This window comes from Opisthocomus hoazin, chromosome 2, assembly GCF_030867145.1.
Source record: "Opisthocomus hoazin isolate bOpiHoa1 chromosome 2, bOpiHoa1.hap1, whole genome shotgun sequence".
In the NCBI taxonomy this organism is placed as follows: Eukaryota; Metazoa; Chordata; class Aves; order Opisthocomiformes; family Opisthocomidae; genus Opisthocomus; species Opisthocomus hoazin.
This window is the reverse complement of record NC_134415.1, coordinates 126,199,779-126,776,494: the sequence shown is the minus strand read 5'-3', so window position 1 is coordinate 126,776,494 and position 576,716 is coordinate 126,199,779. Positions and strand designations below refer to the sequence as shown.

Genomic DNA, 576,716 nt, shown 5'->3' with positions numbered 1-576,716 from the left:
CTCTGTCAGAGTTACAAAGCATCTTTTACACAGCTAGGTTCCACCACGCGCGTTACTATAATGTGGTCAGGGACTACAAATTTTTTAGGTACCATTCAGGGGGCATTTTATATGCATATTTCATGAGAGGAGGGGGTGGAGATAATATTTTTGGCAGACACTTGCCAGGATATGGATGGGATTCAGGAGAAGATGGCTTTTCATATAAGTAGTCAACTCCACTCAATTTAAACCATGGCTCTTGGGAAGCATTTAAAACACAGAGCTTAAATGGAGCTGCACTGTAAGCAGTACAAACTGTCCAGAGTGTGTGTGTGTGTATATATATTTTTATATATAGCCAGATGCTCAAGGTCAAATGCACAGAGCTAGCCATTTGGGGACTGAAACTATGAAGCAGTTTGCTGAGACAACCCGCTGTTCAGAGCTCCTTACCCCTGAGAGGCTGCTTGATACTGGAAGTTGTCCTTGGGGTGAACTGCGGGATCCAAGTCACTGCAACAGCGCCAGTGACAAGGCACATCTCAGGAGCTCAGGCAGCAGATGCAGAGAAAATAATAGTGTAAGTTGCTTGGGGATTAAAGTGTAAAGCCAGTGATCCTTGTGCAGCTGCTCGGCAGCCACCACACTGAGACATCTTCCTGCCCAATGAGCCACAAATCTCTGATCCTTACAAATGGTGCACCGTGCTCAGGCATAAGCGCAATAACCCATCTGTGTCTAGAGTCAGCACCTCCAGAGCAAAATTGTGGGGAGAAAACTTCATGAAACAGGCTCAATGTTCAGCAATAGCACTTAGGAGTACCTCGTGCACGGGATCAGGTAGCTGGGGCTTGGGGATGGCACTCAGTGCACCAAACCGGAAAGTGTATTTGTCTTCTTAAGGTAGTCAGTGAAAACCAGAGAGACTGAGAGGCACCACATTACATCACAAAAATGGGGGGAAAGAACTGGGGATTTAAAACTCTCCGCTAATGTAAGGTCAAATAAACTGCAGGTCAGCCCCACATTCTTAATTTGTGGTGCAGTTTTTCACAAATTTACTCTCTGAAGATAGTGAAAGCAAGTTCATGAGCAGAGAACAGCGAAGTGAACCGTTTAAAGGGACTACCAGGATTAGTCCTGTACCACTTCAGCTTGCTGGCAAGCACTCCCAACAGCCCCCTCCGGGAGCAGCCAGAAACTAGAAAGCATCTGCCTTGGGACCAGTCTGTCATGCCTGCATCCGATCCTGGCGCCTGTCCTGCTGAGAAAGGGGGCTTGTCTTCACTAATTTCATGATGTCACCATTAGAAGAGTGGGAAGCAATAGTTCCATGAATAATAATATACTATGAAGGGCAATCAGTGCTCAAGAACAACGTCCTTGATCGTCAGCCAGCCAAGCAACCCAGAGTTCTTCTCCTCATTGCATAGAGAAACAAGTTATTGATTTGCACATTGTTACAGAGGGCAGTTCTTAATCATAATTAGGCCACTGTGAAAAGTCAAAGCATTCAAATCATGTGAGGGCTTTCACCATTGTAATCTGGCATCCATATGTTCAATGGCAACTCAAGCAGACTGCTTTAATTTTTCCGTAGTTTTTTTTCTCTGAAGACTCAATATCATTTACCACTTTAAATATGTCAGTTCTGTGTTTTTGGATCTGCAGTTCCATATTGTCTTTCAGAAGGCTAAGTTAAAACACAGCACTCTATTTTGATGCACTATACAGTAAGAAATCCCCTCTTTAAGAAAAATAGGACAGGACAATCACCATTGTATTGTGAGATATTCCCACAAACTTGCATTTTTCGATCTGAATATATGTTGCTTCAGAACCTGACCAAGTTTCTGAAGTAAATTCTGAATAAAAGTAAGAGTAGCCAAAAATACTTCTAGCTGATTGCTAATCTGGGGCCCTGAATACATCCTTCAGATATTTCCAGACGTCACTCAAATATGTCTAGCTGAAAGGTTTAGTGTTCGTATTCATCTTGGGTTCAGTTAAGAAAATTTGAAAAAAGCTGTCTAGCTAAAGTCTCCTCATGAAAGGAGTCTAAAAGCAATTGGCTTCAGCAGTGAGATGGGTACTTATTCCCTCTCATGAAGGAAAAGGAGCTATAGGAGTGAAAGCGTGATGGGACCTCAAGCATAAATTGGCTTCTGTTGGCCTGGAGTATATCTACTCTAAAAATTAAATGTTGTTTTCAAATTTACAGATGGCCAAATTTTGAAACCCATCTTACAGTGAGAATGGTAGCAAAATACCTTGGTGCTTTTAAAGGGAAGGATAATCATTTTATGCAAGGATTGAGACTCTTCCTGCTAAAAAGGACAGGATTCCTTAAATCCTGTAACACGGGCTGTGGCCTTTGCAGGCCATGGGAATGGAGGGACTCCTCCAGGGCACCGGTTCTCTCAGCCTAAGGTAATGTCTAAAACAGGCTTCAGAAATCACTCCCTAGGCATACCAGTTTCTTTCCACTGTCTATAAAGTGAGCCTAGTGTGGCTATGTTAGTTGAACGAAACTACACCACAGGCTTTAAGTCATACGAATCCTGTCAATGGGGCAATATCTTCTTTCTTTCTATTAGACATATCAGCTTTTTATCCAAATCTCAGGTTTGAAAAAAAACAGATTTTTTCTGAGATCTGCAGTACAAAATAGAACTAAAGAGGACCTCATGTATTACAGCAGAAAATGTATCTTAGCTTGTCTGAAAATCACTGGAATACATCAATTTCATCACTGCTGCTTGGGGCCTTTCTGCCCTGAGTTCCTTCAACTTCCAAATACATCCCCAGGTGTCTTGCAGTGCACGTACCCCGGATCCCTCGCTTGCAATGCTAGCCAGCTTTTTCTCAGCAGCATATCACTCAGTGAATCAAGTAGGAAGCAGGAAAAGAACGTCATTTTGTGCATACACTTTTGAATCACATCCCAGTGAGGAACTTCTGTTGCGTGTATGAGCTATATGAGCAAGGCTGAGTTAAGGTCATTGAAAGGATAGGAAAACAAAGATTATTAATTTATGCCAGACTAAGATTCCCAGAAATTTTATCGTATAAAACTGTAAAATGGGATGAGAGCAGGGACACATACTTTCAATGCAAGCGATTTTTTCAGTGATCCGAAACCTTAATTAGCAATAAAGTATACAGCCTTATACTATCTCAGACTCCATTTGAATGGAGTGGGAAGTTTCAGCAGTGTGAGAGCTTAGGGCTACTGAAGGATCAAAGAGTCCCGAACTAGTCTTTAGACTCAGTTCCTCCGGTAAGACTCCTGGCAGAGTCTGTTTAGAGAGTTATGCTGCGTGACATCTCACTAGTACGTCTCCAGCTCTTTATGCTGATGAACTTCACAACATGACAACCCTCTCTCCTTGACCCTGATAAAGAAGAGCGTATTTATTTCTATGAATATTTGTATTAATGGTGATGCCAGCTTCGCTTGGATGATGTCTTCACAGCTCTTCAGCAGCTGACAGGTCATATGTTTTATGACAAGAAGCCCTTTACAACAGTATATTGGCATGATATTTTTTTTAGTATGAACTGGAAGTGCTACCTCTTTCATAAAGCCTCAGTCTTGAAAATACTGAAAAAGACAAAGCTGAAAATGCCTTGTCCTCCTGAATTTTGTAAGCATATAACATCATGCTCTACGCCAGCATGGGTAAGCAAATTGCATTCCTGATTTCTTCGTGTCAAGCTCAAGCAATCCATGGAATAGAAGACCCTGATCCTGTGTTATCATAATGAATTACATTTGTTAATCCTGCTTTAGCAAATTAATTGATTTGATAACATTTAGAAGGAAAAAAATTTCCACTTTCTTTTGGCAGTTTATCTAAATCCTGCCACATCCAGAAGACCCACAGAAAGCAGAGGAGTTAAAATGAGGGACAGGGGAACTTGCTTCTCCTTTGGCTTCCCATCTCCTGCAAAGCCAAGAACCATTCTGCATGGCTGCGTCCGCTCTCCTACCCCCCGCCCGAAATACTATGAATAAGGACCACAGTTCTCTGTTCACTCAGGAATGCCAGATATGAAACCACAATCAAGCTTCGATCTCTTCAGCTCAGCATGCTCCACATGCCAATCTACATGTTTGTTGAAAAAAATGATTCTGCTGGAATAAGTTTCTATTATAAGCTCTCACTGTATACATTTTTTGGAGTTAGTATATAATTCCTGCACCAGAACCCAATATCTTTTCTGTTTTACAACTGCACATAAATACAACTGCCTTCCATCTAAAAAAAATAAATATTCACAATGTCTGTTCAGTTTGCCTTCTCGCAGCATCCCTCTCCCTCTGCCCAAATATAATCGCACTTTCTAACCCCAGTCACTCATGGGGGGGAGAGCCAAACAAATCTCGCATTCATAAACTCAGATGACAGCCACCCTGAGCCATAGGAATGGCACTGAATTTATTAGAGCCGTTAGCACAGCACAAAGCAACTGGAGTAAACAGCAACTTCCAAGAGACGCAAAGTTATTTGGAGCGGCTCCAGCATGCAAATGGCAGAGACATTGATAGCTGTAGCAATTATTATTTCCTTTCTCAGCACCATTTTCCTTTCTACAATTTGGCCAGAAGAATTTCTCTGCAGTCACTGGAGGCCCTGGAATCTGCTGAAAATGATGGCGATTTCTATTGCCACCATCAGGTTGTCAGTACAAGAATGAAATAATTTCTAGCTTACCCATTACCATGAATTCATGGTGGGAATAGTGTTTGGCCAAATAACATGTTCACTAGGTCTTGGTTTCTTCTCAGAACTAGTGAAGCAGGTTGTCTGACCAAGTGATTTGTAAGTTAATCATTGTCTGTGTGAAGCAAATAAGAAAAGGCCCATTTCGTCTGGAATTAAGTTTTTTTTTAAAATAACAGACCTCCCACAAACAGGAACTGATCCAGAAAGATGACTTCAAGAGTAAAGCACAAAATTGAAAAATAGGGTAGTTATTACTATTGGTAGTGTTGTTACTGCTTTCAGCAGCCTCACACGCAAAACAGAAAGCTGTTAGAACAAGAATTTTGCAAACACCGACCAGAAGAATAGTCCTTGGCCCAAATAACGCACAGTCCTAGGCAAGAGACAGAGAGACTAACAGGGAAAGTACAGGGACACAGTGAGCAGTTGGCAGCCCGAATGACATGAAACGAGAGGGACTCCAGGGTCACCTTCTTTTTCCATCTGTCTGATTTCTTTACTCTAGCAGAACTCTGGGTCAGGGTGTCTCTCTTTCTATACATTTATACAGCTCCAAGCATCATCTCTGGTCTGACAGAAAACTTCGGGAAGGTTTCATCAAGTTTCTAAGTCAAAGGTATGCAAATGGATAAGACAGTCAGCCTGGCCTTGTTTATGATCTTTATTCTTGTGTTAAATTCATATGTACATGGGATTTTGCCATATGTTTCCAGTCAGCCCTCGGACATGGGATTTTAGACGGGCAGGGAAGACGTTATGTTCAGAGGAGCAGAAGGTTTCAACTGCAAAGGGTGCTGCAGCTGATTCTTTTGGCTTAGCTGCTGAAATTGCTAGGTTTCTTTTGTGCTAGGGAGAGGAGGAAAGCTGGCCTAGCACGACAAGCTGAAAAATTCCTTGATTTGATGTTTTGGACACAAATATGAGTGTGAACCAGCAGGCTGAGCACTGAAAAAATACGTGCTTGATACTGTTTAAGTTTCTAGCTTTTCTTGATATATTTGAGGAGGTTTGGCAACGCACATGCACATGGTGTTTTGCCCTACCTGGTACTTCTACCTATCATCGCACTTTGTGGGCTTGCTGCAGCCTAGGCAGCACTAACCTAAGATCTGTTGCACAGTTAGGCCCTTTCAGAGATTTCTGGGCCAGATGCAACTGTTTCATAGATTAGAGAACTAACATACACTTATTATTCCCTTTTATAACACCTTACCAAATGATATCCTAACAATCATCCATAGCACCTCAAAATGTTGCACGAGACAGAAAGAAAACATTTCATTCCTAAAACTGTCATAGAAGATATATGACACCACAAAATCCTGTAACACAGTACCTTAACGTGACATTAACTCACAGAGTACCTTAATGGAGCATGCTGTGGACATAATTAGCAAAACCAGAGCATGCTTCAGTACCAGCTGCAGTTGTGCATCAAAGGTTTATAAAGACCAGGCTGCTAAATTGTTCCAGGATAAAGGCCAACGTTGTGTAATACAGTACCTAGAGAGGTGGTACAGTTGGTGGAAGCAGAACACAAGATTTCTACATCAAAAGGGTTGTCAGCAGCTGGGCAAGTGTCATCCACTCAGCTTGTTTTATACTTATACCAGATTAGAATTTTATGTGGGTTATGTGTCAGCAGGAGGCATTTCAACAGCAAAATCAAACTGATCTCTCCTGACGAGGTCAGCTCAGAATCCAGTTTAGCTCACCACCATCCAGTGGCTCTATTCTCATTTTAAAACTGGTTTTAAACATATTCTGGCAGGATTTGTGACTTTGAGGATTTGCTTTCGACATAGGAAGCTGCTGTCTATAATTCTCAAAGCTATTTATCAGCTAGATACAAGCCAGACATTTGACCATATAATATCACCTGGAGATGTTGCCATCAGCATGTTGGCAGTCTTCTGGCACCATCCTCATGGGCTGCAGAAACAGCTGGTAGCGAGTCCCACAGAAGATCACCACCTAACAAGGAGAAAGACTTATGGTGGCTGATGACTAACTTCAGATGAGATATGCCTTTCAATCACCTATTTTATCTCCCCGGGGCTATAAGGGGAACTTGGCTCAGATGCTGAAATTTACGTGGTGGAACTATACAGTCAGATGAAATTAATTCCAGGCTCAGGGTCAGCCTGCCTCACTGTTTGCTGCGAGTAACCCTGAGAGAGGCCTCTGAAGGCTGAGAGTTATCAGCCATGATAATATGGTGCAACCGTGACATCCTCCAATGGATGCGTGGGCCTCAACATCCTAAGCACACTCAGCAGACCCGTATCCTCCATGGCACACTCAAGCCTGCCCTTTTCTCATCCCTAATCACTTGTCTCATTTATCTCCTCTGGGCAGTCCCAGTCTCCACTCTCAATAGTCTTCGTGGCAGTCTCAAGCCATTCCTATCTTCCTCTCAGTCTCCTGGCAGTCCTCAGAGTTGTGTTCCCAGATGGCCTGTTTCCCATGACCCCTAAATTGTCTCAAGAAATGAGGCTCAGAATTTCCTCTCTCAGATCCTTTACCTGTAAGTCTTTCTTTTTTTTTCCCTCCTAAAGCGTCCATTCCTCCCTTGTCTTCACCCCAGATCCCCATTGGATTGCACAATCAGTGTTTTTCCATATCTAAGATTCTTGTACTAATCTGTTCTTCGTCTTTTCATTCAGTCCCACATTACGTTCCCTTTTCAGTTTAATATGGTAGCCTCTCTGCCAAGTTTGAATTTCATGCACACAAACCAGCAATTGCCCTCTGTCCTTCCAGCTCTTCTCCCTTCTCCCATCCGCAGCTTTGCTCTCAGAAACACTAGAACTATTTTTCTAAAGGTTAAAAAAAATAGATTCCAAAATTTCATTTCCAAGAGGTGAGGTATGACAGTATTACAAGCACCAGAAAGCAAGGCCATAAAGGTCAGTTAATTCAGAAGTAGAGGTACGTGTCCTGACTAATGCATCCATAAACATCACAAGTACACACACATACACAGAGCCTGGCTTTGCTAAACAGACTAGGCAAAGGTGGCTGAAAATAACCTGACTGACTCTAGACCTGCAGGTGTTCAGGCACTGTTTTAAAGACACCTTTTACATACTTGCAAGAGGAACTCTTTTAATCAAACCAATACTGCAAGAAATAAACACGTCCTTTAACCACTAAAAGGTGCCTGTGAAGTTTGTAAAAGTCACCTTGAAACCATTTGAAATTCTGCCCTCACTGTGTTTCCCTTTCAGCAAAGTAGTTGCTGAGTTAATGGGCAAGATTGCAGCCAGTCTGGGCTAGCATAGTAGGAAATATAAGAAGCTACTTGATTAAGAGTAGGCACGACTTTGGACTTTGAACTATATTTCAGGTGAGATTTCCATGAAAATTCCACTCTCCATATTCATAATCCCCATGTGCTGCCACATAAGTATTAAATTCTTTGCTCATATTTTAAAAAAATATTATTACCTTTACAAACAGCAACATTTTTAACATAGCTGCACGCTGGAGAGTACAGTTTTTATTGCCTAGTTCCTGTCACTAACATCCATATAGCTTAGAAGCAATTAAATCTGCAAAATATATCAATTCATTTTCACTTCAGGGGAGAACTATTGCAAGCAGGAGTAGCAGGGATGAGCAGCACTTGTTTCCAGGTTCATCTGTACACTGAACTGCTGTTAAGAAACTTTGCTCTGTTGGCAACAGAGTCTGTCATTCCCCCTTCCTTTCTCGTTTCCAAAAGCCCGTAAGTCCCAAAGGTAAATGACTCCCAACCACAAATGTTTGGGCTCAGTGCAGGAATAATCGAGCAAAGTCCTAAAGATCTCTTTGTACCAGAAGATCATTTATATTGAGTTGTTCGTCAGGATTTCCACAGGGAAGAGACAATGTGGAACAAATATGTTCCCGTCCCTCGTCTTCAATATATATTTAGATCTAAACTCTCACGAAACAATAAATTCCTTAACCAAACATTCCTTTAGATTGATTCCATGGAAAAAAAAATTAAAAATAAAAGCTTTGCAGGATTTCAGGCTGCAGCAGCCTACTGTGCTGGCCATTGTCACAGAGAAAAGTAGGCTGGAAGAGACACTTGCTTGAAGGGTATGTCACTGACTCAAGTGCAACTTGTTGTCCAGCCTGTCGAGATATTACTGAATGGCATCCCTGACTTCCACTACATCAGTCACTTTCCCTAGTTTCGTGTTATCCATGATCTTGCTGGGGTGCTCTCTGTCCCATCTTCAAAGTCATTAATGGAGATGTTCAACAGTGTCAGTCCCACTATTGACCCCTGAAGAAAACTGCTAGCAACTGGTCACCAGTTGCACTTCCTGCTGATCACCTTGGTTTGGTGAGCCCAGTGGTCCTGTCGGTTTTCCACCCACCTTGCATTCCATCCATCCAGGCCACATCTCTCTGAATTTACAGTCATCTCATCATAGTTTCACTGCTTCCTTTTGTTCCCCATCTCTCTGTCCATCTGTCATCTCTTCTGTATTTAGATAAGCTTCCTGTGGAAGGCTCTGTCTTTCTGTTCCATGTTTGTACAGTGCTTAGCACGGTGGTATACTAACATGAAAATAAACTCCTGCAGAACAGAACAAAAAAAAAGAATTAGTATGAAACTGTTGAATTTGGGCTTTTTTGTATTGCTTTAAGAGAATTTGAAAATCAAGCTTTGAGGTAATACAAACCAGAGCAGTAACTGTTGGTTCAGCTCATATCCAGACTTCTGAAGCATTAGGAGTTATCAGATACTCACCTTGCCTCTTATAAAGATGCTTGGCATCCTAGGAAGTGAGGAGCTGGCTTTAAATTACTTGGGAAGTCTTTGCCTCTAGAGTTTTCTGGTATGATTTCATATGCGCATCTGATAAGCATTAGCACATATCTTTGTACCTGTCAATCTCAAGGCCTGACACTCAGTTGTACCAGAAGAAAGTTAGTTCATGTAGTTTTTCCAGTCCAGTGGTAGGAAATTCCTGAAAGGCTGAGTAGTTGCTTGCTCAGTTACTGACAGCCCACAATAGGCAAGTGAGAGCTCTGGGTAACATTGAAGTAAGAAGCTGTCCGAGGAGTCTTTTGGACAGATCAGATGATGCTCATCTGCAGCTCCAGGGTCAACATGCAGTTTGGGACAACTTTCTTTGCTTAGCCAAACCCAAAGTTCCAGGTCCTTGATATTTCCCTATCATTCTGCATTAGCGAAAGCCTGGATCCACTTTACGTCCTGACAGCTTGCAGTACCAACTGTACAGCTATATCAGTAACTTCAACACTGCCATGGCACACTCTCTGACCCTGAGATTAACTGGGACACTCTGTTCATACCCATATTATTAAATTCCCTTACTTACAAAACTAGGAGATTGCATCATCTTACCTATAGGAAATGTACCACAGATAGCAATGTCATGAGTCCAGAGAAGTAAAAAAGCATAAATCCTCCTTTTGACATGGTATATATGTATGTACATGTTATATAGGTATAAAAACACCAAAATCAGGAGTGAAGACTTTGAATGCCCTCAGCGTTGCTGATGGTGCAGCTGACTTCAGCAGGGGCCATTAACTTAATGCTGAGCACTTTTGCCTCAAATAAAACAGTTCAATACATCTATTTTGGGAGAAAATGCAGGCACTTTGAAAGCTTATTCTAGGCTTCATCTCTCTTCCTGTGAGAAGGAACAAATCAGATCACTATTCAATGATACTACTTTTCTACTTAGCAAGCACTATTAGGATAATCTGCTAAAATATATAAAGAACAGGAAAAGTAGAAAGCACCAGCAATATTATCTATTGTTATTATTATTATTTTGTTATACAGAGGTTAATTTTGGCTTTAGTTCCGAAGAAATAAAATTTAGAAGCACAGTTAGAATAGGCAAGACAATTTGTCCCGTTCATTGCAGAAAGTTCAAAAGTAGAGAAGTGTGAGACAAGAGATGTTAGGTATTATCTCCAATAACTCCTGAAATGTAGGTGAGATTACAGACAACTAGATCAAATTCAGTGCCTATCTTTGAAAAAAGGAGGAAAAAGAAGACTTCAACATTTGTGTATCAGTTCGGTCAACATTAATTCCCAGGACAATTCCTGCAATCTTCAGTATTTTTTTCTTCATTGTAATGAAGACTAAAAAGGTTTGTATCTCAGTTTGTACAATCACAGAATATTAGAAAACGTATCTGAGATAAATTTGCAAGAATAAATCAAGCCAAATCAATTAAGTGTCCATTTATAATAGGCTAAAAATCTGCATGACATATCTAGACTTTAATGAGGTTTTTGACATCGTCTTATACAAGCTTCTCATGAACAACATAAAGAAACATGATGTAGACAGGGCTACAATAAAGTGGATATGCTCCTGTTCATACTCACAAAGCAGGTAGTAATAGTCAGTGTCAAAGCGGAAAAATGTAGCCAGTAGTTTTCCTTAAGTATCTGACCTGGCTCTATACAACATACTCATTAATGACCTTAATCATCAAACAGGTTTGCAATTGCTAGAGAGTTCGTAGTTAATCCCGGTTTGAGTTTGGGGGTGGACAGATGACCAGCTTGCTAATCTTCATTATTCGTCATGTCTTTCCTTTACTGTAATTCAACTCAGATGATTATGGCAAGGAAAAAAAAAAAGTATTTCGAATAGAATATGTAGTGCTACCCAAACATGGGGTTTTGGGCTTGTAGTGCAAAGTATTTGTACTATCTATTCATTATGTCCTGAACAAACACAACTGGTTTTCTATGCTGCAGCATTTTTCCCCCGAGATTTCCAAAGCACTCTTCAAACACAGCTAACCAATTTTGCAAACCCTTCATAGATTTTTAAAGCTGAAGGGAACCATTTTAATCATGTAGCCTTATCTCCAGCCTAATACATAAAATGTATTAATACATGAAAACAGGTTAAAGACATTCTAAATTCTTAAAAAAGAGCAGCAATTATCCGGGATTGATGTATTCATCTTCCTCTCAGGCCACCACCCTAGAATCTTCTTCTGCCATTTCCAATTTACCGAGCTGGGCATGGATTTAAGCCATTGCTGACCCTGGAAGAAAACCACAGCTACGCTTACAGACTGGTTTAGATTTAGGCCAGGGAGTACACGCTCCAAGTTGAAATGCAGAAGTCAAACTTCAGTAACCAGAAACAATCTTCAGAGCTTTAAAATGGCAGGGATCCAAAGATCCAGCTTTCTCCTTGGTTTGATAAATGCTGCCCAGAAATAAATCCTAGAGGATTTGTGTGTTTTTCACATGTCTGGAGGCATGCAACATCTTTGTCAGCTCTGCAAGGCAGAACATTTCTAGCAAAAGAAAGCCAACCCTGGCACTGAGGACCTGAGCTGCCAAGCTGGAGTGTATTTGAAAGGGCATCTTTGATGGGAGATGGGAGCTAATGCAATGTAACAGTGATGGGCAGATTCGGGAGGTATCAGGGCCCCCTGTGCTCTGATTGCCACATGAGGTTGTAGGGCAGGTATCACAGTATCATACTTCACATGTGTCGGGAAGTGAGAGGTCCAACAGCTTTCAGATCTCACTCCCATTTTTGTTCTCATAATCACAACTGAGAAGACAGCACAGAAGCAGCAAGAGTATTTTATGTTTAGGGCAGGTTTTGAGTATGAAGTTGGCAAGTAGTATTTTTGGGACGTCTGTAAGAAGGGAAAACACCTTCCGAATGAATCCTGTCAAAGGGCAGCCCACAGTAGGAGAAATCCCTGCTCCTCTCTATTCCATTCCTTGCCATACCTGCTGTCTTCCCCTCAAATTTCCTCTCCCATTAAAGTGCAAGCAGGCAGGACCTCAGATTTACGCCTCATCTGAGCTGTGGCTCTTCCGAGCACCATAATGCTCAGTTAACACAACACCATAACACTAGATCAGGTGTCATCTGAGGAGGAAAATGCACCAGCTCTGGAGGCACAAATATAACTTCCTCAGCACCTGGGTGTTCTTGGAGACCTCTTATTTATTAATTTGGTTTTTTATATATATGGCTATTCAACAATGGGGGGGGGGGGCCTGGGTGTTAAAAAAAAATAAGAAACCTTAGCTGAGCAGAGACATGTCTTCAAAATGGGTATCAAGAGTAGCATGTCACACAAGATTCAGAAATCTCACAAGCCTGCTGGGATATGTTTTCCTCACTGAGTAAATGAAGTGGCATGGGGAGAGAGTCCTGCTGGAAATCCAAGCAGGGGACTCAAACTTCAAGTCAAGGTGACAGCATGGAAAAAAAATCCCGGGTATGAGAGACCTCCTCTGTTTTCAACTACAGGTTTGAAGACCATTTGGTTCTCCCCAGCTATTAATGTCACCTCTGACACTGAAAACTTGATATGCACAGCCCGTATGAGAAAGTGTCTCTATCACAAAGGACACAGACAAGCTCTGCTCCATTAGGTTTTTCTTGCCTCTCTTGAGTCCCCGTGTTGCGTGCTTGTATGAACTGCAGAGCAGCAAACCCACTGCAGTAACCCCAGAGCACCTTCTGGGAAGATACTGATTTGTCCTGCTATCCCTTTCATTTCCAGACTCAAACAAGGAAGTGAAAAAACAAGGATAATATAAAAATCAGTGAGCCTTGCTGTGGATACACACTTGGGACTCCTATAGCCTTAAGTGGGATGTGTGTTTATGCATCTCTAAAGCCATAATAATATCCTTCAGTTGTTGCAAGATGAGCTTGTATTGCAGAGCTTTAATCCAGAGTCGAATTTGGATGCAAGCTCTCAAATTATGCAAATCTAAGAGTTTTGTTTTGGCTTATTGCACAACTAGAAGGCTACTAGAAGGTTTCCAAAGTCTGGAGGTGTTTGAGGCAAAGAGCTGCCTACTTCAATACTGACTATGTTGGATAAACAAGGGAGAGCCTTGTTTTTTAATGGCTTTGTACTTCCCATTTACCTGTGACCGGAAGAAGAAATCCTATGCCATGCTACATAAACATTCTTCACGTACAGTTCCATCTGAAGATGGAATATAGCAGCCCCTCAAAACACAAAGAAAAAGGCAACCAAACATTTTCAACCCCATGAAGACTTTCAGGTTCAGTTCAAGGCTTTGACAAAGACTTTGGGTCACTTCTGATTTTATCTAACTCTGTTTGCCCACCCCTAATTGCAACAGCACATCTGGAAATACTACAGCTCAGGCCCTGCCAGCTCTTTCATTATGAACCCTCCTGCTTTCAGGGTTTTGTAACTTTTCCTGAAAAAAAAATGCTAGAGCAGAGGGGCTGAAACATGATATAAGAGATTCTCAGCTGGGGAGCAATTTTTGGGGGTGTTGCAATATTTCATGGAAATCAAATCAAACCATTTTGTAGAAAAGAGAAAAGAATTTCTAGAAAAGAATAGGAAGGTAGAAGTGCATTTTCTTGGATTTTCTTTTTTCTTCATTTGAAGCACTCAGGGAAAAAATATTGCAGCTACAAACCATTTCTCAACTACGACCTGTAGCTTGGCTTGGATTAAAGGTTTTGGATGACTCTTTCAAAGGACCACAAGGACGGCAAAGAAAAAGAACATTTGCCCACATCACCTGGTTGGAAAAGGCTCTGAGAGGCAAGAAGCATCAGTATGTCCTGCTCCTTTGGTGCAAGGCAATGAGAGAATGGCTGGAAACTCTGGCATTAACCAGGTGCTCTACTGCTTAGTAAAGCAGGTGGGCTTGCTTGGAAGCACTGCTTGACAGAGGAATCCCTAGATCAAGCTCGTTAGAAATCCCTAGAGTAAGCTCCCTCCAAATATGGAGGAAAGCACAGAGGCCTTTTCCCAGAGAAGCCTTCCTGGGTTTTACTCCAAAGCCCCTGGCTGAATGTAGGTCTCCATAGCTCACGTAAAAGCAGAGCAAGGCCTGCTTGAGATAGACACCGAGTATATCCACAGGTTGAGACTAACTATGAGATAAATACAGACACTTACGAGCAGGTATCTAAGATCATATTATAGGTAATGGAGATCTTTTTCACAGCATGAAATGCCTTGGCTAGCCAAGAGAAACACACAAGGGCTGCTAAACAGGACATGGAATCTGCTGGACCAACATGTGAGATTCTTTAGTAATGAGTTACTTTAGGAGTCTCAGGTGGAACTAGGAAGCTGAATCACATAGTATGCATATATTTAGCACGAACTGAAGCATTTACTGGACTCCATTGGTTACACTGACCACATCAACCTTGTGTCCTCTAACTACAGTGTGAACTCAGACACCTATGTGTAGAGACCTAGAATTATCCAGATTCTCCATCCAGCACACTGCATCGGTAACCACACAGTCGAAGAGCACTTTACATCACATGGTCTCAAAAAGCAGTAGAAAGGAGTGCAGTATTTTGCCTGTAGCCACTACCTAGACACAGTGCATGTGTTAAAAGTACTTAAAAAAGTTATTATTGCAGCTGAGCCTTGATGCATATACCAGGTTCAGCTCCACCAAAAACATGTGGACACATATCTGAATTATTGCATTGTACCAAGTTATGGGGCAGATTCTAACCCAGGTGTCTGAAGGTAAGTCGTATAAGACATTGTCTGCAAGTGACCCTCTCTATTGACTACCAAGACAGCTCACCTGACTAGTAGGCAAGGGTCCAGCTTAATATGTTGTCTACTCCATCTCTTCACAGTTGACCCACATTAACTGTAAGAGAAGCTTGGATACATATGAGCACTAAATTTGAGTGTCTTAGTCTGGAGCTTATTAGAGTTAGTCATCAAGCAAGTGGAAGAAAAGAAGGTTATCAGGAGTAGTCAGCATGGATTCACCAAGGGGAAATCATGCCTGACCAATCTAATAGCTTTCTACGATGACATGACTGGCTGGGTAGACGAAGGGAGAGCCGTGGATGTTGTCTACCTTGACTTCAGCAAGGCTTTCGACACAGTCTCCCATGATATCCACCTTGGGAAGCTGAGGAAGTGTGGGCTGGATGAGTGGTCGGTGAAGTGGATAGAGAACCGGCTGAATGGCAGAACTCAGAGGGTTGTCATCAGTGGCGCTGAGTCTAGTTGGAGGCTGGTAACTAGTGGTGTCCCCCAGTGGTCAGTACTGGGCCCAGCCTTGTTTAACTTCTTCATCAACGACCTGGATGAAGAGTTAGAATGTACCCTCAGAAAGTTTGCTGATGACACCAAACTGGGAGGAGTGGTAGATACACCAGAAGGCTGTGCTGCCATTCAGCGTGACCTGGATAGGCTGGAAAGCTGGGCAGAGAGGAACCTGATGAGGTTCAACAAAGCCAAATGCAGGGTCCTGCACCTGGGGAGGAACAACCCCATGCATCAGTACAGGCTTGGGGTGGACCTGCTGGAGAGTAGCTGTGTGGAGAGGGACCTGGGTGTCCTGGTGGACGACAGGTTAACCATGAGCCAGCAGTGTGCCCTGGCTGCCAAGAAAGCCAATGGGATCCTGGGGTGCATGAACAAGAGTGTGGCCAGCAGGACGAGGGAGGTTCTCCTTCCCCTTTACACTGCCCTAGTGAGGCCTCATCTGGAGTACTGTGTCCAGTTCTGGGCTCCCCAGTTCAAGAAAGATGAAGACCTGCTGGAGAGAGTCCAGCAGAGGTCTACGAGGATGATGAGGGGACTGGAACATCTCCCCTACGAGGAGAGGTTGAGGGAACTGGGCTTGTTCAACCTGAAGAAGAGAAGGCTGAGAGGGGACCTTATAAATGCTTACAAATATCTTCAGGGTGGGTGTCAGGAGGATGGGGCCAAGCTCTTTTCAGTGGTGCCCAGTGACAGGACAAGGGGCAATGGGGACAAACTGAAGCATAGGAAGTTCCATCTGAACATGAGGAAGAACTTCTTCCCTCTGAGGGTGATGGAGCACTGGAACAGACTGCCCAGGGAAGTTGTGGAGTCTCCTTCTCTGGAGATATTCAAGACCCGCCTGGACAAGTTCCTGTGCAGCCTGCTGTAGGTGACCCTGCTTCGGCAGGAGGGTTGGACTAGATGACCCACAGAGGTCCCTTCCAACCCCTACCATTCTGTGATTCTGTGATTCTGTGTGATTTTGTGGAGATGACTTCCAATCCTCATCCACAGAATCCAACAGCTTACACAGTATAGCTTCAAAGTCTTTCACTGCAAGCTAAACTGTATTGCATTAGACCACATTTGCAACAAATACAGTCAATACAGTAATCTGTGGCAGCTCAGCTGGCACATGGTAGGTTGCAAAAGCATGGTAAATTGTTTGTGTCTCTGAGCCATAACTCTTCAGTTCAGATACAAATATGCATTGCATTGTAGCTAAATCAAAGACAAAGACACTTCACTCCTAATGTAAACTGATGAGAACTTGATAGAAGAGGATAGTTTTTATTACAGTTTTTCAAGCCTGTCTCTCTTCTAGATTGAGCTGAAAGCCCTGTGGCAACATACTGGGGATTGTTTTCATTACACAAACCAGCCTGGCTAAAATCAGAATCCTTTTCTCATGTCTTCGCTTGGTTGAACCAAATTGGAAACTGTAGTCTTGGCGACTACAATTGCACAGGTGCAAAACTATTCACTTCTGGAATAGTAGTCACAACTCAAGTCGCCTGTGATCAAGAAAAATGAACTGGAAATAAGAATGGTGTAAAGAAGAGTACTGGGGTCAGCTAAGGAATGTGGAACTTCACACATGAGAGGAGAGGCTTGTTTTAAGTATCAGGACAGAAGCTGAAAGATGATATGCCTATTTAACCTAAAGGATGATTTTGGCATAAGGACAAATAGGTATTATCTGGCCATGAATAAATTTCAGATGGACAGGAGAAGACAGTTTCAAACTGTCAGAAGAGCGAGGTTTTGAAGAAACCTTCCTATAGGAGTAGTTATGTCAAGAAACCTAGTCACTTTTATGAAGGAGCACACTAAATTTATGAACAGATTATGTTACGTGGGAGGCTGAAGTAGCATGTGGCTTGATCTGATGATCCACAAGACTCCTTTCAGGCTATTTCAGAGAAAATTTTAGAGTTTAATTTTCAAATGCCCTTTACAAATTTTTTATGTAATCCTGAGGGTAGAAATATTCTCATTTTGCAGCTAAGTCTTCTTTTGTGTTATTTCCACCTTGTAAAAATGAAGGAAGGAAAAGGAAAACAACAGGAAAAGCTGATTTTGTGACATTACAGACACTAAAATGAACAGATAAGGTAAAAGAAGCCAGTCCATGTTCCTCCATGGGCTGATTAACATACTTTGCAAGCTTTGATTATTAGACCAGCAGATACACTTATTTTCATTTTCTCTTCCTAGAACCTGACCAATATGTGCCAGACTTACATGCTATATGCAGAGAATGAGCACAAGAAATAATGTACAATTCAAGGCATGTCAGTGGTATGCAAAGCAGCACAGACAAGAAATATCTGTGAAATAATCAAGCTAGTTCCAGAAATTAAGGTATTAGAGCTATATTAGGCCAGGGTTGAGCCCAGAACAGCTGGCTAGAGGAGAGGCAGAGCTAGTCATCCTGGAATGATATCCAGTCGACTTAAATCTCACTTTTGTAACAGACAGCAAATCAGTCCATATATTTCCCTGGACTACTCATTATAAAGGCCCATAAATTCATTAAATGCACCTTTACTTCATCAGAAATTTTTCTGGACACTTAAATGCAGAAGTCAGACTCCGCTGTGATAAATGTTCTAGTCTTTCCTAAGCCTGCACCACTTTGTCTTCACCTAGGTCTTCTAGAGAGGGCTTTAAAGTCTTAAGTTGTGAGGACTATGATGTGGCAATATCCGCCTTTCTCCTTAGAGTCGAAACACTGTAGAAACTGGAAGATCTTGTCTCCAGGGAGTGTGAACTCACATTTTCCACAGTGTTTTAACCAGCATGATGCAAATCCTGCTTTTTTTTCTGGTCAATTGTAGAGCAGGAGACAAGCACCAAAAAAAAAAAAAAAAAACAAAACAAAAAAACAAAAACCAAAAAACAAAAAAAACCCCAGGAGTTCAGTGGTTAGAGAAAGAGCACAGATGTCAGACCCTGGTCCTTGTGACATAATGCAACTGGTGTATTCAAGGACACACAGTACTTCAGGTTCATGGAGGAAAAGGAGACTATGCCTGGCCTTAACTTTGTGATTAGAGAACCCTTGTGGGCAATAGAGAGTCAAACATCCTTGAGGCTATGTAGACCCCAGGATCAGGGTCTTCAGGAGACTGTCAGACATGATGACGCTATTATATAAAACTTGTGCACATGGACTCTCTTCATTTTTCATTCCTCATGAGAACATGGTAGGTGGACTGGATCCTATAAAGTTGCCTTCCTCTACAGTTTACTTCTACTTCTTTGCCTTCTTAGGGAAGAGCTACACAGTTAAGCAAGATGGGTTGTCCGCTGTAGGTCTTTAGAAGTAGTTATTTCTCTCCGTGAGCTGTGCAGGAATTACAGGCGGTTATGTTTTGTACTCCTCTTGCAGGCAGGCACCTGAGTTTTTCACCAGGCAATACACAGACTGAGCTGACTGAAACACGGAAAAGACCATTCAGTCAATGACTTGACCTCTGATTGTTGCTCCCCAGTTTTAGTCTTTCAGCTTTGCTACCTGAGCATTATTCAGGAACAAGATCCAGGACACAGCATAGTCAAACTGAGTTGTTGTATGAACAACTCTTTCTTCTGAATCTGTCACTTTTGCCATTTTGGTCTACTCTTCATCACTGTGTAATACTTCTACTTATTGAATGAAGATGTGCACCACCATTCAACATACATTGTTTTATCCACTGACTGGCAAAGTGCTAAGGACCTTCATGAAATGTGAGGCACTCACAACTCACCATGTCACTTCCCATCTGCGTTCCATTTTGCCTCCAAAATTTCCACCAGGTTTGTCAGACACGATTTTCTGTTACAGAAACTATCCCTATTCCTTTATATCAGGTTGTATTTTTCCAGATGTTTTGTGATCTCATCCTCTACTAATGTCTCCAAGACCTTCCCTACTGTCAAAATCAAACTTTATTGCAAACCTGTAACTCCCCAATTTCACCTTAGTCTTATTCGTATGGAATGGGTTTACATTTGCATTGTTCTTGTCCCTTAGTACTCTTTCCTGTTACAATAAGCTAGTAAGTATTCTTTAGTTGACCAGTATCCTCTTCCATCATCTCTTTCATGAGATTCAGGTGTGACCAACTGAGGCTTACAGCTGTCTCCTTTTTCCAGTAACTTTTTTTTAAGACTGATCCTCAAATTGCTTTGGCTTTCAGAATCTTTTGTTTTAATTTCTGGCACTGTATTTTGTTTCTTCCTGGAGACCTACTTATCACTGATGGTAGAGGACTAAGGATGAAGTAATGATGATACATTAACTAAGACAATCCACAGACTGACCATTGTTTATAGGGCTTTTTACATCCAGACAAGACTGGAAGTGATAAAAGATAATGAACATCAGGTGTCCTCTTATTGCATTTCATGCAAGTGAAAAACTGTTCAATACACCAAAATTTTTATCTGGAATATCAGATCTGGCAAATTGTTCAGAAGTTCAGTGGTCATGGTGTGATGGAGGAATATGTTCAAACAGATGAAACGAACACAACTAAGGGATACAGTAACTGCAACTCAGCTAATCTGTCCACCATGAATGTGTCCAGACTCACAAGGAAACAGCATAACATTTGCATTGAGACATTCCCTCTTCTCATCACAGAGATGAGAAGCCTTGGGCCAGTCCTGGTGCTAGAGGGGTGATTTGAGTCCAGGCATTCTGCAGTCCTTTAGCATCCCCCAAAGATGCCACTTACTTTGGAGACCTCTTGCAGAATATAATAATAACTGAGCCCATGGGGACTACGTGAATGCTTCAAAAACCCTTAAAATTCAACAGATTTTAAGGCTCATTTGTAATCCATCCTTTCAATCTTTGTGGAAAAGATATAATCCCATTTTAAGATCATAGTATCATAGATTGTTTTGGGTTAGAAGGGACCTTTAGAGGTCGTCTAGCCCAGCAGCCCTGCAGTGAGCAGGGATATCTTCAACCAGACCAGGTTGCTCAGAGCCCCATCCAACCTGGCCTTGAATGCTTCCAGGGATGGGGCATCTACCACCTCTCTGGGCAACCTGTGCCAGGGTTTCACCACCCTCATAGTAAAAAATATCTTCCTTATATCTAGTCTAAATCTACCCTCCCTTAATTTAAAGTCATTACTCTTTGTCCTATCACAACAAGCCCTGATGAAAAGATTTTGCTCATCTTTCCCATAGGCTCCCTTCAGGCAGTGAAAGGCTGCCATAAGGTCTTCCCGCAGCCTTCTCTTCCCTAGCCTGAACAGCCCCAGCTCTCTCAGCCTTTCCTCATAGGGGAGGTGCTCCAGCCCTCGGATCATCTTTGTGTCCCTCCTCTGGATCCACTCCAACAGCTCCATGTCTTTGCTATGTTGGGGGCCCCAGAGCTAAATGTAGTACTCCAGGTGGGGTCTCACCAGAGTGGAGTAGAGTGTCAGAATCACCTCCCTTGTCCTGCTGGCCCAGGATACGGTTGGCCTTTTGGGCTGCGAGCGCACATTGATGGCTCATATCAAACTTAATCGACCTGTATCCGCAAGTCCTTCTTGGCAGGACTGCTCTCAAGCCCTTCATCCCCTAGCCTGTAGTGATAGTGTGGGTTGCTCCGACTCAGATGCAGGACCTTGCACTTGGCCTTGTGGAACCTCACGAGGTTGTCCAGGTCCCTCTGGATGGCATCCCGTCCTTCTGGTGTGTCAGCTGCACTACTCAGCTTGGTGTCAGCTGCAAACTTGCTGAGCGTGCAATCAGTCTCGCTGTCTAAGTTATTGATGAAAATGTTCAACAGCACCGGTCCCAGTACGGACCCCTGAGGGATACCACTTGTCACTGGCATCCATTTGGACATCGAGCCATTGACCATTTACCCTCTGGCTGCGACCTGCCAACCAATTCCTTACCACATGATGATGTGCAGTATTAAGATACATAGCTGTAGTTACATACAACTTCCACATGTTTTCCTCCACAGAGAAAAAATATCATTTTAAAGCCAAAGACTGACAATCTAGTTGTTGGGTGAGCTCATAATTCCTCAAACCAGGCAATGACAGCTTTTCATCAGGCCAGTCAGAAGCTTCATACAGTGAAAATGGTTCAACTGGATGCAGGGGTCCTTTCATAAACAGGGACTGGCCAGACTGAGGTCCTGCACAAAGCTCTTGTTTGCTCTGTCCCTTCTTTTTTGACTAACTGTGGGATTTAGTTCTTCACAGTCTCAGTTTAGCATCTTGCATGTGGTTCCAAAGAGGAGTAAGCTAAATGTAGGGAGATTGCCTTACAATGAGGGAATATTAAAGTTTCTAATATTTAGATGCTCAATTTACTTCAAAAAACCTGAATGCCTCCCTCTAAGCCCTTTGTGACACACGGGTCATTATCACTGTCTTTGTCATTGCTTTGTTCTCTCAGGAGAAGAAGAGGTATTGGGATCACATGGAGCCTAATAATGCGATTCAAGTCTTCTTGGTCACAGACTTGAACAATTCGTAAGAACTGAGATCCTGCACCAGGGGACTTAGGGATCACAGCTCTTAGAGATGTAGGACTATTCTTCATTGCTGCTGTGTTTTGTAGGAAATTTCCACAAGGACTTGCACAAGGTTGTTTTTGTATTTGTTTGTTAACATTCCTTCTATCTCCTCACAACCAGAATGAGGTTTCCAATATAGCTTTAAGGTTCCTAATATAGCTTTGACTCTCTCAGCATTGTATTCTACCTGAAAAATGAGGATAATAGCACTGTCCTTCTTTATAGGTGTGATTCAGAAAAATACACTGAGGGCCATAAGCTACCGCTTAAGATAATGGGGGATGACAGCAATTCAGTAGCAATAGACATAGATAACCAGCAGATGAGACCCCACAGACTTTACGTTTTTAGTAAATTATTTGGATAGTTTAGATTATTCTGCCACTCAGATCAGTGACAAAGTTTCCTTGGCTGGCAGTGGGAGAAGAATTGTTTTACAGATAAGTGTCCTTGAATAAAAGCCCTATATATCTCCAAGCATTGGGCATTTTTATCACGAGCTATACAGAGAGTTGAAACTAGTGATAACTTCCATTCTTGTTGAGTTTGTGCGAACATTTCCTGAAGCTTTCAATTTTACCACAATAGAAGCCTTTTAAAGCTTAAATAGAGATCACTTGAATTATTAGCATCGGTCCCCTAGCCCAACCACAAGCATGTCTGAAGCAGCTTTCTCTGATAACGCATTGCAACAAGTACAATTTCCTCACAAATACCCACAAAAGAGGCTGATACTTATGATTACTACCAAGCAGGAAATCACTGGATTGCTGAGAGTATTGCCCCCAAATAACCTTTCAGTTTCTTTCCTGCATATTGTGCTTGACCGTTTCAACATAAAACTCAAACTATTTCTCAGGGAAACCACAGGTCAGACACTTTGCTAACACATCTTGATGGCACCCTACTGAAGTCAGTGGCTCTCTGCAATGACTAACAGCAGCAGGTTTGGTGCTTTGTGACTGAACTTCAGATGTGAGGGTTTCCTCACTCACACTCCTGGCATGAAAAAGTGGCTTTGGAAGCCAACCCATTGGTTTCTGAGTTCCCCAGTTCAAGAAAGGCGAGGAACTACTGGAAAGACTCCAGAGGAGTCACGAAGGTGATTAGGGGACTGGAGCACCTCTGCTATGAGGAAAGGCTGAGGGAGCTGGGCTTGTTTAGCCTGAAGAAGAGAAGGCTGAGAGGGGAGCTTATAAATGCTTATAAATATCTGAAGGATTTGTTAAGAGGATGGGGCCAGACTCTTTTCAGTCATGTCCAGCGACAGGACAGGGCAACAGACACAGACTGAAGCCTGGGAAGTTCCAGCTGAACATGAGGAAGACCTTCTTCCCTCTGAGGGTGACGGAACACTGGAACAGGCTGTCCAGAGGGGTTCTGGAGTCTCCTTCTCTGGAGATATTCACCTGGACGCAGTCCTGTGCACCCTGCTCTAGGTGTCCCTGCTTTGGCAGGGGGCTTGGATGAGACGATCCCCAGAGGTCCCTTCCGACCCCTATGATTCTGTTTCACCTGCACTTTTAGCACTGCACAGCCAAAGGGACCCCACAAGTATGGGAGCACAGATTATAAAACAAAGACCTTATTTTGTTCCAAACATGAGCAGAGCAGTACACTGTTCCAGCTGAAGCCCAGCAGCATGTTTATAACTCAGTGAATTTTACATTTCCTTACATGTTACTGGCAACGGTGTCAAAATACATCTTTAGATCACGTCTTCCCTCTTTGCTACAACAGAGAGGAGTTGTAACTGGTGGTCCTCAGTCATCCCATGAACAGCTAACAGTGTTGGTCTTCCTTCCTCCTTCCTTCTCCAGTGTAAAGTCTGCAGCTTCCAGCAGAGCTCATGTTAGCAGCTGACCTTGCATTTTGTACTGTCACCTACTTTCTGCTGATTTTTGGCTCATATCTGCCTCCACACTGACATTTCTCCTCCAGTTTCTATCAATGACCAGCTACAGCATTCTCCTCCAATCTGTACACAAGCCGTTAGGAAATGTTGACTAGTCCTTAAGGCATGTCACTGCTAACCCCCTCCTGGCCCAACAGTTCCCCTTTTGGTACTCGGTTATCTCATCTTCACTTTTCCTGTCTAAATTTCCATCTTCTCCACCAGAGCTTGCGTTTGCTTATGTGACATGATATGAAAGATGTCAAAGAAGACTTGGCAGATTTCTTGGTCTAGGCTTGAGCTGAGCGCAGATATCTGGTCAAGGTGCCAGCCCTGGTTCCTTGAAGGCCATTGTAGATTTATATGCACCTCTATGTCCAGGCAGCTGAGGACATCAGAGCCATGTTGTAGCCACATATATCACCCAGGATTACTCATTCTTTTTCCACAGAGTTTTCTACATATCATACTAGGTTTACCACAAGTTACACACCAATATCCTGCAATGTACAGCTGCAGCCTTGTTTGTCCCACATTTTGCCAGCTTCTTCCATTAACAGCATAGTCAACAAAGCAGCAGTCCTTCAACTCTCACCCATCAGATCTTATTACGGGTTTTATATATGCAGCTGGCTGCCTTCAGTGGCGTTATACTATACAGGTGAATGTGTGGTATGGATGGCTTTTCCACGATAAATGATGAGGAATGAGGCACTGAGAACCCAGAGTGAAATATCTGTGCTTTATCTATACAAACTCAAAATTAGGAAGGTCCCAGCTCCTTACTCTAGTGTGTTGGCTGACACCTTCCACTAAACATTTCTCCAACTCCCAAGCCTTTATTTTCTCTGGAGGTTACTTCTTCTGTGTGTTCGCTTTGCATCATATCATTTTCTTTATGCTTTGTGCCCAAGCAGCTTTACATTTGAAGGGGGGAGACTTATAAACAATTCAGGCTCATATTTCCAGGCAATCTTAGTGAGAAGTTTTCTCCCCTGGGGTCAAATGGATCTGGTAAGTATGATTTTTTAGCATGCTTTATCAAGCTCAGCTCTTGCTGTGACAATTAGGTCACTACGCTAAACCTTTTGCAGTCATATGCAAAGGGTAGCTAAAACACACTGTGGTAAACTAGCTAATTTCAGCCAAATCAAGCCTCATTAAACAATTAATTGCTGCTCCAGGGGGTTCTTTATTAGCCACTTACATCTCCTTCTAGAGCTTTGAAAGGATTTGGCATTTTGATAAGCTACTGCGCATTTATAAAAATGTCTTATGGAAGGCTATGCATTGTTGTTTCCAGACTGCATGAGTAGTCCTAACACCCCAAAGTCCTTACATGCTTCAGGAGAGCTAAGTGGCACTGACTTTTGGTGGCCTTAGGACATAATTCAACTCTTGAAGACTAGACTTTCAAAGATAAAGTAAATGATCCTATTGTAGTCTTATTCTGTTCATGTACTAGGGAACGGGAAAGATGTCTTTCAACAGAGAAGAAGAAGAGAAGGTTTTCATACTTGAATATTTTGCCTTTTTTCTCATTCTTCTCAAAAGAAAGAAAAAATGACTATTTTTCAATCAGTTACTTTCTTCTAAAAAATATTTGCCTTTTGGGTCTATTTTTTCAAATAGACCCTCTAATAATCATGTCTATTATGAGCATTTTCTTTCTGTCCTAATGAATGACGGCTAATGTTGCATTTAAAAAATTTCTGGAGAAGTACTACAGAAACAGTGGGGTAACAAGAAGGACTGAATGGGTTTGTTTAGGTTTCAGCAGGACACAACATCCATGATGCAATAAAGCAAGGATAAAGGTAGCTACCACTGTAATATTTAACTTTGAGAATGGAACCACCTGAAAATGAGGAGCTCGGCATTTTTTAAGAAATTGACAGGCATGGCTGAAAGGATCAAATGACTGCAGTTGCTATGGAGACTTTTAAAGACAAGATACTATGATGATTTATGATATTGATCAACCAAAATTCTCCCTAAAATTTCCCTTGATTTTATTCCCTTTTAGAAGTACAGAAGTTTTTTATAAAGGAAGGAAAAACAGAAAAGCATACTATGTTAGGTTAAATACGAAACATTAATCAAGCAGGTCAAGACATAATTTGAGGAACCCCATGCCAAAACCATTAAAAATCACCTTAATAAAATTGTTTCAGATACTTTTCTTTGATAACTAGCCTGTCAGTAAGTCCAAAGAAGTAGCGGTTGATTCAAAGAAAAGCCAGTTCTCAGGCAAGAGAAGTCCACAACAGTAAAGCTAAATACATTTTTTTGAGAAGCAGTGCAAGGTTCTTGCAACAAAACTCTTCTCTGTGACAGATTAAGCTGAAGAACTGTGTCAAGATGAAGTGTTATTAGCAGAAATTTTAGAGCACGCCAATAAATTCTAACAATAAGAAACAGCCAAGACCAGCAGTCATTCACTCACAAGTTCTAAAGAAATACACTCACAAAGCAGCAAACCTACTAATTGTGGTGTGTGCCCTATCACTTGTATAGGACTCTGTACTTGATGAGAAGAAGACAGTAACTATAGAGTCATCTTTTTCTTTAAAGTTCCAAACATCATCTTGCGAATGCAAGATAATATTCTGTCTTCTCTTTAATGCACATTAGTAGACACTATACTAAAAAATAGAATTAGTAGATCAAGACAGATCTACTGTAAGGAAGACAGAATCACATTTCTTCAAAGTCAGGAGTTTGTTAGAAACCTTCGAACGAGTAAAAGTGGTTGTAGAGTATGGGAATCCAGTAGGACTACTTGGACTTTTCAAAAGCTGTCAACAAAATCCCACAGCAAAGCATTTCTAGGAAATTAACCTTTCGTGGTGTAAGAGGAAGTATCTTGACACGGATTAATGGTTGAAAAGTAAGAAACAAGCTAAGGACTGAAATAAATGGATGGCTTTAGTGATATCCAACAGAAAGATTAGTTAGGATTTGTTCTGTTCGACTTATTTGCAGATGATCTAGGAAAGGATTGAGGTAACCAAGCAATGGTTTATCTAAGGTCATCAAAACCGAAAAGTATTCATGAAAGATACTGACTAGATAATAAAGTAACAAATGAAATGTAATGTCAATAAAAAAGATTGGGTGCATATGGAAAAATGCTATCTGAGTTCTATCCAGTAATGGAGTATAAATTAACTTTTACCACCTGGGAATGACATCTAAGTCATCAAGGTTAGTTTTCTGTAAGTCATGTCTATGCTACTTCATGTCAGATAAAATGCGTATTAGGAATTCTTAGGAAAAGAAACCACAAAACAACCAGAATGATGATTACCCCATTGTATATATCTAAGTTTGGCAATATCTTGAATATGGATTTAGTTGCTTCATTTGCATTTTATTTCTGAGGGAGATGAGGGATGATGAATTTTGCTACATTTGAGGCACAGGAAACTGATGTCTGACAGGAACAAAATAGCAATGCTGACCTTTTCGCTATGGACTCCTCTTACTTTGGCAAACCAGGATGGACCAGCTTAGGAAGTGCTCATTTGCCATGCTGCCAGGACTTCTAGGTATGAAGGCAGCTTATTGTTATTTTATAGGGAAGGAATTCTGTCACATGATTAAAACAAGAAGCCATCTGAATTTTGTTTCTTGTTTTGCCACTCCCTTAACACCAGATTTTGCTTTAATTTCTCTCTGCCTTCGTTTCAGGGTACAAAATGAAGATAGCATTTCTTCCCTTTTCCATGGGGCTCCTGGGATGCTTATCTAATTGTTCTTTGCAAAGCTTCTGGAAACCTGAATATTATAAGTGCAAAGAATTAGAGGTCGTTAATATTAGCTAATGCTGCCCTTGCCCCACATAACAATCTAACTTTGGAAAGTCAAGTCTCCATAAAAGAGAAGCCCTTCTTTGTACTTGGTGGGGATGGATTATGCTCATTCTAGGACTCTAGCTATGTTTGTTGGCATAAACTTAGAGAAGTTTCAAACAGCCAAAGTAAAAATAAATCTTATTATTGTACATTTATACTAAGCAGGGTTCACAGTTTCCTCTTTATTTTTTTTAGATTGCTATTTTGATTTTTTCCCCTGAAAAACAAATACTGGAATATAATGTTATTTTAACTTTGAAATTTATGGTCTTCCTGACAACAGGTAGTCACAGTTGCATTCTTGCAAAAGAAAACAAAATTAAAAATATAGACACAGGAAATAAAATTAATTTTAAAATATAAGAAAACATTTATTCTGTGCATCAGCCCAAGTGAACAGACAAGTCTCTGACTGATACCCACCACAGACTGCAGTTTCTTGAATTGATTGATTAATAGGACAGAAATGAGGAGGTGTGAATTTATTTTGGACTTCAACAGAGTTGAGAAAGGTTTGGCACAGTTCAGCTGGGCTTAATCTGCATTTTAAAGTCTATGAACAGTGACCACCTACTGGCGCCCTTCAATGTGTTAGGTCCCATAGAAAGGAAACATTTTGCACTAGACTTTATTTCAGCTAATGTTGCTGGATTTATAAAGGTACTAAAAAGGCAACAGCAATCTGATTTCAAACTAACAAAATACCCCTTTTCCCTTAGCGGGATCGAAACCCAAGAGAAGAGTCAAGGAAGGCAGAGGAGGGTAGGTGGGACCAGAGAAACAATTTCTCATTGTTTAGAGGTAGATTGTTCATGAGGGTGACTTTACCCTTAAAATAAAATTAAATTCCTTTGGGGTGTTTTCACCATTAAGTGTCAAGATTTTCATTTAACTGCATGAAAGGTAGTAAAGAAGTAATAAATAGTTTAAATGGGAAAAATCTGCAGAGGAGAAACAAAAACGCTGAAATGTCAAGAATTTTATCTGAGCTAAAAAAAATGGAAGCAGAAAGATCTCACTGCATTCTGCATCAGCGATAATTAAAAACAAAGCAGTCTTTTAAGACAGCGCAAACATTCCCCACCATCTCCTTTTTCTGGCGAAGCCAGGAAACACCCTCTGAAGTAAAATAACCGTAACAAGAAAAGACATCTTCTTGAAGAAATTTTGACTCATAGTTTACTGCTTTATAAGCAGTTCAATAGAAGGATGTTCCACGCCAAGGCAACAAGACAAGAATCCACATTTTTAATGCTAGTTTAGTCTCCTATGTGTTTATTTTTACAACATCTGCAATTAAAGACAGATTTTTCAGCTCCCTGATTGTGACCGGATAGAAAAGGGTTTGATGTGCACACACACAGAGGGAAGGAAAATGCCACCTCTCCCTGTACTGGTCTTCATGAAAAAACACCACCTCTCCCTGTAATGGTCTTCATGAAAAACAGCTTTGCCCAGCTTCTGTTTCATTTCATTTCGATGATTGCAATTTTCCGTGTTTTTTTATTCCTTACGATTCAATAGCCCAAAGGAAAAATCTGATAGTCCTAAATCCAGCATTTTCAGTCATTTAGTCAGGAAGGAGTTGTCATGTTTTCAGAGGAAGGGTGAGGCTGGCATGGAAGGTGAAAGGGAAAACTCAAAAAACTCCGAAACCACTGTTCAAACCCCAGGTCATTAACATTCACACAGTTGTTGAGGGAGTTTAATGCAGCTCCGAGGAGCACCATGGACTTGGGGTGGTAAGACCAGTCACCCCTTTACACCTTAATGCACCTGGTGGGGAGTAAATGGCTCAAGGTGTGAGTTCACCTTTCAGGCTCGCTTAGCTGCACACAAGCTTTTTTTTTACACTGATCTACAAATTTTGCTGGTGTATTTTTCTTAGCTCTCCCGCATGATTTTAAAATAAGTCACTGATCATGAAACTACCTACTGTGCCCTTCTTTGCTTTAGCCCTTGGGTTACCACGAGTTGCATCTGCCTTTGCAAACAAAAATTGCCCTCATACAAGAAAAACTGCAGAAAAAAATCTAGGAAAGATTTGTCAATTCACTATAGCGTTTTTACAGGCATTGACTGGGTTTCAGGTAAAATATGACCTTACAAGAAATCATCATTACTATTAAGCTACTCTCCAGGTCGAATTTTCTGTGAATCCATCTCTTTAGAGGGAGAATCTGGAGATAAATTTGTTTCACTATGATCTAAAAGAGAGAGACCCATAAAAATCATATAGCATTGAAGGTAAATGTTTCTTCCATCATTTCCCTTCCTCAATGAATCCAACACTGTTCAAGGGATGTGTTTGTCCTAGTGCTGAACTGGCATGTACAGGAGCCCAGCGTCAATCCTGTTGGAGACGTCCACTGCGTTTCAAGGTGATTCAAGGTGGGCAAACGTATGGGGGGTATTTGGAGCTGCCATCCCTTTTGCTTGCTATGATGGGAATACCCCAGAGGTTTGGCAGCGTGTGAGGTGGGAATGAGGATTTTGGGGCTGTGCTGGGTTGGGTGGGGCGGGCATAGGCAGAAAACCTCCGGTGTCAGGCCCCAACATCCCCTGATGTAAGAGGAGCTTATCAGGGCAGTGCACTTCTACCAGCTGGCTCAGGATCCCCCCTGTGCCTTTAACTTGCTGGGGTGGCCCAAACCTCAGTGTCAACAGTTCAGGGTGTTTTTTTTTTAAATAAACCGAAAACACCAGTTTTCCTCTTGTTCCTTTGATGCCGAAGCCTCGGAGCCGTGGGCAGCATGAAGCAGGAATCCCACGCTGCCCAAACCTTCTTCCTTGGGATGGGTTTGGTTTTATGATTTGCTAAACCATGTCCCGGCAGGGAGGTGGGAGGCTCCGCGCCGAAGCCTTGCGCATTTTTGTGTGTGTGTGCATGCACGTACGCCGGGAAGTGCTGGAGTTCGTAGGGCTCTCCAGGACTCTTCGGAGGGAAATACAGACCTGGAGACAATAAAGAAGGTAGCATTCATGGACAAGCACACAGTGGGGTAAACATGTTTTGTAAATGGACGTTTGTTATTCATTATTGTACGACAGGAGTTGGTGTTTACCCACCGCCGGTCAGATGCCGAAGTTGCCAGAGGCTGAAAGATCCAGCGGCGATCGCTTATAAATAGCACTGACCAGAAAGAGGAACAGTGAAGAGTTTTCATTAAAAAAAAAAACCCTTGAATATTTTTCTTTTTATTTTAAGGGAAGAGTTAAAGCTTTATATGCTTTTAATGATACTTCCTTTTCTCCTCTCTCTTCTCTACTTTCTTGTATCCCTCTTCTGCTTATTTTGATATGCTTTGGTTTTTAATTTTAATTTATTTTTATTTTATTTGTTATTTTATTTTATTTTATTTTATTTTGTTTTATTTTATTTTATGTTCTATTTTATGTTTTATTTTACTTTGTTTCACCATTGCAAAATGTAACAAGGAAAGGGGAAAATAGAAGAAACAAAGAAACAATGAAATGCAGCAAAATCGTAGTATCTGGGCATATATTGAAATGCCAAACTCCCGTTTTTTAATTAATACACATTTTAAATCAAAACTTCCATTTGTCAGCAACAAAAAAAATGCTTGAGAATCCCTGATAATTTATCGGTGTTTAAGGCCCACTGGTAGATGCAGAATCTAATGCCCCTTTGCCCTGGGGAGATGGAGGAGCTCAGGAAAACTAAAACTTACCAGAAAAAGGCAGGATAATCCTTCCATGGCGGGAGCCTTTTCTGAGCACTTCCCTTAAATTCTCCACTCTGCAGGTTAGCCCTGGATACTATTAAGAGAAAGAAAGAGAGAAAGAGAGAAAGAGAAAGAGAAATAGAAGGAGAAGGAAAGAGAAGGAAAGAGAAGGAACGGGGGAAAGAGGGAAAGAGAAAGTGAAGGAAAGAAGGAAAGAAAAAAAAAGGAAGGAAGGAAGGAAGGAAGGAAGGAAGGAAGGAAGGAAGGAAGGAAGGAAGGAAGGAAGAAGAAGAAGAAAGAAAGAAAGAAAGAAAGAAAGAAAGAAAGAAAGAAAGAAAGAAAGAAAGAAAGAAAGAAAGAAAGAAAGAAAGAAAGAAAGAAAGAAAGAAAGAAAGAAAGAAAGAAAGAAAGAAAGAAAGAAAGAAAGAAAGAAAGAAAGAAAGAAAGAAAGAAAGAAAGAAAGAAAGAAAGAAAGAAAGAAAGAAAGAAAGAAAGAAAGAAAGAAAGAAAGAAAGAAAGAAAGAAAGAAAGAAAAGTCTGGATTTTGCCCTTCAGCCAGCGAGCACATGCATGATATGGCAGATGTTCTTGGTGGTACAGGTTTGCATCCTGCTGCCGAATGGAGTCAAATCTCTCTCTCATGTGGTGCCAAGCTGAAATTAAATACTGCACATTCCAGGTCAGGCACTCATTCTTTTTGAAAGCTAAAATGATCATTTCCCTGTGCCCAGTTTTGATTTCCTGAGCACAAAAGTAATGTGTGTTCTCCAAGCCGTTGGCCCACACAAGCTGGGCATGTACCCACAGGTTTTGAAGGTTTCTTTTATGCATCTCACAGAGAAGTGTGGCTTCAAAAACCAAAGTCTGCCGTAAGTCAGTGGGAGTTTTGCTGGTGCAAGGACTGCAGGACTGCAGTGGATAAATCTAGGTGACCTTTCTTTTTGCTTTTTGCAGGACAGTAACCCAGAGCATTTTACAAAAACATTGGGGTTCACTTGCAAGATAATGGGCAAATCACCAGTCCTCCAGAAGGAAAGGAAAAAGCATACAACAGATGCAGGGGATGGGAAATAAAAAGAAGGAAACCACAGAATCTACACGCAGTTTTGAGAATGAGCAGGGGAGGAATGCACACTCTGATCCACATCCTCAGCCCTTGGGCTGGGTGCTGCAAAAGGGCTCCCTCCCTCCCAACGCACAGGACTTTCCTTTCTAATTTGGCACGAGGTACAAGGAGAGAAAAGTAAATTTTATTCTCCACCCCCCAAAATGAACCGAGTCGATTCCTCTTCCACAAGGTGGCAACATCGCTTCAGAGCTCGCAGCACCCTACAAGACGCAGACACCGTTAGAAACTTCCTAGCTTTTAAGCTATTTCAAACACGCTGTCTTGGGTGGTGTAAAATGAAGGTGGGGGAAAAGCCATTGTGCTCATTTTCACCGTTGTTACGTTTTCTAAACTTGATTCGAAATTACATCCGCCACCTTTTGTACATTTTACTGTGCGTGCTACCTGTGGAATCCCATTAGGTGCAGCTCTTTCCGTACAGTTCCCCACGGGGGAAGGTTGATTTAGCAGCCAGCAGTTTTTAACTGAGTGGATCGAAAATCAGAATGGTCAAAATAAGAAATGGAACCAAAGCTGAACCTTGGTCTTCAGGGTTGATCAGAAACCAAATCTTTATTTAGCATTTTTAGCCGGAGCCTGGCTTTACTTTTCAGTAACTTTATAGAAGCCAAACTCTCTGCCTTACAGACAGTGCTTTCATACCTTTCCTCTTGATGCTCCTAACTCCTGTTTCTTTCACTAAACAATTATGCAGTGGTTCCGCTGCCTTAAACAACACCTCTGCTTTTCACTTCTGGCTGTATGATTATTTCTTCCATGCAAGTCGAAAGGAAATGTAAGAACCCCACCTTCCTAAAAACTTTAACTCAGCCACTCTGCTTGGCCTGCACAATAGTAAGGACATCATAGAATTATAACAGATATTGGAAATAAACCACTTCTGAAAAGAATACAGATGTTGTGAAGTTAATGGCAAGTGCAAGGCCCTTTACTTTCCACTCCGGATCATGCAGGCTCTGATATTGTAATGGGTGTGAATAGTTTGGCATGTGTACCTAACACCCTATTAGTGCCCCTAGATCAGAATGAGAATGCTTCATGGCCATGCTTGGCAATATCAGCGGGCCAAGAGCAGGAGAATCAGTCCAAGAGTCCCACCAGTACGAAAGACTTCAGCAGGTTGTGTCCACTTGAGCTGTGGATCCAAGCGACACTCCTGTAACATTACAGCTATGCACACTGCCTACTTCATCAGCATCCTTGTCTTTTATGAGCTCTTTGATCTCCTTGGGTATATGACCATTACCTCAGCCCAAGGAATGTCCAAAGGCCATGTTACGCTGCTGTGGATATTCCGTTCCCGCAGGGCATCTTCATGACCAGCTTTGGAATATCTTGTACAGCCAAGTGAAAGCGTTTCACGCTCCTTGTGCAAGCTGCGTATCTCCCAGCTGCCCTTGCAATGATGTTACCAGACAGACTTATCAACAGTTTTTCCCCAAAATGACACAATGCGCTCTGCTACAAAGGCAAATGGGATCAATATGCAAGGGAAACTCAGATTGCCTTCAGGCTGCCCATTGAGGGCAACACGGCGCATGCTACTGGCTCTCCAGAGCAATGTGCGAAACGTATGCATAACGCATTTGGAGATAAGGCTTATTATGGACGCAGACATCATGTCTAGGAACAACCCTTCCAAAGTATACAGCCAGGCATGTTTCAAAGGTCTGCTGGCAACTTCAAGCCTAGTGCTGGTGAAAAGTTTCTACCTCTATGTAGATCAGCGCTGGCTGGAGCAGACTCACTGCCGATACACTCCTAAGATAAGAGCTGAGCGCAAGCAGTGGCTTTCATTAACCCCTCTACAATCGCCAAATCTCTTGCTGCTCAGAAATGAGCTGGGAGTGGGGGCTTTCGGTTGGCTTTGTCTCTGCCCAAGCCAAGTTTTTCCGGTGCTCTGTGGGTAACATCCATATGTTTGTTTTCAAATGGGCCGCAGGGCCCAGAGATGCCCTGATAATGTACACTCAGTTGATTTGTCTGTAAATGAATAATTAGGGAAAGCGACTCAGCTTTTCTTTTCTACAACCTTAACTTCTCAAAGAAAACCTTGGGCATTGCTCTTGGTCAACAGCATGGAGAGAGCGGAGATTCGAGCTAGGAGTGGCAAATACGAAGCTGCTCGCATGTTAGCAGCTGAGCAGGCTTTAGCTTTTCCTTTCTTCTTCTTTCCTCCCCTCTATTTTTTCCATTGTAACTCAGAGTGCATTTTTGAAAGATATCCCTGAAATTGCTATTACTACATCGCAATATTAGATCAATGCAGTGGTAACACACTCCAGATTGTTATGGCATTCACATCTTGATGCCTTCCATACTTTCTTGTGGAATCTAGCCTAATACCACGATTAAAATGCCTTTTCCATTTCTCTAAAGCACACTGTCTGCTGCCATTACATAAACGTCTGCCTATCTAGGGTTTTATACTGACACCCACCACCGGGGTATTTGATTCTAATGAAAAGGACCTCCGCTCACTAAAAGGATGTGAAGGTTCTTGCCAAGGCCTGGGATCAAATTAGAGTCCGTTAGGTTTCTCTTCTCACCGACATCATTGTGAATCAGGAAAAACCCTCCATTCAAGTGAGTTGCATTACAGCAGTGTAAAACCAGCATCAGTTCAGAATCAAGCCCTTTCATTTTAACACCAGCCTAACTCCATTTTCTCTGGCAGATTTTTCCCACTCTGCAACTCAACCACTGATAATAGCAGCCCTGAGTGTAATTTCTCTCCTTCTCATGGACAAGCACTAAGCTTCAGAAGGGAACCTTTCAGAAGTCGCTCTCAGGTTGGGTGGGAGAAGGAAAAAAAAGATACCAAAAGGATGAAAAAAAGAAAAGAAGACAGTTAAGCTCCCACAGACTCTGTGTCACAGTTTTTGAAAGTGACAGTGCCTTAGTTGCTGCCTAAAAGAAGAGTGGGTCTTCAGATAATGTGCGACCTGGGGGTGACTGCAGAAGGGGAAGGAGCAGCCCATCTCTTGTCAAGAGCAGCAGCCTGAGTCCTGTCCTCCTTCACACCTCTCTGAGGACTCAGCAAAGCAAGACAGACACACACGGAGAGGCACCATCCACACCACCAGATTTTCCAAGCCTCCCCTCCAAAGGGCTGTACTCACAGTCAGCTGGGAGCCGTCACCTTTGCCCCATCGTGAAGGCAGATGTGAGCAGCTAGCAGTGAAGCCCTGGTTTTTCAGTGTCCCCAGGAATAAGAATAATCTTTCCATGAGATTAAATGCCCAGTGAGAGCCGTGCCTCTATAGTCCAGGCGTGGCATGGACAGACTTGAAAGAGGGGTCTAACACTATCTTGTTGAAGAAGCTCGGTGCTTGCCATCATGTGTAGAACCAAGGATGGGAGAAGGAAACCCTTAATAACAGCCCAACAGGTCTTAAATCCATTTCCCACAAAGGGGAAGCTGCTGGCTTCAGTGGGATCCCACAACACAGATGGCATTTAACTGAGATGTCTGTCCTGGAGGTATAATCCCAAGGTTTCCTGCATCATCAGTGAAAAAAAATAAATGCTTTCATGGGGCAATTTGGGTCTTAGGTAGGAAAAAGGGGCTATTCCAGAGGGATGGGATGAATCTGGGTCAAGGAGAACAAGCCATTTGGGGAACCAAACTGAATTTAAAAGAGCTGTCTGTAAAAATACATCTGTGTTTGTCCACACATGTCGAAAAAGCCCTTCCAAATATTCAGACTATCTTTCCACACAACAGCACAACAGCGATACTGTACCATTTTTCATTTTAATGCTGAAAATAGCACCTGATTTTCACGATTCCCTCAAGGATGTCTCCTGTTTGCACTTCTGGCATTATTAAAATTAGTCAGATCTTTTCTCAACTAAGGACAAATTTCTACTAGAATTTTCAGCTTGAGGGATGTTGATGCATCTGCTACTTATGACAGCAGAGCTGGCTCGTGAAAACTTGAATTGCTGATTAAACTGCCACATGATTTTCCAAGTGGCGGTTTGTGCTAGGCTATTTGGTAGTATTCTCTGAGTGTAACAAAACAGCACAGGTCACTTCCCTGCTTTAAATGTCTGTGAACCCTGGAGTGACACAGAATATGCTTAATTTGTTTTGCAGCAAACTGAAGCACCAGGACTTACTTGTGCATCGATGTTCCTCGCAGGCTGGGCACTGGTGATGAGCTCTGTTCTGTGTGTTAGCATTCCTGTGATATGGATGTTAGTACCAATCAATATCTCTTGTAGAACCACATGAAAAGCCATGAGATCCAGTGTGGAAAACAGAGGGAAAAGATCATTGCAATGACTATAATTATTTGATACTATTAGTTATAAAAGATAGTTAATACATCTGCATAAAATGCCCTGATTTCATGAAACAGATTGTGAAGTCCATATGCAAGCACTCCTATGTCTCTCTTTTTTGCGGTAAAGAAAATGGTTCTGTTAGTTAGTTGGGAAACTTAACAAAGTGCTCTCATAACCACAGTAATAATAGTATCAATGTTACTAATAATAATATCAATTATGATGGTGATAATAATAGTATTAATTAAAAAAATAAAATAATAATTCAGTTGCACTTGACATTAAGAAAACCCATAACAAACAGCCAGCAAAATTGTCAGCAAATTCTTCTCATTGACAACCTGCAAGGAAAGTTGCTGGCTAAAATCTTAGTGGAATTAAATCCTGGTGCTACCTTGAGTCACTATAGGATATCAACTTCTTGTCCTTAGCAATTAAGCACATAGAAGACAGAAGCTATTCTTGGCATCACCCACATGCTGCATCGAAGTGCTTGGACACACCAGTAAGTTAAGGGCAGCTCAAGCCTGAGATATGTTAATTTCTTAGGCAGAGGAGGAAATTGAGGCAGAGATGAGTTATGCATCATAATCACACTGCAAATCCGCAGCGTTCCAACCTGCATGTTCTCCAACACCAGCCCCTACAAGACAGGCATCACTCCTCATGCACAGCAGTACTTGCAAGGAAAAGAGAGATCAAAAGCAAAAGACAGCCTTTCAGATATTTCATTTCATCTGTAAAGGCAAGCGTAGGAAGATTGAAATGATTATTTTTTTTCCTTCTTGCCCATTCAATTAACATATGTTTGTCTGCGTTTCAGTATTTTACCGCATATTTATATGAAATCCCTCTGCCTTTTTTTTTTTTCTTGGTCTCTCACAGACTTTCACTCATGCTAGACAACTCCAGGAATCTTGTCCACAGTACACCATCCTTGTCCACGCAACCCTGAACCAGTTGCTGCACCTCAGTCGGGTAGCATCCGAGTGCATCTTGGTTGCCTTCAAGAGAAGCAGATGCTCCTACTTTAAACAGCCCCCAGATAATCCCCAACCTACTCATTGAGTTCAGAACTGTTAGAAAGCATCTACCACTCAGATCAAAAGTGAGCCCAAATACAACCACACCACTGCTTTTTTTTCCTCTTTGGGAAGGTGGAGTGAGTCACAGCAGACCATGCTTGGTTCTTCTGGCTAGCTCTCAGGATTGTGGTTTCCAGTGACAAATTCAGCCCCTGGGCAATTTACTGATGAATTACATAGTGTGGTATAGGCGTCCTTCCACCAGTATTCAAGCCCCAGGATCTGACGAGGTTCAGTGCAGAGCATTCAGATTTGGTTTCTTTTTAATAACACTTACTGAACGTGAATGGCTTTAATAATCCCCAGCAGTCATTAAAAGCTTTTTATCTTCAAAGTGCTATACATATGCTAATTAATGCTCACAACCATCCTGTGATGGTATTATTATCCCCATGTGGCAGCAAGGGAAATGGAAGCTATGAGGTTAAGTAATTTGCCTGAGGTTAGAGGGAGATGATGACAAAGCCGCAAGCAGAATGCCTCATCCTCTGCTCCACCACGCATCTTCCTCCTGCAGCACTGTCATCTGGTGCCCAAAGTCCTTACTCTGTTTTGTCTTATGTGAGCATGGGACAGGTACCAGGAAAGTAGTGAAAAATCACATTTTTCCTTCATCCCCACAAGCTGTGGTTATGCCACTAAGCTTACACTTGTGCCAGCCTACATGCCATGTTATCGATGCACAAAAACCAGCATAGCCCAATCTTCAAGACAAAGTTCCTGCTGCAGCTCCGTATGCCAGCACAGACCCAAGCCCTCCCTTCATGTCCTCCAGACCTAACAGCCACAACCTCAGGCATCCCACAGGTCAAACCACCTGCAAATAACCCAAGACTGCATCTTTCTAACCATTCTATGCACATTTAGTTCTACATCAGTTCTAAAAACTAAATGGTGCCAGGGCCCATTCCCCATCATGGAAACCAACTGGGAGACCATGGCCGTACCTTTGCTCCAAGTCTCAACTCCCTAGGTCTCCCAAAAGTGTGACCGTATCCAAAATACCTATGGGGAGCAGCCCCTGGCCTGCTGTAACTCCCTGGTCATGGCTGGAAATAGCCGACAGCACTTTTGGTCCAGGCCAAAAGTTTGCCTGGGACAACTGCAACAATTTAATGCCACAAACAATGAAGTGGCAGCACTCAGACTAAGGCTTGATACCATTTGGTTTCCCAGATCTAGCCCCTGTGGCCAAACATCAGCTAGAGCTAGCACTGTGGATATCTTGTTCTCAAGAATTTTCAAAGACAAGCACCCCTGTCTCTCAAATGGCACCACACAGACAAAAAGAAGACTGACAGTCATGACTTACTCAGGATCATGCACTATGTCAATGCCATGGACATGAGCATCACTTTGGTCTTCTGGCTCGAAAGTCGATACCTTATTATTTGGTCAGCTTTACCTTTCCAAAATGGAGATACCTGAACATTAACCCCAGCACTCTGACTTGTTTCACTGCCAGTTTGTTTCACACTGGGTTTGTTTCACACTGGGTTTGGCTGCCAAGGATTCACTATAGCCCACTTGATTAGGAGCTGATGAACTTCTCCTTCTGTTCTCTACCCATTCAAATAAATACTGAGCTCTGCTTGATTTTTAAAATAAATAAAGGCAGGCTGGACTGAAACCATGCTAGGAATGGCCCTAATTCTGCTCTTGGCTGATTTGCCACTCATAGAAGGTTGTACTACGCTTATAGGGAGAAATGACTTATTACTATTAGAATAATAAACTCCTTTCTTTTATGCTTCAAATCAAACTGCAATCTGGTCTGTGCAGAACACATTTCCCACTCCTCCTCCTCATTCTCTTCTTCCTCTACCATGGGCTTCAAACACAGAATCCAGATGCAAGCTATTTTTCCCCCAGCCGAAGGATCTGACTTTTTGGCAAGCTGTGCAAGCTGTTGTGTGGGTGGTTTAAAACTTCCCTCTGGGCCTGTCATGTGGTTAGGGCTGTCTGGGTTGCTCTGAACTTCTGGACACCATTTTCCTTTGACTCACCTTTTATTCCAGGGGAAGCTGGGACCAAGTGTGCCTAGCGAATGGGACTATGCAGAATTGCACTTTGGAGCCAGGACTTTGACGCTTTTTTTTCACTCCCGTTAAGTCCTTTGGCTCGATTCTTTAGATAATGCCGTCAGGAGGCAATCCCTGCAAATAGATGTCTCCCTGGCTTTCCTTTGAGCTACTTCCTACTCATTTTCTTAGCAGCTCTTCCATGAAAATTCATGCTCTGTCATGTGTTACTAGTTAAGTCAGCAGCGAGGTCTATTCTGAGTCTATCAGGAAGGCCTAATCCCAGCCGTCAGGGCTGCAGCACTGCCTTTCCTCTGCTGCCGGGCTGCCTTTCTTTAGATGATGTACAAGCAGTGTATTGCTTCTGCATCTTGAAATATATGGAGATAAGGCCCCAATGTCTCCAGAGCACCATGAGTCAGATAACCACGCCAGAATTTTCCCCTTTTCCTTTTTTTTTAATTTAAATGAGTGTTTTGCGTCTTCCTGGTTAAGAGATGATACAACTGCCATAAAGCAGCCAAATAATGCCTGAGTCTGCAAGCAGTGGGCTCCAAGTGAACCACCCCATTTATCTCATTCAGACTCCATTTAACATTGACAAACCAGAACACTAGGTAGGTCCCCACCAATATCACTTCATCAAAAACCTCTGCATGCATATTGTGTGCATGGATTCCTTAGCTGCTGCCTTCCCTGTCACAGCTTCAGAAAGATAGGCTCTACTAAACAATCAGTCTACACTCAGGGTCATCTCCTCTTTAGTCTAACTGCTTCCAAAAGCAGAAAAAATTATTTCTGTGTGAGTAACCTTTGTTATTTGCACCCCAAAGAAAAGCCACTGGCTTACCCGCGTGCAAAGGTAGGATGAATTGCACTGCCCAGGGAGAGTGACCTGCGCCCTGCGCCAGGGATGGGAACTGCGGTCCAAAGCAGGGTTGAAAGTGCTGATATATTTACTATATATAATGGATTGCTGACTCAGCAGTGAGAATATTACAGGCAGGTGAATGTAGGCACAGGCTGCATTTCATGATATACCTCTTCCCTACAATATCCTGACTCTAGACCCTCACAAGCCTCTTCAGAAGTAAGCATAGGTTCTTTTGAGGATGCTCCAAGCCCTCAATTTTTTTTTTGCTCCAAAATGATTAGAGCTTGTGGTGCTTGCTATGTGGAAAAGACTGGGTTTAAAATCATGAAACCAGAACCACAAGCCTTATATACCACCGAGGGAGCAACATCTACCTGAGTCTGCAAGCAGCATGTTTGGATAGGGAGTCCAATACACACATTTGAAATTCATTAAGTACAATCTTGCCTGGCAGCCTTACAAAAGAGCTAAGAGAGTCACTATAAATATGACAACAGTAAAATGTTTAATTCTTTGAAATGAATTAGTCCCTTCATATGGAGACAGCTACTTTTTTTCTTAGAGAGGCTGACAATGTGCACTACAGAAATGAAAGTATCAGATTTACCAGATCATACAATCATCATAACATGAAGAAACATTGTAAATACTGGCAAACAGGCCATGACAAGTTATTCCTTCAACATGCAAGAGCAGGAAAAGTTGTTGTGCTTTGGAGTATCTCAGAAATCAGGGAGGTCAACTCAGGACATGAAATACAGAAATGAGGAGCTTCGACTCAAGTCATGTTCAAGTGAAAAAGATAACTAACCTCAAATCTTTGCCCAGGGCTACTTAACTGGTGCCAAAACCATTTTTTAGAGCTCTGACAAGGTTTTGATTAATTTCCCCTGGTCTTTAGCAAATACACTGATGTCTGCTTTGCCTATCCATGAGCTCTGGGCTTCGAGGAAGATGGTTCTTCCTGGGATATATTATTCAGTTCAGAAGCAAGGTGGGCTGCCAAGAGGATTTTTATTTCACTAAAGAGGGTCACATCCTTTGAAGAGCATTCAACACACACCCATGTGTTAGGATTCAACCACTCAGTGTCCGGAACTTGTCTCCGCTAATCACACAGCTTTGGTGTAACAGCCCAGGCTCAAGTTTTCAGAAATACATTGCTCAACAGGGAGCCTGGGTTTGGAGAGCATTAAGCACACAGGCGTTCCCTTCATATCAGCATGACCCAGTACAATGTGCTTATTTCAATGCCTTGTTTTGGATTTAGAAGCTTAACTGGAGGCATTCAGGTTTGATATCTGGCCTCAGCTCCCTCAGTACTTCCATTTCATCACCTATAAAATGGAGGATACCATTTCCCTACAGGTGTTTTATAAGGCTTAACTCATTCATGCGTGCAAAGTGCTGAGATACTTGAATGAGCAGCACCCTACCAGAACAATGTCTTATTTTGTGAACGCAACCTCCAAAACTTTTCACACCCTCTTAGGCCTTCCAATACTTCCTGCTTCCCACCAGGCTGGGACAACTCCTTTCAAGGACACTTTTGTGACCTATCCTGGCTGTGGAAACAGCAGGTGGTGAAAGGAATAAAAATGAGCAGAGGTGGGAGGAAAAGTTATCCAAATATAGTGGAACCTCAGAAAAAGTTTCAACCAGGGGTGGAGCAAGACTGCAGAGGGTTTTTTATTTTTTTTCGCCCTCAGAGTAGTTCACCAGTTCCCATTGACAGCAGTGGCATCCCATTCCCAGTAGACTGTGTCACACTACAACGTGCCTCGGAGCAAGGTGTGCTGCAGGAAGAGTCATCATGGACTGTCATGACATCTCAGAGCGTGGGGGAAGAGGGGCTGCAGAGCTGCTGAAATTATTTTTGTGCCTCTGCTCCCTCCCGGAGACATCGGGGGGTGAAGGGATGTAGCGGCTGAGGCCCTACTGCCGCAACTCTCTCTGGGTGTTATAAAGCTGTGGAGGGCTACAGAAGCCAAAGGACAGATGGGGAATTTGAAAGGCACAAATGTGGTTTCAATCTGGCTTGTCCTTTCTGCTTGTTTTACACCAAATGCTTCTGGGGCACAAAAGCATCCTCCTCCTAACGCCTCCCCTTGCCCAGACATCTTCTATTCCTTCTCCCTGCTCGAACAATGTATGAGCAAGTCAGGAGCGGGAGACAGTGAGTGACTATAAGTACTTTCCCTCACCCCCCCTTCCCAGCCCTGACATAATAACAAACAGCTCTCCAAAAAGCACTTAAATTTACGAACAGTTTATAAATTCACAGACATTGATTTATAGGTGTTGGCTTGACCCAATATTAGACACTTTGGTTTCTTTTCTGTTTTCAAAGTGCTGCTGTTATGGCTTGGGTTCTGAGTGCTGTCACACACCAAAAACAGCTTCCGGGTCCTCCCCATGGGCTTCGCTTCACCCGCGAGGATGGGCCAGAGCTGGGGCTGGGTTCCCACTCTTCGAGGGGTGGCTCTTCCCCTTCCTCGGCAGGACGGCTTCCAGCTGGTTAGTGAGTCGTGATGACAGGCTTTCTAGGCAGCTTCATTTTGGCTTCCATGTATGCAGGGATGGTGGCTGCAACACAGGGCATAAGGAAGACCCCGTGCCTGTGTATGTGATATTCTTTGCCTACAAGCCCCCAGTAGGAGCACAGAATTAACCAGGCAAAAAAAAAAACCAAAAAAAAAAACCAAAAAAAAACCACCCCAAACCCTGCCTGAAGCCAGTGTTAATTGGCTAAAAGAAATACAAATGAGCAAATTTGAACTCCAGGAATGTCCAAATTCCACCCTGAAAAATCACAGAACTGATGTGTCCAGGCTCGTCATCCTATGGCCACCCAGAGTGAACAGAAAACCCCACATGCAGGCCATGCAAGCAGGTGAGAGAATGATTAGGGAAAACAGGTTTCCACCCCATGGAGCTTCGTGGTCATATCTGGCTTAGAAACCCAAAATTCACAGTAACATATGGAGCTGTGGACTTTGATGGGAGCCATGAAAGCCTGGCTGGGAGATCACAATATGCTAAAGGACAGCTGCGACCAATTCCTCCCCACCGCCTATAGATACACTCTCACACACAAATATAAGATGTGTTATCTACCAGCTGCTTCCCTTTGCTCTTTTTCTGCCGCTGGGCAAATCACCCAAGTTTCTCCAGTTGTATAAAAGAAGTGAGCTACTAAACTACTAGAAACAATTGCCTTTTTTGGAGAGAAGGCACTGGGCTTGCAGGAAATGCTAATACTGGATAAACAGTCTGCCTTTGGTCCCTCAGATAAATAAGCATTTTCAAAAACAATGTCCCAGTGACAAGTATCTGTTATGAAGCCTTTTGTGCCTCACACTGCTGGTGAGTCTCTTTGCTAAAGCTGCACCCGCACACAGCAGAAAATGCAGAGGGTAAGGGCACCAATAAGTTTGAGGCCAGGCTTTTTACGCTCTTGTTTGGGTCTGCCATTTTGCCTGCACCTTACAGTTCCTCAAGCTGCTCACCTTGATAAGCATCGCCTCAGTAACCCATCAACAGACAATATGCCATCAAGATGAAAATCTGGTGGAGTTGCTTGGAGAGGTAATGCCCTATCATTTCATAACTTTATTTTTGCCTATGGGGTCCATATTACTTTATTTTTATTTTTTTCTCATATAGATCTTCTACAAAAGAGTTTCACTACTAATAATTATTCTAAATGCATAAAAGCCTGGGGTTTGCCATCAAAATAAAATTTTGCTATCAAAATAAAATTAAAATTAACAAACCAGTCTAAATTCTTCTTTGAGAAATGTATGTATATTTTAGAAATGGAAAGAAAGCAATAGGTCTCTTTTGTTTTACTTTTAATGGAACAAAAGGCCAGTTCTCACCAGGTCTTCTATATCTTGGGACCCTTTTTCCCTTGAGAAAAAAATACTGGTAAAACTGAACATTTAAGAGCACTTGATAAGTTGGTCTTGTACAGGCATGAGTTGTTTTCAGGCAATTCTGCCTCTGTGTAGCCCTTCTCCACTGTTAGTCCAGCCCTAGCCATGTTATAAAGACTGTCCACCATCATTCTGTGGTTTAGTAACTGTTAACAAACTAGAGAGTAGGCACCGGCCACCCAATGCATCTTAACTTGTGATTTAATACAAGATCTGAACTCCAGGCCACAGTTTCCTCAAGAGTCAATAGGCTTGAAACCTTCACATTCACGGGTTTGCCAGCCAGAATTTAAATCAAATATCATTCAACCCACCTCAGGAACAGGACGAAGGATCTGTGGCCAAGACAACAGATTGGGATCCAAGAGACCTGAAGGCTAAATCCAAATGTGTTGGCTCCTTCAGACAAAATTTTAGACCTGCTTGAGCACTGAGGAAACCACCCATTGGGAAACCCAGTTCTTCCTTAACATTTATTCAGTGTGAGGAAGCCTGTGGATTTGCTAATGGAGCAGCATCCAGTTCAGCAGTCTGGAGATCCAGCAGACCCACAGCAAAGAGATACAGACACCAGCAGGCAGGGGCAGAGGGGCTCATCCCAACGCTTATTCAGGTGGTGTGCACCCATGTGTTTCCCAGAAGGGGGAAAAAAATATCCTTGTGAAAAAGTGCACATAAAACAAATTACAGCAGCCCCCGTTCCTAATTGAAATAACTCAACTCTTCTTTTCCTGTGTGCCTGTGTTTAAAGAGAAACCTGAAAGGTACAAGTTCATATTATGGACTAATAGCCTGGAAAATTTCAGTTTAAAAAACAAAGCTGGCTTTGAGTTACACAGGAGAAGCTTGAAAGAAGCATCTGAAACCACTAACTTCTATTTTTTCCTTCACTTTTTACAACATAATATGGCTGAACAGATTTTATTTTATTTTATTTTATTTTATTTTAAAAACTTGCTTTAAAAAAATAATCAACACAAAAATCCTCTCTCTGGCCTTCATGTGCCAAGTTTCAGCCCAGGGCAAATTTTTTACAGCTGAATTATACACCCTGAAAAATAAGGGGCTTATAATGACAACATTGAGAGTCCCCTAACTATAGTGGTATGAATGGGGAGGGAGGTATAATAAGAATGGTCCATAGTGTGTAGCAGCAGCAATAAGTGAAGGAGCCCTTACTCAGCATGAGGAATTCTATATATCTTGGAAGGCTTTCATGAACCTAAACATTATTGCTAAGAAAGGAATAAACAGTTTGAACTGCTGTTGCCATTCATCCAGTGCTCACACACTGAGGAATACACAGAGTTGTTCTCTCAAAGACGGAGTGAAATATTCCAGACATAACTCTTTCTTACTTTGGGGCTGGAGAGGATTTCGAGCTGCTGTTTGAAGGCAAGCTGGAGAAACACTCTTGCTCTGGGAGATTTTCTCTTTTTTATATAGCAATAATCATAATTGACTGCGTGCCTACAGCTCTTGGAGCTGAGCTCGTGCTCACCGATGGACACAAAGGATCATTATTGGCTGGGCTGGGTATCTGTAGGTGAAGTGAAACCAAATTAAGGAGGTTAGCAAAATGACTGCTTGCTCGGGGTGATTCAGTCTTGAAGACAGACCAAATCTGGCAGCCCAGAAAAGAAAACAGTACCATTTTAAAAACTGCTACTCCTAAAATCAAATCATTCAGCAAGTTGAAGGCAGAAGTGGAATGCAGGCAGATGTGGGAACTAGGGTGCCTATGCCATCAGAGCCTGGGCACCTCCTTACAAACTGAGACAGAAAGTGAAAATTTACACAGGGAATAAATCCCTTCTCTGCACTGTTATTTTCCCTTCTTCCCTCTACATACATCAGATCAGTCAAAGCATAGGGTTTCTGTCATTCCATAAATCTTTCATGTTAGTTTAAGCACATCTACGTATGAACAGGCACACACAATTGCACTTACAAACAGCTGTATCTACACATATCTACCTACTATGCATCTCTCCATTTGTTTTATTTTATTTTAAATTACTTCACATTTGCTATATGAAGGGTCATGTCAACATGAATAACAGAAATTTTTCATTTTCTGAAATGAAAATTCAGCTGAAAAAAATTCAATCGTCTCAGTGAGCCTGGTCCTATTTGACCAAAGGACGTGACTTTAGCACATGATTCTCATCTGAAAGTGGACATCTAAAATAGATCTGAGGAATCACGTCAGAGGAATCACTGAGCCAGCAGTGTGCCCAGGTAGCCAAGAAGATCAACAGCATCCTGGCTTGTACCAGCAATAGTGTGGCCAGCAGGAGTAGGGAGGTGATCTTGCCCCTGTACTCTGCAGTTGTGAGGCCGCACCTGGAGTGCTGTGTTCAGTTTTGGGCCCCTCACTACAAGAAGGACATTGAGGTGCTGCAGCATGTCCAGAGAAGAGCAACAAGGCTGGTGAGGGGTCTGGAGAACAAGTCTGATGAGGAGTGGCTGAGGGAGCTGAGGCTGTTTAGTCTGGAGAAAAGGAGGCTGAGGGGAGAGCTTGTAGCTCTCTACAACTATCTGAAAGGAGATTGTAGTGAGGCAGGTGTTGCTCTAACAAGTGAGTAGCAATAGGATGAGAGGAAATGGCCTCTAGTTGCATCAGAGGACATTTAGATTGAGTATTAGGTAAATTTTTTTTAATGAAAGAGTGGTCAGGCATTGGAACAGGCTGCCCAGGGAGGTGGTGGAGTCCCCATCCCTGGAGGTGTTCAAAAAACATGTAGATGTGGCACTTTGGGACATGGTTTAGTAGGCATGGTGGTGTTAGTTTGATGGTTGGACTTGATGACTTCAGAGGTCTTTTCCAACCTTAGTGATTCTATGATTCTATGATTCTATGTCTTAAAAATGCATTTCTGTCACTACTGATTTCCCAAGAGCCTATGCATTACTAGCTCAGCTCTAGATGTCTGCTTTGCAGCCATCTCACATTAAATAAGAAAATTTCTACTCCAAAATGCCTTAATGTGGTGCCTATACACTAGTGCTGCAACTAGTTTTTCCCTCTCCTTGATTAACAGCCACAATTATCAGCAATTGCTGGATCAAAGAACTGATCTGGATTTCACAGCGTTTTCATACCAGTACAACACAATTTCAGAGTTATCAAGACTGTAATGTAGATTAAATTTGTGTCTGTTAGCACAGAAATTAAGATTACATAAATTATCAGCCTACCATAATTCTTTCTGTATTAGCTAATGAAGTGTTTCTTTTTTTAATTACTTCTGCTCTAAATCAATCCCGTAAGCACAAATTGAACTTGCAAATAAGAATATTAACAGAGAGAGTAGTTCATAGTCTTAAATTCACACTGCTTAAGTAAACCCTGTCTTTAATCTCTGGAACCCATCTTGGACAAACGTTTCTGGAGTAAGTGTCAAGTTTCTGGCAGAAAATTTGGAATAACAAACAAAAACCTCAGGTGAAGAAACTTTCTAAGTCCCAAAACTGCATGAGTTACAAAGTTAATGTTATTAAGAAGAATTCCTGAGCACGATATTTTTTTCCATACCTGTGAAAGGACTAAAGTCTAATGAGTTTGCAAAAAGTTTGGACATGGAAATTAGTAAAAATTACATATGTGAATAAGCCTAAAAGTAATTTCCTTGAAAGACCAGTGGAAGAGTAGCCAAGTATTTCATTCTTAATTCTGAGATTTAATGAGACACTGGAAACCTAAAAAACAACGTAAGTCTCTTGAAAGTTTTGGGTTTTACTTTGCATCTTGTACCTCCCCACAAGACTGTTAAAAGAGAACAAGGGGGGAAAAGGACTTTTTATGTGCTATCAAAGTCTTTTTATTTCATATAAGCAAGTACCTTCGTTTTCCATACAGCAACACGGAGAGGAATACATCTGACATTATCATAGAATCATAGAATCATAGAATTGTTCAGGTTGAAAGGGACCTTAAAGATCATCTGCTTCCAACCCCCCCTGCCATGAGCAGGGACCTCTTTCTCCAGACCAGGCTGCTCAATGCCCCGTCCAACCTGGCCTTGAACACTGCCAGGGAGGGGGCAGCCACAGCTTCTCTGGGCAACCTGGGCCAGGGCCTCACCACCCTCATGGTGAAGAAACTTATAGTACACTATAAGTTATTTTGGTATAAATTATTTTGTCTTTCTACCTGTGTACTAACCAGAAGATATGTGGCTATGAAATTATGCTGTAAAACTGAAAGCTTGGTCTTGTAAAATTGTGCTATATCGCTGATTTTCAAAATACTGTGAACTTTTAGTCATAGAAATTTTGGGCTGAAATTTATGTTTTAAATTTACATTTAATCAAAAATATGGGGATTTCCCTTCTAAATGAAGTGGAGGGGTAGATACCCATTTTGACAATATGTTCCAGCTTATATATAAAACACAAAACATTTTCAAAGCTTTACTGTCAGGCCAAAATATTTTGACTGAATGTCTGAAAAATCTTAGGAAGATATTTTGGAGAAGAAGCAAATATTGTGAAAGAAACCCTGAAAAATACTTAGAAAGATGTGGTGAACAGTACCCTGTCCGTGTAAAGTCCCATTTCTTTGTGGAAGCTCAGGTGGAGCCCTCCGTCAGCTGCAGCAGCAGTTGGGCTGCAAAGAGGCTCTGTCTTCAGGGCAAGAGCTGCCCAAAACCTCTCACAGCTCTCAGAATATTACTTTGTGTTGCAGTCTATGAAGTGCCTACTGCAATAATTTCTTAAAGCTGGTGCCCAGGTCAAGCTGCCCTCTTCCCCAGGCCTCCCTGAGAGACAGGGACTCCAGAAAGAGTGCCAGCAGATCAACGTCAGCTTTCATACATCCACGGCAATAGGGTGGAAAAGGGAGGTTAAATGTATGCAACTGAGTGTGTCAACAATGAAAAGTCATTTTGCTAAAAGTTTTCCATCAGGCCTTTGTGTCACGAACACTGTGATTTTGGTTGTCCACCTAGTCTTGCTTTTCACCTGGTGCTGAACATCCAGTGCCTAAAAAACCAGGTCTTGTCCAAGCTGCTGGAAGTTAAGCACCCAAATTCGCTGATCCTTTTTCACAGTCTTGGCCTCATTTTGCAGCACTGCATGTCCACAGTAGCTCACAGGAGCTATTCAGTTTCATTCAGCTCCTTTTCTTTATGTAGGGACTTTGACTAATCTCCTTCCTCTCCTTCACAAGAAAAGTGATTTTCCTAATGACACAGGCGAGAGAGATGACATATTGTCAGGACACACAGCACATGTTTTCTTTAAGTGAACTATTTATTTGGTTTTTTTTAAGGTTATTTCCAGATCCCTGACACTTATTCCAAAAACTCAGGTAACTAAGACAGACCCCAGAAACTGAAATTATTCTTAGACTAATCAGCCAGTGATCTAAATCCGCAACACTAATCTCATAATTTGCCATCACAAAGCTTAACCAGTCACATCTGGATAAGCTACTCCTCCCTTACAGCCATACTTAACCTCACAGTTTTCAACCTATTCGCTCTGGGAAGTAAAACACTTGGACTGTTTTATTTTGAGCTCATGTTAGTGGGACCTACTTGGGTGGAGAGCAGGATAATGTCACTCAATGAGATAGGGTCATATCTGCCCTAAGAGCACACAGCTCCATACTATTTTGTAGCTCCACACTATTTTGTAGGATTTTGTAGACTACACCTGTCTTCTATGACCTCTTACACCTTGCGAAGAGGTGTTAATAGATACGGCTAGTATACAACAACCTCTGCTGGGTTCTCAGGTTCACCAGAGCTGTGCATGATGGTGTCACAAATAGGCTCCCATGGCAGAATGAAGGAAGCTGCTTCCTTCTGATTGAACCTACCAAAGATACTAAAAGGAACCCCTTTATACCACCCATTCCATTCTTTCAACACATAATCTTGAGGGAAAACATTATTACTATTATTGTTACCGTTACAGTAGAGCAAGGCTGTGACAAGACCAGGTCCCAGTTGCGCTACGTGCTGTGCAAACAAACACGCGGCACGTTCCTGCTCTAGGCAGCACCAGAGACAAAGGCGATATTATTAGTATGCCCATGAACTGAGGCACACTGAGATTATCCAACTTGCCCAAGGTCACGCAGGAAGTAAGTGGCAGAGCTGGAAATTGAACCCAGATTTCTTGAATTGCAGGCCAGGATTTTAACCACAAGGCCATCTTTCGTCTCTTTCTCTTTTTTTTCCCCTCCGATCTTTCTATTTTAGCACACTTCTGAAAAAAATTACTCTTAAAAATCCATTCGGCAATACTTTAGGTATGCTGTGGCCTCCACAACCGTATTTAGCACAATTATAGGCTAAAAGGAACTCTTGCAAATTATGTGCAAATAGATACGTCTTTATGTAAATCCAAGTTCTTGGAACATAAATCTACAGCCAAAAAAATACAAAGGTTTAAGCCAGGGAGGAATTAGGCTCCAAATGTTTTCCTCTTCGAAGGTTGGTAACTGAGGTACAACACTCCCCAGCTACAGAAAGGAGAATACAGACTAGATGCCTGGGGAGTAGTTACGCCAGCTCTAATAAACCTATGATTTCACCTATAGAAATGTGAAGGCAACAGACACATGGTCATTGTTTTAGATGATTCTGTCACATATATGACTGTTTCTATGTATATGAGTATTTTCTAAATCAGTTACTTTACCAGAAGTGCAAAAATACCGAAAGCCATAGTGCACAACCCCACAGCAGACACAGGAGCCTGAGCAAAGGAGGGTAATTTGGTGTTTGGCTAGAGATGGTTGTACCAGTTTAACCATAGCGGGAGACTATCTGTGTACTGAAGCAAATGCGCAGGCAAAGCAAGCATCCTTTCTCCCAGGTGTGCCAAATGCCTGGTTATCCCAGACCAAAGTATGCTGTCGTAAATCCCAGGCATAGACCAGAAGACAAGCTACCATGATGCTCAGCACAAATGCAAGAAGCAGAGCCAGGTTAAGCTTATTCAGCAGGATCACAGAATCACAGAATCACAGAATGGTAGGGGTTGGAAGGGACCTCTGTGGGTCATCTAGTCCAACCCTCCTGCCGAAGCAGGGTCACCTACAGCAAGCTGCACAGGACCTTGTCCAGACAGGTCTTGAATATCTCCAGAGAAGGAGACTCCACAACCTCCCTGGGCAGTCTGTTCCAATGCTCCGTCACCCTCAGAGGGAAGAAGATCTTCCTCATGTTCAGACGGAACTTCCTGTGCCTCAGTTTGTGCCCATTGACCCTTGTCCTGTCACTGGGCACCACTGAAAAGAGCTTGGCCCCATCCTCCTGACACCCACCCTGAAGATATTTGTAAGCATTTATAAGGTCCCCTCTCAGCCTTCTCTTCTTCAGGTTGAACAAGCCCAGTTCCCTCAACCTCTCCTCGTAGGGGAGATGTTCCAGTCCCCTCATCATCCTCGTAGACCTCTGCTGGACTCTCTCCAGCAGCTCTTCATCTTTCTTGAACTGGGGAGCCCAGAACTGGACACAGTACTCCAGATGAGGCCTCACTAGGGCAGTGTAAAGGAGAAGGAGAACCTCCCTCGTCCTGCTGGCCACACTCTTGTTCATGCACCCCAGGATCCCATTGGCTTTCTTGGCAGCCAGGGCACACTGCTGGCTCATGGTTAACCTGTCGTCCACCAGGACGCCCAGGTGCCTCTCCGCAGAGCTGCTCTCCAGCAGGTCCACCCCAAGCCTGTACTGGTGCATGAGGTTGTTCCTCCCCAGGTGCAGGACCCTGCATTTGGCTTTGTTGAACCTCATCAGGTTCCTCTCTGCCCAAATACACAAATACACAAATACGCAAAGGATACACAAAGGCAATCTCTGAATCCCATGAGAAGGACATGACAGATCACATGAAATAAAAGAGAGCTGGGTTTCATGCTCCTGCTGCCAAGAGGAGACTGCTCGTTCTGAGTGACACACTCTGTGGACAGCTGTGCCTTAGTTGCAGTCCTGCCTTGGATGTGCAGCTCTGGGTACCACACTAGTGCTGTGTAGGCAGTTGTTTACAAAGTTAAATTTACACAAAGCACCTTTATTTTTCTTAAGGGAAGTCTTACACATTTTTTAATGAACTTGATCAAACAGATTTTGGTTAAAATGGTGCAATGCTTCTTCTCCTTCCCTCCTCCAGAAATAATTTATTTATATGGATAGGTTGTGCTGCTCTGCATAATAAGGTGAAAGTAATATGAATCCAGACAATTTTTCTATAAGAATAAAAGCTGGGCAAACTGTTCTGGGATGTACACACTTTCATTTACTGCATAGCTAGAGACCCAAATGGTAAAGGGATCTGTTCTATAGTTTGGAGTCTAGTGGGCACTGCCTAGGCACATCCATACTATTGAACCAGATGATCTTTAAGGTCCCTTCCAACCCAAACCATTCTATGATTCTATGAATCTATGATTCTATTCAGCTTTTTCAGTCTGTCAAACAGGACAGGCACATCCAAACTATGTATCAGGAGCAGTCTTTGGCTTGTGCAAGGTTCAGGAGGTGTTAGGTATCACCTACAGGTGCCAGGGACTGCACCTGAGTCTCCATGTCTGAACTTCTGTCTTGGCAGTGTTAGATTTACTAGCTAGAAAGGAAACTTCTCCAAGACTATATTTAAATTCACTGTCTTCTACTCCAAATCCTCAAGCTTTGAGTGGAAAGACTGGGACCCTTAGTCCAAATGCTGAACCTCCTCAGATTCCAAGAACGGTTTCATTCATCTAAAAAGAGCTGGGTGTGGTTAGGGTGGCTTCATGGGCAATTGGAGAAGAGGGAAACTGTGAGGTTCAGTGGGGTATCTAGCAGATAGAAGACAAAGATGAGTGGGTCAACAGCTCATCCTCTGCCCAGGTCACTTTCAATGCTAAACCTGTGCTTGAATATACATATGATTTTCTAGGGTACATTGGAAGCTAAATGAACAGAGGGTCTGTTTGGTTGGGAGCTGGGGGGGTAAGTTTATTTCAGGATCACTTGTTGGTGCCAACACCAGTGAGACTGCAGAATCAGCACCCACATATGCTATGGAGTGGATAACGCAATTAACTAGCTGTCCCAATTATATAGCCAGTTCAGCTGAGCATTATGAACCATGTTTCTGAAGGGAGAAGTGCATGCTATTCTGTGCATGCTGCAGGTGTCACCTGTAAAAGGGACCAAGTAAGAAACACCTAGTTCTCTTAATAATGAGCATCATTCAGGAACAGCACAAGTGGCTTTAGTAGAGCAATCCAACCCTATAATATGATAACCATTGGCAGTACTCGGCCTCTGTGTGAACACATGCAAAAGCTGTGGAGTTTAATTTCAGACTAATCCAGCAGCAGGCAGGAGCACCAGCAATGCTGGCTCAGCACTTCCACCAGGACTGGTGCAACTCCCTATAACTCTTTCCTTCTGGGCTCTTTTTTAAAGTGCCATCTGGGACTGTGCTGTTAAGCTGTCCTACGAACAACACCACTGTTAATAATAATAACAATATTCAGGTCTTACATAGCATTTTTCACCTTTAGATCTTGAAATGATTTACTATGGAAGGCTTAGGAGGGCTTTAAGAACAGATTATACAGACATCTGTCAGGAATAAACCAGATTTCCTGACCCTGCCACAAAGTAGGGGAATAGTTTGATGCTCTTTCTAACCCAGAATTTCTGTGATTATCCCTATTTTGTACAAAGAGGACTTTGACTCATGGAGTAGCAAGATGACCTCACTGCATCACACAGCTACTGCTTTGAAGCCCCTGTGGCAGCCCAAGACATTATAAATGACAAAAGAAAAGATTTTAAGCTCTCCCCATCCTGTAATCAACAGTCGTGGGTGGTCTCCATGGAAATGCACCGGTATACCTCAGATTCGGCAATAATGAAAAATGTTACATAGATAACATTTCCAATGGTAGGAAACCATATGTTGCGTCGAAGCCTTGAAGAAGGCCATAAGTTAATGGCAAAGCTAGGATTCATCCTTCAAGATGGGGATGAGTAGCCTTCCATCTCCCTCCACTGACAAATGGGAGCTGGAGCAAGTAACTAGACTAGACACTTGACTTTTTGGTTGCTGATTGTTAGGTAAGAGACATTGCAGCCAGCCTGGAAAGAGAGAGCAGGATATTCTCATGGTTTCTTTGCAGAAAGCGAGTTCCCACAAGCACCCACACATCTCAACAGGTTCATTCCAAAGTCAGGCCTAAATGACTCTGAAACAACACTTTGTCTGCAGCCTCATAAGCATCAGGCCAGACAAAAACTGTTGTCACAGAAATTAATTAGCCAAAGAGTATAAAAAAAGTACTTTGGTAATGGCAGAATGGAGAGCATGACAACCGCCTATGCATTGCTTGTGAAGATTTTGTCACAATGACACTCTGATGGTCTTCAGCTGCAACTGGAATAAAAGAACCAGATCTTGATGCACTCCAGAAAACTACACCTTCCAGGTGGGGGGGCAGTTCGGCTGACCTTTAGCTGCCAAGAAAGGGCCCCAGGGATTCCCTACATGCATAACAGTGAAGAGGCCAGCATCAGATCTCAACGCTTACAATACTCTGTTGCAGTTTTTCTTCCTTTTTTGTAACCAAGAACTTAATTCTTTTGCTTGACTACAACAAAACTTGACACTGGTTTAAGTTTGTCTGGTGTGTAAAGTGGTCTCAAGTACATGACACGGCCACTGAGCCTCCTTGGGAGCAAAAGAACCAAGCACGCTGGAGGTGCAAACCCACCCTGTGGAGACTCTGCAATGCAACACACATTTAGTGGCCCTCAGGGACTGGAATTTCTTTGCAAACATCAGTCTAAGAAGCAAAATAAGCAAGTGCCAAGAAAAAGAGGAGTCACCCTCAAGCCAGGCACGACCTCGTGTTATTTTGCAAGCGACACAGAGAAGTGAAGAGAAATGAGAACATTCTGAACTGCAGGAATAAACTCCTCATTGTCACAGTTCACAGCTGGAGTTTAGTCATCATAAATGCACTTTCATACCTGTATTCATAGAGCAGCACCTAAAAGGCCCCTGGGAGAGGCAAACAGCAACACAGAACTTAGCTGAATGGCTGCCCTGTGCAGATGCTACAATTTTAAGAACCATTTCATGAAACAGAAATGAGTAATTTTATTATTGTTTTAATTTTCATTCAAATTTGCTAGGCTTTTTTTTCTTGTTTTCTCATTAAAGGAAATATGAACACAAGAAACAGCAACATATCTCATTCTGCAGATCCTTCTAGTTTTGCAAAAGTTTTTGATAAAAATGTTCAGTGCTCAGCAAATATTTGATTTGGTGCAATCTTTAAATTTTTTTCCAGGGAAAATCTTCATTTGTGACAAAAGCCCACCTTTTGTGGAAATCACTTTTTGGTGGAAAATTTTGACCATCTGCGTAAATTAAATCTGTTAACAGCATATAATTTAGGAGTCGGATGAAGACAAATTCAGTGGACTGATTTTTAGTTTCCCGTGTTTCGGAATGAGTCAGGGATCTAGGTTCCACCTTGCCAGCATGACCGCAGGGCTGGACGCTTACCAAAGTGATTGCCTTCAGGGGTCTCATGAGATCAGAATTTTACCCAGTGAGAGCTCCAGGTCTTCAGAGAGAGCAGCAACGCCATGGGAACGGCTTCATTTCAGCATCAACCCCAAGGAAAACCAGGGATATGGAGGGACCTAAGAATTTTAAGAAACAGCAAACATGAAACCAGTCCCAGTTTTCACCACACATAGGGGAAAAAAATGCTCAGGCATAGTTTAAAGTTTTATACAAGTTGGGAAAAAAAATCCCATGTGAACTTGTTCACTCATCACCCTGAATAAAAAAGTGCAAACTCTCCCCATTCCGTGAAGCTATTCTTGGCCACTGTGAGCTAAAAAGCAAGGAGGGCAGTTTAAAGGGGGCAAATACAATTAATGTTCCCGCTTTTGCCATATTTCTTGGCCCGGGGGACAAATCAGGAAACTTTATGTCAGCAGGAATGCGAACAATAAAGGTAAAGTGGGTTGCATGTTAGAAAACCGTTTCACTCCCTTTTTATATTTTTTATTTTATTTTTTTGCCCAGCAGTATGATGTGTTAACAATTTTGTTGGTTTAACAGTTCACACTTCCAGCACATTTATCCATTGGCACATGGGGGTTTTATGCATTTAACAGTTTTCTTCATTAAAGTGGGTTCCACTGTGTCTTAAAAATTGTTTTCCTTAGACTGCGTGTTTGTTATTTTATATGGTGTGACTGAAAAGCAGGCCAAAATTTTAGCCTTGGAAAATGCACACTGCAGAGAGGAACCCAGTGCAGGCAACAGGATTAGCCTCCCTCAAAGCCCAGCACATATTCTTTTAAGAACTGCTGATTGCACTTTGAAGCTTTTTCCCCTAATTGCTGGGAGATTCTTAATTTGTCCTGAGCTTGGGAAAACGAATTGCAGATGTACGTGCTGCAATCAAAACCCCCTCTGCACAGGATTTTTGTATGCTGTCAGTGAGATGGCCTTCTTCCCCTTCCACAGTGCCCTTGAACCACCTGTTTTTTACAAAAACAGTGCCAGCATTTTAAATTTTTTTTTTTCTCAATTTTGAAGGAAGAGCGGGGGCTGGGGGAAGGGAGAGGGAGGCTGTTATTTCTACAGAAGCAGGACTGGTTCTTAGAGGCATAAGAGACACCCAGGTGTTTTCACAGCGAGCCCTGTGCAGGGCCCTTTTGGAGCCAAACTCGATTCCTGTTTGCCAAACTACACTTTCAAGAGGTGTCAGATATCGAGAACCTGTTTCAAACGCCAAGCCAAGCAATGGAGGGGAAAAAAAAAACAAGGGGAGGGAGGAGGGGAGAAGGGGGGCATGGGGAAAAGGAAAAGGGGGAAATGTTCCTCCTCGAAGAAAAAGGTAGTTGTTCCAACTTGGCTGTTTCTTTTTAAAATAATTAGTTAAGCAGTGCATAAAAACAGGTAAGTCTGTTCTGCATTGCTCATAGCCTTGGCAGGCCCTGTCCTTCCCTGCGTTAGAGGAATTTCTGTGAACCACCACTGTACAGGAGAAGGGAGGGGAATTGTATCACCGTGACCTAAGGCAACCCAGCTTGTAAGGTTAACCATAATTTTTTAAACTAACATGACCTCTGTTAACCCCTCCACTCCAATCTTTAAAAAAAGAAAGAAAGGAAGAGAGAGAAACATGTTTACAAAACCACTAGAAGGAGAAAGGGGGGAGGCAAGAGGCCGAGAGTCTCATTCCTTCGCTCTCCCCTCCATCCCTCCTTCCGTCCCTCACCTGCTCCTTTGTCCCCGTGTGTCTGCACCAGTAACTGATGTTTACCAAGCCCTGATGTAGCATGTCCAGGGACTTTGCTTTTTTTAATGAGTCACGGAATCATAAAATTAAGCCATTCTGGGAAGTCAAAAAAATTCGGTTCCATGTGTGCATTTGGGGCTTTGCAGGAATGTTCATGTCTGGAAGCCTGAGTCACATGCTCTCATGGTAAACGTGATACATCCTCTATTTAATGACACCATTGACTTGCTTTATTTATTTTGTTTCCCTCTACTCATCCCTCACTCCTTATTCTGCAGAAGAACGCAGGCCATTTCCTCCAGTTGGGATGCCAGGTAAACCTACCTCAGGCACCCTTTGCCCTTCCCTCTTCTACAGCCGTCTTAAATCAAGTAACCAAAGCCAATGCCAGCATGGCACCAGGCCAGCTGAAGGTGGCATGGGGCCATGGTATATGGTGTAGTCAGCTTTCCTGTCAACATTTGGATGCTGAGTTCATCCTAACCAGAAAGTGCCAAGCTCAAAGGAATCTGAGTCTGCCTCAGAAAATATGTATGCAATACGCAGCCCACACAAAGACACTGGCTCAGGGAGGAGGCTTACTTATTTCTGGTCTCCGAATTTTCCTTATGGCTTATTCCCACCTACATACATTTCTGGTCACTCAGATACAGATGTGGCACGGACAAAAAGGAAGTAGGTATGACATGTAGAGACCTGACCCCCTCTCCCACTGATGCACAACCTGCAAATACTGCCTAACTGCTCTTGAATACCTGCCTCCTCCATGCTCCATCAACTCACATGGTAGACACAAACTTCTGATTTTATATGGGACTGCAGTTAGGCCACTCTTAAAGCGTCTTTTCTTTGAAACAGTTCCTTCCCTGCTTAAATAAGCATAAACAAACACTCCTGCTTATATATTTATAAATATTAACCGTGGAAAATCTACCAATTAAGTAGAGTTAATGTACAAGCTAAGGAGCAAGAGGCCAGATTCTCAAGTGGTACGAACTGGCAGAGGTTCAAGATTTCAATGGAAAAATAGGCCTGAACTTCCTTTCATCTAATATGTAGTCCAGCCCTCCATCCTAGAATGAGCTCATGTACAATTAATTGTTTATATAGATATATATCTGCAGTCCTGTTTGGGTGCAGCGAGCATGGGAAATACCAGATCTACCACAGACCGCTCACCAGCAGATGCGCTGAGCTCGGCTTTCCCCAGATCCACTGTTTGGGCAGTGTTTATGCAGCACAGTGTAAAATGCCTTCTGTAGCTGTCTCTTCTGGGTGGTTGTCCTTCCTAACTGTTCCTATGGTCCATGAGAACAGACTCTTTCCGAGGATGAAGATGAGCATCCAGTTTCAGCATCTGCCCCGAATTGTGCTTTCTGGAAGTAACTCTGTCTCTACTAAATAACAAGGAGACTTACGTCCTTATGAAGGCACTTCATTAAACAGTTTAAGCATATTCCATTCACCTAGCAGCTACAGCCAGTGATATAAGAGGGAAGTGCACATCTGAAAGCCTGCTTTTCAGCCAAGTGGAAATAGCCTGTAAGTTGTGCTAGAGATAGTGATTATCTCAGAGAAAGGACGGGGTTTTAGGTGTGATCTCAGTATCTCGAACTATGAGGACCCGCGGACATCAAGGAAGGGAGGTGTATTGTAAAGGCCTTGTAAATGTCATCACTGTATTTCTGTATGTGCGAAGATGTCCCCATACTGGACGGAAAACAGTGGTTAGACATAGAACAGTCCGTTGGGAGAGAGTTCTGGCCTTTGTCAAGTCAAGGCGTGTTTTGGGAATTGTCTGGGTGAGTAATACTTGGCCTAAGCCCTGCTGGGACTCTCCTGATGGTTCCGCAGGATAACCAGTCAAATCATAGTGAAAAGGGACCAGGCCTTAATACAGAAGTAGCATACCAGGTCATAGGTAAAATACCCCAGTAGTTCCCACTGAAACAACTTGTAAAACAGTTCCAAGGATGGAGGTCTAGCCTGCTCATCTGTACTTGCATGTCAGCAACTCTGTTGATTGACCATGTGCTTATGATTTGATTGTCTAATTTCTGGAAGAAAAGAAAACAAAACATTGGATACTCATTTCCTAAACTAAGCAAGGAGGAAGAGAAACTGCTGATGGGGAAGAGCAAATGTCTCAAGCTGAGGGCCCCAGTTCCTCTAAAAAGGCATTACTGGGACATGTATTTGTGCAAGTCTTTCTATTCCCATGCTTCCTTTAACCTGCTTTTTCATATGCTAAATCTCTTTGGAAAATCCTGTAATTCTGATTGTTCACAAATATTTAGTGTCTCGAACTTTGAACGAATTTCTGCTGCTTTTAAAAATTTTCTTCAAGTTGAAGAAATATAAAAAAATTAGTTATTCTACCTCATTACAAGATTTGCTATCTAAGGTTCACTTACAATGTTGATTTAAGTTGGACATCTGCAGCAGGGAGTTGACTTCTGCATGTTAACAGAAGATGAGCCACAAGGCATCCCTGAGGCATCTATGTTAACAGAGCAAAGAGTTCTTCAGGCCACGTATCATCCAAAAAAAAGCCAGATCCTGGTTTCTCACGCAGTTAATAGAAAGAATACTAAAGTTCAGCACGTATCTGAATATCCGTCTCAGTCTCCTCAAAAATAAAAATTCTGCTAATGAAATTTCACCCAGCTCTATCCAGATTTCATAGAATTGTAGAATGGTTTGGGTTGGAAGGGACCTTGAAGATCATCTCGTTCCGAGCCCCTTGCCATGGACAGAAACACCTTCCACTAGACCAGGTTGCTCAAAGCCCCATTCAACCTGGCCTTGAACACTGCCAGGGAGGGAGCATCCACAGCTTCTCTGGGCAACTTGTTTGTGAGCTCCAGAAGAACTGGTGACTGAAGAAATGAAAGTGATGTGCACCAACCTAGGGATTGGGAGAGCTGAAAACGGAACGAGGGGTCAGATTCCCATTTCTGGGCCACATCCTCTACCACACTGTCTTCTGCCTTCCAATTTTCTCCTAAAATTTCTAATTAATTCACTTTGTTGTTACTTTATATCGTGTCTTGAGAAGACATTCTCAGCCAGAACAGAGAGCAGCACATGTGAGAGATTGATTTGGTCTTACAATTATTGCTGTAATGAAAAAATATCTTTTTCTCCTTGGCCTGGAACACCTTGAGATTACATCAGAGTCACAAGGGAGATGAGGAAGACCTGGGTCTTCTTTGCTCATTCACCCTTTTTCTACTTTTCTGGCTGAGGAGTCGGAGGCCTGATGATTTAGGTGAAACTTCCAATATGAACAAGAATATGCTGGGATTCTCATACTTCTCCTCAGGCTCCAAATCGACAAACAAAGAGTATTGTAATTTGTGCCAGGCCTTGATTTGGATTGATACAGCATGTGTATGTTTTGTAATTTCTATAATTCACTAAAAGGACATAAAATAAGGTTTAGGTAACTTTAAAAGTACCAAAAATATTAACTATTCAAAACTTTAAGAGATTTTCTGCAGCTGCTGAAATGATTTTAAATTCATAAAACAATTTAAATCGGTCTCCTGTAAGCCCTGTTAAATCTGGCCACAGAGCCCAGCAACTGGGCATCTGAAATGGTGGTCTAATTTGAGGCAGGTTTTCTTTGCCCCAGTTTCTTCCCTCTTTTCACAGGAACATTTTAAAAATCTTAAAGCACTTCAATGTTAGTGAAATATTTTGATACCAGTGTGATGGATATCACAGAAGGGACTACAAGAGTGTGAAGTATTCACTTTCTGACTCTGAAATAAATAAAACCTGATGTTATACGTCAGAGGAAACCAATCAATCAGTAGGTAAAGCATACAGAATAATTCAGGGACAGTTATATCCATCACAGAGCTTTGTTTTCCTCTGTAACAGCAAGCATAAAGACTTCTATTAACCCCATCAGACTTCTTCATCCTGGTCACTCCCACCTTTTCTGCTTGCCACTCTAATCTCAAAGCCTGGAGCTCCATCCTGCTGTACTCCATACAACTTTTCTACAAGTCCCGTAAACCCTTCTTCCATTCTTTTCCCTCATTATGTTGTCAGGTTCCTCACCATCAGATTAAGGCGAATTACTGTGAGGCTGCTTCCCTCCCCTCTGCTCTGTGTGATACCAGAATGGTGAGTATTTAAAGCGCAGCAGTTACAATCTCTCAGTTCTTCCACATGTCACTGAAATGGATTCCATACGGTAGGTGCAACTGGTGAGAAAATCTCGGTCTTCCATTGTAGGTCTGGGATGGATTATGGTGGTCAGTGCAGAGGCACTCTGGAGAAACCAAGCTCCTCAATCCTGGTAAATCTCTACTGCATAGCTGAGCACCCTCCAAATGAGATTTTCAGATACGTTTGGCTAACTTGGAGGATTTTCACCAGAACAGCCAAAGCCAAACTCTGACCTTAGGGCATCCCAATCCTCCCGTTCCAAATCTTTGCTTCACTGATCAAGCCTACTAGAGGTTTGACAAAATAGCTGTTTATATTTTTTTTTTTTCAAGGCAGCATAACAATGTCTTTTTACTCTGACATTACTCTAGGAATAGTTCTCGCTAAAATTTTGCAAAACAGCTCTGCTTATGGAGAGAAATCAGTGATGCTATGCATACCGCTAAGGGCAGCGTATTGTGTTAGAGCATGTCAATCAAACTAGACTTCATTGGCCCATATTTCCATTGGAGTTTGGTTCAGTTCATACTTCATATTGCTGGATCATAACGCTTAATTTTAAATCTGAAATTTATCTACAGATGCAAGAAAGGCTGAGGCCAGGTGTCACACTGAGACTTGGAAAATGTCCAGTGGGAAGCTGTGCAGAAGATTTTCTGGGTGACACTGGGTACACCAGTCAATCCAGGTCTCTGTGTCCACCTGCATTAAGGAGGATGTACCACTTTTCTTCTATTTTGTATCTGCCTTTTCTTTTGAAATTCAGATTTCTGAAGAAGAAACTGTCTCTTTCAGTGTGTTGCCTTGTGAATACAGAGTTTCCCATCCCATCTGAGGTCCCAAGATGCTACTGCTAAAGAACTGGGAATAATAAAAATACTCAGTGAATTAAGTGGTGGCAGGAAGCAGCAGCCCCTGTGAAAAACTAGCAGCTATCACGCTCTGATTCATCAGAATGGAACTCCAGTTTATGAAAAATGCAAAGGAAGGACATCGATCCCCACACACAGGAAGGCAATTGGCAAAACCAAACAATTTCAGCTCACATTCAGCTGAAGAAAAGAAATAAATCTGCATACCCACTATTGTGATTCCTCTGAATGAACTTGAGCCCAACAGTAGCATATAGGCAGAAGCCTACATCCAAATATAGAAACCTCTTGGAATCCACAGCTCATCTGGACAGGATTAGGGAAACGCTCCCTGAACATTTAGTGAGTGACATGTCAGAAAAGAATTGAACCAATTTACAGCAGTCCTGGAATGTCCCAAACACAGTAGCTCTGAAAACAATGGGATAAAAAGGAATTCATTGTCCACTGCATCACAAGGCAACTATTTCAGGCAACAAGGCAGCACACCACACTTTGGGTAGCTCTGAAGGCTGTTAAAAAATGTGGTTGGCCCATGGGTACAATGCTGAAATTGTACCCATCTGAAATTTTTTTCACTGATTTCACAGTTTCAGAGGTGATTAGTCAGATTAGCCTCTGACTTCTTTTTTGGTCACCCTGAAGCAGAACAATGCATAACATGTTGACAGTGAGGTTTGCTGTGGGGTAATTAGGGGTTTCTTTCAGTGGGGTAGCTGGGGGAAAAAGGAGAGAGAATTGTAATACAGCTGAGTAGTTTGAGTCAAAAAGGTCTTGGAAAAGTCACTCGAGTATGTTGGTGCCAAGATTTAAACACTGAGATAGACCAAAGTAGCCAGTGCCTGTAAGGAATTTTCCCTCTTACAAGGCGTAATGCAAGATCACTGCCCAGGTCCTAGCTGATACGCATCAGGGGAAGTGCTTGGTGGAGAGGGATTGCACAACCTGGAAGAGAAACGCTGCCATATCAGTGTTATTCTTTCAGAAATTACCTTCTGTCTAAGTAAGGCATACATGAAAAAGGGACATTTCTTTTAAGTATTATTTCAATAAGGTGTTATTTGGCAGCTGTGTATCAATGCAAAATAATGAACCTCAACTCCTCCGTCCACCCTCTGTCTCCAGGAGGAAGGCAAGTATCACAGCCTTGCTTTTGATGGAAGGAAACCAAATGCACAGAAGCCACACCAGCAGCAATCATGTCACTGGGAATGAACGTGGTATAAAAGCTTAGAAAGGACAGATGAAAATATCTGGAATATATTTGATCCCAAGTGGTAGAATAACCTTCCAGATGACATCAAGTGGCCAAGCTGGGGTCTTAAGCTTCCACCTCTGCACTACTGGAGAGGTTACAACCTCTGTGCCCCAACCTCAGTTAACATCTGTCTGGATTTATATTGATCACTGGTATTTTTAGACTGTATGTTCTTACCAAGAAGTCTTTGAAATAGACGTTGAACAGAGTTACTCCTGGCTTATGTCAAAGCAGGGAAGATTCACCCTCTAAGAGATCCTCTTGCTCTTTTAAGCTTTTTTTGCTTAGGCTCTGGACGAGAAGCCAAATGCCATGAGACCAAGAGTTTAGCATGATAAAGAGAATATCCAGAGTTTTCATAATGAGGATTAGGAGAAACCAGAGACTTTTAAAGGGGATAAAATTCATTTATTTAGTAAAAGGGGTGAGTCTTGCCACTTTTCAGACACCAAAAAGAAAACTGAAAGTGCAAGGCAGCACGATGTGTGAGCCTCCACCTCAAAAACGGGGCTTGGATCCAGGTACCTGCAATTGCAGTGACTGCCTTCCAGACGTGGACCTACCAGGCTGCAAAATGTCATAACTAATGCCATGAGAGTTTTCCTCAGACAAAAACAATTCTTCCTTAGGGAAAAAGGCTCAGTCACACATACTGAGTCATTGTCTGTGTTTCCCTACCTGACAATGTGCACATTGTCAGGTTTTTTTCACATTTAAACTAAACTTTACAGCAAGTTAGAGGTTTTAAATGTATTTCACTCATTTAAAAATAAAAATAGGTGGCTAACTGGAGGCCTCTTAATTCTCCCAAAGAAGAAAAGACTGCATTGTGAGCCCAGCTTTTACTAGATACCTGAGAGTCAGAGTAGATAGATGATGGCAGATATAGACGTGCCAACTGTGCAAAGACTTCAGCCAGCATTCCTGGCTTAGAAGACAACAGAAAACCTACATCCCATATCACTGATTTGTTGTGGTATGGATTCTCTGATGTCTAATGCAGGATTAATTCACATTGAATCCTCAGTTCCACTGAGTTTAAAAGTTAATCAACGTGAGATACAAACCCTTTCGAAAGCAGGCTTAACTGGTGCAGGTACTTGCGGAATGCCTTGTCTTAATGCAAAAAATCGGACAAAGAGATGCAGGTCATTGTTGCTAGAAGGTCATCAGAAATTCCAAAAAAGACCATCAAGTATGCAGCAGATAAGAGTAAGATCTTCAAATCAAGCAAGATGCTTTTCAGGAACATGTTTTTCAATTACTGATCTCAGTTACTGGGGTAAATGCCACAGCTGGTCTTGTACCTGTTGACCCGAATACCCTTAAAATATACAAATATGACTACAAAGTCAACCTAATTCCACTGAATCACTGAGACTTTTAAGATACGTATAAGTCTCTGATGAGCCAGATAAAGCAGACACAGCAAACAGAAAAGTTCATTACAAACACATTAGAGCTTTCAGTAATCACTTCCTCCCTAGCACAAATAAGAGGTCATTGCATATCCATACCAAAGGTGCAATGCATCATTTTTCCCATGGAAGAAAGGCAGCCACCTCAGGGCTTAATTATGCATAACACTATTTGACAAACAGTTGAAATATTTTGAAATACAGTGTTTCTATGCAAAAATTTCAAGAAAGGCTTTTATCTTCTTATTCTTTGTAGTCAGCTTAGAACTCAGAGTGGGAAAAATATAACCTTCGGTGGAGACTGCAAGTTTGATACACATGACTAGCATAATGGATTATTTGTTACAGTTTTGCTTCTTGCCCAAAGATCTTCCATGATTAGTGGACAAATCCCCTCAGATCTATGCAGTACAGGAAACCTATCCATCTTGTCACAAAACCCTATTCTGGAATTGATTTTGAGGGGGGGATTTAGTTTCCCCATTACTAATACAACCTTTAGTATCCCACTCCCAACAGCTCTGCAGGTGACCAGGGCCCTAAAATGCTTATCTTGCAAAATGTGATTTTTGCCCAAAAAACTGCACTCCGGAGATGGTCTCGTCTTGGGACTTTCCGTGCATCCTCCACTCTAAGATTCACATGAGCAACTGTTTGTTTTAAGATGAATCATGTCATGTTTTTACGGTTTCTGACACTTAAAAATATTTTGTTTCCGCCTCGCAGTGAAGTCAGCCATTTACTGTTATTAAATATAGTGCTGTGTTATTCCCCCTTTTGGGTGATGATCTCAGTGGAGCCCTTACCAAATCCAGCTTTACACACTCAGATCTTACATAGATGCTGCTGGTACATCTCCCATTTGTAAGATCCCTGGTTACCAGCTACAGCCGAAAGTCTATGCTAATATGTTGGATTTACTTGTCCTCTCTAGCTGATTCCAGCCTTGTGGTTTATGGGTTGCCTTTGTGGTTTGCTAAAGGTCAGGCCCTGGATGGCTCTAAATTTTCTTAAGTGGAACTCAAACACCACAGATGAGTATGTGTTCAAAGCAGTTGTCTTGGGTGGTATGGATTCAGATTTGGTTACTTGTGCTCAGGACTGAAGCCTCTCCTCTTCTTCGGGGCAATGATCAAACATAGGCATCCCTACCACTCAGTGCACTGTCCTCTACCAGCTTTTGTTCCGATCCCAACTGTCTCAGAAATTTCAGGATCACACTAGACTCTGAGTTGCATTTTGAATTGCGCACCCTTCACCCCCACCACTTCCCCAAGCTGATGCCAAGATGCTGATCCTTGCCTTTGGCTTGACTCAATAACTGTAATTCTCACTCACTTTTTGCTGGCTTGCAGGCAGAGACTGCATCAGCCATAATTCAAAATTGCGAACAGATGACTAGATTACTTACTTGAACTGTACTCAATCATTACATCACCCTTGTACTGAAAATCACAGCACTGGCTCCTCATATGATTTTGCATCCACATTAAGGTTTGGCTCCAGAGCTACTGGACTTACTCAGTTGCTCCAGCTTACCTAAAAGAGCTTCTTGTGCCTCGTAGACATCCTCAGACTCTGAGATCAGTCAGTGCCGATTTATTGATCACTCCAATGGCCTGACTAAAAACTGCTGGTGTTGAAGCCTTGGCTCCTCCAAACCTATTTTGTGGAAATCCCTGCAACTTTCATCAAAGGAGGGGAAAGGAAAGAAGCGGGAAATAAATCTGTTAAACTGTCTAAATAGAAAGAGAAAACATTTTCTTTAAGCTGACAACTGCTTGGCCTCAGCAAAGGGAGAGCTCAGATTTTTTTTTTATCTTTCTTTCATAAAACCCTTTAGGTGTAATCTTTGCACTCAGAAATTTTCCTGACTCCAGCATTGTTGTCACTGCTACACAGGGTGCAGATAAGAGCATCGAGGAGCCACAGGACAGCAACAGGCAAGTCAGCATGCCCAACCATGGGAGATAAGCCCCCAGGATGGCTGGTGTGGCTCCTGTCTCGCCACGAGAGCCAGCCAGCCCCAGGCTGGGATGCTTAGACCCTCCCGGCACCTCCAGCACAGCCAAGACTTGGCGCTGGGCAGTTTTTTGCAGCAATCAAAACTGTCGGAGGTGATGACCTTTGCCCACAGCAGAGCCAGTGTTGGCTGACATAATTTGTCCCGCTGTCCACCAGCAGCTCTTTCACTGCTGTTCACCCTGCGGTTGTCAGAGTGTTGGCCATGATCCCTGCTCGCCCTTCTCACCCCTGTGATGATGTTTGGAAGTGGAGCCTGAGCTACATTGAGCAACACATTTTCTCTCCCTTGGCAAAAAGCAGCGCAGGGCAAACTCTAGGTCATGCAAACCATGAGTCAGGGAACAAGTGACAGCTTTCCAGCACTGTCATTGATGCACAGCCACCCCTGCTGCAGTGATGGAGCACTGCTGCCCACTTGGTACTGGGTAAAATTATCCCTTAAAATGCTACCAGTTGGCAGCCTGGGTCTCATTTCAAAAGAGAAAATATCTACATAATGAAAGCCGGCATTTATGACTAATTGGCCCCTTGCTAAGCAGGATCACCAGCTGGGTCAAGGTCTGCATGTGCAGGCACGGAGAAAGAGACAGATTCTCTGTCCACAAGTCAGATCAGGTCAGTTCAGGCCAATGGGTCAGCGTTTCATACGGTCATCTCTTACTGTCAGAGTCACATGCCTTAAATCCTACAGCTTAAGGACCACCAAGTTCAAGTGAATAAACTGGCTAAACTGAACTGAACTGAACTGAACTTAATAAAATAAAATAAAATAAAATAAAATAAAATAAAATAAAATAAAATAAAATAAAATAAAATAAAATAAAATAAAATAAAATAAAATAAAATACAAACACAGATGTGCAGATCTGAAAATATTCCCCAACATTTTCTTACCGGATTCCCACCCCAAAAGAGATGTCCTTCAGCTTTGTAGTTGCAGATAGCATTTTCTCTTTATGAAAGGTTACAACGACCTTCAAAGGTCCCTTCCAACCCCAGCTACTCTATGACTCTATGAAAAGTACTTCTGTACACTGTCAAATTCAGGATAGGACACTGACATGCTGAAGAAGAAAGGCCTCATGGACTGTGTGTAGCAATTCAGACCACACCTAGAGATTTCCTCTTGCAATTGGGTGGTACTATCCTAATACATCAGAAGTAAAAGGAGGAACCAAGCATACCTCCCGGGATGGAAAGAGCTTCAAAGGGAAAAAACATTGCAGCCACTTCTTCCACACAAATACCCACTTATCATCTTTGCTGATCACCAGGAGCAACGTAAGGCTGACAGCCACGAGATGGATATCCATACATCAGAGAGCCAAGGGGGAGAGACTTCTGGCAGCAACTCACAGGCTGAGGTTGGTGGTGGCTTCTCATCCATCATCTCACCACCTGCTGGGGACAAGGCTAGGCTTGGTCCTCAGTGGGGTCAGTGGCAGCAGCTGCAGCAGCCCACCCTTTGCCTTTCTTCTTCCCAGGTAGGGTTTTGGGGCTTGGCAACACTGTACGCTGGCATGGTACCACTTTAGCACAAGCTGCGTCTGTCTCTGGACCTGCAGGTTGTCCATGCTGTTATTACCTCTTCCCTCTTTTCAACACTGCCACATATATTTTTGTATTCTTCCTTGAAGCTTTTATAATCACAGTAGGGCTACAGTGAAGCCTCAGGAATGGCTTCATAAGCTCAAGATGTCACACAATAAATGTCAAATATTATTATCAAAAACAACTCATAGACACATGCCAGACTGGCAGAGGTGCCTAACTTTAGGGAGGGCCCCCATACATGCTCTCAACGTGTTTGGCTACAGGACTCCAACACCGCTTCACACAATCCTGGCAAAAACTGTGATATTGTCTCAGCTCATCCAGGGAAAGGCAGGTTTCGAGTTAACTGCTTGGGGCTTACTGTGAGCGTCATGCGATTCCCAGCCCATCCAAATGTAGCTCTGTTCTTTCCTACTCTACAGATGGCCAGAGAAATCCACTCCCTGTCATGTGTAATGAAGGGCAGGAAGGAGAGAGGATTTTTGACATGTTTAAGTATTATCCAAAACAAAGAAATTGCTCAAAAGCCAGGGAAGCATTTAAATAAATTAAAGCTGCCAGCAAAATCCCATATTTGTTACAGTTCATTCCATTTCATCCTCAGAGCCATCCCTCTGCAAAACATGGCAGCTCCAGTAGTTTGGTGTGCAGATGTTCCCCGTCATATGTTCTGCACTGCATCATGCCTTTTTTCCTGATGTGACTCCTTAAAAACAGTGAACTCAGATTCCAGGACAACCTGAGTACAATTTTCCATGATCAGGGGCGACTGAAAAAACACGGTTGTTGACTTGGCCAGTGAAACACGGGTTTTTTTGTTCTTCTCTTCATCACTCTCTCTCCCTCTCTTTTTTAATTCTCCAGCTGGCTGGTAATCCAGCATCATCAACATCTTTTTGCATTTTATTCCTTAAGCCATTCATATTATACACATTCCAATTTTAAAAAAACAGATTTTAGGAGTGATTTGATGTGGCTTGGAATAGTGACATGCTTACACATTTATAAAAAAATCATTAACTTGGGGGGAGGAAAAGAAAAGATTGCATCTCTTATTTTCTTTCCTTCTCTTCCATTTTCTTCATTTCCAGCATATGAAATTATTTGCTGGTCATTTAGGAACCGCAATGTCAAAATGTGGTTGCCCCATAGGGAGCAAAAAAGACAGTTCATCCTTGCAGTTTTCAAGTCAGTTGTTAAGAAGTAGCTTTGGCAAAAGCAAAAGCCAAATTGATCTTTGAGCTGTAATGTTTAGAGGCTATGTTAGCGGTTCTGCTCATTGTTATTGAGAACACCTCTTCCCACAGTCCTTAAATCTGCCAAATCATAACCAAAATATGATGTTGTGCAGCGCCTTTCTTCAAATCTTGTGAAATCCCAGTCTCTAAGTTACAACTGCCAATTACTCCTGTCTCTAGGCTCAGTCATTCTTGGGCCTCCAGTGAGACCAGCAGAAAAAATGCCAATCTGGAACCCTGCTCAGGAACATTGAAATATGTAGTTCATATAAGCTATAAGGTGACAACTTGGTGTCCAATCCACAGAGTGATTTAAATGGTTAAACTCTTACTGAACTCAGTGGGAGTTTAGGCACCTAACGGGGAAATCTGTAATGTAGAAGAGAGTTGCAAAGTCCTGCGCTCTCATGCAGAAGTTCTGCACAACTTTCTTCCAAAGTGTCAGTCCTCTACCATCTCTCTCCTTGAGCTGAACTGTGCCTTGTATCCAAATATGACAAAGTAGTATTTATGCTGCTTTTTTTTTTTTGTTTTGGTGCAGAGACACTTTACAAATTGGCCACTATTTAACTTAAGAGAAAAAAGCAGTTGTGTTCATAAGCCAAAATAATTAGTTCTGTTCAAATTATAATATATGTAGACTTCTAGAAAAGATACCCCTCAAATGTGGGCCAAACTTCAGTATCAGTGGTGAAAACCCCATTCCAGGTTGCTAGTTTCTATGTAAAAGCTTTTAGCAGCTTATCTTATTACCACCATATTAAGCTCTATTTTCTCTCCTCTACATACAAAGTACGTATAAACTGCTCCTCTCCCACAGCAGAGCAAATTTCTCTGATCTTGGAAGCAATGAGTGATGGAGTCTTCTCTGGTGTCTTGATATGAAAATATATTTTTATTTTCCAGGCTTATTCCATCTTCAGACAAAAAGCCCCAAGTTCCAGATTTTGTTCTCCAAAAATATTTGAATCTGACAAGTATTTTTAATTAAGAGCATTTTATTTAATTATGACATAATTGCAAATCCCACAGGAGATTCATATTTCTATCCAGACTCATATTGCAAAGGCAATCCATAGGATAAAAATGAATGCCATCTGACTTTTCCTGTTTTTAGTCTCTTTCATTGCATTCCTCCTGTTCTTGACTTGTCATATCACCAAATTTAAAAGCAGTGACGCAGAAATTCAGCCTCATCTCATTTTGATACCATGCTGCCTACAAGTCTGGGGTACAACCTTACGAGCAAGCGAGTTAGATCTGACTGCTTTGTCTCTGTGACACGAATTTCATACTGACAGCAACTCAGAAAGTCAGGCAAACCATCACATTTAATAAAATACTTAAGCACTTGCTTGAGTTGACATGTCAGGATCTCTAGATCACCCTGGTCTTCAATAAAACATGCCTCAGTTCTTTAGCAAATATAGCACTGGTAAAGTCTTCCTTTTTGTCCTGCCTGCACAGCAATCAAAATCAAAAGATGAAATGTTACACCTTCCTTCAAGAGCTGGAACTTTCCAGAATTAGGCCTGAACCAATGTTTTATGTAAAGATCTGATCTACAAGAGTTTGTCTTTAAAATGACAGTGATGCTGCATGATATACAACTTGCAGCCAAGGGGTATTAAAACTGCAAAAAAAGAATATAAAACAGTCCTAAAGTCTTATCCTTTTCATTTGCACACAAGACAGGATTTTCATCCACCAGTTAGCACTCAAGTATGTAATTTAATATCCAGTATGTGTAGTGATTCCAAGCTAACCTGCAGTACCAGCATCTGTCATTCACTACATTTGAGCCCAGCAATCTGGTGGGGAGAGTCCACTGATTTTCTTCCAGCCAGGGTCTGTGGTTGTCTCACGCCTGTCTTAGATTGTTCACAAGATGACGGTCTAACACCAGAAGATTTTAATCTTTGAACTATCAAAAATGTGGAGCTGTTGATTTTTGTTTCAGCCTAAAATTGCCTTTGAGATTTTTATTTTTCAGTCTATCCAAAAACTGACTTTGAAGATCACATGAAAGGGAAACAGAAAGGACCAACTTTGATCAGGATAATACAATGGAGCCATTAAGGACTGTGGACCGGGTGAATGACTCACATGCCTTGGAGTTGCAGTAACTAATAAAAACAATTAATAATAATAAAGTCAGAGAGTCATACAGCCAGCCAATGGCTCAGTGACCTCACATACGAGCAATCATCTACTGGATTGATATTTTGGGCTGACTGGAGTATAAAGGCTGAAAGAAGATTATCACTAGATTCTTTTAATTGTTTTATGAACCCCCTGGTGAATGCAAACAGGGACTAAATAAGAGCCTTTCTTACATAAGTTGACAATTAAAGCCTTGGCAGGCCAAAGAGTAGTTTCTAGTCTTTCAGCAATGAAGTTTAATGCTCAAAGCAGATCTCTTTTTTTCACTGTTTTGTCATGTTTTCTGCAGCTGGTAAACATGAGTCAGGAACAAAGTCCGGAGGAGGGGAAAACTGGCTGCTAAGAAACTATTTCACTCTAAAATGGAACCTCTCCATGCATGTAAATGTCAGGAAAGCTCAGTTCCTGTTGATGTTACCTCTGACTTTGCAGTGCAGCTGGTCCTGGAATGGTATGCAAACAGCCACAATCATCCAGCTCTGAAAGCAACCAAGTAACAATGTCAATGGTGACCTTTTCCACCTGATTGTCTCAGATATTTGCAGCTACTGGAGTCTGGACTCCATTGTCCACACATCTACACTGACCACACACCTACAGGAAAACTACCCCGTCCCACCCCACCTCCCTATTTCCAACAAGTAGGAGCCCACAGCTGCAGTGGGAAATGCACATGTTCCCTTTTTCTTCACCTTCCCCTAGGTGAGGAACTTGAAACACTGAGCTTTTCTAATACGAAACCTTGAGTAACCTGGTCTTACCTCATGGCTGACCTTGCTCTCAGGAGAAATCTTGAGATCCCGTCCAACTGGAATTACTCTCTGTTCTTATAATATTAAGCTAATATGGCCTGGATAGCCTTTTTCATTTGCTGTGTTAGACTAGAGAATACAAAATCCAGCATGAAATCCTGACTTACTCTCCTTTTCTTCCTGTAACTGTTTTACACCTTGCTTGCAACATCACAGGAGAAATGAGTGCTTAGGCAGCATGTGAAATAGGAGCAGGTGATGTCTTTGTGATACAGCCATACTGCTTTCAGGGTCATCTATTTGCCAGACAACAAATGTTTCTGGGTTCACAAGGAACAGGGTCAGGCCCTTGTGAAGGTTTCAGAGAAGAAGTTTGGCTTAGAGATGGTCCCTCAGCCCTTGGAGGAGTTTTCTCTCTTCATTAACTGTAGAAGCAGTAGGGCAAGACCTGTTGGCTGACTTGGGAGACTAATATTGGGTAGGCTAAACACCCTACTTGATTTAGTGTGCTGAGATCCCTTCCCAAACATTATCTGCAGGAAGGAAGAAGTACTGGGAGGCAGGAGTGGGAGAAGGAAATGAAAAAATGTCTGAAGAGGATGGCTGACAGAGCGAGGCAGTGGAAAGCTATGACAAGAAAAGATATGGGAGATATATAGATAAGATCTAGAGCTATGAGAAAGCAGATGGTGAGGTTGCTTATTTTCTTGAAGGAAGAGCAAAGTTTAGGAAGATATCAAACTTTTGTTATTAGCTGCTCCAAACTCTTGAGTGCTGGATGACACATTCTGGAGGAATTTTCAAGTAACAGCAGAAACACTGAGACAGCTCACACTTCCTTGGCTCTTCTAGATGCAGAAGGGATAGAGGGGTCTGCATCTTCTCCTGATCTGGTAAAGCTTGTGTTTGTACCACTGCGTTAGCATGAGCACCAACGTAGAAAATGGCAAAGAGGACACCTCACTTATTGGGTCAGCACCTCAAGACCAAAGTCCACTGGTAAACAGGAAGCATGAGAGGGACTGGGAAAAACCACAATTTACTGGGATAAAATGAGGGATCAAAACCCAGCCACACGGGAAGAAGAGGACTGTAACTGGGCAGGTTTGAACTTTCAGGAAGGAGAGAAGACTGTCTAGGATAGGACCAAGTCCTGCTGCTCAGAATCACAGAATGAATCACAGAATCACAGAATGGTAGGGGTTGGAAGGGACCTCTGTGGGTCATCTAGTCCAGCCCTCCTGCCGAAGCAGGGTCACCTACAGCAGGCTGCACAGGACCTTGTCCAGGCGGGTCTTGAATATCTCCAGAGAAGGAGACTCCACAACCTCCCTGGGCAGCCTGTTCCAGGGCTCCGTCACCCTCAGAGGGAAGAAGTTCTTCCTCATGTTCAGACAGAACTTCCTGTGCTTCAATTTGTGCCTGTTGCCCCTTGTCCTGTCACTGGGCACCACTGAAAAGAGCTTGGCCCCATCCTCCTGACACCCACCCTTCAGATATTTGTAAGCATTTATAAGGTCCCCTCACAGCCTTCTCTTCTTCAGGCTGAACAAGCCCAGTTCCCTCAACCTCTCCTCGTAGGAGAGATGTCCCAGTCCCCTCACCATCCTTGTAGCCCTCCGCTGGACTCTCTCCAGTAGCTCTTTATCTTTCTTGAACTGGGGAGCCCAGAACTGGACACAGTACTCCAGATGAGGTCTCACCAGGGCAGTGTAGAGGGGAAGGAGAACCTCCCTCATCCTGCTGGCCACACTCTTCTTGATGCACCCCAGGATCCCATTGGCTTTCTTGGCAGCCAGGGCACACTGCTGGCTCATGGTTAACCTGTCGTCCACCAGGACACCCAGGTCCCTCTCCGCAGAGCTGCTCTCCAGCAGGTCCACCCCAAGCCTGTACTGGTGCATGGGGTTGTTCCTCCCCAGGTGCAGGACCCTGCATTTAGCTTTGTTGAACCTCATCAGGTTCCTCTCTGCCCAGCTTTCCAGCCTATCCAGGTCACGCTGAATGGCAGCACAGCCTTCTGGTGTATCTACCACTCCTCCCAGTTTGGTGTCATCAGCAAACTTGCTGAGGGTACATTCTAACTCTTCATCCAGGTCGTTGATGAAGAAGTTAAACAAGACTGGGCCCAGTACTGACCCCTGAGGGACACCACTTGTTACCAGCCTCCAACTAGACTCAGCGCCGCTGATGACAACCCTCTGAGTTCTGCCATTCAGCCAGTTCTCAATTCACTTCACCGACCACTCATCTAGCCCATACTTTCTGAGCTTCCCAAGGTGGATATTATGGGAGACTGTGTCGAAAGCCTTGCTGAAGTCAAGGTAGACAACATCCATGGCTCTCCCTTCATCTACCCAGCCAGTCATGCCATCGTAGAAAGCTATTAGATTGGTCAGGCATGATTTCCCCTTGGTGAATCCATGCTGACTACTCCTGATAACCTTCTTTTCCTCCACTTGCTTGATGATGGCCTCCAGGATAAGCTGCTCCATCACCTTTCCCGGGATGGAGGTGAGGCTGACTGGCCTGTAGTTCCCTGGGTCCTCCTTCTTGCCCTTCTTGAAGATTGGAGTGACATTCGCCTTTCCCCAGTCCTCAGGCACCTCTCCTGTCCTCCAGGACCTCTCAAAGATGATGGAGAGTGGCTCAGCAATGACATCCGCCAGCTCCCTCAGCACTCGTGGGTGCATTCCATTGGGGCCCATGGATTTGTGGACATCCAGATCACTTAAGCAATCCCTCACACAGTCCTCCTTGACCAAGGGAAAGTCGTCCTCTCTGTAGGCTTCTTCTCTTACCTCTGGGGCCTGGGATTTCTGAGGGCCAGTCAGCACTGAAGACTGAAGCAAAGAAGGCATTCAGTAGCTCTGCCTTTTCCGCATCCTCCGTCACCAGGACACCCGCCTCATTGAGCAACGGCCCCACATTGTCCCTAGCCTTCCTTTTGCTGCTGATGTAGTTGAACATGCTCGTGTAGGTGTCAGATTTATAAAAACAACCAGGCAAGGAAGAAGAGATTTTTAAACTCTTGTCACTCAGGCAGCTCTGCCTCCAAAGGGGCAGGTGGGTTTTGTGTCTGTTAATTGGGTGGAGTTGCTCTGCTCTTTTATTGGGTGAAAATGAGATGGATTAAGAGGCTATTACCCCAGCACGCCTGTGGCTCTCTTTGTCCTGCTCAGCAGGGGATGCAACTGGCCTGCAGGGAATTAGCGGGGAATGAGCATCTTTCTTGTCATTACTTTTATAAGCATAACTGCAACCGATGAAAACTCCCCAAGGATGAGGAGGAAGGTGAATGAAGAGATCTGTGAGTGAACGTTCCTGTTGCTCATCAATTACAGGAGTTGAGAATACGGAGTTTTTCACTGAATGCTGAGTTACCGAAGCAGACTAAAAAAAAACATTGCAAGGACTTCACCTGAAGCAAGTGTCGGGGCAGGAATAAGGGAAAGAAGCACACTACAAAACTCACAAGGAGTTTATGCACCTACCATTTCGTCACGTAACATTCAAGTATTAACCCGGTACCAAAAACACCGGTCACCTACAGCCTTTCCCCAGCTATGATCACTCCAAGAAGCATTCAGTTAGACTGAGCCGAACAAAAACCTTCATTCATTACAACCCCGTAGGATGCAAACAACTTCACAACTTGATAATCCTTTTCAGACCTTATTAAATCAGCAATGCACTGCAGGTGGGAAGTCAGCCTAGAAAGGAGAGACGGCCCTTTACGCACTTTGCAATAAAGCATGGTTTTAGTCACCAAAAAAGATTTCTAGGGCTTTCCCTGCCTGCGTCTCCTGCCGGGAGGCAGATTCCCAGTGTCCCGCAGCAGATTACAAGAGCATCGTGTTTGCATTATGTGGTGGTGATGATGTGTTTGCTCTTGGCACAGAGGGGCTCTGACTCCGCAGAACTCTTAGCAATGACAGTGGAAATCTTTCAAGCTTTGAGCTGGATTTGCAGCTTCCCCCTCCCCATTGCAATTCAGGCTCACAGCGCAGAACACAAGACTCTTTTGTGGAAAAAAAGAAAAAAAAAAAAGAAAGAAAGAAGCCCGCTGAGATTTCTTTTCCATCAAAAAAGAATGGATTTACAGCCCTCAGGACATAGCCCTGCTTTTCAAACACAGGCCCTAAGCAGTGGTTGGCTGCTCCTTTCAGAAGTTAGGCATATTGGTTGACTTTAGGTCCACATTTGTGGATCTCATGTTCCATTAATGAGCCCAACATACGGGAAGGTAGGAAGCGAGCAGCCCGTGGCCAGTTTTATTGACAGTGTAAATTTTACCCAGTGCAGTGCAGCCCCTGAAGCCATCTACGCAGTATTGCTAGCCCCATCAGGTGTGATCAAAATATGGCAGTTATTTTTACTTAAAGATATCATCATTTTAACATCAGCTTATTTTTTAAATTTCCCTTCAAATGTTTTCTAACTTGATTCTACTTATTGCCTTTTAGGTTTTTTCTTCCTTCCCAATTAAAAACTCTATGAAAAATAAGCATGTCCTTTTAAAAAACAAAATTTTAAAGAGAAATAATTCTTTTGAAAAAATCTCAAAAGGGATTTTGATCTAAAGCCAGCATTTTCAGTGAGAGTGTTTCCATGGTTAGCTTTTACTTTTTTTCATAAAATAAATAAATTTTCAGATCGAATTAAAAATTTCCATTCTCCTTGAAAAGCCAGTCCTTCTCAGTTGGAAAAATACTTGATGCATTAAAAGAAAAAGCCTATTGAAAAACACCTGACTTCTATTTAGATGAAAACTACCCAGCTGCAATTCTCAGACCCTCAAAGTGCAAGATACTAAACCTATCTGTACTTTGCATTCACACTGGCAAGCAGCAATATCTTTTTCTTCCAAAATGCCTTCAGCTTTCTGTCTGTTTGCAGACTTTCCTGCATATGGATATAAATTTCAGGGTTCCTAATTTATATGTATATACATACATATATACATGTGTCTATGTATATATAAAAGTCACTGTGGCTTCATATCCTCAGACTGTACGTAACTGTCTCCTCTCTTGTTCCTGGCCTTGATACTTCGGCCTTATTTGTATGGGGACATTGAGAAAAGTAGCTGGAACAAATTTGCCATAAAGTGTCTTGGGGCCTACAAACAACTACGTATGTTTAAACTTGAATTATTTGTCATCTTAGGTCCAAAGAGGTAGCTCTGTCTGGAACAGAAGCAACCCTGTTTCTGAGTTGAAAAGGCACGTTTGCACACCTTGTCGTTAATGTACCATGTTTAGTAAAGTTTATGTTTCATGAGGTAAATCAGGAAACAATGACATTTCAAAGTCTACAGAGATTTGAAGAAGTGCTCATGTGCCCCAAAGCTCTTTTTCTCCCTCCCCACAACTTTCTCAGCTGAAAACAGCTAATAGAAGATATTACCCCTTCCTGCAAACTTCGCAGCCATTGAGATTGCAAGGGCGTTGTGAAAGGATTTGACTTTAAAGCAATTGCTTTAGCTTTCTATTACTGTTGCATCCTACTTCCTTCCAACCTTCAGATGTCATAAAACAGAACATAAAGCAAAAAAAAAGACTCTTTTTTAACAGTGACAAAGCAAAGTGAGACACCTCTAGGGGACTTCCACATCAATGACTTTTTCTTTCCTTTTTCACACAACACAGGCAGAACACAGCTGTCTGTATTCCCAATTTGCCTTTGGCCTTTTCAAACAGAGCATTTTGGAAATCATCCTTACTTTCGTGACCATGACTCAGAATTAGACAAGGTTGGTGAAGCAGAGGGAGAAGGAATGAAATTGGAGGCTGATGTAGATATTGGCAAGAGTAGCTTGCCTTACCTTTGACAAGAGAGAAAAAACTAATATTGCTAATACCAAGAACACTAGATGGAAAATAAAAATTGTGCAAGAAAAGTAAAAGTCTTCGAGCAAGTAGAATAACCATGTAAATTGTAGCTGCAAGACTGCGTTTCTTACTCCAGTGTGAAGACCTCTCAGTGGGTTTCAGCCTCTGAGAACCAAGCGCAACGCTCTTGTTGCCACTGCCATGGCCCAGCTCAGTGATAGCTCCAACACCAACTGAAACTGGGTGCAGCTTCACCGAAACTTCAGTACCTGCTGGGAGGTTCTTCCTTTCCTGGATCAGACCTTCCACATTTGTTCTTCGTCGTACAGGAAACTACAGGGGGGGGCTGTTGTGCCATTGACTTTTAGTTTCTCTCCCTCCATATCTGATCTTTGCGATAAGAAAAATGGAACAAGCTTTCCACTACTGCAACATTGCTGATTTTTGGTTCTGAGTCACGGAGAAATTATTCCGCCTAGAGTTTTTAGGAAGGAGACTTTTTCATGCACTTGACTTATTGGCCCCACCTGATCTGAGATGCAATGGTCACTGTTTCTCAGTCCCCACGGACGGCTCTCAAGCTGTGACCAAGGCTCTTCAGCTGGCATGGAAGCTGCTGCATAATCCAGATCAATGGCTAGGGAGAAGGCAAAGAGCACAGGTCCTCCCACAGTATGCAGTGGGAGAATCAAAACCGTCAGTGAGCCCCTTGTCAAGCCCCCCATTACCGCCAGCTGTCCAAGACCCTGTGGTGGTCGTTCTCCATTGTGTCATTTTGGCATTTGAACTACCTGGGGCATCATGGTGTGAGATGATCCCCCACCCAGAAGTGCTAGTCTGACTCCAGCTGCTGCAGGGGAAGACTCCATGAGTAGTTCAGATCGGACGTCCACATTTTACTTGGCTGTAACTGGATGAGGCAAGAGTCAGTTCCAGACATGATGATGATTCACCTGGCATAGAAACAGAACAATGCTGACTTATTACATATGTCACTCATGGGTTTGTTTAGGCTGTCTAGGAGCTGATTATAAATTTAATGAATTTACTTTTGGTTATCATTTTTGAGTTTTTTCTAAATTGTCTCTTTCTGGAAGTTGCACCTCCTCTGTTCTCAGCTGGCACCAGGTTTGTGCATCTGATACCTCAGAAAGGTTGGAGCTATCTGGGTGGAGGCTGAAACAAAACTTCAGTCCTTTCTGTTTGTTCTCAGCTGGAAGAGGTTACATTAATACTGTCAAGATTTTGTAAAAACTACAATGCTTGAGGATTTGGGGTAGGGATTTTCTTAGCTCCTTTCTGCTTGTACTGCCATTCTGAGGTTTTCCCTGAGGAGCCTAGAACATTTTGCCAAGTGAGTTTTGAACTTCTTCTTGCTGCTGTTGGGAGCCTCTCGGATGCTGTTGCCCCTGAGATCTTTGCTTAGAGCACTGAGTCAAATGAAAGGCAGGGCCTGTACTTTTGCTGAATTTTATATGAAGATAGGCTGATATTGTATCTGCAAAAAAAATTTGCTCTGTAGCCCAGAAATAAATATTTAATTTTGTGAGACTGGAAGGGCATCTCTGTAAGTGCATGGTGCACAAAAGAAAAAATGATGAAATTCACTCTTTCCTCTGATAACTTGGGGGGAAATTTCTCCCATGCATCAGCAGCTTAGAAAGTCTGTCTACAAAAAATACGACAGGCTTATGCTCAGTGTTCACAGCACTGCTGCATGGATGGTGATCTAGGCAGAGCAACACAGAGCCTGCTTGAAATGTGTTGAGCAAGGCAGATATATAACAGCTGAGGACCTGACCTGTTTTATTCTCCCCCCCTCACACAGATTTAATTGCTATGAGCCAAAATACTATAATTGTAAAAGGCATTTACAGTGGGAAGCATAATGGAAAAATTCAAACTCGGGGCAACCAAGGGGAGGAAAAGTCACCTGCCAAAAAAATTGACATACAATGGGAATCACTGAAAATCTGGGGACAAAAATATATTCTCACTCTGTGCTCCACAGCATGGTATCTTCTCTCAGAGCAGAATGAGTGAATTTATTGAGGTCATTCATCCCTTGGTAATTTGGCTACTGTAATATATTTCACAAGTGAGAGGGATACAGCCTGAGGAGACAGCATGCAAGAATCCAGATCACTGGGGGAGGAGATATGTCCAGATTTATAGCCGCCAGTAAGGATGTGGCTTTATAATTCACAGTCGCTCTGCCTCCCTTTAGCCTAGAGAAATCTGTCCTGTTAATGGCCTGTGCTAAACATCCCAGTGCAAATTCAAATCTCAGTGATGTTGGTGTAAAATCTTCTGAGACTGATGGACTCAGTCTGGATTAAAACCATGGCCTTTGCTGTATTCAAAAGCTATTCTGGGTGAACCTGGGCTTTCACAGTTTGTGATGCTTTCTTAGAAATACCTAGAATATAAATGGGTATGCAGTAACCTAATCTGTACATAGAAACATACAATCACTTAAGTTGGAAAAGACCTTTAAGATCATCAAGTCCAACCCTTAATATAAAACTACCAAGTCCACCAATAAACCATGTCCCCAAGTACCATATCTACACATCTTTTAAATACCTCCAGGGATGGTGACTCCACCACTTCCCTTGGTAGCCTTTTCCAATGCTTGATAACCGTTTTGGTGAAGAAATTTTTCGTAATATCTGATCTAAACCTACTCTGGTGCAGCTTGAGTCCAGAGACATGGACTAGTTCACGTTTGAATGAGTTGCTCCATGTAGAGAAGCAGGTGTGCTAGCAACTTGGAAAATCTGTTCTGCTTCTGACTCTTGCCCCAGGGCTGCGCCACACTGCCCTCAACAAGGTCTGTCTCTTTTGATAGTCTTTGCCTTATGCTTGTCTTTAGATACTGAGATGGGATTACTATTCTCCACTTAAAACCTGGTATAAATAAATCACTGTCTTCCTACTTCTAGCTCTTGATACAAGCTGGCCTGCCATTCATCTTCCATGTGTGACAGCAGACCTTCTGCTGAAACTCTGTTTTCTCTTGATTCCTGGGAGGACAACCTGTCTTGCTGCCACACCAGACATCAGGACACCAAGATATTCTTGAGGTTAAGAAGTGTTGCCACTCCCAAGACCCAGGCCAAGCAAAATGAGTCAGAATATCTATAAAAATATCAGAGACCGTAACAAAACTGATGGCAGAGATATTAATTTTTGCAGTATTTAATGTAGGTTGCAAGAGTTCTAGAGTGTCAAAAGAAATCTATTCTTTGCCCTAGTTTGAGAATATTCTTTTCAAAGTTGGATTCAATAACAGAAAAAAAAAATGAAGAAGATAGATGTCTAGGCCCTACAGACCATGCAGTCTTTGGGGTTTAGAAGATACTTAAAGTAGAAAGTGAAAATGGAAGCCAATCAAATGTAGATAAGATGGATTTTGCAAAATAAATCACTTGAATTTTTCTTGTTAAAATTATTCCCCCTTAGCTGAAAGATAGGGATGGGGAGGAGAATAAAGCTGCCATAATCCAAAGAGAAATGGTTAGTGACCTGCTACACCATTTAGATGCACACAAGTCTATGGAGTCGCATGGGATCCACCCAAGGGTACTGAGGGAGGTGGCAGAAGTGTTCACCAAGCCACTTTCCATGATTTATCAGGTGTCCTGGTTAATCAGGGAGTTCCCAGTTGACTGGAAGTTAGCAAATGTGATGCCTGTTTACAAGAAGGGCCGGAAGGAGGATCCAGAGAACTACAGATTTGGCACTCTGACCTCAGTGCCTGGGAAGATTATGGAACCATCAATCATCTTGAATTCCCTCACACGGTGTGTACAGGACAACCAGGCGATCAGGCCCAGTCAGAATGGGTTTATGAAAGGCAGGTCCTGCTTGACTAACCAGATCTCTTTTTATGACAAGGTGACCCGCTTAGTGGGTGAAGGAAAAGCTGTGGATCTTGTCTACCTGGACTTTAGTAAAACCTTGGAGATTATTTCCCACAGCATTCTCCTGGAAAAACTAGCTGCCCATGGCTTGGACTGGCACATGTTTCGCTAGGTAAAATCTGGCTGGATGGCCGAGCCCGAAGAGTGGTGGTGAATGGAGTTAAATCCAGATGGCGACCAGTCACAAGTGCGGTTCCCCATGGCTCAGTATTGGGGCTGGTTCTGTTTAATATCTTTATCTGTTATCTGGACAGGGGAATCGAGTGCACCCTCAGTAAGTTTGCAGATGACAACAAGTTGGGTGGGAGTGTCAATTTGCTCAAGAGTAGGAAGACTCTGCAGATTGATCTGGACAGGCTGGACTGATGGGCCAAGGTAAACCATATGAGGTTCAACAAGGCCAAGTGCTGGGTCCTGCACTTTGGTCACAACAACCCCATGCAACGCTACAGGCCTGGGGAGGAGTGTCTGGAAAGCTGCCCAGTGGAAAAGGACCTTGGGGGTGTTGGTCAACAGCCAGCTGAATATGAGCCAGCAGTGTGCCCAGGTGCCCAAGAAGGCAAATGGCTTCCTGGCTTGGATCAGGAATAGTGTGGCCAGCAGGAGTAAGGAGGTGATCATGCCCCTGTACTTGGCACTGGTGAGGCTACACCTCGAGTACTGTGTTTAGTTTTGGGACCCTCGCTACAAGAAGGACACTGAGGTGCTGAAGTACATCCAGAGAAGGGCAAGAAGGCTGGTGAGGGGTCTGGAGAGCAACTCTTATAAGGAGCAGCTGAGGGAACTGGTGTTGTTTAGTCTGGAGAAAAGGAAGCTGAGGGGAGAGCTTGTCGCTCTCTGCAACTACCTGAAAGGAAGTTGTAGTGAGGTGGGTGTTGGTCTCTTCTCCCAAGTGACAAGCAATAGGACAAGAGGAAACAGCCTCAAGTTGTGTCAGGGGACGTTTAGACTGGATATTAGGAAAAACTTCTTCACCAAAAGTGTTGTCAAGCATTGGAACAGGCTGCCCAGGGAGGTGGTGGAGTCACCATCCCTGGAGGTATTTAAAAGACGTGTAGATGTGGGACTCAGGGACATGGTTTAGTGGCACACTTGGCAGTGCTAGATTAACAGTTGGACTCAATGATCTTAAAGGTATTTTCCAACCTATATGATTCCGTGATTCTATGATTACCAAAAGAATTACATAAATAACATCTTCCCATTAAATGTAACTTTTTTTTTAAATTAAAAAGGTCTACCTCTGGTATCAACTACACAGGAAGTCAGAAAAAAATACCCTGGAGTTCTTTTTGGTCTTAAAATGTCTATTTATTAAAGCTCAGATTTCCAGCCTGCACATCCCTCCTGCACGGCGGCCTCTATTTGATAAGATTATAACTATTAATTATTTCAAGCTAATAAGGACAGCAAGAAAGCATTTTCCTATCTCCCCCTCTATATTTCAAGTGCTGCCAATGTCAGGTCTCTCTTGTATCTCCCTCCAGCTTTGCTGTCTACTGTGTTTCTTTGGTAGAGGGAGGAGGGTTTAAAGCATCAAGTCATAAATCGCCAGACATCCTCATCTTAAGAGGAAGGTCCCCCATTAGAAGAGGATTTCCCTTTGTCTTGTGAGTGGGAGTAATTTTTCTGTGACTCCTGGCTTCTCTTTGAAGCACGTAGGAGAGGAGCATCCTCTTTTGAAGCCCAGCTGTGTTACAGGACCAGCAGCAGAGGAGGGAGATGCTCAGTGGTGATGCCGGTCTGTGCCTGGGAAGTTGTGTGGGAGAGCCCTGGATGTCTGGTCTGTTGTTCCTCTCCTTGGAATTTGCCACTTTAAAAAAAAAAAAAAAAAAAAGAAAAAGGCAAAAGGATGGCCTGCAGTATTTCTGGAAAGGAAATTTAATGAGACAAAGAAATCTAGCTAAACATCTAATCATAAAACACATGCCTCAGTTTCCCCCAAATTTTGAGGGCTACAGCATGGTCTAATGGTCTGCTTACTGAATCAAAGAAACCAAGGTCTGGCTGCAGCCTAGTCTTTTCTCTTCTCTGTGGCTGTAGGATCACCATTACATTTTTCTGCATTTCCGCGCTGTATTGGTACCCTGACCCCATACATTCATTTTGGGTTTGAGGCTCCTTGGACCATCTCTCATCTCCCTTTAGAAGTGTGTCATGTAACTGCCAGCCCCATCAGGGCCTCTAGGTGCTGTCACACTACCTATACGTATACACAAAATCCCCCATTTTTTGTAGTTAGTCTGGTGGTCTGAGATTTAGTTAATTAATAAAAGAAACTTGGATCGCAGCAATGGCAGGGCAGCAAGCCCCGTCTCTGCGGCAGGAAGCAACGCGCACTTTTCCTTTCAAAAACAAACAAGAAAAAACTGCAGAGAAAGCTCTCTTCGGCAGTGTCCCCAGGCGGCGGTGGAACATTTGAGCAAGGTCTGTGGGGATGGCTGTCTGCAGCCCTGAGGGGTGGAAGTGCTGTGAGGACTTTCTATTCTATTTTTCCCTGTTCTGGCTAACTTCTTATGTATAGGATAAAAATAAGCCCTAAGTCCTCCTCCTTCCGTCCACTTCATTAGAGACATCCCTCTGTGCAATAACAAAACAGGCCCAGAGGAAGTGACACAGACCAAAATACAAGAACGATAATTTTCCTAACATAAATAAGCAGGCAGAGGAACTCATCTAAGGAAACAAGTGAGTGAAGGCAAAGCCACAGATGAGTAAACGATGGAGCCAAGAGCTATGGTTAGGCCATGCAAGCCTGCCTCCAGCACGTCTCCTGAGCCATCCCTGCCTGAGAAAGGCTGAGTGGTTGCCTCGCATGGACCTCGCTGCAATAGGCTGACCCCCTTGAGTCCATCCTCTGTGAGCACTGAGACCAGGAGCTATCCTCATCCCACTGTGGCCACATGGCAATGGGAAGAGTCTCCGCTGTCTCACTGGGGACCTGGACTAACTCTTACACAGCCCTAAATATGCCTTTCACGCTGCTTCAGAAACACGGAGCAAAGCCACAAAACAGAGAAGCACAAGTTAACATGAGGGATAGCAGAAGTTCTACCACTCCAGAGAGAAATGGCTGGGCTCAGTTTACTCTATTATTTGGTATTTGGAGGCACTGAGGCTGCCGTTATTCCAGAATAACATTGGCCCAAGTGTTTATTTATCTAGAAATTCATCGTGGATATTTGCCATGTGTTGTACTTCTGTTTGAAAAGCTTCAGTCATCAAATCAAGGAGAGGGAAAACAAAAGCAGATCTCTCAGCTGGCCGATCCCCCACTGCAAAAAGGAAGCAAAGAAAACAAACCATTTGCGAACAGACCGGAGGCTGAACGCTTCTTGCTGTAAATGATCAGTGAATATCTCTGAACTCTAACTCCATCCAAGGAAGCCAAGATCAGTTTGTGAATGACTTGTTAAGTTAAAAAGAACCATATTCATAATAAATAGTCTTTGAAACCTTTCTTTCATGCACGCTCCATTTTCACAAAGCCATTTTTATAAGTAAACAGCCAAGCCCTCACTACCCAGGAAGTCAATGGCAGAGATAAGAAGGAGACCCGAGGCTATGTCTGTTTTAGAAAATTAAACACGGCTGGGACCACTCTCTAGACTGGAGGCCAGCTGGCACCGAAATGCCTACATCCATTCATTAAACTCTCCTGCTTTCCAAAACAGAGTGGCTACTTCCAAGCTGCCAACTGGGAATGGTCCCCGGCCGTGCCGTTGGCCGAACTGTGCCTGGAAACTGTTTAGAGGGATGTTAGCAAGCTGAGGCCAAAAGCGTACAAGAGACTGATCTGAGGATCAAAAGCAAATTAAAGCACCTGGGAATGTTCATTTGCAATGTGCAGTTCTGTAGTGTACACATTGCCGAAGAGTTTGATGTCATGCCTTGAAGCAGTGTCACTGGACCCGTGTCATTTAGCCAGAAAGTTTTGCTTCTTCATTCCTATCTTGTCTCCATATATCCACTTTAGGAAGGTGTGGAGAAACTGGTTACAGCTTGACATGCCTGAAGGCTTCAGGACCTCTTTCACATCTGTATTTCCCTTTACCAGTGTCTCCACTACTGAAAAGGGACACTTGGGATGTCGGCGTTTTCAGATAGGGATTCAAAGCACACCTGTGCTAGAAAGCAAAATTTAGAATGCTTGAAAACCATGAAAATTTAGGCATCCCTTCTGGGAACTGAAGTCTGATGTCTCACCCTTGTTAGCCAGCATGTCAACAGGTAACAACGCTCATACTTCACATTAACGGTCCTCTTAGGGAACGTCTCAGTGGCACAACCACCTATTAACAGGGGAAAGAATGGAAGGGGAATCAAAATGCTTAACATCTACACAAGCATTTCCCACAAAGATCATTAAATTAAACCATTGAAAAGCCCCTCTGGGGCTGACCGGGACCTCAACACGCTTTGTGGGATCCCTCGTTTCCTCTGGCTTAATGAATTATGCAAGTCAAGAGGGGCTGGACAGAAAGGTGTGAATAAGAAGTCTACTCATTCCCTGCAGTAATCACCTGCAAAAATGTTTAGGAACAACATCTATCAGGCACTAAAAAGTAAGAAAAGGAGCCTTCAAGAGTAAAACATCTACAGCTCTTCAGTTAGAGACCAGGGGAGATCTGAGCCAGGGAAGTGTCACCTTGACATGAATCTACTCCAGGCACTGAGCACACAGCAGTCATCAAATTGCTTGCTCGCGGTCCCAAGGTTTCTTCTGCTCATATGGCATGCACCTGTGCTTTGCTGGAAACTTGTTTCAATGCATGTGAGAGAGTCCCAGCTTCAAAGCAAGTCTCGTGAGTTTTGGTTCCTGTGTGTGAGAAGGGTATTAATAAATGTTGTATTAATAGATCATCTGCTTATACACTTCCCGTATTAAATAAAGAAGATATTGGATCAACCCCCTTTTCCCAGTACCTTCAGGCTTCTTGGACATTTGCAGTAGGAGGCAAAGGTAAGACGGAGAGTAGAAATGGATTTCATAATCCAAATAAACAGAAACTCAGACCTGAATGCGAGGAGAGTTTGGAGACCAGTTCATAATGGAATTGCAGAACATGGATGGATAATTGCTCTCTAAACTGGCTGAATCCAAGCTCAAAAACGAATATTTATCCTTGCAGTTTATGGACGCTGGGAATCAGAGCCAAGGTTTGTTACCCCTCTGGCTTGGGTTAACACGCCTCCTAAGCCATTTCAGTAGGGTGGGAAACCTTCCTCCCTTTCTATTTTGATAAACAGGCCTCTGTTCCTACCACCCTCCATGTGATACCTCCAGAGGACAGGAGACAAGCAGTATCCTAAAAACTGGATCCAGTCCTGTGTCCATGGATGATATTCTCTCATTTCTGCCATCTTCTGAAAGGCTAGTGACCACCTTTTCCAATATCCCTCGTTTTTACAAAGCTTCAGAGGAATAGACTGAGTAAGGATGACACTGAACCCTTTAACGTCATTTCATCATCCAGCCTTTCTCTGCAATGTTACACTCCTTCTGCTGATGCTCTCTTTTCCTTAAGACTCCACAGGACAGTACTGTGAATCATTTTAGCATAAATACTAGAGCTCTTTGGAAATTTTTAAACTGTTTTCCATAGGAAAAACACAATTCCTAGTAACCAAAAGACTATGGAAAAACATTGGTTTCAGTTAATCTCCTGACTCAAAGTATGTTGAAAAAAGAAATCACTGAAATGCCATATTGTAACATAAATGAAAAATTAAGGTTATTGTATTGAGAAAATTAGACTAAGTTAAAAAAAATTGAAACTTGCTAAAATTAAAAGCTTCGTAATTAGTGACATCAAATCTTTCCTATAGTGCAAATCAAATTTTAAAATATGCATTTTAGTTTCTCGCATTTGGTTTCTTTTTTTTAAATCCTGCATATTTGTGTCAGTGTTCTAGGAAGATGTACTGCAGTATGTCAAATATTGTACCACAACAGCACAATTATTTTCTGCCCAGCTGTAATATGGACCTACTCTAGGGCAATGCTACCAACTCTGCTTCTAACTACACCTTGCAGGGAGGTACAGAGAAGGCTTCAATGGGAAGAAAATATAGTCTCAGAGAAAATAAATCTGTTTAGCTGGCATTTGGCAGTGCAACCAGTGCTGTCTCACATGGAGGGAAACTGCAATTGTCATAACATGCTGACATTGGGGGCTTGGAGGTCTAGCATCTTTTGAAGTCAGCCAGCTTTCTCTAATGTAGTAAAATTCATCACTAATCACAGATATGCACATCCTGCTGGTGTCTTTGATCTCTAAGTTTTCTATCCATTTTGCTTTCTCTGTTTATTGCTCATAATGAGTTATGGCAGCTGTATGCTACATATTGTCCAAAACTCTTTAGCCGTCCAGCACATCATGGAAAGTTCCCAGGAAAGCTCCCTAGCTGAAAAGTAACAACTCTGCAACATAACTCTCAGCGCCACGTGCAGTAATTCATCAATAACACTTCTTCTGTGGAAACCAATGGACAGATCAGTTACAAGAGCAGAGCTGTAATGTGACCTGCCAGATAGATGGAGATCCCCATGGAGAATTCACTGACTGCACAAAAGAGAATAGAAATTCCTCTAGTGTTTCTGCAAAGAGGAAGAGTGCAGTGCTTGGATTAGTCTGGGCTGAGTACAAGAGAGTCCCTCTCCACTCTGCACCAGTCTGTCGCATGACCAGAGTTCCTAGAAATAAATGAGAAACAAAATGAAATAAAATTATAAAAAAAAGCCAGCTTTCCTTTAGGAATTCCGGTGACACATTAAAAGAAATAATTTATGTACAGCTGCTCCGTGCCTTGGGTTTGTCTGCGCGATTACTCTTAGTGCTGTGCTAACAAGATGCTACTTCATAACAGGGGATTCTAGCCAGGATACAGCCTGACATCTGCTTGAGGATCTTTCTGAAATAATGCCCAAGACCCACCTTTGTTTTACTTGTGCATTGTCTGTCCAGTGTGCAGGAATATTTTGCTGAAAAATCATGCCAGTGTATTGAGGTGCTGCCTATTTTTGTTACAAGACTTCATTTTAGAGGACTTTTCTGCCTTTCTTTTTTTTTTTACTTTTTTTACTATTTTACTTCACACTGTCACATCTTCAATCTCTTTGGACTAGATGATCCTTAAAGGTCCCTTCCAACCCAAACCATTCGGTGATTCATTCTATGAATTTTAGCAGGTTTAGGCCGTGGTGTGGTGTCGCTGTGATGCCCAAGCCTACTTGGTAAGGAGTTGCTCATGCTGATCCCAAAGTCATGAGTAAAAGCGGTACGTTGAGAAATGTAGGGCTTCTTTCTAATACTTTTGTTCTTCTCACAATTTCCCAGTCATGAGGCTGAACCCAGATATACAGAAGGAAGTCACAGTTCACATGTCTTGTAGAGCATTTTGAAGGAAACAATGAGATATTTATATGGGTTAATGCAACACACTTAGATTACAAAAGGCTTAAAAAGAAACTGAGATCTCATCTCTCCCACTTAATAACTGGTTAAAAAGATACAGCGTTAACAGTCAATTTCCATAATAGAAGGAGGTCACATGAAGTTCCACGCAGATGAGTGTTGTTCAACATATTCATAAAATCTGGGAAACAGTGACTCATGAAATAACAGAGTTTACTGATGATAGGATCTCACTAGGATCTCATGATACTGAGTGATACTCATTGTTGATGAGCTCTCATGGCACTGAAAGAAATTCAGTGTTGATACATGCAGAGTAATTAAAATGGGATAAAAATAACCCTAATTATACATATGTTACAATAGACTCTTAATTAGCTATGACTGTTCACAGAGATACAGGGCTTTGTGGATAGCTCTCTGAAAACATTAACGCAGTGCTCAACAGTCATCAAAAAGGCTGACAAAACACAAGGGATTATTAGGAAAAGAACAGAGAACAAAACAGAAAACCTCATTATCTCATAGCAGAAATCTGTGTTTATTCCTGTTTGTCTTGATTCAGGCATGCCTTCTAGACAGACCTCCTTGGAAGAGTACAAAAGAACCAGAAATTGTGCATAGAAAGAAGGGAAGCGAATGCACTGTCTCACTGGCCAGTTCTGCCTCTTCTCTTCTGCTCTGGATTAACAGGACAACAGGGATCCCTGGACACAGGTCTGAACCGAAATTTGGCAGAGACACAAGAGAAAATAGGAGTTCTTAGGATGTTAGCTCTCATGCCCTCCTCCCCCAACACCTCTTCTTACCAGCAGTCCTTGCAGGATGCATTCCCATGCCACACAACGTAGCCAGGTCCACCACAAGTGTAGGTCCCACAGTGAGTCGCAACATTGGGACTCACAAGGTTTTGGATTTCAGCTGATAACTAACTGATGACTTCTTTACTTACTTTGTGTTAGTATCTCTCCTGTGCTGGGGCCACAATATGCACCAATCACTCCACAAGACACAGCAGAAAAAGCGACACAATTTTGTGGCTACAGGATGTTATTATTCAGCAGACTGTCTGACTGGTGTAAGACAGCTAAGAAGCCTTCACTCTTTCCCCTAAAGCTGAATAATTTTTTGAGAAAGCAGAATATATTATGAAATTAAGAGCAGGTAAAGAATAGAATAGGATTTCAGAGCCAGCGGGTAGAGCTGTGTAAAGGGGAAATGTGAGATTTAAAAAGAAAACTGTGACCTAGGAAAGTTGCTGAAAAACACTTGCCACATGAAGGAACCAGTGGAAAGCAGAAAAAGACTTCCATGTAAACAAAAATGTTCACAAAAATATTCAGTTTTGTTCCAATAGCCTTCACAGGAATCTTTTTTTCCCATAGATAGAAATCTCCAGATTTTTCAAATTAGTACATTTCCATTCTGCTCCTTGCCACTATTCTCCTTTGTGATGAATACAGTAGACACTGAGGGCTTGTTAGAGTAAAAATATCTTTAATCAAAAATTTTGCTGACATTGGGTATAGAGAAATTTTCTCTTAATCCAGTTAATCATGTAGCTTTTACGCCCAGACAAGGAAGACTGTACACATACGTAAAACTTGCTTCCAATGAGTTTTTGCTTCCAACAAGTTTCATGCGGGATTTGCCATGTTTCCAGGGATTTATGGTAAATGCATCAGGACTACGTTAAAATCTAGAAGTAAAAGATGCTGCAGAAAAGACACATTCCTCAAAATCTTTAACATATGGTGAAAGAGACAGAGAGAGTAGGAGAGGGAAAATATATCAGAGCACTCCATGCAACAAGGAATGAGAGAAAAATTAAAGGGATGATCTCTCAGGGATGCCTTAAACACTGCAGGGATGTATGCCAAGACTAGAATTAACACTTGTGAGATCGCCTTGACACACTGCACTTGAAGAAGAAATAGTCCAGTAGATCTGGCATGCATCTGGTAATGAGAAGGCTCATCAGGCCACAACATGCCCAACATCAATGAGAGCTCCCAAAGTTCACAAGTAAGTTGTTAGCTCTGTGGCCACATCCCGCTGATGGAATTGGTGCTGCTGTAGGGTCTCTATCAGTGTGACCCCACTGGCAGCGCCAGGCTGACCACACAATCTTGGACTCCATTTTCTACTCTCTGGCGCAACTTGTCGTACCAGTGAAATCCTACAGAAATAAGGGCATTGTGCTAGGCCATCCATCACCTCCAGCAGGGTCATGCTTGCAGCTTACACAGATCATTCCAAAACAGATGGGACAGGTTTCTGCAGCATCCCGTGGCTCAGAGCAGGAGAGGAATATTCAGATTAACAGAAAATTTTGCAGTCAACATATTTCAGCAATGATTTTCCTCCAGGGAAGCATGTGGTCCAGTTCAGGGAAATGAGAAAGAGAACAATTTTTTTTCTTTAATTTTACATTTCAAGTAATAACAGTTTTCTGGCTTCTTGTGCAGGTCACTAGCAATGCTCCCCAGTGGAAAAAGTTAGCAGTTCCCACGTCTCTGACTCACTTGACTGTAATACAACCTGAGGCAAAAAAAGTTCCAAAACCTGATGTACATTTGCACTACGGCCTCTTTGTTTTGCTTTTCCAGTAGTACGAACAAGCCTTACTACAGGCATCAATGTCAAAGCTTACACTTTCTAAAGGGGTGTGAGTGTAAATAGATCCAGCTTCATCATATGTCATCACTGTTGAAAGGACAGGAGAATGTTGACTTTAGGTAAAAACAGCAAGACCTTTAAGGCCAAGACCTAAGAGAGGAGACTTGGGAGTAGGCAGAAATAAATCAATGCCAAAGCAGAACTAGAACGTGTGTGTTCCTGAGGGCACAGGACTGAAATCCTGATTTAAGATTAGCACAAGGTAATATCAGTAGAGCATAAAGAGAATGACTTAGGGACTGGCTGACTGACTGAGCCAGAAAGGGATCATTAATGGGGAGCCTTCACTCTATGAGGGGACTCACTGAGGCTTGGTAGCGAGGCCTCCAAGGTTTGGTACATTTCAGCTTTTCTGTCAGTGAGCTCTGGAAATAAATTTCGCATCACTACTAATAAAATGTGTTTTAAGGATCAGTGGAGGGCTAACTAAGAGGGGAACAGGAGTATGACCAATAGCTCACTTGATAAACAAGGTCAGTTCAGGGAAAACACTAAAAAATGAGCTGAATGTGAAAGCACAGGTTCAGGACCAAAGAATATAGGCCACATTTGCAAATGGGGATTGTCTCCTGCCCCAGATAAAGGCTTCATTAAGATACCGCCTGCAGGAATTGCAGGTGTTTTGCTCTTGGGCAGGGAGTGATGGTGAATCCCATCATGACCTGTTTCAAGTGTGGTTGGGATGGAAAGAGCTACACGTCACTGAGCACCTGCGAGGAATTATCCAGTCTAATTGCTTTTTATGCCTTGATCTATCAGTGACATCAGGAATTTAAGCACTTTGCTCTGGTTAAGCTAACTGCCAAGATTTTCCACTTTCAGCAGAGAAAACCAGGAGGAAATGTCAGGTACAACTGCTTGGTTCTTTTCCAGGCAAGCAACAGCAGAGCATGGAAAACTTGCAGTGAGACCTGGAGGCCATTCTCAGCCCAAGGCTGTTAGGAAAATAATCAGCTGTAGGTCCTTGTATGGCTAATGGTAGGAGGAATGCAGAAATGGATATGAGGAAATGGTAGGAATTTTCACTAGGAAGGAGGGTAATCACCAAGTGCCATAGAGAACTGTGATGGCAACAGATTAATAAATGATCTTGAAAAGGGAATTAACAGTGAGGTGGTCACATTCACAGATGACAGTATTTCGGAACAGACAAGCTTGTCTGTGAAGAACTGCAGAAGGAGTTTATTACACTGAGAGATTTGGTGTTAAACTAGCACATGAAATCGAACACAGATAAAAGCAGTGATGCACAATGGAGAAAATACATTCTAACTTCACATATAAAATGATGAGCTTGGAGTTATACATTACCATTCAGAAGAAATTAACCCCATTAGACAGCTCAGATGGCTGCTGAATTCTTAGTAATATAAAAAAAGTAAATTGACTGTTAGGAATTATTAGCAGTAGAGAAACATTATTACCTTACTCTATCATAACAGTAATACAAATCCATGACACACCTGCATCTTGAGTAGCATGTGTAGTTCTCAAACAGATTACGACAGATGAGAAGGATCAAAGAATATAAGGAATCCTCAAACTTCGGCAACTGAGGGGAGATTTATACAGTTGTATAAAATGAGTGACATGGAGAAAGTGAGTGGGCTTAATTGTTCCCTGTCTATTCCAATATAAAAATGATGGAATATAAAAGTTAGCAGCTGGCAAACCCAAAGGAAAGAAGAGGAGGTGCTTTTATCAGAGGACACACAGCTAAACTGTAGGACTTGCCAACAGCATGCTGTGGATGCTGAAAGTTCACATCAAGGAGAGACTGGACAATTTAATCGAAAAAAATTCCATTTGTATTACTAAAAAAAAAGACAGCAACTTCTTGAGCCATAAATTGTTGGATTTGGGAGAGTAACCTGGGGAAGTGTCAGTATGTGCTTAGCACAGTCTGCTCTTCTTGCTCTCTCCCAGACCATGCTCCCCACCAGACCATGCTCCCCTAGTTACCTATTTAAGAGAGGAACATTTATACTTGAGCTCCTCCACAGCCTGATGCTTAGAGATATTCCCAGGACAGAGGAGACCAAGTTTAATCCCCTCAAGCCAAGCATCCAGGCTTTCCATTCTCAAGGTATGTGCTTGGCCTCTTAAACTGCTGTGCCAAAGGTGGGCACCAACCTCATATTTAACTGTTTCAGGCATCTCCAGCAGAGTATGGGAATCCCACTGCTTAAACATGGCGTGGTGCCACATGCCAGAACAGGCACTTCTGAGCATATGTGTGACTGAAGTTTTGAAGAAACTCCAAGATAAACACAGAGATGCCTTCAACGTTAGACGCCAAAGAACCAATCCACTTGGAGTGAATTCCACCCCAGGAGCCCAAGCTGTTGAGCTCAGTGACAAGGAGACTGAAAGAGATGATATGATTGTAGGACACTAATACCTCTGAGTGAAGAAATACCAGATACTAAAAGGCTCTATAGTCAAAAAAATGGAAAGGTACAACAAGAACTGAAAGCCAGGGAAATTCCAATTAGAAATAAGTTACAAATTTCTAACAGTGATTGTGGTTAACCACCAGAACAAAATACAAAAGATAAGTGGTGGATTCTCCATCTCTTAAGGACTTCAAACCAAAAGAGGATGTCTTCCTGGAAGACTTGATTCAGTGAAACACAATACATTAGGCTCAGTGCAGGAGATCTGGATGTAATTCAAGGGCTTCAGATATTCCAGAACTCAGGTTAAATGACCCTCTTGTCCTTGCAGACCTTTCTCTTTACCAGCTTTAACTCCTGCCTGTTGTATGAAAAGGGACTACAGGGTGAGCTGAAGGGGCTAAGGTATGAACAGGGCTGGGTTTAGTAGCCGTTCTCCTCTGGGAAACTCCCCACAAAAATATCTCAGAGAAAGTTAAGCTTTCAAAGGCCAATCTAACAGGAAGTAATCATAATAAAACTCTTTCAAACATGATAGTAGCAAATCAGTTTATAGACATAGAAACGCAGTTAATATTCCTCTAATGCCCATAGCTCAGAGCCATTTGTCCTGAGCACTTTTTCAGTGAACCAGAGAACTGGAAATTCATATACTGTATTAATTTCCAGAGCAAATGGGAAAAATACAGATGGCTCATACATGGCTAGGAAACCACTTCCCACCTCTTGTTTTCAGTCCACTAACCCACACAAGTGTCTTCCCCCAAGAGCATGGTGCCACAACACATTTCTTCTCTGTCTCCTTATATATTTCACAGCAGTGCTCTGTTAGGTTTTTCCATTGCAGATGCCACCACAAAACACATAGCTACCACCTTTCAAACCACACCAGAGCAGCCTGAACCTATGAGTACTTCTTGTGTTCACCTTAGAAGACGTGTCACACTGTTCAGGCAAAAGGATTTACTGTAATTATATGTATGGCAAAGATATGTGATGAATTATGCAATCCTTGTATCTACAGATGAATCATAGCAATAGAGCAGAAGGATGTGGGGTCAGAGTCAAGCCTGGAAATGGAAAATGCGTAGTCCAGTGTTTTAAAACATACAGGTTTAAAGCAGCCAAGATTTCAGAATTTTGAGCATTTTTTTAAATCTTTGTTTAAGCCTGGATTTGGGGAGGGGATTGGTTTTGGTATTTAGATTATTATTTTTGCTGTGATAGGATTATTCTTTTCAGTAACTGTTAAATCGCCACAAGCTTGTTACCTTTTCTGTGCAGGAATCAGTTAAGCATCACAGATAGGGAAATATTATTATAACCGGTTTACAGCCCACTTTGGCCAAGATTAGGACCAGGAATGCTGAGTCTCAGCCACCTGCTTTCACAGCTAAGCTAATAAATTAGGTCAAAAGCTAATAAATGAAGGCACTGTGTACATTAACTCTCATATAATAGTACTTATCCCATGATTGTGTTATACGCAGGAGGAGGATGATCAGATGATCAGAGCAGTCCCTTCTGGCCACAAAGCCAAGGAACCTGTTTTTAAATATCAGGCAACATTCAATAACCTGCATCACCTTTGATTAACTGTTCCACAAGATTGAAAGCAACACAAGCAGAACTAACGTGCACTGTGGGCAAAAGAGACGTCAAAGCACAGCTCATGATGGCAAGGTATTTAGTGCATGAATACTGGAGGGAATCTTGGCTGTATGGTTCATGCCGACCCTTTTGGAGCAGTTCATGAAGTCCCCAGACCATTTTGGCTAGGGTTTTTATAGAAAGGCAGCGACAACGGGGCACTGTAGCTTCCTTCAAGCCTTTCCCTAACCCACTCTCTAACTCTTAAATATATAAATACACACATATATAATCAGATACTACATATGCGCTGCTATTAAGCAACCTACTTTTTTAAACATGCAAACAAACTTAGTCTAAGCTCCATAAAACAGCTCTGCTTTTTCTGGTATTGATTTTGCTTATTTTGAAGTTAAGCGTATCCATAAATATGCTCTATGGTCCCTTGAGGTAAGTCTCATAAGGTATATTAAAAATAAAAAAGAGGAGGAGGAGGAATTTTTTGGCAGCAATTACCATCTCAGATAACCTGCCTGGGGTTGGGAAAGTGTGCCAGGATTCTGCTCAGAAATAGCTTTCATTTGGGCTGTTTATTTTCATATGCTTTGTCTGACACTTTACTGCTGTGGCTGGGTACTTAACTGTCAGCTTCCATTAAACGCTTTGTCAGCTGTTCCCACTCCAGGCAGAAACCAAAATTATCGTTCATCTCCCATTATTCATTAAAGTCAACCCACTAGCAGGAAGCAAGCAGGATGACAAAGGAAATCATCCTTCTGCCAAATGGTGAGATTTCTTCAGGCTTCTTTGCTCCAGTTCTCCTCCAGTTCCTCGTCCTGTCCTTCTCTTGACTGCCCCAGTCATTTTCCTTTCTTGTGTCAAATGAGTGGGGACATGAGTGCAGTTGTTCCGCTTTAAAACAAAGTTGGGAGGACTGAACTCCTCTGCAGCAGATGCAAAAATTTGGGATACTCTGAAAGAGAATAATGTGTTTGTCTCACATTAGTTTAGACTACCACAGCATAATCATATGGGCAAGTACCCCTTCCTATGGCAAGACAGCATATCAGATACACACAGGATGCTAATAAAATAGCTTTTGGAGTATCTATTATATGATTTATTGTTTTGCTGTTTAAGCATGTGTGGACAGGTTAATATTTAGAATTATTTAAACCAAGTTTTCCAAGTTCTGATATACAAAAAGAAAGAAAACAAGGGTTAAACAATTCCAGAAAAGGCAAAACATGTCACTTCAGGTCAAGCAAAACATTTTAAGATGACCGAGACTGATCCTCCCTCTTCCAGATTTGGTCCTATTCAAACCAATGCCCCTGTCTCCCCAACACTTTAGTTCACCCTTTGAACCAGCGACTCCATTACTTGTATTGCTCTAATTACGGTATGGTTTCTTTTAATAAGCAGCTGTGGAACAGTATAATCGTAGCCCCAGGCTACTGAAATGGTGGACTCTAGTCTGGATCTGGACCTCACATAAATTTGCCCTGTGCCTTGCCAAGATCCCAGACATATGACGTCTTGCACATTCCCGAAGGAGATCCCATGTTTTTTACCACTCTTTTTGGTTTCACAGCAAACAGCTGCAGGACCCTGCCAGGACTTCCAGCCACATCGGTGGTGTGCACCACCAAGCTGGCCCAGCGCAGGTAAAGCCAGTGTACAGCTCCCTGCTGAGTACCCCCTGGCAAGAATTCGCTGACCTCAATAAAATTACCCAGTGGGCCTTTATTAAAAATTGAGACCCTATTGCTGAAGATCGCAAAGTGCTTGCCTCCAGTGCAATAAAAGCCCCCTTCCAAACAAATACAAATGTTTCTCAACATAGGATCTCTATTGCTGTTCTTCTTCCCAAAGAAAAACATTCAGTTTTAACATATTTGTTCCCACTCATGCTCCTGGGGTTTTCAATGAAAGTCTTGAAGCTGTCCAAATACCTCATAAACCAGAGCCCCTTTCTGATTCAAGTGTGCCCTCCTGTTCAAATTTGGGGAAACGGGATGATTAATTGATTTCCATCATCAGTCTCCCCATAAGTCACAAGCCAAGCTGTTTTTTCAAGTTTCCATTGACAAAGATTTCATTATAAGCAGCCATAATTTTAACTAGTGCTGTGCAAACTTTTTCGTCTTCAACCTGAATTAGGCCCATATGTTTCAGAAAAACGCGGTGAGAGCAAGTTGGAGGGGTGAGGTGGTGAGGGGAGGGGAAGGGAGCAACTGGTCTATCTCAGTGGTTGAACAAACTTCCACCCACATCACAGCATAAAGGGGCTCTGAATTGGTCGTCTTAACCCTTATCTAAACAAAATAAATCAAAAATACAATTTTCCGATTGACGCTGAAGGATTTGTTTTCTTAGCCAAAAGGCAATTTTAAACTCCCTTGCTGAGTAAGCTCTGCCCAGACACTGAACTCCACTGAAAGCTCCTGGAGTCCAAGGTGGTATCGCTTAATTCGCCTTCTCATGTTCTGCTGCTGGAATAGAAATGCCCTCAAATAGCACCTGCCACAGGATGCAGTTGAAACCACAGCGAAGTGTTGTATGTATACCTGCTGACTGGGAGAACCTTCCTCCAGAGGGCTTGATAAGTCAGTCAAAAAGACAGGAAAAATGGGAGAAAGGCAGTGTTGCAATCCTTATTTCCTTGAGTCAAAGAGGTAAGGTGTATTCCAGTAAATAAAACAGTACCAAGCTATGAGCTCAGGAACCTGCCAAGATCATCTACAGTGTTTAAATGATAGCATAGTCCATGGCCATGAGCAAGGAACTTTTAGTAAAAACAATTCTGTCACAGACACCCTGTTGAATCAGTTCTAGCAGGGAGCAGGATGGACATGAAGATGCAAAGCACATCAACATGACTTGTTTTACTTCGCCACGTAGACCGAATCTTCAGCAGAGCAAAGGCCTCACTGGCATTGTAGCTCCAAATCAGAGATCCAGAGATAGGGAGATCTGGAGACTGAGAATCACCCCCACCATGATAAAGAAGGTCCACTTTCACAACGCTGCTGCTGTATCCCAAAATGATCTCTTTGCAGCTCCTTCCTTATCAACACATATGCTTGAGTCCTTTGGCAATGTCAGATCTACCGTTGTGTTGGGATGGGAATGCACCAGGTGACAGGGCTGGGCAACAGCAAGACCACTGTGATGATGAACCAGAAATACCAAGGTGGTAGTTTAACAAGTTAACACTAAGCTGCGTGGTTGCATGATATGGCCAAGGCAAAAACTACTGGACATAGGGTTAGGAAGTGTTAAGTCTGTTTCAGTCTCTTGTTCTCTTTGATTTACAATCTGGCCCTGGGCAAATCACTTAGCCTCACTGAAACTTGTTTTATCCCCTGCAAAACAGTGATAAATAACATCAACCTGCCTAAAATGTTCTCTGGGATATAAACAGAACCTCATGTACAAGTGCTAGCTGGCAATGCTCTTGCAGCTTGTCATCTAGAGTGCCAGGAAAGCCCCTTGGCACAGTGCTGTCACACAGGAGGGCTACAATACTGAACAGCTTGGGGAATCCAAATATTACATTCATATGACGGCTGTTTCCAGCATGACTGAACTGTGGCAACACCAGAAGTCATGTTAGGATCTGGAAGGGCCAGAGGTTCATTCAAAATTTCTCCAGACAAAGAAAAATATTTAGCAGTCATTGAACACAAGCAGCAATCTAATTGTCTTCTCTGCCTCTTGAATAATAAATTTAATCAGAGCTCCTTCTTTTATTTTCTTTTTTTCCTACTAGCTAGCCTAGCCTGGCTGGAAACCCTGGTTTGTCTCAATTCAGGTTGGACTGGTCAAACAGATCATGTTGCAATATCTCCTATCTGACTTGTTTCCCCTCCTTCCTGAGACATAGCAGCCTGTGCACCCAGTTCTTGTCCTAGCAGCCTGTCATTTGTTGTCAAATCTCTAGCTAACCTCATGTCAGTTCTGCCATGAAATAGTGACATATTTGATGACATCACAGTGATGTCGTCATCTTCAGTGGCCTCAGAGTCTTTTGCATAAAGTCAGGCAAGCTGGACATCAGAAGAGAGTTTTCGCTACCCTCAGGATTTCAGAGAGCACAAAGGATAGAGAAATTACATGCTTCACACACATATTTCGATATGTCTGGTTTATGTCTTTCAGGCTTCAGAAAAAGCAGTAAATCCATATAATCTAAGCCCAGAAGTAACTGTTTACTTAACACAGACCCTCACAGATGACCCTCCACTCATCTTGCTGTGACTTCAATGTCTTATGCTGAAGTAGACCATTTTTTTCAGGATGACACACAGTTCTGATTAAAAGGACCAAAGAGATGAAAAATCCCCCACTTGCATTGATAGTTGTTCCTAATGATTTGTCACCCCAACAGTTAAAAATATGGGCCTTGTTTCCTATCAGGGTATGAGTTCAGGTGCAGTTTTTGTTACCAACTTTTGTTATGTCTCTGTGTACTTGACCAGGAAATCTTTAGTATTGCTATTTTATCTCTATGAAGATACTGCATCATGCATAAACAAACCACCTTACAATCCTGCTTTTCAGAAGCTTAACAGACCAAGCTCTTTTACTTACTCTTCCACTGCAGCACATTTTCTCTGGCCCTTGAATTATTTTTGTGTTACTTTTTGCACCTTGTGCACACATCTTAAAATAAAGGTGAGCCTGAAAGATGATTTTCTACCTCAGAGTAAGGCACAAGTTGCTGCGCAGATCCATGATCTTGGGGACATTCAACTCAGGGTGCCAGTTCACATCCCGTCTCACGGTTCAGACGTGGATCTGCACTCTTGAACATCGCGATGCAGGAATTCTCCAGCTTCTCCTAATTGGGCTTGTCTCCAAATTTCCTTCAGGTTTCTCTTGAATGTTAGTTCACGGGTAGTTTCATCTAAAGGCATATCTGAGCACAGGGTTCAGCAGCCTGACCTCGGCAGACTCTGCAGTGATGTCTAAGTCTTGGGAACTGCAGTCAGTCAGTAGCAAGAAGTGAATTCAGCCAACCCTTTCAATCCCGGAGCCTGACCTTGCAGGACAAATCTCCATGGAGCTGTTTTTGCATCTCCGGTGCTGGCACAGAGACATGTAATGTAGCATATGCCCTTCCCTGTGGGACACTCCTCCATGAGTTCATTCCTGGCTTAGTTGGAGGAGCTGGATTTTACATTATTAGGTATTGAGTTGCAACATGAAATTACCAAAATGTAAAACATGGCAAAACATACTGTAAATCACTTATTGGCAGGTCTTTCACCTCTTTACAAGTGCACAACTGGATACATTTGAGTCTTTTGGAATTTCCAAATTAGAGCCCAGAAGACCTTCCTGAAGAAAGGTATTTTCTACTGGCACCGAAATAATTTTATCTGAGCTAAACAACAGAGTTAATGTTTCAGCATTCACACAACCCTTTGCAGGCTACAAATCCAAACTTAATTTCACCTCCTTGTTGTACTGTAGCTCTATTATTATTGCTTTTTTAATGGATGGTGTTTTTCTTGTAACTCTCCTGCTTTGGCTTTTCAAAGGAGACCCAAGGGACTGACAGTGAGAATGCAGAAACTTTCACCTTCAGGTGAATATTCTGATATCTTTAATGGACTTATCAGGAAGTGAATGAACCTAAACGGACTAAACATGTGTTCTTACTGCTGTGACCTCCAGCTCTTCTGCCCCCCCTGCTTGCTACCCTCAGCTTGTGGTGACAAAGGATGCTCTGATGTGAGGAAGGGGTGATTTTGTGGTTAAGGCACAAAATTGGGATTCAGATTTCTGTGATTTATTCCTGGCTCTCCCATCGTCTTTCTGTACAACTGTATGCAAGTCACTTAACCCTTCTGCATCTCAGTTTACCATCTGTAAACCACTTTTTTCAGTCCCTTGCCATTCTTGTTTCTGGGGCAAGAAAGATCTGTCAGCTGAGCCACAGAAAAGCTGAGTGTAGACTGCATTACATAGTTGTGTTGGAGTGTCACAGGGATTGGGTCACGTCTTTGGTTAGCTCAGGCTTTCAGGTGAGCAGGGAAGAGGCAAATTTCTTGTTTCAGAATTTGTCCAAGACATGTTATTGTGCTTTGGCTGTGAAGACTGGGTCACAAATGGCAGGGTAGTTCCTGAGAAAAAAGGAAAGTTTAGATTTAGGATCAGAAACCCTAGACTGAGGATTCAGAAAGCAGAAGTAAATCAATAACCTACACCCATAATATCCCTCAGATGACTGATCCTAAAACGCACCTAACTTGGAGTCCAACCCTGACATCTGTTGCATGTTCAGGGAGTCTCCAACAAGAGCCAGCAGTTGGCATGCATGCAATGAGCAGTCTTGGACGCTAAACCAAAATACCCCATCTGCAAGAAGTTTACTCAGCAAGACACAGGGAAGCTCACAGCAGGACACGTCACAACATTTGTCTGAGCTAAGGTGTCACCAGGAAAGCCTCCAAGAAGTCACAGTCTGGCTTACCTTTCCATGTGCAGAGGCTGCAGCTCAGAAGTTTTAAGACGTTAACAGATTCGTGAAATGCAACTTCGGCCATGTATGCAGACAGTGAAACAATAAATACGGCCTGCTGGAAAAAGGTGGCAAACATCCATTATCACAGCCTGCACCTTTCGACCCTGATCATCCCTAGTAGCTACTAATTTTAAAGTAGCAAATCTTTTTAAAGAAATATGGTTGTTTAAGATAAAAGGAATAACCAGATATCTGCACAGACCTGGTTGCTTTCTTGCTGTTGCTATGACCAGTTACTTTCTCCCTAAGCGAGAGAGACATATCTGCTGGCCTTGCAGAGAGCACATCAGATCCCTGGATTAGCAGGTCTTTCTGTGGATAACTTGACGTGAGGCCAGTGTCCCGTAGGAGCTCCCATATCACAGCACTCGTTATGGAGAACACTGTACTTTAGTGCTCAACTTGGATGATGCTCCAGGAGATAAAATACAAAGTTATCCATAAACCATCGAAAGTTTCAGACCTTTCAGAATACTATTCACTGATTCCCTCAGAAATTTATTAGTTCTACCAATATTTTCTTTCTTAGTTTTATAAAGCAAGCTCCAAGTCAGCTAGTACTGACTATGCAGAGCCCTGAAACCACATGTTTATTTTCCTAAGTTATAAAAAGTTTATAAGGGTAGATGGTATCCTTATGGGCCACTGTACAGTGATTTGCTACTGCATTCCACACTGATACAGAAGAGCTCTGTGTTTTATACCAGAGGGAAATCCTTGTGATACAGCTGTCCAGCAGCCAACAACAGTACAGACACCTTCAAAAATATAACCCTGATAAAAAATGAATAGTTGAAAAGGCAGAAAACATCCTGTCTGAGAAAAATCAGTTTGAACAGTAAGATGACCTTGGGCATCACAAGATCTGTATTGCGATACCCCAGTGAATATTACCAACAAAGTCCTTTCATCCCAGCCACAGAGTTCTTTTTTTAACTAGATCACCATTTCTACCTGAAAATTCTGTATGTTCACAATAATTTTAGAAATATTATGCAATTGGCTACCTTTTCTTTTTGCAGCTAACTTCTAGCCTCAGGCTTTCAGTTTTCACAGCTTCATGTTTCTTTGTTGACATGAAAAGGCTTTGGTCAATTTACATCAGAGAATGAAGAGACTGTTATTCATTTATCTCTTAAAATAGTGGCTACACAGCTGCACAACCTGGAGAATTAGGTCAGTATGTTGCTATGACTGTCCTGGAAGGAGAAATTTATAGCAAACAAGGTAGATTTCAGGAGAGAGCCTGGAATGTGTGAAGAGTTAGCAAAATTGACATCGGTGCAATAGCAAAAATAAGCAATTTTGCAAATCCCTAAACCACAATGGCTGGATTAGGGCCCTCGTCATACAATTCTTGGGCATGTGAACAATCCCTTTTTCACTTGAATTCATTTCATTAGCTTCTCTCAGCTACATAAATACTCATACTCTCAGTGGGACTACTCACATCAATAAAGTTCCTCAAGCAAGCAGGGATTGCAACCCAATTTTAGTGGAATAAGATCAACCTCTGACTTTGATTGCATCCCCCACTTTTCTAAAAAAAATTTGTTTCCAGCTAGTACGAACCCACAATCCCTGAGGAGCTTTCTTTCACCACTTCCAAGCACAAACCCAGTTACTTGTCTTGTCAAATACGAAGGCAAACAGGACCCTTCCAATCTCCCCAACTTCACCTCCCTTCGTAAAAATACTGCTGGGCCTCGAGCAGGCCAGCTTGGATGTCTTCTGGAACTCCAGGGCATTGATCTGCTCTGACTGACAGATCCCCGATGGGGTTATCATGCTCACATCACATCCCGACATGCCTCAGCCAGCCCGCAACCCTCTGAAGTCAAAATAATTCTCAGTGTAATATCACGAGTATTGACAGTAGTATCAAAGCAATAATTACTCTGCTTTATTACTCAGCTGTGAATTATTTTCTGATTAGGCTTGTAGCCAAGGGTGTTTGACATTGCTGCACAGTGTTGACTGTAATTAATTTACTTACAGTTAATACAAATGTCACGGAAAATTGCCCCTTTATCTATCAGTTCCTATCATAATTCTGATGGAGTTCTTATTTTAAGGTCTGCTGCAAGGGAGGACAGGATGGGCAGTGCTGGACTGAGAAACGCATTGCACTGCTAGCAGAAGATGAGTAATAGCAAGCAAAACAGACAATTTTTGCCCCCAGCTGGCAGCAACCACCACTGGGATCCCTAAGTACGAAGCATAGATATCGAGTTGGGTGTTTCCTGCATATTTTGCAAGCAGGTTTTTATTTACTTCCATTCTGCAGAAAGTATGGGAGGAATTTCTCTTTTGCCTCCAACTCTCCCTGTTCATCCAAGAACACACATTAAGAAGAAGAAAAACATAGCAATATAGAACATAGAACATAAGAAGAATATAGCAAAAAGCAGAAATGAAGCCAACTTCTCTGCTTAAAAACAAAACAGCATTGGGGATCAAATAGCAATTTTTGAGCAACACATTTCTTATAATTCAATGCTGCTTTGAACTAGGTAAGGCAGTGTGGGCTGGGGGTGAGACAGAGGACCACATCCTGAAAGAAACTGAGCAACCTACTGAGACTTACAAATATTTTTACTAAAAGTACATAACATCTGTTTTTAAGCCATGCTTAGATGTATCAGTATTTCACTGTAAATTTAGCCATTTGTGTCCCAAGACAGAAAAATCTGGATTTTAGAGTTCTTTCTCTTTTTTTTTTAATTTACAAAAAAACATGTATATAGAAACAAATATAAACATTCTATAAGGGCTGAAAAAGTTTAGCCTGATTTTCATGACATGGCTACCATGAATAAGCTCAGGTCTCATGCAGTTCTCCTCCCAGTCCATGTCCTACTACAGGGAAAAGAAAAGGGCAAGTGACACATCAATTCTCCCCAAGGAGAGGACACAAAAAGTTGAATTCAATACAAACAAGTCTCATTCTGGCTGAACTTTCTCATTTGCACTAAACATTTGCTGTTTTTCTATGATGTATCTGAAAACATTTCTTAATTTCTTAACCCAAATAGCAGATAATAGTTTAATTTGTAAAATCTCCTCTGAAAGGGTTATGCAGAGAAAATTGCAGAGAGAAAGGTTAAGGTAAATTGGTCTGGGAAGGATCAGATCAGAGGACACAACTATTTTAGCCTCATGCTGCAATTCCTGGCTTCTTATGTCAATATTTCTCATCTCATCCAAGAATATACAATAAAATCAGGACATCCAAACTGAGCCATTTCCTCTCAGGGCTGTGGTCTTGAAAACTCTGCTGACGTGCGCTGCTTCCACAAATACCCATCGAATACATCAGGTATCAGGTAAAGGCTTTGCAGTGGGAGGCATGAGCTCTCCACTTAGTGTCCTCTCTTCTCTTCAAGGAGGAAAAAAAGAAGTGGGAAGACAATGAAAATGAAGTTGAAGCACGATCAATGCCATAATGTTCAAGGGCTACAAGATATCACCAAAGAATTCTACAGAGACTGTTGTAGCAAATGAATACACAAAGCTATTTCTGTTCCAATGTTATCAGACACAAACCAGTAAAGAAACTCTTACTCCTACAGAGACAGATGGATAGACCTGGTCTCCAAGTGTAGTTGTGTTGCAGCAAGTACAGCTGCTGCAAGTAATAGCAGGGTTTGTAAAGGGCAGGAAAATATGACTTGGTAAGGCAGAACAGGCAATAGATTGGTTGTTTTTTTTTTTTTTTTGTTACTGTTGTTTTCTAAGTAAAGTGACAGGAACATATAAAAATGTTTTTATGGAATGAAAGGACAAGGACACCTGCAGTACCAAGGACCCTGACTCACTGATTGCCTCAACAGGACCCGAGTTCAGCACTGAAGCATCCATTTCAATGAAAAGGACTTCTTTTAGGCAGAGTCCCAGAAACCATCTGCAGGGTAAGAAAATTCTAGTAACATCCAAAACAGCTTGCTCTCCAAGATCCTGTGTATGTACAGGCTTGTTGTACATGACTACATAAATGTTAAGCTTGTGTTTTCTGGGAAAAGGCAGAAATCTTTTACATTGTAATATAAATGTAATGAAATGTAATATAATACATATAAATGTGAAACCAGTCTTTGCTGCAACTTTCTTGCGCAGAACAGCATCTTACCATTCATACATTCCGATACATATGCAGTATATATATATTCACATACATAAACACGCTGTATTATTTAACTTAAAGCATAAACATGTGCTTAAAGAGAGACAAGTCTGACAGCCCAGAGACCTAATCTTTCCATTAGCAGCCTTCCATCTCTATTACCTTGTCTCACTGTATTTCCTTCTGTGTCACAATGAGAATGGCTTTTGAAGCAGAACAAGCGGAAGAACACTGAGATTTACATAAAGACCAGGCTTGATGTTTCAAGATGCAGCCATGCCGTTGGCCAAGGGACGGTTTTCTCATACAGGAGGAATCTCAGCTGTAATCATCAGCCTTTTCACAACAGATTGCTAGGAGTCTTTTACTTCCTTCACTTGCAATTTGTCCAGCTCAGAGATTTACATGAAAGGGCTGAATTAAATATTAAACGTCATGTAAAAGTGTACTGCCATGATCAGGCATATCTCTGGAGTGCAACAACTTTACATATTGCAAAAGGATGCTGTAAAAGAGTGACATGCTTTTTCCCACCAAAAAATGCCGTCTATAAGAAGGCCACTTCAGTGGTTTACCACTATTATGTCTTGTTCTCCATCCCATGTTTACTTCGAATGCCTTCAGGACAACTAGTAATTGAGAAGTGGGCCTGTGTGATTCTCATGAGGTTCAGCAAGGCCAAGTGCAAGGTCCTGCATCTGGGTCGGAGCAACCCCCACTATCAATACAGGCTGGGGGATGAAGGGATTGAGAGCAGCCCTGCTGAGAAGGACTCTGGGGTACTGGTGAATGAAAAGCTGGACATGAGCTGCCAATGTGCGCTTGCAGCCCAGAAGGCCAACCGTATCCTGGGCTGCATCCCCAGCAGTGGAGCCAGCAGGTCAACGGAGGTGATTCTGACACTCTACTCCACTCTGGTGAGACCCCGCTGGGAGTCCTGCATCCAGCTCTGGAGACCCCAGCACTTGATGGACATGGAGCTGTTGGAGCGGATCCAGAGGAGGGCCACAAAGATGATCCGAGGACTGCAGCACCTCTCCTATGAAGAAAGGCTGAGAGAGTTGGGGCTGCTCAGCCTGGAGACGAGAAGGCTGCGGGGAGACCTTATGGCAGCCTTTTGGTACTTCAGGGGGCTTATAAGGAAGATGGGGACAAACATTTTAGCAGGGTCTGTTGCGACAGGACAAGGAGTAACGACTTTAAACTAAGGGAGGGAAGATTTAGACTGGATATAAGGAAGAAATTTTTTACCATGAGGGTGGTGAAACACTGGAGCGGGTTGCCCGGAGAGGTAGTGGAGGCCCCATCCCTGGAAACATTCAAGGCGAGGTTGGATGGGTCTCTGAGCAACCTGGTCTGGTTGAAGATATCCGTGTTTACTGCAGGGGGGTTGGGCTAGATTACCTCTAAAGGTCCCTTCCAACCCAAAGCATTCTATGATTCTATCACCTTGCATCTTGGCAAAAGGTTAGAGACTTTAGCAAGTTTGGGATTCTGCGAGATTTCATACAGACTTCCACTGCGTTTTCATCCTTGACACAAAGGTCAGTCTGTTTGCCAGATGTCAAGCCATTCATGCAAAGTACAGGGGGCAAAAGAGCCGTTCACATAAAGGCTGTCAGAATTTTTATGCATTTTTCTGATTTTGGCTGACATTTTCTAAAATTGTTCAGCCTGAGGCAGACACTCAGCGTGAAGAATTTAAATCCAAATGGTTAAAGCTTGGCAAAGCTCTGAGCAACTGAAAACAGAGTCTTGTAATGGGAAGTGTCAGGCAACCTCAATAATAGGCGACCAGCCCTGTCTGCAGTACGCCTTGTAAGACACTGATGATTGATGATACCAGACTTGAAATTTCACAGTTAAGTAGCTGCAGTACTGTTAATCCTCCCTTGCAAGGAAGATCAGTATTATAGTCCATCTGGTATGTATGTACAATGTAGGATTACACTGTGCAAGAAACATAAGATGACGCCCATCACAACAAAATGAATTAAGACTAAAATTCACCTTACTTTTTAAAGTAAGGAGTAAAATTTGGACATCAGTGATTGAGATGACATTGCATTCTTTAATTCAATGACAAGTATAGGGCATGGCAGCTTCCACATATATATGTTACTGACCTGTGGATTTTTTTTTTTTTGATGAAGTGAATATTTGTTACAATTTACTTCTTAATTAGTTGGTTTTGGCTTCCATCTGGACATTCCTGTGACTGAACTTCAGAGGCCTTAATGGGCCAGGACAGAACATTTCAGGGTTGAATGGAAAAGCATCGAGAGGAACAGAATCTTAAATGTGTGCACCTGGATATTTGTACTGGAAGCGGTTGCAGCAACATTTCAATGAAGTGAGCAGGAACAGCAACATATGACTGGCTTGACCAACATGTCTCAAATTTTGTTATTCATGAATAAACCAGAGGGCAAAAAAGTTCATCATGATATTTGTCCAAGCAAGTAGTGTGTAGGAAACTGCACTTCGCCCAGAGTTATTCCCTCAGCAGGGAAAAAGGCTACATTTGAATAAATTATTTGTGGTGAATTATTCCATTAGCTGTAGTCATCAAAATTCTATCTAATTTTTATGCAGCATACATAAGAAATTTCTCCTTTCCATATTGTATCTTCATTTGTTGCAGCTGAAAACAACAATTAAACATCCCTTCTAACAAATCTGATAATCTGACAAACACATATCTTAGCTAATGTTTGCTACAGGGGTGCTGCAAACAAAAACAAAGCTCACTGCGAACTTGAATAATCAAAAAGACTTTCAAATTTATGCATGAATAGATCTGCAGACAAAACCAGAAATACAAGGAGTAGCACTATGCTGAGTGAGCCTCATCATTGTTAGCAGAGTTTTGATTTGTTATTTTGTGGAATATAAGGACCTCTTAAATTAGCATCACTCTGCAGCAGTTTTATTTCTGAGTTCTCTAGAGAAAGCTTGTGTGAAAGTTTAGACACAAATGCCTTTGTCTTGTGCTGGCACCAGCAATGTCGCAAGAGGGAGAGAGCGTTTCCACAGCTTACAGCTACGTGACTGTGTGGGACCAGAATCAAGCTCTGAAGTGCCACAACGATCAGAGCAGCAAAGTGAGGAGAAAAAGAGACACAGACAGAGAAAAATGAAAACTCAAAAAGCTACTTCATGTCTGGAGAAGACAGTTGTATTCTTTTATCCTAGTGGATGGAACACCAGAGAGAGAGACGTCCTAAGCAGGAAAAGAGCTGAGTGCCTCCTGCAGCACGAGCAGCCACTCACTGACTCCGAGCACCCAAGCTGCTGAGAAGCAAGGCATGGAGTAACTCACCGAACTGTGCAGGTTCAGTGTATGGGCACTTGTACAAATCACTCCTTCTGCTTTGGTTTGTGTGGGGTTATCCCATTCTGATTTTTGGTTTCCTACAAATTCCAAAAGTTCCAAAACTCAAAGCAAAGCCAGTCAAAGCCAAAGTGTTTTAGACTCCTAGAATCAAAGAATGGTAAGGGTTGGAAGGGACCTTAAAGATCATCTGCTTCCAGCCCCCCTGCCATGAGCAGGGACATCTTCCACCAGACCAGGTTGCTCAGAGCTCCATCCATCCTGGCCTTGAACACTGCCAGGGAGGGGGCAGCCACAGCTTCTCTGGGCAACCTGTGCCAGTGTTTCACCACCCTCATGGTGAAGAATTTCTTCCTAATATCTAATCTAAATCTGCCCTCTTTTAGTTTAGAGCCGTTCCCCCTTGTCCTATCACTACACACCCTTGTAAAAAGCCCCTCTCCATCCTTCCTGTAGGCCTCTTCAGGTACTGGAAGGCTGCTCTAAGGTCACCTGTTTTGCCTGGTTTCAGGTTGAAATCAGTCTGTTTCACACAGTGTACATCTGTAACCATGAACTGGCCCAGGTACACTCAAATCTTGGCCTACATCTGTTCTAAAAAAAATCATCACAGCAGACCCAAATGTCTGGGATTGCTAGAGGCCCCCAAACCAGATCATAATGGGTTCACCACAAGAGGAATAACTGGAAATAGCATGTCCATTACCCTGGCACTAAGAACAGCTGGCATAGTCTGCTAGGGAGAAAGATACAACAGCTTTGCCTTATACTCTTATTGGATGCAGTTGCCATTTGGGATTATCTACCCCATATTTCAGGGTAGAATTACACCCATTTTCTTCTGCACAGACCTGGATGTCCAGAAGGGAGGAATCAATTTGGTGATGACTTTTGGTTAATGCCAAAGGTTTACTCTTCCTCCCACTCTTCATTCCCCCCATTCTTTATTCTTCTTATGACTATGATGATAACACCCCTGGTCTGTAAATTATAAAAAGTTTGCAGATGTAATATACTTATTCTATTTGGTAACATACTGACTTCATAACCTCCTTCAAGGATATTGGCTCTGTGAAACAAATCTTATGAGTAGGGGGATGGGGATTTTTATTCTATCAGATTTTTTTTTTTAAGTTTACCATTAATACCAAAAGCATATTAGGTAAGTAAAGAAGAAAAAATCACAACTGAAAGCCCACATGTTCTCGTGTGAGTGCCCAGGTAGACTCCTGAATCAATCTTCACACGTGCAAATGAACAACCTGTTTATCCAACAGGCTCAATGCCCACTGTCTCAGAGGGAGTTGTTGGATGCTCTGCACTATAAAAAAGCCATGTGTCTTTCCCTGGGATGGATTTAGTCTCATGTGACTTTGTAGGTGTATATATCAACTGCAGAATTAGATTTTAGTCATCCTGATCTCCCTCCTGTAGTCAAAAGCAGTTCAACTAAGCTATTTCAGATATTTGCCATTACGTGGGTTAGATTCCACCCTAAAAAAAGCCAGACTTATTTGCTCCAACTATGAAGAGATTCTAGACATGCAGGTTACACACAGACATCCAGCATCTGTCAGCTGCATCCCATCTGAAATAAGTTTAAAGAGGGCTTGAAGGGCAGCATCCATCTGATGAAGTGCAGACAGCTGCAATGTTAACAACTACATTTACTCTTCTTTTGTACTCAGTTCAACAAAACAGGTGTCTTTGGGGTGCAATTCATCTAACATTGAAGAAGACAATTAAAATAGGTCAGATTGATCACTCTCTAAAAGCACCTAGTTCTCTCCACTGTCTGGAAGTGGAGTCTGTGAAAAGGAGCTGAAGTGTGAATGCTGGGTGGGATGAACTCCACATTGAAACATCCTCAGCCTCATTTTGGCTGGAGTAAGAAACCAGAAGTAGCCAAAAATTCGAAAGCTCATGATGTGACCAAACCTGAGCTATGTAGGATAACCAAACTTTCCAAGATTTCTTGGGAAAACAGGTGCATATGAACTTGCTCAGCACAAACCCCTCTACTTTTGCAGTAATATCATCTTACTCAGGGATCAGTATACAATCATTAGCTAAAGCTAATAAAATAAACTCCTCTCATATTTTGTAAGGTAGGTAAGAATGTGTAGCCGTCATAGCTGTAATGAGGAATAAACCAATAATAGCTTATTCTGTATGACATGAACCTGAGGAAATTAATCCATCTAGAAGTCATTAAAAGCATTAAAGCTCCAAACTCTCATGTGATCATAGTATTATGCGACTCCTTACCAGAGTGCAGAGCACCCAAAGCTTATGAAAATATTTCTGGAAAGAGCCACAGGAAGTTTTACATCATTGAAGACACGATAGCACACAATGCAGCGGAGTCAGAAAACGTGACTCCATGACCATCTCAACCTGGTACCCGTGTTCTACCTGCCTGAAACTGATCAATTTATCTCCTGTTCCTCTTCCACTCTTCACTTGACTTGCCTGCGTAGGACTGTGAGCTGCTCTCTCTCTCCCACCCTGCAGATATTTATAGGCATTTATAAGGTCCCCTCGCAGCCTTCTCTTCTTCAGGCTAAACAAGCCCAGCTCCCTCAGCCTTTCCTCATAGGACAGATGCTCCAGTCCCCTCATCATCCTCGTAGCCCTCCGCTGGACTCTCTCCAGTAGCTCTTCATCTTTCTTGAACTGGGGAGCCCAGAACTGGACACAGTACTCCAGATGGGACCTCATTAGGGCAGTGTAGAGGGGAAGGAGAACCTCCCTTGACCTGCTGGTCACACTCTTCTTCATGCACCCCAGCATACCATTGGCCTTCTTGGCAACCAGGGCACACTGCTGGCTCACGGTCAACTTGTTGTCCACCAGGACACCCAGGTCTCTCTCCGTAGAACTGCTCTCCAGCAGGTCCACCCCAAGCCTGTACTGGTGCATGGGGTTGTTCCTCCCCAGGTGCAGGACCCTGCACTTGCCCCTCTTGAATTTCATCAGGTTCCTCTCTGCCCAGCTCTTCAGCCTGTCTAGACCTCGCTGAATGGAAGCACAGCCTTCCGGTGTATCCACCACTCCTCCAAGTTTTGTGTCATCAGCAAACTTGCTGAAGGTACACTCTGTCCATTAATCCAGGTCACTAATGAAGAAGCTGAATAAGACTGGGCCAAGTACTGACCCCTGAGGGACACCATTAGCTACAGGCCTCCAACTAGACTCAGTGCCGCTGATGACAACCCTCTGAGCTCTGCCATACAACCAGTTCTCAGTTCACCTCACTGACCACTCATCCAGCCCACACTTCCTGAGCTTGCCTATGAGGCAAGCCTTGCTTGTTGAAAGCCTTGCTGAAATCGAGGTAGACAAGATCCACTGCTCTCCCCTCATCTACCCAGCCAGTCATGCCATCGTAGAAAGCCATTAGATTGGTCAGGCATGATTTCCCCTTGGTGAATCCATGTTGACTACTCCTGATAACCTTCTTTTCCTCCACTTGCTTTATGATGATCTCTAGAATGAGTTGCTCCATCATCTTTCCTAGGATGGAGGTAAGGCTGACCGGTGTGTAGTTCCCTGCATCCTCCTTCTTGCTCTTTTGGAAGACTGGAGTGGCATCGGCTTTTATCCAGTCCTCAGGCATCTCTCCTGTTCTCAAGCACCTTTCAAAGATGATGGAGAGTAGCTCAGCAATGACATCCGCCAGCTCCCTCAGTACTCGTGGGTGTATTCTGAAGGCATCTCTCTTCTAGACATTATCCGGTCCTTTGGAATAATGATCCTACCCCAGATTTCAGCTTTACTCTTAACCAAAGATTAAGGGAAAACCCAACCTCTGCAGAAGGCCAGCTCTAGACCTCAGCATTACTTAGATTTGAGCTGCAGAAGTTAAGCAGACACTTTGCTGCATAGTCTCTTTGTTGGCCTTCTGCATCAAAAAAAGTTTTAGTCATGAAGCATCTATGAGCCAGTAGTCTCATGAAGCCTTGCATTGGCAGTATTGTGATCTAGGGCTTTTTTTCTTAAGGGAGTAATCAGGACAGCATAGGGACTTAAACGCTTGATATACTAGATTTGCTGCTCGTTAAGCCAGCTAGGAGTTAACAGATGCTATTTTTATAGAAAATATAGTTAACTTGTTTGAACAATGACAGTAATTAATATTTTATTAATATTAAAAAAAGATAATGCTGCCATGTGCACACACATTGCACATACATATATTCATATTTACGTACATGTACATATGTGCATACTTACCTTTTCATCTTGTGCCTGGGCCATAGGAATACTGCCTTTATAAATGTAAATATGTACACCCAAGGATGAATTACACAGAAACATATGTGTAGTACACATTGAAAAAAACAGTTTGGGAACTGGTCTGGTCCAGAGCCCATTTCTACCCAACAATCTAGGTATGACCACGTTGTTTGGCAGACTGAGAGGTTAATGGCACTGATGTGGCTGTACTGCATCTGGTGGCCTCCAAGGATGAGTCCCACCGTTGCTCAGCACTACCCACAAAGCCCATGAGACTCTCAAGGCCATGTGATGGCCACGGTGTATGTAAACCAACTCTTGACTATACAAATAGTTAGTACAACTAAAGAAGGGATTTTATGATTGCCTACGGTATGAGTGAGAGTGCTTTCAGAAAGCTACACCCAGTTCTGCTGCTTATATTTTTTTAAAAGTGCTGATGAAATTTGAAGAGTTCATGGATTTCTGACAATTATCTTAAGTCTGGAAAATCTGCCTTGGACTAGAGAAATACGGTCTCTTATTTATTTATGAGATGGTTAAGAAACAACTTAATTACAGGATATATGCATAAAGTGCTTATGATACTGGGGTAAGGGAGATAACTCATTTACCACTCAGAATTGTCAGAAGTCAATGGTGAAGAAACGAGGAAAAAACAGAGTTGACTGAAAATAAGGTGTAAATTTTGTACTGTCACTTAGCACTAAACTGATTTCTCCAGGGATGAAGTAGTACTCTTTGAAGAACTTATGCCAAGACTAAGGTCTCTGTAATCCCATGAGAAGTCATGGATGAAGGAAAAATCATAGGGTTAGAGTCAAAACTAGAGTTAGATGTCTGATCAGAAAAAATTCTCATAATGTTGTCCACCAATCTTCAACCTAACCCACAATAAAGCTTTTATCTACAGGTATGTCATCTTTTTATCCATCTTCCACACTTTATCTTTTAACTGAAAGAGAACAGCATTCTGTCTCTCTCCTTCCTCCTATTTTGAGTATTTCCTTTTCATCATTTTAATTTCCTTTCAAACCAAGTTTGACACTCACTGCTCTAACACTAATGTTGGTTTTGGCCTGCTCTCCTCGTCTAGTGCCTAGTCCCATTATAAGAAGGGCTGAAACCCTTGTTACTGGATGCAGGCAGTAAGGCTGCTGGAGAGATCTTGTGTGTTTTCCTTTTCCCCTGCAGAGCCTACACCCAAGAGTTGGTGATAAAGGCGATGCTCCAGGCCTCAAGTTTGCCAAAACCCACCGAGAAGCTGTACGAAGGACTCAGTTTTACAAAGCATTGGACCCCATGCCCTTTGCGTATCCCATTAGGCAGCAGTTTGTCTAGTAAAGAACAGGGATGGAATAAATCCTTGAGATGTTGCAGTTCTGCAGCAAACTCATGTAAAACCTGCACGCTGCTGACATGGGCCACCAGCCCTCTGAAATGATTTTTTTAATCTCCATACACTGATGCTTCAGCCACTTCCAAGGGAAAAATTTAGCCGTGTACATGACTTGCACCTATTGCTTATTTAACACACGATTGCTACTGCAAGACTCCTGCATCTCCCCTCTTTTGGAGAGCATCGGCATCATTGCTAAACTCAGACAATGCTAACCATATTTAAAGAATCACTGGTCTTTCTCATTAGGATCCTACAGGATTTGGTTTTCCACAACTACAGCCTCTCCATAGCCACGTTAAAAATAGGCTTGGTAATACTTTTCACATTTGTAGGCTGTCAGAAACGGTTAGCAGGGAAGAAGCCATTCAAACGCACATGACTTTGTAATTAAGGTACCTAACTCTTATAAAACCCATTTTTCACAGGAGCAGTGACTGTTAATAAAGTGCAGTGGAGCTGTGGGGGATTCTGTGGTTTCTGCGTGCAGGCCTTGTGCGAACATTTCGACCCTCAGCCCTGACCACAGAGACCACAGTCATCAGGAGGAATATTTATTTCCACTCCAGCACTTGTCTGGTCTGGTGGACAAGCCCCTGAGCACGGACCCGCAAGGCTGAGGGCATGATGCCTTGTGGGAATCTAATGGTAGCCATTTCCATTTGCTAGGCCTCAGTTTCTCCACCTATAAAATCAGGATAATGATTTCTACTTTTGCAAGCTGCCTTGAGAGCCAGGGATGAACCGAGCAAGACGTTATTATTTTTTCAGATGGAGCCACTGAGGCCTGCAGAGGTGATAGTAACTGATGAAGGAGAGAGAGCTGGAAATGAAATCCAGGAGTCAGGAGTCTCATTCCCATACACGCTCCTAGGGATGAAGATCCTTTTACCTCATGGCCTTTTGAGGAGTAGGATGCAGGAAATTAAAACCTGCAAATTAAATTGATGAAGGTCTTTTGTCCAGATCAGTAGGAGAATCACACAGATGACAGCATTCTGGCTCTCTACACACATGTAGTAGTAGCACACTCAAAGCCAGAAAACCCAGGTAAAATTAAAACAGCATTAGATAATCACTAGAAATGAATTTAACTTCACTGTAAAGGATATTCTTTTCAATTCACCAGCTGAGTGAAGTCAGGGGAAAATAGGTGATTATCAGCATGATGAGAACAGGTTATTCACACTGTAAATTAGAAGAGCAGATGCCGCAGCTCATTCCCATTAGCCTTCAATGACCTGTTACATGGCGACTGGTATCATTGTGAAGACACTACGATGGTGAGAGCACAGGATTTTGGAGAGACATGATCCACCCCTTGCATGTGATGCCTGTCTGGCTGCAGGTCAGGTGCCCCTCACCGGGACTCTGGTACCTCAATCCTTCTGTCGCCCAGTTCACCAACAGGTTGAATAATCCCCACTCTTAACTAATCCTTTGTCTGCTCTTGAGTATGCAAAGTGTGACTTTGGTGGCCATATGAACTCCTGTTGTGGGATCTCTTTGACAGGTAACAAGTCTTATGGTGAAGGAGAAAGCAATAGATTCATCACTGGCGCTTGCAGGCTTCTGACACTGTCTCATATTCACCTTCCTAATCAGGTGAGGGAGACATGGGTCTAGATAAAACTGCTAGAGTGGGGACAAGGCTGTAGATATATGCACCCAGAGAGCAGTTATCAATGGCTCATTGTCAAAACAGAAAGCGGTGCTGGAAATCCAGAAAACACAGCCTGGGAGGACAGATTGATCGAGTTACATTTATTAGCCAAAAGAGAGAGTCTTGGTGGGATATAATTGCTTTTCAGTACAGAAAAGGCTGTTAAAAAGTGCACCGGTACAATCTATCCTCACTGGCAAGGTAAGAAATTTCTTTACATTGCTGCAAAGAAAAATTCAAACCAGACAGGAAAAAAATTTATGAGGATCAAGAACATCAGTAGATTCAAGACTGTGAAATCTCCGTCCTTGGGGGTCTTTAAACACAGACTGGATAAAAAGGAAAAGCAGGTATAAGGCTCCCTGCTTAAGATACGCATCTCTGCTATAGGCTTTCTGTGTGCTTTTGAACAATGTCCTGAAGCTTGATGTGCTTCTGGCCAGGCTTTGTGCATTGGCGTCACTTGGGTATAGGCTGCTGGTAGCTCAGTGTAGCACACAGAGATAACCTACTCTCAAGATGCTTAAAAAACATGAGCTGATGTTACAGCAGCCAAGACTGGGGCTTTTCTAGGAGAGACTGCAGTTGTGCAATGCTGCTGAAAAGGGCAGATGAGAAGAAAGTAGCAGTTAAGCCAAGGCACAAGGCTGGGCCATGTGCAGCCTTGAGTCTTTTCTCTGTGCTTTCCAAAAGGTCGTCTCAAACCAGCTCTGGAGCAAGGAGTTGTATCTAAGCTGTGTCGACACAGAGCATGAAGAACAGGAAAACCAGGTAGCGCGGTGTCAGATGGTGCAGCTCACCCTGCGGGTGATGCCACATTCCTGACCCAGTCCCTCCACTGATGTTACATGGCTGACCTTGGGGGCTTAGGAGCTCTTTGGGACAGACTGAAGTCAGACCACCGCCTTCACACACACACACACACACAAAACATATAAGCCATGGAGACTGAACCTCCACTTCCTCAGCCTAATGTGCAACCAGGACTCCTGCATCTTGCCTCCAATTAGGAGGAATATGAGCCCATGCCTGCCCATGCCAGTGCGGCTCAGGGTTGGCGTTTACCAAGAAGTATGTGCTGCTTTGGGATAAGCCCAGGGGAACATAGAGGAAACACTGTGGGCTCTTATATAGCCCTTTAGAGTTGCCCAGTCCACTAAATAGTGAATCCACTACAAATACAGCAATACCAGTTACTGGGTTCATACATCACTTAGTAGGTACAATTCACTCTCAATTAAAAATGCAATGTAAAATAGATTTAAATATAAAATACACACAAAAATGTGATTTATTTGGTCTATGGTTCAACGACTACATGGTAGCAGCAGACATCTTTGGGGAAGGTGCTTTGCAGGGATTAACAGCCAGGTGGGGGTTAATAGGTCACAGCTGCACTATGATCCCCAGCTCCACCCCAAATTAATGATCTTCTGAGGACATATCCTTAAATTAGAGGAAATGACAGGTTTAAATTGGCATGTGCCACACACAGCGCAGTGGCAAGCCCAACAGTTAGTATAATTTTTAATATGGCCATAGAAAACACCTTTTTATACTAATAGAATAAATCATGTTCTCAACACCTGGAGTTTACACTAGCCAATCTGTAAGAACGTATTAATGCATAGCAGTTGCACATCCTGTTACAGAGCAGCAATAAAATGGTGAGGGACCCAGGGGTAAGGGTATTAGCTCTAGCAAGCAAGACTCACTGGTGGCTGTAGATCACCACTCCTCAGCAGTGCAGGAGATTACCTTCAGTATCACACAACAGACCATTAACTTATTTTCCTTCCTAGACGTCCATGGGCTTTTCTGTTTTCCTTCTTTCCTGACAGTCTAGACTTTAATTCAGGAAAGTGTTCCTATTTACAGTCTTCCTTTAAGAGTCTGCTCTAATTATACCAATTATCAAGCCGGCTTCATGCTGGGTTGGTGACAGATGCTGCCCCTTCTCTTAGGAGCACGCTATGTTTCTGGTCCTTGCAAATGCACTGATGGTGGCAAGACAGCATATACTTATATCCACAAAGTAAGGGTAATTCTGAGTAGTGTTCAAGGAGGAGTAGGTGTTTGCTAATACCTTGCTGAGAAAAATGGATTACTTTCTTCCTCTCAGAAGTATTCTGCCAAGCTGCCAATGGCGTCAGGCAGACCTCTGTAAATGGGTTATGGGCAGGTCCAAGAGGTGCTCTGAAAGCAGCACCTTCCTTTCTCAAATGAAAAACTGAAATTCTGACTTCAGCCATGAAGCTGGTGCTTTCATGAGGAGATTGTCGTAGATTTACAAATATTATTGGTCATGAAAACTTAGATACTAGCTTATGTGTGATACTTTTACTGTTCAGCAACAAATCACAGATTTGGAGAGATTAAATCAGAGCCTGTTTTGATAACTATGGAGGGTTTACATGAGATCACGCTTTGATTTTTTTGCTTTCTGTTGTGTAGAATATAAGAACTGTGTCCAAAACACAGAAGCGTCTCTGAGCCAGTAACTGCCTTTATCAGGACTCAGTGTCTTCCTGAGGCATTAAAATATTTGGGGTTTCCAAATCAGAAGAAACAAACACAGCACTTGATAAAGCAGCTGCTCTGCTGCATTCATCCCCATCTGTGCAAGCAGAAGAAAACAGGTTTTGCAAAGCCGTAGTGGTCAGTTCTTCAGTCACAGGGCTATTGCAGCTTCCGTACCATCATATTTTCATTTAAATTTTGGGGACTACGGGCTTCACGTTATCATTATTATCATTACTATTTTAAAAAGACTGTGTCCACAAATTCATTCGCATGATACAGCTATAATTAATTGAGGCACTGAGAGATTTGGATGGTGGCCCAGGTCTCCAGAAACCCAATTCAGTGCCTTCACCTTCAGCATGTGTTGGTAAGCAGGAAAAAAGATCTGTTTTCTTTAAAAAAATAAATAAATGAATCAGTAGATGTGCCAAATCTGATATGATATAAAATCGATATACTACCAAATGGAGGAGCAGAGAGCTAGGAAAGGCAGAAGAAGCCTTATTTCTAGACTTGGAGTGATATCACCAATGACGCCTTTGACAAGGAAGTAAACAGGAAAAGCTGAGCTGGCTGAAAGTCTGTAAGAAACACGAAGGGAAAAGTCCATGTTTACCACATGGCAAAGGACAGACAACGGCAGCACAGAACTGAATGTTATTTTCAACATTCCCAAAAGAGGAAGAGACAGGAGAGAGGGTAGGGACACAACAACACTTAAAAAGACTTTAAACAAGTACTTAACTAGTGTTTCTTTCTGAAGGGATTTAGACTCTGTTTCCCTTCATGTGCTTTACCTGCTGGCTACCAAGTCAAAACTGGGACTGCAAGACAGACTTGGTCACCACGGGTTGTGCTGCAGACCTGGTGCTCCACACATACGGCAAGGACCCAGCTGCTTTCTCCCAAAAAGAAAGCGTTAAAAAAGTGTAACCTCTGATTGGAGTTCATGGTTCCCACTTGACGTGGAATTCTTTCTACCATAAGAACAACAAGATACTGAGCTGGGTGAGTGGAAAACCTACACTTTGAGTTATAAGAGGGTATAACTCATCCCACCAACCTCAAGTAAACTCCTAAGCTCTGAGCCTACAGGCTACCGGTTTCTGATCTGAGAAACGCTCAGTTGGGGTTCACTGTTCTTCCCACCTAAGCCTCAAGAGCTATCACTTAATTTAGTGGAAACAAGGCTTGACCTATAATATGACCACTTATTTGAAAGAAAAAAAAAATGATACCTTCTTTTCTGATGTAAGTTTGTATTGCTACAGGATTCAAAACATACAAAAATTATTTTAATTTTTTTCCCCTATATATTGCATGCAAATTGAGGGACTATCTTTGGCCTTCCCAGCAAAGTTTAATGGTAATGTTTATAGTATCCATAAATTTTTGGGTGTCACTTGCTAGTAAAAAGTTGGATAGGAAAAATGGGGGGAAATAGCCTATCCATATGAAAACAATAATCATGTAATATTTATTGTCTGGGATTGAAATGTTTCAAATATTCAAAGCAATAAAACGTCAGGAAAAGCTGGACTTCCTGACGTAAAAAGGCCATAAATTTTTTCCTTCGTAAGACACAGGGGGGGGAGATCAATGTGATATTTTATGCAAAAGCAAAAAAAAGGGAAAGAGAGAAAGAGAGAAAGAAAGAGAGAGAGAGAAAGAGAGAGAGAAAGAGAGAAAGAGAGAAAGAGAGAAAGAGAGAAAGAGAGAAAGAAAGAGAGAGAGAAAGAAAGAGAGAAAGAGAGAAAGAGAGAGAAAGAGAGAAAGAGAAAGCAAGAGAGCAAGCAAGAGAGCAAGAGAGCAAGAAAGCAAGAAAGCAAGAAAGCGAGAAAGCAAGAGAGCAAGCAAGAGAGCAAGAAAGCAAGAAAGCAAGAAAGCAAGTAAGAAAGAAAGCAAGAAAGAAAGCAAGAAAGAAAGCAAGAAAGCAAGAAAGCAAGAAAGAAAGCAAGAAAGCAAGAAAGAAAGCAAGAAAGAAAGCAAGAAAGAAAGAAAGCAAGCAAGAAAGAAAGAAAGAAAAGAAAGCAAGAAAGCAAGAAAGCAAGCAAGCAAGAAAGAAAGAAAGAAAGAACCCCTACCACCATTAAATCCAAGTTGAAGCAGTGGAGAGCCCCCAGAGGGCACAATCCACTCACCTTTGGGAGACTGAAGGAAGAAAATGGCAGTCAAGAGCACTACTCTTGTGTTATAAAAAATAAGGAGATTTCAGACACAATTTAAGGGAGCAATAAGTTATCTCTGTCCAGCTCTGACAACTCTCTTCAACATTCGAGCACTATAAAAATGCCTGCTGTTGCCCTCAGCACATAAACTGGGGGCTTATTCCCAGGTATTTCAGATTTTTCCCTCTCAAACAATATTCTATTGGACTTAAAAAATAACCCCCCAACAAGCCAACAACAAACCACCTCCACAGTTGTAGATTCAAAAATGCTTTTTTCACACAGGAGGTCGGAGATGATTCCTCTAACACTTCGCGAGGCTTCACAATCTCGTAAAGATCCATGGTGTGACATTAAACTTTGTGCAAGAGAAAAAGCAGTAATACACACAGAAAAGAAACCAAAGGTTGCCATCAAATTATTTTCACAAAGTAAAAATCTTTATGTTTAACAGGATAAATCTACTTTCACTGCACAGAGAGGGAGGTATCAAATCAGGGTCAAGTTTGCTTTTGGATTTGTAAAAGCAGAGCTGGTTTTCGGTATTCAGTCTTCCTGGAAAAAATCTGAATACATATTCATATTTATTTAATATATATGCATATAAATATATTTTCTATGGCTCTCCTGCTCACCTATGAATAAAGTTTTAATAGCAGTCTCTTTAAGTGCTGCATTAATTTTGCCTTGCCTCTAGGACCACCAAAGAAACGAAGCAAGATGCAAAATCCCTTCAGACTATGCACCACAAGTACGTACCAAAGGGCAAATAAAGCAAGCCTTAACAAAATAAAAATGGATCGAGCATCATCTACAAGCCCAACTTCAACACCGTAAAAAACACATATGAAAACTAGCTGTGTCAAAAACTGAGAAGGTTTGGACTTTGGCCAAAAATTCAAAAGTTTGGCCTCTTCTCCCAAATTTTATCTTCACTACTGTAACATGGGGAAGACTGTAACTTGCAAGCATGGCCACACCTCCTATCACAGTCCATAGCCAAGCCTTTCCTTCTTCTCATTTTGTTCAACAGTAGCACACATTTGATCGCAAGGCAACATTAATTTCCTACATATGCCCCATTCACAGACATGAGGCTTCACAGACACCTATCCAAAGAGGTTTAATGGGTCTTGGAGCGTAGAGACTAACAGATATTCAAACTCCAGAGCCCTGATGGAATAATCTTCATACTGCTCCCATTAACCTGTGTGTGGATGGAGCTCGGGCTGTTTCTTGGATGATTTTGTCGCAGGGACAATATTGACACACTCTCTCTCTCTTTCTTCTAGACACATCAGCAGAGCAATGTGGACTAGCTGAGATGGCTACATCTAGTTGGATACTGTGAATAAAAGTAACCGACTCAGACTCTGCTCCAGAATATGTTTGCCTTTAAAATGTGAAAGGTTCTTAACCCACAAGTCAAAAACACCAGCTGCAGAAAGACAGAGAGCTGTTTAACACCGCATTGACTCTGAAACCTGACCACATACACGAAAACATGATTCTTAACTATATCACTGCCAAACACGAGGACAAAGTTCTGATCACCAAAGCGTGGAAATAATCATGAAGTAACTGTCAAACAGGCAAAAAAAATAATTCTCAGGTGACATTTAGCTGACTCCAGCCAGACCAAGGTTATTTTGCTTTGTCTTACCTTGAAATATTCAGCGTTGCTGTTCTTCACCTTCCAGTGGAAGAATCTGTCATGTTTATCCTTTTGGGCTCGTGTCGAGTTTTCACAGTGAGGAGACAAGTGGGTTGCATATGAGTTTGAGGGAGACCTCAAGGTTGACCTGAACTGTTAGTTGTACAAGTTCAAGGCCTACAGAAGTCATGTATCGATTTTTCCACCATCCCAGAGAAGATGAGTAAGAGCAGTACCTTCCATGGAGAAGCTGACTTTCAAAGACACCCTTTCCCAGGTACTAAAAGCACCCCTTCATAATTGCTTCTATTTATTTGTGTTCTGTCTACACCATATACTGCTGAACGGTGAAAATTTAGGACTAGCAAAATGTTGATAACTTTCCAAAACAGAGGAATATAAATTCTTTTAATAATAAAGTAAGGGCAAGGTGACATGGAGAACGCTAGACAGAGCAGGTCTAACTCACTGAAATAATTTACGTGAATCTACAACATCATTTGTGCGTATGCAGCAGATTTCAGCACTGATGATCAGCAGATACACAGTGATCTGAGCAAGGGAGCTCAGGGAGGGGAGCTCAGCTGGAGCCTTGCTCCTGTAAGAGCTGCCTTTCTCCTTCTGCAGCAATGCTTCAGATTTGTTTTCACCTAGGCTTGACACATAGTTGCTGCCATTTCATTTGCAGATCTGAAGAAATCATGTCAGTACAAGAAATGCAATCATTTCTTTGGGGTTTTTTATTTTGCAGATTAATTAAATACTTATGGAAATGAGAGCTAAACAGCACTGGTTTGAGCCAACTTGTTTTATTGACTCTTGACTATCTGAATCCCGCTACGGCTTCAGGTATTTTACACCTTCTCTTCTTCCAGGTGTAGCTATAGGCTGAAGATCAGCCACCACACTTCAGCTGCGCTTCATTAGATTCAGACCTAGTTCATTTATCAAAAGTTAACATTTTACTTTATCTTTGTGAACACCCATTGCAGCTGTTGCCCCATTTAAAAGAGGGCATTTACGTTTCTTAATTGCGTTCCTCTTATTAATTCTTGCAGTTCTGATGCACCAAGCAAAGGCAGCTTGGGAGGAGATCAAGGTAAGAACACCCTGGCACTGCCCAAGTAGGATTTTTTTTAATGAGTACGTCCCTCGTGGTGATTTCTGATCCCGAAATCCAGCAGAGCGTGGAGGGAAAGCATCCCACAGTCCATGTTTTGGTGGAAATGTAACGTTTATGTTTCTGTACGAGGTCATTAAGTGACTGTGGCACATTTCAGCCGGAAGGTTTTAAAGCGTGAAGTCCTGGATTGGATCCAAACTGAGTGACTGCATTCTTCCTCCCCAAATTCCTCTTGTAGATCCAGTGGGATACTGCTTTTGCCACTTTCTCTCCTAACCTGTGGGGCTGGGTTACATGCTGTCTGATACACCTATCATTTTCACTGCAGAGGGAAAATGGCCCAAAGCTGAGAGCATCACTATGGATTTCGGAAATCCAGGTTTTCTGAATCATCCCAGGTTTCCCGACACGGGGCCAGTCATTTAGCCTTTCCGTGCTTCAGGAGAAACGGAGATAACAACATGTTATTTCAAAGCGGGGCTGCAGGCATAAATACATGGAAGGCACTGAGATATTACAGTAATCAAAGTCATACAAGTGCCAAAGATTGACAGATCACATCTTCACAAAGTCAGAAAGGAAATCTGCAAAGCATCTGGATGAAGGCTAGTGCAGAAATACAGACACTGGTACAAGACTCTTGTGCCAATATTTCAGTCTGATAGGAATTAAGATTAATTATCAATCACAAACATAGAAGAGAGCTATAAAATGTAAAATGAAACTGTGTTGTTATAATTTCATTTCTTGATTTTCCTTATTTATCCTTCCAGGTCTCTTCCACTGCTAATCTATCTTGTTTAGGAAAAACAGTATCTAAGAACAGTGGAGCTTGATTACTAAGAATGGCTGTCAGTGTAGTATCTCAGCGTGCTTTCTAGACAGTTAAAAGGCTTTTAACAGTAAAATATGAAGGTTTCCTTCATAGTTGCAGTCATCTGCCTTCTAAAAGTTTGCTTCAGTTGCCAACTTTTCAGTGACTTATGGCAGTTAAAGTATCTGATTTTCGTCTCCCCACAATAGATGACAGCTATTTTTTCTTATTATTCTGTGAAGGCAATGTCATTATCTTCAGCACAAAAAAAAAAGTTAAGAGCTAGATTAAAGATACAGCTTTCAAAATAATTTTTTAAGGCACCTGGCCTTATTTAAAGCATCAAAGTTACATTCAGTTCCTTCAGGGATGTCTCTGTTGCTTTGTGCTGGCTCCGTGCCCTCTGAATAAAGCCCTGGATTTAATGCATGCCACCACCACGTTCCCTAGCTGCACCGCCGCTCAGTGTGGATCTACAGGAGAGGTATAAAACACCTAACCTTGGACAAGATGATTCACTTAGGCAAAAAAAAAACCCTGTAACAATGTAAGTCTTAACTAGAGGTTAGACTTGTGACTAATGTGACTATCTATTTATTTTTAAATTATTAGTAGAAGTGTTTATGTACTATGAAGCATTCTGTACGAGCTAGATGGGAAGCTGTAAAACATTTTACGAGATCTACACACGGCTGATGGCAGAACATTAATACAACGCTAAGGTTCATCTAAATTCAAAAACTGCCAGAAAACACCTATTTTTTTTTCCCCAGTGAGATCTTCACTTGACAAAGAGAAGTGTACTCTAAAAACCCAGGGGGGGCAAATTTGGCAAGGTCCTGAGTGTCTCCGGAGAAATATGGAGCACTGTCAGCTCCTCTCAATTTCCAGATGAAGGCAAGAGCCTTTTCAAGGGCTTTATTTTCTCCGAAGAAAGCCTGAGGAAGGACAGGTCAGGAAACGAGGTGAAGCCCGATTAGAAAGCGGTGTTGTGCCTCCCTCACCTCCGACGATGTTCAAGCTGAATTATTATCCCTGTTTTGTGGACGGCTGGACTAAGAAACCAAAAAAACCTAAGTAATACACCCACACAGCAAGGCAGACATTGCACTGTGAGAAAATCTCATGCTCCTTTAAATGTTAGGCAGTCTTATTCCTGCTGAAAATGATTCTGCTTCCCTTTTTCATGTAACTCTTAACATGTTAAATAATCTGCACAACCTGCTTCAGTTACTACAAGTGCTTGCTAAGAATCAAAACGATTTGCAAGTTGAAATTACACAGGCTATTTGTATGTGGCCAATAACTGAATCTCCAACTGATTTTTACACATATAATAAAGGAAAAAGCTTCAGATAAAATGTGTAGCACCAGTTTAAAAAAAATCTCTGCTTTTGAAGCATGTAAAGTGGTGCTGAGACATGCTCCGTATGCAGCACGAGCCTTAGTGGTCTCATTTTTGCTTTAAACAGAGTTAGAGAAAATTCTGAAGATGAGAAAAAAACCAAATACTTCCCAAAATAAGAATAAACTGGGTCAGTCCAAGACAGGGAGACATAACCTACCTTGTTTTACTCTAAATTCAGCTCACTGCCTTATGTAGAGAAGTGAAAGGTTATTATATGGGTTTACTGGGCAAACCCAGATTTTATAAATAATTGCCTGTCAGACTGTTCAAGATAGACAAACATACAGCAGACCAACAAAAACACGATCTGTCATATTTCTGAGAGAAATGTATGTTGAGTCTTCATTCTCTGGGACTTTAAGTAGACCAGTAAAATATAAGTGCCAGTATTTTTCCTGCTTATGCATATTTTCAAATGTAAAATCTGGGAGAGATACAGCTACGGAAGGAATTTTGATTCCAGTACCCAGTGCCCGGAACGGTTTCTTCTGTCTATATCCCTGCAGATCGAAACCAAATACAATAAATGCTGGTGTCCTTTTAAAAAGTCTGGATGTTTACAGCAAGCATATAATTTTCCATGATTAAGGACGCCAAGAAAAATAAGACTGATGATAAAAAGAAAAGTTTAATCATACATTTCAAGAAGCACAGATGGAACATCAGAAAACTTCCCCCCGCTCCCGTTTCACACACTGCATCATACACATTACTTTTAGTCCTTTACACGCAGATTAATTCCAGACAACAGAAGCGTAAGCAGGTAAAAGAAAAAAGCAATTTACGAATGGCAGTTAATATTTGATGTACAAAGTTCACTTTTACAATATTTTGGTTGCAAAGAGAAAAGACATTTTTCTTCTTATTTAAAATTATATATATATATATTGAAAGTTTTTGCAAGCAGGTCCAGCAAAGCAGGGCAACAAAACCACTTACAAACAACCACAAGAGCACACCGTAGGAGTAAAAATTAAGACCTCGCATACTAAGCATAAAGTAGGAGGACGGCTGCTCTGTATAAAAGACATATTTTGCTGATCTCCTCTCAATCGCTTGAGTGCTCTGTCTTAAATGGAGGTTTAAGTTAGACTTCAAGCCGGCGCTAAAAGCGGCTGAAGCAGACCCCTGGGCCCATGGGGTGCCACAGGGTGACAAGCAGCTCGTGCTCGTGCCTGGAGGTCCTGACGATGGGCTGAAGCGTGAGCCCTTTGCTCTGACCAAGCATCATCGTGGTTAGCTCTATATTTGTACAGGTTTTATGGGAAGAAATGAATGTGTTTGTGAGGGCAGCAAAGGCTGGAGGAGCTGGGAAGGAGACGGAAGGAGACGGGAAGAAGCACAGAGGGAGGGACTGAGATTTAAAAAATAAATCTGAAAACAAACAACGTGAACTAAAATACAAAAAAGTCAAAAAAGGGCCCGTTTCCTCTTTAACCAAACCCAACAGCAACGCTGCCTTTGTCAATAACAGAGGCAACATCTGCTTCCTGCAGCAAACGCTAAGCAAGTACCTAATGTTAAGCCTTTGCCTAGAACCACTGAGACAGACACAGTTATTTAAATATTTTAGGATGTATTTTTCTGAATGGGGGCCCAATCCAGTGCCAAATCACTGCAAAGGCTTTCCTCGATTTCAGAGAGTGATGGCTTCAAGCCTCAGGAGATGTAAATATTGAGAATTTGGGGCAGACCGCTTAGCCTATCCTTGGGTCTGCAAAAAAACAAGTCTTTAACTGGTGAAGTACAGTTTACATTAACTTTTTTTCTGAATATCTTTGGATCTGAACTCGCTAGTACTCTCATCAAAAAGCCCCTTACTGGATCAAACTGGGTTACACCGAGCGCTTAAAAATTAGTTGAGTGAAATCAGTGGAAAATAGTGGAGAACAGTTTTCCTTTTTGTAGAAATCAAAGGAAAACCTACATAACCTTTATATAACCTATGTAAGCCTATTTAACCCAGTCTATCTCTGGCCTCTTTCTGCCCCATCCTGCTTGACAAAACAACATCTCTTGGAGAACACACAGACTTCCAAACACTTAAATAAAAATGACATCGCGTTTCAGAAAGCGGCTGACAGCAGCAAGTCCCCTGCAAACTTCAGCATTGTCTGATCTGCATTCTTGTCCACCTACACGCTATCCCAAACATCCTGCCATTAATTAGCTAAATGTTCCAGCTAGTAAACAAGAATAACGATTGAGGGGGCTGGAAAAAGAGTCAGAGGCAGCCAGCAGATAGTCACAACAAACCAGCCCACTCACTGGTACACGGAGACATTGCAGCTTGTCTTTTTTTTCCTTCCGTGGAGGGGAAAAGAAAATCACCTTAATATAACACTGTCTTTCCTGTTGCTGTAGCCACATCCCTATTAGCAGGCGAGAAAAGTCATCCCGTTTCTGCGGTAGGCACTCTGTCAAAGAAAGAGAAAATCTGTAATGAATTATCACATCAACTTAAACGAGGGAACAAGGCAGAGAGAAAGGCAAGGCTTTCTTCCTGTTTTGTAGACCATTCTGGCTGCAATCTAATAGTGTGCTTAATCCCAACATTTCTGGTGGGGAAGCTATAATCAACCACTTTGTCTATTAAAAAATCAGTGTGGTTAACAAGTGGTTAGCGACTCTATTTCAGGAGAGCGAGAGATATGCAAAAATGTAACATCTTATTTTGTTAATTGCCTGCAAAATAGATGAGGCCAAAAATACCCTATTATGCTGAATCTGTTTGTCCCTTATAAGCATGTGTTCTCTGCTCCCGAATTATTCAAGAATAATTTCTAACCTATCTTAATAGTCTACAAACTACTGAATAACTACAGTTTTCCAAACTTAATTTATGGTGTGAGTCTAAAGCTATGTAAACAGACATTGCTATTATCCCCACCCCCCAAAAATCAAACGAATCTTAAAGACCCTCTGGTCAGCACAAAATAATTTGCTACTCCATATATTGTAACCTGGGATCAAGTGTTTCCAACAGTAAAGAAGTATAAGAGTTAAACAGCATTTGAGAAAAGAATTTTAAAAGATCCTGTGACACTGCCTGACTAAAATACTTTTCATGCATTTTTAACATCTCTTTCTGAATCAATATAGGAAACTATGCCTTTTTACCCCAGGCACACCGGAAACCCTATATTTGAAGCAGATATTCTCATTTTAAAAATGTATTGCTGTTATTTTTTTTTTGTGATATTAATGATATGTTCAAAAAGGAAAGGAGTTTTATTTTATTTGGTTCACCTTCAGCAGTCATTCAGTTCTAAAAAAAAATTTTGTCTTCTATTTTGTTACAGTTAGTATTTTGTCAGATTTATTTTGTACCTCTGATGTTCAAGCACTTAGGAAGTGCCATATATAACTACCATTTTCAGTGGCTCTACAAATTTCCTAATTAATTTCAGTGAGATCAATTTCTTCTCTCTTAAACTAGAATTAGAAGAGTATCATTAAGAGCATAGGATAACCTCAAACAACTTTGTATATAAATAGTAGTTCTACTGAACTGTCAGGAAATCATTTCAAAAACAGCAAGCGTGTATTCAGAGAGACATTTACAGACACTGAATAGGCAAAAGGAAATATGTACAAGATATTCATTACAGCATCCTTTACATTAACACCATACTTTAATACAGAGATCTAGCGGCATATAGCATTAAAGTTAAAGAGCAGAATATTAGCTCCAGGATATATAGCCAGTCAGCAGACATGACAGTATCACCGCAAACAAACAAAAAAAAGAAGAAATTCAAAGACTCTATGCCCAAACATGAAATGCTCAACAACAGACTAGCCAATAATTTTGAAAGGATCCAATATATTCCCACAACCACAACTAGCAAGTCCAAGGGAGTCTGGATCTGCAGCTTGCCCAAACCATTATGGTTCGCATTTTGAAGCCGATGCATAAGTAATGTTTTTAGCTCCTTGACCCCGATATTTTTACAGAGCTTTATAACCCCAGTGAAAACCTTTAGCACATAAACAAAATATTCAGGGCTATTGTGCAGTTTGCTTGAAGATAAATGAACCCGAGTATAAAGTTGGATCCACATGAAAGATAAAAGGCTGAGTTTTGCAGAAGGAATTTCGGTCGCAAAGCAAAGTTGGGCTTGGCTGGGCTCACCTGAGAAATAATGAAGTTTAACATTTTACAGCGTGGGCAATATTCTATGGTTAGTTACATCCCTTAAAAGGTCATTTTAGAAGTAAGTTTCAGAGGAGGGAGGATAACACCTTGAGCAAGCTGGACACACCCACCAGTCTATATTTAGCAATATATTATAACTAGTGTGGCTATAGTTAAGATTGAAAACTATTTCCTACTTCACTCCCTGTTTCACATAGTTTAAACTTTCTGAAACATTTGCCCTTGGGCTGAAATTTCCTCTGCTTTAATCTCTGCCTGAAGTTCAATTTTTTTGGAAAGGACCAACAAAATTCCTTAAGCCATTTTGAAGTTCAGCAATAATGAAAACAACCCATTTTTCCTTCCCAAGCCAGAGAAAGTGATTCTGATATACACAGATTTTATTACAGAATTTAGCCATAAATTGAAGCATTTTACCCAGAAACAATCTTTATCTTCAGCCTCAGCTTAAAGGTAACTGTTTTGAAAATCTGTATTTCAGAGGAAAGCGTTTGATTCATCCCATTCCATAACAAGATAACACTTTGTTCTTATTTCGATACATTACTACATAACACAGGTTAACTACCAAAATGCTTTTATGCATAAGAAAACTATTTGACAGTCACCCCATAGTTCTGAATCATACCATATACCTTTAAGATATATACAGCTGAATGTGTGATACCAGAAGACAGATCTTTACATGCCAAGGATTGTGAAGAGAAACAGCAAGATGTTTTTCATAAAACTTGCATGTTTATGTGCCCTTGCAAGAGAGAGCGGGTATGCATACGGCAGTCATTTCATGTGGTTTGATATAATGTGACGGGTTTGGATGACACTTTTGGGTGCTTCGTGCCACTTTGGCAGTATCCAATTCTTTTAAAAAAATATGATTAATTGGCTTAGAATTACAGATCGAGGATGATGCAGGCTCGTGATGTGGGATTAAAATGGGAAGCCATGCTTGTATCCATTTTGCTGGATACATGTTGCTATAGCCTGGAGCCCTTTTTGGGAAAATGTCTACTGCATGCAAATTTTTTGTATGCTCTCTCTCCAAATTTACTGACTATCAGCCTGTTCATTGGTTTTTCCTGCTGTGGGCTGACTCTTTGCCACAGTTGAAGGTCCATCAGCCTGTTACTGTACCCGCTATGTGCACGGGTGGTCAAAGGACCACCTTTTAGACATGGGAAATCACCTAGCTTGGCACAAATTACACAGTTCACCTTTCCAGAATGGATTCCTTGCTCTGAAAATTTGATAGAACCATTTTTGGCCAATCTAGCTCTCACAGAAACTCTTCTTGCTCCTTGCTACCATATGACAAGATTTTGCATCCCTTTCTCTGACCTTGTTGAAGGTGGAAGGACACACTGCTGCTATCCACAACCAGAGGCTAAGCAGGTGGGACCAAAACGAAAGTGAAAACATGACTTTCATCTTGCACAGTCCACTCTCACCATGTGTTCCCATTTCGGGGAGAGGCATGATGATTTTGCCGCTTAGCCCTCTGCTTCCCAGTCCTGACCCTCTCCCATCTAGGCATCATGTGAAGAACCTTCTTGTGGCTTCTCAAGCATCCTCTAGCTGCCCATAGCATAGGAACGCTACCCTGAAAACATTGTGCCTTTAATTTGTCAAAGCACATTGGATTCTGATATAAAGATCTTCTTTGGGAATGCTACCATTATTTAAGAAATGAAGGCAGGTTTTTTTTCCAACCAAGGTTTTCTTCCAGTCAGAAAGGAGGTAGAACGAAGCAGAAAAGACGGGCAGTGCTCACTGCTGTCAGCCATCTAAAAGCAAGACCATGCTTTGCCCTTCGCCTGGTGAAAGCAGGTAAAAGTAATAGCTTAAAAAGGCAACCTGGAACAAAAGCCCTTGGTCAAGTAACTCCTGGAATTTAATGAAAAATCATCCATTTTGTACTCTCTTTTTTGGCTCCATATCTCTTGTAGTGGTAGCCTAAGGTAGCCTATTACGAAGGACCATAAAGAACTGGTCCATGAGGGCAGCAAAACTCCTGTCCCACAGTAGGTCACACAAGATGAAACAGTTTGCTGAAGAGTTCGTAGGTCCAATACAAGGGCAAAAAACAATGTGTTTATTAACTCAAGATGTACCGAAGCTGTGATTTACAGAAACAAGTCCCAGCCAAACCTGAAGATGTGAGTACTCCTCAATTAGATAACATATCAGATTAGAAAACTAAGACTTCTGAATAGGCACCTTAGCTAGAAATGGTTTCCAATTAACAACTTACACCAGTGCATAATTTCACAGCTGTAGCATGATGAGAAAGAGTAATTTTGGCAAGACAATGACACAGCTGTGATTTTTGAGTGGGTTGATGTTTAATTCTTATTTGGGACAAAATTTTGAAAGCCTAGGGTAAAACATCTCCAGCGGGCATTCCAGGTACTAAAGTTCATTGGGCCAAATTCTCCATTGGTTTAAGCCTACAGTTCTGCTTACATTAAAATTAAGGCACAATGTCATACCACAGGTCTGTTGTAACACTTACAGATGACAAAGGTTGAATTCTAGGTCCTGCATAAGCAAGGTACCAAACAGCATTGTTAAAACTTGAAGTCTCCCTTTGTCGTTGTCCTCGTGTATGTGTGTGGGCAAGCGGTTTAATTACAACGCTTAAAGTGGAATGGCAGACAGAGACAAGAAAATCAAAGAGCAAGTCCTGGCTGAACTTCATTAGCAAACATAAATACAAATCGGCACATCTTGTTTGTGACATGCCACGGAACTTTCCTCCTTTGGTAATTTTACTCTATTCTCTGATATTTGCATAAATGTAAATCAAACCATATGACCTGAACAAGCTTATGATAGGGGAATCATATGCAAAACTTTTTTTCATTAAATAATTCGCTTCATGTAGTCTTACAATGTTACTGTGAAAATCAGGGAGGATTAGATCTCAGACAGTGAAAGCCTTTATTTAAGAACAGTGGAGGGAGCCCTGCCCCTTAAGTAAGAGACATTCTTAGATCAGACACTGGCTGGCAGGATGGAAAAAAGGATGTAGCATTAACTTTCATTCCATTCCAAATAACCTGGAACCCATAAAACACAAAGATTCTCTAATTTTAAATGAGCTTCTTTTCTCTCTGTATCTTCTTTCCATTTCATACGGGGAATGTTAACTTTGCAGTTTCATTAGCCTGCCATAATATCAAACAAGCCATCCTGGACAGATTCATAGCCCTTTGTAAATAAAAACATCTACATTAAAACCCCTGTGATTAAAAGGTTACTCTTCCAATTTTTCCAAGCCTGAACAGACAAACTGCATGCTAAGAAGTGTCAGCTTACTTAGAGATTAAAATATTAATTAGTTTAGGAGGCAAAGTATAAGCACCATTGATAAAAAAGAAAATTTGTATGTTGTTTAGAATCAGTTGCTTCTGTTTAGGTCTAAGTAAATTTGTGTGGATATAAACCCTCCTTATAAAAAGTGCATACATGTTACAAAAGAAATATAATGGGCAATTCTCTCTCCAATTTACAACAATAGCACTGAAGGCTCCAATGCTACAAATCCATCTTTAATCAGTAGCCAAAGCATAGATGTCTGATATTACTTAGACGGAGAGGGAACATTTGATGTATATAATGTCTAGTATATGGTCAATAATGATAAAAAAATCCCAAATATTTATCTATGAATACCCAGGTTTAGTAGATTACAAACTTGTACAATGCTCTAGATGATCTTGCCTGCTGTATTTACGACATCTCAGGGATTTCCTTTATGATAGGGCCAGACTGATCTGCTGAATACATTCATTTATCCCTACAGTAATGGTCCCTCTGGAAGCACAACCACATTTGTGCTTAAGCTAGCCCCCAAGGAACCACACTTAGGTTAAGAAACACAAATGAAACAACTTTATTCCTTAGGTCTGCTCCCTGAGCCTTCAGCCATCCAGTGAGGTACCAGCAACAGCAGCGGCTTCCACACCATGAGTACCTGCCCTCCACGAAGGGGACTGAGATTACCAGCACACTATCTGTAGGTGACCACAAACATCAAGCACTGATAAAAGCACTGCCTCAGTAAACCACCCTTCAACGGCTTGTAACAAAATGTTTTCCAGTGAAGTCAGTTCTGGGCTTTGGTTTACCTTGTTGATCTGCCCACGGCGCTAACTTTTTCAATAATCACAGAAAACTGCGTTCTTGTGCCCAGGAACAGGATATATCCAGGATATACCATCCCAGACTGTTAAAGAACAAAGTCTAGCTCTCACCTACCCAACTTTTTTATTGCTGCTCTCTACTACCGGGAATAACAACAATCCCAGGGCTGATGGAAAGGCAGGATCTCTGAAAAACAAGGACCAAATGTACTTCTCAGACACCTCATGCAATACCACCAGTGGAAGGAGAACAAAATGGAGGGCTTGTACTGCTGTCCTTCAGCTCATTTTGCCACATTTACAAGGCTGCAGTTAACTAGCAAACGCTGTTCTCAGGGCTGGGCTGATACTATAAGAAAGAAAAACAAGGCAAAAGGATCATGGCTTCTGCTGCAGCAAGAACTGGGGTGTGGGAGTGGGGTACCAACGTCTGCCAAAAGAAAAAAAGAACAAAATTGGTAGGGAGAGAGAGATCATTTTAAGTTTCTCAGAGGGTACTGTAAACAGTGGAGAAAGAAGGAAAAAATGGAACTATAAAACAATACTGGCAGCCAGCTTTGCAAAACAAACATATTTTCACAGAGTTCTTCCCATCACTGCCACCAACCTTAACAGGCTTCATTTGTCTGAGAGCAAGAAACTCTTTCTAATTGTCAGAGAAAAGGCAACGCTGCTTAGCACACGGATAGAAATTCCTCTTCTGAGCCCTACTTCACCAGCACACTGCTCTTGGTTCAGTCAGAGAGGGGAACTCCTTCCCCCAAGCTGCAAAACCTGTAGCTGGGCTCCATCACCACCCCTCCCCGGACCAAGGCAGCGGGTTGCTTCTCCTGTGGAGCAAGCCACAATCCAGCAAGTTATTATTACCGTGGGTCTAATGGCCCATACCTGTCTGCCCATGGTATGCCACTGGCAAAGCACACAGCGGGTCTCCATGAGGCACCAGACCTTGATGGATCATAGAATGCTTTGGGTTGGGACCCAAAGGTAGGGACCTTTAGAGGTCATCTAGCCCAGGGTACGACCCACTGGACCCCAGCGCAACTGGGAAAACTTAATCATCCCACCCCAATGGAAATGGAGTAATTCCTGATTATACCTGATCTCCTCATGAGCATTTTGCAATTAGTTCAGTAATAATTTTGTAGCCTTACAACAAACTGGTCAAAACACTTGGAGTTGCTCAGAGGCCAACTTCTCCTCTTCTGATGTGTCTCAACTCGCTGCTGTAGCTGTACAGCAACAGTAATGTGCGCAGGCAGCTTTATTATGTCTGAGAATGGAGTTAAAGGTAGAAGCCTTGGGACATACAAAGAAAAGACTCTGGGTATGGTTAGATACTGAAACCTCTGGTTTATGACTCAGAGCACTGCACAGTCACAGCACTCCCACGTGAAAATACACCACTAATCATAAAAACTCCTTCAACCTGAGAGTAATTCAGCGTGAAATAACCTGGATGGCTTCCTCTCTCCAAGGATGGCTTTTCTCAAATTTTTAAGGCTTCCATCTGCTGCTGGAGAGGGTCAGGGTTTTTTCTGTGGGAAGTGACAGAAAGGGTTAAATTCCCCCTCCATGTCACTACCGCTCAAGAGTCAGCAGATGACTTTTAGCGAATTTATTTGGAAACAATATGGTGTGGTACAGTCGTCTGAGTCCAAGGGCAGGAGCCAGGGCTGGGCTCTGCTCCCAGCTCTGACACTTACTTGCTGTGTGGCCTCAGACAAACCACTTAATGTCTCTGTGTTTCAGTTTCCCCTGCCTTTGAAACAGAAATACTGTCACTCACTGAAAACCTTTTTTTGAGGATTGCTTGATTACAGAGCTAATACATGGCATTTTGAAAACACTGTATGCTAGTCCATAATTGTTATTTTCATTACATTCTGTCTTCCATTGTAATGGCTAAAACACCAGATGTACAGGAATGGGTGCTGAAATTGGCAGTTATTGGATAGGAGGAGTGGGTATTACTTTGAAATAAATTGTTTGGGCAAATCAAGACAGCTCACCTACACTCTTTTCTGGAAACTGTTGAAATTGCAATGAAAATGAGCAACTAATGACATTTTTTGCAACATACTTCTCTTCCCACACCCCCTGAAAATATCCTATGAACGTTCTCTGCAGAGGGCACAGCATCTCTATCCTCCCTTTGATTCAACGCAGCATTTCACTGGGGAGGTGAGAACCCAACCAACAACGCAGGGCAGAGAGTCAATCCGTAAACAGAGAAATTTTCTCAGGCTCCCAGGCCCTTTGCCGGTGGCGGCATTGGGGTGCGGCCACTTCTAGCCATGCTCTTTGCTGACTGATGCGCTCTGTCTGCAGCGGGGCGCCAGCTCACCGGAGCGGTGGGAGGTAAGAGGAATTAAGGTAATGCATCAGTGGTTGCCAGTGGAGGAGATGGTAAAGAAGGGGGGGCGGTTGGGGGGAAAAGCAAAAGCAAAAGAAATACACTATTTCAATCAAAGTCTGAAATTTGTAGAAGTGGTTTTGGTCTCAATATAGAAAAAATATTTATCCAAGAAACTGCTACTCGGGTGCGAACATCCTACTTCTAGTGGGATTTTGTTTGGCAAAGTGCTGTGAAAGAGTGGAAGCTAATACAGAGCATGTCTATAAACAAATATATTTATTTAGTACAGATTGACACATTCACTAGAGTATTTCAGTGATTACATGAGTAAAACTATTTCCTATAGTGGTTTCCTTTTGTGATTCTGCTAATTTATTCAATCCACCCCATTTTCATGCATTGAATGTTATGAGCCATTTCAGCCACCCAGACTGAAATGCGCGTTTGGAGACTACATGCCTGTTTTTTCATTTCATCATCTACACATAATTATTTGGTGATATTAGGAATTTGAGCTCAAATGGAAGCCAACCAACATTTTAATAGCTTAAAAATCACACAAAATGAAGTCTGCCCTGAGGTTAATGAATATGAGCCAAATTTTGAGGCGCACTCTCAGTTTTTACTCACTCCTATTCAGGCAAAAGTTGAATCTATTGTAGTTGGACTGATTAAAACCAGAAGAACATATATTTGGACCTTTCTCTCAGGTAAAACTGAACAAATTACCTAGGATTAGGCCGCAGAATGGCATCCAATCGATCTTTCACATGTATTTCTGCAACACACTAGAGAAAATTCAAAATGCTGAGGTAGTTTAACCAGTTAAAACAATACTGCATCAGCAGAATAAATTATTGTACACGACTAGGTTTTATGACATTTATATTAGAAGTAGCCCCAAACCAAAATACGTTTTCTGGTCCCTCCTGAACTTCTGAAGACCAGGTTCAAATCTAAACTTAAAAAAATGGTCCACGAAGTATGAAAGTGAAATGCCCTTATCCTTCAAAACAAAGCTCCATCCCTAGTTTGAACTTTAACCCAGGCATATACTGATATAGTTATTCAAGTTTTGAGGAAGGGAAGCATTTATATTTTAGGAAATTAGAGGTTATTCTTTAGTTATATGCAAACTGTCCTACTCCTTATGCAAACAGCGCAATGTGCCTGTAAAAAATATAAAGCAGAGCAGTTAATTCCTTCGAGCAGTTAACACTTGTAATTGGTGATAATCACAGGAAGATGCTCCTCCCTTAAATAACAACCCATTTTACTGTTGGCCAGCCATGTCAAAGCAATGACACATTCACCCCATTCAAGCAAGATCTAAGTGTGAGGATGTGGAAGAGCAAGCAGTATGAAGAACAGATTTCTTCAGTATTTGCAAAGCGAGTAAGAAAGAAAAATATCGATAACAGGAACGATCTGGTCATCTGTGAACAATACCAGATTCCCTGACATGGTCTGCATGATAGTGGCCCTGCTCACTATCTCCTGACAGCCTGCAATTAGGATCTCGATGCCGAAACATGCCGAGCGTATTAAGAGCTCGACTGTGGGTGGCTTTATTTGTAAAGGAGCCAGCTGGGACATGTGAAGAGGGCAGTCTCCTCCTAATGACCACCCACGCTGCAGGCCCAGAGCTTTCCAACCTGCAGGGACTGGTTGTGCTGCCCTGAACCATCCCCCAGAGGTGAGCAGTCCTGGGTCCCTCCCCAGCAGTTCTTAACAGTGACTACGTGCAGGACAGACAGACTCCTTCACGTATCTAGACGAGGGTCTAACGAGCTCTGACAGTGCTAACGGCCGATTGGCCAGCATGTGAAGAGTGCTCAAAGCCTTGCAGGCTCCCGCGTAAGGCAGCCTGTACAGAAAAGCGACCCTGTTTCATCTTCAAAGTTACAAGCTGCAAGGATGTACCCAGAAACTTAGGATCCCAAGGAAGGCCAGGCTTTTTTTTTCACATTTTACTTTTGAAATGACATTATATCCACATTCATATGCTGGAAAAGCTGGTTCACAAGGCAAGATGGTCTCTCTAATGTGTGGCTCAAGTTATCCAGAACCTTTCCAAATGTTCTTCTGTCTGTCTATGCCTTACCTGCCTAACACCTTGGCAAAATGTCCCATCCTAGAGACATCGGGAGGTTGCTGACAGTAGAAGAATTCCAAAACGCCCTTTCTGTTATGACTAAAAATTCCTTTTGGTCATTTCTGATTGATCGGTCTGTGGAGGGGGCAATAATATTTACTTTGAGAAGCAAATGAAATAACGAGGTGGACTCTGAACTTTCATACTACACTTCCTCTCCATAAACCTATATATACACATTACTTGCTATAGCACACTTTACTGAAATCAAACTTATTTTTAAACGCTAGGACAGACCAACGCTATTAATACACAAAATCTCATCAGTCTGACCCATCACATCAAACTCTCTGTTCTTGAGTCTTGTCTTTTTCTTTTGTATCCAGTTTTACAGAAGACACACATTTATATGCATATCTATAAAACTGATACTTGTCTGAAAACAAACTGGCCGGGCCATGAGATTCTTCTGGCCGATTGCCATTGTTCAGTCATTAAAGACAGGCGTACGAATAGGGAGATGGATTACCCGCTTGTAACTCCATCAAGGGCTTTTCATGATATCGCAGCCCATATTTTTTTAATAACATTGAGGAATATTTAAATCCTGCATGAAAGTTTTTTTATAAGTACTTCTTTGATGTTAGAACATTTTGATTTGTGTGCATGCTGACACCAGAACAGCTCGATTACTGCATGTTCATTTATCAAAGAGTGCGGGGTCGATCCCGTTCGGATGCGCAATTATTGCATCAAATACATAACATGCGCTAATCATGCTCACAGCAACGCCCACACTTCCGATGGCTGGAAATACAAGAACAGTGAATAATTACTGTAAATGAAGAGTTAGTTAGGTCTCATTAAATGTTATCGTTACTAAAGCAATAAAAGACTTTACATTAAAAAAAACAGGAAGGTGGTAGGGGAGTTACTGAGCCCCAAACCCAGAACATATTGCAGTTCCTGGTCTTAAAGCTAATGGGACCCCATGGATCCGGACTTCGGTAAAGAGAGAGCATGTTGTCTCAGCCACATTATTTATTGTAATGGTGTAACTCCCTTTTCCTTTGTTTCTCCTCTTCCCCCCAGCAGAATGGCTGTTGGTAAGACGGGAATGTCAAATCCAGGTCTTCGGCTCTCCAGTAGCTCTAAATTTCCTGGCTTTTGTGGACTGAAATCAGACCCTTAACATTGCTTATGTGCATTTTGTTTTGGGTAATTGACATTAATTTTTAGGTTGCATCACCGACATCAATCAGTGCTGTTCTCAGAGGACTAGAGTTAAGGGGCCACAATAAAAGGGCATGATATTGTTTCTTTTGTTTTATTTTTGGAGCACTTTGACTACTCTATACTTTTCCAGTTGATGTTGCATTCTTTTTGTGTGAGACAGTGTAAAGCATTACTGCCTGTCTCATTTAGAAGAATACTTTGGTATTACGGTAAATGGCTGTAGAGGCTGGGACAGTCAATTTCAAGTTGATACCTTTTTTCTATATAACACTTTGAAGAAACTATGAAACAGCAACACATTTCTTTAGAGAGAGCTATGTTGCCCATTACAGATGTTCTCCATATGGTAAGTGGAAGGTCAGCCCCTTCCCCCTCCACTCATCAGTGTTCTCACATCGTAGAAGGCATCTAGAAAGACAATACGGCTGTAAATGATATTCCACAGAAGCCTCCATCAGCACGTACTGTGCACTAACAAGCTGATTTTCATTGTACAGGGCAGGAATATGCACCATTGTAGTCCGTTTACGGTGAGGATTTTGACCCTTCAGCTTCCCATTTTACCACTATACTGTACAAATACTTTGGTAAGTAGTCAAGAGAAGCCAGACTAGCCTTCAGATGTTAAGATGATGAAATGGAAAAAATCAACTAAATTAGTAGAGATTGCTGCAGATTATCATGCTGGTGGGTTCAACACCTTCTCCCTCAAATCGTCATGGGTGAGAAGGGAAATTCTCTCTCACACAAGATCATGATTTTAAGGGAGAAGAATCAGAGGCAACTCAGTGGGGCTACTCAACGGGGCTAAGTCCTATTTTTTTAGACATTGGTACATGGACATATACACAGGATCACAGGTACACCTTTAGAACAGATAGAATCATAGATTCATAGAATCGTAGGTTGGAAAAGACCTCTAAGATCATCGAGTCCAACCTTCCACCCAACACCACCATTCCTAGTGAACCATATCCTGAAGTGCCACATCTACATGTTTTTTAAACACCTCCAAGGATGGTGACTCCACCACCACCTCGGGCAGCCTGTTCCAGATAGCCTTTGCGTGAAGAATTGATCTAGTGCCCCATATTTTGTGTTGCTCTCATCAATAGATAATAACAGCTATAATTAAAATGGACTTAGCAGCACAGGTGGACTTCTAAGAGACCAGAGTTGTAATTCCAAATGTTCAGCACCTGTAATGGAAATTGTGTCTTCAAAAGATCTTAGATCTCCAAGGCACCATTTTGTCATGCTTACAGTCTGGTTCAAAAGAGTTCATCACCCTAGATGTATTCAGGATATTTTGTCCTTTCATAAATCCTGATACCTTTTTTGGATGCCAGAGCTATTCTAACACTGATGCCTTGAATGCAGGTGTGACTTTCTAAATGTTCATTGTGTAATGGTGGCATTTCCTCATCTCAACCACTCCTTTCCCAAAACACATAATTATCATATCTCAAAAGCATCAAACTTAAAACAAACAAACAAACAAACAAACAAACAAACACACACAGAATTTGTGTTAAAAAAATCCTTTTTGCCTGTTTTCCCTACGCTTTTGGTTTTAGACAAAGCATGGAACCATCTATGTTAGTCTATATTTAATTTATATCTGGACCATTAAGGTTCTTCATGCTAGCCAATATATAGATACTAGTTTGTACATTTTATCATTAGTTATTATATCTTATTGCATAATAGTAATAAAATCTCTAACATTTCTACAAACTAAACTGCAACATTAAGATTTTGAAAGCCAAATAGTTATTGCAGCTATTTCACTCTTGGTCATTTCGCCAGGAGCTATGTGGCTAAAACTTTAAGTAGGCTCAGAAATTAGCCTTAAATAATATCTACTTAAACTTTTCTTCCTTATTCTTTGCTTTTTCATTCTTATTTCCTTCCCAGTTTTCTAAAATGTGCACCACCATCGATTAATTTCTTAGAATCTGGACTATATTCCCCAATAACCTGAAATCTTTTCATTTTCTTCTTTCAACATATTTTCCTGTTCACCTTTTTCTGTTCCTCATGACAACGTCTCTTCAATGTTAATTAAATCTTTTTTTCTATTTGTCTCTGTCTTTGCTCCCCAGTTCAACTTATCCACCCCTTGCTTCCCAGTCACCTCTCCTATCTTTCCATAAGTCATCATTCACTTTTGCCCAGCGTCTCTCTCTCTCTCTCTCTGCTGTTTTTTTCTCCAGCCATATTTCTGCAGGTCCATGTTTCTTCCTGACCTCATTTACTCTGCAAAAAAGTGAAGGGCTTCTCTGTCATGATATAATTCCATCCAAAACCTACCACATTCTCTCCCAATCAGCTTTTGGCTCTACAACTGTATTAGCAGTCGTTGCAGAAACTATAGAAAACTGCATCATGTACTGCTTATGATAGCTGTAGCACAGACGAAGAGTTTTGGCAGTACCAAAGGGGGGCATCGGGCATGAAACAGAAATTCAGTGTTTGTGTATAGCAGCAGGAGGATCATAAATGCCAATGTGGAGTAGCCAGCAGTTGGCATCCAGGATACAGAGCCCTCAAAATCTTGAGGGAGCTTTTGTACCTCCCCCAAGCTTAAGTTCATTCTTGGATATTAAATACAAATTAAGCATGCAGTTCTCTCTTTTTTTTTTGGCTGTAATTATTCAGTTTGCTTAAGGAAAAGAGAGAGAGAGGGGGAAAAAAAAGAGCACACGCCACCTTTGTGTGAAAGAGAAGCACGCTTGTGCCTAGCCCATTGAAGCAACTGCTCAAAAACACTTCATCTTAGTAGAAATATTCCCCCTGTGAAAGGCTGGGGCTTCTGCCCCAGAAATGGTGGCCCCTAGGTTTGCCCTGCACTGAGACTGGATGAACTCACAAGCCATCATTTCTAGCAAGCTTCTGTTTTTCCTTGATGAATTGGTGTCACTTAACTGCTGTAATATTTCCTCCCTTTGTCTTTAGCTGGGCATGAGCCAACTGAAAACGCATGACTAAGTCTCACATAGCTCTTAGCAAATGCAGAAATATTGTGGAGCAGAGTGTGTTTCGGGGTGGTATTTATTCCGCAAGGGGAGCTGCTGATGGGGTGAAACATTGATTCTGGCCCTCTGCAGGGGGATGAAATTCATCCATCCCCAAGGAAACAACCTTTTTTTGTGCTATGTTACATGTAGTACTTATGACAGGTGTTACAGAGAACAAAACTGGGGACAACAAAATGTAAGCATGTCCACACTGCACAATAAAACTTCTTGGTTCTGATCAGGAAGAGAACACAGCAAAGCCAGCTGCTGATTCAGCTTTGGTTTTTGCAGCGACCGGCCAGGGTGCCAAATGGGGCAGCGATTTTGTCTTGTGGGCAAATATCAATCAGGCACCAGACAGAGGCAACCAACTAATTACACACAGGCCACTTGCCAAGTATGAAAAGGGAACATTTTTCATCCTTTGATAGATTGGATTTGAACAGGCAACAGAAATGAAAGCATCTATTGCCCATTATCCAGTCCAGTCCCGAGACTTCCAATTGCTCAGTTGCCATGTAGCCTGTTCAGAAAAGTTTTATCAAGCAACAGCCTCTCTAAACAAATTACATCAAAATTCCTTACACTATGCCACATGTTCAACTTGCCTTTCCAAAAAGAGCCACACAATAAGCTTCTAACAAGGACACTGGTTATTAAAGCACTCTAGATTTTCTAGGTCAAAGAGGTGAAAGGCAAAGTCAAAATAATTGAAATAAAATATTCTACAAATCATGTGAGTTTACTTATAAATACCAAAAAGTGAGATATGAAGAGACCTGCTGCCACACAAACCAAAATTCAGCTATTTTGAATTACCATCTTCTTGATGAAAGCAAGATTTAAGGCGCCAGAGCTGGCTTTTGGAAATACCCAAACAGTTCAAAACCAAACAGAGCTTAGCAGAAGTTGGATCCTTCTTTCTTTTCCCACTCCATCCTCCGAAACATATAAGACAGACACAGCAAAGAAATACACTGGTAATGCATGTCGCTCCTTTTCGTACAATTAAAGTCCAGAAGTAGACAACTTTTTTCACATATATGCTTGCTTAGGTAACCCAAGGATCTAAACTGACAAGTGTAAAATTTCTTAATGCATTTACAATGAGGAAATTTTTTTTAATTGCCATCTGTATCTCCTACTTCCTAGAAACATCAAGATACGAGATTTCTGAAAAGAACACTGTATCATTTCAGTACATTTTCAGACATGTTTTTTCACAGTATTGCATCTCTATATTAGTAAATAGGAAGAGAAAAACATATTTCTGCTGTAGTTTCTTCTTTAGAAGACACCCCTTATTTTTCTACTTCTCATATGTGTCCAAAGCCACACTTACTGTGAAGATTAGAGCAGTTTTTCAGTTTGTCAAGGAAAATGCTTTGTGAAGAATACAGTTAAAAACTTCTCCCATTTCCTAATTATCCAAGTTTTTATCTGTAATGATGATTTTGCCATGATTAAGTGAAACTCATTAAGAACGAATGTGTACTTAGTTAATAAAATGCTGATTTAAAGAAAAAAAATGAAAAAAGAAGAGTCAGACTGAGCATCTAAGATGGGTGCAAGGGAGCTGCAACCTACCTTCTAATAGAGGGCATGGACCAGCCCAGTACCAGTGAAACAGTGAAGCGAGCAGGAAGTGGCTAAGAACGACAGTGGATGTTCTTGCTCAATAAAGACTCGGAGCAGTCTCTGTTGGTGGGCTCCACGGACCCCCAGATGTAATCCTGCTCCCACCCCACGCTTCCTGGCAAAAACCAGAAAGCCGTTGGGGTGGGCTGTGGTACCACTTGCCTTCCTTCTGGGTGAATCCTGAGGAGGAAGGGATCAGGATAAATTATAGGTCCCTGCAAAAGCTCTGTGTGTTTATGATCCCGCCATCTGGAAACAGTGATAACTGCACTATTAATGGAGGCGTTACTACAGAAGATCTGCCGTGTCTATTAAAACCAGCCATGCTGTGTGCTGGCTCACGATACATGTTTGCTCTAATTTCCTCCCTGACATTTCATTCCTAAAGCTGTCAATAACCCGTTAACCTTCGCGGCACTGAATCTCTAAAACAAAGTCTTACTTCAGCTCTGATTTTGAATCTGAACTGCGATAAGAAATACTAAAGGCTAAGCTTATAATACACAGCTGCCCTAATCTAAATCATACTATAGGTGGTGGGGTTTTTTTCCTTGCTTACACAAAGCTCTTTGCATCCTAAACCAGGATACAACAATGCTGTTACGTGAGATCTTAAAATTAATTTCTTAATTTGATGGCACAATAGCAAATGTTCTTTACTGACAACTGACAGCTTGATCCTGCATTTTTAAATGGCCAGAAGTGTCCTGTAATCAGCGGGATTGCTCACATTCATACAGTTTAAAGCCAGAAGGGAAAATCAGATCATCTAGTCTGACCTCCTGCATACCACAGACCACAGAATTTCAGCCAGTTACCCCTATTTTGGGCCAGTAACCAGCTTAACAAAAGCTTATTTTCCAGAAATTCATCTGACCTCCATCTGGAGTCATCAAGAACTAGGCAATGCAGAACTTCACTTAGTAGTTTGTTCCACTGCTGATTTCCTTGTGCCTTATTTCTAACTTGAATTTGTCTGGTATTACTTTTCTACATAAATACAAGTTATAAGAACAGCAGTTATGACTGTCTCCACAATAATGGTAACATTAATGTCAAAAGAACATGTCCAATCGGGATGCTAAGAAGCCTTTTGGTCCCATGCACAGAAATATTTAAGCACCAGCTGATCCAGATAAGCCCATTACTGGATTTACTGAGATGTCTGAGTCAGGTACAAAAGGATACATCTATCGAAGCATTTTCATTTGGATCAGGGGTGAGGTTTTGAAACAAATCTCCCATTCATCCCCACTTACTGCACATCGGTTTGCACCGTGGCACAATATCAGAGCACACTAACGGGACTCTTCTGGGACAAAACCAAATCAAAAGACACGCTCCAACCACTAACAGGCACTCAGTCAACGGGGCCAGACTAGACCTAGTGCTAGAGTGAAAGTAAACCCCACTGAAATGCTCATCGTGTGGACGTTGGGTCAAGCACCAACCATTTGTTTTCTGCACATCTGCTCCTATTTGTACTGCTTGCAAAGCAGTCACAGCCTAACTCCCCCTGACTTTAAAGAACCTTCAGCCAACAGCAGCAGAGAACTGAAAATCAAGATCTAGCAAATAATTTCAGGAGAACAGTAACGGGGGAATTTACCTAATTGAACAATAGATGGGTATTAATTCATAATTGGCATAACAATGGCAGTGATCAAAAGGTGATGCAGCCAATAAAGGGAGTTCTTTTTTTCAGGAAATAACAAATATTGTGGACTAATTCAACTGGCTCATCCTGAAGAGACCAACTCAGAAAAACAAAGGGCTTCTAGGAGAACTGCCATGAAAAGATAAGTGGGGACTATGATGGGGAAAAAGGACAAAAAATGTGACCTAATAAATATCCGAAGAACATTCAAGATTCAGGAATAGCTATTCTACAGAATTTTAGAGGCAATTAGGATAGCAGGTTTCATTCTTTGTTTCCAGTCAATGACCTCCAACTTACTTTCCAAGAGAAGAAGAATGGGAATACATCTTCAGAACCTGCACCCATTTACCCAGTCCAAGAGACACAGGTCAATTAAGCATTTTATGCTAAAGGAGACTTCAAATGAGACATGCCATTCCACAGAAGACCACTTAAGAAAGTAATTTTTTGTGGCTGCCAGACCAGCAGCGCCATTCTCAGAAATCAGTGTTTCTGTGTGGGACTGAAACTACCGAGAAATGAGCACAGAGCAGCAAGAAGATGGCTAGATCAATGGTCACTTCAAAATATTTTTTATTTTTGTTGAGGAAACTTCCTGGATAGTATAAATGTCAGTGCATGGGAGGTCATGGCAAACCAAGATTTACTACAGACATCTTCAGGGAAGTGACTGCCACAGCAGCAGAACGATTCCAGTCTCAGTTCACCATGGTTTTCTCCATCGTTCAAATCACGTTTCCTGTAAGTACTCATTTCCAGGGGCTGAAAGGCTATCAGATTGGCCATCATGACCTCTTACATACAAAAATTCCTAATTATCCCATCTTTTTAGAACACGAGAGTAGCATGCAACTTTTATAAAGGCAAAAACAGTCACTAGAAATTTCAGCACGCACTTTCAAAAGAGTACAAATCTCTCTTTAATGATTTATTTTGATAACTGCCCCTTCATCCTCTTTCCACTTCTAATATTTTCAACTTTCCAAGGGACTGATTTATATATTTTTTTATTATTTTTGTGAATTCTCCTTTCTGGGAGTACTAAAGTACTGAAATATTAGAAAAACCATGGCAGAAAATATTTGTACCAATGAGGGCCAAATAACAACATAAAACACACAAAAGCTTTGCTCTTAGCCTCCCGGAAAAGGTCTGTCAATCTAGAAGTCTGAAGTACCCTGCAGAAAAGTGCCGACAGAGGTCTTGCTGATCTAACCAATGACTTTTGGGGATCTCCAAGTCTGGCAATAGGTGCTAATTTAAAATGAGATTTTAGGTTTTGGATTGTTTGGGAAGGTAACGGATATCTACAAGAACTTTTCAAAAGGTAAACTTTATCTTTGAATTCCAGATACAACTGAAAGAAAAAGAAATTCCCAACAAAAGGGTGAATCTGAAAAGAATAACAAGGTGATTGTGAAAACCTTGTAAGGTTCCGAGAAGTCTCTTTGGTCTTTGGCTGGTGATGCTGGATATATGCAAACAGTAATCAGTTCCAGGCCTGCAGTAGCAGTGCTCACTCATAATAGAATAAAATTATAGCTTACATAGGAACTCAGAATTGAGAAAATCTCTGACTATTTGGCAAAGGAAAGTATCAAGAAAGCAGAGGGGTGGAGAGAGAAAGGTTGTAAGGAATAAGGAAAGAAAATCATACTGTTTAGACAAATTACACAACGTAGGAGAGAAGGGCGGCAGAAGGACAGCAACAGCAGAAGGATCACAAAGCAAGCTCAAGAACAAACGTGCATGGCACAAGTCAAAGAATTTGGCAACGGGTACCTTCAAGGAACCTGGTCCATGTATCATTATCCATGGAGAAACGTCCTTGCCACTGCAGTTAGTTTTCACCAGCATATCAACACGTCCTCTGATGGACTGGCGCATGTACCTGACAGTCTTCAAAAGGAAATTCAATATACTCCTGTCCCCACTGGAAACCTCACCTTCTTACCAGTCCCTGCTAATGTAACCAGTTGGGCCTGGAAAGATGCCATCAGTGATCATCTCCTGTATTACAGCTTTCTTTGTCGATGCTGGAAATGAAACCTCAGGCATGATAATACCAAGAGTTAACACACACCAGCCCCGCTATGCCAGCTCAAACCAGTCACATTTTTCCAACTCTGTGGTGGTTTTAAGTTTTCCTTCTCTCCTTCCCCCTCCTCTGATCAAGGACGCACACGGCTACCCAAAAGCAGCAAAGCCTTTCTACCAAAATTACTCTCCTTTAGTAACAAGACCGCAAAAGAGACTGAAACACACAACACTGTCTGCCACCACCCTGTTCTGGCTGATTGTCTTTTAATGGCTACAATAAGGTTGTGCAAAGGAATAATGTTCCACCTCCTCGGCTCTCCCGGGCAGTATATGGACAATCCCAAAGGAAAGTGTGCCTTAGCTGAATCTGCTACTTCAGGAGTAAACCAGGAAGTTCAGTCCCCTTTTATTGTACCTTTTCCTTTTTTGAAAGGCTGCCCAAACAGTTCCAAGTCGAGTTGAAGCAAAGTTATTGATGTCAAGCAGCCAAGATCTTTCGCCATGGCTTGCTGAATGAGGAAGGAAGAAAACTGTTTGTACTCAGCTGTCCTTTGCTTCTCTAGGCTAGCTTCGAGCCAAAGAAGCAGGAAGAGGAGAAAGATGAATAAGTGAAAAGGCATAATGTTTATCTTTTAACAAAATCACAATGTTCTGCTCCTAGCTCTAGCAGCCAAGACTCACTGTTGCATCTTTAAGACAGATAGTCTCTTCTCTGAGAGACGACAGGCTAATTATAGTGCTCCTGCCAGAGGGAACTCACACATGTAAACCATTATGTAAAATATAATTTTTTTCTTTAAGAATGCTCAAGATCATTAGACATGGTTTTTTCAATGCTAGAAAATCAAGCCAAAAATGAAAATAAACAGTTTCAAGTATTTGCAACATAACTCCCTCATGCATTTATGGAAATATAGTAAAAAGGACCTTAAAAATGTGGTTTGACATTTTATGCTGCTCTGTTTTTCTGTTTTTCCAGTTCTCAACATTTGCCCTCTTGTCCTGCATCCCTTCAGTTCCACTGCAGTTTGGAAGAGATGATGGTGGTAGCCTTCGCCATTTCTACAGTGCTTTTTCAGCCTTGTTCCAACTGATGCGTGACAGAATGCAGCACAAGGACTTGCCATAAATGATACAAATGCTTTATAAATTCTGTTCTGTGTAAACCAAACGTAGACCCATTATATGCAAACACGGTAGAACCGTTCATCGAGATAATTATATGAATAGCTTTGCCTCTCTAACGATGTGCTTTGGTAAATTAGGCTAAAGTGATGATCTACTTCATATAAGAAGGAAATACCTTCCCTTTTTCCAAGCTCCCCCTCCTCCAGAAGAAGGGTTTTGTTTGATACACCACCACCTTCAAGAGCAATGCTCACTTTTAGACAAATACGGAACAAATTCATCAAGTTTGGCTACGATGATGATGTGAAATGGCTTCATCTCTGGTTTACGCGAAGAGAACTGAACGCCTGCCTATCTAAACTAATTGGTATTTTAAAGGTTTTGTCTCGTTTATAAAGCATGGGACTACTGACAAACCAAACACCGTAGTCTAATGGATTAAGCAAGCAACTGCATGCCACAAATTCCTGAGCTTTAATCCAGGCTCTCTCTGTGCTCACCTTCTTGTTCCATAAAACTGAGATAATATTTAACCTCTACTTCATGAGGGTGTTGTGAGAGTGAGTAAATGTTTGGACAGCTCTTCAAAAGGTCAGGTCCTGACCAGGCACCTCTGTTTTACTGAAGTAAACTGTCTCCTCAGATTCTCATGCTACGATCATGGCCCCCTTCTCCAGCACCTCTCAGATCAGTTCATAGTAACCATCCACATTCATAATAACCACCCACATGTATAAAATTTGGCACTGACTTGGGGCTTCAGAGTGATTTCACCTGCAAACCATATATAACCTGTATATAAACTAACCTCCTACCACAGGAATAATTCAGAAAACATAAGTGCTAAGAAACTTTTAATTTATTACTGATCTTAAGCCAGAAGCATGACACCTTCCACTGTGCTGGTAATGCCTGTCAATTTTAAAATTGTCATGTAACGTCTGAACTGCATAAAAACATAAGTGGAAAAATAATTTATTTTATAGAAAATGCTTTAAGAACTACTTTCTTCTACACACTGCAGCAACTGATGCTCTATAAAGGTTTAAAATAAAAGGTTTAAACACCCATGCTTTATTAGACGGGCAATTCCAGAGACTCGACACACTGTATAATCCCATCAGTGGTTAGTTCTCAACAAACAAGTCACACATACGGAAAAAAGACTCTAGACCCAGGCAGGAGGCAAAAAGAGGTTAAATCGGTTACAACCAGGATTTTCCTCAGTTTTAACTCATAAGTGATGACATAAAACCCAGAAAAAAAACAGGTCCAAGTTGAAAATGATTTAAATTTGCCAGCTCCAGCCATTTCTGGAAGCGAGCCAGGCTCAATTTGGATTTAGGCTTCTCAAAGTTTGCACAGTTCTAACTTTAACATGCTGCAGCCTCAAAAGTGGACCTGGTTAGGAGACACAAAAAATATTCCATGTAATTGAACACAAGTGACAGTCTGTTCTTTCCAGGTACCCGAACGCGGGATCAAAATGTTTTAGTTGCTTCGTTCCAGGAGAGGGAGGTGCTGTGTCTTCATGAGCAAAGCTGCCCACCTTAGAAACGCCTTCTGTACCGACCTAATGCTGCCTAAGGATAATGCTCACAAGAGGGAATAGGACTTGTTTTCCAGGAGGGAATATTTTCAGAGTCGAGCTTGTAATTTGTATTTGCAAATCTCCAAATTCAACAATTTCTCAGCCTCTATAAACTTGCAGATGGAAAGATCCTGTATTTGGAATAAATAATGTCTAAGCTTCACCTTCATTACAGGGCATTTTCTGTCAGAAGAGTGCTATATCCTGACTCCTGAAATACACAGAAGCCCTTTGTAGTAAAGCTATCGCACCGGGCTATTCCAAGCGTGCAGCTAAGGAGGTTAGCGTTCATAGTATCATAGAAGGATCTGGGGGGGGAAAGAAAATATCCCAGCAGGCATTGATTGGGAATGTCAATCGCTTTCTCAGGATCCTGCCTGAAATTCAAGGGTATTTTTTATTTTAATACATTGAAATGAACTTTTGTACCTGCTAAAAAAAAAAAAAAAAATCACAACATTGAAACATAAGTACTTTTATCTTTTTACTATTTTTCCAGCCCTTTACCCAAAATCTGCTGGTTATTAAAACATTGCTGTGTAAATATAAAAACGGTTCTGCTTTATGACTTGCCTTCTCTTTTCCCTGCTACATACACAATGTGATCATTGTTTGCTGGATTACGCTCATTCTCATAGCAACTGACTTTGATGTCACACAGCAAGTGCTATGACTTCATCGCACGTACGCAGAACACCGAAGGATTGTGTGGGAACACGACCCGTCTACACATACAGAGGTAAGCATCCCATGCCTGAATCAAAAACCAGCTGCTGCAAAAACCTGCTTTGGAGCAGGTCTCTGACCATCAGGAACGTACAGCAAATATACTGACCACATTGCGATACGCAAGTATGGCAGTTACAGTACACTGGTCAGACGATCTCAAAGCATGGTTTGACATCAATCCTCCCAACGGCGTTAAACAAGACAAAAGATATTCTTACAGGAAAGCAAAATTTTTTTAAAAAAATAAATTTCTTTCTCTTCTACTTGTCAGCAGGAAGTTGACAGCGTCATCATCATCTATCGCTCACACAGCCCTGAGCTAAGCAGTGGTGACATCTGCAGCGGGCAATAAGACAGGATAACCTTCTATAATGCTGAAGCCTACCAAATGAGAGACTAGGATATTCTTCTTGTTATTACTATTATTTATAAGCATCATACAAAACGATGCATCAGATACTGAATGCTGTTGGAGGCATCACAGAGCTGTGCAGTTCTTAAAGCTGACTGCATTTTCTATAATAGTTAAGAAAGGTTTATTTATAAAACACAACTGACCACACAAAGTTACTGAGTGGAAGGCACCTTTCTTTCTAGATCAAACAGCGGGTGGTAACACCATGAAGACTGCGCGTGTGGCTGCTCGGAGGGCCAGCGTTTCAGACTTCAGCTTTTGAGCAGCCAACAACACTAAGACTTGACCTCACATTAAAACAGTCTCCAGCAATATTCCTGGACACTCAACAAGCCCTTTACACTCCACTTGTGCGACTAGCCCCAGGAATGCTTTTGGCACAGGGCAACTACCGTTCTCCAACTCCGGGACACAGCTCAGAGGCGTGCGGGGGCCAGAACCCATTCTCAGGAGGCCATTTCGAGACGGCCACCCTATTCTGGAGGATACAAAAATTGAGTATTACGGACACGAGCCATTCCGTGCTTGTTAGTGTCAGTGTCAGTGAGCACAGACACAGTTAATCTCCTGGTACAGACACAGCTTTGTGCAGTCAACTCCCTAGGCTCCTCCGAAAACCTCAGCCCAGATAGCTGGAAAACGTTCTAATTGAGTAGTTAATAATTGCAGTGCAAGCGAGCATACTTTCTAACTTAAAAAGCTATTATTTTAATATCCACACGAGAAATACGCTTTGTTGAGGAAGTCGCACATGAGGCAAAACAGCTACCTTTGTGTTGCCGTGCAGGCTGTGTTTATATGCTGATAAGGTCTTATTCCAACAATGGGGAGGGGGAGAAAAACCCTTCACTTTCAGAAAACCCAACTGGTTTATCTGACCCAGCCTCCCAGAAAAGCAGTGTCCTTGTGCATTAGAACGGGCAGTCTGCCAGCTTGAGCTAAATTGCCTACAAGGAAGAAGACATAATATTACAGTTAATATCGGAAAACATTGTAATTTGCTTTTTGCTTGCAATTTTATATGACAAAAACAAGGTGGCTGGGGAAAAAGAAACAACATAAGGTGTGCCTGGTTGCCGCCAACTCCTTAACCCTATCTTGCTGGGAATGCTTTGCTTGATTCAGAGCAAACTATCACAGGGCTGATAAAGACAGGATCAACAAAAACATTAGGCTGAGAAATCTGGTCATAGGGATGAGAGAGAGAACAGCCCAGGGTGTCAGAGTTTAGAGTGGGTAAACAGCAGAAAAAGGTAGAGAGAAGGTAAGTGGGGATCTACTGTTTCATCTGTCACGTAAGAGAAGACAGGATAATAAAAAAATAATTACATTTAATCCTATCACTGACACAGATTAATACAGGTATTTATGTGCATATTTAGATCAGAAATAGTTCTGTTATAGGAAAACCTCTTCCTGGGAAGTGTAATTAGAGAAACACCATGGTGATTGTGCTAGAGTTTTAGTCATTATCTATTCTTCCTCCCATTTTCTTTGTTCAGTCTTGAACCCTATTTGTGACATTCTTTACCCTTCATTGCTATAATTACATCCCATATTTGATTGTCTCAAAGCATATGGGGTACTTCAGGGATCCAATGCAGAGCCCAAACAGCCCATTCAGACAAGGCAGAGTCACAAAAGAGGAACGGTCAGAAAGAAAGGAAAAGAGAGAAAAGATGACGAGAATGGGACCATTAAATGTAGAAGCAAACGACATTTCTAGAGCTGTTCTGGATGGGCAGGCAAATTCTCTCTTCAGCTTGTGGAAGAGCATACTGAACTTCTCCATATTTAGAGGTATTTTTTTTGTTTAAACATGCACATCACATTACCTGGTTAAATTGTATATTTTGGGTATATGTGTAATGTGCTGAATATCTTGGTTTAAGCTGTAATTTGCAACAGGCAGCGCATTTCTGGACGATTATAACATGTCTCTGGTAGTGTTTGAAGGCCTGAAGCCAAAAGGCTGGATGACTTAAACTACCCGAGATGTGCAATAATCCCCCGGAAATGCTCTGGATTGTCTTACAGCTATTATACAATGTGATATTTATATTATGCATATAAATAAGAACAGTTATGGCTGTGTATTTAGTAAGCCTTACTCACATCAGTACAGCCCATTAGCGGCAAACCTAAATGTTCAACCCTGTCAGCAATTTCTTCCCGTTTAACAGCTGCCACCTCTACAACTCTCAATCACCTTCACCAAGATGCATAAACGTGGCTTCAGGATCAGAACTAATGGGTGCACTTGTAGCCTACTTGCCCTGGTTTATTTAGCTGCTCTGGATCCGGTCAGCTGTATATCCTTAAAACCACAGCTTCCTTTAGCAGGCATGACTTTACCCCCTCCCCACTCACCTCCCACTTCTCGTCATCGCTTTAGGATCTCCCTTTAAGAGACCTACTTCTTCAGTCCTTTTCTCCAGGGCCTGCAGTAATTCAGCCTTCTTCTATTTATTTTCTATGTTATTTTTAGGTAATTTCTGTGCTGGCTTGAGCTAATGACGTACACCAATAGTGCTTACATCTGCCTTCGGACTGCTCTCTCATCCCTTCTGTCTGATACTGCCTCTCCGTCCCTGCCCTTTGCAGCTCTAACTAAATATTTCTGATTTTAATCTGCTTTACACACCTAAAACAAGACTCATATTCATACACTGCTTCGCTCAATGAGGTTTCAAGTTCCAGTTAAGAGCCTTGGGGTGTGTTTTTAACAAACACGATAAAAAATTACAGAAATCTCCAGCAGGATCACGAATTTTCAAATCCATCGATTACTTTAAACTTCTGGGTGCCATGTTTTCCTATATTTGGCTCTTTGCTTTGCAAGCAAATATCATATCACTATTCATAACACTGAATCTGATTCCTATTAAGCACATATTTAAAATGCAACTCTTTTTCTGTCTAATTCTTGACATATAACTTGTTCAAAGGGATAGGATGTAATAACATTGCATTGAACTTCTGCTGCTGCTAAATAAAACTTAAAAAACTTTGCAAATTTATACAGTATACTTAGAAATATAAAATATTCTATGTAGAGTTTTCAAACACTTACTATTAACATCATGAAAAAAACCAACAGAAAAATCAACCTCTATCTTAAAATATTTTTACTAATTACTGTTAAAAGTGAGATCTCTCATAGCTGCAACTGAAAGAGAGAGAAAAAAATATCATGTTTATTTTACTGTTTTAATAAATCTGAGAATATTTTTGGCATAGTAAGTTCCAGCTCTTCTCTTACCCTCCATTTTTTAATCTGTATTTGTATATTTTATTCACTGAGAACAGAAAGAAAATATATTTTCATAATTAATAAAATGTGATTATAAAACTGGTAAGGAAATTGAAAGGCATAATGGATATCAAAACCACTTTTAAGATGACTAACAAGTGCTGGGAAACGCAACAAAAATCTGAAAATAGTATTCTGAATGTAAAAATGGCATCAATTATTAAACAAATATAATTTGTACTGTATCTAGCAATCCTATCATTAAGTCATTACAGTGCCATCTAACATCACCTTCTATATGTCTACTTTACTAAAAGTAAGATAACCCAAAATCTTTTCTGCTTAGTTCATAGAATGAAATGCAACAAAAGCATTTAAGGTGCATTCATCTCAATTAACTTTTTTTCATTTTAGCCCACAGCCGTCTCCCAATCTGAGCTAGTCACCCCCACCTCCATTTACAGTCAGTGCTGAGAAATTTGCTGTTTAGAGGGACACATCTGAAAGTGCCTTCTCCTTTACGCCTGCATTTGGCAAGATGAATTCCAATCCCACTGTTTTGGAAAATCTGAACTTCTTTAGCTTAACTATATAAAAGTCCAGAATTTACTTGATTATATATGTTATTTTAACCATGTCAGCCATATAAAGTTGAGCTTTCTGAAAAAAAGAGTGGCTAATCATGCACATTTTCATCAAATTATAAATTATTACTGGCTTCCCTTAAATATCAAGTCAGTTGTCAACAAATCAGACCTGTTAACTGAAACTCCTGAAACTGTAGTTCCTTTTTTCCAAGGACTGCAAAGTTCAGTAAGCAATATTCTTAACCAGACTGACTTGTCACACAAGTAACCCTTCCAGCCCACTGCAGCTTAAAGATAGGAGTTCTCAGTATGTAAACAAGAGTGCACAGATATCTTTCTGCAAACAGGAGAAATGAAGTTCCCAAAGTATGACTTCTCTGAATGTACACACCTTACAAACTGGAAAGTGAACAGTTCAGAAAAGCACACACCTCATTCACGGGTAGGAGAACAGAAACATTACATTTCTAAAGCCTGAGGGCTTAATGAGAATGGTGAGAACCAGCGTTGTGGCTTTCTCAGACCACACAACAGTATATGGAAGCTGAGGCATTGGACTGCATCCTCTGCAAGTGCATCCTACAACACTCAGCTACCCCAAATATTGTTGTTTTTTAAAAAGTAAGTAACATTTAAATTAGCCGCAGCAGTACCCTCCTATCCCACAAGCCAACTGGTACAGCTGCAGCCATCTGGGTCCTTGTTGAGAAGAGTGTGTGGGTGGCCCAGCCTGGCCGGGTTTAGTACACTCAACACCGCACTATTTGGGGATATGTTTCCAGATGAGCCATCGTGCCTTCTCAGGATAAGCAACGCACCATGTAGTTCAGAAAATGCAATTTTCAGCATTCTGCTTTGATTCTCCTAGGATTGGTATTATTAGATCCAAAATTAATCTGGCTGTACAGCAGAAAAAAATTACTTTCAGATAGAATCTTGAATTATATTATTATTATTATTATTATTATTATTATTATTATTATTATTATTATTATTATTACCACTTTTCTGGGAAGGCATACAGAGAAGATACACTCTCTTCATGAAGCCTGGACCTAGAAAAGTGTAACAGTAAGTGTTAATGCCTTTTAGTGTGGTTTAGAAAGAAGCGACAAGCAGATAACCAAATTTGTTCTGAGATATTTCATCGAGAAAACACATCTCAAAAAATAACCTTGAAGCCATAAAACAACTGTTTACCAAGTCTTGCTCCACTTTGTTATGAACACTTTGACTCAGTGCTAAATTAAGTAATACGCCTCAACAAGGAGCAGGCTATAAGATACGTTATCAGGCTGCAATGAAGCAACAGGCATATCCAGCCACCAGGAACAACCTCGTATGAAACTCACTCAGAAAAACACGTCTCAAGTTCTTAGTTTTGTAAAGGCTCAGCTCTGACTGATCTTTTCTGAAGCACAAACTCCTGGCAGAAGGACTGACTAAACTCTTTGTTGACCATGAATCCCTGGTAGTGAAACCACAGTATATTTTAGGCTGCCTTTATAGAATCTGCTTCACCTATGTGAATTACATCCAGGACACTTCAGTAAGTCACCTATTTTCAAAGCTCGAAAAGTAGAAAATGACAGTAAATTCAGCTTTTTGCACATTGGCTTGAATTTCAGACTTTATAAAATCCTACACAGTTCTGAAAGGGGAGGATCGTCTTAACTACATTTTGAGACCAGATGATGACAGACTAGCTGAGCTTCCGGTGAAGTCCTATCAACACTTCGGTGGTTGGCAGCACAGCTACTGTGATCAATTAGGTTAATTAAAACTATATGGCATGCAGGCTTCATGTGCAATTCCTAACACGGTTAGAAGGGAGGCAAATGTGTTACAGCATGACACTACCTGTAACAGGTATGTCTATAAAGCCTTTTGAATGAAAGTCTTGAATCCAGAGGATGACAAGAAGACAGAAAACTTGAATTTACACAATCACTAAACATGTTCTCAACAACGCTGCAATTCACAGACTCACCGAGCCTGGAAGGCACCTCTGGAGATTGCCGAGTCCAACCCCTTGCTCAAAGCAGGATCACCTAGAGCAGGTTGCTCAGGGATGTGTCTACTTCAGTTTGCAATATCTCCAAGGACGGAGACTCCACAGCCTCCCTGGACAGACTGTTCCCATGTTTGATGACCCTCACAGTGAAAATTTTTTTTCTTTTTAAGTGCAATTTCCTGTATTTCAATCTGTGCCCACTGCCTCGTCCTTTCACAAAGAACCACTGAAAAAAGTCTGCCTCTGTCTTCTTCACTCCCCCCTAACTGAGTATTTATACACCTCAGTAGAGTCCCCCTGAGGCTTCTCTTCTCCTGGTTGAACTCCCCCAGTTCTCTCAGTCTCTCCTTATATGAGAGATGCTCCAGTCCCTTAATCATCTTAGTGGCTCTTCACTGGACTTGCTCCAGCGTGTCCATGTCTCTCTCGGACTGGGAAGCCCAGTAGTGGACCCAGCACTCCAGATGGGTCTGACCAGTGCTGGGCAGAGGGGAATCACAGAATCACAGAATGTTCGGGGTTGGAAGGGACCTCTGTGGGTCATCTAGTCCAACCCTCCTGCTAAAGCAGGGTCACCTACAGTAGGCTGCACAGGACCTTGTCCAGGAGGGTCTTGAATATCTCCAGAGAAGGAGACTCCACCACCTCCCTGGGCAGCCTGTTCCAGGGCTCCGTCACCCTCAGAGGGAAGAAATTCTTTCTCATGTTCAGACGGAACTTCCTGTGCCTCAGTTTGTGCCCATTGCCCCTTGTCCTGTCGCTGGGCACCACTGAAAAGAGCTTGGCCCCATCCTCCTGACACCCACCCTTCAGATATTTGTAAGTATATATTAGGTCCCCTTGCAGCCTTCTCCAGGCTGAACAAGCCCAGCTCCCTCAGCCTCTCCTCATAGGAGAGATGTCCCAGTCCCCTCACCGTCCTTGTAGCCCTCCACTGGACTCTCTCCAGTAGCTCCTCATCTTTCTTGAACTGGGGAGCCCAGAACTGGACACAGCACTCCAGATGGGGCCTCACTAAGGCAGTGTAGAGGGGAAGGAGAACCTCCCTCGACCTGCTGGCCACACTCCTCCTAATGCACCCCAGAATGCCATGGGCCTTCTTGGCAGCCAGGGCACACTGCTGGCTCATGGTTAACCTGTCGTCCAGCAGGACACCCAGGTCCCTCTCCACAGAGCTTCTCTCCAGCAGGTCCGCTCCAAGCCTGTACTGATGCATGGGGTTGTTCCTCCCCAGGTGCAGGACCCTGCATTTGCCGTTGTTGAACCTCATCAGGTTCCTCTCTGCCCAATTTTCCAGCCTGTCCAGGTCACGCTGAATGGCAGCACAGCCTTCCGGTGTGTCTACCACACCTCCCAGTTTGGTGTCACCAGCAAACTTGCTGAGGGTACATTCTAACTCTTCATCCAGGTCGTTGATGAAGAAGTTAAACAAGGCTGGGCCCAGTACTGACCCCTGAGGGACACCACTAGTTACCGGTCTCCAACTACACTCAGCGCTGCTGATGACAACCCTCTGAGTTCTGCCATTCAGCCAGTTCTCAGTCCACCTCACCGACCACTCATCCAGCCCACACTTCCTGAGCTTCCCTAGGAGGATATTATGGGAGACTGTGTCGAAAGCCTTGCTGAAGTCTAGGTAGACAACATCCACAGCTCTCCCTTCATCTACCCAGCCAGTCATGCCATCGTAGAAATCTATCAGATTGGTCAGACATGATTTCCCCTTGATGAATCCATGCTGACTACTCCTGAGAACCTTCTTTTCCTCCACTTGCTTGTTGATGACCCCAAGGATCACCTCCCTTGATCTGCTGGCAACGCTCTGCCTAAGGCAGCCGAGGGTGCTGCTGGCCACCTTTGCCACAGGGGCATGTTGCTGGCACACGACCTACTTGGTGTCCGCCAGGACCCCCCAGCCTCTTTTCTGCAAAGCTCCTTTTCCAGATGTTTCCCTGTGGAAAGACCCCACATGACATGCGACAGCTGAGTCCAACATAGGTTGAAAACCTGAATATAAGCTACCCTAAGGTTAGTATCATGCCCCCCCAGCCAGACATTAAGTGAATGGAAAATGGATAAGAGAGGGCAGCATGCTGCAGATGTTTCTAACAAACGCTGTCTGCCAACACAACACAGCCACAACACAACAGGATCAATATTTGCTGGCCAGTAAGACAAGGCAGCAAGCTTCCTAATCCTCACAGAAAATATATATAAGAAAAAAGAAAATGGAAAATTACCAGCATAAGAATTAGGCCAAAAGCAAAACCCTGGGCCAGATATCTCTGAACTTGTGGAAACTTCAGACGCAGAAGTGAGTGAAGCAGCGTGACTTAACATGTCACCCAAACTAAAACCTAAACCCATCTGCTCAAGGATTTGAAGAAAGAAGGGTTTCATAGGCAGAGCCAAGCTTGCAGAGCATCAAATGGAAAATTCCTCTGAATATGTAGGAAATCGGGTTCCACTTCTTGCGAACAGAAAGCTTGTAAGTAAGGTTAAAGGCAAGTGTGTGTGGACAAAGGCCTACAATGATAAGGTCTGCAATGATTCCACCTTCTCAGTGTCACATGAAATCATCTACACTGAGACCAGCCCTAGCAAGAAGAAAGAGCTTTTCTTCACATCAGGATCAGGATTGTTGATATTTTATTTTGATCTTGGTAAGACATACCAAGATGAAGCTACAAATATTAGAGATTAACTTGGTTTTCCTGGTTCAAGGTTGAGTTCCCACATTGCTTATATTAAAAGTATCTATTACTGATTAATCTTCATTTAAATTGCTGCTTTATGATGTCTATAATTATTTATATTAATGGTGCAGTGCTGAGCCCATACTCACAGCCCATGACCCTACTGTATAGCAGTATAAGAGGAATATTAAACAAAGTAAAACTTCTTCCTGAGACGTTAACAGTCTTCATGTGAGGGCAAAAGGTATACACAGAAAAAAAAGGAAATGCAAAGAAAAAAATGTACACTGGTATGATTGGTATCAGCACACTGACAACCTTCTTACTGACCAAGTTTTTGTAAGTGTTGTGAAAAAAGGAGTGCTTTGAAGGAAGTATGCGAAGGATGGTAAGGTAGTTTTGTGTATATTTATCACTTTGTCAGAAGCATGAGGGCCTGAACATGAGAAAGCATAAATATTCTTGTTTGGTTGTGGTTTTTGTAAAGAAAGTAGTGTAAGTGGCCGAACAACGCCACAATAATTTGTTACAAAACTATGCAGTCCTGTTTCCCTTCTATAACACAATAATACTATGCATAGATTTTACCATGTACATAAATTAGTAAGGGAGAGGATGTGTGTGTTTGTGGGGCAAACAGGCCCCTATTAATTCGCTGCACTCCACCATTGCCACAACTTTTTGTTTATACTTTACACACTTTTTTGTGACCATTAAAGGCTTCCATCCATGGAGACATGAAGTTTGAGGTTCAACAAGCACATCTTTGGCAACTGGTCTATCCACTTCAAATTATGGCGAAATTTGAAAACCCTTCTGGTTGCACCATCTCCTAAAACAGCCAGGGTCAGCGTGCTATCTGCAGCAAGCAGGTGCCTGAATCCCTCCGCCGCCACAAATCCATCCCAGCTGTCAGCAGGGAAGGCAGAACAAGGTTTAAACTAAGAGATCATCTTGTTACCTCTCCTGGTACGGGAACATCTACCATTTTTCAGAAGCACAGCGTACAATGGCCCATGTTGGAACTGAATATCGTTTACATACGCATTTTAAATCTACCCGCTTGATTTGTGTGAGAGAAGATTTCGGCAAACACAGAGTAAAAATACATGTATGTGCTCAGTATATTTAGCATTTACATCTATTCATAAAAAAATAATCTATGCTATTAGGAAATAATACCGAGCCAAAATGTTAATGTAGTCTCTTCCACAGGCCAAAAACTTGTGTGGGTATACGCATAAAGAATGTACATACTCAGAGGGAGACACTAACATCTTGTAATGCAATCTGTTTCTGTTCTACACACTCCAGACTTCCTAACAGCTGCATATTTTAATATACATAAACCCATACTTGAAAAATAATAAAATGTATTAGTTTTCCACATTAGGCATTTATGACCTAATTTAGAAGAGTATTACATCTTTATAACTTTTAAAAGACCCATTTTGATAAAACATCGCCATAAACAGACTGAGAAAATCAGGATAACAAGCATCTGTTGCTGCGTTGTTTTCTTAATGGGGTAATAAAATAATAACACATTTTTATAACTTTTCACAACAATATAAAGTATTAAAATTGAAACTGATATTGAAAAATGTTCTCATGGTCCATTTTATTTTATTTTTCCACTATGTAAAGTTACAGTACTTACCAGATTAATATTAATATATCTTAATTATGTTGACACAATGGAAATTTGCCAAAGACATTCAAAGAATGGAAATAACTTGTTATTTCCACTACTCTAATTAAGATGGTGTATTTAGCCAATTTTGTTCACAACATAAGAGTAATATGAATATTTGTAAGAATGTATAGAGACACTACACATAGGAATGATGACCCAAATTTTCTGAGGGTTTGAAAAAAGGGTTATTCCATTGACTTCTAAAAGTAGTGCTGATTTTTTTCTAACTAACCTGTTCTAATAAGGAATTTTCAAAATTTTATTTCTAAAAACAAATGTCACAATTACATAATCCATAGCTTCTTCCCAAAACCTTATGTTACATAGTCGTGATGTCTATTTTTTTAGAAAAAAAATCAGACTACTTTGTGTACTAATCAAAAGATATTGAAACTTGTAACTCTGAAGCAAAACTGCTGTATTTAGAAAGGCAAATTACCACAAATTCTGCAAATTATTTCCTCTGAAACTATGCACCTGAACAACAGGAATTCAAAGTGAGTGAGCTGCTGACCTGCATTCAAAGTGGATTTGCACATTTACAGTTCACTGAAGCACCGGCAAAGTATGATTCATAGCTCTTAGGGATAGAAAGGACCATCTAATCTAACTTTGCTGTATAACACAGTCCACAAAATTTTCTTGAATCAGCTCTCCAGATCCAAAAGCTGTGGTTGAACTTGAGCATAGCTTTTACAGAACCATCTCATCTTGATTTTAAAATTTCCAGTCATAGCCAATCCATCACAATCATTGCTTAAGCTATTTCAGCACTTAGTTATGTTGTTAAAAATATATATGCCTTGTTTCTAGCTTGAATTTGTCTAGATTAAATGTCAAGCTGCATACTAGAAGGACTCCTCTCACCTAACTCAGAGCTCTGCAATGACAATATCTACACACATCGTCCTGTCAAGGCAGAGAAATAAGCACTTCCACAGCATGGCTCATTTGACTCCTCTCAAACATCTGCCTTAGGAAGGGATAAATTACAGCCCAAGAAGCACTTATTTCTCTCAATTATCTAGTCATTGTGCTCCAATACAGATGTTTGCACCTAGCCACAGTAATCCCACCCTCACTAGTCTTATAACTTTGACTGCTAGGACTGAAAAACCCGAAGACATGAGATTTTTCTTCTTTGGTGGGTCCTTAAAGACTAACTACACAACACTTTCTTCAGTTTGATAAACGACACAGATAAAGCACTGTGTGTATTTCCATGCTGGGATTTTTCAGTCTTTCACAATTTCTTCTCGATCTTTGAGCCCCCTCCAATTGTCAAGGTATCTACTAGAACACGAACAGCCAAAGTGGAACAATTATTTTAGCTCTGCTTCCCCCGACATAGCAGAAAACTCTTCTAGAAATTTCCTGCTCCCCTGCCTGCCTGCCCAAGGACTGCACCAACCCCTTCAGCTACAGCACTGCATTGGCCCCATCACGCACAACCGACTCTTCAAGACTCCAGGACACTCCTTCGCAATCACTACTTTGTAAGGTACAGCCCCAGAGCCTGTAAATGTTGCCCTTTTTCTTAAATCTCAGATGAAATACTTCACATCTGGCTCTTCTGGAATGAAAATAGTTTGCTTACACTTCATTTATCAAATGGTAACTCAGTAAATCTCTGTCACCAACTTGTCCTCTTCATTATTTTACAGTCTCCAATTAACTTTTTTCAAAAACCAGGAAACTAGACCCTAAATAAACTATATTTGGAGAACTGGGAAGTTGAAGAGTTTGCAATGTAAATGTTCCAAACCTGCAACACACACTATGAATGCAGAGCTCCAGCCACTCTGCCTGTATCTATATCGTTAAATACAGCAGCATCAGGGACTTCTCCAGCTAACCAGTAAAGCCTTATCGCCTTTATATTACACTGCATTTGACTCCAGATTCCTTCTGCACCCTGACAATGTGTCCAAAGGTCCTAGTCAGACTAATGTTCTGTGTGTCTGCTTCAATTCAAAATATCTATAATGATGCTGGGGCTACCCTACCAGAATCACATCCTCATAGCATGAAACGGAGGGTATGTGTTAAATTTGGTTGATACATGGCTTAAAAATGCATGACAGTGTTTGCATGTGCAAGGATTCCTGGCATGGTGTTAGAGAACTACACAGATGAGGATATCCAAGCCTGGACAGCCTGGGTTTGTCCCTCTGGGAAAAGTTTCTCTGACTTTCGATTCCAATGTCAGTCTCAGTTGTGACGGTGAAAGTCAGAGCTTCCCAGTATCTAGTGCTATTCTTGGGGTATAGGTCAGTAAGTACTAAAGTCAAAAGGCTGCTACAGACTACAGGCAACTGAATACTGCCACATCAGTTTAAAGTGAAATATTACTTTTTTTGGAAAAAGACTTCATTGGAAACCTTGAACGTGGATTTCTTAAAAATAAAGTTTATGAAGTTGGGAATGAATGCTTTCCATGAAAAAATCAGAAATATAAAGGGTTGCTTCAGCAACCTAAAGGAAATTGTGCTTTGATGAATTGGGAAATGTGTAATAAATTTGGGGAAGCAAATAACGCCACACATTGTAACCTTTGCTCACAGACATGGCAGTAAGTGTTTCTTACCCTATAATACAACCGATAAAGACCCCTGGGTGAATAACTCAGGGCTAGTCAGCTTTTCATGCTCTTCTGAGAGCTCTCAGGTCAAGCTGCCAGCTCAGGCTGAATGCGGATAAACTAGAATTCCTTATCTCCCGCCTGTTCCAAATCCTCCATCTCTGCTCATCAAGAACCTTGTGACCACCACCACCACCATGAAGGTATAACACAGGTGTCATCTCTGACACCGCATGCTCTCTATGTTCACATTCTGATTGCATTTACATTTTATCTTTTTCTTTCCACATAACAATTTGAGTGGCATGTAACTGCCTGCCTTGCCCTTCATCCAGATTCTGACCACCTCACTGAGGAAGTTACAGGAACACTTATGAATGTAGTGTTGAAAAAACCAACATTTTCTTGTTTGTACCAAGTCATAAGGATCCTGCAAAGGCCATTTCTCCTGCCCATCATTTCGAATCCTCCTGTCAGCTGCAGGTATTCCAAGCTATTTTTCGTTTTCCTATATGATGTATCCTCCTCCGGCACAGCAGCACATCCACCATCGAACATCAGGTTCCAACCTGGATCAGTGCCTTTGCCACCCTTTGCTGGGCACACACCAAACATTCAAGCCAGCCCACCTTCTGCATCACCTTTTTGGTAGGAACAAGCAAATAGCGGACAAACTTCATCCCCCATTTTTAATTCTTAAAACTCTTCTGTGTTATGACTCCCACAGAAAATAATCTTCTAAAAACTGGGTAATTTATGTACCAAGACCACTTCCTCACAAGCCAAACAACATTATCTCCCTTTTACTCTCTTATTTACCTTATCAAATCTTGTCATTTGTCTTATATATATTGCAAAATTTATTGACCCATCATTAACTTCTGGTTTGCATTTGTGCATTACAAATAATATACAAATACAGAAGAATCCTGGACCTTGACTCATGTTCTTACATTGAAAAGCATTAGTAATAAGATTCTTTTCCCCTTTTTTAAAGTTAAATGACAGTTTGCTTCTGTTACAGAAGTTAAGACTCCAAAAAAAATCCCACTTTCAGGAAATGCCATCATGCACCTTGAAAAACACATTAAAAACAGAACTATTTTACATATTTCAGGCTAAGCATTCAAAATGTCTACTCATGTTTGATAACTTGGAACTAGTTATAAAATTATGTCTCAAAATTAATATTCTTTGATCACATAAAATGGCTTTCAGTGTGTTCTAAAGAGCCACGATTAATAGCTTTTTATCAATTTGTTGAGCCATTCAGTTTCGCTCTTTCATACCTAGTTATCTCGTTTTATTGCCTAAGTGTTACCATAGTAAATTATGGACAAAGATGGACCTCATCTACCAGTAAGCTATCAAATCCCAAGTTTCTTAAAGTGGCAACAAGCATATACCTTTCTTACGTATCGTATACTTCTTTAAAAAAAAAACACCTCTGTGGACAATGGCGAGATTGTTTAAACTTTCTTGTTAACAGATGCAGAAAAAGCTGTATGCTTTTTCTCAGCAGCACCTAATCTACACTCCAAATCCACACTATAACTTCTGATGGTAATTTAGGTATCATATCTAAACACCAATTAGAACTGCAGTCTTCTTGATGGTAAGAATTAATAATTTGTCCTCCTTCTTGCAAGAAACAAAATATACAAACCCTTCACCACCAGCAAAATTAAGCTGGTGAAATTAATATGTCTCACTTCCAGGCTGTTTGGACTGCAATAATTCTGCATGGAGACCGCGTGCTGCCAGCAGTTTTATATCATCTTCTGCAGTAAAACTAACACATGTAGATCTCAGGAGGGTCTTACTTTTTTTCATGTTGTCTCCATTCTTTACCATCAAAAATGACAATCCTGTCAGCACTTCACCGCATTTAACGAGCAACCTGTGCCAGTACACCGCCTGAAATGGTGCATTAGTACAACTTCTCCAGGCTGGATACCAGCCTCTGCCCCACCTAGCTAACCTGCCAGTGTTAGCAACCCAATGCAAACACCTATTGTGCGATTTTTTTATTCTTGTTCTTGTTCTTCTTGTTCTTCTTGTTCTTCTTGTTCTTCTTCTTGTTCTTCTTGTTCTTGTTCTTGTTCTTGTTCTTGTTCTTGTTCTTCTTCTTCTTCTTCTTCTTCTTCTTCTTCTTCTTCTTCTTCTTCTCATTCTTATTCTCCTAGCATTATTTGAATTTAAATTACACGAAATTAGAGGTGTATAATTCTTATGCAGACCTCTTAGCTGTGGAATTAATTCCAAATTGGTAAAGCAGAACAGGACGTTTTTTAACCACTCAGGTATATTGCAGGTTCCATAGTCGTTCACCATTTGACACGTTCTCAGGGCTTTGCAGAATAGCTTAGGATCTTTATGGAGGACCAATACATTACATTTTTATCCACGTGCATATTAACTAGCATAAATACTTACAGAGACACAAAAGAGTGTCTCACCAAGGAAAAATCCCTCCTTGTGTCCTCTCTCCTGCAACTAAGTGACATGTAGGAAAGAGTCTAACTTCTACTCATAAATAATTAAAGAACTTCATCACTGAGAAGGGAACTGAATTATCCAGGGTGATATAACCAGGAGTAAAAAGCTCTTGGTTTAAAAGTAAAAAAACCACTCTGACTGCAAAATTTTGTCACTGGAGACTTTGAACAGGAGACACAAGGAATGTACTTTAAAGCGCTGGCTGAAGCTTGATCATAAACTGGGTATCACAGTCACAAATATAAGTAGAGTGCTACACAGCACTAAAAACATGGCTGATACCTGATTGTTTTTTTTTTTAATTTTCTAGAGTCTGATATTTCCTTCATTTTGTGATTTTTTCTTTAGTTCTGCTAACACCACGATATCGACCCAGTGCTGCGTCCTATTTCAGTTTAAATCCTTTAATTATCTTCCTAAACTTTCCAGTGAGGCAAATATTACACAGGTCAGATCTTAATTTCATCCTTTTATGCTTATTCCTAGTACTTTTTAAAGACTCTTTGCTACCTTATCTTACTCTGGCACCTACCTGTACAGTACACTCAGATGCCTAAGTTGCACTTCCACAGCTGAGCAGTTTCCATGCTTATTTTCAGAAACAGAATCCAGAAAAAATAACTGAATTTCAAATTTCAGTCCACCTCTTGCTTAAACTATTCTTTCTCTCCACTAAACGCAGTTTTGAAACATTCTGCCTTTCATCCCAGCAGCAGAAATACCAGGATCTTGTCTTCTTCATCAGATTTAGTACTGCTGCCTTTAAGGTCACCATCACTGACAAAAGAACTACCATAAATTAAGTGTCTAAGCTGCCAGGAAGAATCACTTTATGTACAAATACAAAATACTAAAGCCTTTTACAAGGCAAAGACTATTTTCTTCATTTTGCTTACTACTATACAATTAAATATATTTATAAACTATAAACATACATTTCTCTGCATCTCTGTTTACATCTCTGAAAATCCTTTCCTCCTACAGGCATCCTCCTCCATCTTTCTCTCTCATGTGCAATAAATTAAAAAAAAAGAATGTTGAAATAACAGATGAATCAAAACATATATTACTAATAATACTGAAAGCCTCAATTTAGCACGCGCTTTTGTCATACTGAAGGTATAGTTTAAAAATTAAGCAGATGATTACTTTGCCGAATTGAGGTTTACACGACCTTGAAGTTAAAGTCAGAAAGCTGGAATAATGCAAAGCCTCAAGGAAGGGAAGAAATACAGAAACCCCAAACTGTCATTCATAAAATGTGTTCATTTGCCCCAAGTCTGGTGTTTTCGTTTGATTCAGCGACAGAAATATTTGCAAGCACTACCAAGCGCACAGTCAGGCTCTCTGCAATGGGTCTGGCTTAGAGAAAAGGAGAACTTAGGTGTTAAAACAGATTTCCTAGGAACCATATAGCAGTGTTGCCTTCTGTTGCCTGGAGGCGTATCAGAGGGTTAAGGGGAGAATGAGCACCGTTGCCATAGGGGATGGAGAGGACAGAGGACACAAACCAGAGGAAATCAAGCATCATTTGTACTACTGCTCCCTAAACAGCTTGTTTTTGCTGTTGGTGATATCAAAGATGTAAATGAGAACTGACACCTCACTGTGTGGGGCATGATAAATGGACAGAAACAAAACACAAAGTCCCTGTTAAAACTTCAGAAACCCTGTGCGCTGTGCCTAGGTACCCACATTTGAGCATTATCCTAGGACTTCATGAACAAGAGAATGGGCAAGCAGAATGGGAAACAACAGATAATACAAGTTGTAAAAAAATATTTCCATTTGGTCCTGGTGTTCCCAGATTATTATTTATTCCTTTCTAGAGTTACCCTGCTAGAGATTTTATGTTCTTTATTTGCAAAGTACCAAGTCAGTGATGCCAGAGATGTTCCATGGGTATAGCTTCCACCTAAGCTCAACACAGTAGGACAAGGCTGTCAAGCATTAGTAGCAGAAATAACATCTAAAATGGAGATCCTGTTCATGAGAAATGAAGGTTCATGCAATTTTCTTCAGCCACAGATTAATTCCAACTCAGTTATATTACGTGATCCCAAAGTTCTCACCATGCTTCATCTAGACAGCTCACATCCTGTCCCCCGAAGCTGCGCAGCGCTGCTGCAGACTCGCACAGCTGCTGCGTTTCACATCTGGGCTGGCTCAGTCCCTGGTATAGGTGACCTGACAAGTACGAGCAGTCTTAGCTCGTAAAGCACTTTTCAATCTTTCAGGGAGAAAAAGATAAATGAATGCTCATTTTCAAGGGAAATCTGAAAGAACTGTACACAATACAACTACAACAACTCATCTTGCATTATATAAAGGTATAAACACTTAATATTGTCCAAAATCTAACAGACTCACAAGAACATGAAACCTACAGCGCGCTGCACTATTATTCTCTGTAATGACAAGTAAGAAAAACCCATATTGTTCTTAAAAGTCTTCAATTTTGTTCTTAAGGTTCTCCAGTTATCAAGTTTCTCTTTATTAACCTTTCTACCAGAAAGTACATGTTACATGGATGCCATGTCACCATCTACTAAAATTGGGCATGTTTATGTATCTTCCCTTTGTGCAGTGTCTTGGAACTCTTAAGTTACCTTTTTTTCCTAGTGTCTGCTGTAGAATTATATTTGCTCGCCTTACCCTTGAAATACATATTTACGTAGCTGTATTACACGTTAGATTGCCTTGAGCAAAGTACCAGAAGTCAGATTCTCATTTATACTTAGGTCTTTTAAACCTCTCAGGAGGCATATAAGAACATAAAATTCATTTAAAAAGTAATGTATTCTTGCCCTCAGATTGTTTTACATCAGTACAACTGTGTGTAAAATATCTCTAGTATGTATTTCAACCTGGCCATACAGTTAGAAAAAAATGATTATATAAGGCTTACGAGATCACAGAACCACAGAATGTTCGGGGTTGGAAGGGACCTCTGTGGGTCATCTAGTCCAAACCCCCTGCCAAAGCAGGGTCACCTACAGTAGGCTGCACAGGACTGCGTCCAGGCGGATCTTGAATATCTCCAGAGAAGGAGACTCCACAGCCTCCCTGGGCAGCCTGTTCCAGTGCTCCGTCACCCTCAGAATGAAGAAGTTCTTCTTCATGTTCAGCTGGAACTTCCTGTGCTTCAGTTTGTGCCCATTGCCCCTTGTCCTGTCGCTGGGCACCACTGAAAAGAGTTTGACCCCGTCCTCCTGACACCCACCCTTAAGATATTTATAGGCATTTCTAAGGTCCCCTCGCAGCCTTCTCTTCTTCAGGCTGAACAAGCCCAGCTCCCTCAGCCTTTCCTCGCAGGAGAGATGCTCCAGTCCCCTCATCATCAGGCGCTGCTTTGGTTTATATGAGAAATTCAGTTGACTGCAAACTTTGTACCTTACTTCTTATCTTCTCAATAACAGCGCTGGTGTTTTTATTTGCTAAATCAGAATATTTTTAGTTATTAGATATGAAAAGTAATAAAATTTTACACCGTGAGGTCTTATTTTAGTAAGATGCATGTGTTTCATTTAGTACTTCCCATGTAACATGCCTGAACAGGCAGAGAAACAATGGAGCAGCAACCCTCCACGTGGTTGTGCAAACTACATTAGCAGCGTCATTTCACGCCAGCATCTCCTGCCTCAACAGAACCACATCTATACTGCCTGCAAGCCTTGTGCACTGCTTGCAACAATTCATGTACTGTGTCGTGTAGGAAAGACACTGATGTATGTGCAATCCAAGAATTTTAAATGTCCCCACAGGATATCAAATATTATCCAGACCGTTTGTAAATACTTTCCCAGCGCTCTGCAGAAAATGAGCCAGTTCTTTTCAAACCTACTTAAACGACATTTTTGTCTTATCTAAAAATCTATGTTCCTGTTTAATAAACTCATCTGGGCAACTTACTGTTTCGTCAGTACTGCAAGCTTATGCCTTCATTAATAAATTCACTTTGAGCGTTGAGATTACCCCCAGTAGAGACAGATGGGAAACTGCAGTATAAAGTCAAGCAGCACATTTAATGACCAACGAACTTCTGGAAACTTAGTCCAAAATGATATATCATTGTGTCAGACACTCTTACGCAATATGCAGTTTGGTCTCTCTCTTTAGAAACATGAAACCCCCTGAAACCGCTACCACAAATTGTGAACCTTTTAAATTACTGCCAAGCCACCTGCTTTTCTCCAGGAAACTTCATAAAACTCTCCAAATTAGTAATGTCATTAAGTAAAGCTTACAGAACTGTTGTTATTCTGAAGGAGTATTAGCTGTTTAGTTTAAGGAAACCAATGGGGATTTTTATCATGGAAAGAACTGTCATGCATGTTGTATGATCTAATCCAAATGAAATCCTTTAAAATATTCTTAAATATGCTATTCTTTTGCATTTTAATCTTTCTGGGAGAAAACTGTATAACCATATTCTCAGGATTAAACTCATACCGCAAAGAAGTTCAGTTCAGGAGAGAGTATGCGAAAGATTCTCAAACTGTTTACGTGTCTTCGGATGGTATTAAGAGCTCGATAAATCAAACGTCTGATTTTGTGTTTTTTAATAGCACTGGAAGAAATAGTGCTGGGATCGAAGAGGGAGCCTGATTTCCCCTGCTCATTCTCTTTTTTGAATGGTTCTGCGCAGAGCGGGCAAGGATGGATTACAGGAATGCCTTCTGTCAAGGAGTCCGCCAAAACCGTACCATCTCATCTTGGAGTAATTTATCCAATAAGATGATTTAGAGGACAGTTCAGTGGCACCATTTTTGGAAGGCAAAAGCAGAGGGGAAGGAATATAAATCAAAGGTGACTGGCAGGTAAAGGATATATGCAGCAATCAGCCAAACCATGTGCACACTGGCACAAATTCAACACGATCATTTATAAAAATTTTAAGTCAGGAGTACACAAAAGGGGGTCTGGTGCTAACTAAATCCACAGATAGATTACACGCCACTGAAATAAACACTTCCAGATGCTGGCATACAAAAACCTTTTAGAGAAAGAAATGTTTTCTTTCATAAATCTGAAAGGAGGAACCTTGGGTTGGGGGTTGGGAGAGAAGGGAACAAGATTTCCAAACTGAGATTTGACTTCCTACTGGCTTTAATAGAATAATAACCCATATTTTTCAAATGCACAGTATTAACACTATAGATTAACAAATAACTACAGACAATACCTTGAAGTATAGACAAAGACATCATAAGTATGTAACTGTTTAATGAATTAAAGTGCTTTTTTTTGCTTTCAAAATGAGAAGAAACAATAAAAATGTCTATTTGACTTTCTCTGTATCAGAAACTGAATGTATAACTGAAGGAAAAGTTCTCAAATGCCTTGTGACATAAATACATACATTTCATTTTTAAAAATCTATTAAGAATGAAATCCTACATTCTTCAAAATCCATATCAATTGATTTTGAATACCAATAGGGGCAGTATATAATATACTGAACCCTAAATATCAGAGATTTTTCATTTGGCTTCTATGTACCTAATTTCTTTAGGAAACAGCATTCAAAATTTTTTATCGTTGAAGTGCTTTAGAAAAATTTAGATGTAATGTATCCACCCTGTGTATATTGAAGCAATTATAGAAGATTGTATTCCAGAACTTCTCACTACTATTTCAGTCTGAAATACGCAGGAAGAAATTTTTTTCATGTAAGAAGACTACGTTGCAGACCAAATGTGAAGCTGAATTTATCTTGAAGTTTCAGGCACATAGAACAAACTTGCTTTTCAAAATGTTCTGTTTATCTCCATAAATATCATACTGCCACACTATCCTCTACATTTTCAAAATCTCCCTCTCTTGTTCCCACCCACAGAATCAGCTGGTTTAGTCTCTCACAAACTCACCTTTGCCAGGTCTTCAGCTACTATTCCAAAAATACTGTTTTCTAGGGGAAATCAGTAGAGTCAATATTATCTTTATTAAACGGAAATTACTAAAGGTTTGTGACAAACTTCAGTATTTTTCATAGCAGACATGGATTTAAGCATTTGCATAAAAGCTGAGCTCAAACAGGATCAATAATGGGCACTTCTAAAACACCAGAAGTGAAAGGTCTTGACTAAATATATTAATTTGATTGTGAAACTATTATTTTCATGCACATGTAACATATTGAAGTCTACATGGAATACCTGCATTTGTTATTTAAGAACCTATAAGAGTATAGGCAGGGCTGTGTAAGACCCAAATAATGTAAGTCTCTGCCAAATAGCATTCTCTGGTGTTACTGGTTCTTTGTGCAGGGAATGTCACAAGCAGTATCATAAACACCATTTTGTAAAAATTCATTGTTTTATGATGCTTAGGCAATTTTATGGGACTGAAATTTTTAACAAGAGAAGGTTTAGATTAGTAAGTCTTTTCATACTGAAATGACTTGGAGCCTGAAGGAGCATTCTCCCCCAAAAGTAAATATCCAAACAAAAGTTGGTTATACCCTCTGTTTCATTCAATACGCTCCATTTACACACGCATACGCTGCTGAATAATGGCCACTGTCTTCCATGGGTCTGTGGAGGATTACAATTTAAATTTCATCTCAGTTTCTCTTTAGCTAAACATCTAAAACATTTCATTTCAGAACTGGTATAAACTACAGGGAACAAAGAATCTGTTTTGGAAATATTGTTTTATTCTTTTTGCCTATGGTCTTCCACTGTTGTAGCTGGCCACTTTGTTTTTAATTTCAGAGTAGAGGATGCTAGCTGTATTTTTTACTAGAGTTGTTCTCTCACGGTCACAAGTACTGCTTACAAACTGTTCCTGTACTACTTACAACTGTTCATATCAAGGCTTCAGGTAATCACTATATATTGTTCACAGAAGAAATATTTTTTAAGAATTATTTATTGCTTGTTACTCCAATTGTTAGAAATACAGTCAATTCAAATGACTTAAAATAATTTCTGTAGAGACATTATGCCTGTGTTCCTGGTAAGAAATATCCATCTGGTATTTCTGTGAACACCACGGCATACTGAATATTGTAATTTAGAATAATATTCAGATGAATATTAGGATTATACCTATAGGCCCAATCAAGATGGCAGATCGTTTTCACTATGCACTTTACAGAGACAAGCTTTTTAGATTAATCTAAGTCTAGTATGTTACTGCTATTATTTTACCTTTTTGGCCAGTCTGTAGAAAGACTGACCTTCTTATAACTTGGTTTGGCATTGATTTTGCTCTCATTTAAATCCTGAATTTTACTGATTATCAATGATGCTGCCATTTGTAAAGTAAGAGTCTGGAACCACGGTTTCATGAAGAAAGAGGGATGCACCCAGGTCATGCTACAAGACACGCAATTTGCTCTTTCTCTAAATGACTTTCCACTGACTTCCCTCTGAACTCCAGTCCATAAATGTAAGAGAAGTAATCCTCTTCTTCTCTTCGTTCTAGGTCGCACTTTAGTGTGCGCAACAGGTAGACCACTCATCCAAATGAACCATGCAATGATCTAATCATGTGGTTATAGTCTCCATGTAACACGGTGTAATGCCAGTATCATTGTACTCGAGATCCTGGGACAGAGTGACCCGACATTTAATGATTGGACATTTGGGATTATTCTACTCCTTAACTATCTAAATGAATAATAAGAAAAAGAACGTGTACAGAATACTACAATTACAAATAGATGTTATATAAAAACACTAGAATATTCATATCTACTATTTTTATCTCCAAATATAAATTCTCATCTGAATATAAAAAGTCTGTTAATCCTATGTAAACAAATTTCCCATTTTCCTTGCCCAAGGAAGCAATATTTAGCCTGCAATGAATTAATACACATAAAATGTCTCGCTTCCTTAATTTAAATGCACAGAGCACAGAGAAATAGATTCAGGTACAGCACATGAAATTGCATAACCCCATATGATGAAGAGTTACATATTTACCACTCCTGTCTTGCAAAATTGTATGGCACAATTTTTAAAATCAATTATTTATGTCTCTGCTCCTTGAAAGTCTGGGCAATGCTTTAAAGTAGGCAATACTGAGTACCACGCAATACTGTTATTAGAGAATATATGGATAAAATATATGTCTAGACTACCTTAGACATGATACAATGCAGAAGAATCTAGAGTACACTTGCTGCGTTCCACTGTAGCTTGCACTTGGAGACAAAACCGAAATGCTCTAATTACGTTAGTCATTTTGACATAGCTATTAACGTCAAAATAAATGCAAACGGATCATTTTCACTAGTTTAATGTTAGTTCTCATTTACCATATGATTATAAAACTTTCAAAGTGCTCTTTTTGTCCAAACCAGCATCCATCAAATGCTGCTAAAGAATAAATTACACAGCTTAACTCTTCTTCCAAAACTGCCTTATTAGGAACACTTACCACCAAATCAGATGGAAGCGAGGCACAATCATGATGGAACAGCAAAAAAGGGAAAGATCTCAGAAAATATCACTGTTGGTGCTCTACAAATACATTATTAAACATCTTCGGAAAATAGTCCCAAAAGAATATGTATTTTTTAATAAAATACTCTCCTATATTTGCTTTTTAAACAGAAATCAAAACTAAAATTGATGTATATCAGTAGCAAAAGATGAAACTTGTACTTACATTCAGGTTTTGCATTTTAGAAGTAACACTAATATTCTGAAGTGTTCTACAAAACAGAAGTTCTTCACATGATTTCCATTAGAATTCTAGTCATTTTGGAAAGAAAATACGTTTGCATCTGGCGACTAAAACTGATGGAATTCATATCAGTTCCATAAAGGCTCAAGCAGTCAAAACCAGCAAGATTCAGTGAAACCAAAAATAAAAAGAGTCACATCAGTACAACTTGGCAACAGCAGGGTTCTAGCATGTATGCCTCAAACTGCAGTGGAATCCAAAATCATTCTGAACACTTGAATATCGGTCAACCTAGGTCAACTCTTTCTTGAAGCTGAAAGAATGAAGCTGCCTGCTCTAGGTGACCCTGCTTTGGCAGGGGGGTTGGACTAGATGACCCACAGAGGTCCCTTCCAACCCCTAACATTCCGTGATTCTGTGATTCTGGGAAGTCCTATCAGGGTGAGGATGGTGAGACAGTGGAACAGGTTATCCAGAGAAACTGTGGATGTCCCATTGTTGGAAGTGTTCAAGGCCAGGCTGGATGGGGCTATGAGCAACCTGGTCTGGTTGAAGATGTTCCTGTCCATGGCAGGGGGTATGGACCAGACGATCTTTAAAGGTCCCTACTGACCCAAACCTTTCTATGATTCTATGATTAATATCCTGGACTTCAGGGTGGAGAATCTAGAAACTGTGGAATCCCCGCATTGGGCATAAACTCCAAATTCATTTTTATATATGCAGAAGCCTGGAGTCAGAGAACATCTGCTATTCCGTAATGTGCTTTGGTTTTCTCACTACTAGAATCAGTCAGCTTGACCCACCAGCTGGCACGCAAGTCCATGAGCCACAGGTTCCACGAGGAATTATGTACGGCAAGTGTTTCTCACAGTCAGTAGCACCCTGGGATGCATATTCAAAGAAATTTTGCTTTGTTGCTGCTCTTCCCTTTCCCTTGTCCCTCACTCTGCTGTCACAGACCTAAGATACAATACATTGCAATCCTTTCAGAGAAAATCGCCAAATGCAGCATGTCAGATATTAACCTCATTAACATCAAGAGAACGTTTCAATGGATGCTACCAGCAAAAAGTTTGCAGTCTGAGATGTCCATAGTAAGGATGTTATAAAAGCCCAAGTGTCACGGCAGTTATTGTTACTACTAATGCTGTTCACCACTGTGATGTAATGCTTGAATATACTCAATATCGCTGTTTCTGTAACAAACACCCATCTAACAAAACTAACAGTTACCTAACAGTCTTGAAACATTTATCTATTCACTTAGAACAATTCACATTAACCCTCAGATGGTGACATAACTGGTTCTGGGCTAAAAAGTAACTGGCCCACTACCAGTGCACTTACAAAATACTCCTCGATTCTTCTGGGAAGCCTTTTCACACCAGGAAGCCAAGCACACCAGGACACTAACGCAGGAAGTGTAATCTTAGATTCATACCCAGTTAAACACTGGATGCTGCATACAAAATGACTCTCGGTGTATTTGGGAATAGCTGAACTACCGAGAAGCCACTACAATTCCCAGTCAAGTGGATTCTCAGCCATAACAAGTTATTTTTTTGCATTGGCTAAACTGTCACAAAAGCCCTTTGTTTCTCTCCCTCTGGGAGTCTGGAAAAAATGAGGAAAGACGGGCAGATGGGAAAATATACAACCAAAACATATGCAAATTCATTACAGAAAATGAATCTCTCCTTCTTCAAGGGCTTACTTCCATGCACACAGTGCATGACTCCTATAACACAACTCTCTATCCAGACATACAAGCACGCCTTTGAGTTTTCATCCAATAGCAATGACCAGCGTGTCTTTATTTGGTAAAAATGTAGATGGAGCACTGAGTAGCCTGCTGCAGTCCACATTAAGAAAGACTTCCACAACAAATATACTTCATTTGTGTAGAGGTCTGGTGGCATGTGTCTAACCAAACAGGGAGGAGATACATTAACAATATATAATCAGGTATGGCCATTTCTTCAGATCTCAGCAATAGGAGCAGTTTGACATAGGCTATGTTTATTTTCTAGGTAATGCAAAATCTTGAGATAACTTTAGACAGAAGTTTGAGCTGTTCTCCATAGCACCTGAGGGAAAAAAAAATACACCAGAAGGATCTAATCCCTTCCCCGACCGCTTTGAAGCCACTAGAAGGGATACTTTTATGGATCAATGTAATAATCAACAGCCTGGCAGTTTTCAAGAGCCTGCTGTATTCTGAAAGTTAGTATTTGAACCAAAAATACTAGGGAATGAGTTTTTGAACTTAAACAAAGAAATGTAATAGTCCTCTGTATTCCTACAGTAAAAAAAAAATTCAAGCACGGGTGATGTGGAGAGACAGCCACCAGTTGCACCCCAAAATTACTCATGGGAAGTCTTTCACCTTTTTAAAATACAGCCATGAAGAATGAGGTTAGTGAAATGAGTAGAGAGCACTAAACTCACTTTGTTTAATCCTCTGGAGCAGTAGTGTGTAAGAAATGGAGCTACACGATGAGAACTCTAACACTGAGAACAACCCGATGCCCAAGCTGTGAGATGGCACACTGGAAAACTGAGATAACCTTTCAGCCTGAATCCCACGTGAGGACCTGGAATGCAAGGCAAGATCTCCATCAGACCGTTTCACTGGAGAAACGTATCTGAGAGAGATCCTGCATATGAACTACTGCTTTCTTGTTTACATCTAAAATAGAAATGTTGACTTTGGAAATTCCTGATATGGAGGAGACCCACTCATTCTGTCTCCTCCAACATCAAGCTTCAATATGAGACCGTGACTGATAGTGCTCAGGGCAGAACTCAGCCTGCTTATGGGTGAGCCTCCTACTGAATGCATCCATCCCAGTCGGTCCCCCATACATCGAAGTTTCTTGATGAAAACAGCACTTTGCTGCTAACACAAGATCAGAGCCAACACCTACATGTGTAAGGTTGTCATGGTCCTCTGATCTCACGGACCTGGTTGTTCTGCTCTCAGCCACCCTGAGGAATGGAAAAGCAGTCTGAGGAAAAGGCGAACAACCCACACCACAGTAAAGGTTGTGTACTGGCAGGACAAACACAAGACCAGAATAAGACTCTCCGATCAGTTCATGTCCTCTTGTGAACTGTGCCAAGGAAATAAACAAATTTTCTTCAGCTGAGCAGAATCAGGGCCTCCTACATCGCAGTCTCCATAGCGAGTGAGTCAAACACAGAGGCCTTTCTGGAGAGTTAGCTTTAAGTGTGCCCAGGCAAGTACCTGGGTCAAGTATGAATGAGTCATCACCGAAAAATGTGTTAATCAAGTCTTAAAGTAAGGCAGATCCCTTCCTGTAACCCCATGAAGCAGAAGGAAGGTAGGGGGTTTTTACACTTTTGGAGTGTGATGTTGAACCTGGAGAAAACAAGGATGGTTTCCCAGCTGGCAGTCTAGTCACATATCTATACCTTCCTCTGTCTCTGCAATTACGTATGGGTCTTGCCACTACTGAGGATCAGTTTCCAGACAGTGCAGAAATCGGCTTTAGTCTAAGAAGTGAGAAGTCCTGGCTTACCAGAGGTGAGAAATGATAAGCAGGTGAGGGAAAAAAAAAAGATTAAAAACTATAAAACATGGAAAAAAAAAAGAAGGAAGGGAATTGACAAAATCTGTATTTTAATATCAAGGGCAATTAGAATATTCTTGTCTGGTTTTGGTCTAAAATGCAATCACCTGTATGGGATTTTTTGTACTGAGAATATTGATTTTATAGTATCTCTCAATTTTAAATGGGGAAATATTATCAGATCCTTTGCAAGACCAGATTTTTATTAACTTCTCCAGAGGTACTGCTGATTTAAACTCAATCCATTCGTACAGATGATGAAGTCTCTCAAAAACTAATGTTGTTAAATCATAAACATCAAAAATGATGCACAGTGAATTTTGGGGAGTCTACAGTATGTCTCACACTAGGCAGCATGGCAAAAAGCCAAAAACCAAGTCTAGCTAAGTTAAAAAGAATGTCCCAAACAAAAAAGAAAATGTTCACCCTCTGCCTTGTGTGACTGGCTGGAATGAGATGGAAATTGTTTAAAATGAAAAAATAGTCCAGAGCTGTCCATTGTTTCTTACTAATTTACAGCTAGGGTAAAATTCTTCTGTAAATCCTACTTACTGTTCAGTAGTCACATATCCAAGAAAACTTTAGAATAGCATAGGCCTACAAAATTAAAATAATTTATTAAATCCCAATAACTGTACTGTGCTGAAGTTCATTTAGTATTACTCTGGGGGACAGGAAAGCATTTAAAGTGATTCCTTTCTCTTTCCCCAATCTTTTCTCCATGGTCAGCACTCAAGAGCAGCAACATGCTCTTGTCTCCAAAAAACTGTTGTTGAACATTTTGGATAACTTCTTTTGCCTGTTATTCTGGGCATGAGATTCCCTGCATGTGCCTAACACTTGTCATGTTATTCGGGACAGATAAATACACATTTAGGCTTCTCGGACTGATTCTACATTCTTCCTGTGCAAGTATCACACACACCGGACTAACATGGCATTGTGGCATTAGCAGACTTACAGTTTTTTCTTGTTACTACTGTAAGAATGTAGAATGTAGAAATATGTCTTTTACTTAAAGTTCAGTCTAATCTGTACATTTTAGGGCCTGAACTGAACACGCATATAGCTCACAAAAATGTTTGTTTCTTCACTCTTTTCCTTGCTTCTGCAAGTAGGACTGCTAACACGAATGGTAAACTGCCATCAGAAAACAGTGTAAAACAGCTGAATATGAAGAAAAATCCTTTCTCCTCACCTACAGCAGACTCCGTCAGGGCACCTATTCACTACAAAATCAGATGTGGTGTGGAAGAATGACCAGCAGGCTTAAGAGAAATGGAAGAGATGATGTGGAAATGTGTATTTCTAACTCCTCCACGCGACCTTTAGGTTAGTTTTAAGGGTGGAAACAGCTGAAAGCATGATTTCACTGAATCTAACAACAGATACTCATTCAGTATTTCTCTCTCTGAAGTTTTAAAAGCATCACCACAGAATCACAAGAAGCACATCGAGTAAAGCCACCTTTCCTTCTGGTTCTGTCATCCTGTCATGCAGATACACAAAGAAACTATTGTGAAGGCAGCACCAACAGGAGAAAGCAGAAGTCATTCAAAAGAAGTGCTGCCACAGTACTGTTCAAAATGCCTAGTGATAATATTTTTAATGCATCAGTGTGAGAGTCTGGGAACATGGAAAGGCAGGGTCAAAGGAAGCATCAATCTACCTTCATGCTTCCTGCACCTGCAAGGAACTTACAAGAAGTTTGGGGTCCTTTCATTTTGGACAACTGTGATAGCAACGTTCACCCCCAAAACTGCCAACGAGGGCACTGACAGGAAAGTGGACAGATTGGCAGACCTAAATGCATGCTCTCAAAAGCTGTTCCTGACCTTCCTCATTAAAAAGGAATTGTATCACAGCTCTGTGACATCTGTATGCATCCAGAAGATGACCCCAGACTCCCTTCTCTTGTTCTTGGCTTGCTCAGAAGGAACAAGAACTGCTCATCTCACCAACCATGTTGACAGTGGGTAATGTCAACAAATTAAATTGTTCAATTAGTTGCACTGAGTGGGAAGTTCACAAGATTGCAGGACATAAAAAAAACCCTGTCCAAACCAGAGTATTTATTACATCTTCTGGTTGCAGGGAAATTTCAAACTTTGGTTAATAATCAACTAAACCACTTTTAGTGAGGGTCACGGAAGGAAGACTTACCTCTGTAATTGCTTATGTGAGCTCTTCTTTATAACAAAATTATATACATTCTCTGTTTTCAGAAGATATTGCCATGTTCTTAGCTATATCTCTTAGCAAACTTCTGCTAAAGGCATTTCTTTATTTTTGACTAGAAATTCTATCCTACACTTTACATGTTATTAATCTAGCATTTGTGAGTGGCCAAAGAGAGAGGTAAAATTATGCACAGATAAATAATTGCAAATATGTATCAACTATCATTAATAAACCAAACATTTACTGCCATTTATAAAAGCATTGATCACTTTTGACACTAGCAAAAGTGTAATGTCACGTACTCATTTACTCTTCTTTTTTCTTGTTTCTCGCTTCTCAGGTGAAGTCCCACCACTTCCTTCACATTTATGGTCTTCATATATTTCTGTACAATTTTTATGTAATTTCCTTCAAATTCATAATCATTTTCCTGTCCTAAAATCCCTCAAAAAATGGACAATTTCTTCCACATTTTTAGGAGCTCATATCTAGTTTGACCGGTTTTGGCGCTTTTTTTCCTATAATGATTTCTTTGACATTCATTCTTTCCTAAATGTAGATATTCTGAGGCAAGCAAGGATATAGACCACATAGAACAGCAGATCAGAAGGAAATGACCCCATTTTATGACACTGGAGACAGACTACTTTCACAATTTTATCAGCTGAGAAAATTAAATAAAGAATTCGTTTGGCTGCTCTGAACAACGGATTTGCAATTTGCATAGAAAAAAATGATGCCAAAACCTCAGAACCCATCAGTGTTTTACCACAAGCTCAGTTCTATTACATTTTAGTGGAGGTTCAAAGTTGTCTAAAGAAACCATTCTCTTCTTTCTCCAACTGTAAATGTGTCACTTGAGAGTTCAGCTTCCAATAGGAGCAGTATCTGACACACAGCTAATTTTAGAATATAAAGTGCTCCTCACCATATTGGAATACATATAATTTAAAATAACTGTAAACCTAAACTTTGCAAAAACAGAAAATTCAAGCACTAACGAAAAAGCATAATTTGTAATTGAAAGAAAATAATATTTAAAAGAAAAAAAAAACTTTTTTGTCTTTCCAAAAAGAGACAGAAATTACTAAGTTTTATTTCCCAAGAGAATTATGCCACTTCTACAAAGAAAATTACAGTCACCACAAATTGCTCCCAACAATTCCAAAGCTTCTTCATTTGACCACTTGAAAATCAAAGTTCTTTAAGATTATAAATATAACTTTTTATAACTCTGTTATTACGTACTGTGAATGGGGAAAGTGGGCCAATCTTGTGGCCGTAGCGTCGAATGGCCTCTCTGATGTGGCTGGGCTGGATGGCATCGCTTTGAGCCTCTATACCACAGGCTGCAGTGCTCTGCAACAGAAAAACACATAAATTGTTACTAAATCAAAAACACACAACAGACCTACAGTGCATAAAGTATGGAAATAAACCTTTATAAAATGGACCAATTTTTTTTTCCTGAGGATACACATCATTGCTGCCACACACTAGACTGGAGAAAAAAAGCTATTAACAAATCAAAGCAGACTTTTACATGAACTTTGCTTAAGAGACCCAAAGAACACCGTATTTGTCCTCTTAAATCTTTCACCTAGTGCTGCTGTATGTTGCAATTGAAAGGAACAGAAAATGTCCAAACTAAAACGAAAAGGTCATATAAGTCATACTGCAATAACCACAGAAACTATTTTTAAAACGTTTCAGGCTCTCATTATGATGTCAAGGGGTGGGGAAAATATTGAACAAGTACGCAAAGTGGAAAGCAATTTGACACAAAAATCACCATTGAGTAATATCAGATTGAAATTTGAAGAGGAAACACGTGACATAATGGCATTAGAGGGACACAAAAATATTTTAATTACCTCAAACTGGAATGTTTTCAAATTTCAGATGACTTTTTGGATTAAAGACCGGAAATAGGAAAAATAAGAATTCACTGCTACTGGTCCATTGATTGATTTTACAGACATATCCCTGGGATTTTAAAAGAAAAAGTTACTCTTTTTTCCTTGCTAGTCAAACTGAAACGTTGGTTTAGGCTCCGTCTAGACATGGCTGCTTGCCAGAATTCAGACAACTTATCAGAACAATGGCTGCTCGGTAATAAATTCATTGAAACGATATTAGTGAACCCACTAAGAATGAGAAAACTTAAAGTTATACACTGAAGTTTAATGTACACCCATATACAGTCCCCTCCTACATTTACACTACATAGTAATGTTTTCAAACTTGGGATGTATTTTACAAAATGTTTTATTTTCAGGAGTGCTGAGTCCACTGGAGCCTGTGTGTGTACACACAGAATTATTCATAATACGATGGCAGACTCTTGCCTTGCTGATTGACGTTCATAAAGAGAACATGAAACCCAGATATTTTCTGCTGGACTGGGCCTTGATGGACTGAGAATAACTTTCTTCCCCAAGGTAACTCATTTCTCTCAATGCCACAGTTATACCCAGTATATACCCAACCAAACTGGATGTCATGGGAACATTTCATTAAAACTGTGCACTTTTTAGAATATAATTATTTTAAAAGGCATTAAATCAAATACTAAGAATTTTAAAATAAATTCACAACACTAGCGAAATACAGTGTATCAAAAACCCTACATCTCCAGCTAAATTCTTGTTCCTAGGAACTATGTGGAAATCAGCCACAGAAACAAAACATAATCAAATGTAATATAAAAAGGAAGAGGAAAAAGCAAAAGTCTTCAGAGAGGTTTTCAGGATTCACTAAAGGCTTTCTAAATGGAGTATAAGAAAGGCAGAGAGAACGCTGAACTTATTAGGAGTATCTGCAGCAATGATGACACGAGAAGGAAAAAATACATGTTTTTCTATCTGTCATCGTAAAAATCACCGGTTAAACTTTGTGAAAAATGAGTATTTGTTTTCGGAGAACAACAACACACATGAGAAAATCACAAGCCACTCCACTGCTTTGCAGCCAAACAAGTACTGCCACCACATTTTTCCAAAACCCCCCTAGGTTACTAACACAGTGCTTCCTACCCAATTTATTCAATCAAATCTATTTCCCTTGTGGTTTTAAGGTACATATCTCCCTCTCAGACAAGAATATCAAGGATCTGCAACAGGAGACAGGTATTGTAATATTTACATGTCACACTAGACATCCATATCTATGCAAAGTAAGCGAATATTAAAACTGAATGCAACCAACTGGCATAAAAATAAAGCAGGTCAGGCAAAGTTGTCATAGGCAAAGAAGGGAGTTGCTGAAGGCTGCTGGGAGCAGGAAAATCGTAGCCACCTCCCTTGCCTACTTTGCTTGTGCTTTGACCCTCAAACCCCACGCTAGCTGCTGCCGTCAAAGCAGGGGATGATTATTTGTGATGTTGTGGCTCTAGAGGAGCAGCTCGTCTTAGCAAACTCAACAAAGTTTGCAGGGATTACTGAAAAGCTTTAGCCTAGTTCTGACAGAAAGAATACCAAACCACACACGTGGGCCTACAGTAACATTGATAGTTCACGCGTGACATAGGTTAAAATTAATATTTAAAATGAGACATATTATTTGCTGAAGATGTTTTGGTTTCTTTTTCTTTTTCTTTTTTTTTTTTTTTTTTTCCTCCAGGACTGTGCACCGAATACCTTTTTTCTTTTCCTTTGTTTGGATTTGGTAGAGTCCTGTCCAGCTCCACCGTTCCCCAGGGCTCCTGATGCGGTTTTCCCGAGATGCTGCTGCCCTACGGAGGCTGGGGGTGTGGGTGTAGGAGGCGGGGTGTTTTCCGGAGAGTCCAGGCTGGTCTTCACACTTGCAGACTGCCCTAGGAGATGTGGCTATAAAAGCAAGATGTCAAACAGCCATTGTATAATCAAATCACACGAAAATTTTATTGCCTTCTTAGATTTACTGTTAGAAGAGAAGGAATACAGAGTTAAATTTGCTCTTTCTAGAGGCTACTATAGCTATATCACAGCAATGCATGCAATATAGCACTTACTGCACTTGCCACTGTTGACAACTGTAATCTCCACATCAGCAATACAGCAAGCCGAGAGACCCCCCGGGGACTCCTGCGTCCAGCTCTGGAGCCCTCAGCACAGGACAGACCTGGACCTGCTGGAGCGGGGCCAGAGGAGGCCACAAAAATGATCCGAGGGCTGGAACCCCTCTGCTGGGAGGAAAGGCTGGGAGAGCTGGGGCTGTTCAGTCTGGGCAAGAGAAGGCTGCAGGGAGACCTTACTGTAGCCTTTCAGTACATGAAGGGGCCTGCGAGAGGGCTGGAGAGAGACTTTTGAAAACGGCAGGTGGTGACAGGACAAGGGGTAATGGCTTTGAGCTGAAAGAGAGGAGATTTAGATTAGATATAAGGAAGAAATTCTTCACCACGAGGGTGGTGAGGCCCTGGCCCAGGTTGCCCAGAGAAGCTGTGGCTGCCCCCTCCCTGGCAGTGTTCAAGGCCAGGTTGGACAGGGCTTGGAGCAACCTGGTCTGGTGGAAGGGGTCCCTGCTCATGGCAGGGGGTTGGAATGAGATGATCTGTAAAGTCCCTTTCAACCCAAACCATTCTGTGATTCTATGAATACAGAGAGAAGGAATTTCCACCCAAGAGAAGAGGATTTCCGTTTAAAGATACTGTTAAGAATTTAACATTTAGAGCTATAATTTAATGTCTTTCCATCTAAATCCATAACATAAATGTTAATAAACTCCATAACAGACGTCTATATCAATATGAGATTCAATGACTTCTACTTTGAAAGCAACAAACTACTAAATACCTGTAAAACACAAAATGCATTAATATGTGAAAAAGCAAGATTTACCTCAGCAGAGTTGTGATACTGTATGAAGGTGGCAGATATGGCATGACTGAATGGGTCACCAGCTTTGGGAGCCATGTCCTGCTTAACCAAAAGGGCCAAGTCCACCAGCTGGAGGGGCAAAAACAGCCAATAAGCAGTGACACGGTACTTACTGCGAATGTCATTGTAACAGCGAAGCAAGAGAAGAGTTATGAGCTGAGGCAGATTATTCTTAGTATTTCTCAATTGAAAAGAAAATTATTCAGTGATATTTCAGCCTAAGGAACCTTTCTTTTCCACTTCTGTAAATACATGGAGTAATCTATCTACCCAAGAGGGCTCCGCTTGGCACTAAGGTAATGTTCTGTTTTCCAGGAAATCCTGCTTTTTAATCCAATTGTGCAATGGGGTTGAATGAGCCTCCGCGCGCTGCCAAAGGTCACATAGCGAAATATGTGGTTTCAGTTTGGACTTGAGTAAAGTTCGTGCTGGACTCCACTCGTCTCTGCCACCACTATAAAACATCTCTGTTTATTTATCAGATGGGTGAATACGGTACAGCACACATCCATCACACAACAAACTGAAAGCCACACAGGAACCCAGTCAACTTGGTTAGCGGCCGTAGTGACTGCACACTTCTGAAGAGGCTCACGACAGTCACCTGAGGCTGAACGACATCCCGGAGTAATTAATCAATTTTGTTCAACCAGGGTTCAGTCAGTATACTCCCTTACCTGTGCCACAGTCTCATATGCTAAATATGCCAAAATCTCCATCGCAACTGCATTTGGCTTTATTTCCATGCTGCTGCAATCCAGCCAGTCACGAAACTTGGACGCTTTCTTTGCTGTCAGTTAAAATCATAAGGGGAAAAGAAAAAGTCAACAACAGGTAGGCCAAAATAATGCATTTTTTCCGGTCATAGAAAATACTGCAAATGTGAAACAAGGAGTGTGAATGTCATTTGATTGGCCAAGGAAGGAATTCTCAAAATGGAATTAGTGGGGAAAAGACTGTTATTTCATACACAACATTTTGGAGACCCATAAGCAGCACAGAGTAAAGAGAAAAACACAGAGTTGATCAACCATACATGAGATTTCAGAACAAGGAAGGGTCTACCTCAGAGGACTGCAGATGGGACAAACCTGATTTTGAATATACTATTGCAAAAGAAACAACATGATTGCATCACATCTTTGGTGAATGAGACCAAGCACTAGAAGAAATCAACACAAATCTCAGTCTAGTTAAAATGATATAATTGTATTAACAATAGCAAAGACAAAAGACCTAGGAAGTCCTTGTGTTAACCATGCAGGGATCAGGTGCTGCCAAGCCAGCCAAAATAATTTGTAGATGAATCTTTCTAAAATGTGTTTTGGACATAAAGGAGTAAGGATAGATGTAGATCTGCAAATGGTCAACACTCAGGTGAGAACTTCACACTGCTAATGCATGAGATCACTTGGGAGGAAGTACAGAGAAAAATACGGGATAAATAAACAGATGATATTTGCTGAGAGAGTAAAAATAGGAACAAGAGATATCAAAGTGGAGCTGAAAAAGCATCATGGAAATTCACAGGAGAACCAAAAAATGGACCATCCTACTTAGGTCAGTGGTGGACAAGCTGATCACAGAAAGCTGTGGAGACTTGGACAGAAAGGATCTAGTTATACAGAGGTCTTAGTGAGGGCTGTTTGTGATGACAGGACAACCAAAACGAAGAAAATACAAGGTGAGAGAATAATTTGAAACAGTTCTTTGAAAAAGAGTCATCAACGAAGACTAAATAGCTAAAGGGAAATTGAGTATTAAACAGAAAACAGGTGTAAACAATGGTTACTTTTTAGGAGGGAGTGAAAAAGCTACACAGGATTGCTGAAGAGAAAAAAAAAAAAAAAGGCAAGAGAAAAAGTGTGAAGGTGGCAGCAGGACCACAAAATGTTCCCTAGAATTTAAATCCTGTAGTACTCAATCCTTTGACAGGCCTTTTCTTTTGCCTGCCTTTAAAACTGCACAGGAACCTGTGGAGCTGTAATTACGAATATATATTGTTAGAACAGCATTGACACAATTTTCATGGGTTTCTATTACAGTAAAAAGGGTTTACTACTATAAACATAGCAATAGATTCACAGAATCATAGAATCACAATACACTCAATTTTTACTGAAATATAAGAAAATAAGCAAAAAGTAGCCTTAGTATGTGCCATCTAATTGAGTTCATATTATGCAACTGAATTTGTGCATGGGTCCCTCTTGCTACTATTTTCTAAGTACTGTAATTCTCTTCTTCCTTAAGGACATTACATGTCACTGAAAAATAACATGGTCATTTAAAAACACTGAAAATACCATTAAGATACTTTTATAGATCACAACCACCTGGTCAGCAACATTCAATTTTATTTTGAAAATTTAAGATTTGTATTTGCTCTGTCTTCAGATGATAATTTTCGTGTTTTAAAGATGACTTTATCACAAACCTCTCATTTGCTGAAGTCACCCTAATCTGAAGTATCATTTATCTAATGGCTCACAGATGTGTGATGCCAAATTACAACTAAGCTTACAAAACATATTGAATCAGGAAAAGAAATGCTTACAAAACATGTTTTCCTACATTTGCTGACATTCGCTGATACAGAACAGTATTTCAAATGTGTCATTTATTTGCCATAAATGAGTCACTCTTTCTTCGTATTTAAAAGGAAAAAGAAGATAAGGTCTCTCACTTAAAGACACCATTGTGTTCGAGTCTGTGTTGTAGGATCATGTGCTGCTTTGTCATGATTTTTACTGGCTCCTTCACCTCACTTTCTCTGACATTTGACCTGAAACCTTAGTCATCACTTAACCGCTTCTGTAACGATGTTTTGCTACATGATCAAGCCCATTAATTTACAGCTCATTATAGCTGTGGCCCACAAGTACTTCTAGTAAGTTGGTTTTCAGTGCTAGTAAAGCCCTAATTCTGTCATCATGTTATTAGTGTTGGAATGGCGTATACTGATGAATTTGGCCAATGCTGAATAAATTCCACAGCAGGAGCTTACAGCTTAAAATAGAAAAGACTCTTTAGTAAGTTCTTTGTGTCTCTGCGGACAGGGAAATAAAAGCAAAGCTTGCTGCTCTTCTCTAATTTTAGATGCCTTCTGAAAAACCTGCAACCATGAAACTTTACTAATATGCTGACTATAACACCACCACGGCAGGCTTCAGGCAAGTATGGGTGTTCATCTGTTAACTCTTCACCAGTTCTATCTTTGCAATCATCCCAACCAGCACAGCATTTGAGCTATAGAAAGCTTGGTAAATATTCAAATAAAATACGCTGCCCGACAGCCTGAAACTATGCTAAATTAACTGTTCCCAGGAGTTATGCAGACAAAGAATTTAAAGTTTTATTATTGCACGTAAAACAAAAATGCTTTCAAAAAACGTGAGGTTCTGCTGTGTTCTCTCTTACATAAAATAATAATTGAACATCTTAATACAGTACAGCCATTATAATACTTACAAAAACTCAACTGACGACTTTCACAAAATTCTGCGTACTGGACCGAGTCCATCATCCGTGTTTGTCTTTCTGCTCTCTGACAAAAGAGTAAAAGTACATGATGTACCTTATTCCAGCAAGAACCGCATTCCACAACAGAAATTATAGCAGCAAAGCGCCCCTGCCATAACCTTGAAGTAACCCTCCCAAATTAAACAAATTAAGATGCAGAAATGTAAAGCACAGATTGGTTATCGGTCTCATGAGTTTAATTTCCCAGAGGAGCGCATGAATTCTTATTTTACAGATCTGCTTGCACACCTCTCGCCTACAACAGTGAGGAGGGCTGAATTAGGGGAGGTGTTGAGCGCTCTTGCCCTGACCGAGGTGCACATTTAAACCGAAGCACATGAGTAGTCTCCCTGCACATTTACAGATCAGATCAGACAAGTAAAAAGCTCTCCTGGGCCAAGGCCAATGTGTTCTGCACTGAGCAGATCTGAACCCACGTGGTTTTAAAATGGGAGAATTAGCGGTAATGAAATGAATAAATTCCATCACACTGACAATTTACCAGACAGAGAGGAGCTCTGAAGTGCCCCTTCCTACACATTCAATATAGTGTAATAATTGTGGTAAATGTGTGTTTCATTTTTTTACACTGTTAACCTACATTTGATTTTTTTATACTTCTGAACACCTACAGAAGACAGGTATTTGGACTGACTTAGAGTTCATTCAACAAAAATAGCTTAAAATGTTCACTATTGGATTCAACTTATTTCACACAGAGTCCAGCCTAAACCAAAAGATTCTACCTCTAAAAAGTCAAGGTATGAAACCATAAACACTACGCACACCCTCCCCTCCACGTATCTACTATGCCGTAATTGAATCGTGGTTGAAGCAGTGCAGAAGTTCAGAGTTAGCTTTGCGCATGTGTTTGAGTTCTGTTTACTTCAGCAGAGCAGGGCTGATTTTTCACAAGGTGGGGATCTGCTCTCTGGAAGAGATTAAATCCTTCACGTATCGCAGGCAGGAAGCAATACTTAGATTAAAGAGAACGATTATCCTCCTCAGAAGCAGACTGCTTACCCAAGTCTCTCAAACAATAACAGTAGATTGTCTTAAATCTCAAGGAAAGGAATGTAACTATCTTCCAAACAATAACTCCATGAATAAATCATTACACCTGGTAAGAACAGAACTGTAACTAAGGATGCAAAGTGGTACCAGGAGCGGCTGGTGGCACCGAGGCTTTACTTCTGCAGTGAGTCCATACAGCCCAAGAAACCACGCACAAAGAAGGTAAAGCGCAGGTATGCTCACATTAAAGACAAAAACAAAGGAAGAAAACACATACACACACACAGAGATTTTGCTCTGATTCCCCGACCACTTTACAGCTGATTCTTTAATCAGATTTAATGGAAAACAAAAGGGCTGTTGATAAGAGTATTTGGAGACAGGCTATACATAGCATTTGGTCTTAGCAGTTTCTCAAATCAGACTAAAATAAAAAAAAAATCAGTACTTCAAATACAGTTTCTTCCTCTATTCTCTGCCTTTTACGTCACTCTTCTATGACAGTCCATTCCATCAATTATGAGATCTTGTTGACAGACAACACGTTCAATTTAGTTGTGAACTGAACCACCAACTGTCCAGGAGCATACCTGTATACTCCTTCTTTCTTTTCTTCTCTACCCAGTCAACCATTTTGACGGTATTTTGACTTTTAGTCACCAGGATAGAAAATGTTCTGCTTAAGCATTTTTCAGTTCTTCTCCCATGCATGCTGCTGGCATCTTGACTACATTTTGTGGAGCTGTCATTTCAGATAAGTGAAATTTTTCAGTCAATCTATTCCATCAAGACATTAAGTAAGTCTAGACTGATCTTGTATCCTTTAAAACTAATTGTCACAATACACGCCATAACTTCAGTCCTCATCTAGCATAATCATAACAGAGATCTGTTTTGCCTCTGAATTAATTCAGTCCTACTTTTGAAGACAGAAGGCTCCACGAGGATCTTCTAATCTGAACTTCTGCATAGCCCAGGACACTTCTCACATAATACATCCTAGAAATGGCAGTCCTAGAATTTCTTGTTTAATTTCACTATATGTTTTAGAAAGGCATCTGAGTTTAAATATTTCACATATTAAGAGAAAACTTCTTCAAATAATTTAAAATGTTAACTTTTAATGTAATACGGCTTAAATTCTGCAACCATTTGTGTCTTTGTTTGCCAGTCAGAAACTACTAGTTGGGCACACCTAGGTAATACTGAAACAATTTCACTTCAGGTGGGTAATCAAATAGACAGAGCTTCACTAAATAGAACATTTTCTTGAAACTTTACACATGGAAATGTGCAGGCTCACAGAACTGTTGTTTGAGATTTCCTTCTCAAAACCCTCCATTTGGAGGTCTCTGTCCCAACCTTCATCTTAAAAGACTATTGCCAACACTAGATGAAGCCAGCTGTAGCTTTCTCTAGCTAAGTCTTGAAAACATCCAAAGACAGAGATTTTATTTCTCCTCTGGGTAACCTGCTCCAGTGTTGCACTAGTCAAAAAGATTTGTAATGCCTGACTTCAGCCTTCCAAGCCACAAGTTGTGGTTCTTGACCTTCTTTATTCTACCCAGCACTATTAAGAAAAGTTTGCCTCTATCATTTTTGTCAGTGTCTTTCAGCAGTTGCAGGCTGCTGTCTAACTACCCTTTAGCCTCCCCTTCTTCAGATTAAGTAAAACTAAGTAATCTCTCTCAGCCTCTTCTGACAGGTCATGTGCTCCAGGGCCCTCCGCTCTGCATAGCTTTCAATTAAACCTTTCCAGTTTCTCAGCATTTCGTGGAACCGAAGGACCCAAACCTGGATGTGGTGTTCCAGATTTAGCTCAGTAGCACCAAGTAGAAGAGCATGACAACTTCCTTTAGTCTGCCAGTCACATTTCTGCAAAAATGTGTGTTTTGCTTTAATATGATGAGATCTAACTGTTGACTTATGTTCAACTTGATGTTCCTTCTCAATACCCAGGTTCTTCCCAGAAGGGCAGCTACTTATCAGCTGACGTCCAGCCTGTACGGGTGCATGGGGTTATCCTGTCCCAGATGCAGAGACTCAATTAAGTTTCTGTTGGTTCAGCTCTCGAGGTTTTCAAGACCTATCTGGACTGAAGTTCCGTCAATCAGTGTGCCAGCCACTCTTAATTTACAGTCATCAGCAGATTTGCAGAATGTGCATCTTTGCCATCATTTCTGCCCACATTGTTGGTGAACTTATTGAACAATATGGACCCCAGTATCAATCCCTGATACACCCAGTTTTTACCTGTTGCCACCTATATGTCAAGCCATTGGCTATCACCCTTCACATCCCGCAGTCCCAGGGATTTAAAACTCTTTGCATCGACAAGGAAGGAACAGGAAAGCAAAATGACATGAAATGCTAACATGAGGAGGTATGCTTCAAAGTCCTATCTGAGATGAAAAAAAGACTTCTAGAAATTTGCCAAGGATACTTTAACTTTTACAGGTATCCCATGATGTAGTACGGAAATTGCAAAAACAGATACATCCCAAGGGCAGTTATGTTAAGTGAAATGATGATTTACCAGTGGCTACTCTCAGCAAATACACTATAAAACTCTGAGAATGTGTGCTGTCAAAGGCTGGTCAATATGCCTCACAGTATGTTCACTGTCAAAACATTGCAAGTTTCTTTACAAGAAACAAAAAAATACTAATCAAAGGTTTAGTAAAAGAAAGGTGTTGCTGAGGGATTTTTTCAATAGGGGCTTCATTGCTCTCTATAAATTGTCTACAGTAGTTGTCCAAACTCTGGACTTCATTTTCTTCTTATATACTAAATGAATACTTACACTCACTTTTTCTCTGTATGAATATGTTTTATGTAGTAAAATTACCTACCTATCTGTGAAATAAAATTGCTTTCTCCCTTTAATTCCCCTCTCTAAAAGGAGTCTTTCTTAAAGGTGGATTATAGAGTGATGCTCTAAAACACCACCAAATAAAATAGCTTTTACTGTAAATAACTGGACTGTATTTTATTCTCAATACACTTTAACAAGAAAAACCACATCATGCTTGGAAACTCACAGCTCAAGGGATAAGCATAGCCATTCCATCAGTCCTACCAGTTTTAGAATAGTCTATAAATAAACCAGGAAATGCAGGAGAATTGAACAGATGGATAGCACAAGTACATCATCTCTAAGGAAACAGCGAAGCAGAATACAACAACAGATCATATTCCCTCTTCACTTCTCAAGATTATAAACAGTAATTATTTTCTCTTACATCATCCCTGCTTTGGAACAATTTAATGTTCCCTTATCTCTGCATTTCTAAGGTGTATTTTATAAACTCAAAATGAATCAATACCATGGGATAAAAAGGGAGAAGAAAGAGTGAGCCCATTACTGTGAACACAGCGTCACTCATGTAAAAAAATTTTAAAGGAAACACCATTCCATGTTTGGGAAGTCACAGAAAGTTTGTGAAAATGCTACAACCTGTAACTAATCCTTTCTTTTAAGTCTACAGAATACCGACTTGCTGTTTCTCACAGTCTTTATTTTTCAACTGTTTCTTCTTGAAAACAAGAAATGAGACAAGACGTTTTAACTAAGAAACAACTCCAATCTTACACAAGTGAATTTTTCCAAATTCTGTTCTGGGAAGGAGTAGCAAGCCACTCCAACAGGGCTAAAGTCCTCTCTCATCAGTATATAAGCAAGTTTGCCGAGAATATTCCCTACAAGAAGAAACACTAAAACCCTGATGATAAGCCACCTTGAAGCAATCTGAGCTTGAAACCAGACACAAGAAATGACATCAGTGATGCTGCCCCAATGGTTTATCAAAATAATTTAAAATGTATAATTTTGCTCCCTCTATAGTAGTTCCAGTCACTCCAAGCAGTTAAGTAGCTGAGTTATGTGGCGTACAGCAGAGTTAAAATACTTTGCATGCTTTCCTTGGAACATGCTGAAGGATGCAGTAGATAGGACCTGGCACAGTAAATGTATGCTTAGTCTTCAAAAAAATGTGTTGCATTATGTCTTTCTTTCGGCATGAAGAACTAAAAAGGGAAAGGAAAGAAAAGGTAAAGAGTTGCATGTTGTCACCTACCATCCAAGATGAAAAATCATCTTATTTTGACTCCATTTTAAAGCTTTCACACTTGACATACAAAGCTCTTTGTGTGTGGGGAAGGCAAGAGGCCAAACGCTAACTTGCTTACCAACTATGTCGTGTCTGAAGGAAATGTGCCGAGTGGCTGCTAAGCTGGAAGATGTGAAAAACGTATGCAGCACGGCTGGACGCCCCTGTGTTTGGCAACAACGGTAATGACGAAGGCGCTGGCATCCCCAACTGCTTGCATATTCATATTGTGGCGTGATTTCCTGATTTCCTTAGCTAAAGACCTCCTCATTGTTCACCTATCATGGCTTCAAAGGAGCTAGGCGACTACCCTAGAGAAAAAACCAAGTTGCCCTGCAAGGGCTGATATTACTGAAAGACTATGTGGAATAAATTTTTTTATTTAGACTAAAGAATAACAGGGTGCTGTATGCTGTACCTGTTAGCTCTCGAGTTGTAGGTCAAAAAGTATCTAGATTTAAAAAAAAAAAAAAGTCATTTGAAAAATAAAGCACAAGGTAGCTCAGTATTCAAGAGCTTACAAAATATGCTGAAAAAACATTTTTAGTCTTCTGTATCTTGAAATTATCTGAGGATTATCACTATCTGAAGATTTTTGTTACATAAAGGAAAAATGTACTTACTCTTCTGAGAATCACTTGAATTGGTAAGCAAAGAAAAAAAGGGTTTTAAGAGTAAGCTTTTTCAAAGATTAAGCTTACTCAGAGTTTTATACGGAAAATAAAAATACCACTTGGGGAAAGATCAATACCTTTTGTAATGTAATACTTGATTTGGCTATAAAGTACAGACATACAAGGAATTTTTATCATTTTTATCCACCTCTTATAGAACATACCATACATTCTGCAGTAACCATTAATCTGAACAAGTCTGCATAGCAAACTTGGGGTCTTTGATGTAATACTGTTTTTGAGTGCTCATCTGTTTAGTACAAAGTTCCCAATATTAGAAGAAAACATGAGGTCTTTTTCTGGCAGATGAAGATGACCCCAACTTTAATGTATTTTCACAGTTATAAATAGTAAAAATAGTTTTGCTTTTTTCTCAACAATATTTTTAACCCCATTGGCCCCAATAAACAGAGTTTAAGACGTTACGAACCTTAAATCTTAACTTTTAGAGTTGTTAAGGATCTACAACTGCAACTGACAAGAAACAAAGCTGAGGATGATGACAAATATAAATTAAAATAGATTTTTTTTTTTAATTATGTTTGTTCTTTAGAGAAAATTGGTGATTTTCTGATCAGGGACGAAAGATGGCATTCATGTGAACAAATCAGACATGTGTAGTATCCTAATTAGTCACCAAAAGTCCCTTTATAGCAAAAAAAGACATTAGGCACTTCTGAAGAGCAACTTCATCCTAAACTAGATGTTTAAAAAAAGTCAGATGAATCACATCTGTGAATTTGTCTGAAGTTCATCAACTGAGGACCTCAGCAATGGAGCCCAGGACACTGGCTTAGGTCTACCTGTCCACAGTACAGACAGCCTCAGAAAAGCAAGATGAATCCTGCTCTGATGAGTGAAGAACACCAGCATCAATAGGGCAACTTCATTTTAGGGCTAAGCAAAAGCCAAGGCTAAAGAATGACTCAGTAAATTTGGTTCCTGCTCCGATCTCAAAGCAACTCGTGTACACAAAGGCAGCTTTGTAACCCGGGTGTGTGTTAACTCCATTCATCTTCCTCAAAGCATGTAAAACGTAATCTAACAAAGTATGTGCAGATAAGTAGGGGAAAGGGAGCTGGCAAGACTATTTAAGATTATGTAAAAGTTTCAAGGGAATTATGAAGAAATAAAGCAAATGAAATTGCACAGACAATAACAAAATGAATGGATTAATTCCCAGCAGTCATGATCTCATTGCTTAAGGAATAAATAAAACTGACCTCCTGATAGGGACTCACTGCCCCTGTAATACTTTGCCCTTGAACATATGCAAAATCTACACATACTGTATTTATTTGAACCAGCTCCATATCATATCCAAATTCCTTGTCTAAATTTATTACCGCTAGTCTGAAATGTGGAGGTGGGACCTGAAAAAGAAACATTGCCATTTCATGAAATACCTTGGATTTCTACAGAAAAATATTTTTTTTCTGCTATAATAAGTATCATCATGACTTGTAAAACCATGTGTTAAATTTATGGCTATCTTCTACCAGTGTTTCCAAACACCGTAAAATAATTTTGGATAAACTATGCTAACAAACTTAAAAAGTTATGTGGGATTTGTTAATATATTAAGACTACTGACCTTCCCTCACTTCTCTGGTTGAGGACACTGTAACACCTTTCTGTGGTTTCCATCTGGCTGTACATAAAAAACTTTACATACCAGGTTAACATTATGATACCTTTATGTCTTCTGGATAGCATTCTTCTGAATGCTCACCCTGACTCTGTATCACTTCATAAAATCATAGAATGCTTTGGGTTAGAAGGGACCTTTAAAAGTCATCTAGTCCAACCCCCCTGCAATGAGCAGGGACATCTTCAACTAGACCAGGTTGCTCAACTCATATGTGAGGCTCACATAAACAGCTTCAACATCTCACAAGTAAAACTTTCAGCCATAAAAACAGGCCTCACTCTTTGTCTGGGAGATACAATCAACCAAACAGTCCCTTTTGCATAATGAGTTTTAAATTTTTTCTTGTATTTATGGTCAAAATCAGCTATCGCATTCTATTTACCAATAACACAATAATTATAGAGGCTCACTTGTAAGCAAAAGGAAAACACTGTAAGACATGAGAAATTTTAAAACTATTTCTTTTAGCTTTGTGACCAGAGATATGAATAAATGGATAAATAAAAGGACAGATTAGAAATGTCTATTTAATAAATATTTATATTGAATTCTATATAAAATTCTTGTACTTATTATCTTATGTATCATCCTAAAAAATCCTCAACTACGTCTCACTCTCATACTACTTTCTCCCATAGTTATTTGCAGATATCTTGGTTTTGAACCCAGCTTAGGCATAGCCACCTGCATCTAGGATAGGTGATATAGCACTGAACAACTGAAGAATTGCCTGACGAGTGGTCTGATGCCCTGAAACCGCACTCCACCCACTCCACTGAAGTCCTTCCCACACCAGGCTGATGTGCTGTTGGTCTTGTTGCCAGAAACTCATGGCGTGTTTTTCGCTCAAAGGGTGTTGCTGGCTCGGAGTGGTATTGGCACAAAACACCTTGCACTCTTGTTCACCATCTTGGATACTGAAGAGGGCTGGAGGATCCATTTCAGCTCCTACTGGTGCATTAAGAAGTATGTGGCCAGCAGGACGAGGGAGGTTCTCCTTCCCCTCTACACTGCCCTGGTGAGGCCCCATCTGGAGTACTCTGTCCAGTTCTGGGCTCCCCAGTTCAAGAAAGATGAGGAGCTACTGGAGAGAGTCCAGCAGAGGGCTACGAGGATGGTGAGGGGACTGGAACATCTCCCCTATGAGGAGAGGCTGAGGGAGCTGGGCTTGTTCAGCCTGAAGAAGAGAAGGCTGCGAGGGGACCTAATAAATGCTTATAAATATCTGAAGGGTGGGTGTCAGGAGGATGGGGCCAAGTTCTTTTCAGTGGTGCCCAGTGACAGGACAAGGGGCAATGGGCACAAACTGAGGCAGAGGAAGTTCCGTCTGAACATGAGGAAGAACTTCTTCCCTCTGAGGGTGACGGAGCACTGGAACAGGCTGCCCAGGGAGGCTGTGGAGTCTCCTTCTCTGGAGATATTCAAGACCCGCCTGGACAAGGTCCTGTGCAGCCTGCTGTAGGTGACCCTGCTTCAGCAGGAGGGTTGGACTAGATGACCCACAGAGGTCCCTTCCAACCCTTACTATTCAGTGATTCTGTGATTCTATACTTACAAATATCTGAAGGGTGGGTGTCAGGAGGATGGGGCCAAAGTCTTTTCAGTAATGCCCAGCGACAGGACAAGGGGCAACGGGCACAAACTGAAGCACAGGAAGTTCCCTTTGAGCATGAGGAAGAACTTCTTCCCTCTGAGGGTGACGGAGCACTGGAACAGGCTGCCCAGGGAGGTTGTGGAGTCTCCTTCTCTGGAGATATTCAAGACCCGCCTGGACAAGGTCCTCTACAGCCTGCTGTAGGTGACCCTGCTTCGGCAGGAGGGTTGGACTAGATGACCCACAGAGGTCCCTTCCAACCCCTACCATTCTGTGATTCTGTGATTCTTTGACCTTGTCCAGGCGGGTCTTGAATATCTCCATCACGTTTCTGTGATGGCAACCAAGTCGTAGCCGTCCTGCTGTATAATGGCTTCCAGCTCCTCCTGTTTATTGCCCATGCTACGTGCGTTGGTATAGACACACTTGAGCTGGGCTGCCAATCTCATCCCTGACCCTGGTACACCAAGTCTGGGCTCATCCCTAGTGAAGGTCCTGTGCAGCCTGCTGTAGGTGACCCTGCTTTGGCAGGGGGGTTGGAGTAGATGACCCACAGAGGTCCCTTCCAACCCCTAACATTCTGTGATTCTGTGATTCTGTGGTCCAAACGGAATGCCATGAAATGAAGGGGGCTGTTTCAACTCAAAGTTCACCAGGAGACCAATCCTAGACATAGTTAGCTTCAGCGAAACTCAGTTCCCAGACACAATCTATCTATTCATCCAACCACAATAAGTCCACAGATACTCACCTCACAGTCACGACCTGTTAAGCAGTACATCCAGTAAAGGTAGTTAAACTGAACAGTAAGTTTGCAAACAGCTAGGGACCAGCCCTCTTGTTCATTGGTTTTAACTGGTAAATGCAAGTAAGAGAACAAACCTAATATAAGAAAATCACATCACAAACCTCTCTCCTGTTCACAGCCAGCAATCAATATACGCTTATGAAAATCCACTTGAGAGTTTTAATTATGTTAAATGAGAAATGAAGAAAGAGGAACTCCTCAAGAGGATTGTTCTTACACTCCCTATGTTGAAAAGAAAGGAAAATAAGTGAGCCCAAGGTACATACGATTAAGCAATACCTGTGGTAAAACTGATTATGCTGTAGGTCACATCTCTCTCATGCTGTGCGAATCAGGCCTGCTGACAAACACTGTGAAATGCCCTCCTGAATACTCCTCTGGAGCTCCACAGTAAAAGGAGAAGCATAAGAAGACAAAGGAAAATTTTGACTAGGAAAAACTTGAAAAAGTTTCAGGCCACATGAACAATATATATTCATCTTACTCCTGTTATCTGATGTGCAAACATGAAAATTCTCTCTTTTCCCTTGCCCTTAATGAAACAGACTTGTCTTACATTCATTCCCAGTAGAACAGCCAATTCTCACAGTTTTTGCCGTTCTTTAGGATATCACCATCTTGCACAAGAAATTACCACTCTGTGCAGGAGATTCACAAGCACTGCAATGCAATAGGCACATCCATGCAGGCACCCGGGGCAGGTGATGCTCTTTCAATCAGAATGGAATAAAAAATGTTTATAATTAAAAACACTTTTCTCAGTTATGTTCTCTCTTAAAAAATAAATTTAAAGAAAAGCCCAACTTCCAAAATAATGGCAGAACATACATGCACAAATAAGGAATTTAAGACACAAAATTTTTGCTACATGCACAAGTAATTGGGAGTGCATTGTAGCAATCCACTTTATAAGTCTGAATTTGGTCTTACAACTTACAGATGAAATCCTGGTTCTGTAGTGACCCTAGCAAAGCTTCCATTAATTTCAATAGCTGTAGGATCTCATCCTATGGACATCTTTCCTAACTTAAGGTTGCATCTAGTAGAGATTCTCATCAGCCTCTTGTCAAAGGAAAGCAGAAAAATAGATTCTCAAAATGGGACAGAGATTCTAAACCAGCCTGTTCTCTTTATGCTCCCACACACCGATCAGAAATCCAACTTAGACTGTATTAATAAAGGTATTCTGGAATGAAAACAGGCCAGTATGGGTCTGAAGAGGAGATCTCGGGCTGCTGCTAAGCTGACTGAGTTCTTTCATAAAGTCATTACAGCACTGCCTCTTGGACCAGGACTCACCTCATCCAACGTTGGGTGTTTTAGGGTAAATTAATCACCTTTGTAATCAACGGGAAAAGAAAGGCACCGCTGTAGGCTGCTCACACCGACTGCAGGTGTGGTGAGAGAACGTGTCACCTCTGGATCTGCCCTTCTCCCTGGAGGCACAGGAGTGCAGGCAACTGACAGAAATGGGTGTCTGGTGCCAGCCGAGTACTTCAGCCTTTAGCCACACAGACATGTTGTTAATGCACTCTGGGAAATGATAAACGACGGGATGCACCCAGCACGAGACACTGATCCGGTTTTTGTAAGGAAGGCCACTAATTAATTAATTCCTATAATGCATTCACTACAAAAATGAGTAAAAAAATTTTCCATGAAAAATCCAAATCTGGCAACTTGTATGATGAATTTGTGTAAGAAGTGTATTCATGAATGCCTACAAAGAAAGTATTAAAATTAATTAATTAAAATTAATCAATATTAAAATACATGGTATTAGGTGTACAAAGATGTGCTCTCCTTGACATGTGACTGGAGAGTGCACAGTTACTTAAATTAACTCTATTAGAAAGAGTTTTCTATTAGAAAGAGTTCATTATTTTTCTGTCTACAATAACCAGAGAACAATACAGAGCGGTATTCAAAAATGTATTCTTGCTTCCTTAACACAAGAAGTGTGCAGATAGACATTTCACATTCAACTTGTGGCATTTACGCCACTGAGTCTAATTCTGTGGTTAGCTTTTTATTCTTTGGAAAAGCCTTTCTAATTTGATAATTGCAAGCCGTGGAACCCCAGATAAAAATCACATCATGAAATTCAGGGAACAAGTGAGTCACACATTGAGTTAAAAAGGAAATGTTTCCCTGAGACAAACAGTGATCAGTGTGCATTACATACAATCCACACGTGTTTTCATAAAGACAGCGTGCATTTCTCTTTAAGTTCAAAAGAATTGATAAGAAAGACATCTCTCTCAACTTCACAGGCTGAATTTGGCTGCCTGCTGCCTCCTGAACAGCCCAGGCTGCTCAACCAGAAAAAGAACAGGACTTCAATACTCAAAACTCCTACCTGGGTTCTGCTACTAATTTGCCAACTGAGCATGACCGAGTGCAAACGACGGCTGAATTAATCATGTTTTAAGGCTCCTTTCACAAGTGTCGCAAAGCTTTTGCGGTCATTTGCACTGACACTAAACGAGCGCGAAGTTTGCGTGCGGCGATGCCATCCCGCTCGCTAACCGTGTGTGCCCAGCTCGCCCTGGCTGCGGGAGGAAAAAGCAAAGTCAAGACCGCACAGCATGCCCAAGTGTGAAGAGTAAGGAGACCCTAAAAACCACTCTCTGAACTGAAAGGCTTTGAACAAAAGTGTTAGGATATTTCTTGATATTGGGACTTCATTCGCAACACTGAGAGCAGAATTTGGCCCAGCATGCATATTTCATTAGTCAAATGTTACTGACTGTGTGATGCTTGCTTATTTAACTATGCAAAATCTTCTATGCTGCTATTCATTATTCTTTCTTAATTTCTTTAAATATGAGCAAATTTATCTTCACAGTAGCCTAGTGAGCATCATCCTCATTATATAAATGAGAAATAGAATCATAAAAAGATTATTTTCCCAAAGGCAGTTTGTTTATTTGGCAAATGTTTCTCTTTTTTTCCCTACTTGCTCATTTCTCTTTTTAGTGTTTGAGAAGAAAAGGAAAATGTGCAGATTCCAGGATTTAATAAAATGATTTATCATTTGGAATTAATTTGAACCTTCAGCTAATTTGGAACAATCTATATCGTTAGTCCCTTACACTATGCCTACTGATAAATATACCACAAGATTATGAAGCGTTTACATAAACCCAAGGAAACGTATGCCATCATTCACTCCAAACAATCACCACTGTCCAAAGCCACTATAGGAGTTCTCTTCCTAAACATCCCCATTGCTTCTCCAGAAAGGAAATCTCAAAAAATACATGTTTGAATTGCATAAAACATTCACAGTAATACTTCAACCAATTACATTTACTTTTGCATCAGAAGTAGAACTGCAACTTTTAGGTGAAACTTTGCAGATATATCATTTAAAAGCAGAAAATTCAAAAATTTAATTTTTTAAACAAAATTTGCCAGATTTTGTTAGTTTGGTTAAGATTGGATGAATACTTTGAGACTTTCAAGGCTGACAAAGTGAACCTTTCTGACTTGTGAAAAACTACGCAAGCATAAGCTGGCAGCTTTTAGTATCTGAAAAGTGGATGTTCTGTCCTAGGGAAACCAGAGTTTCTTAACAGCAACTTTCCAATGAATTTTATCTTAAATAATCTCAGTCATTTCATGGCAAAACAAACAACAAGGTGATTTTGGGGAGCCTCGTCAAGTCATCACAGCTTACCTTTAACAGAAGAAACAGGTCCTACGCATCCTGGTCTCTTGCCCTGCCGATTGTTCCCCCAAAATCCATGACTGCTTTAGACCCTCCATGCATTTATAAAAAATGAGGTATCATTACAACAGTTTTGATGGATTTGGGGTTTTTTTTAATCCTGAGGCGAGGGGAAGGAGAGCAAAGAACATCTACTGTATATGGATCCATTACCATAGACTTTACTGATAGTTTATCCTGTTTCCTAATGAAAGCAACAAAACCCCCACCATGTCTCTATTAAAAAGCAATCAGATTTGGTATCCTGGTGACACTTTAAAGAGCACATTATGTGGGAAAGCAAAATAAACATTTACCCTGGCAAATGAAAGTGAATTCGGGTTTTGACATAGTTGGCAGGAAGGTAGAATTATATTCCTGTCAACTATGCAGAAAAGCTAATACAATATTTAAATATTTGCTTAAGTAATATAGAATTTAAAACAACACATTAGAAAAAGCATTTTTTGTGAAATATTTTTAATTTTTTTAGTATAGGACATGCCATGAAAGTAATGCATTCAGCTGAAATTTCAGACTGCTACAGCCTTTGTTAGACATTCCCTTCACTTGTAAAGTGGCGAAGAGTCTTCATCTTCTACTGACAGGTCTTTGTTTGTATTTCCAAGACAAAGGCAGTTCTTGTACCAATGGTTTAAACTGATAATGAATACATTCAGCTTTCCTAAAAAACAACCCTTGAGAATCTGAATCTTACAAATGTTGATACAGTGAGCTAATGTTAACTCTATCTCAGCTAAATCCTACAGCACTCTTCTACTGTTCGATATGATATGTGTGCAATTATTTTAAAACTCCTTTAGTTTGCAACAAGATATAACTCAGGGAAGACAGATGTTTCTGTCGCTCAGAAGGTATGGGAATGCTGTATGTCAATGACCTCTGAAATGCTCAGTTATACTTCATAATGTAGCACTAATTCCTAAACTGAGCTGGATAGTGGACACTACTTTTAGTTCCAAAAAGAAGTATTTTGATGCACTGTCTAAATACGCAGATATTGGACTTTCCTTTTTGGGTGTAAATCTACATTCATATTAGTCGCGCATACCCATAAAAATCAAATTTACCAGTATATCAGAATCATAAATCATTATGAAGTTTGAGGTACAATATTCTGAGTTACTAAAAGTATTTTAAAACATTTATTATAAGAAAAAGCTTTGCTTGATTCTATCTCATTTGGGGAGATGTGCATAATTAGAAAATATTTTGAAACATTTCTAAATTGTTATTATACCATAATAATTCAAAGTGATACTGCCAGTGTTCATTGCAATTGTACACTATAGAAATGTGTCATTTTAAAATCACCTGAAAATAATTCATTTAAATGTAACCTGATTTGTAAATTTAATTGTGAACTATTAAGCTAAGTGCTTGGATTTTCAGTTCTTCTAAATCAGCACAGCTCCTCTGAGTCCCATCATAATAGAGAAGCCATTGTTTGTTTCAAATCAGCAATTAAAAGCGATATAAAGAGTATTCAGACTGTAAGACATAAACCAAAAGGGCTAGTCTGGGGAACTTGACTTTCAGTCTTCTTAATTTGCAGTGCCCGATACAGAAAGTGTTACGCTGCATTAATAATAGCTTTTGAACATGGTATTCATTCATCCAGCCTGTTCTATAAATAAATTGAACAAGAGACTATTCCCTGCACACATTCTTAAATTCTTGCAATGAAAACAATACCTTCCAAAGATGTTAGCACCGTTCAATTCAACACGCCAAATTTTCAGTCACTTACGAAAGGAAAACAGATAACATCTCTAAATATAGAAAGAATTCTTTTTTTATTATTCTACTTTCATTCTACAGTTGGTCAAATGATTTTAAAGGTAGAAAGCTTTGAACTCAAGACCTTTGTAAGAGATATCCCAGAATCCTACTACCAGGATAATATCCTGAAAAGGAAGCCATGGCTCCAGCTCCTGTTCAAAATCAGTTATAAAGATACTGAATGTATGCCATAGTTCAAGTTGATATTCTGATATTCCGACAGCGATAGCTGGGCACTGACAGCTGTGTAAATTTAACATGAAAACACTTTAAATTTGGAAATGTCAAACCTGTTCACTTTTCTAAGGATTTCTCTCATTCTATTTACATTTTCCTGGAGGTTCAGACTGACGGAAATGGAAGGGTTAGGGACTTTTTGGGAGGTGGAGGGGTGGCAAGGTGAATCAAAGATCTATGAAAGAAAGAAAAAAAGTAAAAAGTCACATAGCCCTACTCACAGAACAATGAAAAAATGTCTTCAGCCCAAAATATTATTCTTAACAATTTAACATAACTGGGTTGCAAAGAACTATACCTTTTATAACAAGATTTCAAAGCATAGCTTTGAAGGTTGGTCTATTTAGTATTCAAGGTGCTTATAGTGTAGCAATACGAACAACCACACTTTAGCATCAATTACTTAACTGCGCTGTTAGAAGTTGTGGTAGATTCTCACGCCATCTTCTACCCTGTTGGAGAAAATTTCCTCTTGACTGGTGGCTGATTGGCTTCCTTAGCGTTTCTTTTTTTTCTGACATTTTTAGAATCAGATTTAGCATTTCTCAAAGATGTCAATGTGTCTTCAGCATTTTTGCCTCTTTCTTTTAAGTACAATTCAGGGTAAAAAAGTTAGCAGGCACAGCAGTCACCTCACTAATACATTTCTTTAAATACTGGAACTAGAAATTGGGTCTCCAGCCTGGGGTACATGAAGAGTTAACTTCCATTTTAGGAAGGGTGTGATTAGTAGCTGGAAACCTGCCTGAGTTTAGTACATCTGAGGATGCTATTACAGTTTTCAGATATAAAATAATTAGCTGATGATATGAGCTGACAGCTAATACATCTACAATAAACATGAAAAAAATATTTCCAAGCGGATGTAAAGTATGTGTTCCGTTTCTAAGCTGTTTGATATGGTTTGTGTAAGGAGCTAGGACTCGATACCAGATGCTGTATGTTCTACAAGCTTTTTCTGCAGATGTCTGCAGCCTGAGAAAATCAACAGTGCTTTGAATAACACTCCTAGTAAAAGCATCTTCTTGTCAGAGTCACTGTATGATATAGGATATGAATCCCACACAAGTGGATGAACTGATCTTAAATAATACCATCTGACAATGGTAGAAAAAACTCTCAGTAGGTCTGAAAAAGTCCTGGAAATGGCTGTTAGCCTTGGGAAATAAAATCCAGCCCTCTGACAGAGACTACCCGTCCTTCTTTTGTTTGATCAAACGGAAAACCAAATTTAATGATTGCTTCCGAAGTTCCAGCAGCAAAGTTTCAACAGCACTTAACACTGCTACCAAGGAGTCCAAATCTTTGCCCCTTACATGTGCCACCCAAAAGAAGAGTCTGAAAAAAACACTTATTTGAGCATAAAATATGTGCATCCTAATGTATGTTTTCTATTAGCATTTTACATTGCTTTCTTGCCATTGCTTTTAAAGAAATCGCTTTTAGAACACCAAAAGTACAGTGTATATGGTGCAGATACCAATCTGCCAAAGAAATTCTAAAAGCCTGCCACTACCTGCATACAAAAGTGAAAAGAGCTACATCTTAAGTCATAAATCCACACATTCAACTGAGAAGAATATTCTTTTTGCTCAGAAATAAGCCTGTGGCCCCTCAGTTGATAGAGATCTTCCTGAAGTCACATAAATCAATTTCTAAAATTTAATCTCTGTGCAAACTCCGTATTTTTCTAGTGATAGTAGTACGGTCTTCTCTTCCCTGAAAATACAGGTCTAGTCGTGGACGTACTTTGTCAAGCCAAAGCAGCAGCGATGCCTAATTTCTGCCATGTTAAAGTTAGCTGAATGTGAACCCCACATTATTAAAAGGGTCAAACGCTGATCTCACGAGTATCTGTAGGATTAAACGCTGCATGTTCCCTCTGCAAGGACTTTATGTATGGTAGCTATCTGAAAATGAGAACTGTTACTGCTATTCCTGAGTATCCAAATTAAAATAATCTTGTTTGCTTCATTTAATGGAAGTGTATAACTGTCTAGGTATCCTCAAAATTAATCAAAGATGGTAAAGCAAAATGGAAGAAGAGAGAGGAGATAAAACTTCAAGCTTGAGGGGAAAAACATACAAATGGAAACGAGCTACCTTGTGTAGAGTTAAAAAACCATGCCAGTTAATTACCCACGCTGTTCAGTTAGGAATGTTGTGGGTCCGTTTCCTAGTGGATTGGGTAAGGATGCATCTCCTATCTTGCAACACGCAGAGCTTAATTATATTACTTCACCATCTCAACAGACACTGAAGATGCTAAAATCTTATGGCTTCTGATTCCACAGCCACGACGTGTGAAGCTATCACTGAGTGCGAGTTTGCACAGCAGCCAGACCATATTCTTACGGAAGAATACAGTGAGCAACATCATAGATAACATAAACCACAACGACTGAGACAAAATGAAAGGCAGAAAACCCTGTTCCGTGTATACATAAACCGCCTATTCCAGGAAATACCAGCAGTTACAGATTACAGAAAGTGCAGAAGCTGGAAAGTCCAATTATACGCTACCTAGATTTTTAAACAGTTTTTAGAAATTTGAGATGGTTTATCATCTATGTGTGTTATAAAAGCTCTTCTATTTCTACACCACCTGCCATTTTAATATCTGAAATAGGAAAAACAGTTTGGGACCTTTCCTGAGATCTCTAGTTCAACCCTGTGCTCCAAAGAGGTCAAGTTAGATCAAGTGGCTCAGGACCTCGACCAGGTTTGGAATGTCTCCAAAGCTGGAGACTTCTTCAGACTCTCTGGCCAACCAGTTTTAATCTTTGATTAGAAATTTTTTTTTTCCCCTGTTACATATCAGTCCAAATGCTGTCCTTTACCTTATGCCCTATCACCATGCACGTTCAAGCAGGGTCTGGCTCCATCTCCTCCCTATCCTGCCATTAGTCAGTTGTAGACAGCAATTACATTTCCCTTTAGCCTCCACCATTGCAGGCTGAACAAGCTCTAGTCTCCCAGGCTTTTGTCATATGTCAGGTGCTCCAGCCCCCTAAACTTCTTGATGACCCTTTGTCGGATGTGGTTCAGTTTGTCAAAGTGCTTCTTGTTCTTGGGAGCATGAAATGGGACACAGATTCCAGACGCTGTCTCACAAGTGCCACGTAACGGGGAAGCATTATTTCCCTTGACCTGCTGGCTAACCTCTTGCTAACACAGCCCAGTATGTGGCTGGCCCACAAGCCGTACGGTTGCATGGGGTTATTGCATCTCACATTTTCTTTTGTTGAACTTCGTAAGGTTCTCATCAGCTCACTTCTGCAGTCTATCAACAAGGCCTGCTTTCCAGAGATCTGACTGCTCTGGTATCATGACTCAGTATTTATTTGTCATGCTATGAATTACTGCTTTGATTTAGTTCACAAGATTCAACAGCTAATCATGTCTGAGTTTAAGAGAAAGAAACACTTGAAGAAAATGCAGTACAAGGGGAGGCAACTACCCCTGTTAAGAGATGTCCTGCACTCACTTTAATTCCTTGTGTTTCCATGTAGGAGAGCTGATAAAACTAAAATCACATTAAGGTGCATGCTTTGTATTCTTCATTGTACTTGTGTTCTTATTCTTAATCTCAGTACTAAAAATCTGCCACAGGATCCTATTTTAGGGGTAGTCTCAGTGTCAGGTTGCAAGTGTAGTCCTATCAGAATGAGCTCTGAAACAAAAAATGCTGGTATTTCTAATATACCCCTTAATTCAATAGGAAGCAATGTGTTTACTATGAGATTATCTTAATGACCTTCACTGTAGGCAACAGATCATTTGGCTTTCCTAATGACACCTGAACTCTAGTGTGAGCATAGGTGGGAAGTCTTGGCCCCTGGTGGCTTTGCAAATGGGAACGAAAAATGACAACACTTGTACTCAGCACCTGGGTAGTACGTAATCAAATCTTGTGACATGCTGGCTTTTAGACTGGAATGTACTCAAAGGAAGATGACGATTCATCGACAGTGACTACTGAGTGAATCAAGTGATTCTTGATTTTTTCCTTAAGTGCCCATGACAAAGGCTCACAAAATCCTATCTGAATTCAATCAAATACCATGGGCAACATAGACCAGAAGCTAGCAAAAATGACATCTTTACTTCTGAGGAGAAAAATTGCACTAGTCTTGGCTAATCCTGTGGTCAGAAGGAAAAAAGAAAAAGAAAACCCCAAAAGCAAGAACAAAAGGAGAAAGGCAAAGATCAAATGTACATAAGGAGGGACAGAAATCTCCATTTAGCCCAGGCTCCAACAGTAGCTAGCCACGAAGGCTTAGGGAATAGTATAACTACAAGACAAGCTTATAATAATTCTTTTCCTGAATAGTCGTACAGCACCCTGTGATCTGTGGTTCAAACACTTCCTTAAACAAATGGAATATCTTTGTATTTAATAGCCTTCAATAGATTTTATTTTTCCCCCCACTAAGTTGAGCAATTCAATAGATCTGAGCTCATTTTGGCTGCATTTAGCTGGAGCACAGCCTGAAAATTACTTTCAGTGCTCCCCTGTATTGTCTGTATGCTACAGACTGTGGATGGAGAGGCTGTGATGACACATAGCTTGCTCACTCTGCTATCAGAGGGTAAACGCCAATTTAAAAGAAAGGGATTCTTAGTAATTTTGTAGAAGGTATTTGCAGGGCTAAGCCACAAGCCCAAATAAAACTAGGTTTTGGTTCCCAGCTGGAGTCTAATACTGAGAAAATCATTGTTATTCCCTTAGTGAACATGTGGAGTAAGGACAGGAAAAAAAGGGGCTTCTCTGCTATACCTGTCATGTTGAGAGGTAGCAGATAAATGAACCTTTCGATAAACTATGCTGGCACTGCCTTAGGTTGAGAGGCGTGCATCAGCCTTCTACGGATGAAGCAGGAAAAAATCCGTTCCTTAATATTGCTTTGTGAATGTTCTCACCCACCTGTTAAACCCAGGACCTTGCCTGTTCAATTGCAGAACCCTCTCTGCCACAGTAGTTGAAATAGAAGAATCCCGTCAAACCCTCTCCTATTTCACGCCACGGGGAACCCTCGTCTTTTGTCCTCCCTTGTTAGAAGATCTTCTTTGCTTCCACAGAAAGCTTTTTGTGACGTGAATCCTTAAATGAAGGAAGGGAGGAATTCAGGAGCGCACACTGCAGCTCGGTCGAACAGGGGCTGATGATCCACAGCACTCCTGCACCATGGAGCTTTGTGGGTGGTTGTGAAGCTTTCTGCCAAAACCACGGGGTCTCTGGGCTGTGGTTTCGGTCCTGCTCTTCACAGCAGTGTCAGAAAACCTCTTCCTTGCGACAGGTGAGAAGCGGGAATGTCATAGAATAATACCGTGTTTGCAATTTTTACACTGTTTTCATTCGTGTCACAAAGATTTTTCTTTTGAGTTTTGTGAATCCTGTACAAAAGTCCTGAAAATGGTTTTATGCAAACGACTAATTCTTTCAGAAAAGCCTGAGATGTTAAAACTGTTCTCAGTATAGGCTTGGTGAACATCTTATCCTAAGAAATGAACTGTTGCCATTGTTTCTTCATTCGGAAAGCACTTAAATATTAGGCTAATGAAGCTTAAAAGATTTGTAATTTGCTACATAAAGGTTCAAAGACCTTAAGAATGCAACTTTTTTCCCACCTAAAGCATCGGAATTACTTACTGCCTTGTACAAAAGCTTTGCATTATCACACCTCTACACAGCCTCAGAAATACAAATCATTATCAGCACCGGTTTGCTTAATTACTTTCAAGCATGACAGCAATTTCAAAAACCTACTACCAATGAGACCTTTCTCAGACTTCAGCCTCATTCCTTGTTCCCAGTCCTCGACAGTTTACATAAGTAGTAACTGTGTTGTGAGGGCCAAGATGTGGTGACTAGCATGTCTAAGCAACAAACACGTTAAATACAGGATCACAAATAAACACAGGACTAAAATACGCTGAGCAGGAGAATGTTTCTTTAGTCTTCCATTTGGCTCCTAGTCAAACGCTCCGTGGAAATACTGTTTTTATGTGTGTGTGTGTCTACATTTAATTATAGATGTAAATAATATATATATAAAGTTTCCTTCCAAAAGTTAAGTTAAAACACTGTCATTTGGGTGTCAAAAATGCAAAATACAACAGCCCAGATTCTTCCTCTTCCTCAGAGAAAGCAAACAGTAGTAAAAAAATACTCAAAGAGCTAAAAGACAGAAAAGCAAACAACACCTCATCCTCCCAGCAAAACCACCTAAATTTGCAGCATGAGCAACGCTCACTAAAATGTTCTAAAATCAACAATATATTACCAGGACTGAAGACCCAAACAAACAGCACACTTTATGTAACCATGGCAATCAACCCCAATGTGAGAAAACCTTAATAATCTCAGATTTGTAGCAGTGTAAAAAAGTCTACTGATATTACTGGCTAGAACAAGAAATCTTTTCCCCTCGATAGCTTTTTCCCATTCTGATGAGAATGACACCATATTTACAGATGTATAGATAACAATGAAAAACTGTTTCTGTTTATTTTTGGTTTACTTTTAACCAATTCAACCATTGCCCAGGAGAAACAGTGTTATCCCAGTATCCCAAACATTCCCAAGCAATGTGTAATCAGAGAAACCATTAATACCAGCAGGCTTATTTTTATACTGAATAATGGTTAGAAAGACGTTGATGCCCAGACAGCTAATTCACAGCTGAGACGCTACTCCTTGGGTGCTCTTTGCACTCACCTGGAAACACTGGGCTGATGCAGTGAAATTAATTCCCTCTACATTTGCATTCCTAACTTCCACAAGGTACATTCTGCAATATGGAAAAAAGCATTGCCTGAGAATAAAGCTTTTTTTTCTTGATTGATGTTCCATCTACGTTCTTTTTGATCTTTGCATCTATGTATATCAAAAGGAGTAGACAGTATATAGGGAGCTGGTGTTGACCTTCTAGTCTACTAAAAATCATCATTATGCTCTTCTCACATCATCAAGGTCCCACTGCACACACAGAACTTCAGTCTCCGAAAGGATCCACCCCGGAGGCTCCAGAAGTACTTTTCCTAACATCTGATGAATTACACTCAAATGTGACTTTAATGTTTTTCAGGGGAAAAAAAAAAAAAAAACAAAGAAAAAGCATTTTTCTCTCTGATCTAAGAAATGAACTTCCCCCTGGATTGTTTCTCTCTCATTTCGGAGTACAAAGCTGGCCTAAGTTACTGGGATGTTCAAACTTTTAGGCAGGTAGAGCTATGTAATACTCAGCCCAACTTCTGGTAGCGAGGTGCTGAGCTCTCAAAGCCGCTTAAGGGGGTGGGAAAAGGAGATCCTGGGGTTTTTTCATCACTGTCCCAGGTATCTAGTGTCCTTGGGCAGGAACTTCCCCACTGCTCTCTGAGTACATAGTCTTATAAGTTCCTTTTCAAATTCAAGACAGCCTCCTCTCATTTGGCCCGAACACACAGGTGAGGATGATGCTGGTTTACACTTAGAGCTGCAACTATTTAGTCCATACAAGAATGTATCATAAGACATAAGGTTTTTAATGGTACGGCTTGTCCTTCTGTGTCCCATCACTGGGATCCCTTTGCCCATTTTTGACAATGTTGAGTAAAGAATAAAGAACTTTATTTTCTACCCATTATTTCCAAAACCTAAGGACTTAAAATTTAAGGCTATAAATTCAATTGCTGGTGTAAATGGTGTAATATCAGAAAGCTGCAGTTCTATACATGGACCAGCAGAAGATAAAAGGATGACAGACCCGTGAGAGTATTTTTAAAGATTGCACAAAAATGCAAGAGGGATTACACTCCTATTCTCAAGCGAACCTGAGCAGCCATATATATTCCATTCCTTTCCCAGATCCCCGGAACTCAAACCTTCTCCACTTCCACTATTTTTGTGTTAGTCTTTCAGCCTCCACTCCCTACACTTGGCCATGATAGAGGCTGAACGGTCACTGACAACACAGAGAAATTCCCTGCAAGATAAAGACACCCAGATGAGTCTACAGAGCTGCATAGCTCACTGTAAAGAAGACACCAACATTTGATGCACTGAATAGCTCTCTGCACTCCACTATTCATACCGCCTGGGTCTCCAGCAATTACAGTGGGAGATGAGACACTTAGCTCACATGCAAAAACCCAAACCAAATTTAAACATCTTAATCTGTAGCCGAATCTCACCCCAAGATGCAATCTTTCACAGGGTGTAGCTGCTAAAATCTAAGGAGGGTTAGTGCTTACAAACTGTGATTCTAAAAATTAATGAATTATTAGATTTAGGCACAATATTGTGAGATAACAGAAGTCATCATGCAACTAAATGCAAAGATTCTGTCCCAAAACCGAGCTTCTATTGACACAAATCTGAAATTACTAAGAAAGTTAAAATTAATTCTTTCTGAAGAAACATAAAAATAATATTATTATAAAAATTCTGCAGCAAAAAGGATGTGCTCTTAGAAACAATGCTCTCCTGCTTAGTAACATAAAACTCTTTAGTTTGTCTTTTGGCATGCAGTTTCTATTAAGTATGTGTTGTCTGTACTACAGCACTAAGCTTTCCATATGGGCTTTAAATCAAATTCCAGTTTGCTATTGATACACCCTGCATGAACAGATACTCACTAAAGAGTAATGACCCCACACAGCACGCAGTTACACTAGCATAATTTTTGCCAGTGAAATGAGCACAGTAGTACTAAAAGGCTCCGAGCTCTTTCTAAATAATTTCCTGCTTCTTTTCATTGTACATCTTTTCCAAATTAGTGCAATGAATTTGAGTACTTCAACACCATCTTTCGGATCCTCCCTGAACAGAAGAGCTCATAGGTTTTTTTTCTGACTTATCTCGAATTATCTAAAAAAAATATAAAATTATCTCAGTTTTAGCTGTCTCAACTAAAAGATGCCAGGTCCATGCCCTAGCTGAAAGGGCAGTCAGCGTGGAGCAACCTGTGGCCACGCTCCTCCTCTCCAAGCCTCCCAGAGAGAGCAGTCCCATCCAAACCGTGCCATGGCGAGAGCTCCTGGCCCAGGCTGGGTCCCAGGAATTGTCCGGGACAACGCTGCCCGGCTCAGGTCTGAGCCTCACCACTCAGAAGCTGATGATCATGTTCCAGCTGGAAGGAATCTTCTTGGTCACGGCGTAATTTACTACTATATGCCAAGTCTATCTTATTTCTGTGATTGAAGCAGAGTGGACTTCCAGAAAACGATTCTTTGTATCCCAAGGTGCATCTAGGTGTGTTTAGGTGTGTTTGATAGACACAAATTAACTGGATCTGGACACAGACAAAATTAAATGGGAATAATTTAACCTCATGTGAACAAAGGGTATATTCCAAACACACCCACACTTCACTGCCATCTGCTGTATTTTGCACAGGGCCCACTGCATTTCTGTGAGCTCTGTACACTAACGAACAGTACAGGAAAAATCATAGCCACGCTGGACTTCCTAGAGGAATAATACGTGTCCGTAGTTTTTAAATACCCAATGTAATCCACAGGACAATACCAAAGAACCATGAGCTTCTGCCAATCCCCTTCTGTAGGGACGGAATTTAGTTCTAACATTTTGCTGGCATCTGGCCTGTTTTCAAGGTAGTGTATTCTTCTAGGGAAGTTATTTTCCCTCCACCGTTTATTTAAACCTGCAATGTACTATGAAAGCATTATGGTAGCTACTGCAACTGAATTATTGCCATAAAATGCCTGAGTGTTTGAAATATATCCCTAAACTAGCAGTCAGTGACAGATCAATGGTGTTTCTCTCAATCCAGGGGAACAGACGTGAAACAGAGCATTCGCAGCATGATGCTCTACGCATTCCTTCAGTTCAGATTTCTGATGGGAAGTCTTTGTCCTGGTGGGGGAGGTGGAACTATAAAACAAATTATAAAAAATGGATATTTACAGTATGAGACAGAAGTCAGCTCTGCACTGATGCTGACTGAAGTTTTATAATAGCTATAACTGATTTTAATAACAAGAGATGGAGAATTTGATAGTGGCTCTCATATGAAAATTTAGTAGAACTGGAGTTACCATTCACCAAATCAGAGCCAAACCTGCAGCCGGTTTTACTACGGACAGGTCACCTGAGAGGTTCAGAGTAGCAACACAGGGACACTAACACCGCAACCTGCATCACTACCCAGACTGCAAAATAAGGAAGAATGCCAAAATTTTAAATGAGCACGCACCTTCTCCCCACACCGATTCAGCCATATCCCACAGGAATCCCAACGCTCGCCTCTACATGACTTTTAAGAGACAGAGGAAAGCAAAACTGCAATCCACTTGCAAGGTTCATTATTTCCTGTGGATTCTGTCACACAACAGGCAATAGAAGGGAAACTGAACTCCCGAGCACCACCAGCTCTAGTTATTCCAGAGCCTAACCTGTACAATAAAAAAGGGATGTTGGGTAGATCACCATCAGATTTCATTCTCAAGAGACTGACATCTGTTACAAAGACAGCTTCTCTGATCCGGATAGCTCTCCTTCACATGCACAGTTCAATTACCTCCATGAACTAGAACAGTGTATTCCATCCACCACTGTTCTTAGTCTGAGCAGCAGAGTTGCACTGGTGTTTTACTGCGATCTCAAGAGGGCAAAATACTAACTGTTATGAAGTGAGACAGAGGTGCTATTCCAGTTTTTATTGTGCTTTGATTCTACCAATACAGTTGGCTGGTTTGCCACTATTCACTGCTATTACTGAAGTCTTTATAAGAAGATACGATCACACTGTATTGATAACATAATCACATATTACGACAAGGTAATGTGAATCTTGTTCTTAATTTTGTCCAGTATTTTAACAGTATTCCACTTTCCTTCGCACATTGCTATTTTTACTGTTTTAGATACATCAATAAGTTCTATATACAATCCTAGAATAATGCCCTTCTTTTTAATATGACAGCATTAGTTGGTGTTTTTCAGTCAAAAGTCTAGAATTATTTGTCGTCCTTTATTAATGTTTGAAGGTGGCTTGGAGCTTTGCTTACTGCTCCATGGTAGGAATACAGAATAGACCTCACAGAACAGCAAGCAATCTCATGAAGCCTTAGCTCTAATTCTATAAAATGTTTTAAAAGAAATGAGTATAAACAATATTTGCTTTATGTATCATAACTGAAACCATACTGCTAAACAATCGTATCCTGTTTAGTCCATAATGACATCAAAAATATATGTTTATCATCTGCTCTGGACAACTTCGCATGATTTTGGCCCAAGGCAAAGTGAAACTGAAATCATTTACAGTTGCCCAAACCAAGATAACCATGCATTTCTGAGATAATTGATACCTAAAGGGAACGCTGCCTTTAGATCACAGCTCACGATTTCAGTGTAGCAATTCCTTAAAAAACGCTGTTAGAATTTTTAAAGTGTCTGTTGGATTTCTTCCAAAATTTAGCATGGATTAAACAATCTATGGCGCAAAGAAAATGTGATACATGAGATCAGCCCATCCACTAACAACTCTTCCTTCATGAATTGATCACATTTCCTACTACCTTTGATTCCTTTCCACCCACCTCAAAGTGACAACAAAATCCCAAACAAAACAAAGGCAAAAATATGCTAAACATTTTGAAGAGCGTCTCAAGCAATCTTTCATGTTTTGTCACTAATTTAACACTTAGTAAGAAAGAAGATACATAGTACTGACTTCATACCTGCATATAATTCATGGACCTGTTCTAAAATAAGTAGATCTTGATTTTTGACCTTTTTTTTTTTAACATGGAAACTGATCAAGAGTTTACAAAATGTAATAAAGTAGAGCAATACAGAGAAGAATTGCTTTATATATATACACACACACACATACCAGTTCATGAATTACAGTCTAGTGAGAAAAAACAAAGCATGTAGTCATATGAAAGATAAATATTTGATTACAAGAACACATTCCTTGACAGACAAACATAGAGTCAGATTTGTCCTTGCCTAGGACAGGGAACTTCATACTTCTAGCAACTTGTATAGTTTTATAGACTGAAAAAAATTTATACTGGAATGTCAGAAGAGAACGTAAAGTCAAGCACATAACCCACTCATTCAGAACAGTGCTGTTGTGTATTTTGCATAAATAAATAAGAAAGCAAACAAAAGAAAATAAACCATCAGTTTCCAAAACGCAAACAGTGGTTGGGAACAACTGTTCTATGACACTAATTCTCACCTGGGGAGAAATGGGACTTGTTCCCAGCCAAATTCTTAGAGAGAAGGGATACTTGATTAGATTTTTAGTAATTGCAATGGGGAGAAGGAAGGGGAAACAGGACTGGGAAAATCCCAGTGTTGAAAAGGGGCTCCATTAAGAAGAAAAAACGAGACTTAAAACTACGGCAGGATAAAAATTGGGTTATTTCTTAGAATTCTCCATGAAATAATGAAAGTGAAATGAGGTCACAATAGTCAAATATTAAATACACCCATATTACTGAATGCATCAGCTGCCTCAGCATAGAAAAGAAAACCAAATCAAAGTAACCAGCTTCTACCACTGAAAGAGTATAAAAGTATAAAAAGCACTCTAAAAATAGCAAGTTTTCAACAGCCACATGTACTACACTGCTGACTAAAAAGGACAGAAACTGGCCCAAACACTACAGTGGAATTGCGAGCGTGCTGCTGGCACCATTTTGCCCCTGGCATCCAGTTGCGCAGACAAGACATGAGGAGGAATTGAGCACAGACAGGGGTCATGGACAGTTCTCCATATTTGCTATGGACATGCTACCAAAAAGACAGGGTAGCCTTGTCCACCTACAGAAAATTTAACCACAGGGACCCAAGTCAGGCCATGTCACCTGCCTTTAGGGCCAGAGAACTGGCCCTGGCCTCGTTTATCAATTAGTACAGACACAGCTTTTGGATCTCGTAAGTACTTCAGAGTAAATGACATTCAAGAAGATGCTCTGCTGATAGAGAGGACATAGGCTTGATAAGACCTATAAGGTGTACTTGCTATGATCATAGAATCACAGAACCATAGAATCATTAAGGTTGGAAATGACCTCTAAGATCAAGTCCAACCGTAGTACCTTGTGCCAGCATAGATAAACCTCAGTGAAACTTCGTAAAACTGGTGTCAAATCCAACTGGTATCAAAACCAACTGGTATCAAAACCATCATTCCCCATCATTCCAGACTTCCAAGCCAATACAGCTTTTTGAGAGTGATACGTTACTGCATTCTGTAACATAGACCTCATTTTTCATATCTACATAGATCAGAAAATAGGACTCGAAAGCAGCATGGAGAGAAAAGCATATACTGAAGCATGTTTGCACAGAGTATTTTAGTTTTATCTGCAAGCTGTGATATATGAAAAGGGTCCTCAAAAGCTGTTGAAACAATTTTGTTACGCGAGGAATAATGAAAAAGAAAAAATTATTGTGAAAAATGCGTGTGAAATGTTTATGAATAAAATCTGTTTTCTACTGGAAAGAAACACAAATACGTGGCAGACAGAAAGATGCATAAGTACACTTTCATAACCTTCCTTCTCAGCATGCATGCTTAGATATCAGGAAATAATTGAGGGAATACGAAAAATAAGGAAATAGGATTCCTTCAGACCATCTGGGCAAAAGGAAAAAAAAAATGTAACAAACGACATATGCAGCACGGAAAAGGCGTCAGACTAGCATGATGTATGAAATATTTCACAGTTTTCTCTGCTGGAGCTGGGTATCAGTAAAAGAAAAGAATTACCTCCATCCTCTCTTGCTTGACATCATCAATCTCATCATCTTCAAACATGGCTAAGAGCTCTCCAGTCTGGTCAATGGAGTTGAGAAAGTCTTGAGCAAGCTTCTGCCGTTTGTTGGTGTTGTTACTGTTGAATTTGTCTTCACAAAGGTAAGCAAAGAAAAACAAACTTAAGTAAGTCATTTGGCTTCTCCAAACATCAACCGATGTCCCTAGGAGGGACACGTTTTAGAATCACATGCACTATGCAGAAAAGGCCTGTTCTTACTGTCCTCCTCCTACAAGTTGTGCTACCTGACCAAGGTGATGCCACCGCTGTGCTGCAGTTGCACTGTAGTAAAAAATCACCTTTAGTGTTTTCTAGTATAACACAGTGGTTTTCAGCAATCTAGAGAAACCTGTTCTACTGCTCATATATCATTATTTCTCACTGAAGTTTCCACAGCTGTCAGAGCTGTAAAAGAAACCTCTCTCCTCTGGTTGTACAACAACCCTCACTTGTACAATTGAATATAGAGGGGAAATTCTCTTTCCTCAAAGCACGCAGAACGTCCCCCCCGTTCCCCACAGCCTAAAGCAAACCATCGCACCAACACTAATACGCAGCTCCACAGGTGATGGACCACTGCTCTTCAGTGAAACCTGAAGAACCCTGGCGAGCTGAGCCCTGTTGTCCTAAACAGAATAGCAGCTATAAAGACATTAGCTTCGCAAAGCAAAATTAATGGCTTCAATTACCAAAGCACACCAGAAAACGCAGTCTTTAATTCCCAGATGAACTGTGTTTAGGAAGCACGTCATGAGCATCTAAATAGCTTGTGAAAATTGTTTATTTGCTTTAAATAGTGACACAGACTTCATTATTAAAAAACTGAGAGCTATCAGGTAGGAAGCTGTAATGCCAGATTGCTTGCACGAAACAGTAGAGTTTCACATGTGGTGAAAATAAAATGCCACAGGCAAATTAAATCTCAAATGAGTTGACAAAAACTTTCTCCACAGATTGACTAAGTCAAAGCAAGAAGTACAATGTTTACCTAACATCAGTGTGGATGCTCAGAGGAACCAAACACAAGGAATTCATTGTAAGGGAAAAAAACTGTAAAAGGCTCTGAGAAAGGAAATAAGTTAAATACAAGAAGTTGTGTAGGGACATTGCTGGACTTTTATAAAAGTATGGCAAGATTTAGATTTGCTATGATAAGTTTTAATTTTTTACAAAGGAAATGCTAATTCTTCTTTTAATATAAATCATCAAAACTCTGTACCAGCAAATTATATGGCATAAATGAATGTATTTTTGACTCAAAGAGCTTTTCCTTTAAATGCATTGGTTATAAAATGGTGACTTGCTCATGGAATGGGGAAACAAAAGTGTTTCCCATCCCTTCAGTTACAGATTCAAAGTATAAAATGTTAAACCACACTGAAAACAAGCCCAGGTCATACATTAGTATGCAACGACTTCAGGTTATGGGATTTTTTTGTAAAACATGTCAAACCCCTTTGATAATAATATAACAAATGTCCACCCAATTGCACGCGGTAGCCACCGCATTTCCATTGCACCTGCTGAAACCAGTTAGCCCTTCCTGCTTTGACAGAGCCCTGACATCAGGCAGTCTTACTTCTCTTTGGGATGGCAGATGCAAATACACGCTTTAGAAGTATTTCAAATGTAAAAACAGAGATTTTAAATGAACTTACTATGATGTCAATATTTTTGTGTCTGTAGCTATTAGGCAAGACATTAATACTTTGACTGAGCTCTTCAGTGCATTTATAAGATACCAAGCCCCCCTCCCCCCCAATTAAGTAATTTTTTGTCTACCTTCAAGGAGGTCATCTTCTTCTATTCCTTTGACAATTTTAGATTTGTAGTCTCGAAAAAACATGTATTTAAGTAGCCTTCTAAGCTTTTTCTAAGAGAAAAAAATACATTGATATTAACTAAATTATTTTTCATTTAGACTAACTTTGTAACACACAAACATACAAATGTGTAATACATCACTCAATAAATCTAATTTTTTAAACGTTCCTAACTTTTGATTCTGCAGAAAATCCATACATAGAAAGTACATCAAGGTCAGCAGCAATTCCACGTTAAATATTATTTATTTGAGATCCTTGGCACTTTGCTTGCCAGCTGGGAGACAGAAATGGGTTTGACTTTTGGAAAGTAGAAATTCAGAAATCAGGCTTCTTTAGGGCACTCCAAAATATTTGTTAGTTTGGAAATTCAAACCTACAAATGCATATTTCCTTGAACTTTGACATCCATATTCCACTGTTTTCAGTATAGCCTTATGGATCACATCATATAAAGAAACTGCAATTGGCTTTCATGTTTTGCTGTTTTTAAATTTTGATATGGTTCTGGCCATTAGGTTTCACCTATCAAATGAGAAAAGAAAAACAAGTGGCAGAAAAAAGGGGGAGGGAAAGGGGGGAACTAAGGAAGAAAAGGAGATAAAGCAAGAATAAATGATGCTGATAAAAACAGTTGACAATAATTTTTTCATACTTTTGAACATTAAGAAAGAAAATTAATTTAATCTTTGCATGGAAAACTGTTTTTTTAAAATTATTGACCTGCTCTACTGCTTATTCAGAGAAAGCAAGACCATCCCTAAATTTGCAGATTTTAGTGAGATAAAGTACAGGAAAAATATTATAAAGGAAAATCAAGACAGGATTTACTGACAGCCTAGATGACAAAAAAGTAATTGTCACATTGTCAAGTGTCACATCTACACCCTGCGTAACTAGGAGGAAATTAGAATGATCAAATTTTTAACAAAAGGGCTATAAAGGATAAGGATCAATATTTATACGTGTATTAAGAAATTGTTTTGAGCTCTAGGGTACATTACCAACCCTAAAGCTAGTGAAAAATTCTATTCATAATTGAAGCTACTGGAAAAAATGAGAATTAATTACAATTATTGTACTGTGCACAATACAATACAATTGCAGAGCAGCCATACTTTTAAATAAAGCTATTCATGATGATGGACTCCTTTCACATACGCTAAGCATGCACTTTAAAACACAATAAGAAGCTTACTGTGTAAAATAAGAAATTTCTGTCTTACTAACATACCTTATCTTTGCGCATTAAGAACAGGAGATCTTCAGCAGAGATGACTCGAGCTCCTCTCAGCTGAGAAACTTCAGCTGCTTGCTGCAACTAAAATAAATGAATACATTAGGATGGCTGTTTCTGTGTTAAAAAATTTATTGACTAGGGTTTGTTTTAAATAAGTTCTGATAGTTTTTTGCATGGTAGTGCACAGCAAAATACAAGCTATGCATGAAAACAGAAGCTGGGACTCTCCAAGGTGTCACTCAGCTCTTGTTAGCCAAGAACTGAATAACAATCTCACGAACAGACTGAAAGGCTTTTGAAAAAGCTCAAGCAAAAGCTTTTTGGTCTATATTTAAATTTCTTGCTTTTAAAAAAGTGCTACAATGTTTTTTTTTTTTTTTTTTTCCTTGCAACACACTAGCCCAGCAAATGAACATACAATTCTCTCAGGCAATGTAAAAATGCCAGATTCTTGCCATAGCACTTTATCTGCAACTGCGGAAGGGTGGCTGATCCCTCTCACAATTTTTTAGAATAACAAATATTAATTTTAAACAGCTTACCTATATGTTTTTTGAAGGAAACTCTACCCCTGCTTGACTTATCATTAGTACAAACCAGTCCCACATGCATAACTTTTTTAAGCATACCCTTATTTCATTTGGGAGAAAGAAAATGAATTGATAGGAAACACCAACTCTATCAATAAAGTCATTGGGAAAACCTTACTGACCAGACCAGGCCATTCAGACACGAAAGAGATCAAGATGGGACTGAGCAACGAATGCCACAAAAGTTGATAAGAGGTGGCCAAAGGAGTGTGAAGCAAAGAACGGTCCTCACCTCCATCGTGACAGTGCCTTGAAAGGCCCCAAGCTCCTTAAATTGTGCTGTAAAGAGCAGGAATCTCTTTGTAAGGGACTAAGCACGTCAGCCTTGGATTCACCTTCAGCAGGTGCAGGAAATCGGGCTAGTTTAGACCAGAAACCAAACTTGTGCAAGCTGATGCTTATCAAATTACGGGACTAAGGAGGTGCAACCCCAATGCGCAAGAGAAGTCTCCGGGATTTGCTCCTTTCACCTCGCAAGACTTTGGTTCTGGTGTAAGACGATGCTGTAGAGTAGGTGGGACAGAAAGGATGCTTCACAGCATGGAATGCGTCTTACCCTCCAAATCCAAAAACATTGTCCAAAAGGCAAGATTTTAACATAGTTTGTTTGCTGTTATCCTCATTAACCACCTGATGCATGAACTGACGGTGAGCACCGTACAAAAGTTATCAAAAGGAGAGACACCTTAAAAACCTCTTGATATCAAAACTCATACACACCTGTAACACAATCAATAAACAGCAATTCAATTTCTTTTCAATATCTCTATATTCTTATTTCAGAAATGCACCAATGTACCTGAAAATAATTTAAAGAAATCCTATCCTTCATACTCACACTAGCAATGGTTTCACTCAGTATCACTGCCTGAATAAGTATATTATTAATCCGAGCTCCCATGCTGCTATGACTTGAAATAGGCCTATTCAGAAGTTAAAAAGATCAACAAAAACAGTAGCTGTTTCTAATATCCAAAGGAGGGGGGGGGGGCGGGGGAGGAGATTTTCATTTTGGCAAGTGTTCAGTAGGCAAAAGATTCAGTCCATAAATCATAATACCGAACTGCATTAATTTTTTTCCACACTAATCACACGCACACAAAACATTAACTGTATCTGGTACACACAACACAAAACATACCGCATGAAGAGCTTCAGCTTTTCCCCCTGAAACCCTCTCTTTGCCCTTGCAGTCACAGAGACCAGGGAGATTTCAGGAATTCAGAAGTCACGGTAACATAATCTTACTTGAAAAACGTAAGAATGTGAAAAATGATAGTTCTATTTTTTCGCATAAGCAAAACTGTTTCTTATTCTGATTAGCGTGAGGGCACGCAAGCTACTTATATTTCTAACATAAAATATAAAGAGCTGGATGAAAATAAATTTACCAAGAACGAGCCAATATTCATCCCTGGTGTAAATCTATTGCAGTTAATGGATTTATGCCAAGGTTGACTTTGGTCCCACTAAGCTTCGAAGTGTTACAAAATCTGACCTTAGCACGGTGATAACGCAATGCAGCTTTTCCAAATACCATACAAAACAATGGCAGAAATATCCGACATGCGAGCATGCTCCAGTCCCCTAACACATACAGAACCACAACCGTAATCTTTCAAGTTCCTTCCAACCTAAACCATTCTACGATCCTGTAAGACATTAGTTTTCTTACCATAAAATTCAGATACGTTAATTTCTGCGCTTAGCTGAAATACCTTATTTTTCCAAATCATAAACATGTGACAATGTCATTTACAGCCAAGATCGTGTCCAGCTGCTTACAGGAACCTCCCGAGAAAGTAAGGGAGAGCAGGGAGAGGAAGCAAAATTCACGTCCCATTTGCATCCAAGTAAATCCTGAGTAACGTTGTTTACTTTAATAGAGTTATTCTGGGCTAAACACGAGATCAAAATCTGGAATAATATTCTCAGTTTCTACCAAAACAATGAAAACTTTATTCTCGTATTGCCTCGACTTTTGCATCTATTTTATTTTAAGGAATGAACACACAGCATTTAATTTCTTTGGCTTAAAGGAAGCAAAATACGAAAATAATTACTTCCTGTGGAGTTATAAAATATGGATTATTTATCCAAACAGACCATAATGACTTCTACATTGGTACACATATTTACCTGGGAAACCAGGATATGCTCAGGTAAATATGTATCCAAGCAATTAAAAAAAAATTATGCACCACACAGCCTAGGTTGAGGGGGAAGATGTATTTATAATTTATAATTGACCCATTCAAACCACATCACGAGTGCTTTGCTATAATTAGTATTATAACAAACTTTCTTATTTGACTGTCCCAGAGTTGCCATTAACATGCAATGAGCCCCGGTTCCTTAATTTCCGGAGCTGAAGGCCTTGCTCAGTCGTCACCGTGGCCACGTTACGTGATGAAGGGGGATTTCAGGAAGCCATATCAAAGGAACGATCCATCTCCGAGCGTCTGAGCATTTATCATCCCAGAAAAGCCATTTTCAGCTATGCAACCTTGAAGTCAGGAGGTCTTTCACCTTTCGCTGCAGTGGAAGTACTGGGGGTTTTACTTCATGAGCAGCGGGTCTATTCCCCGTGCCTCCAGATGATAGGCATGATATAAATGCTGCAATAATTTTTCATATATACAGTTACTACACGGCAACAGTGGAGATATGCAAGAATTTCCCACCATCTCCCTTCTCCAGGTCTCAGCGATATTCAGTGCCAGTCACAGAGTTTGGGGCAGCAGCAGTTCCAAAACACTCACTGTCTTTTTCCATTTTTTTTTGATGATTAAAATTATTTAGTGCACATCACAAAATATTTTGTTTGGGATTATCCTGAAGAACAGCAAACAATCCAAATTATTTGGCTTTTTCAAGAAAAAAACAGGCTAAATTTCCTAACACCAGCAAACAATATTTGAGACCGTGGAGTCTATTTTTTACTACAGTCAAATTATGAACCCCTAAAAGAGAAGTTTAAATAACGGAAGTGTTGAAATGACTTTAACTATAGGAGCGCAAATAGCTCTGCTAATAATTAGGAGTTTATGAAAAAACAGTGTATTTTACAATTTTTCACATTACAAAGAAGGCAGTATATACAGTAACCATATTTTAAAGTCTAAGAAGAAATGGCTGGGGAATAATATTTTAAAATGTAATCACTGGTTTAATGACTTTACGAAGTTAACTTTCTTGGCAGGATCAACTGAAGTATGTTAACAGTCACCTTATGGCTATTTTCTTTTTGCAACTTCTGCAAATTATAGATTTGTTGAAAGGAGTATTCACTCTCCTATGACAGAAGCACAGTTCCTTCAATGGTACTGTCTGCCTTTTTTTTTTTTCATAATTATTTTTTTCTTCCACTAGCTCCAAAGTCAACAATCACCAATACTTCTTCTACTAAACTGTCCTGACGGACAAACAGGCAGAAAGCTGAAAACAAACACACTATGTTGTGACATAATCCTTCCAGTTAAACTGCAGGATGGAGTCGAAGTGGTAATGTTTGCATGCCTTGAAGACGCGGGAGCCAAGAATAATGCTTCAGGAGCTATGATTTTTGTTTTCATTATAGAAGAAAATTAGATCATAGTTCACCTGGCTGAATTTTCTTTGGATGCAGGAAGGTTGTTTTGTTATTAAATGTGCATTAAAATGTCCTATTTTTTAATCTTTTCTAGATCAAAAGTATGCAATTATAAAAATACCAAAGAATATTCTAATTTTAGATATGGTGCCATAAAAATATTCTGAACAGAGCATGCTAATACTTTTTTGAAGGTAATTAAACAGAAGAGATAAATACAGATTTTCCGTTAAATCTTTCTCTATAATATCTCACATGCTACAAACGCTGACACCTGAGCTTCTAATTCTAATACACACAGGAAAAATAAAGAATTTGCTTCCACAAGTCAGCAGCGGGATGTGCTTTATGCAGTTAGCATACGCTGGAAAGATAATTTCATTATGGATTCCACCAGAGCACACTAACAGTTAATGATTTCGGATCACCACACAACGGTTAAACAGCATGGTTAAACCATCACAAGCTGCCTAAAAAATAAAACTTTCATCTGCAGATTAAAAGACAATCAATTTTCTTCTTATTAGGTATCTGTTTTCAAATCTAAGTATTTTTTACTGAAGACTATTTAATGTAACACCAGGTGATCACGTGTGACCTTGAGAAGATGAAGCCCTACATCACATTTTGAGGCTTTAGAGAATCATAGAATGATTTCAGTTGGAAAAGGCCTGTAAGATCATCAAGTCCAACCGTTACCCTGACACTGCCAAGTCCACCACTCAACCATCTCCCTAAGCACCACTTTATATGTCTTTTAAACACCTCCAGGGATGGTGACTCCACCACTTCCCTGGGCAGCCTGTTCCAATGCTTGACAACCCTATCAGTAAAGAAATTTTTCCCAATATCCAATCTAAACCTCCCTTGACACAACTTGAGGCTGTTTCCTCTCATCCTATCGCTTGCTACTCGGCAAAAGAGACCGACAGCCACCTCGCTACAACCTCCTTTCAGGCAGTTGTAGAGAGAGATAAGAGGAGCACATTCTTGCCTGACACACAGCAAATGGTGAAATCAATATTGCACTTTCGCAAAAGACAAGCTTTAAATCAAAGTATTTTTTTTTGTTTTTAATCTCTTATTTATAAATAATTTAAGCTTAATTTCTTAAATTAGAGTTTGTTGTTGCATTTTCTGTCACACAGGGAGAAGAACTTCATGCATTTATGAACAATAACTACATTTCAATTTAAGCTTCAGGCATTACTTTTTCCTATTTTTCCTTCTCTCAATTCTAATTCCAGAATCAACATTTTGGGCCAACATTTTATACCTGTAATTCTTCTACTCTCCATGAAACAAAAGAAACCCTATTGCATACTTGACATTTATAGCAGGCAATACTGACTGAATGAAGTGAAATTATACCAAGAACGTTAAAACCATAAAGCCTCTAAGTGCAGAAAAGCATTGAGACTCCTTAAATTCAGTTTTAATGAGGTCAAATTATTCAGTGGCTCCATAGATGCTAATTCAAGATTTGGTGTAGCACTGGAGATGCCCACTGCTGACGCTCTCTCCCACTGCTGGTGATGATTAACAGTAGGTACAAAAACAAACCTGGAAACTTCTACTCTAGTTATCACTATTACAGGGGTGAAAAAATAAGCTGGAAAAATATCATCAAAGGGGGAACGATGGAGTAGTGTTCCCCAGAATGAGAAGAGATCATGAAAGAAGCTTTGTGAAGTGTGAACTTTGTAGATATGAAAGACTCATTAGTCAGTATGAAACTGAAAAAGTCTCACGGCCAAAAGCACTCCAACCTCCGCAGATAGATCTCTGTTTCTGAAGAAAATGGGCACAGAGGTCTTCTATTGACTGTCCATGTTCCAGGATTGTCTGGATATTCCAAATGCTGAGGTAAATGGTGCCATCCCACTGTAAATCACTGGTGGCAACTTTTCCCTGTATCTAAATCAAATAAATGTTGGTGTTTTGGAGAAAATTATAATAAAACTAACTACATTTGGATTAAAACTTTCACAATGAGCTGTTTCATTTTTACAGCAATATCACTATAATTATTCCAAGCTCAGAATCTCAGCTATAACTATTACTTTCATCCAAGTTACATCTTTAAATGTCTTTTTTGGTACTAAGTGTTACTTTGAAAAAATAAGGATGGGTAATCTTTTCTGCAATAAATGCATTTGCCTTTTCTTTGGTAAAACAAAAAAAGTGATTAGAATTTACCCTTTCTTAAGAACTGAAGATAGTATTATTTTTGAATATTTAGTCTATTAAGTCAGATTTATTTCCTCTCCATCAATTAGTTCTATTTTTTCCCTCCAATATGACTATGGCATGCAAACCAGCAGAGGTTTACATTATACCACAGCTTCCTGTCCTTTGGTTTCAAACCCCAGAAGAAACCACCATTCAGGATTATTGTTACGCAGTTTCCAATGCTACAAGCAGAAAAAAACCTGTTTACTGTTGATTGAGACACCATCTAATATAAACAGGTTTCTTTCTCCCATTCCTACAGAGAGTAGCATTTGTTCAAATCATGCATCCTTACTTCGCTCACACAGGAAAATAACCATTGCCTTGTATTAGTTTCATCAGAACACTAAATAAATACTCTTCCTTTCCATATGACAGCAAATTGGAATCAGGCTTTGTCATCGGGAAAATAAGACATAAATTTACCTATTCCAAGCACAGACACAAAGTGCTTTTAGAGCAAGCCTCAGGCTAATGAAAGAACTGCAAAGCAAGTATTATTACGAAGAGCAGGCAATCATCAGTGCACTGAATACAGAGAAGACAAGACCTTGATCCTCTGCCTGAACTGATCCCTAAGTCATTAAAAAAATTTCTTCAAACACCTCAAAATGAAGGACAAAAACATACTTTAAAAAATTAAAGCCCGCAAAGGACACAAGCAAGAGCTTGCTTTGAAAATTTAGGCTAGGAGACAGAAAGAGAAAAAAAGGATTCCGGTTCAATCAAAAATCCAAAATGGCAATATTTTCCATTTGAAAGCTCTAAAATTATTCACAGCCCTGAAGAGGAAATACAGCGCTCATGGTAGAAGACATTGTAAGTTAAAATATTTTACCTGAAATGATTCACATGGGTCTTTCTCCTTATTATCTCAGCTGCTGAAATGCACACGTCCACAAAGTGGGAGCTTCTCAGCTTGAGTGGTGACTACAGCTAAATACGACGGCATTGCTCAGATATAACGGCGAGACACAGAATACAGGTAAATGACTACTGGTTGCAATGGGTTTGGATGGCTGACAGGCCACACGGGTGTCTGGGCTTAAGGTAAATTATACTGCCTGCAGAATTTTGACAGACAGGTAAGTGTCATCTTGCAAGATGTACCCAAATTACCAACAGAAAGAGAAAACAATAATGGAAAAAAAAGAAGTGAAAAACATTCCGCTTTAATGCTTTTTCAACCACAATATATGCGTGGAGTGTACGTTACGACACTACAGAAAGTCTGTATGTTCTGAAATCTTTAATCTTAGGGAAAATCACCTGTTAATGGGGACAAGGTATAATCAGAATGTGTCATAAAATATGAAGTTCTATGAAATTTTTCTCTTCTATCAGAAAATCTCTCTCCAGTTCATTTCAAAATGGCTTCAAACTCCTAAATCTACAGCACCTTTCTTCCAAGAATCTTCTAATTCAAGATAAAGATAAAAATAGAGGGAAATCGATGAAAACAATAGTCCCAGTCCAATGCAGATCTATTTTGCTGTAAAAATATGAGGAAAGAAAGTCCAAATTTTTGTATGTATGTGTTTGTTTGCTGTATTTTCTTTTTTATTTATATGAATTATAATTCTCAGAGCTTCCAAAAATACAAGGTAAATTGTACAGATGATAGCACGAACATGACAGATTTTCTGTTGGGGAGATGAAAGAAAGAAAGAAAAAACGAGGGAGTTCTTTCTCAAGAAAGCGACACAGAGGAGAATAAATGTAAAATCTGAAGAACAGATATTTGTGTCTGAAAACCGGCACTGATTTCCTAACTCTTATTTAATGTTCATTCTTTAATTAACATTCTTTTCCCAAGGAAATAAGTTTGAAAAGGCTGTTTCACATTACTTTAGCACGAAGAGAAAGAATCACTTTTAAGCCACGGAAAGGCTAGGGAAAAAAATAAACATGCCTTCTGAACATAATTTCCTCTTTATTGCTACTGCAAAGTTATGAAATGAAATCTATTATTTAATTACATTGGATCAAGCAACAGGAAGAGAAGGGAGTGTTTGAGTCACAACATCCCTAGAAGGATAAATTACTACACTTCCTCTTGCTAAAAGACAGTTTTAATGGACTGAAACTGTGCAAATGGCTAAAATAAAACTACTGGGAGGTAGGAAGATCTTCTTGCTAACATAAAAAAACCCATAAAATGTACTCTGAAATCCTTAACAGAAATATCGGTAACAATAGGGGAAAATTAGCAACATTTCTGCCAGAACATCAATAGTTTGTAAATTATTACATTTATTGATATTCTCTCCAGAATCTGAAGATAGTTTAAAAACTACACAATAGCTTCTGGGACTGCTTTGTTTTATGCTTTGCATTGGAGATGTTTAGATAATCTATTACGAAAACTTCAAAATTTATCTGCTATTACGACCAAAATTTTATTAGCCAGAAGGGATTTCCCTCAGCTGTGCTTCAATAATGTTTACTAGATCCTTCAAATTGAATGCAACTGTTGGAAAAGTTAAAGCATTTTATTTCTTAAGTATGTTCTTGGCACAGAAAAATGGGAGGGCTTTAAACTATAATGAAAAGATAGGCTGAATTCTAAAACGTTGGAATAGATAATTGGCAAGTGGTATAGAGTCCTCAACTGGGATATGAATGTGCAAATGCTGTGATCTTTTCTGTAATTTAAATTGACTTTGACTTGTGTGGAGATGCTCTGAAATAATCTTTCATGGAAATACTATCTTTTCCCAAAACAAGAATACACTAAAATATGAGGGCGTTTCACAGATAATTTGAAGAACAATGGAAAATATCTTTGAAGTTTTTCAGGAAAGCTCCTCCTAAGCCTAAGGGTAGCATGGGAGAAAGCCTGTCTTTGAAGAAGCTATCCTGGAGGCAACAGAGACTGATTTCCTAGGCCCATCAGAGACTGGGCTGACCTCTCCAGACTGCAGGATGGATGACATGAAGGGGTGGAGTATAAGCCATGAAATTTTTGGGGGAAAGATGTGGAGAGGTTTAGAGAAGGATAAAAGAAATAAGATTGAAAAAGCTGTTCGCAAAAATTTTCTAGACCAAAGATCTTCACAGTGTCCTCCTAGTATTTGGTCCACAGTCTACTTCTAAACTTCTAACACAGCCTGTGAAAGCGGTCATAGGATAAAACATTTCAGTCATCTGGCGTCTCACAGAACTCCATGATTCTTGTATTTTCGAAAGAAGTCTGATGTTCAATGGAAAATGTTATGAGGCTACTTGTTCCTAAAGAGCAGGAGTGACTGTACCGACAGAACCCAGACTTCATCTGCTGAATGCAGGAAACCAAAAAAATATGTCATGAATCTCACTGTACACGGTCTATTTCTTACTCTTTTCTTGAAACTCAAGTTATCGGCTACTGCCAGACTTCAGCTGGTCGTGTGGACATTTGGTCGGATTCAGTGAATTTTTTAATATTCTACCTACCAATGCTTCATAATTATAACTTGCACATTCTCAAAATGGATTCAAACCAGAAAGGCTTTCGCAGACAGGCAGTCCAGAGTCAATCCAAAAAACTATCAATTGGCCGAGCAATAAGTCTGATAAAATAGAGGAAACGAGCTTCATGTCAAGGGAAAAAAGTACTTGGCCCTTTGCAAAAATCTCTGGGAACATGCAACAGGTCCAAGCCACTGACCTACAGATATACATTAGGAGAAGATACACAATTTCCCCTGCCCCGAGGGGATCTCTGCTTTGGGAATCCAATTGTACAATTTTATAATTAAATGCAGCCCCACTGAAACGGCTCATGTGTTCAGTTACTAAGGCTGAGCACAAAGCCAGGATACTCACTACTGGTACCAGAGGAGTCAGAAGAACATAATCTCAACGATGCCAGTGGGAAGGAGGAAAACTCTTGTTTCCAGCGTTTATCTTTATCCTTTGGGACCCACAAAGGAAAGCGTCAGCACCACAGGTCTGAGTTCAAGAGACACAGAAACACCACCAAAATCTTCAAGAGGAGAGGAGGGGCTCAGGGCAAGAAAAAGCAAGGATGGAAAGAAAAATCTTGATTTTCTCCAGGAAAATCATGCTGTAGATTGGCATCTGAGCACAGTGATTCTGACCATGGTAGAGGCTGAGCCTTAGCACAAGCACCAGGATCCAGATCATTCAGTTAAAAAAAAAAAGTAGCACAGATTTCTTCAAGGAGACATCTTGATACATCTGCATGAGCATGCAGTTTAAAGGGTGTGCAAAAGGGGACATATTTATCTAGTTATTAGAGGTATTCTCTGCAGTGTTTATGGAAATAAGGGGAAGAGTACATAAGGCTAAAGTGCTATTGCTAAAGCACAATTGATGAATTTCTAACAAGAAAAACACCCCCAGAACACATGGAAAACAAATGGAAAAGTACCTTCATTCCTCAAAAACAAAGGAATGCCTCCATTTTTGTATGTATTTAGAAGAAAGTAAACTCAAATATCAGTCACAAACCGATAACTATGTTTACCAAAAAAGAGTGAAAACAAGTGTGAGTAAAAGAAATACAGGTATCACAAAGACAGAAAGAAATCTCTGTTCTCAGAACGACAGCATGGATGAAGCTTTTCTAAAAGACACGAGGAAGGAGTGATCCAAAGTGAAATGTAGAGGAAGAAAAGATCAATGCTGGGTAAGATTTAAGAAAGAACACTGATTATTGAGGAGATGTAACAGGTCAAGAAAGTAAGGGATAAGATTACTAACAATAATAAATAAAACATTCTCCATTAATACAGATCGCTCCCTATTTGGGTTGCTTTTAAGGTTGATTTCTTTACTGTGGAAAAGCTAGGCTACCTACATGAATTTTACATTTTTATTCATATGACAGTGGTATCTGCTCTACATCCATTTTACAAATACGCAAAAGGAGGCACGGAACAACTCACTGCACGTGGGCAAAGACAGGAACAGGAGAAAAAACCCTTTGTTTGCCTCCCTAGCCAACCAATTCACAGTACTCCTGCACTGTGAATGATTTTTCTCTAATGCAATAGAAAACATCTGCAAAATAGTGCAGAATTATTAAAAAAGAAAAAAAAAAAACCCAACCAAACTCTTCCGAGCTTTAACTGAAGAGTTTTTTGTATCTAAACTTGCATGCACTCCTAAGCAAAAACTATAAATACTTCCCAGTGTCTAAAAGCTGTGAAATGCAGACGTGATTTAGCAGATGCGCAGACCATAAAAAACTGTGCCCGATATATTTCTGGGCCAGCCTTATATCATACATAATCATAATTCTCAGTGACATTTAAACTAAAAAAACCCTAAACATTTAAACTAAAAACCTGCAAACCTCCATAAAGCTTTACAAATAGTATCAGTCATGTTAATATAAAGCTAAGAGACAGTAGCATAAACAATATCAGCACAGTCACTGGTTTGCAGTTTAGAACCCGGACCTGCAATGTTATAAAAGTAAATTCTTACATTCACCAAAACCCCACTTCTCGATCAGTGGCTTTCTGAGGAGAACAGGATCTGCAGCAGGCAGTAAAGCCATACAATCAGAGGTCAAGCAGTACAGGAATGAAGAACTGTCAAAAGTAAAGCTTAATTAGCTTCGCAAGGGAAATTAAGCAGCAAAGCAGAGGAGTCTTCGGACATAAAACAGTATGGAGAAAGATAATCTGTGCAGAATGAAATGGAGATGGAAAATCTAAACATGGTTCCAAAACAGGAGAATAAATTTCACTGAGCATCAAGAAGAACTGAGATTTTGAGCATGGGAGCAAAGGTACGACAACTGATGGAAGAGGTATATGGAAAGAAATTATTTCTAATGTACTGAATGGAAGTCAAACTCCAAGATTTTAATGCACTCCAGTGCTCAGTACTGTAAACATAACTGAATGTCTGCTGGCATTAATACTCAAATAAATCAGCTAAGTTTTGGGAAGCTAAGGGGATCAAATAATTACAGGCTGCCGCCTACAAATACTTGAAAAGCAATTAGAAAGATGACGGATCCAAACTCTTCTTGGTAGTGTCAGATGACATAACGAGGGGCGACAGCCAGAAATTGCAATTTGGAAGGATGGAGTAGGATGTTAGGAAAACCTTTCTCATGGGAGGATAGAGTAGCCCTGCGGCAGTTTAGCAGCCGAGCCGAGGCTCTGAAAAATTCTTCCTTGGAGTTTCCAAAGCCTGAGGTGGACAAAGCCATGGCTGACCAGCTCTGGTATGGGAGACAGTCCTCCTCTGAGTGGGTTGGACTAGATGTCTCCAGGGGTTTGACTGTCTCCTTCCCCTCCGTACTTTGTATCATCTTCTTACAGAGTTTTTGAGTAAAGGAAATAGTTTACTTATGCTTCCTTCTGACACAGAATCATAGAATGCTTTGGGTTAGAAGGGACCTTTAGAGGTTCCAGCACATCAGTCACCCTCCCTTCCATCTAGAACAGAGTACCCTACCTATCGCTACACCAAAACTAAAATTCTTATCAAAAATAGTGTGTCAACAAAGTGGAAGTGCAGAAAGCCAGTCCTGAGGACCCTGCAAAAGACAGAGAACAGAGGAGGAGGCGAGAAAAACCTCACCACATCTATGAGCTGCTACTACAACTGTCAACTCAGAAAGTCAGCTGTAGCCAGCTCCCCAACACCCATCAATCATGAGGAAAAGACTGCAACACCACTGCTCATAAGGACCAAAAGACAAGAGGTCTGCTCCTTCACACCAGCAATCCCACTGTGCACTGAACATGATGTAGGACAAGACAAAATTTGCTGACTCCTTCAGTAAAAAAGAATAAACACATAAAAATAATGGGTGCATTCGCAGCAATTCATCTAAGGCTGATGAACGGCAGTTGTCTGTATAACGAGTCCAGCAACATTATTTGGGTTCCTTTTGATACAACTTGAATGAAAATCAGCTTCTATGATGGTGGAAGTATTCTCAAAGTAGATTCCTTAATTATTTGCAGCCTTGGTTCATTCAGATAAATAGACTGTGCTGATATGTGTTTGAGCTTCATTTAGGAAAAAATGGTTATTCATCACAGATGTGAGTATCTCCGCTCTGTGTACTTAGCCACACACTGCAACTAATAATAAACCGCAGAGTGGTTGAGCTCATACCTCACAGTTCACTTTTAAATTTCATCTAGTTAAGATTTGCCTTCTGAAAACCCTATAAGCTAAATCCTAAAGACCTAACACAAGTTTTTACAGAACAGCTCCAGAATCGAGGCCTTTTTAATGGATTTATGTAAACAGTGATTTATAGTCACTTAATGCTGTTGGGGTTTTCAGATTCTCTTTAGATATATTTCCCTTTATACCTTACAGATATAATAAACTGTAGTATATCAGCTAATGAATGAAAGAGGACATTTGTCTCATGAGAAAGCAGCACCTAGAAGGTGTTTCTGCTTTTTACAGACTGGCAGGGAAACTGGCGGCAAGGACGATGGAATTGAGACAGCAGTCCCCCACGCCAGGACAAATATTAGGTTGTAAATAAACAGACAATTCCACAAAATGCATATACACTCTACTGCCTTTTCATAACAGTCTCAGAGTACTTTACAAGGAAACTCAGCAACATTATCCCCATTTTACTAATTTAATACTTGAGACACAGAAATAAAAATTAATTAATCTAAGGTCACCTTACATTTTACTGATCCTGGGCCATCATTTCGTACCTGACCCCATCCTGAGTATGACCCACCGGAGAATACTTATAACTTTTATACACTACTTGTCTTCAGAGACGAACCATATTTCAGATATCTCCCTCTAATCATCTTCAATCTAATCTGTAGGATGGCAGTATGTGCAAATAATTCTTTCTGTGCTCTGTGATGTCCATCTGTTTTCTGTGACGCCCACTTTTTGTTGTCCTACTGATTTTAGTGACATCTAATGCATAGTCAATTGATGAGCCCTGAATGTTTTGTTAATTGGTATTTAATGTCAGAAACTAGGTATAAAAAGATCATTTGATATGCTGATTTCCCACAACTATCTCACAATGCATAGAAACATGCATCTGGGTGCTTCCCATCTCATCAGCCTTCAGTCAGCTGTAGTTCAGGCTTGCACAGTCAGTGCAGACAAAGAGAGAATCAACAATGGAATTCACACGTCCTGTGTCTCCAGGCAATGCCCCATCCATCATGACACGGGTTTAAGATGTACATCAGGTTGCTTAGTAAATCTGTATTTATTCTCTTGAAGACTATATTCAACAAAATCAAAGCAAGGCTTTTGACGGACGGCATTTGGCCCACACAAACATAAAGCTGAGTGCTGCAGCAATAACGCGAAATTCTTTTGACAGACATTATACCCAGACATAGGATGAAATAATCCCTAGTTTGAAAATCTAGCTTAATTTCAGTGGATTTGTACCCTTAAAAGATCAATGTATTTTTGCTATTAGCTTCTTACAATGAAAGGGTTTTTTAATTAAGTAGAAATAGTGTTGTATTCTATGAACTACAGACTGAAGCAGTGGATCTGATCGTATTAGAAATATTGTCTTCAACATAAAGTGACAAATTCCTCATCTAAATATTAATAAGCAGCTCCTCCTAATAGGGTGTGTTATCCATTCGGTGCACACAATGGCGTTTCTGGCTTCAGTACAGTTATGCATACATGAATCCTAGAAATAAAACGTATTCAATCTCAAAATGTCCTTTTGCTCCTACTTCCAGTGTGTAAATGCCAAGTATTAAAGTAAGTCTATAAATATAACTTTCATTTTGAGGCTTTACAGTTATGTCAGAAGGAGTTTCCTGCAATCCAGCAATGCACTTGAACTCACACTTACCTAGTAGAAAGTGAACCCCCTTGGTCTCGGCAGAGCTAAGCACTGAAATGATTTCCTGTCCTCGTCTTCCATTTCGTATTTATTTTCTGCATCATTATTTTACGCAGGTGTTATTTCTGATAGATAGATTGCGCTCTAGTGCAAGTTCACTTTCGCTAATGAGCAGTGTAGCCAGTGGTGTGCTGGAACAGCTATTTTACAATTGTATGTTGTAAATTACTGCATACCACTCTCTCCATCCATCTAACCCAGAATAAAAATGTGCCACAGCTTACCTCTCCATCAAGCAAAATAATCTAAACAGTGTTCACTTCGATGGGGAATAGATAATCAGAGAACTCCCCTTTCTGACTATTTTCATCTAGCCTCTTTTATTTCCTACCCGTGTTCCCACCTCCCACATCAGCAGCCCTTCCAGTTAATGTGCAAGATTAAGGGAAAACTCAGTCTCACGCTTCCCTTTCCCCACTGGGACCACAATTCGATCCTGATCTAAAGTACTAAATTAAATCAGCACCTGATCTTTAGCTGCCATCCACTTCACAAAATACCCTGCCCATAGTTTGCTGCAGGTTGACATCAGTGGCATCCTGTGCTCGGGAAAAGACGAGCGCAGAGCTAATTATCGCTCAAGCCTAAACCAGGGTTGAGCTCACCGGCAAGGAAGGGTGGGAAATGGGACTGTGTTTGCATCTCACCTCTTGCTCTTCAAGTTTCCAGCACAGTTTCCACAAAACACAGATATTAATTTTCAAAATTTTCATCTGTGTTTTACAGTATTCTTAAGCTTTTCTGCTATTTCTTCCACACATCCCTTCCAGTAGCACCAATGCTGGCTAGAAAAACATGATCTCTATTCAGAACCATTCCATACTCCTGCTTCTTAGAGAAAACATTAAAAAACACAGCTGTGTGTGACTGGATTCTTACAACAGCTTAACTTGAATGTCCTTTCACGTTTATACAATTTTTTTTAATATTCTAAAACCCTTTACCTTTCAAAATCAACTGCTAATTTTTTAAAAGCAAATTTTACTATAAATCTATTTCTCACTTCTTCTGTTTTTCTGTAACTAGCTTTTCTTTTGCCATGTTCTATGCCTGATTTCAGTTAAACAAATCAGTTTGGTTTGAGAAAAATGCACTTGGTCATTTTCAAGTTAGCCAAGACGAATGTAAGTTTCTTACCTCAGAAGGCTTATGGTTTTTTATGTACTCAAATAATATGAATTTTGAAAAAGTAAATCTTCAGTGAAGAATCATCACAAAAACCTACTAAATGTTCAATTAAGTTAAAAACAAGCAAACTAAGTAATGAATCCAATTTAAAAAGGTTTATTTCTAAAATTTCACTTTGTCCTGTTTTACTTTTTTTGTTAAGAGGCTAGAAAATAGATGCAGAGTAAATGCTAAATACTGTTGAGCTGAAAGAAGCAAGTATGATTTTGATCACAACACTAATATTGTCCTTGGACTGCAAACCAGTCAAATACTATTTTAAAAATATAAAGAGGAATGACACCTACCGTATTGAACATGGAATCAGATTATAGTTTTGGCAATATGGACATGAAGATTAACTATTTAAAAGATTATGCTGAAAAAGTGACAAGATTTAGGTATGGCCCAGAATGAAGATACAGAGAAAAAATAGGCAGAAGGTCCCAGGTCCCGGGGAACATCACAGAGTTACTCAGCTCTCAGAGAGTAAGGGAGAAAAGATAAGGAGCTGGGTTTTGTCCTTCCTGAAAATCAGGGCATAAAAAATTATTTCTAGAGAAACATGCCAAACTGCAGTCCTGGGTAAACACAGGCGAGTCGAGAGCGGAGAGAGAAATATTCAAAACATCAGTGTTAAGAAGCTATTGAATCCTTGAAAGCAGATGAGGCTAGAAAGCCCACTGATGAAAAGGAAATGGGATAAGAACAGAAATTTGTGGGATGCCCAAAGAAAGTAAGAAAATTCTGTTGAAAGATACACTGAATTACATAGTGGAGAGAGAGGAAGATTAGAAGAATATGGTGTTTCTCTTGAGGTTGAAAAAAACCCCTCCACTTCAAAATAGGATTCAGAAATGACGTTACCCCTGTGAGAAGAATTACTTCATAGTTAGGGGACCAGAGACCAAGAGAGTCTCAAAAATATGTCTTCCCTCCAAACACAAGAAGAGCCATATTTTCCATTTCTAATGCTTACTGGTCGTCACAGAGTTGGTGCACATCATAATCAGCTGTCCTTCCTCTTTAACAGGCCATGGGGTAAGAGTCAGCCCATTCATCAGAACATGCATTCCTGATGGAAACTACAAACCCGGTCCCTTTCTTATAACGTTATACTTGTCAGAGTTATACAAAATATAAAGTTCCATATTACCTTTATCTGCTGTTTGAGCTAGTACAGAGGCAAACTGTTTTGCACCTGCAGCTTTTATAAGGCAGGAGTGGGATTTTAAAGGACCTGCTGAAGTGACTGAACACTTTACGTGTGAGACCCAGCACGTGCTCTACATACTTACATTTGCTTAACAAATCATTATCAGCCAAATTAAACTGAAGTGTGAAATACAGCACTCTGATAAGTAACATGTACCACTTTTGCCCAGTGGTGGAAAGAATCAGGCAAGAAAATGTGAAAAGGTCTCACACCATTCACTGGATGTTGAGCTTTAAAAGACCAAGTCATAAAGATGCATACATGAAAACGGGTTTTATCAGAGAAGTAGCAGTATTTCTTCGTAAAGTAATGCCTAACTCTTTAATCACGCAGTGAGTGGGTTGAAGTGTCTCCATCTCTTCCTCCATTCAGGAGGACTAGACATTTTCCTAATGCATTACCAATTCTCTTCTCAACCATCTTCAATTCAGAATTAACCACAAAGACAGATCTCTCTCCAGTGCATGTGAAGAAAAAGACATGTAAACCAAAATTCAAGGCTTTGATGAATTCACAAAGAATGGGAGAACTACTTATACATATAAGTGCATGTATCACAGAAGAATCTGTTCACAGTTGGGCTCACAATATTCTGGAAAACTGCAAAAATCAAGAGTTTTGCCATGAGAGTGCACAACTGCCAAACCGGAGCAAATTAGCAGCTAAGTGCAGTGTATAACGAATAGGGAAAATGAAGCATAAGTGGAATTTGCTACTAATTTTCTGACAAAATGCATTTTGTTTTGAAAACACTGATTCTCCAAAACTTCCAGAGGAAATACAGATACCAGAGACTGAGACTGACCATCACTAGCGAATGCCAAATCTCGACTACAAAGCATGGGCGATCTTTCTCACTCTCTCTTTGAAGGGCTCCTCTTTGTATCAATACTGCTTTATTTTATTTTATCAGGGAAAAAAAATTTTCTTTTTTTTTTTCTTTTAAGCATGTCATACATGAACAGCCAAACTCTGGTGGGATAAGGACAAGGTCCCTGTCACTCTACTTGGCCAACGAATATTTAATTCTCCACAAAAAGTGAAATGGCTCACACAGGAAAAAAATGAACAAAAGAGAATCAGGCTTTTATGCATCTCACCTAGGAGAGAGAAAGCTGGAGTTAAATTTCCTTGCCTGAACTGGGAAGAAATTTGAATATCAACCTCCTGTGTACACCAGGCAACTATGCACACCACTAAACCTTGGTGTAGAGGAGGTTCTCTTCAGTAGTTCAAAGAAAACTTCATGATATTTTAGTCTCATTCAAATACATGAGAAGTCTCTTTTCAAGCCTTACAATAATTATTGTTCTAGAAACCTTCTAACATAAGCTTTAGGCCTGATGATCACTAAGTTCCAGTGGAAACGCAGATGAATCAATTTCTCTTAGGTTATTCACAGAAAAGAAATAATCTTCCTACAGTCTGTTTAGTCAAAAATACCTGTTCATGACAATGCAGATACTACAGGTAATGCAGTATTTTGTCTGATGAGGTTCATAAGTCAGGCCTAGAAGAAACGAAAAACTAAGTTCTTGCTGCTAATGTGATGTACACATGTTCAGTCACATCCAATATTTTTTCTGCATCATTTTTTCCCACCAAGAGTCCTCAAATCCACATTCAGCAAATCTGGTACTCAAAAATAAATGACACACATAGCTACGCATTTCCTGAATCCCTCCATCTACCAATCTGGGTTGGAAAGTTCTCAAAAACTTCCTTGGGTTCTTAGAAATTACTGCCACCTTCAATTTTATTACCTCAAGATCTTTGCCACCTCTAGTCACAGAGATGTGAATGATGAATCATTGAACTGATGGCCCATAAAGGATTATCTGTCGTCTGTTAAAATTACAGGTTAGGGAGGTAAGGATGTCTGCAGTTAAACACAGGCCTGATGGGCTTTCCAGAATTATGATTCCTTTAAAGCTCTTGAGATGAAGTGTCAGCAGAAATAGCTCACTACTTTAATGGCATTGTTTGAAGAAAAAAAAATATTTTTGGTAATCATTAAAAACTTATGCATTAATTTTTTTGTGAAATATAAACATCTTTATTCTGCTGAATTCATGTTGCCCTCATAAAAAGCATTTTGCAATACGTGAGACAAAGCAGCCGCCAGATGTGACTGACTGGTGATAGAGGGGTTAGGTTTTTCGTACCGGATCTTCGAATCACTGGCCTTATGAAAAAACTGTATTTGCACATGTCAGTGCATAATTGTTCGGAATTCAGAAGCAAAATCTGCAAACTTTGCATCTGCGGCAGCCAGAGGGCTGGAAGTCCAAGCAGAATTTCTCCTACAGTTTCTTCTCCTAAAAGCTCTCCCCAGCAGCTCTGTGTAGCACTGGCCATATGAAACGGAAAGGCAATGATGTTTTTTATTCTGTTCTCAATGCCTCCCCTTCTGTTCCCCTGAGCAGCCATCTGAGCGGCACACATGAAAAGCCTGGTGGGAGAGACCTTTTAGGTGTCTCCTCCTACCTGGATGCTTAATGATAGCACTTACAGGAATTTTATTTATGGTTTTAAAGGCATACAAATATTCCTCTCTATAGACACAGAAATGCAGCTCAGATGTGCTGGGTAATTAGCATGCGCTTATGCAATCAATAAATAACAAAGCCCAGTGCAAACCTCAGAAAATCGATTCTATCTCCATACATACGAGAGGCAGCAGAGGAACAAAAATCAGACTGGCTTTTCTTGTCATTTGTCATCCTACCCCGAGTATCCTGAGGGATTATCAGAACAGGCAGCGGAAGGCGAAGGACAGAATTGTTCAAGATCTCAGCTAATTAACAGAAGGAAAAAAGATGGTCAGTTGACAAGGGAGAAGAACCAGCTATTGTTCTGATGATGAAAGACGCACTTCAATAGGCAGCCGAGTTGTCTCCACCCTCCCATTATAGCTCGAATAGTTTGGTCCTTGGCTTTTTTATAAGAATTCAATTGTTACAAAGATATATATATTCCAAGGACAAATAAAGCAATAAACTCCCACCTTAAGAATTTTAAATCTGAGCATTTTATCTTTTCATGCAGCATTTTGAGATAAAACCAATGGCTCTTCATCAGCTGACACTCAGTCAAGCACCTTGAGAGATCAGACTGTCAATGCAACCAGAAATAATGAAGAGGGATAATGGGAATGAGGGAGAACATAATGGGAAAGTTCACGACAGGAAAAAAAAAAAGGTACAAAAAATCTAACTGACAAAGGTGATGAAGCATGGCATATGTGTAATATCTTTAACCTGTTGGGGCCTGCACAGATTTTATATGTAATTAAAAGCATTATTCATTTTAATTAGCAGTCATGATTTACAAGCGATACTCTCTTTGAATAACACATTCAGCAACGATTCTAGACTATTCAGTCCAATTTATCTGTGATGTAGCTGGCACACAGTTCAGGAACAAAGAGATAAAAATGCCCTGTGAATAACGAAGTAAGGCAACCCCTTCACAGGTCAAACATTGTATGAAAGTCACATACATAAACAAGACATTAATACTTTCATATTATTTTCAGTGTGACAATGAGCACAGTCATTTTCAAATCATCATGGACATATCCCAGTCCAGTTCTAGAAGACCTGATAAAAAAACCCATGTGCTTAAATTTATACAGCTTTAATAGGTTTGTAACTATGGCATCTTTAAAAAAAAAAAAAAAAAGCTTCCATTGACCCCTGCTGTTAAATTCAGGGTTATAATCCAAAATCAATTGTGCCTCAGCCAGCTTTCTATCAGCTGAATCTTTTGTTTGGCAACGACTCAACTCAAAATGAAGGAATTCATTGGGGTGATAATTTGCTGTAAGAGCACCTACAGGGTTGTTAAAATAAAGGTGCTGGGCCATACCAGGTGTTCCGACATTCTTCAACGGTTCGCCCAGCATCGCCAATGCCCTTGCGATGACAAAGTCAGCAAACTCTGCGACAGCAATTCTTCATCCAGCATTTAGTCTGTAGCCCTGTCTGGCAACCACCACCGATCCCTGCTTTCAAGCACATCCCTTCCGTTCGAACAACCATGAGGTACTGGAAGGAGCTGCATTAAGGTCTCGGTTAAGTAAATTACCTCAGCTTCAAACTGTCAAGTAAACTTTGCAGCTTTGCACTTCATATAGTACAGTTTGTGATAAAGACACCGGAGCCCCAGGCTGCTGGTTTTGGCCATAAAACCACCCATCGAAGTAATCATCCAGTTCAGCATGTGATGGGGGAACATAATCTACACAGCAGAGACACACAGTTGGTGAGCTGAGATGGTTCCAAACCTACTGAAAAGTGCTTTTCCCCACTTAGCCCCCAAAATCCTTCCTTCTAAACCTTCATGGGACCAGAATCCGGGACAATTTCGGTCCTAAGATGCAATAACTATCTGATCACAACTTTGTCAATAATATTTTTTAAAGTAATTATCTGCTTACACTTCTGTTAGCGCTTCAAGAATCTTCCAAAATTATGAGACCATGTAAGCCAAGCTGCCGGAGGGACCTTTCATGTTCATACATGTATATAAATATATACATATTTACATATGTATACGCATGCATATTTATATATTTTTCACTCACAGCCTTTCATCCTGCTCAGCCAAAGCAGGGAGCAGGATGAGGCCGAGGGTGCTGTTTGTGTTTGCATCACTGTTGTGCTCTCTGCCGGCGTTGCTCTCCGTGGCTGGTCGCGCCTATCACGACACGCGCGGTGTGAGTGTGCCCATGGCTCCGCGTGTGTCTGCCTAGAGGGGACCCACGTGCAGCCGCGGCGCTGGCCGGGCTGGGGACGTGCAGCTGCCGCAGCCGCGCTTCGCTCGGGCGACGAGATCGGCCAACTCCAAACACCTCACGCAGTAACGCAGGCAAAAATATTAAGCTCTCGGTAAGCAAAAAAAAAATTGATCATAAGACATTTTGTCTTTAGATGTGGTTAAAAAGGAGCATTATTTGTTCTCAGCCATTTAATGAGCTATATTATCAGTGCTGAAACATACATTCCCAAGCAGGATAGTAAGATAAATTCCATAAATCTCACTAGCATGGTACAACACGTCTTTTTATTTTTCCAATGATAAGACACCTCGTTGCCTTTTCAGCACACAGATAAGATACCAGACGCTTCTCGGTACGGATAAGCCCACTAATTGATGAAATGGAAACTGCTCATGTTATGTTGTTCTAAAAAATGTTTTTGACCTGATCCAGTCTCCTTGAATAAAAATAACTGTATATGCACACCACATTGTTTGCTCCACTTGCAGTTTTTATGAACTTTGGTAAAAACATAATAAAACCCAGCACTCAAACTGGATGAAACTGGTAGGAGTCTGTGTGTCAGAGATGAGAACCGCCCTTGGCTATTCAGCCCGCGTGGTATTTATGAGCAACACTTCATTTTCACAATCTTAGAACACTTACAATAAACAATAATGATAATCATTTTCAAAACACTTGCTGAATTTCGAAATATTTTCGCAGCGAATAATGTTTGCCTCTCTCTGCTTTGATACGTGCCTCTGAGTCGGTACCTTGCACCTCACTTTGGAAAGGCAAGAAGTTTCTGCGTACAGTATTGAACAGTAAATCTTGAGCATTAGCCCCTTAGATCTTTAAATAATATTTACTATTGTAATACACATGGTTTTATACACTATTTTAGAAAGTAATTTAGAATATGAAGGCAAGTATATCACTTTTTTCAGCTCAGCTGTGAAATTACAATTGCATTCTCCCTCTAACTACATAAATAACATCTTTCTCTGTCAGTTCTGGGATGCACAAATCCTTCCTCTCCATAAAATTTACCAACCTAATAAATACTGACCTAGAATCAGCAATTTTGGTATTTACTAGGGACTCTAACCGAATTCATAAATCAACATAATACCTAAGTGGGCAGTACCACAATAATTTTATATATTCTGTATAACTATTTCACATAATATATTTAAGAGTCAGAAACATTACACATTTAGCTGGCAAGTCTCTCCATTAGCATTTAATAAATGCCACACTTTTACCTAAGAAATTGTATTTCGATCTAATGTTTATATTTTGACTGCACCCAAAATGTGCTTATTGTAGCATACTGCATCGATAAATGAACAATTATTTCTCAGTGGTATGTAAAATACATAGTGATGTCAGCAGCATTAAATTCTAGTGCCAAGTAGGGAAACAGTTAAATGTAGTTTAACTATAAAATTAATATTATACTAATTTTAATAAAAGGAAAAGATTTACCTTATTATTTTTAGTTCAGACATGCAGTCATGTGCAAGGTAATTCAATACCCACTGTATAAAATATGAACTATGAAAATGTTTTACAGATGTTTTTAATCAGCTTCCTTTGTTTAACATTAGACGCTAACCTCCAGAAGATACATACAAGCTGCACATCCTACAGGTAATGCTATCCAGATGGGATGCTTGCCCGGAACATCACGCTTAACAACATAAAGGAATAAGGAATAACATAAGGAATATGCTGTGAAGAAAAAGCACCTTGGCAAAAACTTTCTAATGTCCTTTCGCATTCAGTGGCACAACACATCTTTTCCAGCTTGCCTACAGTACGTCTTGTGGAAAACTCCCAAAACATACAGCATAAAAATGTCTTGAATTCGGACAGTTTTATGCTGACTGCTCAGCTCTAGCAAATACCAAATACAGTAGTGATATCATCTTAATTATTAAGTCCTTCCTTTGGTTAAATTCTGCAACTTTCCAGCTGTTATTCCCGCAGTCCTACCCCGTACTGAATTTTCGCAGTCCACAGCGATTTCACCAGGCAGATGCTGCTGCAACGAGTGAAGCAAGTACATCTTTCTTGGCAACAAGAAATGGGCTTTCCTTGCCTGGATGCTGGTTGGCAGGGAGGAATAAAACACCAAGCTGCTTAAATCCATTACTCAGTCATGACTAATTAATACCGCTAGTTGAGAGAAGAGGTAACCAGCTAAGGCAAAACACTGAAGTGGTGAAAACCTCCCTTGGGTGTTACACAACTAGATGCATTTGGTGACCGTCATTATCTCAGTATCTCATCCGAGGATTATCTGCTTAGCAAGGGCAAAGCCCCAAAATGCCCAGACAACTCCAGCGATTCTTGCAGAAGCACACCCTGTAGCCCTTTGCTCTGGTGACTCGAGCAAAGGAAGGAAACAAAATCTTCCTTTAACCGCCCCAGAGAGACAACTCAGGCAGAGACTGCCATCTGTCCAGCATAAGGACTCAGCCCATAGCCATAAACACCTCATTGCTCCTCAGGTGGAATGGGGGGCAGTTTAAGCACCGGTATTTTTGTCAGGGAAGTCCACGGTATTTGATGAGCTCACCCAAAACTGCGTGCGCCAGCAACATCGCTTTCACTGGACTGAAACGTTCAGGGTCCGACAGGCTGCCAGGCTGCGGCAGAGACCTGCGCCCCGTCCTAGGACTACGCTAGGGGATTTGATATGCGCTGGATCTGAAGGACAGTACGAGGGAGAATGACCCCGCACATGAGTGCTGAGGAGACTTGGTTAAGACAGAGTAGCTCAAGTTTAATACTGCTACAGCTGGAGCTGCTCCTGCATGTCATTTTATGGCTGGTTACCTGAAAACACAGGAACAAGGCTGCATTAGAGCATCAATTGCATAGAACATAGTGAATTCTGCAGGTTTAACTTAACGACTGTGACTCGTCATCACTCTGATGATTTCTCTCTCTAAAATACCTGAGCTCATATGTTCAAGTGAACAGAAATAAAACTTTTTATAGAACAAACGTACAGAATGACAGAATGGTAGGGGTTGGAAGGGACCTCTGTGGGTCATCTAGTCCAAACCTCCTGCCGAAGCAGGGTCATCCACAGCAGGCTGCACAGGACCTTGTCCAGGGGGGTCTTGAATATCTCCAGAGAAGGAGACTCCACAACCTCCCTGGGCAGCCTGTTTCAGGGCTCCATCACCCTCAGAGTGAAGAAGTTCTTCCTCATGTTCAGACGGAACTTCCTCTGCTTCAGTTTGTGCCCATTGACCCTTGTCCTGTCGCTGGGCACCACTGATAAGAGTCTGGCCCCATCCTCCTGACACCCACTCTTCAGATATTTATAGGTATTTCTAAGGTCCCCTCTCAGCCTTTTCTTCTTCAGGCTAAACAAGTCCAGCTCCCTCAGTCTTTCCTCGTAGGAGAGATGCTCCAGTCCACTCATCATCCTCATAGCCCTCCGCTGGACTCTCTCCAGCAGCTCCTCATCTTTCTTGAACTGGGGAGCGCAGAACTGGACACAGTACTCCAGATGGGGCCTCACTAGGGCAGTGTAGAGGGGAAGGAGAACCTCCCTCGACCTGCTGGCCGTACTCTTCTTAATAACCCACATGTTGGATATTTACTTTAAGGTAAGAGGAGATCTCCATCTCACTGACCATAAAGTGAGCATAAACAACTACCTCAGGAACGCAAGTCTACCTGCGTGCCCCATCAACTCAGTCCTACCACTACAAAGTACCACTGAATTCTGTCACCTATTTGTAAATGTAAAGGAATGATACCTGCTTGTTTTCTAGGGCCAAAAGAAGGCTTTGCTGAGTAATGACAGCAGCAATGCATATAAAACATGAAGAAGCCCAAGAATGAGGATGTCACAGTTCAACTTATGCTTCTTCACCTGGCCTGGAGTCCCACGTCCAGCTCTGGAGCCCTCAGCACAGGACAGACCTGGAGCTGCTGGAGTGGGGCCAGAGGAGGCCCCAGCCATGGTCCGAGGGCTGGAACCCCTCTGCTGTCAGAAAAAGCTGGGAGAGCTGGGGCTGGTCAGCCTGGGGAAGAGAAGGCTGCGGGGAGACCTGAGTGCGGCCTTCCAGTATTTAAAGGGGGCCTATGAGAAAGATAGGGACAAACTTTTTAGCAGGACATGTTGTGATACAACAAGGGGTAGCGGCTTTAAACTGAAAGAAGGGAGATTTAGATTAGATATTAGAAGAAATTCTTCACTGTGAGGGTGGTGAAACACTGGCCCAGGTTGCCCAAAGAAGCTGTGGCTGCCCCATCCCTGGCAGTGTTCAAGGCCAGGTTGGACAGGGCTTGCTACCTGGTCTGATGGAAGGGGTCCCTGCCCATGGCAGGGGGGTTGGAACTTGATGATCTTTAAGGTCCCTTTGAACCCAAACCATTCTGTGATTCTATGATGCTTCACTTCAGAGGTTCACAATGTGAATTTTGGCGCAGAATTCAGCTGGAGATCGACACCTCAAATTATGCATGTATAATGTATATAGGTGTCCAAGCTCCCAAACAGCAAGAGGAGCCTGGGGGCTATTCAGGCGACAGGTGGTAGATGTTGAGTTGAATAGTTGACTCTGCTGCAGTGGCTACAGTGGGCACCTAGATATCTATAGCAGACATATAGACACACACATATAGATCTGAATTTAGGTATCTGAATCCAGACCTGAATCCTAACTTTCTCTCTTCATTATGAAATCATGCATACCCTCTCCTGTCAACCAGGACACGAAGTACCTCATTCCAAATACATTTCCTGCAGCCCATCCACCAAACACGTTGTAACCATCAGCCCAGTCCTGCAAGGCAAAACAACAAAAAGGAACCTGGGGTCACAGGGAACACCTCCGATACAAATATATTTTCAAAGAAAATGTATATAAGAAACGGATGTAGGTAGCTACATTTCCCATTATGCAACTAGATCTTCCCAGAAACGGTCCTGACGCCGCTATAAGAGCAGATGCGTTCAGGGTTTCTGCAAAACGCACGGATATCTACAACAAATAGAGCAGAGCTCCTTTCTTTGAGTCCATGCATTTGCTAGCCTACAGTCAGCAAGACAGACAGAAAGAGATCTGCAATTCAGCGCTCTCGAGCTGACTCCAGCCTACCTTACGGGGTTCACATCCCTTTGCAGAGCCTGGCTGGGAGTTCCAGCACACCTAATTCCAAATACTAGTAAAAACTAATTAAAATGTTTCCTGCATTTGAGAGTGGTAGCAGCTCTTGCGTAAGAACACAGTCATGTCTTCCATACTTCTATTCCTGAAGCATTTGGAAGTTAAATAAAAATTTAGATTTGAAATGGGCTGTGACAGGTTAAGATTAACATCCTCCTACTGCAAGTGCTTAGAGGTAGGGAACTGGCAAGACGCCGGCTATTTTTCAACCAGACGGGCATGTTTCTACTGACAGTGACAGAAACATTTCCACAAAATAGCCTCCTGCTGTCTCCAGCACTAATGAAACGCACTGCATACAGCGGCCGAACAGCAATACATTCCCCTCAGAATATGAAATGTAAACTCTGTGTTCACCATCTTCCAGAACCGCACCATATCGATAACTGTTGTATAACATTGAGTCTTTGTTGTATTAACTGCGGAAGGGTCTAACCGCTCATAAAAAAGCACATTCCCCTCAAAGAAACCCCATCAAAATTATGTGAGAAAGAAGGATTTGATACAGAAATCCAACTAGACATACCTTCTACCAATCTTTTGTGTGCACAGAGTAAAAAGGTCCACAGGAGCTGTGGTTAACAGATAGAGCAAAATAACCCATTAAATCCATGAACAATGAACATCCTATTCCTGCTCCGCGAAACAGGTGTGTATACATTTTCATGACCACACGTATACATATTACACATACAAAATGCTCAATGGTGAGACGTAAACCTCTCATTTCCATGATTTTGAGCGGCTGTTTCAATCACATGTAGTCTGCAGGACAGTCTTAGGCAGCTTAGACAGCGTAGCTACGTTAGACCACAGTTACACCAAAACATCACAACAACTGCCTACTTGGAGACATCTGAAGTACTTAACCTGAAATTCTACTATCTTCAAAGATGTTAAATTAAACAATAAATCTCTTTTTAATTTATTATTTAATTTGTATTATATATTTATTCAGTTATTTATTATTTCTATCGCAGCCGCATACACCGATATGCTACTGGTACTAGTGGGTCAGAGGACTGCAGCGTTGGCCATCACACAGTCACCTAAAAAAGAAGGACGTTGTCACATGAAGCTTAGAGTCCAGGACGACAGATAGCAACTGACAGACACACACACAAACATAACATGCAACGTGAATAGTAATAGTTTTAGCAATTCAACTGCTATGGACATTTTTTGCAGATATTAAAATAGATGGGCAGTTTAGTAAGAATTTGGAAGAAGCCAATATTTGCTTTTTGGGATTAAACAAAGTGCCTTTTCTTCGTGAGGAAATATAGAAGACAATAAACTTTACAATACTGACTTTTTTCTAATGGAGAAGATTGACATAATTTTTTTAATGGAGGTCACCAGCCCATGACAACAGAATGTAACAGAGAATTGTGACAGACTTCAAACATACAAACATGTACTACTGAGGCAACAAGTCCACTGATATTTTTTTTTTAAAAGAACATTCATTGTTACCCCCAGATTTAAACTGCTCAGATTAAGTTTTCTCTGTAATGACCTTTTCAAAAACGGTCCTAATATGAAACTATAGAACAAACGGAGTGGGAAGAAAGCTCTCCTTAAACAAGGAAATATTCTTCTTTACTTATAAGCAATATCAGAGAATTGTACACGCTAAGAAAAAAAATTCTCTCACTGGATCAGACTGCCAACAGATATATCTAACGTTGAATCATATGATCTATTCAGACAACATTTTACTGCATTTAGTATTGCATTATAACAATGTAACAGATTTAAACCTGCAAAAGGTTTAAAATAACTTTCTGAAAATAATGAAGTTCACCACTAATATGCATTAATTACCATTAAAAATGAATAAACATGAAGCAGTCAAGCTTTTACAAGACCCTGCAGCTACAGCTAAAGCAAAAGATTTATAAAAAATAAGCTGAATTGTTGAACTACAAATAATCACTATGAAGTATTATTTTGGATTAAATGCACATGTGAAATATATGAATAATTTAATCATGAGCACTGGTCAGTACCTATTTCTTGAAACAATTTTCTATACAGGTACTGAGCAATACTCCCCAGGTCTAAGGTCAAGATCATAGAGAGAAATAAATAAATCAAAAGCTGCATTCATCAGTCCTATAATCTGGGCACTAAGCACATGGGACACTCATTTTTGGGTTTACATTCTTCTTGCAAGCAGAGACTGAAACACGGGTCTTTCCAACGCTGTCGCCCCACCCACTGGACTCACTACCTAGATTCTTCTTCATCTCAGAAGATTTTTACAAAATGTTTTTAAAAGCTTTTTGTTTTGTTCTGCTGAAAAAGCAAAGCAGATTTCAAGACCTCTAAATTTTTCTGGAAATGGAATCCTTGTTTTCCAGCCAGACACAGTAATTATAGAGACCTCTGAGCAGTACACGAACTCTGCAATGCTTGAGCAAGAGCCTGAATTTTAGGCTTGCAGTGTTTGAGTTCAAAATCAGGCATCATTTGAATCAACTCTAACAGTAATATAGTTGAAATGCCACCACCTCCTATTGTAACGACTCCCATACACAGAGATTTGAAGGAGTTTCAAATGTATGGATAAATACTGGAAAAGGACCAAAAGGAACACAAAGGAAATTCAAGTCCTAAAAGCTATACTGAAGCAATCTGAAAGGCTTGCTTTAAACCTGTTAAAGGAAGGAAATTCACAGTTAAGACTGAAAATCCTGGCTGAAACTCCAGCCTTCAAATACATGCACTGCTTTGGAGAAACAAAAACGGGCAGGCAAACCATACAAATCAAGACCACAGAGTCAGACTGGATTTCCAGGTTTAACGATGATTTGTGACATATTAGAGAACACTTTATTTCATTCTGTTTCCATAAAGTTGTAGCTTTCAGATGGACAGGCCAAGAACAGTCAAACTAGCTGAGGGTTTATTATAGAAGCAAAATTACTACCTTACTTGAGGTAGTGAATAGATTTCATGCTACAGGTCCAAAAAAAAAAAAAAAAAAAAAAAAGAAAAAAAGCAATACTTCCAGAAGTTACAGCACTAGATTTAACAGCATCGTCGTTCCCAGTATAAATTGCTTTGTAGCACCAGTACTTCCCACACAGCAATGTCAATCATGATATTCTGTGCAAGTATTTCAAAGCAATTGCTGGCAGCTTACATCAAATTTTGATTAGGCATTTATCCATAATTCTTCCAAAAATGGGACTTCATTAAATAAATCACAGAATCACAGAACAGTAGGGGCTGGAAGGGACCTCTGTGGGTCATCCAGTCCAAACCCCCTGCCAAAGCAGAGTCACTGACAGCAAGTTGCACAGGACCGCGTCCAGGCGGGTCTTGAATATCTCCAGAGAAGGAGAATCCACAACCTCTCTGATAATTAATAATTAAACACACAAATAATTGTGTATATACACATATATACACGTACATAACCATATACATGTATATATTTATGAGCTTTCCTGAACAAAGGCCCAAACTAGTTCAGGATCAGAGATATGGCTCAGATGACCTCTTGAGGCTCCTTCCAGCATAGTTCTTCTCCAAGGTTCAGCATTGAAATTCCAGGGCAATCAGGGTAAAACTGTGTCATTAACTAAAAGGAAAGGCTCAGTTTCTAACTGGTGTGCCACATACTTGGCATGTAGAGATGCCAAGGATCAGCCCAGGTAGGGCAGGCACGGAACAGGCAGACCAAGCCCTAAAGCAGGTGTCCAAACCATTACACAACTTTAGGCAAGTCATTGAGCTCACTTTTCACAGGTGAACAGGAATGACAGAGAAATTCAGGAGTAGCGTGAGGACTAACTAGTTATGATTGCAAAGTGTTCTGAAGACAACAGGTGTTGAGTGAAAACGCTGAGTATTAGTGGGATAGCTAATAAAAACTGTTAGTTACAAGGGGCAAGAATCACAGGCGAAGGGGGGTACCACAGAAATCCAAGACATCTGGGGAGGAGAATCGGAGTAATAAAATGAAAACAAACCAAAACGGCGTCATTTGGCAAGCCCACATGCAAACCACTTGAACTCTACACTTCTGGGGCTTATGTCATCATTGAGCCACCGCCTTCCCACTTTGAGAAAGCTGCAGCTTAGAGAAGTATTATTTTAAAGCCTATGATAAGGCTGTAACGGAGGAGCTATTCAAGAAAAAAAACTATCTATGTGACTAAGTCGAGTCACTAATCAGGACACTGTTAAGAGTCCTCTTTCCCCAGAAATGAAGACACCTTCTCCAGCATTTATAAGAGGTGATGTCGAAAATCTGAAACGGTCCTCGACATTTCAAGAACCTCTGGCATATTCGGAGGATGCAAGCGTGTTGTGTATTAAACAAAGAAACGATACACACTTTCAAAATATCCTATACACCCCTCTATAAATCCCACAAACACTCTCATTAACAGGTATGGTATGATTAATGTTTGTACAGGGCCACTTTAATTAGTCCAACGATTTGGAGTTCTACCTTAAAAAGCAGCTTTGTGAAACTGCAGTAGTTGCAGAATATTTTACTCCTGGGCTTGATAAAACACTAAACCAGAAACTGCTTTAAAATAACTGCCTGCCACAGCACTTTTAGCCAACTTTTGCACCTGGTGCCGAGAGAAAAAGCCAAGTGAACTTTCCCTCACTTGTTGCACGTCAGCTTCAATGCGATGTCTTTCTTCTGTTGTGTTTGGGTTTCTAACTGGAAGAGACAAGCAAGCTAAACTAGCAGCCAATCAATCCCTCAATTCTAAGAATGCAATAAAATTTGATACCAATAAATCTTTTCTTTTAACAGCCAGAAGAGATTAACAAAGTTATTTGAAATTTTATCCTCTTCTGTTCTTTCAATAGGATGATTACCTGACAATCCCGTTGAATCAAACAACAAAATTAAAAGAGACACAATTAAGCTGGTATATACATACGAACAGGATACGCATTCATGCATATCCTTAGTAGGTCCCCCATTATTTATTAGCCTTGATGTATTTTTCTTCCTCTTACAATAAAAGTTATTACACCTTTGGATTGTCAAATAAAAATCCAATTGGCTGAGACATAGACCATCCATATAAAATAGCTTTGCACAGCTTCCCTCTCAACTACAACTAGCTGACTTTTTTCAGCTCTGCCACTCACTTGTTTCACGACATGGGGAAAACCCACTTCATCTTCTTTGTGCTTTAATTTCTCATCAGTAAAGCCATCTAATTTTTTTTCCCTCATTTGGAATGATGATGGCGCAACGTAAGACGAAAATGGCAAAAAACATAAAAACATATTCAAGAATTAGAAATTATAAAAATTTTAGTTACTCAGTATTGTGAGAATGGTTGCTAGGAACAATATCTTGTGAGTATTCTGAAGCTGATACACTAGCATCAGGCTGTGTATCACTACACAAGTGCTCATTATTAATCTACACCTATATGCATTTATGCTTGCATATATGTGATGGTGCAGAGATGCATGCACCCAGACTTGTACGTGTATGGTGATGTCCACAGAACAAGCACTTCTCACAAGACTTTCCGTTTTACCACGAACTCTTCACTGAAATGCAGAATCTGTCTCTCCCTTTCTTCTTGGTCCTGTGCTCTCCGTCACGGTGACACCAATGGCCATGTTCCACCTGTTTCACCATTCTCCACCTACTTTCACCGTTCTCATCTGAGATTCAATTGGGGAGCAACACATCTGCTGATTCTCACTCCATTTGCTACTTCTTGACGGCTGCCCTGTCACCAGCACTTAACGTCCTGTAAAGCCACCTCCCAAACTCATTCTCCAGACCAGACCTTCTACAAACCCCAATGCACCAGCCAGAGTTTCTCTTTCAAACCTCTCTGCCTCTCATTTCAATTATCCCATTCCTTTGCTACTGAACACTTTGAGAGAGGGTTATGAGATCCTCTTCCAAACTCTTCCATATAGGTTTGTTTCCATCTTTATTCCACTTCTTCAAATAACTCTTTACTGAATCTCAGGCTTCCTATTCCTTATTTGCGATCTGGGTTCCTCTTTTAGCTCCATAATTTTTCTGCTACAAGAGAGAATATACACATTCCTACAAAGTTGCACCTAGTTTTTGTTCCGGAACAACTTCTCTTCCGGCCTTTTTCCCAACTCTGACCCACCTCAGTAGATGCATCATATCCAGCCTACTTAGCCTTCAATTTTTCTTTGCTCTCTGACACTTTCGCTCACCGTGTACAGATGTCCTCAGCCTACAATCTCGTTTAAAGAAACTGTATCTCAGTCCAGCCTGCCTCTCCAAATTTTTTCCCATTTCTTTCTCTCTCTTCATCTGTGAAAAACCACGGAACATGCAGTTTTCAGCTAATGCACAGACTTCCCCTCTTCTAACTCTGTCTTGGATCAGCTCCAACCCGACTTTTCATAAATCCCCTCCCTTAAAACTGTTCATATATGGGACATTATGTGCCTCTCCCTGGCCAGAAATCTGGGCCTCCGGTATGTCTTTATTTTCTTTGACTTTTCTGCTGCTTTTGGCACTTCTATCATCTCCTTTTGCCATCAGAGAAGTTCCAATTATCCTCCTCTTTTTGTTTTTGATTGTTCCAAGGCTTTTGTCATGGGGGAGTTCTCTCTCAGGTGGGAGTTATCTGACTAAACATAGATGTCTACATCTGAGCTGGTCACCCAGGGCATCAATTTATAGTCACTGGACAGAAATCACCATTTTAGGTCCAAATTCACCTCACCCAAATGTCTGAAAGAAGTCAAATAAATGATATCCTACATGTAATATTTCTCTCCATTGTCTCTGATTATCTCTCCAACAAGCACACTACTACTGGTTCACAGGAATATAACTACTGATAGGCAGTAAGGCAGTATAGTATGTATTATGCACATGCACACAGAGGAGTACAATGTCTTTACCCAAAAGGTAAGAAAATGGGCAGTCTAAGTTGGCAGATATATGTTGGAATTTAAAGAAAGAGTGTATGCAAACAGAGCTCTCTGAGTTTGGGAACACTTCTGTGAATCACAGATAAAACTACTACACGGAGTCCACTGTACTCAACAGCTGTGTTGAAGATAATTCAGCTGAATCAAATTGCCTTCTTTTTTTGAGCAGATCACTCCTGTGTCAGTTGGTACAGAGCTCCTGACATGTTTTCTCAAATTTATTTCCTTTCTGCCCTCCTCCGACCAAGACAACAACTCCATTACCTCATGCAAAAAAGTTATACCAGCCACACAGCTCTTTTAAACAATTATTTTTCCTTTAATTTTATAGAATCATAGAATCACAGAATAGTGTGGGTTGGAAGGGACCTTGAAGATCATCTGGTTCCAACGCCCCTGCCATGGGCAGGGACATCTTCCACTAGACCAGGTTGCTCCAAGCCGCTTCCAACCTGGTCTTGAACACTGCTAGGGAGGGGGTAGCCACAGCTTCCCTGGGCAGCCTGTGCTAGGGTCTCACCACCCTCATGGTGAAGAATTTCTTCTAATATCTACTCTAAATCTGCCCTCTTTTAGTTTAAAGCTGTTCTCCCTTGTCCTATCACTACACACTCTTGTGAGAAGTCTCTCTCCATCCTAATTTTGGGTCTTAATAGCACAGGAATCTACAGATAGTGCAAGCGATGGGTCTGTAAGAAAAAAAAAAGACGTAATTGGAGGGAAAGCTTCAGCCTCAGGTAGGAGAATTAAACAGTGACATTTGGCTAACAGAATTTACCAGAGTTTATGGGAAAGGCCTGCTTTTCTGGCTATACTCTGGCCTTTTAGGAAATCGGGTAAGAACCAAGGACTTCCTCAAGAGGTGACCATCACCTGGGTGAGTATTCAGCGAATTGTCACTGCTGCCTAAACCTGTCACTGAAACACAAACATTCAGCGACACTTTCAGCTACAGCTACACAAAATTCTTCTTAGATTATCTTTTAAGATGAAAGATCTTCAGTTAATATACCAAAAAACTCAGTGTGAGAGAGTAAATGTTACTCTGTCAGCTGCTGCCTTTGTCAGGAACGGGTTACAGCCCATACTTGGATAGCTCCATTTATTTTTAAGTCTGAGATAAAAGACTGTTTGTGCTAACTTTTGTGTATAAGTTATTTTCGGTCTACTCAAGGACTGTGCTGCCATCAACACTCCTATCAGGTAGAACTCGTGGCTTGAAGATAAAAGAACACAGAAATAAAATGCGTTGACATTCCCCCCAATTAAATAAATACTGATCTAAGGGTTTCTGCTGTTATCACTGTTTTTGTTGGCCAGTGACAGTTACAGACACAAAAGAGTTGTATTTGCCAAAACTAAAGCACTTAAATATTAAGAAAACAAATTTTGCAGTGCTTCAAGAAGTAAAACAGCTTTTGCCAAGTCTTCCAGTAGTGGTGTACTATTTGTGTTTCTAAAGTAAATTTTTTTTGAATGATGGTAACACCTTTGCCTTCAGTTACTGCTTTCTTTTGAAGCAGAACAGAAATGGTAGATGTTAACAGAAGTTGAGAACTTCGGTATTGACAGTTATCCATTAATTACAAAGTGCAGTATTAGAAACTCAAGACCTCTGAACACTAGGTGTCAGTGTAAGAAGTGGAAAAATATCAAAAACCTGTTGTTTCCAATCAGGTGGATTAGCTAAGAAACCAGAACCAGCTGTGACCACATTTCCTTGTAACTGCATAACACTGTTAACAAGCCAGTCTTCCTAAAAAAAGTTATTCTGAAACTATCAGGTTTGCTTGAAATCAGATAAGGTGATTTAAAAACTACAATGAATTTGCTCTCTTAAACACTCTGAGATGACCTTTAAGGTTTATGAATTAAACTTAAAGACCATGCAGAATTTAACACTACTCTTTTTTCACCACAGACATCCATAAATCAGTTTGTGTCTTTCACAACTTAAGTTTTACAGTTTTGTTTGAGAGAATCAGTGAAAAACGAAATTAAAAAATGCAGCTAGTGGTGAAAGCCATAGAGGTGAGATGTCTCTCACTTCACTGAAGCCCAGATTTTACATGGATGGCCAGAATGTTAAATAACTACTTTAGGAGATGAAGAGTCGCATCCTAGAAATGCCCATTTATGTCACCTGACGCAAAAGATGATCTGGCATCATTATCTCAGGTACAGAAAAATATATCTGTTTGCCTTTAAGCTTGTTCAGGTGAATCCACTCAGGATCTCAGATGCAAAGCAGAAGGAATGTTACCCTCCACCAGGCACCGACACTTAGTATGCTTCAACATTTATTTGAAACAAAGTAAGTAAGATGACTAAATCAGTAATTAAAAACCCATTGTTAACTGGATTCTGGAGCTGATTTCAAAGATACACAGATGCTTTTGAAAGTTAACTCGAGGTCCATCTTCCTAATCAAATATCCATGTGTTGCACGCCATTGATAAATTTCAGATTTTTCATTTAGTTTACTAACTGCTGCCAGAATCAGACTGCTAGATGAGATGGGTCTTTGAGTACAGATATGGACTTTACACACATGTTCATATACTTATATATTCAACTTACATCATACAAACTAGTTAGAAAGAAGCCCTGAATATGAGTCTTCCATTTGTATTCTGAAGCTTGGAATGTAATTACGATTTTTCACAGACAGAAAGATTGCTCCTTCATTTCAGCCTAGCTAAATGATTTGAGACATTTTTTTAGGCTACATCAAAATACTCTTGGCAAAAGTCTGTTCAGCCTTAAACACTTTCAACAAAGGAGACTAGAGAGTAAAACTACTGACAAAATATTGATCTATGAGTGTGCATCATCTTGTGCAATGAAAACCTAATGATTACTCTTCAATTTCTTAACTTTTGCTTTTGTTTTTTTCTAAAGAGCAATTCAGTTAGAATTTCGTAGGGCTCGAGCAAAATAATAAGTGACATCAATATAAGTAGCCATCCCACCCTGGACACTGTGCATCTCTGTGCTGAATGTCTCAGCTCCTCCAAGATTTCAATAGCTACTAACCTATGCTCCACTCCTAACAGTACACATAAAAAGTAAATAGAGGATGTGTTTGTACTTTGGAAACTCAGGCTGGGATCAGTTTGTCAGTTGATTCATAAAAGCCCCAGAAGCCAAGGTAATTGAGTACATATATATTTAAGAATGCCACAGATTCCAAAGCCCCCATGAGTGAAATTTCATACACACTTAATTCCTCTTGCTCAACAGCCTAAACAGGAATCTGATGTGTTAAGGGTGGAAAAACCAGACCTGTACATATAGACATGTGTGTACACATACATGTACAACACACATAAATCTATGACATTGCTAGTAAAGGCCCAAAGACTGATACAGAACATCAGGAAACACTGGGATCGTAGCTGCCTGCACTACCTTCATTCTTTATATACCCTACAAGACAGTCTTTAACCATTGATCACATTGTTTTTTAAAATTCCATCTAGTCAATGGTTTGGATTTTTTTCTTCACTATTGATCATGTTGTGACAATGATGTGGGCATAATTATTAATTTCCTTCTGTTTTACTTTTTTAGGGTTCTTAGAAACAGCGTCTTAGTCTTTCCACTTTTTAGCTCAGGGAAGTCCATCACTGCTGGATGCTGAGCAGAATCTCTGCATGACCAGGCAAAGAGCAGCAGCTCTGTCTCACAGCACGTTTAAGTCCGCAGAAAGATCCATGGGAAAGAAAACATCTGACCATGCAAGTCCCTTCTCTTCTTAACAGAATGCACAGAGAGAGCCCAGAATCCCTGACTGGGACTCCTGTACCATCTCCTGAATAGATTCTGTCCTTTAGAATAATGTCTGAATATGGTGAACAAGTAGCAGCTAATGTTAGTGTAGAAAGCTCAGGACATCACTTTTCACATAAATTACCAATGAAGAAAAGGCAATACTTCATCAAAAGTCATACAACAGACTTCATTGCTCCCAGTTTAAATTTTCCACAAAACGTCTCAATAAAAGACATTTTATAATATTCTAATATATTAAAGACAAACTGCTGTCCATTTACTCAAGTAATCTAAAGTCACATGTTTTCCAATCGAGAAATATTAGAAAAGAATTTTGGGGTTTTTTTCCAACAATAAATTGTTAACAATAAATCCTCTGGTACAGGAGTCATAGCACCTGATCTATATAGAATGGCAGTGAAGGTATTGAGACTATTCAAATTTTTCAGTCTAGAAAAAAATATTCTCAGGATGGCAAAACTTACTCTCTACTATTCTGTAAACTGAACAAAAACATTTTTTGAAAAATAGCCCTTCCTTTTAGAGCCATGTGAAAATCTTTCACAAAACACTAAAAATCATCCAAGATTAATTTTGAGAACACTGAGCGAAAAAATAATGTCAAAGACGCAATTTCAACTAAAGAAAAACCAAAACTTTACTCCTACCCATGCGATAAGATAATCTAGAAAGTCACCACATTTCAGTGATGTAAACGCACAGAGAGCAGTTGAAAACTACTTGCTGAAGTCTCTTCTCTTCCATGACACTGAGCAATGCTACCAACGCACACTGCTGGCATGCCGGAAATTCTTTCTATTGCCGGCTTCTTTTCCAGTTTGATTTCTTCCAGGGCAGGTGTGCCACGTGCTTGCTGCAAACCTATGCGTGTTGTTTAATTCACCCTACGGTAGGAAGAGAGTGAACAGTGGAAGGATTTTTCCCAGGTGGTTTCTGTGAACTCCTTTCTCCCACTCGTGTAAACACACAGCGTGTTCCGGTTTGCCGAGCTGTGTACGCGCCCTATGACTTGGTACAAAGTCGGAATGTTTAGTTAGCCAGAAGATTGTTTCCATCCTGTGATTCATTAGGTCCCTGTGGTACCCTCAACTTCCTTTATTTTGTACAATCACAAATTATATTAGTTCGTCTTATTTTGATAACCCCTCTAATTAATATCCTGCACAGGAAACTTTATTACTGTTTGAAAACAGACTCATAAAACAAGGACTTTTCCTGTTACCAGGGTGGCGTAAGTGACAGTTGCACATAACTTTGGGATCAAGAGCGAACCGCGCTTCGCACTGTTTGTTTCTATCAGTTTCTGTTAATGAATGAGCTGGTTTCAATCCTTTCTTTTTTAAAAGGAATGTCACAAATTCAACAATATTGTATATAAAGGTTACAAGTCCACCAGCTCAAAAATGCAGTAAGTAAACCTGGAACTGTATGATTTTAGAACAGCATAGAGGTTACATACACTAAAATGACTAATCCAGTTTGTGAATGAATGAGTGTGATTTGGTTTAAAAAAAAAAACAACCTGTAGGAGCAGGCTGTGAAGAACTGAGAAAGCTCTATCCTTCTTTCTGACTGAATCCTCGTTTTTCCTACTCCCCTCTCCCATTGCTGTTGTCTTTTTCTCTGGATGGGCAAGTGAAGGTGAGTTTTCCCTCCTCCTTCTCCATTCATTTTAAACTGCAATAAAATGGTGAACCACTGCAGGAATACAGCTAGGAAGTGAAGAAATCACATCATATTGATCCAGAAAATGGACAGCCCTTTGAAAATACAAAATTCACGCTGACCATGATTTAGTACTTAGCATTTCATATTAGTAGACTTATCCTTCTGCTTGTCCCTGTATTTTCACCATTCCTTTTCGTGGTTGTGGCAAATGACTACTCAATCTTTATTTAAGTCCCTACTATGAAAAGCAATTTACTCCACAGCATACATTTACTATGGACTTACTCAAGACTTGACATACTGCTGAATCTCTGCATCTCACTGTAAGTCTTCTACCTGTGAATTACTGCCACAATTTAAAATAATCTACTTATTCCAGTACAGATTATCCAGCTGCTGAACTGTGTTCTGCACTTTAGTTGAGACCAAAGGACTGATCCTGAAGTAACTATATTATCTGTGTCAGTGAAAATTAGTTTCCAATAGTAACAAACAAGAAAAAAATAAAATTATCTATGTGTATGCGCAGAGTGTTCATATATGCACATATGTAACAGGAGACCCAGATTATGCTCCTAAAAGGAAGCAAGAGTGGAATGTTAAGAAGTATTAGGTATCAGCACAAGTTGTATGGAATTAAACTCTTCCATAGGAAGATAAAAGGAAGTGATCAAAAAAATCCCAACAGCTATCACATACAATGTGATTCTGGGCAACTGAAGTTCCTTTAAGTTGACACCACTGTATTCTAAAAAAGCCAGCTGAGTGGGTTTGCCTTAAACCATTTCACATCAGCAGAAGAGACCAGAGTCCATCTTCTAGCAGATGCTCATTAGCTGACAGGGAGTAAACTGCAACTCTATCAACATGAATTCTATCATTCACAACAGTCTTCGCGAGGACTTCTCACACTTTCCAAAGAATTCTAGCGGATAAAACATTTAAAGGATGCAGTCCAAGCTGCTGCGATGTGCTGTGGCCTCCTCCCAAACAGCCAGTCTTTCATGGACAGGTAAGGTCACTTCGATAAGTGGGGACTTTGGGGCTCTGCCGATTGTAAATACATCTCTATTTTTGGTGTACATACCTGTAATTTTTAATAATCTCTTCCTGCACTCTGTGCTACTGCTAAAATGTCTTTTACTTTGTAAAAACAAACCTAATTTCTTCCCAGAAGCCATTTGATATCTGAGAAAAAAAACGTAAAGGACTGAAGTGCAGATCTAGCGCTAGACTGATTAACAAAATTCTGTGAAAGCAGGTGCCAGTGCTGCTACTACCGTCTGCAGCCTGCCCGGAGAACAAACCTCTGGTAGTTCATTCTGACAAGTGCTCGGTTGATACATTCCCAGCACAAGGAAGGTTATTCCTTAACAGCCTTTTCGATTATAATAGTACATCACGATCTTCTGGTCTATTAGCCTTTGAACGTGACATCTGCAGCACGAACATGGCCCTGTCGAGAGAAGATACTATGAAATCTTCAGGTTTTCACACTAGTCTAACAATACTATATTTCCCAATAAGCCAGCACAGTATGACAAAAATTCTGGATGGAGATGGTCAAGGTGAGGAAAGACTTTTCTTCTTTCGTAAATATTATATGAAACAATTTCCAGATGCTTTTACATCCGTGTATGTGCAAGACTTCAGCTATTTTGGTGCCAAACCTCTCAACGGTAGTTTAATAACCAAGAAAGATTCTTATTCCTTTTCTCTTAGTTACAGCCTTTTTTTTTTTTTGACAAAGTGCTGAATAATATTGATTTGTCCTAACGCAGGATCTTTGAGTTCCCTTTCTAAGGGTCTGAAGAGATATTACTAGATTATTATAGAAGATGGTGCTTCAAAACCTTCTTAGTGCACAGGCAAACTGTATTGGATATGATGAAAACACAAACAAGAAGAGGCCTCACTCCACTTCAAATGGTAAGTAATTTAAAGGCTTGTCCCCTTCTGATTAACATCTTTTTGCATTCCCTGTTGCAACAGACATCTACTACTTGTGCTGAACCATAAAAAACAATATAGCCTTGATTGCAGCCTCTAGTCTTAGCACACATAAATAAATACAGTTCTAGGGGTAACATTAAGGCATCTATAAATATGTATAGATCAGTTACTAAACAAATACTAGCAGTCAACAATGAATATTATTTCAAAGTAAAACAAATTCATTCTGCTTTTCAAATACATTATGCTTAAAAAAAAATGTACAGAACTTTGTCATTCTAGGGCGTGGGTTTTTTTGGTTTTATATTGCTTGATATTCGAATAAAACCCATTTATTATAATTACAATAAATGAAAAATTTCAAACTTATGCTAGCATGCTGACACAAACTGGATGAAATTTATCTCTCAACTTTGATGCCTATCTCCTAAATATTCAAACCCCAGCAAGCTGGCAAAGGATCCCCTTATTAGTCAGCTGAGGAAATAAATTCCTCAAGAGATGCATCTCATCTAACTCGGAAACTGATTTTAGGATGATGTGAATCATCCTCTGGATATGCTCATTTCCTTCTATATGTTGGTGTATACTTAGAGCAGAATTTAACTTAATGTAAAGCAGTCTACATATTGCTCAAAAGAAAACAAAAAATCGATCATAAAATGTGATGCAGACTTTCAAAAGCCTGTTTTTCAAGAACTTGACTTGTTAGGGCAGTCATCTGCTAGAGCAGCCAGACCTCATGAAGTATAAAGTGGTTTGAAGCAGTGACCATATAAATCCGTCCAAACCAGACCCCGATTTAATAGAGTTCAGATCAACTTTGCAAATAGGAAGCTGGAGCTATAAACCTCCGAGGTATCAAAAGTCACCAATCAAAGGTAACCACGCTGGCAACTTCTATTTTAATTCAGGAGCTCAAACTCGGACTTAACCAACAAATATGAGCTCTGACAAATGTTTATTACGAAAGATGTATGCAACTTGCCAGTTTTACTGCAGGCGTAAAAGTGATTTCTATAGTTTAGCCTTATACATGTGTTATGGATGGCAAAATGCACATGAATTTTGAGAAGAAATCATTAAATTACATAATGAGAACTGTGCAGTCCATTAACATGAGTAATATGACAAAATTCAGCTGGTAAGTAATAAATTTAAACCTGCAGTCAGCTTCAATTATAAAAATAGCTTTTTTTCTAGTACTGGATATATACCCACATGAACACCCACGTCTAAAATGAAAATTTAATATAACTACATACTAACAGCTCAATAAGGATGGGCAGTTATAAAGGATGACAAATGTGCAAAAATCCCTATCAGAAGTCTGGAGGATGTAAAAAGCTTCTGATTTACGAGTTCCGGCGTGTGAGTGTCGGAGGTCAAAGCAATCAGCTATTCCAGATACTTTCACTTCCTCAGAAATAAAGTGCTGTCTCGGGCTCAGAGGGGAAAGGTTAGAAAAGCTGTTTATCTGCCGCTCCGTTCCCATTCTTCCTTCTGTCAGGAAATCGTACACGCTCCTACACCCCGCGCAGGGTTAACCCCGGGTCACGGCCATTCCCCCAGTAAGCGCCCGGCTTTGATTTAAGTGCAAGGACCACATGGCTGCAGGTTGGGTTCTCTCAAACGCCCTCTTTGATGGAAAGCTCGGCTCGGCGAAGCCTCGCTGGGATGTAGAAGCACAGACACTTCACCACTTTGCTGCTCAAGGGAGAGTGAAGCCGCAGCCATCGGTTTTGCATCAATTGCAGGGGGTCGTTAACAAAAAGAAAATGTTATTTTGTAGTAGCTAGAGCTAGAAGAAGAATCACAAATACATTCCGGGAGCAGCGTGTTTAACCAGCGGGCAGCCTGTGGAGAAGGGGCAGAGGCTGTTCCCTCCCCAGGAGCCACCGGGCACGCTTGGGACAGACCCAGGGGAGCATAAAAAGCAAAGAAGCCCCAGCACAAACTCCGGGAGACTGCAGAGCCAGGGCTTCGGATGTAGGAGCAGAAAGAAACTACTCGGAGCTGGAAGGGACCCCAAAGCGTTTGCTGCGATCCAGGAAGCCACCGACCGGAGGCTGGATTAAGTGCGAAGCTGAAGGAAAGCACCTGCCTGCAGGCAAACAGTGGGCAGGGCGAGGTTTATTTATATTGTATTTTTATTACAAATATTATATATAAAAAATACAAACATTGTATAAAAGTATATAAAAATATAAGTATATATTATATATATACATACACACATATATATTTATACTACGTGGTCTGCCCCATTCTGAATTTGGTCAGTTTACAACAGCTTTTCATTCTAGTTCACATACTGACAGAACCTAGCTTGAAACTTCAGAACTCTTCTAATTGCTGAAAGGGCTCATTATAGAGAAAAGCCCCGGGAATTTGCAGCTCAAAGTTCTAGCTGATCCAGGGACTCATCATATGCAAATATTAGTTATAATATGTACTAGTATTATTTATATACATTAGTTCCATATAATGTGCATACCCAGACATGCTGGTAATTTCACATGAAGAATCACTATAATAATAAAAAACCCATTTGTTATGCTTCCCAAGCTACAGGTGACATACCAAAATATATCTTTATGTACAAAATGTCAGCAGGCAGATTTGTGCCATGGTGTAAAATACCGTCCTTGCTTTCTTCAGAGGTGCTTCTGAACTTTAATTAAAAACTGTGGAGAGGTTCAAATTTAGAACTGCTTCTGATAGATGAGACTCGAAATAGCCTCATTTATACAACACTTTCACTGGCTTTCGATACAGAAAAATATTCAATATTTCTGCATTATTTTTTGACCGCAATCAAAACATCAAATAGTAAGAATATGAGAACATAAATACTAAGCAAACAACGCACTAACACAAATACTGGAACAGAAGGAAATTGGCAATGGGGTCTTCAGACGACTAGCCATTTTTTTCCTTTCAACAGCTTGAAGTTTTTACCAAAAAAATACATCGGCTTTGTTCCCAAGGCCAGGTGGGGTGGCAGATATCACACCAACCCAGTACACAACCATAAGCAAAGTGCACGGTCTCTATCCGCCAGCCTAACAGTAGCTTCTGCAGACCACTGAGGCCAGAACATTGCCCTCAGCTTCTGTGTTTTATTTGTTTCTAAAAACAGAACAACCTGTCATGAGTCATTTGCTCACGGAAATGTCACGCTGTTTCAAGGAGTTCTGGAGTGAAGACTATTTTATCAGTTCTGTTCTTACCAAATTTATCAGCTGCGTGTGGACGATGTCTTCCACCAGAATGGCAGTTTCATGGAGTGGTCTGCGAGCATCTCCTAAGGAAAACCTGAAAGAAAGAGGTTTATTGCAAGCTTATGAAAATGAGTTAAACGGAAACATAAGTGGTCTCCAGAAAAATAAAAAAAAAAAATTATGAATAATACAATAAGCTTAATACACTTGTATGTACAGAAATGGATCACTCGGTGCGGTGAAAGGTAATCTGGTCAAAGGAATAAAAGAGCTGCAAGAATGTATACCGAAACACATGGTGAGAAAAACGGAAAAACTGAGGAAACAGAGGAGAATCCAGTTTGCAGGAACATTTGAAAAAAGAGTAGGCAAAGCTGTAGCATGTGCACTACCAGGAGTAATTCTGTATTTGCAGTCTCCCTCACTTACAAAACTACAAAAGAACTATTTTAAAATGTAAAATGCTAACAGGTTTTTTTATCTCCAACCTAAATGCTAGTGCTAAGATATGGAAGGAATTACTAAGAATGCAAGGTAAACTTTTTTATCCATAATAATACATAAGAGGCTCTTAAAGTCTACACTGCAAGATTAAATGACAGGAGGTTATAAAGAGATAATAGTGTTCATATAATGCAAACAAAAGGCAAAGGCACTCCAACAGGCGCCATTAACTGAGAAATTGTGACGACGGGCTTTTTGCAAGGCTTCACCTTCTCTGAGAAATACCAGATGCTGTTCTCTACACCTGCCTCAACTGCTCGTCACTCAGCTAAAGCTGGGCTTGCTCCTTTGATCTGCAATGGGCAGTGGCCATCACCTGCCTCTTAAAAGAGACTGGAGGTGCTGCAGAAAATCTGGATGCTAGACCCTCAGTTTGTGGCACCTGTCACCCATCACAGAGCCCGAGCACTTCACATACGGTGCCCCACAAGCCCTATGAAACTTCTCATCTGACACTGGGGTGGTGGGCTTCAGCCCCAGACCCAGGCAGAGTACAGGGGTGCTTCATCTGAAACATTGAAGAGATCTAAGCGTGGCGGACAGATTTACTACTTTTTGGTAGCTGCGCTCTTTTAGAGAGGCCTTTGCAGACCCAGTGAAGGTCTTTCACTGCCCAAAATGACTGCAGGTTGCAACCAAACTCCACCCCTGCTCAGTCCAGCTCAGTGAGTCAGAGCTTAAGCCATCCCCAAGCCCTGCCTTCAGCTGGGTGCCTGAAGTGCAGTCCAGAGAAAGGAAGCGGTCTCTTACGCTGTGCGGTTTCCCTCCATCACACAAGGCACAAAAAGATGCTCTTTGGTTTAGCTGACTGCTGTCTGTTCTTTGCTTCTGAAAGCTACATTTTCAGTTCAGTCCCACATAGCAGAAACAGGGAATTCACGGATTCTAGCTGTGGCTTTTTCTTATAGATATATGTCAAAACCCTTCACAAATTTCGTTGTGCTGTACACAACTTCGAAACAATTTCTTAACGTACCAACAATACTACCTGGTCAAGAAGGATGCTATAAATAAGTACAGCTGGTTTTGCCTATTTACTCAGCCATTTGTAGAAGCGATAGAGGATTCAGGAATGTCAAAATCCTTCACTTTCTCTTATCTCAATTCTTTTACTTACATAAAAAAGACAGGCACCTTCTTTCCATGTAATGATGAACAGAATCAAGAACTGGCTCCAGTATTCTCATGGTATAGATAAAATTTCGTCCTGCTACTTATGCATGAAGGACCAGAGAAACACGACTGTGATGGGACAAAGAAGTGCTAAGAGAGCTCTTGAAAAAGAGCATACTGGTCTTGCCACATCAATTGCCTCATCTATCCACACCTCTCCCTCTGTGACAGCAAAACCTCTTGGTTTCCCAGAACTGCAGCAAACAAAAATTAGCCAGAGTCATGGATAAATTACTTCAAGAAATTTGCTCAGCTGATGTCCTACATCACCGATACGTCAGGCAAGCCTCGTGGAAAGCTAAGGTCTACAGCTGCTTGGACACCTGCACATCACGGCTTTCAGAAAGCTGAACCTCTCCACCAGAACAAACCAGCTCAGGTCTGGTACCTGGAATTTGCACTTCAGCATCCTAAGGCAGGCACGGTATTTCTGAACTAAAGTTCTCCAACAACGGAAGTCTCGTGAAAGCAAAAGAATTCATGAATTCAAAGTAATTAACCATTCCAAAGGTTTACTGGCTGATCTACTTTTGGTCCCTCTGTATCTGACTTTTGGCTAAATTATTATTATTATTTAAAGCTGTTAATTGGTCTCAAATTGGTCTCAAAATGGTCTCAATGGGGCCCAACTCTGGCTCACTGAAAATATCATTACATGCACATCAAAAATTAAAAAAACACTATTCCAGTCTTGCATCAGTTGAGTGAAAGACAGCTTGCTAGGCTTTCAAATAATTCCTCCAGGCATTTGTAAAAAAATGTTCTCTCTCCTCTTAAACCAGAGTTTTTAAAATAAGAAAACTCGTATGTAAAACATATTCATCGTAAATTAAACAGCACGGGCGAGAAATAATACTGCAGTTTCTTATAAAAATAGTGAAATTTTACTTATAAGCAAGATTCAAATCTTCATAGGTGACTGAATATATCAATGATTTCCTTACAAAAGCATTCTTCTATCCTGCAATACAATAAAACACCATTTTATCTACAAACAACTAAAGAGTTACATCGTACACTTTTTTTCCTTTATCTAGCAATGAAATTATATTCAGTATTCTTCACACAGCATGTGAAATTCCAATGATATTAAGTTTCAGCTTCATATGTGTAAGAGCACAACAAGAACTACTTGGGTAACACCTGAGCGTAAGGCACTGTCCTGTACCAGTCACAGCACGAGGAAATTGCACGCTGTACTTGTTCCCTGTCATTTGGCTCTCTTGTTGAGACTACCAGCATCATACGGGGATGGTCATGTTTCATAATGCTCGTACAACATCTCTCAAGTGAGGACAACGCAAAGAATTTTTCCTCTATTACGCAGGAGTGCACATGTCCGCAAATTACAACGTCAGACACTTCCTAGGACTGTAAGCACAGCAAACAATCCAGATTCTATTAAATATTAAATATTTAATAAATTGCAAATACCTGGGTATTATATAGGAAATACATATAAAAATAGAAACTTTTATTACCATATTACACTGCAATGTAAAATAATATTTAAAACATCACAGACTCAAAACAAGTGCTCACACAGGAAAAAAATTCACTGTTTTTTTTTTTTTTAAGTAAGGTGCCCATGTAAATTAACAGGAAAATTTACGTTTTTTTCTAATCACACAAGATATATAAATCCAAACAGAATTCAATTACCACAACCATAATACATTGTTCATTCTTACTTACTGGCCTTTTAATAGTTAAAAGTGATTTTTCTTTCTTTCTAAGACTTCAAATGCAAAATAAAACAACCACGTAAGAGACTAGTAAACACCTGGTTGCCAGCATTATCATCTTGAACAGAAACTTATTTTGTTCACGGTGTTATTACCAAGCATTCCACACATACAGATGAGAGGTTTTTGGTTTTCTTTTCTGAAGACAACAAAGTGCAAGGAAGAAACCCCCTGTTTTCGAGGAAGGCTGCTGCCTCTACGTGGAGCTGCCCTCCCTGCGCTTCGAAACTCCTCTCGGAAGGAACCGTCAGCTCCCGAAAAGGCCCAAGCAGCAGAAGTGGTGCCAGTGAGATGCAGCAGGTTGATCCGGGAGGAGACAGACATCAAATCTTTTCGCTCCATTCTGAGGCAGAAGGATACGGCAGGGGTGGTGCTGACACACGGAGGAGAGGGATGCAAAACCAACTGCACCACTCGATCACGCAGAAAATCCAGTTCCAGGCACGCCTGCTTTCGTCCTCCCTCACTTACACTCTTTCTACCTTCAGAAGCTATTTCTACCTCAGTTCCCTTCACTGTTTTCCCACGTAACTTCTGCCAACTTCTTTCCCACACACAGAAAAGTAGATACTGGCACGGTGGTGTCAGCAAAAAGTCAGAACCACCACACCTACCCACGGCCGCTTCCTTCTTCTTCGCAATGGATACGGGATTTGTCAGACACTAAATCAAACCTAAAGCTTGGACACTGGTTAATTTTATTTGTACAGCTTTCGATATGTTTCTTGACATCGGCTCTAGATTTTAACGTGCTTTTAGGGTAATATTCTTTAAGATAGCAAACACAAACTTTTTTTACCCCCTTGTGCAAGGAGAGGTAATAGTTACAAATGCACAAGCAGTTAAAATAGTAAAATCTCCCATTTTCTTCTTCACTTTTGCCATTGCATTTCTCCACAGCAGAATAAACACTAAACGAGGAGTCAAGGGGCTCGGATTTTTGCCAAGTTGCAGAATACGAGGTAGGTTAAGAACCAAAAGAAAACCCTAAAAAAAAAAAAAAGGAAACCAAAATTTGGTGCCCTTGCTTCTGGGAACTGAAACTGAACTGGGTGTTTTAATATACCTTACAAATTTCATTTCACGTGTGCTTTCCTTTTAACGGTTCATTAGAGTGTCTTTTAAAGAACCTTCCATTCGCTGGAAGTATAAACAAGTCTTTCTGTGAAACACATAAAAATTCTGTTGAAAACAGAAAAGAGCTGTTTCCCCACAGGTAAATACTGAAGAGGAAATATATTAAAATATATCATTAGCAGTGCACAGAAACAGTAAAACCATACGGAAGACTGTCCTGATAATGGAAGCATCTACCCTTCAGACACGCCATACAATAACAAACCCTTCTCAGAAGCTCCAATTTCAAAGGTTTGTCTGTTTTAAGGAAACATTTTTACAAGGAGGTGATCAACTTACCCGGATTTTCACAGGAGGTTGAAAATAGTAGCACGGAGAAAGAAAAGACTGCTGCAGCTTTTTTATTGTTTACTTTTAGCTTCTATTTCTAATTTATTTAAGTTCCTGTAACGATGTTTCCAGGCCCATCAAAAGGGGTAAATGTCCAAGCCACTAAATGCCTACATGGAGTACCATGGCACACTACGTGTAAACACACACGCACATACTTGGCACGTGCCAAGCCACGACAGCTTCTCACAGTGCGGGGACCTACATTTGTCAGGACCTCAAAATCTCGGGCAGCTACAGAAATAGATAAAGAGCTTTCCTTGCTCCTTTCCTTGAGGTTTTAAACGCCTGCGGAAGGTGTTGGGCCAGGCAGAGCACAGGCTTGCTTCAAACCCCCCCCTGCTGCAGAGCTCTCCAGGTGGCCAGACCACCAGGAGAGCAGACTGTGGAGGCAGCAAGCTGCTCCAGCCTCTCGTCCTCTGCAGCCTTGACAAGCCATCCTGGCCAGAAAGGAAGCATAAGCGGGGCGGCTGGGAGTGCACTAAGCTAGAATAAATAGTTTCCCTTGCCCGGGCTTCTGTTGAGTTCATACCATAACAAAGCTGCCCCAACTCATGTGGAATCTACCACCTAGAATAAATTTGATGAATCTAGCCTAGGAAAAGTATAAAAGCAGTGAGGTAGGCTGGTGGGAAATACGCTTTTTTTTTTTCTTTTCTAGAAATCCCTAACAATTTTCCTCTCCTGTTTCTACATGCAGGATTTGCAGCGGCAGAGATGGGACCTCCAGACTTGAGGGGTTTTTACGCATCTTAAGATGTCACACAAGGCAAGTAGATACTTCTCCTGTCCTCAGCACAGAGGTATTTATCTGCTCCTGCCTGAAACTGGACCAGGACGATGGGTCACAGGGGTCCACGTGCCTGCAGTGCCAGCAACGGGAGAGACCTGTGTGGGTCCCCACAGCGTGTGCCGGAGTGTAGCCCATGAGTAGGATCAGAGGTTTGGGATCCACGTGTCAAAGCGGCCATAAATCTGGTCTGGATGCTGGAGAGACCAGAGGGTCTGCGAGTTGGCTACTGGAGGGACCAGGAGGTCCACACTAGCTGCTGGGAAGACTGTGGGGCCTGGAGCTTGCTCGAGAGACCCTTTTCCCTCTGTGTCTCTGCATGTGAAGATCAAGGCTCTCCAGCACTGAATGACTGAGCTTGAGGCTACTGGATTTGGCAATTCCTAATTTAGGAAATGTGTTTAAGTATTAGACTCGGACTGGGCGTGTCGGTGAACAGGCTGCCCAGGGAGGTGGTGGAGTCCCCATCCCTGGAGGTGTTCAAAAAACGTGTGGATATGGCATTCAGGGCATGGTTTAGTAGGCATGGTGGTGTTGGGTTGACAGCTGGACTTGATAATCTTAGAGGTCTTTTCCAACCTTAACGATTCTATGATTCTGTGAAGGTATTTGCACATGGAGAAACATATATAAAAATATACTAAGGAGATTCAAAAGAAATCAGAGGAGCTTGGAAGATGTTCAGCCAACATGTAATGGGAACCTAGGGACCAGACTTAACCCACACACAGACAACTACTTGCTGACATCTGAACCTGGATGTCTGTATCAGCAAGCTGATTCCCACCCTGCATTTTTAACCCACCATCCAAGCAGAATGTGACCAAGATATAATTGCTCAGCACACACAGAACCAGCTAATTCACTGTTACAAATCTAAAACCAGGCAAGGGTCCCATAAAATCACAGAGGACAAATCAACTACTAGATACACTTGGACTGGATAATATCTGGGCTCATGTCTCCTCAGTGCTGTAAGAATACACAGTACATTTCTGTCAGCTGTTTGGCAGGAATGCATTTGGAATACGCAGCATATTAATTCTCAGAGATATTTTCATACTACAAGCAAGTGTCCTCCTAAATATGTCAATTATTAGACACCTGACAGACAGGTGGTGACAAAGAAAATCAATTTTGCAGTACTGAGCCCAAGAACATCCAGAAAACTTCCAGCAATTCAAATACCAGAAGGACAAGCACTGCGAATCACTAAAAAAAAAACCCACCAAAACTAAAAAAACAAACAAAAAAACAACTTTGGAAAATCAGTAACGCAACATGTTGAAGTAATTCAGCTTGGTGCCATAAGACGCTGACTACAAAGACAGATAAAACTATCGAGATCTGGTCCCTTAGATGACAGAAAATTGGGAAACTACAGGTTTCTTTCTGATGAGCATGAGAATAAGCTTATCATTGCAATAGATGTCCCAGAGAAACTAAGATAAGGATAGTGCCTTTTTCAAAGTCTCAAAAGCTAAAGCTAGCTCCTCTCTCTCCGTTTTGTTTGCCATGGCTGCTGCTGAACAAATGAGGCAGAAGCAGAGTCTGAAAGGAAAGAGATGTCTGCTGCCAAATCAGAAACAACAAAATCCGGGAGAAAGAAATTGCCCAAAGGATGACTGCAACAGGGGAAATAGGTATCAACAAGTAGATTGCAAAATTATGTCTATTTTATGTTAAGATACATTGTATCAGAGAGAGATGATGTGACAGATTGTTGTTTTGTGGACGTTGTTCCTTCCCAATACCATCAGTGAACTTAGTAAAGGGACGTTAATTTAAGAATCAAATAATCTTGCGTGCTTATTGCCTTAGATTAATGAAAAAGGGAACAACTTACAGCATTGAGTTATGTCAACTGACCAGCACATTCTACCAGTGTTACCTGAAAAAGCACTGGAATTTATATTGCTATTTGTATGTTTATCTGCTCATCAGGTAACTTCCATCAAAGTCTATTTAACTAGAAAAGGCAATCTTAATTCCAGTCAGAGTTCGTAGTTAATATAGTTACCTGCTTGGATTAATGAAAGCAAGTTTACATAGGTTTCACATGTCACTCTGAACATAGTTTTTAACTTTTAGTGCAAGCATGAGAGATATAAAGTCAAACTGCAAGCTGTAGCTGTGTTAGTTTTTTCTTTAAAGCTTAGAAAAACCATGTTTAAGTTACAATACAAACAAGCATTCAAAACCTACAGCAACTATACTACAGAAATTACAAAAATTAGGGTTATTTTCCAAATTTCTTTTGGCAAGACCTTCAGTGGCTAAACTTGGAAGAAAACACCAGCATTCTGCAAGAAGTAATTCCTGGAGACTCGAATCGCCTTGTGCTGTTTGGTACGTCAGTAGTCACTCAACGGTGGTTTTAAAAAGCTTGTGTCGCCTCTTCTAAACAACCTGCCTGCACTTCAGACCGTCACGGCTCCAGGGCTGCTCCCCTCCAGTCGCCGTGCGTAGGTGACGGCCCCACCAAGCTCCACAGCAGATCACCCAGTCTGGGCAAGACCAAACCACACTGCGTGTACTGGGACGTGCTTGGAGAAGTACCCCGGCCAGTCATTCAGTCTGTCAGGAGAAAGGGATCACTTGGGACTTACGACTTACGACTCGTCGGGAGCGTTCACCACCGTCCTGACTGACTCTGCTCTCAGCCGCGAAGGGAGTTGTCCCAAACGTGAAGAGGAAGCCAGAAATGCGGACTGAAGTGGTACCGCAGACACCAGTTAGTGCAGTCCACACGCTCTATAATCAAGCAAGGTCTACATCAACATTGGCAAATACAGCTTCGCCCTAACACAGGGGCGGTGTAAACTTACAAAGAAGTTGCACTAATCCCATTACAGAAAAGCACTAACAAATTCAAGTGCCAATTTACATAAAGCATACAGATTATTTTACATCCTCACAGAAAGAACAGTTGAAAAAGTAGACTCTAGATATTTTGAGAGTCCGATTTACTCCAGGATAGCACTCGTCCTTGCGCTAACTTCAGAGCTGCAAGGACAAACCATGAGCTCCCTGTTCTCACCTGCACTGAGCTACTCCGTGTTACTCTGATCACTTCAGGATGCAACCACACTATCGCAAAACCCGAGAAGCGATGAGTAAAATACCTCTTTCTCTAATATGAAAATCCAAGAGACAACTGTGAATCATGCTGCCTTTTAAAATGAACCTATTGAATCTATATGATCAGTCTTCGATCCACAATTAATGGAGAACGCAACAGGGCCCACAGTTCCCAATATCAAGCAGTCCTCTCCAGAAGACACTGGAAACCGTAAGGTATACGTTCATCTATGTACATTATGTGTAAACTGTAGGACCTGGGAGCACCCATCAGTGCCCAAATCTGGGTACTTCCTCCTGTCTACGACAAATTACATGGATTTGATGTATCAACTACTGCAGAGTTTTACATTATTAAGCACCCTAAGATGTATCTCAGAACAATACATACCAAAGCCTAAATGTCCAACAGTTGACAAAGAGATGTGGATGCACGCAGAAGTGCCTGCATTTCAGGCACTAAATTCAGTGTCTCAGTTGCAGTCGAAATCTTCAATTTTTTTGCCACTGGCTGAAAACGGTCCCAGCTGCTAACCCTGCACGTATCTAAACAACCATCACTGACACAAGACTAGAACCTTCTAGTACATATACAGCTACACAGACTAGGCAGTTCGTATATCGAAGTAGATATATAGGTAGGTGTATAAATACCTGGCTACACAGTATTCAGCTAATTGGATAACAGTCGTTATTTTGAGTTAATCAATCAGTATTGACTTCAAAATCTCTTCCAGAATTACTTCTTCTGCCATCTCTTGTCTGTCTGTCTGTCCCATCGTGTCCCATCACCCCTGGGTAGTATTCCTCTATCTCTACAATGCCTGAAAGTCTTATTGATACCTTCTCTAACCCTTGAAGGGAGACCATGCATTTTCCTTTCTTAGACCTACACTTTGCTAGACAATTCATCACATTTTGTTGTCTAATAACTGAGGAATGTATCTCACTACCCTGATGACGTGAACAACAGTTCACACTCTCCTACTTCTATGAAGTCAAGAGAAGCTATAGGGAGTTATTAAAACTAATTCCCATCAACTTATTCAGCAAATGGAGACATCCTATTCACTTGTTTAAATACTATAACTTCAAGAATCTGACTACTAAATTATTGAATCTTTACTACAGGGAACTCAGCTAAAGGAAAACGCTTGTTCCAAAATGTGTATGGCAGCAAGAATAGCAAGCAGAGGAAGAAAAGGAAATGTCAGCTACAGAATGGGGTTTTTTTTCAGTATAACATTAAGACTTGACGATGTCTGCAGATATTGGACAAGCATAAACAACAAGAAGAGAAAAATTAGATAATACCATTTGATTATTCAAAAGTCCATAGTGACAAGTAAAGGGAAGAAATTTAGACAAGGAACATTTAGAGCAAATTAGAAGGAAAACATCTGAAAGAACTAAAACCCTCTGTAACCATGTCAGAAGAAAGAGAAATTTCACTGCTGGAAATACTGAAAACTAAGCTTAACCAAGAACTGGGGGGTCTTGTGATGTTAAACATGTACACAAAAATAAAACTTGATTCCGTGACTTAAATTACTTGAAAATGAGATACGATCAGACACTAAAACGGTATGTCATCTGCAACTAACAGACAGTTGTTGGAACTCCGTATGTGGAGTCTGCAATAAGCTGATGCTTATCATTAAAATTCAAAAAAAACAGGAAGAGAGTTCATGATTAATAACTAGTTTGAGCTTACTGAAAACATATTAATGCTTACTTAACAGTCTTCACTACAGACACATCTCAATTACCATGGTGGAACGCAACATCCAAAGGCATCAGTCAAGTTCACTGCCCCACCGAGGTAAGATCGAAACAAGGGAAGCCCTTTGTAAGAGCAACTTTGTTTACTTGAAAACGGAAGCAGCTTCTTCACACCACGAGTTTTCAGATGGTAAGGTCTGCCAGACAGCAGGAATAACAATGTCTAATATCTTGCCAAATGAAAAGTCCGATTCTTCTCACCCTGTCCTCAGTGACGTCACCATAAATCAAGAATAACATGAAATCCTCAGGGAATGAATTTCAGAGATGCTACAGTGGCCCAACTCCATGGGAAGTCACTCCGTCTTGACTCAATGAAGTGTGTTTTTTAATCATGAACCTTCTGAATCATGTTCTTGAGATGACACTGGAATTATTTTAATAACTTGTGGAAACAAAATAATATCCTAAATTTTCCCCTTTACAAAGGGCAACTATTGTTAACGTTTCCTTAAATACACCATAATACATGCAGTAAGGAATCTGTATCGAAGTTTTGCCTTAATCAATTCATACTCATATCTGGAAAATGACTGTGATGAAGGAAAGAAGGGAAAAAAAAAAAAGGGAAAAAAAGAAGATACCACTATACTACTGCTACTCCATGAATCACAGAACATGTGAGGTTGGAAGGGACATGTGGAGATACCTGGCCCAGTTTCCCTGCTCAAAGAAGTTTGCTCAGGGCTGTGTCCAGCTCGGTGCTGAGTATCTCCAAGGATGGAGACTCCACAAACTCTCTGGACAGCCTGTTCCCATGATTGACCACCCTCACAGTAAAGAAGATTTTTCCTGATGGTTAAGTGGAATTTCCTGTATTTCCATCTGTGCTCACTGCGTCTTGTGTCACTGGCCACCGCTGAAAAAAATCCTTCCTCTGTCTTCTTTACTCCTCCCAATCAGTCATTTATAGACATTGATAAGATCCCCCTGAGGCTTCTATTCTCCTGGCTGAACTCTCCCAGCTCTCTCAAGCTTCCTTTGTGCAAGAGATGTTCCAGTCCCTTAATCATCTTGGTGGCCCTTGACTGGCTTGCTCCAGTATGTCTGTGTCTCTCTTGTACCGGGGAGTCCAGCACTGAAGCCAGCAGTCCAGATGGGTCTGACCAGTGCTGAGCAGAGGGGAAGGATCACCTCCCTTGATCTGCTGCAACGCCCTGCCTAAGGCAGCCCAGGACGCTACCACAAGAGCACATTGCAGGCACACGTCCAATTTGGTGTCCACCAGGACCCTCCACGACCTTCTCCGCAAACCTACTCTGCAGATGCTCAGCCTCCAGCCTGTTCTGGTGGCTGGGGTTATTGCTTCCCAGGGGCATGATTTGGCATTTCCCTTTGTGGAACCTCACAAAGTTCCTGCTGGCCCATTTTTCCAGCCTGTTGAGGTCCCTCTGAATGGCAGCACACCCATCTGGTCTATCAATCATTCCTCCTAGTTTTGTATTATCAACGAACTTGTTGGTGTGTGCATTGTGTTCCATCATCCAGGTCAGTAATGAAGACATCATACAGTACTGACCCCAGGATAAACCCCTGGGGTACAACACCAGTAACTGGCCTCCAGATGGACTTCATGCTGCTGGTATCAACCCTCTGAACACAGCCCTTCAGCCAGTTTTCAGTCTGCCTCACTGCCCATCCATTTATCTACCTCATCAGCTTGTATGTGTGGCTGTGGCAGGAGAGAGCATCAAAAGCCTTCCTAAAGTCAAGATAAAAAGCATTCACTGCTCTGCCCCCATTGACTACACCAGTTATTTCATCACAGAAGGCTACCAGGTTGGTCACACATGATTTCCCCTTTGTAATTCCATGTTGATGACTCCAAATCAACTGCTTATTCTTAATAGGTTCAGAAACGTTTTCTAGGATGATCTACCCAGCGATCAAGGTGAGGATGACTAGTCTGTCATTCCCCGGGTCCTCCTTCTTGTCCTTTTTGGAGACAGAAGTGCCATTTTCTTTCTTCCACTCCTCAGGAAGCAACTTCCCCCACCTGCCGTGACCTCTCTTCATGAGCAACATCATACATAAAATCAAAGCAGAATAATGTGTATTATTGGAAGAATAAACACGTAAATTAAAGTCTGATTTCAAGCAGAACGTGTTGTAAGATTATCCATACTCGAACTTTTACGCCTACAGTTAAGACCTGAAAAATGAATTCACATATATATAAACACAACTTAGAAAACGCATTTGAGTAAATTGGTTTTAAAATATTTTTCCTCCTTCATGGACTACTACTTTATGAACTGTCAATAAGCAAAACGTTGTCAAATTTGATGCAAGATGCTATACAGCTCTATTTCCAACAAACTGTTTATAGCTACGTATCCTTCAGGGTGAATATGTCTAAATTCCATCAAAATCTGATTTTCTAAGTTTTGCTAAAAGCTCTGCAGAATAATCTTTCTACACATGATTTTAGTGAAGTAACTTTTTGTTACTCTTTGTTCTAAGTACAACACCCATGAGCTGAGAATGAGTACGGTTTTGTAAAACAAGTAAATGCTAGAACACGAGCAGCTACGTTATATAGCTGCTTTTAAAAGGCCTGCTTATTAAGGAAAACAACAGACCCTGGTTTGTTTGTTGTGGGTTTTTTTTTATTATTATACTATTGTAAACACTTTCTAACTGCTGAAAATCAGCTGACTTCTCCCAACACAAAGCTGTGGCAAGAACTCTCATGAGTACCCCTGTATACTAACCAGAATACACCAAACTCTAACAGTTAGAGTGTCCTAAACTGCAGTTAATTTTACAAATCCCTACGACTGGCAGAGTAGGAAGATAGAATTTATTCCGGTTGTATAACATAATCTGTTCCATTCGCTCATTCACAAAGGGTTTCAGTTTTTCAGGAAATAAAGGAGACAACGGCCTTTCTAGACCATGCAGACTGGACTACGATCAGACATTTCTGCTCTAGGAAAAAGTTCATCTCCACAACGTACCCAAACACAAAAGGAACTTAACGACGCCAAGAGAGACGGATGTTCAGTCTGCTCTCATCAGGACAGGGCGAAAAAGTCATGAGGAGAGCTGGAATTCAAAACTTCATTTCACTGTATAGACAGATATTAGAAGTGTTCACCAAATGTGGGAATCCCTAGCTATTTTGTATCTAGATTAAAACCGCAAGACAATTTAAACTAATCCACAAGACACAAAACATAAGCGAGGATGAATGCTTTATGCTAATTTTTAAGGGAAATAATATTATTTTTTTACAGTCTCCAAAGTGTCACAACCATTTCTCCTTGTTTTAAAAATTCACATCACAACTTTATGAATGAGATCTTTGGGTGTAAATTATGATAATTCTATCTAATTCTCAAATAACACACTTTCTTATCAGATGGTAACACATTTTATAACCTCCGTTTTTTTACTTTACTGCCGTTCCTGAAGTCAACGCCTGGAGAAGGGAAGCAACTTGTCCACAGTTGGTCTGTGGCAGAAAAGGCAACAGTTCTCCCTCTCCGCCTCCCACTGTTGGGTGGCAACAAGTGCTCTGCTGACAAATCAGGCTTTGCAAATCAGATTTATTTCAATAGGAAATTAGAAAATTATATTTCATTTTAATAGTATAAAAAATGATATGAAAAGTCCTCCTATGCCTGTAGAGAGTCTGTAGTCTCATTATTCATCTTTGCAGTATTTGTGGCAGAGATGTTATAGCATTTACTCTAATAATGGGGAGAAATATAAAAGAGGTGTCAAAAAACATGATTTATCTCAAAAATGTGGAAATATTTGAGACTAGAAGAGCATTACAAATGTCAGCATTTCTCATGAAGACTGTAAATGTGAAAAATAAATGTAAAACTATGAAATTAATATTTGCAGTATTTCCAGATTATTTTTTTCAGCTAGTATATATATTAACTAAACTGTTGTAAAACCCTTCGTCTGACTTTGGATCATCAGTGGTCCACAGATCATCGCTTGGGAGTCAGTGCTCTAAATTACAGTTAACAATTTCGGGGCATGGCAGTTCACACCTTCGACAATTAATGAAGCACCACCATCTCCCAGTCACCAAAACCAAACCCACTCTGAACTGCCACAGTAGATACTCTGTGTTTTCACTGCACCTGCGAGTGAAAAATAGAAATACAAATTAATTCCCCACTAGGCACAGAAAAAATATATCCACTAAGAAGAAACGATGCACAGCAATTAAAACAGAGAATAATAAAAAGTCGGTTTTAATTTAGGTTTTACTTCAGAATGCACTGAACACTCCGATACTTTCATTATTTCCAAAAGTAAAATTCTTCCATAAGATACACCAATTTTGCTTAAAAAGATAATGCTTTAAAAATGTATTTCATTTCAGAAATCAAACTATGCGGCCTTCTCCCTACAGTAAGAAAATGGAAGTTCTGTGATAAAATCTTTTCTGGAAAGTCACTGCGATTTCATATCAATGGTGCGCTCTTTTTCCTGCTTTCAAATGGATTACTTAAATGTTTTAAAATGTTATAACCCACAATAATCTGTTCCAGGCACCAATGAAAAGGAAGAAAAAAATTGCAGAAGTCAAGATGTCGCCTGGAAGCACTTTATGGCAAACATTATAAAGATAACACAGAGCAGAGAAGCTCTGGTTCAATCCATTATAAATACCCCATTCTTCTTAAAATCACAAAAAGGTATTTATAGTAAAGAACTCTTACAGGCTTTTTCCTCAGAAGACTTCATTTAAGTACCATTTGGCAGAATTTTTGGAACAAGAAAAGAAGAGTTTTATAAAATATTGATGTTTTGCAGTCACCCTAGGCTTGATCTACTCGCTACAAAAACAAAAGCAAGAACTTTGGAAGATGACCACATCCGTGGCTACTAATTACACTTTCGTTTTTCATTTTGTCCAAAATGTGCTCTCTAGTAGTTACACTGAGCACAGACACTACAACATTACTTAGACATCTAATGCCTCATTAAAAGAAAAAGCTATTTTTCTCATTTTATTACTGACACAATATAGTTTAACGGAATATATGGGATTTAAAAAAAAACAAACACCTCCCAAACCAAAGGGTGAAAACACTGGCAAAAGATGTTCCTGTACACACAACCTACAGATCAAACCTCTCTTTTCCCATATGTCCAAAAAGCAGTATAGAGAGTTGCCCTCTCTTCTTTTGCCCCAGGACCCTCCCAAGCTCTAGGGACAGGGGGTGCACACGGAAGCAATGGGCTACGCTGACCCCCTTGTGCACTAAAATTATTAAATAATCACTTTGAGTGCAGAAGTGATCAGAAGAAAATGAGAAACAGCTTTCCTAGATTTCTCCAAATAAATCGACTTTTTAAAATGGCTCAGTGGCAAGCAGGAAACGGCAGGTGTGACTATCTGGACTTCAGAAAGATTTTCTCATCAGGCCTGAAGGATGAGCGCTTAAAAATCTTCACTCAAAAATTTAATTTTCAAAAATACGAAAATTATTTAGTTTACAAAGGAAAGAAGCAAAATTACAAGTACCAAATCTGCACTGTCTGTTTAACAATAAGAACACTAAAAAGAAGCATCCAAAGTTCTAGTGCAGCACGTAGAAGCTATGAACTAAGAATAACAGGTAAAGTAGAGGGCCAAGTATCACTCTTGTAGGGCTCAACAGAACATCACATGAAAGAAACATAAGAGTTAATATTATAATTAATAATAGTTAATTATTAATCAACACTTTACTGATGGCAGTTCAAAAGGGGTCGATGTAAAGGACCACTTGTAATCCACTCAAATTGTCCAAAGCCAAACGAGCTGTGCTCATTCCGGTAAAACGTGCATGACTATTGCTATGTACTGACAAGTATTTAGATTTGAATAACTGACAATTGGGAGAGAATTTACTACAAAAATATAGTTGGATTGAATTAGTACCTTAATATGAAATTATAATTTCAATTTACAAATTTCAGGCTGCTCACGTAGAGACAAAACCAAGAACCAAATACAGGCATTTAAAAAGGGATTTATTTTTTTTTTATACACAGTCCACCCAGCGTTATGCCCAGCACAGGAGTTAAGAAAGAAAATCATTATCAGGGACAATGTACTTTGCTTTCTTATCTGTATCTGCACAACATAATGTGAAATGATATCAGGTAAAATCCTAATTCCCTTATTCATCAACACAGATAAGCTAGAGAAAATCAAAAAGCATACCAGAGAGTCCCCAAGTCATTCCAATGAACACTTCCAATTACTTATAGCACATTTCCATGACTGCAGAAGAAAAAATTCATGAAGAAATGAAATAGATGTGCAGCATCCTAAGCAATGCTGACAGATGCTCAGTGGCGAGCTGTTTTTAATAAACACCAGACTTCCAAAATAAGAATTAATCTCGACAGACAACAGTCAGGAATTGCCATGCTTGGGGGAACGGTATTCAGCATCCCATCTTGCTCTTCCTCTTCCTCCTCAGGTGCCAAGGGAGCAATGGCTGGAGCCAGGGAAAGACCGAATTCTCCAAGCAAAGCTGCGGTTTCACTGAATTGCACACTACAGAGGCGAAAGTAACCGTAATTTTGACCTGTTACAGGGGAGCAATTAAGGTCTCGCTTCGTGCTGCATTTACTGAACACTTCTCATTTCCTTCCTCTCCATTTTGGAGACGAAGAAAAGCGAGTGAGAGCCACACGCCAGGGTACCCCGGGTGCTACGAAGCGGGCAGCCACAAAACGCCGAGGTATTATCCTGGTTTTTTTTTAAATAAAACCACCCTGACTGTGCTTCTATATCCAGGCACAGTCGTCGCTTCTTAGAGCTCCAGCTTGGCACCGTTCAGCGCACAAGTGATGGTGCTGGTGGCTGAGATTTGTGTGGTCTACGGTTAACTCCGCTTCCTCGAAAATGTGTGGCATCCTACTGAGTTTATTTAGAACCTACGTCTCTCGGGCACACTATGTAAGTTTATTGTTTATCATTTGCTGGGGAAGTCTTCTGAGGTCAAGGTAAAAAACAGGAGGTGATATTTGATGCAAACGTTCCAAAGCACGTTCTGTGGTTGCACGGTCGCAGCGGCCCCCGGAGCACTTTGCTGGTGGTCCGGGGAGATCTGGCTGGTGGAAGGTGCTGGCTCTCCCTGTTTCCAGCGGCTATATCATATTTAACGTATTTTTAGCTTCACTTAATATTTTCCTAATATTCCTTTTCCATGTAAGCAATTAGCGTGGTTACGAGGGATGGCACAGACGTGGTCTCCAGCAGCCCGTGGGAGAAGAGGTGGTCTTAGAGACGTGCATGGGAGAAGAGCCACGAGACAATCTCTCTTAACAGAGAACCCACCCCAGAGCCACGGTCTTAACACCTCTATTTCTCCATTCACTGGAACGAACAATTACTACTTTTTTTCCCCCCAGAAAATTCTGCTGACACAGTAATTATTATCACCGGAGACAAGGAACAAACAAGCAAGCTGCAGTTTTTGGCTTTTTGCTATGAAGTAAAAGCAGGAAGAAAAAAAAACCCCATGAAGTCACATTTGTTTTCCTGATTAAGCTTACAAAAAACATATAAACAAGCTACAAAAGGGATCAAAAAAATATGTGAAATGCTGGCCTTGGTTTTTGCAGTTTTATACATTTTTTTTCAATGTGAGCTTTCTCATGCAGCTGGCGATTGCTAGGGACAGCAGGAATGTCTGCAGAGTTCACTCGCCAATCTAAAAAGTAGAAAAAAAGTCTTCTGAAATACATTTGGCCATGAACCCCTACAACTGTGCTATTTTAACATTTCTTTTTGAGAAAAATGAAAAGTTTCTAGGACTCCAGTAAATTTTGCAGTTACCCTCCACTGCCTTTATCCATCTTTACTTACTTTCGTCTTGCTTTTGACTAATCAAAAGAGACTCGCCAAATCAATTGGAGACAACTTAAAAAATGTTAAATGGGAAAAATATAACATGGGGAACATTTGCTGAACAAAGAAAAGTCACTTTTTATACTCTTTTATTTTCATTCTTATTTAATTATCCATGAAGATACACCGACTCCAATCTGCTTGTGAAGGTACAGCCGAGAGAAGTCAATCCCTAATCATCCAAGCAGGCTTTATATTACCTTTAAGGAAAAATACACTAAATATTAGAAAAGTTACAAATGAAAGTATTCAGCTTCCGAATTCTGCTCACTGCTGTAATAATGATGCTCATGCACGAGCGGCTCCTATTTAGGAAAACAGTCCCTGGAGATGGGGTTTATGTCTGAACAGGAGTCCTCGCCTCCCCCTGCAACGTGGCAGGGTGCAGGCTCCAAGCGTCTCCCTCCGCCTCCAGACGAGAGAGGGGCATTTTTTACAATTCTCAAGAGCTTTTGCCTGATGCCTAAAAAAACCCAAATCCCTTCTTGGCTTTAGACGTCTGTAAGATTACAGCAGAGCAGTCTCGCTGAATCACTTTCCAACACTCTGCAGCTGAGGGCCTTCCTAAACCTCTGCTTAAGAAGGATTTAAGGAGACTAAATTTGCTCATCAACGGCTGACAGAGTAAAATGCAAAATTGCACAAAGCTGGATGGAAAAATCACTTCCATGTATGAGGGTTTTCCTCTCTTCTTTTCCCCAGAAGCCTAATCAACCTAATGGTTGCTGTTCTTCCATCACTTTGACAGGGAGCAGCAGGTAATGCTTAAAAATTAAGCAACAAAAATAATATTAACAAGGTGTGGTGGTTTTGTTTTTCTTTAAAAAAAAACAACCTAAAATAAAAATAACCCCACTGACTTGTATATCCTAACAGTTGCAGAAAATAGGGAGTATAAAACTACACAAACATTTTCTCTTCCCCCCCCCCCCCCTCCTTTCCCACCAAGGCATTATTCTACACAGGCAGGTATGGGAATGCCACCAGCCTTGAAACCCCAGTCCACCCAGACAGCAGGAAACACAAAATGCAGGGCCAGTTGTTTTCAGTGACATACTGCGCAATCAGGAGCTCGCTTTGTATGGTCAGGAAATTCTCATGAGTTTTCCTAATGAAAAAAAAAAAAAATCACTAAAAAAAGATTTGCTGTAAATATCTCGCGAGCCATGACAAAGTACTTTCTAAAGTATAACTATTCATAAACAGTCTAGGTTCTGGAATTAAAACACTGACACTTTCTATTAAAAGGTGCTTAGTCACAGTTCACTAAATATTTACAACGAATCATTTATTCTCTAATTTCATTGACTTCACTGTCGTTAGCAAAAGTCAAGAAAACTTCCTGCATGTGTGTGAATGGCTTGTGTATGTAAACTGCAGCTCGCAAAGTCAATTTTATGGAGGCAGAAAGATTTGCACGTTATACAAGTAGGTCCTCCTCTTCTGTAGAAAACTATTTCCTTCAACTTCAGCTGGACGCAAGTATTCAAATGCGCTGGGATCAGAAGGCGCAGGAGTAAATGAACATCATACCTTACAGGATGGAAGGGAAAATAAAGAGACACAGTTCCCCAGCTCCTCGTTTCTATCTGTGAGTTTTGCAGACGAATCGTGGCATCATTTCTCTGTCTTTCGCTCCGAACTCGGCCAAGGAAAGAGAGGCTCCAGCAAGGAGAGGATGAAAGGCAAGTGCACTATGCAACATTACAGAACCCACGCTTTCAGAAAGCAGCACCAAGCTGTGAGCTACCGGTGTCGACGGGCTGTTCAGAAGTTCTGCTGTTGTTTGGGTGGGGAGGGAATGCGAGGTTTGAGGTTTCTCTTCTCAGAGCCTGATCGAGATACTGTCCAAGCAAGGGGAGCTCAAATGGCTTTGCAGGAAAATGAGGTGCTTACAGAAATAAACAGGTGTCTGCCAAAAAATGCAGGCTTTAATACTATCAGCAAACAGACAACCTCCCACACTCAGCACCGACAATAACATAATTCCTCTCTGGGCTTGTCAAAGACAAAATACTGTAAAATGCTGTGGGTTTATGACACAAATATCTTTCCAGTGAGGCCTACATTGAAATCACCTAATGGATTTATATGAATGCCTATAGCTGAATGCAGCTGCCATACGGAGGAGGGGTTTCTCCCAAGTCTCAAACCTTTCCATGGTTGGATATCATTAATTTGTATGGTGCCAGCAAGGTTATTGCTGTCCTCTTGTTGACATCATTTCTGCTCCTTTTTCCTGTTCTGACTCTTGGTTCCCACTATTGTTGCTTTAAATTCCCCAATGCACTAAAAGACAAAAATAGGTTCTGAGTACATGTCAAGAGAACCGCAATTCCTCAGACAGAGAACTTGGGTCACAAGTTGGCTGACCTCAGACTCTAACAAGAACTATCTCTGTCTACAGTTCCTTTACCAGGACCAACAGCAAAGTTGCCAAAAAATTACTGACGAAGACCTTGCAGGATAATAGCAGATAAATCACTAATCTATATGTATCGAAACAGAAAATTCGCTAAAAATTGATGGCACTTCCTAAATTTTTCAGTGGTAGTTTTGTCCTAGAGGAACCAATTCAGATGAAGGGCTCAATGTTTATTAATTCATCTGCTTTTTCAGAAGATGAAATAAGGTTTATGTCTAACCCCTTTGGAGACTCTGGTAATAACTACTGTATTAAATGTATCCATATTTATTAGAATAAAATCCTCATCTCAAAAAATCCCCACAAACAAAACCCAAAGGAATGCTTGAACACGAGCATTCTCCAATCTGTTACCAACAAACCCAGGAGTAAGGAACACAAAAGGTGCTATTTCCAAATCAACTTGAACAGTGCCCTAGCTTATCTTGTAAGCACCCAAGAGACCTTGGCTGCAGGAGCCCCGCTGGAAATCTTTGGTGATCGTGGCACACAGAGACTTTCCACGAGAACCCTGGAAGCAAAATGGCTCACTAGTATGAAGACAAAAGGGACTCTTCCAAACCCTGTCCTCTGAAATAAAAAAAACACTCCATAGATTTGTGGCCTTCACACTTACCTTTCCCCATTCTGATGTGACTGATGAGACACAAAGACTGAAAAGCTTTCCTGAAAATCAAGCACACCTCTAGCTGGTAAAGGGAAAAGTTTCACAGGCCAATGGAAGTGAGTCAACTCATAGTTGCAGGTGTCATTTTCTTGAGCTCTGCTTTTTAAAGACTTACTCATATTTGACCACAAAGATTAGGCAGAAGAATTAGGATGATTAATTTACCTCATTTCATTTTCCAATCAGTATCGATCATGTGTATGGGGTTCAACGCTCCCAGAATCATCAGGAGATTTAGTTGATGTAGTCACTGGAATCCCATCAGTAACTCCATTGACCAAACTTAGGGTCAACGATATGGCGATATGACTAGACCTCAAGGCTACACAAACTACTACAGGATTTTAGACTTCTACAGTAGGTGAATTGGACGCTGACTTTGACCGCTTTTTCTGTGAGATTCCAGACCTTAACTCTTCATGTTAACAGTGACCAAGCACCTTTTGACATTTTATTTCATAAAGTACACAGCGAGAGAATAAAAGAACCTATGTACAATTTGGAATCATTCCTGCCACTGTTTTCACAACACCCCTGTATTCCCAAAGCCAGACAGGAATATTTATATTAAAATACAGATGGTTCACGAGTCCACCCACCAAATGATCAAGATCTGCTACTGTCCATATCACTACCTCTGATTCAAAATAAATCTCACGTAATTAGTCTGATAGTTATACTTCGAGCAACTACACTTCACAAAAAAAGCCGAACATATAAAAAGCCAAAAACCAACAGCATGTTAAAACATTAAACACTTCAAGGATATTTCAAGTAACATGACCTAACTAATGCTACAGGTTTTTAAACAATTGCATTTTGACAGTCATTTTAGCCAATATGAATGACAAACATTGCATAATACATTATGAATACCTAAGAAGTAATACAGATTATGTCACTAATACTGATCTTTTCGTGCATGCTAATGAAAAATAATACACCTAACATATCACAGATTTCTATAACCAGTAAAATACTGATGGTACCTTCAAGGTCTCTCACATGTTTTAGATTTCAAATTGACTCTGGATGTTACTTTTAATTACCAAAGTACCATCACAAACTGCATAGGCAATCAGCATAGAATGCTTTGAAAATACAAAGCTCTTTGCTCTAAACCACTGAAAAATAACTTATCTTAAAAAAGAATCACTTAACAATGACTGACAAACCATATATGTTGTAATTTTATTTTTAACATGAGTTACTCGAGCTTGAAACAACACATCCTACTTTCTCCTCAGTTTAAAGGAAATAATTTTTTCATAATTTCTTCCAAAGCCATAAGCAGGGCAAGTCAAACATGTTGTCTTTACCGCCCTCACATGTGATCTTAACTCTGCATTTCTTTGTGTAACGAAATAAACAGAGGTACTTTTCTTGGGAAAACACCACGTAGGAAATATGGCTGAATGACTTCAGATGCCTTTTCACCAACTAAAAGAACGACAAGAGTACTGCTGGTGAGAATGAATAATGTGCAATCACAATTAACATGCAATCTCATCCCTATATTTCTGTCACATTCCTATACTCTAATTAATGGAACATTAAAAGCAAGCACAGACTGAAAACACAAGGAAAAGATTGGTATGGAGCATCACGTTTAACGTGGAGAATCCATGAAATGTCAGTGCAATTTTCGATGAAGTAAAAGTATGTTTTGAATGACCAATTAAAGGGCTTTCACAAATAAGTTTAGAATAAAAAATCATTACTGATTATGCTTCTGGAAAATAATGAAGCTGATTATGCTGGGTTTTAGCTGGCATAGTAACAATTCCAACAAATTTTTCCTATACTTCCTTTTTCTTGCAAATTCAGTCTTCTCAGATTTTTAAGTTCCCTTTCCTAAATTGCATCAGCTAAACACTGACACTACCCCTTAAGTCCGCCACTTAAGATAAAACTGATTTTAGAGCTTGCAACCTAAGATGGATGACTTTCTACAACTAGAAAAATATACCGTGCCTGAAAATATGCCAGCTTGTATTTTAAAGAATATGACTACCACTACAACTTTAGTCCACGCATATACAAGTCAAGAGCTATTTAAAAATGTATTAACTTGCTGTGGTTATCGCTAGATGTTAGAAGTTCGTATACAGAGAAATTAGAAGAGTGGCATTAACCTAGATTTGCCAAATGTTCTTAAAACAGCAAAAATGTAGAATTACAGACATTGTCATTAGAGAAACTGTTAAAAATATACTCTACTAAACTGAATACAGGAGAAGAGAAACAAAATCTCTCAGTTAATGAACTTTTGGAATTACTGTTGTGGTTTCTCTTGCTCAACAGGAGGGAAGCAAGCATGAACTCCAAGTATCACAGAGACCTTTCCAACTAGAAAAAAGAAATCAGGTTAGATGAGGATACAAGGGGACCGATTAGTTCCTCTCTTGACTTGGTTTTCATCCAGCTTGTACACTCATAGGGCCTTTAATCTCTTAACTACTGTTTCATTAGCATCTCTGAAGAGATTCAGGGTGTTTAGAATATCTGTGAGGCTTTCATGTGCTGGAGTTGAAAAGCTTCATACGAGAAACCAACAAGTCCTAGCAAAGTAAGCCTTGGCATAGAACACTATCATTGTAAGTTTATAACATATGAGCACCTTGTAGCCATGCCTGGCACTACAACACGTTGTAAAAGAACCATCCTAACTCGCTGACCAAAGCCAGAAAGAACAGATATTCAATACAGAGTGCAAATGCCTATAATCACTTCACCAGAGGAAACACGCTGACAACCCACAGGCCTGAGTTCTGGTGGAGTACCAGGGAGGAACGGGCACCACTATAAAAGCTTTCCAGCAAGTAAGATTCAGAGAAGATGTGAAAATTCTTGTGAAAACTCTCTTAAAGTTCCCAGTGAAGAACACACTAAGCAAACACGCCCTGAAGACCACTTGTGCATGCTTGGTCCTTACTCAGCATAGGAACCTCCTCCCAACCCTTTCAGCTTTCCAAAGACTCCTAAGATTATTCCAAAGTTTATTTCCCTGTACAACATAACATTCTCAAAGGAAAACCCACGTGGATTCACATCTATTCATCTGCAGAATTCTTGTCGCTAAACTAAGTGAGTTTTAACCAGCTTTTCAGGCAACGATGTAACTCGGCGTACGACAACAGAGGCTGCGCCGCAATCTCAGGAAATGGAGCAGAAAATTTGTAGCTTGGAAAGGAAGTGGGAAACACCACTGGAAAGCCCTTTGTGTCCCAGCCAGAGCTACAGGCTGCAATCCCATCACCAAAATATCCCCTTGCGCTGCTGAGACTTGGACATAGCTCTCCGAAGGGAATCAGAAAGCAGTCCTCACATTGCCTCCAGTGATGACACTTTTCCAATATCAAGTTTCAGGTAAGGCAAAAAACCATCTTTTTCTTTTTTTCCCCTGTTCGTTTCATATGCAAACCCTCTTCTTCTCCCTTTTCACCTTATCAACATTCAGAAATTTACATACATTTAAATTCTTTCACTTCAAAAAACTTCAGTATTGAGTAACCATTCAGGCACAGAGTCAGAAAATATTAAACTGCTGAAATGGAATGTGACAAGATACCTACTAAAAACTTTGCCCTCTAATGGTCTATATTCTGTCAAGGAACAGATTTCACTAAAATTTTAGGCAAAGCAGTTGGAAGATGTTTAATGAGCTTATTCTATTAGTAATATATTATTTAGTACTGACTAAATACTTAATATGATAGAATCGTAGAACGGTTTGGGATGGAAGGGACCTTATAGACCATCTCGTTCCAACCCCCCTGCCATGAGCAGGGACACCTTCCACCAGACCAGGTTGCTCCAAGCCCCGTCCAACCTAGCCTTGAACGCTGCCAGGGAGGGGGCAGCCACAGCTTCTCTGGGCAACCCGTGCCAGGGCCTCACCACCCTCAGAGTGAAGAATTTCATCCCTGTATCCAATCTAAATCTCCCTTCTTTCAGTCTGAAGCCATTACCCCTTGTCCTATCACTCCATGCCCTTGTTAGAAGTGCCTCTCCAGCTTTCCTGTAGGCCCCCCTTCAGGTACTGGAAGGCTGCTATGATCACAGAATCACAGAATGGTAGGGGTTGGAAGGGACCTCTGTGGGTCATCTAGTCCAACCCTCCTGCCGAAGCAGGGTCACCTACAGCAGGCTGCACAGGACCATGTCCAGGCAGGTCTTGAATATCTCCAGAGAAGGAGACTCCACAACCTCCCTGGGCAGCCTGTTCCAGGGCTCGGTCACCCTCAGAGGGAAGAAGTTCTTCCTCATGTTCAGACGGAACTTCTTCTGCTTCAGTTTGTGCCTGTTGCCCCTTGTCCTGTCGCTGGGCACCACTGAAAAGAGCTTGGCCCCATCTTCCTGACACCCACCCTTGAGATATTTATAAACATTTATTAGGTCCCCTCTCCGCCTTCTCTTCTTCAGGCTGAACAAGCCCAGCTCCCTCAACCTCTCCTCGTAGTGGAGATGCTCCAGTCCCCTCAACATCCTTGTAGTCCTCCACTGGACTCTCTCCAGTAGCTCCTCATCTTTCTTGAACTGGGGAGCCCAGAACTGGACACAGTACTCCAGATGAGGCCTCACCAGGGCAGTGTAGAGGGGAAGGAGAACCTCCCTCGACCTGCTGGCCACACTCCTCCTAATGCACCCCAGGATCCCATTCGCTTTCTTGGCAGCCTGGGCACGCTGCTGGCTCATGGTCAACCTGTTGTCCACTAGGACACCCAGGTCCCTCTCCACAGAGCTGCTCTCCAGCAGGTCCGCCCCCAGCCTGTACTGGTGCATGTTGTTGTTCCTCCCCAGGTGCAGGACCCTGCACTTGCCCTTGTTGAACCTCATCAAGTTCCTCTCTGCCCATATATATAAGACTGTTGAGAGACAACTCTCTCATGTACAAAAGAAAATAAAAAGCACATCAAATCATTAAGAAGTAGCTCACACTCATACGACAAAACTCTAGAAAAGGCCTTTTGAAAAGCTTCAAAACAAAGACTTTATACTTTCTCTTATAATGGGGTCAGGGGAATTAATTTTTGGCTATTAATATCACTGACACAGAGCCTGAAAATGTTGAGTCGTCATGTCACAAGAGGACAAGCCACAGAGGTCACAGGTCCAAAATTTATGCAGGATGGTAGCACAACTACAGGCAGCTCCAAACGCTGCCCATTTTGCATACCCTGCCTGCTTCCCTTGCCTCTGGATGCAGCCAGGCCAAAGAAACCCACATCCTAAGCCGCAGGCCAGCAGGCACCTGGGCTAACTCTTCACACAGGATGACAAAGTGCTTTAAATTTACCAATGTCAGGTGGACATCCTCAACATTTGTATAGTGTTTTTAAATAACAAAATTACTACATCCTTCCTGACCTCTCCTGCAACAAAGGTAATGCAAAAAAACCAGCAGCTCTTTCCCTAACCCTTACCATAGCATTTAAAAAAAGCGACTGTCATGGTGGGTGAAGCACAAGATTCAGCTACTTCCTCAGCACAGGTTCAATGAAGACAAACCACCACTTCACGATGTGACGTCTCCATACGCTACACGTTCCTTAGACTCAATGACGCCCATCTCTTACTCTCTTCATGCAGCCTTGCCCGCCCAGCTGAGGGACCCAGTGGCTGTGCGTATGCACCCACATGAAGAGCAAGAGGATATTGAAAAGAGGAAATACCAACAAAATCTCCTTCCATCTTTTCATCCATCAGAGACCTACACAATTAGGAGCTCTAATGAAGGACTATACATTATCGTTCACACCTAGCTTGAAAAATGACACAACATTATCTTTTCTTCTGGAAAGTTAAAAATGTCTGCGACTGAAGTAGCTCATTTTTAACTGTTCCTTAATTTCTGAATTTACTGACTTGCTGCTGACAAGATTCAAAAATTTAAAATCACTGACACAAACACACTCTCCTTCAGTCTATAATGCACAGGCAAATACGTAGTAAGAAATCTGCTTTTAATTGGCTTGACTGAAGAACTTCTGCAAAAAACCTACGTTATTAGTTCTTACTTTAAAGGCTATAAACAGAAGTTGCCAAAAATAGTTTTCATGGTGGCAAATTCTGTCAGCCCTCACACATTTTACTGAAAAATATATAGTATTTTGTTAACTTTCTTACAAAAACAAAACACAGCAAAGATATGTATTTGTTATATAGTCAAAAAAATCAGATTCAAAACCGTTCAGGAAATCAAAGAGAGGTTGAACTTTATTTTACTGCAGACCCTTTGGGTAAGACAGCATATAATAATTTAACAATAACAATTAGATGGACTGATTTGTTTCATGTTATCACGTAACTTTCTTACTTGGCCTACATAGGTCCTTCATTTTTATATATGTCTTCAGAGAAGCTATAAAAACTTTCAGGAATAAGACTTCTGCTTGGCAGACGTACACACTATAGATGATCTCTCCAGCTTCCTACCCAGCCTAATTTTTTAAAATTAGGCTGGAACATTTAATGTCTAAAATGAAGGTTTTGTGGCACATTAATTTGAGCTTGAAAATCAGAACTTACTTTGCAAATATTTGTAGAAATAAATTTGAAAAATTGCACTTAAAAAAACCCAACTATTCGATGCCAAAAATGTTTTTGCTAAATCTAAATAAAGATGAAGATTTGGGGTTTTTAAAATCATAACCTGTACAGTCCTGTTAGTGGGGAAATGAACAAATCTGATTAGAGAGGCGGGGTTTTGGTGGGGTTTTTTTGAGCTAATTCAGTTTTCCAACCTTCTTTTCAACAAGCTAAATTTGCTGAGCTTCTCAATGCACGCATTTTCCAATTGTACTGATGGTTACACACAGTACTACATATGCTTCATTCCACGTTTACAATATATACCAACATTTGTTAAATGTCTATTAACTCTTCCTCACATGCCTCAGTCACAGGGAACCAATTAATATGGATCTTTATACTCAAATCCACAAAAGAAACATCATCTGGAAATACACATATAAGTTTCATTGGTCCAGACTCAGAAAGCAATCTCTCTGGAGTCATACGTATTTCATACCAGGGGAGGGTTATCAGAACTAAGAGTTGGAGAAGACTTTCTTCTTGTTGTTCTTCATTTCTAGTCATCCTCTGCCTGCAGCTTCCCCTGAGTAAGTCCTGCTCTCGTTACCACGCTGTGCGGTACAGAAGTGTCCGACCAATGTCTAATCTCTGCTTTCATAGATGTAACCTCAAAGATGCTTATTTTGAACTTAGGCTGTTACACCTTCACAAATGTTGAGAAGTGTTCAGGATCGTATGAAGGAACTAATTAAAAGAGGTGATGTTCCTTAAGAAAACTGCGGATGGATAATTTAACCTGGATAAAGTAATTACAAGATTATACACTCATTAAACTAAACTTTAATGAAACCATAAAGATCAGTAACACAAACATTCCTCACACCTCTGAAACACAACCTGCACCTCAGCCACATCCTGGATCTAGATGGTACAACATTACCATACAATTGTGTTCAATAAAACACTTGCTCCTTTTTAATATAACCTCCTGCTAGTGTCTTCGCTCTTCTTTTTGGAGGAATAAACCATGGGGAAACTTCCAGCTCGTTACCACTTGTTAATTTTCTTGGCCCTCCCGGGAAGAAAGTCCTCCCCAAATGGTAGCACTGGCCAACTCATGCACTGCGAATTGACTTGTTAATCTGCTTCCCTGTGAACTGTTTGCACAAATAAATCCAAAAGGTGTAAAACTTCCCCCATGCCCCCAACACAACTCCCTGGGAAGGGCCAGAATTTGTGTATTTTACACTGGCAAGCTAAAAACTCCCTAAGATCTTACCTATTTGTAAGTGAAAACAGGGTCTGTAATCAAACATCAACATGAATCTTAATTACAGGCTTTTTCCTGAACAATGGTCATCAGGAGTCTGAGCTGGATTAATCTTCTATCTGTCACGTATCAATAGGTACATCTGCATTTGTTGACTGCCTTATGAGAACACTCACAGTCTTCTTATGCTTAGGAATGCAAAATAATGAAAAACAATTATGAAAAAAATCCCAAATTCCTGGCTGAGGCTTTCTACCTCCTGCGCTACCTGCACTGCATCGGACAGGGCTGTTACCACCTTCCTACGAGAATCCCTGTCTGCTGCATGTGACCCCTCAGTAATTAGGCAGGAAAGTGATGGAACCCAGCACCGGGTAGAACCAAACCCCAGGCTGCAAAGAGAGAGCTGGATTTCAAAGCAAGATGTATTTTAAAGCAAGAACACCAAATCCAACTACTTAACCCCCATTCTTTTTGTGTCAAGTACAGCATTAAGCTTGAATCTAGCGACAGAAATCACAGTGTGGATCCGTCTTTTACATGCAGGTCATTCTGCCTCTTCTGACTGCAATATTATCATCCGTAGCCTCTAAACATCCTGCACCCGTAAGAGAAAAAAAAATTTCCTTCAGTTGGTACTTTTCAGAACAGATTTAACACTTAATTTTAATCAACTGACCATTCATTAATTTTTGCCTCAAAATTATTTTTTTCCTATAAGTACAGTTTTTATCTCAATATTAAGATGAAATTTAAATGAACAGAAAAAAATGATAACATCCACCTCAACTAACCCAGTGCTAAGCTTTGCTTCCTTTACCAGGTATGACCTGGTTAGCTTACTATACTTACGATATAATTCAATTTATATTTGTAGCATAGACTCAATGTTCTTAGCAAGAAAAAAAAAGGATGCCAAACTCATGTATCCAAGTATGCACTTTCAAATTACTCTAAAATGAGATTTCTATAAACAAAAGTCTTGATGTAAAGCAATTCTATAAAAATGGATGAGAACAACATTGGTGGTTTTTGCAGAGCATAGCAGAACTGGAAACTAAAAATATTATTTTAGGTGGTGAAAACAAAACTTTTTGCATATGTAAGTGAATTATGGTAGGTTTTCCTGTTGCCTGTAATTTAGCTTCAGTAATGAACAGCTTTTTGGGTCTTTCTGTGTTGTGTTTTTTTTTTTCCCTGGGGAAGAGGGGATTTTGGCATTTCTTAGACATCAACCAAGAGGAACAGCATTTGAAAAAAGATAAAAACAACTACTGACAAAATAATTAATTTAGTTTCAACACAGAGGCTATGGAAATGCTGTTGTAGAAAACCAAGTGCAAACGTGTGTCTAAATTGTAGTTTCCACAAACTTCCAGAGTTTGAAGTGCACTGTATGGAACTTTCAAAATTAATTAATTCAACTAAAGCAGCTTAAGATTGCTTCCTACAGTCTCTAAATGATGCTACAATTCATATTTTTACATTGCATGTTAGTCAGTATAGTCTGGGCAACTGCTGCAATTTACTGTGAATGTTCTGTACTTAGAAAAATTTCTCTCTTTTTTTTAAAATAAGAGTAGGAAACAGTAATGATTGTATCTAACATTTCAATCATGTTTTGTAAATTAGGAAATCACTTATTAAAGGTGAGCAATCATTACCCTCGGTGAAGTATGGCCAGAGTACTGTACTAGTAAATTAAATTGCTTTTTCACGATCACTTAATAAATTAAATTGCAAATAATATCCATTCTCCAAAACATTTTTCCTCTGCCAAACATACAGCATGCGTAAGACCAACGAGACTTTTAATGGCCTTTTCTACACTCTTCTTTACAGCAAAACGTCCGTGAAGAGGAGCGAGAGCTTTCCTTTAAGCAAAGAACAGAGACTAGATCCACAGAAGCATCTCCAGTGCAGGTAACAGCTTCAAGGGAGGCTTCAAGAAATGTGGATCCACAGCTAACACAAGCTTGTGGTTGAACCAGAGTCTGTGATGGAAAATTTATCAAGGGAACAGAAGAGCTCATAAGACTTTTCTCGATAGCTTGGTTGATTGCTAGCAACAAAACCTCACACATTGTACTACTTACTCATGAGAAGCACACCAGCAGAGCGACGCAGGGGGATTCACCCTTTTCAAATCAGCTATATCTCAAACTTCGTAACTGCAAAGCTCCTGCTGGTGCTTAACGAAGACACAAGCATCACCGGTTCAACAAATCAAAGCGAGAAGTTCTATACAACTCGCAAGATTTGAGCACCCTTGGTGCAAAAGTTTACATAGGAAGGGCAGTAAAAAGGTTGACTGAAAGTCAGAGTTCAGTTTCCTTTTCTGATGAAGGTATTATTTTACAGGATACAGGGAGCCATTAAGTCCTATAAAAGAATCAATGATCAATGTACCTTTCTGTAAACAGAGGACATAAAAATAAATCATAATGGTTAGTAATGATGTCATGGAGGTATATCAAAGGTCTGATTTACTATAAAGATGACACTTTGGTGTACCTCAGAAACACTTTGTCTCTGCCAGATTCAAGAGTTGACTTTTTTAAAAAAAATTGACATTTTCAGCAACTGCCTCATTTTTAGATCCATCATCTCTGTCCATTTTTGTCTCAAAGTATATTTTTGAGATTTGTCCAAATGTAGTTAAAATTTTTGTTTGAAGTGACACTTTCTTGCCTAAGTAAGTCTAAGCAAACTGGTCCACAGAGAATCGGGCCAACATCCAAAGCAAACCTACCCTTAGCGAGCCATGCTGCTTGGGCTCCCGGTGGTGCAGTGGCTGCCTGAAAATCAGTCCGTGTATCCCCAGCAGCGGGTGACCGTTCCAAATTTCCAAGGCGCAATGCTTTTGTACTAAAGCTTACCTGAGCAGCAAAATCCTTACAAAGCTTAAACTGTTAGCTGCCCATAGGTTAATCTCCCTTTTCTTCCTCTGTGTTGATGTATTTTAAAGCGGCAGCTACTAAGGCTGCTGATTTCAGTGCAGTGAAGCGAGTATTTCCCTGGATTGTTTCAAAAATCACTGTAAGACCTCTGAAGATTCAAGTCTTGAAGAGCATCTTCCTAAAATCTCATACCTACTAGGCAGTACTAGTTAAATAATTTCCACCATTTTCAGAAGAGTAGAGGTACATTCAGGAAAAAAATTGAACCAGAGAGCTGGAGAGTCACTTTGTAAAAAGGCTCGTAGTGATAGGACAAGGGGTAACAGCTTCAAATTGAAAGAGGGGAGAGTTAGATTGGACATACGGAAGAAATTCTTCCCTCTGAGGGTGGTGAGGCCCTGGCCCAGGTTGCCCAGAGAAGCTGTGGCTGTCCCCTCCCTGGCAGTGTTCAAGGCCAGGTTGGATGTAGCTCTGAGCAACCTGGTCTGGTGGAAGGTGTCCCTGCCCATGGCAGGGGGGTTGGAACCAGACGGTCTATAAGGTCCCTTCCACAGGAAACCATTCTATGATTCTATAAAATACTGCTTGAAAGCACTTCTCCTGATTGAATAGCCCATATTTGTCAAAATACAAAATTTCCCACCTTGTCCATGACCTTCCTTACTGATTTTGACTGCTACAAGGGTGGCAACAAATGACTTTGTCACAAGTCTTACACACTGGCTATTTCAGATCCATTTCCACATCTGCAGCGAACCGTTGCTGTAAAAGCAAAACTGACGCCGAGCAGCGAGAGTAACAGACATTGCACCAGGGGCAGGGTGGGAACTGAAGCCATGGTCTTAGGGGAGGGTCATAAAGAAAGTGCTAGTGAGCTGTTACAGGCATGCAACCGCAGCCGGAGCAGCACAGGAGACTCAGCTCTACAAACTGCTGACTGCCGACAGAGCCCATGAGATTTAGAAATTCAGAGACGCACGTTTGGAGAAATTTTTCATAACTGTTTATGGCAACACTCAATTTTTAGAAGTTCATATTGTAGACGCACATCCATAAAGCTTGCGGCAGCCAGGAAGAATGAAAAATATCAGAGCATCAAAACCTTTGGAGCGGGAAAGGGAGGAAAGAAGGACAGAAATCTCTTGCTCACATGCCTGATCCAAGACTGATAACAAATCCAGAACGGTTCTTCAAGGAGATCTTTATCCTCAGCCCATAATCTGCATCACTCTGCATCACTCATCATGTATCATCACCCAAAGAACAGCATGAAGAAGCCCTGCAAAAGAGCTTAAGCACTCAAAGGCTTCTCACTTTTAACCAGCTGTCTCAGTTTATGCCATAAATCGCCTCTCCCTACAAATCCTGCTTCACTTAAATCAATCTCTATAAGTACTCACTGATCACTTAAGTCACCTAATTTATTTCAATCAAAGTTTTGGAAATAGGCCATGATTGTGACTAATTATTAAGGTTATTAGGGGATGGCAAAAAAACCAATTTCGTTATAAAATCACAAACAACTCTTAAGACTCCTTTTACATTACTGCCGTGTAACCCTTCCATTTTTTTTTTTGCAACCCTGATAATGTTCTGGTTAAAGCCATCACTGCAATAAAGCAGAGGAAAGGGATTCCCAGGTCGTCAGCTCTTGTGCCCAGCTCTCACAGACGCGGTATCTGTCGCTAGACAGGAGATCTTCTCGAAGGACATCCTGAGCAAGACACGCTTGTTGAACAACCCGAAATATTTGCACCTCGACAAGTGCAACCCTGTCTTCTTCGCACAACTCCATGAGCCCTTCTAAGGGACGCAACAGGCATGAGCCATCCCCAAGGTACCACAGTACGAGCCATCCCCAAGGTACCACAGTTCTCACCGACACATGCTGAAACTTTCTACTCTACGGTCGATACCTTTGTGAAACCAGTCTTTTGGGACAATATTTTAGACTACAGAAGGATTAACTCATTGTCTCTAATAAATAAATTAGTGACAACATAACAAAACATCCTAAAGACAAAATAAAGATGAGCAGGAAGTTTATTTACATCACAGAGACCAATCTTGGAGGCAAAGAATGAAAGTGATGAAACCCAGTTTTTAAACAACGTGTAAGTTTTTGCTGGTGCTCCTATTTCTCTGGTATTTCAGACAGTGGACTCCACAACACATCAGCTGCATGAGCAGCTATGTACCCACCCACCCCTTGCCTTCTGCCTGCTTGGCAAGAAACGGCGTGTGCCACGTCTCACCCACGGGCGAGCCGGTGCCGCTCGCTGCTGGGCGCACACTGACCGCTCGGCTGCTCCTCGCCCACACGTCGTGCCCACAAGAGGGGAATTTAACATCTCCGATATCTTCATCACCCAGCTACATGTGGCTAAAATGCACCAATGCTTTTAGCTGACATCAGCAAGACAGTGTAGCTGTGTAAACTCGTCTTCCTAGTGTACCACGCTAGAATGGGAACCCTCAGTTACAACCATCGCGCATGAAAGAATTTCAACACAGTTACAAAAGTAAACAGTGTTGTCCTTTAATCACACTTTGATGTTATCTATAGGTAATAGCCATCATCAGTGTTACACGCCTTCCGATTTTTACAGAGTGCTTTTCACATACGTGTAAAGTTTCTTCAGAGATACAGACACACTGTGACAAGCACAGCTGAAAGACTTTCTCAAGATTACAAATAATGCCACCAGCAATGCTGAAAAGACCGGGTGTGCGTTCTCTCGACACCCAAGCCACCATTCCAACCATACGGCACCTTGTCTCCTACGTACCAGTTTCCACCGCTGGACCTCAAGAGGTGTTTTATGTGAAGTATGCCTGGACCTTAGGCACTTTTTTCAAAAAAAGCTATTTTCTCCTACTATACAGTCTCGCCCTTTGTCACTACCTCATTACCTCAGTGCACAAATTACCAGTTCTTTGAAGTCTGAAGCCTAATCAACGTGGGAAGCTGGGTGCCGGGACGAGACCCTGCACAAGCGCATGATTCCTGCTCCCGTACCCCACCACCAAACTGTGCCCTGTGCTCGGATGCTTCACCAGTGAGAAGTTTGGAGGGGGAAGAGCTGGGCTGGGGGACTGGTTCACTTGTTTTTTAGAACTGAGGAATATATGATCATATCTCACCTATTCTAATCACAAATGAAATTACAATTTCTTCTGAAACGTTAAGGCTCTGATAGGACTACGGAAACACTGCTGCATTTTAAGCCATCTCTCAAGTTTGCTGTTATCATACCAGAAACTCATTTAAGCAAAGAAAAATTGCTCACTATTAAAAATTATCCTAAACCTCTGATCTATGACCAAGTGTCTGGTTAAAATGTCGAAGTAACTAAAAAGATGGGAATGGAAAAGGGATGTCTGTAGTTGCTATTCCTATGAAAAAAAGTAAGGGCGAGGTCCTTTTTTTTTTTTTCTTTTTTTTTTTTTTTTTTCCAAACCCTCAGGCATCAGACCACACAAAGACATTTTAACTGGTCAAAGCTCAGAAATGCGAAGAGGAAGTCCTCTGGACCAAGGAAAACAGCACTTCTTTCCAGAAGAAACTATGGTGGGTCTAACTGAGGTCCTTAAAGCGAAGACCCTTTCTAATATGCAAGACTAAATTGATTCTTAAATACTTTTCTGAACTTAGAGGTAAGGAGTTTGTTGACTTTGCAGAATACCTTATATTTAGCGAGTAGGGACCAACACAATGCCCTTAAAAAACCTTAAACAATTATGGCTAACTGACCCACAGAGTAGCATTCATCAGATTGTCCAAGGGACGGACACATATCTGAACCTTACCTGCCTGAATATGACAAAAATCATACCATAAATCCAAGAAGAAATGCACAAACAAGGTCCACTTTGAGATCACCATGATTTAAGACCACCAAAACTTGCTAGATCCAGATTAAAGATTCCCTAAAAAAGAAGCTACTAACTAAATGTCTTAGGACAGAGACCAGGATTTGGGATAAGGTTTGTTTCAATATCTAAAACCATTTGAACATCACTGGGATAATCAATTTTCAGTCACTGCAACAAACCTTATCTTTACAAAGAGAGAAGTAGTGGTCCACCTGGTGCTAAAACTCAAAGCAGACCCAGACACAAGCAGACTGGCTGAACTATCTCCATGGCGATCACAGAATCACAGAATGTTCGGGGTTGGAAGGGACCTCTGTGGGTCATCCAGTCCAACCCCCCATCTAGCCCAACAGGTAGCTAAAAATTTTAACACTGAATTCTAGTAGAGGGTCACTGCCACGATCACACATCAAGCAAACTACTAAATTCTGCCTCATCTGGAACAGTGGGATAAAATCCACTCACCATGACAAGCATAAGCTGAGCGGTGCAGTTGACACACTGGAGGGAAGGGATGCCATCCAGAAGGACCTGGACAGGCTTGAGAGGTGGGCACATGTGAACCTCATGAGGTTCAACAAGGCCAAGGGCAAGATCCTGCATATGGGTCAGGGCAATCCTCTGTATCAATACAAGGTGGTGATGAACGGATTGGAAGCAGCCCTGAGGAGAAGGGCTTGGGGGTACTGGGGGATGAAAAGCTGAACATGAGCTGGCAATGTGCCCTCACAGACCAGAAAGTCAACTGTACCCCAGGATGCATCCTCAGCAGCGTGGGCAGCAGGGCAAGGTAGGGGATTCTGCCCCGCTCTGCTTAGACCCCCCTGGGACTCCTGTGTCCAGCTCTGGAGCCCTCGGCACAGGACAGACCTGGAGCTGTTGGAGCGGGGCCAGAGAAGGCCCCAGCAATGATCTGAGGGCTGGAACCCCTCTGCTGGGAGGAATGGCTGGGAGAGCTGGGGCTGTTCAGCCTGGAGAAGAGAAGGCTGCGGGGAGACCTTACTGTAGTCTTTCTGTACTTAAAGGGGCCTGTGAGAGAGCTGGAGGGACTTCTCAGAAGGACATGGAGTGATAGGACAAGGGGTAATGGCTTTGAACTAAATGAGAGCAGATTTAGATTGGACATAAGGAAGAAATTCTTCACTTTGAGGGTGGTGAGGCCCTGGCTCGGGTTGCCCAGAGAAGCTGTGGCTGCCCCCTCCCTGGCAGTGTTCAAGGCCAGGTTGGACGGGGCTTGGAGCAGCCTGGTCTGGTGGAAGGGGTCCCTGCCCATGGCAGCGGGGGTGGAGTATAGATTACCTATAAGGTCCCTTCCAACGCAAAGCATTCCATGGTTCTATGATTACGCTAAGCAGTAACTGCTATTCACACATCAATCTAAAATATCCATCCTATTATCCATCTAAAACGTCCTATTAAGATACCAGTTCCCAGTATACAAAATGTAAATACCAGCTACGTAACTAACTGGTGATTATAATTAGGAGTAGAGAGTATGCTATGTAAAGAGTACTTGAGTTTCTATTGAGTTAGTGTCTTTCTTTTGAAGCAAGACATAATAAAAGAATCAGATTTTCACAGTGTATATAAGATTATCTAAACCTTGTCAAAAGAGCATAACAAAAGAGCAATGTTACATCAACAGAAAAGCTACGTTGATTGTATTTATCTTCTAAGTGTATTCATTCTTTTTGAAATTTTCTAAACTGGGGCATATACCAATTTATTTAAAAATCAATTTAGAAAGATTTTTTTACAAACCTCAGTTAACAGCTATTCTTTTCACACTGGAGGAGCACTACCATTTTTCAATGACATGCTTTAACTCAAGATCCAGCTTGAGTTGTCAGTCCACGAATTTAAGAACGTTTGGATTCTGGCATTCAAGTTGGGGTACAAATTAACGTAATTCGAACAGTAGCCAAAACACAGCAGTTCTGAAATCAATCTCCCCCAAACTTGTTTTCTGTATTTTTATATTTGACCATCTGAAAGGTCATAAAAATTGTATTAACACAACTTCCTGACAATGCAGCAAAACTGTTTCATCAAAAACAGCTCCAAAGCTGGTAAACCAAATATCTACCTGATACTGAGTAAGGTATCCATTTTTATGGAAAACCTTTCCATTATTTGTATTAATTACTATCAACAGAGTATTCTGTAGTCTTTTTACTATTTAATTTCCATCTGTGAATACTTTATATTATCTTTCAATGAAAAGGATTCCTTACATTTGATTTCTAATGTATTGTTACACCTTTCTGTGTAAAGTTATTAACATCTCAGTAATATACACATATGTATTTGTATACATATAGACACATATATACATATATATACTTATCATCTAGTAGTTTTTAAATCTTATGACGGATAACACGTTCTTTAAATACTGAGGGTTTTTTTGATTTTAATATTTGGGGACAGTGATAAGGACTTAATGAAGTGGAGTTAGGATGTTCATTGACAAAACGAATTCAACACAAAGCTGTCAAGTTTACGTCTACAATATTATTTTTGGCAGCAGAGTTCTTTAATAGGCAGAAGATGCAAAGAATTACAAGCACTGCCTGAAGAAGGCTGTGTAGAAAGAAATCCTATTTTATCAGGGCTTGGTAGTGCTGTAGGTTATAAGGGGATGCTCATAGTAGTGTGAGACTACCTAACCCTACTCACAGCTTAACACAGTAATCCCCTTCTAGTTAAAACACTTTTGAACAGACACTTGTAATTCTTTTTTCCTGAGAAGTACTCAGTAAAATTTTTCAAAATAGTAAGTTTATCAAAGTGCTCTTACTCATATGAGAAAGTGCTGTTTCTTCCTCTACTTCTTATAAACTAAAAAATAGAGATTTGCAACAGATCCTTTCATCTTGTATTGATAGCAAATGTTTTGAACACACAGTGTATTTCTTGGAACTGAGATAAAGTGCCATTCATTGTCAGAATTTAAAACTAATATTAAATTGACCTCAACTTTTAAAAACCACAAGGACATATATTTTTTTTCTTTTTAATTACAGTATTTTGTTACAGTAAGGTAATTCACAACCTCAGAAAGTAACTCTCAGTCGTATGCTTTATTTTTGCTCTTTTCTGTGTGTTACCATACACACGACCACTTCAGCACCATTGATACTCACTATTTGAGTAATTAAATTTGAATATGCTGTAGAAACTACTACAGACAACATTTCTTGGTGGATCCCAAAATACAACAAATAGATCATGTGTTCAGATCGATTATTTAAGTAAAACTAACATCCAGATGCAAGGATGGTCACCTGAAGTCAAAGCTGGAAGGCTGGATCCAAAACCCAACCACTCCACACAACTCAGGACTACAAGAAAAACGTAAATAACTCACTAGGCTGCAGGACCAGGGCAGAAAGAGCTCTGCGTAGCCAGCACAGCACCACGGCAAGAACAGAACTCCACAGCATCACTGAGACTGCAAGTGTAACTCTACTTATTCTGTACATTGGGAAAAGACTTTGCCACATTTGGAATGGTTATCTAGTTATAGTTCGAGTCGTAGAAAGAGTTGAAATTTAAAAACTTGTTATAAATTACATTTGATTTGATTTTAAAATTATATTAAGTAATTACAGTTAGCATCCAAGAAAGCCTAGATCAAAAGCCCTAGATCAAAAACTGGCGAGAACTAAAATGGCATGGAGCAATCAATTGAATTATTGAACCATGGTACACGTTATGATTTAGTTGGCAAATTCACCTGCCTCCACAAAGGAGTTGCCCAGTATAACGACACGCTTACACTATTTGGACTCTTTCTAGGCTTACAATCTAAATAATTATGTAATTTAACTAATTACTTGGGTTGAGTAAAAGAAAAACTTGCGCCGCAATTTCTGAAATGTATGGAGACAAAAATTATTAAAAGCCTTTTTTTTGTAAACAAAGGAAAATTGGAATCATTTATTTTTTCAAAGCAGTATATCCAAAATGTAGTATGGTATTATTGTATGGTATTATCTGTGGCAGGACTACATTCACCATTTAAATGGCAAATAAATTAAACATATATCTTCTAATTGAATTATTTAAGGTATAAAATGCTGCTAGATCTGGAGAAGTAATTTACTATACAGGACAGCTTTTAGGGAACAAGTAAAACTGGCACGCCAAAATAAGCCAGAATCATAACACTGGATTTCTGGCCTCCTACAACCTTTTATTATCTCTGTAAATAAGATCATAGTTAATTATCTGTCTTATATGACATTTACAAGGAACAGTTAAGCTAGAGAGAATTGGATATACAGAATCTGAAATAGGAACCAAGTAATTCAAATATCCATACGGATAGCATGAAAACAAAGGGGTGAAGATACTCCTCCGAGCAGCTCTGTCTGGCCCAGAGCTTGCTGACGCCAGACAATACCGACGGAGGTGTGAAGACAACACAATTCCGATTCCGAACCCCCCCCGGCAGCCTTCCTGCGCAGAGAGACACAGTTCTGAGTCTGTCTTCAGAAGGACTCCTGCCCTTCTAAAAATACTGTCCCACAGCTGTTTAAAATTTATTTTTTTAGACCATAGCACCACTGTTTGGTTGTTTCCAATTTCTAAAACCACAAATAGTAAAAGTGTACTCAGTCTACTGCAAACATAAATAGCAAATGCACGCTTCAGCACTTTTAAAAGGATATGGAAATTGGCAACAAAAATGCAGTTCATGTTGAAAATTTACGAGGGCCCTGCCATATTTCTTCAGAAATACAATCAGGTAAAAATTAGGAAGATCTCTACCAGCTGGGTGGCATTTTTGTGTTTTCTTTACTTACATTTTTTTTAACTGAAAGACTTTCATTATGCAACTTCTGGCACTCGATAAAATAGAGCATGGTACCTTTGCTAAAACCACAGTTTCTTTGGTTATGTTTAGCATTACACAAACATCTTTCACCTTAGATATCCTCTCGCATTAGCGTGTTTAATTCCAAATACTCTAAGGCACATTACTTTTCGAAAAAATTATTTTAATGACGATCAGTAAACGAGATGTACAAATTATTCCTTCCCTCCCTCAGTTTCACAGGTCATTTAAAAATAATCCAAGCCTTCACAATCCTACTTTTGCATCGTTGGAGCTTTATGTACATATTTCTATTAAAAGCTAAAGGAGTCCAATAATATCATATTTTTACATGGGTTTATTTCAAGAAACACAGCACATAATGGCAAAGTATCTTCTAGGTAAAGGTAACAGCAGACATGTTAACAAATGTGATGACATTCTTTTGATGAACATCAAAAGTCTGCAAACCTGCAGGAAATGTCAATATTTTTTTGTCTGAAGTACAAGTCCGGATCCCAAGGAAGCTGATGGGAGTTTACAGCCAACGGGGCTGAGATGTCAGCCCTAACGTGTGTGAATTCAAGTGAGCTCACTAAGAAAAATATCTATTTAGAGCGCTATTTGTGAGCTATTTTATCCTGACATAAACGCAACTAAAAGTAGAAACAGGTAATACCCCTTTTGATCAAATGCAGCATTTTGACGTTCCTGTAGCAATAGATTTGTTTCTGTCAATGATGTACCATTAGGAAACTCAACCTTCGACATGTAACAGTCCTTAAAACAAAAACCAAAACACAAAGCTACCAGTAACCCATGAGTTCACACCAAAAAAATCTGCTGAAGTGTATACATTCTATAAAGGATGGAGAGAAAAATTTTTTTTTTTTCTCCTGATCACTTGCAGCTAAAAAGATAAGCTAAAAATAAATACAACTTATTATAATTTGGGAGGAATTTCTTTTGGTACAGAGGTTACTTACTACAAGCTTTACTAACCACACAGTTTGGAGGCGGCATGGACTTATATTTATGTTCTTTAAAACAATTCCATACCTACACTCCTGAATTTTTGCTTGCGTAGGCATCTTGCGTATTCGCAGAAACCAACTTCCTACTAACCCTGAGCGAATTGCCACTAATGTTTTATAAAAAAATTCAAACTGGAGGTAAGACGATCACAGGCAGACTCTGAAACGCAAACTTGTCCAACAGGCCATAACACATTGGAGAAAAGCCACACGTGTTCAATCCTCTATTAGATACATTTTTGCTATTGATTTGATAATTTTCTTTCTTTCCAGTTTCCTAAATCTGAAATACTACATTTCTGACAGTCAGTGGGGTACAGTGATTAAAATAGTCCCAGCATAAATTTTTCTTTCTCCCCCCAAAAAATTGGAAATCGACAAAGTGCTCCTGTGCTGAATTTCCCCCTTGTACTTGACCAAAATAAAAATTCCCAAGCTTGGATTTGAAGCCTCAAGAGGAGACACGAGTCTAGAAATAACAAAGAAATTGGTATCACGAGCCTGCAGTGGAATTTCTGCTGCAGGAACGGGAAGGGGTCATGACCTCAGGCTGGCAATCACTGCCTGACGAGGTGGTGGCGTGAACTGAGCATGACTGGACTGCCTTCTGGTTTTTCCACACACATTACAATTTATTTTAAGAATGTACCATATAGCAGTTAGTTTATAATATATAAAAGAAAAAACTCAATTTAAAATGAAATCACAAATTGGCACTAATGTGAGTTATTTAGCTTACCTTGAAGATCCTCCATATAAAGAGTGCCTCACATTATTTTTTTCTTTTTAACATTGATATATAAAGCCTGGTATATTTTTTTAAAGCTCTCACTAATGTTTTAGATTGAAAATTATGTCCTGCAGAAATAAAGATGAAAATACAAACCCTTCTCTTAATTACCTAAGAATGAACTGATGTGCGCATCGCCCTGTACTACTCTAGAATTCCCTGTAGGACTGGGCGTTTTTTGGGCTGGGGGGAGCAGCGCGGACACTCGGTAACTGCTTTGCTTCAGAAACTTTGTGTTAGGCAGGTATATTTCACTGGATATTATCCTTTGTGATGGAAAACCTTTCCCAACTGCTCATTAGAAGAAAAATATTAGTTTAAAATTTAAACTGTTTGCAAAGTATAATTTTAACTAGGAAAATTCCTGTTGTAAATATAGAACTGAAATACTGTGATGTGGTTAACTGCACCTGCCACCCAAAAGGCTTTTGCAATATTACACATAGACTTTAAAGGAAAAATGATCTGAGAGAAGCAAATAATGGCAAGAGTACTCACAAATGTTTGATTAAATTTATTTAAAGGAATCATTTAATCCCTTTTTAAAAAAATACTCCATCCAGTTTACTAATAACTACACGTTCAGCATTTAAGTACCTACTTTTGCACTTACATTAAGAATAATATTTAAATACATGATGTTCTTGAAGGTCATCTTCAGGGCTAAGGCACACAAAAAAATAAATTTAACATAGAATCAACGCTGTTTGCCCATCTGTTAATATGGACTTAAAGGATAAACTACATTTGTAAACCACAACCTAATACGCTATGAAAAAAAAATAACCTTTAAAATCGTAAGATACAACCTAAGCCCACCGAACCAGAGAAAGAAAAATCTGATGCTTCTAACCATAATGTACTGGACTCTTACACAAGAAAATGTTTTATTCTACTAGCTGTAGTTAAATATACACTCAATATGCACGGCGCAAGAATTTACACACCTCATGCAAAGCAATATTGAGAGAAAGATTTGATGCTTGCTACACTTATCTTAACTACAAAAATATTCTTCAGAAGAAATAACACAGCAGAATAGTTAAGCAGTAGAATGCCACTGGGAATATCACAGAAAAAAAACCAAAAAGTTTCAATTCTGCCTTAGTTCTTACTGGGAAGCATGAGAGGAGACATGGTGTAGACCCAGCACAGCAGGGACTGAGTGTAGGCGCTCGTACAAGGAGGGAGAAGACAGCAAAGGCAGAGGGGAGAGAGAGCAAACAGGAAAGCCATTGGCTTTTCCAGTCTATTTTTCTGGGGGCTTTCTCAACTGAAAACATATATTTTTTGAACTTAAGTCATGTTTTTTTTCTTTAAAGAAAAAAAAACATATAATCCAATTAATTCCTTCAAATAATCCTAAACAAATTTAAAAAAAAATAGAAAAGAAAAACCAAGAAAAATCTTCATTCTTGTAGGAACAGTCAGACATTTGGCTTCTAGAAATATGCCTGCTTAAACCAAACAGACAGCAACAGAACTTGGTCCTTTCTCCAGATACAGTAAGTATCTGTCAGCAATATTTACAATTTAACAAAAGAAGTTATACAGTTTTCCTTGAATACTTTTCAAAATTTCCTGAGCAGACTCTTGAGATGCAGCGGGACAGTACTGCAGCTAAATCTGAAAAAGCTGAATAAATGAAATTTATACGTTGTATTGAAGAGCTCTTTGGTGCTGAACATTGGCCTAAATTCTACATGCTATATTATTTCCTAAGTTTGATGCACTGGAACATGTATGCCCAATATTAGCAATGTTCTGACCTCCGAAATGAAAGGAAATAGCATCGCCTCTCTAACAACAAGCAGCAGGCACATACTTCCAAATTTTAATAAGACCCTATCCTAAAAATTAAACAGGTCTTCTTCACTAGAAAACTCAAATGCAGAAGAATTTGGGCTCCAGTCCTTTAAAGACATACGTAAGGCTGTAACGGCAAATAATGAGAAGCCCGTTAGAATTTACTGGCACAGCTCCAGGTGTTGAAATTCAGCTGGCTCATAAGGATAAAACCCTGCCATCGTGTACGACTTTGCTTAACTTGAGCCACGCGAGCACACCCACCGTCTTAAAAAGGAACTACTCTTGCGCGTAACATCTGGCACACGCCCAGCCCTACGGCGCAGACCCTCCGAACGGGGTCTGTCTTCCTACCTGCATAAAGAAGCCCTAATCCTGACCGGGCTCTCTGAGCGCTACCACAACACAAACAAATAAAATCACACACAAAACCTGCATTAAACGGCATTTAGAGTTGCAAAAGCCTGCATTCATATATTGGGAAATGCCAGTCTTGAGGTGGACTGCTTGTCTTTAGACATCGTGTACTTTTTCCCCTTTCAACTGGAAGAACGCCTGCCCCTACCCCAGCCGTGGTGCCACGCCGTTATCTGCCTGGTCCCCGGCTTCTCGTCTTGGGTTCATCCCTCTCATCCAGCCAAGCGTGGTCTCCTCACCCCACCAATCCACATCTCACCCCCTCCAGCTGCTCTCCAGCTTTCACAAACAACTGCTTATGGCAAAGAAAAGATGAGGATCCAGGGTTAAGCCAAAATCCTGGGTTCTTCCCCCGCATCACGGAGGGAAGTATCTTCTGCTGCAAACAATTTATTCCGGTCCTGCAACTTAATATACAGTCTTTGTTTAAGTGTGGTCCCATTCCCCATAGGGCAGATGCCTACCCCCACTTTCTTTTAATATCTTCTTCATTTTGATCAAACTGATCATCCCAACCTCCCTCCCCGCTCCTGGGGGACCAAGAGAAGGTGTCACTCAGCCTCTCCGAGCTACTAGAAAAAGCGTCTGCCACGTCCCCACAGCCCTCCACTCAAGCGTGCTCTGTAGGGACGCAACAGCGAGAGCAGTTCACTGCCCAGCTAAAAGCCTTCCACCAAGTACGTGCAAGCATCTTCTCTTCGGGACGTCTTTCTGTACGGGAGATTTCAATTCAAACGGTCGAGGTGTGGCGAAGCTCGCAAAGCAGAGGAACCACAGCAGGTCGAGGAATCTTAACACAGGCAACGGTGCTGGTCTGAGCCATGCTGACACCACGGCTGGGTTGTTTGTATCAATACATTTCTGTATTTAACGATTTAAAATTTAACAATTTTAAAAACTAATTAAATTTGCATTTAAAAATAAACACAACAAATCTCCTAAGTAAGGCTGAATCACATATTTCGTAATTCAGTAAGAACACGCTGGAGTATCCAGTGTGAATGACAAGCAGTATTTCACAGGACGAAGCAAAACTTATGTTTGGCTAATTTCCGTATATTTTATTCATATGCATCTTTCTCCCATTCAGAGAAGCCTCCTGAAAGTGGTGCCACAGAGACACAGAATAAATGAAATAGCAGAAATACTCTCAAATAAGTATCTTGTTAAAATGTTGGTAAGGTCAGCAACTTTATTATTCCTTCCTTGAAGGTGATATAAATTACAGAACATATTAAATGTCTAATACAAGGTGAAACTATGGATCAATTCAATCAAGTAGAAATCAGCATTTAAAAAACAAAAAGAGAGACGAGAAACGTGATAAAGGTATGTAACCATTCAACTACTCTATTTCTGACTATTTTCAAGAAGCATCTTAAAAGAGCAATGCCTAGCTAAGGTATGGACAATATTTTTTATTTTTTAAAATTACAACTTTAACGTGGTATATGCTAAGTAAAATCTACTTTGGCTAAATACTAGGAATGATGTCTTCTATATCAAAATCTGTGCTTTTAACTAATGCCCTCATACATTTGCCATTTCTTCTTTTTTCTCAGTTATGCTACAGTTGTTCTTTCAGTAATGAAGTACGTAACATGTCCCATTTCCCTTTCCCTATTTGTCTTTTAAAATTCCATAAATAAAATACTTTTACCTATTCAGCATATAAGGCATATACAAATCAGAAATTCTGCAGAAAAGAGCTTTTGAACTTGTCTTTTCAAAGATCAGTGAAGAAATATGTTGCTCTAAGACCAAAGTCTTATTTATATGAGTTTGTGGCTTAACTGACAAGTATTTTTCTGTGACAAGTAAGGGCAGACAGTTTGTATCTTAAATACCATAATCCGGTTTTCAACCCATGTAGACGTCTGGAAGGGAACCAGTCAGTAAAGTAAATTACATTACATCCCACTGACAGTCCAAATACAATCCAGGAGATTCATTACTTCAAGCAAAGACAAAAGAAAAATACGGGAGAGGTGCCGGAGGGTCAAAAATATCTGCAGCTCACAAGATTTCTTAATCGAAGTAAACAGACGTCTATTTTTAAAAATACAAACAGCAGTTAGTTCTTGGTTTAAACGCAAAGGTGGAATATGAGCAACAGCTCCCTACATTTTTATGTGAGGCTACGGGCTAACTGTTTCTGTTTTACAAGCTGCCAGGAGTTTGACCTCTTTAATTTGCTGGGAGACATGGAAACAGCACCTTGAAAATTATATTTCTTAGCTAGTACGAATATTTTCTCTCTGCATTTCTTTCACATGAGTTTCTGTAGTATTTATTCACAAGAGCTTTTCCAATTCTCAGATAGTGGTCTCTCACACATGACAGACTTCATTGATCTAGAAGCCAAGATGTACAGATAATTGCAGTCAAAGCTGCAATTTAGCCTTTTTAATTCAAAAGTAACATCTGAGAAGGAACATTTCTGCATGAATTAGAATCTGAAGCTAAATAGTACTTTCTTTTCTTTCAGTAACCTCTTCAGCTAACAGCCCAAACTGGACATTTACAAACTGGATTTCACCTTTACCTTACGTGGTTCCATATGAATGAAGACAAATTCCAAATTTTTTTTTTGCTTTTTTTGGTAACAGGAATTACAAATACATTATACCTCCATCATTAGTTTATTCACAATGTATATTTTTCTAAAATCTAGCTAATCTAAATTTATGTATGCAGAATACTACTTATACAAGACGCACAGTCCCTTCTCTCAGTTCCAAATGAGAAACCGAGCAAACGCCATTTCTAATTATACCAGACTGAATTTCCACATGAACGTCATTTCATATTCTACAGAAAAAAACTGGAAGTGAGACACTAAATACGTAGCATTAATTTTTTGTCTTAATCGTACTCTTTGATTCTAGTCTAACAGTATCGTATTAAAAGTTAGTTTTACAAAAATTACTAATAGTTCAAAAATTTTCGAACTAGGTAATTTTTCACCGAGCTCTATCTTTTCCCCTGAAAATGCCCACGCAGCCGTCATCTCATTTTAGTAGTATTCATGTACTTGCATCACTGGGAAAAAATGCCTTTGTTTTGACTGAAACTGGGAAGCGAGGACCTGGGTGCACCTTCAGAGCTCGTAACCCCTTTGCGAAGGCTGCAGGCGTCGCAGCGCTCTCAGCACTTCCACTGAAATTTATTTCCGTAACGCACAAAAATTTTGTGCAAACAGGAGAAACCTCTTTATAATCTTGGGAGCTACAACTGTAAAAATATTTGAAGTTGATGCATAAGAGAACATGTTTTTCTTCCGTGGGCTTGTATTATGGGAAGCTTAAATACAGATTATCTCATTCAGTAACTCCCCACTTTACAGTAGTAGCAATTCATTCTAATTGCTTGGGTAGCACACTCAGGAAAAAAAGTATTTTTCCTTTTCACTGAATAATGTTTCATGTTCGGTTAAATGCAGGAAGTTACACCACCATCGGAATGCGATTGTCTGCAACTGCAGAGTTACTTCTTATTCATCGGTTTGTGCGCAGCTAAGTATTAAAATGCGAGCCATTCAGCCTTACTTCTTAAAATATCTTTAACTCGTAACTAGCTAACTGAAAAGGAATCTACCCGCTACCATCAAACTGATTTTAAACCATGCATAATCATTTTTCACTGAATTTTCATCCTCCTGCATGGAGCGGATTATAGTAAATGTAATTCACACATGCTGCTTCTTATTCAGAGGAAAACACAGCATAAGGATGTGGATAATTTCTAGCCAAATCTTCATTCAGATCCAAGATCCATGGACGCCACTGTAATTGAGAGACATTCACAACCAGATAGCTGTAGACTTCATTTTCGTTTAAAATAATACCTCTTCCACACGAGTTCCAACGAAAACATTAATGTTATTTAACTTCTAGCAAGCTGCCTTGAGCTGAATTTACAACAGATTACAGTTTCTTGTTTTAATTTCGTTCAGAAAAGGACACTGCTTACAACCGTATACTTCTATTCACACGCAGATTATGTAAACACGCTACTTCTTTTCAGACTACTGTAAAATTATGTATAACTAATAACATTCTGCTTCGGAATTTGCCTTGCCTGGCAGCTGACAATGGAAAACGAACTATTCCTCCCATACCTCAACATATACGCTTTACTATGCAAGTTATTTGAGTTCACCACGCGCAGCCTAAAAATGCCTACTCATAACGCCTCGCCCCCCCGCAATCTGAAACGGGTCACCCACTGCCAAAGGAGCCGCGCGGCTGCTTTCAGATTTCCAACCGGTTGTGATTTAGTTGTGATAAACTACTGATTTGCCTTGTATCAAAAAGAATTGTTTCAAAAGTCACATTTAAAAATTTATAATAAGAAGGGATATTGTGTTTTAATGATATCCTATTAAAATGTGTAAAATAAAAACAGCCCCACAACATACTAAAAGATGCACATCTGCAGTGTTTTTCACTAGGGCTCCTCACCTATAGGAGATACTTATTTTAATTTTCAAAACATTATCAGTTTCATATTGTTTATTCTGCTAGCCTACATCAAAGAAAACCAGATTAAAGCACGAAAATACGTTGATTTCCAAGGTGATCTTATTTTCAAATTTACTCTAAAATAAGAGCTGCTTCCTCAGCTATTCCATCCATCCTCGTGTGCTGCTTCTCGGCTTCACCAAAGTACACTTCCCCAAGCCTCTGCAGCTGACGGAAGTCGCTTTAGTCCTTTAATTTCTGATTTCAAGAATTTCTACAAGTATTTAGTCAGTTCAATAACCGTACAGCTTTAACAAACTTGAATTACTAAGCTGTGAGTGGAAAATGTTCATAAGGGCAATCACATTTTAAAACAGTAGCATCAGTTTTTCTTGTTTCTGATTTTCCACGCATGGGATCTTTACAAAATTTTATCTGCTAAATTTAATTTATCATTTCAGTTAACCATGTCACCTTCTGCTTCATTTTTAAGCAACATAACACACTGGAAACTGACGTTCAGATGCCAGAAGGGCTGTCCCTCCTGCAGTGCCTTCAGCCTAGTTTCACACGGCAGAACCGAAGGGATCACACCCTCAGATTCCGTAACAAAACCAGCCTGACAACCAAACACCGTGCCTTCATACACTCAGCTTCACAAGCAAATAGTATTTAGAATAAATGCAGTCATTTTAGAAAGAGAATCGACACACAGCTCTTGACATGCTATGCATGCAATAGCAGTTAATACTTGGAAGCTCCTAAGAGTAAGCCAAGGTGGCATCTGTGCCCACGAGCAGGAAGGGTGAGCAGCGAGCCTGCGTCTCTGCCTCGTGACAACACTTTCAGAAAGCAAAAAATAGGCTGCTTAAGTATTGTTTTCCCCCAAAGTATTTTGCTGCTCTAACAAAAATGATGTAAAATTTTGTTTCGTGATTTTAGGATTATGCCTAAGGTTGCAGTAGCTGTTACTACGCTATTAACTTGGCAAAATGTTCGAGCACGTGTTTGAATTTGATTTACTAAAAAAAACACTTCACGAGTACTTGCTGAGATAAGTTAAACAAAGTCAAATTATCATTGCAAGTGTATTGGAATATTTTGAACAGAACTGTAAAGACAGAAAATGTTACAGACATTACAGTTGTGAATTTAGTAATTAAACTGCACAAACTAATCTGTAGTTTCCTTATGCTGTTAGAAATTAGTACAGTTTTTCAGTAACCCAAACAGCACTACCTGAAAATTCTACATTGCTGAAACACTGAAATTCCAAGAAATTTTTCCAAGGAAAAGCACTTTTTTCCCCATAATTTTAAACTTCAACCATTTCCCTAAAATTTTATAAATTAGCACATTTTAAAAATATATAAATTCACAGGTAAAAAACATCTTAGAAAGCCAAGTTAAATCTTAACCTTGCTTTTCTATCTTGTAATAATCACTAGATAACATTCTTCTCCTTCGTGAGCTACAAAGATAGAAAGCAACATATTTTTTAATTTGGATTAATATGGACTCTATTCCTAATCCAGCTTTGAAGTATGGTTTTGTTATGAGACCAAAACAAAAAGTTTTTTAATGAAGTCTCACTTAAATGCTTTTAAAAATAAAAATACATGAAACTCAGAAGCAGCATTTCTGAACAAAACATTACTATATTATAGCAAAGAATAAAACAGTACTTGAATGCAAAGAATAAAAGAGTATTTTAAAAAATCAGTTTCTTCTTTTGCAGCTCAAGAGAGTTAAGCTGTAAAAATACCTATAGATATAATAAAATAGCTAAAAATGTATTTAAAGTTATTTTCCACTGTGATCAGCACTTTTCAAAGTGAAAATAAACGACATTATCACGTGACAGGCCAGCATGAGACACGTAGCTTTAATATTGATTTGAAATAGCCATTTTCAAGGAACAGTTGAAATAACAGGGGCTAAACGTTCAATGTTTGAAGTAACTACTGCTAGAAATGGCAAAAAAAGTGTCAATGGAAATTCAGTCACCACACAGACTCTTCATTTTCCAACATCAATATACTGCAGAGAAGGTCTCAACTTCAGTACTCACATTCAAAAACTACGTTAACAGCACAGAAACCTATGCATTTTAAATTTCTATATTTGTTAAACTTGTTTTACTTTCTCTGCACTACATTGCCCAGGCAGGAAAATAAAATTGGTAACCTCTCAGTAATTTAATTTATGATGCCACAATTGAAATCACAGCAAGTAACATTTCACACAGTCAGCACTGAAGTAAGATCTGCAGACACTAAATGAAACATACATTTAAAGAGAAAAGGAAAAAGGAGATACCATGCACAAGGTAAACTTTAAAATTAAATGAAAAATACATGCCATTATAAATCAGACTAAAAGCATTAATTACAGTATGGTTGACTACGAAACACACTACCCAATGATTTTTAAATAGGAGCATCTCAGAAGAAATTTGAGTTAACAACAACAGAGTAACTTATACAAGGAGCTATTACTCTATAGAGAATTAAACTACTAAAAAAACTCTTCATTATTCACAGTAGCCTCTTCTATTCCAGTGTCACATCTGCTCATTAAATTTATTCTATCTTTTGCTCTAATAACTTTCTGTCCCCTGATGATTCCACACCGATAAGATAATAGTATTCCCAGGCCACTGTAGATGCATATGCCATTCAGTGGAGAAACAGTACAAGCTGGTCCCAAACCATCTCCCTACCAAATATAAGCATATTCACTTTAAGCAATAATTGGACAAAGCAAGCTCTGCGAATAGGTCTCAACTCCAGCTTTCCATAATTTCTCCATAAATGTGCATGTCATGACGGGTAAGTTTCTCCATTTGGTACCTATGACATCTGTCCCTGGTGACACCTTGGTCCAGCTCAGTAGGATCAAGGCCCAGAGCAACCCTTAAGACCCTCTGGGGCCTGACACCCATCCTGTGGGTGCAAGGCAAACCCAGCTGGCTACAGTCCAGGCTACCGCTCCTCCCAGATGCCATGAGGGCACCCATAGTAACACGGCAGTCCATACTACGTTTCACTTTTATCTGGAATGTAGGGGCAGAATTCAAGTGTCTGTCTTCCTAAACCTGTTTGTAGGTAGCATACAGATGGGAGACAGATGCCCACTTCCCCAGAACAGGCATTTTTGAGCAAAAGTTGAGGAAGCAAAACTAAGTATGCTGTAAACTATCATACTAAATACAACCACAGGGCTGGGAAACTACCTAAGTTCTATAAAAGACTAGGTAGTCTTCAAAAGCTCATAGGATTTAATCGCTGTCTGAGCCTTAGGTGGATCTCAGCGTCCAAAACTCAACTCAGGCCAACTAAATTTTGCCTAATACTGAGGTTAATTCTTCATTAACGCAATCCATAAGTTCGCATATATTGAAATTTCCATTCTTCTGCTCAAGCATTCTTTCTGAATGCCATTAACGGAAACCTACTTACTTGCACAGTCCAGTGTCTTACCACTGCAAATAAACACCAGTCATAAAGCCAGCTGCAATGTGAAATGCTCTGCCTTCACTTCCAATAGAGCATAGTAACAATTTGTATATTCCAAAATCCATCTGTCCCTATCCCTATTAGCAACCTGTACGCCATTAATTTTCCACCTAAACTTCTGAAACTTCTCTTCTGGATTGTTCTCTTACTCAAAGTTTTCCAAGTGCTGATGAAACCACTGCACATTGTTATCACTTCGTGGCATCACAGGTATTTAAGCCTTTCAGCAAAAGATCTTCCAATGGTTTACCCTCAGCTTCGAACTCAAATTGTCTTTACTTAACTATCACACTGTAACTACGCTCCTGTAAAAACTTGCAACTCGCTTCCTCATGCTCAACACCATCTTTCTGTCCTAACTTTTCTCCTGTATTAAACTTTTTATTGCTTCCTTCCCCTTGGCCACTCTGGGCTCTCCTTTCTGTGAAGATTCTTACCAACACCCTTAGGTCCAACAAGTTTTCTTCATGAAAAAACATTTTATTTATTTTTATTTTGGAAGGTCATGTACAGGTGATCCAGTCAGACTAGGAAATCAGAGTCTCCTACCCATGGAGTGTTCCAGTTTCCATGAGTGGCAGCCTTACTCAGCTACTTTCTTTTTGACAGGTGACTGGATTTTTTTTTGCCTGTTAGGTCAGCTTGGACAGTAAGATTTCCAAAACAAGGTATGTCTTATTTTTTCATGAGAATGTCATAAAGGGATAATATAAAAATTAGCTTAAATTACTAGGTCTTTGTAGCTAGTCACAATAGGGAATGTAAGTGAGAAGAGCCCAGCTTCAAGGGACATCATTATGTTCATAAACAGTGACCGGGAAGAGAACAGTAAAATTCACCTAACGCTCAGCACCTCTGAAAGATATTGTTGCTTACACAGAACAATATAGATAAAAGCATACATCCTAAATGACAGTTGAGTTTATCATGCTGAAAAATTCGAATACCAGGTTTATCAACTGGTTTGGACAACTTTTTCTAGTTAACTATTTAAAACGTCTACACGAATAATAGTAATAAAAAATTAAAAAGCTGCAAGACAGGATGCTTCACCAAAATGATGAAGGGATATAGAGATTTTTACTGTTTCCTTCTCAGATTTCATTTTGTGACTCAGAACTATAGGGAAGAATGATCCTTACCTTACCAGAGAGGTTTATCTATAAAAACATCTCAACATATGTTAAACCAAGAGTTCTACATGATATCCCATAAAGAACATCCTACCATAAATTTGAGGTGTTTGTAAAAGCCAGTATATGTCCCCTGCTTTGCAAAGTGAGTGAAGTCAGACCCCAAACAAACGAGGTGCCCCAGAGCATCCACGTCCATCCTAGTAGAGAACAGAGCACCCAGACAAGCCCGTGTCTTTTCAGCTTGGTTTTCAGACAACAGATACCCAGGCAGAAAAAAAAAGATATAAAATACCAATTTGATCTACTGCTATACTAAATTACAGTGCAATATTCATATGAACCCTCCTAATCACTTGAAAAGCATGGCTGATGAAAAGACGCTGCAGAAAGACGAAGGAAAAATGTATTGCCATACATACTAAATGTAATTTGTGAAGTTAAATTTTGCTGCACCGTAATAAATTTAAGCAAGCTAAGAGCACACTGTCCAAAACTTTAAAAACCTGAAAATTAAACCTTTATAAATGAGAAAAAAATCAATATAATGAGAGCAATTAACTGCAGGAAGACACTTTAAATGCTAAAGCTATATATAAATGAGCAGCATGGCTCATAGTGACAGTATCCAGCCATTCAATGACCACCCAAGTACAGACAAGTTTAGAAGCAAGCAACATATTTCCTATAACAATCTCAAAAATTTCTGACCACACACAGGCTGCGTGGCAAAAAAAGAAAAATATGAAGGAAAACAGTCTAACAATTTAAACAAATAGAAGTTTACAAATGTATTTTATTAAAAAAATCCTAATTGATAACATCCAAAAGCCTGAAATATTCACAGAAAAAGCCAGCTATGAAAAAGTGACGGTAACATGAGGGGACACGAAGCATTTCTTACTTTTTAATGAAAACTTCACTGAAAAGATTGCAATGTTATCATGAAACTTAATCACAAGTGAAATTCAAATCTATAGTTCCTATATGCATTCTAACTATAGGTCAGGAAGATCAGCCTTGAAATACATTAACTCTACACAGCTAGAAGCACTGTTTGTAGAATATACAAGTCTGAAAACCTGTTCGTCGAGAAGCCAAAAAGAGCATCTCTGATTATTTTGTATTGCAGTGACAACCTGAGGACTTCAAGGCATCACTGAATCATAGAATGGTTCAGGTTGGAAGGGATCTTATAGACCATCTCGTTCCAACCCCCCCGCCATGAGCAGAGAACCCTTCCACCAGACCAGGTTGCTCAATGCCCCATCCAACCTGGCCTTGAACACTGCCAGGGAGGGGGCAGCCACAGCTTCTTTGGGCAACCCGTGCCAGTGTTTCACCACCCTCACGGTGAAGAATTTCTTCCTAATATCTAACCTAAATGTGCTCTCTTTCAGTCTGAAGCCATTACCCCTTGTCCTATCACTCCATGCCCTTGTCAGAAGTCCCTCTCCAGCTCTCTCGCAGGCCCCTTTAATTACTGAAAGGCAGCAGTAAGGTTTCCCCACAGCCTTCTCTTCGCCAGGCTGAGCAGCCCCAGCTCTCCCAGCCTTTCCTCCCAGCAGAGGGGTTCCAGCCCTCGGATCATTGCTGGGGCCTCCTCTGGCCCCACTCCCACAGTTCCAGGTCTGTCCTGTGCTGAGGGCTCCAGAGCTGGACGCAGGACTCCCGGGGGGTCTCAGCGGAGCGGGGAAGAGGGGCAGAATCCCTTCCCTCGCCCTGTGCCCACGCTGCTGGGGATGCAGCCCGGGGCACAGCTGGCTTTCTGGGCTGAGGAGCTACAGCTGTAAGCACAAGCAAGAAGAGAGGCAAACTCACATCGATAGCCCAAAGGTTTAAGGTAAATCGTCATAGGAAACAGCCATAAAAGAGAAGACAGCTGTGTAGATGGAAGTAGTTGGAAAACAGGCAGATTTGTTAATATCAAGGAGTAATCCCATCTCATTGCCTGCCTAATTACTATCAGCAGTGACCCCTAGGCATTACAGCTAAGGGAATGAAAGAAATTTAAATTCTCTAAGAATTACGCTTCTAAATATCCACTCTCCTCACCTTGACTTTTTGCTGCTTTCTTGGACTTCAAATTACAACGTTTCTTTTTCACTGCCAATCTTGGAACATTTCTGTTTCACAAAATGCTTCTATTCTTCCACCTATATCTCCTTCGCCATATAGAAATAAGGTTCTTGGAGAACCACATTTTAGCTGACTGTTCTGATCGCACTTTATCTTCCCTCACCTCTGTGGGATGCCAAGCTCTTAATGGCCAAAAGTGTGTATTAATCATTATTTCTCCACTGTTGTTAAAATCTACTCATCACCTTAAATATAACCTTCTATATGATAGTAGCAAGCAAAAAAAATTGAAGGGTAGCATGAAGATACCACAGATAATTTTGTCTTTTACATGCTATGAATAAAGAACTTTTTATTCAGTTATGATTTTAACACACAGTATACATCACTCTTAGAATATATAATCATATTTTTCAGCTATTTTTAATACAAAAATTAAACACTCAGATTTTGTTATAGATCTACATGCTGCTACTGAACAAAATACATCCATGTTATACAGAGGATACTATTTGTTTCCAAAATATGATACTTCTGTGTACAAAAAAATACATCAATGTTGGAGTTTATTAATACTTTAACTATACATACAGAAACACATGTTCTTTTTTTAGACTTGTAATTTGAAAGTTAGGACTATATTCATTTTCTTCTCCAGCTATATACACAACTTCTAACAAAATTACACTAACTATAGGTAAGAAGAGCATTTTATATATATTTTAAGCACTTAAAAATGTGTTTCTAGTTTATAATTGATTTTCTAATACGTGGAAATGCCCTGTATTACCTGCAGTACACATTAAAATACACCAGTCATGCAATTCTGCTACTACGGGTCTCATATCATTTTCTTGATTGGCCAAGTCCCTCACAAAGTATGGAAAGCCACCTCTCTTTTTTCAGCGTTCTCTCTCTGCTTGTAAGTGTTGAAAGACTTCAGCTACACTGAAATAACCTTCTATTTTCCTTCACCGAAAAATGGCCTCATTTGAAATACTAGAAATGTAGGTATTACATAAGATCTCCAAATCTTGAAGAATAGTACAAGTATTTAGCTTTCAGCCATGAAAGTGCACGAATATACTGAAAATGACCAGCATTTTGTCTCCAATGTTTTAAAGAAATGAACTTTCCATAATTCGTTTCTTAGTTGTAATTTCCTCAAGTCCCCGATGCTGACTCATTTCATTGGCTACAAAAAGCAACAGATCAAGACTATTAAGTAATGATTTTCACTCAAAGCTAGTATTATATTCATCTACACTTTGTGGTAAACTTGTTGAAAATAAAAACTATTATTTCAGATCACTGAAGTGTTTGCTTAATTAAGTATGTAATCAAAACTATCTCCAGTCTTCCTGAGTTGGCCACAGAACTTTTAACTCCTGTATAATACTTTCTGCTCCAAACCATTTCTATCATGGAGAGCTACACATTCAAAAACAAATATTAACATACAATTCATCAGCAAGATTATTTCATCTTTTAAGGAGGAGGCATTTTTGGAAAGAAAAATCTCTTACTTTGGGATGTCTTCTCTGTCTTCAAATTCACCACACACACGATCAAAGAGATATTTCCATCAGCAATTGACCAACATACTCAACTGTTCACCATCATAAGGGGAAAAACTAACAACCTGTGGTGTACTATTATCCACTTAAAATGAATTCCAGCCTTGAAACATGCAACTGCATCATAAAAATAAAAGTAGCACTCTTTATTATCTCAAACTACCAAAATGAACAGAAAGCTTGAAAGTGCTTACAGGGTGGTTTCCAAATATCCTGATGGAGACTATTTACAGGTTAGTTAGGACTTTATTGAATGCCAAAATTTAAGGAATAGGAAAATGTAAATAACTGAAATTTTGCAATAGTTTTCCAGATAATTATCCATGAATGGAAATTCTGAATAAGCCTTTAAATACCAACATGCTGATATGTATAAAATATAATGGTCTCTAACAGCCAGTACAAAAGGAATGGAAAAACGTAATCAACCTATGCTAAATAAAGCCTCCTGAGTTAGCAAAACAGATTTTACATAGACTTCAAAGGGAAGCATTGCAAGAAAGGAACTTTTATTCAGATTTTTTCAAATAAACTATGTCTGGTTAGAAACAAATTAAATCAAGCTTAAAATAAAGTTTTGCCATAAACTTGTAGCAACTACTCTATCGATTAACTGCCTAATAGAAACTTTTCTAGAGAGTATCTGATAAGAAGTGATGATCCCAAATACAAATTTTCATTGAAGCATTAAGAACGCTAATCACTTATGATAAGACAAGAACACATCCCCAAAAGACATTATCATGTATTGAAGGACTGAAGGCACCTAGTTTACATAAATGCCAAATCTGCACCTTCACTTGTGCTTTTCACCTCATATAGAGCATCCTAGCCAGTGATGTTGCAAAGATTTAGCAACCATTATATCTTTCCTGGTTTCCTCCATCAGAAAGAATCCGGGTTATGGATTCCAGTTAGCAGAGAATTTGGGCCAGGCTCTGCCGAACCAGTCTGCCTTCGGATAGCAAGAAGTCTGCTGCTTTAGAAGAATTTGCTGTAGACATCCTTGGTGACTACCTAGAGTCCATTGACAAGAAGAGAAAAACAACTAAGCACTACCAAAACTGGAATAGGAATGTGCAAAACCGGTACTTTCAACATTTGGGACCAAAAGAGCAAAATGGCCAGCGGCAGATCTATCCGCACAAGTAGACTTACCAGAATTAAAGGTACTTTCCTGAAGCTGCAAAGTGGGAGAGATGACAAACACACCCATGGTCAGATACAAGAAGGGTAGCATTATTTCTCAAAAAAAAAAAATCCTGTTCCCGTTGTTGTTCTTGGTATCTGTTTCTTGCAAAAGTTCAGTTTGGAGAACTAGACTAAATCCTTACTGTTTGCAAGTTCTAAGATAACAAGTGCCTTTCACTGTTTGGCACAATGCTCTTCTTTAAGGTGCCAGATTTGGCAGTACTACATAAAACAAGATTCCAGTATCTTGACTGTTGGAAAATAATTCACAAAATCCTCTGAGACAAAAGCCACCAACCAAGCTTATCGACAGCGCAACTGATACCATAAACGGCTGCAGCGAAGTCCTGATGTCCGGGTAAGTCAGTTAGCGAGACGGTGTTAATCAGCACTAAGGAACTGCTGCAGCTTTCCAGGGCAGCAGCCTCACAAAACAGAAGCAGTAATTACTGCCAGTTCATTCTTCTCTGCACAAGGAGGTAAATCGAGGTTACAGGGGTAACTCGGCTTTGGAGCGGACACTATCTGTAAAATATGCGGCCAGCTTCAGCAAAATGCAGTTGCTTAGCAGAACTTAGCTGTGAGGACGATTCACTAGAAGAGAATCGGTTCTGTTTTAACCAAAACCAGGACACCTTTATTGTAGTATTTCCTAATTCTGCAACACTGATGTTCTTTCAACATAGTTCATAAAATGCAATTTGTCTTACTTTTTTCAAAATAAAAATAGCACACATGTTCATCTCACGGCAAACATTTACTGCATGCATGGATCATGAGCAATTTTAGAATCTTTAGGGTCAAGAAATCATCACCTATCACTTGATTTAATGCTGCAGCAGATAAAAATGAAAGGTCATTTATTACCTCTGAAGACTTTCCATGTGGATACATGAAGGATCTACTACCTTATAAACCAAAGCAAAGAAATACTGAGACTCGGAACTAACCTTCTTTCCAAATTCATTAACAGAGATGCCTCAGGAAGCAGTTTATTCCCTTCTGTCCTGATCCACAGGATTGCCAGGTGCCACCCATCTTTAGTGCCTATCTCTTGCCTACAGGCCCAATGCTGATTTCTCACAGCCCAGTTTTTATCAGTATCCATAACTCTACTTTTCCCCCCCCTTTATCTTCCTTTCCCATTGCTCACCTGCCATCACATTATCCTGTTTTAGGTTCCTCTTCCTCTCCTTAGCTATCTTCCTAGAATTTACCCGTAACACCTACCCCAGAGGTCAGTCTCTCCAAACACACATATCCCATCGCTCTGTGTCCCATGCCAAGATCCATCCGCCTTGGACTCCAGCTGCTCCTCTTAGGCATCGCATCCTCACCCAGCTCTGGCTTCCACGGTTCAGCACCACAGCACCGAGAAGGACCACGCACAGAGAACATGCAGGGATTTACTATAATGATCCATGTACCCATCGCCACACACTTTACTCACCACGACTGCTGTTCAGGAATGAAGAATAAAACCTATAAAAAGCTTATAATGCTACAAAGCTTAGAAACCCATTGCTCCTAACAGCACAAAGGTCTGAAGCTCATGCCATCAGCTGTATGTTGCTCTTCTGTTCTGCCTTTTATGTACCCATTCCTAATAAAAAAAAACAACAATCCATTTCAAATTTTGTTTTCTTGTAGGCTTTTCTGGCATCCATACTAAATACTCTGCTGCAAAAAAAAGTCCTATTACTTCACTGGAAAACTAGTGTCACTCAACAGAGGGCAGGTGATAAATGAAGGAAATTACTTTCCAGAATCTTTCAAATAAAGATTAGAGCTTACAGGAGTAGAGATGAAGTTCATAAGAAGCCCTATTTCACTTCCCTAAAAATAAAAATTGGACAAAACTAGTTTATTTCACACATTACAAGCGGAAACTTCTGCTGCGAAAAATCAAATGTTTATCTAAAAGCTTCTGCTCATTGCATATACTAAACCTTTAATCTGCTCAATTAGAAAATTGCTTGACTTCCCCGTCTTCTAAATTAAAATAAATGGATTCTGTCCATACAAGTGATTAACTTAACTTCTTCAAATTCAGCCACATTCCACAAAGCCAACCTGTGATAAGACAGCATCTTGAGTTACATTTGGGGGAGTAGACGAGCACTGAACAACTTTACAAGGCATTGCTCAAAGGTTTTACTTTGTGGTTACAGCTGTACCTTTTGTATGCACATGGGGTTTAAGGAAAAGGTTACAAAAGGTAAATTTTCTTATGCTAATTGCATTTTGAAAATAAATATTGAGCTTTAGAGCATTACAGATATTTTTAGGGAATTAATACAATAAGAAGGTAAGCAGAATATATTCTAAGTGTAAAATATTAACTTTTTATTCTTGGCTTACTGGCAGTGTCCCCCAATTTTTAACAATACGAGTCTTAGGTGCTGATGTGACTTGTATAATTAAAATTATCCACAAGATGACCCACAGCCCAAGTGTAACAGCCATACTGTACTTTCTTCACATGGTCTAAAAACACTAAATAGCTCTTGGAGCACTTTAATCCATAGTTGTCACAGTATATAAACTTAGATTTAGCATACTAAATGTAAGGTTTATGATTATTTCACTTTATAAAAGGAGAAATAAAGTCATGTCCACATTAACAAGTGTAGGAAGTTTTGCACTTACTCTGCTCAAAGCCAGCTGGACATGACTCAATCCTGGTTCAGAAAACACCTACCTGCATTAACACCACTATGAGTCAGTACTAGGATATTAAGCCTCATAGAAAAGTGACATAACTCGATCAGGATCAGCCACTGACACAGGACCAAAAAAAGAAAAAAAAAAAAAAAAAGGTCTTTTTGGTCCCACTCTGAAGTTCTAGTTGCTTTATTTATCATACACCAAACAGACCAACCGTTGTTACTAGGCTATCTTACAGAAATAACAGATAAAACTCATTAACTTTTCCAACCACTCCTCCTACCCAAAGATCAGGGAATTTTTACAACCATTAAAAGTCATGCTGCATAAGCAGGAAGAGGAGACTTACAGAAGTAAAGGACTTGCTGCAAGTGACTACTCAAAGTTTAGACAGGTTCAAAGAGCAGCTGGATAAACTCATGGAAGAAACATTCATCGAGAGCTACTAAAAACAAAGACACCTCTAGCTCAGGAAGTCTGAACTACACATAGCTAGAGGTTAGGAAAGCATCCTGTGGAAGTATCCCTATATGTTTCCTCTTTTCTCAGATTCCTTCCTTAAACTCCACTGCTGGCCAGCACTGGAGACGTTCTAACAGGTTAAATGAAGCTTTGGTCTGGTCCCAGTACACAGTTTAACAGTCTCAGTCTCGATGCCTTGGGTATAAAGCTTTAAATTTCTAATCCTACCTTTTAAGGTAGGACTAAAACCTATTATAAAGCTATAATTTTTCTCACAAGGTACTCTTTACTATCAGCTAGTTGATAGGCTACCCATTCTTCTGTTATTAGTCACTACCATTTTATGCTATTTAGTGGTATTTCTAAACAGGACTAATTCAGTGTTTGATTAAGTTTAGTGTACTTAAGCTCATGTTTCCATATGTTTTGTCTTTTTATTTGGAGTTTCTCTTGTATTTATCACATTTTTAAACAAATGATAGAAGAACTGAAGGCAAGTATTAAACCTGTTCTGCACATTTTCCAGGTTTGTGGAATATGAACTCTCATTAATACCGGTAAAATCTGGAATCAGATTTGGATTTCTTCTCCCAAGAAATATCTGGATCTCCCAGTTTACAGTCCAATACTCATATAAACTGAGGCAAGCAAAACTGCAATTCTGGTGAAGATTCTCCTCCCAAATGTCCTAAAACATTGCAAGTTTTGAACTATCGCATTACACATTACGACCAAACAATGTGTTTAAATGAGAGCACAGGAACAGAGGCTTTCCTTCCCCAAACAAAATTTTCATTTTACACTCATTACTTTAGCTAAATGCTTTACTGAGCATTTGAATGAATAATCTAGCACGCTATATAAAGAAGAAAAATCGTTAAGGTGTTCTGAAGTAGACACAAAACTAACCAAACCTCATAAACCAGGATCAAAAACCCTCTAGTACTGTCATATTTTTAAAAATGCTTTCGAACTATTTGCAACACACTACAAAATCTTCCATTTATTAAATACATAAAGACCTCTAAACACCAGCATCAAAGTATATTACTAGCTTTATCTGACAATCAATTTGAGAGCAACACCAGATTTGGCCCAGTTTCAACCCTAGCTATCGGGACATGCAGCATTACTCAACTGAGATACGAGTACCCTATGGGTTGGAGTCGAAGGAACTGCTCAGTTGTTTGGTGTGCTGTAGTGTTGAAAACCAAAAGTCTGTAGATCTAAGAAAACGGCCTTGGAGGAGGGCTGTTCAGCCTGGAGTAGAGAAGGCTCCAGGGAGACCTTATTGTGCCCTTCCAGTATCTGAAGGGGCCTGCAGGAAAGCTGGAGAGGGACTTTTGATAGTGGCATGGAGTGATAGGACAAGGGGTGATGGCTTCAAGCTGAAAGAGAGGGGAGACTTAGACTGGATATAAGGAAGAAATTCTTTACTATGGGGGTGGTGAGGCCCCGGCCCAGGTTGCCCAGAGAAGCTGTGGCTGCCCCCTCCCTGGCAGTGTTCAAGGCCAGGTTGGACGGGGCTTGGAGCAACCTGGTCTGGTGGAAGGGGTCCCTGCCCATGGCAGGGGGATTGGAACCAGATGGTGTATAAGGTCCCTTCCAACCCAAACCATTCTATGATTCTGTGATTACAGGTGCATCTGCTAGCTCAAAATTCCAAATCTAGGATTCTTACAGATATGAGCTTCTTTCCCATATAAATGGGAAGAAAAAAAAAACTCCTTGAAGTCTGTAAAGCATGTGTCAGCGCATTACCACAGAGTTAAGGTTACGACACCCACCCACTGAAGTCACGCGTCTCTTACCACCAGGAAAGGACTGTGGTGTGATAACGATGGCTGGAAAAGGTACCAAACCGACACCTTTCCTTCAGTGCACGACCCTGTGCATCAGCGTGGGGGCAAGGGCGAAGCCAGGGCCCTACTCTCTGCAAACGCTCACGATGCTGATGCCAGCCTGGCAGGGACGAGAGAGTTAAGGGTAGGCTGAACGAGCGCCGCACTGAGAGCACGACACTTTGCAGGTCTGAAAACTGTTACAGAATTAAAGCGAATGAATTCCAGTGCCAACAACTCACAGTATTCACAGTCCAGTTTTGGAAAAAAGAGCTTACACAGACTTCTTCATATTAAATACAAGAATCCTTCCAGATATTAGAAAAACGTGTTAATAAAAGACAGGTTAGCACCCCATTGTATCAATACGGGTTTTAGAAGTGAGAAATTGAAAAATAAAACCCCATTTACATCTAATCTAGTTGAAATTATTTCTCTTTACTCTCCATACTCGTGGAGCGGGTTATGCCAACTACAGCAGGAACTCGAGTCGCTGTGATTGACCTCATTTAGCCTTCCGCTTGTGCTTACACGAACCTGCAAAACAGCAGTCTCTCCTCTCACATGGCATCAACATGTCTACGGTCTTAAAATTAGTTTTAAAATAAAAAAAAAAAAAAAATTTGAGCCATGAGAAAGTGGCTGTTATTTGAGTGCACTGTTCTCTCCAAACGTTAAATTGAATTAACTCCTAGCAAAAATAACTAACGATATATATAAAGCTGATGAGAAAACACCACTAAGGGCAAAGAAAAACATTTTAAGCTTCAACACGTACTTGTGATCTGCCACTCTAGAATAATTTCTTTCAAAGTACCATTTTTGGAGACAAATCACAAACCAAAGCTTTAGAGCTCACATATCGCTTAAATATTCACATGTAACTGAGATTTTCACATTGCTTTTAAAACACTGAATAGTATAACACCACAAAAATGAAGACTAAAAAGATGGTTACTTGTTACTACGTTTATTTTCACAAGAACATCACTTTCAGTTTGTTAGTTGCTGTCTTCCCTTCCTGCTTATCTGCAAATCACTATTTTCCCCTCCTCAGATCCTCTTCAGAAACAGAGGGAATTCCCTTACCAAGGAGAAAGTCTGTAACGATAAGAGGAATAAACAGGAATTCATAAATAAAGGTCCTTCTGTTGCTTTTGGTAGGACTACAGCTACAGGTTTCCTGAGAAAAAGCAAATGCTTGAAAAAGAATAAAGGACTGTTTTCCACAGGTCTAAATGTATTCCAGAACTAAGCTGAGTCTAAACCATTGAAGCTGAGCATTCACTATCTTACCTGCGCTCCTCCCAGGCTTAACCACATTTCTTACCATACAATGATTTTCAGATCCGATTTTACACATAGTGTCAAATTTTCCAACCACCTTTTGGATTCAAGGAGTCTCCCTAAATCTCTAAGGGAGCTTGCAATCCCAGCCATCAGAAATTTTTCTCACCTGTATTTCTGCATTGCTAGTTTCAACAGCAAACTCTGCAGTGAAGTGGAAAAACACCCAATAGCCACTGAATATCTTACAGCAACATAACCAGATGCCAGGCACTGCTCAAGTGCTCTCCTATACACAGCATCATGATCAAGGTACCTACAGCAATAGGAGCCCCTGGTGTTTGCCATTTACCCTGAAGAAACTAAATACAGGCAAGAAAGCTGAAAATTAAATAAAAAGGGGAACCAAAATTAACATATAAGCATGTAAATGCTACTTAGTTTTGCTCCAAAGGTTTCTCTCAATTTATGTGGTCCAAGTGACAGTTTACTAGCATCTCCAGATTTTGGGCTTGTATTTATACAGATTCATTTCTTTTCCTTCTCCCTCTGAACCCCTCCTCTTCTTCTCTAACCCAAACACTTAATAATCCTTACTTCAGTCAGAAAGGTATTTTAACCTTGCTTTTATCACAAGCTCTCCCACCCTGGGAATGCTACTTCTCTCTTGGCCGCAATTAGCTGTGATTATCACCTGCTTGGCCAGTAAGCACAGTACTAACTGTGACTTAAACGTATGATTTATACGGAAATAAATATTGTGTTCCAAAATATCATTTACCCCATCACAGTAATTACCTAGTTTTAAATGTCACTGAAGTAGTACATAAAAATGAAAATTGATCAATGAACATTGATATATTATAGATCACGTACTAACAGTCGACAGCTTTCCTAACTAGCTAGTACTAATCCTGCTTCCAGATACCAATAATTTCCCATATTCTGTAAGTTTCTGAGTGCAAAGGAAACACCAAAATTTAAAGCTTTCCAGGCATGTGTTCATAAAAATGTGACCATCATGTGGAGTCACGGCTGCAGAGGAGCAAACACGAAGCAGGACCAACACCTTGTTTTAACCCCCCAACATCAAGTTCTGTCATTTGTTTATATGAATTAGTACTTCTAGAAGGGGTGAGAAAGGACTGCTTCCAAATTAATAATAAAATTGTATAACGGTCCCTTCACATTATCTTCTTTCTAGCAGCTAGGACAAAATCCAGGGGTTTTCACCTTGCGGGATTTATTGTCAATTAAATCTCATCACACCTGCACAACCATAGAAAACAGAACTGCCAGTCAGGAGCATTCCTTACAAGCATTTCAGCAATTTTCTGTTTTATTTTTTATTTTAACTGTTCCACATCTAGGTACTAGACAGTGCCTGACCACAAACCAGCCAAGTGGCGCAATTATTCATACTATTGGTAATAATCGCGTCTGCATAGCTGCAGCATAAACCTGTAATTACACAGGCAGGATATCCCCAAGGCTTGGGAAACAGCATTAGTTTTACAATATGAATTTAACAAGCTGAAACTTATCCATGACTGAAAAAAATTTCAAGGCAAGCTTAAACCTTGCCAATTATAACTGAAAAACTAAAAATACATTGGGGACAAAAAACAGAATGTGAGGACAATGCTCACAATCTTTTTTTTTCCAGGACACAAGGCTACAGTACAGAGGCATCCAACGGGATATGGACCTGGAGAGAAGAGGGATCCAGGAGAGCTGGTTGATTTTCACAGATCTCCGCCTCCAAGAATGGTCCATCACAATGAGTAGAAAATCAAGCAAAGGAGGCAGGAAGTCTGTTTGGATGAACAAGGAGTTCCTAACTTAAACATAAAAAGGAAGCACAGAAGAGGTGGAAGCAGGGACAGGTGACCCAGGAGGAGCAGAGAGACACTGTCCAAGTAATGGGGTTAGGAAAGCCAAAGCCCATCTGGAGCCATCTGCTGACACAAGGGCCGTGAACTGAAACACAGGAAATTTCACTTAAACTTAAGAGAAAAAAAAAAGACCCTTTACTGTGAGGGTGGTCAGCCACTGGAACAGTTTGCTAAGAGGTATTTATGCAGTCTCCATCCTTGGAGATCTCAAAAACACAAGTAGCCGCAGTTCTGAGCAACCTTCTCTTGCTGACCCTGCTTTGAAAGGCTGGTTGGGCTAGATGACCTCCAGAGGTTCCTTCCAACTTCAAGTCTTCTGTGATACCACTTAGAGAAGCTGTAGAAATTGTGGGTGTTTTCCCCTAAATAATTCAGTGCGCTGTATATGTGTATATGATATATATTGTATCATAATGATTACTTTTTCATAGTTCTCCCAAATTAAGCAAGTAGTAGTCAGGGTGATTAAATACCTTCATTTGTACCAACAAGGTCAAAAGTGGAATATACCTTTACTTACTGAGCCCTCCAAAGCATGGAAATTTTGTAGGAAAAAACACGACTACGGAAAAACACAGTCTATTTGTGCTCCTACCAGGCACAGCAAGTTACGTTTAAGAAAGTTTAAGAAAGCAGACCAGACAAAAAAAAAAAATAGTCCTACCCCAGCAGACATGGGCATTTGTGTACGTACACATTGCTGGAACACAGTTTTTGCTTTAGGGATGTTTCTAAAGAGAAAAGCAGGCTTCATTCATCTAGTAACAGAAGAATTTTCAAGAATAAGGAATAATGGAACAAAAATCATAGAATCATAGAATGCTTTGTGTTGGAAGAGACCTTCGGAGGTCATGTAGCCCAACCCCCCTGCAGTGAGCAGGGACATCTTCAACCAGACCAGGTTGCTCAGAGCCCTGTCCAACCTGGCCTTGAGTGTTTCTAGGGATGGGCTAAAACAGATAAGAAATTAAAAAAGGAGAACAGGTGAGGGTGACTAGCAACTAGGAGCTAAGGAGCATTGATGCACATTCTCTACATTTCTTAATAATTTATTAAATAGTGCTAAATACATGATTATCCTGAAGTCTGCAGCATGGGAAGACAGAGCAGATCTGATGGGCAAAGCCAGAGGCAGCAGCGCTCACAAACTGCCGCTGACCAAACAGGGCAACCAATTTCTGATCTTTGCATGTACAAGAGGAAGATGAAGTTGATGAAGTATGGGCTGGATGAGCAGCAAGGTGGGCTGAAAACCATCTGAACGGCTGGGCCCAGAAGGCAGCGATCAGCGGAACAAGGTCTAGTTGGAGGCAAGTAACTAGAGGTGTAACCATACGATCAATACTGGGTCCGATTCTGCTCAGCATCTTCCTTAACAGTCACCTGGCTGACAATAAAAGCGAGCTCTTGTCACTCTGGCCCTTGGGTAATCCAACAACTGACAGTGGCTCTCATTTCATTTGGCTCTGTTCAGCTCATACACTTTTTTGTCCTTGACCAGTGACTGACCATTGCTCTGATGCGGGACGATAAAATATGTGTTTCACGAGTACTTTCATTATGTGGATTTGTGATGCATATGAAGATCAAAACAGCATTTGTTCACCTTGGTGGAATAAAAAACTGAATCCAAGCAGCCCCCTTCAACAAGATGGAGATAACACAGACCATCAGTTGACAGCAAAAAATTGCCTACCCAATTCAAAGGCGAAAAAGATCCATTATCTTCATCAGCAGGACTTGCAACAACACATCTGTCCCCAAGCAAAGCCTATTAGGCCAAGTACTTGTATATACTTGCTGGAAAAGTCATGCAATAAGAAATGGACCTTTCACATATTTAAAAGGTGCTCTGAGTTTTACTGATTTTTTTCTAATGCTGGAATTCCATCAGTTAGCACTGATATTTATCAACTACCCACGACACAAAAAGAGAGCAAAAAAAATACAGCATACTTGTTAGCTCACCTTAGATCTCCAAATCTAAAATAACTTTAAATAACATCTCTGTTTAAACAGCAGCATCCTCAAAAGTCACAAAACGTAGACAAAGGTAAAAATGTAGGAATGTATCATTACCACTCTCAATGACATAAAAGAGTTACATCTGATGGTACATAAAAGCTGTCCTTTTACCTTCATCAGATTCTCCTCCAAAATCTGCACTAAGTAAGTAATATTGAAGTTGATAAAAATACACAGTTAGCAAATTCACTATAATAACCAAAGTTTATTATGTGCCCTCCAATTCCTTAAGTTGAGCAGGATCCTTTAAGAATGTTGGCACAGCTACATTGCTCCATATGTAGAAAAATACTTGCATATGTCGGAAAAAATACATGATTAAAAAAATGCATTCCATCTTATCTAAGATGAAGCAATAGTAATGATCAGAGGATTGTGAGTTTACAAAAAAACCCACAACCCTATAGAGTATTTCAGCAAAAACACGTAACTTTCTCAGGGCTAACTGCTATAGCTAGTATGTCTGATATCACTTCAAGAAGTGGAAAGAGAAAATTAACCTATGTGTGATTATGTGTCTTAACAACTGCATGTTGAAATTAACTATTCTGTTTTTAAACAAGAAATTGGTATTTGATGTCATCCTCTTTTAGTAAAAAAGGCCACATTGGAAGTTGAGATGAAAAAAAGAGCGCTTTGCTGTTATTTCATTAAAATTCTTCCACTAAACAGCATTTAAAAGATCCTGAAACTATGACTTTTTAAAAAAAATTAAAAATTCATAGAATTCAATGGGAAATGTAATGAAGTTAAGAAAGTAAACTATCTTTAACAAGATATATTGGATTCCTGATGCATACACACTCTGCCCAATTTTGCAATTTCTGCTTAGAGCTCAGGTATCTATGTTACTACAAACCAGACGGCGAGTAAATCAACCCACGAGAACACATCTGAGCTGTGCGTGGTAACACGGGGACTCGCGCCCCAGTGCGCAGCTCCTTCAGAGCAGCTCCTGCTCGACTCTTACCACGAGCTCCACGGTTTGGTCGGTGGTGTGACACGACCGCAGTCGGTTAACTTCCAACACACGGATACCAACAACACGTTGACAAATCCCACACAGAGCCACTCTGAATTTCCAGGAAGATATGATGCCGCACCTCACGATTTGCAGATAAAGTCACACGGAGGATTTGCAGCAGTATTCAAATGGTGCTTCAGAATCAAAATCTTTCCGAAACTTTCACAAGTGTGTTTCAGTACCACACATGTTGCATTTATACTTAACACCATTTATAAAACCAGATCAAAACCACTTCTAAAGGAAACCAACTTCTATAAAATGGATTTTACAAGAATTTTGTTCTTGCAAAATTACACATGCAGTGTACAAAAACCCCGCAAAAGAAGAAATTGGTCTTAATAGACTCATTTTTGTTATATTTTTAAAACGACTATATTGATACACGAGTAGTTGCTGTCCATAGCCTGATGTTCTTCACTGTGCTATAAAGTAAACACAAAACTGCTGAAGAAGAAACATCGCTTGTGTTAAGATCATTTTTTTCATACTAACCCCTCTACTTTCTACTGGGAAGTCCTAACCACCTCAGAAATCTTTAGAGAGTATTGAAAGAGAAATGACTATTCAATTATATGAGATTAAAATACCTTCAGTATTGCTGGAAGTTAAGCAGACAGCAGTCCTTCTAATATTAGCAGCGTTGGTGGGTATCTATGCTACTGAGTTTCATTTTTTAAAGCACTGAAGAATTTTATGGTGTGACAGGTGCCAAAGGGACTACCAAGCTACCAAATTCTACCTGACTACCACTCCCAGCACTGAAATAGCATCACAGAACCCTTCCCTTGTTATCGCTTAAGTCCATATGGAAATAGTCAGGATAAAAAGACTACAAACACAAGAAACTATGAAATGACAACCACAAGCTAGAGAAAACAAACAACTTCAAGCCTACAAATATAAGCTTCAAGATGCTATGCTGAACATAAAGCTACATTTTATGCTAAATACGAATACATTTCAAAGCATTTCAGTAGCAATTCTGAAAATATTAAATTAATTCACAGTTCCAGGTAGGTGATTTTTTCCTTATCTTCTCCTTCTGTGAGACGGCTGAATGACTGTGAACATGAAAAATACTCCAGGTGAATCACACAAACAAACCTAACCGACTGCAGGTTTCCTCCACTTCTAAGTAAAGCTAGTTCTCCACAAAGTTTCTATATTCAGTTTTTAACTGCTTTTACAAATGACTACAGACTGCTTCACGTAGCTGATCTGCAGAAATACTGCTGCTACAGCTATGGTACAATGGCTTTTTATGGAACTGGGCACTGCCCAATTCCATAAAAACGTAAAAATAGTGGTTCAGTAGACATAAAGCCCTTCTTATTAAGATAGAAATAGCAAACTCAGTAGGCATCTTGCAAAATTCTGTCCTAAACTCCAGAATGTGAAAATTTGTCTCCTGGGAATTTTCAAGATTTAACTATAAGGACAAAGAAATACTTTTTGATTTAAAAAAAAAAATTAAAATTAAAAAAATCCCACTATAATTAGCCCAATGGAAAAAAACCTCAGAGCAGATTTGAGAACACCAAGGACTTCAAATAACACTGCAAATAAGGTGCTGATCCACACCTTTTAAATATTTGTGAATATGAACTTTAACCATTAAAAACATCAAGAAAATAAAACCAAGATTTCAAAGCGGATTTTCAGAGGGCCTTAGGGTCAATATTGAGTTTTTATGGGGCCACCACGCTCTGCCTTTGCATGTGTGTGTGTGGCAGGGAGGAGGGTAATAGAGAGGAATCTGTGGAACTAAATGGGTTTAAGATATCTTAAAATACTTATTTATGATCTCCAACTTCTAAGACGTTTGGACTGTTGATACAGACGGGAGAAAAATGCTCGCTTCTGAGATGGAGTGGGATGGAGCTATGATCAAAAGCTCTTCAGGATAAATATAAATATTTAATACTGCCTTCCTTAAATGAGCATTGACTACCACCATAAACTTTCTGAAAGTCTTAGGGCAACAGTTAATCTAAGAAGTTTCACCTATGAATTCAGAAAACCAAAAAGAAAAATATTAACATCAACTAGCAGTGCCATATTGGGACAAAATGCAGAGATACACTTGCTTCAAAGGGAAAAGCAAGCTCCTTTTTCTTAGCCTGCTGGTCTTAAAACATCAAGGTTAAAAAGTATTTCTTGGTACGTGCCTAACTGTCAAATATAAATCTCGGCAGTGATGCTGTTCTTTACAGAAGTGATTTTTTGTTGCCAAATTCTGCATTCAAAATCCACTGCATGGGCCCAGGCATGTACCTGTTCCAAAACTACTAATCCATCTGTTGCTATTGGACCAGGGTACAGACCATGTGTACAAACTTTGTCATTTTTACTATGGAATTAGTACAGGTAACATTTTAGCCACATGCCAACAGCAAAGAAACAATTTTGGCCCATGACTGTCTAGTTTATTAAAAATACATATATTTATATGAAGGAAAGATGAAGATGGAAAGGGAATTCTTTGCTTCATCCTGTCGAGAACTAAGAATTTCTTCTTTCCAGGTTTTCTTCCTTCCCTCAAGCATGTCTTCCATAATCAGCATGTTACAAACTTAGCAGTTAGCAACTGGCATGCAAGGGCTTGGCTCTCAATTAACCTGCACTTCACACAGCACCACAGAAAGAACGCAACTTGGGCACAAACACAATCATGCATCCTTCTCACTGTTTTGTTCAAAGTTAAATAACTTAGAATCACTAGAAAACTGCAAAAACTTTCCAAAAAAGAACACCTCCAACAAGCTTGCTTCTACTTTTGAAGACAAAAGATTGTACAGAGAGTTTGTTTCAGCCCTCCGTGGTAAACAAAGACTGGCTAGCCCTTGGGAAATAACGGAGTCAAAGCCACTGCCCAGCTACATGTTCAAGGGAAGGAGATGGTTCCCTAAGAGAATGAACTTCTGCATACATTCATCAGGCACACAGAAGTATGAAAGTGTACAAATTAGAAGAGATAAAAATGGTACCAAGTGTGAAGAAACAACAGAAGGATGGGCATCACTTTCTCCTGGTCTGTCGCTTACTTTTAGGTAAAATATTATAGGTCTTCATTGGTCAGACATTGGAACAGGCTGCCCAGGGAGATGGTGGAGTCCCCATCCCTGGAGGTGTTTAAAAAACGTGTAGATGTGGCATTTCAGGATATGGTTTAGTAGGCATGGTGGTGTTGGGTGGATGGTTGGACTCGATGAACTTAGAGGTCTTTTCCAACCTACGATTCTATGATTCATTCTGAAAAGTCTTTGTGGCACTTGTCGTCTTCTCTTCCGTTCTGTATGCAACTCTCATTCAGTAGATCATTGCCCTACAGTAATATTCAAAAAGTTCTTCCGTTTATTCACCTGAAATGTTATCTGAGTTTTACGCAAATCAAATGCTAACAGGTATTTTGAGTATTAGATGTCACTACTGAAAGATACCACCCTTATTCCCTTAGTACTATTTATGCGCCAGTTCCATACCAAGCATAAGGTCATTCACTGGCACTCAGGGACAGATGGGCAAATCTGAAAATTTAAATCATGTAAAAAAATAGTAAATTTCTATTGACAAACCAATTCAATTCTCCTCCAATCCCATCATAATTAATTTTTACATACTGAAAGATTACCACGGCAGCAAAGAGTCCCTACCATCAAATGGTCCTGGTGTCTACCGACCCTCACAATGCTACAACAGTAACAAGCAGCCAAAATCTGCAAGGTAAGTCACGTCAGTAAACAAGCAATGTGATGCACCAAGCAGCAGCTCAGAATAAACACTCAAATGAAGAGAAGACCTCATATAAGGTTAATCGAAGGACTGCATTTTCAGTGCAGTATCTGCAGATGAAATTGCATTCTGCTAGCATTAACTACCCACACTGTTCTTAAAGGAGGTGAACCCCAACTTCAAGGCAAAATTGATCCCAACAAATCTTTCAGGGTTTGTCATCAGTAAAAAAAAAAAAATAAATCAAGTCTTAACTCCAGGACTACTCCAAATTGATTCCACTTCACAAACAAACAGTTCTGTTTGCAGTTTGATGGTGCTTAACCAACGCAGCTATCCACAGAAAGGCACGTGTTTCAGGGATCATGCTGCTGACCCATGGATCAGATGGAGATGATTCTCTGTTTCATTCCCCAAACTCTTCTCAGAATTTCTGACTACTGTTTCCAAAACTTTAGTGCTCTCCAGATTGGACTACAACTTGTTCCTACATTCAGACTCAAGATTAGCATTGATCTACACCTTTAACATCTTCAGCCCAGTCTTCTTAGAAAACAGATGATAAACATGTCTATATTACCATATGGTCTGCCAGCCTCTCCCTAACGAGTTGCGAATCACAAGCTCTTTAACATCTTATTACAGAGGTAAAAAGACACAAATAAAATTATGTCCTTCTAAACAAACAAATCAGCAGCTGGACAGAAGAGAGATCCAATAACAGTAAGGGAGGGGCAGATGTTACTCTTTATTTGTTTATTTAAATGTTTTGGTTTGTCTGCCCAAACTCTGGCAGATAAACGTTAGATATCTGTAATTACATTAACATTAATCGTCCCACACTCTCAGCAGAGAAAAATCAGCAACTCCAGATTCACTTGATCCTAAGATAGGCCATATGAATGATTTAGTAGAGGATTTCTCCTCTCTTTATCACAGATCAGAGAGAAAAACGCAGAGGTATGGACTGCTTGTAATTGAGTTCACTCATCTAGAGCCACCCCTTTTACCTTATCTTAATTTTAGGCAGTGAGAGGCTGCAGTTTTCTTCTTCGCAGATCTAAATAACTGTGTTCTGGTCTGTAACCACAAATCCAAGGTGTTAGAGCAAAACACTACGTAGTATCAACTTACAAAGTCAAGAATTATCCAAACTAGAAAACAAATGACAGAGAATGATTTCTTTGTGACACCACAGAGGAATTTCAAAATAAGGCAAAAAAGAAGTCAGCGCTCAGAAGATACTGGGGGAGATGATGCCTGAAGACTGTGCTGCTCAGGAAGCACCAGAGAAGAGCACGCTTTCCGGTAGCCGAGGGCAGCCAGCCATGCTTAGGGAGTTCTGTTTTACCCTTCATGGGGTTTTTCTCTACAACACCACTTTCTTACGGCAAGAGGCCACACCAAAAGGTCTTTCTGGTTTACACTTGGGTTTTGTTTTGACATTCCATGAACGTTACAGTCATTACACATTACTGCCTTTACACAAAAATGTGAGCACATGTAACTGGATGCGTCATTATAAAACTCATTTCCATGCCAGCACAATCTCTGTCTTCAGGCACAAGCACTCCTCAGGTTAAAAAGAAAATATTTCAAAGAGCTAGAAACAAGGATAATCACCCCAAGACAATTTATAATGTCTCCTCCAGTTCAAATGAACAACACAATGCATCCTCTGATTTGTATGAAACACAAATGGAATCACTTAAATTAATTCTATGCCAATAATTTAAAATAATTCTATGCTGTACACTATCTGAAGCCTGCTTTCTGGTCACCAAGAAATGCATTTGTTCACATGAACAAAAAAAATAAAGATTTGTTGACTTTCTCCAGCAATCAGAAATCTGAAAACGCTTTCTTTTCCTGAAAGTTTGATCAAGGCAGGTGGCCAGACCAACTTCTAGTATTAGTGAATGCAGCTGTGATCAAACCTGTAAGTTTTATGGAAATTTAGAAGAGTTGCATACAGTGAATTCCATAGATCCTTTAGTCACACTCTCTTTTTTGTTGCATTCCATTGCTGGGCCCTGGTTTAAAGTACGTGATGATCCCTATAAGAGAAACATTATTTAGATTTAACTACATAAAATGGATCCAGAGAATGTAAACAAAGTTCCCTTTATTGTAACCACAATTTGATTCCATTAAGCCTTGAAGCTATATATATGGGCATGCATCAGAATAATTTATTTTGTCTTTGGAATTCCTGCACCACCTTGACCCCAAGGACCTCTCATCCAGTTCTACTTCTGAGACAACTTGAACAACCTAGTTATAAAAAAAAAAAACATCAAATATCTCTGTTCATAGCAGAGTTTCGAGGACTGCTGCAGCTGAGACTTCCTCATCGCATTCTGATCTTTTTTTGCTAAGGAATGAGGCAACTTTGGCTGTTCTCAGAGCTCCCTTCTCCACTTCTCCCCTTCACATTTTATTCACCTCTCTTCCCTTCCACCCAGCCTTGCTTTCCATTCTTCAATTCTTTCATCAACTTCTCCTATCTTATATCCCGTTCCAACCTCTGCCAAGGGCTGCGAGTTGGGAGCCTGGACAACCTGCAGAAGATGGGGTGGGCTGACCCCAGCCATCACCCAAGCACCCTGACAGCCGCTCACCCCCTCACCTTCCCCCAGCCCACGCTGCCCAGTACAAGAGACCGAAGCCATTCAGTAAGATTACCTAGCAAATAAGAGCAAATAAGAGTCCATTCAAACAGAACACAGTTTGTTAAAGACCTCAAAGTAAAGCTACATACTTCAGACAAAAATACATACCATACCTGCAAAATCAACAACACCCTGGAAGACAACACTGAAAAGAAGTTAAGATTTAGAGCAGATGACATTCAATTTAATAGGAATGCCCAGTAAAATAAGTCATAAATGTTTAATAAGACCACCAGATGTAAGAATGGGAAGTTATTTCACGTCTCTACGCCTCATATGTGACACAGATATTAAAATTGTGTGCCGAGTCCCAGGATCCAGTTTTAAAAGAAGATAAGAGAAACAAATTATTGACTAGAAAATATGCTTATAGGAAAAGACAGAGAGAACCCAACTTGTTTAGCTTAGCAAAAAAAAAAAAAACATCAAGAGATGCCTGGATGTCCTAATGAAAGTGTATTTCCTGGAGGAAGATGCTTGGGGAGAAAGATGCATGAAGGACTGGAGACAGCCAAAGCAACTGGAAATCAACACCAGACACACTCAAATTTCATTTAATGCAACTACTTCTTAATGAAGTGATTGATTAATTAATTAAACAGGATACCAGCAGACATCATAGATCCATTATCTTTTCATGTTTTAAATCCAATCTGGAGTACATTTTGGAAGAAAAGTCCGAGTCAAACATTCACTAACATTTTTGGTGGAAGTACTTTCTAACACAGATAACTGATATAACAGGTTAGGCTAGATAAGCTAAAATACCCTGTTGGCCTTTAAATGCATAAACCGAAGACATATCCAATGGCTGAGTTAGAGCCTAAGGAAGCCTGAGCGATCCATGGACTAATTAGAAGACATTCACAATGAATGCAGTACTGAAGTTCAAGCAAGTGAAACATGGTATTGCTTGGGGAAATAAAGTTGTACAGAGGAAATACATATTGGGTTACCCAGAACATGCAAAAGAAGCACCTCATAAATATGGCAACTAAACAAGAAGGTAGTGGTAAGGGCTGCTTTTCTTGGAGAAGGAAAAAAGCTGATGCAGACTGACAATGGAGAGAAGCAGGAGGACACTACAGAAGCGACAAAACCTGCCGACGTGTAAAGGTACTCTCTACTGTGGTCACTGTACTGGAAACACAAAGTATTTGTAAACTGGAAACAGACTGCTTAAAAATCATAACCAGCTTACTAGTATCCCTATTATACATTACGCATTTGATAATTCTGGTGTATGTGAGAATCCCAAGGAATAGCAATTTTTATGTATTATTTTTTATTTAAAGAGTAAGATTAAAGGGTGTTTTCACATATATCTAAGTATGCAACTGTTTACTTAGTTTCAGTGTCAAGCAAAACAACAAGCAAATTTAGTCAGAAAACATGTTAGTGGTAAACAGCATCCAAACTAAGGTTTCAAAAGTTCCCACTAAATTTAGTAGGAAATGGATAGGCCCAAACTAAATGTAGCAAGAATTAAATCTAATATATTAAACTAAACTGTATAAAAAACCCACCAGCATTTATTCTTCAGAAAGCAGCTATTCTCGTTTGTATAACTCTTAGCATCTTTAAATCTTTCTCATTTTTCAAGTATTGGTGTCCGTATTTAGAAGCCTAAATGGATTAGGACTCATTTGCAAAAGTGCTGAGCATCTGCAATCTGCCATGAAAACAAGGTTAAGTGCCAGAGCTCCACACCTACGAAGGTCTTACTGCATTTCTGTAGATGGCTAAATATGGATTTATCTATTGAATTTCAGGCATCCACCACTGAAAAATGTGGCTTTTGTTCATAATTCTATTATTACATATTAATTTTTATTGCTTTGATACTGTAATTGTAGTTATTACTTCAGCATCTCTCCTACACGACACTATCCCAGGATAATCACGGGTTTACATGTCAGTGGACCAAAGTGTGTTCATTCATTCCAATATCTCTTTCACATGTTAATACTTTTTAAATTAAATCATCCCCCCTAAACTGACATCACAGATTTAACAGTTACTTCCTGATTAGAGAGGAGAAGGAAGATGAATAACTCAGACTTCTGCGATACGTATGAGAAATTTTTCAAAGTATACCTCTTGAGCCCCCAAATCCCAACACTTAAATAATTATAAACCAGATAGGTCTTTACACAGAAGTTTCATCGTATAATTATGATGCTGATCATTTAGAACTATCCAAAATGTCTTCAGCATTTTTAAACAGCTAAGCAAAGTTATTTTTAAAATCAAACATATGTGCCTTTTCTGTTTGTGCCTTCGGAAAGAACATTCTGTATAATGAAAAACATGACCAAATTTTTCACAGTACATCACTATAAAACCCTATAATTGACTTTTTGGGTTGGTTTACTCTATATCTATTTTTGTCCATGTAGAAAACAGCAATGATGTGGCGAAAAGACCAAAATGTAGGTCCCATTGCAGGATAAGGCTCCATCCTGATTAGTGAAGAAGGATCATGTTTTCCCTGGGAAACATGCCCGTTTTGTAAAAGGGAATTCAGTCCACATGAATCTCCTCTTTACAGAAAAAAAAAGAAATTGAAAAAAAAAATCCGTCCTTTTAAGCAGCACAGGCTCTAGTGGTTGCTCCCAGCTTTGGCTGAGAACGACTCAACAGAGCCCTTCTACTAAACAGAAGGCAACTCGGCTGATTAAGTTTATTATAAGTTGTCCCAGTATGAATTTCCTGCTTTTCAACAATATTCTTCAAAGCCTAGAGCTAAGATTTGCTTGTATGATTATTTTAGTTCAACCTGAAATGACAAAATGTTTAACATCAACTATTTTCTTTTCTGAGCAGAAATACACTTTCTAAAAACAACACAAATATAAGTAGGGTGGTGAGAATATCTCCACTGTTCCAACTGCTACTGAGATGACTACACACATAACTCAATGCAAATGAAAGTCAACTTGAAATAGTAAGTCAGAAAAAACAAATACCTGCCCTACAAGAATTTCTCATTTTAAGTATTACTCATCCACAAAAATGAATTTAGATTATGCACTTTATTTTACATACTATTCTCATTCCTCTTTGAATGGCCTTTAAGCTCTATTATCACAATTACTTACATGCTCCAAACACAGAGTATAAAGAAACCGTGCAAACACATTTCCAAAGGAGCTCACACGCCAAAGAAAAAAAAAAATCTACTTCTTTCAGAGTTCATTAAAATAAATCATATGGCATTAAACTTTGACTTAAAAGTTTGAAGAAAATACTGTTATCTTGCAAATTGTTTAACAGCAAGATATGCCATAATTGCTCCGAGGTAAATCTTCGAGAAATTGAAGATGACATCTAAACCACAAGCTTGGGAACCAGGGAATGTATGGTCCACAGTCACAAAGAGATGACAGGTTTAAGAGGAAAGGTAAGTTCTTTCCTTTAGCTCAGAGACGAAGTTAAACTGCAACTGCACTCACTAATGTTGTCAGTAATACTAGATTCTCCCAAGATTTCAAAGAATCTGGAGTCTGATACTAAAATCAGAAGTTCCAACAAACCAGTCTAAAGTGCTGGAAGCCAGGTGTCGTTTCTCCGTTGGGGGCAAGAGTCTCTTTAGTGGGCTGCTCTTACAAGGGTGGTACCTACAGGAGGTATCCTAGCCCAGCCAAGCCTCGCCGAGTCGACTCCACAAGCAAAGGCACTGACTTACAAATTGTGAATGCAGGATCTGTTTCAAAGATGAAATGTGATGAATGTCATACAAGACCTTAAGATTGACTGACTGGTTTTGATTCTTTGCTTTTTTAAATTATTGAAGGAAAAAGAAAGATGACAAAGCCTGCCCTGAAAAAATTCAAAATTCTTAGTGATACTTATTTGAGAAGTTTTAATGATACAAACATCATACAGAAATGTAACAGAGGTATACGGTCAATTTTAACTAAACTATAATAAAGCCATTGTACTCTAAGAAAAAAAATAGTTAGCACGTTCAAAAAGAAGAAAAAAAAAAAGCCCCACATCTGAGACTTCGGTCCAGCTCTGCAGCCTAACTGAGCAGCTTTGCTTGTCACTAACCGCGCTATTTTACACCACTACCACGAAACCACGCAGAAGTACTTTAAAGACCTGCCCCAGAGACATACACTGTGCAACAAGTCCAGCAGCACGCGTTCATGGCAAAGATTCGGACGGTAACGGCCTGCACTCCATCGGGGAGATTTGGCAATGCTTACGCTATGGGTGAGGGGTGATGTTTCTGAAGGGACCAAATATCTCCATCTAAGTGAGTCAGCCTATGCCTCCTTCAAAGGCAGTGCAGAGAAATGTGTTATGATTCACGTGGCTGATTTTAGACACTTCCTTTCAAGTAAATCGCTAATTAAAATTGCTTATTTCTCTCTGCTGGCTACAGAAAGCAAGGTTATGCTTACTCCCTCAGGTGCATACACTGACAACGCAGACGCGCGAAGTTAACGAAATGAATCCCTCTCGCAACAGCTATTCAGCCATAAGTGAACAGAAAGAGAAGATTCATGCCTGGTTAACACCAGAAGTGAAATAAAAACCTATTTAGAGTTACAGCAGCAGTTTCTGCCACCAGTGAGAGGTTTCCCACCGAGGACGGACACGCACTTCCACAAGACCCATCCTCTGCCCAGGGGATGCGTTAATGAGAACCAGCAAGGTTCAGACATGCGCTTTCCTGGAACCTGAAAACAGTCAAAGCAGTCCTCACCAACAGACCCAGAACGTCTTGGAACTAGAACTGCCCCAGCATTTTTAAAATGCTATCCAGCTCCAGGGAGTTAAAATATTCTGGGTAATAGAAGGATTCGGAGAGGAAATACATTAAACCTTCCTATTCATTCAACGGAAAGATTGTGCTCTTACACAGAAGACATATCTGCTGGAATTCACAACAAAACCTATTCTCTGTGGGTATTTTTAATCACTGAAAATAGCATAGGCCTTTAAAGCAAATCTCTCGCTTGTCGATATCAAACTGAAACAACTGAGATCATTTACCTGTGTGGTGGGTAAATACTTAATCATTCAATCAGCATGAGATGCAAGTGCCGTAAGTCAACAGGAGAAGGGTTACAGAACAGTTCCCTCTGTATGTCATGGCCCCGATGGAAAGCAGAAAGACGCTGAGCCCCTTTGCTCTCTCTGTTGAGTTCCAAAGAACAGAAATAATTATTTTCTTCTAGAATGTAGTCCAACTCTCAGACTATTCACTAATTGAAAGAAATAATCTTCCCACATAATTTACATTGTTTAACACATTTGCAGTTTATGATGTTGAGGACAAGTTTGCAAGACAGAAAGATAAGCCAAGGGCAGCCTTAGAAAAGACTAAATGGGAGACTCTAAAGCGTCCACTAACCTGCCTTACAGGTGTAATGTCCACCCGCAACCAGTACAGCTGCCAAGTCACCAGTCCCTCAGGGTCCCTCTCCAGCACTGCTCGTAATGCCAAGGAACCAGGCTCACGCAACCACACTGACGAGCCATCTGCCATCCCCACCCTTCTTAATTCTGTCAGATTGTGCTGAAGTGAGCCAGTAAGCCAAGGGGTGATAGCGAAGCAGAAGCTTCCTGACAATAAGCCACCGTGTAAAGAAAAGAGCCTTAAATCAGCTGTGATTCAGTTCCCTTGACAAATCAAAGCAGTAAAGACTCGAGCTGGAGCTTCTGGGCTAGAGAAAAGTAAGACTCAAACATCAAGAAAAATGGGTTCATTGAGTAATTTGTTCAATGGTTTTATAACTGAATGCTTATATGGACAACGATTATCCATTAGGACTCAAACATGTCTTGGATCCTCAAGAGCTAGTATTCAAACATGTTTTGAAAAAAATACAAACCTCATGATGTGAGGTTTAAAATTTTATCTTTGTATTAAGGATTACGCTGAGACCTTCTTGGAAAGCTGATTATCCCATATATCTACTGCAAAGTGTCTTTCATCTTTCTCTAAGACATGTGGTGATGGTCATAATACAACACAATACCTCAGGTTAAAGTTGAATTAAAGAATTCCTAAATTCCTGTTAGATATAACTTATGAAATATGCTTGTATTTCAGAAACTTAAATCACTAACTGATGGCCGGGTGGGGGTTTTTTTCCACCATACAAGCAGGCTATCACACTGCTGTCCTCTTTCACAGTTCTTGTACTTTCTTCTTCAGTAACCAATTCCGGCTGCTGCTATCGACAGAATACTGAAATACGTGAACAGGAGACTCAGTATGGGTTTGTAATAACAAGCCATAATTCCTCCTGATTAAACACTTTGTTTACACTTTAACAAAGCTATTTTCTTTCTACTCCTGAAAAAAACTCAAATGTATTTATATTTGCATGGTATCTATTTGAAGCTAGTAATGATGCCACACATTTTCCCCTATTACGCTACTTGTCTTACCCAACTCACATTCCAGGCTTTTCCAAAGATTAGCAAGTACATCTCGTTACAGCGTTTCCAGTTTTACGTGCTTTCAAATTATTCACACTGCTACAACAATTCATCAAATAAAAAAATGTAACAGTATTTTGGCAAAATCAAAATGAATCTGCTATTTCAGAGGGTTGTGTTTGTTACTAGACTTATACTATTACAGTAACATCAGACACTTAAAAATCTGTTCATCAAAATAAATGTTATTTTTCTTTAAAACAAGGAAAAGATAACTAATTCACCTCAGATGTCCTCCTCAGCCACATCGCAACGCTAGTCCACTTTCGCCAAGTTTACAGACAAGTACACACCCACGCTGCGTAGGCCACCCCCCAAAAGGTTGTCATCCAACACAAATCTCATCCTACCATCCAGCCCTGTAAAGCAATTTCTTAAAATATAAAAATACGTTTGCCAATTGCCGATCTGAGTTTTCAGCGTCACCTGAAAAACATCAGTGGAACGTTTTCTGGGGATGGGAGGCATTCACGAGCAAGATGTGAAGGAAGAGTGGTCTACAGTTAAGCATCCCTTACTACAGATACTCCATTTTGTATCTCAGAAATACAGATAGGAAAAGCAGCTCAATTACCTTCTTATCACACTGACAGAGGCGTAGGCTTTTAAATCATCACACGGCGATGCAGAAATCAACAGTCAGGCCACAAAACTGCTCCCTCACAAAACTCTTTAACGGATCAGAAACAGGAAGGCGAAGTCAGAAACTTTTACCTGCTACTTCTGGAAATAATCAGGATTCAGGGAAAACAGGACTGAGTTTTACGCAACCATTAAAGAACCACTTACAATATGTGTGGTCCTTCCGTAACCCAAAAACCTGGTATCAACGCATCGGAATAGAGTTCTGAATATACTTCGGATGTGATTAGATACATTTGCACCAATCAGTCTTTCAAAAGGAAGTTGTGATTTACTAGTCTACTGTGTCAAAATGTTTGAAAAAGAAAACATTAAGTGTTTGAATATAATCATCATAAATCTGTGATGATATAAGGATAAATCAGTCCAGATGGCAGTGTGATAACATTTTGTGTTTCTAATCTATAAAAAGATGTATAAAGTTCACCCTCAGGCATATATAGAAGTATGGTTGAAATCTAAAATGATAAATGCTGGATTCAAAACTGAAATTAAAATAAAAAATCTCAAATAAGTTTTAATAACAGATACACACATTACAGTTTCATTATATTTTGCCCATCTATCATTTTAAGAGTTATATAAATAATCATTTACAATGTTGTATTTTGGAACTTTACTGGAGCTTTTTTATTATTTAAGCACACCTTAGGTCTTAATTTTGTTCGTACCCAAGGATGAAATGGAACCAAATTTATGCCCAAAGGGTTTCATCAAAGCATACTTTTAGGAAATACAGCAGAATAGTAAACACACAAGTGAATCTCTCCAAAAAGTCAGTCACTTCAGATAAATTCACAGAATTTTAGTAGCCTTAATACCATGGGTATTCACCTAGCTTTCAGCGGGGCCATTTCCTTCCAAAAAAGACTCTAGGATTAAGGTGCAGATTATAAAAACCAGCTCTTTCCAGACTTTTTAAAGGGGTAATCCCTTTGCCATTCAAGCCTCGCTGTTATGATTCATACAGCTATACAGCTATGGAGTGTAGTCATATAGCTTTCAATAGACCAGTTCTTCCAGAAAGACGAGGCAAAAACATTAAGATCAACAGCTGGAGCACAAAACATCATCCCTTCAAAGAACCTGGCTTAAAAGTGTTAACAAAATAAAGAAGACATTGGGGGGGGGAAGGCATCTGAAAAACCTCAGACTGACTACCTTGCTAAAACAAAACTGGAAAATACCTTTTTATCTTAAAATTCACAGTGAAATACTAATGTTTGGATGATCAGTAAATTACAAATCAAATTAATGCTACTGAGGTTATATGCTTTTGAAAATACTTCTACAGAAGTACAGCCTACTCACCTTTATGAGCACAAGCAATTAAAGCTCTTAAGCTTCTGCGTCCTGATTTTATACCTGTTATTTATCTATACACTAACATCAAACCTCTGAAGATTTGGTGACTTTTCCCCCCATAGTAATATACTGGTACACAGCGCGTAGCACTATAATCTAGATACTGTTACCAGTCACTCTATACACAAAACCTTCAGAAGAGGGACCTGTACAGAGATCAAGCCCTCTCTATAAAGCCCAGAACTGAATTCTTAGGGAAAGCCCCTACTTGGTTTTCTCTCCAACCGACCTAAATGTTAGCCTAAGGTTATGACTAGACAACTGTGTTTTATAGCTATAGATAAACTTCACTTCCATGTTCTTTCTGTTATTGCTTTTTAAGCTACTATAATTTTTGGCTTCTACAGTACCTTGTGGCAATGAATTTATGAATTCAACAATTTAATTACACACTGTTAAAAAACTACTTCCTTGTGTTCATTTTAAGCTTGCCATCTGATAATTTAATTAGGTGTCCCTAGTTTTTGTTATGAAAAAGGGAAATAATTGTTCCCATTCACCTTCTCCACATCTCTCACAGTCCTAGATTTCTATCACGTTCCCCTCCCAGTTGCCTCTTTCCAGGCTTTAGCACCCTGCCAATTTAGTTTCTCCTTGTATGGAACTCATTCAATTCTTTTCTAATTCTAGAATATTGTTTTTATAATAAGGTAAGCACAACAGCAGAACTACTGGCAACACTGTTTTCCTCATGTAGTCTCAATTCCTTTAAAATCTAATCAATTTTTGACAACTACTAAGCCTCAACTACTAAGCTTTGAGAGCTATCCATCATGAATCTCAGATCTCTTTTTCCACGAAAATCAACCACACAGAGTTCACATGCACAACTTTGGGTTTATCAGGACTGGATTTCACCTATTTTATCACCCACTCAATTCTGAAATCCTTGGATGGCTCTACACAATCAGCATTTGATTTCAATACTCTAAATAATTTTTCCATTAGCAAGCTTTCTCGCTTCTCCAGTATCCTTGGTGGATCTCCCCAGTAACTTTGCTCTAGTGTGAAAATAAACTATTCCTACCCTTAATTTCTTACATTTTTTTTTAGCTGGTATCTTGTAAGAGTATCTCTTCTTTATATCCCACAACATGTTCTAAAGCTACCGAGACACTGAAGTTACTAAAAAGCCACTACACAATTTACAGTTTACCAAAAAGATCGAAACTACTGGGGTTCCACCAAATTCCACGCCAATGTTGCAACTCCTTACTTCTTAGCAAGGAGACAGAACCTGGAAATACGCAATTTTGCAGCTCCTTTTTAGACAGGATGTTCAACAGAAATTATAAATAACTTTGTGTTGAGACAATGTGCAGTATTTACATTTAACTGATAATCACTGATTTTAGACATTCATTCATTCTTCCAAGAAACCTTCTTTTTAATCACTAGCTACAGTCATCCAATAACTCCTTATTTTGTGCTATATGCGGAACAAGCAATAAAAAACTACAATGGAGACTGTTTGAATTAATTAAGTAGCAATCCTTGAAAATAATAAACATTTCTGCTCATTGCATTTTTTTATTCAAAACACACAAAAAAGGAGCCACATATCATGAATACAGGACAGAAGAAAAGGGTCATCAACTCTCACATGACAACTGAATTTTGCGTTAAGCCATGAATGATCTAAATTGAAGTTACATAAACAGAAAACTAATGCCACTGGCAAACAGCCCCATTCTGTAACGTTCTATTTGAGAATCAGTGGTTAAAGAAAAAGAGAGGCTGAGCTTTGACAAAGAACGATATGGGAGATGACATCAACGTCTTTCGGCAAATGAGCTCAGCGTGCCAGCTAGCTGACAAATTAGCTTCTAAAAACCACTAACAGTAGCTTACAAAGTCACAGCTGTTATCCTGTTTTGAACAACAAAATGTTGATCTCAGTTGAAATGTCTAGTTTTACAGCAGATTTGTCAGTGCCCTGATATTTTTTTTTTTAAACAAAGCAAGAAGTTATATGGAGAAAAGCACAAGGGACAGGCAACGACTGTATTCTGATGATTCCATGGTGACTTTTAATAGACAGGATTAAGTATAACACTTGCTTATGTTTTGCACCCTCCTTAAATTAGTAAAAAGATCCCTGGAGTTTCAGGCTCAGTAGCAACATAAATCTACTAATATGAAAGTACCATAGTCACTAGCAATTTCTTCAGCTACCTCCAGCAGTTCCCAGGATATTACCTTTGATAGGGGGAAGAAATGCATCAGAAAACCTGGCATTTACTTGTAGGAGATTCTATTAAGGGAGTTAAATCAATTGAAAGATGCTAAAACTCTACTAAACACATAGTCTACAGTGCTGACTGTTGGACAAAGTGAAAAAAAAATCCAAATATTACTCAGCACTTCAACTACTGAAGTAGTGTAAATCTTCACTTTTATGGTAAAGTACCAAGTTGTCTCCCATATAACTCCGAGAAGTAGAGGACAACTAAATGCTATTAAACACAAAAGGGACAAATTCAGTCTTAATGTCGGTACTCCCATGACCTCCATGACCAGAATCTGAACATGCCTCAAATGAAATGAATTAAATTTATGAAAGTTTAAAAAAAAAAGAAAACTATCATTCCCATTTTACAGATGACAAACTGGAGGACAGAAAAACCTACGTAACTTCCTGCAGGTTCAGAGAGAAACCTGTGGTTCAGCCCCGCATCTAAGCTCACCTCTCAAGCACCAGGCTACAGCCCTTTGCAACTACAGAATTCACTCTGCTTTTTCACAGCTCTTTCTACCTCCAGAAGATTGCAATAACTTCAGCTTAATTACTCCTGATTGATGGTAAACAAAAGGCCAAGGCAGACGTACACCAAGTTGAAGCGACTAGCCCAAAGATGCCAAAAAAACACTGGCCAAAGCTTGGATTGAAACTTCTAAGATTCTACGTTTAGACATCTAATAAATATTTTTATTTAATAATGTTACATAGGGACTGTTTCTATGAACACATTTTCATATTTTTTCATCTTTAAATACAGATAGTAGAATAATGAAATAAGTAAGACTGCAGGCATGTTAAGTGCCGAACACGACCACATATTTTCAACAGCAAGTCCAGGACTGATTTTTGAACAGGTACTGCCAACTCCCAAATTCAGACCCAGAATCTGTCTCCCTCCCTTACACACTTGTAAAGTAGAAATTAAATTGTTTGCCTCCTAAACAAGCATGACGGCGGACAGAAGAAGATAATTAATATCTGAAATAAATCACGGTAAGTTCCATTAACAAACACCCTGCTTAGTTAGTAAAGTGAAAACCAGCAATACAGAAGATGGAAGAAACATTTTCATCTTGTTTTCTTCATTCTCCCTCTTTCCACAGAACTACAAGAATTCTGGAAAAGGAGGAGTATGCTGTACAGCCTTCTATGCAGCCATCAAAAGAAATGCAGAAAAGAAAAAAAAATCATAGAATCATAGCGTCTCTCAAGTTGGAAGGGACCCGTAAGAATCATCAAGTCCAACTCCCTGCTCCTCACAAGACCACCTAAAACTAAACCATATCACTAAGCGCTTCATACAGACGCCCCTTGAACTCCGGCAGGCTTGGTGCCATGACCACTTCCCTGGGGAGGCCGTTCCAGTGACCGACCGCTCTCTCAGTGAAGAACCTCTTCCTAACGTCCAACCTGGACTTCCCTGACGCAGCTTCATTCCTTTTCCTCGTGTCCTGTACACAGTGTACACTGTTGTAATAATCCTTCCGCAGTCTCCAAGAAACATTGGCTTTGCTGTTTACAGAATTCTTTATCCTGGATACTTGGTTACATCCATTAGCGGGCTATTGCAGCACATACATTGCACATACTTGCAATATCCAAAAGTCACTTTAGCCCCTCTCCTATCCCAGTTTTACAGATCAGTAATTTGCAAATCAAGAAAAATTACGTCAGAGTTTCCAAGAGCTATTCTACATGCCTACATCTCATTAAAACCAATGGTTATGAGTTTGTTAATCAAAAATATCAGTCTTACAACTGCGGTAAAGTGAATCCATGTCTCTTCACAGGAAATCAGTGTCCTACACAATCAAGCACCTTTTGGGTTTTTCATCTGGATACAGCTTAGTGCAAACACAGCTCCTGTGCATGAAATATGTCAAATGATCATCAAGAGGTTCATGCTGGCATGAAAGCTGCTGAAATAACCGAATCCTCAAAATTTTTTTCAAGCAAGATACAAACCACTGAGATGGAAACACCATCTCAGGACCCATCAGCTTAACTCACCTTGCCCTGTTTTACACTGAAGCGGACCGGAGGGCAACACTGCCATCTCCTACCCATGAGCCACCTGCAAGTTATCCAACAACCTACATGGCCAATGTGTCAGGAGTTTAGGCCACATGAAGATTCCGGTGTTCAGGCAAACGAGACTTGTAGCCTCAATCTATTATTTCCAGTACCGTGAGGTAACCACCTGGTCTCCATGAGGCTACCCACTGGAACCTATAAAAAGTTGCTTACGTTCTTGATCATAAAAGTGGACATATCGAGTTGCAAACTGTTAATTTTATGTTTGGAAAACACATACAACAAAGCTCATCTAGGTACAAGGATAAAGAAACTTCATACTACATCAGAACAACACTCCATCTAACCAGGCCCCTTTTAGGAAGTGACCAATAATCATCCATTCCTTGTTTAAACCATCCATTACTGAAAAAAAATGAGCTGTTCAAACTTCTAAAGATATATAGATAAAGCTAAGCATTTTCACAGAAAGCACACTCTAGCTGTGTACTGCAGAGTGACTGAGAAGTTTGGGGTTTGTCTTTTTTTTTTTTTTTTAATTTTATTCTCTCTGTACCTCCACCAAACTATACATCTGATACAGAGAGCAACATATTTCTCCCAAGAGTACTGTGAAGAAAAAAGAAAATATTTGTCAAGTAGTCTCATAATGTGCCATGTGACACAAAAGAGCACATGAAAGTTAGTAACTCTTCTTCACAGTAGAGTTTGAACACTGTGCAGGAAAGATGGCAGACAGCCACACAATGAGCAATGAGTGATAAAAAGAAAATCACTGAATAACTAACTCTGAAGTGAGCAGTATTCATTTCACACAAAGAATGAGTCAGGAGTTCTAAGGACGAAAGAAAAAAATGCAATCAATTAACACTGTATTATAATGTACCACATACAACGGGGCTGTACTAAGGATCACTGGAAACCTTAAGTCTAGCAGTTCTGTGCTGGTTTCATCAACTTACTCTTCCACTGTAGAGTTCAGCTGATCTTTTTTAGCAGAGGAGCACAGATTTCAGAAAAAAAAGCCAAAGCAAAACAAACCCTACCAGTTGGGAATAGTTTTATTTGCAAGTTCTTCAGATTTCACCTCTCAATTAATAGGCAATCTTGCAGAAAATCTTTACTACTGTAACTGCATATCTGTCATATGTCCAGTCTAGGAACAGTTACTAATGAAAGCTGAAAGGAAAGCACTCAAAGAATTAGCGTTCTGTAAAATTCATTAATTCTAAAAATGCGTCTGGGCATAATAATGTCATGTAATGAATGTCTGAATCTTTCAGTTTATTTCAGTTATTCAAAAGGAAAATAAGCTTGAATTACTGAAGCTCCTATACCAGATAAAACAGATATTTTCTACCCACATCAGAAAATGAGAAGACTGAATTGCATTCGGTTATGAATTGGATTTGTTCTTCAATTAAAAGAGAAGAAAAATAAATCATACTGAAGCTAAATGGCAAACCAAATGCTATTCCATTGTAATTTTGTCCAAAAGACAACTAAATTTGTTATTTCTTCAACTCTTTGATCATTACATTTAGCTTGTAAAGATGCCACTTACTACTGCAAATACTCCATTTCTGAATAGACTGGTATCATTTTTCCTGAAACGGGAATATAAACATTCTGCGGCAGAGCTGCTTCAAACCCACACCAAGCAAAACTGGACTTAAAAAGCAAGAAAACATTCAGATCTTCATAAAAAATAAAAACAATAAAAAAGACTGTGAAGAAAGAACAACAATTATGAGTTTTACAGAACGAGCAGGATAAAGAAGGCAAAATAAAATTGCACATTCTGCCTTGCTCCCAAATCCCAACACTTACTGAGGTTTCTTTTTAAAATAAGAAGAGACATACTAAACCTATAGAGACATCAAGGCACAAAATGTGAACGATAAAGGTTAGGCATTTTACACTTTACAGAGAACACTGATATTTCTGAGGGCCTCAAATGTAAAGCCTGTGCCATGGGATGAACTCTGGCTCCCGAAAAGCCACGCTCCCTTTAGCGCTGGGGACGCAGCCGGCTGCCCAGAGCCCTGCTTGGTCTTACAGAAGGGGCTGGCAGCACCCACCTGTGCGTCCCCGGGGGCTCCCTGGACACATGAAGAAGCCGGGCTGGAAGGACCGGCTCTAGCGGCATGGTTACAGACTATGAAATCTAAAAGAGAAAAGGATGTCACTCCCATAACTGACCTCATCTAATGGATTTTGGTACAAAGTAGGTGTAATAGGAATTAATCTATAATGTAGAGCTCGCGCCGCTAAAACACAGCTTTCTTTAAAATAGCAAGCCTATAAAGTACAAAGAAATTTTATTATTCCATGCAAATATTAACCAATCAATGTGTTCTTTGATGTGCAAGTACATGAAACAGAGATTGGTTTGATTCCTGAACTAACTTTCAGACAGAGTGATCACCTTGAGTCCAAAGTATTTTCAGTCCCAGAACAACTGAAAAACACCTTCCAGAAGCAGAATGCTCTCAGGAAAGGAATTTGGAAACTACTAGAGAACACTATCCGTTTTTCAGCCTTGATTAATTGGCGACTACACTGCTGAATTTTCCAACAAAATTCAGTTTTAGTGCTCCTGTTCCAAGATACTCCTATTCCGATGACCAGCAAGGGATTTGGCCGTACTGTTCCAAAAGCGACTCGGGCACCAAGTGCCCCTTGTTGCTACGGCCTGTCCCCATACACGTTGTCATCTGTAGGCAACACCCACTCGTCTCTACGCCCTCCACTATCATCCTTTTATGACAAAATGCAGAATCTCATTCTGCTTAGCACCATCGACCCCTCACGGTACATTCTGCCACGCGGCAGACCCAGACCCTGCATCTGCTCTTGGAATGGAAAAGTGACAGCTCGCTTCGATTGCAGGCTGGGTCTCCCAGTGAAAAGCACCCTGATCACCTAACCACCAACGCTCCGCTGGGCTCGCTGGTTTGGGTGCCTGCGAGACACTTCCCCCGCGCAGCTAGCAAGCAGACGCAGTGGTGCATCTTCTTAAAACCAATGGTTATTTTTTCATCTAAATAGAACAGAAATAAATGGTTAAAACAATAAAATATCAAAGTATTAAAAAATAAATAACGTTACACTCTCTTGTCCATCCAGAACATTTCCTCAAAGTGCGCATTACTTATCTTAGAAGCTACAGGTCTGGATTCTGGCAACCAGACCACAGGGTCTCTCTAAAAAACCAGCCCCGCGTCCTCACTTTCAGGGCTGGAAGGTCAGAAGAGAAGGAGGTATGAGCAGAATAAAAGATTATAATTAATTTCTGTCTTTTTTTCTTCATTACCACCATTCAGTTATTAAGCAGTCTGTTACTCAGAGCATGATAAAAAAAAAAATTCTTAAAAAACGGACACCTGCTTATCTGAACATCGGCGAACGGACGGTCTGTAGACGGTGCCTGCTTTCTCCCAAAGGTGTGAGTATCACTCAACCAACTCTCCAGCACAGAGCACATCACACGCTGGGAAATATAACGCAAACATCTCCCATACTCTTCCCGAGCTCACTTCAGTTTGGTTCTCTCCTATGACTCTTTAGGCACACCTATTTGGGCCATTTTAAGTGCCACGCAGAGACAGCCCACTTTATGCCAAACGAGCTCAACACCACGCTGAACAGAGCTAGGCTGCTCCCAGTATCTGAACTGGCTATTTCAGAACACACTGGGCTTCACGTCGCCTGGGAGACTGGAGGGCCATTTTCTCCTACGCATGCTGTCACCATGAAAATCTGGGCTCCCCAGTTCAAGAAAGATGAGGAGCTACTGGAGAGAGTCTAGCGGAGGGCTACGAAGATGGTGAGGGGACTGGAGCATCTCTCCTACGAGGAGAGGCTGAGGGAGCTGGGCTTGTTCAGCCTGCACAAGAGAAGGCTGAGAGGGGATCTAATACATACTTACAAATATCTGAAGGGTGGGTGTCAAGAGGATGGGGCCAAGCTCTTTTCAGTAGTGCCCAGTGACAGGACAAGGGGCAATGGGCACAGGAAGTTCCGTCTGAACATGAGGAAGAACTTCTTCACTCTGAGGGTGACGGAGCCCTGGTCCAGGCTGCCCAGGGAGGTTGTGGAGTCTCCTTCTCTGGAGATATTCAAGACCCGCCTGGACAAGGTCCTCTACAGCCTACTGTAGGTGACCCTGCTTGGGCAGGCGGGTTGGACTAAATGACCCATAGAGGTCCCTTCCAACCCCCACCATTCTGTGATTCTGTGACTCTGTAAAGGGGTGCATGTTTTTTGTTCTTCATCCCATTTCAGTTTCTTCATTTCTCCTCACCTTCAAGTATTCCTTCTCTACAAAATGGGAGCCATACTGTTAAAACAGAAACTCATTAAAAAAACAAGAAGAGTTTCTTTCTAACTCCTCCTTCCAGTTTTATTCCTTCCATTCCCCTCTCATCCTCTTTTCAACTCTCCTTCTCATGAAGGATCTTCAGATCTCCCCTCCAACAAAAACTGCAATACATTTTTAATTACAAGAGAAAGCTTAGACTGCTGACACGCTGTGAAAAAGGAGTAGATCCAGGTACGAAATAAAAATAAAAAAAAAAAAAAAAAGAAAAAAGGAGGTGGAGAGAGAAATGGGAGAAAGATGAAACTACCTCATTTTACTTTTTTTTAATTCCCCCAAAAATAACTATTTACAGGACTAAGAATTTCAAAGTTATGTAAACATCATGAACAGCACAGAAGTATTTCAGCTTGCGTTCAATGCATACGGAAAAGTTACGGGGCTAGGGCTTGGGGCTTTTCTTCCCCCTCCCAAAATGTAGAGAAGCAACTGTGATGATGATGCACTGCGCTGAAGTTCAAGGAGATAAAACCAGCCAATTGCACACAATAACTAACATCTTCATACTAGAGTATGTGGAGAAAGTTAACAATAAAATTAAAACCAACTACTCTCCCTTCTCCATGCAATTCTTCAAATCACTCGTTTTTATTACAGTTCATTATATGGGGTTTTTCCCCTCCCTCTTTTTCATACTTTTATTAAACGGCTAGCTGCATATATTTAATTGTATACTCCTCAGGGCAGTGACTATTTCCTTAATTGTCTGTAAAGTCCACTGCTATAAACTATAGTACCATACAATGTTAAGTAATAAAAAATGAGTAATGTTTTGTTGAGAAACAGTCATGCATTAATTATGCAAGATAATCTGGAAAATACAGAAATAGGGAAAAAACATATTATTATGAATCCATAACTTTAAAGCATCCCTACCAAATGAATGGTTTATGATATTCCATTTCAGCATTCTATTTAATTTCTCTAGGGGTATTTAAAAAACATCTGTTCTGAAAGTTACCGAAGGGGTATTGTTTACTCAGAAACTCTACAGGGTACAACCCCCTCCTATACTGTCAGTTATACATACAATATTTTAAATACACGTTATAGAGCCAGTCGTTGAAGCAGGGACTTAGAATGCAAGGAATATTCTACACATTAAAATGCACATGAAAAATACTGTCCAGGAATTATAACATAAATCAAACACAGATTCTAAATTCAGTATTTAATAACTACGCAATTTAAAAGAAAACATTTCGGTTTTATTACTTACTGAACTAATTTCATGTCTTAAATCTACATTGCTGCAGACTTATACAAGCACAGAAGCTACTGAAACTGGTATAATTTTAAAACCTGAAGCAAATTTTTATTGCTGAACTATGCCCCTGAAAATGGGGTTTAATACGAAAGCACTGACACCAAATCTGACGAGCGTGAATACTCTGCTTTAATATTTCTAAAGATCTGTTCTCTAATCTTGACTGAGGTTTGAAAGTAGCAAGTCTGTATTTTTCCAGTGTAAATGTTGTGCAAAAGCTTTACAAACATGGATCTAAATCTGCAATTGCCATTACTAAAATAAATGAAAAATCTATAAGCAGCAGTGAAACTGGCATGCAAATAAAAGAACTGTCAAGACATATATTGCCTAAAAATAAGCTTACAATAACTATTTTAAAGACTGTGTGTGGTCTTACCCATATATTTTGGCAAGATGCACTTTCTCCAACCACAGCTAGATTCATCCAAAAGCAGTGGCACTGGAGAGTCTCTGTCTCACCTGTCAAACTTGAAGAACGTTGTTCAGCAGACCACCATGAGTCCATGGATAGGATCCACAGCACTACAGCAGCTGTTCTTGATAAGTGTTCTCTAACTATAGAGGCAAAGGCTTCAAAAATGTTCTGTGAGAGGATCACCCTTAATATACATGCATTTAAAAACAAACAGAAACAAAAATGTATCTAGAACAAGGCTTTCAGGACATTTACGGCAGAGCAGCACCAGTGACTTCATACTTCTCTCTGTCTGATACTTGGAACGAATCACAGAAGATTCAAATCTATTAAATTTACCTCAGAATTTAACTAAATTTATTTACCTCTCACAAATTATCACACTCTTCAAATTGCAGGCAATCAAGTCAAACAACTAGAACCCTTAAATCTTCATACAATCTCGGACGATGAACTTCCCTCTTCTCAGTTCCTTTCCAACAACATGGAAAGTATTTTCACACCAACCTACAAACAGGATAAGTGGGAAGGAGAGGTAAAAGGCTGCTTGGCTACAGTAAAGGTAAGATCCAGTGAAAATGGGATGAAGCAAGAAAAGCTGACAGTTTTAAAAAAAAACGAAGAGAATATTTTGATGACCAGAAAAATCTAAGGAGAGCGCTTCTCTGAATTCTGTCTATATAAAATAACTTTGACTGTTATTAAAAAGCATATAATCATTAATTTCCAGAGCAATGTGAATATTTTCTAAAAATAGGTCACTGCTTTTAACTGCTGCAATCTGCTCTGGTTTAACTTCTGGGAGCATCGTACCCTAGAAGCAAGAAAGGCTCTAGAGAGATTACTTTCACTTTTCCCGAGATATATTTAGTGTACTAACTAGCATAGTTAGGATATTATTTTTCTTTGGTTTTGTCAGTAGCATGTTTGAAATAAATTTTATTAAGTGGTAGTGTATGTAACATTGCATTGTGGGTAGCAGTTTCCTGCCTTAACCTAGCCACATCCTCAGCTGTTATATGAGACAAGTTTCCCATATTTTCTGCAAGTTGACTTTAAAAAAGAAAAAAAAAAAACAGAAAGGAGAAAGTAGCTAGAAGGTTAGGATGATCTTAAACAGCATATATTGACTGTTTAGAACGCGTGCTCCTAATCAAAAGGGCTTTCTCAATTAACGTACAGTCTACCAGAGGTGTATTTGAGGAACACAAGGAAGGCAACACTTGTCAGAAAAATCGTCTGAGCAGTGAGAATAATCAAGGTGAGACATATCTGACCATCAAGCTGTAACCTCTTACTCAAAGCCTGATCAGGGGTTAGATTATTTCACCAGAGAACATCTTTTCTATTCTCTGCAGAAGTGAGAGCGCTGGCAACTCTAGATGAATGAAAACAATTTATTACTACTTGCTGTTATACGATGTACTCCTTGTAATACGATTAATAACTCCTTGTTATACGATTACATCCTTGTAATTTAAACAACAGTTCAGTTTAAGGTTTAATTCGATCTTCAGCAGCCTGATTCCACTGTACTGAAAACATACAACATTTCTTTGCACTGGAAATGGAACAGCAGCTTGCCCCCCTCTGCATGCTTAGTGGTCCCAGGCAGTGTCTACTTCAAACTGTATCTGATTTAGAAAAAGGTTATAAGGCAGAGGACAGAAAGTCATCACAAACAGGCGCAGTAAAACCCAGATCTTCAATGCTACTCCCTGCAGACACTGAGAAGCAGCATTTTAAAATGAAGGACTGCTAAAATCACCTTGCTGCTACCTTTTTTTAATTAACAGGCAGTTTCAGCTTTTGCTTTAACAGCTTAGTATGTACCTGATACCAGCATACTCGAAGCTGTTGCAGAGACGCTGGAAATGAGAAGTCTACAAGATACCCAAGTCTAGCAACAAAAGGTCCATAAAATGTGCAACTATTTTAAATCAAACCGTACATTAAATATATTTGCTAAAAAGCACCAGAAAACACAGTACTATCCCTCTAAAAATTACAATTAGTTCCAAGTTATGAAAAACAGGTGAAAAGGGAGTTTTCACTCCTTAAAAAAGAAAAAAAGAAAATATTGCTCTAATGGAAACAGATAGGTTTATAACACCTACAATTCATACCTGCATCTGAGGAAACTACATTAGGACTTTCTGTATTATAAAAAAATCAGCGTCTTGTTACAGTTTATATTGTAAAATGCATAAGTGCAACATAAGAAGTTTGTCACCACACTGCTTTAAGCAGAATATTTCTCTCTCTCCAGCTGCAGCACAGAAACAAACATTTAAGCACAAATAAGCTTTCAGCCGGGTATCACACTGTTTATACGCTGCACAGACTTGGAGTGACATAAGGCAAAATGTTGGGAATAAAGCAGGGCTTAAAAGTTTCAAAACACATTTCCAAAGCAGTGAAAGATGTAATTCTATTTTAGTGTTGCATTACAATTGACTTTAAACCAGATTTGTCATCAAAGACCATGCTCGTACTTTACCAGATAAGTTCCTTAGCATAATACTTCCTTTGTAAGCATAACCGTGACTTCAAGCATCCCCTGCGGAACACATCAGTTAACTTTGAGTTTTGTAGATCCACCTTCTAAACAACAGACTGTCAAGAGTAAGATGCTGGTTTACACAGTGGATTTTCAGGATGCAGGCATCTGCCTCATCAGAAGTGCAAACTATACTGCAAGCAGCCGGCAGATTCACAGCTATTAGGTCTGCATAAAGATTAACTTTATAATGCCTCTGTGCTAAAAAAATAGCAGTTTTTTCAGTGACAGTTTCTGCAAACTACATCTAGACTACTCGGTTAAACTATTTGGTTTTTCTGCTTTTAGTGGATTTTGCCTTACTAGATGACGAATTCACTGTAGTGGTCTTGATCTTGACAGCCCAGGTGAAAAAGTATTTACAGTAAAAAAAAGAAGAAATCTTATGAAGGTATCATATCAAAACACAGTAACCAAGTTAGAGAATAACTCTGCATAAACATTTGAGAGCATTAACAAGCCATTCCAGAGAAAGCCTGAGCACAGTATTTCAATGCAATAAATTTTAAAATTCAGACTTCTGTAGGAAGTTTAATATTCCCATATTAATATGTGACTAAGAATAAGTTCTGGAGTTTTAAAAATAAAACTGCATTCATGTGAATGAAAACCAAAATCCAAGATCAAGACATGAGTTATCTATTATATCAAAATACTGAATCTACCTACCATCAAATAGACGTTGATAAGTATCTTCAACGCATAGCTGTAGCTGAAGAAAAATTGTGCGTACAATTCAGATTTCCACAAATAACGGAGGCAGCAACCTCCAGAAGGTTTTGCTGCAGCACAAGTTGGTTAAAACTGTAATGCAGACAAACATGTTTTCTCTATATGAAAAGATCATCACTCTTTCCACCGTTTTTATACCCTTAACTTTTTTTCCATTGATGTTCTTAACCATACTGTGAAAAATACAAAGAAATAAAAGCAATCCATCATTATGAGAATTAAAAATCATTCTTATTTTAATATGAGATGGGTGATTTGCAGAATACTCATTTTTCATTTTAAGGTAGAATTCCATAAATTTGGCAGTATCTAGTAACTTTCAAAGTACTGAATTAAGAACAATTCCATCTACCTCACAATAAATACTGTTAAAGTAGTTTTTATGAACAGGGTTTTATGCTGCTTTGATAAATACATCATAAAAATCATAACACAATCTGTAATTTTTACTGAAGTCTCCTTTCCATTTTCTCTCCAGCCCCACAAAACAGAGAACCTGCTCCCCACCAACACCTCCAGCTATTCATCTCACATCATTCCTGGCCAATTTCTTACTGGGAAAGCTGAGGACAAGGAGGAAAATAAAAAAGGAGGGATGGCAGCTTCAAAGACATGTCTTTTATTTTACAAATAAAAGCTGGACAATATCTAGAAAATGTTTTAAACAATTCTTCTGCTCCCAAAAATATATACGACAAAAAAAGAAAAAAATTTAAAAATCACTGAGCTAAAACTAGCAAATACAGTGCATCTGTGATACAATCAGGCTAATAAGAAAAGTTCAAGACATAATGTCCAAAGAGGCAAAAAAATAAGATACTTTCTCAAAGATGTTTCCAATTTTGTTCTGAATCTGAGTGAGCAAATCAAGGCTACTAATACACACTGTCTGGGCACATTATTCCTTACTACACACAGCATTTTGCAATTTATTTCAAAGCCTCTATTATAAACAAAAAAATACTGCTTTTGTTAACCCACGCCGTCCTGGTAAAATAAAGGCTTATATTACACAATCAAAGTCACGGTTACAATATGTTAAGTATATAAAAAAATATTATACACACATGCACACATACGACAGTAAGTATTTAAATCTTACATATGCATCAAATTTATGTTTCATTTTAAAACCAAGTGTTAACATTAACTGGTGAATAAAGTTACTTATAGCCTCCCAAAAAGTCTGAAACGGTTCTAATTCTCTTAAACACTGAAATGATAAGAAGCAATTAATGTAAGCGCAATCAAACCCTCACAACTCTCACAGTTCATTCTCCTCACGCAACACCTAGATTCAATCCTAGCAACACCGGTGTTCAAAAGCATCACTTCGACTGCAGTCCACAACTAGCTGTGATATCCAAATGACATATTTTGCCCCAAATATAAAAGAACCATAATTGCCCTTAATTTGCCTTACATAAAACCCACCAGGGAGCTTTGAAGGCATGTAAAGCAAGGCAGACATGATTTAAGATTTGCAAAGGAATCCCCAGACTAACACTTCTGTGACAGCCAATTACAGGAAAAAACACGAGCCCAACAAGCAGCCTGCTACTAGACCTTCGGATAGGTAAAGTTTCTTACAATGAGTTACAGATTCACAAGTATAGGAAGACAAGGAGAAAAAGGAAAACAGAAGGAATCCAGCCACCCAGCAAATATGAAGCAGACCCAAGCTCGTGATACAATCCAAAGATGTAAATTATTGTAAATCATCACTGTTGTTCAGCATTTCACACAGCTACTTGTGCCAATTTTGCTCACTTTTCCACAGACACAATAATGAAGTAGGGAGAGAGAAGGGGAGGAAAAAAAAAGAAAAAGAAAAAAAAAAAAGGGAGGGGGAAGAAGAGTGGGGGGAACCTGAACCGAGAGTACAAATAAAGTTCTGCTGTCCATATGCTTAACTGTACAGAAGTTTGGGCTCTTACAGCATTTTGTACTCTCTCCAAATCCTCATGAGTCACAAAAATTAAAAAGCTATATCCTTCTGGATGCCAGGAAGGGCCTTAGCACGGGCCTTTTGTCAAAATATATTTGGGAAAAAAAAAAAAAAAGGAAAAAAAAAAAGGAAAAAAAAAGGGGGAGAGAGAAAGCAACAGCCTAAGTGTAGGCAGTCCTACTTGGAGTCCTCTGATGTCACGGCCACATGACTCGCTCGCTCCAGTAACAGTGCTTGCAAAAAAAAAAAGGAGTTTTAAAGCTTTTGCTTTTTTGGATTGTGTGAATGCTTCATTCGCCTCACAAACAACCACAGAACCACAAGTGCGGTGCAAACTTTCTCCAGGAGGACAGCAAAGAAGCCTCTGGTTTTTAAATGGTTAATCTCCGCAGGTCACTACCAGCCACTGAGACCAACAGAGTCAGTAAGTGCTCTCTAACCACAGTCTATGCAGTAATAGTAGGTCCTTCAAATATTTGCTCATTCTCTTTTTTTTTTGTTTCGTTTCCTTGCTTTTCACATGTTACCAGTGCTACACAAATTTTTGACAGGGAAAAAACCAACTATAGAGTCTATGCAATCCAGGAGCAGTGTAAAACTAAAGCAAGGCTTGGCTATGGTTTGTGTTTTCAGTCTGAGGATCCAAGAAGCATTTACACCAGAAGGCGAAAGCTCTGCGTGAACCGAGAGGGACTATGGCATCAAACAGCCTGTTCAGCTCAGTGACACCATGTCAGCAAAACTTCTTCTGGGGTAAGTACTGCAATATCGGAGCTGCTGTTTGCTGTTGTCGGGAGTTTTCTTACTTTGAACGATGCTGGTTATAGTTACCTAGGCAAAAACTTGCGGAATGGGATGTCAGGGTGTTAAAATTCCGTATCTGGTCGGGGGGGGGGGGTGTCACCGTAAATAGCTCCTGCGGATCTCTGAACAAATCTGTTTGCTGACAAGCCCAGCAAAATCAAGTCAGTGGCTTAATCCTCAGCGTCCGTCAGCAGGTGTGCTCAGCTGTCACCTGCGTCAAGGTGTAGCTACTCAGAGCTGGAAGAGTCTGATGGGATCTAGTATAATGTGTAGTATTATTTTCGGGAAAAAGACAAAGTATTTAGTGAGTTAATCAAGAACAGCACAGAATACCTTATGAAGAGCTCTGGTATAAAGGGTAGCACAGCTTTAGATGTATCCACCATGACTAGTTAACGAAAGATACTGCGAGAGACTTAAATTATATGAGTTAAGATTGCTTATTCTCTAAACCTGATGGAAGTGTGTAGCGTGTAGCATACAGCAGCCTATCATACCATAACTGCCCTATCATTGTTCCAGACATCTTATTTTTAAGCACATATCTCAGATGAAGTTATCAGTGTAAATCTGCAGTTCTCCAGTCTTTTGTTGCCCTCATTCCACAGCAAAGCATGTTTGAGAATATATTCATTTGTAACAGCAAATTCTTCTCATTACACTTATTATGAACTAGGCAAAACATTCATGCATAAAAATACTAAGCTATGAAGTCAAAAATACATGATTTAACATGCTAATTAATTTAAGCTTTAATTGAAATTGGGATTTAAAAAACTGTAGAAGAGCACTGCCAAATATTTACTTCAATATTCTGAACTGTAAAGATAGATTCCTTTAAGAAATCATACATGTATGTAGAGGAAATTATTTATATGCACTACATATATACATGCCCATAAAAATCATAAATAAGCTATAAAACTGCACCTCTGTCATTGCTTACTTTGAAAAACTTCTTCCTCTCAGAGACAGTCTTAAAATTAGTACAGAGCACCTCACCCAAAATTTTAATTAAAACTGAATATGACTTTAAATGATGTATCTGCAAGTGAAATAAAGTTATATTTTAAAGCGTGTTGCAAAAGGCTGTATTCTAGTCACCCTTGATGAGCAGTAAGAAGTATAGTTAAAATTTTTTTCAAAGCATCTTTTACTGAGACAGATCAGAAAAACTAACTGAAAATTCTGAAAGATCAAGGAAAAAAAAATCTGAAAACTTACAAGATTTTCTTAATGGTGTCCATCATGCTGAAACTATCTTGGCACTGTAGCTAAACCTATTTCTTTTCCTCCCCTGCCCCCCTCCTAAGAAAAACAACAATGCTAGAACCATTTTCAGTACATACACCCCGACTGTTGTAATGAACTGGTGACTGGAGTTCCTTTTACCCCTCCTACTTCACACGCTTCGACTGGTTCCCAGTTGAGCACACGAAAGGAAGAATAGCTTCTACCAGGAGAGAGACCAATTTAATTTATGACCTATAGATAGCAGAAGAGATAACGTAACCTGCGGCTGGTCAGGTAGCTGGAATGCATTGAATGCCAAGCTGAAAAGCTACCGCAGAACTGGTAAGCAGCTTTTCCACTGAAACTGCTGTCTTCGTGAGGCGCAGCAGAAGCGTAGCCAGACCACATTATCCCAGTGTTTACAACAGGAAATACAGTTTACATGTATAGGGACTTTCTTTTGCTTTTACTTCCAAAAGAGATTAGAAGAAATCTAGTTGGCTAAAATTATCAAAACACTGAGTGCTGACTGCTTAATTCATCCACTTTTGATCGTTCCCAAAGCGAGTGAGAAGTACTGGAACGTGAACAATACTTTTCCCCAAACTTCACTAAATAGAGTTGGGTACACAAATTTCACGTTGGACACAAACAAGGGATGCGAGGAACTGCTGAATCTTATCAGCTCTGTCGATATGTAAGCAATATATCTTAAGCTGAAAACACAGCTAAAAAAAGCCACCTTTATATAAAGGAGACAGAGCATATTTGCAAAAGAACAAAAGCCAGAAGACCCAAGTTACTCCTGACTTTGCCGGGTCCTACCAATGGTGCAGCGGCATGTCAGAACACACGATCTGCTCTGCCTTTCTGTACTGTCTGGGTCTCCTTCTGCTCCCACCTCCACCTTGCTCCTTTCGGGACCGTTGAATTTAATTGTTTCTCTTTGGGGGAAGGAAAACAGCGCTATGACAATTAACTCACATGGCTGCTGATCTATGTCATTAACCATATTTCTGAAAATTCTTATTTCATTTATTTTTGCATCTGTGTTTTTGACGTTGTATGAAAGGGAAAACAGGAACAGTGAAGAGGAAGAACCCTTTCCTAATTAATGTAAACATCCATATTCCTCTACAATTTAGTAGATCTGAATTAACTAGATACTATATTTCATATCCAAAGTGTTTCTATCTTATGCTAGTTATACAGGGGTTTTGACTGCATCATGCCTATGTAAACCTTCTTGAGCTTGTAAGTGCATTCATTTCAACCAGCAAAGGATGTTATATTCACATCCATATCTTCTGAAGAAAAAAAAAATGCTCAAAATAAACACCATGCAAAAAAACAGTGTATGTATTAGAAAATTTGGTAAACATTGTTTAAACAAAGTATGTCAGAGAATGAAATACTTTCGAAATGCCTCCCACAACAGTTATAATTTACCAAAAAAAAGTTTTCAAATGTGTTCCGTGCATCTTCATAGAAGGATTTCACCAAAGAAAGTAAATCAGATCAAAATGTGGCTGATAGTTTAAACAATTATTTCTCATGTAACTTCTGGAAACTGATCCCAATAGACAGGGATGATAAACGTAAAGGAAGTCTTCACGTTAACAACAAAAAATTTACCCTGCTTATGTTAAAATACTCCTCAGTATCTCCTCATTTATTCTTCAAAAAACAAAACTTCTTTAGATTTCAATTCTCAACTGCTTTGCTATTTGTTAAGGAATCTTGGTTTTTTTATTTTAATTGAGATACTGATAAGAGAGAACCAGATCCGTTTTGATTATCTATCTACACAAAGCAGAATTTTTCCGTGTGTTCCAGCTCTGTTTAACATATTCTTATTATTATGAATGCTAAGCAAAATCTCAGAAATCACTACCCTTTGCATAATATATAACTCAAAATACTAGGACTTTAAAAAAAACAACACTGGAAACTATGCAAGACTGATTATTCTCACGTGCATTAAGAAACCTGCAAGCTTCTCACTAAGGCTTTGGGTAGAGGAAACCCCTAAACCATGCAGAATTGCACTAAACCGCTTATAGGATTCTTAGGCAGCAAAATGCACTGATCTGGTTAATTATCTGTCTCAAATGAACTATTAATAGCCAATATTGTTTAAATCAACTACATGGATGTAAAATTCGCTGAGATCGAAATGTTCCAGTTTGTTAGAACAACATCAAAATATCTGATGGTTAAATAAACTGGGGAGAGGAAAAAAAAAATCCCCTAACTCATTAGGGGCACTAAGATTTTATCAAACATACAGGATTAATCTCTATTGAATAGAACCATTCACAAATCAGAAGTTGCTCCACTTCAATACTTTCATGCAGTGCTAATCAATTACAACCTTTTCTAGTTATTCGAAATCCATGTGCTTTTAATTTTATTCACTGGTGGTCTAAAATATAATATTCAGGCCAAGCTAAGTCATTCTGTATTGCAACTTTGCTTTTTTTCAATAAATATTCATCTAGAGGTTTTCTTAGAGAGAACTGCTCATATGAAGACTGTGGTAATATTTTTATACTGTACCTCCTTGTTGAAGCAAAAGGTTAGGGGTTACCTAAATACCTCAACTGTATATACAAAAAAAGGAAAAGGTAAGTATTCACATGAAAAATCCAAAGGGACTATATTATTTATTTTTGCATTTCCTATGATTAATGATGCACCAGTGCATACTTGAAAACTGAAGTCAAAATAGGGTAACACCTCAAATTCCTTTACAAACTGTACAAATATCAAACTTCCATGCTGTATTAACTACTCTACCAGAAATATTTAAAGGCTCTGCCACCCCACATTAAGAGCATAACAATAATACTGAAATTCCTCTCAAGCAGTGTGATTTCTTGGTCACGGTCAGACTAATATTAATCTTCAAATTGTACCTGTACTTTTATTTTTCCCCGACTGCTTTCCAGAACACAGTTCTACTTTTGATGAATAACAAGCAGCTCAGAGCAGTCCTAAGTAAACAATGCACATCAAATAGTGTATCCATTTCAGTAGAAAGAGGAAGATAAAGCAGTAAATACTCCTTGCAAGAGATGCTAACTGTGTGGTGCAGGCAGGTCGAAAGAGCAAACAGAAGGCAGACTAAACTCTGCGTCTCAGGACGTGTCAGACCCCGTGGCACGCACCCATCGATGGGCAGCATTAACAACAACCAAGAAGAAAACCTTTCTAAAACTCTAAGTTAACACAAGAGGCTGAAAACACAAGCAAAAATTGGCATTCCTATGCACGAGTCCGGTGGAAATTAAAGCAGAGAGGGAAGGGAGGAACGACGCCGTGCTTGCCAGGCTGCGAAGGTGCTGAGCAGCCGCATTTCTGCCGCTCGGCTGCGGCGGGAGCCAGCGGCAGCTGTCAGGGCTGGGTACCGCCTGAAAATCAGACCATGTGGATGTTTTCCTCTACGTACCTCATAAAAATCAACATTGTGTGTTGCAGGTGATGGAGCTGGTTCTGAAAACTCACTAAATACACTCCATTAATAAGAATTACAATAAATTGCCATGTTTAACATACCCTAGAGTATATAATATTTTAATTAAGGCAGCCTCAAGATAAATAGTGAGTTTAAGATGGTAAAACCTGAAGCATTTTCAGGTCTTAACTTCGGCACCGAGAGAATCCAGGTTTCATACAACCGGTTAAGAAACTGCCACATGAAAATATTCCACTGCTATTTTAAATACAAAAAAAGTTAATTTGTCTAAAAGTAATAAATACAACATTTATTCTGATAAGTGACCTCAAAAATAAACTAGTAAACTGCACACTGTTTTCCTTGTAACTTTTGCCAGACTTCTGAATTAACCACAGATATTCATCCAGAGATAACAGACACCCACAAAATGCAGAAACTTTACCTCCTCCACCCCACAAGAAACTACTCTTATTGATAAAATGAGGTTTTACTCATGTTATATACAATAGCTTTAATTTCTATCGCATACGTTTATTTCAAACTGGTTTCTAAAGTCTTACGGGGAACAGACTAAGGAGGTCCATCTTCTGCTCTCAGGTGTTTTTGTTTTTAAGTTAATAAAGCTTAAATCTAAGAGCACGTTTCCTTACATAAACATGCTCTCTTCTACAAATAAATATGAGACCTGCCACTTAACGTACCGAAAAGCGCACCCTAAAGAGGGTATTTTAAAGATGAGCACAGAGACAAAAGAAACCCCGGTTACTATATCGTAAAACAGTTAAACACTTCCAATTACAAAGAAAAAAAAATCCATTATTCATCCGTTTCCTGTACATATTTTTTATTCTGCTAGTTAGCATACTGTGTACTGTTTGAGCCTTCCTCATGTAGCTCTAAGTTTCCTATTTCATGTATGAACTTGCCCCAGGAGGGAAAAAACCATAGGTTTTCTACTGAATCACTTTAACTGCTGAAGTCATTTTCATCAGAGCAATTAAATTATTCTGCGCAACCTACTCCTTATTAAAGATTTCGATAAATAAAAATTAGTTTCAGCACAGAAAAAGATAAAAGGGGAAAAGGCTACATTTTCCTTTAAATACACATGGTGCTTTAGAAAGTCTTTTCATATTTGCTGTATCCTTAACAGTTTTCTTTAAGAATATTTTTTTCATCTCTAATAAACTACCTCTATTTATACAGCAAAGGCTAAAAACTGTTTATTCTGCTGTCTGTCTCTTTTAAAAATGCCACATTCATTAAGGTCAGGCAGTTCTGGAATTAACAATAGTTATAACTTGTTATAGCTAAAAACCCCGTGGCAAAAGTATTATGGCAGGAATTCATTCAAACATGGTTACGATATTTCTGATAGACACTAGCTTCTTTCACATATTTCATCAGAATTGCTAGCGTTTCATAATGAGTTCAAATTTATTATCATCCATTTTCTTGAATAAGGAAAGTTAAAAGCCTATGACCTTACATACATTTATGTTCCCCAGAATTTATTTGAACCGTAAGTGTGCCAAACCATTGTTTACTTATCCCTCATGGTCAGATATCTTACATCTAAATCCACTCTGTGGTTTATTAAAACAGAGAGACAGAGCCACTGCCAGTTACATAATATTTTATTGTGCAGAGGAAAAGGACCCAGCCTTGATCACAAGGAAAATTCACTGCAACACTAGGAAGCTGTGTTTGTGTCTGTATGCACGGATATGCACATCCACCAACCACCCCACGCTGGCTGCAGCTCTTCTGAAAGAGGGGCTGGTACAACAAGTCAGAGCAGGGTGACATTGCAAGTCAATATTAATTGTTGAACTGAATTTCTTCATCAAACACATAATATATATGACCCTACACAGGGAAGCAAAAGCGAGGGTTGTTTTGGGTGGTTTTTTTTGAAGAAAAACATAGACAAATAATTATGCCTAAGTACGTTCACTTCCAGAGAGTGTTAATCTCCAAAAATATCTGTAATTCGTTCAGATACAAATCAGAAAAGACACAGTTAAAAAAGCATGATATTTTAATGTATCTGTGTGTGGTATTAGAACAGGGTATTCTTTCTTTTAAGAAATGTTAATGAGATGTGTGTGTGCAAACATGCACGTGTATGCAGTGCAAACCTCTAATTCCTATTAATCCATGCTTCCAAAATTTTGAAATTCTTCAAGTAAAAAAAAAAAAACAAACAGTGATAGCATAAATTTAGCCAACATCTGTATTGGTACAGTATTTTCTACCCTAACGCTGAAGCTGTAAAAGTGAATGTGCTATCGCAGCAGTAGAAATACCCAAACTCTTCACATATCTCTACTTACTCTGCTAACATGCAACGCAGGAACTTGTGGCAAGGGTCTTGTCTCAATATTTGTAAAGAAGAATGTCTATTAACGCAACTGTAGTGTTCTACATAAATTGCAAGCGTACTGCTAGTAGTGAAATTTTACAATACTTGGCAATATTGCTGGGGAAGTAGATGTTTGGGAGTAAGTCTCTCGGTATCTTCTTGCTTCTTCCCATAGTGCCGTGAAGAGAGAAACTGCTTTTGTGGACGTTAGACTGGGCAGTCTTAACTCACCTCAACTTTCAAAGTGAAACCATACATTTCACTCAAAGTAGCTTTATTTGTAGGTCGGCTGCTGTTTTTGACACAGTGCTATATATTTCTTCTGAAAGTGATCAAAAAAAATAAGGCACACCGTATTTACATTGAAAGAATTCTGATATGAAATGCAGAGTTGTTCTGCCAAGAATTGATATTACTTCACAATGTTATTTTTCTGTTAATACTATAATGCATCAATAACTTAGTATAAACACCAACCTGCACGCAGAATCAACAAGAGTAATTTCACACAGATTAAACAGTTAGGATTCCACGGAACTTAAAAAGCATTTTAAGACATGACCAACAAAAAAACCCTAATTCCGAAGATTGTGTCAGAAATTGCTATTTCAGTTTATCACGTCTCAAAAAGCCTCTGAGGTGAGCCATAACACTGAACTGCTGTAGCACCTAAGCCATTGCTGCATTTTCTGTATAAATTCCACAAGCAACTGCTTTCATTCAAATGCAACATCTATGCAACCGAAAGTCCTCCACCTTTAAGTAGAAAACTTTTAGGAGAAAAAAAAAACACCCTGCCATGTTTGCTCTTTAACACTGAAGGGACGCATGTGGTCTAACTTTGTGACAACAAAGCGTTTGATGAATTAATGTTACTAGCTATTGTATAATACTCCAGCACAGGAGCAGCTCTGTCATAGAGTAGTTAAAGCCTGCACTGTATTTATTTCCTAACACAATCCGCAAAACTTGTTTCCTCTAAGTAAAGACCACCAGTGTAAATTCACGTTAAGACAGTTCATCATCTGCATTTTTCCAATCAGTGGTATCAAAGTTTCACTCCGCTGTGTTTGGTTATTTGTGGAATAACCAAGCCATAACAATGACTGGTTTATTTAAAACTGACAGGACCAGAAAGCAGCAACTATTTACTTAGGCGGCGTACCTTAGTATACACCAGTAAAAATGTTCTCTTTTCCCAGAAGGATTTTCTGCATAAAGGGCATTCACTTTGCTTCCTTCCCACCCCTCTTACATCCAACTCTGTACATTCAAAACTAAGTGCTATATTTTTCTTGCTATTCAGTATATTTTTATTTCCCCCTTCCTGATTAAAAGGCATAAACAGAAACACTAAAACAAATTCAGAGGGCACACTCTTTATGCTGACATTTTATTAAAAGAAATCAACGTTTAGAAAAAGTCCAGGCATTTGTGGATAATAAAATAACACCATCTAGGTATCAAAAAAAATTTTAATTCAGCATCAAATTGGAAGAAATACATCTTCCACAGCACAAATCACTTTCATACTGGAGCAAGGACAGTTTCATTCTAATGCAACACTGTGTATAGCATATGCAAACACTAGAACAACTTTTAATTTTTCAGTGTTTCATGAAGAGGACCTAAAATCATGCTCTGTTATTCTGTATAGCAATTAATTCAGTCATGACCTCGCAATAATTTGGAATTCTAAGCCCATTAAAGTAACATTTTAATATTCCCTTTAACAGCAAAAGCAAAATCTTAATTACAGCTGAGCCTTCTAAATGCATATCAATACATCTTAAAATAAATGAAGACTTGAATTTGTCCAGATAAATTGGAATAATACTCATTAGGTATAAAACAAAGGCTTGAAAGAACATCATTTTGCTACTTTAAATTATACTATTAATTTACTAACTAGTTTCAAGGCACATGTGTAGTGCACATGTGTAAAATCTACTTGATGCAGCCAGCTTACATCTACACACACACGAGCTGGAATGTTCCAATTCTGATCAAAGATGTATGTAGCCGGATGTGCGGTTAATTCACTGATCAAATTTTCGCAACTGAGAAACATCTTGAAACACACAGTCCTAGTTACCAGCAGTGTGTGCTTTTTGCTTTATCATCAGAATTACTCTTCACCATTTCACATTTTAGGACGTACCTTAAAAATAATATAACCTCTTTTTCACGGTTTAAAAAAAACATAAAAATGGAAGAAAGAAAGAAAAAGATAAAAAGGCACTGGTTTTCAGTTCCAGTATTCTTCAGGGGCACAGTAAGACTGAGTGAAATACATTTAAAATACCCATACAATCTGAACTCTAATCTTGGTAACATGTTCTTACAGTAAGCTTGTGCTCCATAAAACCTATATAAAAATGTCAGAGGCATAGATGCATAGCACATGCACGCAATGTACGACACAAATCTGCCCTGTAACAATAATATACAGTAGCTCCTCAACGTGCATGAAAGATTTTAAAATGCACTAAATCTATAAAAATAGTCTCCTGTCAGACTTCAGCACTGTCTACTGAATCAACCAGATGTATTGAATAAATACTACTTAATGGCCACTAAATTTTATCAGCTATGTATAAAGCTAAAAGAATTTGAAGTCTTCCACCATCACATTTAATAATCTTACTGAACTGGCTAGATATAGTAAATATACATAATATAATGGCTATTCCACTTGATCAGATATGCATAAAATAAGAATAATCTAAACAAACTAATAAAGATACTGAGATGGGCAACAATTTTACTAGCCTCAACACTGATTTAAAAGACATCTCTTTTTCTTCTTTACATACCTGGTTGTTATCAATTACTGGTGTCTCTTCACCCCTTCTTGTTGCAAAACTTCTTTTAAAACTTACAGCACACACAGCACAACATTTGAGACCTATATACATAAAAATACTTTTTTCAGTAGCCCAGAAAATCTGAAGGTTTTTTTAGGCTGACGATATCTTCACATAGAAACACAGAACGTCTGCAGACAGTAAGAAGCCTTTAGTAAGCCTTTTTGCTGCACCATAATAATCTGATCCAGAAATTCAAGGGTACCTTAAACAACGGGCTACCTGTTCTAGCCATGCTTAGGAATGTGGCCAAATCATTTTTATTGATTTAACCTTTATAGGAATGCTACATATCCTCAGAGCAAAACATTTCTAATGCATTTATAATATGATATACCTCTGAGAAGTTATGAAAGAAAAAAAACTTATGACAGATAGGCTAGTCCCCCTCCACTATTATGTTTTTTTCTGATTTAGTGATCGATAGGCATTTGAGTGTTAGAATATTTTCTGAGTTTGCATGTGTCTGTATTCATAGGACGAAGCCAGAAACTGTAACACTTACAGACAAGACTAATATCTGACCTGTCTTTGTTTAAGGAGTAGAACTGGTGAACTGATAGCCAAGACTCTAAATACTCCTTTCATTCTAGAGTTACACATCAATCATGTTACCTGCAAACATATCAAGTTAAAACTTCCAGAATTTACAGTCCTTTTTGAATAAACTGAGCAGCATGCTAGTTATGTTCAGAGAGCTTACAGAAGGTGGTTTGTGTATCTCACCAGAATTCTTAAAGCAGTACTTCTCAAATTCCCTTTTCATCAGAAATCCATTTCATATGTATTTCAAATCAGTATTTCTTGATGTCTGATTCAGATTGTATTATTTTGAAGCTCAGGTTTGAAAAAATAGTGTATTTTAGTATTTGTTGTTCTTTGGAATGTTACAAACCACACTTGAGCATTACCAGCAGTCACTTGTTTTTCAGAAAGTGTTCCGAGTTGCTCATTATGGTAAACTTCTGAACAGCGTAAAGCAGAAGTGAATACAGTGACTGAAGAGTGAGCTGAACAAAAGCAAATACACTTAAGTCACAAATTACATTAATTACATTTCTTTATAAAGAAAATTGGGGGGAGGGGGTGGGGGATAAAAAAAAGCCAAAAAACTCAAACACAAACATAAACAGAGAAAATCTGCTAAGGAAAATGATTCTTACTCCTAATAGCTACTAGCATGCAATTCTCGTCTGTTATTCTTCACAAAAGAAAGCAGCACAGCCAGGCACAGTTTAGGAGGGCAATACACTGCAACATAGATCGCCTATTTTAATAAGTTTATATCAACATTTTTTCTGGAGACAACAATGTCTAGAAACCACTGATATTAAGGTCTCTCTCATCTGCAAAGAAATACGTATCCATCCTACGAAGAAAGAAAACTATCAAAACAATACATCAGTGACCTAAGTGCCTATCTACATGCATAATGTAGTCAAGCCAGTACATCAAAGGAGTGAATTATAATTAGAACGCATGGCATATCAAAAAATGTCTATCTGCAAATTCTCACACATTTTTCTTTCTTTTTTTTCAATGTTTGGCTTGTCTTTCAGAAGTTACATCACTAATTTTGTTACTTCTTCCACTTTTTCTAAGAACTATTCTAAAGATGAATCCATACCCAAATATACAATATCCACACACAAAACAGCCCTTGACGCAAGCCTACGCTTTGCTAAACCAGACGAATCTAAGACCGTAATGTGACACGCAGCAGGGATTTTGTTAAGGACAGCCCAGTTCTGCATTCATTCATGCTGCACCTCAAGTATCTGACCGCATGAGTGCTTGCATTTACGCAAACCCAGTTTGCTTTGTACTCCAGTGGACTCCAGTCCACTCCAGTGGACCGAGAGCATTCGAACACACCTCTGCGAGGTCACACGCAGACTGGGGACAAGATCCATTAATAACGAACTCGTAACACCAAACAGGATCCTAGAAATATCACTGCAGCATATCAGATCACAGTTACTCGATTTCAACTGTAGTACTTGTAGAATAAACGTTAATAGCGGAAGAAAACGACAAGACTTCTTCACTGAGGGTGACAGAGCACTGGCACAGGCTGCCCAGGGAAGTTGTGCAGTCTCCTTCTCTGGAGATATTCAAGATCCGCCTGGACAAGGTCCTGTGCAGCTTGCTGTAGGTGACCCTGCTTCGGCAGAGGGGTTGGACGAGATGACCCATGGAGGTCCCTTCCAACCCCTACCATTCTGTGATTCCGTGAAGACAATCCACAGATTTCAGGAAAAAAAAGGTCCTTTGGATGATAGACATTTGAAACTCGTCGTAATGAACAGCTTGGTGCTGAGAGCCGTGTATCTCTTCCACTGTTACAGAACAGAACTTCTGTTGTCGCTTGCTATTACAGTGCACCTTAAGGAAGGACCTAGGCAATACTGGAAAGCAGTGGAATATGTTAGAAATGCAAACTTTTTACAGACAGTGATGAAGGAAAAATGCCTAGTTTCAATGCAGTTACACTAATGAAACTACTTATAGTAGCACACAGGGTTTTTTTATAACATAATAGACACATTTGTACCAAAGGATTTATTAGCATAGTTATCCTGGCAAACAATAACATCTTTTGATGCTACAGAAAAGCTGCTCTGTGCTGGCGTGTGAGAAAGGTCAGATGGTGGAAAACTAACTTCATGCTCTTAACCTGTAAACGCTTTCCTTTCCTGACTGCTAACTAATGTCCTAGCAGGGGAGATCCACAGCCCTTCCAAGAACTCACGTAGGGAACCTTTTGCTCTGTTCCGATGGAACAGAACGTGTGCACGTTCACCTTCAGGAGCGCTGGCCTCCGCGGCAGCTCTCTGAGTAAGTCTGTCTACACAGGTTTGCCACAGAAAAATTGCCTCCACATTTTCAGTTCATAAAGATTTTATATATACACATCCATACACACACACATCTGTAAAAAGCAACATACTCGACTACTCAAGTCTGCATAAGATTAGAGGAGCAACTGTGATTCTTCAGGAACCCTAAAACTTGATTTCAGTGTTTTGAATAAGGGAAGACAAAGTCAGGAGACAGCAAACTCTGGAAACATATTTTGCAGGGCCGTTTTATAGGGACTCAAGCAGGAAAACTGTACAGACAAGGAAAAGCTCTCTTTTTAACATACGACTGGTATTAACCAGGAGGGGAGCACCAAGCAATACTTGTCCTTGGTGACATACACAGAGGCATAGGGTGATGGGAGCATCACAGGTCAAGCAACACACACAAACATATAATTTGAGTAACACAGATTGTTTTCACGGCAAATCTGATAACTCTTCCACATTTCCCCAGTAATTAATTTTTCAGTTTAATGATTCTCCTCACATTTTCTAATGGTGCAAGTACTAGGAGAACGCCATTTCACAGCCAGGTATTTTGACTCTGACAAACCTGTCCCTTAACACTTCACGACCCACTTCTCATACTCTGACCTTCTCAGTCTCAGATCTTCACAGTAAGGAGTACAGCTCCAGCTCCATTTTCAAATGCCAGTTCTTGGCCACTCTTTCAAAAGGGTTTCTAAGCATCTTCACACGTGTACATTATCCTGCTATCTCCTCTATTTTCTGGTAGAACAGCGCATTGCTCCCACAAGAATCCGATTCCAAACTTACTTAATTGTATTATGATCATAAATCGTATTCCTCCACTTTCAAAACCAGCAAAAAGAATACGACTACCTGACCATAGGTTTTTCAGCTGTCTTATTTTCACATGGCAATGGTTACCTCGCGTGCCTTTTAGAGGTCCTGGTCTCACGTAGAAGTCAGAGCCACGTGGAAATTCTAGACATCTTAAAAAAAACAAACAAACTGTACTCCTCATTTCTTTAGCAGTTGTTTTAAAGATTATACTTTTTTTAGATGTTTGTTCAGTGGCTACCATAATAAAAATACTGATCCATAGGTGTAACCCTTATGTGACAACAATAGCAGAACCTTTATAAACAGCATTACCAGTTCAGCCCCACTGAGCATCTGTTAGCCCAAAGTAAAGCTCTCCTTCAAGGTTAAATTATTTTGATGTACATCTGAGAAGCCTGTTCTTAAAAAAAAAAAGACAGAAATTTAAAAAGACATACCAATGACTCACATATGTCAGGACTTCATAATTTTGGTTCTTGCTGGAAAAATGCTTAGCAAATATTGTCAGCAAAAGGCTTCCATTTTGTTTGTGTAAGCATATTTTAAACCTGAAAATAGCAGTGCTAACAATCGTGCCACCACCAGATATAGCTGTTCCCCACTTTGGATGGGATCCTGAAGGTATTTACAACTAGAAAACTGGTTTTGGCTGCAACTAAAAATGTGAAAAAATTCAAAGCATTTATGATTTTAAAAACCTCACTGACCGACTTGGTTGTGTCAACAGCACCATTCAGGATTCTGATTAAAAAGAGTTGATCACTGTGTTCTTTCTCAGCCAGTTTCCTAAAAGCACACAGTTTACACTGTATACAAAGCACTGTCCTGCAGCTGGTCCTCATGCACCAACACTCTTCACTGAAACCACTGCCTCACCTGAGATTCTGCACAAACCGAAACAGTCAACCCATAAACACTTGCAGAGTAGCAACCAAAATGGGTTGATAAAGAACAAATAATTATGTATCAACCTAACTGATTAATTTCACAGAAAAACTGACTTTATCAGTAAAGATTAAGCAGCAGAATCAAAGCAACCTGGCTTCAGAAAAAATTTGATGCTGCCTACATATTACCCAAGGGAACCTGTAAACTCAGCAGAGAGTAAGTGTTGCAGTACCATGTGTTGCAAACTGTAGCTGGTAACAATGACTCCCTATCAAAACAGGAGATATTTTAAGAGTCCCACAGAGACATGCTAGGAGAGATTAGTTCAGGTTAATATATTCAGCACAGATGAGTGAACAGGAACCATATTTATTGCAGTTTACCATGACATCAACCTGGAGGATACTCAAACATTTGAAGAGAGCATGACAGTCTTGATCGAGAAAGCTCAAAACCAATAGGATTAAACAGATACTGTAAAAATGCAGACTTAAAGAATCAACTAAAAAAAAGTAACTTAGAAAAATATCTGTAAATTACAAGGGTCAGAAACTAAACTGGTGGCAGGTGTTCAGTGCAGTCTCACAGACACTCTCAGGCCTGCCATATACTGAAAAAGTAGGAGATGGCTTCTGCATGTCTCCCTGATGAGAGGAGTTCAACAAGAAAACTGGTTTTGCTACTTTTTTTTTTTTCCTTTTGGATACCATCTTTCAAGGCGGGGGGGGGGGGGGGGGGGGGATATCCCAAAACACTGGCGCAAAATAAGACGTTAATATCAATGTGAAAAGGTTAAAAGGTACTGGGTTAGTCACTGTAATGTGAGCAGTGATCAACTTGTCCTTGCTCTTGTGCTGAAAGATGAAATCAGAGGCAAAGGAGGTGTAAGAAGACATTCTGAACAGTTCAGTATTCCCTGGCTAGGCTGCAACTATGCCATGTATGCCACAAAAAGACTTGCCTGCTTGGGTTTTCTGGGCCTTTTAGGTCTGTAAACCTATGTACACAGCTTCTGAAGCCTCTCTGCATCTTGAAATACTTAATTTTTTAAACAATAATAAAGTCGATGAAATATATCCTCCACATACAACCTAGTTTCACATTCTATCCAGAGTCACTAACATCGATCAGCCATACTCTCTCTATAATCTTGTACAATAAAAAAGTCAAATTATCACAGGCATTATTTCTCTAGAGAAACAGAACAGTAACTATCAGTAAAGAAAGAAAGTTCTGTGAAAACTTTCTATTTAGTATGGGAAAAAGCATGTCTACATGCAAGTATGACGGAGTGCATATGGCAGTACAAATTCACGTCCCAGTTTATTTACGGGGAAACTGTTTGCATGCCCCAAATCTAGCAATAATTTGTACCAGGAAGAATGAGTCTTGAGATCTCTAGATTTCAGTGAAAGGTGTTATTTATAAGTAGGCCTTACTCAGCAGAACAGTTAGGTACAGGCACAGCTATCTGTATCTCATTCCCAAAAATCAATGCTAATATCCTGCTCAAAACCTGAAATCATCCAGATAATCTGCTCACAGTCTGTTCTCGACGGGTGAAGTACATACAAAATGTTTCCAGCTCCTATTAGTGAATTTGCTAAGTGATGCTCAACTCCTTTTTAATTTGCAGTTACAACAACAAAGTCAAATGAGAATCACTTCCACAATTTTTTTTTCCTATTGAGTAAGATTTAAATTTCTTCAATTTTGGAGCACCCGAATGTTGACTCAGAAAACAAAAAAAACATACTGAACAGCATTACTAAAAGAGAAAATTCAAAAACTCAGCAAAAGGTTACTTGGTAGGCTTTGTCCTGCTTTGGTAACAGATAAAAGCTGAACTGACAGTTTAATTAGCTAGTGAAGTCATGTTTGCGGCTGCCTTTTTTTTTGTTAAACAGTCAGATGGCACAAATGGCTAGAGGATTCAACCAAGGCCCTTCACTGCAGAGTGGTTCAGCTAAATTTTAAAACTCCTGACAAAAAAAGTGTATGTCATCTTTGGTAAAGGACTATCCCCTTGTAAATTTTAACAAAGCAGCACAGATTTCTGAAAACTGATAGCTTTGCATCTAAATTGCTTTCTAGCCTTTCAACTGTAAGTCGTTTTGAATTTAGTCCACCTTACTCTGGTTTATAAATCAAGTTGTTTACTTTAAGATAGAGGTCCTGAATAAAATGTAGAAGATGTGGCTCCAGTTCTTAATCTGAGACTGATCATACCAGGCCCCAAGGTAAAGAAGATACAATCATACAGATCACTCTACCAATACTCCCAAAAGATCAGAACGGAGACATATGGACAAGGTGAAAGGAAAGACTGCACCAGATCGTCATCACCTCTTTGAGGGGAAATAAAAACACACTTGGCTTTTCCATTTGGCAAAAAATAATGACCACTCATACATGTTGTTGCATGAATTATATCAGAAAAGCCTCAGTAACCAAATTTAAATCGTAACTACTGTACTATACGTAAAAACTAAACTGCAGAGTCTTAAAGTGCGCTGACACTCACCCATTCCTTCAGTCCACAAAAAAAACTCTTATTTTGTTTTCCAAAGTTTTAAACTACCTGAAATTTTTTTTTCTCCAGCTTTGGCTGTAATAGGTGGACTGCTCTTTGAATGTCTCAGCTGCATGAGCGATAGGTATGTTCTTACAATTGGCATTAAAATATTCCAAATTTCCTTTTTTCCATTTACAATAAGAGAGAAATAACTCTTTCATTGACCACAAAACCAGAGAAACATACGAATATTACCTCTCGTGGAGTATTAAAGTAGCAGCAACTGTTCTTCATGCTTTTATCATCCCACACTTAAAGCAACAAGAGCCTACTCAAATAGCGATAGCAACGACAGCTGTCATCAGCTGCAGAAGATGTTAGCTTTTCAGCTTAGTGCATGTGAATTGTTAGTGACAGTAGCTACCAACGCTTTTCTTTAACAGTAGGTGCTTAGGCAAGACACATGTGGCATGCATGGAAAGCCACGTGGCAAGCTTACATGTAACAACTAATGGAAAAAAAAAAGTCTAATTCCTATTTTATTTGTACCAAATAAGACAACTATCTTTGCTTGTGTATGAATGGAGGAAATCGTGTTGTCAACAGCAAAATCAGACATCCTTACAGATACCAAACACATTTCACTATATCGCCTACATCAATCAGGCTAGAGAAAGCTTTACTAGAACAGATAAGGAGAAGACAAAAGTCTCCATTAAAACTAAATGGTGTCCAGGAGTTTCTGCCCAGGGCCTCAATTTTCAGTTAATAAAATAGTGTTATGACTTCCATGTTTCAGAAAGATCATAATGACAAATGAATTAGTATCTTTCCTTCAAACCCTATGTTGCTACATAAAGAAGTCTTTTTAAGAAAGAAATTAAATGCCCCATATATAGTTTCTCACATTCTTTCTAAAAAAGCAATTTTCAAAATTTTGGTCTATTTTTCTGGACTAATCTAAACATTAAAAAAACAGCTGGTGGTTTGGGCTTTCGATTTTTATCTGTCTTCAGAATTCAAAGATAAATATTGCCATCCTAACCCGGTTTCAGAAATATACTTGACTTTGATTATACAAACACTGCAGCGCTTTTTCGAATATAGTCCTGTAATTCGTTAGAAAGAACCCCTAGAATTTCACCTCTCCTTCTCTAAATTGATCACTTACCTTTTCAGTCATCTGCACCATAGCAGGACCCAACAGATACCGAGCTGTCAGCTGAAAGTCAGCACTGGGCACATAACCAGAGCAGTACGTGAAGGGTCCTACCTGGGCATGCAGAGTGGAAGATCCTGCCAGTGCAAACTCACAGGCAGAGCTTGTTTTAAAATGTTTCTTTCCAAAAAGAGAGTCTCATTCTTGAAGCAATAAAACTGGCATTTAAGAGGGAAACAGAGAATACAGAAGTTGCCAACTAACTACAGAGCCTTTCTCTTGCAAGTCACCAGATATGCATCTCGCCCTGTTTAGCATGTATTAAAGCTGGTTCAGCTTCATAGATTTTTCAGTATTCACTACATACGGCTACTTGCCTGCACTTCCAGTTCAGTAAGCATAAACAGGCCCAGAAGTGCCTGCTCCAGGATCCAGAGCATTTCTGTAACTCTCATAACACATCCCATTCAGAGACAATCAGCATTTATACCGGTACAGTTTTTAAAGTTAATCTGCATACAGCTAAATTTAATTACATGATTTGTATTACATGTTTCAGACTTACATAAAATTTGATTTCCACAACTGATCTGCCCACTATCAAAAGTAAAACTGGAATTACTGGGACATCAGCAGAGGCTTAGGGAATTAAACAGATAACAACAATATTTTTGTGCATTAAAAACAAAGCAAAACACTACTGTGACCATCTTCAACAAGTTTACACTCCCTCCTAGCAGGTAATGTAAGAGAAAACAGTTTTCTCTTACATCAAAGCTTGTAAAATGAAGTCATGCTCAATTCTACAGTCAATACAGTCTTTACAAAGATGATGTATTAAAGTCTTTGTCAATATTCACCCCCTTACATCAGCACACAACAACTAATACATGTTTTTTCTTCTCTAAACTCCATAAACACACATACAAACATACATATATTACAAAAGAAACCAAAAAATACCACACAATCATTTTTTATACTACCCATCATACTACAGTGAAGTCCTCATCACTGAGACTGTAAATCAAGCGACAAAGTTACTCAGCAGCTTTCGCTGCCGCTGCCTGAACTCCTTAGCAGACTGTTAGATGAAACATGACTGCAGAAGAGAGACCTGGTTGCAGCAAATCTGCCAACTATCCAGTTACACATTCAATTTGAAGTTACTAATAGAGGAACAAAACATTAACTGATTCAGGTAGCTGTTCTGAGAGGTGGAGGGATGTTAAGAAAATGTGTTCTCGTAGATCAACCTCCTCCTGCATACTAACATTTTTATTCTCTTGTTTCTTCTTTGGTAGCTAGACAAACAGATTAATATTAACTGAAGTCAGCAAAATGTTACGGTTGTATATAAGCATATATATACACATGCATACAAAGAAACAGTTTATTTTAACTAAAACATGCATACTTCTTTTTCTAAAAAGACGGAGAAATGGAAGGGTATTTTTTCATCCTTTCCAAATACTTTCTCAAGTCTCCAGGTTTGCCCAAACTTCTTACTGCAAATAAAAAAGAAAAATTCCTTCATAGCAACCTTCAGCACTGTAACGGCTTAATAAAATAAACTATGGTTTTACCAGTAACACAAAATGTTTTATCATAACTGAGAAGTAGGTCTGTAAAATAGTAATTATCAATTTTCTGCACAAGTTCTCCAAAAATTAGAAACAGATAATAGAAAGTGTTTGGGGTTGGGGGTGGGGTGGTGTGTTAACTTTAAATCGTATTTTTTCAGGGAAATATGCAGAATTACTCTGATGTCTACATTTTAAAATATAGATTTGCAGTAGCTTTGCGGTCTAGCAGAAAAAGGAGTCATAGGTATGGAGTCACATATTAAACCACATTGATACATACCTTCCATCAGGGCTATATATTTTCTCCTCTTAACTTGGCTAGTGAAAGGGACTTCCCAGAAAATCAAAATTAAATATTATTTAGCAATTTTAGATGCTGCTTAATAATAAGGTCTAGTCTACATTTAAAAGTTTTTCCACAGTAATTACACTAGCTTAGCTATATTGGAAAAAGCAGTTTACTACTGTAGACTATAGCAGTTAAATAAGGTAGACTATAAAATAAAACACACATTTTTCTCATATAGTTGTGGTGCAACCTGATCGAAGGTCTGAAGCCAGTAGGTTGGACCAAATGACCTCCAGAAGCCCCTTCTAACCTAAATTTTTCTATGATTCCACTCTATGGTAATATTCTTTAACTGGTGTAGAAATACTGCCAAACTGTTGAGAATGAGCACGTGTGTCTACTCATTCAAACGCAAACCCATATAATATGAGCACACAAAAAAGCACGGGCCTATCACTTAGGTTCTTGATTTCCTATGAATAACTCAGATTATAGAAACTACAAGCGTGGTTTAGAGGGGAGCGACCTTATTTGTAGATTTAACAGGAATCTCTTCTAATACAAAAGTATTAACTTTTGCAATAGGGAAAAATGAAATTCATTTGCTTTCTCCCACACTTAAAATGGCCAATCACATTTATCTATACTTTGTGAAATTCACATTTATTCCTGTAAGGCTTTTTTTTTTTTTTTTAATCGATGTGTCTGCATCTGACGTTTATGCTATCTTGCTGTACTTCACCAAAGGCACAAATAACAGTACTTAGATTGGTACTAGATACACTGAAGGCTTTGCACACAAACAAGGAGTCAAATATAGACTGATTCATAATGAAGTATCACTATAGTTTCAAAATGGCTAGTCATGCTTTATTTCAGGACCAAAACATACTCCTTCAAGATATTTTATCCAAATGACTCTGAATCATGGTAAAAGGAAAACAACAGGATATCTGCTAGCAATATAACACTGGTTCAAAATTAAATGAGTACTTAACACATTGTCCTTTCCAGGGTCACAATACAATCTAAGGGTCTATAGTACTGCATCCTCTTTTTTCTGGGGGTGAGACTGTGTCATGGCTGTTGCCTTTTTAAGTAAGAAAAAGACCCACTCATAAGCCAGCCAGCGCTTCTTCAGAAATACTCATTCAGTCTAGAAACGGAGGATGATTCAAAACCACAACTACTCAATTTTCTGAAGGTTGTACAAATCATGTTGGGGGAAAGGGGAAAAAAACAATCTGAGCTAAAAATAAGTAACAAAGAAACATTATCGTCCAGAGAAGGGTACATTAGGTCAGAAGCTGCTGCTGTTTAACACTATAAAGTGCTTATAGTTTTCTGTTCGAAAACTGAAACAGAGAAAAAAAAGGTCACCATCACCAAATCAGGAGAGCAAATAAGGTGTTTGCTCAGCATTTGTTGCTTTTGGTTTTGTTTTGTTTTTTTAAAAAAAGAAACCTTAAGCACAAACTACATGTTTTGAGTAGTGTTGGGTTTTTTTAAAGCTAAAAAAGCTCATCACTGCTAACTTATTAAGAAACCGCCAATATTATTTCGTAAAATAAACTAACACATGCCATTATACTACTCTGCCTCTTGTCCTTTCTCCACCCACCTCCCACTCAGCCATTAGTCTTACTGACATTTCTGCCATCCAGTTATATCCCAACTGCTAAATTATTAGTTACCATTTCTAGAGCCAGGCTAAAAAAAAAAAAGGTATTCAGTTATTTCACAGTCATGGGAGGTACGGATGGGAAGGTGAGGTCCCTTCCAATCACTGCAATGCCTTAGTGCATTATTATAGAAGGTCCTACAGCAACACACAGAAAGATCAAATGCTGGTCTACAGGATTTAAAATCAATTTTTAAACAATAAAAAGAGACAGTGAGATTTAATATGTAGTATACTGTATATATATTTGTTACATGTATCTATTATATGCATATAACAAAGTCAAATGGAAAAGTAAGCAGAGTAATCCATTGGAAACTGAATATGATAAAGCCATTTATACACTCAGTTATACTAAAAAAAAAAAAGATCGTGTTACTTCTTTAAAAAGTACTAGAAACTATGCAAGAGAAGTTATTCCATCTATCATTATTTAGTTGGTTTATTGTAAGTCCCAGAGCCAGTGTGGGATTTGAGGATAAACTAATCGCCTCAGAGACCAATTTAGGGAGAACGTCATAAACTAAATTACTATGTTGAACTCACAGTGATAGAGAAAAACACATAAACATATTTCTCTAACCGCTAAGGGCTATCTTGTACCTCTGAAGAGACAGCCATGTACCAGGGGAGGCAGAATTCAGCATCAGTCCAGCAAAACCTGGGGAGCATTATACCCGCTTTGTGCCTTAGGAAAAAAAAAATAATACATATTGCTCTCCAAAGTCACGGAACAGATAGATGAATGAGCCAGAAACAGCACCTAGATGAGAAAGATGCTCTGAGTTAGCTACCTAGGACACAATGCAATCTGCAGAGTTTCCTTCTGCTCCTTCTAACTCTGTTCACGTGCGTACATTCTAACTGTAAAATATCAATAAATTATCTGATGCAACTGGCAATAATTCCATGGAGTGGAATAACTTCAGAAGAATGCAAGAGCCAACAGTAATTCTGGTGTCTGTCACCCCACTTCTGTATGGATGAATAATGTCCTATAACAACACTGCACACTGACATGTACTATCCGTACTGTCAAATTAAACGTGACCAAAACAAATAAATTGAGATTGCAGGTTCGGCAAGCAGCTGCAGTTTAAAGACTTCAGCAGTTAAGAACAGCCAGTTGTGGTCATAGCTGCAGTTAAACTGGATTTTCAGGTTCATACTACTAGATCTAATGTATTACGATTTATTACACTGGGGAAAAGAGCAGAAAAAGCTGAACTTGATTAATGTATTAGTTTATGGCTTAATCAGTATTTGGTTACAATACATGTATGTCTTCACTTAAGTGGCACAGATCATTCCCAATTTTAAAATCTTTTACTTCGGTATTAGATGATACCTCAAAGCAACTTGTCAAAACCTGAAACTAGACAGCTTTGGGAATCTAAGCTCAGAATCCTAGAACTATATATCTTACAATATTTCAATTCAAAACAAAATTTCAAACACAGGATCTACTTGAGAAGTTGTACACAACTCAGAAAAAAAACTGAGTAGAACTGTATGCATCGTAACCTTACTTAGAGGAACTCTTCTCATAGTTATCAAAACTGATTTAACAAATTAACTGAAAAACTTGACATTAACATTTAACTGGCAAGAGAAAAATACAGTACTACTAGAGCTGAAATGCAAGACACACATAACACAGATTAATGCTAAACTTCAGCTAATTTTGTTTGCAGTAAAAACTGTTATCCTGATTAACCTCTCCAGCCTTTCCTCATAAAAACATCCTTCACGTATTTCTTTTGCAAGTTTCCGAGTACAAATGTAATTTTGAAATCAGCTATGCGAATGGTCCTTTGTAAGTCGGTAAAGAAACTCAGAGGTTTATTTGGTCTATGTAAAAGACTGCCCAAGTACTACTCCATATGTTACTCAAGATCCTCCATCACCTTTTGCCCTCTTCATAAGTAGGGACAGGATACCCAACAATCATTTTAAAAAATAAGAGAGGGAGAGAAGCAAGAGATAAAACAAGTGTATTTCAAAGATGCTGTTTGCCACTAGTAGGGCCAAAGTTCAGGCTGTCTTTCAAGTGAACTCTGCTGCTAACAGGTAAAATGAAACTGCAGTATTACAAAAGAGAGGTGTAAAATAACTACACTTTAAAACACAGTACAGTAATGTGGTAGCCTGAAAGAGTGAATTTTCAGATAGGTTCTCTAAAACTCACTCCCCATTTTCAGCTCTTGGATCTTTTATCACCAGTTGTGCAAAGCCTATCAGGTCTCCTCAGCAAAATCCTGTTGTGCTAGACTCTGCCTTAAAAAGCTTAAAAATACCACATCGCATCAGCGGCGCAACGAGCTGCAGTGACTTTGCTCTCCCTAATGACATGCCGTTCCTGTGCTTTGTCCTACCTGTAAAAGGAAAACTCAGTTCTGCTCCTACTCTTCTGTCCTGTACCACTCTTGCCTGATGTATTTAATGAGGTAGACAAAAAAAAGAAACACACTATCTGATAAGCAAGTACCACCTCTGCTGCCACTGCCCTTCCGTTGTCTCTCTACTAAAGGGCAAAAAAAGTCTTCTACCCATGTTTGCAGAGAAGGATTCCAGCTCAGTAGGCTAAACTGGTTATTTTTGAACAATGCAATCTCAGCACAATTCTGGGTTCAAATATGTTAAACAAGTATGGGACAGAATTGAGAAATTCTTTACAATCCCAAATTACAGTTTGGTTAACCAGTGTTCCCTCAGCCAGGTCATTACTGCTGTTTTCTTCCACTATCATTCCAAACGAACTGTCCAAAGTCAGATGAGTTTACTGATCAGCTAAGCAGAGAGGGATAAGCACAGAGCCAGCTGAAGCCACAAGGTAACAGTCAGAACGGGGTTATGCGAGTACTACCGTACCTCATCATATAGTAAAATAAATTATTATTAATATTCAACTCAAGCAAGCATTCATTGTGCGTTGCATGCTATATAAGTTCTAGACCATTTTATTAAAAACAATCATCTAGACTGTCTATTCAGCATAACTTCCTAGTCATTATAATCATTTACTTGTTTCAAGTAGGATCAGGGTCCGCATGTGCCCTGCATTCCAAGAAGCCCAAGCCATACGAAAGACAATTCTCTAAAAACTCTCTTCTTCCCAGGGAAGAACTGAACCTGGCATGAGGGGAGACCTCATGAGGAAGCTTGGCATAAGGGGAACGGCAGCTTTCGTATTTATGCTTATATCTGCCTCACAAGGGTGAGTCAAGCTTATACATCTGGGTAAAATAGGACAGAACTCATGAAAATGCAAAATACTCAAGGTCATGGTTTAACAACTGCGAACTGGACTTACAGCAACAAAACCCATTATCACAGAGAGACATAAAAAACCCATTTCTGTTTTGAAGACTAGGATAACAAAATTAAATGTTTGTCAAAAACCAAGTAGCAGGCTAACTGTAACAGCTAAAAAGAATGATTTCTAGCTCTTGCCCATAATCTTTGTCAGACAGACAACGGATTTTAAAAGTTATCTTATTAAATTACACAATAAAACAGTTCAGGTAAAATATCCAACAGTAAATTATGCCTTGCAAACAAAGTGCAAAATGACTGTTGTGTAATTTTTTTTTTTTAGTTAGCATGTAATCTGAATGACTTAAAGTACTTAGACTATAATTATTCTGACATTCAAAACTGGATTAACACACGAAGAGAAGCCAATCTGGCAAAGCACAGCTGTATGAATCACAGTGTGCATTTCTGCAGCAGTGAGCAACAAGTTCCCCGAACTTTCTAACTGATAAGAAAACACTATTTTAGCATACATAAGTACTGTTATTATCAAACAGAATTTGCATTTCTGTGTTTGAAAACAAATTTAACATCCGATACTAGAAGAAATCAGTGAGATCTTCCAGGGCATTCAGTACTGAACAAAGTGTAATCCAAGTCAACAGGGGTTATCCAAATGCGCCAGTGGGAGAAAAGATTAGCTGAGAGATCATACTTTTGATAATTTCATTTCACATTCAAAAATTTTGACTATTATTCCTCAAGAAGTTGTCATCCAAGAATGGATGACAAATTCTAAATAAGTAGAAGAGAGTTCTAGGAACACTAATCCCTTAAAACAATTAATTTGATTAACAAGATTGCAACAGACAATAAAAAGAGCAGATTTTATAAGATCACATTGTATGTCAGAAATAAAAAATAAACATTCATACCATGCAATGTCTGTGAGTCTAAAATAAAAGTATGCTCAACCTAGACACCCCACGAGTGACCGGAGATCTAGAACCGCTCTCTACTAGTCAATTTCAACTGGCAAATATTATTGAAAATATTACAATGTGAATGATCATGAAAGCCGGCTCCATTCACAGTGAAGCCCCAGCACATCAGAAATTATCACCAAAAGAGTGCTCCAGGGGACAGCCTTCATGGCCAGCAACATAGATGTTACTCTCTATAACGTTCCATTTTACATCCCCAGCAGCATGGGCAGTAGGGCGAGGGAAGGGATTCTGCCCCTCTGCTCCACTCTGGTGAGACCCTCCCAGCAGTCCTGCGTCCAGCTCTGGAGCCCTCAGCACAGGACAGACCTGGAGCTGTGGGAGCGGGGCCAGAGGAGGCCCCAGCAATGATCCGAGGGCTGGAACCCCCTGCTGGGAGGAAAGGCTGGGAGAGCTGGGGCTGCTCAGTCTGGGGAAGAGAAGGCTGCGGGGAGACCTGACTGCGGCCTTCCAGTATTTAAAGGGGGCTTGTAAGAAAGATGGAGAGGGACTTTATACCAGGGTTTGTAGCAACAGGACAACAGGCAACAGTTTTAAACTCAAAGAGGGTAGATATAGATTGGACATAAGGAAGAAATTCTTCACCACGAGGGTGGTGAGGCCCTGGCCCAGGTTGCCCAGAGAAGCTGTGGCTGCCCCCTCCCTGGCAGTGTTCAAGCCCAGGTTGGATGGAGCTCTGAGTAACCTGGTCTAGTGGAAGATGCCCCTGCCCATGGCAGGGGGGGTTGGAACCAGATGATCTTTAAGGTCCCTTTGAACCCAAACCATTCTGTGATTCTAAGTATTTTGATACAAAAGTAAAAAAGGAAATAAAAGAACAGAAGACACATATCAGTGTATTACTCTCAACAGGGAAGTCTGCCATTTGTTTCAGTTTCTTACACTCTATATACACACACACACAATATTTTTCTGTCCCTTTCCTGTGGGCAATTAGTGCAGCACAACCAGCAGCATTAGAAAGATCAGATATACCAGGTTAATCTTAGTAAGATGAAGTAACGCTAGCAACACAAAGCCTAACTCACTTCCCCCATTCTTCTTGAGTACAATGAAATACACTCCATGCCCCAGTAGAACTGGCAGTCACTAGCTATCAGCTTTACAAATTTCTAAAGGTATTTTATGTAAATTTTTGCAATTTATTAATCTAACAAATGGTGGCAGAGAAAATGAAAAAAATGGGAAAATAGGCAGACAGAAGATACGAGTTTTGTCTCCTCTAGTGCTTCTGAATAACTATTTGCAATTTTGACACTTGTAAGCTGAAAATTAACAAAGGCAAAAATAGAACTTACAATTGAGTTTTCCTTAGAGCACTGCAACTTCTCCACTAACAGCAGTGCCAGAGATCCACAGTCAGTCAAAACAAGTTTCTAACTTTATTTTTCAACTATTGCAGTAGGCATTTATAAAAAGAACATAAGCTAATGCAAGTGGTTTTTCCATGCTCTGATAACTCTGAACTGAAACAAAAACTTATTAAAATTTGCTTTTTAGCATAAACTACTGAAAGAAACTTTTTAGTCACCAGAATTACCTGAGTTATAAGCATCTGAAAAATAAACTTAAAAAATGGAATGCAAGTTACTCTTAAATCTATTGCCTACCCATGTCCTTCTATATAGAAACGTTTACGATATTGCTAGTTATCTATAGCTATTAAAGTACGTCCAAATATACACATACGTATACATAGAAAAACATGACTCAATCATGACTTCTTCACCTGATGTAGCCTTCATTAAATTAAGGAAAGACCTTCCCTGAGGTTTTTCAGACACAAAGTATTCAGACAGGAATTTCACCTCTGAAATGGTCCTTCATCACTTTCCCAAACTGAACATTCGAAGTTTGGGTTCTTCTTATTACCAAACTGCTTGTCCTACATTCAACATACCTGTGCTCAACATTAATTGCTTATTCTACCACTGTTTGCCAGAGAAAGAGACCCTGAACAAACAGAACTGTTGGCAGACTGGTAATGGATCATATGTAACCTTTGTCTTAATGGAATAAGTTCCTTCAACAGAACAAAACAGCCAGTGTGTCAGCAAAACTGAAGTCCTTCGCTCAGTTTTTCCTTACTCAATTCTTGCGATATATAGACAAACAACGACACCAACTGCGCGCACACACACACACCAGTCCATGGAAGTGGAGAAGGACAGGAGAAAAATTATGAATATTGAGAAAGCACTCAAATACTTTAGTACAAGGACCATGTAAATATCCCAAGAGTTGGGCAGATATGTCCAAGGACTCTTAATGAAATAAAGGTTTAAGAAATAGCCCCAATTCTTACCAACTCTCTCCCGTAATTTGGTACATGTTAAAAAAAGAAAGAATAGATTATAAATAATATATTTATAAATAAAAATGGAATATGAAGATTTTATTAAGATCGTTACTGCACGCTAACACACCACTGGAGTATATTACAGACGGGTACAAGCTACAAGCTGGAGAAAGTTGAAGAACTGCACTTGAAATAAGAACTGGACACACTTCCACTGTCTGGAAAGAAACAATCAATTAGTAGCAATACTAAATTTGATATTATACCAATGGATACTATTATTTTAATAGTAACTACAGAAAATATAATGAATAACCAGAAAGTCTTGCATAAACCCAACAGAAATATGGTGTTCTCCAGTACCTCCATCGTTAAATTTATCTTTATAACCTTGTAACATCAAATTTTGATTTTTGGTACAAAGGCTACCTTAAGAGTTCATTATGAAACCAAGTTTAATTTTTATTACATATATTCAAGTTACATACATGATTTTAAAAGTATTCTGTTGATAGCCTAAACTAATCTTCAGTGTGGCCTATGTTCCCTCTGTATATGAGTTTTTTGGGGGGAGGAACCCCACATTGAATCAATAAAAACTTCTCCATTAACTTCAGATCGCAATAATTAGTATTTTTGTAAACAGTTAAAATAGCTAAGAAAAATCAAGATATTTTACTGAGGGGGGGAAAAAAAACCCTCTCCATCTATAAATTGTTCAACCCAAGTGTTCAGAACGTCACGGTTTCACACAAATTCCCTCTGTAAGTAGTGCTTATGTTACAAAACAGATGATGTCAACCAAATTACGAATTTTAATGGCTACTGTGAAATCGTCATGGTTGTGAATCTACCAGGCAGTACTATAATTTAAGTGCAACTGACCTAAGTTTAGCAGTTAGTTTGGAAACAGGTTGTAGATCAGCCAAATGAAGCTTTGTAAAACAAACCTCAGCAAAATGCCGTAGACATGCTGAAAACTTTTTTTAAATTATTAACACCTACTGTTTTAAGTTCTATGGTAACATAATAAAATACCAAAACACAAATAGAGGATGTAGGAGTCAAAGTAAAATCTACATAGCATGATGTTCTTTTAAACGACTGAAAGATAAATATCAAATAATTCCAAGGTCTTAATTAAAAAACAAACTTATCCATGTAAACAATAGTGCACCGTAAATTGACATGTGTTTGGGTGGTCTGTGACAGTCTGATACTTTTAATTAAATCTGTATTCCTCTTAAGGTAATCAGCATATTAAGTGCTATCACCAGTTATACTTAATACTATTTACACAGGCATTAGACATCATACAGAATAGATTTTTTTTTTTAATGACAAACAAAAATTTCTTCAGATCCAAGTATATATTTTAAATATTCTTAATCAATGGAAATACAGAACTATTTGATTCCCTAGAAGTGTATATACATATACTATGAAAAACTTTTACATATTTTAAGACAGCTTTTCTGCAGTATTTTGGGAATTTATTTCAGGACTTCTATACATTTCCAGCCTTCTCAAATACATCAGAAAAATATTGGTGAGCTTATCATAAAAATACAATTCTACAAAAGGATTCAGCTTATTCCTTAACGCTGTGGTTCAAAAACAGGTGTAGCATACTTAACAGACATAATATATGAATAATCTCCTCACCTTAAGTGGGATGATTCACAAGCTTAACATTACATTCAAATTTAAGCATTCTGGGGAATCAAACCCTGACTCAACAATTAAATGCTGTAAATTACAAACTAATCTAAGATACCACTTTCAGACTGCGAGGCACTGTTAACCACAGACTTTCAGATCTCACTGCTGGGTTGTAACAGGATTTGATAATCTACTTCAAAAACACAGTTCCTCTACATTCCTTCTGCCTTTTAAGTCCCTACAATCCAACAGCCCATTTATTTTAACATCAGCACAAATTCCAAATGCCATTCTGGATTAGCACCCATATCCCTACCTGACTCGTTTCTCACATGCATCTTCTTGCTGCACACATTTTTTTGTTGAGAAAGGTAGGAAAAGTTGAAGTTACTCTTCATGTTACTCCATACGGATGACAATCCATAGCAAACAGGTGATCCTACCCTACTTCACAACAACAAACTACGCACAGATAATCTCTATTTTCTTTTTTTAAAGAAAAAGTTGTTACCGTTTTTGCACTGAAATGCTCCAGCCTTTACAATTTCCCAGGATCTTAAGATGTCAGCATGGATTTGTTATAAATTGCCTAAATGGGAGAATCTGTAACTTCCTAAATTATGTAGTTTATAAAATATGTCAGCTTCTGTCAGAGCCTGGAAAGTTCTTTTAAAGTGGTAACTTCATTTTGTGGTCCTGGCCAAAAGAAACAGCTGTCATTTTTTCTTCACATGGTTCATCCCTGGCACTTTGTCATTTCAAAAGTCTCCTTTTCTTCCATTAAACAATTAAAAAAAAAAGTAACTATCAATGTGCTCATTACACTCAAGGAATTTCTTCAGTTCCTATTACTTTAATGAAACTGTGAAAACTGTTACTCTAAAGCACAGACGTTTGCATAGCTTTCAAAGTATAACTGCACCAGTTCTGAAGCAAAAGGAAAATGTCTACTTCTTCCATTTATATGGCCAACAATAACTTCTACATTCTGACAGAATCATGTGTATACTGGCGGGGAAGGTAGTTTCAAAATACTTTATCAGGAAGTCCACAATTCAGTAAAACGCAGGCTCCCCAGACACTGATGTGAACTGATGCACAGGCTTCTTTGACTCCAAACTTCATAGCTGCTCTTTTGTTTTTTAAACACAGTTACAGTTATTTTCTCCACCAAGAACAACACTTATATTTTACAGTGCAGATGACTATAATACATGTGAACAATAACGAAACAATTCTCTTGAAGGAGAGAAATGTTTTTCCATCTGAAAAGAACTCAATACAGCAAACCACTGCATTTGTAACAAAAGTACTCACCTACTTCAGAAGATTCAAGGCACAGGAACCAGTTCATTATCTCATTTACATTATACTGAAAAATACTCTAGTGGAAGGTATCCTGTGCTCCGCTTCATAACAATTTCGTAGTCTCTTAAGGACATTTACCTGAAAACAAATTGCATCTCCTACTTTTGGACGGGGAACTCTGTAGAATTTAGAGAGACAAGTAATCCCTTTCACATCTACTACCCCTATAGCTATTCAAATTAGAAAATGTTACGTGACAGTGAAGGTGAATCTACAACATATGACAGAACAAGCACGACCACATTCTTCTCACCAACTTTTAATCTGCGTAAAATCCTGTCTCTCCAAAAAGTAGCAACGAGGAGCCAGAGGAGACAGTTAGGAACAGGCTGAGCGAGAGCGAGCTGGGAAAGCGGGGGGACTGGCATTGTCATGTTCGTAACTGACCAAAACAAAAGAAAGGCAGTTCAAATGCAGCCTAAAGTGACTTAAAACACATTTTTGCTCCTAAATGAACTCCTTCACAAGTACAAAAGAAGTACAAACACAGAGCATATCTAGTGTGATACAGCAATACTAACATGTTAAATATTTCCATTGTATTAAAAAGCCAAACGCAGCTTTTACGCAGGAAAATAATTACTATCTGTGGAGGCTTGAAATACTTTAACTTCTTTATGGTTATGGAAGGCAACTGGCAGAAAAAAATATTTATATATATTGACTTGTATTTTCAGATGTGTAAATAAAAATAAAGCCTTAATATCTTCAGCTCTAACACAATGGAAAGGGGAAGGAGGAGGGTAGAACATTTCAGATAAGACTAAAAATCTTAACTCGCACAAGGTAATATATTAAAAGCCATATGCAAACAAATTAATAGTCAATGATTAATGACCTACAGTAATATGATCGAAAGGGTAGCAGAACTGTAACAGTCAGGATGCATCCATAATTTTAATAAATAAAATTTCCCTGTCATTAAAACAGTTACCCATCTATAGGTCAGAAGGTGGATGCTGTAACTATTTTAATTTTTATATAGCTGATTAAAAATTCAATTTAAAAAATACATGAAGCAACACTGTAAAAAGCAGCTCTCAAACACTGAGTGTTTTCAATGATCTTGCCCAAAGTAAAGAGCAGTAGCCCAAAATTCACTCCCTGTTAAGTTCATCCTATTTTACCTCATCCTATCTTAAACAACATCCTGGACAGGCTTTCAGAGCTAAGACTACTGAAAAGAGCCAATGATTACCGCTGTCTTCTGAAACCACGGACTTATGTCTCAGTACTCTGGTACTAACTTTCGTCTTTTCGTTTTCGACTCTGACAAATGAACATAGGGAAAAATCCTTTAAGACGCTTTTGCAAGATTTCATAAAGCAAAGCTCCCTTTTGCGTGCAGCTGACCTCAGCAGTTGGAAAACGTGCATCCTCTCCCCTCTCCATAAGTAACATTCATAATCATTTCTTTTAAAAAAATGTAAAATTTCGACATGAGCCAGTACAACCAAGCTATCTGCAGCCTCAGAAGTTAGATATCTTTTAGCTCCAGGCTGAAATATTCTTTAAAGCATCTGACAAATCAGGAGCACGAAAACACATGGAAACAAGCTCACTGCTTCCCCCCTGTCCCCAGCCCGACAGTACAGTGTCTTGGCTACACACAGAAAGGGAAAAAAATGTCATATAGTGGCAGGTGAAACTTTTTGATGAGTATGTTTCTTTCCACAAAATGAAGACTTGCAGTCAGCCCAGTGCAGTACTTCACCAGTCAAGATAAAGACTTCTGATTACGCAAGTATCTTTACGACTGAAAAAACCCATCTGTTTAAATATCGTTCAAGGTTTTACATGTTGCAAACTACAAAATCGTGTACTATCACAGCTTGGATCTGGGTTTCTAAGAGTCCACATAATTTACAACAACAAATAACTTATCTTTTTAACAACTTTACTTCCTATCTGCCAAAATCCAGTTATTTACAACTGTTCCATATCTTAATTTCATCAGCAGTATTACAATCTCAGCAGTCCACCTCTCTGTGTTAGCACTGAAAGATGATAATACAAAATATTTATTTAAACAAGCATATGTGACAACAGGAAGCTTAGCTTTTGTTGCTGAAGGACTGAGAAATACAGGTCTCTAATGACTTCTGAAGTAATATTAGAAATGCATTTCTTGACTCAGCAGGACTTTCACTCCTTTCAATACGGCATGTGTTTTTTATTTATCTATCTAACTCACCTCTGCATGTTTTACAAATCAGAAATAATAACAGTTCCGTCACTAATACTTCCTCCTCTTTCCCCCTCATCACCACTATACACATATTCTAAGAAACCAGCTAAAAGATGCATGTAGATATTACCAGATATTTTGACTGATTACTTACATCATGCTTTGCAATTCAGGCGTAAAGCTTGTCGATTTTCTTCCACCACTTGAAGAGGCAATCGTTGACATCGGGCTAGCCACAGTGCTGCTCATCTGAGGAAACAAAGAAATAACAGCACTTGAAATATTTGTTTTTTTTTTTTTAAGAGAGCATATGTATGCTTCACACTAGATATTCAAAAGGGAAGAAGAGTTTTTCAGGGTAGACTCAAATGCAAAGACCCTGCATGCAAAAAGAAGCCTGAGACACTGTAGAAAACATAAGAGAGTTGATATGTACCGTAACCAAAGTAATGGAAAGGTGTGCTATTTTTAAAAATATCATCTCAACAACCCATTTAGAGGTACCCGAGGAGCACCAATGGATAAGTATTAAGATAAAAAAACTGTTATTCTGGAATACATAGTATTCCCAGACACCACTATTTTGATATCCAAAATGTCCTTTTATATTCCTGTGGTATCCTAAGCACTAGTAAATCACATCCATACCTTCCCCACTGAGACCAAGAGGAATAAAATAGAATGTCAGAAAAATCCAGATAACACTTAATGAGCACCAAGATCACAGGCCTCCATTCTAAAACACCAGCTTTACAGGTAATAGCAATAATTTTAGGTAATAGATACACCTATTACCTAAGTCTTCAAAACAGAAACACGTTAGAAGAGCAAGACATGAGCATCATCATAACATTTATATGACTAAAGGTACTATCTTTACACAAATCATATAGAAAAGCCATCAAACAAATTTCTCATTAAAAACTCCAAACCCGGGACAGTTCTACTTTTACTCTATAAATTAACTAACACATCTACGTTTTCCTCTTTAACAAAAGGCAAGACGAATGCCTTTAAGCAATTTCATTTTTAAAAAAAATTCATTTACTGAAACACTGACAAATCAATGTTTATCTAATTACGGAAAACTCTATAAATATAGAAAATACAGGGAGTTTCATTTTTCCCCTTCACGACATTTTTTAACAAAGGACTGCATACACTATGCAAGCCTCCTGATAAAATAGAATACATTCCCACTGCATTTCTTCCTCTTCTAGTTTGCTGCACACTACTAACAGTCAAGTTGCACTGCTCATTTCTTGTACTATTAGTAGCAGCAGTAGTAATGACAATGAAAACCATATGTTAACATAGTTTGCTTTGCTGTAAGACCTCTAAAGAGATCCTACCCTCCTCCACTTTCGAATTTTATAGGTAAGATAGATTTCTTCTCTAAAAAACTATCTGAAAGTACATGACCAGCTTTGTACTAAATGATATTAAAAGCATTGCAATCAATCAATCACAAACATTATGTGTTAGTCTAAGAAAACTTTATATTCTAAATACAAAGTGTAAGATACTTTCAAAAAGTAACAAAAGAATTAGTGTTTTGAAAGGCTAACAACATAACAGTGTAAAGATGAACAACAAAAATAAGTTTATGCATTTAGACACAAAGTTCATTTTTATTATCAATGCTTTCAAGTAGACTTTCAGACTTCTGTTCATCTTCAGGCAGATTCTAATTTAGGTCCCCATCCTCCAAGCACTTATGCACATGTGTAACTTTAATCACAAGTTTACTCCCACTGAAGTCTGATTTTAATCATATGAATGGTTACACACCAGGCTTAAGTGCTGGCAGGATCCTGCCATAATCAGCAGCCACCGAAGAGCCATATAATCTAAACAGTCAAATTAGTGAGTTGAAAAAAAAAAGTAAAAAACATCTATAATATGAAGGGAGGTGAAAGAGTACTTCTAGAAAAGCGCTATGTACACATCGAAGGGAGTGAAGAGGAAGCTGCAATGGTATCCAGGAATAGCCCAAAGATTTGGAAATGTGTATGTTTTACCGTTTACCCATTTGATTGGGACTGACTGTGATTCATTTTGGTAGCTATATATTTAAATCCTATATCACAGTATCAATGTTCCTAAATATTAATTAATACACTGTAAATTCTGTATTTCACCCTGACCCTAGAGAAAGCAGTTAGGAGAACGCCTCAGTTCATACTTTCTAAAACAGCTGTAGAAGAAGTCTTGAAACATACCAATTGTATATGCCTTGAAGTTTATAAACTGAACATACAAAGACTTAAGTTTTTTTTAAATTTGGGTTTTTGCTTTATCCATGAGGTTCTGTTCCACTAATTTATGAAGTATTCTCCCAAAAATTCCCCAAAAACATGGGACACAATTCCACAGTTGCCTCCTCACAACATAACATTTGTGATTCAAGCATGTACTTCTTAAGGTTCCTGCCCTCCAAGTGGACAAGAACAGTTTAATTAAAAAAAAAAAAAAGACTTGGAGGGCTGTACATCTGTGTAAGTATCAGTAGGTTTGAGAGCTGAAAGCTTATCAACTACTGCTTCACTACAAACTTAGTCTTCCTATTACAACCAAATGATTTAACTTTCAAATCAAGCAGGTGTACAGCATTTTCTTGACATAAAAAAACAACAGCTTGTCAGGCTTCGTCAGACCCTTTACAATAATTACTTCCACAGCCTACATTTTGTTTGATGGTTTAGATAATTAACTTCTTTACACATCAAAGTCCCATCATCCGTATGTTCTATTTCCTTTCTTCCGGACATAAAAAAAAAAAAAAAAAAAAAAATTATTTAAAAGCAGAAGCACTCTCAAATCAATTTTCTTCTAGAAGTACAGCTAACGTGTAACTGAAAAGCCTACTGTAATCTTCAATGGGTCAATATACTGTATTTGTTTTAGTTCTGAACTGAAATGCAGCTGTTTGCCATACTCTACAAAATGAATTCAGATGTTCAGATTAGGTCACAGATTATTTCAACATGCTGTAATTTAATCATAAACTCTAGCAAGAAGATAACTTCTGATTAACACTATTTGGACTAGTAATTACGAGTTCCTATCCAAACAGGCCCAGCTTTTAAAAGTTCTTTTCCTATAAAATATTGCAATCAAATGTATAATAAAAAATATACATTAAAGGTTATATATAATCATTAGTACAAAAATTTAGAAGTATCTACTGTAATCTCAATGTCTTTCACATTAGAGAGTCAGAACAGAACAGAGTGCTTGTTCGATATGAATCAGCACAGCAAAAGAGTTCTCAGCTCTTGTCAAGTTTAGGCCCACCCTTCTTACGAAGGTAAGACACCTGGGCAGACCTTCATTTCATAGCCATCCTTCATATCCATATCCACTCTGAAATTACCAGGCAATACTGACTCACACTGATGCTTGTACAATCAACAAGTGCTCCATATAACCCATCTGTCTACTGAAGATCCAGTTGAGAGACAGATAAGAATTGAAATTCTACTGCTCTTAAAACTTGAATTTAATATGCAGGCTACACATTTAGCCCATAACCGCAGAGCACCAAATCTCCGAGCTATTTCATATCATTTGGGACATATATAAGCAGTTTTAAAATATATGTACATACACACAGCCAACACCTCCGCCTTTTGAAGTACTACTCAAATACTATCACCAACCACCACCAGCAAAATGTCCCATGTGGGAAGAAAGGTCCATCCAGTCACTACAGCACTGTCCTCCAATACATCTGTTCAATAGTCGATCTAAACTCAATCAGGAAAAGCAAACATTAATATTACTACAGCTTTCACTTCACAAAAAAAAAAAAAGACATACACCTAAACTGGGTCAGTTTAAAACACAAAAGTGGAGTCTCATGGCTTTTATCTGATGTCTCTGTTATAGGCTAAAGAAGGTGCAGAATTACCCAAGAAAGCAGTGCCCTGCATAAATTTTTACATTTAAGAACACATTAGAGTAGAATTTACTATTATAATGACTTAATTCATCAAACATACATCTAATGTGCTTACTGCATCAGTCCTCTTTTGTTGCCTTTCATAAATACATTTTGCATATAACCTGAAACTATGCAAAAATCTAAAGACTGACATATTTTCATTTATATAACCCAACCAAAACAGGATGGAAATAAAAGCCAATATGACTATGAATTAACACAAAATTAAAATTAGTGCTTTTGTTTTCATACCCTCTACTTGAGAGTAATTAGATTAACTAGTTTGTTACTACTGAGTATTTTACTGCATGTGTGGCCTCACCAGCAGACAAGATACTGTAAGATACAGTCTTCTAGGACTGGAGATGTAAGAACTTAATTAACTACAGGAAATACAGATTTCTGTTAGTGCACTTCTTTTAAAAAAAACAAAAACACAACCATAAACCCTGCTGAACACGTGCAAGGCCGGCTTTCTAAGTGTATGCTTAAAATTATTAAAAAAGAAAGTTTAAAAAATCAGTAACCCATAACCAAATACTGGAGTACATGTATTATTGTACTGATCAGCCACTCTCCCAGTAGCATGGAATAACTGAAAATTAAAACACTACGTACGAAGTCCTTAAGTTCTCCTGAGCTGTTCAAGCAGGCTGGAACCAGAAACCCTCCAAAGGCTCTCAGACAAGCACAATGCATGGATGACCCAGATTTTACAAGAAATTATTCAAAATGTATAGTGAAACTTCTTTATCATCTTCTAATCTGTTCAGATCCAAAAAATCAGCCTCCTGTGTAATAATTAAGAAGTGGCTTTGCTTATAGGCAACAAGAGTAACTTCCATGTTCCCTAAATGTGGCCTCTTAAAAGCCAAGCAGATAAAGCAAAGGCACAAACTTTCCAGTACAGCCAGACCGAATCCAGGGTTAGAAGCAATGTGTGGACAGGCAGCAACACATCTGCGTCAGGGCTGCACACAATAATGTTGTTCAAAGCTAGGGATGCAATCTCAGCTTTCTTTCATTTTTAATTAATTAACAGAGTATCATGAACTGGAATGCAGGCACTATTCATGCTAAGGATAATACATTTCATCTGCTACTGCTGCTTCCATTTATTACCTGAAAGACTAGATGCTTATTCTATTTTAAAGTGAATACCAGAAAGAAACACTCATATTATAGCTGTCAATGCACAGCCCAGCTTTCACCACCCAGACAAATAAGCATCCCGTCTTTAACCACGACACTCTCGGAATGAAACATGCTTGGAAAGCCCCCACAAATATAAGGAATAGAACTGACCATCATTTCCCCCTCTCCATTTATACGACAACTCAGTCATCCATTCCCATTTAGAAGTTACAGAAGAAACGTGCATGTCTGACAGCAGAGGGTAAAACAACCTCTCAAACACATGTAGGCATAGGTTTTGGTCCAAAGAATTCAATGCATCTTATTGATTTTATCTTGAAACTTGTCCCGTTCAACATCTTTGGAGGTAAAACAATCCTTAATGTTCATTTCTACATCTCCTAAGAAAGTATCTTTGTGCATTAATTTTACCAAAGACCTTAAATGACAGCAGTAAACAAGCACACCTCTCTCGCTGACTTTGCAGGGAAAGAAAAGTCACTAACCAACTACAGACTAAAGCATAACCTTCTGAACCTCCTCTGCGTAACAACCGCTGTATTTTACTTAAAATTACTCTGCATGTCCTCATATTTTAAGCTATTATTTGTCCCTCCATGAGTTAGACATGACAGTTATTTAAGCCTCTTCTGAAACAGACCACAGAATGGGCTGGGTTACTGAAAGAATATTAATACACAGATGTAACTATTTTATTTGAGACTGAGAAACATACAGCCTAATCTTACACGAGAGGTATGCCTCCACATCTGGAGATGTTTACAAACACTTCTTATAGTTTCTAACTCAAGTCTAATCAGAACCCTGTCCTTCCCCTGAAGTGATTTATTTATTTTTACCAAGAAAGCGGGGAAAATGAATCTAACGTATATGCCCACCTCCCTCTGAACTGAATATGCAGCACTTTTGCAGAACTCCACAACACGTTTGACAGTTAATGGCACTGCAAATTATGCACCAGTGACTTCTTCCTTCCTCTCTAAAAATGCTTTAACAACACAGCGTAAAGACCAGACAACCTGCAACTACCAGCAAAGTTTTCATAGCTTCCAGAATCTGGCTCCTGTATCTACAACTTTGTTTGGACTAGCAATTTTTTTTTTCCAAATATATTATTTTAGTAGTATTCTGAGCCTTCCGTAGCAATTATTTAATAATTGTATAGACATGCAATTTAGCAACCATGGCCTTCCTGCAGTAACCAATGACAATTCTCAGTGAAGAAAATACAAGGTGTGCTTGCAAGTCTTGTGATAAAAAAACGGCGTCAAATCATTAGAAACTTAAATAATTAACTCCAGCATGCAACGATGAACAGATCCCAACCTGTAACTTGGTGTTTTTTTTTTCTGAAGAGTAAAACATTTCTATATGAATATGCAGATGTCAGGTTAGCTCTGCCAATATGCTTTACTGCTTTTTTGCCAAGAAGCAAATCCATTAGTCATCATGGTTCCCCCATCCACCTTTAGTTGCATCTAAAGTAACTTAAAAATTTAAGGTTTCACTAATACAGTTTGATTCGCTGTAAAGCACAACCAAGTCTACCCCCTTCTTACCACTAGCTTTAAACTATACTTTCCTGGGTATAATTTCTCTCTCTAGACCTTCACCTGCCTTTAGCTGTTCAGCTCCTTTCAAGATGGCATTATCTTCCTGACCTATCAAACTGATTACATCGATCCTCCTCCTTTCACACCACCCTGAACTGCGTTTAGTTCACTATTTGAAACACAATTAAAATAACTTCATAATATAGCTCCACCCTGACGTTAATTGAACATTCTGGCATATGAGGAATTTCATACTTTGCCCCACTTCTGCCCTCAAGTTAGGGCATCAATGTATCAAAAATTCCTGATCGAGAATGACTAGCCAAATACATAGCTGAGATTATAAAAATTTTCTCCAATTCTTACTGTTGAACTGTTCCTCCCCTTTCTGAAATCACTGCTTGTCCCCATAAATCTAAGTTTTCTAGAGCAGAAAATATCTTCCTCCATTTTTGCTTATTTGCACAACACCTAGCACGAGGACTACAGGAAAAACAGCCACAGATTTAATCTAAATTAGAACCACAAAAATTAGTTCTCAAGAAGTAGGTCTAACAGTAAGTCAGTAACACGGAGGACACCAACCCCTCTCAGAGATCTCACAGTCACAGATGATGTCCAACAGGTTTCTGCTAAAATGTATTCTTGTTTACTTGAAGATACATCTTCACTACTTAAGCACATGGTTTTTAAAAGCACTTAACACTGCAGAGCTGCACTGATAACTCTTAGTATTTAGCTGAGAGACATCAGCAAGTGTTAGGCCAATAACGTAAGTACTTCAAATCACTTCTTTCATACAAGCTCTCAGCTTCTTTTTATCACTACTGTTACTTCTATGGCAGTTTAAGGAGCTGTGTGAACTAGCAACTTTGCAACTGACTCCGTGAATGTCTGATTGTAATCAAATGTAATACTTCAAACGCATGCAAAATACAGGGGTAGAGAAAAGCCAAAGATTATTCATAAGTAGAAATGTATTCTGCGTTAGCTTGCAAATGAGCACGTACTAAGATTACTTCAAATGAATAATGATTACACTACAAACGCCAAGTATCTGAAATCACAGATTACTGATCTCATCAATACAATTTTAAGTACCTTTGACATGCAGTTTTTTGATCAGCTCCAGATAAGCTGGTAACTGAGTCACTACTGCCTGGTTCCATGAGAACACAGGCCTAACTAGTTTCCTTTTCTTTACGTACTTTGTATATCTACACATTTGGATATTTCACAATTGCAAGAAGAGCATCAACTCAATTAGTTTCTACAGTATAATTACACTGCTTGGGTCTGGCCTCATGCCTTAAAAACACCCTTGCAATAATGACCTTGAAAGACACAGTCTAGCTGGTCTCACTGCTTGAGGGCATCACATCAGAACAGCAGTAACAACGTGAACAGTGTTCAGTGTTGCTCTAGACTATTAAACGTAAGCAATTCTTAAAACACTTGTAGCTTACTAAATTACAGCTTGCTTATGTTGACAAGTTACTAATTGACTAATCAAATTTCAGACAGCTCCATTCTATGTTATTCAAAATTGAGCCCGTGAAAGTCATTCAGTTGGTTATGACACTTCGAGGCTTAGCAAATAATCTGAAGGCTACTGAATCCTGCTAAGCCTTAAGCAATGTTTCCAATGTTTCCATGTATTTGAAAATCCCTAGTAAAATGCCAGTAAAGCAAAGAAGGATTTCTTGCTTACTTCTCAGAGACATCACTTTGAGCTCTTCCTCCTGCCTTTTTAGCATATGCTGGTTAGACCTCAAGCTCTTCTTCAGAATCATCACGGTTAAGAATTTCTTTATCTAACTGAAACCTAACATATTCGCAATTCCACAAGACACAAAGACGGGGCTTTCAGAAAACCACAGATAAATACTGCTACAGTTGGGAAAACTACTTTTAACATCAGCATTCCCATCTACACAGCAACAACACGCAGGCCAAAAAGGAACCAAAATAAAATCAAATCTGATTTGCATATTAGTAACATGCAAATATGAGCCTGTGCAAAGTCCACCAAAGTTAACAGAAAGACTGACACTGTCTTCCGTGCCACTTGGATCTGGCCAACAGTGAAGAAAGGTATGCAAAAAGGGAGAAAGGGAGGGTGCAATGCACCCTGCCAAGTAAGTCAGCCTGAAGCCAAAGGGAGAGTGAGGCCTGTACCACCAAAGAGGGTGACGTGGGAGTTAGATCAAAGACTTCGAAAGAAAACTTAAGTGTATCGCCAACACCACTGCAAACCTTGAAACCGACTCACTCTTAGGAAATCAAATGTCTCGCAATAAATCATTAATTCTGATGCCGCACAGCAGGCTTGGTTGTCCGCAACACCAGGTTCTGACCTCCCCTTCACACACACAGCAACAAATATTTTGCATCTGTATTGTGCTTCGCATTCATAGACGGCAAAGCAGTCATTTGGGTAATTTCCAGGAACTTACAAGCAGTTGATCTGTGCAGAGGACATATCATAATATTATCGTTAGCAAGTGGCAAAACAACTTCAAGCCTACGCAGAGAAGTATTCTTCTCAACTAGTTGTTATCCCTAGGTTTTTAACATTTACTAGTAATTTCTGTAAGGACTAATAATTCCTGTATGGAATATTACACGATTGCCATTAATAAATCACCACACCTGACTGTGCAAAATACATAAAATCCCGCTTCCCCCAGAGAACAATTACAAACTGCTGACATTTCACCGCGTCGGAGTGACAAGAAGCAATCCGTAATACCCACGAGTACACGGCACAGCGCAGGCCAAAGCCTGGCCTCCGTCACACAATTCTAAGCCCACGATAAGGGAGTTCTGGGAACACCTTCCCGGCCAGCTGCAAGGCAGCGACAGGAGCAGGGTGCGGCGCGCCCAACACCACCGCAGGCCGCGGGAAGAGCGAGCCCAGGGCCCGCAACCTGCCGGCGGCCGCTGACCCCGCGGGCGGGGGCTGGGCGGGCAGCGGGGGGGCTGCGGGCAGGGCCCGCGTCCCACCGCACACCGCAGCACCGGGGGGGGGAAGGGGGGCTGCGGCCGCGGACCCGCCGCGCTCCGCCACCCCGGAACGCGAAACCCCCGCGCCCTCAGGCACACCACCCCCCCACCCCCACCAAGCCGCGCTTCGCAGGTTATCGCGCGCGCCAGGGTTAATCGTTCTGAAAAGGCCCCGAAACTGAGCAGCGCCGCTACGTTCGTTAACAAGGCCGGCTAATTGCGTTGCCCTCGCTGGTGACTCACTCAGAGGCTCACCCCCGGGGACGGACGGATGGAGGAGGAGGAGGCGGCTGAGATGTGCAGGGGAGGGAGGAGGAAGGAAGGAAGGAAGGTAGGAGCCGGCTGGCTTGGAGGTGCCCAGTCCCCCTACCCCGTGTGCGGCTATTCCGAAAGGGGAAAGCGAGAGGCGGGAACTGAACCTCGTTCCGTCCCCTCCACACGCTGCCCGCGCCGAGGCAAGAACGGAGGGAGACGAACACCAGCGGCTTCTCTCCCCCCCCCCCCACGGCCGCCGCCACAGCGCTGAGGCGCGCACGCTGCGAGGGGGGGGTAAAATGGCGCCGCCCGCGGGGCGGAGGGGGCCGGTTCCGCCACACAGCGGCCGCGCGCGCCGCCGCCTCCATCTGCGGTGTGGCGGCCGCGGCCTCCCAGGGCGAGGGGCGGGGCCGGCGCGAGGCGGGGCTCGCGCGCCGCTTCCTCCCCTCAGCCCGCCGCGGCGCCAGCGGCCACGGCCCGCCGCCCGCAGGTGCTGCCTGGCGGCTGAGGGGAGCGCCCGGCGGCTGTGGCCGGCCCCTTCTTTCCCCTCAGCGCCGGGAGCCGCTGGAGGGTGGCGATGAGAGGCTTCAGGGCTGCCCCGGGAACCGGGTTTGGGGAGAGGAGGCTGGGGTCCCCGTGGCGGAGGGCTCCGTGCGCTCACACAGGTGCCCGGCCGCTGCCCACTCACCTCTGCACCGCCGGGGTGGCTGAAAGTAGCAGAGCTCATGGCAGGGGGGTTGGAACCGGATGATGTTTAAGGTCCCTTCCAACCCAAACCATTCTACGATTCTATGTCTTCCCCCCTCGCTGCGTAACACAGCTGTCTGCCTGTGGTTTTGCCCTTGGAAATGCCACTGGATCCTTACTACAACCTCGCGAGTTGTACGACTTCAGCCATACCACGGTGGTTAAATTCATCGAGGTGGTGGTTAAACACCGCCCGTCCATAAGCAGGGCCTATGTTTTTGCTCTGGTTCCAGGCAATGGCGGCTTTCCTCTTCCCGTGTCCTGTCAGCTCCACGGGTTGATGGGGAAGGGCACGACTAGGCGAGCTGGAGCATTTCACCTACCTTTCCTTCCTTCTTTTAACCTTCCTTTCTTCCTTCAACCTTTTCTTTCTGGCTTGTACTAGCAATAGTTTGGCCAACAGGAGTAGGGAGGTGACGATGCCCCTGTACTGGGCACTGGTGAGGCCGCACCTCGAGTACTGTGTTCACTTTTGGGCCCCTCACTACAAGAAGGACATTGAGGTGCTGGAGCGTGTCCAGAGAAGGGCAGCGAGGCTGGTGAAGGGTCTGGAGAACAAGTCTTATGGGGAGCAGCTGAAAGAACTGGGGCTGTTTAGTCTGGAGAAGAGGAGGCTGAGGGGGGACCTTATCGCTCTCTACAACTACCTGAAAGGAGGCTGTAGGGAGGTGGGTGTTGGTCTCTTCTCCTAAGTAACTAGCGACAGGACGAGAGGCAATGGCCTCAAGTTGTGCCAGGGGAGGTTTAGACTGGATGTAAGGAAAAATTTCTTTACTGAAAGAGTGGTCAGGCATTGAAACAGGCTGTCCAGGGAGGTGGTGGAGTCCCCATCCCTGGAGGTGTTCAAAAAACGTGTAGATGTGGCACTTCAGGACGTGGTTTTGTAGGCATGGTGGTGTTGGGTTGACAGTTGGACTTGATGATCTTAGAGGTCTTTTCCAACCTTAATGATTCTGTGATTCTTTGACACCCCCTAATTGTAGGGCTTTGTGAGTTCAGTTCGGTCATTCCAACCGCTTGCAAGTACACGCACAGGTTTGTTGGGAAACAGGCTGATTTGTACCATGGCATATGCTGGAATTAACGTGACCAACAGTGGTAAATGGAGTAACTCTTAGTGCTTTCTTCACCACCAGACGTCCTGCTTTTCTTGAAGGTCTGCAGGGTGTACAGCTTCCAAAGTTATGATCTGTCTTTTACTTTGCCCTTCTCAGTCCATCTTTAATTACCCTGCTTCGGCAGGGGGGTTGGACTGGATGACCCACAGAGGTCCCTTCCAGCCCCTACCATTCTGTGATTCTGTGATTCAGATTCCTGCCTGCGCACTGAACAGGTTCCGTATTATTTCTGCTAGGGTTCATTCTAAGAAACTGACAGAGACTTCGTAATTTTACGTACATCTTAGTGGTTTACTTCTCTTTTTTTGAGGGATGAAAAGAGGAAGGAGGAAGCTCTGGCAACCGATGCAACGCGCTGAACGCTCTAGGGGCCATCAGCTTGTTTGAAAGCCATCTTTTTTGGCTACCATTCACTCCCCATCCTTTTTACTACTTCGTGTAAACACCCTATCAGTCCACTCCTAGAGAATGAGGGGCTTCGTGCTGCTGATTCCTGCACAAATAGCGAAGTTTAGTTATTGCTGCAAGGAGGATGGCCTGGTCTGTGCCTTCCTGTTAGACATTTCATAACACCTGGGCAACCCTAGCCAAAGCAGGGTTGTCGATAGGCATATTCCTGGCCGAAAGGAGAATCGGAGCATTCTGTCAGGTTATGAAAGGTGCAGCAGGCTGCCTTGAGGCAACACAAGTTTTTAGCCAAATTCTGTCATTCGCCAAAACCTGACGTTAAAATGAGGAAGGCAAGGCAACGTGTTGCTGACATTTCGATGATACGTACCATGCATATCTACAGGTGTCAGAACTGGTAGGACTGACTAATAGCAAAACATGGAAAATAGAGAAATTACTATGCCAATTCCACGTGATAATTTTAGTAAGGGAATTACCGGGATAATACGGTCGAGCATGTCGACTGTGAATTACATAATTTCCAGGAGCTCGAACAGAGGCCGTGGGACTTGGTGAGGTGCCTGAAAAAGCACTGACAGAACATTTTCTGACAAATTTTGTTGCTGTGCAAAACCCTTTTGCCCGCAGGGAGAGGTTACCAGTTCAGAAGTGGTTGAAGTTAGTGCCCGATGATGAGCTGGGCTGATGAAAGAACATTCCCTCTGTTGCCGCTTCTATAGGTGATAACTCCTGGCAGAGTAATTGAGCGAGACAGATACTTACCGGCTGTGGAATCTTAAATCTGTACAAAAAGATTTACTAGAAGGCAGGAGGAAAGAAGACAGAGGCACAATGTCCCTTCTAGTACCGCGTGCTATTGTTGGTAAAAGTACAGCGGCTGTTCCCTACTCCAGTCTGAATTCTTGCTATACTTCACAGACAGGGAAAAAAAAAAAATGAGCAAGTTTTTGTTACGCATTATACAGAACCAAAAAAGGGCACATACACAATTATTTTCCCTTTTCAGGTCACCTTGCGGATTGTAAGGCCGTTGTAAACTGTCTCAGCACTTTTACAAACTGGAGTCTGCTCAAGCCATAATGCTTACAAAGTTTCGCTTTGAATCGGCCTGATTTTCTCTGTCATTTGTTTTCACTTTTTATTTCTCTTCAGAACTTAAAAAGTCAGAAGGAGATTTTATTTTCCCCTACATAGCATATAATTTACATCAATCATCCCAGGAGGTCAGTACCGCTGGGGTGTCATTTAAATACAATGAATATAAAGTAATGAAGCTCTTTTACTGGAGTGGATGGCCACAGTTCTCAGAGAAAGAGGGGAGAGAGAGTTTCCAAAGCATGTGGAGAACACACAACGGGAGACCGAGTGGATTCATCACACCACAAAAATGTCTCCGTCCTGTCGACAAAGTCATTAAAGGAAAATGAACCATTGTGACTCTAGATGCTTGCATTCCTTTGGCATAATAACCTCAGTATAGAAGCGTTGGTGCAAAGAGAATTTGCACACAGAAGAGAAAAAAAAAATAAAAAAAAGAAAATGTCCAGATTATGTAATGAAAGAAATCCTCCGAGCTCCAAAGAAGAGATGGAGCCTCTGCAGAAGCCGCAACTAATAAGGAACCATATGCAGTGGTACAGGGCGGTTTCTTTGCCTCCTGCCAACAAGTAAATGCCACCATGGACAATTCTTTTCAGATAACCCACAAATGATGTTCTCCTTTAATTACACGAATGTTTCTACCCTTTGCTGATCCATAGCCATCCTGGTTTTTAAGGTCCCTTGTTGACATTGTCCCAGTACCACTTCCTCTTTCATATTCACTTGCTTCCAATAATTTTTTCAGTCTCCATTAAAGCAATCTGTGAGGAATGCAGGGATTAGGACAGTTTGTATATTCAATTTTATTTAATTCTTCAGCAAAGGATGTCCAAATAAGAGACAGTGTCATGTGCCTCCAGTAAATCACAGCATATACCAGTTTCAGAAAACAGATTGTACTTCTGTGGGTCTCCTTCAAGGAAAGAGCACTCTAAAGCAAACCACCATGCAACCCCTGGTAAAAACGACAGCATTAGAAAGCTGCAGCAGAAATCCCTCCCTTTATTATAAATTATTCCATGATATGGCAAAGTCCTGTTTCCTATAGTGATTAAAACAGAAACATGCTAATTAAATTATCACCTTTAATGTCAAAACCATATAGGAATGTAACACATAGAAATATATAGATTACATTAATTATTTTTTTAAAATACAAAAGCACTACATAGATTTAAGTAAATACCGAAAGGGAAATCTGTCCTTTATTTGTTTTCAGCAGCTGCGCTGGAACAGGGAGCCTACTCAAAAATCAGCAGAGTGCTACTGAGGAAACACGTGCCAGCGAACACCAAATCATACCTGTTAATTACAACGAATACGCTCACAGACAACAGCAAGCATGCTATTTATCCATCATTTACAGCCACTGAAGTGCAGGGAAGTGAGTTGGCTTGCTGGCAAATGTCCCAATTAATTGGGCGTGTTATTTATTAGGGTGCTGATTAAAGTGCACTCTGCAATATAATGGTGGCATATGAAGTTGCCAACTCTTATTCACTCCTGGCTCATACGGATGAAAGCAGGAGAGTAGACTAGCATAATATGAAAATAATGATGTATTCTGTGCCAAAATGGATTTAAGGCAATTCCAGTGCCTGGAAATTAAAGACCTGAAGAAACAGAATTAGGTAGCACCGTGATCTTGAAGATAGAAGTTTGTGTTATGTAATCCAGTTGTGACCAAGAGCTTCAATCTGGAATGGTCATTTCGCACATGCATTAACGCTCCGGTCGGGAGCCAACACCCTCAAGTAAGCAGGATACAAATGAAGTAGAAAATACGATAAAAGCAGAGTTTTGTTCCCGATTGATCTGAGTCAATTCGATTGAAGAAAAACTACTTGGAGGGGTCCTCTTCCCAGCTACCTACTCCTTCAGCCTCTCCAGTCAACTGCCCTACCTGAGACTACAGCTTAAATAAGGCTAGTTCGTTGTACGCTGTTCAAAACCATGGCTTCCACAAATGAGGGTGGGAGTTTCCACACACAGCCAAGGAAATTTATGCTAATAATTGTCTACATTATCTGAAGTAACGCTTGAGGTTTGATCTCAACCAAGATAATCACCAGATCAAACCAAAATTGTTATTCATACCAGCAAAGAATTTCTTGGGCCTGGATTGTTCTTAAGTGACCTTATTAGCGCATTGACGCAAGGCCTGGGCAGAAGCTGGCCATGGTTATTAATGAACTTACAAATCTGCACATGCTTTTGTCCCTACCTACTGCCTACGATGATCACAGCATTTTGGCAAACCTGCATTGCACCTCTGTAGCCAGAGATATTCATAGAATGGTTTGGGTTGGAAGGGAACTTGAAGATCATCTCGTTCCAACCCCCCTGCCATAAGCAGGGACATCTTCCACCAGACCAGGCTGCTCAGAGCTCTGTCCAACCTGGCCTTCAACACTGCCAGGGAGGAGGCAGCCACAGCTTCTCTGGGCTCCAATTGTCTCAAGCAAGGGAAAGAGCCAAAGACTCCTCTAGCTAGGGAGCAGGTAGCAGCCTTAGCTAAGCACTGTCCACGTGGATCTCGAGGAACTCACTGAAGCAACACATGGAGAGAGATTCATCACCAGTGTAAGCACACCTGCCCATTACTCTTGCTGTCCTGCCTGCTGCTGTAACCGAAACCACCGTACTGCACAAAATGCATGACCAAAGCAGCTTAACCCTGGCTGATCCAAAAGCATAGCGATTACTCTAATAACAGTATATACTCTGGCAACGACGGTATCAGGAGTAGGTTTCAATTTCAGGTGCCATCACCTAAAATTATGTGCTTACATGTGGGCTGTGTTTAGGTTCCCATTATAGTCCATGGAAACCCAGTCAACGTGGTCAGCACAGGCAGGAGACCAGCTCAGTTCATCCGAGAGCAGACACCTAGGTTTGGACATCAGACTTGCTCTTTGGGAACCCCGGAATGCATTTACTAGAGCGGAGTTTAGTTATCTACACCAAGCACTCTGGGCTGCGCCGTCTGCCTCCGTCGGCCTTGCCACAGAGTGAAGGGCCTCACGCAGGTCCCGAATCATGCGTGCCAGCCCCACGGTGATTCCTTAGGTAGCCCAAAGCATCCGTAATGGCACTAGAGATTTAATTTTGGGCAAGTGAATTGCGCCTTAGATCGCTATTGAGTATAATGGAAACTTAAACAGCTAGGTTAAACACAAACATTCGCATTATACGCAACCAAATTTAGATATCTGAACCTGGAGCCCAGCTCTCTTCCAGATGTCATTTGTCCAAGCAAAATAACATTTCTACATAGTTATTGTTTACTTATAGTAGATATACAAACTGGTGTGTTACATTGCTTGCAGAAATTTTGCAGGTTTCTGAATACCTTGTATCCTTAACAAAAATACATCCACAGTCATTTTGCCACGGAGAGGGGGTGGTCTCCTCAGGTTAGCCATTTCCAAATGACATGTTTAGCTTATTATGGACTCCTGTCATAGGCCTTTGAAAGATGAGTGAGAATTAGCCAGAACACTGAGCTTTCCTCTGCAGAGGAAATAGAAGCAGGGGACATTCGTTCGTTCTGGATTGCATATTGATATAATGAAAGTTTCCAGAATCAGTACATTCAAAACAGTAAAGTCTTGAAATATAGGAATAGTGCCAGGAATTTGCATTAAATTACTCCTGGACTGCAGGATAAATAACATCAGCCACAGGCTGCTAAGGATTTTATTTCCTCAATGTCCCAAAACAAATTCAAGTTATTTGATCACACAGAGCAGGTAGAATGCTGAGTTTACGGTTCCCCAAAGCTTTTCATCCCTCAACTTGGGTGCCCAGTGCTGGTAATCTGTGTACATTAGATATCAGATACAAATGGATCAGAGAAGCTTTTTTTTTTTCCTCTGAATAAATGTTTAAATATTTAGGGCCAAATTCCATTGCTAAACATATGAACACAGCTCTCTTTGAGTTCATTGGAGTTGTGCGTGTGTATCTAAGAGCAGAACTTGGCCCTTTTAGGTTTTAGATTTTAGCACTAAGCTTCCAGCGTAAAATAACATATGATCTGTAACTCACAGGAAAGCAGTAAGACCCAGTTTTAAAGGAAGGGTACAATTACATGTTTCTGTCTTTCTTTTGGAAAGAAGCACTGCCTCCAGCAGAGCTCCTGAGAATGTCCTTACCTCTTCTCCAGACAGTGTTGCTTTTGTATAAGGTGCTTCTCTGGCAGCTTGGGTCGTTTCTGTAGCTGGGAAACAAGAGTAGGATACGTTTTTATTTCTTTGCTGCCTCTCTCCAATTTCCACTCTGCCAGTTTCAACTTGGCATCATGACGGAAAATAGAGCAGCATTTTAAAATACTCTTAGACTAATGAATTAGATACATTTTTTTAAGTCATGAAAAATTTAAGATACTGATTTTGAGCTATAGGCAATGCGTTCAGATCAGCCAAAGGACATATCAAGTCACCCTTTCCAATGAACCAATATCACAACTGGGATCAGCTGAAGCATTTTTACTGGGAATTGCTACAGAATTCCAGTACAGAACTCCTGGATCTGGAGAGATTCTTTCCCTATTCTTGCTGTCTTTTTTATCCCTCTGTTACAAATTATTTCTAAAGTATCTAGATTCTTCAGTGCCTATTTTATTTATTCACCTAACAGCCGGGGCCAGGAAAGACAAAGAATGACTGCGTGGTACTTGTGCAATCTTGTGTGAACGCCACAGGACGCACAGTCTGCTAGAAACCTGTGCTAATGCCAACAACAGAGAGACAATGCCAAAAAAAAAAAAAAGAAAAGAAAATCCCCCAAATATAAGTGCCATGATTGACCACTCTGAAATTTCTCCAGGGTTTCAAAATTCCTCAAAAATTACTTTCTCCCACTAATACAGCTCTGGAATTTCTCATTATCAAAAAATACTCTGACTGTTATCAACTCTGTGAGCATCCTGAACAGTTCATATATTTTAGTGGGTTTTCTGAAAGTCGGGTTCTTGTTGGAGATTAAAGATTTGGAGGGATAGGAAATTTTTTGGAAGATTTCTTATGAAGTTCACTGTCTACTTTAGATTCTTTTTCTGTGGTAATATGCTAATGCTAATGGCATCCAGCACAGTAGAGAGAGATCTTGCGCAGTTTTAAAGTATTGCAGATGCAGTTGGAGGTGAGAGTGAGCTGCTAGCTTCCCTCAGTCTTTTTAAAATCCTGCACAGTTTGTAGACAGAGAGACAGACAGACAGACAGACAGACAGACAGATTAAACATTAATCCTCTAAAAATGTTGTTCCATTTGTGGCCAAAAGAATATTTTATGGCAGTCACTGCAAAGGTCAACTCGAAGTTGTTCCCTACAAAATAGCATCTTCTTTTATCAGTTTGAAAATAACTTCAGTTTCCTTCTTCATGTGCTAGGTTATGCTTTGTGCAATTGCAAAAATAAATACCACAGAAAAAGAGAATTTCTGTTACAATCCACTTCTTTCATGATGCTTCTGTGGAGCCGCTCAATTGTGAACGAACACCTAAGAAGTAGAGATACCAGCAGAGATGCAGTCTGGTCTGGCAAAATAGTTTCTTACGCAGTTTCACACAAGGGCACAGAAGAGCACGCAGCATATGAAGGGGCTGCAGGACTGAGCGTTATGCACTATGTCATCAGCTTCATGTGACGAGAGTATTGATCGTTTGCTTACAACGTGGGTGTTTGCTTCCACTAACTGTTCTATCAAAGTCAACTTGTCTTTAAATTAGACTGCACTATATTAAAAATCATCCAGTTTTGGCTTGTGGCCTTGCGTACCCTATTTATGTAGATAACAAGTGACAATGTATTAAAAATCCTGTTCATCATCCGACAGCCTGCAAGTGTACGTCAGCATAGAAAGTCACAGTCCGTGCTGATGCTGCAGACGTTGTGCTGCCCCAGGTTTACTGAATTGTGCCTTTTATGGCGTCGATATTTCAGCAGGTACGCGCCTACCCCAGCCAAACGGCGCGTCTTTGACAGCTGTTGTTAAAATGCCCGCCCACTCGCTGCACATCTTGGAGTAGTGTTGAAAACAACCGCTCTTCCAGTGCGGACACAGTCAGTCGAGTTCAACACCTATTGTAACAAATCCTTCTGCACACTCCGAGGCAAATCCTACGCAGGCCAGTGGCCCCATGAGCCCTCGACAGGCTTGATTTGCTACGGTAAGCAATGAACTCACCCGACCTTGTCCACACCACTGAGGCAACCATTTCTACTACTCCTTGAGTGGATCTGAGGGTGGAGAACTATTTTTGACACCTCTCGTCCAAAACAGATCATTTTTCTAGAGAAGGCAAAGCCCCAGTGACATGACACAGCGTATGTGCTGAAGTACAGTGGGGTGAGCTAAGGACATGGGATCATCACTCCGAGAGGCACTCTTAGTTGTCTTACATTCAGAATACTTTCATAGGTAGAACAGCAGTTACTAACGGTTGGATTGAGAATTTCAAATATGATAGTCTGAAGAAAATAAGCACACGGAATCATAGCATCATAGAATCACAGAGTGCTTTGGGTTGGAAGGGACCTTTAGAGGCCATCTAGCCCAACTCCCCTGCAGTGAGCAGGGACATCTTCAACCAGACCAGGTTGCTTAGAGCGCCATCCAGCCTGGCCTTGAATGTTTCCAGGGATGGGGCCTCCACTACCTCTCTGGGCAACCCGTGCCAGTGTTTCACCACCCTCATGGTAAAAAATATCTTCCTTATATCTAGTCTAAATCTTCCCTCCCTTAGTTTAAAGCCATTACTCCTTGTCCTATCCTATCCTATCCTATCCTGTATATTTCATGCATCTATTAAATTAGGTAGACTTAATAGATAATAACAGCCCAGTTCTCTCACACCACTGTAAATCAGGATGGGTACCGCTGAAAGCCATGGAGTTACTTGTGTGTAAGAAACACTTTAATATTTCTGAAAACATGGTATACAAACACTGACTCAAGTTCCTTCTTCTCACTTAATTTTCATGATTTCCTTAAACAGTTATGTCTCTGTTGGATGCAGAGCAGAAAATGGGGAGAGGAAGGGGAGCAGGGAAGAAGCGTAATGAGAGGAGTACAGGGTGGGCAGCCAGGAGAAGAGAAGTGTCTGTCCCATTCTCATTTACTCTGAGATACAAAGCAAACAGGTTTCAGACTCACTAAACATTTTGAACACACTGAGAGCTCTCTGTTTATTTCAGCTGTGTAAAATGCCGTAACTTGCCAGTAAATGTAGCTAGGCATGCAAGTGCGTGCATGAAGATAACATATTAGTTACAAGAATTATAATTGTCCTGTCATTATGTTTTCTTTCTTTACCTGAATCAGAGTGACTGTGCCATAATCTAGCAAGAATCTCATGATAAGTAATGTCAGAAATAGCTTTTTCTTTTTTTTTCCAGAGCTGCCAACTGTCTGTTTTAGACATAACATCACCCTTTACTGTAGCCTTCCACATAAAAGCAACACGAACAGTAGCGTCTCTAAGCAAGCATGAATGATTGGCTTGCAGATTCTTTACCAAAAAGGGAGTTTATTTACTCCACACAGGTCATAAATTTCCTTAGAAAAACTATCAGTGGTAATCTACATGTGGTGTTTAGTAAATAGAGCTTTCCTCTGATTCCCTCAGTCCATGTTCTTCAATTGTCAAAAACAGCGGAAGATGGTTTTCTCATGCCTAAAAATAGGAATTATTCTAGCTTTTTAAAATGGAGTGGAAATGAAGAGCTGACAGACTTCACGTATTCTTCAGCGAGATGGGCATTTAGACATAGAAATGGGAAAGGATAAGGAGCGTAACCCGAAGTAGCAAATTACCTAAAGGCTTGCCTCTGCTTCTCTTACGTGAAGCAGCGCCTTATTCTGTGAAGGCTCCCATTCAAATCAGTGGAACTGCAGACAGAATAAGGCTCTTCTTTCTCTCTTACCAAGGGGGGGAAAAAAAAAGAAAGAGGGTGGGATCTGCCTTTTCATGTAACGGGCTCTTATCTGCTCAAAAATCACGCTAACCTCAGGGTGCCAAGCGCAGTGCGTTTGAAAGCGTTCCAAGGATGGGAAGAGCTGCTCTGTCTTCTCCACTACAAAGGCAAGCTCGGTAGTAATGTGTCTTCTCCACTACAAAGGCAAGCTCGGTAGTAATGAGAGCTGCTGTGGTCTTCCAAGAAAGGTTTTGCATCTGCTTTGACCCCTCTGAGGACCTCTCACTCGTTCCTCCTGGATACTTCCAGGTTATGTCTTTCTTCTTAAACTAGAAAAACATTGGAGTGACTGACTCCACAATGAGTTTCGCCACGAAAGGACAGAAGGATTTTCTCCCTTGCTTTTCAATGTGTATGCATTTAATAAATTATCTAAATATTTATAAGATAAACTGGAATAACAGGTTTTGGTATTACATCACATAAGCTCCTAATATCATAATAAACCTAATATCCCAAGGTCAGAGAATCTTATTCACATTTTAATGTCTAGTGCCAGTGGTGAAGATTTTCATTACTTGCGTTCCTTCTAGGGCCTGACCAGCATTTGCAACAAATAGTTTAAAACTTATCGTACTTATTCATAACTGAGTTATGAAGTGCACTCTGAAAGAAATGTCCAGAATTTGTACATGACTATTTTCTCTTTTCTATCCCTTCAAAACAGACTATTTAAAACAATCCATAGAGATTTTTGACTTCTGAACTGAGAGTATAAGCCAGATTTCAGCCTGGAAGGAATTTTTATGGTTGAATTATAGACTTCTAAAAGGCACAATTTAAAACTGAACTGCTGACAGTCATTCTGATCGTATTTTATAAGCTACTATTAACGAGGATGAGACCTTCAAGGAGGAATAGATCCCATATCTATCTGCTGACTCTAGGGTTTCTTATCCTTTCCTCTAAAACATCTAGTGCAGCCTACTGTCAGACTAGACTGACTACAGATCCAACCCAGTCCAGCAAGCCCAGTGCTGCTATGGAGGCTTTGCAAAATTTAGCTGCCAACTACTCCATCTGTACTGAGCAGGCGCAAGAAAACCCTCAACAATTTTCAGCAGCTTCTAACTCGGCCAAGTCCGGGCGGATCCTTTCGGTCAAGGGCAACAAAAGGAACTTATCTGATTTTTCCTCCTTGTTCCTCTCCTACTTAGCAAAACCTCCCATTCCGGCTCTGAAATAGAGATCGGGATGATTCTAAGAAATTTTAAACTGTTGTGAAACACTGTTTTCTCTTAATACCGATCTTAGAAGCAGCTGCAGTATTTCTGCTGCAAGTTTCCAAAAAACTCAGCTCGAGGCAGACTCAGGATTGAAAAGCTCATCCTGAACAGTTAAGAATTGGCAGCGTTATGTGAGTGAAAACAAGGGCTTATACTGGAAAGTGGTAGACAAGCATAACTGCAGATTCTGCTGGCAGCTTCACCTGTAGTATTTTCTCTGCCAGATCTTTGTCTTTTATTACTAGAGAGAACCATTCCTGTGATGCCGAATGTTTTGTCATCTGCTCTTACGGCTCGTTTCTGGGCTGGTGGTGGTGTCTCCTGTCACTTGGCCACCGGTCCCACAGCAGCCGACTCGGGGACTGATCCTGTGGTATGCCCCACGCACCCAAGGTCTTCAGACCACGCTTGATTTGGGGCACACAAGTATTACGCTAAAAGGTGACCAGGATGCTCAGCATTTTCAAGATTACCTTATGTCATGTGGTAAAGATGATAGTGTTCTTAATCCTCTGCTCTGGCCTTACTTTGCTTAGTTCCTCATTGGAGTGAATTTTCAGGAAAGAAAGGGCAAAACTGGACTCATTTTTACAATTCCTCAAAGTGTTGATTTGCTACGTCCATTACGTTTACTCGACATTTGCCATTACCGTACGCTTTCTTCTTCCGTTACGCTCCTGCAGACTGCGCAGACCTCTTTTAACGTGTGTCTTTATTCTTTATAGAACAAGTCTTGCACGATTTGGTGTTTTTCTGTTGCTCCAGTTTCAAGGCTCATGTTATTAAAAAGAATCTGCCTAAAAATTATTTCTGCCATTCATGCTATTGCGAATAGAGGCACAGTGGGAATCCTCGCCATTGCAACACCGAGAGAGGAAGGATCTGGTGGTGTGCTTGTGGTTGGGAGCATTAAAAACAACCTCTCCCACTCGAGACTGACTTACGCCTTGTAGGATCTTCTGTGTAAGCTTTATGGAGCTTGTATCTGGCCAGAGTGCACTTCATTAGTCTCTTAAAAAGCAGCATACAAAATTTAGTGACTCTGCAAGGTTCCAAATGTATCAACCCTTTTTAATTACAAACAGTTCTACCACCCACTTTCCCCACAGTTAGTCGAGGGAACCAGTTTTCATTGAGATCAACAGAAAAAATAACCATGAAGCGTCTGGCTCATGCTGCTTTTATATATGCTGAAAGAAGGGGGGAAAAAAAAAAAAAAAGAAAATTTAAGCTTTCATTTTTTAGCCTTTTTACCTCTAAAACAACACACTGATTTTGTCTGAGATCATTCAAGGAAAAAAAAAATTGCTTTTTCCTTATTCTGAAATTATTTACACAGAAGCTGGGAGGAGGGTTAATGGAAGGGGACAAAATCAATCTTGCCATTAAAAAAACAGTTCGTCCCTAACTATTAAGGACCCAAAAAACTTTCTACAATTAATTTTTATTTTTTTATGTTGCAAGCAAAAAAACATATATATATAATTTACTTGAAAAAAACAGGCCAAACGTTTTTCTAATCGTACTACGCATTCAGTTTTTTACTGCCTGCAAACACAGGCCATACTTTCTCTTTCAAACCCGGCTGTGAGATGACAAGTGGGCCCACATTTCTTTCCTCCGCAACGATGACATGGTCATTTGCTGCCCTAAACCTCCTTGAAATACGTGCAGCTCCAATGGGGCGTAAGAGGTTGCAGACAGGGGGGGAAATGAGAGAACCCGACGGGAAGACCGAGACCTAGGCTTGCAGTCCATCCTTATTAGAGAAGCAGAAAATAAATCATTTAGGGGGAAAAAAAGAAATCAGAAGCAGGAACTGTTTACTTTGTTGTGTGAATAACGTGGGTTTCTCTGCGTGCTGTGCAAAAGCCGACGATTTTTCAGCAGGTCTCTTGCCAGCTTTTCAAATTTTTCTCCGGGTATGGCTGGTGTGCTTTCCAGACGCAGAGCCCTGCCACTCTTTGGGCTTCGGAGAACCGAAGACATCCTTTTATACCTCGGAGGGTACACGGTGATAGTCAGTACCCCCGTTTTATACTGAAGAAAAACTCGCTAAAAGGCTTGCCTGAGGTCACGGAGGGAGTCAGCTGCAAATCCTGAGGCAGAACACGAAAGTCTCAGCTCTCGGTCCGCAATTCCTACTGAAAATAGTGAGGGAAAAAGTCATAATCTCAAGATTGATTTTTTTTATGTGATTATTTTCTAGCCTGTCTTTCAAACCTGGATGCTTCTGTTTGTATCAGGGACCGTAAATGCTAAAAACCAGTGCGTGGTGCTGAAATATTAAATGCTTTCGCATAACTTCGGGACACAAAGAATCTTCTTTTATCAGGGCCGTAAATCAGTGGGGCAGGGACCCAGCGGTTAAACAAACCATAGCAGCCCACAGGCTGACTGGGAACGCTGTAGTTACGGGACGCATTGCCACAAGCCTACTTAACCGACCAAACAACGTGCAAATCGAGAGTTACTCTTTGTCATACTTCAGAAAAAGCAAAGAATAGCTGGGCAAACAGTCAATTTACAACCGAAGCGAAAGCGAAGCGCTGCCAGGAGACGCTGGGGCTGAGCTTGCCCCTGCTGAAACGAGTGGAAATTTGGGCAAAACCTTCTGGGGCATCACGCTCGCTGAAGCTCACACATTTTGACTTGATTGCACGTTCTCACGAGCCGATAAAAAACTTTGGGAAGGTAGATTTTGGAAGGAGACTATTGGCAAGTCCTTAACGACAGTAATAATTGCTGACGTTGCTGTAGTCGCTCTGACTAAAAATATCAGATACAATAACAAACCCAGTGAACCCGTTCATTTATTCCCGTTTCGCGCAGGCTATTTACATACCTAGAGAAGCTCAAAATAAATTCTGTATTCGTTGTATTTACAGCACTCTCCAGCCCAACAAACTGGCATCGACACTGTTTATTTAGGGAACATCATCCAGGTTAGAATCTTTCGAATTTGACAATTATTTTTGATCCTGAGCATACGATGCTTACAACAGGAGCGTGCTCGGCCGACGTTTTATAAACGCAAGGGTAAACAGCCTCAGTGCTCTGGAAACCGCCACCTTTTTGGTCCAAAAGCAGTCTAATTATGGCTGTATTCACAACACAGCTTCAAGTAAAAAAGCTGCAAGACAATCAAAGTGGCAGCAAACGCAGCCGTGCTCGTGAATATCTGCTTTTACAAAGCGGACCCGAAGGTGTTTGTTACGGCATCGTTTGCAGCGCCAGCACATTTTTTCGCTAACCTCCTGCAATTCTCTAACAGCTGAAAATATGACCCGTTTTGCAACCGGTGCTAAAATTCCGAGTTCTGAAATAAAACCCGAGGAAAGCCGAGCAGCAGGGTTGCTCTCCGTTTCAGCCGAATCCAAGCCAACGTTCCAGATTATACATATCATAACATAAATTACTATTTCTGAAAAAATCCCATCCGGCTTTTAGGCAGGTCCATAAACATTACTGGTACTTTTATTAATTTGTCCATAACCATTGAAATAAAATTCTAGTACTCCGAGCTGTGACCTGTTCCAGGCTGTAGTAAGCTCCTGTTAAACGGGTGAATGTTCAGCAGAAAGATATTTTTGCACGGAGACTGAGAATCGGCTGTGCCAGGTACCTGAAACTTTGTTAGGCCGTCCAGTGGAAAATTTTATTTCGACATTATAAATAACCGCGGACTATTTTAAGTGACCTTACACTGGTAGCTTCCAATAACTTAGTTCACTTTATCCTAATTAACTTTTTATTTTATTTTAGTAGGAAGAGAGGCGACTGTAAAACTTTTAGTGTGACTAATTAAAAGTGGAAACGTATCTTCTCGTTTGAAATGAAATAAATCATGACTGTCAGGCTTATATAGTATTTGGATAAAAGACAACCTCTTGCCTTCTTTCTAGCACCTCTGGGACGGCTCTGATGGAATATATTTGGGAAAAGCCAAAAGAACGCACAGTCATAGTCGGTCTATGAAAATATTTCTGAAAAAATCTATTTTCTGTATTGCAACTGTAGCAAACCAGAGCTGCTGAATATCCTGGGCCTGACGGGTGGCCAGTGACTGTCCCCTGGAAATGCGGGCGGCCACTTTTGGGGAGCAGCAGGTCCCTGCGGCTGCCGCAGCAGCGGGGCGAGCTCAGGGGGGGCTACCGGCGTGACCCTGCATTTGCACAGCGGGATGCGGAACTTCCCAGCACCGGGCTGGGCGCAGGGAGAGAGAAAAAAAAGGGGGGTGTGTGAAAATAGGAAGGGGGGAAAATATATAGGATGGGGTGGGAATAGGAAGGGGCAAAAAATAGGAAGGGGGGAAAATATATAGGAAGGGGTGGGAATAGGAAGGGGAAAAAAATAGGAAGGAGGGAAATAGGAAGGGGGAAAATAAGGGGAGAAAAACAGGAAGGGGGGAAATAGGAAGGGGGAAAACAGGAAGAGGAAAAAATAGGAAGAGGGGAAAAATAGAAAGAGGGGAAAAATGGGAAGAGGGGAAAAATGGGAAGGGGGGAAATAGGAAGAGGGAAAAAATGGGAAGGGGGGAAATAGGAAGGGGGGGAAATATATAGGAGGGGGAAAAAGGAAGGGGAAAAAAATAGGAAAAGTGGGAAAAAATAGGAAGGGGGGGAAATAGGAATGGGAAAAATATATAGGAAGGGGAGAAAATAGGAAGAGGGGAAGAAAAATAGGAAGGGGGAACAAACCGGCGGCGGGGAGGCGGGCGGCGGCGGGCCGGGGCCGCTCGCGGCGGTGCGCGCGTGGGGAGGGCGGGGCGGGGCCGGCGGCGCGCGGGCGCGGAGCGGAGCGGCGCGGGGGCAGCGCGCGCGGTGCGCGGAGCGCGAGCTCTCCCCTGCGCCCGAGCCGCAGAGCTCTGCGCTGGGTTTAGTTTTATTTTTTCCTCTGTAAACTGAGGAGCGGGAAGGAGCAGCGCTGCCCCCCCCCCCGGGCCGGGCTTTGCTCTGCTGGCGGGGGGGGCAGCGCTGGCGGCCCGGCGTCTCCCCGGGGCGGGGGGCGGGGGGGGGGGGGGGGGGGCAGGACAAACCCCGCTTTTCTGCCGGGTTGGGGCGCCGGGCTCAGGGTTGGCAGAGCCTGCGTAAAGAGGACGCGTCCCCCCCCGTCCGTGTGCCCCCCCCCCCCCCACAGACAGACAGACAGCCGGCCAGGCAGGCACACCGCCCCGAGTCACACACAGGCGGCGAGCAAGGAGCACCCACGCCGCGCCGGCTTTTCACGAGGAGGTGGAAGCAGCGAGGCCAAGTCAAGCCTTAGAAATTAGAGGGCGGGTTGTGATAGGCGGTTATCTGCGCGGGGAGGCGTTCACACTTCTTTACTATTGGGTATGTAAATTGTTTTTAATAAGAGCTGCCCTTTTTTTTTCTTTTTTTTTTTTTAATCTTAAGGGCGAAAACAACCCAGACTCCCTTACCTTAATAGTCTGGGGGGGGTGATAGCGTTCATTCATTCAAGGAAATGGTTTAGGCTTTAGACTACTGGAGACTTAGCAAAAAACCAAAAAAAACCCTTTGGCACCAGATTATTCTTACTAGTATTTTTTTTTTTTTTTTGCAAACAAGATTTTTCATGCCTTTTTTTTTTTAAACCCCAAGCCCAAAAGTGTTAATGGAAAAAACCCGGAGAGGAGTGGAGATCGGGGATCGTCTCCTGCTCCCCCCGTCCCCCCCCCCCGGGGCTGAGAGCCGCTGGAAGCGCCGTTTCTCCTCCCGGGGGGGGGACGCACGTTGTTTTATTTATTTGGGAGGCTGAGGAGCGAAGCACCACGTGCTGCTGACTCTCATCAGCATAATGATCGCCTTCGCCAGAGACTCCTGTATATATAAACCACAAAAACCTAATCATTAGAAATCCCAGCCTCCAAAAACCACATTCAGGACAAAAAAACTGTGGCTGGTTGTGTTGTGTTTTTTTTTTTTTTTCCCCGACTCCTTCATCTTCCCCGACCTCAACTTCTCGGGACTCAAAAGAAGTTTGTTGGGTTTTGTTGCCTTTTTTTTTTTTTGCCTTTAAACCCGCTTTTTCAGAAAGAAAACTCACTCGAAACAAACCGACATTTTAATGATTTTTTTTTGCTGCTGTTGTTCATCAAGGGCGGAAAAAAAAAAGAAAAGATTTTTGTTAGCCCGTTCAACTCGGCGGACTTGGATCCAGCGGCGACTTAATTAAAAGGACCGGACTGCTCCCATCCTGCCTTTTCCCAGAATTATACTTGGTCACATTTGAGAAATCAGCCTAAGGAGGGGGGTTTTGGGGTGTTGGGTATCCCCCCCCCCCGCCGAGGACGCTCCCCGCTTTTTCCCCCCGGCGATCCGAAAGCTGAACTTTCCTCAAGTCCCGCTCGTCCCCAAGGAGCCGGCTCCAGCCTCTCATCACCAGTCGTGTGACTCTCCTCCTCGCCCCAACAACCCCTCTAACTTTCTTTCCACGCCGAAATCGCTTCGGGAGAGCTTTTTTTTTCCCTCTATTTTTTTTTTCCTTTTTTTTTTTTTTTTTTTTTTTTTTGGTTGGAGGAGCCACTTTTTCCCAAGCCCCTTCCCGAGCTCCCGCTTCCTGAAGCCAAAAGCGAGAAGCGGGGGAGCCCGGAGGCTCCGTCCCAGCCACGCTTTATTTCTTTGCTCCTTTTCTCCTTTATTTTTTTTTTTTGTTTGTTTTTCCGTGTGTGTCCGGAGGAGGGAGGTTTCCCCGGACACCCTCTCGCCGGCTCGGCGGGGTCCGCTCCCCTCCTGCCGCCCGCACCCGCACCCGCAGCAGCCCGGGAAGCCGAAGCGGCCGCCGGCTCTCCCGCTCCCGAGACTCAACCTTTGGAAAAGCCGAAAAGAGAAGCTGGGAGGGAGGGGAAAGGAAAAAAAAAAAAAAGAAAGAACAGAAATTCAAGCACTCGAGGGAAGAAGCGGTGGCTAGAAGGAGGGAAAAGAGCCGAGAGACTGTGCGAGGAGGAGGAAGGAAGGAAGGAGGAGGAGGAGGAGAAGCAGCAGCGTTTCGCAGCTGGGCAGAAGCCGGGACCATGCAGTTTCCAGCCGGGCTTTGCTAAGAGGGGCAACCCCGGACCCCCCCCCAAGCCGGACTCTGTCTCCTCGCTGCTCCAGGCCCCCCCGGACCGGCATCGCCCCCCGCCCCGTCCATCATTTAAAAAAAAAAACAAACAAACAAAAACAGACTGAGATTTTTTTTTTTTCCTCGTGCGTTTAATCCGCTCCTGTTTGTGTTTTTTTTTTTCCTCCCGATTTACTTTTTTGCCCCAGTCTTCACTTTTGCATTCACCCCTTTTTTCGCCAGATATATATATTTTTTTTTTACCACCCCCACCCCCCACTACACGCCTCCTCGAGCGATCCCCCTACCGCTCCCCCCCCACCCCCAACCCCCCCCCCCCCGCCCCCCAATTCGCTAACTTGTGGCTGTTGTGATGCGTATTCCCGTAGATCCCAGCACCAGCCGGAGGTTCAGCCCCCCCTCCAGCAGCCTGCAGCCCGGCAAGATGAGCGAGGTCAGCCCGGTCGTAGTAGCCCAACAGCAGCAGCAGCAGCAGCAGCAGCAGCAAGAAGCGGCGGCGGCCGTGCCCAGGCTGCGCCCGCACGATAACCGCACCATGGTGGAGATCATCGCCGACCACCCCGCCGAGCTGGTCCGCACCGACAGCCCCAACTTCCTCTGCTCCGTCCTGCCCTCGCACTGGCGCTGCAACAAGACCCTCCCGGTGGCATTCAAGGTGAGGCACCCCCCCCACCACCACCCGCACACCCCCCCCTACCCGCACACCCCCCCTCGCAACCCTCCCCGCAGCCGCTGCTGGACGGGGATGCCCCCCACCACCCCCCGCACCCCGCTTCCTCCCGCAGGGGCTTCTCTGCCACCCCCCCCCTGCAATGCCTCCTGTGCCCCCCCCCGTCCCGCAGGAGCTTCTCTGCCCCTCCAAGTCCTCTAATGCCCCTGTCCCGCAGGGGCTTCTCTGCCCCCCCCAGTCCTGTAATGCCTCCTGTGTCCGTCCCCCCCCCAGTCCTGCGATGTCTCCCATGCACCCTGTCCCGCAGGGGTTTCTCTGCCCCCCCCAAGTCCTGCAGTGCCTCCTGTGTGTCTCGTCTCCCCCCCCAGTCCTGCCCAGTCCTTCTCTGCCCCCCCCCAGTCCTGCCTCCCGTGCCCCTCCGTCCCACAGGGGCTTCTCTGCCCCCCCCCGCCCAAGTCCTGCGATGCCTCTCATCCCCCCCTCCCAGTCCTGCAGTGTCTCCTGTGCCCCCCCCTCCCCCCCCCCGTCACGCAGGGGCTTTTCTACCCCCCAGTCCTGCAATGCCTCCCGTGCCCCCCCCCGGCCTGCAGGGGCTTCTCTGCCCTTCCCCCACCCCGCAATGCCTCCCGTGCCCCCCCCACTTCTGCAATGCCTTGCTGTGCCCCCCCAAGTCCTGCAGTGCCTCCGGTCCCGCCCCCCCCCCCCGCTAAGTCTTGCAGTGGCTTCTCTGTCCCGTCCCGTCCCGCTGTGCCTCCTGTGCCCCCCCCCCGAGAAGCGTGTGTCGTCCCCCCCCCCGCGCTCCAGCACCCCCCGCAGTGCCCCCATACCCCCCCGCTCCCTCCCGCAGTGTCTCCTGTGCCCCCACCGACCCTGCCCCCCCCCTTGCAGGGGCTCCGGTGCCCCCCCCCCGCAGTCCCCCCTTCCCGCGCACCCCGGACCCGTCCCGTTATCTCCATCCCCGCGGGGCAGCGCCGGCGCGTCCCGTCCCACCCCCCCCCGCTGCTCCTGGGCACCCCCCACCCCCGGCAGCACCCCGAGAGATATCCCCCCCCCCCAACTCCCCTCCCGACCGCTCTCCCGGGATTTCCTTTTCTCCCGAGGGCGGGGGGATTCACCCATCAGCTCAGGGCGGGGATGCAAAGTGCCTGCCCCCCGCCAAAGAATCCCAGTACCTCACCCACGGGGGGTCCCCCTGCCTCCCTCCCACTCCTGGGGGTGCGACTGGGGGATTTGGGGGGGCTGGGGTCTGAAGGTCAGGCTGGGGGTGAGGGGGGGGCAGGCAAGGCTTTGCCCCCCTATCTCAGAGGCAGCCAAGGCTGGGACGGGGCTGGCAAGGGGGGTACTGGGCTCCCGAGGTGGGGGGGGGCAGGCCCCCTTCCCTTCTCCTGGTGGGGAAGCGAGGAGGTGTCTGGCCAGGAGACGCTCCCTTGGCAGGGCTCGCGCCTTGGAACAGTAAATACCCCCCCGAGCTGCACCGGGGGTGCTGCCTTTAATTTGCCGTCCGCATCCCCACGGCGCGTTAATGAGGGAAAGAGATTTTTTAAAAACTGTGCTAATAATGACAATAACCGCGTGCTTTAGAGCGAGGCCCTTCTGTTCCCCTGGCAGCGTCGGCAGGCGTTCCCCCTCGGGTTTCGCTCTCCCGTGGCCTTCGGCAGGGCGAGGGCCATGGCTGGGGCTGCCCCAGAGCACCTGCCCGAGCGTGGCGCGGGGTGGGGGGGCCGTGCGAGGGGCTCGTTGCTCCTGCTGCCTGGAAAAGAACCCGCTCGGAAACCTCTCCGGAGGTGGAAGAGTTTGGAAACGGTCTCGTCCAGCGAGTTTCCGGAGCGTCGCCTTGCTCTGGTGTTTCCCCATGGCCGGCCGCATCACCACGGCCGTTTGTCCGGGGAGAGCGAGTCGGAGCGGTTCAGCGAGCGGGCGTCGGAGCGAGCGGTGATGAAGATGCAGCTTTGCTTCGAAAAATGCGACGGGGCTGCGGGTCGGAGTTGGCCGAAGCGCCCTGGCGTGGGGGGAGCAGAGCCTGGAGCCGCAGAGGAGCCCCGTGCTTGGGGCGCGACGTCGGGCTGCGGAGAAACGGCAGAAAAACGGGGTGTCCCCTGTTCTCGTGACTCGGCGTGGCGCTGGAAGGCTCGCTGAGCGTTGAGCACGGCCGTTCTGATTCACGGGGGCTTCGGGGTAAGGAGGAGGAGCTTTGGGAGAGTTGTGATTATAATTTAATTGAGCGTTAGATGAAGTTGGTGTTGCTGCGCTTTACGGAAGGGACGCGAGAGCTCTGACGTGGTTGGACTGGCGTTGCAGTTCTCAGTCGAAACGTCTGAGCCTTCTCCCACCTCGCAGCGATTCAAAAGATGCGGTCGCGGTTTGTTAGAAGAAGGGAGAGCTCTAAATTAAATATTAAAGTATTGAGAATATTATTACAGTGAGAAGGTGGCAGGAGGACAGGCGAAGGTTTAGAGCATTTCCCAATCTTTTTGTGTCCGTGTATCTCAATATTTGTACAGGTCCCGTGTCTGCCTGCTGACGGGGACGTGCAGCCACGGCCCATTTACTGGTGTCCGAGGAGTGGGCATTGCCCCTCGCACCCTCCCGCCGTGGCCGCGTCGGTGTTGGCACACGCGGTGCGCGACGCGTGCGGGTTTTAAATACGCCGAAGATCTAGACGTCCTTACTTATTGGTAAATTCGTTTGAAACCGAGTTGAAATAATTTTGACCGTTTTTAAAAATTCAGTTTGTTTTTGAAATGTGACTTGCGTGCAGCTGCCCGGCCCTGCAGACCGAAGAAGCTGTCATGCAGTGGAACACTTGACTGTGGTGTAACAGAATGGGAATTATCTCTGAAAAGGAAAAAAAAAAGACAGATTTGGGCTATATATAAGTTTTTTTGGGCATATATAATTATATATATGTCTCAGCTGAACAGTAACTTGAAAGTCAAATAGCTCACAGACAGCACTTTCTGAAGTTTTGCTGGCAATAAATAATCGGTTGATGATAATGTTTCGAGTGGTGTTTTAAGTGTGTCGTAATTCTTTCACGGAGATCTTGAGCTAGAAAGCACTCTGGGTACAGCACTGTTTTAATTTGAAAACACAGATATAAATCATACGCGGGAGAGGAAGCGCGTTATAAGCAGCGCTGGGCTGGATGAGAACTTTTTGAAAGAGCGTTGGCTTAGTGTTAGGTTTGAATTTGGAGTGTGAGTGTTTACACGCGCTGGGGAGGGAGCCCGTGTGGAGCGTCCTGACCGGTAAGACTGTTAATGCAAGCTGGTTTTGTGGGGAGGAGCGTTAGAGGTGTTCCTGTTAGCGTGGCTCTAACTATCTAGTGATGTTCCAGCAGAAAAGAAATAGAGATTGTGCACCCGGGTCCACGCCGTGTTCCCGTCTTGATCAGAGCAGCCGGCGGTACTGGGTTTGAGCCGAGCCGTCAGCACGTGGCCCTCTGCCTGGGAGGCTGTGCTCCAAGCCGTGAAGACCCGAGTCGCCGCGTTAGGTGTTACGGGTGGCTTCCGCGTGGTGCTGGCAGTACTGGGGAGTCTGAGCGGGCCGAAAGGCGAGGGGAAGAAAGCGGGAGGGGAAGTCTAAAACCTCTTGCCGGTAGCACCGCAGTAGTCACGGGGCTGTCAGCGTTTTACTCCAAACCCCAATTTTCAGAGTTTATAACTCAGCTGTTTTAAATAGCTTCAAGCTGAAACCTGCTGGATGAATTGTCAGCCCAGATGTATATTCTGAAACAAAAAGCAGTGCAAATCAGTTATTCTGTTTTAACTTACAGAACATTATAATATTTTTAATAGTATCAGATGCTCTTTTGGCAATCTCCGGAGAAGGCATTCGCAGTACGGCAGATTTTACGTCCAGAGGAGGTCTGAACTCAGTGTTTCGCCAGGGAAGCTGTCGGAGTGGCGCGGATCGGTGTTAGAGAGGAGCTGGTCAGCGTGTCGCTTTTCCCCAAAACCAGCGTTTCACTCTGCGGCGAGTCTTGGGGCCAGCTCTGGTGTGGTAGTTTTGCTTCGTGCTCGTAACTTCCGTCTTTAGGGTACATACTTTGGCCAGTGCAAATCCCACTGGACCGAAACTGGGCAAACAGGTTGCCTAACCAGACGAGAATTGTGTTATGCCAAAAATACGTAGTTATTTTCAACTTGTGAGAATCGGTTTGGTTTTATTTTATGGCTTCGTCGGACTTCATGTACCTTGCTGAGCTTTAGTTAAAAAAAAAAAAGCAAAAGCAAACTCTACCTTCAATCACCAAAACCCTTAGGTAGTTTAATAAGGAAAATAAAGATTTTGGAGTAGTAGAGATACTTATGTTTGAAGGATAGGAATGTTCACTGTAGCTACTTTTGCTCCTGATTTTTTACGCAGCCCTTACTCGTTTCACAGTGCACTTGCAATTCTCTTTCTAAGAATATGTAAATAATTTTGGATTGATACAGGGCAGCAAATCACCACATCGGGGTTTATGCCAACAGTCTTTCACTGTGTAAAGTTACCCTGTAAAATTCTCAAAACGATGTGTATTTCTCCCCGTTTCAAACAGGTTTTGCGACACTTTTTTCTAACCAGTGCTGTTGGGTGTGTGTGCTGTAGGGGTCTGGCGTTTCACAGCGAAAAAGTACGAAATTGTGAAAAGCACGAGCATCTTACCCGCGCTGCGTAGCAGGAGAACTTCCCAGGCATTAGGACTTTCTTTTATTAGCGAAAGCTTTGATTTTCACCTCTGATTTCAGTTTGTCTTTTCCTTCGGTCTTCTCCTACCGAGACGACTGGCCACGTTGCATCACCCTGCACCAGGCAGCCGCTGTGTCTGGGTGACGATGCGCTCTGCGATTCGGCGCCGTCAGCCCGGTGACGCTGCCAGCGGCACGTGCGGTTTCAGGCCGATGCCTAAGCTGACAAACCGAACTTTCTTCCTCCTTCTCTGGAGATATTCAAGACCTGCCTGGACAAGGTCCTCTACAACCTACTGTAGGTGACCCTGCTTTGGCAGGGGGGTTGGACTAGATGACCCACAGAGGTCCCTTCCAACCCCAAACTTTCTGTAATTCTGTGAACCAACATCGTCGAGCGGGAAGGGTGGGGAGGAAGCCTCTGGAAAGCACCGCAGGGACGGGTTGCGCTCCCTCCTGCCCGGGTGCCCGTGGTTGGGAGACGCAGAGCGACCGGGTACCCAGCGCGACGGAGACGACCGAGGCTGCCGTCGTTCCGCTCCCTCTGCCGAGGCCCCTGGCAGACTCACACTTCCTCCGGTGCTCTCGGCTTCTTTGCATTTCTGGAGTTAATGTGATTTTTTTTCTTTCTTTTTATTTTTTTGGTTTCGGGAGATGGAAAATCCTAGGTTGCAGCTCCCCGGGATGCCAACGTGCAGGACATGACTGTGCAGAGATAACATCATCTGTCGCAGACTGGGAAGGGAGTGTTTCATAAGCAGTCTCAAGCCCCATGCTTTAGAGTTTCAGCCAGTATCTGTTTATTAAGGGTTAGAGTCAGCTCTAGAAGCTGCTCAGCAGATGATTATTTGTTATTTGATTATTATTTATTACTCCTTACACCTCGCTTTGAAGCAGTCAGACCTGGTTGCTGTCAGACCCAAGGCAGTGAGCTGGTGGGACCTCAGATCTTATCCGCAGCAGTGGTTCCTGTGTTTTTCTCTTCAGGGAAGTTCGTATCACTTTAAAGTAAAACCTTTGCCTGAGAGATGGAGAGCTCACAGCAGTTTGTGGCAAAACTCGGTTTTCAGTTTTGGGTGGTATTGCCTGGCGTTTTGTGGAAAAGCTGACGGTAGATCCTTTTTATACAGAGTTTCAGCTTCGCTTTCTTCCTTCTCTTCAGCATCCCTTTTAAATGAGATGAGCTGTCATTTTCAGTAGTACAGGCTATTTAAAATATTTTCAGATTTTTTTTTGGACCTTTGTCATTAGTTTTTATCGTGTTAGAGAAGCGTTGCACAGTGCACTGGGCCACATAATGCTCTCCCTGTGTGTTCACAGCTCCTCGCTCTTTCCACTGAATTAATACGACAGTGCAACCTGCAATTGTTAGTGCCAGCCAGGATCATTTGCGGGAGAGACATTTCAAGCAGGGCTGATGACAGAATGTAATATATATTTCAGGAGGCAGAAAAGATGACTCTGAATGATATGAGAAGTCATCGCTGACCCTGCAAACTGGTAGAAGCTGCAAGAGGACAGGCTTTGTATCTCAAGATATTTTTTTTTTCAAATCAAAGCTCAGCCATGCCACATTTCCAAATCTCTTTTTGTTACAAATTTATTTCCAGCATCACTATTAGCTAACTGGGCAAAAGGAAATTATTTTCTTGTTACTTGCGTGAACTTTTTTGCTCCATGTGAAGAAATGTGCGTATTTCCTTCCGAGTAACGTGGTATTCCTGTTTGACTTTGTTTCTGCTTTCCAAAGTCGCAGTGCAGTCGCCCTGTAGGTATCCCTGGCGTTTTCAGGTTAGCAGACAGGAGCTGTCTGCTCGGTGGTGTTTATCTAATCAAATGACAGAGCGCTACACGACCGCTGAAGCGTGGAAGTGAGACCATCAGCTAGCCAAAACGTAAGGAGAAATCCTGCGATGCCTTCTGTTCGCCCGCCGTGGAATTCGAGGGAGGTGTCAGCGCTAACCACGCGCGACTCCTGCGAGCGCTAGGAAAATTTACATGCCTGCGAGGAAGCGCAGCCTCTGTTTTATATGGCATCCGACGAGTCTGAATCCCAGCCGTGAAACGCTCCGTCATGGCAGGGTGTGGGGTGGGGAGCTCCGTCTGCCAGTGCCCCCGGTGCCGCTCCTGGCCTGGGTGGATGGGGATTTCTCCTTAGCTTGAAGGCTGAGGAGCTCCAGGGGCAGAGCGATGGGGGCAACCAGCAGAGACGTAGAACCGAATCTGGGTGAGACGGCGGCTAACAGTAATTTCTAACTTTCCATTTCAAATGTGGTCCTGCGTGTGATTTATGGGTATGAGCCGTGCCTCGTGTTTTCTCGCTGCTCACGGGTTGCTGAGGACAGAGTTGGCCTTCAGGAAGCGTTCAACCATACGCTCCCCGTAAGGATGTTGGACGTTTCCGAAGAGGTGTAACAAAGCAGAAACTCCCTGTTGAGCTATGAGAAGGGCAGACAGCACAAGGTGTTTCTTTGTTTGAGGTGGCACTTTGGTCCATGTTCAGCTAACACACGACTCTTCCCCGCGGCGGGCTGGAGAAGCTGCTGCAGAGCATCGCGCTGAGCGTGGCAGCCCGCAAAGCTGGGACGGAGACGCGCGTTGTGGAAGCGTCGCTTCACGAGTTGTGGTTGTCTTCTTGTTTTCGCAGGTGGTGGCCTTGGGAGAAGTGCCCGATGGGACGGTCGTCACCGTCATGGCTGGAAACGACGAGAACTACTCTGCAGAGCTGCGGAACGCTTCTGCCGTGATGAAGAACCAGGTGGCCAGATTTAACGACTTGCGATTTGTGGGCAGAAGCGGAAGAGGTAGGGTGCTGCGTTTTGCGTGTCCATGGTGAAGTGAGAGCAATGCCTGGACGTCAGACTTACTGTGCTATGAAATATCGATTAATGGGTAGATACGTTGTTGGCCTGCCGTTTGGAGGGATGAACGCGTGTTGTGTCTGCAAAAACTTCAGTGTTTGTGCAACCCTGAACTTGTTAAGAGTTTCTCTTAACTCCTTCAGAGTTTCTCAGAGGTTTTCCTGACTCCTCAAGTCTCCGTATGTCTCCGTGAGACGCAGGTTTTGAAAAATGATGTGCGGAGTACCCGCTTCTCGTGTTAATCACGCAGCAGAGGTAGAAGGCAACGCGGGTGCTTGCGGTCTGGGTTGTGCAGAGCCAGAGAGCTCCGGCCGTGGCAAGGAGAGGCGGAGGATTCCCTGTACGGCGGCTGCTGAAGCTGTTGCAGAAGACCTGTGGCTAAGGGGGTTTTGCATCTCGCACGCGCTGTGGGTGATGTTTTTTGAGGTCTTACATCTTTAAAGGCTGGCAGCTCTTGGTGGGAAGCTGTCTGGTGACTTCCCTGCCCTTTGCAATCAAACTGCGTATGACCTTCACAAATCGGCCGTGTTTTTCTTTTCAGTAAACCGGTTGCCTTTTTATGAATCGCTGGTAAGCCTGGGCTTGAACTAAATTTGTCCTTTGCTTTAAATGACAGGGTAACTTTCAGCTTTTTTTTTTGAAGATGTAGTGCTGTCATTGTCTTCCAGCTGTTTAGGAGCTTCCTGTAATCTGGAAACTGCACTCAGAGAAAGCCTTTGTAATCACTGCAAGCGTGCAAAAATTCCTCTTTAGGAGTCTTGTAGCTGCTTTCAAATTTCAGGTAATGACTGAAAGGATGGCTCGAAGGGAGCTGGCACCTCAGCTTTTGCTGCAGGAATCTTCAGAGGGGGTGGCTGTATCAGTCGTTTATGCCGCCTACATATCTTTTCCTTTATGAATTTGAAGTAATTACTCATTTTTTTAACCTGGCCCTGCATGGGGCAAAACAAAGCAACAGAAGCCAAACAATTGTGCTGGGAAATTAGCAATAGAGCTGATGTTACAGTAATATTCTTTAGAAAGCAGTTGTAACTCATCTTCAAGAAGGAAAGAGGATTTGTCCAAAAAAAAAATTAAATGTGTGACAGAGGCCTCGATAGTCCAAATGAGTCGGCGTGCTTTTACAAACACCTTGTGAAAGCGAGTCCATAAGCATGGCCTACGCTGGCTATTTTTTGTTACGGTCACCTGGCCGACAGTTCTCTATCATTTTAAAACTTCAAAGGTATCGAATCTAGAGAATGACTTGAAAGACGGAGTAACTATTGCAACAGTAGTGCGATATGGATACGGAGTTCGTTGCCCTTTTGGAGAAGGTGTTACTTATCTCTTCCATTTGTCTTGCTTGCTTAAAAAAAAACAGTCTTCTTTGTTATTCTGCTGATGGATTAGGTTTGAAAGTTCTCTGGCTCCATCGCTACTTCTGCCTTACAGTAAAAGTTCAGTAGTGTATCAGCCTTTCAGCAGTGCTGAAAAAGAACTGAAATGTGATGTACTACCTGTGATCTGTGAATTTCATTTGAAACCTATGATATATACTTTTTATTAAAGCATAGGAAATGAAACAGAGGGCCTAAAGCCTCAGTAGATACAGCTACAGACACATACAAACACAAACCCCCTGAAATTTGGGTCCAGTGGTTTAATTTATAATTGTATCTAGCATACTTGGAATAGACTTTTGCTCTGATCAATCTCGGCAGAATCTATGGAAAAGCGATAGTGTACTTTTCAAACCCTCGACGTATTTATTTAAGAGACTTCAAAGAAAAACAAAGGGTGTGCACTGTTTTACTATATTGGCTTTCTGAGTTTTGGCTAGTTTCCCAAATAGCAATTTTTATATTTAAAAAAAAAAAAAAAAAAAAAAGAAAGAAAAAAGACAGACTTAACTGCTTGCAGACTTTTCACGCATGGAAGATGAAGAAAGCTTCTTTTGATGAAGTGTAATTATGTCCAAACAGAGCTGACCCCCTCCCCCTATATTTCTTATGATCTTAACGGAAGAAAGTAGGGCTTTTCCTTTGAAGCAGCCGGGACTCGGTGGAGGATCTGAAATGCTGCATTCTGCTGCCAGAGGCAGGATGGAGAAATTGGTCCAGACTTGTCTCCCAGACTTAGAACAGAGAGGGAGAGAGAGAGAGGGAGAGAAGGAGAAAGAGTTATCATTAATGATAGATTTTTAGAACTCAAAATAGCAGGACAAGAAAGCAGTAGTTGCAAACAGAAGTGAGAAAGCTCCTGACATAGACAGCTATCGGCAGATACAGCTCCTGAAGTGGGATAGGAAAAATAAAGTAATAAAGAAATCATTTTTCAGTGGCGAGAAACTAATCCACACCTGTTCCTGACTTCAGATTTACATCTTTCTAAACAGCTCGCTCTTTGATCTCTGTATCTCTAAATTTGATTGTGAAGTCTGAATCACGAGCTTAGCACTTCACCTCCTCTCCCACGTTTTTTCTTGCTTCCCATGGCTCAATGGAGAAACTTGATTTTTATACATATTAATGTTGCTTGCCTGGCAGCAGCTTCACGTTTTTGTTTGTGTAATTTCTCTTAAGCACCTTTTCTGGATTCATAAGAATAAGTAACTGGGGCGCTTTATGTGAATGCAGAAGTTGTTTGTGTGCGGTTTTCAGGCAGTAGCTCACTTTTACAAGCCCCATCCACCGTGCAGAAAAGAAAGAATTCCTGTCTTCAATAAGCAAAGGATCATAACCTTAATGTTGTTGTGTCCCGGCACTTTAATCTCATTAGCATCTAACTGAAAAAAACCACGCAACGCGCACGAGCTGCCTGGTCTGCTTTCGGGCTGCTTTCCGGGGCTTGCCGTGTGCTGCGGCGTGCGTCCGTCTCGTCCTGCTCTGCGTCAGCTCGGCTCACGTGTGGGAAAAACAAAGAATGCACAGTTTAGGCACACTGGAGCAATAGTGCCAGATGACTGCTGGGCTGGGGAATTTAATAAAAGAGAGCTACAATTAGTCTTTAGCCCCTAAAAGCAGATGGCTGACATGACTAAGGGCGATAAAGAAAGGTGATAAAAAGTGCATTAAAGGCTTTCATAGCTGAGGAGGGAGATCTGTGAAAGATCTGTGGAAGGCATAAGCATCGCTGAAACAGGGGGCCTTCAAAACTTATTTTGTTCTTAATCCTGTAATATGTAAATCATCTTTTGAAAGCTCTGGAACCTGAGCGTGCTGGCAGGGCCACGCAGCTCCCCGCGATGAAGTGATGCCTGGGTTACTGAGTGGGGCGGGGGGGGCTCCATCGACGTTACCTCCCTGATGCTTCAGGTTGGTGGAATCCCAGTTAGGGAGTAAAACCAGTTTCCCTTTCAAATTGGATGCTTACCTGTACAGCTTAGCCTGGCTGAGAGGTGACGATTTAGAAGAGCTCTCAGGTGAGGTCGAAATGTAGGTCTCGGTGTATTAAGGAGTGTGTTTTTTCTGGCCAGTGTATCCTGTCGAGATACATTTAGTGTAGAAAATCACGCAGACGTGGTTTTACGGGGCCTTACAGACAGTATGCTTTGTCAGGGTAGTTTTCAGTCGTGATAGACTTTTATACTGACTTGGCCTATAAATTGGAAGGCCAAAGTCTTCATTCAAAGGTATATGGAAAATCCCTTTAGTATCTTTGTTACCAATTATATTCTACTGATTTTACGTGGGTGACTGTGATCTGAATGTCATCATCGGACAATTTAATAGTCAGAACTTTCTGACATGCTAAGCTGGCGCCAAAGGAGGCCTTAAACCTGTCCCCGGCGAATTATATACATCCGAGCAATAGGCTGAATTCCTGCTTGGAGAAGCATGAAAGGCACGGACCCTTTCCAGCCCTGAAGAAGCAGGCATGGGGGCACTCTGTGCTTCAGGAGGGCTCTCGCCGTGTGTCCGAAGGCTGCCTGCACACGCTGTACGCTGGCGGGACCCACGCTTTGCCTCTGTGGGTGGCGGGTGGGCAGGGCTGGCCGGAGGTCAGACCGTCCTGCCGACCCCTGACTCCTCCTGGGACGATCTCTCTCGAAAGATTTGAGAAATGGTCCCGTTTCCCAGTGACACTGGGGAAAGCGACCTTCAGCCGTGCGTGGCCGCTGAAGCAGATTTCAGCCTCCCGAGGTTTCTGCACCCTCGCCGGGGTGTTGACCTCCTCTCTAACCTGTGTCTCTCGCAGAGCGGGGCACAGCTGGAGCGCGGCTACACCTGGAAAATCATTCTACTCTGAATGACAGTTATATTTTCTTAAAAAAAAAAAAAATCCATGTCGCATTCTAGTTCGTGAAAAATACAGCCAAGACAGTCTGAAGTTGCACTCCCGATAATAAACGGTGCGTGTGTCGGGCAGGTTGGGGGATATACGACTTGGACCAGAACGAAACACCCGTTACTAGGTTTGACAGCCAAAGCTCTGTTCTGTATTATGCCTCATATATAAGCTGTTCTATATTAGGCTCGAAAAAACTGCCTGAATTTTGCGCTGTTACATATCATTTAAGATTTGTGTCTTGATTGAATGCCTTCAGAGTTCAGCAGGAGGAAAAGCCCGAGCGACAAAAATGCACGTATACACCCGGGGTGGGGGGGCGGGGAAGAGTTTGCAGTGTCTGGTAAAGCAGCAGCTTAAACGAGCGCGAAGGCCGAGGATTGCTGACTGTTTTATTGAGTCACTGTTGTACGCCCACCTTTTCCTGTCTTGAAACAGTTTTCAGTTTTGACTATCTGACGTGACTAACCGTTGCATATCTAACAGATTACAACTGTCAGTGAGCCTCCCGCATGGGGGCCAGCGCCTGGTGAGAATGTGCGCTCAGACGTAGGCAGCTCCCTTTATTTATTTCATTTTCACGTTTTCATTCAGCTAGAGGCTGCGGAGGAGCTTGTGCAATCTCTGTGTGAATTCGAACTTTGAAAAATAAAAAAAAAAATTAAAAAAAAAATGCAGGCTTGCAATAGCAGCGTATGTGCACACAGCGGTTTCTCACCCTCACGGGGAAATCTGGGGCTTTCTTGGGATTTTGTAGATGGAATATATGTAGGGGAAAAAAGTGTATTCCAGTAAGAATGATATCATCACATTACCCCTGGCATATGAAGGACAGGAGACACTGATTCCCTGCTAAAATGACTCCCGGGAGGAAAATATATTCTTTCCTCATCTTATTGTAGTCAAGTCAAAGAAATGAAATGATAAAACTGCGTGAAGTAAATAACATGTGGCCACATTCTGCTCTCTGTCACACAGCTGCAAAACTGGAGTAAATTTTTAAATTGTCTGATTTGCTTTGGATTTACACCACTTTCAATACAGCAAAGAATTTGGCTTGTCCTCAGCAGTGAATCACTTTTGTTCTGTCATTGTATGATGACCCATTATTAAATAAGAAACATTTAGATTGTCAACACATGGACATATTCTTGACACAGAGTAAAACTGAAGGGGAGGAAAACTCCTATGGTCAGTTATGTTTTTAATTTTCACGATTGTGGTAACGACAGGGAATAATTTTAAACGTCTCTGATTCTTTACTGAACATGCATGTGACTGTTTTCATGTTGTAATCACTCATTCCTTGTTGTTTTTCTCCCTTTGTAGGGAAGAGCTTTACTTTGACAATAACTGTCCTGACAAATCCCCCCCAAGTCGCTACATACCACAGAGCTATAAAGGTTACAGTGGATGGGCCAAGGGAGCCAAGAAGTGAGTATTATATTCTTGTTTTTGCACTTAACGTCTGCTTAATTTTGTTTAACAGAGATCCATAAATGAAATATATATCTTTGTCAAACACTGGTTCTTGCTCAGCAAAATGTGTAAGCGCATGCTTGATTTGGAGTCGATCGGACCACACACATGCTTGCATTAAACACACACTGAAGTGCCTGGCTGAATTTGGGCAATCACGAACCTGACTCATTCACATCAAGGTCTTGATACATTATCTGCCAGTGTAAATGAGAACTAAACCCACTATATTTATATATAATCTGATTTAGGCACAACAGATACAATCCTGCAACACGCTGAATTCCCTAAACTCCTGTAAGCTTCCAACTGAAGACGCTTAGAACAGAACAGGAGACCGATCTTGCAGGATCAGTCCTAGCACAGAGAGAAAAGATCTAATGTAGTGCCTTTTTGTTTGCCCTCAAATTCTTTTGCCATCAGATAATTAATGCACCTGGTTAATCTCATCATACCTGAAATTGGTTTTCAGCTATGGACTCATCATAGACCCCTGGGGGCCAAAGAAAGATAAAAAAACAGTATATCAACAGCCTGGTCTTTGTTTCTTATTTGTGCACAGAGAGTAGCTTTTATTTAAACATAGTCCAGCAGATTTTCACTGAGCATGTTTACCTTACAGCGATGCACTTCCTAACTTACTAAGAATCTCTTTGCAATGGTTGCTGGCTATATTTTTATGACACTTGTGTTTTGTCATGTTCTAGCAGTTTTATGGGTAGCACTTATTTTTAGGCGCAGTCAAGTCTGGTTAATCCACCGTGGTTTATACGGCTGTCTCTCTGTCTAGCACATTTAGCTGGTAACCAGTCTCACATCAGATGGGTATCGCTGAGGAGCCAGTTCTGGAGTTTTTTTCTTAATCTAACTAGAATGGCTCTTTCTAAATTGATCGGATTAACCAGGTATAGCTGTATTTAAATTACATTTAGAGATTAAGAATTATTTGATGAATAACCACATTAAAAAAATCCCTGTAATGGAGGCATCTCAAATAATTATTTTGCCTTTGATCTGCACATACAAATGAGACCTTTAAGGAGCTTTCACGGAGTTTTGTTTAAAATACCACAAAGACAGAAGAAGTAGAAAGACGTAGACAGAATTCACGCCGTTAAGTGTTTCTCGTGCTAATACACGCTGCAGTGTCACCTCCTCTTACACTGAGGCGGGAGCTGAAATGCCTTCTGTAAGCACAGTCCAGGCTGTAGAGTTTCACCTCGAATAAAGGATAAAAAAAAGCAAGTAGCTGTGGATAAATGTCTGTAGAGACTTGTGTTGCTGCCTGCTCACAGCTGAGGTGTCCGTCTGTGGCAGTGAGGGGATTTTTGTTCTGTCTTCTCTCCTGAGCTCAATCCGTTCCCATTTTTAATTTTCACCTGCAGCTGGTGCTCCCTGTAGCTTACTCGGAGACACTGAGCAAACTGCATTCATGGAGTAAAAACTAGGGAATAAGTTATGTATCACTTGGCCATTCCCCTTTGGAGGCTGTGTATGTATTGAGGCACCCGCAAAAGAGGGAATCCCCCAGCGGAGGACACAACTGCTGCGCGAGAGAGTGGTTTGCAAATGGTGCGGAGGTCAGCGTGGGCTACCCTGCGTAGCAGGGAAAGGGAGCTGCTTGCATTGGGACTGACCGTTTTGGTGGTCAGTGGATTAAAAGGGAGGCTATGTTCAGAGAACTTAATAAGATTTCCAAGTTCTGCTGGAGTTTTTTAATTTAAACCTGAAAGGCCTCTGTATGGGATACCTGTCTGCTATTCTCATTGAGTAGCTGAACCTAGGAGTGCTCAGTAACTTAGTTCTTGTAGCCTGGATGGAGCTATTGGGTCTTTCTTCATCTCTTTTTTTTTAAAGAAAGCCAAATTTGAGCTTCGTTGTCCATCTGAATTTTAATATTTTGGCTAAATACTTAGGGAAGCTCTACTCTGGGGTCAGTGTGGTTCTGCAAGTTCTGTGACTGCAGCGTGAGGCCTTCAGGGCTGCGACACCTCCAGAATGACTAGTTATTAAACTTGAATTTTCAGGGAAAGAGTAGCTCCGGTGAGCTGTGGGAGTTTCACAGAAGTTCTGCTTCCTTCTGAGAGCCGTGCGCTCGTGTAGATTTATTGCTGTTTGGTAGTCATCGTTCAAGAAGTGTGTCTGGCGTTTGCGTTGCAAAAGGAAAATTACGTGGTTGGGGGCAATAAGGAATTCAAGTTGAGGAGCGGCTCTGATAGCAAATGCGTTTTTCTTAACAAATTATGTGTCGGCAAATAGTGCCCCTCTCTGCCAGGATCTGTATCTCACTGCGACGTCTCAAGCATGCTATCCTAGTTTTCCTCTCGCTGGCAGCTCCACCAGAGCTGTCACATCACAAACAACTTTTTTCTTAATATACACATCTGGCGTTGGCAGTTGGACCAACTTCATAAGAGCACATGATCATCATTCATTACAAGATTAAAAAGTACCCCATGGCATCATTGATGTTTTTTAACTTTGATCTTTTGCAGTCGTGATTCATCTCAGTTATAAAACTTCCCTTTAAAGGAACACAACCGATGACTTATTAGAACCTTCCTTCTAAGTAGCGTAAACATAAAATTATGCACATGTCTACAAAATGTCATTTACTTTGTTGCCAGCTTATCATTTGAAGACATGACATCATGCTTTAGATCGTGAATTTGTAAGGCTTGTTTACAGGGAAGGCACTCTGACCTTCTGCTGGCACGTTGACTCGAGCGGAGGAACGCTGCCTGCTTTCCAGCAGCAGCAGGAGCAGCGGCAATGCTGTGGCAGATAGCGCAGTCATTGAGAGCCTGACTCGAAGGGTGCTGAACGCTCATGGCATGCAGTGACTCCAGTTGGTGTTTTGGATGCTCAGCGCTTCGGAAGGTCAGATTCTTAGATGTGAGTGCCGTTTAGACGTATTAAACATGTGCTTGTAGAAGCTTGCTGCCTTGACTCTCTGTTATTATTTTAAAATATTTTAATAGAGACAGTGATGTCAGGTTGCTCTGTTAGGAAAACCTGCCCATTTCTATAAGAGGAAGGGCCTTCTCCTGATTTTTCCTTGGAAAAAAACCTACTGATTTTTAATTATCTGTTTCAGTCTATCGACATTACCGTTCAGGGACAACTACTGTGTTGCACAGTCTTTGTGCTGGATCGAGACAGCGCGTTGCACTTGGAGTGATGGAGTGTGGAGGAGAGGCTGTGTAAGATCTTTGGGAATCGTTGGGAAATCCAGCAGATACTTTTCTCTTCTCATATCCACAATAAAGCCTCTGCCATATGCACGTCTTAGCCAGCAGAGCTGCCTTCCAGCTGGGAGCACTGAAAGAACTTTTCTGGAGAAAGAAGTTGTCATAAGGTCATAACTGACCAGCAGATAGCAAGAAATCACTGTAAAGGAATTAAAGAAAGAAAAGAACAGAACAAAGCCCCCAAACCTTTACCTAAGCCCCCTTTAATGCCTTTGCCTTACCTCGTTACAAATACAGACTTAATGGTTTGCCCTTCCATAGTGGTACCTGTGGAACAGGAGACACGTCCTCCTATCTGGCTACTTTTGGTAGAAACCCAGTCAGGAGGGAAATCATGAGGAAGGAGGGAGCAGAAGTTTCTGTATTTTTATATTTTGTGTGGCTTCCAAAGACTGTAGTTCATCTCTCATTAAAGGTGGTCTCCAAAGCCACCGACCACAATGTTCTCTATCAGCCTGAATGGAAAAGTCATTCTGAGCTTTGAGCTGGAGCGTCTGAGCAGGAGAAAAGCTGCTCTGGTTCATTCAGCTCCCGAATGTTTCGCTGCCGCCGCAGCTTGCAAGGTGCACACGTGATGCAAGGTATGAGCAAACATCGCCCTGTTGTCTGTGCACGCCGCGGAAGCCAGCGAGAGCCGGCGGGAGGTTCTGCTCAGCCGTTGTATTAACTGTTTGGCCGACCCGGCTTAGAAAACGCAGAGAAGTGATTGAGATTTTTGAGATTCCTCGACTTAAAACCGTAGCAGTTTTTAGGAAGTTCTCCCTCTTTTCTTTCAAAGGCGGAGGGTAGAGGGATAAGTCTGAGGCTAGTGGAATGTGCTTTGGAGTACAACAGCTTTAAATCTGTCAGTATTTTTTTTTTTTAATTTTTTTTTTCCTTTTTTTTTTTTCTCCTTTTTTTTTTCTTTTTGTTGACTGCCTGTCAGGAGCTGGGCTGGTGGCCAAGCAGGAAATGACACATCGCCAGGCATTTGTGTTGTGCAACATTTTGTGGAACTGATGCAAGGATACATTGTCTGTTTACGCATTCCTCTGCGAACAGCCCGCATGGCAGTGATTTTATTCAGGGACACATGGCATGCTACAGCAAGGAGCGAGATCCTTAACATCTCTTTACGCAGAATTATCGCAGCAGTTAAAACATGCTGCGTGTCCCCCGTGTAGAATATTCTCTGGCTATTCTTCAAAAACCACTCTACCAGCCCCCCTCCTTCCCAAGAGTATATTGATTTGACTCTGGGGGGTTTTTTTTGCGCTGTGGTAAAGTGGGGCAGTGCAGAGAGAGGGGGAGAGTTTGCAGAACAAGAGGAAATTTTACGGGCAGGTCCTACTTCGTGCGTCTACCGCAGACTGCAAACGTAGCGTTGCAGTTTCTTCAAGTGTCTGCGCGCGTTTTGGCTCGGCGAGGAGGTTTTTAATTGAAGTCGATGCTCGATACCCTGCGATCTGACAAACGAGTCCTGGGGTTGCATCCAAACCGAAGTCAGACAATCTGTGACTGGCGCGGGCGTCTCTCAGAGCGAGGAATCTCTGCTGAGATCGGCTGGGTTGTTCCGGATTTCTCCCGGCGCGAGTGGGAGCGGAGGAGGGCAGAGTGGGCGGTCTGGCGGTTTGCAAGCTGCTCTAGATGACTTTGTGAAGCTCAGCGTTTGCGTTATGGTGCCCCTTTGTAAGGAATGAGGCAAAACGTGGTTATACAGCTGAATAAATGTTCAGCATGGCCGTGCTGTGGGCTTCAGGTTCTCTTCTTAGGGGACCTTAGAAATGCTTACAAATATCTGAAGAGTGGGTGTCAGGAGGATGGGGCCAAGCTCTTCAGTGGTGCCCAGTGACAGGACAAGGGGCAATGGGCACAAACTGAAGCAGAGGAAGTTCCGTCTGAACGTGAGGAAGAACTTCTTCCCTCTGAGGGTGACGGAGCCTTGAAACAGGCTGCCCAGGGAGGTTGTGGAGTCTCCTTCTCTGGAGATATTCAAAGCCTTCCTGGACAAGGTCCTGCGCAGCCTGCTGTGGGTGACCCTGCTTCGGCAGGAGGGTTGGACTAGATGACCCACAGAGGTCCCTTCCAACCCCTACCATTCTGTGATTCTGTGATTCTGTGACCATCATTGGTGTATTCGAGCATGACCACGGCCCTCTCACGGGCTGGGACCCAGCCTCCTGCGCTCAGGTCCCCAGTCAGCAGCTGTAGCGTTGCTGATTTCAGTAGTACAACCCCAGGTGCTTTTTGCAGCGTAAAATGCAAGGCATCAGAGTGTCACTCACTGTCGTTTGCTGCTGGTTTATTTTTCGCAAATGTGTAGTTTCACAAAACCGAACTGGTTGGGGACTGGAGCTCCTGAGCGTTCCCAGCGGCCGTAAGAAACTGGTGGGATGATTCAAGTGCTCCTCGTCAAAGGCGGCAGAGACTGTGTCTGCCAGTGGTTTAGGTTTACGCCTGAGATGGGTGTGTAACCCACAGTTACCCCGACCATGATGCACGCCTCTGGGACAAGGTGACCGGGCGGCTGGCAGGGCTGGTAGCTGCATCCCAAGGACCAGTCCGTTCTTGCTTTTCCCACTGCGGCTAGAGAGGGCCTGGTGCCTAAAAACTCGTCATCTGAGGAACAGGCTAGGAGAGTAAAAAGAATTGCTGTTCCAGTGATCGTAGCTTTTATCTGCTGGTGTAGTGCGTAGGGCGAGATGAAAGCGAAACCTGCTCAGTTCCTTCGTGGCTTGAATTCATACGCTGCAGTTCCGAAATCTCGGTGAGCTACGTGACACCAGCTGACTCTCTCCAGAGGAGGACATCGCTGCCCAGGGAGGTGACAGAGCGCCCGTGTAGTCGCTGTTACAGTGAGAGGGAGAAGGCTTTTAGATGATTTTGTAAAATAAACGGGCAAGTCTGAGCACAAAACCGTTCCCGGAGATATCCTCACCAGTAGCAATGCGGTCCTGGTTTGTATTTGTCAACAGAACAGATTGTTTCTGTCCCGTTGTAGAGGGAACACTTCTGAACAGTCTCTTCCCAGCACGTTTGGCATGTCGGATGACCGTCATGGTGTTTTTTTGATATTGTTTGTATGCAGAAGGTCTCTCCAAACCACAAATGAAAGCGTGGCCCCACTGTGCTACAGTTGTGCTGCGTAGTCGTACGATGGCAGAGTCTTGCCCTGAATAGCTTACAGTCTCCATTAACAACAGAGATGGGAAAAGGGGTTATAACTAAACAAATTAAGTCAGTGGTGGAAGTGACTTCACTCTGTGTCTCCGTACAGCACGACTATGAGGAAAGGAAAAGCGAAAGCCATTTTTATAAGCCTTTGACTCTACTCCGTATAGGTACTGTGGAGGAAGATGGTGTGAAAAAGCCATTAAAGTAGCTTTTGCTAGGCCATGTAGTTCCATACTTTCCTCCCAGGAGAACTTAAACTCTTGTACGCCTTCACTTTTGAAATGCATTTAGCTTGTTGCTACTAATATCAGCATTTTTTTCCTTGTACTTCAGTGTAGCACCTCTTACATCTCTCCCTCCACTTTCCAAGTGAGTTGTGAAGTATGGAACAGGGAAAAGATGTTTGGGAGATGCTGCATCAGACTAGTGTAAGTAGAGTAGTGACATAGTTTTTCCTTGCTGGCAGTCCCAACTTTCTTTACAAGGTTTTTATAAAATTTATTTCTGTGCTTTATGTAAACTTCCTTCTCCGCTGAAACATGGTCATCGCAGACATGAAACACAGATACTGATTTAACCAGACAAGGAATGCAGAAGAGGAAATGAGGAAGAATATCATACTTAATTGAAACTTCAGGGGAAGAAACTTAGTTCTGGGCTCATGCTGCAGTATGTTTGGGACGCAGTAAACCTTACTATTGTGGAGAACTGGGTTCCTTAATGCGTGTGTCTGCTCAGGTCCTCTGTTACGTATCTCATCTATGGTAGACCAGCTTACTCAGCACAGTGGTGGCTCACGGTTGACTGAGGGTGGTTTTCAGCCCTCCAAAACGTAGATGTGTAGGGTAGGTTTCCTCTGAACTGATTCATCCCTCCTATCTTAGTGTCTGTCTAAGAGTGCAAGGAATTGCTCTTTAGACCTATCCATCCCTTTCCATCGATTTTTCATGGAGGCTGGATGACTAGCCTGGACTAGGCACCCTGTTTTTGAGACAGCTGATGTCAGGTGAGATGATGAGATACTGTAGTCCCAAGGTGTGCCTAATGACTGCTATGAGATTCAGACAACCTGAGTTAGCTTTCAGGCAGGTAGCTCAGGTCGTGATAGCCGTACAGTCACAGATAACGTGGAGCTCGGCGTGGGTTAACTGTTTGCCCGGCTTCTTGGGTGGGTGCTTTGTCTTCTGTTGAACTGCGAACAGTCTGTCCTTCGTTTCTGACAGTGTAAGGAATTGTTTAAAGCTGACTTTGAAGTGTCTGCACAGCTGCCACAAAGAGTGCGATACAGACATACCTTGAAAAATGATGCTATCTACTAAGGCATCATTATCCCCTCTTGCAGGATTTCGGTAGTCGAGTACTGCTCAGGTCCTACGACGCTTGGCTTGCATGAAATGTGGAGATTAAAATACAGGTTATTTAGCTGTAGGCATAGTATTCTGTAAGATTCTCACGCTAACTAAAGTATTGCAGCTGTGTAAGAAACAATATAAAGGCGATGATACACTTTGTAGGTGTTACCTAAAGGTGAAGAATATTGGGGAACACATTGAAACGATTTTCCTAACACTGGGAAATGCTCCATGTTTCCAATGTTCCTGCTTCACATCAGAACATATTAATTGTTCCTTCCTTACCCAGACTGAACATGCTGCCCATTCCCCCTTGGTTCTGAGATTTAATCTTTCCCCAGTGGGAAGGCGAACCCTTTTACCTGATTATTGCTGGCGTAAACAGTTTTACTTCCATCGCTCTTCAAACTCTCGCCCATGCATTTGGTGAACTTTGCTCCTGCCTCATAATACCCTGCTTCTTTAGCAGCCCCGCTCATTTAAATTCAGGATTCATTTAAAAAGAGGTATTAATCAGGGTGCTTCCTGCCTGTCTGTAATCCATGTGAGTAATGCCAATTAGTTGTCTGCTTCCTTAAACCTTCGTACACTTTCTCATTCTTGCATGCCCGCAGTAGTAGACATGGTCTTAAATATCACGTGCAGTCCGAGGCGCTTGATGGTGTTTGGTTTCGTTCCTCTTGGAGCTCAGGAAAATCTTCACCTCGCCAAGCACTGCAGAAGTGTGCTGGGGAGGGAATGGATGACTCCAGCAGCTGCATTTGTAGTTTAATTTGCTGGAAACAGGGTTTCTAGCTTATTGTATTCCATAGTATCGCTTCACGCATCATGAGTCAGGTAGACAGTTATATGCAGCAGTTTCGCATTGGTGCAGAATCTGCTTGGAGAGGAGTAGGCACTTGCAGGCACAGTTGGAGTACCAGGTATGTGGTTTTTTAAATACGGTAAATCCTGGATTAAATTTGCAAAAGAAGCCAAATTTTAACTGGCCGTGTTAGAAGGAATCAGAAATCCAGAGGTTACCTGTTGAAAATGGGTGGTACTCAGAATTATCTGTTGTATTTTGAAAATTCAGACCTGTGTTTCTCAGGAGTATAGAAGCTGGAAAAGAGCAGAGACCTAGAAATGCAATACGCAGTCACTGTGTGGTGCGAATCACTGGTTAGGAGTACAGAGGGTGTTATACATGGAATACTTTTTTTTTTGTATGTGTGTACATACGTGATCAAACACTCAGATTCAGATTCTTAGACAATAATATACTTAAATTAATTCAGTTTATCTAGTGGATTTATCAAACGCTGTAGACATATAAAGTACAGCAGAGTTGGTTGCCGGGTGTCTAGGATGCCAATTATAGAATAAATTAATTTTTCATTCCTTGGCTCTCTTATCACTATGAATTCTAGATTTGTGGAACATGCTTTTGCTTTTACACTGGACGCTCTTTGGCTTTGCTAATCTGAGCTGTGGGTCCGCTCCCACGTTTGGTCTTTTTTGATGTCTTTGAACAGTTGTGTATAAACCAGTGCTGTAACGAAATAACCACCTCTGTAGGCAGAAGTGTTGACTGCAGAAGAGGGCTCAGTGATAGAGCTGTGAAAGTAAATTATTCAGTGTTTTAATTCGTCAGCTAAGCAGTCAAAATGAAAACCTTTTTTGTAAAGGGACAGATGGGTAAAATTTTCAGAGACACACAGGGTGGGTTGACTCTCCTTAGCTGTAGTTGTCTAAAAGCTAGCTCTGGTGTCTCAGCGAGTCGTCCCCGGCCCGTTGCGGTCAAAAGAGAGATGCGTGCATGTGTCCAAACTGGTTTATCCCCCCCTGAGTACCTACAAGTGTCGGTGTGCAGGTGTGTCTGGAGGAGAGCAGTGGTGAGAATCACAGAATCACAGAATGCTAGGGGTTGGAAGGGACCTCTGTGGGTCACCCAGTCCAGCCCTCCTGCTGAAGCAGGGTCACCTACAGCAGGCTGCACAGGACCTTGTCCAGGCGGGGCTTGAATATCTCCAGAGAAGGAGACTCCACAACCTCCCTGGGCAGCCTGTTCCAGTGCTCCATCACCCTCAGAGGGAAGAAGTTCTGGCTGCGGAGGGAGCGCGGGGAAGCGTGGAGCACGGGGCTGGCACTCAGAGCCCTGCGGGTACCCGCCTCGGCTTTAAACGCGCTGCCTGGCTCGCAGGAAGCTGCGGCACCACACAGCTTTGAAACGCTGCCGTATATTCCTTGGTACCCTGCTTTAAACCTTTTAAAAGGGGGCTTTAGCGCTTGCTTTTCCAACAGCCGCGTTGAAGGGCTGTTCTCTGCAGTTTGTTACAATTTAGGAAGTTGGTGAGCCCCTCCTCGTTAGACATAAATAACCAGGGGGTGATCTTTCATGTTTCCTTCTTCCGTTCCTGCTTGATTGAACCTCTCAGGCACTCAGCGCAGAAAGGTCCATCCCGCTTTGAAATGCCTTTCCCCATGCTGCTGTGCTTGGTAGTGTTCCTCTCCCGAAGGCGGTGGCCGCTGCAGCTCAGCAGTAGTCTGGCTTTTAGAGGGGACCCTCATCAGCTTCACGGCAAAGAAGTCAGACGGTTTAATGAGCCTTTATCTTGTGCTTTGGAAGGGTGAGCGCAGGGTCTGCCTCTTCGTGCTGTGAAGAGGTCTCTCGCAGCAGTATTCTTTGCCTGCGGTACGACACACAGTCAGAAGCGTCCCTGAGAAGTAGGACAGCAGAATTAGGGCACACGGAGGGTACCCAGGCGCGGTGTTTGGGTAGGGTTTGTGCTTTGCATGTATACAGACTTACCAATCTGTATTATTACTTTCAGTCTTCTTGATCTTTGCTGAAAGATGGCAGCAAAAGAGAAACCTGATAGCAGCTAGCTCGCAGAGATAGTCATTATTACAGACAGGTAGAGGGGAGCAGTGGGGACTTAATGCTCACAAAATCCAGATAGCAGTGACTGTTCTTTAGACCCAGCTCAAGGATGAAGGAAGCTCTCAGGGAAGCGTGTTTACTTCTGCGTGGGATGAAAAGTAAACACCTCACTAACTAGACATGCCATGCAACATTAAGAATTAAAATGAGACTGCTTTTCTCTGGTGACTTGGTGTAAAAGGGAAGAAACAGTAGATTTGAGGTATGTAACAAGGTGATGCTTACACACCAGGTAAATAAGAACTTGTTGGCATAACAGAAATAGATCTTTTTTTTTATTAAAGGGCAGATACCTCTAGCTCTAAGTCTTACTTTATGCATACGCTGCAGACAAAAATTACAGTAGGAAAAGTCCATGTCTGAGCACTTGGAACTGGGGCGTGCCGAGATTACGGTTATCAGTGCAGCTCTAATTCATGTCTGTCGTGTGTGTGACAAAACAGTCCCTCGCTGTAAGAGCGTGTGCTGATTTATCCACAGGACAGCAGCGTCCTGTGGGATGGAACACACCCGCTTAGTCTTGTTTTGTAGAGACCTGACAATATGTAATGCTTTAGGTGTTCAAAAGGCGACTCTCAGGTTGAGTTCGTGGTGAACGGTCAGTGTTTCTGAAGAATAAATTTGAAGTTCTCATACCAGGCACTGGGAAAAGTATGAACACACAGTGAATAAGATCCATGAACACTTTGTTTTAAGCAACCCAACTATTGTCACAACAAAAAATCGGGTGTCAGGGGCATAAAATCTGTGGGCCAGCCGTCAGCTACCTTTGCCAAGCTGTAATGAAAACTTTCATTTGATGAAATACAAGGAATTTCCATTCTATGAAATTTTATTTTTCAAAGTTTTATAATTTTACCAAATCTGGATGGATTACTGTGGAGATTCTGGGGAAAAAAAAAAAAAAAAAAAAAAAAAGCCAACCTACTGAGCCAAGTTCCAAATCTCCACTCCAAAATACAGCGACAAAACAGCTCCTTCAAGAAGAGATTGCCAAAAATGTTTTTCGAGGCGCTACATTTTCCCTGAGCTAACTCATTTCCAGGAATGTCTCAGCCATTTTGGTTGAAATTGAAGTGTGTTCCTTGTTCAGGCAAGGGAAAAATGGAATGTGAACACTCAAAGTTCAGTAAAGTTGCAAGGAACTGAAAATTTGGTCTTATAATGGGAAACGCTGGGCAGCTTCAGTGACAGACAGTCCTACCAGCCCCACCTCTGATATATCTAATCTACCGTGGTATTACTTTGCACTGAATAATAATCCATTAGCTGGAGTGCAAATGCTGCGCAGCAGAGGAACTCAGCAGCTGGCAGGGTCTCCTCGTGGGCTGCAGCAGCTCAGGTCTTTGGCCGGTGGCCGACAGGCGATGAGCGCGGTGTGTAGAAGAGGACAATGTGACCAGCTCCATGCTGGAGAAGGCAACAACCTTTGCAAGAGATGAAACGAGGGCCAGCTCAGCCTGCAAGGGCCTCTGGAGGCGTTGCAGGTTGGAAGGCGGCGTGCCTCCGGGCACCGGTGCTTGGCAGGATGCTCCTTCCCCACCCTGAGCCTCTGCAGAGGGGTAATTTGGTGTGCACACACTGCAGCTGAGCTGGCGCGGTCTGCGCCGACGGTGCAGGCTGCAACACACACGGGCTGCGAGCCGAGAGCTTTGGGCTGCAGACCGGGACTCCTCCAGCGCGCCTGGGCTGCGGAGCCAGGTGTCCTCGCTGCCGCCGCCGGCAACCCTGGAGACCCAGTGTGGGCAGCGGTGCTTCCCAAAAGGAGTGTTTTTACAGAATCACAGAATGTTCGGGGTCGGAAGAGACCTCTGTGGGTCATCTAGTCCAACCCCCTGCCGAAGCAAAACCCCCTCGTATTTAAGAACAACAACCACACAAAATTAGCATTGAACCCCCTCCTCGAACCAAACTCCGTGCCCAGTCTCATTGCCGAGGTGCGGCTGGAGTCAGGGAGTGTGGAGAAAGGCGCTTTGGGCTCCCGAGAGCCTCCTGGGGAGGGTGTGAAGCCATGTAAAATCCAGGGCAAATGACCAGTCCTGCTGCGAAAATCAGCCGGGTGCTGGGTGCACCCAGAGGCACGGGCTGCTGCGTTCTGCGTGCTCTGGTGTCAGCCAGTGAAACGACGCTTGCTCGTCACTATCTCCTGCTCCTTCATGTGACTCAGAGCTGCAGAAGATGTTGGGCCCATTTAAAACCAGTGAGGAGAGTTGTTTTGACAGGTTTGTAGATGAGGAGCTGGTCAGAATCACAGAATCACAGAGTGGTAGGGGTTGGAAGGCACCTCTGTGGGTCATCCAGTCCAACCCTTCTGCCAAAGCAGGGTCACCTACAGCAAGCTGCACAGGACCGCGTCCAGGAAGGCCTTGAATATCTCCAGAGAAGGAGACTCCACAACCTCTCTGGGCAGCCTGTTCCAGTGCTCCGTCACCCTCAGAGTGAAGAAGTTCTTCCTCATGTTCAGATGGAACTTCCTCTGCTTCAGTTTGTGCCCATTGCCCCTTGTCCTGTTGCTGGGCACCACTGACAAGAGTCTGGCCCTATCCTCCTGACCCCCACCCTTGAGATATTTATAGGCATTTCTAAGGTCCCCTCTCAGCCTTCTCTTCTTCAGGCGGTGCTGCAAGTTACACTTGAGATCCGCTCCTGCACGGACGTCTTTCCCTCCTTCTGTCCAAAACCCGCACGCTCTTATCTGAAGCTGCCTCCAAAGCTGTGCTCCTCATCGATTTATTTGTCGTTCACTGGAACGCGGCTCAGGGATGAGCATTCTGCTGCGTGGGTTTTTATTTTAAGTTAAAACCGAACTTTTTGGGAGACAGAGTTGAGCGCTGGGCAAATGGCACCTTCACAGGTGGTTTTGTTCCCCTCACTACTACAACTTTAAGCTTTTCCCTGTGTCTTTTACTATCGCGGTGTTCCCGTCCTTGGGAGCCAAGCAGCTTGAGAGCTGAAAGAGAAGTGTTGTCAGGAGGGTGATTAAACCAGGGATTGATGCAGCTGGGAGCCAGGGTTCAGTCACCTCTGCGTTCCCGTTATGTCAGACACAGTAGCTTTACCATGAGCGGCAAGTTTATGCCTTTTTTTATTGTCTGGCGCTGCCAGAAATGTTGACCCCGAAGTAGCCGTGCTGTGTAAGCAGTCAGTGGTGGAGGGTAGCACGCTCTGCAAACCGTTTACGTTCCCTCTTTAATTTGTCACTTATGGGTCATATCTTTTTACATTTACATTTTTAAATTAGTTCGGTGTGCCCTGAGCTCCGGTTCCAGAATCCATGCTGAAAACTTCCCAGCTTTACGAGTTATTAAAAAAATTCCAAAACCCCTCATTTAATTTACGTTCAGTATGCAGAGCAACTTACGGTTAGGAGAAGGCTTCACGTTTTTATAAGGACACGAGTTTGGGGGGAGATTAGGTTTTAGGGCTGATATGCAACATGGAACACTTGCGTCTACTGGGTTATCTCCTCAAAGAGGATACTGTCCAGTGAAATTTGGCCCAAAATTTCAAAGGAAAAAAAGAAAGTTTTGGCGTAAAAAGCAATCTGGTAGAAATAAAATGGTTTTTCCAACGTAAATTCCATTGAAAGTAAAGCCAGACTCAGCAAATGCTTGAGATCTCCCATATGGACTGAAGAGTAGTTTTACATTGGAGCACGATGCTGGTTTTTGGAGCGAGTTTGAGACTGCTCCTGTTTTGGAAGGCTTCTCATGTCTTGTTTGAATGAAGATTTAGACTGTATGTAGCAAAAAACAACGTTAGCATATCTGGAACATCAGCATAAAGGCAGTCTGTTAGAAGAAATGTTTCTTTTTAAAGAGAACAAAACACTCCTGCCCTATGCCATTTTGGTTTCTTCCTGTAATTCTCATGTCAGGAAGTTCTGAAGACCATCTTTCTGTGGCCGCATGAGTAAGCGAGGGACGTAGGAGGGTGATTCAGTGGCTGCTGCATTTTGACGTGGATTCTCCAGGTCTGTCGTCTGCCTCTGACGTCTTTACGATGTGTCGTGCGTTTGAAAATCCCTCCAAGCAGAGGTCCAGACTTAGGGCTAGCAGTGGAAACTGGGTACCTCTTTCGGCCTCAGTTCCCCTTGTGCGAAGTATGAACAGCAGCATTACTCTGCCCCAGGGATGGCATGAATATAGGAAGACGGTGAAAATAAAGGTGTTTGTTTGCCAGAGTTAGGTTTAAAAGGCATATTCCCATCCAGGGTATATCCCAATATGAGTCAGAAAGTCTCAGCTTCCCTTGATAAATTGAAACATCCTTTTTTTAAATTTTATTTCATATTAGTCCATCATCAGGATGGGAAGATGTGGGTTTGTTTCCTGTCCCGTTAGCTTTGAGCTCCTTGTATTGCTGCTCCCTATTTGTAGTCACAGTACGTACATGTGGTTCTTCCAAACCCTAATTCCTTTAGTTCCGTGAAGACATTGCAGGAGGTACAGGTGGCTTGTAGGAGCAAGCCTCTCGCCAAGGCAGCCCTTTACTCAGAGTTAAATACCTGGTGCTGCTTTCAGGCAACGGCGAGTACCAGGCTCTTGTAGTCTCTGCTTAGGAGCTTTGTGCTCGTACGGCCCAGAGGGACAAAAACCAGACAGCAGAGAAAGTCTGAAAAGATGGAACTCCTGGACGGATGGATACTCTTGCCATATTTCTCCTATACCCCTGACAGCTGCGCGGTCGCGATGCAGGTGCTTAATCAGCCGTCCGTTTTCCGACGTCGGGGGTGAATCGGCCACCTTCGTGCAGCCGAGGGGAGGAAGCTTCACAGCCGGCGCGGTTGGCTCCGTGTGTCAGGAGGGGTGGCGAAGGGCCGCCATCCCTCGCCAAACATTCGCAACCTGCTGCTGTCGCTGGAAGAGGAAAACCAGCCTGGCGAGAGCGAACGGCTTCGCCAAGCGACGTTCGGGGGAGGCTGGTGGGATTTGAAACAAATCTCCTTAAGCAAGCATGAAAACAAGCTATTTAGCGCTCATTAATGTCTCAGGTTAAACTCTTGAATAATTTGTCATGGTTAGGCGCTTTGGGTTTCGTTGGTGTTTTTCTAGTGACTAACGAGATGACAGCTACACATGCTCCTCGGTATGCCACTGTGCACAATAGGTTTGAAGCTGCGTGTTTGTTATTGATGTCATTAGCGTGATGGATTTGAGCTCGGTTTCTGAGGCAGCCGGCTGGGTGGTTAGGACTAATTTCGAGCAATGGTTTTGGAGGTTGAAACCAAAGTGTGTATAAAAGGAAATGTTTCTTCTTTTAAGCAAATAATTTCAACCCAGATGACTGAAATTTAAGCAAGTGGGCATCAACTCGGAGTTAATTTTGACATAGTTGTCTGGAAATCATCACCAATTAAAATATTTTTATGAGCTCGAATGTAGTATTGTCTTTCGGTGCTTATGTAAGAGAGGAACAAACTGCTTGTTTAACCCCAGCCCTGCAACTGCTGCCCAGAGTGTGTGACTGAAGCCAGAGCCGGCTGGAGCTGCCGGGAGGGCAGGGGCCTTGGCAAACCTCGCCGGGGGGGGCAAGGCCATTCCCCTACCTGAGCTGAAAAACACGGGACCTCGAGCGGATCGCTTGCACCCGATGGGGTGTGCAGCTCATTTGGTGGTACATCTGACATTTTTAGATGACAATTAGTAACAGGTAAGACAGGGATAGCGTTTGTGTCCGCCTCTGCGGTAGGGCGATGCTTCTCTAGCATGGGGACTCCAGCAAAAGTCCTGCGGAAGTCAGTGCGAGTCGTGGATGTGCAGAGAGGACAGGAGCAGCTCTGGAGCCCAAGAATCCCAGTTCAGAGTAAAAATGAATCCCTTGGTTTGTCATAATCGGGTTCTTTCTTGTGCTCCTCCGTACTGTGAGGAGCTAGTGAGATGGTTCCTCAGTTTGTACACGCACCTTTCACACCTGCACATAAAGAAAACCTTTGATGCCGAGTGCTTGATGGAACAACAAGATGAGTATATGCAGAATTAAAAGGATACACACCACGCTCAAATAATTTTATAGCTTTTTAGGCTCTGCACATTTAAAATAATAATGAATACCCTGCCTGATGGGGAGGAGCAGTCTCTGCATTGTGAATTTGGCCTTTTCATGAGCGCACCATTGTTTTTCATTGTTTTTACATTGCAAAGAGAGTTGAAATGTTGAAGACTTGAGGATAAATGTCTGTTGCTGTGTTCCCAACCGCAGTTTCACTTATTCAATGAGACAGGCTTTTAACATTTTAATATTTCTTCTGGCTTTTGTTGAGTTTTTTGCATTTTCTTTTATTACGCTGTGTGCCTGCATATGTGCATATATATATAGACACACATAATAGTACTGCGTGCTTATGAAGCAGCCTATGTGAGTTTTGTTTTCCATTCCATAATTATCATCATTTGATTCTTGTGTAGTAGTGTACTTCTGTTATTCGAGCTCCCAGAGCTGTAGACAGATGTTCAAATATTTCAACACAAACAAAACTGTTTATATTTAACTTACAGAACCATTATAGTTCTGGTATGTATGCATGGAATTTGCCCCACTGTGAAGTGTTAACACTAGACCTGTGCACCACTTCAGTCTGAAAGAAGGTAGACCTGAAATTGTACTTAATTTCAGCCTCCAGTTGAGTCCATACCGAGAAAATTTCAGGGCTTAGAGGCACGATCAAGTTACAGGGGATGTCTCTGTTTCCACATGTCAGCTGAGCCACAGCAGCTGCCCGGTAGGTGCTCTTGGCCCCCCATAAATGTAAGTTGATTTCATTTAGCTTAGCCCTTAATAAAAAAGGCTTAAAATAAGTAGGATCGCTGCACACTTGCCACAGGCAGAGAGCACGCACGCAGAAGGTTGCCATCCAGGTCCAGGCCACGGTAACCCATTGCACGCCAGGAGCTTGGCTGTGGAACTGTGTGGCCCTGTTCTGGCAAGAGTCAAGCCAATTTTAGATCAGCATTTACGTTCTGTTTTAAAAATGAGTTGTTGGATGCCTTAGCGTAGCTGGGTTTGTTGGCTTGCATAAAACCAGTTTGCCAGTTCTCCTCTCTCAGCCCCACAAGCACTGTTGCTCACAGAAGAATGGAGTTTTGAGGGGCTCGTGCAAAACAGAAATTATTTTCTTTCGCAGCCTGGTTGGGAGAGACTTCTTTAGAGAGACTTTGACAGGTATTTTAGGCCCTAAGTTTTACCAGTCTTGACTTCTCAGGTATTCTGGACATGGAGGAATACCTTGTGTTTGTTTACCTTGAGCTCTGTTATTCCCACAGTCTGTAATATTTAGTATATAGCAGCCGAGAGCTGATTTCAGACATTCACTGTTGAAATCCCCCGTGGCCTCCCTTGCTTGCTGCGTAGGGTGAAGTTGCAACACTTCTCAGGGACACAGGGAAAGAGCACGATCCTGAGCCCCGTGCGAGAAACAGAGGTGAGCGTGGGCAGGATACCAGTCCGGCCCCGTGAGCCGCGGCTCAGCATCGCTGTTGGCTTTCGGCGTCACACCAAAGGCACATCGCTCCGCCGTGCGCGTCCTCTCGCGGGAGGAATCCCAGGGGCTGGGGGACCTGAGGGCTCCTTGGGTGTCCACTGCGTCCAGCTCGGGAGCCCCCAGCACAGGACAGACCTGGAGCAGTGGGAACGCGGCCAGAGAAGGCCCCAGCAATGATCCGAGGGCTGGAACCCCTCTGCTGGGAGGAAAGGCTGAGAGAGTTGGGGCTGTTCAGTCTGGAGAAGAGAAGGCTCCAGGGAGACCCTATTGCAGCCTTACTTAAAGGCGGCTTGTAAGAAATATGGGGACAGACTTCTTAAGCAAGGCTTAGTTTAAAACAATTACTCATCGTGACATGATGAGTAATGGTTTTAAACTAAGGGAGATTTACTGGATATAAGGATGAAATTTTTTTACCGTGAGGGTGGTGAAACCCTGGCACAGGTTTCTCAGGGAGGTTGTAGATGCCCCATCCCTGGAAACATTCAAGGCCAGGCTGGACAGGGCTCTGAGCAACATGGTCTGGTTGAAGATGTCCCTGCTCATTGCAGGGGGGTTGGGCTAGTTGCCCTCTAAATGTCCCTTCCAACCCAAACCATTCTATAATCCCTCTGGCCAGCTCCAAATGGGCAGTAGCTGTGGTCAGAGGTGAGGGGTTAACAGCCGAGAGAAGCCAGGCACGGTCACCTCGTCGGCAGGCATGGCTGCACCCTGAAGAGGCCGCGTGAACACAGCCCCCATCGTGTCGGGCTCCGTTACCCGGTGCTAACACCATGTCCAAGCTTGGTGATGAACAGGAGGGGCTGCAACACAGACAGTGACCAGGTTTCAATTAAACGTCGCGCTGAGATCAGCTCCTGTTTTGGGAACGGAAAGCGAGCTCCAAAAAAGTCACTTTCCATTAGCTGAGCACCGAAGCAATATATATTTTTTAAAGCGTTAATTAAAAATTTATAGTTTGTTAGGCAAAGAATGTGTTAGTCTGAGTGAGCTCTACAGCAGTGTCAGAAAACCCTGAAAACAGAGGCTTCTCCTGGAAAGGCTGACAGCGTGCGAGCCGTAAACCTGCTGCTGCGAGACCTGCGTGGTCATTTCTCCCCTAAGGGGGGGGAATAATTGACGTCTGTTAGAAGGGAGAAAGCCTCCAGGCTGTTCGAATCTGGAATTCTGCAGCCTGATGAGAAAAACGATTTTTTTGCCAGTTTTTGGCCAGTTCATTTCTACGTTGGAGACAGTAACAAGTTGTCAGGTTGTTTGTGAGGAGTTTGGCTCACTGCGTTTCTGCAGGCAAGGTACCACAGCAGTCACTGCAAAGTCCCATTTCACTCTGGCCCACGGTCTTGCAGTGACCTTTTTTGTTGTCTTTTGTAATTAGTAACTTACTTTTCTGTCACTGCTCCACGCTGCCCGTAGAAACATTTCTGAAATGGAGCTTACCGTTTGTCTACCTCGTCTTTCATTAGCAGCGGTGAACACGTGGGAGCAATTTGGGGTGCCAGGTGTGTTCATCTGTGTGTTACCATCCAGCACGTCCTCCTGCTCATCAAAAGGCTGGGGTAGAAAAGCTCAGGTAGAAAAGAAAACCTGCGGGAGTGGTGAATTCTCTGCCGCTGGCTGCTGTGGTGTTTGTGACTCTGCTGGCACAAGTAGCCTGTGCTTCTGCTGCTCCGCAGATGTTGGCCAGGGTGCAGCCGAAGTGGAAAGGGTACCTGGTACAGCCAAGAAATCAATAACTTCGCAGTAGTATAACCATGTCTGAAGGCTTGCCGTTCACAGAGGAGCAGAGCAGAGTATTAAAATGGTACTTTCTGAGAAAGCACACTTAAAAGTCAAGTGCTATTACAGCTAGAGCAATTAAAGGTTAGTGAATGGGAGGAGGGAAAAGTACCCAAAAATACACGTACAGCAAATGCTAAGAGAAGGAGGGAAAAATAAGGTGAATGGAAGACGTCAAAGAGGAGAAGTTTGCTGGTCTCTGTTGGTTGTTTTTCTGGAGGAAGCCCCCAGGAAATAAAAAAGGGGGGAGACAAAAAAAATGGATTAGCTTTGTAAGGAATCAGACATGGAAAAAGGCAGGGAAAGAAATACGTGAATATTATTCATCTGAGCTGCTGGCTGATAAATTGTTTCCCTCTTAGTTGCTCCTTTAAAAGCCAAGGGTCCGGCATGTTTTGAATGATCATATTAATCGCATTGGTTTGGTTCAGTAATTTCTAAGACGTGGGACAGAACATAACCTAGCGTGCTCTAGAACCTGCTTAGAAACTCTGAGCAGTGCTGATGGGAAGGGAATGATGTCTAACAAGCCCATAATTTCGAGATTAATTGATGAAATGTTCCATTTTATTGTGATTTTCAGTGTTGGCAATTTCCAATAGACCTCATTACAGGGCAGAAAGGCTCCTTTCCCTCCTTGAAAGGATTTTGGCTCTCCAAAAGTGTCACCCATTAATTTTGGAGTGTTACAAGTCGTGTATTTAACACACTTTCTCCTCAGTCTGACATGGACAAAAGTCCAAACCTGCATATAGCAGTCAGGTAAACAGGCATCCAGTTTGTTCAAGCGTGGGGAAAACAGCTTTACAGGTTCCAGCTTAAAGAACTAAGAAGAGTGGAAATCCCCATCAAGATAAGGAACCAACAATCCGTGCCATTTCTGAAAAGACCGAGGGAACCCTGGCGTTTCCCGAAGTTTTGCCTGCAGGGCGCGGCAGAAAACCAAGGTTGTTATCGTTTGTGGTCAGAGATCTCATTGTACTTTCACCAGCACTTCAGCGTTGGCCCATGAATGCCAGCCGTTCTAGCCATACGCGTAGGAGTTTTTGCTGCTGCTTCATCTGATTTTTTCATATTTTTGTATGACTGCTGAGTTTCTAACTTTTGTGCAAAGTTTCTGAATAACCTGATGTTATTCATTGGGGAGGACAACAATTCTTGCTGGTCATTTGTAAAGCACTGGTGCCTGCTTTTATTGCTAAACTAATACTGAAATCTTTAAATAGTGATGGTCCTGCCCATTGAGCAGGTCTCTATGCAGGTTTGGTCTCACTTGTCCATGTCAGACTGGGGAGAAAGTGTGTTAAGTACATGACTCATAATACTCCAGAATTAATGGGTAATACTTTTGGAGGACAAATGTCTCCTCAAGGAAGAAGGTGACATTCTGGCTAAAGAATTTCAAGGCGGGCTTGCATCTTGATCAACCAGGTTGCCTCTTTGGACTTCCAGTTCAACTGTCAGAAAGTTAAATCAATTTATAGAGTGAATCAGTGCAGTTTTCCTGGTGGGGATTTTTTTTTTTTTTTGGGTCCTTATTTAAAACCTCAAAACCACTATGGGTAATTTCCCCAAGATCCACTTCAGCAGTTTGTGGCGTGTAGGGTGAAGAGTAGGTGCAGCTGGCCAAACCCCGGCCCTCTGAGCCTTTTGAGCATTTTCCCCCTATTTCGGTGAACAACCCAAGACGAGCTGCCGTCCCTCTCCCCACGGAACCAAAGGCTGCTGGAATAGCTGGATCGGCCCGAATCTTGGTTTTCTTGAAGGAAGTGGGAGTTTTGCCATGAACTCAGAGGAGAACCAGGTCTGGCCATTTCTGCTGGGTTCAGCCTCTGTCTCCATTTGCCCAACCTCGGTTCACAAGCAGTTTTTCTGCTGAGAGACCTTATCAAGCACGCAAAACTCACAAATAGTGTTTAACCGCAGCGATCACCACAGGAAGCGCTGGCCTGAAGTTTAGGTTTTGTTTTGAAAGCAGAAGGTTTGGGGGGAGAGAGAGCATTGTTAAATCCAGCTTGGACAAAAATATGTTTGTAGCTTTTTTTAGGGTACTGCAGGAAGACAGTGCCATTGCTAACGTCTTCAGTATTTCTTCACGGTGTTGAAAGGCGCAGTCAGAGCATTTTGCGCGGGCATGGGACTGAGAAAGTGCTGTTGACTTAACAAACCAACCTGATTTGGTTGTGTTAGTAAGGGCGGCTTTGAGAACGGTCAATACACTTTTCGAGTTTTATCAGAGGCGCAGTTGCTTTGTAGTAAGACGTATCGACGCTGCAGCTGGGAGGGGGATTTTTTGGTACTGTGCTCCCCAGACTTGAACTGAGAGAAAGCTCCCCAGAGCTTCCAACATGAAGGGATAAAACGTGGGAAGGAGAACAGAGAGGAGACTGCCTTGCGTACGGCACGATCAGGAGCTGAGCACAAAACCCCCGCCCCGCGGCACAGCATCCAGTGCCCGTCCCGCCTGCAGAAACCTAAGGGGGTGACAGACACCGAGCCAAAGAATTGAGGAATGGATTTGACTGTTTACATTACCATAATTTATCTGCAGCATAATGTTGAAATTGCCACTGGAAAAAGATTAGAAACATGTTTCCTGCTCGGTTTCCTCGCCGCGCAGGCCACACACGCGCGGAGCGTGCCATTAACCGTCGCCGAGCTCCCGTGCCCAGCGGAGGAAGGTGCTCGCGCAGCGGCCTCAAGCTGCGCCGAGATTTGCAAACCATCAAGAAAACAAAACTGTGCATCATTCGGCTGGGCCCTGGGGTTTGCTGCTGGTATATACCTGATTCCTGATCTGATCTCGTAGTCCCAGTCACTTTTTTCTTTAAATTTACCTTTTCAAGCTGAAGAAATCAGCATTTTACACTATGAAAAATCCGCTGATCCTGTGGCAAGCCTTCTTCCCCTTCCCTCACCCCCTCGCTGCTGGGAGTGGTGTCTTTCTAACACCACAGACAGATCGGCACACTGAAAGTATGCGTATGCTTCTTTCTGATTTAATTGGATTTGCTAGTCTGAAATGTAGTATGTTTGCTAATTCCATAAACCAGCTACTGTAACAAAAGTCAGACACAGTTGCCGGAATAGAAAAAAAAGGCCAGATTGCATTTTAGTCCAAAAGGGATATTTCCATGCTTTAAGGGTGGTCTCCTTTCTCCCTTTAAAATATCCTTTAATCACTGTGTGTCTTGGTTAACATCCCTTTTTTTACAGGATTGCTGTAGTTTGCATTCAGAGTTGGATAGGTGATGCTTTAATACACGTTTCACTGTTTCAAGTCGAAGCACTTTCGTTTTGCCTGGATCATTACGCATTGTTGATTGAAAGATTGGAAGTTCTAGGCTGTGATCTACCTAGTTGAGGGGAAAAATTGGCAGTCCAAGGTGGCTCTGAAAAACGCTCTCGGCAAAGTCTCTGCGTTGTGCTGGTAGCATAACCCAACACCAAAATTTAAGGCTATGTTCCAATTTCCTTGTAGTTAGTGCGGAGCCCTCATTTGTACTTACTCCTGTGCTATTTCAGGGTCAAATGTGGGTGGTAAAATAATTGCACAGGAAACCTCAGCAAGGGGAGAAGTTTCCCTCTGTAGAGATACGGTTGATGCTTCGCTGCTCCCTATTCTGGAGGCTTCAGTCGCAGTTTTGCTGTCTATTAACCAAAGGGAATTAAGGCAGCGGTCAGAGGCAAGCCTTATGCGACGCGACAGGTGCTAATCTTCCAGGAAATTCATCCCACATCCCACCCGTTAAGGGAATTTTATGTAAAAATGGTTTAATGTCTCTTTAAAGGTGTCAGCAAGCATGCGAGGACCACACAGCTTGGGTTCCACTGAAAGTAATGGAGTGAAATTGTCTGCATAATTATTTTCGTTGGATTCAGAATCTGCAGCCCTCTCTTGCTTCAGGAAATAAACCTCTGTTAAAACCATATGGCAGTAGTCTCCGAAGAGACGTGATTACAGGGCCACTTCTCTTTCACATCTCCAGGCAGAGTTGTTATGTTTGTGCATAATTAATCCTTCTTTTTCCCTGTGAGCGGACACAAAAATGTCATTTTTAGCATCTGCAAGGGTGCTGGTGTGTTTGTTTGCATCCACACGAAAGCTTGCTTTTAGTGCACGGAAGCAGCAATAAACGGCGCTGCCTCCACACAAAATTAGAGACGTGGAAGGAATCACAGAATCACAGAAAGTTTGGGGTTGGAAGGGACCTCTGTGGGTCATCTAGTCCAACCCTCCTGCCGAAGCAGGGTGACCTACAGCAGGCTGCACAGGACCTTGTCCAGGCGGGTCTTGAATATCTCCAAAGAAGGAGACTCCACAACCTCCCTGGGCAGCCTGTTCCAGGGCTCCGTCACCCTCAGAGTGAAGAAGTTCTTCCTCATGTTCAGACGGAACTTCCTCTGCTTCAGTTTGTGCCCGTTGCCCCTTGTCCTGTTGCTGGGCACCACTGAAAAGAGTCTGGCCCCATCCTCCTGACACCCAACCTGAAGATATTTATAAACATTTCTAAGGTCCCCTCTCAGCCTTCTCTTCTTCAGGCTAAACAAGCCCAGCTCCCTCAGCCTTTCCTCGTAGGAGATGCTCCAGTCCCCTCAGCATCCTCGTAGCCCTCCGCTGGACTCTCTCCAGTAGCTCCTCATCTTTCTTGAACTGGGAAGCCCAGAACTGGACACAGTACTCCAGATGGGGCCTCACTAGGGCAGAGCAGAGGGGAAGGAGAACCTCCCTCGTCCTGCTGGCCACACTCCTCCTAATGCACCCCAGGATTCCATTGGCCTTCTTGGCAGCCAGGGCACACTGCTGGCTCATGGTCAACTTGTTGTCCGCCAGCACTCCCAGGTCCCTCTCTGCAGAGCTGCTCTCCAGCAGGTCTGCCCCGAGCCTGTACTGGTGCATGGGGTGAATGTACCGTCTCGTGTACGTACCAAAACTGCGTAACTCCATCAGAAGGAGTTATGCGTAAGTTTAGATACTTCTAGAAGCTACAGCCAGTAGACATGATGTTACCCTGCTTTAATGAGGTCACTTACCTCACACGCACCCCCAAAATGAAATGCAAAGGGCAGGTGTTCATTCCGATGTGCCTCATCCTGCTCCCTGGGATGTCATCCCCTGCCACCTCCCCAGGTGACGGTGGGGTGACCCTGCTCTGGCGTGCTGGGGGATGTGGTACCTTTCGACTGTGCAGTGGCACGTCTGATCCTGCCGTGCTGCTGGACCACGGTCCTGCGCCCGGGTCAGGGTGGGCAGAGCCCGGCTCCCTGCACTCAGGATGCTCGGGATGCTCCCTGGGAGCCAGGCAGGGGTTGAGGAGCTGCTCCTGGCAGGAGAAGGCCTTCGACCAGTTTTTCGTGTCGCTGTTTTTGTGAAAGCAGAGAAGGAAACACTGAATATGAAGACGTGAAAACCACAGAGCTTGGTAGAGGTGCAGTGATCTTAACTGTCAAGTGAGCGAGCCTCGACTTTCACTTTACATTCAGTGGCCACAATTCTTTTTTTACATCAGTTTTACAGCAGCATGCGTCCATTTTTATTAGCAAAAATTTATGCCAGAATCAACAAGAAAGCACGAAATATTAGCAAAACATTAGCAAACAGTAATATCAGCCGTTCTCCAACACTATCAAGAAACTTTGTCAAAGCAAAGCAAAACCGGAAAAAACACTTTTCACCGTCAAATCGGACTGATGTGCAGGAAGTACATTGCCACCACACCTGGTGGGAGAGTGCGTGTCGGGGGCAGATGTTCTGTTCAAATGATGCAGTGAGACATCAGCGAGGTGAAGAAAGGAGTTTATTTTCCCTGCTCCGTACCAGATACACATGATTTTAAACCAGTGTCCTGTTGGAAACGCTGCCAGATGCTGGGGGTAGACTTGGCCTCCTGACAGCAGACCACCCTTGGCAGTAGTTCGGCCATCTAAACCCATCAGGGATTAGGAGTTGGGTTCGGTCGTAGTCTAATGACAGTCGTTCGATGAAGGAGAATCATTAGTGCACGGAGTCTTTTCTCGAGGGAGGAATAGCTTGTTTGTGCATCAAAACTGGTCAATGATGGGGACACTCACAGCCAAACTCCTTTTCTGCCACCAAAAGGAGGATAATCCCATACTTACAAATATCTGAAGGGTGGGTGTCAGGAGGATGGGACCAAACTCTTTTCAGTGGTGCCCAGCGACAGGACAAGGGGCAACAGGCATAAACTGAAGCACAGGAAGTTCCGTCTGAACATGAGGAAGAACTTCTTCACTCTGAGGGTGACGGAGCCCTGGCACAGGCTGCCCAGGGAGGTTGTGGAGTCTCCTTCTCTGGAGATATTCAAGACCCGCCTGGACAAGGTCCTGTGAAGCCTGCTGTGGGTGACCCTGCTTTGGCAGGAGGGTTGGACTAGAAGACCCACAGAGGTCACTTCCAGCCCCTACCATTCTGTGATTCTGTGATTGTGTGATCCCATGGGCCTTGTGGGAAGCTGGAGTGAAAGGACAAGGAATGACCTGTCCTACCTGGAGAAGAGTTAAAAAACCAAATTTCTTCCTTTGTCATAGTGCTGAGCACTCTGTCGACTTTTACCGAAAAAGTCACTTTTCTTGTTTTCAAGTCTTGACTTCCTCACAGTTGTGTTGAAGCTGGAAAAAGTTTTCCATCCCACTTTTCTGTTGTTGCCTTTTTACTTCATTTAAATTGGTTAAGACAGAGGAGTTTTACTTGTAAAAAAAACCCAAGGCAATGCACCACTGAAAGAGATCCAATTTCTTCAGCATCACCAGCGTTGCTTGTTTTACTTTCCTTGGACAAAAGGGGAAGAGCACTTCGTGTTCTATTTTCCATCATTCTTCGATGGAATTAAAAGCAGTGTTGCGCTTAAAGAAAAAGGAAACTCTTCATATGTATGTGTTGTCCTGTAATAAACGGTGCCAATGGCTTGACTCTGCCTTATTTTCTCTGTGGAAAAAAAGCAAGTGGTAGGGCTAAAAGGTAGACTGCACAGCTTGTATCTAAAATTCCGTAACCAGGGGAGCAAGTTTTGGCCTCGCAGACACAGAACTATAATAGTTACAGTGGAAGCTGCTATATTATTCCTTAGAATGAGTCATATGACATTAAAAACAAAGCAAATAATAAAATTCAAATTTGTGCAAGCTGTAAAGACTTAAGGGCCAGGCTGTCTCCCACTGAAGACGGGGATGGAGCCGCTTTTCGTGGCTCTGGCGGGTGGCTGGGGCCCCATACAATCCCGTTTTTCCAATTGTAGGTTCATACTGTTTTATCCTGCGAATTAAATGAGGATTTGCCACCCGCAAAATAAAACCCAAAGAAAGAAACTTGCTTTAAATAGAACGAGCTATTGAGACGATATTAATAGCACAGGGATGATGAGTATTTCCAGAATTTAAGTACTTTAGCGTTATTTCTGCCTGTTTTAAGAGACCAGAATAAAATATCCGTGCTGCTTTTGCATTGCAGAGATGTTTTCCACTGGTGCACTGTAGTGGGCATCCAAACTAATGACTCGCCAAAATAAGGATAAATAGTTAGAGATTATTCGAAGCACATGCCGGTGATGAAGCAGTGTGTTCCGACGTTTCTCCAGGCTCGAAGCATACCTGTAGGTAGGGCCGTGTGTGTGTGCCAGTGTACATCTTTGAAAGCGATTAACTTTGCGGCTGCCCATTTGAACAGCTTGTGATTTTTATAACCAGGCTTTTACAGCTTCTGTTTCTTTGATTTTCCTTTTTCCAGCGGATTGCACCCACAATGCAATGCCCAGGTGGATTTCTGTTTAGCAGTGAACTAATGAAGTAGTTACAGCAAGGTGAAAGCAAAGCCAGCGAGCTACAATCTGCTTTAAAAAATGAACTTGGGGGAAGATGGTGCAGCTCAGGGGACTGGTGATAAGGGGCTTTTCCCTGTCTCATATGCTGTGTCCTATCCAGTGACCAAAAATTAATGCCCTCTGAGCTGCCCCGGTGTGTGGGCGAGCGACACTCATGCATTCAGAAATAAAAATCCAGTCCTGTTTAGACCACCCTTCTCCACCGTGCCTCGAGGAGAAGCCCACTCGCTGTTCAATCTGGGATGGCTGGCAGCAGCAGGAGGGGTGGGGGGGTTTCTGTGGGACAAGCCTCTGCGGAGCTCCCTGCAGCAGCGGCCGGAGCGGTGGCAGGGGACATCTTCCCCGTTCCTGGGCTTTCCCCTGGTGTTCTCCAGCACGGCTCGCCGCGCCGTGAGCGGCATCGCCCGCTGCTCGCGTTGGCCACCCTCCAGCACAACCCCCCACCACCCGCCTTCCTGGGGATCTCTTACCTTCTGGTAGCCAAACGCACGGGCAGCCGGGGCAGGGGGCGAGATTTATTCACCAGGACTCTGTTTTCCTATTGTTTTTAAGTTCACAGGAGGCTCCGTGTTACTAAACAAACTTTACAACTGACAGCAAAAGGGTCAGCCCCCTGCCAGAGCCCTGCAAAAAAATGCAACGCAGTTCCTCGCAGCCAGATGCTGTTGTTTCGCTCACCCCCCTGTTCTCCGTCCCCCCACAGGGCTTTCGGTAGGAGGCATCACCCCCGAGCAGGTTAAACACCTGGCTTAGGCACTGAGTTAGTGACCTGCAGAGCCTGTAAAGATGGGCTTTGGCCACCGACTTGGGTCTCATGCGCTTGCGACGCTCGGCTGAGTTTTGGGCACGGCGTCATCAAACAGCCTTGGGGCTCAGGGGGGTTTGTGGGAGGTGAATGTACGGAGGGCTGGGGTTTCTGTCGCGAGGACGGGGTTGGTGTTTGTGTAGCTCACAGCAGAATGTAGCTTTTCTTTTCTGACAAAGGAAAAAAAAATATCCAAGGGAGATTGTGATGAATGAAGCACTCCCAGGAGCAAATAATGCAAATAGTGAGGCTGTCTTGTTGGAAAATCCCAGGATTGTATAGTGTCTCGCTGCGTTGAGGAGTTCCCCGCTCTCTTGTAGAAGACATAGATTGTCCAAAACATTTGCTTCCAGGCTTGATGGTTTCTTTTTTCCCCAAAATATTTGTCACTTTGATGTCCCTGTTTCTTCATACTGGCATGGAGAGGAACACATCAGTTTTAGCAGAAAGGGATGGCCGGGGCCACTCTGCATGTGACCATCTGTCTTTGAGTAACCAGGAGACGCACAAATGAGAAAGCAACAACCAAAACAACAACCAAAACCAGTTGTGAACCGGTAACATGTTAATGGTCTTCTGGACCTTCATCTGGGGATGCAGGAACACTCTCAAGCGTTGGGTGTGAAATGCTGTTTTTACTTAGTTGTGTCTCCCCCGAAGCCAAAGGGAAGCTCAGGGTCGTGCTTGCTCAATTAAAGGTGAAACCAAGCTTACAATATCCACTGCGAGGCAAAGAGACGCTCAGGTTACTCTGAAGTTCGAGCTGGAGGAAACTGTGGCACAGAGGGGTTTCCAAACTCCGGTTCCAAACCAGCATTTCCAGACTGGTTCCTCGGGGTCTGGAATACCTGAGCAGACAGAGCCTGCGTTCCACCGTGCCCTTTGCTGGGAGCAGGAGATGCTGAACACTCTGCAGCGTCAGGCCCGCGCTTCGCATGAGCTGCCTGACTTGATGCACTCATGTTCAAAACGTTGTGTACGTGGCTTTTAACCAAGACAGTCACTCAGTCCTCGAGCAGCAGGGCGAAAAGAAACCTCAGGCGACCTAGTCCATTTTTCCTCAGAGGAAGTATTATATATACTTAGATCATCACTGACATCTGTCCAAATTCTTAAATCCTCCAGTGCTGTGCCTGCCACTTACTTACTAAGTCTGAGGTTTGTGTTTTTTGCTTTTATGCTTAAAAAAGAGTTTGCTAATATCACACATTAATCTCTTAAATCTCCTCTACCTCGAATGAAGCCAGCTTTGTCTTGTTCTCTTCTCAGCTGACAAATCAATTGATTACCATTTTCTTTAGAAAACATTTTCCTCTTATCGTGTCCTTTCCTGCTCATCTCTTTTCTAGACAAAACAAATGTGTTTCCTTCAACTTTTCCATGTAGGTCATGCTTTCTCAGTCTCTTATTGCTCCTGTTGCTCTTCTCTGGACTCTCTGCATCTTTCTTCGAGGGTGGTGTCCCTCTAAGTAAAGCAGTCCAGCTGATGTCTCACCCCTTCTGAGCAGAGTGAAATTGTTACCTTCTGTGTCTTCTATGCAACATAACCATTAATCTTTCCCAGAACGGCATTTACTTTTTTTTTCTAAGGACAGAGTCCTATTCTTGACTCTCGTTCAACTTGCAGCTCCCTGCTACCCCCAGCTCTTCCTCCACACTGCTGCTGGCTCATTGGTTTGTCACTGTAGTGAACTTCAGCGTTTGATTTCTTGCTCCGAAGTGTAGTAGCATGCACTACACTCTTACTGCATGCCATTTTCCTGATGACATGGCAACTATCGTTTCTCCCATTTGCTAAGACGGTTTTGAATTCTGACCCCTTTCTGCAAAGTCGAGAGGACTCCTCCCTGCTGGAAGTCATCTCGAGATTTTATCATCATGCTTTGTATTGCGTCATCCAAGTTATTAAAGAAAATTATAAATATTAATTGGCCAAATAAAAACCTTGATGCATAAAATACCTCCCATTTCAATATTACTAGTGATAGTCAGTGGGGAAACTGATAGCACCAACCTCTCCTCCATGCATCCTGTCTCCTCCTATGGCTATTTTAGCCTTTAAATGACACTGCTTTCCCTCAAAGACTTGAAAGCAGAGGTCCATCCCTCCCAGCTTCCACCCGAGACAGAAATGACTCTGCCAGCATTGGCAGATAGAGGTGGAGCATAACAAGGGGCTAAAACTGCCACTCACCTCCAGGACTATCGGCAGGATCTTCAGGCCAACGTTTCTTCTCCTAAGCCCAGCTGCATCATTTATGTGCCACTTAAGGCTGTCCCTCTTCAAAACTTGTGCGTCGTGTTGGTGCTTGTGCAAGCGCTCTGGTGACAGGAAAGTCGAACACCTTCTGCAGCATGAAAGTTGCCCCAATGAACTCACTTATTGCCAGCAGCAGGAGACTTTTCTACACACTGGAGTGTGTAAATGAGAGCAAAAAGGGTGTTAAGCATAATTTTTACTGAGGAAACCACCAATTCTTTATACCTTTCAGGAGGAAGAAAGGGAGACATCCATCAAACTGTCATTACAGATTTGATGCCACGAACCTAAACTCACAGAGCCGCCAGGAATCTGTAAACCTTTTAAAGGATACGCCTGTTTTTGACATTCAAAATAGAAAATCTTTATAGATTTTTGTGGAAAACACTGATGGGCCAGCTAAATGACATTTCTCAACAGTCAGGCAGACTCCACACAGACTGAATGGATGTCCGGTTTTGGAAGGACAGGTTAATTACATTCTGTACTATGCCCAGGAACAAATAAGACTTGGCCTGTTTTACTTACTGAGTAGGAAAAGATGGTTGAGGGTGGTTGGGTTTGGTTTTTTTTTTTCTAAGGGCTGCTGCATCCTGGCTCCTGCCTCCATAGAGCCTGAGTGTAGGTGCCCTTTATATAACAATAACTTGATACTCCTCAAAATACTTGGCGCTGCGAGCAGGGGAGTGGAATGCAATAAGAACACTTTAGCTGGTCTGAGGGTGAGTAAACTCCAGTAGTTTTGGAAGGAGAGGGTAGGGTTCTTGGTGTACGTCTCTCCCTTACTTGGCATTTGCAGACGATAAGAATACAAGGATTAACATAGTAGACTCCGTTTATTACACTTGGGTGGATAAAGCAATTATCTGTCTATCAAGCCTGTAGTAAATTGTGCAACAGCATTAACGTGGGTGGATCCGTGGATAAATGCTACTCTGCCACAGAGGGTGCTGATACACAAGATAATCCTTCAAGTCAAACTTGTAAAGACTGTTTTCTTTTGCAGTTTATATCGTGTTACCCCTGGCAGTGTAGATTGAAATGGCATCTTTTTTATTTTTAAGCAGCGTTTCCAGATTTCGTTAGCCATCTGAATTTTATTAGTGAGGTTATTTTAGAAATACCCCACTTTAATCGAGTTTAAACAATCTCCTTAAAACTTGCTGCATGGATATAAACACAGTAGTCTTCTAACGCAGCAAAGCAATCTGTTGAAAGATGGAGTGCAAACACACACACATCCATCTATTATTGCTGAGCTGTTGTTTCTTCCATGCCTGAATTCCCCTTGTAACCGCAGCGTTCAGCCTGCGAGACGCTCCTGGGTTTGGGGCTGTCAGACAAAACCGAAAAGCAGAATGCACCTTGCCAGTGTCCGGAGAGCGGAGCGGCGCAGCGTCCGAGAGCGCTTCGGCTGGATTCCGACGAAGCGCCTCAGACCTGGTGTAATGGCCGTGTTTACATCGCCCCGCTCCCCTTCCTTCTTTCAAAGTCATCGGGTTTCGCAAGCGTCAAGGAAACCATCCCCTCCTGCCAGCTGGAGGGAGGCCAGCTCCAGGAGATTTTTTTTTTTCTCTCTCCCCCCTCACCCCCTTCGTTTGCTGTGATCTTTACTGCCAGTCGCCGAAGCAGAAGCTGGCAGGCTCTTCGTAGGATAGCTACCTTTGGCGGGGGAAAAAGCCTTATTCCTCGAAGATATTGCCCGGTTCGGATGATAAAGTCAGAACGAGGAGCTCCTGCGCTGTTGCAGGACAGCCCTTGCGCTCCCTCTTCCCCCCTTCTGCTAGAGAAAGGGGGAGGAGGAGGGGGGGAGCGTAACAGATACCAGCAGGCAAAGGGAGTGAAGGCAGGGACCGAGACTTGCGTGACAGTCTGTTTGTGTGAGTTGTCTTTAATGTCTCCGAGCGGCGATGCCAGCAGCGTTCAGCTGCGTTCCTGGCACACGTGCACACAGATTTCTGTACGCTCGTGAAGGATGGGTAAAGGTGAAGGCAGCAGGTCCCACCTGCACCTTCCCCAGCCTGGCTGGTTTGTGCTAGTTTGTGCTTCACTGCCCTAGTGGGGCCCCATCTGGAGTACTGTGTCCAGTTCTGGGCTCCCCAGTTCAAGAAAGATGAGAAGCTACTGGAGAGAGCCCAGTGGAGGGCTACGAGGATGATGAGGGGACTGGAGCGTCTCTCCTATGAGGAAAGACTGAGGGAGCTGGGCTTGTTCAGCCTGAAGAAGAGAAGGCTGAGAGGTGACCTTAGAAATGCCTCTAAATATCTGCAGGGTGGGGGTCAGGAGGATGGGGCCAGACTCTTTTCAGTGGTGCCCAGTGACAGGACAAGGGGCAATGGGCACAAACTGAAGCATAGGAAGTTCCCTCTGAGCATGAGGAAGAATTTCTTCACTCTGAGGGTGACGGAGCCTTGAAACAGGCTGCCCAGGGAGGTTGTGGAGTCTCCTTCTCTGGAGATATTCAAGACCCGCCTGGACAAGGTCCTGTGCAGCCTGCTGTAGGTGACCCTGCTTCGGCAGGAGGGTTGGACTAGATGACCCACAGAGGTCCCTTCCAACCCCTACCATTCTGTGATTCTGTGATTCTGTGATTCTGTGCTGATGTTCATACGGGCTGTTGCTCAGCTTTGCAGAACAAGCTTCAAGACCTGAATCAGAATTCAAAAATTTTTTAAAAAGAAAAGAGAAACTAAAAAAGAAAAAAACCTCTACAGCAAGGGGACACCTTGCTGGTTTACTGGCGAGCTGAGGCCATGACTGCAATGCTGGCATGAGTGGAGGGGTGTTAGGGAACCGGTGCAAAAGCAATCCCGCTCGAGCCCGTTCCCGCTCTGCTTGTCCTGTTGCTCGAAGCACCTTTTCAGTTTCATTCATTAAATCTACTGGTTTTGCTGCTTTAGCACAACTTTCCCTGTGCGGGCTTCCTGGCCGGCTCAACCCCTGCCACATGCCTCTCGCTGGTCCCCTGTCTGCCGGAGGATCAGCCTGGAGCCCCACTCCAAGCGGGCTTTTTTCTCCTCTCTACACAGAGAAATTTGGGGAGCGAGAGGCTCCTTTGCAGCTGTTGCAGTTTGCGGAGAAACCCCGACTGCGAGGTGGGCAGAGTTGACATTTGCTTCTGCTCCCAGTGAGTCAGTGGGGAGATGGCCGTCGACACCAGGGATGCTCCACAGGCTGGCCCTTTACGCCGAGGTTCAAACCTGCCCCTGCTTCTGCTCGCCTTGGGCTGCGGCGACGGCTCCTGGAAGAGCGTAACTGGTACCCCTGGGAGCTGGATCTGGAGCCGTACCAGTAGCCTGCAGACCTTCGGGAGAGCAGGGGTCAGGGGCAAGGAGCTCAGTGGGATTTGGGCAATGGGCCACGTTAGAGCCATCGTATAAGAACTGAGCCCATCCACAGCGTACATTCCTCGGTCTTTATTTATTTCCGTTTCTCTGCAGTAGTTTCAGGTACAGGGACTGCCTGCTTTGGGTAAAAAGCAAGTCTTTTTTTAAGAACAAAAAGAGACAGGGTCTTGTTTTCTGCCTGCGTCTGAGTGACTCCTGTTGATGCTAATAGGGCTCTGTGTACAGTCAGGAGAATAAACTCTCCAGTCTAATGCAAACTGGTGCCCTCAGCTATTTAAAAAACAAACATCTTTTTTTTTTTTCCTCCATTGAGTGAATTAACGGCCGTTACTGCACCTATGTAGCTCCTTGTTTTATGAACTATAAGAACCTTTCCTATGCACAGCCTATGGCCTAATTATGTAATTATGTCTCTTGGGTGGATTATATTTTTCTTCTCATAATTGTGTCTTTACCCAAGAGACTGGAAGGGTTCCAAGGTTTTCCCTTTCCTGGGTAAAAAATTGTTTGACTCTTCAGTGCTTTGGGGTTTTTTTTGTGAACTTTGGATTGGGTGCGTTTGGTAGGACTGGGTGGGAGGAAACCAGCCCGGGGATGGAGGTTTGTCACAGGACAAGGGGTACAAGAGGGACCCTTGTGACTTACTTCGGAGATTTTTCCTTGCAAAGAGCTGACGTGCGTCTTTTGAGCTTTTACTGATTTATGGCTGTCTTATTTTTACCTCCAGAGCGTAGATTGACACTGCTTTGGAGTGGCATCTTGCCGCGATGATGTATTGTCTGAAATTTGTAACAGCACAAGGGGTGTTTTTGCTTCGTGCTGAATGCTCTGCATTGTTCTGTCCCTGCGCAGCAGCTGTCACCAAGCCTTAGGCTCAGGTCTCGACTCCTTCACCGGGGCAGAAACGTGGCTCCCTTCAGCTTTCCGAGTCTGTAGATGAATTCACAGTCAAGCCCATAGCGGTATCTTCCAGTTACATCCGATCCGTAGGACCGAACGGGATGAAATGCAGGAAGACACAGGACAATTTGTGATGAAATTCACAGGGCATTTAACCTGTCCTTTTTGTGGTGTGAAATTGTCTTCTACAGTGTGTACACAGAAGCTCCTCACTAGTGTGCTTGAGTGAAAAGAGATGTAATCAGAGTGCTTGTCTCAAAGACATATGATGTTAGTAGGAAAAAATGGGCCGTTTCTTTACCTTTTCAAAGCACTTCACCTTTGGAGAACAGTGGGTATAAGCAGAACTTGGCTTCTTGGTCTCTGCTGCGCTTCTCTTGAAGTCAGCTTGGGTGTGTAGGCTATAAATTCATAGCTTGTAAACCAGGTGATTATTCTTCTTTCTGCCACCCCTTAGCCTGAAGGAAAGTCCTTTTTCCATGAATGTTTTCTTCTTTTTCAATCTCAGCGCTGAACCCGGAGCCACAGAAAGCCTCAGCTACTGGCCTCGGAGTTCCAACAATTTTTATTTTGTGTGCCCTTTCCTTGAGTCATTCCCTGGCATAACTCTCCAAGCTTTGCTAGTTGGTGCTGAGCACACTCGTGACATAGAGCAAACAGAAACCACAGTGGTATTTCATGTTGGGTCAGCACCCTCCATTCCTCTTGGGATGTCCCAGCGAATGTGCCCCCAGCACGTGAGGGCCTAGGGTCTTACTGTCATGACCTTTCTGCTTTCCCTTGGCTATTTTACGGAGACACCTGACTTCCATGATACTTCTAGTTGTTAAAGCAAGAGCAAAAAAGATAGAAATGGACGATGACTGAGAATAGCCAACCCACTTGAGAGTGGTAAAAACATCTGTTGAAAATCTGGTAACCAGATCTCCTTGGTACCAGGAAAAACACACACACGCACAAAAAACTAGTGGGTGGTGTACACGGTACAAAGAAAGGGAGTCCCTGAGTGTCAGCATCTGGCGAGGCCACGTAGAGCATAATCTGATTAGTTTTCGGTTCCACACCCACAAGCTGAAAGATAAAAACGCACACCCCTCCTCCCCAAGGAGGTAAAAATCTTCAAGCATCAACACCACATTTACATTCTGCAAGTCAGCCTCTTCCATGGCCCGATTTACATCTTGACTTCCCCAGCGGAGAGGTGGAAGTTCAGTGCTGAGAGACGAGCGCACGTCCCCTTCCAGTGACCGCATCCAGCAGTCTCGAGATTGCCTTGCTTTGATCTGGGAGGCATTCCTTCGCTCAGTTTCAACTGAAGTGATTAAGCTGGAGATGAAACCTCCTCACATCTTCTGCCACACCTGGGATGCGATAATTGGCCATTGGCTTCCCTGGGCCATTCGAACGTGTTCGGAGGCCGCCCTGGACGGGCGAGCGGAGGGAGCGGCGCAGGCACCGTCGGGCTGGCTGCAGCTTGTGCTGGCGTTACTGCACTCTCTCCGTGCTATTTGCTGGTGTGGTTCATGGAAAATGGCCAAAATCGGTGCTGGGGTGGGTTCGTGGCAATGCTTTCTGCTTCCAGAAACTAATACTCAGGTCGGTGTTTGGCTTGAAACAGCTGAGTAGCGGCGAGAGATCAGAATATTGCTCATCATTTTGGAGCAAATAATGGGCTTCTAGTGTCCAACACGTTTTGTACTATGCCAGCAGACAAAGCAGAACAGCTCGTATAGCTTTCGTCTGTTAATTCACATTTTTTTCTCATCTCTTTCCCGTCTCCTTGCCTGTGACCTGATCAATTCCAGTGGCCGCTGGGTCCCATCCTTATTCAGCAAGTCATGGGACGGCCTCAATCTTTTTGACTGCATTTCATAGCCAAGGCTGCCCATGCCCTGAACCATTTTGTCCCTCTCCAAGCCCGGTCCATTCCACAAAATCATCTTTGTAACAGAGCAGCCAGCACTAAATGTAGTGTTGCAGGCATTCAGATAGCCGCGACATTATTTTATTCCATTCTTTATATTTTATTCTATTCTTTATGCGGCTTTAATGTTGCTTTTTGATGTACTGACTGCTGCAGCAGCTCACAGATTCTCCCTGAGCTATCCACACTTGCTACCCTAATCTTTCTTCCTGAAATAAAATCGCGCCTCACGGCTGAGACCGAGGAATACGGCTTTTCTTAGCACGCTCCCCTGGGATCCGGAATTTCTCTGTCAACGGACGCATATATCAATGAGAGATGAAAAGCAGCTTGCGGAATGAGTTTTAAACATGTATCGCATACTTCATTGCTGCTGCTTATGTGCTACTCAGAAGGCCTTCTCAGAGTGTTTTCAGCCCATACCTCATGGCTCCTCTGCACTTAACAGGATTTTTATTTTTTTTTTCTGTGCAGGGATAGAGCAAGAGATTGATCTAAGTTGCCTACGTGTGTTGGTGAGCACCTCCTGAATAGGAAGGTTTTGTTGAATTCCCTGCTTACTTTCAGTGTGAGCACGTCTCAGCTTTTATCGAAGCCCCGTAGCCCGTGACGCGCGAAGCTGTAACGTAATCTCATCTCGCTGGGACGTTTCGCTGGGGAAGCGCGGCTGCTTCTGCCGATCCCTTTGTCACAACACGACTCCGTGTTACAACCTTAAATTTTAAGTGGCCAGAAGGGGAAGGCAAGTCTGCCTTCGGCCCCTTGCTGCTTGCTGGGCTCTTGCAGTTCCATTGATGCCTGGGGTCTTCCAGATGGATGTAGAACTCTCTTTCCCTACTTTTTTTTTGGGGGGGGGGGCAGTGGGTGGCAACACCCAAACCCACACATCTCTAGATCATTTCAGTTCAACCAGATGTGGGTATCTTTGAATCTTTCTTCTTATTTCTTTTTTTCCCCCTCTTTCCCTCCCTCCTCCCTTTTTTTTCCTCTTTTTTCCCTTTTTTTCCTTCCCCCCCAAAAAAAAAGTGCACTGCTGAATTTTGTTTTTCCGTGATAGACCTAGTTCAGTGCAATAATAATACACATAATTAAATATAAACTGATTTCTAGCAAAGCTATGCACGGGCAGACAGGGTGATGAAAATGAAGCTGGGAGTTATCAGGCACAGGTTGGTGCAGGAGTGGTGACCTCTCTAACAAGTCTTCACTGAGTGATCTGGGGGCAGTTAAAACAGCTTGTGCACTGGTTTGTCAGCGATTCTTTAGCCAAATGGGCCCTGTGTGAACATAGCACAGGATTTTTCTACAAAAATTTAAAATAAAATTCACTTTTGGGTCTGGATTCATTCCCAGATAAAGTCAGCCCTGGCGTGTGAGGCTGGAGATGGGTTAATCATGTTTGCCTTATTTTGAGCCCTCTTAAATTTGCCGAGGTGAGATTAGGAATGAATGGAAGAGAAGAGAGGAGGGGAAGGAGATGCCTGTAAAAACCAGAGTGGAAAATACTGCTGGCAAAGGGCAAAGCAGATACATAAAAATTGTGGAGGAGAACAAGATGGAGAAATCCCAAGAGAATACTGACTGCATGCGTGTGTGTGTGTGTGTGTGTGTGAAAGTCCTTCAGCTTTGGCAGCACCCAGCTTCTACAAGTTGTAATTTCAATAGATTGAAAAGATAATGCTAAAGACTGCCAGGTTAGATGTTATCCTGTTAATTAAGCTGCCATTATGGAGTTGTTAGAAGCCCACCAAAAACCGTTCCCCATATGAAGCGATTGATACCTCCTGAAGACAGGAGTAGCCACCAGCGTCGGCTCTAACACCGAGCAGCACTTTCTCCTTAACGAGACAGTTCCTGCCTACCCCGTGCTTTTATACTGAGTCATGCTGGGGCAGAAAAGTCATACTTCAAAGGACAAAATAATAGGTCAACTAATTATTTTTTTTTAAATTGCTGGAGAAGTTTCTCCAAAATTAAATTCCATCTAGTTTCTTCTCATCCCCTAACTTGAATTCTTCACTCCGCTCTCTAGAACCGTGATTTCTCTGAGTCTAGTTTGGGGAAGGACTGAGGGAAGGCTGAGGGAGCTGGGCTTGTTCAGCCTGAAGAAGAGAAGGCTGAGAGGGGACCTTAGAAATGCTTATAAAGATCTTAAGGGTCGGTGTCAAAAGGATGGGGCCAGACTCTTTTCAGTGGTGCCCAGTGACAGGACAAGGGGCAACGGGCACAACCTGAAGCACAGGAAGTTCCATCTGAACATGAGGAAGAACTTCTTCACTCTGAGGGTAACGGAGCCCTGGCCCAGGCTGCCCAGGGAGGTTGTGGAGTCTCCTTCTCTGGAGTTATTCAAGACCTGCCTGGACAAGGTCCTGTGCAACCTGCTGTAGGTCACCCTGCTTGGGCAGGAGGGTTGGACTAGATGACCCACAGAGGTCCCTTCCAACCCCAAACATTCTGGGATTCTGTGATTTGGCCACCCAGCACTGACCTCGCGTTGCCTACATGTCGTGTAGACACTATGGTCCCAGTTAGACAGTGTGAACCCATGTCTGTCACTACTGTGATGATAGATACCTTTAAAAGATGCTTTTTTATAGGAGTAGTGGTCTGATAGTTCAGTCGCAAGACTCGGCGACCTCATTTATATTTTTAAAATAAATAAACCAGTGCCAGAAGTGGTTCTCCAGCCCTAATACCAATGGGACAACCTGGCCGTGTCTGCAAAGCTGAACTCTCCAAGCCTCCACATGGGTGGCTGTGTTTGCGCTGCTGAGGAAGAATGAGGTTTAGCTCAAGCCGCTGGGGATCATCTGGAAGGGTTCAAGCCCAAACCCTACCAGGGACCCTTCTTGTTCTTAAAGGTATAAAAATACCCTACCCAGTTATTGCTCGTGCTGGTGCCCCGGCACTGTTTGCAGGGAGGGAGGCAGGTGTGGTTCTGGGTTGCAGTCGAGGGGTCCGTGTCCCCATTTCAGCTCTGCCAGAGGCTTTTCATGTGGCCTTGGTTGGTAACTTAAAGTAAGATTCATCCCATTTAATGTTGACTAATGGTGAGGGTGTCTAATTAAACGAGTCATGTGTGCTCCGTCTCTGATCAGAGAAGGAAGAGAAAGCGAATTCAGAAGGTGAATCATCCCGTTTTAAGACTGGTGTCAGAGACAAAGGAGATGAATTGCCCTCTGGAAGTAGCTATTTCTTTCCATTAACTGTAGAGGAAGTCTACATTAGAAGAGTTTAGACTAGATGCCAAGATTTATGTATGGCTGAAGTTAAGTAAAATTAGTTCTGACCTTAATCTCTGCGCATGCCTGTTTCTCCATATGTTGAAGGATAGAAATAACACGTTCTGCACCTCACATTCAAAGGTGCCGTTGGACAAGGAGCATCCTGTCACTCCTTTGGAAAGAAATTAAGCCTAGGAACAAAAATACAACAATTAGAGAAGTAAAGCCGTTATTCTTGAAACACCCCAATGACGATATGAGCAGTAGGAGTTGGGGCATCCTGTCGCTTTTGCCAATTTTCCCCTTTACATTTTGACAACCGAGCACCCAAAATGGCTTTTCCCAGTGCGGCCGTGCGGCACGACGGCAGTCAGCCTGGCTCTGGGGAGAGGAGCAGGAGCCTGAGGAAGGCTGGCCGTGGAAGGGGGTGTAGGAGCCAGTCTTGGCTAGCAGCTCTGCAGGTTTTCCTTGTGATACTGCTCTTCTCAAATGACAGGGACAATTTACTTTTTGGAAAATCTCCCAGAGGAGTGAAAGCTAATGTCTGACTGTGACAGAATGAAATTAAAAAACCGAGGGGAGAAGAAGAGCATGCATTTTCTTAGCAAAAATCCACAACATACAAACCAGGCATGGACTAATTGTCCCACATGACGACTTGTACTTACATATGGAGCTTGCTTTCGGAAAAGAAAGTTCGCCCCTTTAAGTAAAGTAAAGTAAGTAAGTAAAGTAGTAAAAAAAAAGAAAAAGACCTTGCGTGGGTGTCCTCATCAGTGCTTATTTTGATCCAAATTGCAACATGTTACACATCCGTATGGGCACAGTTGTACTGGGTAAGGCTTTCACCAGCACGGCCGTGCCCAAAACACAAATCACCCCACCGAAGTCGCTGCGTTATGGGGGAGAGCTGAGATACCTGTAAGTCCATTAAATCTAATAACAGGTCCTTAGAGGGCATTTTGGGGTTTTTTTTGGGGGGTGTGTTAAATTACTAAATCTTGTTATTAACGCTTTTATTTTATGATTTGCTGTTTCCAGGGCACAGACAGAAGCTTGATGACTCTAAACCTAGTTTGTTCTCTGAACGCCTCAGTGATTTAGGGCGCATTCCTCATCCCAGTATGAGAGTAGGGGTCCCGACCCAGAGCCCACGGCCCTCTCTGAACTCTGCACCAAGTCCTTTTAATCCACAAGGACAGAGTCAGATTACAGGTAAGAGCCAGAACCGTAGGTTTGACGTGCACAGGCAACGGTAGTAATTGCTGATGGATATTTGTGTTTTGACTGCAGCAAAAGAGGCTGTGACAGAGTGAGAGATGTGTTCCAAGCAAAGCTAGGCGGGAAGCGGATTTTTCTGTAGTGTTTGAAGCTGAAAAATGTCTTTCTTTTTTTTAAAATACCTTTTTACTGTAAGTCCAAAGTAGTCAATCTGGGTAAACTGAGTAGGAATCTGGTGAAATTCTAACTGCCACGTTGCTCTGCCTTGTCCTCTGTGTATGCGATAGCACATATTAGAATGAACAATTTTATTCAGTGGTTTTATTTTGCACTGGTGTTGAGGGAAGCGGCCTTTATTGGTCTTTCTGTCGGAATAATAACACGGTCTTCTCACGTGGTGGTTTCCTTCTAGCACCAGTGCTGACCACTGTTACAATAAACGAACTGGGTTATGGAGAAATCTCCAAAGGTTGCTTGTGAGGGCTGCATGCAACATTTATGATTGCATGCTGAGAGACAGATTTCATTGTGCTGAGAGAAATCATAAAGCACCATGTGTCACAGATTATGAGACTGAAATAAGATGTTTAACTGCAGCTGTGCCAGAAGTTTGCAAGAAAACTGTGAAGCCTACAAAATAAACCACTTTTGTTGTTTTTCTAAATTCAGAGCGGGTTAATTTTTTCAAAAAAATGTCAGAACAACCTCTCCCTAGTTTTGGTCATTTTTACACTCAAAACTTGTGCTGATGTCTTTGTGTCTATCCAGGATGCGAAGAGGTGTTGCCCCTGACCAGTTCACTTGCTAGAACTGTTGGAGGACTTTACCTAGACGCAAGTCCATCAGCAAAACTCTTGGCTCAGTGTACTAGACCAGTTTAAAACTTAGTTGTGCTGCTATAGTTGCATCTATACCAGGAGACCTTTGCCAGTCTTGTATACTGGTATTCCTTTACTGGTAAAGCCCTCCTAGTATAGGCGTACTCTTTGAGTCAACCTAGGAAGATTTCTGGTTTCATGTTTCAAGTGGTTTTGACATGATACCAGCTGAAACTTAGCGGTTTTAACAAAGTGTTGTGGCTTTCTTCTTCTTTCTTTTTCTTCTTTTTTAAGTTCAACTGGTTTATTAATTTGGAGTAAGGAAGAGAAGTAAGTGGGCTAATTTGAACCCAAAGCACTCAGAGAACTGAAACGAAAAAATCGTTCCCATGAGCTGTGGCAAAGGTCTCCCAGATCTAGAAGTCCAGCTTTAACTAGCGTAACATGTTTATAATATATTAAATATGTCGATAGTAGCCATTGCAAGGTACCTGCTGCCCACCAGCTTCCCAGAGCAGGTTTTTTGACTGGGCTGAGTGTTAGTTGGACATGTGAACTCAGGGCTCTTGTGCATATCATTTTCTGGGTAAGAACTGCCAGACTAAAGCCCGGTATTTTTTCTAACCTACTGTCTTCTGTCTGGAACTGTTTGGGGACGTAGTTCCCGAGAAAGCAGGGGAAAAAATGAGGCTATAATCAGCTTTTTTTCCTTCTTCCTTGTGCCTCCATAGTTTACCTATTGTGCAACACTATATCTAGGAACGAAGGAGGTTGAAATTCTTCCTGACCCCATCTGGTGATCAGCTTATGCCCTGAAGCATGAGAACTGAGATCCCCTTATAATTTTCTTCCTAGCTAAGTGTAACCTCATATGCTGCTCTCATTCACATAAATGCCTCCTGTAGAAAAAGTTCTGCTGGGTTTGATTAATAGAGTACTTCTCTGCCTTGTTATGAACCAGCAGCAGCATTTACAGATGCGGGAGGTGAAAACTTCAGATGAGCTTTAAATAAGCCTGACTGGAAACAAAGCTGTGTGGCGTTCGCTGCCCTCTCTGCCGATTTAAGAGTCAGCGAGACTTCATCGAGAGAGGGAAGACTCAGGGCTGGTAGGGTGGAGGAAGGTGAGCCGAACCGAGGAAGGCAGGCTCACTTTCCCATCTATTGTGAGTTATGTGCTTTTCTTGTCGGATAAACTCACGGTCGTGGGATACTTGAAAACCCCAAATTGCTCTCATTTCCCCCCAAACAGTGAAGACTCAGCTGCTTAGTGAAGTTTGCAGTGAATAAGGGGCTTTACAGTGGTCTGATATGGTATTTGCCATGTTATTTCACACCTTTGTCTCCTCCTCAGTTTAGGCAAGCCAGACACCCAGCCCTCCAAGGCTCCTCGTTAGCTTTCTGGTAGCCCTCCCATTGAATAAGGCGGTTAGCGTGAGCATGTTACGTCGGCGCGAGCTCTGTGAATTGCTCTGGCTTCCCCACAAGATTTTTTGGTGCTCTTCAGGCCGCTGATTGCACTCCGTAACCCTCTGCGCGCTTTGATCTTCCACCAAAGCGCTGGGATGCTTTTTGCGGACAGCCCCTCCGAGTTCCGCTGCGACGAACGGGTGCTCGTTGCCGCGCAAACCATGCCGACGGGAGACGAAGCCGATGTCGCGGCCGAGGCACCTCTTGGAGCGGGCGTTCGGTGGCCGGGGGAAACGGCTGAACGCGCGCCGGGTTGGTGCGGTGGCAGGGAGCGCGGCGTCCGGGCTGTCCCCCTCCGCCGGTTCCCTTGCTGTGGTGCGGTGCTCAGTGGGATTTGCCCATGGCTGCTCAGCGTGGTCACTGGGCTGGTACGGCTCGAGTGCATAATAAAAGGAGAACAGACCCTTCTCTGAAAACCAGGGATCTTTTTATTACCTTACTGCAATTAACCAAGTGTTCCTTTAGAAATACCTTTGCTTCCGAATCTTTTTAGCTAGTAATTTAGGGAAAATAATTAATTCCTGATAACTTTAACAGTAAATACTAGTTCCCTACGACAAAATCCATATTATTGCTAGTAAGCACATAAACTGTTTTTGTTTCGTTCCGCTTGAGGCCTTGCATAGCTATTGCATGATTAAACAGAATATTTAAAGCCTGGCTGGCCCACACCTGAGTCTGAAAGAACTCAGCACTTGGGGGCTTGCCCTTATATTTCTTTTCTCTGTCTGGGTTGTGTTTATTTTCCTAGAGTATCGGAGTACAGGTTTTACAAATCACGGCACAGTCCTAAGCCTACCGGAGGCCCGGGCTGCGGCAGCGCGAGGCACAGCGTTGCCCTTATTCGACATGGCATTTTAACTAGGATTCTGCAAAAGCAACAGCGAAGGGCCATTAAAAAACAAATCGCCCAATAAGCAGATGCCTTTGCTGAGGCAATGCAGATTCAATTTGAACCCTGCTTGCTGCCCGTAAATCAGGAATCCTGTCTGTTCACATTTGGATACTGGTATATTTGCTTTTTTATTTTTTTTCCCTTTCCCTACCGGCACTCGCAGAAGTTGCTCGCGTATCCGATTACGTTCCCGTTCCGACGCAGAGCTGCTGCATCAGTGGTTCGATCGGAAAGGAGGAAAGCTGTTGTTTTTCTAAAACGCAACCGGTGAGGATTGGCTTCTCTCAGCCGGGAAAAGCCACGGGCGTAATGGCAGGAATGTGGTCGGCGCGAGGAGCCCGGCGGCAGGGCTTGCGGGGACCGCGAAGTGGGAGTTAAGTGAGGTTTCATGCTCCATCACCGCTGTGGCACCGTCTGAGCTATAGGCAACCGGTGACTTTCAGCACTGAAATAACAGCACTCAAAAGCAGGTCTTGTGAAAGCTTTTCCTTTTTTTTTTTTCACTCCTGTTCCTCTCCCCCCCCCTCCCCGTGCACTTCAGCAACGTTCTGCTTCAATTTCTCGTCATTTTGGGGGTTGTAGACAGCAGATTTAAAGGCTTCAGAGCTGGCTTACCTGGAAGTTAGTGGGGGGACCCATCTCCACTGGCAGGCAGGGACTGGTTTCAGGGACCTCAGGGTAAACTGGGTCTTCTGGGAGGACCTGGGCAGAAAGCACCTGCGGCTCTCATATGGAGGATCAGGATGGTACCAGCTGGGCCATCCTTAATTCCCCAGTTCGGGACTTGCAGGCAGTGGGCTGCACGCTGCCCTTGTGCAGAGTCAGGGAGAAGGCAGAAATCCATGCTCATCACAGCCTTGTCCTGGGCTCTGGATATGAAGCTGCGCAGCATCTGCCTCAAAGACCAGGGTCCCTTCTCCAAGACCGTCATCAGCTGCAGGACAGGTTTGAAAAGGAAACTGCATAGCTGTTACTAGACAGAATCTATGCCAGTGCCCTGCCAGGGGCTGGCTGTGGTTTACTGGGACCAGCGGCACTCTGAAGCACGCACCAGTTTGTAGCTGGCACGCATCGGTGTGAGAGCGCGGCATGCAAAGTTCATGCTTGCCTGGAAAAGATCGTTTAGAAACAGCCCAAGTAAAGGGTTTAGAGGGTGAATTATGTCTTCAGCCCACTGTAACGTGGAACGAAAGCTACAAGCCTCAGCAGATGAGGTGGTGGAGCTGGGAATTCTGCTGCCGTGAACACAAGGGTGGCTGCAGCCTGCTGTATTTTATACAAATTGGTTGCATCCTTCAGGCGACTGGCGAGTTGCCATCGCGAACCTCCATTAGGTAAAGCTTGTGTCCTTCCTATTAAAGTACTCTTTTAACTTCCACCCCCCGCCTCCCCTTTACAATTTAGTTGCCCTACTGGCATGACTTGTTCAGTTTTTAGTGGGTTTTTTTTGTTTTAGAAATGTGACTCTTGGGTGGGCGGGGGAGGAGAGATGGCTTTAGAGGTTCTTCAGGCCAAAATCTGGTCTCAGTTACCCTTGTGTCCATTTGGGTTTAACTCCATTGGATGCGACTTCATTGACTGAACGGGACAATCCAGATCAAGCCCTGGGCTTTTGAAGATGCCTGAGAAATAGTCAAAGAAGAGAGGGAGGTTGCGTTGTTGTTGTTGCTGTTTTGCTGGGAGTGGTGGCGTTACAACAATAGTTGGGTGTTACTCATGCAGAAAGTCATCTTGGCTTCGTTAAGAGAAGAAGTGAGGAGATTTGCTTGAAGTGTTTACCAAAGATAGCTCCAGACAGCTTGTTTTTTAGTATTGGCAGTAGCACTAACGCAAGCAGCAGCAACCGGTGCTCGAGCTGATGGCTGGATTTCAATGACTGGCTTTGCGAAGTGGGTGCATGTGTGTGACGTCAGGGTGCTACGGACGGTGCGCTGAGGAGCCGCGAGCCTGTGAGCGTGCTCTGATCATCTGCCTCAGCTTGGGAAATGGGAAATTGATTTTTTTTCTGTAGTAAATCTCCATGCTTCATAATCCGGTGCCAATGCAGTGGAAAAACTCAATGTTCAGGGCTGTTTATGGGCTTTTTCTTCTCTCCGTTGACACTTCAGAACATTTCCATTGAAGGAAGAGAAGTCGCGTTGCTGGAGAGCCAATGTCATCGATGGGAGAACAGATTACTGGCATTTATTTTCATTCTTTCTTTTTATTTTTAGTTTTATACAGTGCATCCAATCTTAAACTGATTTTTAAAACCACTTACTGTCCATTAAGCATCAATGTCCATTGACCATTGATGCAGTCAGTCACAGACCGCAGGGGTCAAGAACCATGCGTATCTCCCACTGACTGTAAATGTGGCAGTAAAACATAGACACAAAATAATTTCCAATACTCAATATTTCTTCCTTGGGTGAGATTTACCTGGAAGTGCCAACAGGATGGAGCTGTTTGTGCATGAGTTTAGACCTCGCCTGATGACTTGTTTCGACCAAGCTGTGCCCAGGGTTTCTTAGCATATGCACGATATGCCCCGTTGGGAACGAATATGTTGAAAGCTGTAGTTTTCTTCACACCTACGTAGAAATGTTTACAAAAGGAGGACTGCTCTTAGCAATTAGTCCAAAACGTTGAAGTAGCAGACTAAGGAAAACCGCTCACAAATCCACTCGTAGCTTCATTCCTGCTGGTACGGGCTACATAAGCCTCTCTACCCCTTCCGTGCCCAAGCGAGGAGGAGGGACCCTCCTAAGGACACCGTTGTGTTTCCCCCACAAGCATCCACTTGGATCTGCTCCAGAAGCACTGGCAGGCACTTCCCTGCAACACCCCGGTACTCTCCTTTTCCCCAGGATGTTTGCTTGGGTGGCGTGTGGGACCAGAAGAGAAGGCTGTTGGGCCTCGGTGGCCAAAGTCTCTGCTCCAGCGGTGTTGCAGGAAACATCTGCTGTTGGGACCAAAGGGTGCCTCATGAGACCCACCTGCATGTCCACCTCCGAGGACTAAACGAGGCAGCATTTTACTCTGGGGACTGGGCAACACTGCTGAGTAGCGAGGTTTACCCTGTGGGCTAGCAGATCACCTTTGGTTGGCAAGGCGAGGGTGTTTCGCTGCTCTCTCCTCACACGTCCATGCAAACTTTGGCCGTTATTGGTGACCAGAGGCTGGTTTTAGGGCATTTACTCCGTTATCTTCACTTTCTGGTTTCCTGACGGGCTGAAGATAACTCTTGAACCTCGGTCAGCACCGAGGCAGAATTCCTCACCCTGCCTCGACCATGACCTCAGCCATGCCTTGGTTTTTGTAGAGGAATCTCAGTGGCCCTCCAGCCTGAGGTGTTGTGTCCTTCTCCTCAGGCGCTGAGCTGTGATGCATCATCAGATGTTCAGTTTGGTTGAAGATTTTCCTCTTTATTATTTCCTGTTCCCTGAGAAGATGTGATCTCATTTCCCTGGAGCTAAGTTGCTTGCACTCTGGTTTCAGAAGGGCTCAAGTGTGCACCTGAATGTCTGGGTTGGAAGTTTCCAGCTGAGATAAACATCCCGTTTTGTGAGTGAGGTGCTCAAAGAGCACCTGCACCTTAAAGAAATGACCAACTGAATATGCAATATATCATTATTGTTGTTAAATTTACGTAGAAATTGCATCAAATGGAAGTTGGGTGAGTTACCCAAGTCCAACAGGAGGTGTGCTTCAGGGCCAGAAGCAGTTAAGGCACAGCACAGTGTCTTCATTAAGTCCATCCATCTTTCTCTAAAATACTTTGCAGTTTAAAATCTCACGGTATTGGACTCGTGGAGAACTGAAATCAAATAGATCTACCAAAAAGAAGTGTGATATTGTGGTGCTGAGGTTGGGATGAGCTACAGAAGCCCTGTGTAAATTTACGCTAGATGTCGTAAGGATATATGATACGCTTTTGGGTTAACTGGTGGTCCATCCAGCCTCATTTTCTGCCTCTGCCAGTGCAGTATGAGGCGTTGCTTTGAAAGACCACATGAGCCTTTGAAAGACCACGTTTTGCCATTCATCCTTGTGTCCGCACAGACACTCACAGTGGCTGGATTAAGGACGTTAGGTGTAGACCCAAGTCAAGCTTGGGTGTTCAAAGTGGTGAGGGTGCCAGAGATGCTCAGGATCATCTCATGCCATGAGGACTGCCCTGCCAGAAGTGGCATGAACCTCCGGAAGGCAGCTCCTTTCTTGAGGCTTTCACCATGTTAGACCAAAATCCTGTGAAAACATCCTCTGCTGTGGTATTTTTTTCAGCCTTTACCTGCTGTATAATTTCCTTCCAGCTCTGGAGCTGACCTAAAACCAAAACTTTCAGGGACTCTGTTTTGGATTCGGAAGCAGAGATTGAAAAGCTCTTGGAGTTTGAAGGAGCTTGGATTTGAGATTGTGCTCCTGACACATCATTAATTTTAAGATTGTTTTCCCAGCAAGCCTAGGCTTTCCGCTCCCAGTTGAAGATCATTTACCATTGACTGAATGGTGAATTATAGTAGTGGAATGAGGCAGAGAAATATGTCGATATCAGATATAACAATGAGCAGTCAGTCAGATTTGAACCTGTGCCAATCTATACAACCCTAGCCTTGAAATTGTTAAAACAAAGAAGTTCATTACATTTAATGATCAAGTGTCCTTCAGATTTCTGAGGAGTTTATGTTAACCATTTATATTACTTAACTCTAATATATATGGCAAACTGCAGGAAAATCCTCTTAAAATTAAATTGGAAAGTTGGGGGGAGTTATATATCTATGTAGTCATTTTGCTTTAAGGAAGTATCTGCTTTCCAGACATCTCTTCAAACAAATCATGTCTGAACAGAAAAAATAAACATGGAATAGCTGAAACGACAAGGTTTTGCTGTGTGGAAGAGCAGGGAAAGGAGTTAAAAAAAGAAAAAAAAAGTTGAATTTCCTGAAAAAGTGCCTTTGCTTATGTCATGTGGCTATCATATTGCTGCCTGCAGAGTAGGGCCTTAGCATGGTGCTCTGGTACAGCAGGTTCTCCAGGTTGAGTGGACACTGGAAATATTGGGGAGGATTTGGAGGCGTGTGCTGCAGTTTCGATGAGCCGGCTCAGAGATAGTTTTCTGTTTATCGTGCAGTGCCCAGAACAAACCTTGGGGTTGAAAGTGCTTTGTTTTTATCAATGTAAAGAAATAAAAATAATAATTTATGAGGCATTCAGTGGTATCTTTGCCATCAGATATTAACTGAGAGCAAATGGTTTATAAATCCAGACACCAGTGAGTAAAGCTAGGTCTCCCTCTCTCTCACTTCGTGCAACCCACCAGTGCTTCAGCAAAAAATAAACTTTATTTGTCCTTAAAATCGTTTCCTCCGCAGTGAGCTGTAGCAAGTACATTGCAAGGCTTCATTAGCTTCCGACAGTTAGCCCAAACCATTTGGTTTCATATTGTTGTAATGGAGGTGACTGTCAGCAATTGGGCCAGCGTCCAAATGTGACATTTTTGGACGGATGCTGATAAGATTAATGACATTTTCCTTCTTGGATCGCATTTTTAGCACTGAAAACACTACTGTGTAATGTTTGAACTGGCTAACGACTTCACAGGCACGCCAAGTGCTGGCTGTAGAGTCTCCCCACCTCTGAAGCCCACTTCTGAGCTCAGACCTGGGTCTGGTACTTGCTGTCTGCTTACCTGTCCGAGTCCGCGGGGACTGGCGAGTCTTGGTGTTAGACCTGGGTGAGAGGCATCAGGAATTTGCAGCACAGCTGCTAGATCTTTTAAAACTTTGCTCACTGCTCCATTCATTTCCCCCAAAAATTGGTACGGGGAGGGAAAAGCATGGAGTGAGGCTTGAAGGGGTTGAGACCTAGAGCAGCAGGTCACGTTTCGCTGAGTTCTCGTTCCTCCTAGCACTGATGTGTGTGTGTTCAGTAATCCCACCTCTTTCAAATAGCCTGTTGACACCCTAAAATTTTTCTTCCTTTTTAAAAAAATTGTTGTTGTTGTTTGTTTTTTTTTTCCCCTAGACCCCAGGCAGGCGCAGTCATCCCCGCCATGGTCCTACGACCAGTCTTACCCGTCCTACTTGAGCCAGATGACTTCACCGTCCATTCACTCCACGACTCCCCTGTCCTCCACTCGAGGCACAGGACTTCCAGCCATCACCGATGTGCCCAGACGCCTCTCAGGTAAAGACCGTGTTCTGCCTGAGTCAGTTCTGCAGATAGGAGCAGGGCTGGCAGCGGCTGTCTCCATGGCCTCAGACAAACCTCGATGAGAAGAGCGAAGCTCAGTCAGTGATTACAGGGTGACTGCGTGGTGGGTGGGGGTCAAAGTCCCTTTTGTTTCGGAGTGGAAGAGCTGCTGTGTTGCTCTAAGGATGTATCGTTTGAATGTCTCTAGGTCCATTGCAGATCAGGCTATTTTTCAATGGTGAACCTGATTCTATGAAAAAAATTCTCTTTTTTTTTTTTGTACCCCCTACAAGAGGTTGTTTACTTGTATGTTCTAAAGTAATTGTGATATTCTCTATTTTTCGGTGCTTGACTTTTGCAGTGTGTGTGATGTTAGGCATCCTGACAGATAGATGCCTTTATTCCTGCCATAGTTAAGGCTAAGGTTCGTTCTCCTGCATTGCAATCCAGTAGCTCAAGAAAGCCGATTTCCTTCGTTAATGTGTACTTGAGATGCCTATCAGAAACTAGCTGAGTCACTTTTGGGTGAATATCGGACAAACTGTGCTTTGGAACGGTGCAGGAGAGAGGAAATATGTTTAGGAACACCGACAAGACAGCAGCAAGGAACTGAGACTTTTTGACTTTTTTTTTTTATCAAAGGCACGTTTGCATATTGTGCAATGCATCTCTAATGGTCTCGGTGATAAAACCATCTGGGTGAAGTAATCTGATTGCCCCAGAGTAAGATGGAGCCTGTCATGGCACACAGTCACCGTGTATATCTTGCCAAAAATGAGGAACCTTAGGGGAGGGAGGCTCAGTATTAAAACTCCAACCTTGCAAGTGTGGAAATATTGGCAGCGTATGCCCAGAAAGCATGTGTAATGTAAAGAAAGCCTTTATGATTCAGTAGTGAAAACCAAGGAATCGGTCTCATTACATCTATTTTTTGCATGTTTGCAAGATATTATTATAATCTTGGATGCTGCCACCATGCACCTGTTTGACTCGCGGCCAGGTGAATTTCTCGCCGTCGCGTTTTTCCCCTTCCACCGAGCTCGTCGCGCTGGAAATGCTGATCACCCCACTGAGCTGCATCGCCGACGAGCTGAACTTCAGCCAGCGGGCGTGGAGGGTTTGATTATCGTAGACTCCTGGATTTCTTTCATCTTGGAGGAGGGAAGCGTTGTTTCTCCAACAAACAGCCGCGAAAACCGCTGCGGTCCTAGCGCGCTCTTGCCTTCTTGGGGATGCCGGCCATCTCAGCGTGGGCCGTGGGTTGGAGGGCAGCGGAGCAGGTTCCTGTGGCGCTGACTTGGTTGAAAAAACTCGATGGGCTTGAAGCTGAGGAAACGCTTGGTTTGGCCCAGGGAGCAGGTTCCCTTCGAGCCTCCCGACGGTCTGTGCTGTCGAGTGGGTTGGTTTTGCAATTGTGCCCCCGGCGATCCCTCCGGGAGAGGCTCGGCTGGGACCTCGGCAGCTGTACCTGCGCGCTTGCCCTGCAGCCCTTGCTTGTCTGTGTGTATTCAGACGTGAGCGCCTGGCGTGTGGGCACAGGCAGAGTGCCTGAAAGACCTGGCGGTGTGCATGACGTGGCCGCGGACTGAACTTTGCTGCTCTGCTCTACAGTCGGTTGCCTTCACGCTTCGTGCCCTTCGTCTTTTCGGGGCTCAGCTGACGCCTCCGCAATGCTTTTACCTTCTCCCAGCGTGGGGATCATGCTTCCAGTTAGATTGAAGATTGGAAAAGGAGGCTTTGATCTTCCACAAGCGCCGGAGGTTGTCCGCAGCGTCTGCTGACGTTCGGAAATGCCGGGCGGTGCTGCTGGGTGGGGGGCGAGCGCCGATGCTCAGGCTGCGGGGAGGGAGCCTGCGGTTCCTCCCCGGGGTTGCTGTCTAGCGATGCCACAGGGAGCGAGGGCAGGACCCAACCCCGTCAGTACATAAAATAGCGAGAGAAATGCAAGTTTAAATCCACCCCATGTAGCAACCAGTTTATTCCTCACACATGGAGAAACGCAGCTCTCCACTCCTTTGCTTGATACATCTTTCAGAGGAGAACAGAGCTTTGATGGGGGGAAAAAAAGGACTGCTAAGAAACCCCCAAAATGTTAGAAAACGTCAGTCACCTCCAGTGCATGAGGGAGAAACTAGAGTTTTACAAGGCCTTGAATAAAAACGAACTTTGCTTCCCGATGCAGTGGCAGAAATCTGATGATCAAGGCTGTTAAAAGTATACAAGGTAATTTTAATGAATGCCATATTCACTGCCTGTTGCTCAACATCACGCAGGAGGAAAAATGCGTCAAGCTTTCCCATTAGGCCTTGGATGTCACCCGTACAGGCGCAGGGCTTCCTACCTGCCACAGCTTCACATCACCCAGCCGTTCCGCAGGCCTCCATGGCTCTGCCTGCACCACTGCTGAAGCTGTGCTCAGCCAGACCTGGAGAATACTCCATCCAACAAAGCAGCGTGTCCTGCGAAAGGGTGGTTCCTGGTTGTGTTGCCAGCGGCAGCCCTAAGGAGCTATTTTTGATGGTGTTCCCATGACCAGAAACACATCCATCCCATGGCCAGAACTGTGGTGTTCCTCCCAGTCTCGGGATGGGGACGGCTCGTGGCGTTGAGGACGGCTCTGTGTCAGTCCCAGATGAGTCTGGACATCAGAAGAGCTTTGGGGCTGTGGGACAGGAGGTGACGGGGGTCTGCCATCGTGGTCAGTGCGGTTCTCCTTCCCGGGGGAGAGGGGAAAAGGGCAGCAGGCTGCAACCCTGAGGAGTTACTGGGGCGGACTGGTGTAATGTGGCTGAACTGGTCGTGTCGGTGTCTGGGCTCATTGCTTTGCACAACTGCAACGTTTGCATGCAGGGTGCAGGCACGTGCAAATGAGTGCCCACGGCTGTCAAACTTCAGGTATTCATCTTTTATTCTCTAAATGGGGATCAGTGCTGTGTTTGCAGTGTCGTACGACTCATTAATGATGCGTCACGCATATTTGGGCAGTATTCAACAGCAGTAGCTGAAAAGCAGAGCAAAAAAAGATTATCTGGCATCACTCATGCATCTTTTGAACGAATGATCTCTCTGATGCATGTCTCACGTTCATATCAAGAATAAATAAAAAATAATCTCACGAGGCCGTGCAATAGACTTACCTTGTTGCACCAACTCAGTCATAAAAAGAGCAGGATTCCCCATATTTTATTAAAATAACTGTCTGCTCAGACTTCCCCAGAAGACAGTGAAAGTTGGTGGCCTAGCAGATTAATATTCTTAATTAAATAACATTGTAGTGGAAACCATGGGAATATATGAACATGGTCATTTTAGGGAGAGTTTTGCCTGAGGGCCGTAGTCTTATTGCGTGATTCATAGTGAATGCACTCAGTCTTTGTGTCCTGTGCATAACCAAAGTGCGTGTGGGATGGGGAGCGGGAGTGTCTATTATGTAATTAATGTATATGATTCATGTAACTACACAGCACAGCCGTTTTACATGAAGCTTTGGGTCTGATCCAGCAAGTTCTCAGCACATGCGAGGTTCAGAGCAGGGCGTACGGGTCAGGTTGTTCCTGCAGTCCCAAGAGGGCTGCTCCACACGAGGTGGAGGAGGTACGGCTGTAGATGTCCCCAGGTTAGACATCCATATCTGAGACAGGCACCGTCAGCTCCCTTTTGAGTCAGTGGGGACAAACTGGCATTTGCAGGACTTGACCGTTCTGCAGATGAGCTGTACTGGTCCCTGGCAGTACCTGAGAAGAGCCTGTTTGTCTCCATGGGCTCTAAAACGAGCCTGGGTGAGTAGCTCAGGTACAGGCACGTCTGATCTGATAGTCTTGGTGAGGTGATTTAAGAGATGATTTAACTGTCCCATAAACATGCCCATATCACAGCCTTGTTACGCTTCAGTCCTGGTTTAACCCGGTTGTCATCTGCCTCACCCTGACCTCTACCTGCTCTGCCATTGCAAGGTTTGAGTTTGAATTTAATTTTGTTGAGAATACCAAGAAGGGAGCTGGGGAGACTTCTTCTCCTCCAGCTTCCCTGAACCTCCTCACCCTTCTGCCTAAACGCTAGTCTCTTGGTTTCTGCTTCACCTTTGAGAAAGACTTGCGGGGTCAAGGTCTTTACGATGCTGGAGGACTTGCCCTGCAAGTGTAACATGAACACGTTGAGTGCTGGCTGCGGAAGAGCCTGTCCTATGCAACTGGGTTTGACAAATGACGACGGAGAGAATTAAAACTGAATCTAAATAGCAAAACCTCGCTTTTCCAGCCCCAGGCTCACCCTCTTTGCAGATAGCTGTCAGCTGGGGATGCTGGCCTCGTGCCACCCTGCCCAAACTCCCCCGTCCCACACGCTGGAGTCCCCGCAGTGGGCAGGGTGGGTTTTGGTCTTTCTGTTTACCGTGTCATTGAACAGAGACACGCTGAGACAGGTGAGGGACATGCTGAGATAGATGAGAGACACGCTGGGCTCAGCCTCTAAACAAAAGAAGTTTGCAGACCCATCCCTCTGAACTAAACCAGCCAGAAAGTAGCATCTTTACCAAGAAACTACACGGTGGTAGGGCCTGGGCTGTTCAACATCGGTGCTGTTCAGTTGTCAGCCAGGTTGGTTTAGAGCAGGGTTGGCCAAGCATGGTCGAAAACAGGTCCCAGCCATGGTTTGGAAATGAGCAGAGTCCCGAACCTGTTCCCATGGGCCACCCCGTTGTGGAGGCTAAAAAGATTTAATATTAAAGCAGTGGCCAGACCATTCCGGCTGGATTTAGAGCCGGAGAGTGGGCCCTGAGCGTGGGCCATTTGCTGCTTCGAGTGCAGCCAAGCTTTGCCATTAATTTGCCTCGCTCTGTAGATACAACCACATCGTTTTGGACAAGCCTAGACCTTCATCAGACATTGAATTTCAGAAATGTTCCGTTCTCCCCGCTCACTGAGGGCTGGCAAGTATAAATGCAGCCCTGCGAATGCCAGCCGTGCCCTGATCAGTGACAATACTGCTCCTTTACACAATTTAATTTTCATTCTTGTAAACCTACAAATCTGAAAATGAAAAACCACATATAATGGAAGCAGCTCCAGCTGAACCTCTGGATTTAGCGTTTGTATGTTAATGAGAAAGTGGCTCACGGCGATGGGCTGTCTTTGCTTGCGGTCCTGTACTGGTTGTCATCTTGGGTTTCTCACCCTCAGTGTGAATTATCTTGGGTTTCGCTTGATGTCACGTACATGCGGGATCTTTACATTGAGGATTTTCCCTTTTGGGGGGGATTTTGTCTTTGAAAAATATTAACTTCGAGAAAGAAAAGTTGTTCAGCTTCTGCTAAGGAGCTCAGCAAACTTTACAGCCACTAAGTAGAGCTGTGGTCATGTGAAGCAGCTATTCTTGCATCCCTTAATTCCTGCTGACTTCATTAAATGCTGTGGGTAATAAGCACATTTCAGGACGGGACCCTTAATAAGAGAAGGCATTAGTGCTGTCTCCAAAATACAATTCTTTTCATCTCTGCGTGCTCTGGGAAGCAGAGAAATGGTTAATGCCGTGGCTGTTGCCAGCAGCGGCCTTGGTGTTAGCAGCTCCTGAGATGAATGGGCAGTTCACGCTTCAGCAATATTGTCTCAGGCTCTTGGCAAACCCAAGAAGCCAGCACTGCTCCTGGTGCGCTCGCTACGCTGTGGTGTTTTTCTTGGTGACTATAACAATTTTCACTCTGTCTTCTTTTTTTTTTTTTATTGGAAGCTGAAAGGCTCAAGGTTGTCTCTGTCTCCGTTTCTCCTAGGAAATTTTCAATGCTTTCCCTGCGCGGTGACACTGAGTTAAGGCAAAGTAAAGAACTTGGGGGAGCTCGGGTCTTCAGAAACAACCCGCTCATTTTGCTACCCTCTCTAAACTTGTAACTTGGCTTTTTCTTTTTTTCCCCCCTCATTATTTTTTCAGTGGTTCTATTTATCTTGTTTACCGCAGGTTTTCCATTTTTAGTCTCCTGCCCACTTGGTGCCACCTGGGAATCTCAGCCCCTTGGCACTGGTCTGTGGGCTTTCAGTAGCAGCCTTGCTGCTGGATAGGAGCTCTCATTGGAGCAATTGTCCAGAAGATGCGTTGCACGATCCCCACCTCAAGGACGAAGGCCAAATATTTCTAGCGTGGGTGGCCTCAAATTAGGCACCTATACCCATATTTAGGTGGTAAAACAAACGGGCCGAGTTTCAGACGCTGGAGTGTTATAATGCGTGTCTTTAAGCCCTGTTCATTTACTTAAAACGGCTGTCGGGAGAGGAAATAAACAGGAAAAATGAAGGCAGAGGGAAAGAGTTTTATTCCTGAAATAAGGGATTTAAAAAATACCAAAAAGAAACAAGTGGAATGTTTTTAAATGGAATAAATTTGTTGCTGATAGAGGCAGGAAATAGCACACTCAAATATATGTGGATATATAGATATATTTTTATCTGGGCTTTTTTTTGCAATGTGTTTTATATTTAGGACACATATCAAGATTTGCATCTGTTTCCAGAACTTGCTGCTAACAGTTAGTAATGATGCCAAAACATACTTTAGTTCCAGCTTGAGACCAAATGATATTCAGGGCTTTTTTTTATTACTAATTTAGGGTCTGATATTAATTAAGGAAATTTTCCATAAGTGCCAGGCCTTTTCTGAAGAACTCATTAAAATTATATTAACTCAAACCGGAATCACAGTCTGAGCATGTTTTGTAATGATTATTCTTACTGACTCTGCTGGGTTTTGTAAACAGAATGCTAATTGTTAATGGGGCAACCGGGCGCTTGATTCCAGACTTCCAAAGGGCCAGATCCTGAGCCATTGCCCAGATGTGTGCTCCCAGTAAAGTCGCTCAGCTCCTAACAGGAAGGCTGTGGGACCAAACTCTTTGTTACATCCTTATGGAATCAACGCTGGTTTTCTACCTAGGATGGAGCCAGCGGTGGTGGCTGATGCAGGACCACACGGGAGAGGCAATCTAACTCCATGCATGAAACTGTCCGGTACATATGGGCTGATCAGGATCATTTGTTTTGCCCTCGAGTCTCTGCGGCCTTGGGTCTTTGTGGCGCTAAATTTGGTTTGATGAATTGCACAAGCTGAATTTGTGAAATGGCTCCGTAAAAATTGGTCCTTCTCAGACTGTGACTGTGTTTGCACAAGACAGGTAGAAAAGTACCTTATGCCCTCCAGGAGTTGTATGGTTTAAAAGGCCAGTTCTTCAAATCTTACACTAAAAACCACAATTCAAGAGGCAAAAACTGCTACTGGTAGAAATAGCTGGAGCTGCCTTGACTTTCAGTGAAATGTCCTTGCATTTCTGGCTGTGCAGAATTTGACCATGCTGAATCTGGTCGTGAAGGGAATGTTCGAGCCTAGCAGAGCTTCACAACACCTTTTTGAATTGGTTCAGTAATGGTGGTTGGCCCCGTTTTACAGATGTCCAAATCTCCTCCCCTCTTGATGGATGTTTGAGCAGAAGAGGGTCTGGTGTCATGCCAGCTTGGCTGTCAGGTTTAAAAGAGCATTGAAATTGCTGATATTGGGCTGATACCGGTGACCAAAAGAGAAGGTAAGAGCTGTGCAAGCGGTTCAGGCTTTCTGTGGTTGTACGAAAGCAAACAACGTAGGCAGCGAAGGAGAGGAAGGTGAATGCGATAAAACGAAGGTGCGCACCTTCACGTGGCTGGTAAAGGATGTTATTAAGAGAGAAGGAACTATTTCATATGCATTAAGGGAGGGTATTTGGGGACATTAATCTGGAAATCTCTTAATGTTTGCTTTCAGACTGACTCAAAAAAGGATGAGGGAAGGGATGAAAGCAAGAGGTGCCTTCCTGAGCTCCGGACAGGCTCCCAGTGTCTGCAAGAGCCGTGTGCAGGCGGTTGCAGGGTCCCCGCGGGGGGAACCCGACCCTGCGCCCACCTGGTGCTCGATAGTGCTTCTGTGGCCAAGGAGTTTTTGTGGAGGGCAAGGATTTTTAGCAATGATGGAACTTCATTTATAAAGCTCAGAGAAGAATAATTTGACATAAGGAGTTTTCTACAGATATATAGATTCATAGGTTATAAAGACAGTGAAACCCATCTGCTCTGAACCCAACTGTAAGATTTCTCCAGATCAGCTCTCGTTTGAACTTCAGGATAACCTTTGAGAAAACAAAGCACACGAAAATCAGTTGGTCTTCATTTAAAAATTTCCAGGGAAGCAAAATCCACCACAGCCTTTGGTTGCTGACGCTAATTAAGCTCGCTTTGGAAATGTGGGTCTTATTACTAGTCAGAGTTTGTCTAGCTTTAGTTTCCACTCATTTGGACTTGCTAGAACTTTGTCTGCCAGATTGCAGGACCGATTTTTATTTCTGAGGTTGGGGTGAGTTCTTGTGGTGGTGAGAGATACAGCAGGGAGGTGGGTGAGGAAGGAGGTGGCTGTGGTGGGTCTCGGGGAGACGGCAGAAGCCGCAGCGAACTGGGCATTGCGGGACGCAGAACTGGTTTGACCTGCAGGGAGGCTGGAGGGGCACCGTGCAAGAATAATTTGGTCATTGAAGTTTGCTGTGGGTTCACTGTGATCTAGCAAACAGTGGAAGTTCCCTTCCCTAATCAGCCAGACTCCTACGGCATCCTCTGAAAAGGAGTTATTTTTGGTTGACTTACTAGTGGGACTCTGCTTTTCCAACCCACCTGAAAAAACGCACTGAGAAAGCATTTTTCGCTGACTTTGTGGGCTTCTGCAATTCCTTCAGGAATTTTTCTGCGTTTATATTTGCCCAATTGTAGTGTCCCTCCCATTTTTTCTAATGAAATGCGTATAATTCCTCACCCACTACCCTAGATGGAGATACAGGAGTAGAACAACAGGATACGCATTCTCCCCTAGTTTTCATGCACTGTTTAACCTCAGTTACGGGAACATTTTTCCTCCACGTTTAGTTAGCATTCGCTCTGTCAAAAGCGAAGAGAAGCCTGTAGCTCGGGCTGTGGCCCCACTGGGTAGCAGACACCCAGCCAGAGCAGCCTCTCCGCTCTCCACGTTCAGAATTATTCCGTGGGCAAATCTGCAAATAGAGAGTCGAAACTGCGTTAAACCCTTTGGATTGCTTGGACCAGGCAATGTTCTCATCGTAAGAAGAAGCTTAGTGCTGGCAAAAGAGGTATCGTACACTTAATGTAGGGAGTTCCATGGCGTTTTGAAGGTGCTTGTGGAGGAGGAGAGGAGTCAACGTGCTGCGTCTCCAGCCCTGTCTGGGCCGTGTCATGTCCAAGCTTCCCGGTTGTTTTTCCCGAAGGTCTCTCTAACCACCCACTTGACCTTTTGTCCTGTGGTAGGCATGAATGTTTGCCATGATACGTTGGTTTGTGATCTAGAAGTGTTGAGTGTAGGCAGCTGGGCTCTTGTGAGAAAGAGGAGCAACCGTGCTGAGAGAAGGGGAGCACCAGCAGAGAAAAACAGCCTGGGAGATTTTAAACAAGGATGAATTCTGAAAGCAAAATGGAGGGGTAGGGCGTCTCATGTTGATCTTTCTGTCTCTTAACAACCCAGCTTAGTAGGCATGGTGTTGTTGGGCGGATGGTTGGATTGATGATCTTAGAGGTCTTTTCCAACCTATGATTCTATGATTTCCCGGGCAGTGAGAAGTGGAAGGTGCTGTGCTTGGACTAGGAGCGGTACCCACAAAGCCTCTTCCATTTAGCAGAGGTGAAAAGTCCCTGCACAAGCTCTAGTGATGCCACATGCGTGGTTTCCACTCGTTATTTTTAGTGGTTAACTGGGCTATCACTGTCTGATCCATAGGCATCAGTGCTTTTTTATGCCCTTTTCTATTAAACAAGCACTGCTACGATTGGCAGCATATTATGAAGGCAGCAGCTAAAGGTATGTCCACCTTGTTTTAGTTCATATAATTAGGCTGCACAATGGGCTTGCTTGGAAAACGGGATTGCAGCACAGGTAGAGGACCAAATGTCTAAGGCACATCATTTTGAGGTGACAGACGTCTGTAAAAACACAGCTTGCCGTCTTTAATTCTGTGCTGAAATGATGTTCTGCGTCGTGTTGAAAGCTGAACGTGGGATTGAAAGATTTCCACGAACTGGAGATCGGTCCCCTTGCCAGTCCCTTTGACAAGGCTTCGCCTGCGGCTTGGACTTCAGCTGGAGCACCCCAGTTTGGCTGCTGCAGGCGATGCGGTTCAGTGATCAAAGTAACGGTTGTTATTTGTGAGCAGCTAATGGGCCTTGGCTGGAATCGCCGCTGACCACGCGATAGGCAGCGGCTGCTAATACTGTTTGTGTTGTGGTAGCGTCTGGGAGTCCAGTGCCACTGTGCGAAGGACTGTACGATTTAGGAAGAGGAGGGGGAAAAAAAGGGAGGTCAGCCCTGTCCTCTGTGAATTTGCACTCTTAGATACAGCACAGCTGGCTACAAGATGCACACCAGAATGCAAGAGGGAACTGAGGAAACACGAAGAGAGCCAGCGAGGTGATAGCAGTGGCTGCAGGCGTGCTAGAGCTGGGTGGTAGCGAGCACGGGTCGGAAGGGAGTGAAGGGCAATGTCTGAAGGAAGGCGCTGAGATAGCTCTGTGGCTCTTCTCCTCCCGGGCTTCGGGGGCAACAGGACAAAGAGCACAAGGCTGCTCCTTTACGGCTCATAATAAGAGGCAAGCGGTGTTGGTCAGCAGCATCATTGACCAAGCTGAGCGGGGCAGGAGATCAGCCCCACCAGTTCAGGCCAAGGGTCCATCCAGGACCCGTCGCCTGCTCAGCATGGCCAGAAGCCATCGCTCAGTTCCCCTGTAGTGCAAAACCAGAATGTATGTATTCCCAAGCTGCAGGGGTTTCCAAAGCTGGAGGTTTATATCTGGTTCATTGTATTTAACAGCTGTCGATAGACCTCTGTGAATCTACTTACCCTTAGCTAGGTGGGAGTAACCCCAGAGGAGCCTTTAGATCAATGCTTATATTTCCTATAGGTCTGTAGTGTCGTAGTCAGGTAGGACTGACGGGGACCTCATGAGATCACACGATCTGTGCCCGTCTGTGCAGAGACAGGATTAAACATCTGCAGGTCGTTCCTGTAAAGTGTAGCCAACTAGTTATGTGTATTTTTGCCACTGAAAACAAAAACAAAACCGCGTCCCAACGAAGGAGAAATCCCAGCCAAAAAAACTTCATGAAGACTGAAATACATCATTTCGGTGCAGTTAAAAGATTTTTAGAAAATAAACTTAAAAACAAAGGAAGTCAAAGCTAACATTATAAAAGAATATATGACTAAATGCTGGAGAAGTGATGGGGGCTTTGTGAATGCACTGGAAATATCCCCGGGCTGCTGAACGAGACTGCTGGCCGTAAAGCGGGGTCACCGCTGCGCGCGGTGAGCAGACTTGGAGCTGCGCAGGGTTTGCCGGCACTGACGGAGGAAAGGTGTAGGGTAGGAACCTCTGTGAGAAAGAGCGTTAACGCTTCCCCTCTGGGGCTCAGATTGCAAAGGCTGGGCTCTGGACTAGGGACTGAGGACTGAAAATTAGACCTTCGGCAAAGGTGACGGGTTTACCGAGTAGGAAGGGAAGCAAATGCCTTAAAAACGCCAGGAGGGCTCCTGACCCGAAATGTCTGCAACATGAGCCTGGGGTGAAATGGCTCGGTGGAGGAGGCATCTCGCAGGAGCTCCGCGGAGGAAGTCCCCGGGAACTGTGATGTGGATGCTGGCATGGCTGGAGGAGCCGCAGAGGAATCCTGGCAGTGGGAAAAAGGCACCTCTCTTTCCCCTTTCTTCCCTCTTCCTCTCTCAAATATCTCCCTCTAAAGGCATTTTTCATTTGTTTTTGTTTTCATTTTGATTCCTGCTAAAAGCCAACCCGTGTTGGGTTTTTTTTTGATGGGTGAAAAGGAGCGCAGGGGAGGATCTAAGTACCACCGGAGCCTAATTAGGAGCCATCGTATTAGATTCCAAAATTAGATAGGAAGCTGGATTTAAGGCTAGTCCAAACCCAACCAGTTCCTAGTTTGGCCTGGCCCACATAGGTGGGCTGGGCTGGTTTGGAGCTGTTTTGAGGACAGGCTGCTTGCCCACGGAGGGAACCGTTCCAGGAGCAGTGGAGCTGGAGCACGGCGCCTGGTCCTCAGCCGGGCCAGCTTCTGCTCCACCACCGGTCTGCTCTGCAGATGCGCTGGAGGGGCGTCTCGTTTAAAGCGGCTCTCGCTGCTGCTTTCCCAAGCAGATGAAGGCAACTGAAGGCGACAATTCAGGCTGACTTTGTAAGCCTCTCTTTTATTTCAGATACCAGCATTGCGTATGAAAGTTTGTTTTAAGCCAAGTTCTCTTTGTCTGACTTCCACCTTTTCTGTGTCTTCACCTGTTGAAGAGCTTGTAAAAATGTCTGATGGGTTTTGCCGATAATTTTGGTAACTTCACAACATCTTCCAGCAAAGGGTTTCATAGTATTTTCCAAACTGTGCTACTGACCTTTGTCACTTGGCTAATACGAAGTATTAAAATACCCATCTTATAGCAAGTGAAATTTAGCCAGGAAAATCAAATTATATGCCCAAAGTCACAAAACAAGTCAGTAGCAAGAGCCAGAAAGCAGTGCATCAAATTTCCCCTTTTAACAGCTGTCATGCACAAGTAGGCTTTCTAAACTTCTAAACAACGTGTGCTTTTTTTGCCAATATGCCCTTATCCTGTGCAATATCTCCACGATACATTTTTTTTTTTAGCCAGCACGGTTAGAAGTTGTCCAAGCCGTCTTTCGAAACAAAGCAGATTCAGACACTAGTCAGGTTAGCCTGGTTTAACCACAAGCTTAGTTAGACTGTGGTAGGAGCGTGCCTTTCCACAGCCCACGGCAAGCGCAAGGCGGTGAGTCTGAAGTTCATCCCTGCTTACAGAACTGTAGCATCTCACGTCTGCCATGAGCTGTGGCCGTGCAGGCGACTGTTACTGTGGGTTATCTGAGACGTGGTAACTTGGATTTGGAGTTTCAATCGTCAGTAGTGATTGGAGCTGCTGGTGGTGTAGCCTAAGCTGCCATACAGCAAACAGCCTGCAGCGTGTTTATGATGTGAGCTGTTACAGACCAGAGTCTGTTTCTATTTCTCATCACCAGTTTCCTGGGAGGATAAAAACCATATTCAGACTTCACACTATGGAGAAGAAGCATTTATTTAGAGGTGTTCAAAGCCGGGTTGGTTTAAGCTCCAGCCCCGTGGATGAATGGAGATGCTGTGTGGACAAGCTTATAATGGGTTGAAATTTAGCTTACAGTAGTTTGCCTTAACTTAGCGAGAAACTCAGGTCGGGTCTGAAATGAATGAAAAAAATATACAGAGAGCTTCACACTGCTTTTATTAAATGAGATTGAAAATCATGTATTGTTAAAGTGGTGCAAAGCTGAATGTTAAAAAGGGATACGGTCCGTCCACCCCTGCTGTACAGCTGTGTTGGGCAGTCTGTGTCCTGCTGAACTGGATGGCAGTTTGGTAGCTAATCGGGCACTGGGTGCCGAAATGCATGGGTTGAAACCGCTGCAGGTCTTTGGCCTGGTCGGTATTGGTGACGCTGAGACACAAGAGCAGCAGCAGCTCCAGCGACGTCAGCCCAGCGGCCGCCTGGAAAGGTTTCCCCCGTCTCCCCGAAGCTCGCGGTGGCTGGGGGCACGTCTGCGTTGCCCAGCAGTGAGTCCTGCTCTGCGGCTTCCCGAGAGCCCCGAGTCGCTGCTGCGATGCCGAGGGCCGGGATGCTCTGCCCCGGGAGCAGCGGCTCGGCTCGGAGGTTGCCCACGCATCTCCCCGCAGGGCTCCTGCGCACCCTGAGGCTTCCGAAACTCCCGGGTCCTGACTCACGCTGACGTTTCCAACAGTTTTATCAAGGCCTGACGTTACCGCTGGTCGTGTTACTTGGGGGAAATGTTATGTTCTCACTGTAAGGGAAAAAAACTGGCCGTCGCTGGGTGAGTTATTTTCCACTGTTTTCACTCCAACGGCGTTACTTCGCCTGCTGCTAAAATCCTTAACCTAAGATGGAAATGCCTGCCCTCTGTGTGCCGGGGAGGAGAGGAAAACGCACCGTCCTGGGTGTGGACAGGGACCGGGGCTGGCAGTGTCCGCTCACGGGGGGAGTTACTTTGGAGGGGAGAAGTGTGGCTTTAATTGTTTAGATGGGGGGGGGGGTGTCGCGTTTTATGGATGTCCGGGGGCTGGAGGGGTGCCTTTTCGTCCTCCGTGTACGATATTGTTCAGGGAGAAAAAAAAAAAAAGTTGGACTACCTGCGTTTGTGAATTGAACGTTTTTTGGCCAGAAGCGTAACAATTTGTAGGGTTTGATTTTTCTCTCGGGGAAAAAAAAGAAAAAAAAAAGGCGTTTTGAGAACAAGGCCCGGGTAACCAAAATATGTTTGTTTTTGTTTAAATTGCTCAGTAGAGAATTCGCCTCTTGTCTATTGTGAAGAGAGAGGTTTAAATCAAAGGCAAATTCTACGTATTCTAAAATATACAGACAACTCTTTGAAAGCAAAGCCAAGCAAAACTTTCAAAGAGAGCTTCTCCTCGATGCAGCAGTTTTCAGTTAGTTCGCTGCGCCGGGGCTCGCGTGGAGAGAAACAGCCTGAGAAACGAATCGCAAATCCCCGTTCCGGAGGCGGAAGCCGGGGAGAGCATCGTATGAGCAGCACACGAGACCTTTCCGCGGAGCTGCTCGGCCGGGGCTCCTCCAGCAGCAGCGAGGAAAAGCCGCTGCAGTTCGCGGGGGTTTTTGTGTTCGGGTCCGGCTGTCAAAGGTTTAAGCGAGCTGCGGGGCAAGGGAGTGGAGGGGCCCGATCCTCTCATGTTGGGTGGTCCCTCCTACCGCAAGTAACCCTATTGAAAACAGAGGGACTGTTCGTGGAGTCGTTTGTTTGTCAGGAAAAGTGGGGTTTGTAGGATACGGCCCCAATTAGCAGCCAAATTTGTGGTTATTTTCTCGTGATAAAAACGTGGCTAGCTGTCACAGAGATGCACGTAGCATCTCTTCGGTTTGAACTCCTGCCACTTGCTCCGTGCTTCTTCCCGCTTCCTCAGCCATCCAGAAATTATTCCAGCACCACGCTAGCTCGGATGAGCTGGCTGCTTCCCTCCTGCCCAGGACTGACACGGCCTCCGGCCCTTTGCTGTGCCAACTGGGATGGGCAGGGCTCGGGCTGCGTGTTCCCCAGCTCCCGCTCGCTGGTACCCGTCGGTGAGGGCACCTGGGGTTTGCTCCTGACCTCCAGCTCCTGACCGCTGGAGCACGTCGGGCAGATGATGTCCACCCCCGCCAGACATCGCCGCCTCACACCCAACACATCGTCCCCACCATAAATCCTGCTTCTAACGTGGCCTGGGTACTGTCAGCCCCATCCCGAGGACGTCCCTCCGGAATCCAGCCTTTCTCCGGAGATGTGCTTAACGGACAGATCATCACCGAGCCTCTATCTTTGGAAACGCTCCGAATCTCAGCCGAGCTCGGCATGCCGGCCGGTGCCGGGGGGGCTTTCTGGGAGCTGCGGGTGCCGGGGGGGCTTTCTGGGAGCCGCGGGCGCGCCGATAGCAGCAGAGCTCCCTGTAGTTGTGTTTTTTTGTGGCTCCGTGTTTTGGTAGCCATAAGTCATTAGTGGTTTTTAATTTATTTTTTTTCTTTCCCCCCCTCCCCTTGAAACTGAAATGAGGGCTGAAAGGGTAGATATGTCCTTCTTTTTCTTTTTCTCTCTTTTTTTTTTCCTATTTTTTCTTTTTTTGGGGGGGGCTAATCTGAGGCACGCTGCCACATCTGAAGCCACTTGGCTCATTATGGATTTCATGGAAACTGATTCCCTGAAAGTGTTTCCATATGTGTGTTCCCAATATATCCCATCCTCTTCTAAATGGGAGTACAAACTCGCACACGAGCTGGAAATGGCTTCAGGATGTGACAGAGAAGTCAGATGACTGGAGTGGCACTGTGTGTGGCCCTCGCTGAAAGACACCGTGTCCTGTGTGCTGGCTCCCATCCGACAGTAGATCCAGTTTCAAAGAGTATCTTCCTTCCCGGCTTCTTCAAAACTCTTCATCAAGAACCAGCAAGGAATCCTCTGTCTTCAGGAGGGATGCGTATGAGCTGACCGAGATTCGAAAGGAAATTTGGATGGGGAGGAAAAAAAGGTTTAAAGGGTGAAATTAGAGCAATGCCAAGGGCTTCCCCCCCCTCCCCGCCCCTGCAAAACATAGTTTCTTTGTGTCTGCTGGAGGATCAGATGGTATTTCTGAGCTGCTAGCATGCAGTGGAAAAGTACAATTCATGACAACATTGGAAACAAATATTTATACTGGATAGTTAAGGCACATTTTTCTGAAAAAAAAAGAGCAATAAAGTAGACTGCTCGCCCCAATGTATATTCTCTTCCCGTTCACCGGATTTGTATGGGATTCTAGCGCTGACGCTCGCCATCACCGTGCATGCGTTGCAGCTCGCAGCCTTGCAGTTTCAGCCCCTCGCTGTGCAACGCCGCTGAGGTTGCTCCCCAAGAGAAGCCTCAAAACGTTCCTCCTGAGGCGTTTCAGCCGGGGCTGGTGAGAAGCAGCGGCGGCTGAAAGGCGGGTGGGAGGGAGCGGGGAGCAATGGGCACCGGTGTGCGTCTGTGTGCCACGCGGTGCGGCAGAGCTGCTGGCCTGGTTTCCAGGAGACGTCATTTCCTTTGTGCTTCCACCATAGCCCGATAACGGCCCGAGACCTTAAACAGGCAGGGGGGTTTTGATACCCTACCGACTCCTTTCCACCTGCATCACCCGTGACAGCTCCAGACTGGAGTCGCTGCGATGAGATAGCAAAGGCCAAGAAGTTCGGAGGCTCCCCATTGCACCAGGTCGACGAGTGTCCATGGGTGGCAAGCCGAGGACGTATTTCTGTAATGCGACCATTTGTCCCCCTCCTGTGGTTCTCGTTAGAAAGGTTGATGAGTCCTGTATAAATGGAGCTTCACAAGAGGCAACGTCCTTAAATGAGACAGTGGTGACGGGTGCTTTTCGTAGCTCCATTTCTGGTCCCAGCTGTGCTGCCATTCAGCGTGACCTGTACAGGCTGGAGAGCTGGGCAGAGAGTAACCTGATGAGGTTCAACAAGGGCAAGTGCAGGATCAGACACCTGAGGAGGAACAACCCCATGCATCAGTACAGGCTTGGAGTGGACCTGCTGGAGAGCAGCTCTGTGGAGAGGGACCTGGGAGTGCTGGGGGACAACAAGTTGACCATGAGCCAGCAGTGTGCCCTGGCTGCCAGGAAGGCCAATGGCATCCTGAGGTGCATTAAGAGGAGTGTGGCCAGCAGGACGAGGGAGGTTCTCCTTCCCCTCCACACTGCCCTGGTGAGGCCTCATCTGGAGTACTGTGTCCAGTTCTGGGCTTCCCAGTTCAAGAAAGATGAAGAGCTACTGGAGAGAGTCCAGCGGAGGGCTACGAGGATGCTGAGGGGACTGGAGCATCTCTCCTATGAGGAAAGGCTGAGGGAGCTGGGCTTGTTCAGCTTGAAGAAGAGAAGGCTGAGAGGGGACCTTAGAAATGCTTATAAATATCTTCAGATTGGGTGTCAGGAGGATGGGGCCAGACTCTTTCCAGTAGTGCCCAGTGACAGGACAAGGGGCAATGGGCACAAACTGAAGCCTGGGAAGTTCCGTCTGAACATAAGGAAGAACTTCTTCACTCTGAGGGTGACGGAGCCCTGGGACAGGCTGCCCAGGGAGGTTGTGGAGTCTCCTTCTCTGGAGATATTCAAGACCCACCTGGACAAGGTCCTGTGCAGCCTGCTGTGGGTGACCCTGCTTTGGCAGGGGGTTTGGACTGGATAACCCACAGAGGTCCCTTCCAGCCCCTACCGTTCTGTGATTCTGTGATCTCTAGGAGGGTTTTGCTGTTGCTTTTTTCCATGTAGAGGAGGAATTTCTACCCATTCATGTTTCTAAATTTAAGATGAGCTACCCCTTGAGGTGACGCCAGCAGCCGCCTGTGTTTGGATGCATTATGCCACCCAGCCTTTTTGTAGGTGCCTAAAGACAATCCCCTTCCTCCAGCACAGCTCATCCAGCAGAAAAGTCCTTCTGAGGCAGGAGGGCAGGTAATGGTGGAACCCGGGCTGGAGCAGTGCAAAGAGACCCCGGCTTTGCTGGTAAGCAGTGCAACAGTTCTGCTTGGGAAACACCCCCCTTCATTTGCACGGGTGGTACTTTAATGGTCGCTGCTAATTACGTTATTTACAGGGTGTTTCTCCTAGCAAAAGGCTTAGGTGCTGCGCCGTAAATTCAGTGAAAACCTCTATCTGCAAATTAATCCGTGGTGTTTTAGGTGCCAAAGTCCTGTTACCTAAATACCAGAAGGCGCAGGCGAGCAGCTTGTGGTGTGAGCCGGGGCACACAGGGACGGCGAGGTGAGATGGGCTGGAATTAGGTTCTCACATGTCGTGTGTAAAGCTCCGAAGGGGTTAAGAATGTTCGTTCCTCCCTCTGACTTTTGTGAGACTGCTGTGCTTAATAATGTTGCAGTTTAAATGGTCCCAACTAGGCCTTGAAGTTAACACCTTGTAGAGGTGAAGGAGAGAGGAGGGGGGGCTGGTTCACACCTTTTCTCCTGCTATTGTTTGCCAGGAAACCTGCTGGGGGTGAGGTGGCGAAAAAAATGAAAGAAAATCAATGTAAAATGCTTTTTTTCTTCTTTTTGTTTTTCCCCCCCTGATTTTTCATTTGCTGAATTAAACGGAGGGAAAGGGCACTTGAAAACATATCATTTCCTAAGAGAGATGGTTGCAAGTGCACAGACGATGCACACTTGTCCCAGAAGAGAAGTGGGGAGGGGAAAGCCCCGCGCGTTATTTCTGCAGGACCCTCGCCCTTTAGACGCAGTGTGGGTGGTGGGGGTGTGGGAGGAAGGTCCCTGAGCTCCGGCACGGAGCTGAGCACCAGCGCAGGTTTGCGGGATCAGCACCCAAGGGCTACGGCGAGGAGTAGGTGGATGAGGAGGTGCGTTGGGGTCCCTTGGAGTTGCAGTGCCGGGCTCCACGCCGCAGCAGTGACCAGGGGGAAGCTCGTGCGGCCCCTCTGGAGAATCAAAGTCTTGCCTGGACGGAGGCAGGAGAAGGGTCCTGCTCTCTGTGATTCACCAAACGCTTACTAGCAGAGGCAAGCGGCAAGAACTGGACAAAATGAAGAGTGAAATAACACTCTCCCCTGATACAGAAGGATGCTTGGGGAGAGCAGAACTAGCAAATAATCACTCCCCCCACCCGAAGACGCTGCAAAGAATCCTTAAGATTGCAAACTAGGTGCTCAGAAATTGGGCAATCTCAGTAGTTCTGTTGCCTGTGCAGCTTTAAATCAGCCTCATTCTGCTTATGCATTACATTACAGAGTTTAATTGCAGGATCACATGATACTTTTCCCACGGGATTCCTGTCTCATTCAGTGCACAGGATGGACAGTGCTGACTTAATGAGCAGCTCTTCAATTTTTTGTTTTCTTCTTGTTCTTCGCATTTCCCCAGGCCTTGCTTATTGCAGAGCATTAAATTCTGCTCTGAAGGAGGTACCCTTAATTTCTTGGTGGACTTTACTTTAATATTTCTTCCACGGCCTTTGTATGCAGTTCGTTGCGGTGCAGTATTCCCAAGAAAGAAAGAACCTGTTTTCAAAAGAGGGCTGAGAGTGACTCTAAGGTCTCGTGTAATTCAGTGCACCTTCTGTGTGTCACCTACAGCATGAATTCTTTTCTGTCTTTAGCCTTATGGTCAGACCTATGGTCCAGTTGGCCTCTGCTGCAGCTGTGAATATTTAGTGTGCGTGCCAGAAGCCACCATCTACGCTGGACACAGAACAGGAGTGAAGTAAAAGTGTGATTTGGGGGTATTTCAGCTGAGTCATGTGTGGCAGAAACATGCGTGAAATCCAGTTTGCTTGGGAAAATAATTGGGTGTCCCTGGTCTGATTCGCTTCGCCCCTTCTAATTTCTTCCAGCAGTGGATTTGGGGGGATATATATAGGCAACGGTCTTCTCTGTTCCTCCCCGTTGGTGCCTCTCCCAAGGAGGTCAGCTTGGGTGCTGCCTGCAGGAAGATGCATGTGAAGGGGATGGCGTCTTCTCCTGTGACGGAACTGAGTCGTAGCGCCTATGGAGAAGCCACTTGAATTCTGTTATTTCCCAACTTTCGCACTTTTCACATGGTAACCTTAATAATGTCCTTTTGGTTGTCTCTAGTTGTGTTTACGGTTTCTCAGATTCCTGAAAAAAGCAAAGCCCAAGTAACCCCACCTTCCCAAATTTCTCTTGGCGATACCATCCCAGCATCCGCACGGGCTCCCCTTATGCAGGCTGCTGCCTCGCTGGTGGCTGGAGACACAGGTGGAGCGACTCTCCGTGGGGACTGGCACGGGGATGGGTGGGGATGTCCCCGGGTTTCAGCAATATTTGCAGAAAAAATGCTGAGACCTGGGACTCCTGGGTTTCATTCCAGTCTCTGGACAAGTGTCTTTGTAGGGGTGCAGGCTCTCCTGCCCATTTTTAGGCAGAATGCTTATGTTTTGTGCATATTTGGCTGGATTTTCGTGGCAATGTCTCTCACACAAAAGCCACTCCTGTTCCAAAGTTCAACTCCTTACTTCAAAGCGTGGAACTGGTACAGCTCTTCAAAGGAAGGCTCCTCAGAGTTTAAGATTAGTAAAACAATATATTTTTCCCGGCAGAAGAGTTTCAGCTGAAATTTTAAAAACAAATAAATGCATAAATCACAATTTAGCCCGAGACAGACGCCCAGCATGGCCAATTTCAGCCAGAACGTTTAAAGTTTGGCAAAGCTGTAAGAGACTGAAAACCGTCTCATCATCTGAAGTGTGTGGCATACTTCATCCAAGGCGATATTATCAGCTGTAAGTAATCCAAGCTGCACATGTAATTCATAGACATAGATGTTAGGGAAGGAAAAAACAATTCTAGTACATCAATTAGTGCCGTGTCCCAGCCCGAATCGAACTGTTGAACAAAACCCCACAAAATCTGGTATCTGCTGCAGCAAATGTCTTAACGCTGAAGGTCCCCAAAACACAAGTGAATCATTTAGCTTCTAGTGAATGTATTTAACTCTATGGAGCTGAATTTCCTTCCGACAGACTGCTCAGTGGCTCTCGAATACAGCACCACTCTGTTCTCTTGAGTCCAGTGATTAGACGTTGACTTGATGTGCTACAAATTTCCCCATCAGACATATGCAGTAAGCCAAGGGGATGGTTTTTTTGACAGTGACCTTGTAGCATAAAAAGACGAAGCAAATTGCAAGATTTGTAAGTTACAAAATTATCCTCTAACCCTTCAAAGTAGCTGTCAGCTTGCTATACACCCAAGGAGTTAATCTATCCGTGGCATATTATGATCTTCAATAACTGGAAGCGATTGGCCAAAGTGCAGAAATTTGTTGCCTTGTTTTCTGCAAACCACAAGGCCAGGTTATTAACTGAGAAGTGAACATTAACTGGCATTAGCTGGCATTTGTAAACCGAAAAAGAGAAATGACCACGGCGCGCATTCAGCTGTGAACGGTAGAGCTGCAGAGCTGCTACAGGTAAAATTGGTTTTTAAGCGTGAATGCGAAACCATTTTAGTCGGCTGCTGGCAAATGCCCAAGTCTGGCATTTTTAATGAGGCTTCTGCATCAAAATAAGTGAAACCACATGGATTTTAATTGTTCTTATTCTAAATATGAAACACACTGGAGCAGTATTCTTGAATCTGGGACGTTAGCATATATATTGGCATATTAACGTTACCACTTTTCTGCTCTATATGTACAGCTCTCGGAAAACTGGAGTGCCAGGTTACATTCGGGATGAATCAGCTTGGAAGGCTTAAAAACAGTTTAACCTGGGCTCCTTTGGATGTAAAGGTTTTTTCTTAAAAAATACACTTTTTTGTTTTTTTGCATCATCAAGCACTCTGATCAGACTGCATAGCAAAAGAGGATCGCTTGCTGTGCTTGTGGCCGTGTTTCTGGCAGCACAAAATGAAGTCCCTTCTCTTTACAGAAGTGTGGTTTCGCAATCTCGCGGCCGCGATGTGGGGCGGAGGATCTGCGCTTCACCCGTTTAGTACAAGCTATCACGAGAGTGGGAATTCACAGATGCAAATTGTTTCCTTGCTCTGGTGGAGGATAAATCAGCATAAATCTTTAATCCTGCTGGGGAGGGGATAAATAAATTATTTACTTGCACTGTCATGTTACCGTATTGCTGATCGTCATCACTATTTGTGCGCAACTAGATAGACAAAGATGGGTGCTATACCCAGAAAAGCTGTTTATCTTCCCAGTCCAGCAAAGAGCTAAAGGTGTATAAATGAATATGCATCTGGTGTTTGCAAGTTAGAACCAAAATCAATCTTAAGACAAGAAGGTAGCCTAGAGGGGGGAGGAGGAGGAGGGTGAAAACGCACCCGTGAGATTGCATAGCAGTGAGGACGGCAAGAAGCTGAGCTTTAGAGGTGACTTGAAAAGTTTCTAGGCTCACTTAGAAAAGAGGCTTTAGAACTGAATTTTTTCTGATCTCCAAAAATATCTTTAGACAGTGGAGATACAGAAGGCTGGGAACAAATCCCAGTCTAGTGCAGGGGGTTAGGGAGGCAGTGGAAGGAATTTGGGCGGCAGGGGGGCTGAAGAAGTGAGCGTGCAGGAGCCGTGCAGACACAGCCATGAGTGAGATAAGAAAGGGTTGTGGTTATTTGGCCTTTGGGTAAATAGGGTTGTGCTTTACAAGCAACAGTAGAAACAAACAAGTGTGGCTTTACTAGGGTATGTGGGGAGGGCTGTAGCCCCACGTTAGAGATGCCTACGTGTGGTGTGCACATTCCCAGTCCTTCAACACATACATGATCTCTTGGCAGCACCCGTACAGATAATGTTTGGATCTAGCCCTGAAAGGGAGATTGCCTTTTAATGTGTAAAACTGTGTGGATAGTTATTAAAAAAAAAAATAAAAAGAGTATTGGTTGCAAGGAAACCAAAAATGGCGATGTTGTTCTACACCCTTACACGCCTACCAGTTCTACCTTTGATTATAAAAGTCTTGTCTAGCTTGTGTCAGGGTAAACTAAAAGCAACTCTGTTCATGTTGGGAGAGTTGCAGTAACAATAAGAAAAAAAGGAGTATAAGCGGTAGCAGACTGAAACTCAGTATTTTGAGCAGCTGGGGAAATTATGCTCTAACCTTATATTTCCAGATATGTATCAGACCTGTTCACAATATAAAGGATAGCGTTCCAAAATTACAGCTTTGAATCTGGGTGGTATCGCCTCCGGCTATTGTTTGCAGTTGGGAACGAAAGAAGTTGCATCAAGTAGTAGAGTGTTTGCTGTAAAGGTACAAGTTATATTACATTCCACGGTGCTGTGGTTGGAGGGCTTGATGATGGAGACAGACCCATTCACCCGTAGGTCACTGATTCGGTTCCAGATAAAGATAATAGTACTCACATTGTCAGCAGAGTTAAAAATGGGCTTTTCCTGCCCGTCGAAAGCTCTGTGCTCAATATCTTTCGAGATGGCAGATTATAATCCCCAGGTTTCAGGCTGTGTGAGCTGGACGCTTGGCTGGCTGTGGCCCAGGTCCTCCAGCCTGAACCCAAGCTGTGCCTGAGCTTTGCTCCCTGCCGCTGTTAGATATTCTCTGATAGTACGTTGAAGGCGTAGGTGAAGTGAGCTGGTAGAAGAGGAGAGGGTACAGATCTAAATCACGAAATGTACCACACAAGGCGGCAGGGTCTGCTGAATCTGTGGGTTGTGATGGGAACCACCACAGTGGGTTATGGTAGCAACCACCACGGTGGGTGCTACAGGGGGCCAAGGGTGGGAGGGCTGGAGGGACCCTCCTTCGCCACAGCAATGTCAGCAGGTCAGATGCAAAGCCTGTCTGCAAGGAGAAACATTGCTGTATCTATAGGCTGCCCAGGGAGATGATGGAGTCCCCATCCCTGGAGGTGTTTAAAAAACACGTAGACTGGGGTATGGTTTAGTAGGCATGGTGGTGTTGGGTGGATGGTTGGACTCGATGATCTTAGAGGTCTTTTCCAACCTATGAATCTGTGAGTCTATGATTCTGTGATCTTACGCTGAGGATACACGTGGTGTTTCAGTGGGTAGCACATCAGTTTGGCATCTAGAAGATGCCATATTTTCCTTTTAGGTAAATCAGATTTGGTAGATCTTCAAAGAGATGGGTGAACCCTTGGATCTAAGGGAACTATAAAGCTGTAGAAGTGTCAGCTGGGAAGTGCAGGGAAAGCCTGTTTGGTTTCATGATTTTTCGCCTTTATTTATACCTCGCTCTTCCCAGCTCTCTGTAAATACGTATATATGTGTCTACGGCGTACTGGCCGACGTGCCCGCCTCCGCCTGCGCTGTGCTTCTTCATTAGGCTTTTTCTATTTCCCCCTGTCCCTTTTCCCACACCCTTTTTGTTTTCCACTTCTCTGGCTCTCAGTGCCAGCTTTCACCGCCTTTTTCTTCTGCTCCTGTCCATCCCACAGTCTCCTAAGCAGATCACTAAGCTACTAACGTTTGCTTTCCACTTCTGCCCCGAAACTTTGGGTGTTTGATGTGGGATTAGAAATTAGGCAAAATGAGTTTACCCGTCCCTGTTTTGCGTTAGACTCCAGTTCACAGCTTTACCATCCAGACGTTCACAGTAGCCGTGAACTGTGTGGTCTTTTTTTTCAACCAGACTGCAGAGACTACAGATGAAAACAACTTTTTTCAATGGCAAAAAGAGCGTTGGGCTTGTAATTTTCCATCGCCTGCACTGAGAAGTCAAATTTGCATCTTTGCTGTCGGCTCAGGGGCTTTACCCATCCTTTGGATGCAGCAAATAATATTTTTTGGCCGTAGGACATACCCGAGCAGATCCTCACCTAAAGAAATTGATTGAAGGGCAGAAGTGGGGCTCAATCACCCCCGGTGTAACTCCTCTGGTGTCAGTGGTGCAACTAACTCGGTGTTGCCAACGCTTCCAGTTTTACTCCAAGTCGCACGGTAATTTCTGTTTTTCTGGAAAGCCCAGCTCCCGACGGCGTGTGCTGAGGTGGCATCTCAGCTTTCATGTGCAACCAGACCTGAGTTTCTCGAGAGGCTATAGCAAAAACCCAGAGACGCGTAACCCTCAAAACCCAGAGACCAGAAGGCAAATCGACTTCAAATCCACCTTTCTCTTTTTGGCGCTTTTTCAACCTCTTGATTTTTGAGATTATTTCCCCCCGCCCCCCAGCCTGACTTGTGACCTTTGAACGCTTCAGGTTGGCAATGCTGCTCCCTCCATTGGCATCGGTGGAGTTAGACCAGGGATGAGTTTGGCCCAGCGCTTGTAGAAGACGGGTATATGACTCGGTTCCTTGCAATGTATGATTTGATATGATCTGCTGTTCTCTTGGGGGCCAAAAGAAGTGGGTTTTTCTTAGAAAAATAAAAATTCTATCATCACTTGATACAAAAAATGGTATTTACAGAATTGTTTTCCCCCGTCTTTTGTTATAATTTTTTAGGTGCTTCCGAGCTGGGCCCATTTTCAGATCCCAGGCAGTTCACAAGCATTTCATCCCTCACTGAGAGCCGCTTCTCCAACCCACGAATGCACTATCCAGCCACCTTTACCTATACACCGCCAGTCACCTCAGGCATGTCACTGGGTATGTCCGCAACCACTCACTACCACACCTACCTACCACCACCCTACCCCGGCTCTTCCCAAAACCAAAGTGGACCTTTCCAGACCAGCAGCACTCCATATCTCTACTATGGCACTTCTTCAGGATCATACCAGTTCCCCATGGTGCCGGGAGGGGACCGCTCCCCCTCCAGGATGCTCCCGCCGTGCACCACCACGTCCAACGGCAGCACGCTCTTAAACCCTAACTTGCCCAACCAGAGTGACGGGGTGGAGGCGGATGGCAGCCACAGCAGCTCCCCAACCGTCTTGAATTCTAGTGGCAGAATGGATGAGTCCGTGTGGAGGCCATACTGAGATTTCTTCCGTAGCCGGCCCGACCTCCGCGAGCCAAAAAAAAACAAAACAAAAACAACCAAAAACACAAAAAACCAAACAAACGGTCGACTAACTACGAAGTGCCTGGGTTTTGTGTGTTTTTTTTTTTTTTAAAAGAAAGAAAGATTTTACCGATATGTGCAACTGTGTAGATGGGATGATAATGGCCATAAATAACACAAGACTTACCAACACGCCACCACCCAGATTATGTGGATCAAAGCACATATTTTAATTTTTTTTTCTTGAAACCATTTTACCTTGTTTTATATTTAAAATGTACTTTTTACACACACACAAAGAATCACCCCCTCCTTTTTTTTTTCTTTTTTGTTTTTCCCCCTTTCTTCGGTCTAGCATGTCGTCATAACTAGCGAGTTCTTTTGCCAATGAGGAGAGAACGGACTCCCTGGCGATCAGGAGGAACATGGTGATGCAAGGCAAAGGCTGCATTCCCTTTTATTTTTATTTTATTTTTTTTAAAACCTAACCATGAACTCCAGATACAGTTGCAATCATACAACGTATGGGACCCTCTTCACCCCCGTAGTGCAATTCACCTGCCTTGTATTGGTGCACATAAAAAGGAAAGCAGAGATGGAGTTGCTTCCATTTTGCCGTGATGCATTCAGATGAACACAGCCGGCCCAAAAAACTCGGTCTGAGCCTTGCTGCAGATTGCGGTTGGAACTTCCCTGCGTTCATTGCTTTTTTTGGTTTGTTTTTGGGTACTTAAAGAGAATGAGTCTTCACGTTAGGCTGGCCAGCCCCGGGGTTTCCTTTTTGCTTTTGTATCCGTTCATTTTTGCCTGCGATTAGCCAAAAAACCAAAAATGACAACCAAAACCTTGAAAAACAAAAAGTGAAATGTTATTACTTATGCAAAATATGAAAATGGCAATATATATTACTAGAGCCAAAATGGTATACATAGTATTTGTGTTCGGCTATGTTCTTTTTTATTTTTTTTTAAATTATAAATGTGTAAAATTTGAGGTTGTTTGCTGACAAGAATCATCATATAACTTTAAAAGAATATTTATAATTATTTAATGACACGTGGACCCTTTTAAACGTTTCTTAATGTAATGATATATCGACTTCGGTCTCTAAAAGTGTTTTTGTTTTGTTTTTTTTTTTTACTTATGACATTTCTGCAATGGTGTAAACCTCAAACCTTTACCCAACTCTGAAAAACAGTTCCAGTGTGAACCAGTTTACAATGTGACTTAAAAACGACAAACCCAACCCAAGCGCATCCACATCAAATGATTTTGGATGTAGGATCTTTTTATATAACTTATGAAGGAAATACTGTGTTTAAAATATTTTTATTAGCTGTCTGGTTGCCTTCAACACAGTCTTGCCTTGTAATCAGTAGTTGTGGAGACACTGGAAAAATGGTAGGAAAGGTGAAAAATTTTCCACCCTTCCCCTAATTTCTTCTTCTCCCAGGATTTTTCTCAGAACTTCAAAATTTGAAAATATTCATATTTAAAATGTTGTGTTTCGACAGCATGATTTGAATTTCGACAGGGTTTTTTTCCCCCCAAAGGAAAATCAAAGCCGTTTCAAAGCCCGTATTTTCCCAATAACGAATTGTTGAATATCTCCGAGATGGGAGTGAGGGAGAATCGGTGAAACTTTTTCCCCTCCCCTTGCAATTTCAGCCCACCTGATGGAATGAAAAGGTCCCAAACTTGAGACAGAAACTGCCTGGTAGCGCATCGCCACCCGTTAGCATTAAATGCTCGAGCCGGGAGGATGCTGTGTTGACTTTGAAGCCGATGTGGCTCCTGCCGTGTTGGAGGGACAAGCGCAAGGGCAGCCATGCTCACCTCTGCCACCGCTGAAGAGAAAAAGTCACCTTAAAAGCCACCCCGCGGCTCCCAGGCGTGGGGAGAGCAGATGGCACCCGAACCCCCCAAGAAGCGACCAGTCTGCCGCCAGACTGCCCAGCGGAGGGGCCCGGGTTTTGCCCAGCGCGGGTTGGGTGCGGTGGGAGCTGGATCGTGCTCCCCGAGCGGGTGATGCTGAGCCTGGCTTCGCGGGGTGTTCAGCACGTGCTGATGGGGCTCGCCGGCGCTCCCTCCTTCCCCTGCCTTGGCCATCGCCGTCCGCAGCCTCCTCGGCCGTGCGCTGGCCGCCTCCGGAGCGCGGCGGTAGCCCGACGGCGGGCAGAGCCACGCGGAGCCGGGCAGCACCGTCGCCGCTCGGTGACAGCGAAGCTGCTCGACGAGTCGGCGGTAGCACGCTGCGTCCCTCCGACAGGCGTGACGACGCGCTCTTAAAAAACAAATTAAATAAAGTCTTTGCCTTCTAAAGGTTGTATACCAAGTATGCTTAAAGTATAAATAAGACACTTTTGTTTTTTTCCTTCTAATACTTAGTTCTCCTTCAAAGATGGAAGCTGTAATTGATTCTATTTATTGTTGGTTTGTGGTAGCTTGAAGCGTACCACTGTCCATTTATTTGTAACTGTAAAATACGTTTGTTAGTCTCAGCAGCACTTAAAAAGCCAGTGTCTGGTTACACATTTCAGTTTTGTGTTTTGTTTAGTAAGCAAGAGAAAAAGATGTACTGCCAGTGCAAGCTGTTTCCTATTTAATAAAAGGTACTATATTTGTACATTATTTGTTATTGCTGAGAAGGGCTTTTTAAGGTTTACTGTATGCATATTAAGTAATTTTTAGGGTGCTTTTGTGTTGAAACGTTGTTAAGAGAGGCTGCAGGCAGCAACCCAGATTTTTTTTTTTTTCCTTTTTGTTTTTTTAAAGACTTTGTTGTAAAATTCAAGCACTTGGTTTTTGTTTCTGGATAAATCCAGCGCAGACCAGACTTTCGTTTTGCTCAGTACCAACAGGACTCTGTTGGTGTCCCCCGCAGTTTTTTGACTGGACCATTAGGGACAGACGTTGAGAAGGTTTCCTCCGCCCAGTCGAGGCGCGCGTGCCCAATCCGTGCCCTCGGCTTCGCTGGCCGTGTGGGCAGGCCCCTGCCTCTGCCTCCTCCAGATAGGAAGGACAGGATTTTCTAAGGACGGATGGACGGACGGAGGAGCCCCTTGCCTTTCGGTAGACCCCCATGCTCCTGAACCCTTCCTGGTGCCTTCGGAAAGTCTCTCCCGGTACGTCGGGCTGGTCACGGAGGGAGTTGTGCAGCCTGAGGCAGAGATGCTCATCGAAGCTTTCGGAAAATGCTTTTGAGTTAAACGCTCTCGAATCAGGATTTCAGACCAAAAAAAGCCCAACGGGCACTCTGTAGTAAATCACATCAGATTATCTGACCTTTAGCGAGGTGCTTAGCATCGACCGAAAGGGGTTTTCTCAAAGGTACGACAGCCCTTTCCTTCGGTGAGTGGCAATCTGTGGCACCGGGCAGAGATTTAAACGTTAAAAAATGGCCTTTTTCTACTTCCCAGCTCTCTTGTCCTACCAAAGATTCACTTCAGGCACAACAGGCACGATGTCCCTTTTGCCGAACGGAGGATTAAATCCTCCTCTCCCTCCTCCTAAGGGGAACCGGATCGGGGTCAGCGGGTCGGGACGGAGGAGTGAAGCAGATTATTCGACCCACAGCATCACTCGCGTGGCGTTTATCGTTTCTCTGAAAAGACCGGCTGCTGTGTCTTTCTTAGCGTTGAACTTTTTCGCCAGCAGTCCCCCGAGCCAAGAGTGACTGGTTTCCACGGGTGCCACCTCGAGTGGGGAGGATTTTGCACTTTGAGGCTGAGCAAAGCTCAGCCCAGCGCCGGGCTGCACGCGGCCAACAAGCCATGAGCAAAAGCAATAATTAAAACCTGGATCAGCCATGAGCTCCACGAAGCCCCATTCTCTGAACCCCGCAATTCCTTCTTGTTTTTAAATAGAACGCATTTCATTTTAACATTTTCTGAGAACTTTTTTAGATGTTTGTTTACTTCCATGTTTACAGATAACTCTTTGCTTTTTTTTTTTTAATGCAATACTTTTAAGTATATCAGCCAAAACCATACTTCTACAGTAACTTTTGTTTTAGGTAAGATGAGTGACATTCCAATTTTTTGTTGTTGTGTTTAAATATGCTTTACCAGTCTTGAACTTCCGCTGGAACAAAATATTTGTAGCATTTTGTGTAAATACAAGCTTTAATTTTTTATTTTTTCAAACGCTGTCACCCGAGATTTGCTTTTCATGCACATATTGTACAAACACACTCCGCTTGATGCCACAGACGATGATTGTGGACCAGTTTACTTCAACTTCAAAGGGACTATTTGTATTGTATGTTGCAACTGTAAATTGAATTGTTTGGCATTTTTCTCATGATTGTAATATTAATTTGAAGTTTGAATTTCATTTCCAATAAAATGGCTTTTTTTTTTGTTAATGTTCTTCTATGCTTCTTCTGCTGTCTCTTCTTAGCCGTGCACCAGGCAGGGTTGGGTAACGTGGCTACGTGGTAGGACGCGGTAGCAGCCCTTCCCTGGTGGCCCCATCGACTTCTGCAGTGCTTAAGTTTTTGAGTAAATAATAAGAAGCAACTTTCCAGGCCTGTGGGTGGTAAAGGACATCTAAATCCGATCACAAATGTTAATTCTGCTCCTGAGTCTTCAAACATCAAAACCTGTGTTTCTTAGAGGAGTGCAAACTGCTCCATTCATATTGCTAGATCGTTAACTCTGAAACCTAACAATGGACGTGAGCGAGGACATTCTGATGCTAGGGCACTGCGAGCAGAGCTTGAAGTAGAGGAAAAGCTGGGATAGATTTCCAAACCAGGGGGAAGGATTTGGTTTTATGGAGCTTTTCCAGGATGGGGGTTGTGCTCTCCTCACCCTTCCTGGTCAGACCTGAGGAATGCCGTTGCAGATAATATGGTGATTTGCATCACCTGAGGCGAGAATATTTCCCAAGCAGCAAAGATACTTGGATAGGGAGGAGACTGGGGGAGGAGGCGATTTTTCCTCCAGCCTAGTGTCAAGGGTAGGAGGAGATGCAGCTAATGAAAGTGAGGTGAGGTTCACCCAAGGCTGTCTGCAGGAGGAGAGGAGAGGAGAGGACAGAAGTTGTTTGCAAGCTTGTGCCTGGTTTCATAGTAAGTTCTTATCCTTTCTAGATCTTTCTTGAGTCTGCAAAAGAGAAATAGTAGCGCAGAGAGGCGTGAGGTTCTGGTCATTTCAAGAAACCTTTACCTCTGAAGTTTAAAAGTTACTGATCTTGTGAGCTGTGTTGGCTTTGCCATGGACCTACATGTTTCTTGCGTGGTGGCTGAAGACTAAGATAATGTCTGGGGGTTTTCAAGGGTGCTTTCATTCTAGCCAGTAACCTGAGTCCTGATTTTAAGGAAATTTTATCCAGGAGTGAGGAACCAAGCAAACCAATCAACACTCTGTGGTATAGTTGCTATATAAATTGTTTTGGGGGGACTGATGCTACAGACATTAGTGCTAAGACTTTCTGCTGCCCTCTGGTACACAGATTAACCCATCTTAGCGAGTCAGAGCATAGAAGGGTTTTTGTTATATTCTTGCTTTCGTGGTCACTGAATGCAGATTTTCATGAAGGTAAATGACGGTCAGGTGGTAGAACAGAGGCCCAATGAGTTTGGCCACCTCTGTTCTTGAAGGTTTACAGGACCCAGCTGAGTAAAGCATGGAGCAACCCAGCTTGACACTGGAGCTGAGGCTGCTTGAGCAGACGGTTGGGCTGATGACCTCCCCTCGTCCCCTCCAAATCATCCTGTGGCCCTGTGAGTCAGACTTGGAGATACCTGCTACAGGTTGTTGTCTAAGCTAAAAAATGGTTGTGTGACTGTATGGATAACAGATTAATACATATTATAAAGAGGTTTAACAGGGTGAAATTCTTACATGGGCGGGTTGTTGAGGAGATACAGTGATCCCTCTTTCTTTTGTTATTTCTGGCATGTTCCTCTGGGGTATCTGTGGCAGACATGGTCAGCACAAGGGTTGGAAGAACCAAACCATCACTCTGGTCCAGTACAGCAATTCCGATGTGTTTTCCCCTTGTACATCACGCTGGGGGTGTTGCTTTTGATCTTTTGATTCATTTACCCTTTTGCAGCTTGAGAAGGTCACTCTTGTTCTCATGCCTTAGCCAGAAACCAACCACGCTCAAGGTGAAACACCCACGGCTGGTCAGCATGGAGGACTGCCTGATTCAGAGATGTGTAGAGTGGTGGGAGGAGACCAAACTCAAAGTCCTTTCAGGAGACAAGAGCTAAAGACGCTTCCTACAAGGGGTAGTGACCGTTGTCTTCCCCACCTTTTGGTGTCAGTAAATAGCTTCTTGCTTTTGGTTTGTGAGGGTTGAACGTCGACCCTGGATGGCTGGAGTCTGGCCTTTGCCGGTCCCATGCAGCGTGCGTATGGTGGGCAACATCCGCGCTGCCGCTCCCCATTGGCCTCGGGTTTAGCTTTTTAATTTCCTGTGGCTGTGAGCAACACCGGAGGCGCAGCCACATGTTGGCGGTCACAGGCCTAAATCAGCCTTTTTTGTGCCTAAAACAAGCTCTTGGGGAGAGATGGGGGAGAGAAGGAGCAGGATCCGACTTTATGGTTCAGCACCAAGCCCTGTGCTGGCACCAAATGAATAATTCATCAAGCTGTTTGCTAGGGAAAAGAAGGAAAACTAACCTCAGTCGTGAATCCAGGGATTGACATGTACCGTCCAGTTACCTCCTGCGTGGCCAGGAGGAAATGAACTGTCATTTTGGGGTGAAATCCCTCCCCTGTGGGATTGCTCGCAGATGGCCACTGGAGCATCTGTCCTATGAGGAAAGGCTGAGGGAGCTGGGCTTGTTCAACCTGAAGAAGAGAAGGCTGAGAGGGGACCTTAGAAATGCCTATAAATATCTCAAGGGTGGGTGTCAGGGGGATGGGGCCAAATTCTTTTCAGTGGTGCCCAGCGACAGGACAAGGGGCAATGGGCACAAACTGAAGCACAGGAAGTTCTGTCTGAACATGAGGAAGAACTTTTTCCCTCTGAGGGTGACGGAGCCCTGGCCCAGGCTGCCCAGGGAGGTTGTGGAGCCTCCTTCTCTGGAGATATTCAAGACCCGCCTGGACGTGGTCCTGTGCAACCTGCTGTAGGTGACCCTGCTTCGGCAGGAGGGTTGGACTAGATGACCCACAGAGGTCCCTTCCAACCCCTACCATTCTGTGATTCTATGCTCTGCGTAAGTCACACTTGGGGAGGGCGTCACAAGTGAGTGTATGTTTGGGCAGGAGAGGACACGGTGCGGTGTGGGTGACCAGCTTTGCAGCTCAGGCACTTGGCTGAAAGCCCGCAGAGAACAACCCAAGGGTGCTACCCACCAGAAATATTTATTGGACAGGTTAAAATTGTAAGCAAGTCCTCTAGATCCCGTAATCCTTGGGTAGGTGACAGGGATGACTGTGGCGGATAAAATACTGGGAGCAAGTTAAGCATTTCCGCTCAACAACTTGAAGAAAAGTTTTAGCATGAGTTTAAAGCAAAAAAATAAGTATTTAGCATTCAGAAGGGCTGTCTTTGGCCTTCTGTAATGATAATCTTTTCCCTGTCGATCTACCAGCGCAGTGTCAGTCTGGGATGAATGAAGCTGTTCCCGTGAGGTCTCTGTGATATTTAAAAGGCCTTGCAGGGGTGGGCTTTGTCGTCCGCCCCTCTGGGAATAGGAAGCTGTTTGCCCCGTGAGCAGATAAAGCTGTGAGATCCAGCGAGAGCAAAGCCTGAACTTCCGAAAGCAGCTGGTGATCCGATGCAGTGCGAACAAAGTGACTTGGGACCTGCAACATGATTTAAAACTGAAGCTTTCAGGCCTGTCCTGCTACTTTTGTGCAGATTAATTGCATATTTCACTTGGGGCAGATGCAACCTGCGTTTCTAACGTCAACCATGTTACCTAAATAACAAGTGGACTTGAATTTCCCTCATTGGGAATTCAGGTGGACTTGAGATTCCCTACTGCAGTCCGGGTGAGAGAATGAAATAAAACCCCAACAGATTTATTTGTAAGATCTTGTAAAGATGAGACAAATTAGCTTTTGTTCTGTATTGGGGAAATTTCAGCATTGTCTGTGATTCTCCAGGCAGCTTTGCACTCCTCTTTTTATGCCTCAGTTTCCCTAAATGTGGAACGGGGAATTTACTATTTCCCTACTTTGTCAGGGTGTCCCATGGACTCAGTGTTTAGAGAGAGCTTTGAACTTTGTTGTTGTTGTTGTTTAGCCCTTTTTACTACAAATCCAATGTTTGGTCTCACACCATTGGACAGTGTCCTTTGAAACAGCACATTTCTAAACCACATGTTTAGAAAAATTGACCCAGTTTCCAGACTGCTGATCTGGTCAAAAAACAATGTGGAGTTAAGGCCAAGTTGTGCTGTCTCAACAGATTTACTCGGGATTTGCGGTGGGGCAGGAAGAAAAGCAGAGATGGCTGCAATCCTTGGCCGCTCCCTCCCGGCAGCTCACTCGGGATGAGCAGCTGGAGCTTGCGGGATGACCCAACACTTTGAGAAAAGCAAACAACCCATGTTGAAGTTGATACGCTGCAGGAACTTGCCAATGATTAATGTTCACCGCGAGGCCAACTTCAGATGGTGATTACGCCAGTAGAGATCAGCTGAAGTCCCTCTATTAATAGCCCTGCGTTTTTGGACACCAGCGTTTTTCAGCCCGTAAATGTGGGTGTTATCAATGAAGGGTCACCAGAATATGGGTTGGAAGGGGTCTCCATGGGTCTGCTGGTCCGAGGAAGGCTTGACGCAGGACCACCGCCGCCAGGTCCACTCAGCATGGCTGTGCCCAGCACGTCTTGATATCTTCCAAGCGTAGAGATGGAGCCGGGGCTTCAGCAGAGCATCCCATCCCCACTCTTCTCCCATCCACCCCCAACCTCCCAACGCGCAACTGATGTCTCTTCCCCCAGCCTCTGGGTTTGGGTTGGAGTTTGGGTTGGGGTTTTTCCCTGCCTCTGGATTTGGGCACCCAGGGTGCGGTAAGGGTGTGAAACCTCATTGCACATCCGTAGGAGCCCAGTGCTTAGTGACCTCTCCTTTCCACCCCTTCGTTTGTATTCCTCCAGGCTGGGACTTCAGAGCACTATTAAAAATAAAGTCAGAGCCTAAACACCAGGACAGCCCCATACTCCCCAAGCTTGTTTACTTTTTCATTTCCGCAGCTGGTAAAATGTCCTTCGTAGCTGAAAATGCTGCTGCTGCATCCAACTGCTGCGAGGTGGCTTCTCCCAGGAAAGCACGATTTTTATCCCTGCTCTGGGGTGTGCGAGGCTGGTTAGCAAAAGTCAGGAAATAGGAAGCAAAGGCCATGGCAGGAGGGAAAAAAAACCCCAAATAATCCTGACAGATCTCAGGAAACCTGGATGCGAAGGAGCTTTGTCCTTATATTGCCGGTAGTGGTGTTCTCCTAGCAGAGCAGGATGTTCTCGTCTTTTAATAACAGCCAGGCCAGATGCTAAAGTCTCTTCTGCAAATACTGTATAAGTGAGAAGGAGAACAGCTGATATCTGTTAAGATGAACACACAAGGAGAAGAAGCCAAAAAAAGTATGAGCAATCTCCAGAGGTCTTTCTTTGTAATGCTGTTTGGCAGCTAGAGCTCAAAGCCGGGGCTGAAAATCCAGTCTGCGCTTCTGTCCCTTTGCTGATCGGTCGCCGCGTGTCGAGCAGCAATTCCTGCACCGCTCAGGGATCTGGAGCAGCACTGGCGGGGATTTCCCCCTGCACTTTGAAAAGCTGCAAAATCCACAGCCTTTGGCTGTGGTGGAGCTGTAGAAAGTACCAGTGGATGAGGGATTTGCTTGACTCGCTGCTTGAAATAGAAAATGGTTACGTGCTGAGCTGGGGCCAGGGATTTAAAATGGCAACTTTGTTCCATCTTTTTTTGTACTTTCTCCTCTGCCCTGTTTTCTTTCCTTGGTCTATTTTATTTGTCTGGAAGAGATTAATTCAAACTACCAGATAGAGACAGGACTGTCATTTCATAAGGCGCTGTGTTGGACATTAAGAGAGATGCCTCTTATTCTCTTCACACTACCCCTTCAATCATCTTTTCCTCATGTTCAGCCTGGAAACTACAATTCCCTCTGGGCAGGAATCTTTGAAATCATGGTAAAATCACTCATGTTTGTAATATGCTTATAGGTATTGGATGGAAAGTGTTAGAGAAAAGTAGGGTGCATGGTGACGTGAAATTCTGTATTTTTGCCATGGGGCAATGTCCAACAGAAGAAAGAACTGATTGTGCATCATGTTCACACATTTTTCTCATATGCTGAATGACAGTCTTCGAAAACAGTTCTTAGAAATCAGAAAAACACCCATTGTGAAATGACGGGGAGAACTCATCCAATGTTTAGGATTGCTGGCTAATGACTGCAGATAAAGATGTTTACAAAGGACTTGTGCAACCCTTTTCCTTGCCAGCGAGGGAAGGTTTTGTACGTGCCGTTCAAACCTCCCCATCTCTGCCTGACCAAGAAGATCCCCCCAGTTGCTATTTTCACAAGTTTCTGATTAAGAACTCATTTTGATTGCTCTATTTAACAGGGTGCAAGGATGGATTTTTTTTCTGTGCACTGCGTTTATTTATAAAAGACACTTTTTGGGGAATAGTCACATTAAGCCTGGCATTTTGAGAGCCCCCCTGGAGTCCTGCGTCCAGCTTTGGAGCCCTCAGCACAGGACAGACCTGGAGCTGTTGGAGCGGGGCCAGAGGAGGCCCCAGCCATGATCCGGGGGCTGGAACCCCTCTGCTGTGAGGAAAGGCTGGGAGAGTTGGGGCTGCTCAGCCTGGGGAAGAGAAGCCTCCAGGGAGACCTGACTGCGGCCTTCCAGTACCTGAAGGGGCCTGCAAGACGGCTGGAGAGGGACTTTTGACAAGTAGTGATAGGACAAGGGGTAATGGCTTCAGACTGAAAGAAGTAAGGTTTAGGTTAGATGTAAGAAAGAAATTCTTTACTGTGAGTGTGGTGAGGCCCTGGCCCGGGTTGCCCAGAGAAGCTGTGGCTGCCCCCTCCCTGGCAGTGTTCAAGGCCAGGTTGGATGGGGCTTTGAGCAACCTGGTCTGGTGGAAGGTGGCATGAGGATTGGAAGGGGGATGGTCTTTAAGGTCCATTCCAACCCAATGCATTCTATGATTCTGTGATTTTGTATACTGTGGTCTTCTGCCCTGGAGCAGCTCACCAGCTCCTTCATGACAGAAAATGCCAACAGAGAACGTGCTGATGAACTGCTGCGTCACCTGGACATCGTCTCTTGGATTTACTGATCCAGGTGTGCATGGCACAGAGGGACAGACCTTGTGCCCACTCTGTGTCGGCAGCATTGGTGGTGAAGGATGGAAAGAGGATGCTCTGCCTGTGGCTGGGCGCATGTGCCCGTGCCGGGGCAGTTGGCCTCTCAGACACACCTGGCTATATCAGACCTCACCATCTGGGGAAAAGAAAAAATAGAGAGAGATAAATTAGGTCATCTGCAGCATGACAAGCTAGAGACAGGAAAACAGAAACCGCTGGTGCTTGAACAGACCATGGTTCACAGGAGATGGCACCTCCTCGAGTCTGTTCAAGTCGGTGGGGGCTCACGCCCATCCCAGTGGGACTGAGGGATGAAACCCTGATGAAGATGCACAAATGAATGCATCCCATAAACAAAAGTCCTTTCAGAGGCAATTCTTCAAGTCTAAGTTCTGGCTTTCTTCTGAAGCAGTAAGGCCCTGAAGGAACCCGCTGTTCCAGCTCCCCAAGAAGATTTTGGACATCTAGAGTCAGAGTTCAGATCTTGCTTTTGGCTCTTTCTTTCTTTCTATCAAAAAGCAAAGCTAAAATCAGATCCAGTTTATGCTTTGGGGAAGTGTAGACTTGCTGAAGTTGCTGCCAGATTTAATGTCACTATTGGACCTTTGGCCTTTCAGTTACTGCCGTGTTAAAAAATTTAAATTACAAACCCTTCCTGACCAATGAGAGCTGTTACGAGCTGCAAGAAGGGATCCATCCCTTTGCTAGTGTGTAGCCTGAGCCCATTGCTGGTGCACACGTGGCTTCTCCCTTCCCGTTGTGTCCTTTTGGCCCCACGTTGGTGTTGTTGACCAAAATGAGGGAAAATTATAGCAGCCTGGCTGGTGCCCCTTGGTCCTCAAGACCCATGAAAATATGTGCCCGACAGAGAGAAGGGAAATACTGAATTTGCAAAGGTCTCCTGCTAGAGATGAGAACAACCACAGACCTCAGGCCTTGTGAATGAAATGTCAAAGTCACTTCTTCAGTGCTTCTTTGCCACAACAACTGCACATAAGAAATTGAACCTCAAAGATGGAAGATGTGAAGCTCAGTAACACACCCACACCCACATGCAATACAAGAAAGGGGGAATCAGTTTTTCAGCTGCCTCCCAGAATGAGAAGTAGTTCACTTCTGAAAATGTTTTCTTAAGCTCAGTCTCTTCTCAAGTGTCCAGAAGTGATGGGTACTTCATAAAAGTTGTGTAATGCTTTAGACAGGCATTGGTGAAAATATTGAATATGAATGCGAATATGAATTGACCTCTGTATTTACCACTTTGTTAAATCAAGGGTGGCTTTTGAAATATTATCAGAAATGGGTAAAAATATATATGGGACAGGGGAGCTGGTCATACTATGAATCCTGCAGATACTGGTTTATTTAGGAAAAGTGATTGTTATTTAGTTACTTCTTTTAGCTTAAAATGCAGGTATGGTTTTTCTTCCAAGAGTTTTTGGCTGCTTTACAGCTGCTGTTAAGAAATCAGTATTTCTTGGTAAAATATGTACCCATTTGTTAATATTTGTGATAAGGCAAATGTCAAAGAATTGAAAGCCTGTGACACCATTTTTCTGGAAAAGGCCAATACCTTCCCAGTAAGCACATTTCTCCTTACCAGGTCAATACCAATCCCAGTTAAAAAGAAAAGAGGGGATTGCAGGTTTTGGAACTTTTTTCCTACCCCAGATGCTGTAGTTGTTCACTCTACTTTGCCCTTTTGGGGTTCACAATAAAGGTTTAAAAACCTTATTAGCAAAATATGCAGTGGAATGAGTTGCTTTAGGTAATAAATGGTAGAGTTGAATCCTGCTGGTTTTCCTTTTGTAGCCAATAAAAGCCGTCTGAATGTTTTCTGCAAAGAGAACAGTGGGAAGCAGGGCCTTGAATGCCATTGCTGCCCAGCTCGTGACTTCTCACCTGCCCGATGACCCCTCACAGCTCTGCAACAGAGACTGGCAACACTGACTAACGCATTCCTAAAGCGGGAACTCAATCCCTGAATTGCCCTGAAAAGGTTTCACAGACTAGATAAGAAGTGTTATACAGACAGTTAATTTAGAAACTGAAGCTAGATGCCAGAACGGATATCCTCCACCATGCAGATGACTAAGCGAAAAGAGTTTGGCCCAAGATGTGCTCAAAAGTGAGCTCCTTAAATCAAGAGCTAATTTGTTGAGGTATAAGGATTAGGGTCAATAGCTTATTGATTTTTTTCCCTGTGTATGTATTTATACGTTATATCACAGAATCACAGAATCACAGAATGGTAGGGGTTGGAAGGGACCTCTGTGGGTCATCTAGTCCAACCCCCCTGCCCAAGCAGAGTCACCTACAGTAGGCTGTAGAGGACCTTGTCCAGGCGGGTCTTGAATATCTCCAGAGAAGGAGACTCCACAGCCTCTCTGAGCAGCCTGTTCAGTGCTCCGTCACCCTCAGAGGGAAGAAGTTCTTCCTCATGTTCAGACAGAACTTCCTGTGCCTCAGTTTGTGCCCATTGCCCCTTGTCCTGTCACTGGGCACCACTGAAAACAGTTTAGCCCCATCCTCTCGACATCCCCTTGACTTTGGGGTTTTTTGCTTTCTGGACATGTGAGTGGATCAGCACCTTGTACCTGGGCATGTTTGTGGATCTGTATGTGTGAGGTGGGACAAACTGTCCCTCCCAAGGAAAACAGGAGGAGAGAGAGTGCTGATGAAGAAGTGGGATTTGCTTGGGTTTTGCATGGGAAAATCCATTCTCTTTGCAGAACAGATTTCTTTGTCCGAGGAAAACAAAGAATTGTGGCCTCTAGATACACAGATTTGAAAGTCATACGGATAATTAAGTAGTGGCACTGTTGACAGTTGTTAGTGTTATACTCTTCATTGCTGCAATGCTTTGGGATGCCCCTGCGTACAGAGCCCCAGCTAGACCATGCACCCTGAGCCCAAAATTGTACGTGTGATTGGACTGGAGGTTTTGAGATAGTTTAAAGACATAGGCTCACCATGTAACTCCCATCTACAAGAAGGGCTGGAAGGAGGATCCTGGGAACTACAGGCCTGTCAGCCTGACCTCGATGCCAGGGAAGATTGTAGAGCGATTCATCCTGAGTGCGCTCACCAGGCATGTGAAGGACAACCAGGGGATCAGGCCCAGCCAGCATGGGTTCATGAAAGGCAGGTCCTGCTTGACCAACCTAATCTCCTTCTATGACCAGGTGACCCACCTAGTGGATGAGGGTAAGGCTGTGGATGTTGTCTACCTGGACTTCAGTAAGGCCTTTGACACCATTCCCTACAGTATCCTCCTGGAGAAACTGGCTGCCCGTGGTTTGGATGGGTGTACTCTTCGCTGGATAAAAAACTAGCTGAATGTCTGAGTGCAGAGAGTGGTGGTGAGTGGAGTTAAATCCAGCTGGCAGCCAGTCACAAGTGGTGTCCCCCAGGGCTCAGTTTTGGGTCTGGTCTTGTTTAACATCTTTATCAATGATCTGGATGAGGGGATGGAGTGCTCGCTCAGTAGGTTTGCAGATGACACCAAGTTGGGCAGGAGTGTCGATCTGCTTGAGGGTAGCAAGGCTCTGTAGAGGGATCTGGACAGACTGGATCGATGGGCCGAGGCCAACTGTATGAGTTTCAACAAGGCCAAGTGACGGGTCCTGCACTTCGGTCAAAACAACCCCATGCAACGCTACAGGCTTGGGGAGGAGTGGGTGGAAAGGTGCCTTTCGGAAAAGGACCTTAGGGTGTTTGTTGACAGCCGGCTGAACATGAGCCAACAGTGTGCCCAGGTGGCCAACAAGGCCAATGGCATCTTGCCTTGGATCAGGAACAGTATGGCCAGCAGGAGTAGGGAGGTGATCATGCCCCTGTACTCGGCACTGGTGAGGCTGAGCCTCGAGTACTGTGTTCAGTTTTGGGCCCCTCACTACAAGAAAGACATTGAGGTGCTGGAGCGTGTCCAGAGAAGGGCAACAAGGCTGGTGAGGGGTCTAGAGAACAAGTCTTATGGGGAGCGGCTGGGGGAGATGGGGCTGTTTAGTCTGGAGAAGAGAAGGCTGAGGGGAGACCTCATTGCTCTCTGCAACTACCTGTAAGGAGGTTGTAGTGAGGCAGGTGTTGGTGTCTTCTCCCAAGAAACTAGGAAGTTGCATCAGGGGAGGTTTAGATTGGGTATTAGGAAAAATTTCTTTACTGAAAGAGTGGTCAGGCATTGGAACAGGCTGCCCAGGGAAGTGGTGGAGTCACCATCCCTGGAGGCGTTTGAAGAAGATAGATGTGGCACATTGGGATGTGGTTTTGTAGGCATGGTGGTGTTGGGTTGACAGTTGGACTTGATGATCTTGTAGGTCTTTTGATTCTATGATTCTATGATTCTATGACTCCAGATGGTGAGGGAAGACTTACAGAATCACAGAATCATTGAATGGTAAGGGTTGGAAGAAACCTTAAAGACCATCTTGTTCCAACCCCCCTGCCATGAGCAGGGACATCTTCCACTAGACCAGGTTGCTCAGAGCTCCATCCAACCTGGCCTTGAACACTGCCAGGGAGGGGGCAGCCACAGCTTCTCTGGGCAACCTGTTCTTTGGTCAATGGTTTGGTCATTCAAGGTGTAGTGTATCCCACTGCCCCTCTGTAAACTCTGGTGTCTGATATTGCTGGTGTTGGAGATCAACTCACTGAATATCAGTGAGACAAAGTGATACCTTTGGTAGACCAACCAACACAGATGGAAAAAAATAACAAGTTCTTGACCAAGTGATTTTTAAGACTCTAAATAGTAAAAGGAAACTGGAGAAACTGGGAAAAATTGCTGAGTTTACTGTTATTTTATAAATTATCTGAGACATAAAAAAGAGAAAAGATTCAGTGCCATAAAAGCAGGGTTTTTACTGGATCCGTAATGGTTACTATCTAGTACAATTATTAATTTCAGTTCTCAGATTCATCTTTCGTTGGCCTTAATTTTACAGGATTTAGAGGTCATACAATGTTCATCTCTTTTTTTTTTTTGTCCTTGTAGACTTTAGTGGTTGCTTTTGGGAGCTCACAGTTTATCGGTTGGTCTGATCAGCTGCCTCCTAAAGCCCTCCCTCCCCAAGCCTGTCTGTTTCTCTTTCAACAGTTTTACATCCTCAGACTCCAGAAGCTTCAGTTTAAAGTCTGTGACCTAGTACTTGTTTCTCAGTATGAAGCCTGGGCACTGAGCCCCATAATGGCAAGAACATGGCAAACGGCGTGGTCAGTGGGTTGCTTCTAGAGGTGGCAGACCTTTCACAGAGACCTTCTCCACCCCCAGCAGATGAGTCGGGGATAACTGGTACTTTGCCCATTATTGACCAAGTTTTGCATGTGTTTCTTGGGGTGGAAGAAATGGTATACAGTCTTCTGCTCAATGCAGAAGAGCAAGGTGTGCAGGAAAAATGAGGTGTCCCAGGCTTTGAATCATGTTAATGGGTGCGATAAGTTGTGCAGATGCATCCCCCTTGCAGCCAGCACCTCTCAGTCTCACGTGGGCCAAGTTTCACCACTCTCCGGGTTGGTCTAAGCCGTGAGAAAGCTGGGATGTTGCAAAGGAAGCAACCTCTGTTTTCTTGACACTTTGACCCCCTGTTTTCTTATCAGCCATCACAGCGGTGTCGCAAAGATGCTGAAGATGATAGGAGAGGAAAAGGGCTGAACCACATGAATCTAGTTTCATTATTTGCATTTTATTTGCTCTGACTTCGTCTGGGCTGTTGCATCCTGACTGCCTTGTTTGACTCATGTGCCACTTCTATGAATAGCTCCTGCCGCTTCGAGCTGTTCCATGACTAAGAAGGGACCTGTATGAACATGAAGCCCAGGTAGACAAAGTGAGTGATTTTGTAAGAAAATATGTCCTCCCTTCAGTTTAAATGTTTAACCTAGTCTTTTGGGGGCGTTCAGCTTGAATTTTCCACCCCCTTTGGAAGGAGACAGAACTACTGGCATTCAGCTGTGTGGAGCCGAGGGAGATGTCTGCTTGTCCCTCTGCCAGTAGATTTTCAATCCCATGGCCAGTCCCAGTTCAGTGAAACTCAGCAATTTCAGAACTCCTGAATTCAAACACATTTCATGATGACGTCTCCCCAGATAGCAGAGGTGTTTCTGTCCAAGCATAGACTGGAATGCAACCTTTATTGTGCAGCAGAGAAGACAACCAAGACATGCTGTACTATGGAAAAGCAAGCTCCTGTACCCATCAGCAAGGCTGGTTTGCTCTTTATGCAGTGACTTGTGTGAGAATTTGTGGCAGTGTATTTTTATTCTTTTCGCATTTTTACAGACCCTAAATTTTAGGCCTAGACTAAGGCAACAGGAGACCCAGAGGCCTCCTAACAAGTTTGTCCCACCCATTCTCTTGAAGTAGCTCACTGCTTGAAACTCAACCACTGCCTACAACTGCCACTAAACATTACTGTTTGTTACAGTAATAGAAGGGATTTAATTATATCTGTAGAATAACGGCATCCCAGGATCCAAGTGTGCAATGTCTTTTTCAGCGTACGTTATCCTGAAGTCTGCATCACTTTCAGATGGCTCATTGGCTTCTAAAGGGTAACACAGCCATAGCACCTGGGGGTGCCGGTGTGTACGCATACTTGTACGTCTTTCTGCGAAGAATAGTTTCAGGAGCCTTCTTCCGGAGCCCAAGTATCCTGAGAGCTGCAGCAGCTCTTCAGTGTTCACAGGACGAGATGATTTCATATCTGAAATGCAGCAAAGACTGAGTCTATAGTGGGCACTAGAAGTGCTCCATAATGCCCTTTTCCTCTCCGATCATAAAAATATTTGTGGCTTTGGTGCACTCTTGCCATATCCCAACTCTTTTGCGGGGTGAAAACTGGACTTTGAACCACTTCCCTCTGCATCTGGATGTCCTTCAAAGGAAATACAGGCTGGACAGCCCCCCTGTGCACCAGTGGGCCCCCAAACAGGACAACTGGCAGACCAGCAGTGCCCAGCCCTGGTGTATAGGTTCAGCTACAGACGTGCCATGTTTCCTGGTACCTTCCTCTAAATACTGCAAGAAATTCTCTTGCATAGAAAAGTAAGAGCTTGTGAAAAGGCTTTGGGCTCACAAACACTGAAATAATGCAACTCAGATGGTGACTGTCGGCAAATGTGAGAGAAAACACATTTGCTGAAATCCCAATAAAAGAGGTTTTAAGCTAATGCCTGTGGCCTCACCCTTGCGGCTCGGTGTGCATGGCCCGTTGGTGTGGTGAAGCTGACGTGGTGTCACTCACTGAACTGCAGTGACACGATCGTGTGCCTGAGCCCTCCGATTCTGCAGAGGGAAGGATAAAATGTTTATCAGATTTGACCTAGATTTGGCCTTGATTTTTAAAAGCAGGCTCATTGCTCTGTGAGTAAACTCAGGATGTTGAACATAAACATCTAAAAAATAGGAGAGGATGACTCTCCTCGCTCAACCCCTAGAAACCAGAAAAGGAGATAATTCAGATTTTAAAAGAAAAGTCCCAGCAGTGTGCAAGCAAGATGGAAAGATGCTCAATTTAAAACAATTTGATTTCCCACTTTCCATATCCTCAGGAACGTGGTACTTCTGGACCAGTGATGGCCATGGTGTGTGTCCATGCACATCCTGCCCTACTCCTGGGGTTATTCCTCAGATCTTCTGCAGACTTGAGCTAAAACTGGAGTCATATACCAGCCCAAACCCTCGATAAGAGGCAGCCACTGTAGAAACCAGAGACTTCAGCCTCTTCCAGGAACCCCGGGTGGGGTTTTTTCAGAGAAAACGTTGAGGTCTCTCTTTCCGTCCACGAAAAACAACTGTTAAACTAGGCTTGGCTACTTTCGAAAGGTCTTTGCTGTAGCCCAAGCTTCGTGATAAGAAAATAATACAGAGTGAGAGTAGATCTTTCCTCCTGGTTCTGCTAGTTGTTTGAAGGCGGCTTTTCTCTTATCAGCATTGCCTGTGGGTGCTACGTATTTTGCATGCTTTGGGCTTCTTTTGGCCTGTCCTTTGCACTCCCGACATCTGCCTGGTCCCCTACCCTGGCGCACTGACCTCCTAACACACAGCATTCATTTGCCTTAGCAAGGCTGAGCTTGTGGAAATCTGGTTTTTCCCTTCTGGCTGAGCAAACGGGAGCATTCACACCTCCTGACACTGGGCTGCGGTGTGGAAAGGAAAGTGAGATTTATGAAGCCTTGGAGAAAATAAAGTGGAGAGAGAGCAGGTGTACCAACAGTGATGCTCCCTTGGGAGGAGGCAGGAGTGCATTTCCATCTTGGTTTTGCCAGGTGTGAATCTTTCCAGGAACTGTATCACTGCCTAATTAGTGCTTACATACAGCAGCCACCCCTCAAAACCCAGCCCAAGGTGGGGATGAGCTGTTTGCAAAGAACTGCTCTGCATGGACCAGTGCTGGAGCCCAAAAAGGCAGGACACGGCTTATCAGTTATAGAAGTTAATTTATTGCCCAAATCAGGACAGACTTCCACATCTGGGCTAGTTACTGTATGTTTGCTCCCTTTATAATAGATAGAGTGAAAGTGGCAACTTGATCTGAAATGGTTTCGTTGCCCACTTTAGGATGAGATAAATTATGCTCTAGAAATCTAGAATTTCCACCCCCTGACTGCAAAAGAAGCCCAGAGGCATCTGCCCTGGGATCTGGGTCGTGAGGAGGTGCACAAAACTGTGGCCCTGGAGCCAGTTTACCAGCAGATTTCATATAACTCATGGCTGGAAAATCTTTCTGGATATTGAAGTTCATATTATTTTTCAATCCTTTAAATTGATGGTTGTCCACAAAAATAGTGGGAGCCATATTTTTAAAAAAGAAAATGGCTTTTTTATAAAAAAAATATCAGGTCCACAAACTGCCCCAGCAGATATGAACAATAGTGAGAGCCGTTGAATTGGTCTTGGTGAACAACAGGAATGACCAAGAGCCAAGATGCGAACCGTTAGCTGCTGTGCTTTGGGTTGAGTTTTCTAGTTTTCTTGTCAGTGGCAAACAGAAAACTGCTCCAGGAATCAAATGACAAAGAGGGAGAAGGACAGCTTCTCCTGCATTTGGGATGGGTGGTAATCTTGCTTCTCTGGTACATAAATCAGATGCAAATTCACTAATGTGAAGTAACTGCACAAATGGTGACTGAGCTGGGGAGACAATCCCACCTCAAAAAAGCTTCAAGCTTCTCCTTCAGACAAGCAGCCGTAGACTTGGCTGCTTTCCCAAAGCGTAGCTAAACATTTTGCATCTGCAAAAAACGAAGTTGGAAACCTCCCAGGAGGCTTTTTCTAAGAGGTGTCTGAACCTTCGTGCTCTGATGGGGCTAAAATTGCCTTGGGACAAGTCTCGCTCATGTTGGGGCTGTTGGAGGGGAGATGATGGCAGGTGGCAGCAGGGTACCGAACTGGGACAAAAATCCCAGCGGAGGATGGGTCTTATGCATTTCAGCCACATCATTCTCAGTCCTGAGAAGAGTGAGGGAACCTAAAAAAAATAGAGAGAGAAAGATTCATGCGCTGGCAATAGCAAGAGCCATGGCTTGGGTGCAGGTGGCACCCAACCAAGGTCTCTGGCCAGGCTGTGTATTTCCGTAAGCAGTGGGAGGAGGGACATCACCCAGCTGTGCAAAGAGTCGTGCTGGATGTGGGGTAATGACAGCCTCGAGGCACTGCTGTCCCCAGGTGCATCATGTAGTCGGCCCCTTGATGGCAAGCAGGCATTTTATATTAGCCGGCTGTGCTGCACACCCGGGTCCCCATCATCAAAGGCAGCGCGTGTGCCTTCCAGAAAGAGTTTTTTTCTCCGTCTGTGCTCAGAAATGAGCTGCGACAGTGCTGGTGGAAGAGGAAATTCTCTGATTTTGGGGAACCAGAGATCCCTCGCAGCTGATGCTGCATCCAGGCTGCCCTTGCGTTTGCTCCTACCCCCAAATGCTGCGGCCGCTCATCCCCAGACAGTCCCCAGCAAAGATCAGCTTTATTGCACAATTTTTTGGATGGTGTTGCCCTGATTTCTCTCTAGGCTAAGATCTCGGCACACCGAGCAGTTGTCGTCTCCACGGAAGCAAGTTGGCCCCTGGGGAGCAGGTTGTTCCAAACCCCTTGCTGTGAAGTGCTGGAGCTTCACCAGGCACCACTTTGCCAAAGAAAACCATCAGCAGTGTGACCCACGCAGCATTTGGTCCCTAATGTGATCATAGAAATCAGGTGGCAGGTAGGAGAATGACATCCCCAAGATGTCCTTGCCCATGGCCATAGTAGGCTTGATCCCTGCAGCCATGTGAACCTAAAGGTGCCTGGGCTCAGGCTCAGCTCCTGAAGCCACTTGGCTTTTTTTCGTCAGATCCATAGCACAAAGTACTCTCAGCCCCGGAAGAGAACAGTCACATGCAAAATGCTTGTTCAGAATGGTCCTCGGCTTTGCTAACGTGCTCTATGCCTGGAAATGGCTTGCGAGAGTGCTGCTTGACTGTGCCCATGCTGAAAATTTTGCAGTAGGTGTACGTTCTTGTGCCCATTCCCACATGCCAGGACAGTTTAATTTACCATATATAGTCATAGTATATGAGTATTTGAATATATTCTCTTTACAGCCTGGTTCAGCGTAGAGGTTTCATGTAGCATAGACCATAAAAAGTTTCTTTTTCAGATTTTCATCTTGACATGAAAGTGCATTACAACATTTGCCATCAATAAAACACAATTCCTTCCATGTGAAAAGCATTACAGCCGCAGTACGGTTATTGAGTGATGATACCTGGATGACGGAAATACAAGAACAGGAAAGTGTACGTAGGGAAACTTCAGAAATGATGCCAAGTTTTTTAGAAAAACACTGTCTGATAGCAATGCAGATGGGTTTGGAGAATTTAGTTCATTTGTATTAAAAAAAAAAAAAAGGAAAGAGAAAGAGGCTGAGCTGAAAGAGAAATAAAAACAAGGCAGGGAAAAGCTTCACAGATGAGTAACTGAGAGGCTGGCAACCCAGTGAAGACACGTGTGAAGAACAGATTTCATGCCTCTCGCTCTGTGGTTCAATCTTGGGCCAAGCCAGTCATGACCAGGCATCAGGGTTTTCAGGAGCTACTTCTGCTCTCAGCCTGTCGCTCACACCCAACACAGCGTCCACTGCTGGGATGCCAGGGACTTAAGGTACCATTAACATCGTCTTTGACTTTGAATCCTTAGAGATAGGTCCTCCAGGCCAGGCCTGAGGACACTGGGGACCCCAAATGGGAGACTGCCCTCTCTTATACAGTCTACACCTAAACCGAGCAGCTGACCCCAAACTTGCTGAAACAGAGGGAAAGACACCCGCAACTTTGTGAAGAGCTTTGGATCGAGCCCTTGTCCTGAAAACGTGCCAACTCAGGATCCCTCCACTGGCTCTAAATTTGGTTTTTATGAAAATGCTCTCATTAGCACCAAAATAAAGCCTAGCTGTGTTTTGACTTTAGCAAAAATTTAGCTTTGAGAAAAAAACATGCTAATTAACTCGTTAACTGAACTCATTAAAAATACATCTCCAGATCTTCCTGAAAGTAGCGTAAATCACCAACGCTGGGTTCCCAAGATGCAAGGCAAGCTGCTCGACTTTGGAATGCATAAACATTTAGTGGAAGAAATTGTGACTTCAGAGAAAGTACAAACAAAGCAGCCTGTTTGTTTGTGCGGCTGCTTTCTCGCGGGAGAACGACCGAGAAGCGTGGAAAGCCTCGAGTGTCCTCCATGGCTGGTGTTTGTAGCTGTGGTCCGAAGGGGACAGAACAAAGACCTCCCTATTTATAGCCGAGCGACCGAAAGCAAAAGTGCTCGAGTGATGAAAAGGCACAGGCTGCCATTGTCGAGGCTTCTGAAAAGAACACAAACCGCAGTTTATCAAAGAGCTGTAACAAAAAGGAGTTTGCTGGGTGGAAAATAAATGATGTTTTTCCATTGAATCCACCATCCCACGTAATAATTTTTTTCTGGATTGGTCACACTTCATCAGAGCAGTGACTACAGACCAGGGGGAGAGGTAGGAGGAGAAACATGCATCTATGTATGTGTGGAGGAAGCACTCGGCAAAACCCACGGTCTTCTTAGTTCCATTTTGCAGGAAATGCCAATACTACGTGTCAGAGTCAAAGCGTTACATGACATCACCAAAAGGATAGATTTTGATTTAAGGAAGAAGATAAGCTCTGCTGTTTGTGCTAACAGCTGCTTTTAATGTTTATTTAAAAAAAAATGAAATTATTTACAATAAATAAATAGGCTATTTCATCTACTATACCAAGTCTTACTTGCCACAGTATCAAATGACTTCGTCTCTCTGCTGTGTTGTATTTACACTACCACCGAGGCATTAGGAAAGCAGAGTTACCCAGATACATTATAAAGAAAAGAGCAGTTGTCGTGTGACACAAAAATCCTTTTGTTTTCCCCTTCTGAAAGAAAGTTTTTCCAGAAGACATTCTTTTGTTTGCAGAAAGTGTCTTTGTTCATCAAAGCCTTTTTGTCGGGGAGGGGGAAGTGAAAGTTTATTTGAGTCACAGTTTCTGATAGGAAGCCATTTTCATGGGATTTTTTTCCGGTTCTAGCTTTGCTGCTCCCCTGGGGCTTCCTGGTACTACAGCAAAACTGCTGACCAACCCTTCCCTGTCCCAGAAATCAAGTCCTAGTACTTCAAAATCCAATATTTATACCAAAGTAACTAGAACAAGTCCAGCCTGACCAGGATTTAGCTTATAGCTTACAGCGACTTAATTTATATGTGTCAGTGTTACAACCTGCTGTGGGAATGCATCTGCTCCACCTCACCACCTCCTCCTCCTCCTCCTCCTTATCGCAACTTCGCTGTTAACCAGCCTGCGCTGGTTTCTGGCCTCATGCAAGGGTTGTCTTGGGCATGTTACTGGGCTGTGTTACTGGGTTGCTTTACTGGGAGCCGGGAGTGCTGGAGAACCCAAAGCTACCACTGGTGATGCTGAATTTAGGAGGCAGGCTGGGGCTTGGTTGTAAGGAGAGGCCATGTCCAAGATGGGAGCAGACAGGCAGCAAAAGGGCACTGCAAGTGATGGGACTTGGGCGGGAAAGAGCTGAAAAGCTTGAAATGTCCTGTTCATCGATGACCTACCTCAACAGAGCTAGGCCCGCCTAACCCATTTGTGAACTTGACTTTCCAACTGGAAGATGGAACCTGCCACAGTCCCCAAAGATGAGGACATACTGCCATGGTTAACTCTGGGACAAAAGTCAAGGATGGGATGGGATGGGAAGGGATGATCCCCTTCAATGAAAATCACTCTTGTTTTCCTTAGATTAAGGAAGGAGGTGGGGAGAAGGGCAAAAGAGGTGGTCCATCTGGGAGAGAAGGCAGAGATTACGTGAAATAATTGATGCCATGTGAGCACAAAGTTGCATTTGCTTGCAAATGTCCATAGCACAGAGCCATGATGAGCAATGAAAAGATGACAATAAAGATGGTTATTTGGAGAAAAGGCATTTCAATGGTGTTTTGGTTTGTCCTGGAGAAATGCCGGGTGCCCTCCAAACCTGCTCTATCACCCCCCATCCTCAGCTGGACAGGGGAGAGGAAATATGATGAAAGGCTCAAGGGTTGAGATAAGGACAGGGGGAGATCACTCACCAATTACTGTCACGGACAAAACAGACTGAACTTGGGGAGAAAAGGGAGCTTAATTCATCACCAATCAAATCAGATTAGGATAGTGAGAAATAAATCCAGATCTTAAAACGCCTTCCCCCCACTCCTCCCTTCTTCCCAGGCTCAGCTTCACTATCGTTTCTCTCTCTCCTCCCCCCGAGCAGCACAGGGGGACGGGACTGCGGTCAGTTCATCACATGTTGTCTCTACCACTCCTTGTCCCTCAGGGGAGGACTCCTCACACTCTTCCCCTGCTCCAGCATGAAGGTCCCTCTCACGGGAGACAGTTCTCCACAAACTTCTCCAGTGTGAGTCCTTCCCATGGGCTGCAGCTCTTCACAAACTGCCCCAGCGTGGGTCCTTCCCACAGGGTGCAGTCCTTCAGGAACAGGCTGCTCCAGCGTGGGTCCTCACGGGGTCACAAGCCCTGCCAGTAAACAGCTCCAGCATGGGCTTCTCTCTCCACGGGTCTGCAGGTCCTGGCAGGACCCTGCTCCAGAGTGGGCTCCCCATGGGGTCACAACCTCCTTCAGGCATCCACCTGCTCCGGGTCCCTTCCACGGGCTACAGGTGGAGATCTGCTCCACCATGGACCTCCATGGACTGCAGAGGGACAACCTGCCTTACCATGGTCTTCAACACGAGCTGCAAAGGAAGAGCCTCTGCTCTGGCATCTCGAGCACCTCCTCCCTCCTCCTTCTTCACTGACCTTGGTCTCTGCAGAGTTGTTTCTCTCACATCGTCCCACTCCTCCCTCTAACTGCCCTCTTACCACAGATTTTTTTCTTCCCCTTCTTAAATACGTTATCACAGAGACACTACCACCGTTGCTGACTGGCTTGGCCTTGGCCAGTGGCGGGTCCATCTTAGAGCTGGCTGGCACTGGCTTTATCAGACATGGGGGAAGCTTCTCACAGCTTCTCACAGAAGCCACTCCTGTAGCCCCCCGCTACCAAAACCTTGCCACTCAAACCTGTAACAAATGGTGAAAGCCAGTCTGAAAGGGGACATTTACATTGACAAATTAAACAGTTCAGTGGACACATTGATTGTGATTATTAGCATGGACTTGCCCTAACAATCCTGAGGAGAGGCCTGGGCAAGCTTTTGGCCTGGGCTCTCCCATACAATGCCTGGCACACCTCAGGAGCCAGCACATGCCAGGGACCATTCCCAGTGGGCAGTTTGGATACAACCACCCTGATGTGGAGGATAAATTGCATACCATGGACATGGCCAAGCCATGCCTGTTGGCCTTCTGTCCAAAGAATGGTCCCTGGTCCTTTTTTTATTGGTGTGGCTGAGCATATGCATTGTGTTATCTTTCCAAAGAATTTAGCTGCACCGTGTTATCAGCAAGTCTGCGTGCTTCCTGACCCATGATGTATTTATCTTTGCAACCCATCTGGTAGGTAGGAGAGAGCTGTTAGCCTTCCTGAAGCAAGAGGGAGTGGAGGTGGAGGAAAGTCTGTCTTTACACCAACGCACAGCAGCATGGTCAGCCAAAACTGGCTCCGGGCAAGTTAACGAGGTTAAACATCATGAAGATGTAGTGTGGACCCTGAAAATGTAGTTTATGCCTGTTTTTTTGAATCACTTCGTGTCTTCCCAGCGTGGAAGCTGTGGTGTCACGTCTTCGCTGCAGTTCTGACCCATGCTAAGGGGTGGGGATGCGCCGACCCATGCTGCGACCACACCGGTGCTGGGCTGGGAGTGTGGGCACACAAACAAGTTGCTGCAGGGTAAACAAGGGCGTGAGCTTTCTCCTCCACCGCTGTACCTGTGCGTGCTTGTTAGCCTGAGGTACCGACAGCAAGTGTCGGGTGCTGGGTACTCATCCCCTTTGCTATGGAGGAGCAACCTGCTCCCAGGGCATCGGGGGGTGAAGAAACACGCTTGCGGTGGCAGAGGTGACTCAGTTGGAGCTCCTGTTGCAGCTCACCCTGTGGGAACTTGTTCATACGCTCGTACAAAGCGACTTGCCCGCAAATCACCCCAGAAGTTGGCAGTGGAGGCAAGGGTGGAACCCATCTCTGCCGATCTGCCCTCCTTAACCACCAAGCTGCCCTTTCACGCTCATCAGTTATTAACAAGCGCGTTTCTTCAGCACCAGCAGTATGTTCATAGCTGTCAAAAATATAAAGGAGCTGTAAGCTTTGACCTGCCCTCTGTTCCACCCGTGTCAGATAGCCACTGAAATGGAGAGGTGTTTATTCGCCGGGAAGTGTGGAGTCTTATGTCAGCTCCCAGCATAGGAAATAATTTCGCTGGGGGTCTGATCCTGCCACAGGGGAAAGGGCTGGTGCTTTTGTTTCTGTTTTACTCCGAGCGTGGTGCCTGCGCTCTCAGCATACCTGGAAAATTATCCTGCTTCGCAGCCAGCGCCGGTTCCTGGCCACCCCTGCTACACGCCAGGCTAAATTGGGAAACTAAACTCCTTTTTTTTTCTTTCCTGGTGTACGACTGGCCTCCCCACCTTGCCGCTCATGAATGCCTTGCTGAGTTAGCTGTGATTTGGAAAATTAATTGACTCGGAGCCTACTGCTGAAGCAGCCTCAAACGCAGAACACCCAAGACGCAGCGGTAGCAAGGTCAGAGGAGGTGGGAAGTTTTGCGAGAGAGGTAGCAAGCAATAAGCAGAGCAGAATATGGGCACCGGTGGGGAAATGTAAAAGGAAACCATTCAGATCAGACACAGCCTTGGGAGACGGGGCAATGGGACCCTGGGAGGCTTTGGAATTTATTGAGGGAGCTGGCAATGCCTGCGGCAGGGAATGCCCCCGGCTCATCGTGGGAGGCAGGGGTCTCCAGAGACCCCTTGCCTCTAGCCATGACGTGCAAAGAACACTCTAAGGACCATCTCCTGTGAGTGCAGAGAGCAACGTCTTTGCTGTGTAGAGAAATCTTAAATTATGTAGTTGATCTCAGGCATGCCATCTGCTTGGGAGTCAGCCCCTAGAGAGAAAAAAGGTGCAGGGGCTGGGTACAGCTCCGTAAAGGCTTTTCTTCTATGGCTTCAATGCTTTGGTTCTCATTTTAAGAATCTTCATAGAAAAAAAGAGCTCTCGGAGCATGCCTGTTGTCCGTGACACAGCGAGTATGCCAAAACTTGTCCGTATGACAGAGAGTATGCCAAAACTTCTGCCTGCCGACCAACCTTTAAGCTCTTCTAAAGTAGCTGGGGATTGACATCCCATGGAAATCCTTTGGTTACCGAAACGCCTTTGCGGAGCCACTCTTCAGGGCCCGTCTGTCTGTCACCATGAGCAGGTCGTGCAAGTGGGGGGGGTTCAGACACTCAACCGAGTGCTGGCAGCGTAATCCCTTCCCATTCACGGCTGGCTGACGGACGGGGATGATCTGTGAGCTTGCCTTCACCCGCCCCAGCTTGTGAGGCAAGGCGATGCAGCCCAGACCCCCGGTGAACGCTTGCTTAGCTAAATGACATTAATTCCCGTTCGCGGTGGCCCAGGGGCACATGCACAGACAGTTATGGAGGCTCAGCTGACAGAGAGGCAATTTGTTAAGCCGCCGCCACTCCCGCGCGCGGGTTTGAACTTCCCCCGCCTGCTCGACGAGGAGGACGCTGGCATTTCCGAGCGGCGCGGCGTGAAGGAAAGGCATTTCTGGGGGCTGAGTAGCTGATATTTGTGAATGTTGGCTCTCGTCTTGGTTAGCCCGTGCTGCAGGCACTAAGGGAAGTGGAGAAGCACTCAACATGCAAAAGCTGGTGTCTTGTCCTCAGTTTTTCCGGACCAGGAGCTGGAGTTGCTATCTCAGGAGCTGCAAAATAGGATGGTGTAAGCTAATGCTGAGTCTGGGGAAGGGATACTTGCCCAATGGGGAAAAAAAAGTTCCAATACATCTGATTTAATTACAGTTTTGTATGGCTTTGTCACCAAGCAAGTGTCAACCAGCTAGTCCTCAAAACACCTTGCCATGGTGAACGACACAGGTCTCCCTCCAAGGTGGGAAAACTGAAGCAACCTGCTGCGGATAACTCTTTCCCAGCAAAGATGGGAACAGACGTCTGCTCTCCCGAGGTCAGAGGGGCTGAGCCAGAGGTGGTCTGGGATGGGAACTATGGGGAAAAGCAACATCACTTTGTGTGGGTCAAGTCTTCTCCTTCCTCAGATGTGGGGGAAGCTGAGGCATGGGATGCGTGATGGTGTCTCGCTTGGCAGTTTCTGCTGATGTTCAGCTTGCTGCTGCCTGGAAGCTTCGTGGCCTGTTTTAAAGCTAAATTGTGCAGATGAGTATGATGATTGTTATTATAATGCAAAAAAAGACCATTTGTGTACAGCTAGCAGCCTGCTGAATCCTAGCGGCGCAAGGTCGCAGAGCAAGCCTGTGACAATGCTGGTGATCCAGCCCCACTCCTAGACTCCCCATCTAGTTTCTATTCATTGCTTGTTTAGGGTAATGAAGAGCAGGCTGAGGGAATTGGGGTTGTTTGCTTCAAGAGGCTGTTGTCAAAAACAGCCCTTCTGCAATCTAATTCTGGCCTGGGCAGCGAAGAGCAAGTTTCCCGAGCATCTTTGCCTTGCAAACTTCCCCAAATTCACAATGTTATACAGGTTCCTATTTTGTATCTAATTTTTAATGTGATTAATATCAGGCAAAAAAACATTTTAGACATTTTTCCTAGCCATCATGCCTGTGATATCCTTGGCGGATCTCTGCCCGGTGCATGTGAAGGGGGAGGCTGGGACAAACAGCCCCTCAAACGCTCAGCAGCATCGTCCTCTTCGCTCTCACAGTTGATTTCCTCATAAACAGCGTATGCCAAAGCCTTTATGAAATTCAAGTCTGGCTTCACATTTCATTGAAAAACCTTTAAGAAAAGCCATTTCTCATACTTAAGACTTTTTCAAATCTCCTCTAACCAGTTACATTCTGCATTGTATCTTTTGAATTTGGCCATTGTCCAACGACAATCCTTAAAATCCCTTTACAGTTTTAAAGGAAAATACAAGCCCTCATTTACCACTGGATCCAGCCTGAAAATAAAAGCTTAATGCCTTGACAGGCCTGGATATTTTTTTGGGTCCTAAGTCTGATTTATGGTGGTAGCCAGCAAACCAGGCTGGTGAAATATTTGCTGCTGCTCGCAGGGATCTGGAAAAATGAAGTGTGAAGTTCTGAAGAGAGCAGGCAACAGTTCTCCAGTCACTAAACACTTCCAACGAGTTGGCAGCGGAACAGAGCTGTGGTCTGAAAGATGAACCTCAAAGGAATAGGGGAGGGGAGCAGTGCTGCGCGCAGTGTCAAAATACTGCTGCAGCCTAAAGCTTTCCATACATTCCTGACATCGAGAGGGAAAGAGAAACATTTTCTTCATTATTTATTTATTCTCTCTCTCTTTTTTTTTTTTTCCTTCCCCCCGCAGGGGTTTCACCCCAAGTAGGGAAAAAAATTAAAAGCAAAACCAGGAGCATAGGAAGCTGCTTAAGCCCACCGTAAAAATGCGCCAGTTAAAATAAAAAATATATATGATCCGGTTAGGGGAAAGTGTTGCTTGTGCTATGCTTGTCGCAGAGCGATCTCGATGAGCGAGGCTGTGGTGAAGCATCTCTACCCTTGCGAAGTGCCAAAGCCCGGCGATCTGTGGGCGTGGGAGCTGTGATTTTCATTCCCATGAAAAGGGAATTTCCTAGAGGTAAAAGTGAGGTGGGGATTTTTCAGAGCGTTCTTGGAATGAATCAGCCCTACATGTGTTTGCCAGGTAAAACATGTGGCTGCTTCGCTTTATTTTCTTCAAAGGAAGTTAATATTCATTCCTATCATGTAGATCACACGGAGACAGAGATAGGCTGATAAATGAGGCGTATTTCAGTACTCAGGGTTTCAGCGATCTGCGTTAGCCCCTATGAATTAACTCGGTTTCCAGTGTTCATGCTGAATAAAGTAGCTAGCACTGGGAGAGCTTTTTGGGGCAGGGAAATGGGGATGGGCCATCCCTGAAGAGTTTGCTTTGCCCACTTACAGCTTGGAGGGATTGTCCCTCTCCTCCTTATCCATGTCTCAATCCCAGCCCAACAGCTGGGCACACCGTGAAATAAAAGATCGCCTCCCATCCCGCCTTGCCCAGCAAAGCCCACAGAGGCTTTATTGCCCCCAGGCCAGAAGAAATGAAGTTGGCTTCACCCACCAGTCGCGCTGATGCACGTCCAAAGTAACCCTCTTGGCTTTGACGGTTACTTGAAAATGACAGCAGCGAAAGCAGGGAAAATTTATTCTTCTTCACATTCATGGAAATAAGGACAGGATTATTTTTATTATTTGCTTGATTTTTTTTTTTTTTAAAGAAAAAAAAAGGCTCACTAACCACTTTGGTTTAAAGCTGTCCGAGGTCAGAAGCTGGGATGATATAACAAAGTGCTGCTTGTTTCCAAACACAAGCATTTGGTTTGGGGAGGAACAACTGCGCGTTCCGGTTGTCTTTAAAGTTGGGGAATGTTCTGCCTCTGCCACGGCACGGACTGGGCTGGGGAGCCACCGGGGTACCAACCCCCAGCCTCCCACCCCAACAGACAACAAGTATTATCATTATTTTTTTTTTTTTTTTCATTGTTATGAAATAGTTCCTTTTAACAGTAGAAGTTATTTACGGGACATGCTTGCAGACAAACTCGTCCGCACCGCAGCCGTGCAGCCCCAAACCCACACCATCTGTCACACGCTGGCCCTCTGAGCCGCCCACGCTCCCGCACAGCCGCTACGCAACCGGGGCTCGACGCTCGCACGGGCTCACACAAACCGAAACCGACGGCCGCCGCCGTACGCCCACGCGGACGCAACCAAAACAGGCCCCTTCGGTCTCACACCTCCTTCCCCCCTCAGCCCCACAACCTGCCAGCATCCCGGCATCAAAGGGAAGAAAAAGGCAACCCGAGCTGCTCTGGGTTTTGCAGTGCTTGGCTCGTCCACGAGGTGCTGGAGGGGCCAGCCCTTACACCCCTGTCTGGGGAGCAGTTGTTTTGATTTCACAAGCGCTCAGCACAAGAAAACCCAAAACAGGTTGCCCACAGGAGCTGTGGCTGCCCCTCCCTGGCAGTGTTCAAGGCCAGGTTGGATGGGGCTTTGAGCAACCTGGTCTGGTGGAAGGTGTCCCTGTCCATGGCGGAGGTGTTGGAACTAGGTGATCTTTGAAGGTTCCTTCCAACCCAAACCATTCTACAATTCCATGATTCTATGAATGCCAAATAAATCCCACTCCCCAAAGAAAGGGATCTTCTGGGCCTCTTACCCTCCGTCAATGCCTGGTTTTGCAGGACTGTCAAAATCCTTGTGGTCACCTTTTGCTATTTTAGCAGCTGGAGAAAGGGGCTGGTTTTGAAGTCAGCCTTAGAAACATGGCTGGTGGCAATAAAAATCTCCCCAGTTTGTTCGGGGAGGGGGAGAAGGAGTCCAATGAACTTTGTGCTGGGGGATGCTCACAGCCGATTCTGCAGGGCATGGGTGCAGACGAGGGATGCGATACAGCAATGGTGTCCTGTCTGGTGGCCATGCTGTCTTTTCTCATGAAAGCCCAATCCTTTTCCAACCGCTTGACTTGACGCAGGGAAAAGCAGTTGCTGATGAGCAGCAGGGCACTGCAGTGCTGTTCTGTGCATGCTACTGTGGTGTCTTTGAGGGAGCACCCCGAGATGTGGCATGGGGTCTGTGAGCCCCTCTGGATGCATCCCTACTGCCACCACACCAAGGAGGCACATCAGGGGAACCCAGGCTGTAGGGTGGCCCTATCCCACCAGCACTGCCTGCCTGAGGGTTTTCTCAGAAGACCTGCTTGCTTACCCATACACAACCCCAAGCCTCCCACACACACTGGGTTTCTCTTCCAGTTTTGCTTTTGTCTCCTTTCCCCCCTTCCCAGGGCTTTGGGGCCCCTTTCAGCTCCCCGTTTACAGCTTCTGAACTGCAGCATGGTGGTTCCTGGCTCTGAGAGGGCTCCAGCAGATGGATCTCCCCATGTTTAGCGACCTTCCCACAGCATCGGGGATAGGAACCCACTTCCCTCAGGGTGGCCTCAGGACCCAGCATTGGTAGGGCGTTACTCCAAGTGGCATCAAAGGGAGCCAGGTGGCTTTCTGTGCTAGACAGAATCACAGAATCACAGAATGGCAGGGTTGGAAGGGACCTCTGGGGATCATCTCGTCCAACCCCTCTGTCAAAGGAGGGTCACCTAGAGCAGGTTGCGCAGGACCTTGTCCAGGCGAGTTTTGAGTACCTGTAGAGAAGGAGACTCCACAGCCCCTCTGGGCAGCCTGTTCCAGTGCTCTGACAACCTCACCAGGCACCTGAACACCTCCAGAAGTGGGGTCCCGGGTTTCAGTAAAGCAGCAGTAAGAGCTGAAAGGGTGCTGTGAGCACCCAGGAGGCTGTGCAGTGCCTCCATGTGCAGGGAAACTGGGGCACATCCATCCCTGAACCAGAGAGGATCCAACTGAGTCATCCACTCCACACACCATCACATTCCTGCAAAATGCTTCTGCAGTGCTGTATGGGCACCAAATGCATGGCAGTAACAGCCCTCTACCACACCATGCCCTTCCTGAAGTTCGTGTCCCAAATGGCGAAAAACACATGCCAAATTTATCACATGTGCTTTAGCTGTCCCTCTCCCAGGTGCTATCCCAAAATAATAAGCTTTTCAAATCGAGTTTCGTTTATTTTTCCTGCTGCAAAGGGGCAGTCATCATAGAGGCAGAAGGTGGCTAAAGCTGATGAGTACTTAATGACATTACTCAAGTGTCCACAAGAGGAAATGAAGCTTCCTGCATTGAATTAAATCTGAGTGGATAATCCAGATATGAAGACTATTGACTGTTGTACAGCCTTGTAGCTCTGAATTGTATTTCTGGCTGGGCTGGTTTGGGCTTTTGTTTTAGTTGCTTTAAATGTTGGGGCAACAACACTATCTGCTCACTGTGCTAGGGTATCCTGAATTTAGATTGGGCTACAGAGGTGTTATGTTGATAACACCTGATGATGATATGATATGGTATGATATGATATGATATGATAAGTGTTTCACAGCCCAGAAAGCCAATCTAATCCTGGGCTGCATAAAAAGAAGCATGGCCAGCAGGTCAAGGTAGGGGATTCTGCTCCTCTACTCTACTCTGCTCTCACGGGACCCCACCTGAGTTCAGCTCTGGATCCCCAGTATGAGAAAAACATGGACCTGTTGAAGAAAGTCCAGAGAAGGCCATGAAAATGGTCAGAAGGCTGGAACATCTCTCCTGTGAGGAAAGGCTGAAAGAGTTAGGGCTGTTCAGCCTGGAGAAGAGAAGACTCTGGGGAGACCTTATTGCGGCCTTTCAGTACTTAAAGGGGACTTATAAGAAAGATGAGGACAGGCTTTTCAGCAGGGCCTGTTGTGATAGGACAAAGGGTAATGTTTTTAAACTATAAGAGGGGAGAGTCAGACTAGATATCAGGAAGAAATTTTCTACAATGGGGGTGGTGAGGCCCTGGCCCAGGTTGCCGAGAGAAGCTGTGGCTGTCCCCTTCCTGGCAGTGTTCAAGGCCAGGTTGGATGGAGCTCTGAGCACCCTGGACTGGTGGAAGATATCTCTGTTCATGGCAGGGGGGTTGGAATGAGATGGTCTATGAGGTCCCTTCCAACCCGAACCATTCTGTGATTCTGTGTTAGCTCATCCTCTGCCTGGGTGACAGAAGTGCAACCCTCCTGGTTTTTAGTAGAATTGCTCTATTTTAATTCAGTGATTAATGGTAAAAGTATCAGCAGCATTGGAAGAACTGATTTGCTGCGTGTCTGCCCAGCACACACTGTCACCGCATGCATGATGACCTTACTAAACTGCTAAACTTTGTGTGTGGAGAAACACCAAATAACATTTTTCTCATGGAGCCCCTGGGGCTGGCAGGCGTACTCTGAGCTACCTGGCTCTGAGCGGACGGGAAATTAAATGCTGAGCTGGAGTTTGGGGTTTTTTTTCGAGAAGTCTGAAGGGAACTTTCTCCCGTGAAAAGCCTGGAAAAGGTCTTTTCCCTGTAAACAATTTCCGGTGGAATCGCTTCTGGCCTCCCTTCGTTGGGACGTCCATCCTGAGCCTCACCCCAAAGAAAGACCCTTTTGTTGAGCAGAACAATGTGTCCATGCGGGGAAATGGAATCAGCTCCCGCTCGCAGGCTAGAGTTTCTCTCACCTAACTTTAGCTGTCTAAAACCTAGGTGTCTAGTCTAAACCCGTCATTTGGTCTTCCGCTAACGACCCCGGGGAGGTGGAGGCACCTTTTCAGGGCCGTTCGTTCTGTCTTCGGGCAAAACAAATCACTCTCAGGCGGTGGCCAGCTCTCCCATGGCCAGGGGGGAGCCCGCAAGACGGGGTCTGCGCAGACCGCTGGCGTGGCGATGGCTAATTAGGTGAGATGAATCCCACCCCAAGGAAATCGAGGTAGCTAATGAGTTGCTAGAGTATGTGTTTGCGGAGGGTTGCCCGCACAAAGCGTGACCGGGCTGGGGGCTCTTTGGGCAGCTGTAAAAGATGAGGACTGAAAAGCTGAGCGTTGCAAGCAAGTAGTTTTTTTTTTATCATAGCCATACCATGTAGCTTTGCTGATGATCATCCACTGAATCAGCTTGTTGCATTCCATTTTACATCTAAATGGTAAGATACTGGGGAACTTCAAGATATGTGAGAAATCAACGCATGCTCTAACTTGTATTTTTAGGCATCACTATGATAAAAATAAAGCAAGAACACTGTTTTCTTCTGAATTGCTACAGAGAGCGGGAATTCAGTACCTAATCCCAGATAAAACCCTTAAATTTTGCCCATGGCATCAAGAGGATAAAACAGCAGCACAAGTATGAAATGGCTTGATTTTTTTTTTTAGTTTACCTCTAAAATCTCATAATCCTGCTGCTCCTTGTTGGAAGAGGATTAGGCACTTTAGCAGAGATATAGGGGGTTTTTTTGTGTTTTTTTCTTCCCTCCGCAAGTGCCTGTGAATCTAACCTGACCAAACACGCTGGCCTTGGACAGATGTGTCTGCTTTCACCGTGTCGCGAGCTTTCTCTTCTGAGTCCGGGGGCACGCAGGATTTAACAAGCAGCTTGTCGAGCATTTGTTAGTTCTGCTAAATGGTGATTATTGCCAAATGCACGTTCTTGGTGGCTCATTAAATGTTTTCACGTGACGAATCTGTGCAGCATTTTCTGTGTACGAACCTGGGGCTGTCACCATTTAGAACAAAATGCTAAATATTTACTGGCAAGGCAAGCTACAAGTATAAATATTTTTACCAAGGTACAATAAAAAAGTAGCATAAAACTGATATGTTATAAAGAATTTATGTGTTAAAATGGCCGAGGCCATTACAAAAGATGTGCTATTTCACGATTGTATTATGTGCAGAGATCGCAGTGTTTAGGTGTTTAATTTACTGCTATCTGACCTTCGCTGTTCGTCTCATTAATCTGTCAGGTGAAGGAATCCTAATTATATCTCTTGTAACCTGGTAAACTACAGAGAATTGTGCTTATATGGGGAACAGCTCTTGAAGATTTACTGGTCTGTTGCTAATGGTCCCACCGGGCTCGAAAATGGAAAAAGTATACACAAGAGCAGAAAAAGTTTATAAGGGGAATCTGTCTTCCTAATTATTGCTCTGAATGTATCCTATTGTGCTGAGATAAGAGGAGCGTAAGCAAGGGTTTATGTAAAACTACTCACAGGACACTTTTGAGGCAGCAATTTGGCTTTGGGCATGATAGGACATGATAGGTAACGATTTTAAACTAAAAGAGGGTAGATTTAGACTGGATGTAAGGAAGAAATTTTTACAATGAGGATGGTGAAACCCTGGCGCTGGTTGCCCAGAGAGGTGGGAGATGCCCCATCCCTGGAAACATTCAAGGCCAGGTTGGATGGGGCTCTGACCAACCTGATCCAGTTGAAGATGCAGGGGGCTTGGGCTAGATGACCTCGAAAGGTCCCTTCCAACCCAAACCGTTCTATGATCCTATGATTCTACAAGGCTGCACAGATCCTGAAATTCAATGTCCAATCGAGGTCACAAGGAGCCTGTCTCACCTTGCTGCTGTCCTCCACTCCACTGTTGTCCTTACCTGTGTGCTGCCAGGTCCCAGCCAACACCTTCAGCAGGTTGAGTTCAGGACTGTGTAGCAATGGTCCCTTTTTTCTAACTTTTAGAACTATTTCATGTTGCCACAAGGCTAAAGGTTGATGGGGAGGCCTGAAAAATACTCCTTATACAAGTGAGTGAGTTCAGATTAAGAAGTGGTTAGCATATGGTTAAATAGTAACCTGGCGTGAAAGGGTGCAGTCCAAGTCTTGCAGTTCCTGGCTTACATGGACTCTACCTGTTCACAGCTGCTCTTACATTAAAATGCCCAAACCCACCAGCCCCGAGCTGCAGTATCCTGGGGAAATATCAGTGCAGTTGTCTTTTCTTAGTCCAGGCATCCACTCCTGGCCGCTGTCGCAGGCAAGATATTGGGCTATATGGATCTTAGAGCAGACCCAGTTATTTATATATAAGCTCTCTATATAAAAGTCGTGTATGCAGGTGGGTTACTCATGGCAAGTGTCTGCTGCAAGTTCAATAGCAAAGCACAGGGCTTATAGAGAGGGGCAAAGGAAGGGAAGGGAAAGAAGTCAGGATCAGGAGGAAATCTGGACTTCTGGATTGTCACTTGTGATCTTGGACCAGAACGGTGTCCTCTCCCTTGCTTTTTTCTTTCTTTTTTTTTTTTTTTTTTAATATATTGCTTGACACTGCAGACACGTGGGGTCTGTCTGTGAGATTACAGTTTTGTAGATAACAGGAGTAGCAGGGATGTAGATATCCTGTTGAAGAGATGATATGAAAGTAGGCACGACTGCGAAAACCATTCCTACCTGTTGTAGGTACCTTGGGCTCCTCACCTCTCGTATTGTCTTCTTGTTGTTGGGTTTTATTGTATCTGTTAGGCTTTGGGGAAATCCCTTGTGACCTGGGACACCCATGGGTGGTGGGAACAGCTGCTGGGTGAACACGGGTGCTTGTGAGCTCATGAGATGATTGGCAAAATTTCAGGTGATCCCAGAAGTAGACCATGCCACCTCCCACATAAGAATAAAAATAGCCCCAGCATTGAGCCCTCTGGGAAATTCCCTCCTGGCCACAGCTCCGATGTGCAGTTTCGCTCTGAGGAGCTCAGAGTTGTGCTTTTACGGTCAGCGATGAGCACGTCATCATGAGAGTGCAATGGAAAGCAGGTGCAGGGGCTTGTGCCCTGCTTTTGAGGGTGGGATAGCCTATTTCTCCTTTGATATCTATCTATCTATCTATCTATCTATCTATCTATCTATCTATCTATCTATCTGTCTGTCTGTCTATCTGTCTATCTGTCTATCTGTCTATCTGTCTATCTATCTATATTTTTTTTTTTTCACACAGCCTGTTGTAGAAAGCTGTGGAAATTCCTGCCTCAGAGAACTTGCAGTCTAAATCTTTTACAATAAAGTGAATAGGAAAGTGAAAATACGTGTTGTCTAATACACAGATTTTTCAAATGAGCTATCAGTGTAAAGCTTGCGGACTAGACATTCAGCTAATACAAACAGACGTATAGAGATACTGAATTATTCCATTTCACACCAGTGAAAGGTCTGACACTGTTATTCTCTGTAAGAGTTTGATCAATGTTTTCTGTTGGCTCAGCATTTGATGAATATCACAGACTAGCCCATAAAGCAGACTCTGGAAACTGCAAGATGTGATCCGTTTAATCAGTTTGTCAGTTTTATTTTGGAGACTTAACAGAAAAACAAAACCCTCTGCATAGCTATTGATTTAATACGCTTTGCCGTCTATTCCCATGAAGGCAGATGAATAAATATTTCTGATGCACAAAGTGCTGGAAGAGCGTTATCACTGCACTCGGGAACAATTCATGTGGGAGGACTGTAATGAGTACTATCAGTATATTGCTAAGTGTTGTCAAATGCTAGCAATGTGTTGTCAAATGCTAGCAATGAAATAGATACTAAAATAACATTAATATGAAAACAAATGCAGCAACATATGCTTACATTTACACAAACATACCTCTGGGAGCCTTTTTGCATCGTGTTCATTTTCAGAGCTGTTTAAAGATACCGTTGCTCCTCCAAAACCAGTTTTTCTGTCTTAAACTGATATGAGACTGGAAATGTTAGGTTTCGGCTTATTGAAAGAAGTGTCTAGTTGGGCCCAGGTGCTTCCAATGGTTTTAGAGGAGGAGCAAGTGAACCTGCCAGACAGCAGAGAAAAGCTCTACTAACCGGATTTGGGAGTGAACACAGCATTCCCATGAAAATGGGAAAATTTTAAACACACCGATGTATGGAATAGCCATATTGATTTAAAGGCTGAGCTGGACTCAAGCCTGGATGCCTGTGATGGGATTCATCCCACCAGCTTCATACGCTGTAGACATCTAGATCTGTGCTACACCTGAGACAGCCCATGCAGAGAAACTGGGGCTGCGGGCTCGAATCAGGTGCTGGTTTGTTTAGGTGAGGTGCATTGCGCTGCTGCAGTGCCCATTGCTCTCCCCGGGCAGGATGGTGAGCCCAGGAAGGTGCCTAGCTCAAGTCTAATGTTTACATTTGATCAGAGAGCATTGCTCCTTCCACAGGGAGGGATACAAAGAAGTAAAGAGAGAAAATTAATCATATCAGTTGGCAAGGTACAGCAGTACCAACACCAAAAAACTCTGCTTTTTAAAAAAATAGAGCCGTGGACATTTCATACAGTTCATTCTGCTTTAACCTAAGGTGCTTAGGGATGAATTTTTACATTTACATTACAAAAACTGATTTATAATTCCTTTTGACATAATCCTATTAGCCTACCTAAACATAAATAAGGGTTTCCATTTGGGTTCATGCCGGTTTAATGAAGTCGCTAAAAGAATGTTACTTCTGATGGAATTTCCTGATGCAAGATTGTTGCCCAAAACCAAAATTTTTGTGATTACTGAAGGTAAGCCCAGCAAGTTCTGCTTAAACATTGGTTCCCTTTAGTCCTGGAGCTTAATTTATTGCCTGTGCAGTCCCTGAGCTGTGTTTCAGTAGCAGGTCCTCCAGACCTCCCCCGTAAGACTGATCTTAATTTACAGGCGCCTACCAAAGCCCAGGGCAGTGCTACTGAGGGTGAAGATGGCAGGGGTGAACGGGCTGCATGAAGTTAGCTCTGCTCTCTTCTGATGGCTGCCAGGGGGACCCAGCTGAGCTGGTGATCCCAGGCTGCCTGTGTACTGCGTGGAAAAAAGCAGCCACTTCTGGAAGGGATTTTCTACCTGATTTAAGAATCTGCTTTAGGATAAGGTAGATTGGGCATTGCCAACTTCTCTCCGCTATCCGAAAAAAATGGTCTAGGATGACTAGGGGTAAAGACTGCACTGTAATGAGATAATATTAACACTACCAGTATGTCCAAAGAAGGGCGACGAGGCTGGTGAAGAAGGGTCTAGAGAGCAAGTCTCATCAGGAGCATCTGGGGAAACTGGGGTTGTTTAGCCTGGAAAAAAAGAGGCTCGAGAGGGACCTTCTCACTCTCTACAGCTAGCTGAAAGGAGGTTGTAGCGAGGTGGGTGTTGGTCTCTTCTCCCAAGTAACAAGTGACAAGACAAGAGGAAACAACCTCAAGTTGCGCCAGGGGAGATTTAGATTGGATATTCGGTATAATATCTGCACTGAAAACGTTGTCAAGCACTGGAACAGGCTGCTGAGGGAAGTGTCACCATCCCCTGGAGGTATTTAAAAGATGTGTAGATATGGTGCTTAGGGACATAGTTTTGTGGTGGACTTGGCAGTGTTACAGTTATGGTTGGACTTGGTGATCTTAAAGGTCTTTTCCAACCTAAATGATTCTGTGATTCTATGATTTCTTACTATGGAATTCATAATACTACTGTTAAGGCTTATACCTTAGCAGCATCCAGGCATTGAGCTCCAGTGAGATCAGTTGGGATCTAAGCAGAAATTAGATGTCCACATAATTCTGGATCTGGTCCTGTGTAGCTTCTAAAACTCCAAAACCCATAATAACCATATAAATTATAATGCATATTTGTGAATAACCTTCTGTAACTCTTTCTGGAACATGCTGGAGCAAACACCGTACATACTGGTAGCCAGATCTTGCATTTTATGCATTGTTAATTTATTTTCCTGAGTAGTCACAAGGAATTGAATGTGACTTGTGCAAATGAAAATTTGTATGCACACTCGTGCGAGTCAACGACAGCTGAACATTTGCTCGAGACAGGGTAAGGTTTTGGTGTGTCTCAGTTTATGATCTTAACCCTGCCTTTTGCCAAAAAGTGTTGGGGATCTAGAAAAGAACAGAAAGTGCTGTATTAGACTGCACATTCACACCCTTCCTTGCACTTCCTAACAGTTAGAAGAGGTCCAGACAGCTTTCTGCATTCAAAAAGATCCCATTTTCTTTTGTTGCACTGCTGACTGAACAGGATGCAATCTTGCTGGCTGAACAGCCTTTTTGTTTTGGATGAGTAGGGTGTGCCTGGCTTCCCCGCTAGCGACAAGGACACAATTATTGGAGGACAGCACTGGTTTTCTCCTGTCTTTGAGAAACGCTATTTTACCTTCTCTTCACACCTGTATCCCGGTTTGCATGATCTGAATGAAGAAGCAGTCCCGTGATTCCCTGCACAAAGTGTTTGCATTCCGCAAATGCTTTTGCAGGGAAGAAAACCAGATCCCCGGAAAATGGGCAACAGGAAACACTTCCTTTTTACCAGTGGCTAAAATGCTGTTATTTGTTACACCTGCGTGCTGGCCTGTTTTAATAGAGAAAACCACCAGAAAATACAGGAAACACTTACTCATTTTGCCCTGCCTGCCCAGCTCCGGTGTCTATCCTAATGTAAGCAAATACATTTGCATCTGAATTCCTCGGTGGTTTCACTCCTGAAGAGCTGCTGCTGTCTCCATCACTGAAGGCAGCACCAAGAAGCCGTAGCCACGACCTCGTATTGTGCAAACATGAGAAAAAAGGTTTCTCTCTGCTCTCGGCACTTGAAGTTTCAGAGTCCCAGGGCAGGCTAAGCAAGCAGCTCACTGTCTCGGCATGTTTAATCATCAGTTGTTTGTAAGCAGTTGTTGAGCAGATGGAGAAGCTTCCATCAGCAGCAAGGTCAGAGCATGGAGTTGCTGTGTGGTGTTGCAGGGAACAAACCTCCTCCATGAGTGTCTCAAAGTCCAGACATTTACGGAAAGAGGAGGAAATTCTTCTCTCCTAATGGCTTTACCCCTTTGGCCCACTGAAGTGAGAAGTAAAATCACAAAACATATTGCACATGATTCCACCAAGTGCAAAAAGGTAATGTTCACTGTCATGCTTGGTTAAACAGGGAGGATGTGCTTAAACCTGCAGTGTTTTCCAGGTGTTTTCACTGCTGACACTTGGTACCCTCCAATGTTCTTGCTACTGTTGGCACCTTTTGCTAGAGCAAGATTTTCTTATTGTTGCAATGCCACATTCCAAGGCAACGTCCTCACGGGCATCGTGGCTATCGTTGCCAGGCGTGTGCTAAGGTGATTGCAGTGGGAAGGGGAGATGAACCACAAGGAGATGCCTCGCTGGCGGGATGGCCTGTGCTAGGGACAGGACGACATATGCCTCAAATCAGAAGGATCGCTTCCCCTGAGTCCCAGGGAGTGAGCAGCTATTTAATACACGAAAGCAAAACTGCCATAGTTTAGGGCAGAAAGTGAAATTTATTGCCCTATTAGGTGAAAAGACATAGGAATATAAAGTAATTCACGTGTAAGCACACAGCTGGAATTCGGGCAGCACATCTGAAAACACCCTTTTCCCATGAGCAGTTTCAGTATCTAAAATTATGAAAGAAGAACAGTTGTTTCTCTTTTTTTATTGTTGCTTAACACTGTAAGCAAAGGAAATAATTAAAGATAAGACTTAATATTTTATTATTAAGCAATCATGCCCAAACCAACATGGTTTGTATGGGTGTACTCTTCACTGGATAAAGAACCAGCTGAATGTCTGAGTGCAGAGAGTGGTAGTGAGTGGAGTTAAATCCAGCTGGTGGCTGGTCACAAGTGGTGTTCCCCATGGCTCAGTTTTGGGTCCGGTCCTATTTAACATCTTCATCAATGATCTGAATGAGGGGATTGAGTGCTCCCTCAGCAAGTTTGTAGACGACACCAAGCTGGGTGGGAGTGTCTATCTGCTCCAGGTTAGGAAGGCTCTACAGAGGGATCTGGACAGACTGAATCGATGGATCGAGGCCAACTGTACGAGTTTCAACAAGGCCAAATGCCAAGTCCTGCACTTGGGTCACAACAACCCCATGCAACGCTACAGGCTTGGGGAGGAGCGGCTGGAGAGCCGCCGGGTGGTTGAGTGCCCATCCCTTGAGGTTTTTAAAAAACGTGTAGATGTAGCACTTAAGGATATAGTTTAGTAGGAATGGTGATGTTGGGTGGATGGTTGGACTCGATGATCTTAGAGGTCTTTTCCAACCTATGATTCTATGATTCTAACAGCACCGAGCCATCAGATGGACCATTTAGGGGTGCACAAATGCTCCATTCAGACACCGGAGGCTGAATGCCACTTCATACATACATGGGATAATAATTTCCAGTGAAATGTTAGTAGTGTGGCACACCCAAAAGCAGCCAATTTACGGGACCCGATATGATCGCAGCGCATCAGAACAAACAGGCAGATCACCCGACATTCAGGAGCAGCTGAGCACCATGGCAGGAATGAGGGCTGGTTCAAGCAGTGCGTGTGCGGATTCAGAAATCTGACCCACTGCAGGGCACCTTCACGATAAATGATCAATTCGTTTGAAACTGTTGTGCTAAAATTCATCATGTTCGTTCTAGTCTCTGTAGCTCTATAGTCAGCAATTCTGAAGTTTTAGTTACGAAATTGTCATCGTCTTTGTTTGTCTGAAAGCATATTCCCTATAGCTCATATTTTTATTATCCCCTTTTCAGCCTGATGCTTTGCTACCTGTCTTGCTCTCTTGCTTTTCTGTTCAGACTTGTTTACTCTAACCATAATTATAATATCTGAGAAGTGAAATGTAAGTTGACTGGATTGCTCAAACTGCTATTTTTAATTAAAAACACACAATAATTACAATATTTTGTCCTCCTATTTCCTCCTACATATGTACTTTATCTTCTGTTTCCCATAGCTGCTCAAAACTGAACTCCCAGTGCTTTGGTAAGCTGCTGGACCAATTTCTTTAAAATTCATCAGTGTATTCAACTTAGAGGTAAAGATATGTGTGCACTCTAGAAATATTTTGACTTGGTATTCTCTTGAAGTGCTTTTTGTTACCAGCTGTCCGAAGTCTGGCTCCATAATTCTACCTAATTCCACGTTGCTTTATTTCACTTGCATTTGTTAAAGGATTTCTTGAGCACCAACAGGGGCTTTGGGCACAGAAATCACTACAGCAGCAAGTTTGAATATTTCAGAGCAAAACAGCAGCTTGCTTTTCTTTGTTTCTACTGCATTCAAAGAAACAGGATTTTGTGGGCATATTCCTTATTTAAACAGGATTATGCTCGAGAAACAGAAAAGTTTCTTCTAATAGAAACAGATCTGCAGGAGTCCAGATATTAACTAACTGGGCAGGCCAGAGCAGCCATCCTAGTTTACATGCAGTGTCTTTGGATGCCAGTTTCTCACTTGCTTAACCCCTGTAGTTCCCACTGAATTTGTCTGGACTTCTGGAGGGTCGTTATCCTACAGATGACCTTGGGACATTGCTTTGATTTGCCAGCGAATCCACAGTTCTCACAGCTGTATCAAACAGTTGGAAGAACTATTGTACTTCATGCTCTGGGATTAAAATAGCCTTTCGTTCTTGCAGCCTGGGTAGTAATCCCGAGAAGGGGGACAGAGGTTGTGCCAGTTTTGCGTGCTTCGGGACAGGTACACCTCTCCCAGAGGTACGGGATGCTGATCGCTGTCTAAGGCAGGAGCTCCAGCTCGTTGGACCTCAGGTCTTTAATTTGGTGTGGCAATGCTTACGTTCCTGACATCAGTCTGTACATGCCACATGTCTAGGCAAGTACATGGGGAATACGCTGCTCTCCTAAAGAGGAAGCCTAGACAGAAAGAACCACTCCTGCCTTTCTGCCAACCTCCCTCTTGGTGTAGATGCCCAGAAATGATAGAAATCCCAGATAATTGCCTGTTTCAGCCTTTGATTGCTTGATATTCAGCTTTGCCAGTATCCATCATTGCATATCCCAGCAGCAAGCAGAGTGGCAACGTGCCCACTCTGAAATTCTCCTTCACTGATTTTAGTTCATGTCTGAATATGTGGTTATTTCTTATCGGAAATAATTATGTGGGAACAAACAGTACCTCTCTTCAGCCCGTGACTGCCATTCCTGTTGTGCATTTGCTGGTGGAGCAACTCTTGGGATAATATATAGTTCCTCCCTCAAGTATGTGGTCCCTGGTAGTGCCAGACCAGAGTGCAGCAGGGAAACCTCTGCTACAGGACGTGGTAGGATGCAGAGAGGGATTACGTTTGTCTCCATCAACTCGTTTGGTTTCCTTGAGAAGAAGTGGGTTTGAGCGATATCATCATCCGGCCCTTGTCCCACCTCCTTCTGCTACTAACACTTGACATTTCTCCCCTTTTGTCCTTACCCAGAGCTAGCGACGTAATTCAAACAGAACAGCTTTAGTTTGCAAAGTCTGTTTGCCGGGGATAAATGGTGCACATGATGGATGGCTGTGGTCTTGAAGATGATGGAGGTGAACAGCAGGGTGCTGCATGGTTTTGTGCTAGCACCAACATTATTTAATACTTTTATTAATGGTCTGGAAGGAGGTGTAACCAAGTACATTAACTAGATCTGCACATGACACTGTGCTGGAAAGAACTGTAAACCAAGTGAAGACAGAGAAATAACACTAATGGAACCAGAGGTTAGAAATATGAGCAGGAAACAGAATGAGATTCTGTCTGGAAAAAGGCAAACTAATAAATCTGGGAATAATAATCCAAAACACAGATATTTAATAGGAGGGTGAGGGATCTGAAAAAACACTGATGTTCTAAAAGAGCTACTGATGGTGGTTTAGAGTGACTAGGAAATTGTTGTACAATGTGAAGTGGTGGAAAAAGGCAATTTTGGTTTGTAGAGTGAATCCAAAGGTATCTTGGCCTGGCACAAGGGCTTGTTCCTCCTTGTGGGTATGGCTTTCTACAGCACTTTGATCCCTTATCTCCAAGCTTTATGTGTGAGTAAAAGCCCACAAGTAGAAAAATGTCTTTGCAGCTAGCTCTTCACAGAAACACAGATCTGGAGGGCATCTTCTGGACCATCCAGTCCTGGGTCTACTTATTGTGGGAGCAGTATTGGTGCACATTGCTCTTCTCTACACCCCTGGTAAAAGGGTGAACTAGGGTTTCTCTGATGGCAGTTTTGATGACTGGCAGTTTCGGCAGCAAGAACAGAAAAATGTGAAGGAGCACAAGTTAATCCCAACAAAAAGATATGAATGGATAAGGAGATGAAGGCTGGATTGTTTTACACAGAAAAATCCAAACAATATAATGAATGTTCAGTGGGACCATTGATATTCCTTTTTCTCAATGCAATTAAGTTGTAGATACTGTTTTCTGATACCCGTAATATTTGTGTGAATGAATTCCATGGCATAAATGGAAATCAATAGGCAGTGACACATGGAAATGGCTATTTGCCAAAGGAGGACATAGAAACACTGTAAGAATCCTCAGGTGGGACTAAACAACTAAAAAGATTCCTAAATATCAAGACTTTTCCTAAAATTATTTGTGCTATATTGCTGAGGGGTCTTAAAAGCATTTGGTCGTTGCAGTCACCCATTCAGCAGCATGCTGATGTGCATGCGAACCTCAGGGATGGGATGAAATATAAAGGTGGATGCAGCAAGCTGGAAATCTGTCCCACATGTACTCGCTCGAGGGCAACCATCCCTGACCAGTGAGAGCTGTGAGCCCTGTGGGGAAGGGATGCTGCAAAAGCGCTCGCAGGGCTTGCAAGCGCAGGGGAAGCACAGGGGTCACTGCCTGCTGTTCTTGATAAATGCTTCGTGTGGGGCAGCTGGGTCTCTGAAGAAGGGAAGGAAATTATTTAAAGTGATAACTTGTTCTTGGTATCGATTATAAGATGGAGAAGATGTGTGTGCAAGAACTCTAGAGGAATTCTCTGTCAGTGTGCAGAGCTGAGAGTGGTACAAGGCAGGAGTTCCTGCTTTCGTAATGAAACCATATGATCGTTTCTGCTCCTGGCCCTAATTAGCGGTAGAACTGGTTATACACTTGGCCCGCGGCATTATTCCTTGTGGAAAGGTTGTCTTCTCGCGCTGGAGCCCATCTGGGTGGCTCCCAACCATCCGGCAGCCTGAGGTATAAGGAAAGTGAGAGGTGGGATTTGTGAGCAAAAATTCTCTGCTTACACAAGCACCCCTTAGACACTGTAGCATCTCAGACATTTTTGTTTTATTTTATTTTGTTTTGCTTTGCTTTTAAATGCCACTTATGAAGCAAGCTGTGAGAATAAGAGGAAGGGTACATCTAGCTTGCAAACAGCTCTCACTCCCCTTTGTGAATCTTCTTACCTTCCTGAGGTTTGAGGAAGAATTAGGTAAATGTTCTGTTTAGCTAATCAGAACCCAAGTCTATTTTCACTCATAGCAGACAAACAGAAGGACCAAGCTGCAACATATATACATCTCTATATAGACATAAATTATATGTGTTCACTAAGTCAAGGAAAAAGTACTTTACCTACTGTGAGCCACTTACTCTGCTGTACTCTACGATACCTCCGCTGCAGGCTGGGGAATTGCTCTGGCATTGTAAGGGTAAAAAATAAACCCATTTAGCCCTGATTATGTATCATCCGCTTACTCACAGAGAGGAAATGCAACTGTCTCTGGGGTGGAACAGAGAGAGCACCCGGTGAGCTTCACTGCAATATTAACTCTCCAGGCTGGAGCTTTTCATAGCGCTGCTCACTAACCTGTTATTAAAAACATTAAGTTATAAGGAGATGTGTTAGTGTCACAGTGCAACTGCCCATACAGGAAAACCTTTGTTAGATTATTTTCCTTCAAATCCCTTTATTCTTACAAGTTCTCTGATACAGATATTAAACTTTTTCAATACTGTTTGTTGTAACATAATAATTCCAGGAAAAAAAAAAATATGGCCACTGTATGAAACACCTGGCTATATCATATGTTATTAATTTCGATTAACCATTTCAGTCTGTTGTAAACAAGAAGGCCAGTTAGAAGCAAGCAATGTAAATGGTTCAGTATTGGAGCTCAGTTGTTAAAATAATCCCCTATCTGGTGATCCCTAGATGATCTTTCAAAAAGGAAAAATTTTCAAAATGAGAATGTGACATTTAAGAGGAAAGTGAGCAAGACCTTATATTATTCTCCTGGCATGAGTAGGGAGGGTGAAGTGATTGGCAGGACTGTGTTTATTGCTCCAACATGGGAACCACTAATCCCTGTTTAATCTCCTGAGAAGAAGCCAGTCCTCACAGCATCACACAGGTCAGTGGAAATTGGGAAGTTGCAGGATACGAAAGTCTTGAACCACGTCCTGTTAACTAAAAAAATCCTGATTTGAACTAATAAAATCCTGATTTGGGTATTTCTCCATTTTTTGCTACTGAAAAAGGAATATATCTGAGGTACAGCTCTCTGGATGGGGGTCTGATCCCAGTCAGACCCAGGGACTCGAATCACTTCGTGCATGGTGGAATCAGCCGCACAGCTTGGGGACTCCTGTCGCTGCCTCAGCCCTTGGGAACGAGAGCAGCCCACACCGAAGTTCTCAGAGCACTGCAGGAGGGCTGTTAAGTGCACGTAATTACTCATGTGAGCATGTATTTTCAGGATCAAGGCCTAGCCTTTTAGCTACTGGGCATTCCTCCTTATTCTTATTAAAAGCAGTGATTTTATTAAAGCAGCATTCTGGCACCTGTTGTACCAGACATCTACAATTACCTGACCACGGCGCGGTCCCATATGGGGACAGACCCTAGTGTGCACCAGATGTGTCCCAACCCAGCCCAGAAGGCAGCCGGGGCAGTTCTGGCAGGTACCCGGTATGTTAAAGCTGGGGATCAGTATGCCACAGAGCACTCACTGTTCGGAATAAGAATAGCCTAGAGAAAAAACAAAAATCCCACCCCTGAACTGTTGAACAGAGATGAGTGTAGAAGGCCAAGCCGAGGCACACAGAGTTTATGATTCCTACAAACCATGAAAACTACACAAAACCTGAGTTATTGTAGCTATTTCTTTTAGGAAAGGTGAGCTGTAACCTGAATGGTCCTATTTCTCCTCGCTGACTCAAAGTCTAAACTAGAAGCCTAGGTACGGGCAGCTACGCTGAAAATCTTTGCTTTTCATTGCATTAAGCTCGCTGACTGTCAGAAGCGGCACCTGAAACATCATGAACAGACAGCAGCGGACAGCAAAGCCCTCAGGACAGCCACTGATGGGCCATGCTAAGACCTGCAGGGACTATCAGAGGTCTCAGGGGTGGGCTGAGAACATTAACTCAGCTCTCCTAAGCTTTGCTTAAACAAGCCACAAACTGTCCATGCCAAGCTGTTTTTATGGAAAGGTGCCTCTCGCTCATTAGCAAAAGAAGAGATGGAGAAGGGAAGTCAGGGAGTTTTCTAATGCTGGAGACCTGGAGAGTAGAGGTGACTTCCAGAACCCCTGCAGAGAGGTCCAGTTTGACTGCAATTAGGAGCTCCAAGGTGTCTCTGAGCTGGCGGCCAAACGACTGGCACAGGGCACTGTAGGGCACAGGGCTCACTCTGTCTGTCCCCAAGGATTTTAGTCTGACCGAGGTGCCTGCTCTCCTTCAGTAGCAGAGCAAGAGAAGCCACTTTTTCTGATGCCTTTAGATTTTGGGTTCAGCTGTCCTCTAGGATATTGCACCCCTCCCCATTGATTACTGTGCATAGTGGAGACAAGGCTCTTCATTTCTTGGGTCTGAGGATGAGGACGAGCTGGGTTCTTCTGCTTCAGGGCTTCCAAATGATTTTAAGGTTGATCACAGATATCAGTGCAGACCAGGGAATCCTACAGTGTGCTAAAATGTGAAATAATTAATGGCTGGTGCATGGATTGAACCCAGCTCCTTGCTCCTGCTGCGCATCTGTGCCGTAGCCTTCCCACATCATGAGACCCAGCACACACTTCAGTATAGGCTGTGGCAGTAACTGTGCCCAGCATGCCTGCTGGCTGTAGAGTGGGGTTTTTTGGGTAAAAAAAAATAATCTTTGGTGGCCATTGGTGTAAAAATAACCTCCCTGATTTTGTCTTGTTGGTGTCTGCCTGCAGTCTGCCTCCTGCCTGTGTCCAAAGCAAATCTGTTTCCCTCACCCTGGGACTCGAACAACTCATTTCCTGGAACTGGTTTGAAAATTCAGCAGCTACATCTAAAATAGGTACATTCATGGCTTGAATATGGGAAAATTCTGACCAAAATCAATTGCCATTCGCCAAGTCATACTGCAGTTTAAGACAGCAGAATTTGGCCCTGATGAGACCACAGTAGTCCATGTCTCAAGGACCACTGAGATACCCGTTTCTCAAAGGAGGGCTTCAGTTTTCCCTATATTCCCAGGCATGCCAGTTGGCTTGCAAATCTGTTTGGCACCAGGGCACGTCTACAGCCCGAATACGCTCCAGACCCGGGTCATGCAGGTTACAGAAACCCAGGACTGATTGTCTGCTGCCCCCAACAGCTGCAGGGAAAAATCACATCTGCATCGAGAGCTCCCAGCAGAAACCCTGGGGAGACAGAGGTCTGGGCTTCCCGAGAGTCTCCCTCGGCACTGGGCGACCCATTGCCGAGTTTGAGAGGCGTCAGATACCGAGAGCCTGCTCCT

The 576,716-nt window shown here is 42.1% G+C and overlaps 2 protein-coding genes across 12 annotated transcripts; one reads left to right on the top strand and one right to left on the bottom strand.

Annotated features, from left to right (window-relative positions):
- Positions 1-129,230: 129,230 nt before the first annotated feature.
- Positions 129,231-415,622, bottom strand: SUPT3H (SPT3 homolog, SAGA and STAGA complex component). 6 transcript variants are annotated; one of them, XM_075414982.1, is made up of 12 exons: positions 415,356-415,622; positions 405,607-405,701; positions 270,583-270,667; positions 225,399-225,485; positions 224,124-224,214; positions 222,296-222,432; positions 192,907-192,982; positions 190,113-190,225; positions 189,397-189,504; positions 188,218-188,406; positions 185,828-185,938; positions 129,231-131,038 (listed from the first exon to the last, which is right to left on the bottom strand). In XM_075414982.1, exons 2-12 carry the CDS (start codon positions 405,699-405,701, stop codon positions 130,997-130,999), a joined length of 1,134 nt encoding a protein of 377 aa, XP_075271097.1. In that variant the 5' UTR covers positions 415,356-415,622; the 3' UTR covers positions 129,231-130,996. The 6 variants fall into 6 exon arrangements, with proteins under 6 accessions (XP_075271097.1, XP_075271099.1, XP_075271098.1 ...); XM_075414984.1 differs by having other exon boundaries at positions 415,368-415,622; XM_075414983.1 differs by having other exon boundaries at positions 415,483-415,622.
- On the top strand, positions 371,839-525,796 carry RUNX2 (RUNX family transcription factor 2). 6 transcript variants are annotated; one of them, XM_075414976.1, is made up of 7 exons: positions 371,839-371,911; positions 435,384-435,670; positions 443,006-443,162; positions 448,818-448,922; positions 490,242-490,415; positions 499,613-499,774; positions 525,318-525,796. In XM_075414976.1, exons 1-7 carry the CDS (start codon positions 371,854-371,856, stop codon positions 525,794-525,796), a joined length of 1,422 nt encoding a protein of 473 aa, XP_075271091.1. In that variant the 5' UTR covers positions 371,839-371,853. The 6 variants fall into 6 exon arrangements, with proteins under 6 accessions (XP_075271091.1, XP_075271092.1, XP_075271096.1 ...); XM_075414977.1 differs by lacking the exon at positions 371,839-371,911 and having other exon boundaries at positions 435,368-435,460; positions 435,491-435,670; XM_075414981.1 differs by lacking the exons at positions 371,839-371,911; positions 499,613-499,774 and having other exon boundaries at positions 435,368-435,448; positions 435,500-435,670.
- Positions 525,797-576,716: the final 50,920 nt, after the last annotated feature.

Coding starts and splice junctions, on each gene's coding strand:
- SUPT3H (XM_075414982.1), bottom strand. CDS start 405,701: ATGAGCAGCACTGTGGCTAGCCCGATGTCAACGATTGCCTCTTCAAGT. Junction 190,226..192,906: donor AAGTCGTCAGTTGAGTTTTT/GTAAGTATTATA, acceptor TTTAACTGACAG/CAAAGAAAGCGTCCAAGTTT. Junction 185,939..188,217: donor AACAAAGGAAAAGAAAAAAG/GTATTCGGTGCA, acceptor TTTCTGTTGCAG/AGCACTGCAGCCTGTGGTAT.
- RUNX2 (XM_075414976.1), top strand. CDS start 371,854: ATGGCATCAAACAGCCTGTTCAGCTCAGTGACACCATGTCAGCAAAAC. Junction 443,163..448,817: donor TGTGGGCAGAAGCGGAAGAG/GTAGGGTGCTGC, acceptor CTCCCTTTGTAG/GGAAGAGCTTTACTTTGACA. Junction 490,416..499,612: donor AGGACAGAGTCAGATTACAG/GTAAGAGCCAGA, acceptor TTTTTCCCCTAG/ACCCCAGGCAGGCGCAGTCA.